This window comes from Mesoplodon densirostris, chromosome 5 (genome assembly GCF_025265405.1).
Source record: "Mesoplodon densirostris isolate mMesDen1 chromosome 5, mMesDen1 primary haplotype, whole genome shotgun sequence".
In the NCBI taxonomy this organism is placed as follows: domain Eukaryota; kingdom Metazoa; phylum Chordata; class Mammalia; order Artiodactyla; family Ziphiidae; genus Mesoplodon; species Mesoplodon densirostris.
In genome coordinates, this window is record NC_082665.1 from 6,767,781 (window position 1) to 7,344,496 (window position 576,716).

General features: G+C 42.9%; 2 protein-coding genes across 5 annotated transcripts; one reads left to right on the forward strand and one right to left on the reverse strand.

The window, feature by feature from the left end:
- The first annotated feature begins 60,370 nt into the window (after positions 1–60,370).
- Positions 60,371–340,540, forward strand: ERG (ETS transcription factor ERG). 4 transcript variants are annotated; one of them, XM_060098477.1, is made up of 12 exons: positions 60,371–60,495; positions 138,440–138,542; positions 154,333–154,420; positions 277,245–277,462; positions 297,357–297,508; positions 317,544–317,747; positions 318,576–318,656; positions 321,080–321,151; positions 329,178–329,246; positions 329,934–329,990; positions 330,676–330,723; positions 338,549–340,540. In XM_060098477.1, exons 3-12 carry the CDS (start codon positions 154,382–154,384, stop codon positions 339,067–339,069), a joined length of 1,461 nt encoding a protein of 486 aa, XP_059954460.1. In that variant the 5' UTR covers positions 60,371–60,495; positions 138,440–138,542; positions 154,333–154,381; the 3' UTR covers positions 339,070–340,540. The 4 variants fall into 4 exon arrangements, with proteins under 4 accessions (XP_059954460.1, XP_059954459.1, XP_059954462.1 ...); XM_060098476.1 differs by lacking the exon at positions 60,371–60,495 and adding an exon at positions 61,398–61,566; XM_060098478.1 differs by lacking the exon at positions 60,371–60,495 and adding an exon at positions 92,657–92,725.
- A 69,313-nt stretch (positions 340,541–409,853) lies between these two features.
- Positions 409,854–410,987, reverse strand: KCNJ15 (potassium inwardly rectifying channel subfamily J member 15). Its single transcript, XM_060099730.1, has one exon. The coding sequence runs from the start codon at positions 410,979–410,981 to the stop codon at positions 409,854–409,856; it is 1,128 nt and encodes a 375-aa protein (XP_059955713.1). The 5' UTR covers positions 410,982–410,987.
- Between the last annotated feature and the right edge of the window lie 165,729 nt (positions 410,988–576,716).

Sequence of the window (576,716 nt, forward strand, 5' to 3'; positions counted from 1 at the left end):
TGTTCTGGTTTTGTGTGGCCAAAGCAATGCTGTGTAAGAGGCAACTACAAAATCTCAGTAGCCTACAACAGTAAGCATTTATTTAACTCATGCATCTTGGAGTCAGCTGGGGGTCAGCTAATCTAGGCTGGGTTTGGCCAGGCAGGACTGATGATTTTGGCCAGCTTTACTCACACATCTGGGGGTCAGCTGGTGATGAACTGACTTGTGGTTGGTTCATCTGGAGCAGTTCAGCCCTGCTCCATGTGTCTCTCCTCCTCCCCTTTGGCCAGCCAACAGTCCAGCCTAGCGGTCTAGTTTCCTGCCAGTGGCAGAAGTCAAAGAGGGTGCATTGAAACACGTGAAGTCTCTTAAGGCTGAGGCTCAGGGTTGGTACTCATCTCTCCTGGTTCCACTGATGAAACAAGGCAATGAATAAACTTAAAGCCAAAGGAAATATACTCCACCCTTTAAGAGGAGGATAGAGAGTGAATACGTCTGATCAATAATCTAATCTTTCCACTCCCCAATCATTCCAGTGATGCTGTGTTTCTATAAAATGTTTCACCAGAATCTCCAGTTGAATGGTCCTGTGTGGGTCTGACTTAGAGTGAACCAGAAGAGAAATGTGTGTGATTTTTGAAAGGCAGTGAAGCAATGGCCATTACTCTCTGAGGTTTTTGGAGAATCTGGATGTAGAGGTGGGTAGACGCAGAGGTCTGGTGGGTTTCAGTCATCATCTCCCTTCTCTGCTCCCTGCTGGCGCTTGATCCTGACCGCTGGCTTTCTCAGGCTCTTGGCTGCAGAGGTGATAGCAACCTTCTCCCCAGATCTGCCTCTGTGCTCTCATTTTAGCAGTGTGAAGACTGACTCTCAAGTTGATGGACTGGGGTCTCCAACACGGATCATCACCCCCCCAACGTTGACTTAACTCAGCTCCTCCCACAACTGTGGAAGGTCTAATTCCTAGAATTCCTCTATCCCGTGATGCTCACCACGACCTTGCTCCCCTGCCTGAGTCCCGCCCCACCGAAACAGCCCACAAGCCGTCCACAACCCTATGCTGCCTCCATTCCCATGACTCAGCCATGGACCCCGTGTCCTTGTTCTGCCTCTTAACTGCTCAACAGAGGACTTCCCTGGCGGTCCAGTGGTTAAGACCTCCCCTTCCAATGCAGTGGGTGCAGGTTCGATCCCTGGTCGGGGAGCCCAGATCCCACATGCCTCGCGACCAAAACACCAAAACATAAAAACAGAAGCAATATTGTACAAATTCAATAAAATGGTCCATATCAGCTGCTAAAAGCTCAACACCTAACTCTTAAATGCAACCCCCTTTCCTGAAACAATCCTCCACCCAGGCCCCTTTATTTTTTTAATTAAAAAAATTTTTATTGAAGTATATTTGATTTACAGTGTTGTGCACAACAAAGTGATTCAGTTATATATGCATATATATCTATTTTTTTCTGATTATTTTTCCTTATAGGTTATTACAAAATATTGAGCATAGTTCCCTGAGCTATACAATAGGTCCTTGTTGGTTATCTATTTTATATATAGTAGTTTGTATATGTTAATCCCAAGCTCCTAACTTATCCCTCCCCCCGCGTTTCCCCTCCTATGTCCCTTTAAATAGGCTTCCGCTCTCTTCTCCCCATGGTTCATCAAGCCAAGACAATACCTGTTTTGTAGTGGATTCCAAAGTGTTACTAGGTCATGTCATCATTTTACATCTATATGTTTCAGCAGGACCTCTGGGTACAATGACCACCCAGAGCAGTGATGGCGTGAGTTTCAGGCTCTGTGACAGTCACTCGGAAGCCACTCGGGCACCAGTTAGGGCCTTGCAGAGTGCCCTAGGGAACAAGTGGCTTTTGATTCCTCAGAAGCTGGGCTGGAGCGGGATTATGCTTACTCTCACGCTTCTTTGCCTAAATGAGTCTTGCTTTTCCTTTGAATAACAGGGAGGTTTTATCACAAATAGGTGGGATTATGCAATCCAGGAACTTTAAAAACAAATCAATGTATAACTTAAATTCCTAAATAAAAAACAGACCTTTTCTAAGTAGCCACGTTGTGGGCTTACACACTTACCCATAGGAAACCTCACAGCAAGTCTCAGCACCTTTTCACAGGCCTCGTTTGGCATCTAGTAAGTGATGGCAACTCATCCAACGTAAAGATGAGCTGGATCTTTTGAAACAACCAGAAGTCCGTTAGTGATCAACTTGATGAATAAAGGGAGTTGTCAGCGTGAGTGAAATTACTATATAAATAAAAAGGTGGTTCTGAAAAGCCACATCAAAGAGGTTCTTGAGAGCTGTGTTGATCCCTTCACGTGAACCCTGGAAGAAGGTCACAGTCTTTCAGAGAGGTAGCTCTGCAGAGGGATACATGAATTTAGAGGTTAAATCTTGGTATTTAAAATCGTTCAGGTTTTCTCAAGCCTGAGACCTCTATTGTATTTTTATTAGTATGTCTGATTGGTTGAAAACCATTATTGAAAATGCTTGTACCTCAAACTAATATTCCCTTCACTTCTGAACTAGCACACTGCTCTTGACAGTTATTGTTTCCTTTTCTGGCAAAGTTTAAACAGGCTGATTTGTCCTGGAGGGAATTAAAGGATATGATCAACAAATTAGCACATGCTGAAAGAAAAATGGTTAGTTTTGCCTCTTCTGACTTTGGAAGTGACTTGCAGCTTTGCTGGCCAATCTTTCCAGCAAGGTGGATTTTTTTTTACAGTTGAGCTCAATCAGTGCATCACTGAGACCCCCATCAGCAAAACAGAAATGATGAGAAGTTGATACGAAACTGCTTTTGCAGGTACAAAATGGACAAATATTGGTGATTTAATATGGTTAACCTAATATTTCCACTAGTTTCCTGCGTATGCTCCCCTCAGGCAAACCCAGCTGGAACGCAGTGGGCAGGCGAGTCCAGCCTGCAGAGCTGAGCAAGAGAAGGGGGCTGAGGGTCCACTCAGAGGCAGGAAACTTGGAAGAAATGTCCAGAGCATCCCTGCCAGATAAAGACCAGGAAAGACATCGACAAAGAGAACTTCTTGGAAAGACAGGACCACGACCTGGTCAAAGAGCCATCGCAGGTAAATTCCTTTCCTCCTTCCCTCCCTGTTCTCTAAAAGCCATTCTTCTAAGTCCTGGTGGCTGCAGGTATTGGAGGATCAGGTCCACTGGGGCCACATGACTCTGGGAACCAGAGTGCTGGGCGGACACAATGGTAGGGGTGGACCTTTTGTTATGCTTACACCAGGTCTTGGTCGTTTGACATCACAAGTGTAACTTAAAATATTTCTTATGTCCGAGCTGCGTGACTGAGGGGCTGTTTACCCAGTGTGATATGAGGAGGTGTTATAGGTTGAATTGTGTCCACCAAAAAGATACACTGAAGCCCTAACCGCCCCCCGCCCCCCACCCCCCACATACCTGTGAAATTTACCTGATTCAGAAACAGGGTCTTGGCAGATGTCATCATATAGAGATGAGGCTGTACTGGGTTACGGTGGGTCCTAACCCAATAACTGGTGTCCTTTAAGAGCGAAATTTGAACACAGAGAGACACACACTCCCAGGAGATGCCATGTGACAACAGAGGCAGAGATCGGTGTGATGTGTCTACAAACCAAGGACCATCAAGGACTGTTGGCATCCACCAGAAGCTGGAAGAGGCAGGAAGGACCCTCCCCTAGATTCTTCAGAGGGAGCTCCGCCCTGCCGACACCTTGATGTCGGACTTCCGGCCTCCAGAACTGGGAGGGACCACACTTCTGTTGTTTTAAGCCCCCCAGTTTATGATCATTTGTTATGGCAGCCCTGGGGGGGCTCATCCAGGAGGTATCTAGCAAAGGTGATTGTCTGAGAGAATTAACACCTGGGTAGCTCTGGGCCTGACCCCCAACTTCCAGATTCTTCCCTTTGTTCCTCTCCTCCGGGGTCGCCCATGTCTGAAACAAGTGCTACTAACATAGCTTTCCATTCCAGAGGGCAGGTGGAAGGCCTATCAAACGTCTCCTGTGGTCAAAAAACTCCACAGGGTATTTTAAAGAAGTCCAAGAAAAGGAAACAGTTCCCTCCCTCCCTCCCCATCCCCCCGCCCTTTCTTCCGACCTTTTGTAAACTTCCTTCAATTCTTCCTCCCTTACCTGTACGTTATTGGTTGACAGGGGTGTTAGACAGACATTAGGAAGCCGTTTGCTCAGGCTCTTATTTGATCCTTAAACGTTCACTGGGGCTTCCCTGGTGGCGCAGTGGTTGAGAGTCCGCCTGCCGATGCAGGGGACATGGGTTCGTGCCCCGGTCCGGGAAGATCCCACATGCCGCGGAGTGACTAGGCCCGTGAGCCATGCCACTGAGCCTGTGAGTCCGGAGCCTGTGCTCCGCAACGGGAGAGGCCACAACAGTGAGAGGCCCGTGTACCGCAAAAAAAAAAAAAAAAAAAAAAAAAAGTTCACTGGTTTATTGTCTATGTGCCTTCAGGGAGTAGGAAAGCACACTGCAATCCCCTCTCCTTCTTTTTGGAATGTGTCTCTGTTACTTTATGACACAATGTTCTAACTGGGCTAGGCTGATTTTATGCCCCTTTCAACACTATGCACAAAAGTGTAAAGAATGGGTGGGAAATGAGTCGCAGCTGGTATGAATTACTGGCTATCCTTCCCTTTTCTTCGGAAACTGTGGTTGGACATTTTTACAGAAAGCAACACCTAGATCTTCCTATGTATCTCTGTCTATCCCTGTCCTCTGTGTATACCTTGAGAGCCATTGGGCTAACCGAAGGGAAACTCATTCCAAATTAGCCAAGCTGGGAGGAAATAGCCAGCTAGTCTGACAGGATAGAGTAGAAGCCAGTTGGTCTCAGCCGGCATTTCTTACGGGGGTGCTTCTTCATGTTGGGTGAGACATTTCTTGCTGGTGCAGAATCATCCCAAGCATGGCCTCAGCCAGTAAATACAGGTAGGAGCCCCCAATTATTGTGACAAGTAAAACCCACTCCCCGTCACACACACGTGCTTTATCTCCAAAAATCATCTGTCGCAGATGCTGTTGGTGTCCTTGGATGTCATCTCTGACACAAAGGGCTGCTTACTGTGAACACGTGAGACTTCCTGCCTGCAGGCTTGCTGCTGGATGACTACGGAGCCCTCTCAGATGCACAGAACAACTGGAAATGCTGGAGCGTTCACCCTGCTGGCTGTAGATCAGTGGTGGATGCCCCAGATCCTCACCCTTGGTTGGGCGACCTGGAAGCATGCTGTCCACCATCTTCCAGAAGCCCCCAGTGTGCCTGGGCCCCAGCTGCCCACGTGGTAGATGACTCCTAACACGCTTGTATTAGTTTTCTATTGCTGCTGCTACACATTTTCATGCCTTAGTGATGAGCACAACACATATTTATTATCTTATGGTTTTGGAGGTTAAAAGTCAGAAATGAGCTGAGGATCAAGGTGCCAGCAGGTGCCTCTGGAGGCTGTAGGGGAGAATCCATTTCCTGGCCTTTTCCATCTTCTAGAGGCTGCCCACATTCCTTGGCTTGTGGTCCCTCCCTCCAACGTCAAAGCCAGCACCATTGGGCTGAGTCCTTCTCCTGCTACCATCTCTGGTTCTCTCCTCTGATCCTTCTTCTCCTTTTAAAGACCCTTGTGGTTACTTTGGGCCCACCCAAATAATGCAGGATACTCCCCCTATCTTAAGGCCAGCTGATTAACAGACTTAGTTCCCTCTGCAACTTGAATTCCCCTTTGCCTGTAATCCAGCATATGGACAGATCTCAGGATGCAGACATCCTTGGGGACCATTATTCTTCCTACCAGAGCACCCTTTATTGGCTTCCTCTCCTCCTCTGTCTCACTATCCCATTTCCCTATTGGTCTTTCTTGGGACCATCTCCCAAATTAACTACTTGCACTAGAAGTCTTATCTCATAGTCTGCTTGTGCAGAAATCCAAGCCAAAACGCTGTCTAAAATTTTAGACACTCAGAACCACTGGCCTGGGGACTCCAGTGCCTCATCAGGACTTAGTTTCTCTGTGTCCCTTGGCTATTCTTCTCACCACCTTTGCTACAGCTGGCACAATGGCTAAGGTAACTCCAACTAAGCCAGCAACCTTCCAGATTCAATTCTATGGGGAAAGAGTAACTTCTGTTCACATTCTGAGATAAATTCTAACTTGACTTGTTTAGGTCATGAGTCTATCCCTCACCTGATCCTTAAGGCTGGAGGACTGTGGTGTTTTACTTGGCTAAGCCTGAGTTGCATCCTCCACTCCTGGAAATGAGGGTTGAGCCTCATCCAGGCTTCATGGACTCAGAGTACAGTCTACTCAACGAGGCAGCGATGAGTGCTGGAAAGGCCAGTAAGAAACATCAATGACATCGTCTTTTCTTTCTTCTTCTTTGCTCCCTCTTCAAGCCCCTCCACGTGGGGGTGCATGTACCTGTGCTTGTATAACACAGGATGCCTGAGCAGGGCCTAGGGAACATCCAGTGAATTTCACAGATTGCAAAACTGAGGGCAAAACAAGCGCAAGGAATTACTGTTGGTTGCACACACACCAGCATTGTCAGTCTCCCTTGAGAACACCTGTCTCCCGATTCTAGGCCCTGCGACCTGCCCACCACAGTCTGACCTCTTCCAGACTACAGCCTTTTGTAGCTCAGGTCAATTTTGCATTAAAAATGGATACGTTGGAGATGATAGTGGGAGGTATCTCCCTGTTAGTAACTTATGTTCATTTGTGTTTATGTGTTTGCTTTTATCCTTGCCCCAAATACACTTTTGTTGCAGGGTGCACACACTGGTGACATGGTGTAGAAGCAAATTGAAATGTGCGTTCAACAGACCACATGAAACATAGTCAGTGTGCTTTGTGATATGGAGGTGATGGCTAATTTCATATGGCACTCAAGAAATGTGGCTTTCATCATGGCAATGATGGTGGTGGTGATGATTAATAATAAACGACGGTAACAAGAAAAATGTCTTACAACTTCAGAAACTGCAATACATTAGATACTCATGTGGAGATAGAGAAGCTCCTTTGGAACCCTTAGATGATTACATTCTTTTCCAGGAATTAACACCAGGAAATAGAGATCAATTCCCTCCTTGCATCATATATAATATGCATTGCAAATTCATGAAGCAGAGTTGTGAGAGAAAAGTTATTCTTCTCTCTGAAATATATTAGATCAGCTGTAAATCAGTTCAGTATTTCTTGGGCTTAATTCTATGTAGACTTCTCTCCCATCTTGAGTATTTTCTAGAATCTCTACTACTTGGTTATCTCCTTTAGGTCACTCATTGTGTCTCTCAGTCTTAATTTTAGGTGGGACATTTAGCCAACTGCTTCCTTGAGCTGCCTTTTTAAAACAAAAATAAAAATATAAACCTAAACCAAAACCAAAACCAGAAAGAGCTTTCCATCCAGCCCCTTTGAAATCACCCCTAGGACTCTGGGGAGGGGTGTGAGAGAGTGTGAACCTGTGGGTTCACATGATTTTGGTTGGCTACATGAACGTGCACGGAACATTTACAAGTGATGCCTGGAAGTCAAAGCTTCTATAAACTTTTTCCCATTCTCCTTGCAAGTGGCAAACACCACTGTGGGGTAGAGAGAAATTTGCACTAAGAGCTGGCAGAGTGAACAGAGGGATGGTGAGCAGAGATAGACATTGGACCATTGGACGTTGGGCTGGGACTGGTGTGGTGATGGTGGTGGGGAAGGCATGTGGCCAAGTGGGAGAATATTTTATTTTGATCTTATTTTGTTTCTGTTTTATTATCTTTAGGTTGGTTGAGTGTAAAACTCATAAATGCACCAGAGTATTTTTTTGGGGGGGCGGTATTTATTTCTAGGCCAATAGTAGCCCAGCACAGGAAGAGAGAGCACGAACAAATTGTACTGTTTAATGTAACATAGCAATTAAAATTGGAAGGAGAGGTCTGGGAAGCTTGACATTTTGGGGCCTTGAAGTTCTAATCTTCAAAATTAAAAAGTTAGTCAGGGGATCCCTAGGGACATTTCTCAGCTCTAGCACTTTAGAATTCATTGGCATAGGTCCCCGTGTTACAATTCTCAGAAACTTCTGCCTCAGGTTCTGCTAAATTAGTGAAGGGATACCCAAAAATACCTTCAAGATAGCTCGTTGGGAGGTGATGGAAAGGACCAGTGGTGTGAGGGGGATGGACACTCCCACCTGTGTCCAGTTGTCATATAGCAATATGCACCTGTTTTCATTTGTAAATTTGGCCACCGCTGAGAAATGAAGTCATTGACAGCCTTGAAATATAGAGACCTTATATGATTAATCTTCCACATCTATAATTTATAATACTGAAGAGGAATTGGGGGGAAGGAAAAACATTTGGAAAGGGTAATGCTTTTATGAAACAAGCTTTGTTGAGTTTACTTAAAGATTATGCATGTTTTGTTTGCTCTTTATGTTGTTAAAATGTTCAGGGAAGAAAGAAAGTTGGAACCATTTAAGAAATACCTGGCAGAATTCCATGGTACAATGGAACAACCATTCAGAAATCGAAAGTCGTCCTGCTAGGTGAGTCAAAATCATAGGGACCAGGGAGGCAGCCTCATGTCTGCATTTGGGGACTTCTTTAAGGAGCCGTGAGGTGTGCATGCCTGTGTACACACACACACACACACACACACACACACACTCACACATATACACGCACGTACACACAAACAATGCAGGGTATATAGCTCATCAAACAAAGGGCAGAGGGCAGTCTTTGCAGATACAAATTGTTTCTCCCCAAAATGGGGGACATAACAGTGGGAAAGGCTGATTTCATGCCTCTCCACTGATGAGCCGCTGAGGGCCCAGTAATGAACCTACAGGCCCCTGGGGGCTTTGTCTGCACCTCTGCAGGCTTGTCTGTGAGAGGGATGAGGGCTGAAGAAAGGAGTGCCTAATATAAGGAAACAGGCTGAAAACGGAGTAGGGTGGGTGATAGTTAGCCAGTATCTAGGAGTTTGTATTCATTTTGAGACAGGCTGGGACCAGGGACCTGGGACCTGGGACCCTTTGCTGCAGGGCTTGCACCTGGACAAACATCTCCTGGAGCAAAACAATACAAAGAAACTATAAGGGACTAAAAATAACTGGCTTCCTGCACAGTTAGGGCAAATTATAGACAAAATGATACAAAAAGACCCACCCCACCCCCTCAAAATCCACCTCCTCTTCTGAAGAGCCAGGAGCAAAAGCAGGGTACTGTGCATGCCCCCTACACTCGACACCACTAAAGGGGTGGACAAAACACCTAAGCCACCCTCTGGCCTGACCCCTCGACTCAGCCCTACCCTCACCCCATAACAGGAACAGCTCGCCACACCCCCAACCTTGGGGAGCAAGCAAGGGAAACTGTTACTTGTTTTCACTCCCTCCTGCTGAAGCAAGCATCCCAATAAAGCCTTGCCTGAATTTCTTGTCTGGCCTCTAATCAATTTCTGTTGATTGGGGAAGGCCGAGAACCCTGGCCGACAGTCATTCTACCATTTGAAAGCAGAGACTAAAAATTCAATATATCAGTAAGGATTCTTGGTGCTGTAGTTGTATATATTTGCAGTAGATAATGCCAGCAGCTCCCCCAATATTCATGTTTTCCCCTTTCTTTCTTATTAACAGAACCTTCATATGGCGTAGAAATCCAACCACCAGCTAAGGAAAAGTCACTTCCCCAGGCTTCTCTGCTGTTGAGGAAGCCACGGGCATAGCTTAGGCATGGAGAAGTAGCTGCTAGTCTCAGGACATGCAGCCCCTCCTGAATCACTTTTTTGCCTTTCATCTGGTTGCCTTTTTTTCTTTTTCCCACTGGATGGTGACTGTGTGAATTGTGAGTGAAGCTGCCATCTTGTTAGAAGCAAGTTTCACTGAAGAAACATGGCAAATGTGTTTAGATGTCATGGACTGAAAAAAGAATAGTGGTTTCCAATGAGGCAAAGAGTCACATGGAGAGTGCCTTGAAAATGCAGACATTGGTTTGTGATCCAGCTGCCTCTCACATGATTAACCTATGTAGCATGGGCTAAGGTGATTATCAGCAATTTTTTTTTTTTTGCAGTATGCGGGCCTCTCACTGTTGTGGCCTCTCCCATTGCGGAGCACAGGCTCCGGACGCGCAGGCTCAGCGGCCATGGCCCATGGGCCCAGCCGCTCCACGGCATGTGGGATCTTCCCGGACCGGGGCACGAACCCATGTCCCCTGCATCGGCAGGTGGACTCTCAACCACTGCGCCACCAGGGAAGCCCCGATTATCAGCAATTTTATTTATTTAATGGTAGTTAATACTTCTAAGGACTACTGGGAAGGCTGGCATTTTGCACGCCATTTAGAAATCTTATAGTGGTGGTGTATAAAAGACAAGACCATGTCTGTTGGCTAACCCAACATTCATTTTCAACCCCCCTTCACTTTTCCCCAACTCCATTATAGGAGCTGGAAAAACTGATCATCTTTTCCAGCCTCTTTTGTGCCTAGCATGGCCATGTGTCATAGTTCAATGGGACATAAGCATAAATCTTCATGGGGAGGGTTCTGGGAAGGAACAGATATGGCTCCTTGTTCTTCTTCCTTTCTTCCTGGATGTGATGCTGGATCTGGGGCAGCCATTTTGCCACCATGAGTGCGAGGCCATGAGATTGGCAGAAACACTGTCATTGACACTATTGAGCTACTGAACCAACAATGGCAGCCAATTTCTGCAGAATTCTGAAAAACTCTATTGGTTTGCATCATTGTTAGTCAGATGTTTCTCTTACTTTCAGCTCAGAGCATTCCTGAAAACACAATGTGAAAAAAAAGAATCACAAATGGCCAATATGGCCATTTGAGGATATGAAAAAAATTCAGCCATTTGAGGATATGAAAAAAATTCAGCTTCAATAATAATCAAATAAGTGAAATTTGACAAAAATTTTGGAATAATGATCACACTTAGTGCTAGGACGCTGCTGCAAGATAAGTGTTCTTGTTCCCTACTGGTGCCATTATAAACGGGTACAGATTTTCACAAAAGATATGGATGAATTTATGAAGAGCCTTCAAAGATTTTCAATCCTTTGGCCAAGTAATTTCACTCTTGAGAACCTATCCAAAGTAAATAGTATCAGGAACCCAGATTTGCATGCATTATGATCCAAATTTTGTAAGAAAGAAAAAAAATTATCTCCATAGATGTAGACTGTTAGGTAAGGGTACAAAAATGTTAAGAATTGTTATCTCTTGTTCTGAGTAACATTTTTCTTTCAAATTTTTAAGAAAGAACATGTATTCATTTGGAATTAGGAATATACAACAGAAGTCATTTAAAAGAATAAATACCACTGAATGCTCAAGTCTCTGTCCTTTGTGGAAATAACAGCGAAGCATCTTCACAGGTCTTTGACCACAAGTCCTTCTTTTCATCTATTTTTAAATTTATTACTGAGATACTAAACGGAGTCATCATATAAAAAAACTCTGGGTATAATTGCAAGCACTCATGTACTCACTTGAACTTGACAGTGGTTCTGGGAGTTATGAAAGGATGTTATTATTCCCATTGTACTTTTTGAAAAGGGAAAGAAAGGAGCCAAGTATCTTCCAGAAGGTCAGTCTGCCCGTGAGAGGCAGAGGCAGGACCTGACCTAGGTCGATTGATTGTAACCTTGAGCTCCGTTTTGACACCAGGATTTCTATCCTGCATGGGTGAAACACACACCCAGTGAGGGCCACAGCTGAAGTTCCCTGTAATTGCAAAAGAGACCAAGGAGAAAACCTGGTTTTACATCCAGACAGGAAAAGGATGAGGGAGGCAACTGCTAGCTACACAGATTATACACACTCTGAATGCTTATTTCTACAAACCCGTCCACCCACGACTCTAACTTAACCAATATGCAAAAAAGAAATCTATTTTTGAGCTAAATACTAAATCAATCATTGTTAAAAGGGAATAAACTACAAGTACATTAGACTGTTCAGGCCTCCATCAGGGTATTTGGAAGAGTGTGGGAATCGAAATTGTGTGTGACCCAGAAGACCCACAGAATTGGGTTTATATAAATGATGGACAGAATTTTTAAGTGGCTGCGTTCCCATTAATTCCCGTTCTCTCCATGTACACGGGGTGCCACGGCCAAACTTTTCATTTTGGAAATTAACCTTTCCTTTACAGATAGGTGTGACTGAAAAGACTGTAGGTTAGAATATTATATTTTCCCCCAGAATTTTATTTTATTTTTCAAAATTAACTTTTATTGGAGTGTAGTTGATATACAATGTTGTATTAGTTTCTGCTGCACAGCAAAGTAGATGTATATATATATATCCACTCTTTTTTAGTAGAATATTCTTAAATAATGTCATGTGTAGGAAAGAGATGCTTAAACTGCAAGGGACAATATAATATTATCTAATTTTTAAGAGAGATGAAAATAAATGCCAAAGTATGAAGCAGCAGTGATAGAGTCCTTGCCAGTTATGAGCAATAGTTAATAGGGTTCTTTAAAACTGAACCATACATGACAGAAAGCTGGCAAGTTTCTTGAAAATTAACCAGGCACAACAAACTTATCTTCTGTGCGTCAAGTCTGCAATGCTCCAGCCCACTTCCTGCATGGGCTTGGGCTCCTGGAGCCCACAATTGCCCTAACGAGCTAGGCGGCCCCCATCTCTCAGTAAAATCCAATGCAAAGCAAACCGCGTGATTAGAATCAAGAGAGTGAGGATATGACATTTTATTGTGGACAACTACCTGATTTTTGTTAAGGTTATTCTGATTTATTTTACACTATGGACACCCGAGTTAGCGCTTATTTTTAAGTTGTCAAGGGATACCTTCAGAAATGAAAAAACAGGGCTTCTCTATTTACATAGAACTTTTCACTCTCTGTTCACTTTGAGTTCCTTTACCCCTGTTTTTAATTTATGACTTTTTAAGTATCCTTTAAGTAGCAGATGTTTAAATACTTTTTAATCGGGGAAACTGCAAAGTGTAATTGCTGGGTTTGGCAGGTGGCCCTCTGGGAGCCCCTGGCTCACTGATAAACGTGTTCTGAATGCAGTACCACCTCCCTGCAGAAGCAGTGAGACCGTATCACAGCCTTCAGATGTCTTTTGTCAGGTTTGGGGAGAGTTCTTCAATTAATCAGTCAAACTGGCTTAAACTGAAGGGCCGTGTCAGGGAAACATCACCTCCTACTGTCATAGGAGGGTAAGGTGGAGGCTGAGTTTGCTCCCTGAACTAAAATAAAGACTCTGCATTCCGGGGGCCAGGGAGACGAAAGCGAAAAAGTGCGTTTGTCTGTTGGCTTGACTGAAAAAGCAAAGATGGAATCAATTAAGACACCAAACCATGTGTCTCCACTGTGAAGTGTCCTTTGCGTTTCTAGTTGGTTGCTCTCACCCTGTGAGCCTGCCCGGGGCAGGCGAGGGAAGCAGTGCTGAGGAAAATAAATGCCACTTCTCTACTCCTGTCATTTGTCTGTTCCTTCCAGAGGCTTCGTGAAGAGTGAATATTTCAAAATGAGCACAGTAAGATACAGGCATTCTTCTTTCAGAACTATCATCCAAGGGGCGAAACATCATGAGTTGGTCACACAAGAACTCACTTGCTTTTGGTGTTTTCTGCTACCCACCATTGTCCCTAAGTGTGTATTCTGGTACCTGCCTCTGTGCCTGGATGGATGCACAGCAGTATGCCTGGATGTGGTCCATGTCATTGACCCGGGGCACAGGGGACAGTGATGTGGTTCTCCCCAGGAGGGAGGGAGTGGGGGAGGGGTGGAGCCATGGGACCTGGAACCCGTCATTACACCAGCTGTGTTCCCTCTCCCTGTTCTGACACAGGGATAACGACTCTGAGTACTCCCTGAGACTCTTGCAGGGGTATTTGTTAGAAATGCAAAGTCTGAAGCCTATCCCAGACCTCCTGGATCAGGTGATCTGAGTGGGGCCCTGGGCATCTGCCTGTTGAACTATCTCCGTAAGTGACTGTGTTGAGAGCCACAGAGGTCACGTGCGGGATCCTTTCTGTGCTGAAGACTCCAAGTCTCTGTATGGTTTGTTGTCTCTGAGATGAGGGTAGAGCCAGTTGACACCCTGTCTCACTGTCTGTGTTGGCCTCCGTCTACTTGACTTCTGCCTGGGATGCTGAGGCCCCGGTCCTGTTCCTCAACCATGCACTGAGCAATAGTGCTGGCCGACACAGGGGTCGGGGAGCGTGTACATGTGAAGTTAGATTCAGGGTGAGAGGTGCTGGGGTGTCGGGGTCCTTGGGGGAGAGGACGCATCTCACCAAGGCCTGTCATTTTCCGGCGCTGTTATATCCGGTTTGACGAGCTGGGAGTCTGAGAGTTTCAGAGTGAAGTGGAGACCCCACGAGTCAGGACCGCGAGGCCCAGACGAGCATCCGTGTATTCCCTCCCTCCGTGGTGTGGCCTCGGGTGAGATCTGTGGGCTTCCGTCTCTTCCTCTATAAATGGAGGATAATCATGCCTGATTATTTTGCCCTGTGGGGTGACTTGAGGCTCCAGTGAAACAGGACAGGAATGTGAAGGTGTCTTGACAACTGTACAGTTTATCAGAAGCTCTTTTCTCCACTTCCCGACCTGGGTCCTCTTTCCCTCCAACTCATTCCCTTGCCCCTAATTAGGTCCTTTATTTCCATTCATATGGATAATGGGTTTGGAAAAGGTGGATGAGAATCTACGTGTTTTTTTTCCTATCAAACTCTACCTGCAGGAAGAATTTCGTGGCCAGGGGCCTCATGGGGATCTATGAAGACCACATCAGGCACCCCAAACCACCCCCCAAAACAGAACTCTCTGTGCTTCTTCTTGCAGACAAAATTAGCCAAGAGCATCACTACATTTCTTTCTAGTTTTGTGTAGCTATGATTTAGGAGACCAGTTTTAAGTCTCTCCGTCTGACTGCTTGCTTTGCAGATGTCAAGCTCCAGCACCAGACACAAAGGCAACAGCCTTTGGGAGACTGTTTCACCAGCTCCCACAACTGTATACAGTTAAATCTCTTGTTGAATCTATCACTTCCTAAGTGCTTCTGTTTCTCCGATCAAACTGATATAGGCATGATCCTATTTGCAAGACTAGATGGGGACCCACTGACCATTTTATGTAACAGGCAGCTCCAGGTGTAAACTCTTCAGATACCCCTTGGGTTGAAGTCATTCCACTGTCTGATGATTCCATCTGATTTGTGTAGACAAGGCAGCCCATGAAGGTTCCAGCTAATTTCCTTCTCTCGATTCTTTGTTGCTTGATAAAATTCTGGATTCTTTCCATAGTTCCCTGTCCTCATAGATTTTGAAATGATACCTGAGCAGTGACCACTGTCTCTCCCAGACACTGGCCCACAACTCTGGTTTCCTGATGTAAGCAAGCCTTTGGAGGAGTAGGGCTTGGCTTTGTTTGCAGCTGACCCTTTCTCAGGGGAATCTCCGAGGCCCCACTTCGAGCATCCACCTCCCTTTCCACGAGGCAGGTGATGTAGGCTCCCCTGGGGCAGCTCGGCCCTGCCCCCGGTTGTTGGAGTTCCCCTCTCCCAGAATCTCTTTGTTGTGGCACCAGTACCCTTCCAGGATGTTCCCCTGAGCACACTTTAGGATCTTCTGTCTCTCCATCATGGCCCACACCTGGTCCGTGGGAAACAGCCCGGAGTCCCGTGCGCCCATCGATGGGAGTGACCTCATGCCCCCTGCATCCCGTCCCCCTCTCCCTGCCCTGCTGCTGTGGCAAACCCACAGCCCACGGCTTCTCATCTTTGGGTTCTTTGCACAGATGTCAGACATCAGTCTACCAGGCCTCCCAGAGTTCAGGGCACATGGAGCCCCATCTCCAATCCATCCTACAGAAGTTTGAAAGGAAGAGAAAGGCACACTTCCATGTACCACCCCTACAGGGGTGTTTTGTACTTTTCTCCAGGGAAATCCTTGTCACAAAATCTGCATCTCCCAAGCCTGACCTCATTATAGCCTTGATGTGGGTGAGTTCTCCAATTAGATCTTGACTATTTAAAATATTTACATTGAAGTCGATTTTGCCATTCACTTGTAACCTGAAATCTACCATCCCTGGGTGCCTCGGGGAAAGCATCACACGTAATATCAGGTCCACAGCTTGGCAATACTTTGTAACGTCTCCCAGGGAGACGGTGCCCTTACCACAGTGTTAAGTGTGAGCTATGGGCCACAGGGAAGCCCCTCAGGGGAGAAAAGAGCATCAGGATCCTAATCTGATGACCACAGCCAATGGCTGCGATTTCAGGCTAGTCAAGCTGCCTTTCAATCATAATTTGTCTTCTTTCCTGTATCTGCCTGAGTAGGGTTGGAGGGGGTGAAGCAGCGCTACGCAGCCACCTGATGGTCATGCTTCTCCTTGCAATGAATTCATCAATATCATGCCATGCTTTCATCTGACAAACCTCTGGAAAGACGTGGAAACTTACGGGTGGCAGCTTAGTAAGCGCTGCACTGGCAGCAAGATGTTTCTTTTTCTCTCCCGCCCCCAGCTGTGCAGCATCTGGCTTTGCACCCTTGTTGCATTCTCCTCCACTCATTTCTCTCGGGTTGCATTTCCTTCTTTGCCTCAAGCGGTCCCTGTTCATCAACAGTTTTCTTGTCTCTGTCACTAGATTATCAGTGACTCAGTGACATAAAGTCACTTTGTCAGACTCAGGGAGATTCGAGGGCTGTTCAGAGCTCAGGCTGGGGCTTCTCAACACGTGTTGAGAAGAATCGAGGTGGATGTTTCCAACGTCTCTGAGCATGAGAAATGTTCCTGAAAGGGCAGAAACAGTAGAGAGCTTAGCTTTAACTGACCTTTAATTTGTAAGCTGGTGTCTTCTTCCCGGCTTCTTCACCAAGGGAAGCCGCCATCTTGGAGTCTCTCTGAGGAAGCTGGCTAGCAAGATGCCCAAAAGTTTCCCAAGGCTGGGGGCCTGGGATAAGTGGGAAGGCAGGCTGGGTTCGTGGAAACAACTGTAAGTCTGTGTTGTTCCAGGCAGGTCCTAAGCACCTTCCATGAATTCCCAGTTCCGCTCTCCCGAGAAATCTATGAGGTAGATACCCTCACTGGCAACCCACTGCACAGACGGCGGTCTGTCGATGTTAGGTATCAGTATCTTTCTCAAGGTCACACAGCTCATAAGTGGTGGAGCTGAAATTTGAACCAGGAAGTCCCACTCCTGAGTCCTCCCTGCAATTTGCCAGATTGTATTTCAATGGCTTTGCCGGCTGGGAAGCAGCAGTACAAATCCTGGTCCTGCTACTCAGTAGCTCCGTGATGTGGGACCAACGACTTGATATATATGAGTCTCAGTTTCTAAACTGAACAGGAGCTTGAGACTCCATTGGCTGTGATGGTGAAAAGAGAGCAAAGGACCGGCTGGTATAAGAGGCCCCTCTCTATTCTCTCCGCTCCACCCTGCCGCACACACGGATGGTGTCTAGTTTATCCTGGTAAAGGATAAAGCGATAGATGCACCAGGATGACGATGGGGGCGAGGTTCTAGGTTGTGGGTGCATCAGCATGATGTAGGGCTGAAGCTTCCAGAAAAGGAAACTCATCTGAAGAGACTCATCATGCACGTAGTTAAAAGTGGGGAGTCCAGGGCTTCCCTGGTGGCTCAGTGGTTGAGAGTCCGCCTGCCGATGCAGGGGACATGGGTTCGTGCCCCGGTCCGGGAAGATCCCACATGCTGTGGCGCGGCTGGGCCCATGAACCATGGCCGCTGAGCCTGCACGTCCGGAGCCTGTTCTCCACAACGGGAGAGGCCACAACAGTGAGAGGCCCGCGTACTGCAAAAAAGAGAAAAAGAAAAAGAAAAACAAACAAACAAAAAAGTGGGGAGTCCAGGGGTGAACGAATGCCTGTCTTTGACAGGTGTGCCCGGCGGGCAGCGGTGGGGTTCCCCGTGGCCTTTCACACCCACGACATCGTGTTCATCTTTCAATCACGTTCTCTCCTTTTCACTGACTTCTGTACAATTTCCCCTTAAAAATGGCATTTTATTGATTTTTCTTTTCTAAAAAGTAATTTATGTTCATGGGGGAAATCTTCGAAAGCAGAGGGAAGCAAAAGTAAAAGCTCTAAGTCACATGCATGTTAACCTTTCATTCACCAGGACTGTTGTCCCCACCTCTCATCCTTACCCTGCTCGAATGAATTCCTTCTCTGCACTTAAGCCATTGATCCTTTTAAAATGCAACAAGGTCCTACTGTAGAGCACAGGGAACTAGATTCAATATCCCATGACAAACTATAATGGAAAAGAATATGAAAAAGAATGTATATATATATATATATATATAACTGAGTCACTTTTGCTGCACAGCAGTAATTAACACAACATTGTAAATCAACCTTACTTCAATAAAATTAAAAAATAATAAAATGCAAATCTGACCCCATCACTCTCCCACTAAAAGCCATCCATTGTGCCCCTTCGCCCACAGGATGAAGTTCAAAGTCATGGCCCTGCCTCCCGGCCTTGACAACCTCCCCTTGGACCCACGTGTCTCTTGAACTTCTTTCTCTGACCTTTGTGCCCTTCTCGATGTGCCTGGAAAACCACCCTCTCCCTTGCCCACCACCGCAGGGCGAGCCTCGTCATCCTCCAGGTCTCAGTGTGAACGCCACTTCCGTGATCCCCACTGGATGATGTTGGGGGCTTCAACTCCCCAAGCCCTCTTCCCTCAGTGTAATACAATTCATGCCCGTTCTGCATTCTGCCCACCACTTCACTGCGGGGAATGTGTCTGATCTGATTTTAAGAGAGGTCGCTGGCAGCTCTTATGGCAAGACGGACTCAGAGCCTCTCTTGTCTTTGACCTCTAAGTGTTGAAATGCACAGGACCACATCTGAGGCCTCTTTTTTTCCCCATCAACACTCTCTTCCCAGGTAATACAATCCCTTTTCATAGCTTTAATGCCTTTGGAGTGACCAACCACCATGGTTTGCTTGGGACTGAGGGGTGTCACGGAACGTGGGGCTTTGAGTGCTGAAAGCCAGGGAAGTCCCAGGCAAACTGGGAGGAGCCGGTCACTCTAAGTCCCACCCAATGCTGGAAACTCCACAGATTTATATCTGCAGCCCTCGTCTCTCCCCTGAGCTCCAGACATGAGGCTCTAATACCTAATTCCATTCTGATGTGTTGTCAGAATCTCTAAGCTGAGGTGGCCCAGACAAGGCTCACTGTGGTCTAGACTTTGCCCCACTTCCTGTCATGCCTCATCCCGCCCTCACCCTAACTCACTGGTCTCCACCCATCCTCAAACATGCCAAAGCCTTCCCACCCCAGGACGTTTGCACCTGACGTCTCTCCTGCTGGGAACCCCCCTCCCCTCCTCTCCTCTGCTACACACGGCTCTTCCCTCCAGTTACTCCCTAATAGTTCCTCCCTCAGAGAGCCCTTTCCAGATCTAAAGCAGCCCCCTTCCCTACTATTTTCTCCATCATATCACCTGCCTTATATCTCTCATGACACCACAACCAGAAATTATCTTATTCATAGCATTGCTCACTTGTTTACTGCCATTCTCTCTCCCTCCTCCTTCCTGCCCTCACTCGGATGTAAGCCCACGAAGGTAGGGATGTTGTCCTGTTCTTCTATAACAGTGCCCGGCACACAGTAAGCTCAAAAATTGTGATGAATGAAAGAATCAATCAATATATTGGAATACGAATGTGCTGGAGAGGCAGAGTGGAACAATTTTCCTAAAACGGGTTCTGTGCCAGAGCACATCATTCACAGATAAAATGTGATCACTTTGCTACCATTTAATTTAATTACGTGTCCTCTCTCTCCATGTCTTGATAGGACAGTTGACGGTGGCGTGGAGCATTTCCTGAGTACTGATGCACAGAGCAACTTGGGAGAAAATGTGTCATTAGCCCTGGAAGCGATCATTTAACATTGTACTTGATGACTTGGACTAGAGATTCATTGATTTTTTTTTGAAGACAATTTTTTAGAGCACCTTTGGGTTCAGAGCAAAATTGAGGGGAAAGTATAGAAAGTTCCCGTATGCCCCCTGCACCCACAGGTCATGGCCTCCCCCACGGTCAACATGCCCCACCAGAGGGAGACATCTGTCATAACTGATAAACCTGCAGTGACACACCATCATCACCCCAATCCATAGTTTACATGAGGGTTCACTCTTGGTGTTTCACATCCCATGGGTTTGGACAAACGTGTAGTGACATGGATCCATCATTAGGGTGTCACGCAGAGTGTTCTCACTGCCCTCAGACCCCTTGAGCTCTGCCTAGTCACCCCTCCCTCACCCGGAGCAACAATGATCTTTTTACTGTCTCTATAGTTTTGCCTTTGGAGAATGTCATATAGTTGGAATCACAGTCTAGAGCAATTTCAGACTGGCTTCTTTCACTTAGTAGTATGCATTTAAGGTTCTCCCATATATTCTCATGGCTTGATAACTCATTCTTTTTAGCGGTGAATAATATTCCATGGTCTGCACGTACCACAGTTTATTTATCCACTCACCTACTAAGTATTCCATTCTCACCAGCAATGAATGAGAGTTCCTGTTGTTTCACATCATTGTCAGCACTTGGTGTTGTCAGTGTTCCAGATTTTGGCCATTCTAATGGGTGTTGTAGGTTTGTTAATTTTTTAAAAAAAGAAAAACGTAAAATACAAAGAGCAAAATATTTTTTATAATGGTTCCAGACACAGATATCATTGCTAAAGTTCAACAACGATTCTTCAGGATTTTGTTTTTCCTGCTAATACAGGCAAACCTCATTTTATTGTGCCTCGTTTTATTGTGCTTTGCAGATAATTGTGTTTTTTACAGATTGAAGGTTGGTGGCAACATTTGTCTGTTGGCACCATTTTTCCAACAGCATTTGCTCACTTTGTGTCTCTGTGTCACATTTTGGTGATTCTTGGAATATTTCAAACTCTTTCATTATTATGATGTTTGTTACATGATCTGTGATCAATGATATTTGATGTTCCCATTGTAATTGTTTTGGGGCCACATGAACTTTGCCTGTATAAGATGGCAAACAATCAGTAAATGTTATGTGTGTTCTGATTGCTTCACCGACAAGCTGTTCCCCATCTCTCTCCCTTTTTCTTGGCCCTCCTATTTCCTGAGACACAGCAATACTGAGATTAAGCCAATTAATAACCCTACAATGGTCCCTAAGTGTTCAAGTGAAAGGAAAAGTCAATGGATGCGGCAACTTCATCGTGTCTTCTTGTTCGTAATTGGCTCAGCTACCCCTACCTTCTCAGCCACCGCCCTGATCGGTCAGCAGCCACCAACATCGAGGTGCTCTTGGCCCACCACCAGCAAAAAGATTATAACTCCTGAAGGCTCAGATGATGGGTAGCATCTTCTAGCAATAAAGTATTTTTAAATTAAGGTATGTACATTGCTTTTATAGACATAACACATTGCACACTTAATAGGCTGCAGGATAGTGTAAACATAACTTTTATATGCACTGGGAAAGCAGATATGCTTTATTGCAGTGGTCTGGAACTAAACCCACAATATCTCTGAGGTACACCTGTAGATGTATTCTGATTTTTACAAGACTGATGTAATTGTGCATGTTTGGTTTGGTAGTTGCTTTAATTTTTACTTGATAATATGCCATGATGATGTTAATACATCACTTCTGATGGCTGCATGAGATCCCATTATATACACAAGTCTTACTTTGTTTAACCGATTCCCTATTATTGGAAAATTAGATTGTTTCCAAATTTCTACTGTTATAAACAAGGTTGAGACAATCATGCCAGTGAATACAGCTCTGCCTAGATTTTTTGTTATCCCCTCTTAATCAACTCCTTGAAGTGAAATTAGGGGGCTACAAAAGTTTTAAAATTTTGATATTTGTAACCAAATAGCTCTATGGAAAGGTTAGATGAGTTTATATTTCCCAGCATAGGAGAATATGCTCAAACTTCACCAATATTAGGTTAGTAAGTTTCTTTTTTTAATCTTTGCCAATTTGAATTATACCTTCCTGTTGTTTAATTTTCACTCTGTTGAGGATGGGGAACATGGCTTTTGGTATTACCTTCTGGAAGACAGAGCAGGAGGTTTTTCTCTACACTCTCCTAGGTGTCAAGAGGTAGGAAGCATCCTGGGGGCTGGTGATGAGGAGACAAGGGGTGGGTGGGATAGGGCGGGGTCTGAGGGACAGCCGGGGTTGAAGGTGGTCACCTAAGAAAAGTCAGGGCTGATGCTCTTTAATTTCCAGTTGGTGGGACAGAGATGGGCACAAAGTTCCCCGGAGTCTGAGAGAAACGTTTCTCTCATCCTAATTTTTAGCATCATCCCTCACACCTAGCACAGCACTTGGCACAGGATATTCTGCTCTTGTGGCTAAGGCTTTGGGGAAGGATAGTTCTTCTGAATCTTTGAGGACTTACCATGGGTGCATGGATCTCAAGGTCCACCCCTGGAGTCAGACTCGATGGCGATCCACAGGGACCAGTTCAACCGGAGCTTTGCAGAAAGGGTCTGGACCTTTACTGACAGCATCGCCGGCTTCAGAAGGTGGACCAAGACCTCCCGTGGCCGCTTTCCACAGGGGATGAGCCAGGTGGGCTGAGGCTGACAGTGGTGGGGGAGGCCACCTGGAGGAGGGCAAACAGCTGTGCTCCCATTAGGGTGTGTGCACGGGTAAAGGGCTCTCTCTACCTGCAGGTAGGAGTGAACACAGATCTCCTCTGTCTTTATTCAATTCTTGTCACCGAGTGGCTTGCCAGAGACGCTGCAGTTAAACCTAAAAGCAGAGCTTTATGAATGAGCTGACTGCCATTCTGCAAGGTCCCAGGGTTCTCCGAGGCTCCTGTGTGGCCCTCTGTAGGACACCCCATGCTGTTCAAAGGGCCTTTGAAAGAGGACCAGCATCTACAAGGGTCTATTTTTTTAAAAAAAAGAGAAAGAAAGAACAATTTTGTAGACGTTTTTCTTTGGCATTTTCCCAAGACTCTGATGTTTTGTCTAATTTGAATTGTTCGTTTTTCTTTTTGGTTTGAAATTACGGGAGGTGCGTGGAAAGGCAACCCGTCGGACTCTCAAAACCGGACTTTCCAAATGTTTAATGCTTAACTTGGCCAAATGGCTTGCACACCCAGAATCTATTTCCAGAACTGTGGAGACATGCATCCCTTCCTCCCTATTTGTCTGGGTGTGGACACCTGGCGAGAGGTGGTGGATCATATTCACCCCCAGAGCAAACCTTCTAAGTGAGCCGGTCACAAGCACCTGCCCAGAGGAGCGTTTGAGTCACTTTTTGTCATTGTTCAGCCTCACTGATTCCTGAAAACACACATGATGGCTATTTGGTGCTGCAAACACAAGCAGGTGGGCAAACAGCCTTTTCAGAAAGGTGTTTTTATTCAAGTGTGCTGAATGAATCTCTTGGCAGTCAATAGTACATTTGATCTGGAGATGTCAAAACTTTGCTTTTACTTAAATGTTCTTATACCAGCAGAGTGTTGACCTAGATGTGTTTTTTGAACCAGGCAGAGCACAGAAGGAGCTTCCTTTCATGCTCATTGACAGCAGTTCAGTGTGAACAAGTTCTAATCTTACTGGAGTTTAGACACCTCATCTCTTCATAAGGAAGTGGGGAAATGAGGAGGGGGGGCCACCCACTCCACAGTCACTTTTCTAGATGATTAATACTTTCATTCAATTATTTATTCACCAAACATTTATTTAACACCATCTGTGTGCAGGGCCCGGGCTTATTGTTAAGGAGAAGAAGATGAACAGGGCAAAATCAAATGGAAATGCAGAGGCAACAGGTTGGGCTCTTTTGAAGGTCAGGAAGCCTTCCAGAGGAGGTGACTTAAAAAAATTTTATTTTAGTGAAGTAAAGATGATTTACAATGTTGTGTTAGTTTCAGGTGTACGGCAAAGTGATTCCGTTATACATCTATACATGTATTCTTTTTTAGATTCTTTTCCATTATAGGTTATTACAAGATATTGAATGTAGTTCCCTGTGCTCTACAGTAGGGCTTTGTTGTTTATTTTATATATAGTAGTGCGTTTTTGTTAATCCCAAACTCCTAATATATCCCTCCCCCTCACCTTCCCCCTGGTAACCATAAGTTTGTTTTCTATGTCTGTGAGTCTATTTCTGTTTTGTAAATAAGTTCATTTGTATCATTTTTTTCAGATCCCACACATAAGTGATATCATATGATATTTGTCTTTCTCTGACTGACTTCACTTAGCATGACCATCTCTAGGTCCATCCGTGTTGCTGCAAAAGGAAGTGACTTTTGAATAGGGTCTTGAAGAGGCGTTGAGGTACAGCAGTATCTGATGTAGGGCCAAGGGATGCTTATTGCATAAAGTATCACACTCAGCTTTTTTAAAAGGTCATTCCTGACTGAGAATCTTTTCAACCTGTGCGGTTGATGCTCTCCTTAGTGGAGAAAAGAGAATGGCACAAGAAAACACACGGCATACACTTCCCACACCCTATTTAGATCCAGGAAACATTAAAAGGACATGTTGATTCTAACACTATCGTGAGTATCCACTTTTTACTTTCATCCATCTCCAGTTGTTATTCTGTTTTCCTTTAAAGATAAAGCAGGTGACATTGCTAATGAATATATTTTTTTAGATAGGATATGTCCTGTTTTATGTTTTTCCTCTTGAAATGTTTTTTCACTTTGAATTTTTAAAGGATGAACATTGAGCCATGACGGTAACAGAAGTAATCATGTATCTTTATAAAGTTCATGAAATTAATATGTATAGTTGCACTTTAAACAGGGATTTTAAAACATTCTAGAGGTGTCATGTTCCCTCTGGTGGTGAAGTGTGGAGAGAAGTAGTGGGGGTCAGGCAACTCCAGGTCTAAACGGGAAGCCTCTGGGTGTTCTGAGCGGAGGAGAGACTTGCTTCTATTTACATTTTGGGAAGAATGGGGAGGTAGAGACCTGTACAGAGGCTCCTCCAGTGGTGCAGCAAGGGCTCAGATTCAGGATGTTTCTTAAAGGTGAGGATAACAGGATTCTCGGATGAACTGGATCTGGAGCATAAGAGGAAGAGAAGAAACAGGGACAAGGTCTAGGTTTCTGTACCGGGCAACTGGGAAAAGGTGCCATTTATGGCCATGAAGAGGATCCAGGGGTCCTAGGACCCATGTGGGAGGAGCTGATCGGTAGCACGGTTTGGGCTGGTCAGTGGGAAACGTAGCTCTTTGATGGGGCTTCCTGGAAGCACAGCCTGAGCTGGGGATTCTTGTGCAAATGATTTAGAGAGGAGGAGCTCTCCACAGAAAGTGAGGCGGGATCCAGCAGGAGAATCAGCTGGGCAAAGCCATTGTTGCAGTCTGGTCTCGTCTCAGCCTGATCCCACAGGGGACTCTGGGGCGTGAATGGCACTGTGGAATTGTCCCTCCTGGAGGCACAGAGGCTGGGCTTCTGTATCCCTGTAACAGCCAGTCATTGGCTAGGGTGCCCGTTCATCCCTTCTAGGATGTAATCCCCCCAACATTTCTGGGTGAGGGGTTTTCATCATCCCGAGCATCTTTTATCAGCCAAGGCAACACTCCAGAAAGGGAGCAGCTGTGTGCTGTTAGCAGCCAACAGCCCCCGGGGTAGGGACACACGGGCCTGGTGACGGTCTAGGACACCACCTAGCGGACCACCAGGTAGACGTGTGGGAGGGGCAGCTGGAGCTCAGAAAGGAACTTAGGGTGGGGATATAAAGTTAGGGGGTCAGCGGTGTATGTGGTGCCAATTAAAGCCATGAAACCAGCTGAGATCAAGTCAGGAGGTAATATGGATAAAGGTGAGCAGAGCCTCAAGAACTGACACCCTGAGCACCTCGACTTTCAGGGCTTAGAATGGGAGGCAGAGGAGGAAGAGGCTGGTGAGGTAGGAGGACAGCCTGGGCGGTACGCTTCTCAGAATATACTGGAAAGAGGGTGACCAAGTAAGCGGAGGACCAAGAAAGGAGCACACGTTTGGGCAAAACGGAGGTTCCTGGTGACCTCGATGAGAACAATCAGGTGGGCAATGGGAACCAAAGCCAGGTCAGAGTGGGCTCCACAGAGAAGGCTTCTGAAATGGCAGAGAAGATTGTGTGAGCTGGAGATTGTTTGCTCTTTGGATGCCAGGCCAAAAAGCTGACATGTTAGGCAACGGGAAGAAAACACTGGGGATTTAAGGAGAGAACAAATGCGGTGAGATTTGTATCTTGTTCTGGAAATATTTTATGCCTTTGTATGTAGGTTTGCACGCCGACACTGTACGCCCTTTGTAAATCTATGGGAAATCATCACAAAGGTGTGTCTCTGTAACTGTGGTTCCATTGTATTTTCCTACAGTTTAAAAGAGATTTCATTTTTTAAAGTCTCCAGCCAGTTTGGATGCTCACTTTCAATTTCCCTCAACTTTTCTTTTTTTTGAGCTAACGATGCTAGAAAATGATGCATCAATGAGAAAAATTGGAAAATTTTAAAAAATGTATCCCAAGAGTTTTAAAATTTTCATCAGCATTTTCTTCCTGATGCACTGAAGGAAATTTTTCTTTGCAAAATAGGCTAAGCATTGCTGTCAGACAGCCCTGAGAGTTTGACATGTACAATTTTACCCAGATTTAAGCCAGCTAAGTTCAAAACAAGAACCATAATTTCCTGGAAACATCTGGCTCTCTAACCACCGTCTGGCACAATCTTGGTTACTCTTAACTGTTATTTTGTGCCATTTTATCAACCTTTATTTATTTTACATTATTCATTCATCTTGAAAAGGAGTCCTTAATGCTTATCAGAACTCCCTTCTTTCTAGTCTCCTTCCTTTTAAAAACAGTACAGCTAACTCTTACTTTTGTTCTAAGAAAGAAAAAAATATTTCATACTTAAGCTCTCAGGCCACGCTGACTTGGTAGAGAAGAGATTTCTTCAGTATACATGTATTGCCTGAGGGAGCATGAGAGTTTTTTTGTTAACCAAATCTTATTGACTTTCTGACTGCTGTTGGGAATATAAATTTGTGCAACTGCTTAGGAAAGTTACTTGGTAGAACCTACTAAATCTGACAATCCACAAACCCTATAACTTAGCAGTTCCATTCCTAGGTGTGTGCCACACAGGAATACATACACATGTTCACAAAAAGACAAGTACATGAATATTCATAGTGGTAGTGGTCATAATAGCCCCAAACAGGAACCTATCCAAATGCTCTTCAGTTGTAGAATGGATACATTGGTTGTGGTATATTCACACAGCGGAATACTACACAGCAATAGGGATGAGTGAAATACAACCATATGCAACAATATTATTGAATCTCTTAAACATGATATTGAGCAAGGTCTATACTATAAGATTCCATTTATATAAGATACAAAAACAGGCAAAATTAATCTATGGAGTTACAATTCAGGTTAATGGTTACCTCTGGGGAGAGTTAGTGGCTGGAAGGGCCACCAGGGGGAGATTCTTAGATGATGGTCATGATCAGCTTCTTGATCTGGGTGCTGACTCCTCAGGTGCATTAACTCTATGAAAATCCTTCAAATGTACGTTTTTGATTTGTTCACTTTTCTGTCCTTATGTTATACAGTAATTAAAGGTCAAAAAACAATTCAGAAAGATAACAAGGAAATTTTAAAAATAGAACTAATTCTAAACATCTTCATAAAAGTAAATGAGATAAATTTAACTATAAAAGGAAAACCGTTCAAAAAAACTGGAACAGATAATTGTGCCTGTATGTTAGACAAAGCTGGACTTTCTTACTGGCTTCATACCAATGCAAAGGGTATTAGGTTTCACAACCCCAGCTGTATGTCTCATCCTTGATTTAGGCCCAAAGCATAGGGCACCTGGACCCCCCTTTTCCTTTTCGAGGATGCTTCTTTAAGAGATGTATCAGAGAAATGGTTCACATCAGTTATCACCCTTCAACACTGATCAGCTGGTCTCCTGCAAGATGTCCTCCCAGACTTGTCAGTCTTCACCGGTTGCCATCCGTTTCTTGACTCTCAACACACCAGGTCCATTACTCACACTGGGTCACTAATCATGGCCTGTCTCCTTGCATCCTTGCTCTGTGCCTGCCCATTCCACTTGGCTTCAGGGGCTATGTCCACGCAGCTCCTGCATAAGAGGACAAATTCCTGGAGGACCAGAGTCATTGCTCCTTCATCTGTGTGCCCGTTGGCCCCACAGCCAAGTTCTTGATGGATGCTTGGTAAATGGTTTTGGTAGGATTCCCTGGTGGGTGGTTGAAGGATATTCCCTGGGTGGTGGTGCTGTGGAGGACACTGTTGAACACACCCTAGCTCTTAGGAGCATCTTTCTAAAACAGAATCTATGCAACCTGAATGCACATTACTCTGATGAGTTCTATGCATAAACATGGTAGTTTACTTTTGGGGTGGGTTTCCTAGTATTTTTGAAAATTGTGTCATTTGATTACCTGGGAGAACGTCCCACCCTGGAGAACTGTGATTGCTGCTCGAACACTCTCAGCTTCCCCTTGATTGCAGCCGGAGGGACTGGATTTGAGTGGGGATTTATGTCCTTGACTACCTTACCTACAGGGGAGGAGAAATGTGTCAGATCCTTTTTCTTTTTAACCATCAAACTCTCAATTACTCATGACAAGAGTGACATGTTCTCAACTTCCACCCAAATTAGACCATCTCATGTTTTCTCATTTCTTATTTTGAGCTTCATTTTCCTCCTAGAATCCAGTTTTTCAGAACATTAGTTTTTATAAACCCACAATATGCTACACACTCAGCATATTAATCCCATTGTTATTGAGCTCTCTGAAGACTGAACAAGATTGAATCATTTTCTGATTTAGAAAAGATTCTCTTTTTTTTTCCCATAGTGCTACATAATTTGACAGGCTTCCTCATGAATGTCAGAGGTGCAGAGTTCACATTTGGCATGATTATGCTTCATCCAGAAGAAAGAACTTTCCAGATGGTTTGGAAGGCGGACGGGCAATATTTGGGAGATTAGGAAAACTTCCCAGCATATAATTGATTGGAAATGCCTGTCCAGTCCTTTTTTTTTTTTTTAAACAATATCCTTTTTTACTTTCACCTTTGTCCCCTTCTGTGTTATTTGAAGCTTCTCTTCATGGGGTCTAAACCCCTGTCTTTTGGAAACAATTTTTAGCACTTTTTAGTGCTGGGGGACAGTATTTCTAAGACAGTTTGTATATTAGATAGAACCATAAAATCGCCATTTTTTGGTAGGTCAAAATTCATCAAATATCAGCAATTTCATTTGGCTTAATCTAAACATTGGTTCTTGTTCTCATCCATAAGTCAAGTAGCTGTTCAACACTTATCATGCATGTGTCCGACACAGTGCTAGGTTGTGAAGATACAACAGGGAATAAGACAGAGCCCTTGCCTTCCAAGACCCTGATGGGGAACAGCTGTACAGACAGGTAATAACAGCACAGAAGTCACGGTGGTGTACCTAAGCTAGTGTTGGGGCCACCCTTAGGGAAAGCAGTGACCCTGCAGAAGGAGTAGAAGTTGGCCAACTGAAGGAGGAACAGGAATTGTAAGAATAACACTCTGTTCTGGAATGTTCCAAGGCTTGGGGTGGTTTACGGGGAACAGAACATACTTGGCTGTGGTGAAAATAGTGTAAAGGGGGCATTGGGGAGTTCTGAGGCTATGAAGATGGGTGGGGGTGTGTAAACCTTGATTCAGCTTTGGAAATGATTCCAGGGTAACAGGGAGGAGAGTTTTAAACTGAAGCATAGTTTATGCCACTCTGTACCCATGTTGAGGGCTAGAAGGAGGAGCAAGAGTTGTGCCCGGAGGACCACGGGGATAAAGGCCAGGGTGTACTTTTCCTTTGTTCTGTTGATTGTTTGTTCTTGGGGGAGTCACTTTATTTAATTTTGGTGTGGAGCAGAAAAAAGACGGAGAAAATCTGATCATGTTCATGAGACAGTTCAGGAAGGGAGTTGTTCCAGGGCAGTTGTGGGTGAAAAGGGCTGAATAAATGGCCTCAGAGCTTTAAGTGACCCAGCCCACTGCCTATGTAGTGGGTCAGCCAGGGCTGGCAGAAGGGAGGACCTCAGATAGTCAGCACGGCTTCTTCGAGTAGCTGTGCAGGGCAGCTGTGGGGCAGCTTGTCCAGCCACCAGCCATGGCAAGGAGGGCAAGCCATTGCCTTGAGCTTGGAAGCCACACAAAAATACCAAGACACAAGCCAGCGCCCCAAGGCAGAATCGTTCTTAACTGTATAAAGGAGCCATAAAAGTACACAAAAATGCAAATGGAAAAGAATTACATGTAGGTGAAGCAAAACACCTTTTACTGAAAAATGGTCCCAGTCTTTTGGAGGGAGGAAGAATAGGACATAGGCAGAGAGACCTGCTTAAGCACTTAACCTGAGCGTTGCTTTCGTTCATAATTTAATATCAAAATTTGAGTCTCTAAAGCACATAAATTTATCTGATCCTGTAGAGTGCTTTGGCTACCTCCCCAAGCCCCCTGTTATTTTTCCAAGCTGGTCTAAATTTTCCAGGTTGTTGGAAATGCTGGTTATCCTGTGGCCTTCAAGAACATCTTACATGAAAGCCAGTCACACTGAGTTATGGTTTTTCCATCAACTAAACCTTTTCGCCAAATTGCCCACGGCTGAAACTATTTTCTGATAGATAAATATTTTCAAAGTTCCACTGTCAAACCCAGTTTAGAAATATCAAGTCTGTAATGACTGTACCCACTGGTGTCTCTTCCTTCTTATGGAACTTTTTTTTTTTTTTCCAGAGCAACAAATCTGGGGGAAAAACGTAGAGATCCACATATTAAAATGATATTAGTGAAGAAAAAAACAATGGCTTCTTTGTGATAATTTATAGTTATTCAGAGGAGAAATATATTCATACCCTTATTTTTAGAATCATACCCACTTTTGTGCTCAAACCCAGTTCTTGTGGCCATGACTGTTATGAATTATTATGAACAACACAGAGCAGCAAGAGACATTGTTCAAATTCTGCAGAGGAGAGATGTGTCGTCTAAAAAGTTTGAGGACATCACTTCCAAAAATTGAAAGATATTCATCCTGTTTGGCAAAGTTTAAAGAAGGAATAAGGACAGACTTTCTATCAGAAAGTATAAGCCAGATTATTTCAGGTCTGGCATAAAGCTGAGAACAAATGAAAAGCAACGTGTTCTCTTTGTGGGATGTATCACATGATATTTTGTTTCTTTATAGGTTTATTCATCTGACCGCTGCCCCAGGATGATAGCTCCTTGGGGGGCAGCTGCTTGCTCACCACTGTAATCCCAGGTCCTGGTGAATGGAAACTTTGGTGAACAGGTATTACATAAGTGAGCAAACACTTGAATGAATGAAGAGTGAAAGTGGCCCAGGAAAGTGCTTTTTTCACATAACTGTTCAGGACTGAGCTTCTGTGTCCCCCTTAATGCCTCCCTCCACCCCATTCATGTGTTAAAGCTCTAGTTCCCAGTGTGGCTGTATTTGGCATTGGGGCTTTGAAGAAAGTAATTAAGGTTAAATGAGGTCCAAGCGTGGGCCCTGATGCAATAGGATTAGTGTCCTTATAAGAAGAGACACACCAGAGAGCTCTGTCCCTGTCTCTCTGTGAGGAGAGGCCATATGAGGACATAGTAAGAAGGTGGCCATCTGCAAGGCAGGAAAAGAGTCCTCACCAGGAACCCAACCCCACCAGAATCTTGACCTAAGACTTTGGCATCTGCAGAACTGTGAGAAAACACATCTCCATTGTTTAAGCCTCCCTGTCTATGGTGTGTTGCAGGCAGAGCAGACTGTATATCTCCTGGAATTCAGCTGGAATGTGGACTCTAGAATCAGCTCTCTTTGGCCTCTAACAGCTGGCTGGTTGTCAGTCCCTGGTGAGAACTCTTCAGTTCACTTTATCCATAAACCATGAGAAACTTCTCTCTTAATAGCAAAACTGATGCACCAGGCAGAGGGCTGTGGTCTCAGGGCTGGAGTAACGGGGTTCACACCCTTCCCTTCGATGAGATCAAACTTAGGACCAGGGCACTTGGCGGAAAACTGCCAAGTAACTCAGGAAAACTAAAGTTTCCTTTTCATTCTTGGAATCAGAACAATTCCATTTCACACAGCCCTTTTAGGGGGCAGAACCCCAAGTTCACATCCTGAGCAGTTGAATGTCCTGGGAACAGCAACGTTGAATGTTATTCATCTTTAAAAAATGAATCTAAGGGAGTCAGAGGTGAGGATGGGGCTGCATCGTGAAGATGATGGGAACAATGATTACAGTCTCAGAATGAAAATATCTTATCCCCTGGTGAACTCATATTAGTTTTGCCAGTCTGTACTCTTTCCTTTTTAGCAAGTCCCTCTTGGTCTCCTTCTCTGATGGAAGGGCTCTGTGACCCGTGCTGACCTTCCAGGACCATTCTCATTTGTGGGGTGCTGTTGGCGGAGATGGCCCTGGCTGCCTGGAGGCCAGGAGGTGTCGGATTCCCACAGGTCATGTCATTTACCTGCTACCCCTTGGTTTTACTCCTGTCTCTGTGGTCTGGCTCCTCATGGTGGCCTCACACCATGGAGCTCTGCGGACACTCAGTGCTATAAAGCTGGCTCTGAGCTCAGCTTATGCCCCACCTTGGGACAGGGGCAGAGCAGGGACAGGCAGCCCTAGGTGTCTGCATGATGCCGTGCCCACTGGGTGTGGGGAGAAGAAAGCAGCATTCCATGGCCACGTCCAGAGGACCTGGGCTGCTCTTGAACCCATGACCTTGTGAAAAACGTTGCTATCCAGTTACAAAGTCATCCAGGGAACTCGAGCGAGCAAACAGATGAAGTGGAAAGCTGCCAGCAAGCAATCCTAAGGTTTGCCTAGGACGCGTGGCCGGGAGAGGCCCTGATGGAGCTGAGCACATGTACCCTGGATGGTTCCCAAACTTGGTTTCCATGCAAAGAGAGCTGTCGTCCCACATCACTACATCTGCTGCAATCGGCTGGCTTGGGCATCCCGAGTGAGATGTCCAGCCCACAGCCCTTGCCCTCAAAGAGCTTACAGTCTGAGATGGAGCTGAAGCGATGACCTGTCTCAGGTCTGAGCCGACACGCCGGGTCTGAGCAGAGTCAGGCAGTGTCTCATCCTCGCCGCTGGACAGCATACTTCGGGAAAATATCCCATGGGTATGTCTTCATTTTTCAAATATGGGCAGCATGTGAGTATGATGAAAACATAATTAACACCATGATTTAAGATGAACAGGACAAGGCAAATTTTAACATCCAAACCAAAGTTTCCAATGTTATTTGAAAATTCCTTGTCATGGGACACATCATAAGTACAATCTGTAACTTATCTCCATAACAAGGGTTTCGTGATGCCTTATGCTTCCTCTGAAAGGCAGTCGCCCTCTCGTGTGTATTTACCAGAGGTGCACTTGCTGATTAATTAATTGCTAGAATGAAAAATAACATCACCAGTCTCTGCGTTTATAGCCTGCAAATCCGAGCCACTAATCTGTACCTAAGAGATTTCCATAACTGTTCTCCTTCAAACAGACGATTGGATTTGCCTTCAGCACAGAGTAGAGGGGAATCTGTAGTTCAGGAAATGGTTTTTACAATAAAGAGATATCATCACACTGTGGGTTTTCAATCCCCACTCGGGCAACGTTCAGGGAAGGTTCACTAGGTACCACCCAGAGCTCTGCTAAGCTGGCCAATCAGTAACATAATATTGAGCCTAAAACAGCTAAAGAGGGATGCCCGGGCCTGCTGCTGGAAGAGGGCAGGTGGTGGAGGGAGGGCATAGAGGCTGTTTCATAGGAAGTGTCATGGTATTTGTGTTTGGGCTCCGTAGCAGAGCTGTTCTCAGCTCCTCTCAAAGTGAAAAATGACCCTGCCTACAACCAGAGGTTTCAACTCTCAACACCACCCCTTGGCCATAGCAAGGAAAAATCCTAATCCTAAAGGAGAGTTTGGTCAAGGGAAGCCAAGACTTGGAAGATGGTTGTGGAGGCTCCCCCTGAGCTGTCATCTCTCAAAGTGCATTCGAAGCAACACCTTTCCGGAAATCAGTTGAAAAGGATGCAGGGCTGTGTTGGGACAAGCAGGTCAGTATGGACCAAAAGGCATAAATCAGGACCTGAAGGGAAGAAACAGACATAAGGTGAAGATGACTGAGTTTCACCAGGAGCAAAAAGGGATGGGGTCAGCCCATGAAGACCCCCCAGCCAAGTCTGACTACCACGGTTTTGAATGGCCTGTGAGCTCAGAAGGGCTTGATATTGTTAAATGATTGGAAGAGAACCAGATGAGGAATCTGACATGTGCAGAGTGTATACGAGTCAAACGTTAGTGTTTATTTTTAAAAGTTTTACTGAAACTCAGTCCTGCTCGTTCTTTTGCACACAGCTGCTCTCCTGGGACAGCAGCAGAGAGGAGAAACTGTGAGGAGACAGAGTGACCCCCGAAGCCTGGAATATCTGCTGCCTGATCTTCTCCTTGAAATAATTTTCAAGGAGAAGTTTGCTGACTCCTCATCCAGAGCATCACTAAAGAGACCGTGAATGATCCCAGTCCATTGTATGGCTTCTACAGGATGTCATGTCTGTTAAATCAGAAACAGTCCTCAGAGTATGGTCTGTGATGTTTCTGTTAGAGCATCTGAGATGTGGTCAGAAGTGTAAGAGGGAAGAACAAATCTGACTCCACATTGGATCTGCTTCTTCTACTTTAACCTTTGTATTCTATTGCTCTGGCTTGGAGTTAAGAATGTTGCCTAGAGCCTGAGATATACAGGAGAGCCCATTCCCAAGGCTCTGACTTTAAAGGTGTAAAACTTGCCCATTCCTATACAGATAAAAAGTTGTCTTGTTGGAGGTTTACAGGGGCATCCCGACCTGACCTACATGGACAGCTGCAAGAACAGAGGACTATGACACCAAGAAGTCTGCCACAACCAGCCACACCCCTCCCTCACCACCCCTCCCTCACCTTGCCTTTAAAAAGGCTTTGCTGTAAAAAAGAAAATTACAGACCAATATCACTGATGAATATAGATGCAAAAATCCTCAACAAAATACCAGCAAACAGAATCCAACAACACATTAAAAGGATCATACACCACGATCAAGTGGGATTTATCCCAGGGATGCAAGGATTCTTCAGTATACACAAATCAATCAATGTGATACACCATATTAACATATTGAAGAATAAAACCCATATGATCATCTGAATAGATGCAGAAAATGCTTCTGACAAAATTCAACACCTATTTATGATAAAAACAGTCCAGAAAGTGAGCATAGAGGGAACCTACCTCAACATGATAAAGGCCATATACAACAAACCCACAGCAAACATCATTCTCAATGGTGAAAAACTGAAAGCATTTACTCTAAGATCAGGAACAAGACAAGGATGTCCACTCTCACCATGCTTATTCAACATAGTTTTGGAAGTCCTAGCCACAGCAATCAGAGAAGAAAAAGAAATAAATGGAATACAAATTGGAAAAGAAGAAGTAAAACTGTCACTGTTTGCAGATGACATGATACTATACACAGAGAATCCTAAAAATGCTACCAGAAAACTACTAGAGCTAATCAATGAATTTGGTAAAGTTGCAGGATACAAAATTAATGCACAGAAATCTCTTGCATTCCTATACACTAATGATGAAACATCTGAAAGAGAAATTATGGAAACACTCCCATTTACCATTGCAACAAAAAGAATAAAATACCTAGGAATAAACCTACCTAGGGAGACAAAAGACCTGTATGCAGAAAACTATAAGAAACTGATGAAAGAAATTAAAGATGATAGCAACAGATGGAGAGATATACCATGTTCTTGGATTGGAAGAATCAATATTGTGAAAATGACTATATTACTCAAAGCAATCTACAGATTCAATGCAATCCCTGTCAAATTACCAATGGCATTTTTTATGGAACTAGAACAAATCATCTTAAAATTTGTATGGAGACAAAAATGACCCCGAAGAGCCAAAGCAGTCTTGAGGGGAAAAAATGGAGCTCGAGGAATCAGACTCCCTGACTTCAGACTATACTACAAAGCTACAATAATCAAGACAATATGGTACTGGCACAAAAACAGAAACATAGATCAATAGAACAAGGTAGAAAGCCCAGAGATAAACCCACCTACCTATGGTCAACTAATCTATGACAAAGGAGGCAAGGATATACAATGGAGAAAACACAGTCTCTTCAATAAGTGGCGCTGGGAAAACTGGACAGCTACATGTAAAAGAATGAAATTAGAACACTCCCTAACACTGTACACAAAAATAAACTCAAAATGGATTCGAGATCTAAATGTAAGACCGGACACCATAAAACTCTTAGAGGAAAACATAGCAAGAACACTTTTTGACATAAATCACAGCAAGATCTTTTTTGATCCACCTCCTAGAGAAATGGAAATAAAACAAAAATAAATAAATGGGACCTAATGAAACTTCAAAGCTTTTGCACAGCAAAGGAAACCATAAACAAGACAAAAAGACAACCCTCAGAATGGGAGAAAATATTTGCAAATGAATCAACTGACAAAGGATTAATCTCCAAAATATATAAACAGCTCATGCAGCTCAATATTTAAAAAACAAACAACCCAAGCCAAAAATGGGCAGAAGACCTAAATAGATATTTCTCCAAAGAAGACCTACAGATGGCCAAGAAGCACATGAAAAGCTGCTCAGCATCACTAATTATCAGAGAAATGTAAATCAAAACTACCATGAGGTATCACCTCACACTGGTTAGAATGGGCATCATCAGAAAATCTACAAACAACAAATGCTGGAGAGGGTGTGGAGAAAAGGGAACCCTCTTGCACTGTTGGTGGGAATGTAAATTGATACAGCCACTATGGAGAACAGTATGGAGGTTCCTTAAAAAACTAAAAATAGAATTACCATATGATCCAGCAATCCCACTACTGGGCATATACCCAGAGAAAACCATAATTCAAAAAGACACATGCACCCCAATGTTCATTGCAGCACTATTTACAATAGCCAGGTCATGGAAGCAACCTAAATGCCCATCAACAGACGAATGGATAAAGAAGTTGTGGTACATATATACAATGGAATATTACTCAGCCATAAAAAAGAACAGAATTGAGTCATTTGTTGAGATGTGGATGAATCTAGAGACTGTCATACAGAGTGAAGTAAGTCAGAAAAAGAAAAACAAATATCGTATATTAACGCACATACATGGAACCTAGAAAAATGGTACAGATGAACCGGTTTGCAGGGCAGAAGTTGAGACACAGATGTAGAGAACAAATGTATGGACACCAAGGGGGGAAAGCGGCAGGGGGGTGGTGGTGGTGGTGTGCTGAACTGGGCGATTGGGATTGACATGTATACACTGATGTGTATAAAATTGATGACTAATAAGAACCTGCAGTATAAACAAACAAACAAACAAACATAAAACAACTAATACTAAACTTTCTTTGGGTTATTTGTATGGAAGTATGTTAATATAAATGTTTCAGACATTACATGAAATTTCTAAAACTCTTATATGTTCTGGTATAATGTTATAAGTCATAATTCTAGTTATTACTTTAAAATGTATATCACAGAAATAACTAAATTTCCTTGTCAATTGCATTATTATGAACTTTCATCAAGTCTTTAACTGTTGGTCATTTTTAAGTCTTTTGTCATTTATAGACAGTTGTGGGTGTACTCTGATGCTTTCGCAAAAATGTTCCTATAAAAGGGTTTCATCTTCAAGGAATTCATGGAAAAGACTCTGACAAGGAAAGGTTTCTGGTAACTGACTATACTTCTGAACTGAATGAATAAGCATTTTCAGAACTCTAATGGAAAACTGATGAGTTCATAAAAGTGCTAACAAAAGATCAAGATGAAAAAAAATTAATTACATGGGACTGAGTGAACTGATAAGGATGATTATAATTTTTGTGATTTTCTGTTTGAATTAAAACAAAAAAATCCCACAAGGACTCAGAGGCAAAAAATATACACGTAAATTTTCACTGCAGAGTAAAGGAGCTGTTACAGTGGAGGATTCCTGGACTGAATGTCAATATTATGACATAGTATGAGGGTGTTTCGTGTTTGGTAATTGCAATCATTATTGCTTTTGTTGTGGTCATCCATTGACAATGCTTGGTGTTAGTTTATTTATCTCTTGTAAAAATAAAATACGGTGTGTGTGTGTGAAAAAAAAAAAAGCTTTGCTGAAACCCTTCAAGGAGTTCGGGGTTTTGGGGAGCATGAGCCAGCCATTCCCCTTGCATGACGCTGCAGTAAACCTTTCTCTGCTCCAAATTCCAATGTTTCGGTATTGTTTGGCCTCGCTGTGCAGCGGGCACGTGAACCTGCGTCCGGTTTAACAGGAGGAGACCTGGTCTCTGAACTATGGTGTCTACAGTGGGCAGGATCTGGCAGCAGCACCCCTTCTAGAATTCACGTTGGTTTTCCTCTCTCTACATCTACTTGGGGGCTAACGTTGAAGCAGAGAGCCTAGAGGGGTTAGATAGATATTTAATGACTAAGAAACCCTGGTATGTGTTGAAATTACAATGTAACAGAGACATTTAGCTCTTACTTGGACTTTCTATCTGTAGTGGGCTGAATTGCGGTCCCTCCCTCTCCCTACCCTGAATTCATATGTTGAAATCCTGACCCCAGTACCTGAGAATCTGACCTTATTAGGAGATAGGGCTTTACAGAGGTAATTAAGTTAAAATGAGGTCATTGGGGTGGGTCCTGATCCAATAGGACTGGTGTCCTTCTAAGAAGAGAGCTTAGGACACAGACACATGCAGAAGTGAGATGGTATGAAGACACAGAGAGAAGATGGCATCTACAAGCCAACACCTTGATCTTGGACTTCTGACCTCCTGAGCTGTGAGAAAATAAGTTTCTGTTGTTTTAAAAACCCCTGTCTCTGGTACTTTGCTAGGGCAGCCCTAGCAAACGAATACACCACCTCATTCAATGTTAGAGTGAAATTCTCCTTTTAATGTGTAAACATTTCTTCATAAATCATTTCACATTTCTTGTCTAATTATTCACAGATTTGGTATGAATGATGATACATATCTGAAGTGAAGGAAATAGCACTGATAAAGGGCAGAGAGATTTGCAAAAGTCATCCCGGCTGAAGGCTGGAATCTTTTGAGTCATTTACTATAGACACTGTGAAAGTTGGGCAGCTGTTTTGCTTTAAACATTAGTTTCTTCCATAGGGAGTGGAAAATTACTCTGAGAAGTGATTCTAAAACGTTGATTCCCATTCTTTGTGCCACGTTTTCCAGAAGAAGTTAACAAAAAGATTGTCTTTATCTAGAGGGACTTCCTGAACTGCTGCTTCCTCAGCGTCTGGATTCTGCCCATTTTTGTCTCCACTCCCACCTCATCCTATTGGGTACTTCTTAAGCAAATAATATACACGCCCAGGGTTGGATTTATTATTTTTATGCAGATGGTTAAAAATAGTGCAACTGTGGGCAGAGGACTGACCACAGGAAGCGATTCACTTCCTCTGGTCGGTTTCTCTGACACCTACCAAGACCAGAGAAATACAAATAATAGAAGGACTCATGTTGGAAAGTCATGGCACCATCTCTTGATTCTTATTTCTGCCAGTGACTAACCCCATCTAGGATGTGCTTCTACTTGCCACCCAAGCTGTATGTCTTTGAAGTCTGGGATCACGCTTAACATCTACCCCGGGAACCTGATTCTTCACTCTGGCATGTATCTGGCACAGTTGATAAAACTGGACTTTAACTACAGCAGAGACACTTTCCCTTCTGCTTTTGGGGAGATGATGGGGGCTCACGTTGGTGGTGTGGGTTCCCATCGGTGGTCCTTGGTCTGCTTCAATCCAGGTTCAGCAAACCTTTCACAATGGTTCAAACCATTTTACCTGGTCTTGATCCTAGGCTCCATTTGCTTCTCTTAGACAATGGTATGACTAGACGGGTATAATTATGACAATCTTGAGCCTTGCCTGGTATCTACAGATTGTGTTTTCTCTAACATGATCTCAGTAGTGTGCATCAATTCTGGAAGGTCATTGAAGCCCTTCACTCGATTTACTATCTGGGCAAGGGAACAGGGTTCAAAGACCCCACAGGTTGACAGTGAACCTTCCTTGTGGACCACTCACCCTGAGAAATGGGGAAATATGATTTTACCCAACATGTTAAACATAGGTGAGCTACAGTTGGGGAGACTCCTGCAGGGTGAGTCTGGGCTCCTGGAAGCCTTCAATTCTCCTTTCTTATTCTTATTCTCAGTAATGGGTGTCACACATTATTTTTCTACTAAATCTTTAAGCCTTGAGTAAAGAATAGTGTTTTGAAAGATGTAAATATAGATTTTTAAAAATCACCCAATGAAGATTTTGGAATAAGGTGGATTAAAAATAAAGAAAAATGAAATAAGCAATCAAATCACAACAGTTACAAAAAAATCCATCAAGGGCCATCAGGAGAAAAAAAAATTCAAATCATTTGAGATGTTGGAAAAATAATTTTTAAAAGTTAAAAAATTAAAAGCATTATTTTTAATCCAGTATACAGAAACCACGATAGTGAGAGGCCCGCACACTGCGATGAAGAGTGGCCCCGCTCGCCGCAACTAGAGAAAGCCCTCACACAGAAACGAAGACCCAACAGAGCAAAAATAAATCTAAATAAACTAATAAACTCCTGCCCCCAACATCTAAAAAAAAAAAAGAGTTTGGGAAAGGAAGATAAAAGGGAAAACAGGAAGAGATATGGGTGGGTGGGAGAGATACAGAGTGGAGGAAAGGGGAATGAAGAGGAACGTACAGATAGGCTGGATGGCTGTTCAAAAAAAGGGCAGCAGGGGGCTTCCTCGGTGGCGCAGTGGTTGAGAGTCCGCCTGCCGATGCAGGGGACACGGGTTCGTGCCCCGGTCCGGGAAGATCCCACATGCCGCGGAGCGGCTGGGCCTGTGAGCCGTGGCCGCTGAGCTTGCGCGTCCGGAGCCTGTGCTCTGCAACGGGAGAGGCCACAGCAGTGAGAGGCCCGCATACCGCAGGAGAAAAAAAAAAAAAAAAGGGCAGCAGGACCCACAGATGAAGTCAGAGAAGCATAGCATGAGGGACAGGGCAAAGCTAGAAGTCCAGGGACATTCTGAAGACCTTGTAGATTATTCTTACTGCAGGCTGGTCCCCGGCCTTGTGGGCCTTCCCTTGGCCCATCCTATATGTATGACTGCCATTTGAAAAGCAGACTGGCTAGTCACCCAACATGTGGAAGTTTTCAATGGCTCTTCCACAAGCAAGCCAAAGTGGCATTTGAAATGGATGGTTTCAGACAGCTTGGGAAGGATGCCCTCCAGTGGGTCAGAGCAATAACCCCCAAGGTTTGGAATAAGAGGGACAGAAAGACAGAGGGCCCGTCAGTGTGCAGGTCCTGCAAGGCAGCCCGCCAGAGGTTCTTAAGCTGGGGTGTACGACCCCCCAGACGTCGTATCTCCACCTGTAAGGGCTCAGGTACTGAGTGTTTTCCTGGGAGAGGGCGCTTGTCTTCCTGCAGGATCGCTGAGTTAGACTGCACCCAGGGAGAGCGGGGCTGCCCAACAATGAGACAAAACCCCTTCCAGCAGGAAGACAAAGGGGGAAATCACAAAGGTAGATGCACTGCAATCCCCACGGTCATTTCCAACTCTATAACAACCTCTGGTTCTGTGATTGAACAGAAAAGACTGGAGCTCTTGATAGGTGTCTATAAAATTCAAACATGTAAAAAATAAATCAGCAGTTCAGAAGTGTATAAAGAACAGAGGAGAGTACCATCTTTAATACCATTCCCGGGCGATAATCATTGTTCAACATTTGGGATATATCCATTCATTCTTCCACACTGAAAATATGCAGAGTTGGGCTTCCCTGGTGGCGCAGTGGTTGAGAATCTGTCTGCCAATGCAGGGGACATGGATTCGATCCCTGGTCCTGGAAGATCCCACATGCCGTGGAGCAACTAAGCTCGTGAGCCACAACTACCGAGCCTGTACTCTAGAGCCCACGAGCCACAACTACTGAAGCCTGTGTGCCTAGAGCCCGTGCTCTGCAACAAGAGAAGCCACTGTAATGAGAAGCCTGTGCACCACAACGAAGAGAAGCCTCTGCTCACCGCAACTAGAGAAAAGCCCGCATGCAACAACAAAGACCCAACGCACCAAAAATAAATAAATAAATAAATTTATTTTTTATATGCAGAGTTAAACATATGAAACATAACACACATAAACACGGATAACGTCTTTTGTATGCAACTCACTAATTTTATTTGCCATCTCATGGCAAATAGTGGGTACACTGCCATGTCAGTACTTAACATCTATTTCATTCTTTTTTTTTTTTAATTTGGGCTTATGTGTACTGGAATCAAAACAGTACAAGAAAAAAACATGATTGGTCCTAAGACTTCAGCACTGTTAAGATTTACTGAGGCACTGTTGAGGGTCCAGAGAGAGAACTGCAGGGTTATCTCTGGCTAAACCCACCAGCTTCTCCCTGGTCAGGTGGAGCTTTTCAGTAAATGCCCTAAAGCAGCAGTCATGGGAGCTATTTCTCAGGGCTGCCAGGGGGCATGTTCTCCCAGGCAGGATGTCAGCTCAGCCGAGGTGCCTTCTGTACCTCCCGTGCTGTGATGCTCTTTCCTCTCCCCCACCCCAGCCTGAGCGATCCAATCTCTGATGCTCTTGGATGTGAAAATCTGCTTGTGGGAAAGGCCTGAAATGTCAGCTCACTCCCTCTGTGTCTGCCTGTAAGTGACAACTGTGGAAACCCAAGTTCTGGCCCTTGGAAAGCACACCTTGGGATGGAACATGGGGTGCCAATTTCCACCATCATCACAAAGGCTGCTGTTGGGGAACTCTTAGTACAGTCAGGCATTTTACTTCTTATCACCTCTGATTTTCAGAAAGCTTAGGAGGGAGGTATTACTATCTCCATTGCACAGAAAAGGAGAATAAAGCCCAGAGAGCTTAAGGAACTTGTCCCACGTTGCACAGCTTCATGGTAGAAGCAGAATTCCTTTTGGGGTCTCCCTGTGCCCTTCACACTGCACCCTGCCAACCTGGTGAAGGAGGCATTGGCCTCTGCAGTCACGCCATGTGACCCTAAGGCAGCTGCCTGGCCAGAGTCAAGCCTGCCAGTGGTCACTTAGAAAGTGGAGCCCCCAGCTGGGGTAGGAGGCTGGAGGCCTTGGGTTCTCCTGGAGACTTCAGTGGGCCACGACCTCCAAAACCATCCTGGACAACAACCTCCATATCACTGACCCACTTTCCTAGCCCACCGGACCTCTGGGCTCATAACAGAAACATTTCAGCATTGGTGTCTTAAACACTTGGGATCTAAGTTTGGCATCTAAGCCAGCGTTTTGGTAAAATCAATATGTCACTCCTGGGTGTCAAAATCTTCTGATAACCTGGCTTGTTTATTGCAGGTCTTACTGCAGGTGTCTTTCATTGTAAACTGTTTCAAACCTTCTTTGAAGGTCAAGGGTGTTCCAAAAAAATTGTAGAGGGGTGTAGGAAAATTGGATAGGATTCAGAAAAGAACAAAAGTAATGACTCTGAGGATGGAAAACAGGCCTCTTAGGACAGGGGATCAAGGTAATTATTCGTTTCCTGGAGGGAAGTTGAGGGGTGGCTATCATTCTTAGGATCTTGGTTGGATTCTGACCACTGACCAGCGATTCCTAACTCCACAGACAAATAGGAATTTGTCCTCGAAGGGGGCATTCTGGCCAGATGTGGTTACTGCTCACTGGTCCAGGCCCCTGGCCCTCTTCAGAGCCCTTTGGTATCTGCTTCTCGTTTGGTTCTTGGAATTGCCTTGTGAGGGAGGGCAAGGATGCTTATGGCTTTGCCACTTACTCTCTTACCAGAAACTGGCTGAATCTCATGAAATTTCTGCGCCTCTGATTCCTCACCAGCAACATGAAGATATTAATTGTATCTATCTGATGATTAACTGAATGAACCTGTGCAAATGTTCAGAAGAGTGGTGGTCACATTGCAAAGACAATGTAAGAGTTAGCTATTACTGTTGCTGAAATCAGAAACAGAAGATCAGGGGAATTCAGAGGCTTGCACAAGGCTTGGACTAGACTTAATTTTTTAAATTAATCAATTTGCTATTTATCAATGGAGCATGAGTTATGTAAGCAAAAATGAAGTGTGCACAGTTGGATGAATTTTGATCAGTGCAGCACTCGTGTGGGTATCACCCCCCAGTGTGTTTCCAGTGGCTACACAGTGCGTGGTCAATGGCAGGGGTTGCCCCAGTTTACTCAACAATCCTTACTGCAGGGCACACAGAATCTAATGTCAGAAGGGGCTCCTCATCTTTGGTGTTTTGCCCCTGCCACCACCAGCATCACCCCTGGGTCCTGGTGGGGTGACAGAGTCAGCCCTGAATCAGAGTCAGGGAAGTGTTTCTAGACCCTTCCTCCTTCTGGTCCAGACTCACCGACTCTGCCAGCGCTGCTGCAGCAACATCCCCCTCGGTGCCCCACTGTCCCTGCTCACCGCAGTCCCCAGGGAGCCGTCCACGAGGTGACCCAGAGCACCTGGCACCTTGACCACTGTCCACGAGGCTCCACCCTTCCTAGGTCCCTGCTGGTTCTCCTAACCTGTCACGTGTGACCCCTCCTCAAATATCTCTCTGCCATCCTCCCTTCCTTCCTTCAGTTCTGTACGACAGTCGCTTTATCCAAGGGCTTCTCTCATCTCTGCCCCTCCACGGCCTCTCTGACCTCTCACCTGCCTGGTCTTAACTTCAGCGTTCATCACCTGGCACCTGTTTATCACTTTGTGGTCTATCTCCCCCTCCACCCAACGTCAAATGCACACTCCACAAGAGGCAGAATTTGTTTTCTCCATTGCTGGTTACCAGTGGGGAAATGTGTGGGGTGTATTAATTAGGGATTTGGGATTAACATGCACACGACTATATATAAAACAGAGAACCAACAAGGACCTACTGTAGAGCACAGGGAACTCTAGTCAATATCTTGTATTAACCTATGATGGAAAAGAAGTTATGTATAACTGAATCACCTTGCTATACACCTGAAACATTGTATATCAACTATACTTCAGTTAAAAAAAAAAAAAAAAAAAAAGGAAGGCTGCCAGAGGCTGAAAGTGAGGGTGTCCTCTTGGGCCTGTGGGGGGAGGCTGTGGGCGTGTGACTCTCTGCTGCCCACTCCTCGGGGCAGGGGGGTGTCAGAGTGGGGCTATTGCTCGAGGGATTTTTAGAAGAGCTCTCCCTAAGGCTCTGGTTAGTAACCTGGTGTTGATGAACTTGGATGACGAAAAACAATGATCCCCGGGCTTCCCTGGTGGCGCGGTGGTTGAGAGTCCGCCTGCCGAGGCTGGGGACACAGGTTCGTGCCCCGGTCCGGGAGGATCCCGCGTGCCGCGGAGCGGCTGGGCCCGTGAGCCATGGCTGCTGAGCCTGCTCATCCGGAGCCTGTGCTCCGCAACGGGAGAGACCACAGCAGTGAGAGGTCCGTGTACCGCAAAAAAAAAAAAAAAAAAAAAAAAAAGATCCCCATTTTCACCATGGCCTCACTGATATTTAGCATTTTCTTGACTTATGCATGAGCTAAGCTCTCCCTATGATCATTAGCAGGACTTGTGATTTTGTCACTGATACCATTTACATATTTTCAGGGCATGTTATAATGGTTGCAGATATCTTGGTATCTGTTTTTTGCTTATAACTATCAGGGACACCACTAGATCATTTTATTTAACAAGTTAATAAAGAAGCATATCGACCACAAATTTATTTTTGTACTATTTTCGTATCTGATGTCAATGTCATTGATTTGCTTTGAGATCCTATGTATTCTATTTTATGAATTTAGAAACATTTCCTGAGGAGCAGTCCACAGGTGTCGCCAGAGAGCGGAGGGGATCCACGACACACAGAGGAAGGGGTTCTTGTCTATGGGGTTGAGGGTCCCATTGACATAGAAGATGGAACCTTGGCTGTGGGGAGGAAAAGGTCTCCTTCAGACCAGAAGCCTCGGCCCCTCCCATTCAACCTTGCTGCAGGTAGGGCCTGGGACTTGGGCCAAGGGTGACCTTGGCCTTGGCATGAAGGAGCTAAACCTTTCCCCTATCCAGGCCTTTCCGTCAGCTCTTCCATCTCTTCCCTCCAATTCTCCTTCCATTCCAGCCCCAACTCTTCCCACTAAGCACCATGAAGGCCCCTTGTATCCTCCCAGGATTTGCTGCTGTCATAGAGGGAGACACATGACCTTGCCCTTCCCTGGTTGCCAGGGTGAGGACACCTGCATGGAAGTGTTTACAAAGCCAGCTGCCACTCCTGGGCACCCAAGTCCCTAATCTAGACAGAGCCTTATTTTGGACAAACACTAAATTCATAAAGACAGATGATCAAATTTTCCTATCAGGTTCAAACAGAACAATAAACTGTAGTGACGAATGAGTCTCTGAGTCCAAAGCAAAGATTTGCAGAAAAGATGTTGGTAGGAAGGAAAATGTAGAAAGAGTAAAAAAAGTGATCCATGTCGGCAGATCACGTATCCTGTTATTCTCATGAAATACCTTCTTCTGTTTAGTTTCCTTAGTGGAGGCTGGAGAATGTAAAGGAGACAATAGGAATTACTTTATTTTGGTCTCAATCATGAAGGCCACTGTGTGAACTTGGGCAAGTCACCGAAACATATTTCATTTCTCATTTTATGAACCAGTCATTTTCTCTCTCTGTATCTCTCTTTTTCTCTGTGTCTCTGTTTCTGTCTCTGTCTGTCTCTCTGTCTCTGTCTCTCTGTGTCTCTGTCTGTTGCTCTTTAACACACACACACACACACACACACTAGTTAAGGATAAGGTCTAAATCCCACTCCCCTTTTCATTTCTCTGCATGAAGAGACTCCATGGCATCAAAGCCCGTACACAGCACCTTCTGCAGATTCAGCTCCTGGCTACAGCCCCATCTCCTTCCTCAGGTCCCAAGAATATGATGTGACCAAGTGTTAATATCTGAAAAATGCTTTGAAGTCTGGGGAAAAGACACTATATTAAAGGATTCTTAAAAAATCATTATCCTGCCTAAAATGTAGAACCATGCCCAGCAAGAAGGCTGTGATTGTGTGAGCAGGCCAAGCTAATGATTTAGAAGTTATCATTGTAACAACAAATCAACTCAGACCATAAATTAGATCCTAAAATAAGCCTTTGGACCTCAGAGTCTTCATCTCACTCTTGAGCATGTCTTTAGAATAGAAATGTGTCTCATTTCATCACACATATAACCTACTTTCACATCTAAATATTCTTCATAGAATGTGACCACTTGCCAGATTTAGAACATGATAAACCTTTTTTTTTTTTGGTTGGGGGAGGGCTGAGAGGGATCCCGACTTTCGTGAAAAAAAAAAAAATCACATTGCAAAATGCAGGGAGGAATATATCCCACTTCCAGAATATATATGGCTGGTTCAGTCGCCACAGTCCAAAAGCGCCATCTGAGCATCTATTTTTCCAAGCAGTTGAGAGAAATGATGTGTACATTTTTCATGTGTAATTAGGCAGTGTAAGACGATCCCCGCTGCCGACGGGCTGCCGCTGCCCTCGTCGGGTGAATGGCTTCCAGATTTCACCCCCATCTCTTCTGTCTAGACTCTACGTTGCTACTTTTTTTCCTCTTCGCTTAAAACAGACTCCAACATAAAATGCCAAAAACAGAAGTTTTGTCCCTCTTTCTCATAAAGATGTGGGACAGAGCTCTCTCTGCCAGACAAGCAGGGGCCCCAGACTTTCATAAGACACGTGTCATCTGAAGCTGGCATTAAAGATTGTCCAGGCGTTTCAGCGGGTCATGCAAACCTTCTTTTTTTTTTTTTAAATATGGTTTTCATTAAGAAAGAGAGTATTTCTAGAGAGGTGTGGTGCAGTTTAGAGCTGGGGGAGCGACGGGTAGGAAGAGAGGCGGGAACAACAATGCCGTTATCGATGCCGCTGCTGAAATGTACATGGTCTTATAAAAGGGCTTTTGGGGAGTGAAAAAATCATCTCATTCTATTACCAGGGGCCTATCTTGTTGAGTGTGCTGATAATTCAGGTTAAAATCTAGTCACTTAATAGAAGAAAAGGGAGAAATTCTTATGACACTAATGCCATTTATTAATTGTAAGAATTTTTATGTATCCTGTTCTGGGGGGGGAGTAAAAAAGTCATTTTTTAAAACGTAGACTTAACAAAACCCATATTATTACTGAATTTATTGAATAAGATGAGATGCTTATTAAAAAGATGAGACAGGTAGTTGAAGGTCCGTGTGATTTGACCAACAAGGGCTGGGATAGATTCACGTTTCGGTTGTTTAAAGCTGCCTTGTTTAATCTCATCCAAAACGTCTGCAGTTTCTATGGAGATGAAGCTCATATGCTTCTGTTTACCAAGCTGCTTCCATATGTGATTAACAAACAAAGATAATAATATAGAAAATTATTTTTTAAAGAAAAGGATGAATAAAATAGTGCTGTTTATTGGGTATCAAAAATAAAATAATACGTTCTCAGAAAGCTGAAGACGGGTTTCAGTTTTCACTGAAACAAAGCAAAACAGAAGTAGTGATCGCACAGTATGAAAATAAGCTTCAAATAAGTAAATGATAAGAAAATTCAAATACTTCTGTATATTTTCTTTTTCTGTCTCCCCTCTCTAGTCTATTTTAAAATACACCCCACACAGTGGTACCCATGGGGCTGTTAACTAGAGGTTTAAAACCTGAGAACCTAGTTGTAGTTTGTGTTATAAACTCTTCAGGGATTACTGCTAGCCTTTTACTAAAAATATGCAAAATCATCCTTATATTATAGAACTTGGGTAGAATTTTCAAATCTTCAGAATCAGTTAATTTGCCGACTTTTAAAAAAAATCTGCCGACTTTAAAAAAATCTGCTTTATACATTGATACTATGTAGGCTGTAGAAAATCAACTGTATCTTAATTGTTTCAAAGGCGATTCAGCAGCCACTAAGCTGAAACGAATGATCCAACGACACTTTAAAAATTCCTGCATTTACCAGTGTTCCAGAGAACTTGAGAACTAGAAAAAGGGGGAGAATTGACTCGATTTTGAAAACTCCTCAGCCTCAGCAAAAAGACCAAAGTCCTTACAGCTGAGAGATGAAAAGCCAGCCGTGTGAGGCAGAAAGAGACAAACAGTAAGAAAAGAAGGGGGTTTCTGACCCCTTGAGTAAGAGATTTTTGTGGGCCAAGGAGGTCCGGGAACACCCCACAACATAATTTCACTTTTGAATTTATAACCAATTTGCTTAATAGTGCTAGACCCCAGCACTAAATGTTTCCTTAAAAACATTATAAACTCTTTAGGACGCACTGCTGGCCTTTTACGGAAGACCATGCAAATTCATGCTTAGATTATAGAACACAGGTTGAATTCCCAAATCTTGAATCAATAAACACAACAAAAATCCCAATATGTGCCATATACATTGTGTCGAATACATTTTATTCCTTTACTCCTAATTTAAATGTGTATGTTTGGATCTTATCTGACAAGGATAATAATATGTCTATAAAGCAGGGTTTAACTTTAATCTATGGAATTTGTATCCCAAGATTTATCTGCTTTGACTCCTGCTCATTCACACAGTGATTTTGTTTATAATGTTTGTATCAATAGTTGTCATCTGCCTTGCTGTGATTTTGCTTGGACATCTAAATACAGCTTCCTAGATGGATATAGTTTGCATCTACTTAAAATTAAATAGCTCTGCTGAACGAATGAGATCTTATCTAATCTGTGATTGCCTCTGAGTTCACCCGAGTGACTCATGAACTGAGTCCGTTTCTCTCTCTCATTACACTTAGCACAGTCCCCTGCAAGGATGAGTTTGCCTACCTCTCTCCCCCATCACACCGTGAATTCCTGGAGGGCAGAAGGCATATTATCTTTTCAACCTTAGCGCCTGGCATGATGCATACACTCACTAGGTGCTTAAATGGATGTGTGCTTCTCCAGTTGGTGCCTGATCCACTTTCAGTGGAGTGAAGAAAGCACAAAGGCAATAAATCTCAGTGTGAACCGCTTACAGGAAGCCCACCTAGGTTCCCGAGGTCAGAAAAGATTTCGCCTGCAGCTAAACTCTGCAATAATACCCTGCCTTCCTTCTATAGCCCTTATTTTACATATCCTTTTTGTAGATTCTTGTGTAGGCGACTCAATTTCCTTATAAGGAAGTGAGCTCGGGAAAACTGGGATCATTTAGTTCTACATCTTTGTACTGCGCATTGCACCAGGCATGAGAAAGCGTGTGTTGTGGGCACAGGGGGCCATAATCTCTTGAATTTCTCTTTTACGTCTGCCCAGCACGTCACAAGTGCATGGGAAGCAAGTCATCTTGTTGGGTGTTTCTTTATGTGGCGCTGTGCTCACGGCCAAGAAAAAGGCAATTTTTGATTAAGCTTTATTTTTCTCTGGAAAATATCTAAATGCTCTACTCTGTCTTTACGTGTCAAGTGACCACCACAGATCGTCCTGGAAGTAAGAGGACATTTTGGCCAAACAGAGGCTGAGAAACATGGCTTCTGGCTGTAACTCAGACTCTGATGTATTCATTTAAAATGAGGAGAAACGAAACCCCAGGAAAGTCTGATGATGCATTTAACTGTAACAGAATTTAGAGATCTCTCCACGGCAAAACCCGAGACCCAATTTGCCAAACGGACGGGCGTGGAGCCCTCCGCAGTGCCAGTCAGAGAAACACTTCTGCCAAGACAGGAACAACAGCCCACGGTGCAAAGCATGCCATCTGCATGGGCTCAAATTCTGCATGCTGGTGCATAAGTTTTTATTTTTTTTTCTGTTCACATCAGAGAACACAGGGCTGGAGTTGTTTCCAGAAGACTTAAGTAGCACTCATTTAAATTATTCAAAAGTTGTATTTGGCTGAATGTTGAGTTTCATTCCTTCTTAAACTGGGATCATTTCCAAGGATTGCTTAAAAAAAAAAATCCCAGTGACTTTAGTGGTGAAAGAATGTAACTAATTTGGTGATAGCCCCCATAGAAACAGACAGCTAGCTCAACAGACGTGGTCTGGTCTGAGGCGATGTGGCCCGCGGTGGGACCTGGGGGCTGGCGGGGCTCTGCTGGAGCTCATGAAAGGGGCTCAGTCCCAGGAGTGGCCGCACGGGCGGTGGGAAATGGCAGGGCGGGGGGTGGTGGGGGCAGGCAGAGCTGCCACGGCTTATACCCACTGGCAGGGGGAGATCATAAAACGTATGTAACTTTCATCTTAATTGCCAAGAGTAAATGGACAGCTGAGGCTGCCTATTCATTAGCAATTTGGCTCTCGTGTGCCGGCCTAGAAACAATATGCACAGGGAAAACCACTCTTTAGAACTGAACGCTTTGGAGAAAAGGTTCACGTTTTCTTTTCTTTGGAACTGGGCGGTGAGGCCCTGGGTTCTGGGGTTGTCTTTCCACGAAGATGATTTGGAATTGTCTGCTGAGGCTCATCATCAATGAACAGAACTCTGGACCTGATTGATTAATGGAATGAACACAAATTGGCCTGCCTCAACTTAGACACATTTGGAAGAGAGTGTGTGTTTCCACAGAAGTATATATTCTTCCTATCTATCTGTCTATCTATCTATCTATCATCATCTATCTATCCATCAATCATCTATTTTCTATCTATCAATCATCTCTCTATTAAATATCTATCAACTATCAACCATTTATCTTTCTATCTTTTTATCTATCATTTATATCAATCTATCAGTCATCTATCTTTCTTTTTATCTGTCATTTATATCTATCTATCATCTATTCTATCATATATTATTTCTATCTATCTATCATATCTATCATCTATCTATTGTCTGTCTATCATATCTATCTACTTATAATATCTATCAATCATCTATCTATCTATCATCTATCATATCTATCTACCGTCTATCATATCTATCTACCATCTATCATATCTACCTAGCTATCATCTATCATATCTATCTACCATCTGTCTATCATATCTATCATCTATCTATTGCCTATCTATCTATCCATCATCATCTATCTATCTCTCGAACAACTCACACAAACTACATTATGCTTTGTTCTTGGCTCCAGCGTATTTTAATCCAAGTCAAAGCAGATCCAATTTAATTCCTTTCAAACCAATTTAAAAAACATTTATTCAATATCTGCCATGTGCCAGGCTCTGAGAATACTAAGATAAATAGGACAAAACCAAGCAGCAAGCAGCCTGCCTGTTTGGCAGGAGACAGAGGCAGATGTCATCACTGTCCTGTGCTGAGTTCCATAGTGGACAAGTGTGTGAACCAAGATGGACACGGTGCAGCCTGGCCTGTGGGAGGGGCGGCGTGAGAAACAGCCACGACTGCCGACCGCCCCGTGCGATGCTCTCTGCCACCACGTTCTCTCTGACGGGCACAGAGAGAGGAGCACCTACGTTCTCATTGCCCAGTGGGTCTGTGTTGCACTGGGAGCTGCGCTCTGTGCCAGGCGGGGCTCTTTTCCTCATGAGTCATGCGGTCCGGGTCACTCGTGGGCGATGCAGGTGACACTGCGTGTATTTTACACTGACCTCCCAGGACTTCTTTCTGTGAGGGGACAGGGTTGTGCTGTTTGCCTCGGGGGTGATGGTTGGAAGGGTGAGTTTCTCCGAGATAACAGGGGACTTTGGGCATTTTTAGACAGTGACAGAGATGCCACCTTCTTTGTCACCAGCATCCTCACCAGTCAGGTTGTGAGAGGGTGAGGCCCCAAATCTCTCAAGGTCCAATTCTCCACAGACGTGGCCTTCTGGCTCATTCTGGGTTCTAGAGACTAGTGCTGGCTGGACCGCCTGGGCCTTGGTCCACCCTGGATCAGGTCCACAGGTCTGCTCTGTACTGACCCTGGCAGGATGAGGGTCAGGGCACAGGTGGACCACAAACGGCCCCTTGGTGATGTTTTGTATGGTTCCCATCAAACGCAGACTTGAGACAGGGGTTTGAGTTCAAGAAGTTTGTCTGGAAAGTGATGCCAGCAAGCAAGAGTGAGGGAGTGGAGAAGAGGGATGGGGGAGGGCAAACCAATGAAAAGAACGTGTTCTGGGCGTGGTTTCTGCACCAATGGGCAGCTAGGGCCTAATCCATGGAAACCATCTGAGGAGCCCTGTAGAATATGCTTCAGAGTTATGCCTCTGAGCTGGGACATTGGCCCACCACGTGCCACCCCTCACGGTTGAGGGCTGGGATCTGTGCCTCCCCGGCAATCCTGGGCTGCCTTGCACGAGGGCTGAGCAAGCTCTGGGCACCCCAGAGAAGGCTTCTCCAAGCAGCCAGAGAAGCTCAGACAGAAACTGTGGACGCAGGAGGAAATGGTCCACCACACTGCGGGTGAGCTCGAGGGGCCGGTGGGGTCCAGGGCAGGGCGTAGACTGCGTTGATCATCTTTGGGTACCAGGAGTTAAGTCACAACTGCGTGAGATTTAGGATGTGATGCTAAAGGTCCGTGACTCAACAGACACTTGTAAGATGGACTATCTTTCCAACGCTGCGCTTGATGCTACGAAAATGAAAATGGTAGGCTGTTCACAGTTTAAAAAGAGTGGAAGAGGAGACGGGGTATATTGAGAGATTCATGTAAGGAAGTGATGGGTATCAAATCACAAAGAAAACCTGGACCCAGATTGTGGGTCAATATCTATGTAAAACAATTACCTATGTCAAGGAATCACGAATCTTAATTCATACCACTATTTACACGTTCAGAGAAAGGGGATTTCTTCAGTGACTCTGAGCTCCCTCCTCTGTCTCACCTGCTGGTTAGCGGGAAAAATATTTGCTTTATGAGTGGGTCTGGTTTAGCACCTCTAGCCTGACCCAATAAATTAAACAGTTTCCCTAGGCAGGGCTAGGCCTCCCTGGTCTTCCCAAAGGCTGGTACTCATCCAGTCTTTCACAGACTGGTACCCATCCAGGGACCACACTTGGAGTAGCGCTGCCTTCTGGAAGAGATGGGGCTCTCAGACATAAACCCTGAGGTTTCAGGGGAAGGTCCCTTGTCCTCCTGGTTGTCACTCACCCTGCTGGCAGCCTTGTGACCAGAGCCTGTGGCTGGTGGGGCCCATTGTTCAGACCCCTTCTGGGTACCTCCGAGGCTTGACCGAAACCTCCACCTGGCCTGTGAGCCCAGAGGTTAACTTCTAATGGTGACAGTGATCTTACCTCACCACGTGGGCTCCGGGGATCACAACTCAGAATCCACGCCACACGGCGGGACATGTGAGTCCCCCTCTGTCACCCTGGGCTCTGGGGCATGGGAGCTTCCAGGTCCCTCATTAGGGATTGGGTGTCAGAACCCCCTTTTCCCCACCGTTGGCCTCACATCCCTGCATCTCTGCACAGAAGCAGAATGAGGCAATAGGGACCCAGAATTTCTTTTTTTCTTTTTTTTTTTTTTGCAGTATGTGGGCCTCTCACTGTTGTGGCCTCTCCCGTTGCAGAGCACAGGCTCCGGAGGCGCAGGCTCAGCGGCCATGGCTCACGGGCCCAGCCGCTCCGCGGCATGTGGGATCTTCCCAGACCGGGACATGAACCCGTGTCCCCTGCATCGGCAGGCGGACTCTCAACCACTGCGCCACCAGGGAAGCCCGACCCAGAATTTCTTATTCACGACTCCTCCCTTTATCTCTCACCCATCCGTGGGCCTCAGAAGCGGGTGGGCTTTCCCCTATATTATGCTCTCCTCTCCTGAATCCAAATGCCCAGCTAAATCTTGATGGCAAAGAGAACTCTAATCTCCGCCACTGTGGGAGGACTCCCTGAGCGGGGTGCTCCAGGCCTGTGCAGTGCCGATAAGGGCCGAGGGTCTTCGAGAAAGGAGCTCTTGTCTTGCCCCTTAATCCTACTTGCATGTCAGAATCTTCTACCTTTAGTTTCTTCTGCAACAAATCTTAATCTCCCTTCTCCCTCCACGCAGGTAGGTAGACATGGAGGTGAAGAGATCGCACTCTGCAAGGCTTGTCCGTGATTTCCAAATTCTCACCTGGTGCCCTAGAAATGCATATGGAATCCACCCAATGGGCAAGATGTGCCCCTGAAGGCTTCTGAAGCCAGCTGTGGTGTGATGAGGTGAAGGCCCTTTGGCCAGATAGTACTTGGTACAGTGCCGGGGAGTGGGTAGGCAGTTAGGAGACAGCCTCCATGGCCAGAGGCTATAAAAGCTCAAGTGAAAGGCCTGGACCCTGGGAATAGACAAAGCAGCTGTCCATGGGAGTTGTGGTGACTCAGTATGGCTGATGGTGACCATTTAGCTATGGGCCAAGTGATGGGCAGGTTCAAAGGTCAATTCTTATTGAGTTCCAAAGCGTGAATGATGCAGTTACAAGAAATTGGTGCTGTCCCAAGGCTGGGAAGGCTTGCTGGAGGGCGGGAATTAAATTAGGCTCAGGGCTGGCCAAGAGGGGTCCAGAAGGAGACTTTGAATAAGGAAGGGTGATGAGCTGGCCACACAGTGAAAACTCCCAAGATCTGGGTCTGAGTCTTGACTCACTTTGGAGCCCTTTGAACTTGGAGTGCCTCAGGCCTTGTTACTACTGCATAAGTGACTGAAAGGCACCTGCATGATAAACATGCCTGTTGAATGGTAGACCACAAGAAAGGAAGAACATTCCAGGAAACGGGGGCAAAATGAGGAAGAAGTCCTAAGGTTCTAGGATTTGGGGACTGAGTGAAGATTGACACTAAACACAGAAGGAGGGCAGTCTGGCCAGACAACCGTTTTGGGGGACAGAGTTCATCTTTGAAGCCCATTTTCTGAATTATCTCATTAGATAGAGATTCTGAACTTCCTTCCTTATTCAATGAATGACTGTTATTTCAACAGCGTGATCATTGACCCTGGAGGTCCATGCCTATGACCTGAGGAGTTTCAAACATCTGTACGGGTGCCACAGACCTCCCTGTCCCCCAAGATTTTGATTCACATGGTCTGAGATGGGGTCAAGAGGATGGCATCATTTTTGAAGCTACCAGGTGATTTTGACGTAGAGGCAGGGCTCTGATCACTGCTGTGTAGACCTCAGTTCTCCACCCATGCCTGGACTGAAACGTAAGGGAACCTCTGCCCAGAGGGTGCTGTTCTCCCTGCATGGGTGCACGGGAGAGAAGCAGGAGTGTGTGCTCAGGGCTTAGTGAGGAGAGGTGTAATTTCTAATATGTGCCCTCAATCAATCAGTTACTCACAATGCAAAAAGCAGGGAGATAAAGATGAATAACCCAAAGTCTCCCGTGGGAGTTCCTTTGTTTAGCCTATCTGAGGTCATCCACTCCAATAGCCTCAGTTAATAGATAAGAAAATTGAGATTTCAATCAAGAGGCCGTGACTTGCCCAAGGTCAAAAGGCTGGTAAGTGCTGGATTCCTCTTCTCACTCATTCCTTGTCAAGTGTCTGTGTATTTTATCTGAAATAGACTTTTCACCCATTTAAATTATATCAGGTCACCCATAATCATAGAATAATAATTTTCTATTCTAGGATACAAAAGAAAGTCATTAAGATATTGATTTTATTTGCATTGAGGCACTGTTATGCTAAGGCCTTTATCAATACAAAAAAAAATCACTGAGAAGTTGTGTCAACTTTCTAAAAATGCAACTATTTTCGCACTCATGAGTAATCCCATTGATGAAAACGTACATGACGAAACTGTTCATTGATAGAATTAGTGTCACAGTATGTATGTGAAGCTCACAAGCAAATAAGCATAGTAAGTATAATCATCAGAAAAGCTGCAGCAGATCTCCTGATGTGTCCTATGTAATTCCATTTTAAAAATGCAAATACAGCCTCCCGATCCATTTTGTATAACCTTTGTCACCAAAGCTCACTGACAGATGTACAATGTGTTTCATATCAACTCATCGTGTGCATTATGCAAGTTGGTAGGAATTATGCATTATGCAATTTTATGGAGCAGTTTGTGGTCACCACGTGTTATTAAGAACTGCTGTGTATACTGCAGGCTTAAACTACATCTGACGGCGATTGAAAAAGTGCTTCAGAGGATAAGAGTGTTGCATGATATTAGTTTGTCTAGGAGGATAATGAGCGCATAAAACTGACTTCTTAGCAGCTGATGATAAAAGATCCTGGTGATGCTTTTGTGGTGGGTTGAAGACTCTCCCAAGAGAATTTACACCTCTGCCCTCTCGTGTTCACTTACAATCAATGAAGAACGTCAGGGAATGGGATGAGGATGGTGGTGGGGAGGGGGCCCCCAGGGAAGCTACATTTAGGACCCTAACTTTAGAATTCTAACGCTTATCCTCCTCCCTTTCCTGTCTTGGGTTGCCCCAAGGGAATGGTAGGAGCCCCATCCAACCACCTCCAGGATGAAAAGAAGGTCCCAGATGACTGAGTGGAGGCCGTGGTGGGGGTGCTGGGGGTGGGCTCTGGATGCCCCGAGAAATGCTGAAGATGCTCAGGGCTTGAACAGTGGGAAACGGCCAGCGGCCGAAGCACACATACTGTCTCCTTTCTCAAACCAGGGCTGTCCTTCTCGTCAGGTCTGAGCTCACCCAAGATGTGAAAAGTGTCAGTGTGGTGAACCTCACTCCAGTACCTCATTTAAAACGGAATCTGAGACTTCCTCCCTTGAGAGCCTTTACTGCAGGGGGATACGCTCCCCTTTCCATATTTAACACGTGCACACACAGAACTGCTAAGCCATAAAGTAAGCTCAAAGACGCTCCCTGCGAGGACTACAAAGGCCAGACCTTACAAAATGATAACCAGGAGTTTATAACTCGTAACTCCACGCACGTGATATTAAACGTGGAAGGCTTTTTGAACTGCAACCTTTACATCCCAATCCAATAGTTCTTTCAGCTTTGAAATATCCACAATCTGAATTTTATAGGGATTATTTTTTATTATAGGTAAAGCAATTAAATCTCCATATTGAAGGATGTAAACCTTTTAAGGCCCTTCTCAGAATATCAAAAGAAAAGGAGGCTTATATTTAACAGGTGTGACAACCCAATTCAGGACATTTCATTGAGCAAGAGCTTGACATTCTCCAGTAACAAATACTTAAAATTAATCCAAAACATCTTTTGGATAAAAGGGATTTCAAAAAGAATTAAGTCGACCACAAAACTTTACATAGAAAGATTATCTCATGTATGAAATACTTAAAAATACTAATTCTTGTGGAACATGTCAAGCGGTGTTTTTATAAAATCCTTCCTTTTAAATTGTATTTTATGAACTTAGAATGACCGTATTTCCTGTCTTGCAGCACAGATAGATGGTGCATGTATCTCCATGACTTGTGTTCTCTTGGCCTCTCAAATTAACTCAATTGATTTAACTAGTTGAAATTGACTTCCCACTACTTGACCTTGATTACGGACCAGACTCAAAGGAATGCTGTGGTAGAAGGTGAGGATTAGATTAGACAATACAAAGAACTTCCTAACTGCAACTGCAAGATACAATCAGTTGGAGGAGATGGTGTCCTAACTTCGTGAAACTCTAGGATTCTGGGTTCTAAGATTTTTCAACGTTAATAACCTGAGCTTTGAGAGTGGGCTTAGTATGTGCTTTTGTCTTTTATGCAATTCTCTCTCTCCGTTCTCCTCTCCTCCCCCCCCACCCCTCCTCCTCTCTCTGTGGTATATTTGGGGGAATGGTAGAGAGTAGCAAGGGCGAGCCACAGATGACATTGTTTCAAATATTGTGGTTTTTCTGAACTCATTTTTTCTGTTCTCAACAGTGGTAACGGGTTGTTGAAATCATGTTCTACTATGAAAGTACAGTTCTTAATTCATAAAGCAAGCTCCTTTGTCAGTTAGCACACTTTATATTGTTTTCAGCATTCTTCTATATTAGTCGAGTATTTGGTACAAGTGATGATGTTGAAGGAACTCTGCTAGGGTAATGTGTTACAAAGCAGAGTCATTGCCGTGGACTGCGGATCTCATTGGTCAGGTTGAGAATCTATTCACTTTAAAGCACTCCCCTAAATGACAAAGGCTCTCTGTGGTGAGTTTTGGACATGAGTGGCTAAGAGGAAGATTTCAAAATACAGTGAGGTTTCTTGGATCTGGAATCTTTGGAGAATAGTTCTAAAGAATAGGAACCGAAATACGCAATTGATAGTTTAGTGGGGAGGCAGGTTGAATATTTTTTAAGATCACGTGAATGGCAATACTGTGACTTCTGTGATACTAGCGAGCAATTCAAAGGAGTCAACCAATTCTGCCAATTTTGATTCTAGCACAGGTTGTGAATACTGACATAACCCTATTACTAAATATGCACTTTTTAATATGCATTCTGCTTTTTTGTACCACATCCTCAGAAAGAAAAGGATTGCATGCTTCTCAGAAACTTAATCTGTTTTTGATATTTATTTTTATTGGTATCTTCTCCTGGCCACCTATGGAGAGGTGGGCTTGCATCCCATCTACCATGGTGTGCCTGTTTGTTCAAGAAATTTCCTAGGAACGCATTTGTAGTTTGTGAACGTTGTCCACTTAAAAGAGAGGTACTTCCTTGGAGAGTGTGGAATGGTAGATTTTCATATCAATGATTTCATTTTGGCATCTCTAGGGTTAAAGAACCTCTCGGAATCTATAGGTCCTGGAGAAGGCGGTTTCTAAACTCAGCTGCTTAGACCCATCCTATTTTTTCCCCAGCAAACAGGAAATGGAGCCCTGAAGGGCTTTTTTTTTTTTTTCTTTAAACTGGAAATTGTGTGGAGAGGGGGCATACTGGTGATGCCCACTTATAACCCTGAGCCTGACCCAGACTTGGGGGTCTCTGTGTGTTTTTTCTTCCCTCTCTTTTTTTTTTTTTTCTATTATTTTGGCAGACTTTTTGGAATGTCTGGGAGCTAAGGGCTTTGCTTCATGGAGCAGAATTCTGAAGCAAGAAAAAGAGAAAGTTATAGACTAAACCACAGAAATGTAAACACGTCTGCAGCTAAAATAACTCCACTTTCATTGAAAACACTCCTTCACAATCAGACTTCTGTGTGCTATGGTCAATAAAACTGCATGTTAATAGCGACCAATTAATAGATTATGTTGCCTGGCCTTAAAAGTTGAGGGAGTTTTAATTATTATTTTTCAAATTAAAGGAGTGCTTATTCCCTCCCTTCCCTTGGGGTGGCGGGCGGTGGGGGGGGCTTAGTTTTCTTTCTGGCTGTTTGCTGAAGTTCTTGGCTGTTAAAGTTTGGAGAGGGAGGAACACGAGTAGTTTTCACTTGGTCGGAAAGGGGAGAGTCTGCAAGAGGACGCTCTAGGATGGGTTCCTAACGATCAGGCAGGGACGGTCCCCGCGGGACATGAGTGAAGAGAAGCTGCAGTCAGGTAAGCGCGATTTTGACGTCAGAAATCACTTATAAACTAAAACATCTGGAGGGGCTTCGCAGTGCCCCCGGGCCGATGAGCCAAACCTCGCGGCTCCCCCTTTTGGAGGCTGTATCTTGCAGACACTGTTCTCAGGAGGGCCGCTGTCACCGCGTCTGTCCATCAGACCAGGGTGTGTGTCTCCTGGGCATCTTGGCATCCTCGTGACCGCATCCCGCTCCTCCTCAGCCTCCTCCATCGGGTCCCAACGCTCTCGGGACGCGCGGGTAGTGACTCCAGGTCTTACTAAAGCCGGTGGCGCCTGGCACCACGTCTCTTCATTAAGCTGAGGGCGACGTCGTCTTAATTCTGATCAGCATCCCAGGCAGTCGATGGTCATTTTAAACTTCTCCCGAAACAACCAGTTTTAACTTGTATTATTTGTAATGTGTGTAACGGCCGAGGTTGGGTAAAAAGTTACTTCTCACTAAGTTCCGAGGAGCAAGCACCTCCGCGGCGTCCCCTCACCTCCCGGGCCCTCCCCTCCCCTCGCCTGTTCTCCGGTCCTCGCTGGGTCCTCCTGGGTTTCTCTCCCGCGCCGCCGGGGCCTGGACTCTGGCTCACTCCGTCCCAGGCTCCGCTCCTCCTCCTCTTCCTCCTCGGAGCCGCCAGCTGCTTCCTAAAGCCAAGCAGGGTCCAGACCTGCCCGCGCCGCCCGCGCTCCCCGGCCCGAGGGCGCGCTCACGGCCACGCGCGCCCGCATACCCACGCGCTCTTGGACGCGCGCGCGCGCACCCGCACCCTGGCGCCCCGGGCCACTCACGCCCCCGCGCCCCGCCCCGCCCCCGGCGTGCACTCCCGGATCTCGAGCAGCGCGTCGGGGCGGCAGCCCTGCTCGGCGATTGGCGGGAGCCAGAGCCTCCCGGAGGCCGGCGCCCACACCATGGGCTGAGCCCGTCGGCGGCCAGGGACTCAGTGCCGCCCCGCTCGGCGCCCACGGCCAGGCACGCGCGCGGGCACACGCGGGCGCGGACACGCGCGTACACCCACGTGCGGGACACGCCCTCCCCCGACGGCGGCGCTCGCCTCTCGGTAAGTCCCGCGGCCCTCGCGCTCTGCCCGGCTCCTGCGCTGGAGGCGGCGGCGGGGACGGTGGCAGCGGGGTGACCCGTCTCTTCCGACGGCGCCGGGACAGGTGGGGTGTGGGACGCCGGGAGGGACGGCTTATCGTCGCCCGGGTCCTCGGAAGGCGCGCGCGCCCGGGACGGAGGGAGAGGAGTGGAGACCCCCGCAATAGGCGAGGGCCGGGAAAGCTGACCGCGGGAGCCTCGTCTGGGACACCGAGAAAGAGGTTATTTGTTGTTGTCTGGAATGGAAATAAGTCTTGAATTAAAACCCACGCTTGGCTGAAAGTCGAGGCGAGCTGTGGGCTTGGCTGTCACTGCCGGGTCGGTCCTTCTGTGCGTGGAGTCGCCCTTCGACGGCGCTCTCACCGCGCGTTCCTAAACCTGGGCTTAGTCTCTTCTCTGCACTTCTGTCTGTCTTTTCACCTTCTGACACCTCAGCCTGCAGCTGTTATGTTTATGTACTTCCCGTTTACCGCTTTAATTGGGAAACTTGGCATGTTTAAAAATTTTATATATATATATATATATATATATATATATATATATATATATATATATGTATATCAGCTAGCCTTCTTGGTTTCTACCTGAAATCCAACATCTATGTATCACTGTTATATATTGTATAGAGGCTTTACCAAAGGTACTGCATAGAATTATTTTTAACATTTTAAAGCAGTTCGATGCTATTACCAATAGCAGACTAAACTGCCCAATAAAATGGATAAACAATTTTAATGCCGATGTGAACTTAATACATGGAGTTGTTTATTAATTCGTTGGGATAATTTCGTTATCTTTCCAAAGAACGTATTCATACGTGCCACGGATTTCCCACTGTGCATGTTTCTGGAGCTTCTGTAGTTCAGAAAACTTTCAATGTGATTTAAAAAAATTTTTAGTCTTCCCCTGGTGACATACATAGGGCATAGAGTTTATTTCCCATTGAGATTATTTTTGAGTATTTTCAATTCTCTCCAAATAGCTTAGAGCCCTTGACCTGGCCTCAGCTACCCAGTCACCTTATCACCAGGAGAACTGTCACATTCCTGGGGTTAACCCTTGCTTTGCTGGCAGCAGCTTGCACTGGCTTCATCAGTGGGAAGACCAGGCAATAGAAATTACATAAAAATCCAACCAGATAAATTAACTCACTATGTGTCAAATTATGAATGAGCTAATTATACCATTGAAATTACAATTCTAGTGGAAACCGGATGAGCTGTGCAAATTTGTGGCTACTATGCAAAGTTTTCTAATTCTGAAGAAAGGCATTATGAGTTCTACACATATCACAAATACAGTTTGAGGTTTGGTAACCACAGCTCCTATTTGACTCAATGACTTGGAAATTACACTAAACCAGCAAATACGTATTATATCTTTTTGAGTTATTTAAGAATATATAATTCCAGGTACACTTAAAATTTGGTTTCTTCTCTTTTCTAACACATTATAATTCCTTCATTTTATTTTTAAATATTTGGGGTAGCATTGTGATATATTATTTTCCATGTATCTATTCTCTCATGATGAGTTCTTGGTGATTTACTCTGATGCGCCTTCTTTAGGTAAATTTTTGAGAATTCTTGTTTACCATTGGATTATGTAATGGGGCTGCATGTACACATGTTTATAACCATTGCCTCCTCCACTTCTTGTTCTTTTTTTTTTAAAGCAACTTCATTTTTATTTTTTTTATTTATTTATTTAAAATTTATTTATTTTTTGGCTGTGCTGGGTCTTCATTGCGGTGTGCGGGCTACTCATTGCGGTGGCTAATTGTTGCGGAGCACGGGCTCTAGGCACGCGGGCTTCAGTAGTTGTGGCGCACGGGCTCAGTTTCTCTGCAGCATGTGTGATCTTCCCGGACCAGGGCTCAAACCCATGTCCCCTGCATTGGCAGGCAGATTCTTAACCACTGCGCCACCAGGGAAGTCCCCTGTTTTGTTTTGATATTAAAGAAAATTCTTGAGTTTCTCATCTCATAAAATCAACTATTTTATTTGTGGTAAGGGCTGAGATCCCAGTGGAGTGCCGGATATATAAGTAAGAAGTAAAGCCTCTTTGAAAGATGTCAACCTTGATTTTTAACTTACATACTATTCTAAAATTTTATATATTGTGTGTATATGGAACATATCATATTTTGTAAGTAGGTAACAGGAAATTTTCAACTTTTTTTTCTAAAATTAATATTAGCTTTGGTCTTACCTTGTTACCTGTCCTTAAACAACAACAACAAAAATAATAGAAGGGGGATTTATTTCTTCACAAGACAGAGGAGCTAATGTTCCTGAGATCTTTTGCTATTCCCCAGTGAAAAACCAGAGCAGGTCAGCATCAGTCATATGATATGGGGGGTGGGGAGACAGTGTCGTGTTGAATAAATGTCGGTGCCACTCACTGTTTCATGGAACTTCGTTCAGGAGGTGTCGACAGAGAGACACCCACTTCTAATGAGACTGCTGGAGCCTGGGAAGCAAGAAGTGGTCCAGGTAACTTAGATCAGAAGGAAGTCATTATAAGCAGAATCCCGGCTTTGTGATGCTGCAAGTCAGTCCTCTGTTTAAGCTGGGGGTCGATCTCTCTAAATGCAGGTCTCTTTGTCACCTCCTGGCTTGATCACCCTTTGCTTCCTGGACAAGCTTTTCCAGTGAGGAGGAGAATGCCAAAGGGGCTCCATTTTCTTTCTCCAAAGTGTAAGGATACTTGGGCATTCCCAGGGTATATCGTCCTTCAAAACACAGCCTTTGTTTATGATCTGCACCTTGAATTTGAAACTCTTCAAACCTTTTGAGTTGCATTTGTAAGAAAAACAAGCTGACGCAACAGAGGGATTCAAATATTTTGGACACAGTTTCAGAAAGTTTTTATACGTGGTGGTAGCAGTGTGAGTTTTGGGGAGGACTTTGAAAGTCCCTGCCGTAGTTGGTGACACTCACACAGGAGGTCTCCTAGCTGCCCCTGTATTGTTGATGTCACGATGGCATCTTCCTTGGTACTTGTTTGCACCCTCACTTGGCTTAGGAACAGGTAATTATCTGTACATTGTGCATTGTCAGTATATACCTTCTCACATTGATAGATTCAAAGCAGTTACTCTGTAGATTAAAAAAACAGAAGTCTCCGATGGCTGGGCTCTCATTCGCACCGGTTTTTCAAAATAGCCAGGGGGAAATGTTGCCCTTTTAACTTTTTTACCTTTTATTTTAAACATTTTAGTATTTAGAAGAGAGAGGATTCGGTGCTCTATGTTTGTAACATTGCAGATCTAGTGAAGGTAGTGAAGTGATCTAAAGGCGAGTGATCTAAAATTACTTTGCTAAATTTAAGCGTAAGTAAGATGTAGACACCACCAAGTAATTAAAGGGTGCATCTAAAAATGGAGCACTGGGTCTGAGTTTTAGATTTAAAGTAACTTTTAAGTTCTTCTATTTTGACAGTGGCCTGTCATAATCTGGAAGACCCTGATTGAGTATGAGAAGCAGTAATTTAACAATGAAAGTAAGGGGTTCAGTTACCTTGACTCAGCGCCTGGTCAGAAGCAGGGGCAAAGAAAGTTTAGTCCTGTGACTTTTTCCCATTTCAGAATGGCTGTGGGTGAAGCCTACAATATCCTTAAAGTGTGTACAATAGGCCTTTTGAATTAATTTATCACTTTTGAAAATCACAACCCTAGAGAATTAGACGGGAGATCTGACCTAGAACAAACTGTTAGCACGTCTAGGGGTTTTGAAAACCTAGATCTGTAGTTAAAACATACTGCCTAATTTTGAACTGTTTTAGTGGGAATGAGATTTTCACACGTTAGTGTCTCATATCGGATTCCTTTTAGTGCTACTATTACTTTAATAATTATTCCCCCAGGAAAACCTACTCTGGGGGAGAAAAACATGCCTGCAATGGATAGGAAGAAAAACATATATTATAAAAAATAATAAATAAATGCAAAATAAAACCTAAAGAATGATTTAAAAAAAGAAAAAAGAAAAACAGGCACATCTACGGTGATTTTACAAAACAGGAAACCCTTACTTTCACTTGATTAAGGGTTTGGCTGAGGTTCCCAAACCTTCATTTAAAAGTGAAGAAGAGTGTTTGCCCCTTAGTCTGAGTGCAGTGGAGTGAAGGGGCTTTGAGCGGTAATGTACTCGCTTGGTCATATTTCCACTGAGTGATTCTCTGTTCTTGGTGTGGGGAGATTCGTTTCCTCCGTGAGGGAGTGGAAACGTGGGTTATGGATCCTTGGGGCTTTACTAAAGTAGTTAAGTTGCAAAGTAAAAGAGAGATGCGTGTGCATGTTTTTCGGTGCTCTAGGCAGGGAGGTTTGTGTCACCACCTTGAGGAAGGATTCGTTTGTGAAAAGTCATAAGCAGCATCGCGGAAATGGATTAACTGGTGTTGGGCACCTTTCTGTCTGAACTAAGCTGGGCGTCAGGCTCTGTGCTCTTCTGAACAACAGGAGAAACCCAAGATCTTACTCTGTCTGTTAACGACCCGTTGCCTTAATATAATCAATTGATTGGAGCAGGCAATGGAAAAGCACTGTTCCCTCCTCCTTGTGCTACTGGTGCTTGGAATTCTGCTTGTGCTGGAGAGAATGAAGAGCTCAGGCTTTTGGGGAGAGATTGAAAGAAGCTGTTTTGAGGAGGCTGGTGGGAGGGAGGTGATCACGGTGGCACCTTGGGACCCCAGGAGTGAACAAGGACGATTTCAGGATTCTTCCATGGGATGTACAAAGAACCAAGCTGAATATAAATAATAGCTGAAGTGTGTGCTAGTAAAATGAAATGTTTGGAAACACAAACCACGCACACTTGCCATCTCAACATAAAACTTGAAATTAAATATATCAGAAAATCGAGATTTCTTTTTATTGGGAAACAAGACGCCAATTGGCGTCTCAGGGACATTTTAAGAAGATTGCATTTTAAGAAGAATGGAATCTCATTAAAATCATATCCAATCTCCCAAAGCTGATGCGGGCCTGCTGCCGGATTTACAAATCTGGGTCTATAATTGCTCAAAATTTAAACGTGCCTTGTGCAAGGCTGGCTCTTTCTGGAGTGCAAGTTACAGTAGCAAGATGACAGAATAAACAAAAGTGGAGGAAAAAATTTGCTTCTTCAGTATTGAAAAGTACTTTTTAGTCTGTTTGATCCTGGCAGGAACATTTACTTCTCTACACAGTTTTAAAATAGAAATAATGACAGTGAAGATCAAGTCCAGGGAATACTGCGAGTCTCTCCTGGAGAAGGGGTGTTAGGTCAGCATATTACCAGGATTTAAGTTCTGAAACCCCACCCAAAACCCTGCCCTTAAAGCAGAGAAAGAGATTGTTGCTTGCTGCTTGCAGGGTCAAAGGGAGAGGGTTTTACAGCTAAAGTAGTATCATGTCTGAAGTGGCTTATAATCCTATCTCATGAGAAAATTTGATGGATTTTTGCAGTTCTCTAAGGCTTGTAAATATAGATGAGTAAACAGAACATCCCACAAGACCAGTTTCTCCTACGTACTTTATTCCCAAATTGTAAAACTGGAGGTAAGTCCAGAAAAATCGTCCCATAAGTATGTAGAACCCTCAGTAAACTCCTGGGAGGCAGAAAAGGGGTTATATCTGTTTTAATTTTAAGATCGCATTTGTAACTATGTTTTGCATGCATATAAGTTTTTCTTTGCAAATATGAAGCGTTGCATCATGTTGAATTTGCTTTATTAAATTGAAGCAACCTGGAAACACATTTCTCAATCAAAATTTATTGATCACCTATTAAATGAGAGCAGTGTCCTGAAAGAGAAATGGGAATGTGGATCCCATAGGGACTGTTAAGACACTGGACATACCTAGAGACTAGAAAAGCAACTGCAAATGTAATGGAACTTGCCTGTCTGCCTGTTTGATTCCAGCCATTAGTGGTCTGCCTCAATTACTCTTTGCTCAACTAGTTGTATTGACAACATGTAAAGAAAACTGTAGCCCCTTCCACTCCAAATAGCTAATAGCATTCACTCTGAACGCAACGTCCTTGGGATAAATATCCACAGGTGGAAATTCATGCAGGAGAACGCAGGGAGTGCCGAGCAGGGAAAGACCTGTCTGAGGTCAGATTTGACCCAGGCTTGGAAGGTTCAGGACTCCAGCAGAGGAGGGGCATTCTGAGTAACAGAGAGGCAAGCGCCAGGAAGAGACTAGAAGGGCAAGCTGATCCTTCAGTGCAAGGCACTGTGGGGGAGCCTCGGGTCAGGCCTTCAGGAGCTGAAACCTAGAAAGGGAGTGAGTGTCCATGCTACCGAATCTATTAGAGGGATGAAAGTGCAGGCCATGGGATCTAGAAAGGGGGTGAATGCACAGGCCATGGGATCTAGAATGGGGGTGAACACACAGGCCATGAGATCTAGAAAGGGAGTGAACGCACGGGCCATGGGATCTAGAAAGGGGCTGAATGCATGGGCCATGGGATCTAGAAAGGGGCTGAACGCACGGGCCATGGGACCTAGAAAAGGAGTGAATGCACGGGCCATGGGACCTAGAAAGGGGGTGAACGCACGGGCCATGGGATCTAGAAAGCGGATGAACGCACGGGACATGGGATCTAGAAAGCAGATGAACGCACGGGCCATGGGATCTAGAAAGGGGGTGAACGCACAGACCGCGGGATCTAGAAAGGGGGTGAATGCACAGGCCATGGGATCTAGAAAGGGGGTGAATGCACAGGCCATGGGATCTAGAAAGGGGGTGAATGCACAGGCCATGGGATCTAGAAGGGGAGTGAATGCACAGGCCATGGGTTCTAGAAGGGAGATGAAAGCATAGGCCATGGAATCTAGAAAGGGGATGAACACACAGGCCATGGGATCTAGAAAGGGGGTGAATGCACAGGCCATGGGATCTAGAAAGGGGATGAACACACGGGCTGTGGGATCTAGAAAGAGGGTGAATGCACGGGCCATGGGTTCTAGGAAGGGGGTGAATGCTCAGGCCAACGAAAATGGCACATTCATCAGTGCCACCTGCTTGAAGCAGGCTGGTGTGACCGTGAGCCAGGGTCCTAGGCTGTGCAGTGGTGGAGGGAGTGGTCCCTAGGGGGCTCTGAGGTGCCACATTCGGGGCCATGACGGAGACCATCCCCATGCCTGCTGTAGGTCAGCTGTTGGGGAAGCTTGTTATCTTATCACACAGGCCCTTCTCTCTTCAAGACTTTGGGTCGACCCAGCATCAGGAGTTGCTGTCTGAGTTGGATGTCATTCGTCCAGCTTGGAGGTGTGCGTGTGCCCAGACCCGGCACGGGGGCAGGATCCTGTGACCTGCCTGGTGGGCTGCCACGTTCTCAGCTCCTCTTCCCGTTCTTGCCCTTGTTTCCCTTTAGCCTCATCTCTATTGTTTAATTTGCATCTACTTCAGAATTTTTAAAAAAACCTTGTTATATCACCTGTATCCTTGTGGATCACTTTAAACCCTTTTACAGAACAAGATAGAGTGTAAATAACATAGTCCACCTCCTAAGAATCATACAACCAAAAAGGGATCTAGACCATGCCAGAGGAAGACCAAAAAAGGCTTCCCGAAGGTTGGTGCGTTGGGCCTGCACCATGGCGTATCCTGGCTCTAGATAATCAGGGATGGGGGTGGGAGGCCAGCCGCAGGCAGCCGCGTGGAGGAGTCAGGCACTGCGGTGCTCGGAGTGTGGGAAGTGCCCCCTGGGAGCTGGGGGACACAGCACAGGAAGTGCCCAACCCCTGGTGTTGGAAGGACCAAGCTAGACACAAAGTGTGAAGTTAAAAGGCAGGGAATAAAGTAATCTTGCAAAGGGGAAGTGAGATGTGATGGTTAGAGCATGGTCACTGACCTTGACTCCACCAGGTGGTGCAGACATGGGATCCCTGTTGCCCTAGGGCATCCTCACCATGGCTCTGTGAAGGTGGTGTTTTATTGCCCCATTTTCCAGAGTAGCAAAGTGAGGCTTGGGAGGGCTGAGTGATGTGCACACAGTTACACAGATAGAGCCAGAGCAGAGTGAGAACCCAGCTGGGGTTCGGCTCTGGATCCCCACTGCTATGGGGAGTTCTCTTGGTCAGCACAGAGGGTCCACTTACGGAAGTGACAAGAAGGGGGCAGGGTGACATGGAGGCAGGGTGGGTGGAAGGTCAGAGCAGCGCTGGGCAGGGGATATAGAATGTGAGTCTCGTGTAGTTTTAAAAAGGAAAAAGAAACATGAAATTAATAATTATTATTAAATTATTATTAAAAATTAAGAATCTGTTTTATGTAATACATGTCCAAAATATTATCACTTCAAGTGTCATCTATATAAAAATATTGATGAGCTCTTTTACATTTTTTTCTGTATTAAATCTTCAAAATCAAGTGTGTGGGTTACATGGAGCACATCTCAATTTGGACTGGCCACATTTCATGTGCTCAGTAGCCACATGTGGCTCTTGTATTGGACAGTGCAGGTCGAGACTATTCAGCATAGGTGTTCAGATTTCATATAATTAGTAGCTGTGAAGTCTACTATATAACTTGATCACAGTAATCGAATTTTTGTGATTTCGTGTCCCCCTTGGCGACATCACCCAATATATCACGCTGGAGCCAGAAACGATAGCAATAAAGAAGTGAATGCTAGCATGGTATGTCCAGTATCAAACCTGCAGTTTTCAGATTGGAGAGATCACGTATGTATGATTTCCTGTTGACTCACTTCATGCTTTTAAGAGGCAAAACCAGATATCTACTTTCAGACTGAAACTTCATGTGTGACAAATAGTGCTGCTTTTGTTGGAATCATGCTCTGACAGCTTCTCGTATAAACATCGTATTTGAGTATTCCCTGTTTAAGGGTAATCCCGGCCGGATGACATTTTTCTTATTTTGCCCGTGGACAGTGTCTTGAGGATAATACAATTTATCATTTTGAGGAATAGCGTTCTTGAGGTGCTAGAATCCCAGAGAAAGAATGGATAGCCGTCAGATGGATTGCTACAGAATTAACTTCTCAGAGCACACGTTCACACAGTTTGGTGGTGGCAGATTGCATCTAATGTGGGCCTTTCCCTCTCCTGTAACGCTGAAGTTCATGGCCAAGTCAGTCGCATGCTGCTTATTATTGCTGGTGTACTATGTGTAATGTGTCACTGAATAACTTAGCCCTTTTACCGTATGCATGTTTTAGAGCTGATTTAATTTAATGTTTATGCAAAGTAAAACCCTTCCCTATAGATTCTTACTCATTTACCTTCCCCTGAATAAGAAGTTTGTGTTCAGTTCAGGGCCCGGTCTGCAGCAAACTCCTTGTCTGCACGTTTTTCTAGATAGTTTGTGTTCATTACCCCCCCGGGCAGAAGGGGATTTCACTCCATTGTTCTGGTTTATTTCTGCTGGTGGGCAGTGCTTACTGTAAATGAAACAAAAGTGTGTTAAATAAGATATGTATGCCTTTTCTCAACTCGAATTTGCTGTGCAGAATCTAACACCTAATTCAGGGCAGTTATTGGCATTCAAACACAGAGAGAAAGGATTTTGCGATTTATTACAAAAACGCAGAGAACTCAGAACTAACAAATGTGGCTTTGTGTGCTGGTCTATACGTTCCGCATCTCTCATTGTCGGATGCTTCATTTTAGGTCAGCAAGGAATAACCCAAAAAGTGAGAGCGTTTGTGCGGTGTATGTTTCTGCTGCGTTCAAACACAGGCAACACATTAAATCTTGTAGCTCAGTCCCGTTTCGTTCAACATGGAGCATCGGTCGCCAGGTGAGATCCTGTCAACGTAACTGCAATTCTGTTCCAAGACCTACTGCATGTCCACTCGATCCCATACGCCGCGTTCAATGCACCACTTTCCCACGGGAGTACAAATTTAATTTAAAGTCTAAATTATATTTGAGAAGTCTGAAGCACATTAAGCCTTCTTAAATAATTCACTCGGGGTTATGTTCAGTGAATATGTGTAACTATGAGAACGTGCGAGGCAAGTGGTCTAAACAGAGCGAATACGAGACCACACTGATGCGAGCCACCCAGAGCCTTCGACTGGCAGCGTGGCTCGGCAGGGAAAGTTGAGGTCCAGTTGCTTCTGTGTGGGGTCCTTGCAAGTTGCCACATCCTCAAACAAGACCTTGGAGGCAAATTGCTGAACGGCTCTGACAGCTCGTGGCTGCAGCTCTGGGCTGGGGCACAGAGAAGGTGACAGGGACCCAGCGGGGCTGCCCATCCGCACATGGATTCCCCACCAGCTTCTCTGGTTGGGTGTGAAATGGCTAAAATGTACTCTTGGAAACTGCTGTATTTAGGTAAACTTGGATTAAGAATGTCAACTGTGGAGTGTTTTCTTTCCCCCCTTCGGGATGAACAGCTTTCATATGCTGTAAGGATGTGTGGGCAGATTCAGTGACAGGACCAGTAACACCCAGTAGAGTCACCTTGTAAAGGCGTTGCTAAGCATTTCCCTGTCCCTGTGGTCTCTAAACTCACTGATCCCCCTCTCTGCAAGCAGAGCCCCTGTCCCTCCTGCACGGGTCTTATTTCCTTAAGTGTCTGGATAGCACGGTTTTGAAGGTGAGCGTCAGCGAAGTGTCACCTGCAGTGGACACGCACAGGGGCTAAAAGAAACAAGGCAGTGAGTCTAATGAAATCAGGCTGCGGATGTGAAGCGATTTTGGAATATCCTGCCCCTGGTTTCTGTCCTGTGTCTGGTTTTCATGGAAATTTGTGTCTGGGAATGAGGGGGAATCGGAGTGGATTTGCTGGAGGCAGGTGACTGCGTTCTTTGGCCCCGGCTGTCAGGACTCTCTGGTCCAGGCACTTCCGAAGAGGGGAGGGAGTCAGAGGCCTTAGGAGATTCAGTGAGCACCATGCAATCTTTATCAGTTATCAGACAGGGAGGATTTTCGCAGAGTTCCTGATATTTGAAGATTATTCAGAAGTCTGCCCTAGTCTGGGAGTTTTAGCACCAAAAACATACCCCACTTACTGTCTGTAAATTACACTTTGAGGTCATCACAGAGTTACTTCTGTATTCTGTGATGCTGGCTTACGTAACCTCTGAGATTATGAGTCAAAATGACTCCATTTCTCTCTCCAGCAAGGACACAGGCAGTGCAGGTCAGGAAAACATGTAGCATCGTGGACGGCCCTGTTGGAAATATAGGCTCTCTCTGGGAATGAGTTCCGGCTTAACCCAGATGAAAGAAGATATAAAAAGTGGAAATGAGAATGAGAATCAGTTACGTTGGCTCTGGCAAAGGAAGCAAGATAAAACACCGTTTTTTAGTCTTCACTCCAAGCAAGTAAAAAAAGAATTGCACATCATGTATTTGAGAAAGATAAACGCATGCTTCCTTTCTGGAATAAGTAAGGTTCTTTTTTTTTTTTACATCTTTATTGGAGTAAATTGCTTTACAATGCTGTGTTCGTTTCTGCTTTATAACAAAGTGAATCAGTTATACATATACATCTGTTCCCATATCTCTTCCCTCTTGCGTCTCCCTCCCTCCCACCCTCCCTATCCCACCCCTCTAGGTGGTCACAAAGCACCGAGTTGATCTCCCTGTGCTATGCGGCTGCTTCCCACTAGCTATCTATTTTACATTTGGTAGGTTCTTAATAGACTAAGGCAAGGCAAAGATTGTTTGCTGCGTTGGATATTTAATATGGAATGAGAAGATATTCTGAGAGATCTTTAGTTTGTAGACATTAAAAAAAATAGGTCATTGTTTTCAAATAAGTACAAGCATCTGCTTCATTTGCATCAGCGTATTAGCTCTTGATTTCTTTCCTTTCCTGGTTTTTGTTTTTTTTCTTTGGTTTTGTTTCTTGCACTCAGTGCCCATTGGCTTCTAAAACAAGAGGAGACATGTATGTGAATTGTTGGTTAAAGAGTATCTCAGTGTAGCATAACTCTTCCAATCCCAGTTTACAAAGAAATAATTATGGGCACATCGTAAACAGACTGGAGTAAATGCAAACAGGATTTCTTTATCACTGAAGCACCGGTGCTAAACATATCAAGAAGTCATAATATTTTGTGATGCAGTTACCCTTAGGCTTAAATTATTTTTCAACCTTTTTTCATAACCAGTCCCCTAAGGAGTCTTTTCAGACATTTTTTCCCCTAATCACCCCTCTCCCACGTGAAAATTTAATACCACAGTTACACAGCATATCGGTTTAGGAATCTTACATTGTACATATACATGTATATCTACATTTAGGTGTATCTGTGCTTTATACATAAAAGAGTGAGACCTTTTTTCCTCCTCCAAGAACAGATTTTAGCCTCCTTGGGAATGCATGGCTTAACTTCAAGAGATGCTGATTGTTTAGAGAAGAGATGGCAGATGCCAGTCCACGATCTTAGAAAGGATTGACGGCGGGGGGTGGGGAATCCAAAGGGACTCAGGACATTATGCTGGGGAATTACGTTCTCCTTTGTATCCAGAGTGGCCTGAAAACTGACAGTATTAAAGCAAGGGCAATTGTTTTAAATTTTATTTTTTTATTGAAGTATAGTTGATTTACAGTGTTGGGTTAATTTCAAGCAAAGGAAGTTGATGGCTCCTTGTGTATTTCTCAAAGGGCTCCATTGACCATGCATTTCTGCTGACCACACACTCCGCACGAGAACAGGTGATGGGGTGCTTATCAGACTTAGGGTATACACGATCAGCAAGTCTTCAGAAACACCCAAGTTGCAAAAAGAAGTCCCCAGGAGGCCAGGGCACCCTTGCGTGTCAGTGACCAGAAAGGCCACTTTTTCTTCCCCGTCTGGGCAGGAGCAGCCCTCCTCTGCTTCTGCAGACAGCTCTTCCCTGTAGTCTCGGATGTAGAAATACAGGTTATGTGGCCGGTTGGATGCAGCTGGATCCCTTTGGCGCTAATGTTTCCCCTCCAGTAAAAATGGAAATATATTAAACAATAAACAGCCCCCCCCCAAACACGCCAAGTTGAAACCAAAAATCAATCAGAAGAGAAAAACATTTGGGCTAGTGTCAAGAGAAACAAAACCAAGCCAGCACAAATTTTTATGAAAATGATCACTGTATAGTATTTCCATGAACAGGCAGCTGACTCAGAGGTGGAGGGTGAGTGTTCTGAGCCGTCTGAGCAGCCTGCCCACGGCTGGAGCTGACGGGATACTTACTAGAAGGGACCCAGTGAGACCAAAAATAGGAAAAACTGGATGAGGGAAAAAACCAGATTCTTAGGAAGGGAGAGACGTGCGAGCTGTGAAACCAGAGCGGTTTGGTAAGAAGCTCACGTTGTATCTGAGTTTCCCCTCCTCACCAGCAGTCCTTCCAAATCCCCTGGTTCTCAAAGTCAGTAAAAGTATCCAGGGTCCCTTTTCTTCTAGAATAATCAAATGATAAATAACATTACTGTGAGTGCAGAACACACAAAGGTTAAGTTGTTAAAAAATGCTTACCTCCAGCTCATGGTATAGGAGGAGTTATGATATTTTCTGGTAGTAGGCTTCTTTCTGGAATGTCACCAAGAAATTTGCTTCTGGTGAGATAGGCGATCCAGGCGGGTATCTGGGCCTGAGCATCTCTGAGCCCGTGATGTGATGCGGAGCCTCTGTTCCTGCCCTGATGCTGTCTGTGCTGTGCATTTGGAAGGTAAAAGGTGCATTTTCATGGATTCTTTTTGTCTTTGTTGTCTTCATCTCAAGAGGTGCTAACCTCCAAGCAAGTCACATGTAATTAGGAAAGCTCTGTCTCCTCACCCTTCCCCCTCTCCTTCACACAAGCCTTCTTTTTCATTTCTTACACATAGTTTGAGTCAGTGGTGATCCACAGTCAGAATTTTGAAAACCAAACGGGAGAATTGACCAAGTGCTATGACGTGGTCACATGAAGAACAGGTTTGGAAGTTGACGAGTGCTTGCCCTTAAAAATCGCTCAAAATGCCTCTTCAAACTATGACTGCCGTCACACTACATGCCATAGTAAAACATTACATTGTTATTTACTTTTTCTTGGTAATAGGACCAGATTAGATGACGCACCACAGTGTATGCCTAAACACTTACTTATATTACAAGCTATATATCTGATCTTCTGTAGCCATCGTTGACACTTATTTCATGCTGCCTTTTCTGGGGAATTCCCTTTGAACTTACTGATTGAGACTGTTGACTATAAAGCAGTCTAGGAATTGAGAAAACATTGAGGATTCTAACCAACCAGGGTCAGTGATAACATGAAGTCCACGTCTGTATCCAGAAAAATAAATATCAAATACCATTTGGTTTTCTAGGCCATTTCAGCATTGTTTCACTGCTTGGCTCAATTGTCTTTCACGTGATTTTTGCATGGCATTCCTCCACCCCAAATCTTTTAATAAACATAAGCTATTACATATATATATACACACGTATATATATATACACACACATACATTCACACATATATATAATCTAGTACATAGATTTCATGTGTACTATACATATAATCTATTGCATAGATTACAATATTGCAGTAATCCTGTAAATATTGTGATAACCTCTCACCAGAGCCTAGAATTCAGGATAAGTTGTCTCTTCTTAGACCACATTCAGAGAGGTCCGAGGAGGACCCCAGTCTTACTGAATTTCATTCTGTTGCTAATTACTCAGGTAGAAAAAGACCATGTTCTATGTGATCTCCTTCTATGGGGCTCCTATAGGTCAAGGCACCTGCTACCCGTGTACGGGAAGGCTCCACACCTAAACAGAAGCCTTCACAAGACTAGTGGAACCTGGGGAAAGTTCTTTTAACATTGGAGAGTTGAATCCCCCTTAAAAATATAAGATTTTTAAAAGCAAAGATGTCTGCTCATTATTTTATAGTATGTTGGAATAAATAGAAGCTTCTTTTAAAAGGGATTCTTCTACTGAGTGAAAATAGCATCATGTTGGTTTGCAGACAGAATGCCATTCTAAAAAATGGAGCCCCATTTTCACTGGAGTCAGAAAGGCAGTCACCGTCCCTGCTTTTCCCTCCCCTCTTTATGCCTTGGCCTTGATTCAGGCTGTCGACTCCAAGTCCATCCACAGTGGATCCATGGGTGCCACCCAGAGAGGGGGTGAGTGTGGCTGGAAAGACCCTTCCAGGGAAGACAAACAACTTCACTCACGTTTGTTGAGCTGATGGGACAGAAAGGGAGCAGGGTGATAGAAGGGACTGCTATGGTCACGCTAGTCCCTGGGGACCCCAGCCTTCGCCAGTGGCTGGTTTCTTTGGGTGCTGGGCTGTGTCACCCCCTGCCGGGGAGGGTTTGTTACCTGCCCTACATCACCAGTCAGCATTCCAGTCAAGGCCTTTGTGCTTCTCTTCTCATATTGACTTGAAATCTCTCTGAACACGTGGGATTTCCATAAACACGCAATGTCATGATTCTCTACATTGACCAAAAATGGAACTGGGAAAATTTTCAAATGATCCTGCCAGCACTGAAATGGAACAATCTTGGTTGAGTCGAATCTGCCTTTGACCTTTTGAGCGTTGTTCTCGTGGGTTGGGATATTTCAGGAGCGGGCTGATCAAATGGGTCCTTTTGTTCCGCAGAACACCTGAGTTTCTGTGTGTGGTCTGAAGGCCTGTTCCACCATAAGAAAGCATTCTGCCTCTTAAATAAAGGACCAGGGACTACCGTGCTCTTGGCTCTGGGGTGTGTCAAGGTTAGAAGAAGGAAGAGCTGGGTCCTGCCTCTGTCCCCTTGCAGACTTGCAGGTCCATGGGCTGTAGGTGAGGTTCGTGGAGTGCATGCAGGCTCACTAAGTATGTCCAGAAAGATGTTTTTGTTCCCCCCTTGGGGTTTAGTCCTGAGACTACCAATTAAACCATTCAATAAATCCGCCATTATAGGTAGTAAAACCTAACTTTAGATTTCCTGCTTGCTCCAGTATCCTGCTTGATTGCTACTACTTGGCAAAAGTCTGCTCCCTGGGCCTGGGCAGCAGACGCTTCACACTGCACCACATGTTCAAGCCTTTTTCTCACATATTTGGCGTTTGGTCTTAATTCCCTGACTGCTTTTATCTTGAGTTTCAAAAACTTCTGAAGATAGCGATTTGCAGAACTCTGCAGCTTACTTGATTCTTTTCAGTGGACAACTTTGATGCAAAGACTGAGGGAAGGGGGCCCTGAGAAGGCAGTGGGTGTCAGGGTGGTTAAAGTGAAGGGTGAAGGCCTTTGCAACTTTTGCTCAGAGTATGAAGGTCTGTCCCCTGCAGGTGTTTCATGCTCTGTGATCTGTAACTCAGCCCCTTGCTCAAAGCTTCTTGGGAAGACACACGCATGTTCTGAATGCCTACTGGGACCAGTTCATCCCTCCTACCTCTCCCAACAGCTTCCACCAATGATCCTGAATGTTACCGAGTCCAAGCTTGTACTGCTTGCTGCACAACAGGCCAATAAATTGAGAGATGAGTTATTGGGGCAAAGAATAGCGATTTTATTCGAGATACCAGCTGACCGAGAAGATGGTGGACTCGTGTCCCAAAGAACCATCTTACCCGAGTTAGAATTCAGGCTACTTTTATACCAAAAAGGGAGGGGATTTGTTGTTTGCTGCAGCCTTTTTGGTGCCAGATCCTTTATTCTTGCAGCTGTCCATGTGGGTCAGGTCATGATGTTCCTGTAAACCTCCAACAAGACAAATGTTATTCTCTGTTCTGCAACTTTTTATCTCTATATGAATGGAAAAGTGTGACACCTTTAAAGGTCAGAGCCTTGAGAATGGGCTATCCTGTATATTTCAGGCTGTAGGCAACATTCTTAACTTGCAGCGAAAGCAATAGAATACAAAGTTTAAAGTAAAAGAAACAGATCCCATATGGAGTCAGATTTGTTCTTCCCTATTACGTAATTGGTTTAGCAGGGCTAGAATTTGGGGGGTTTGGAGGTGGGCTGGTGTCTTCCTCATTGTCTCTCTCAGAGTCTCACAAATCCACTCTCTGGTTTCCTGATATTATTACAGTAAAAACAGCTCCCCTCTCATCCCTTGAATTTAGAAGGTCAGTGGGTGTAAGGAAGTTAACAAGGATATTCTGGGTTTGAGGCAGACAAACTTTATTACCTACAAAGGAGAGATGAAACTCATGGGAAGTTGTCCTCTCACCCTGGAGACTTGGCAGGGAGCAGTGTGCCCCGAAAGATTTGGGTGAGAGTTTGGGTGTGTGTATAGAGTTATTGGTTGACCGGGACTGGGGCGTGAGGTGAAATCTATATGAACAGTGTTAAAATGTTTAAAACTTACAAATGACATGTCTAAGCATTTTTGAACTTTGGAAGGCGATGTCTGTAATAGGCAGTCTCTATAATACTTTCTTCATTGTGGAAATATTAGAACATACAGATAGACAAAAATATTTAAATTAAATCTTTCCACACTCAGACGTTACGGCTACTGACAATGTTGCATTTAATTCCAGAATAGTGGCAATTCTTTTGTATACACTTTTTTCCAAGAGTGGATCATATCACATATACTTTTATAACCTGTGTTTTTACTTAACATTTTAAGTATCTGTCCATGTCAATAAATATGCTTAATGAAATATCTTTTTTCTGCCACATTATTTTAACACTGTCTGGGATTCCATTGTGTGGCCCTATCATGATGGATTTCACCCATCCTCTCTGTTGAGCACTTAGGCTGTTTCCAGTTTTCTTTATTATAAACCAAGAGCTCTCCATCTTGGCTGCTGAATACAGATGCCCTGGCCCCATCACAGTCCAATTAAATCAGGCTGTCTTGGGGCTGAGGCCCAGGAATCAGTATTTTGACATTCTCTGAGGGTTTAAGGTCACTGTTGCAAACCAGTGGTCTAGTTTACCAAAGACTAGGATATATTCTTGGAAGTGGAATTTTGGGGTCAAGGGTGTATGTCTTTAATCTTTTGATGTGTCCTGCCGAATTACCATTCAGAAGTACTTTTTGTTTTAAACTAATTTTCACCTTAAGCTTTAAGGCTTTTAAAAGGTGAAGGATGAAAAAACGTGTGTGTGGATTTGGGGAAGAGGTTTGTATAACACCAGATAACTACACTGAGCGGTTTGGCTTTTGCTAGTTTTTGGTATAGTAACACGACCTAAATAAACAAACAGGTGTTACTGAAATAATGAAGAGGGGTGTGTTTGGTACCTCTTTCTCCCCATGAAGCTTTGGTCAAACCACCAGGCAGATGCCACAGCCCTGACGATGCGCGTGTGACGGTCCTGCAGGAGGTGCTTTATACCTCCAGGCTCCTGATCCATCCTCAGAAATCTGCTCCACGGCTGCCTCTTCTTTAGTTTATTCACTCTGACGGCCCCCTACACATTGTATCACTTTTCTAATGTAGTTGTTACTGTTCTCAAAATAATACATATCTAAGGGCTTCCCTCGTGGCGGCGCAGTGGTTGAGAGTCTGCCTGCCGATGCAGGGGACACGGGTTCGTGCCCCGGTCTGGGAAGATCCCACATGCCGCGGAGTGGCTGGGCCCGTGAGCCATGGCCGCTGAGCCTGCGCGTCCGGAGCCTGTGCCCCACAACGGGAGAGGCCACAGCAGTGAGAGGCTCGTGTACTGCAAAAAATAAAAATAAAAATAAAATAATAATAATACATATCGATCTATCTATCTAAGTTTAAAAGTCAAATAGTATTTCCAAGCTTATAATGAAAAATAGCAGTTTTCTGCCCAACACCTCCCAAGGGTAACTCCTGTCATCTTAACGGTTCTTCTGTCATTTACCTCCATGTTTATAAATCATGGGCTGGTGCTGCTCCTTTCTGACGTTTCAGTTTGGGCACTATTGATTTTCTAGTAAGGAAGAGCAGAATTTGCTCATCCCCCACGCCATCCCCTCCCCGTTCCTCCAGCCTTCCAAGTAGTTAAGCAATGATGTCAGTTACATTAATGTTCACTTCTAAGTGATTATAACTATGTAACTATTATTAAAGGTGAACCACATGGTGTGCTGCGTTTGCCTTTTGTCTTTAATACCTGGGATTTGAGTGTTGCCTTAGTTTTACTATGTACTTATCAGTAAGAGGCCAGTCAACTCCCCAGCAGAACTGGCATCTCCTGCCAGAGTGGGAGGATACATTCAGTAATCTCTCAGGTTTTTGGAGGGAAGGGAGAGGATGACCTTGGGAGCCCTGTGTTCATAGGTTCTAGGTGAATTGGCTGCTTCCAAGAACTGGGGATCTCTTGTGTGGGACTCCCTGTGCCCCCATTATCCCCTCCTTCTCATTCTTGGGGTGGCCATCAGCTTGGCCATTTGGTCAGGCATTCAATTCTCTTTAAAAAGCATTTTCCGCATGATTTGGAAAGCAATGCTTTCCTGTTTCTTGGTTCCTGTTTCTTTTTTTTATTGAAGTATAGTTGATGTACAATACATAAGTTACAGGTATAATAGTGATTCACAATTTTTACAGGTTATATGGTTCCTGTTTCTTCTCTCTGAATGCTTTCAGGTTTTTCTCCTTGTTCCTGGTGTTCTGAAATTTCACACTGATGTGCCTCAGTCAGAGTTTGCTTCCTTTTATTGTGTTAGGTGCTCAGGGGGGTCCTTTCTGTCTAGAAGTTCATGCCTTTCAGTTATAGGAAGTTTTCCTGTAATATTTCTTTGATAATTTTCCTTCCATTTTTTCATGTGCTCTGTTCTTAGAACTCATCAATTAGGAGTTGAATCTCTTCTCTGATGTGTTATTTCAGCCTCTTTTCTTAAAAAAATGGAGGCAGCATCTTTACTTATCTCTAGTATCTAAATGATAGTTTTTATACGTTAAAATATTTTTCTCTGCTTCCTGTCATCTTTTTGCTTTATGTTTTTCTTTGTTTCTGTTTGCTGGGTTTTGGTCACTCTCTCTCATGTTGGAGGTTTTCTCCCATCTGGTGGTGCTTGGATGCTTGTTCTGATGAAGATCGAGCCCAGGTGGGGTTGTTGGCTGTCATGTGTACCATGATGGGGGTGGGTCCTGACCATGGCATTGGGGAACACGTGGCTGTTTCAGAGCTTTTTCTTTGGGGCTGGTCAGTATCTCCAGCAAAGGGTGCTGCAACCTTCTACCCTGGGAAGGGCAGTGGAGCAAGGCTGGGGGTGGTGAGAGCCTGGCTGCGGTGTGCTGAAGGTCAAGTAGAGAGAAGGTCCTTGGAAGGGGGGGTGTCTCACCATTCATTTAATTCTCCTTCCAGTCCAGTGCCTCATGCCCACACTCTGCAGGGCTTGGAGTCCTCACCACCTCTGGAGTGGGACCTCCAATTTCCTGCCAGGGTATGCCCAGGAGAGGAAGTCCCTTGAATTGCTCCTTACGTCAACTTCCTTAAACTCGCGTTTTTGCCCCTCCTCTCCCCCTCCATCATGTGCTGGGCCCTCAGACATCTGGACCTCTCTGGGGTTCTGTGGTGTGAATCGTATGTCCCTTTACTGGCTTCCTCCTCTGCTGGCACAGAGGTCCCCTCCATCAGCCGCCACTTAACCATTGGCTTCTCATCTTCCAAACTGAGTGGGTATCTCCCTTAGGCTGATGTCTCCTCTTTCTTTGCTCTGTCTGCCTGGGTTTCTACTTTTTGTGATACTGTTCTGAAGGTAAGCTTATGGGTCCAACGTGCCATTTTTTAAATGGGACGTGCTATGTTTTAGGGATGAAGTAAGTTGCAAACGTTCACGGATAAAGACTGTGTTTCATCATGGACTACAACAGCTGTGAGTGGGAAGGACTAGATCCATGCAAAATGATAACATGATCCTAATAAATCCAGCATTTCTAGAGTGCTGACTGTGACACATGTTACCTGCATTACCTCAGTTCATCCTCACAACCCAGTGGGGGAAGACCCATTCTCTCCAACTCACAGAAGAGGACCCTGGGACTTGGAATCTCTGAGTAACGTGCCCAGGGTCCCATGGGGAGAAGTGGCTGAACTGGATATTGGACTCAGGCTGGCTTATCCAGAGGCTGAGACCTGGACCACAACACTGTCCTTAAGCAGGGAAGGGGGGTGTTTCCAGCAACCTCTCAAAACTCTCCTCCTGGTATTGGGGAAAAGCTCAGATTCCACACTAGTTTCTCTCTTTGAAGAGTCCCATGAGCCACAGTTCCTCCCCTGGATCACACCCCATCCCCAACATTTATTTCCAAAGTCACATGCGCCATGTCCCATCCCTTAGCATTTAGACCTTTGTTTTCTGTGGATATGTCCAGCTAGTATGTTCATGGGTATGGATATGATGAGAACTCTCCTGGTCTTGAATCCACTCAGTTAACGTTTTTACAGTGCTGAATGTTTTGGTTTTATAATTGTACAGACTCCAGAGGAAAAGTCCTAATGGGAAAATGGAAACTCCTGTTGGAGCACTTACATGTGTGTGTACACACACGCACACAAAACCTGTGAAAATAAACAATGTAAAGCAGTCAGATAACACCACTGATTAAAAAAAGACATGCAGAATAAACAGCTGAGCACAAAACAAGCCAATAAGTCAGTAGAGTGGAATTATGTAAATTTTTTTATCATTATTAATAATTTTAATAACTAAAGTCATTAATAATATTAACATAATGGTAACTGCTACTTCTTGGGTCCCTGTATATACCAGCTCATTGTCATGACAACCTTGCAAAATGGACATTTTAATCCTCCTTTTATTTATTTATTTTCTTAACATCTTTATTGGAGTGTAATTGCTTTACAATGGTGTGCTGGTTTCTGCTGTATAACAAAGTGAGTCAGATATATGTATACATATATCCCCATATTCCCTCCCTCTTGCGTCTCCCTCTTGCGTCTCCCTCCCACCCTCCCTATCCCACCCTTCTAGGAGGACACAAAGCACCGAGCTGATCTCCTAGTGCTATGCAGCTGCTTCCCACTAGCTGTCTATTTTACATTTGGTAGCGTATATATGTCACTGCTACTCTCTCACTTCGTCCCAGCTTCCCCTTCCCCCTCCCGTGTTGTTAAGTCCATTCTCTACGTCTGTGTCTTTATTCCTGTCCTGCCCTTAGGTTCTTCAGAACGATTTTTTCTTTTTTTTTTTTTTTTTTTAGATTCCACATATATGTGTTAGCATACGGTATTTGTTTTTCTCTTTCTGACTTACTTCACTCTGTATGACAGTCTTCAGGTCCATCCATGGCACTGCAAATAACTCAATTTCGTTTCTTTGTATGGCTGAGTAATATTCCATTGTATGTATGTGCAACATCTTCTTTATCCATTCATCTGTCGATGGACACTTGGGTTACTTCCATGTCCTGGCTATTGTAAATAGTGCTGCAATGAACATTGTGGTACATGACTCTTTTTGAATGATGGTTTTCTTGGGGTATATGCCCAGTAGTGGGATTGCTGGGTTGTATGGTAGTTCTATTTTCAGTTTTTTAAGTAACCTCCATACTGTTCTCCATAGTGGCTGTATCAATTTACATTCCTACCAACAGTGCAAGAGGGTTCCCCTTTCTCCACACCCTCTCCAGCATTAATTGTTTGTAGATTTTCTGATGATGGCCATTCTGACTGGTGTGAGGTGATACCTCATTGTAGTTTTGATTTGCATTTCTCTAATAATTAGTGAGGTTGAGCAGCTTTTCATGTGTTTGTTGGCCATCTTCTTTGGAGAAATGTCCATTTAGGTCTTCTGCCCATTTTTGGATTGGGTTGTTTGCTTTTTGATATTGAGCTGCATGAGCTGCTTGTATATTTTTGAGATTAATCCTTTGTCAGTTGCCTCCTTTGCAAATATTTTCTCCCATTCTGAGGGTTGTCTTTTCGTCTTGTTTATAGTTTCCTTTGCTGTGCAAAAGCTTTTAAGTTTCATTAGGTCTCATTTATTTATTTCTATTTTTATTTCCATTTCTCTAGGAGGTGGGTCAAAAAGGATCTTGCTGTGATTTATGTCATAGGGAGTTCTGCCTGTGTTTTCCTCTAAGAGTTTTATAGTGTCTGGCCTTACATTTAGGTCTTTAATCCATTTTCAGTTTATTTTTCTGTATGTTGTTGGGGAGTGTTCTAATTTCACTCTTTTACATGTAGCTGTCCAGTTTTCCCAGCGCCACTTATTGAACATGCTGTCTTCTCTCCACTGTATATTTTGGGGTGTCTGTGAACTTACTATGATTTTAGGCAGCCTCTCTGCTAATGGGTGGGGTTGTGTTCCTGTGTTGCTAGTTGTTTTGCATAGGGTGTCCAGCACTGTAGCCTGATGGTTGTCGAGTGGAGCTGGGTCTTCATGTTGAGATGGAGATCTCTGGGAGAGCTTTCATCGTTTGATATTACATGGGGCTGGAAGCTCTCTGGTGGACCAGTGTCCTGAACTCGTCTCTCCCACTTCAGAAGCTTAGGCCTGATACCTGGCCAGAGCCCCACGACCCTGTCAGCCACTCGGTTCAGAAGAAAAGGGAGAAAAAAGAAAGAAAGAAAGAAAAAAAATAATTATTAAAAATAAAAAAGTAATTAAAAAAAAGAAGAGAACAACCAAACCAAAAAGCAAATCCACCAATGATATCAAGCACTAAAAACTATACCAAAAAAAACAAAAAAACAAAAAACTCTGACAGAACCCCAGGACAAATGGTAAAAGCAAAGCTATACAGACAAAATCACACAAAGAAGCATACACATACACACTCACAAAAAGAGAAAAAGGAAAAAATATATATATTTAAAAAAAATGAAGAGAGCAACCAAATCAATAAACAAATCTACCAATGATTATAAGCTCTAAATACTAAACGAAAACAAAAATAAAACCAGAAACAAATTAGATGCAGAAAGCAAACCCCAAGTCTGCAGTTGCTCCCAAAGTCCACCTCCTCAATTTTGGGGTGATTCGTTGTCTATTCAGGTATTTTAGAGGTGCAGGGTACATCATGTTGATTGTGGAGATTTAATCCACTGCTCCTGAGGCTGCTGGGAGAGATTTGCCTTTCTCTTCTTTGTTCGCACAGCTCCCGGGGTTCAGCTTTGGATTCGGCCCCGCCTCTGTGTGTAGGTCGCCTGAGGGCGTCTGTTCTTTGCTCAGACAGGACGGGGTTAAAGGAGCTGCTGACCCTGGGGTTCTGGCTCACTCAGGCCGAGGGGAGGGAGGGGTACGGATGCGGGGTGAGCCTGCGGGGGCAGAGGCCGGCGAGACGTTGCACCAGCCCGAGGCGAGCCGTGCACTCTCCCGGGGAAGTTGTCCCTGGATCACAGTACCCTGGCAGTGGCGGGCTGCACAGTCTCTGGGAGGGGAGGTGTAGACAGTGACATGTGCTCGCACACAGGCTTTTTGGTGACTGCAGCAGCAGCCTTAGCGTTTCATGCCTGTCTCTGGGGTCCACGCTGGTAGCTGTGGCTTGTGCCCATCTCTGGAGCTCGTTTAGGTAGTGCTCTGAATCCCCTCTCCTCATGGACCTGGAAACAATGGTCTCTTGCCTCTTAGGCGGTTCCGGACTTTCTCCTGGACTCTCTCCTGGATAGCTATGGTGCACTAACCCCCTTCAGGCTGTGTTCACGTAGCCAACCCCAGTCCTCTCCCTGGCGTCTGACCTCTGAAGCCTGAGCCTCAGCTCCCAGCCCCCACCCGTCCTGGCCAGTGAGCAGACAAGCCTCTCCGGCTGGTGAGTGCTGGTTGGCACCGATCCTCTGTGTGGGAATCTCTCTGCTTGGCCCTCCACACCCCTGTTGCTGCACTCTCTGTGGCTCCAAAACTGCACTCTCTGTGGCTCCAAAGCTTCCCCCCTGCCACCCCCCGTCTCCGCCAGTGAAGGGGCTTCCTAGTGTGTGGAAACTTCCTCCTTCACAGCTCCCTCCCCAAGGTGTGGGTCTCGTCCCTATTCTTTTTTTTTTTTTTTTTTTTTTTTGCGGTGCGCGGGCCTCTCACTGCTGTGGCCTCTCCCGCTGCAGAGTACAGGCTCCGGACGCACAGGCTCAGCGGCCATGGCTCATGGGCCCAGCCGCTCCACGGCATGTGGGATCTTCCTGGACCGGGGCACGAACCTGTGTCCCCTGCATCGGCAGGCGGACTCTCAACCACTGCACCACCAGGGAAGCCCTCGTCCCTATTCTTTTGTCTCTGTTTTTCCTTTTCTCTTTTTGCCCTACCCAGGTATGCAGGGAGTTTCATGCCTTTTGGGAAGTCTGAGGTCTTCTGTCAGCATTCAGTAGGTGTTCTGTAGGAGTTGTTCCACATGTAGATGTATTTTTGATGTATTTGTGGGAGGGAAGGTGATCTCCACGTCTTACTCCTCTGTCATCTTGAAGGTCCCCAGTCCTCCTTTTAAATTGAGAAACTGAAACTTGGAGATATTAAGTCACTTCCTATGGACATCTAGTTAGTAGTGCAGGGTCTTTTCCAAATTGTGGGTTCTTTCCACTACACCATGGTATCCTTCAAAAAATTGAGTCAAGTAAAGACTACTTTTAACATTCAAGTTTTGATGGCAGTAAGAAATCCAAATGGTTGTTTCTTCAACTTTTTTTTTCTGTTCTTTTATTAAAATTAATTAATTAATTAATTAATTTTTGGCTGTGTTGTGTCTTCATTGCTGCATGCGGGCTTGTCTCTAGTTGCGGTGAGCAGGGGCTACTCTTCGTTGTGGTGTGTGGGCTTCCCATTGTGGTAGCTTCTCTTGTTGCAGAGCACGGGCTCTGGACATGCAGCCTCCAGTAGTTGTGGCTCACGGGCTCTAGAGCACAGGCTCAGTGTGGCACACAGGCTTAGTTCCTCCATGGCATGTGGGATCTTCCCAGACCAGGGCTCGAACCTGTGTCCCCTGCATTGGCAGGTGGATTCTTAACCACTGCACCACCAGGGAAGCCCCAAATGGTTGTTTCTTAAACTCTCAATCAAGTGTTTCTTCATTCAGTCAGGTTCTGTTTGCTAATTTGCAGGTAGGTCATATTCTTTTGTGAGCTTCAACAGAAAGGCAGGCACATATGCAATGACACACACACAGACATGAATGCATAGACATGCCTATGTGGCTTTCCGAAGACTGGGAAGGCAAAACATTTGAGATGCATTTTACACTGACTAGCAAACACAGAGAGGCTGGTGCCTGAGTAGAAGGATTCTCATCTAGATCTTCACTTAGAATAGATCATCACTGGCAGTACCAGCTTTGGATCCCAAGTCTACCTCCTATTATGTAACATTTCACAACATTTTTCTCCTCTGTGGCTTTATTTCCCTCCTCATTTAAAGTCTCTTATAACTGAAGAGTCCATGATTCTTGTATGTAAACTATAATGGGTGTTTTCCCTTTCCTTTTTGATCATGGTCTTATTATTTATTAAATGCTTTTGAGTAAATATTTGCTTCCTTCTAAGTAGGACAGATACTCAGATGACACTCACCCATCCCTCCAAACATGGGCCCCAGTATTTCAGGTAGAATCTTCCCCCCTTAGGCCATTGGAATGGGAGAGGAACTCTTTGGATAACATCCTGCAGAAGTGCAGCAGTGGGCCAAGGTGGGAGATGAGATATTGGACGGGTTTATAGGAGCCAAAGTACATTCTGCCTTCGATAATCCCCTTTGAAATGAAAAAATGGTTCTCTCAAGTTTTTATATTCCCAGCTTTCATCTGTTCCTCACCCACAGGTGCTTCATTCCTTGGCACGAGCAAATACCTTCAGGGAAAAGGCACCAGATGTCTCTTTTAATTTTCTTTTTCTTTTTTTTTAGCTAAGGAGGTCTCTGTTCAAATAAAATTGTGCACAAAAGCCCAGTAAGTAAAACCTCCCCCAAAAGAGGGGAACTCTTTTGGTGGAAGCCAGTCCCCTCTTGCCCCTCCCTATCCTCCCATCCCCACTGTACCCAGCCTCTCTCTTCCACTGGAGACCAATATCAAAACTGCTGGCTGGTCTGTTCTGTTGACTTCTTGTGTGAGAAAACAGACACCCGTCAAAGTCAGTTGCCCAACGTTGCAGAACTCGTGATTGGCAAAGTGGGGACCCTGCCCAGTATCTTATTTCCTGCATCTCATTCCACCCTTAGTCCCGCTGGGGTCAACCATGTTTGAACATGTGTGGTAATAGCCAGAGGGGATCTCTGTCACTGTGACCCCAAACATCTACAGCTCAGCCTTCAACTGTACAGTTGACCTTACCTAAACACAGAAAGTTATTGCAAAGTTATGTGTTGTCACACTGCATTTTATACTCAATAATTGTGCTTTAAAAATATCACGTTGAATTCTTTTGCAATAGTTTTTGGGTTTTAGAGATGAGAACATTTTTTCCCCCTTAAAGGAAGACGGGCCTGTGAAGTTTCATGATTTTTTCATTACTTTAATTACTTACTATTTACTTATCTCTGAATCTATTAAATTTTTTCTATCTCAGTGTAGTTTTTTTTAATATTTTTATTTTTATTTTTTTCAGTGTAGTTTTTTGTTTGTTTTTAAGTGTGGTGCTTTTGTTATAATTGATGAACCAATATTGATACGTTATTATTAACTAAAGTCCATTGTTTACATTAGGGTTCATTCTTTGTGTTGTACTTTCTATGGATTTTAACTAACGTCTAGTGCTATACAGTCCCCTTTACTGTACCATACTGAATAGTTTTACTGTCCTAAAAATCCCCCGTGTTCCAACAATTCATCCCTTTGAACCTATGATGAACACTGACCTCTTCACTGTCTCAATATTTTGCCTTTTCCAGAATGTCATATAGTTGGAATCACACAGCACTGTGACTTTAAGGGGGCTTCTTTTTCTTAGTAATATGCACTTAAGCCCCCTCCACATCCTTCTGTGGCTCGCTAGCTCATTTCTTTTCATAGCCAAATAATATTCCACAGTATGGATGTACCACAGCTGGTTTATCCATTCACCTATTGAAGGGCATCTTGGTTACTTCCAAGTTTTAGCAATCACTTTCATGATTGTTTTCAAAGCTGGAATGAAATATGTGAGGGAAGGATGCTACCTGTAGAGGAACTGCTGTGCTCTTGTAATTTACATTGAGATTCTAATAATGGATCATCAGTATGCACCCATGTGAAGACACATGGTTATATTTGATATAATAAATGTTGCAGACTTAGTATAGATCTACCTCATTTTAGGTCTCCTATCAGGTTGTCATGTTGAATGAGTAGTGAAGCTTTTCTAAGCATTTTATCTTGAGGTCACTCTGAATGTAGCGGCATTCTCTCCACTCAGTGTGCTTTAAAACTGGATTTCATAGAGTTTCTGGTTGGAAGAGAGGTAGATTGTTACCTTCACTACATCTATTTAGAACCTAGTGTAGAAGTTTCTTCTCCACGTTCTTAATGCTCATATTGCTTTTGCCTGCGTAGCCCCAGGGATGGGGACCTCACTCCCTCACTAAATAGCCCTTTCCACTGCAAGATAGCTGTTTATCAGTATGTGTTTCTTTTGAGTGACCTCAGATTTTCTCCTTCACCCTGTCTACTTATCCCTTCTCGGATAACACAGTAAAGTGGTTGTTTTTGCTCATGATTGGTACTCTTAACACCTAGCACAGTGCTTGATTCTTAAAAATCTTACAATAAATATTTACCAAATAACCTCAAAACTGAACAAGTGAATGTGTGAACATTTGACCGACCTTCATATATTTCAAATGAGTATTTCCTTAAACTTCTCTTTTTCAGATAAAACACGACTAATTTTTAATCCCCTATTTCATATAACATATTTTTTAGGGCTATCATATATTAGTTTTATTTTTCTGGATATATTATTTTATTTATTTATTTATTTATTTATTTTTTTGAGGTACGCGGGCCTCTCACTGTTGTGGCCTCTCCCGTTGCGGAGCACAGGCTCTGGACATGCAGGCCCAGTGGCCATGGCCCACGGGCCCAGCCGCTCCGCGGCATGCAGGATCCTCCCTGACTGGGGCACGAACCCGCGTCCCCTGCATCGGCAGGTGGACTCCCAACCACTGCACCACCAGGGGAGCCCATTTTTCTGGATATATTCTTTTTTTAATCAATGTTCTTCTTAGAAATTCATGTCCAGAATGGTCCCTAAGAAATCTGGGACCATTATATTTTGTGATCTGGGCTTTATGCTTCTGACTGTGTTAGCTCTGGGGCAGCCCCGTCATACTGCTTTTGAAAACAACCACGTCTCCTTTTGATCAGCTGCTGCACGCTCATAGTAAATAGGAAGGCTCTCAAAACGTCTATGCAAAGAGAGTAATCCAAACTTAAGATTGTATCCTAGGAAATTGAATAGTTGGCGGTTGATTGTTTTCTTAAGAAATTCATATTATACGTTTTTACTGTTATCCTAAAATGAATAATTTAAAAATAGAATGTGTAAAGCTTCTAAAACAGTTAGCCATAGAGAGCAATACATGATATGGAAAACCGAGAAGATGAAAAGAAGTAAGAAAACAAAAGCCCAAACAAGTAAAAAGACACCAAACCAAACCCAAAATAATTCACACATGTTGATGTAGTATGGAACAAAATATGTGGATTCATTGATGAAGATGTCATTTACAAGACATTCACTCTGTGCCAGGCAGTGTTCTGTGCTTTACATGTATGAACTGGTTTAATTCATATGACAATATGTTTTTAATGATAATTTTTTTGTCCATGTGGTAAAAACCACATAATATAAAATTGACTGTTTTAACCATTTTTAAGTGTACAGTCAGTAGTGTTAAGTATATTCACATTGTTTCAAAGCAGATCTGTAGAACTATTTCATCTTGCATATGTAAAATTCTGTCCCCATTAAATGCTAATTCCCCATCCTGGTTCCCTCCCGTCCCTGGTAACCACCGTTATACTATACATTTGACTACTTTAGGTACCTCATATAAGTGGAATCATACAGTATTTGTCCTTCTGTGACTGGCTTATTTCACCAAGCCTAATGTCCCCAAGGTTCATCCATGTTATAGCATGTAACAGAACTTCCTTCTTTCTTAAGGCTGAATAATGTTTCATTATATGTATATACCACATTTTCTTTATGTGGGCATCTGTTGATGGACACTTGGGTTGCTTCCACCCCTTGGCCAGTAAGAAGAAGGCTGCTATAAGCATGAGTGTGCAAATATCTTTTCAAGACTCTGCTTTCAATTCTTTTGAGTAAATACCCAGAGGTGGAATTACTGGATCGTATGGTTATTTTATGTTTAATTTTTTGAGGAACCTCCATCCTATTTTCCATAGCAGTTGCACCATTTTACAGTCCCACCAACAGTGTGCAAGGGTTCCAATTTCTCCATATCCTGGTCAACACATGTTCTTTTCTTTTTCATATTAGTCATCCTAATGGGTATGTAGTGGTATCTCATTGTGGTTTTGATTTGCATTTTTCTAATGATTAGTGATACTGAGCATCTTTTCCTGTGCGTGATGGCCATTTGTGCATAGGGAGTCACTTTTACTCTACCCATTTTAGGGATAAGAAAATGGAGGCAGCAAAGGTTAGTCAGCTTGCTCAAAGTCATATAGATAGTAAATTATGGAATCAGAATTTGAATCTGGACAGAGTCTTACTTTCATCCACTGGGTTATATCCCTCCCTATGAGGGGAGAATCCTGCTCTTTCAAGTAATTTTTTCTAACACTTGTCCTTATATTGGGCTCATGGCTGGATTTTGAGCAAGAGGAGAAGTAGGAGAGAGTTCTTCTTTCCTCCCTCCCTCCCTCCCTTCCTTCCTTTCAACAGATACCTATTTGTACCCACCTGGGTCAGCTGCTATATGAGGGGAGACTCCTTGCATAATGGAAAGGTTGCCAGGACAGAATCTTTCCTATTATCAAGGAGGTGACACACATTGGAGAGATTAGTTGGGTGTCTGTGTAATTTTTCTTCCAAACTCGAAGTGAAAGAAGACACAATGAATAATTATATTGACAACGGGCCAAACTAGAACTGTCTTGGACGAACTAGAATGTGTGATTCCCTTAGAGATAAGACATATGAAAAGCTGTAATATGAGATGGATAATAAATGCTAAAAAATAAAAGGGAGGGTTTAAAGCATTCTAAAACTCAAGAGATGACTTTCTGTAGGGGTGATGCTGGTGGAGGGATGATTCAAGCAGAAGCCATTTAAGCTTGCTTCCTCAGCCAAGCACACCCTCTAGAACTGTCTATGGGATTTTGTTTGCAGGCCTGGGTCTGAAGTGCTTCCTGACTTGAATCGGTGGCAGGAGACAGGTAATGCCAGGAGGGCTGAGTTGGGATAAGGGCTGTGGCTGCCGGAACAGGGGTATGGGGGCTTTATACCTCTATGTACACATAGATCTCTTCCAAAACAGGGGACGAGAAAGGCATGGGAATCAGGTGTGCATACGCAGTCACACAGAGTTGTTGTAGAATTACTGAGGCTTGCATGGATTTTGTCCAAAGGAAAGGAAAGTAGTAAGAGGAAGGTCAAAATTGGGACGACGCCATCCCTTAAAAAGGATGAGAAGGCTATAAAAGTCTTCCCAGGCTGTTAGCTATTTCGCCTCTGCTGAAAGTGACATATATAGCAGCAACAGAATGTTAGGTTACCACTAAAAGCAACATTTCCCCCAGTGTGCTTTAAGGAGACGAGGCATGTGGGCGTTCAGTGTTTCTGATTCTGCCTGATGCCATTTGTTTTTGAAACCAAATTTTCTGTGACTCATAAGAACTCTCATCCTCTCTCTTAACTGCGTGAATATGTGAAACCCTGTACTTGGCCTCTGAAATTTTCAACCAAAGACAGCCTTCATAGGAAACAAAGTGTAGGGGAGGGAGCGTTTGGAAGGTGCTGAATCTTTTTCCTTGAGGGCAGGAGGCATTCAGAGTTGAGGGGGGGGGTGCCCTGGAAACGGCAAGTGTTTGTCACCCACCTGAAATGTCGCGAATGTACCAGTGGATGCTTCCTGGTCTCTGCTAAAGCTGAACGCAGCCCAGGTCATAAGGGCTTTTCTTTGTATTCAGTTATTCCAGGTGTTTGAAATTCTACAAAATGGATGGGGTGAGGCATTAGGAAAGTGATCTTTATATTCATCTTTTTGTTTAAAATTTTCTTCTTATTTTCTTTCTTTTTCCCTCCCTTCCTCCCTCCCTCCCTTCTCTCCATCCCCTTTTCTTGCTTTCTTTTGCTTTTTTTCTTTCTTTCTTTAATTGCTTCTCAATTTAGCTGTACTGATTCCTTGGAGTACATGGTGAATAACAACTTTTGTATTGCATATCCCTATAAGGGTCCAGATTCCTTGTATGCTGCCAAGTGAGCTTACCAAAGAAGAAAGTACTCACTTGGTCACAGCGATTTCTTAAAGCTACCCCTTTCTGCATTGTGATCCTAGGAAATCTTGAAGATTTGCAACTTTGTGCCGGAAAACATTTGCAAGGTGATTTTCAACATATGCAGAGATGGCTTGTGTTCTGTCAGTCCTCATCCTTCCCTTCTCCCTCAGTCACGGAACTCCTGAATGTTAGCTGAGAAGGTCGGTGCCTGGAACAAAGACTACATTTCCCAGCTTCCTTTGCAGCTGAGTGCAGCCATGTGACTATGTTCTGGCCAATAGAATGTGAACAGAAGGGCTGCAGGCAACTTCTAGGAAGTTGACCTTCCAGGTAGAGTCTTTCAAGGGAAACGTATGCCCTTCTCCTTTCCTTTCCCCATTCCACTTGCTGGATTGCTGATGTGATGACTGGAGTTGGAGCAGCCATCTTGTTACAAGAAGTAAGCTGTGTGTTCAGGTAGTAGAACGTCAAAACAGAAGGCGTTGGGTCTCTGATAATCATAGCAGTCTTTATCTAACTATTTTGATATGATTTAAGCCACCATTAAACAAAATTATATTCTGGTGAAATATAACAAAATTCACCATTGTAGCCATTTGTAAGTGTGCAGTTCAGTGGTAGGAAGTATATTCACAATATTGTGTAACCACCACCACTGTCCATTTCTAGAACTTATTCATCATCACAAATGGAAACTCTGTACCTTGTCTTATTCAGCTCAGGCTTCTATAAGAAAATTGTAGTATGGATGGCTTCAATAACATACATTTCTTACAGTTCTGGGGTCTGGGAAGTCCAAGATCAGGGTACCAGCATGGTCGTGTTCTGGTGAGAGCCCTCTTCCTGCTTGCAGACAACTGCCTTCTTGCTGTGTCCTCACATGGCAGAAACAGAGAGAAGCAAACTTTCTTTTGTCTCTTCTTATATTTTAAGGGCACTTATAATCCAATCATGGAGGCTCCCCTCAGGACCTAATTACCTCCAAAAGGCTCCATCTCCAAGTATCATCATATTGGCAGTTAGGGCTTTAACATGTGAGTTTTAGGAGAACACAAACATTAAGTCCATAATGCGCCCCATTCCTCTAGCCCCCTAGCCCTTAGTAACTTCTATTCTGCTTACTGTCTTTATGAATTTGACTACTGTAGGGACCTTATATAGGTGGAATCATATAGTATTTGTCTTTTGGTGTCTGGCCTATTTCACTCAGCATAATATCTTCAAGGTTCATCCATATTGTACCATGTTTCAGAAATTCATTCCCTTTTAAGGCTGAATAATATGGAACTGTGTTTATCTGTTCATCTGTTGATGTACATTTGGGTCATTTCTATCTGTTGGCGGCTGTGAGTAGTGCTGCTGTGAACATTGGCATGCAAGTATCTGATTCTCTGCTCTCAATTCTTTTGTATATATATGCAGAAGTGAAATTAATGGGTCACGTGGTACTTTTATGCTTAACTTTTTGAGGAACCGCCATTCACTCTTCCACAGTGGCTGCACCATTTTGTATTCCCATCAGTAATGCCCAGAGGTTCCAATTTCTCCACATTCTCACCAACACTAGTTACTGTCTGTTATTTTGATAGTAGCCATCCTAATGGCTGTGAAGTGGTATCTCATTGTGGTTTGGATTTGCATTTCATAAATGATTGATGGTGTTGAACACATCTTTGTGCTTATTGGCCATCTGCCTATCTTCCTTGGAGAACTGTCTGTTCAAGCCCTTTGCCCATTTTTAAATTAGGTTGCTTGTTTTGAAAAGCTACCATTTTAAAAAGTCAACGTTATTTCTTAAATCACAGAGCCATAGATGAAACGAATAGAATATTGAATTCAGATGTCCAGCTTATTCTCAATTTTCCTGAGACTCTGTGACAGTGAAAGTTTCAAAATGTGCCCAGTGTCTTGTTTGTCCATATTCACTTGAGGGGCTCATGTAGGAAGGATGTAGAGAACGTAATAATGAACAGAAAAGATATGTTTGACATGTTTAAATGTGTCTGGTGCAAAATGGATTCTTTATACTAGCAAATATAACTATAGAAGAAAATGAGGGTTGTAGGGTAAGTATCAACTGACAATAAATACAATGATAAAAAGAAGTCAATGTTATCTCTGTTGCTTACAACTAAAATGAATTGTCTGTTGCTTTGACTGTGATGAGAAACTCCTGGTGGAGGATGTCCTAGGGTCCTGGTGTACCAGTCCTGGAAGTCAGTTATAATTGCCTCTGGTCTATGGCAGAGAGAGTGGCTGATTGGTCTCAGGTTCCCTGCTTAGAGCTTGAGCAGGGATGGAGGGGCTTAGGTTTCCTACCTCCTATTCCAAGGGTTTACCTGTCACTGTTTCCCACTGGAGAGGTCTCTAAGCAGGCATCTCTGAGCTTTATATATTCCTGTCCAAGGGCTGCAGGATGCTGTGAATTGTGAACTCAGCGTGGGAAACTTTGCTACTGAATTGTAAATGTCGTCTACCTAAAAACAGGTCATTACTTAGCATTAGTAATAATAGTGATAGTAATAACCACAGTGATAATAATGAGAATATTAATTCGTTTAGGATTCTTTGGTAGAAGGGGGACACTTTGGAGGACCCTAGTCATTTATAAGCAAAAGCTGTCTATTGCTGCTCTCTTTATCTTTTCATAAAAGAGAAAAAAGTTAATAATACAGATATATTGAACAGTGATTGTTTATGAGAAATTGTGTAAAAGTGCTCGAGCCTGGTTGGCTCTGTGGATAACGGGTTATTCTGAGAGCTTGGAGTATGTTGATGGAAGAGGTGGGAGGTTTGAGGGGAAGGGAAGTGGAGGTGCTGGCTGCCCCCCCTCCCCAGGAGGGCCCCACTTCCACGGGAAACAAGACCCTGGGAAGGAGGTGGCCAGGTAGACTCTTGAGCTGCCCAGCTGGCAGACTGTGCTGTGTTCCCAGTTATTCTGCTCTAGATACATCCTGGAATGAATGCTCTAACGCTTTGCTTGGCCCAGTAGCTAGGGGTGGGGTGTTGTCTGTTTAACCGACTCTTCCTCATCTGCATCCTAAGGTCATCACATTCATGCTGTTGTTTTTGTGGTTCTGGGTAACGTGTGGGGTCCATCAGTGATAGACAGCTCACGTGATCCCTTAGACAGGCAAAGCTCTTAAAGCTGTTTTTAAATGGCTGAACTCATGTCACCCTCTTATGACTCTGTGGTCTTTAGTTCTTAATGGCATGAGTGGAATTCAGGTAGAAAAAGATGATAAATACAGAGAAGCAAAAGGAAGAAAAAAACTCTCTGTAATGTCCCTGTAGAGTTATCCACTGTTATTACTATTTTGTTTTATATAGTTCCAGACTCTTTTATGCATAGTTATATAAAGACATACATTGAAAAAACACTGCATCCCTTCTTTGCCTAGGAGTATTATGATATTTAAAAATACTGAGGAGAGACTTCCCTGATGGCACAGTGGTTAAGAATCCGCCTGCCAATGCAGGGGACACGGGTTCGATCCCTGGTCCAGGAAGATCCCACATGCTGCGGAGCAGCTAAGCCCGTGCGCCACAAATACTGAGTCTGTGCTCTAAAGCCCACGAGCCACGACTACTGAGCCCGCCTGCAACAACTACTGAAGCCCATGTGCCTAGAGCCTGTGCTCCACAACAAGAGAAGCCACCACAATGAGAAGACTGCGCACTGCAACGAAGTGTAGCCCCTGCTCACTGCAGCTAGAGAAAGCCTGTGCATAGCAATGAAGACCCAACCCAGCCAAAAATAAATAAATGTTCCTTTTTACAAAAAATTAAAAATACTGAGGAGATCAGATGAATAAACAAGTCTGCCTAGTTCACATCTTTAAAAAGCTGGGAAAATACTGGTTTCTTAGAGAAACACTGGAGTTCATTTCTGCTCATCTTCCATAATATCGCATAAGGAAGACAGAAATATTGAATGTACTGCATTAACTTTCAGGTCCTGTCACTAAGTATGTTATGCAGCTGACATATTTTTTCCTTGTAGCACAAGAGTTTCTCTAGAAAGGAAGCAGTTGTTGAGTTTATATTCAAGTGTATGCACCTTAAGCTGGGCAACTGTTTCATGTTAAATCCCTGGAATTGTAGCTATGCTCTCTGTCCCATCCTTTTTTTTTTTTTTATTAACATCTTTATTGGAGTATAATTGCTTTACAATGGTGTGTTAGTTTCTGCTTTATAACAAAGTGAATCAGTGATACATATACATCTGTTCCCATATCTCTTCCCTCTTGCGTCTCCCTCCCTCCCACCCTCCCTATCCCACCCCTCTAGGTGGTCACAAAGCACCGAGCTGATCTCCCTGTACTATGCGGCTGCTTCCCACTAGCTATCTATTTTACATTTGGTAGTGTATATATGTCCATGCCACTCTCTCACTTTGTCACAGCTCACCCTTCCCCCTCCCCGTGTCCTCAAGTCCATTCTCTAGTAGGTCTGTGTCTTTATTCCCGTCTTGCCCCTCAGTTCTTCATGACCTTTTTTTTTTTCTCTTAGATTCCATATATACGTGTTAGCATATGGTATTTGTTTTTCTCTTTCTGACTTACTTCACTCGGTATGACAGACTCTAGGTCCATCCACCTCACTACAAATAACTCAATTTTTTTTTTATGGCTGAGTAATATTCTATTGTATATATGTGCCACATCTTCTTTATCCATTCATCTGTGGGTGGACACTTAGGTTGCTTCCATGTCCTGGCTATTGTAAATAGAGCTGCAATGAACATTTTGGTACATGACTCTTTTTGAATTATGGTTTTCTCAGGGTATATGCCCAGTAATGGGATTTCTGTGTTGTGTGGTAGTTCTATTTGTAGTTATTTTTTTTTTTGTGGTACGCGGGCCTCTCACTGTCGTGGCCTCTCCTGTTGCAGAGCACAGGCTCCGGACGTGCAGGCTCAGCGGCCATGGCTCATGGGCCCAGCTGCTCTGTGGCATATGGGATCTTCCCGGACCGGGGCACGAACCCATGTCCCCTGCATCAGCAGGCGGACTCTCGACCACTGAGCCACCAGGGAAGCCCTATTTGTAGTTTTTTAAGGAACATTCATACTGTTCTCCATAGTGGCTGTATCAGTTTACATTCCCACCAACAGTGCAAGAGTGTTCCCTTTTCTCCACACCCTCTCCAACATTTATTGTTTCTAGATTTTTTAACGATGGCCATTCTGACCAGTGTGAGATGATATCTCATTGTAGTTTTGATTTGCATTTCTCTAATGATAAATGATGTTGAGCATCCTTTCATGTGTTTGTTGGCAATCTGTGTATCTTCTTTGGAGAAATGTCTATTTAGGTCTTCTGCCCATTTTTGGATTGGGTTGTTTGTTTTTTTGTTATTGAGCTAAATGAGCTGCTTGTAAATTTTGGAGATTAATCCTTTGTCAGTTGCTTCATTTGCAAATATTTTCTCCCATCCTGAGGGTTGTCTTTTCATCTTGTTTATGGTTTCCTTTGCTGTGCAGAAGCTTTGAAGTTTCATTAGGTCCCATTTGTTTATTTTTGTTTTTATTTCCATTTCTCTAGGAGGTGGGTCAAAAAGGATCTTGCTGTGATTTATGTCATAGAGTGTTCTGCCTATGTTTTCCTCTAAGAGTTTGATAGTGCCTGGCCTTACCTTTAGGTCTTTAATCCATTTTGAGCTTATTTTTGTGTATGGTGTTAGGGAGTGTTCTAACCTCATACTTTTACATGTAGCTGTCCAGTTTTCCCAGCACCACTTATTGAAGAAGCTGTCTTGTCTCCACTGTATATTCTTGCCTCCTTTATCAAAGATAAGGTGACCATATGTGCCTGGGTTTATCTCTGGCCTTTCTATCCTGTTCCATTGATCTATATTTCTGTTTTTGTGCTAGTACCATACTGTCTTGATTACTGTAGCTTTGTAGTATAGTCTGAAGTCAGGGAGCCCAATTCCTCCAATCTAGGAATAAACCTAGCTAAGGAGACAAAAGACCTATATGCAGAAAATTATTAGACACTGATGAAAGAAATTAAAGATGATACAAATAGATGGAGAGATATACCATGTTCTTGGATTGGAAGAATCAACATTGTAAAAATGACTCTACTACCCAAAGCAATCTACAGATTCAATTCAATCCCTATCAAACTACCAATGGCATTTTTCACAGAACTAGAACAAAAAATTTCAGTCTGTCCTGTCTTGAAAACGTTGAGTTAGGATATCATTGGGAAGTGGTATTTGATCTATCTATTTGGTTTTTTTTTTTGGTCACAGATTCACCTAACATTTCCCAAATAGACTCCTCTGATGCAGTTTTACATGGATGTCTTGACAATTTTATGTTTTTAGTTTTTGCAACCCAAGTCCCTCTTCACTAGAAGTCTTCAAAAGCATTCATTTTATATATGAAATATTGAACACGTGCTTCTGTTGCTTTTCAATGAAGGCTGTTTCTTGCAAGTACTTTTTTTTGTTTTGAGCTTTAAAAAAATGTTTTTAATGTAAAATGCTGCTTAAGTTTTGATAGTTTCATTGTTTTGTTTGCCAGTGCATCTTTCCAAATGACATACAGTGTTTCTGGCACTTCTTCTTACCAACTATGGCTGTGTAGCTGAATTTGTTTGTTCTGTGAGGGGTCCTACCATTGTCGCCTAGCTGGCCAGTGATGCAGCTGAGAGTCAAACCCAGGTTGTTACATGAAGATGGAGGGAGACAGGTGCTCTAGAAGGACCCATGGAAGTGCCGTTTCACCAAGACTGTCCGGGGGTCCAGGATGGCTTCTCAGAAGAGCCAGCGCGTGCACTGGGTCTAAAGGCAAACACAAGTTAGCTGGATTGAGTAGGGAGGAAGTTTCCAGGAGGCATATGCAAAAACATGACACTTAGTGCTTATGCATTCTGGTGACAGTCAGCGGTTCCCCGAGACCAGACCATAGGATGGACGGTGAGGAGTGGCCAGAGGTGACCCAGAAGGTAGGAGTGAGGACATCTAAGTCCCATGGTTGGCTCAGCTCAGAGCTTTACCCTAAGGCTTCAAATGCAGCCTGAAGGATGAAGAAAGCTGAGATTATTTAATAAGTAGTTTCTCTCTTCAGAATGAAAAGCATCTCAAGAATGTTTTTATTTGCTCTGTGATGACAACAACTCTGAGAGCTTTAAAACTTCTTTTGTAAAAAATTTGCTAGGGAAGAAATGGCTCACTTAAATTATGTTTTAGTGAAGATAGAGCCAGGATGTCCTTTAAGAAATCTAATGACTGAATGTTACGAATTGCCTTGTTTCATTATGGAAGGTTTCCTGTGTGTCACAGGCAAGGGGCCCAAATGCATAGATTCATTTCAAGTTCAATTCCTCCTGGGTAGGTGATCATCTATGCCTTTGTCAGAGGTGTGCTGTCCGTGCAGAGCAACACATGTGCTTCATTTCTTTAGGGAGCAACACATCTGAGTCTAGGACTTTCATTTTCTGCTACAATGATGTGTAAAACAAGCTAATACGTGTAAAAGCTCTGTTGCACTGTGATACTGCCAAACATGCTATTATAGTTCAGGTGACAAAACCCCCAGACACTACCCGACAGGTGAAGAGATAAATGAAATCATATTTTGAGCATGACAAACATTTCAGAGATAATGTATGAAGATCTTACATTCGGCTGGTCTTCTCTAAGTTTGAATCTAATCTGTGCTGCAAGAAAAATGAATCAGTGTTTTCATTTGCTTTCTGTTTACTTCATGCAAACTGTGTGTGCATGTGTGCATGTGTGTGTGTGTGTGTGTTAGCTATTTGATATTGAAAGAGACCTAAGAGACCTTTCATTCAGGAATGGCAGAGTCTCATTTTCCTAGATGTCAGCCAGCCTTCAATCTCCTCCATTGATTTGCCTGAGAACACAAAGAATGCTCTTTGGTGAGTTGTATTGACCTGCGGAGAGTGAAGAGCCCAGGTTATGGTCAAAATGAGGGCATATCCAGTGCCCCTCCTGAACGGAAGGCTCGTGACAGGTTGTGTCCTGGCACAGTGGATGGTGACACCTTAGGTGGTAGTGACTGCAGGGTGTGCCCACCCTTCTTCCCTGTGGCTTGGCATACCTGGGACTGCCCCTGAACAGTGTGGGCATGACCCAGAGTTCCACAGGTGCTGGGTCAGGCTGCATTACAGAGCAGTCGCTTGCTTGTTTACCCAGTGGTTCAAGGCAGTCTCTGCCCTCTGTCAATTTCCCAGTCTTTTGCACTCAGTGAGTAGACTGGATGTCAACCCACTAAGGCCAAGATTGTCTTGTGTTCGTCTTTGTACGTAAGCAACTCTGCTGGCCCATACATCTTGTAGTTGTTTGTTGAAATGAGTTACCACAATGGCTCATCGCAGAACCTTTCTTCAGGGCAGGTTTTCCCTGTGGGAAAGGCACTGGTGGGGAGTCGGGTGGAGAGCACCTAAGGGAAGTCTGGAAGTTCTGATGGTAAACGTGGACCATTTCATCGTCTGGCCTTGGGCTGACCTTGCACAGCTGCCTGGATCACTCTCAGGCTTGAGGCCCTGGCATCTTTGAAGTAGACTTACTCTGTTTTTTGGGAAGTATCTACTGGTGGTGATCATTTTCATTTATGTATTAGTTAGCTTTTGCTGCAGTAACAAACCGTCCTAAAACTCTCGGTGGCTTATAACAACAGATATTTATTTCTTACTTGGAAGACTACAGGTCAGATGTGGCTCTGTGGGGCTCCTTTCTGGGTCCCGGGTGGCTGGGGCAGAAGCTGACGGGTGAGCAGAGTCCTGTGATTCCTCTCGGAGTTGCCTGCTGGAATGGGTACACTTTCACGTTTGCCTACGTTTATTGGTCAGAACCAAGTGCATGGGAAAGACCAAAGTTAATGGGGAGGTGAGTGCCCTGTGCCCACAGGAAGGCCAGGGCAAGTCACAGACAGCGAGTGGGGCTGCATTATTCTCTTACAGGAGGGACAGAGCTATGGGTTGGAACAATAATCCACAGTAATCTGCCATAATTCCTTTTTCACAGAAGGGGTTCGTCTGTTACTCTCTGAGTGACCTCATTTAGTCCCCCTGGCTTCCAACACCACCCATGGGCTGGTGACTCCCAAACTTCTCCATCTCTGATGGCCCTGCCACACTCAAATTCCTATATCCAGCTGTTGACTTGACATATTACTTGGATGCCTAATGGGCATCTTTAAAATCGCTCCTCCAGTAGTCTGTGCTCTTTTAATAAATGGTGAAAACCCTTGGCATCATTCTCAGCTCCTTCCCCGGAGACCAGGGGTGAAGTGTGCTAGATTATGGTTAAGGCCCTTCTAACTCAACAAGTCTGTGTGTCCGTGAGTGCGGGTAAGTGGCTTCCAAAGAGATTCCACTTTCCAGGCTCTTCAGACCAAACTTACCAGCCTGCTGCTCCCCACCTGATGACCCCTGACCACATCTGCAAGGGGCAACTCAATTTAGCTCTGGACTGGTGGGCAGAAAGCCCTGTCCTTGGATAATAGTGAATGGTGGTACCCACATTCAAATCCATATCTTTCTGCCTCCTAAATCCATGCTTTTTCTGCCACACCGAGGTCGTGATAAAGTCAGCTGCTGTGGCATCCTTAAAATCTTAGTGATGGCTCAGATTTTAATGGCTCAGAATCCCCATTTTTTTAATTTATTGAAAAAAAATCTATTCCTTATGCATGAGACAACGTAAGCTGTATTTTAAAATAAGTAGAACCAGTGTTCTCTTTCATTGGTTATTTTCAAATTACAGTATTGTTCCTTCGTAAGCAGACAAGCTGGCTCCAGGGCTGTGGAACACACTGGGGATTCTGTAGCTAGAAGCCAAAGGTTCGTCTTGGCTATTACACATGGGCAGGAGAGTTGACTTGGCATTGTTCTTAGTCCTTGGACTAATGAACTAGAACAAAAGAACAAGTCATAGCTTTTCCACTGCTCAACCTCTCCAACCCCGAAACCAAACCAAACTCGCAACTGACCACGTAAAACCTGACCAGACCAAACAGCCAAATAGCAGAAGATCCTTGCTGAAGACACCAGATCGTGTGGAAGGAATATAATCCTGATTTATGGAGTCTCTTTATCTAACACTTAAAATGCTGATTTACAGAGGGAACCCAGCCCAGATATCTCAACAGAACGCAGCACTTCTGCTTGGCTGGCGTTCTGTGGATTGTCAATGGTCTCTTCACCCTATATTTTCCCATTCAAGTGTGTAAAGCTTTTTGAGTTGAAATAACACTAAGCACATTCAAAAATCATCCAAACTTTATCAGATATCTCCTTTCCTTTTGGGATAGCTTCAGGCAATTAGACCATAACCTACATATTTTTCTTCCTCTTGTGTTTTTGTTGGTATTTTCATAATAGCTGTGATGAATTATGTCCCAGGATACAATGAACACTCATGGTACTGGAAAGCGATGGCAGTGATGCTACGTGAAGCCAGCATACCATAAATTTATGGATACAAGAGCGCACTGAGATGGGGCAATGGCTTGACTAGCTAATTTATGAAGCCATAAGGCTGGTAATAAATTCTGGCTCTATAAACTGTGTCAGGCAATGTAGACTGAAATATAGTAGATTTACCTAGTACATTGTGCAGGGCCTCCTGAGCTGTCCCCATTAGTTAGACTCTCAGAAACGTGATGCTCTGAGGTATGCTAGGAGATCCCGTGTGCCATTTTGTTTCTCTCCAGGTGAGACTGAGGGCCACGGTGTTAATGAACTGTGAGACCAGGGGGTGAGGTAAGCTGGGATTGCAGTGAGATTAGGTGGGAGAGAGAGGAAACAGGGAAGAAGGAAGAAAAAGGGGGAGAGGGAGAAGAGGAAATGTCACGTCTTGAAGGAGACATTTAGAAGTGCCCAAGGCTCTTCTCTGGTTCTCTGGAGGCCAGGTCTGTGGGCCACGATACCAGACTCCATTGGCTCATGAAGCTGGAGTCCTTGAAATACTTTCAGCTTAGTATGTGGACTGCCTGGGGGATGAGGAAGGGATGGAGTCTACAGGTAGAGGCTGTCAATGGTACCATCTTGGAGATGTCAGGAGACGGATGACAGCAGAACCCAGTGAATTTGATTTGATTGGAAATACCTGGTGGACCCAGTAGGCTTCCCACTTAACCCAGCTTCGCATGACCCTTTACAGTGACATCTCCTTAATGTCTTAGGTTCCTCTTCAGTTCCTTCCTCAGTCATTAACTTTGTTTCATTAAGTACTCGCTGAATTTTCAGAACTGGGTTCCAGTCTCCAGCACAGAGCCACTCACTTAGTGGTCCCCACATCCAGGGGGCTTAGATAATTTTATTCTCCTTTGATAGCTGGTGGAACTGAGGCACAGAGTTGTAACTTGACCAGTGTCACGCTGCTAGTGAGCGGTGGAGGGGAGCGTGAATGCACCTCAGCGGGCTGAGTCCTCATGTACTTTCTTCCCCGTCGTGGGGGGGATGCACTATTTTTTCAGTGTTGGCTGGTCCTGAATGTCCCCATGTCTTGGGGGAGGTGGGGCCATTACTGCTCTAGTGACAGAATAGCTGCACTGCCCAGAGGCCGTGGCCTTTTCTCTAGAGGAATTTTCTGAAGGGCTCACTATTATCTGTTTTATTAAGTTATGAATTTTTAAAGTTTAAAAAATTTTTTCTTTCTTTTCCCTTTTTTTTCCCCAAGTGAGGGGATTTGATCATTCTTGCTAACCTTATAGTTATGGCGATTTAAAATGTTATGAACTGGGCTTCCCTGGTGGCGCAGTGGTTGAGAGTCCACCTGCCGATGCAGGGGACATGGGTTCGTGCCCCGGTCCGGGAAGATCCCACATGCCGCGGAGCAGCTGGGCCCATGAGCCATGGCCGCTGAGCCTGCGCGTCCGGAGCCTGTGCTCCGCAGCGGGAGAGGCCACAACAGTGAGAGGCCCATGTACCGCAAAAAAAAAAAAAAAAAAAAAAAGTTACCAACCAAGCTTCTTGCTTTGGGGGCCAAAGAATGTCTTTGAGATTCTACCTGATCTAAGTTGCTTTATGATGATCACTCTGTGTTACTTTCTCACTGTCCACTGTGATTTCTAAGGGGCCTGTATGTAAATTTCCACCAGTTTATATCCTGATGTTTGCTCTTTCCACTCCTGTCATCTTCTGAATGAATCTGTTTATTCTAAGCTGCTCTTTTGACCCTGGTTTTGCACAGCCTGCAAGGCCACTTTTACTCCTCAAAGCATCTTACACGATGGGGTCTTACTCCAGGCTTGGCTCCTGACTTCTGTGGGGCCGGGAGCTGGGTTGCTGCAGGTGATTCTGTCAGTTTCCCACCTGTGGCTTTGCCTTGAGTTTTCTATGTCGTCTTACTTTCTAATCTGACTGCTGATGGTCTGGAGGCCTCCATCCCCCTGTCCTCCCATGAAGCAGCAGAAGTTGCACCTGACATGAATGGCCTCATGCCCACTCCTCGTTCATCCGTTCAACCGCTGCTCCAGGCTGCCCTGACTCCTGGGGGCTGCTCCAGGCTGACTTGGGGCCACTGGGTGCTCCCCCCTTTGCTTTCTGTCACCTGTGAGAGCATCCCTGTGGGGAAAATAGAGCCTTCTTTGCCTCTCTCCTCTGGAGACGGTTCCTCCCAGTGCTTCCTCAGCAGCAGACTCTCAACAAACCATTTAGGAAACAAACGACATTCAGTTTCAGTCTGAACACGCCATATCAAGTGTTTTTGGTGACATGGAAATAATACAGAAACTGATGGAAATCTCCATACCACTTCCATGAAATAGAAACGTTATCAGTGACTTGAGTCACTCTATGGAATAGAACTGAGTTCGGGACTTGCACTGTCTCCTATCCAGTGAATATTGTCATGAGCTGAAGAGGTGAAGAAGGAGGTGATGCAAACGGTGTGCCTCGCTACACTTATTTCTTCTTTAAAAAATCCATCAAGGCCATTTAAAATGAAGGCAGAGGGACATTTTTCAGGACAACTCTAAATTTATTAAATAAAATGTTCCCCTAAATGTTAGTGGCAGCTGATGGTGCGTGGAGAGTTCCCTGTGCTGGGCACGTGGTCCGCCTGCCCTTTCCATTTGGTTTGGGGGAAGGCTGAACGTGAGCCTCTTTGCAGGATCCTCCTGGCGGGCTGTTCCAGATCTGCTGTGGTTGGAGAGATGGGCTGGAAAAGAGCACATGCTCTGTGCCTGAGGTGTGCTGGGCCCGTGTTTCCCCATGAACAGCTCTTTCCAGGGCAATTTTTCATTAAATCTCCTTAGTTAAGACATATTTATGGTACCATTGAGTCTTAGAATTGGAAGAACCTTGAAGCCCTCTCTGCCAAAATCCATGAGGGAAAAAAATGACATTTACCCAGACATAGCAGTGTTATTAAATGCGACTCTTATCCCCAGGTGGAGATCATTTGGGTTTGGGGAAGCAGAATGTGATGTGACTCCTTAGGCCTCTTTGCTAGAAATCCAGGCAGATAATTTGATGAGACACTGTCTCTCTCAGTATATTCTGTTGTATGGACGGACCTTGGTTGGGAATCTTCAGGGCATTTCTTGGTTTTCCGAATCCTTTGGCTCCAAATATAGGTTGATGTCCATGTAGATGGACAGAGGTGATGGGAAAGCGCTGTCCTTATTTGGTGAGCTCACAGCTGAGTGTGGGCCGCAACCCAAGCTCTTAAACATATCCCTTCCCTATTCTGATATTCATCAGAACATTGTTTCTCTGAGTCCCAGGTCAAATCTATGCCAGATGATTAAGAGATGAAAATAGCTGAGCGCCTGGAGAATCGTAATCAACCATCCATTCATTCACTTAATGTTTCTTAGTGCCCACGTGCCAGGTGTTGTGTCACACACTCGGGGACCCACAGTGAACAGCAGGAATCACTACGGGGCCGGACCAGTGCTGAGCTGCTGTCAACTCTTACCGCTCAGAGGAGTTGATAGTATAACTTATCTTGCCAAGTCTGCGTTCAGTGACATCACGTTGATAGCTGGAAGCTGGCCCCAGTGAGAGTATGTGCACCATGGAAATTGGTAATGGCTACAAATTGGGGCTTTTTTTTCTAAGAAACAGACAACACTCATACCAGCACTCCCCTGCCTCAAGCTTACATTCTGATAATCAACTATCGTGTATTATGAGTATTGTTACAGGTGGACCTTGTCGTCTTACTGCGCTTCGTTTTTTTATTGTGCTTCACAGATATGGTGTTTTTTTGCAAATTGAAGGTTTGTGGTAACCCCGCATCGAGCAAGTCTCTCAGGGCCATTTTTCCAACAGCATTTGTTCGCTTCATGTCTCTGTGTCACATTTTGGTAATTCTTGCAATATTTCAAACTTTCTTCTTTATTATGATATTTGTCACGGTGATCTGTGATCAGTGATGTTACCGTTACAATTGTTTTGGGGCGCCATGAACCACACCCATATAAGACGGTGAATTTAATCGATAAATGTGTGTGTTCTGACTGCTCCACCAGTTTGCTGTTTCCCCATCTCTCTCCCTCTCCTCCAGACTCCCTTCTACCCTGAGACACAACAATATTGAAATTAGGCCACTTAATGACCCTACGATGGCTGCTAAGTGTTCCAGGGAAAGGAAGAGTCAAGGGATGTGGCAACTTCATTGTTGTCTTATTGTATGTAATTGGCTCAGCTACCCCTACCTTCCCAGCCACCACTCTGATCAGTCAGCAGCCACCAACATAGGCAAGGCCCTCCACCAGCAAAAAGTTGACGGCTCGCTGAATGCTAAAATTTTTTAGCAATAAAGTATTTTTTAATTAAGGCATGTACATTTTTTAAAGATATCATGCTATTGCATACTTACGAGACCACAGTATCCTGTAATCATAACTTTCATATACACTGAGAGACCAAAAATCCCATGTAAGTCACTTTATTGTGGTGGCCATATCTCTGAGGTGTGCCTGTATTTAACATCATTGTTATTATTTATGTAATAGAAGCCGTTTATTTATCTGGCTCCCTGCATGCCAGTTGCTTTACCGACCTTGTTTCGATATCTGTACAACTACCTCTGAGATGGTTTCTATTGACCACAAAACTGAGGCTCGGGGAGGTTAGGAATTTAACTAAGGTCGCACAAACTGTAAAGGTCGGAGCCAGAATCGGAATTGACCCTGACCTCAAAGCCCATGGAGCCCAGCATCTTGCTCTGCTGCTTCCTTCCAGAAGACCTTTCCAAAGGACCACACAGGCATTTTAACAGGTGCCGTCCACATGTACAGTGGTTTCACTTCAAGGCGTAGGAACTGGGGGACCTTTAGGCCCCAAGTCAAGTCATTTTGGACATTTTATTCAGATAATTGTTTTACACAGCTAGATAATTCAGCACTTCTCACATTTAAATTTACATCACCCGGCATTTTATCTACTGGCCAGGTAGCAGCGGGTTGTGTGGGTAACACTGGTATTGCCGGTTAAATTCTGCAAGCAGGTTATTTGCTTTAGGAAAGTGCAGAATTAACCAGGTATCTCGGATTTCATGGTGCCTCTCTGCTTCCCAATGGGGAAGAATGGAGCAACTTCAGGGCCATTGGTCACCCTCACTGTTTTACCAGGACAGCAGTCTGTCTGCTGGTGAGGAGGTTGGTGGGAATGGATCGAAGGAGACAGAGGGGAAAAAAGTGGCGCTGTCCCTCGCTTGTCCCCATAGTGAACAGTGAAGAACCCTGGTCTGCAGGTGTGTTGACTGCTGCTGTTTGCTGAAGTTGGAGCTCTAGGGACAGTGTATGAAAATAACGGACAGCCCACTGTAACAGGGAAGGGAGGGAAGTGGTGCTCTCTGTGAGGACGGTGTTTCGTTTTCGTTGGAATGCGGTCATGTGTGCTTTAGTGACTGGGCTTCATGAATTCATCCAGCAGCTCTGAGGACATTGTGATCGTCAAATTTTATACTGTGGTCACTTCTTAGAGAACACACATCAACAATTGACTAGAATGTAGCTGCTTGTTCTCATTTTTATTTTGGAAACTAAGTCTGACTAAAGGCCCGTGATTTCTTTTTTAAACTCATGGCAGTTTAGCATCTTGGTCTCACTTGTGAGTTTACTGAACAGTCTTAAATAAGATGATCAATGTGTCCCCGGCTGCCCTGGGGTGGACACGTCCAGAGTCCCTGCTACACCGATCCAATTGTATGCTTGAAATGCATTTGACAAGATGAATATTTTGTTATGCCAATAAGAACCAGCGAGCAAACTAAGATGAATTGGGACTTCGAGGGTTCTCCCTGTTCAGATTTGTACATCTTTTACAAACAGTTAACATGGTTTGCAAATATAATCTGCTGCTTAGAAATGTCAAAGCAAATAACTGTAATGGTACCTAGTTGCTGGGTTTTATGTCTTCATCTTTTTATTCATAAACATTTAAATAATTCTCCAGTTGAAATGGAAGATGGAGGAAGGCAAGGGGACATTTCTAAAAGGAACATATAGGATTTAATATGTGCAAATGCTCTTGATGTGAAAGGAATCCTCCCATGACACATGATTTTAGCCTTGTGAAAAATAGACTATAAGGGAGGCACCATGTGTAATGATAGAAAAGGAAAAACATTTTATAACCAAATAAAATATCAAAGTTTTACTAATATGCTTTAATCAAAATGCTACTCCTATTATGTTATTTTTTTTAAAAAAAAGGACGAAAAAGAGGGAAATCAATCCGAATCAATCACATTTTCAGGAAACTATTTTTGAGCAGAATTTTAAGGTCCCACTTAAGTAGTATTTTAAACTTTTCTAAACATTTTATGACCATGATTTTGTAAAGTGGAATTCTTCAAGCAGGACATGGCTGGACCCTCAGGACATTTTTGTATGTTTTTTACTTGGCTGGCGTTTGCTACAGTCTTGGAAATGTCACCCACATTCTTCCTCCTATTTACAAGCTAGAGTACGTATAACTTAATGACAAAACTCATCTAAAATATCTCCGACTAAATTTAGTTTATTTAAAAATCAAAGGCATTAACATTTTGACTCAGGAAAGAAGAATCACACAGAACACCTATTTTTCTTTCCTGCTTAGTAGGAGTTTCATAAACCAGAAAACAGAAGTACGGCCTTCCCTACGCTCCTATTTTGTCACAGACTCTCAGTGTAATTCAGTTCATAGAGATTTATTACTCATGACCTACATGCCAGGCCCTGCTCTGGGTGCTGAGGATACAAGTGAGAGCCGAGCAGACTAAGGGCCCTGCCCTTGGAACATCCGTTCTCCCCGGGGAGACAGTCCAGAAAAAGAGATAAACAGCAAAAGGCCTGATGGGGTAGAAATTAGTGCTAAGAAGAAAAATAAAGCAGGGACAAGGGAATAGAGAATGTTGAGGCTCAGGGTTTTATAGTGACCAGTAATGGAAGGAGTGACATTTGAGTGAATGCCCTGCAGGAGGTGAGGGGCTGCCGTCAGCTAGCTGGGGAGGAATATTCCAGACAGAGGGGACAGCCGGTGCCTTCTGCGTTGAGAAGCAGCAAAGGGGCCAGTGTGAGAGGGGGACAGAGGGACTTGGGAGGAGTGGACACGAGGTCAGAGAAACCAGGGAGGGCCGAGGATGGAGGATGCTGACAGGCCACCGTGAGGACCTGGGTCTTCAGTTTTTAATCTGTGTGAGATGGGAGCCCAGCACTGAGGGTTTTGAGCAACGGGGGTGACATGATATCATGTATGTTTTTACAAGATCACGCTGGTTGCCGTGTGGACAGTAGTTTTTTTGGTTCGAAGCAGAAAACACAGGAAGCTCTGGGAATAATCCGGATGAGACGTGATAGTGGTTTGGCGCAGGGTGGTTTCCCTGGAGGTCTGGGGGTGGGTGTGTCACATTCTGGTTGTGGTCTAGGTGTGAGAGGAGGAGAGGAAGGGAGGGTGAAGCTGACATTTTGGGGTCTGAGCAGCTGGCACATCTGTGTCCCACCTTCCACCAGCCGGTCTTGGTGGTTCTTGGGTGACAGGAGGTTTTGGTGGCCGCACAGTGCGGAACAGTGCTGAGGGCTTTTTCTCCGAGCCATCTTTCTCGAAGCGTCTGTCCTCCTTCATGGGAAGCACTGTCTTCCTTTTTCAGCCTCTCCGTGGACTTCTCTTCCTGCTGGCCCCTGCTCTGTGTGCAGGACCAGGCGCTGGATGCGGAGAGGCTGCCCAGATGCACGGTGCTGTGTGGTCACAGGAAGGCGAGTATCATTCCTGAGGTTTCCTTTCCCACGCCGCAGAGCAGAATGATGGCTCGGATCAAAAGTTCATTGTCCGTGAGCGTGGTATGATTGCAATTCAATATCGCCCACTTCGGTCTGCATGCTGTGTTTTCATCGAAACTTCGAGGAATCCAGCCCCCTCCTGCTGGCACTCACGCTGACTGTGGGGACCGGGTTTAAGATGGGGAGGCTGGAAGGTGGAGATGTGGGTGGACTCTGACCAGGTTGACCTGTTATTACAGAAGAGAGGCTGAGGCCACGGATGGGCGGCTTTTGGGTGGTGACCTTTGCCGTTGCACAGAAGCAGGCGTGGCCTGGAGCTGCCAGGAGCTTTGAAGGTGTGCCCTGCACCCCACCAGGATCTGAGCTTGGAGCGGATTTGTCAGAATCCAGCATGTTTAGGAAAACATTTCAGTTCTCGTTCCTTCCTGGGAAGCTTTGCTTTTGTGGGTAGGAGCAAGTGAAGCATTCGCTTGCTAATTACGTGCTTTGTGTTGGAATACTGATGGCCACACTTCTGTGCTGAATCACAACCCGCTGTGATCTCGCACCTCCCTCCGTCCCTCATCGTGGCTTCTGGTCCATCCCGCGTGCAGGGCTCCAGCCAGAGCCATACTCAGAGAAGCAGAAGCTGCCTTAGAAACAGGCTTTGCATGTTGGAGTGGCTTTTCTTCTTTAACGGTGTGTATTTGAAATACACAAAGACCGGTCATAATGAAACAAACAAAATCCATGTACTCACTGACCCAGTTTAACATTTGCTAACACTTAGCTGTTATTTTCTTCAGATTCTTTTGAAAGAAATACTTCAAACAGTCAGTGATTCATTTACGTCCCTTCCCAGTCTCGGCTCTCCCGTCTCCATTCAGTGGCCAGAAACGGGTGTGTATATTCTTCCCCTCACTCTGCACGTATGTGCCACACATCTCACACACATTCACACACAGACGCACACACGTGTATTCTGTAAATGCATTAAACATTTTTTACACAAATAGTGTTATTCCGTACATATTCTTCTGCAGTTTGCTTTTCCACTCAACTTTATGTTTTAAGGTTTATCAATATTGGTATGTGTAGGTCTAGTTTATATACCGATTTTTCTGGTGGTTCAGTTCTAATTTTTTCATAGTTTTCTTCGACTCATAATTAGATTATTTTTTAGTTTAAATGTTTTTTTTGAGACGTCTTTTTGTTATTTCTAATCCTGTTTCATTGTAGTGAGAGAGTGTGGATATCCATTCTTTGGCATTTGTGGATTATTTCTTTGGGACCTACTACCTAGTCAATTTTTATAAATCCTCCACATGGGCATGAAGAGAGTGTAATTTTTCTACTTTGTGCAGGATCCTTTGAAAACCTGTTAGATCTAGCTGGATCGTTGTGTTTTTCAAATCTATCTGTAATAGGCACATTCAGCGATTTTTTTTTCAGCCTCTGTTTTTATCCTTGTGTAGATGAATCTCTTTCACAGCCCTTCTTGCTGACTCGCTGGTAGATTCAAACTTTCCAGGCTCCTTCAGCCATTTGTAAAAGTCTGGTCTAGACTAATTAAAAACTCTTATGTGATTTTACCACCCCCCCCCCCGCCCCGTCCACCCTAAACTGCCCTCCAAGGCATGAGGGACAGGCCACGGGGATATAGAGGGGGAGGTCTGTTCTGTTATCTGTCCCCCACCTGGTTCTGGCTCCCCAGTGTATGGGTATAGGGGTGGGTATAAAGAAATGAGTTGTCTGGCTGCTTCTGTAGGAGAAGCTTGGCTGTCGCTGTGTGTCTTATACTGTCCTGCTGAGGCTCTCTGGGTGGCAGCCCATGTGTAAGGGTATCAGGGGGATCTATAAGGTTCCCTGGAGTGGGAGACCCCTTTTGGCCTGATTGCTTCCAGGGTCCCTCTGGGCAGGCAGCTCTTACTGATTCCCAAGCTCATGTCTGTATCAGCAAGAAGCTTCAAGACTCGCTGTCTCTTACAGCGTCCATAGGAAGCATCCTGGACTGGCCCCATCCCCTACATAAACTGGCGAGGGACACTGCACCCACCTCTTAATAAGCACAAGCCCCTCAGGTCTCTCTTGTCCTCAGTTTTGGGTTTTAGCCACCAAATCTCAGGTGACAGCTAAAGTCTCACAAAACATCCTCTGAGATCCATCCATACTAGTTTTTTTGATATAGTAGTTTTGGAGAAGGTGACAGTTTCTCTCTATAACCTATAATAGATTTGTCTTATTTCTCCTTATAATTCTGTTAATTTTTGCTTATCTATCAATATTTTGAGGCTCTTGTTAGGGGCATAGAGCTTCTGGATTTTTTATATCTTCTTGGTAAATCACCCCATTTTATCATGGAGCATTGCCCATCTTTATCCCTAATTATGCCTTTTGTCTTAAAATCTACCTTTTCCTGATATAAAATCGCTATTCCAGCTTTCTTTTTGTTAGCTGAAGTTTTTCTTGCTATATCAGGTATATCTTTTTCAACAAGTTTATGTTAAACTTTCCTGTTTACATTTTAAATTTATCTGTTGTAAATGGAATATAACTCGGATTAAAAAAAAAAACCCGAAGAGGATATTTATGTTTTGATAACTGAGTTTAATCGACAAAATATATATTTATAATATTATTACTATATATATTTGTATTTATTACTGTTGTTTTTCAGCTTCCCATTTTTACTCCTTTTCTGACTTTATCAAATGTATTTATTCCTCCTCTCCCCACCTACTGTTTTTGGAATGTATACATTCTAATTTTAGTCAAGTTGGGCTACTCCTACAATTTTACAGGTATTCCTTAGCTAACAGAGTCCAAAGTTAAATGGTATCTCTATCTTCTGTCTACAAAATACACGTCTTCTGACTCCCATCTCTCATGTTATTGTCACCAAATACCTTAGTTCTGTGCTGCTTTAAAATCCTTCTAAAATTGACCATTGTTGCCCTGTTTTTAATTGTATTGACATTTATCTGGATTTCTCAACTGCTAGCTAGTTTCTTTTGTGTGCCTTTGCTTCTTGAATTTAATTTTTTTTCCCATTCTGGGCCTAATTTCCTTGTTACTGAAGACATACTTTGGTAGTTCTTTAATTAAAAGTCTATGAGTGGAAAATCTTTTGGTCTTTCCCTCAACATTTTCTCAGTTCCCCCTGGTTCTTGAATGATCATTTTGCCTGACAGTTGTTTAGGTTACCAGCACTTGGAAGATATAGTTTCATTGTGTTCTGGTATCTGTTCTTGCTGATGAGAAGTCTTATATTGATTCACACTGGCTCCTTTGTGGTTAATCTCTTTTCTGTTCTCTGGTCACTTTTAATATTTCCTCTTTGTCTTCCACATTTCATCATGCTACGACTAGATGTGCATTTAGTTGTATATGTTTTGCACAGGACTTCTTTTTCTTTTTTCTTTTGAAGTCTCACTTATTTCCTCAAACCTCGTTATGATTTCTTCCCAGTTATCTCTTTGGAATATTTTTTATCCCCCATTTTCACTGTTCACTCATCATGGAAATCCTGGTAGGCACTGGCCATTGCATCCTAGCCTCCACACTCCTTAATACCTCTCTCTGTCTCCCTCTCTCTTTTTCCTACTTTCTAGGTAGTTCACTAATTTTTCCATCATTTATGAAACACTGTTTTTTAAATGATCAATTAAATTTTTCATTTTTGGAAGTGTCTTCAGTTATTTCAGCTCTGCTTGTGATTGGTTTATACTGTCCTGCTTTTTTCATTATGGTTTTAGATACTTTTTGAAAAAGTTCTTTTAAATTTATTTTACAGATTTTTTTTTTGGTTTGATCTTTTATCCACAGTTTTTGGGGTGTTGTTCTTCCTTCTTTTTGCATATCTACATCAACTAAAATCTATTCATTTTAGTTTTTTCATCATGTACTTTATAATATTTTCTTGTGAGCTCATCATCAATGGGAATTAATTTTTCTTTGTAAGTTTACTGTAACCTAAGATGTGAAAGTGTCCCTACAGAGTAGGTTTTCTGTTTGCTCCTGCCAGAGTCCTAGGGGTTTTGATGGTTATGGATCAGTTATCTATCTATCTAATCTAGCTGTGCTAATATACTCTATACAGATAACAGGAATGTGGTTTTGATTTCTCACAGATAACTTTTTCTTTTTTTTCTCTCTGCACAAGTCCTTGGGCACTTAGCAAGCTTTCTTGCTAGGAAGGGTCCCAATTCCAGTTCTCCTGCTTCCCCTGAATCATAAGCCATGTTTTGTCCCTGTTTGAGCCTTAGAATCTACCCCACACCTCCCACCAATTTCTTAGGACCTATATTTGTGGCCCAAATTCCTATGGGTTTTTGTGATTTCAGCTAGTACTTACCACTCTTGCTTTATTTTTTCTCTTTGATTCTGGAGCTTGTGGATTTCTCTTTCTTTCTTTTGCTCTTGGGTATTATACAGACTCTTTTTCTGAGTGGTGGGTATCAGTGATTATTTGTTCTATAGTATTTCACTGTGTTTGTAGTGGGAATAGGGCCTTGACTGTGTCAGATGAGTCTGACATGTGGTGACCTAGGGTAGCATTTTAGGGAGAATATTTACTGTACTTCTAGTTAAGCCCAGAGGCAGAATGGGTATTCAGTAAGAGAAATCATTTTTTTAAAACTTGTTGGATGACAGTGGCTACTGTACCACTCAAAGATGATTTGCTTTAAATCATGGTTTTTTAAAAAAATAATTAATTTATTTTATTATTTTTTTTGGCTGTGTTGGGTCTTCGTTTCTGTGCGAGGGCTTTCTCTAGTTGCGGCAAGTGGGGGCCACTCTTCATCGCGGTGCGCAGGCCTCTCATTTTGCGGAGCACAGGCTCCAGACGCACAGGCTCAGTAGTTGTGGCTCATGGGCCTAGTTGCTCCGTGGCATGTGGGATCTTTCCAGACCAGGACTCGAACCCATGTCTCCTGAATTGGCAGACAGATTCTCAACCACTGTGCCACCAGGGAAGCCCAGATGATTTGCTTTATATAATTTTCTGTTATTGGTACTGAAAGCATTGGGATAGTATAGATAACTTCTTAATGGTTTAAACAGTGGAAAGAAGTGGGGAGGAAGAAAATAAAAGTCATACCATTCATCTGGTAGGAAAAACTGAGAATTCAGCAAGAAAGTAAACCTTCAACTATGGGAAAGAGGAAGTTGGAGGGGAGGACAAATAGAGAAAATGATTTCATCGTTAAGCACTGATGTATTGTTATTATTAGAATATTTAACATGAGATCTACCATCTTAGTAACTTTTTAAGTGTAGGGTACATTATTGTTAACTATAGGTGCAATGCAAAGATTGTTTTAAGGAGAACCAAAGTGGAACCTTCAGTTAGAATTGGGAAAGAAAAGAGGGAAGATGTACACTTTCTAGTTAACATTTCAAGACTCCCAGTAGGAGAGCAAATGGATTTTGAATCTTGTAGTGGCCCGAGGCTAATAGAACTTTTATGAAGATTTTAAAATCGTTCCTATTCAAGCTGACCCTATCAGAGAAGAGTCTTTGAATATGGCCTAGACAGTTCTGTAGGACCCAAAATGGACACGAAGACTGGATTAGTCCTTAGATAATGTCCAATAAATAATACTCATAATGTATAAATTATAAAAGTGACAAAAGAACTAACATTTATGTCAATATTTTTGGGAAGACACACTCCAGTGGCTACAGAGAGAATTGTGTATGCTTCAGTCGACAGTATGTACTCACTCGAAACTTCTTTTAATTTAAAAGATAATTCTATAGGAATTCTATTCTATTAGAATAGATAATTCTATTAAAAAGAAATTTTAAAAAATTTACATTGTCCCAATTATACCATTCTTTTGCAACTATTTTCATTTTGCATTTTATATCACATTTGTGTGTTCTCTTTCCTGGCCGTAATCATACCATATATAATATTTTGCATTTTCTTCTATTTATTATGGTAAATGTTTTCAGGTATCTAATTAAACTCTTATAATTTTGCAGACATTTTAGATGGAGGCTTGTGATTAAGACGTGGGACTAGTAAAATAAAAAGAAAGGGAATCAGGATTTCCAATTTGTTTTGTTAAATAAGGACATTAAAATAAAAAAACAAGAAGAAAGGAACAAACAAAACCTATTCTGTAATTTCACAGCATTTCCACAAATAAAGGACATTTTAACATAAAAAAAAAAGGATATAATCTCAAAAGAAAGGAAAATGCCTTTAATTTAGCCTTTTGAGTAAAGTCACTCTTCTTCCGCTTCTCCCCCTATTTCTCCAAGGATGGTTGAAAATCTCATCAGGGAACTTTCCTGATCCAAAAACCGGGTCAAGGATTCCCTGGACCTGGGTGATGTCTGAAGGAACTTCTTCATGTCTGAGTTTGTGACTTTGCTTGCAAAATAGCTGATTAATGCAGTAAAACCAGTGAGAAAGCTGGGTGTTTCAAATGGCGGACCCCAAATCCACCGCTTCCCACACAGGTGGAGCTTCCCCCAAAGTCCCAGAACAAGGAACCACAAGGGATGGCTCTGATATCTGTCACTTTTAATACAATTTTTGTCTGAAAATCTTGAAAAATGTTCAGTTACGGCCCATTGCTGGAGACCTTGCAAAATTATATGCAATTTTGTTGAAAAAGGATCTGATTTGGACACATTTCAGATCTCTTCCTGTGGCAGAGCTACCCTCTCATAGACAAGTTCTTTAGGTGATAAGGATATAAATGAAAAGTGCAACACTTTTGAACTGGCTCAGTTTGACATTGGGGCATGCTCCTGGTGCCCTGGACCGGACAGGTTCTCCATGTCACCTTGCCTGTGCTCCTGCCTGAAATAAGTCTGAGCTCCCCCTGCCTCCTCAGCACAGCTGGGCTCCTGCCCCGACCATGGCCAAGCTCACCGGTTCTCAGCAGAGACAGAAAGCCCTTCAGTACCTTTTTTGATGTGGTTTATCTTTCACTTCTCAGGAGGAAATTCCACCCAACTGGATCATAATTTTTTGAGGACTTTCACCAGATCTTAGAGTTTCAGGAATGAAAGGCTCATGTGTTTTATTCAGGAAACTTCCAGCTGCTGAAAGGACTTGAACGTTAAGCATCAAATCAGTGTGAGGTGTTCAAAGATATTCTTCAAAAGGGCTTGAGAGAAAAAAGAAGAGAAAAAGGGGAAGCCCATACATCAGTGTGTTATTAAGCATTATTTTCAGTGCTGTTGCTCTGTATTGCTAGTTATAAAACACAGAAGCATTTTTAATGATAATTTTGTATAATATATGAGAATTTAATGAAACATTTTAATGATAAGGGTGGATTTAAATTGCTGTAAATATATCAGTTTGCTGCTTTTTCACTCCTCACCACCTCTCCTCCCCATTTAAAGTCAATATTTATCAAAAATCGTTTCATTTTCGAACGCCTGATGTTTGCACAGCTGTTTTGGTTTCTTTTTTTCAAAGTTCCTACATTTGCAATGAAAGTGTCAAAAGTTAAAGGCCGAAATTAAATCAAGAAGTAGGAGGTTTATGCCGAGTGCGAATAACAGGATGCAACGCAGTCAGAAAGACAATGGAAGTGGCTCTGAGGACCTTCAAAGTCTTCCCAAGTTCAAAACGCTTTTCGTAAAATAACTTCCTTTTCAAAAAGTGTTTGGTAAGCTTTGACTTCTTCTCATTTTAATTTTTTTATGCCTATGAATTTATTTTAAAGTTGCTTCTATTATTATTCTAGGAGAAAACTGTTATCCTCTCTCCTTAAAGTGGTGACTGGAAATGCTCGCAGAAATAGGGTCAGTAAAAGTAGAAATAGGAGTAAAATGCACATGGGAGTGAGTCAAGGGGATGAGAAACTCAGGGAGTCAGGTCATCTAAGAATTAAAATGGGAGAAATTCCTCTGGTATGGGGACAATGTTTAGTCGTGATTCTGACCGCCCCCCGCCATGCCCATAACCATCCTGAATTCTTTGGTTAGCCTTTGGCAATTAAAACTGAAAATATTGATATCAGTATCTAACTGTCCATCATCTGTGTCTATCTGTCCGTCTATCTATCACCTGTCATCCTTCTGTCTGTCTATCTATCTATCTATGTATCTATCTATCTACCTATCATCTATCTCTCTGATTTTCTCCAGTTGAGCATGTCTAGTACAATAATATGGGATTGGATTGCTTCATAAATTAACTTCGAGATTTGCCTTGATTTCCTTTGAGCTTTACCAAACTTTGTATATCTTTCGAGACCGTGGTATCCTCGCAGTTGAGCCTTCCCCTCACTCACGTTATTTAAACATTAGGTTGGATTTCCGCCTCATATGGCTGTTGTGTTTTAGGCTGTGTCATCCGAATTGGTGGGAGTGGGGAGTGGCGGGTGGAGGTCCTGAGACCAATTCTGGAACCCACTGATTCTCTGAATTATGTGAAATCCATCAGTTCCAACAATACAAGCTGATGAACCCTGTGTCCTGTAGGTACAGGTGATGTTTCTGGTTGTCTCTTGGTTCCCTGTAAACCTGACTGCTGTAACCAGAGATGGAGGAAACTAATAGTGACAACATGGGTGTCTCAGAGCCAAGGATTTCCAAGGGGGGCTAGACACAGGGACAGGCTGGAATCGCAGGGCTGCCTTTCATTTTCCGTGAGCTCTGTCAGAGTTTAGGAATTGCCTGAAATCTCCAGTTGACATCTTGTTGGCTCACCTATAGAAGATACTCAATATTAGTTACTGGTTGTCTAAAAAAATGAAAACATAAACAAAGAAACAAAAACCTCTTGGCATATTTCAGCCGGAAGTGTCTCTTAATTGTTTAATTCTGCGTTCTACTGGTGCTGTGATTTCATCCTTATTAAGATTTCTTACTGTTGCATTTCTTGGTCAGATAAAATGGAGCTTCTCCTCCCGGCTCTTCACTCCCTCTTCACTCCTCTCAAGAGCAGGGAGGGGTGGTTGATAGGATTGATGACGTCCTACAGTCCTACATTGACAGGCTGCCACCTAGGGTGGCATCACTCCAGTGTCCCCTTTGGACCCTTTCATCACACCCTGGGAGGGCTGCCTTCTGTGGAGCAGGGGAGGGGGTCCTCTGTGACACTGCACTGGAGCTGTTCTGTGTCCTATCCTTCGGGGAACATTTTCTTTCTCACCCACCTTGCCCGCAGGCAATATGTGAACCCAACTGGGAGCTTTATTTTTTAATTAATTCATTCATTTTTTTGTGTGTTTTTCTTGGAAGCATTCTCTTTTATAAATTGAAGTATAGTTGAGTTACAGTGTTTCAGGTGTATAGCAAAGTGATTCATATATATATTCTTTTTCATATTCAATTCCATTATAGGTTATTACAAGACATTGAATATAGTTCCCTGTGATATACAGTAGTGTGTATCCATTAATCACAAATTCCCAGTTTATCCTCACACACTCTTTTCCCTTTGGTAACCATAAGTTTGTTTTCTGTGCCTGTGAGTCTGTTTCTGTTTTGTAAATAAGTTCATTTATATCCTTTTCTTTAGACTCCACATACAAGTGATATCATACGGTACTTATGTTTCTCTAGACGTTAGAGTCTGTATATCGGGACATTTCTTCCAGCCGCTGGCCTACAGGCAGGTGCTTCTGATTGTGATGTTGTCAGATCTCCTTGATGTACAGCTCTTCTCCCAGCCAGGTGTTGTCACTCATTACTTTGCAGTCCCAGGTGAGCCAAAGCCAGGGTGGGATGAATGGGGTGGGGCTTGGAGTGTGGGTCTGTCACTAGCCTGGGTCACTCACCCTCTCTAGACCGTTCTGTCTCTTTGTGTTTGTCCAGATGTGTGTCTCACTTTTTGTCCCTGTCCCCGAGGTGGGCCTCCACTCCTCCGTGATTTCACCTCTTCCACCACACTTGTGAGAAGCCGGGCATCTGTGTTTCCAATGCGCTGGACTCAGTGGGACGCAGTGCGGGATGAACTTTATTCCCCCAAATTCACGGTTCAAGTCTAGAGCACGTCTCACCCCCATCCCAGTCTCATAGATGCCAGACTTTCCCCAGAACTTCCAGAGGCTAAGTAACCGTCTAATTTTCAAGTGCTGAGAAGTCTAATCAGTGCAAGTCTGTCTTTCCGTCTATTTAAAGATCCTTTGCGTGTTGAGCCTTTCTCAGAATCAGAAAGACTTCTGGGGCCCCTGTCTCCCAGCCCTGTTCTTCCTCTCCACCTTCTCTGCTGCCCTCTGCCTCTGCTCCCCAGGGAGGAGGCTTGCTCCCCAGGGCATTGTGATTTGTGAAGCTGAGGTCCAAGCACCGGCTGTCTTGCATGGGGCGAGTTGGAAGGTTCCTCAGGGGTCTTGTAGGGACCACAGCTCTCCGTGGCGTGGTTAATGACACCCTCCCCATAGCTTCTCCACCCCTAGGACACCTCCAGCCACCTTCTCTCAGGCTTGACTTGCTCCCGGAAGTCTGGCATCCAACTTTCCAGAGGATGCTCAGGCCATTGATGGCAGCCCAGCTCTCGCCCACCGTGCCCCGTCTACCTACCTGGGCCAGGTGGCTCCAGGCTGCCTCTCTGAGAGCTTCTTCCCCTGGAAGTCAGGCACCAGTCCCTCTGCCCTGGCAGCTTGGAATCCTGGGGGGGTCCCGTGAGGCTCCCCAGATGGTTCTTCTGAAGCTTTGAGCTCTGTGTGTGTGCGTGTGTATGCTTGTGCAATTTCACCATCTAAGTCCCTTTTCCCTTCACCCCTTGGGGTGAGGGAGACACTGCACAGACTCTGGCAGCACTCCCGCTAAAGAAATGCGGGGTCTCTGACCTCCCTGCTCAGTGTCCCACGTGAGGGCTGTGAGGACCCATGTGCGCTTCTCTCCCTACAACTCCTGTCGGCCCATGGAAACCGCGGGCGGGGTCATATTTATAGCACACAGAAATCAGCAGACCCTCCCCGCCCTGACTCTGGAGTTTAGAGACGCTCCCTCCCTCCTGTGCACGGGGAGGGGTCAGGCTTCATCCTTGCTGTGCGGGAAGGTCCTGGACCACCCGCTATCAGAGGTCTCATAACTTCATGTGCAGAGTGTTGGTCAGCTGAGATCGGCCTCAATGTACCATGATCATCGGATGCTGTCCATTTGTGCCGGAGTATTTCACACTAAATTAGTGATGTCTAAGGTTTTTCCTCGACTCTAAATGACGTGATGTTATCATCCTGGTTTTTACCTGACCGTTCTGGTCATTTACTCTGTAACTATTCAGTTGGCCCGGTTTGCATGGACTCTGGAATGTGCTGCCCTCCTCGGGAGTGGAGGGCTTATTGCCTCAGATGCCGGGAGTGTGGCTGGAAGATGTCTCAGCTGTCGGCCCCCTTTGGGGAGTACCAGCTGCAGATGACGCCCTGCCCAAGGTCATGCCTCCTTCCTGGGGCAGCCAATGCCTTCTCAGCACAGGGGTACCAGTCAGGTTCTCCAGAGAAGCAGATCCAATAGAATGGATTTAGATATATATGTGTAGATATCTATCTATATCTATATCTATGTCTACATCTATATATCTGATTTATATCATCTCTATCTGTTTTTATATCTATTCTAATGAGATTTACTTTAAGGAATTGGCCCACACAACTGTGAAGGCTGGCGAAATCTATAGGATGGACCAACAGGTTGGAAACTCAGGCAAGAGATGATGTTCCAGTCTTTTTTTTTTTAAATTGAAGTATAGTTGATTTACAATATTGTGTTAGTTTCTGGTGTACAACAAAGTGATTCAGTTATATATATATATTTTTTTTTTTCCAATTATTTTTCATTATAGGATATTACAAGATATTGAATATAATTGCCTGTGCTATATAGTAAATCCCTGTCTTGTCTATTTTATGTATAGTAGTGTGTATCTGTTAATCCCATACAGTTAATTTATCCTTCCCCGCCTTTCCCCTTTGGTAACCAGAAGTTTGTTTTCTATGTCTGTGAGTCTGTTTCTGTTTTGTAAATAATTCATTCCTATTATTTTTTAGATTCCACATATGTGATATTATTTCATATTTTTCTTTCTCTGTGTGACTGACTTCACTCAGTATGAAAATCTCCAGGTCTGATGTTCCAGTCTTGATTCTGAAATTTGTGGCCGGCAGACTGAACACTCAGGCAGGATTTCTCTGTTACAGTCTGGAGGCAGAATCCCTTCTTCCCCCAAAACCTCTTTTTTTCTCTTAAGGCCTTCAGCTGATTGGCTGAGGTCCACCCACATTAGGGAGGGTAACTGGCTTTACGTAAAGTTAACCGATTGTAGATGTTGACCACATGCTCAAAATGCCATGACAGAAACACCTAGACTAGTGTTTGACCAAACAGCTGGGCACCAGAGCCTAGCCCAGTTGACACATAGACTTAACCACACAGCAGGGGTTAAAGGCCTGGCCCCTTGTCCCTGACTCCCAGCTGTGAAGGGCCAGATCAGCTGCAGAGTACCCCAGGGGCATGTGTGAGGCCTTTCCTAGGGCTGCCTGACAACTCACCTTTCCCCCCACGTCCACGCCTGCTTCCTCCCGCTGCGTCCACAGGATACACCCTGTCACATGCCCTCCACCTTTATCTCTGACTCAGGTTTTGCTCCTCTGAGAACCCATCCTGCAAAACCAGTTAATTAGCAAAGCTGAGCTACAGGAATGGATGCCCTGCCTTGCCTACCCTGGGTGTGTAATTCACGCTCATCAGAAGCGCTCACCTTTAAATGACCTCTGTGACTCCAGTGGACAAAGTATTTTATTTTTTTTTTTTTTTTTTTTTTGCGGTATGCGGGCCTCTCACTGTTGTGGCCTCCCCCGTTGCGGAGCACAGGCTCCGGACGCGCAGGCTCCGGACGCGCAGGCTCAGCGGCCATGGCTCACGGGCCCAGCCGCTCCGCGGCATATGGGATCCTCCCAGACCGGGGCACGAACCCGTATCCCCTGCATCGGCAGGCGGACTCTCAACCACTTGCGCCACCAGGGAGGCCCGAACAAAGTATTTTAAAAAAAGAGAAAAGGGATCACTCTTGCACTGCTGGTGGGAATGTGAATTGGTACAGCCACTATGGGGAACAGTATGGAGGTTCCTTGAAAAACTACAAATAGAACTACTATATTCACCCAGCAATCCTGCTACTGGGCATATACCCTGAGAAAACCATAGTTCAAAAAGAGTCATGTACCAAAATGTTCATTGCAGCTCTGTTTACAATAGCCAGGACATGGAAGCAATGTAAGTGTCCATCATTGGATGAATGGATAAAGAAGATATGGCACATATATACAATGGGATATTACTCAGCCATAAAAAGAAAGGAAATTGAGCTATTTGTAATGAGGTGGATAGACCTAGAGTCTGTCATACAGAGTGAAGTAAGTCAGAAAGAGAAAAACAAATACCGTATGCTAACACATATATATGGAATTTAAGAAAAAAATAAATGTCATGAAGATCCTAGGGGTAAAACAGGAATAAAGACACAGACCTACTAGAGAATGGACTTGAGGATATGGGGAGGGGGAAGGGTAAGCTGTGACAAAGCGAGAGAGTGGCATGGACATATATACACTACCAAACGTAAAATAGATAGCTAGTGGGAAGCAGCCGCATAGCACAGGGAGATCAGCTCGGTGCTTTGTGACTGCCTGGAGGGGTGGGATAGGGAGGGAGACGCAAGAGGGAAGGGATATGGGAACAGATGTATATGTATAACTGATTCAGTTTGTTATAAAGCAGAAACTAATACAAAAAAAAAAATTCACGAGTAATCCCCCAAAACTTGTTGGAACTTCTTCTCCATAAACCATTTTATGCAACTAATTCAATAGTTCACATTTATTGAGCACTTGCTATGTTCCAAGAACTCTTCTAAGCTTTTGAAATATATTAGTCATTTAATTCCCCCAACAGACTTATAAGTAGATATTACTATTGTATCCATTTTATAGATATGCACGTGGAGGCACAGAGAGGCTAAGTCACTCACCCAGGGTCACACAACTTGTCCTTCTCTCACTCAGGAAGGTATAAACACGAAGCGGGGGTAGACGGAAGGGAGGTGATGGGGTTGTCCTGGGTTCATTCATCCTCCTCAGCACCAAGAGCGGCTGGAATGGTTTCTGGGTCCCAGGTAGACTGAGAGCTGTGAATTGGACTGCGACCAGGGCCTCGTTCTCTGCTTTGGAGGAGAGTTCTCAAGAGCAGGTTAGCAGGCTGGTGGTCACAGGGAGAATAAAGAAGACGATGTTAATGAGGGCAGCTGAGCTCTCTTCCCAGACCTGATACGTGGGTGTCTGCTCAGCTTCCCTCTGCAAGGTCTCAAGGCTTTCTGTTTGGCTGCCTGTGTTTTTGGTAAATGGGGATGGACACGATGGGGCGGAGAGCGGGTGGTGTGACGTCTGGGTTCACGCCACGTCTGAAACACCAGCGAGGGGAACACCTTCTGGGAGCATTCCCACTACCCACTCAGCCTGAAATGACATTCTTTTTTTTTTTTTGCGGTACGCGGACCTCTCACTGTTGTGGCTTCTCCCGTTGCGGAGCACAGGCTCTGGACGCGCAGGCTCAGCGGCCATGGCTCACGGGCCCAGCCGCTCCACGGCACGTGGGATCCTCCTGGACTGGGGCACGAACCTGCATCCCCTGCCTCGGCAGGCAGACTCTCCACCACTGTGCCACCAGGGAAGCCCTGAAATGACATCCTTGAGCCTTCCCAAGAAGGCCACAGTGGCTGGGTGAGATTTTAGGAAGTTGCTTCAGAGAATGAATGGACAAAACTTAGCATTTCAGAGACAAGCTAAGGAGAAACTGGGAGGCATGAAGGCAAAGACTGGCTTGCACGTGTCCATACCTGGGGATGTTTGTCTTTGGGGCATGAGCTGGTTCTGAGTGATCAGGGTAACAGACGTCAGCCCTCTAAGGGGCATCTTCCCACTCGTCCTGGATTTAAACCAAAAGAGGATCACGGATCTCGGGAGGGGGCCCCACGGTGGAAATGACACATAGAAACGGTTCCAGGATGCTTGCCTCTTTGTCTTCTCTGCCGTCAAACCAGAGTGTGACTTTTCCTCCAAGGAAAGGACAGCAAGTTCACGGAATAAATAGAGGCAGGGTTTGAATCCTGAGTTCCAATCCCTGCTCATCCACTTAGCAGATGTGTGACCTCAACTTCCTTATCAGAGAAACAAGGAGAGTGATAACCACCTTCCAGGCTCTCAACACACCAGCTGATGATTAGTGCCATCAAAGGTCCACAGTTTGGGTGATGAATGAGGCCATTACTACCACTCAGGGGAATTGCAGCAGCCTTGCTGGGTTAACTGGCTTCTGACGCATTTTTTACACAAAGATCAAGTTATTCTATCTGCCATAAAACGAGAAGGGAGAAGGGCCCTCCTTCCTCTTTCTTAGAGAGATGGACCCAGCCTGGAAGATCTGATTTCGAGATTGCAAAACCTGGTCACATTTCAGAGGGTTAGACTGGCAAAGAAAAGTCCAGGTACTTGATAGCTCTTTTCCCAGCAAGAGGAAAAAAAAAGTGCTGAATAAACGTTACCAATGTATCTCGTGAATGCTGCAAACAGAAAACTCAGAGAAATTTCAAGCGAGAAGGTAATCCCTGAACGGAACAGCGTGTGGGTTCAATAGGCGGGTGTACAGAGGACGAAGGTCAGGCTCGCCCCGCAGGAGGACAACGAGCCCCTTCCAGCTCCCTGGAGCCCCTCCCCCAGCCCCCATCTTAGCCACCCTCCCTGCCCTGGGAAACTCTGTCATTGCTCTGCGGCCCCGAGAGAGTCCAAGCCCAGTTCCTGCCTGGACCAAGCCCTGGACCATCCTGTTCACCTTGCCCAGCTTCATGGGTTGGGGCCTGAGGGTGAAATTTTTCATCCTTGGGACTGGAACAGAATGTCCCATCTTCATCAAGACCTCACTTTCCCATCTTCCATCCTTTCTCCTTCTCTCTCCCCCTCCTCTTCGGTGTCCTATGGGCCCCCAGGTCTTGGCATCTCCCCTCCCCTCCGTCCTGCCTCCTTGCTCCTTGGCTGGACTGCCTTCACTGCTGGCTGGACCATGGTAGCATTTCCCTTCCTGCAGTCAGCTGCCTTGGGAATCTTCCCAAAAGCCTCTTTGGGAAACTCCATTCTACAGATGCTCAGAAATCCCCAGCTGCTGTTTTCGGAGCAAGGGCCACACTTCCTAGCCTGTGCTTTGAGGCTCTCTCGGTGGCTCTGTCTGGCCCACCGTGATCCACACGAGCCTTCCTGGTCCAGCCACGGTGCCCACCATCCCCCCCTTGGGCTCTCCCACTTTCCTGCTTTTCTGGAACATCTGCCTGAGGGACTGGCCCAGCTTCTCTCCTCACCCTCTGTCTGAGGCCTTTGTCCTGCTTTGGAAAGCCCTCCTTGACCACCTCAGGTGATGGCAAAAATGATTTGAATGTTGTTATGCTGTTTCACAGAGACTTTTACTCACATGCAGAGGTGGCTGCCTTGTGCCCCCTTTATAGGCTCGTGTTCTGCAGTCCTATTGTACTTGACGGCCTGCGGCACTTATTCCTTCTGCCTGGGCTGCCCTCCTCTCTCATGTCTGTATAACATTCTTCCTCTTTTTCATCATCTGATTTAAATCCTACCACCCAAAGCTGAAGCTCCCTTTTCCTCTTCCCTGAGCTGTCCCAGTGCATCTTATCGAAGCTGCTATGTTGCCCCTTATTCTGTATCATAAAACATTAGGCCACATGCTGACTCTCCCGCAAGGCATGAGAGACACACCTTGGAACTGTTCCATCCTACCTCACCTCTGGGCACAGCTCTTTGCATGATGTCGTCAGTTAATACTTATAGAAGGACTTGCTAATGATGTATTTCATGGAAGATTCTGTATGGATGGAATGCATAGCTGTACAGCCAGAGGCACATTGTAAACTTCGCCTCCTGAGTACAGTAAGTTCCCTACACGTGCACCTCCAAGTTGCAAACTTTCAAAGATGTGAATGTGCATTCACCCGTCCAATCACATAAGTTAGTTCACATGTCTGGCGTACATTGTCATGTGTGTGCATCCTCTACAAGTGGTTGAGCTTTTGTGTACTTTATTGGACAGTACTGTATAGAGTACAGTAGTACAGTATCTTTATTTCAAGCCCAGGATGTCCAGAAGCAAGCGTAAAAGCAGCAGTGATGTAGCTGGTACTTCTAGGAAACGCCAAGTGATAATGATGGAAACAAAAATGAAAATAATTGAGAGAGTGGAGTGAGGCAAAAAGATGGTAGATGCCGCTTGTTCTTCTAACTTGAAACGTTCAACCATCGGTGCGATTTTAAAGAACAAGGACAAGATCATGGAACATGTGAAGTCTGCCGTACTGATGACATCGACGATGATATCGAAGAAGCGTGGAAAAGTGATGGAGGAGATGGAGAAACTTATCAGTGTGTGGACTGAGGATGAGCATCAGCATTGAGTCCCGCTCAGCTTAATGCTGATTCAAGAGAAAGCTAAAAGCCTTTATGAAGACTTGAAGAAGAAACACGGCAAAGAATCAGAGGGAACATCTTTTAATGCCAGCCACGGCTGGTTTCATCGGTTCAAGGCTAGAGCCAACTTTCACAACGTCAAACTGGCGAGGCAGCGAGTGCAGATAGGGTAGCTGCCTGGGAATTCCCTGAATTCTCTTGGTCCTAGAGAAAGAACAAAGGGAGACAAGAGGAGAACAATAATTGAAGGACCGGAGAGACTCACGATGCAGGAAATGGCAGGGAGATTTTCTTTATTGGAGGAGGCACTGTTAGTTTTTGAGGCTCAGGACCCGAATGTAGAACAGTACACAGAGGTTGCAGCAGCTGTTCAGAACGCAACCCAGTGCTACCGTGCCAACCATGATGAGAAAAAAGAGCTACGACCCAGACATCACTGGATTGTTCTTTCAAGAGGGTAGATAGAATTGAACCCAGCGAGGAACCAGAACCTGTGCCATCAGCGTCAGGCATGAGTGACATGGCAGCTGGCCCTCCGTCTCCTGTTGCTGACGACCCTTCAGCTCTACCATCTCCCACCTCCTCTCCCTCCTCCCGTCAGTAACTCTTCTTGCCTGTGCACTCGATGCCAGCCCCTGGATGCCAGCTGTTGTACGGTACTACTGTACTTTTCAAGGTACTGTACTGTAAGATTAAACATGTTTTCTTTATGTTTTGTTTTTTTGTGTATTATTTGTGTGAAAAGTATCATAAACCTATTACAGTGCAGTACTGTATAGCCGATTGTGTTAATTGGGTCCCTAGGCTAAACTTGTTGGACTTACGAACAAATTGGACTTACGAACGCGCTCTCAGAATGGAACTCATTCGTATGTAGAGGACTTACACTGTATCAGCGAAAGGCGTTTGTGGTGAGGCTCGTGATTTCTACTTAAATATATAAGAAGAGTGAAAAATCTTTATTTCCAGATTGTGTCCAGTACAAATGAGGTAATTTTGATGCAGTTCTCTTAAACTAATCAAAATCAGCAGAAATGGAAAAGCTGATTTCAGTGCTCCTATGGTGAAAATCCCATCACCAGGGATTTTTTCACAAAGTGTTTCAGCCAAGCTAGTGGACATAGAATTACTTTCAAGATGAGTTCAAGGTTCTTTGAAATTCCTCACTCTTAAAGAGCACAAGGAGGGCTTCCCTGGTGGCGCAGTGGTTGAGAGTCTGCCTGCTGATGCAGGGGACGTGGGTTCGTGCCCCGGTCCGGGAAGGTCCCACATGCCACGGAGCGGCTGGGCCCGTGAGCCATGGCCGCTGAGCCTGCGCGTCTAGAGCCTGTGCTCCGCAACGGGAGAGGCCACAGCAGTGAGAGGCCCACGTACTGCAAAAAAAAAAAAAAAAAAAAAAAAAAAAAAAAAAAAAAAGAGCACAAGGAAACCTTTCCCAGTTAACATTCTGTAAGTATTTGGCAGTTGGTTTGTTTTTTAAAGGCAGATAATGTAGAGAATTATCTACATTATTGGAGAGCCTCAGTATTTTTTCTTTCTGCCTTTAGGCCAGTTGATTTTCCTTAGGAAAAGCTTCTAACTCTCCTGACTTGCCTCTCCATGCTGTATTCAAAATAAACACATTAGAGGGATGCTGAAAGAAGAACTTCATCTGAAAGAGATGCTCTGTGATATTCTCTGGGTCCCTTACATAGGATATCTCTATTAATTTATTTTCATTTTTGCTCTGTTATAGATCTTGCTGCTCAGGAATTTTGCATTTATAATATTGAGATGGTAATACAATATTGATTAATTTAACTAGCAATTAGTTATTTTATATGCATCCTCTAAACCAGTTATGCATTAACAGTGTTTTATTTTCTTCTGCCCAGTGTTGTTAATTTAAAAATAGGAAACAGACCTCATTGTTTGCATAGATGGCAATTGAGGCAGTTTCTGTCTCTAAGATGTGACCCTGTGATTACATCAAGACAAAATTCATTTTGAAGGCCAAATTTGCTTCTAAAACAGACTTTGGGATTCTGTTCTCAAAGATATATTTTGTTTGATGAACTTTCTTAGAAATACATCATGTCCCTTTAATCTGTGGCCTGCTTGTCAGTTGTCTGCCGTTATGAAATGACTAAATATTTATGTTTTTCCAGTTGAGCTTAGGGAAAAAAAAAACACAACTCTGGTAAATGTGTTTCCTTTAACAGAAGGCTCAGTGTAAAACGGGAGAGAAGTAGTATTTATAGTTGTTTTCCCTTTTCTGGATGTCACCCGCCTTTCAAACACAGCCTGTTTTCTTTCAAATGTCTCATTTTTACTGGGGACCTCGAGGCAGACCATGGACCCCAGACCGAGGGGCTGTGGAGCCGTTTGGTGGTTGTGCGTCTTGTCCTGGTGGAAGGCGGCGGCCACGCCCCCCCCGCCTTTACCATCAGCTTGATCAGCTTGAATGCTTTCACTTGCACATGATGAGGCCAAGAAGGAGAGAAAGACCCAGTGTCCCGTCCTCCAAGGACATCACAGGCTCGTAAGGCGCGTTAATGTTTAGGTTTGTTTTGCTCTCTCCTTGGAAAAAGAATAAGGGAAGAAGCGTTAAGGATGGAGGTTGATTTAAGGCTGTGAATGGCAAAAAGGCTGACCCTCAGGAACAAAATGAAATGAAACCAAACAACCACAAAACAAAACAAAACTGACAAGCAGCATCCAGGCATGGCTGTGCGTGGCACAGACGTGATTCCTGAAGACTTGCCATTTTCTTCCCACAGAACTGCTCTGGTATATTTTTTACCACGTTTCTCTAAGATGCAGAGGCAATGGACCCCCCTCCGGGGAATTGGAAAAGCTGCCAAGAATTGCCTCGCTGAGTTCTGAGAGCGGATAAGGCAGCACAGTGATTTACAAGTGGAAAGATACACACGTGTGCGCACGAACAAAGTCAAGTTGAGGGATGGTCACGATGAACAGCATACGACGTTTTGGGTTCTAAGCAGGTTCCAGAGGCAGAAGAGCTGATGTGGATGCGATTTCAGAGCACTGCCGTGTTTTCTAGCTCGGAACACCATCTCCCTAGTTTCTGCCCTACCTACAAGTGACATGTCTCAGGGACTCAGCTACTGGCAGAGCAGCTGCTTTGGTTGGTCTTCACAGATTTCCTCGCCATCACCTCTTAACAATAATTTTGGGGCCTTTTTTCTCTGCTTGGCTTCTGGAGCACAGGTGTACCAGGGCTGGCACCTCGGACTTACTAGAAAGATGGCCCATATCTCTATTCAACTCTGTACTCAGGGACTTCTGTTAGTTTCTTGAAATTGCCCAGGATAGGGATAGTTACTCCACAAGAATTGGCAAGTGCTTCAAAGCAGAGGATTTCCCCTGGAGAGCCGGTTGCTAAACATTTAGTAACACACCACTTCTGAGACACTGGGGTCCCTTCCACCCGCCGGAGCTGACATTATGGCCTGGCCTTTCCTCTGTCTCTTCCAGACTGGACTGCCCCTGATCCTCTTTCTCTAGAATCTATCTCTGCTACTACACCTTTCCCATGATCCCACCTATAAATATACCTGCTTTTCTCATCCTTAACAAACCAACTAGACAAACAAGGTAAACCTTCTTCTAATTGGATTGTAAACTTCTTGAGGACAGGACTGAGTCTTGCACACTCTTGCATTCCTGGCTGCTGGCAATTTCTGACACACAGTAGGCACACAACAAATGTTGGGTGAGCGAACACATAAGTGTTTCTTTTTTTCTTAAACTGCTCTCCCCTTTTCTCTCTTTGTTGCTTAGTGCCTTTCATGAATAGCCTATGTTGACCTGCCCATATCCTCCCAACCTTCCACTAACAAACCTTTGGAAACTGGCAACATGATTGGAGGTCACCCCGAGGTTTTTTTTTTTTTGCGGTATGCGGGCCTCTCACTGTTGTGGCCTCCCCCATTGCGGAGCACAGGCTCCGGACGCGCAGGCTCCGGACGCGCAGGCTCAGCGGCCATGGCTCACGGGCCCAGCCACTCCGCGGCATATGGGATCCTCCCAGACCGGGGCACGAACCCGTATCCCCTGCATCGGCAGGCGGACTCTCAACCACTTGCGCCACCAGGGAGGCCCACACCCCGAGGTTTTGACTTGCCAAATCCAATACCTTTTTATCAACTTGTGTGGTTGGTTGATTGAATTTCTCATTCGTATTCAGCTCTCTGGAGATCGACACTGTGAACTGTTTCTGGCTTACTGAATGTCCTTCCTTGGCATCCAGGACTTGGGTCCTTTCTAGATTTTTCCTAATTCCCTGACTGCTCCTTCCTGTGTTCTTGGTTGTCCAGTTTTCCTCCTTCAGTCTCTCAAATAGTTCAGGTCCTCTGCTCAATTGGCTTCTGCCTGCATACCTCTCTTGTGGGAGCTACTCTGCAGCTGAGGGTCAAGCGTGGTAATGGGGGAGTTGGTATTTGTGATCGTTCCTTTACAACCTTGTCTTTCCCACTAGACTCTGAACTCATGGCAGGGCCCACCCCTAGTTAGTGCTTAACTCAGTGATGGCACCTGGAGGAAACTGACTTAGTGAATGTTGGATAGATGGATGGATGGATGGATGATGGATGGATAGATTGGTGGATGGGTGGGTGGATGATGGATAGATGGATGGATGGATGGATGGGTGGATGATGGATGGGTAGATTGGTGGATGGATGGATGGATGGATAGATGGGTGGATGATGGATGGATAGATTGGTGGATGGATGGATGGTGGTTGGGTAGATGGATGGATGGATGGACGATGGATGAATCGACGCTGGATGGATAGATTGATGGATCATGGATAGATGGATGGATGGATGATGGATAATGGGTGATGGATGAATGGATGGAGGAACAATTGAATGAATGAATGGATTTGAAGGGTAGGTTGAACTTAGATTGTGGAAAGAAACAAGTATCAACATAACTTCTTAGTTATAGAGACAAGTCATTCAACATTAATGAACTGTGTTCTGAGAGTAAAAGACACTCTACAGTGTGCCTCTCCTGCGAACTTTTTCACTTTCATAACTTTGCTCATCTCTCTTCTCTACCTTGTATACTCTCCTCCCTGTTCCCATCTATTGAATACTAAGTGCCTATGGTATACTCACTCCTGTGAAGAGGCATTGCCATTCCATGAGGCTAGATGGAATTGCCACCTCTTTTGTACTTCTCTTATGACCCTCACCACATTCTGCCTCCAGTCAGTCATTTAACCAGAAGTGTAATCCCCCCATCAAATCCTTTGTTTACTGAGGGCACCATTCTGTGTCACCTCTAGTACCTGGACACTCAATACATATATAGACTGAGATAGATCACTTATCTTGATAATAGTTATTTATTTCTCAAGTCTTAGATATAATATTATAAGTAGGAAGATTTATGGGCTGGGCTAATTTCCAGCAGATCATTTTATTTAAAAAATTAGAACAGAAAAGTGTATTCAGCATGTCTGTTTGAGTTGGACACAGATAATAAAAGAGAGGAAGGTGGCTCTTTTGAACATAGACACCGTAGTGTATAGGATGCTTCGTGTCTTCAGGGTTGATTAATCCTGCTGTTCCCCACCCTAAGCAGAATCCCAGGGGATTGCCTTCATGTTTCTCCCCTGACATTGCAGCATATTGGTTTTGTCCTCAGGCCCCCTCCTCTCATGCTTCTGAGATGGCTGTCACAGTTCCAACTGTCCCCAAGACAGGGCAATATCACATGACCTTTCTTTGTCAGCCAAGAGACTTTCTCCAGAAGTCCTCTTGTTATGTCCCCCAGGGTTGAATTGGCCAAAATTATATCACACGCTCATCCCTAAACCAGTCAGTGGCTAGAGGAATGGGTGCTCGGTGATAAGATTTGCCCCTGAAGTTGGGGCAGGGTCAGCCTTCGCCAGGGCATGTCGGGGGGCTGGGCTACATACCCAAGCAAAGTTGAGTTTCCTTTCTCAGGAGAAGGGGGCAGCCAGTGTGTCTGCTGCCTTTGCCACCTGTGGGGAGGGGGCTGTAAACAGATGAGTGGGTTCTCAGTTCACCGTGACTGTCCCTGGTGTCGCTGCTGGGAATGGAGCCTTTTCACAAAAGACGGCTGTTGTTCACTCAAGGTCCGGGGTGTTTTCTGTCAAGAAGGCAGCGGCTCTCTAGGACATCTAGTTTTCCATCTTCCCAATAGCTGACCTCAGCTTATGAAACATTCACTGTTGCTGACACAGGTGGCCAGGAAAATCTGTGCCTAGGGGGTGGCTTCTTGTCCACGTGTTTATGGAACGAGGACATTGCATGTCCCTGAACATACGATGCCTTGTGTCTCTTCACTTGGCACTGCCACAAACACTGTCTCGTTGGACTCACACCATCTCTGTCTAACCCATGGCTTGCAGATGGGCAGACTGAGGTGGAGAGCGGTCTGTTGACTGCTAGTGGTCAGCACCAGTCTGGCCCTGAGCCCAGTCTCTCTTGCACCGCGAATGCTTTGCAAATTAAACTTGCCCTTGTGATGCTCAAGTGTGTTTAACTTTGACCATTTCCAGTGAGAATTTTCCAACGATCATGATCACATGTGTACTCCTACTGTGTAGATCAGGGAGCTCAGTGGATCCAGGGGTGACGGGGTTCAGAGCACTTGACCTTGGCAGGGCTGGGCACCATGTTCTTCATCCTGTGCTTTCTGCAGGACCAAGGGCTGTTCAGCTGGCTTGAGCAGTTTGCTCTCATACCAAGGTTCTCAAATAGCTGTGTTTTTTGACTTCTTGAGTCTGGTTTGCATAATTTTCTGACTTTTCTGCTTTGATTGGGCCGGTTGTTACCTCACGCGGCTGGTAGCGTGCCTTTCTCTGGCAAAGCTTCTCTCTCCCTAGACTTTGTGACATCTTTTTGGATCCTTTGTGGGCTTCTCAGCTGCATTACGGATAATTTACGTTGTCAGATAAATGATCTCTGGATAGATGAAATATTAATAACATTATAACGCTAATTTAAAAATACCCATTGCACATATTTAATAGAATCTTCTCTGGCCTTTGCTCTTGTCTTTAAATCAGGTCCAATAACATTCAATCATAAATCAAGTGTTTCTTTTGGCATAGAAGAGGTTTGGGCACGAAAATGTGCTATAGGATGACACAGTATAGGAAATTTTAGCCCAGGCTTTTAAAACCCATGTTCCCTTTGCAGCAATTGGGAAACTAAATACTATTTTAACCACTTGTCCATGGAAAGCATTTAACCGAATAATAGTCAATATTGGCTTTTGGATTTAGAGAAAAAGAAATTTGGAAACACCTTAATTAACTCAAGATCTGTGCGGCCGTGCAAAGCACGACCTAATTCACTGCTATCCCCCCCGTTCCTGCTGAGCGGCCTGTCTCTGAGCATGGGAGGCCCCAGGGTTCCATGAGGCTGAATGCTTATCCCACATCACTGTGAAGAAAACACTTTGCAAATGTGTTTAGGATTATACCATCATTATTATGTAGTTCTTCTCTGATTATCCAGATGAATATTCTTGGTTCTGAAAATTTGGAAAATGCCCATGATTATAAAGAAGAAAATAAGACTCCCCAGAAATCACATTGGAAACCCAAAGACCACTTCCACTAGTGATTTCCTGCACTTTCTTAGAGCCTTCCTCCTCCTCTTTCTATCTCCCCTCTTGGGTTTTTTTTAAAATTTTTGTTGGAGTATAGTTGATTTACAATGTTGTTAGTTTCTGCTGTACAGCAAAGTGACTCAGTTATACATATACATATATCCACTCTTTTTTTTTTGGATTATTTTCCCATATAGGCCATTACAGAGCATTGAGTAGAGTTCCCTGTGCTATACAGTAAGTCCTTATTAGTTATCTATTTTATATATAGTAGTGTGTTTATGTCAACCTCAATCTCCCAGTTTATCCCTCCCCTTTATCCCCTGTAGAAAACCGTAAGTTTGTTTTCTACATCTGTGACTCTACTTCTGCTTTGTAACTAAATTCATTTGTACCCTTTTTCCTCTCTTGTTTTTCATCCGTTTTCTGTTTATTATATTGGAATCAGACTATGTATATGGTTTTGTATCCTAATTTTCCCCCAAGAATTTGGATTTTCCATATCCTACCAAACCCTTTGCCCCACCAGTTGGGCAATTTGGTTTAAATATCTTGATGCACAGGCCCACAGCCTTCAGGTGGAGTTGGCTGGGGCCTCTTGGGTGGAGTGGGAGGCTCATTTGGTCTGTGGAACCACTTATAAATAATATTGTCCATTGCAAATATTGATTTTGATGCAATACTTAAGGCATTTTCTAACTTGAAAATATTTTTGACTGAAAAAGCTGCCGTTTGCAATTAGTCATGTTGTGAGGATTTTGTTAAATGTACTAAATATTTTGGGATTGGATATTTGATTTGGAAACTTGCATAAGCACAGAAATTCCTGTATCTCAAAAAAAAAAAAAAAAAAGAGAGATTGGATTTTAGAGCTGCACCGACAGGCATATTCTGAGGAAGATTTTTTTATTGTTATTTTTTTAATATGGTAGTTCTCTAATCTCTTAAAAAAATATGGATACTTGTGGCATCTACAAATTAAAAAGACTGTTTGTTTCCTGGGACTAAAACAGTTGTCTAATTATAGTTCTCAGGATGTTGAATAAACCCCATTACTCTTTGTTTTGAGCAGACCAAAGTGCTAAAGTAATGATCTGGGGAAACCATTATTACTAAAGCTGTGGGCTGTGAGGAAAGGAAAACATTTTCAAAATATTTTCTTTGCAAAAGTGTACGTGGGCTTCAGTATATCCATTCAGGCTTGGCGCTCATTTAATTCCTAATTTTTGCTTCGTAATGCTGAACTTCCCCGGGAGAAATGTTGCCCCATCTCCCCCCCTCACTTTTTTTTTTTAAGTAAGAATTTTAAGTTCATTCTCCTTTTAGGATATTTTAAAGTAATGTTTCAGAAATAGGATTTGTCACTAAATGTATAGTCGATCCTTGGTTTTAATATTTGGGAAAAAAAACAGGGCTTAATATATTGAAATTCTCTTTCAGGTTCTTCCAAGATCTTTGAAGACCCAGGAAAAAGCCGTGTTGACCAAAAGGAAGACAAATGACTCACAGAGAGAAAAGATGGGGGAGCCAAGGGCAATTAAAGGTAAAACAACAAAACCCAGAAAACCCTACCTTTCCTAGTAAAGAATTTTTAGAAAAATGTGAATGTAAATATTTTATATCTTCAGTATTTGATATTTGTGGTCCCAAACCTCCAAAGACCTTTTCTTGGGTCCTTTGGTGTACTTAGAGGACTTATGTTGGTTCCATCGATTCTCCTGCACAAATAAGATGCCCCTCGCCCAGTACTACATGTTCCTGCCTTCAACACTGTAGAGTTTTTTTTTTTTTTAAGAGAAAAAACCCCTGTAAAAATCAGTGGGGGGAATCTTATTTCACAGATGTCTTAAGACTCTCAACTATTTAAATAAACAAAAACTGGATATTACAGATGATGTATGATGTTTGATTTATGCAGCATAGAATAGCAATGACTTAGTGGATCTATACTGAGGAAAGAAACCTTGGCTATACATCAAAGGCTAAATGAATGTATAGTTAGCTATATTTAGAGTTTAGTAAGCTCTTCATGCATCATTTTATTTTTTTTAGGTGGGAGAATTTTATTTTATTTAAATTTTTTTTATTATTTTTTAACATTTTTATTGGAGTATAATTGCTTTACAATGGTGTGTTAGTTTCTGCTGTATAACAAAGTGAATCAGCTATACATATACATATATCCCCATATCTCCTCCCTCTTGCATTTCCCTCCCACCCTCCCTATACCACCCCTCTAGGTGGTCACAAAGCACTGAGCTGATCTCCCTGTGCTATGCGGCTGCTTCCCACTAGCCATCTATTTTACATTTGGTAGTGTATATATAAGTCCATGCCACTCTCTCACTTCATCGCAGATTCCCCTTCCCCATCCCCATGTCCTCAAGGCCATTCTCTACGTCTGAGACTTTATTCCTGTCCTGCCTGTAGGTTCTTCATAACCATTTTTTTTAGATTCCATATATATGTGTTAGCATACAGTATTTGCTTTTCTCTTTCTGACTTTCTTCACTCTGTATGACAGACTCTAGGTCCATCCACCTCACTACAAATAACTCAATTTCGTTTCTTTTTATGGCTGAGTAATATTCCATTGTATATATGTGCCACATCTTCTTTATCCATTCATCTGTCACTGGACACTTAGGTTGCTTCCATGTGCTGGCTATTGTAAATAGAGGTGCAAAGAACATTGTGGTACATGACTCTTTTTGAATTATGGTTTTCTCAGGGTATATGCCCAGTAGTGAGATTGCTGGGTCGTATAGTAGTTCTATTTTTAGTTTTTTAAGGAACCTCCATACTGTTCTCCATAGTGGCTGTATCAATTTACATTCCCACCAACAGTGCAAGAGGGTTCTCTTTTCTCCACACCCTCTCCAGCATTTATTGTTCGTAGATTTTTTGATGATGGCCATTCTGACTGGTATCAATGAGGTGATACCTCATTGTACTTTTGATTTTCATTTCTCTAATGATTAGTGATGTTGAGTATCCTTTCATGTGTTTGCTGGCAATCTGTATATCTTCTTTGGAGAAATGTCTCTTTAGGTCTTCTGCCCATTTTTGGATTGGGTTGTTTGTTTTTTTGATTTTGAGCTGCAAGACCTACTCATATATTTTTGAGATTTATCCTTTGTCAGTTGCTTCCTTTGCAAATATTTTCTCCCATTCTGAGGGTTGTCTTTTCATCTTGCTTATAGTTTCCTTTGCTGTGCAAAAGCTTTTAAGTTTCATTAGGTCCCATTTGTTAATTTTTGTTTTTATTTCCATTTCTCTAGGAGGTGTGTCAAAAAGAATCTTGCTGTGATTTATGTCACAGAGTGTTCTGCCTATGTTTTTCTCTAAGAGTTTTATAGTGTCTGGCCTTACATTTAGGTCTTTAATCCATTTGGAGTTTATTTTTGTGTATGGTGTTAGGGAGTATTCTAGTTTCATTCTTTTACATATAGCTGTCCAGTTTTCCCAGCACCACTTATAGAAGAGGCTGTCTTTTCTCCATTGTATATTCTTGCCTCCTTTATCAAAGGTAAGGTGACCATATGTGCCTGGGTTTATCTCTGGGCTTTCTATCCTGTTCCATTGATCTATAGTTCTGTTTTTGTGCCAGTACCATACTGTCTTGATTACAGTAGCTTTATAGTATAGTCTGAAGTCAGGGAGTGTGATTCCTCCAGCTCCGTTTTTCTTAAGGTTGCTTTTGCTTTTTGGGTTCTTTTTTGTTTCAATACAAATTGTGAAATTTTTTGTTCTAGATCTGTGAAAAAAGCCATTGGTAGTTTGATAGGTATTATATTGAATCTGTAGATTGCTATGGGTAGTATAGTCATTTTCACAATGTTGATTCTTCCAGTCCAAGAACATGGTGTATCTCTCCATCTGTTTGTATCATCTTTAATTTCTTTCTTTAGTGTCTTATAGTTTTCTGCATACAGGTCTTTTGTCTCCTTAGGTAGGTTTATTCCTAGGTATTTTATTCTTTTTGTTGCAGTGGTAAATGGAAGTGTTTCCTTAATTTCTCTTTCAGATTTTTCATCATTAGTGTATAGGAATGCAAGAGATTTCTGTGCCCTAATTTTGTATCCTGCTACTCTACCAAATTCATTGATTAGCTGTAGTAGTTTCCTGGTAGCTTCTTTAGGATTCCCTATGTATAATATCATGTCACCTGCAAACAGTGACAGCTTTACTTCTTCTTTTCTGATTTGGATTTCTATTTCTTCTATGATTGCTGTGGCTAAAGCTTCCAAAACTATGTTGAATAATAGTGGTGAGAGTGGGCAACCTTGTCTTGTTCCTGATCTTAGTGGAAATGGTTTCAGTTTTTCACCATTGAGAATGATGTTGGCTGTGGGTGTGTCATATATGGCATTTATTATGTTGAGTTAAGATCCCTCTATGCCTATTTTCTGGAGGGTTTTTATCATAAATGGGTGTTGAATTTTGTCGAAAGCTTTTTCTCCATGTATTGAGATGATCATATGGTTTTTATCCTTCAATTTGTTAAAATGGTGTATCACATTGCTTGGTTTGCATATATTGAAGAATCCTTGCATTCCTGGGATAAACCCCACTTGATCATGGTGTATGATCCTTTTAATGTGCTGTTGGATTCTTTTTGCTCGTTTTTTGTTGAGGATTTTTGCATCTGTGTTCATCAGTGATATTGGCCTGTAGTTTTCTTTCTTTGTGACATCCTTGTCTGGTTTTGGTATCAGGGTGATGGTGGTCTCATAGAATGAGTTTGGGAGTGTTCCTCCCTCTGCTATAGTTTGGAAGAGTTTGAGAAGGATAGGTGTTAGCTCTTCTCTAAATGTTGGATAGAATTCACCTGTGAAGCCATCTGGTCCTGGGCTTTTGTTTGTTGGAAGATTTTAAATCACAGTCTCAATTTCAGTGCTTGTGACTGGTCTGTTTATATTTTCTATTTCTTCCTGGTTCAGTCTCAGAAGGTTGTGCATTTCTAAGAATTTGTCCATTTCTTCCAGGTTGTCCATTTTATTGGCATAGAGTTGCCTGTAGTAATCTCTCATGATCCTTTGTATTTCTGCAGTGTCAGTTGTTACTTCTCCTTTTTCATTTCTAATTCTATTGATTTGAGTCTTCTCCCTTTTTTCTTTTTTTCTTTTTTTTTTTTTTTTGCGGTATGCGGGCCTCTCACTGTTGTGGCCTCCCCCGTTGCGGAGTACAGGCTCCGGACGCGCAGGCTCCGGACGCGCAGGCTCAGCGGCCATGGCTCACGGGCCCAGCCGCTCCGCGGCATATGGGATCCTCCCAGACCGGGGCATGAACCCGTATCCCCTGCATCGGCAGGCGGACTCTCAACCACTTGCGCCACCAGGGAGGCCCCTCCCTTTTTTTCTTGATGAGTCTGGCTAATGGTTTATCAATTTTGTTTATCTTCTCAGAGAACCAGCTTTTAGTTTTATTGATCTTTGCTATCGTTTTCTTCATTTCTTTTTCATTTATTTCTGATCTGATCTTTATGATTTCTTTCCTTCTGCTAACTTTGGGTTTTTTTCGTTCTTCTTTCTCTGATTGCTTTAGGTGTAAGGTTAGGTTGTTTATTTGAGATGTTTCTTGTTTCTTGAGGTAGGATTGTATTGCTATAAACTTCCCTATTAGAACTGTTTTTGCTGCAGCCCATAGGTTTTGGGTCGTTGTGTTTTCATTGTCATTTGTTTCTAGGTATTTTTTGATTTCCTCTTTGATTTCTTCAGTGATCTCCTGGTATTAAGTAGTGTATTGTTTAGCCTCCCTGTGTTAGTATTTTCTACAGATTTTTTCCTGTAATTGATATCTAGTTTCATAGCATTGTGTTCAGAAAAGATACTTGATATGATTTCAATTTTCTTATATTTACCAAGGCTTGAGTTGTGACCCAAGATATGATCTATCCTGGAGAATGTTCCATGAGCACTTGAGAAGAAAGTGTATTCTGTTGTTTTTGGATGGAATGTCCTATAAATATCATTAAGTCCATCTTGTTTAATGTATCATTGAAAGCTTGTGTTTCCTTATTTATTTTCATTTTGGATGATCTGTCCATTGGTGAAAGTGGGGTGTTAAAGTCCCCTACTATGATTGTGTTACTGTTGATTTCCCCTTTTATGGCTGTTAGCATTTGCCTTATGTATTGAGGTGCTCCTATATTGGGTGCATAAATATTTACAATTGTTATATCTTCTTCTTGGATTGATCCCTTGATTATTATGTAGTGTCCTTCTTTGTCTCTTGTAATAGTCTTTATTTTAAAGTCCCTTTTTTCTGATATGAGATTGCTACACCAGCTTTCTTTTGATTTCCATTTGCATGGAATATCTTTTTCAGTCCCCTCATTTTCAGTCTGTATGTGTCCCCAGGTCTGAAGTGGGTCTCTTATAGACAGCATATATATGGGTCTTGTTTCTGTATCCATTCAGCCAGTCTGTGTCTTTTGGATGGAACATTTAATCCATTTACACTTAAGGTAATTATCGATATGTATGTTCCTATTAGCATTTTCTTAATTGTTTTGGGTTTGTTTTTGTAGGTCCTTTTCTTCTCTTGTGTTTCCCACTTAGAGAAGTTCCTTTAGCATTTGTTGTAGAGCTGGTTTGGGGGTGCTGAATTCTGTTAGCTTTTGCTTGTCTGTAAAGGTTTTAATTTCTCTGTAGAATCTGAATGAGATCCTTGCTGGGTAGAGTAATCTTGGTTGTAGTTTCTTCCCTTTAATCACGTTAAGTATGTACTGCCACTTCCTTCTGGTTTGCAGAGTTTCTGCTGGAAGATCAGCTGTTAACCTTATGGGTTTTCCCTTGTATGTTATTTGTTGTTTTTCCCTTGCTGCTTTTAATATTTGTTCTTTGTATTTAATTTTTGATAGTTTAATTAGGATGTGTCTTGGTGTGTTTCTCCTTGGATTTATCCTGTATGGGACTCTCTGTGCTTCCTGGACTTGATTAAATATTGCCTTTCCCATATTAGGGAAGTTTTCAACTATAATTTCTTCAAATATTTTTTCAGTCCCTTTCTTTTTCTCTTCTTCTGGGACCTCTATAATTCAAACGTTGCTGCATTTAATGTTGTACCAGAGGTCTCTGAGACAGTTGTCAATTCTTTTCATTCTTTTTTCTTTATTCTGCTCTGCTGTACTTATTTCCATTATTTTATCTTCCAGATCACTTATCTGTTCTTATGTCTAAGTTGTTCTGCTATTGATTCCTTCTAGAGAATTTTTAAGTTCATTTATTGTGTTGTTCATCATTGTTTGTTTGCTGTTTACTTCTTCTAGGTCCTTGTTAAACTTTTCTTGTATTTTCTGCATTCTATTTCCAAGATTTTGTATCATCTTTACTATCATTACTCTGAATTCTTTTTCAGGTAGACTGCCTATTTCCTGTTCATTTGTTTGGTCTGGTGGGTTTTTACCTTGCTCCTCATCTGCTGTGTGTTTCTCTGGCTTCTCATTTTGCTTAACTTACTGTGTTTGGGGTCTCCTTTTCTCAGGCTGCAGGTGCGTAGGTCCCATTGTTTTTGGTGTCTGCCCCCAGTGGCTAAGGTTGGTTCAGTGGGTTCTGTAGGGTTCCTGATGGAGGGGACTGGTGCCTGTGTTCTGGTGGATGAAGCTGGATCTTGTCTTTCTGGTGGGCAGGGCTGCAGCCAGTGGTGTGTTTTGGGGTGTCTTTGACCTCTTTATGATTTTAGGCAGCCTCTCTACTAATGGGTGGGGTTGTGTTCCTGTCTTGCTAGTTGTTTGGCATGGGGTGTCCAGCAGTGTAGTTTGCTGGTCGTTGAGTGGAGCTGGGTCTTAGCATTGAGATGGAGATCTCTGGGAGAGCTTTTGCCATTTGCTATTACATGGAGCCAGGAGGTCTCAGGTGGACCAGTGTCCTGAAGTTGGCTCTCCCACCTCAGAGGCTCAGGCCTGACACTAAGCCAGAGCCCCAAGACCCTGTCAGCCACATGGGTCAGAAGGGAGAAAGAAAGAAAGAAAGATGGAGGGAGGGAGAGAGAGAGAGAGAGAGAGAGAGAGAGAGAGAGAGAGAGAGAGAGAGAGGTAGAGAAAGAAAAGAAGAAAAGTTATTAAAATAAAAAATAAAAAGTAATTATTAAAAATAAAAAAATTAAAAAGTAATAAACAAAAAGGAAAGGAAGAAGAGAGCAACCAAACCAAAAAACAAATCCACGAATGATAACAAGTGTTAAAAACTATACTAAAAAAAAAAACCAAAAAAGGGACAGACAGAACCCTAGGACAAATGCTAAAAGCAAAGCTATACAGACAAAATCACACAACGAAGCATAAACATACACACTCACAAAAAGAGATAAAGGAAAAAAATATGCATATATCATTGCTCCCAAAGTCCACCTCCTCAATTTGGGATGAATTGTTGTCTATTCAGGTATTCCACAGATGCAGGGCACATCAAGTTGATTGTGGAGATTTCATCCATTGCTCCTGAGGCTGCTGGGAGAGATTTCCCTTTCTCTTCTTTGTTCGCACAGCTCACGAGGTTCAGCTTTGGATTTGGCCCCGCCTCTGCGTGTAGGTCGCCTGAGGGCGTCTGTTTTTTGCTCAGACAGGACGGGGTTAAAGGAGCTGCTGATTCGGGGGCTCTCGGTCACTCAGGATGGGGGGAGGGAGGGGTACGGAGGCGGGGCGAGCCTGCGTCGGCGGAGGCCGGCGTGACGTTGCACCAGCCTGAGGCGCGCTGTGCGTTCTCCCGGGTAAGTTGTCCTTGGATCCCGGGACCCTGGCAATGGCGGGCTGCACAGGCTCCCGGGAGGGGGGTGTGGAGAGTGACCTGTGCTCACACACAGGCTTCTTGGTGGCGGCAGCAGCAGCCTTAGCGTCTCATGCCCGTCTCTGGGCTCGGCGCTTTCAGCCGCGGCTCACGCCCGTCTCTGCAGCTCCTTTAAGCGGCGCTCTGAATCCCCTCTCCTCGCGCCCCAGGAAACAAAGAGATAAGAAGTCTCTTGCCTCTTTGGCAGGTCCAGACTTTTTCCCGGCCTCCCTCCCAGCCAGCCATGGCGCACTAACCCCCTGCAGGCTGTGTTCACGCCGCCAACCCCAGTCCTCTCCCTGCGCTCTGACCGAAGCCCGAGCCTCAGCTCCCAGCCCCGCCTGCCCTGGCAGCCGAGCAGACAAGCATCTCGGGCCTGGTGAGTGCCGGTCGGCACCGATCCTCTGTGCGGGAATCTCTCCGCTTTGCCCTCCGCACCCCTGTGGCTGCGCTCTCCTCTGTGGCTCCGAAGCTTTCCACCTCCGCCCCCCGCAGTCTCCGCCCGTGAAGGTGCTTCTAGTGTGTGGAAACCTTTCTTCCTTCACGGCTCCCTCCCACGGGTGCAGGTCCTGTCCCTATTCTTTTGTCTCTGTTTATTCTTTTTTCTTTTGCCCAACCCAGGTACGTGGGGAGTTTCTTGCCTTTTGGGTGGTCTGAGGTCTTCTGCCAGTGTTCAGTATGTGTTCTGTAAGGGGTTGTTCCACATGTAGATGTAGTTCTGATGTATCTGTGGGGAGGAAGGTGATCTCCGCATCTCACGCCTCCGCCATCTTGAAGGTCTCTCCTGTAGAGTTTTTAAAATCACTGCTTTCTAAGTACCGCAGTCATCACAACTCTTCCTTTCTACACTGCCTTCCACTTTCTTCTGCTCCTCCCAGAAGAGCCAAAGGGCCAAGAACAATGTCCACAGTCCTGTGCTTTTATGTTAACTATGTTTTTCTGTCCTGTTACTAGGTTTGGTTCATAGTTATTTTATAGTTATTTTGCCTGAATTCAATTGAAACCTCATTTCGAGAGGCACACACAGGGATTGAGTCTATGCATTCATTAGCTATGCAAAAAATAAATAAATAAAGGTGGAGGATTTCAGCACTTTATCTACAAATTATGCCCCTTAGCTCTTCAGGACTGTCAGGCTTCCCCCCGAAAAGCCTTCCAGGGTTGGAAGAGATTATGGTGGGCCCTGTGTAACACTCACTTAGGCCGTAGAACTTAAAAGAGTCTCTCCTCAGCTGACATTAAGTCAGAAGTGATGAGTAGATGGCACAACAGTCCATGGTGCCTGGGACGGGCCTTGAGCAGAGTTTGTGTCCAGTAAGAAATGGTGCAGTTAAATTGGGTGTGGTTCTTGAGGCCATGCCCCCATCAGGGCCTGTATTCTTCATCAGTTAAAATATTGAAAATAAAAGTCTGTTAGTTTGCGGGGCTGCTGTAACAAAGTACCACAGACTGGGGGAGCTTAGACAACAGACATTTCTTCTCTCCCAGCTCCGGAGACTGCAAGTCTGAGATCAAGGTGAAGGCAGAATTGGTTCCTTCCAAGGGCTGTGAGGGACCATCTTCCTAGGCCCCTCTCCTTGGCTTGTAGATGGTTGTATTCTCCCTGTGTTTTCACATTGTCTTCCCTTTACACAGGTCTCTGTTTCAAAATTCCCTTTTTTTAAAAAAAAAATAAGGACACCAGTCATATTGGGTTAGGGCCCACCCTAATAACCCCATTTTAACTTCATTACCTCTAGAAAGACCCTGTCTCCTAATAAGGTCACGTTCTGGGCTACTGGGCGTTTGGGCTCCAACACATGAAGGGTTGCATGATGGAAACAGTTCAACCCTCTGCAGTAGTTATTTGTATTCATTTGAAAAGATAAGCCATATCCTACTGAAGGAGTTCAGTTTCTTATTTTTAGACAAATATGGAGGTACGTTAGGTCTCTCATTCTTCCACCTCCCCTTGGTCTCTCTTGCTTACCTCGGGGAGTGCAGGCACCAGGGCTGGGGCCAGGGTACGCTGAGTGAGACACAAAGTTGAAGGAGATGCTCCCTCTCAGGTGCCGGCTGAGCACCTGCAGGAGCCTGAGGGTGGGGGTGGGACACCTGTTAAATCGTGGGGCCCAGGTGGGCATCTCACTGGCCTCCCCCTTCTCCCACTCCATTTAGGAGACCACTGCCCAGAGGAGACTCAGCCTGTGCAGTTCTTAGGGTAGGTTTCGCTGGTAAGGGACTGACATGCCTAATACCCACTCATCTAGAACGAGTGTGTCTCGTGATCAGCTCATTCAATGAATGGATCCATTACGATGAGTTTGCTCAGGGCCATTTTGTCTAAAATGTCTTCACTTAATGACTCGTTAGCTTAAAATTAAAAATTCAGTTTTAACATTACGGACAAAGGGCCCTTATGAAAAACTGGCCATTTATTTCTTGAGAATTGTTTTCCTCAAAGGTGCAAGATTTTATACAATATCAGAATGTTTGCTTTCTTCCCGCAAATGATTATCCCTTATTAAGTGCTTACTCTGTACATAGCACTGTGAGAGGTTTTGGAGGCATGATTCAGTCTAATCCTCATAAAGGCCTTATGGAGTTGGCAGGGAAGATTAGCCAAACAGTGGTTCTACTCAGGGACTAACCAGCTGCCATGGAGGCTGGCCAGATCTTGTGTCACACCTGTGTGAATGGCTGAACATCAATTTGGAGGTGGTAATGGAGGGGATTTTCCCTCCTGACATCAAATAGGTGGTGTCTTTTCCAATACCATCAACCCATCTTCCAACTCTCCAGTACCAACTGAGTATCCTACAGTTTGATTCCATTCTGAGAGTACCTGGAATTAGCACCAGACACCACAGGCTAGAGGCTCAGTGCCACAAGACTGCTGCCCACTTCAGAGGCCAGCAGAAAGTGTCAGGTCCTCAGGTTACCCCCCCCCTTCTGTCCACCTTGGCTTCAGAGTTGGGGGTTCCCACAATCCCCCCCTCCAGGATTCAGTAATTTGCTAGAAGGAGTCACAGAACTCAGGACAATGCTGTACTTACTGTTACAGATTATTATAAAGGATACAAATGAACAGATGGATGGAGGTTTGTAGGTCGAGGTCCAGAAGGGTCCCAAGCACAAGAGTGTCTCTCTCTGAGGAGTCGGGGGGCACCACCCTCTTAGCACATGGATGTACTCACCAACTTGGAAACTCTCCAAATCCTGCCGTTTATGGGTTTTTATGAACATTTCATCACATAGGCAAGATCAATTATGAATTCAATCTCCAGCTCTTCCTCTCTCTCCAAAGGAAGTGGGGGGTGTGTGTGCTGAAAGTGCCAGGCCTCTCATCCAGGCTTGGTGGTTCTGAGACCATCCTGAAGCTTTCTAGGGGTTTGCCAAGAGTCACTTCATTGGGGCAAAACATGGTCCTGTCACCCTTAGCACTTAGGAAATTTAAGAGCTCTGTGCCAGGAACTGGCAACAAAGGCCAAGTGTGTTTTTTATTCTGCCACGGTAATATGATCCCCATTTTACAGATGTGTAACGAAAGACCATAGAGAATAGAGTGACCTATTCTAGGTTTCTGAGGAGGGAAACCGAATCTGGCTTCCATCTTCCATCTGACTCTGTACCTCTGCTTGGATGCACTACCCTCCATGAGAGCCCTGCCCGCATGCCTTCTAGGACCTTCTCTTGCCCATCTCCCACTCCACACTGCCCTTGAGGGGCCTGGGAACCCAGAGCTCCTGCCCAAACTGGCCTGAGCATCTTTCGGGCCTACACAGGCCTCTTTCCTGCAGTCCATCTCCTTGGGCAGGTCCTGTGTGTGCTTCCCTAGGCCTGAAGGATGGCCAGCATGGCCGTGTGGACTGGAGTGTCCTGATGACTGTGTGGGGACCTTGCAAATAGGCCAGAACTGGCTTGGGAAGAGAAGAGGGGTAGGGAGCACCCATTTCTATTCTTGCCCCAGCCCTGCAGATATTCAGGTCTTCTCTTAACCATTTTTACAGTATTGCCTCCCTAATTACAAAATGCTTATTTTCCCTTTGGCCCTGTGTGCCAGTCCACACTTGATGCAATTATAGCTAAAGCAACCCAAATCAAATATGTGTTTCTGTGTAGTAAGCCACTGGCATTTGCAAAACAAGAACGAAGAAAGGAGCGTTTCATTTTTCAAGATACCCAGTAATAAAATAATACCGGATTGTGAAATCCAAAGTCATAAACATATACATTACCAAAGGAATTTATTGCAAGAAATAGGTAGTAAAGAAAGGGTTTTTAGATAACATGGATTCGGGTTTTGCAAGGCTTCAAGGGCAAGTAAAATAGAAAATAGAAGGCTCCCACAGCGATATAAAAGCATCACGTCATTCATCAATGACTAAAGTTTTGAGAAATGCTCATTAGAAACACAAACGTAAATTAGAAGTGCTCTTAAAAACATCCATAAAAACCCCTCAAATGGCAAAAAGAACAGACACCAAATGACTGCAGAAACAGTCAAGGGTATTTGTGGAGGGAAGAGGCATGGGAAAGGTGGTAGAACTTTCATCCTTCTGGGCTTTAGGGACTTTGCTTCTTGGCTGATCTGGTTTGGAGGATGACAGCACCATTCACACTGACCGGTTAGTAAATCCCTTGAGTCGATGATGATCCTGATGGTGGTGGGGATTAGGGTCATGGACTCTGGCTCCCTAAGGTAGAGGAGCTGGGAGGAATTTTTGTTCCCTGCTTCCCTGCCTTCCTGCCAACGTACATGCCTCGTGTTCTCCAAGGCTTCTTGGTGGCATCTCCTTGATTCTCCATATCACTCAGCTCTTTCCCTCCCCTAGGTATTATCCACGTCCCTTATCTGGCATTGCCACTGGCCGTCCGCTCTCAGGACTGACCTCTGGGTATCTGTGTGAATTGTTTCCCCATCTCTGTCCCTGGAGGGGCGCAACAGTGCTGCATCTGGAATCTGTATATCCCCTTCCCCACAGTTTCATCTTTATGCGTTGAAAGTGCCCAAAACTTCCCCATACAAGACATGAGACATAAACAGTTGTTATTAGGTTTATGTCTTGCTTGGTTACAGATTGAATGGCCTTTGTAACTTCTGAGATGTTTCTATGGTCTTGGATATCCAGAATGTTGATTCCGTCTCATTATATTTGGAATCTCCAGCAGGCTGACAGGGTCCCATGATGTTAAGTGAGAATTCAGCTGTTCCTGAGAAGGGCTCTGAGAATCCCAGAGTCTTCTGGTTGGAGTTTCTCAGTTACTCTTCAGTCTCCAAACTCATTTGGAGGGTGGGATAAGGGTTTGAGATCATGTCTCTTAGATGGATGGAAATGGTTTGTTTGTGGGTTGGGATGAATTTCCTTTGAAATTTCTGTTGGAGTCTCCTTTTATGTCTCTAGCTAGGAAAGTTTTAAGGGGCATCTTGGTAACCTGGTTATTAAGAATGCATTGTGTATATTAGTAATTGACTGTCACAAAAACGCTGTGTAACAAAAAAACAAAAAAAGAAGAAAAAATGCTGTGTAACAATATACCTCCAATCTCAGCGGTTTAAAACAAGTAGCATTTGTTCAGCTCATGAGCCTATGGGTCGGCCATGTTGGCCTTGGCTGGGCAGTTTTGGTTCTGTAGTTTCCCTCACAAGCCTGGGGATTGGTAGTCTTTCAGATGGATGATCTAGAGTGGTCTTGGCTGGAGAGGTTGGATGACTGGGCTTCATCCACATGCCTCTCATCCCCAGCACACCAGCCTGGGTGTGTTCCCATGGAGCTGGAAAGTTACAAGTGCAAACACTTGATGCCTCTTGAGACTTGGGCTGTCTTGCTGTGTTCTGTTGAATGAAGCAAGTCCCACGGGCAGCCCAAAAACAAGGCTTGGGGAAGCGGACCCTACTTAGTGAGAGGAACCATAGTCACATGGCAAAAGACATGGACCCAGGGAGGAGTGGAGAATTGGAACCATCATTTAATCTACCATAGTGTGACAGGAAAATGTAAGCAATTTAGTCTACCTTCTCTGTGTATCTACAACACATGAAGGGTATTTCGATTATCTATGTGTGTAATCAACTAGCCCCAAAATGAGTAGCTTCAAACAAGAACCCACTTGCTATTTCTCATAATCCTATGGGTTGACTGGACTCAGCTGGACAGTAGTTCTCCTTTCTTGGTGTCGGCAGGGGCTGCAGTCATCTGAGAAACCACCATTCTGGAATGTCCAAGATGACTCCCTCGTGGGCCTGGCACATGGTGCAGGTGTCAGCTGGACACCCACTTCAGGCCTCTGCCACGTGCTGCCCTGGGGCACAGGGACTGGGTTCCCAGAAGCAGAAAGGGAAATCTTCTGGCTCTATGAAGCTCTGAGCTCGGGACCCTAGAGCATCCCTTCTGCAGCGTTCTTTGGATCAGAGGCAGTTATTAACTCAGCTGGGCTTGGTGGGGAGGGGACAAGCTTGTGGTATGAGCAGCCGCGTGTGGGTGCAGGGGGGAGCGACTGTGTGGGTTGGGTTACCCTAGAGAGATGCTAAAACCTTCAGAAAAAGCGGTTGTTCCTGAGTGTGGGATCCTGCAGTTGGGGGACTTGCTTTTGTCAGGAAACCTCCAGGATGGACCTCTCTGGGCTGAGTGACCTGAGGAGCTGAGTGGTCTTTTCCTGGGGTGACTTCTGCTGCCCTGAGGAGGCCGTCTTGGAGGAGTGGAAGGAATTACCCACCCACCCCGCTCCCAGAGGAGCCACAGCTCCGAGAGACCTTTGTCCAGGCTGCCTGCCATCCTCTGTCCTCTCCCTTGTGCGCCACGAGCGTGGGTTACCTTCAAGAGCTGCCCAATTCAATTTCAAGACAGTGCTTCATTCCTTGTGCATTTTTAGCAACTCTTATCCCCCAAAAGGACTTGCTTTAGACTTAGGGGGGACATTGCCTGCTTTCCAAGATCAAGAAATTTGGCTCTAGGAAAAAATAATGTCTAAGGTTCCAAGTTTGTCATCTTGGACAGCCAAGCTTCCCCTGATCTTAGGAGGACGCCGTGGAGCCATGTGGGGGACAGACCCACCCCACACACGGACCCGGAGGTGAAGACTTCCCATGAGAAGCCCATCTATGTTGGAGGTGGATGTGTTTGCAGCTTGAGAGGGTCGGAAAGCCCAGAATACAGATGCACTTGGGACTCAGTGAGTGCCCTGGCAGATCCCTGGAGTAATGTGTTCAGTAGCCAACTTGAAAGTCAGCTTTTGTGTCTGTAGTCCTGTAATGAAGATGTGAATTTTTGTTTTGTGGTTTACTACTGCTAAGAGTCATAGGCCAGATTTACCAAGAAGAAAACACACACAAATAATAGTTAATAAAAAAGTCATGGCCCCTAAAAATGTAAATTAGAAGAGGTATTTTCAGTGCCAGAAAACAACTGATGGCTAAGATCTACAGAGAACCAAAGATGGGTTGGGGAATGGTTCCTGGAGCCTGGAGCCCTGGGGGAGGGTCCCCAGGATGGGAGAGGTCCCCATAGGATCTAGCTATGGCCAGACCATGGCCAAGACTGGAGGGAGCCTCGAGTGGATGGTGGGAAGGGTTGGGGGCAAAATGTCCCTACACTTCTCTCCTCCCGCCTTGTGATCTCCAGGTGGTGTCATGTTGATCAAACTTCACGGGGGCCAGAAGGTGAAGGAGCCCAGCTGAGGGTAGTCTGTAGGGGTCAGCCCTGGGTGGGGGGGCATGGGGCAGGGGTGGAGAATCTGTGATGGGGAAGGGCAGACAGACAAGAACCAGAACGCACTGGTGCCGAATGTGAAGAAGGAAGATTTTGGATGAAGTATTTCTCCCTAAAGTATGGGCACCTTAATCTTTCATTCATTTAAGTTTAAATTAAAATTTCAAATGAATTAAAGTATCTTCAAAACACAGGGTGAAACCTGTTAATTATGTCAAACCAAAGTTTCTTATGGGCTCTGGAGTCAGCCCAGTCTGACTTGAATCCTGGCTCTGTCACTTATGAGTCAGGTGATCATGGACAAATCAGCAACCTCCCTGGGTGTCCACATCCCCGACTAGACGCTGGGAATGGGAGCTTTCAGAGTGGTGGTCAGGGTTAAATGAGAAATGCCTGTGGACCCCTTAGCCCCAGGGCTGCCACTTAAGCACTCGATGACCAGTATCTGTGCTTTTTATTAAATGCTTAGTTATGAGGCTTACAGATGTGTAGATGGCATTAGTTTCAGTAGAAAGTTCAAAAGTCCAGTTCTCTCAATATAATAGAAAATATCATTTGGGGTGTCTCATTTCTTCCTTTAAATGATCACTCATAGATGCTGCCTGTGTAAAATGATGTGCATGAACTGAATTTGACTTGGGTTTTGGGGGACTTGTCATATTAGGGTTTTGGGGACTAAAAGTAAGTGATATTCCCAACGGGTGAGAACCGGGTTTTCTCGTCACTTCATTTACTATGCATATCTAAAGGCAAAATTTGTTCAGTGCAGAGCTGGGATTATCTTACCATTGGTGTGTTGTGTTCAGTTCTAATGGAAAACCAAACAAAGAAACCTGGTTGTTTACTACTATTTGTATTGCCCCTTTGTGTCTTCTAGATGCCTCAGGTTCTGAACAGATGGTAACCGTGCTGGCCTCCTGAAGGACATGATTCAGACTGTCCCAGACCCGGCAGCTCATATCAAGGTAGGTTCCAGCTCGGCCAGGGAGCTGCCCTGGCTTCCTCCTTGGCTGGACTTTTGCAGATGCCTGCTCACCTGTCGGCGAATGTAAGGGTCAGCCAACCACAGCCGTGGGCCAAACCCGGTCCACCACCTGTCTTTATTCATCCCGTGAGCTAAGAAAATGCTTTTCACGTTTTTCAATGGTTGAAAAAAATTTAAAAGAAGAATATTTCATAGTGCATGTACATTATAGGAAATTTAGACTTCATTGTCCAGAAGGAGAGTTTTCCTGGGCTGCAGCCACACACTCATTTCCATGCTGTCTAGGGCTGCTTTCACACTGTCATGGCAGAATTGAGTCCTTCCAGCAAAGAACATAGGGTGGCAAAGCCGACGATATTTACTCTCTGGTTCTTTGCATAAAAAAGATTGCTGACACCTGAGTTAACATTGAAAACCACGTCCAAATTCTCTAACTTCTGTTCTAAGTTTGTCTCCTTTACACTTCCTTGGGTTACCTAGGGAGAGACAAGAGGGTTTCCAATGCTCAGCCGTGTCGTTTAATCTGGGCGTGCTGACACTTCAGCAGCTTGTCACCCCACACCTGCCCTGCCTGCTCCCTGGCAGCTCTTCCTGGAGCTCTGGAGGTGAGAGAACAACAGGGAAGTGAGACTCCAGCCAAGGCAAGTCCCTGAGAGGAAGCCGGCCCATTCCTTTCAATACTCTGCATACACATGGTTATAGCCACCGGGAGAAATGAAGTGATGGTTTTCATATATACTTGACCCAAATAAAAGTTACAGAAAAAGTTGGGGCTTGAGCTACATGATCCAGATAGGCTGTCTACACCTGTGTTGACTGGTTCAGCTGTCTACAGTGGCCCAACTCACTCACTACCTTGCCAGTTCTTGGCTTCCCCCATATAAATTCATCTCCCCAAATGGCCTCATCGGTTTTACTAATTTTTACTCTTTACCTAAAACATTTATTGAAAATGGAAAGTGGCTTATAAAGGAGAGGAAAGTTTATGGTATTGAAAAATTCATCTTTTTTTTCTTTGGACTAAAATATAAAACGCCCTCCAAAATGACACGTGCACACACACATTTACATACACACATGCATTTTAAAAGCAGTATATTTGCGAAAGTGATATGTACCATGTACAGCTCACATTCATACATGTTTAATTTCTTTGAAAGTGGAATTAGAAATAATAAGAGTCTAAATGCATTTTCTGAGCTCTGGGGGTGTTACTGCAAGTGTCAGAGATATGGGGAATCCCAGGGGTGTGGAGCATTCCGAATTTCATCCAGGGACGGACAGGAGCAGATCCTCTGGGTTGACACTACCATTTGATTTCTGTGTGATAGTTGATTGGGGCATGGCCATTATGTCTACAGAAATGCAAGTGGGAAAACTCTTGTGGATGTGATAAGGTTTCTTTAGAAATATCTGGAATGCGTTTGGTGAGTGTGTTTGTGCTACACACTGATGGGGGGAGGGGACTTTTTTCTTTTAGTCTCTGTTGGCCATGAAGCTGCAGGATGCAAAGAAAAGCTCTCAGGGAAAGAAGTTGATATAAGAAATATCTTCCATAGTTCAGAGTACGAGCGACAACAACTGAAATCCACTTTGACTGGCATTTTATTTGTAACCAACCAGAAGGAAAAGATGAATTCAGCAAGAAATTATTGCAGATTTTTAAAAGTTAATTCATCAAATGCAAACAGACACATCTGAGAAACATGATCTCTGAAAAAGTGTTTAGTAGAAACGTTCTGTATTTGATCTCAGGAATGAGCTATGTTTTTAGCTCTGATTTATCTTATTATCCTTACATTGGTTAATGTAAATATAACTGACAGATAATTTTAAGAAATGGAACCCTGAGAGTTTCTTAAAAACAAATTTCAACTAAAATTGCTTCTGTGTCTTTTGAAGATGATTTGGTAATTTAGAGCTGCATATACTAATAGCTGATGTGGGCTTTGAGGCAGAGAGAATTGCATTAAAGACATTTGTTTCCTTGGTAAATTCTATCAAATTCCACCTATTGGAATTTGAATAATTATTCTTGGACGTCCTTTTTTTTTTGTATATGAAATTGGTGTCCTTGACAACAGTCAGGAAAATAGGTTGCCTTCCACTGTTCCCTTAAAATACCCGCTTTGGGGAATTTATTCAGTAAAATTTTCTATGCTGAGAAGTTTCTGGTTGTGGGCTGAGGAATGCAGCTCTTATTTCTCGGAGAGGAAGTTCTTGTAAATGACACATGACAGGTTCCACTTGCTATGTTAATGTAGGTAGTGGAAGGTTTTGTCTTTGGCTCACTGCTACAGAAATGTTTTTCTCATCTGAAAAGGACTTGAATTCTCCACAGAATTGACTTCACCTGGCAGGTGTGCAAGGAGACAGCCATAAAGGCTTTATGTGGCCTTCGTATCCCTCCATAGGCTGATCTGGAGGCAAGAAATGTTCCTTTTTATTTAGGAAGTGTAGTCCGCAAAATTTCCTATAGTTCTTTTCTGCCAGAGCAAATGACTTTTACCCTTTCATATATTTAAGGAGCTGGAAATAGTTTTTAAAGAGGAAGGATGGTAAATGTGAAATATTAGCTATTCTTGATTTAAATAATGTAACAATTGTGGCAGTTGATTTACAAAGAAAATGAACAGAACTTTAAACGTATTTCAGCTTATTCTTTATGGATGAAAATATTAAGTTGTTAAGCACATTTTGATTTGTCTTTCTTTGCCGGCCCTTCCAAGCACTGTCTTATAATAGAAATTATGGTGAGTGTCACACCAGTATGCTCTGAGCTGGTTAGGCCACGTGACCATGCCTCTGCTCTGCTAAGGGGTAGCACATTTCACTGCCAAAGATAGACCCAGACTCATCCCTGTTACTGAGTCCAAGTTTGAACTGCTTGCCACATGACAGGCCAGTAAATCAAGAGACAGGTCGTTGGGGGGAAGGAATAGCGACTTTAAAGATGGTGGACTAGTGTCCCAAAGAAGCACCTTACCCGAGTTAGAATTCAGGCTTCTTTTATACTAAAAGGGGAGGGGGTGTGGCTGGTTGTGGCAGACTTCTTGGTGTCAGAATCATTTGTTCTGGCAGCTGTCCATGTGGGTCTGGTCACAGTTGTCCTGTAAACCTCCAACAAGACAATTGTTATTTTCTGCTTTGCAACTTTTTATCTCTATATGATTGGAAAAGTGTTACACCTTTAAAAGTCAGAGCCTTGAGAATGGGCTCTCCTGTATAGTTCAGGCTATAGGTAACATTCTTTTACAACAGGTGCAGAGCCAGCATGACTAAGCACAGGCAACAGAGCACAAGGGTTAGAGCTGAAGGAATGGATCTAATAGGGAGTCAGGTTTGTTCTTCTCTGTTACATCCCAAGCAGGGAAAAAAGACTAGGAAATCCATTTTACTAGGATTTGACAAAGATTTTGGTCATGAATTCTCATTCCTCATAAGAGCTCCATTTTAGTATTTTCATTTACGAACATTAGAGACGAAGAGGATGAGCAGAGAGTAGTCAAGTTTCCAGCTTTAAAGAAACATCTGATTGGTACAGTTTGTAATTGTTCCCTTTGCCATTCATCAGCTACCCACTTGGATTACTAGACATTTTGGAACTGGCCAAAGGAGGATGGGACTGAGAGGGGAAGGGTCTGAATTTTAGTTCTACTCCATGGATCACTGGCTTTGTGACCCAGAGGTGCTGGTTCCCAGAACTCTCTGAGCTGCATGTTCTTAGCTAGGTTCATGTCATGGATAAGAGAGAGGGTCCCAGTGTCCTAGGACTCAATTCAAATCCTGCCCTGTTGTTTACTAACTCGGTGATGCTGTACAAGTTCCTTAATCTCTCTGTGCGTTGGTTTCCTCTTGTCTGAAGTGGAAGCACCTACTTTGGGGGTTAATGTGAGGATTCAGTGAGCTATTATTACGGGTAATGCACCAAGACCCTGCTGAGAGCTCCTGTGGTCTGTAAAATGAGGATAACATATCCATCTCGAAGACAGAATATTGTCGTGTCTGATATACACAGAGCGACATGGGTATGTCTTAAAAAATATTGACTTGAATGAAAAAAATCTAAAACAGGATGTGCTCTGTGGCACAATACTGTTTACACATAGGAAAACATGTACACTTCCCAAAAGACATCACGTACTTTTCATGTATACATATGTATCTAAAACATATCATGACCACATCAGAGGAGATGAGTGCATATATGGGGCATGTTGGCTAGTTGCTCTGAGAGGTGGTTAGGAGATAAGGGAAATAATAGTAATAATATACAGATAATGTCAGTTCCTACCATGGATGCGACGCAGAGGGTTCTCTCCTCCACACTGGTGGTAAGTTGGCACAATACCAGTTGTGCTTTGGTACCAGTTTGGCGTTAACTTCTGAAGCTAATGATGCTCCAGCAGGTCCACCCCTGGGTATATGCCCTGTTGCACACAGGTGCCAGGAAACATGCATAAGCAAAAAACTAGAACAACCCAAATGCCAGGAGAACAGATAAATAACTTGTGGTCTAGTCCTCCAATGGAATACTATACAGCAGTGAAGAAAAACTACAAGCGTCTACCTGTGTCTGTGCATTAATGTGCATGATTCTCAAGGTTGAGTGAAAAAAAGCCACAGAATAAGTACAGTATCATACTGTATTTATCATACCGTATTTATTTAAGAATAAAGTATCATACTTTATACACAGTATGATTCCATGTATAAAGATAAAAAAAGGCAAAACTACCAAACATATGTTGTTCATAGACACACACGTATGTGGCAAAAAGAAGAACAACGGCACAATATGTACATAATTCAGGATAGAAATTGCCTTGTGGGGGAGGGGAGAACTTTGGGGAGGGACTCAGGGGGCTTCTGAGATCCTGGTATTGCCTGTTGTGGGCTGAGGATGCATACAAGAGCATTTGCTTCTTATTCTTTAACTTGCACAAGTATCACATATCATCTTTGTGTAAGAATGATATTTACAGTAAAGAACTTAAGATACTAAAAGAAGAGAAAGGGAAGCTCAAGGTGGGCAGCTCAGGGTGGCATGATATTCAGGAAGACACTTTCTAACTGTAAACCATTCTGCACTGTGGCAGATCGTCAGTGTTAGAGATCGCTTCGTCCAGCGCTGGTCTAGCTGCTGAGGTGGGTGGAAGCCAGCTCTGTGCAGGGACTGCAGTGAGAGGCTGTGTCTACACGGAAGCTGAGCACGAAGCTCTCCAGGCAGCTCTGGTTATTTTTTTTTATTGGACTATAGTTGATTTACAATGTTGGGTTAATTTCTGTTGTACAGCAAAGTGATTCAGTTATACATACATACATACATACATATATATATATATATATATATATACATTTTTAAAAAATATTCTTTTCCATGACGGTTTATCACAGGATATTGAATATAGTTCTCTGTGCTCTACAGTAGCACCTTGTTGTTTATCCGTCCTATATATACTAGTTTGCATCTGCTGACCCCAAACTCCCAATCCATCTCTGCCCCTCCCCTTGGCAACCACAGTCTGTTCTCTGTTTGTGAGTCTGTTGGTCATTTCTGAGTTGAGTGAGTCCACCCGCCTGTAGCTCTGTGGGTGGCTCTGTGGGTGGCTCCGCTGCACCCTTTCGCAACAAGGAATCTGTCTCTGATTCACTCGTTCATTCATTCAGCAAACATCAAAGCCTTCCCTGTACTCGAAACAGGTTGGAAGTGTGGGTGTGAGAATAAGAGATCATAAAGACACAGCACCTGCCATCCGGGGCACAGGACACATGTTCCCAGACACATGTTCTGGAACATACCTCACCCATCCCACCTCGTCCTGCTCCTAGCCCTGTGCTCGGCCAGAACTGCTTCTGCCTGGAGACAGCCTGGTGTCTCCAGGGTCTTCCTGGGGGGTCCCACGTTGCCGGGTATTTCAGATAGAGCACACACGCGATTTGGAGTGCACTTCACGGGCCTGATGGCTCCCAGGTGCAGCTCACATGCCTCTGTGTCTAGAAATGCCTGGAGTTTGTCACTGCCCTGTTGACCCTCTGTCGTCCTGAGGAGGATGCCGGGCTCACTTCTGGTGTCCATGGCTAGCTCATCTCCAGCTCCTGTTCCCCAGGGTTTCGTGTGAGGATCAGTCACAGTTGACCACAGGGTAAACAGTTTCTCTGTTCTGGTTTCTAGTTGATTCCTTCCACTTGTGGAAAAGGACTGAAAAATCGGCTGACTCAGGATTTTTGTTTCTAATGATTTTTTTTTGCCTTCCTGTTCCTTTCCCCTTTAACTTTTATATTTTTTTGCCCATTTTTAGGGTTGGGGCCAGATGGTCTAGGTTTGAAGCTTGGTGCCACTTCTTATCAGTTGCCTCAGTTTCCTCAGCTGTAAAATGGGGGTATATAGTGTACCTACCTCCTAGAATCATGAGGATTAAATTAGTTAATGCTTTTAAAGCACTCAGAGCAGTGCCCAGCTCCCATTAACACTTATTATAACATTACCTATTATTATTAATATATTATAATGTCATTAATATCATATTCATTATATAATGTATTAATATATGATGCAATATATTATATATTGTATTTTATGTTATAGTAATTATATAATATATTCTTATATTGTTTATCTATTACTGATAATATTAACATTTTACATATTTATATATAATTAATATATTATTAACATGTTATATATTAATATATTATTAATATTATTGTTAATGATATAGCAATATATTATTATATTACTAAAACTAAAGCAGTTGTATAATATAAATTTATGTTATTAATATATAATATTATATATTAGCATGCTCTTACATAATAGCAGTAGAAGGAGAGAAGGAAGAAGAGGGAATATTCTGGAAAGAACTGGAAAGATAATAGGGTCAGTACTTGCCAAGAAGCCAACTGCTGAACTGACTTCTTTCCCACATGATTCTGTGGCTGACTCTCTGGAAGTAATGCTAAATATTTCTGACTATAAAAGATGCTAAACTTAAACCCTGTTTGCATTTCATAGAAGGAAGGGTCTGAAAAAGATTTAATAAGTAGCCAGTATTAAGCACAAGGTCACTGGGAGGCCTGAGAACCCAGAAGATGCGCAGAATGCTTTTAAAATAACACGAGGCAGATCCAAAAAGTGCCCTGATCTGCATCCCGAGTAAGCCATTAGGTGGCTTCTGTGGCTGGTGGTGACTTATCCCATCGCCCTGGAGAAGACTGGATCTGACTACCTAGCTCCTATGTGACTGACAAAGGACCCATTGAATTGTAAGCATTTTGCACATCTTTGCAAATCTGATTTATAGTGACTTTGCTTCCCGGGAAGGTGGACAGCTTATCCTTTCGATGATATACTCAGCACAGGCAGAGTTTTCCTCCCCAAATCTGTGTACTGTGAAGATGATGTAAGCCTTTGATACGCTGCCCATTTTTTCCTCAGTAAATCAGCTTTCATCAGATGCCAGTGGGGTTAGCACATCCCAATAAGCCTGGTGACTGGCTGTTTATAGCTGCCAGTTCATTTTTTGCGCTTTCATTTTTCTGCGAGATGGTGGCACTTAATGAAACACAGAAGAGCAAATCTGCGAAAATGCCCACAATGAATGCGTATTACTTTTTATAACCAGAAGGTAATATTTTAAAAAAATTTCAGGACATTCCATGTGGCACAACTGTGGAGACTTCTAACATCCAAGCGTCTCACCTGCACGTATCCTAGGTGAGGTTTGCTGGAGCAGGGCTGTACTTTCTGTCTCCCCGCTGGCTTCCTGCGCCCCTCGGGGCTGAGCCTGGTCACCTGCTGGAGGCTGTGCTCAGGGTGGGTGCAGGGGGCCTTAATGGCGTGCTCCTTCCCAAACTAGCAATGCCTCATTAAGATTCAGTGACGCTGACATTCAGGGACAGCACCCGCCTTACCGAGAGGTGTAAACAGGGGTCAGAAGAGGTTCAGATCACTTCCCGGGAGAATGGTTAGAAGTTGTCCGTGCTTGGCTTAGAGCCCCTCTGGGGCAGTTTTCCTCCAGAAGTGGTTCTCAAAAGGTATCCTGGAATTCTAATCAAAATGCAGATTCCTGGGCTGTCTGCCAGAGCCGCTTCTCCAGTAAATTTGGATTGGGCTCAGTGATCTTCATTTTAACAAGCACCTAAGGTGTTTCTGTCGACCTTGCTTAGATAATGAATAATTATTAATTATTAACCTAGCCTTATGGTAAATATTTATCAAAGCAACTGATTTTCTTTTCTGTCTACACTGGCGGTTGCATTGTTCTGCACCACCGCTCTGAATATCTGAGTCACACGTGTAAGGGTTTAGAGAACATTATTTGGACTCGGGTTTCAGAATACCAGCAGGTTTCCTGGGCTCTGTGATTGGGTGTAATGAGAGTCCAGGAGAGAAGTGTCCTTCCTCCTTCTTGTGCCTTATGGGAAATTAACTAATCAAGAATTTGGATCAAGAATGTTTCAGGTCAGCCCCCAGCAATTGAGTGTTTTGGAGTCGTCAGCCTCTGTGGCTGACGTCGATGTTGCCTGTGTGGCTCTTTTGGTGCATTTGGGGTTTGAGCATCGTTATCCTTGTTGCAAGACTGATGTTGGGACTGCTGATATGGAGGAGGGGGCGTGAGCTGGAGGTGAGCTCAGTGGGGACAGTGAGTCCAGGATGCGACATGTGTGTTTTCCAGTGGGCGCACCTAACGCTCTGCCTGAGTGGGGACAGGACTTAACTTACAGATTCTCCATGGTTTAATTCCACCTTCTGCTTTTCTTCTTGTACTTACTTTACCTTCTGACCTCAAACTCTCATGGCTTCAGTTGTCACCTTCGTACAGGGGACTCTGTTATCTCTGGCTCTGGTTTCTCTCCCGAGCTCCAGCCTCACATTTCTAGGTGCAGGCTGGACACATCACCTGGATATGGGTACTAGTACCTTCAACTCAGCAAGCAATCAGAGGAGCCATACTTACGTTGTGTGATGCTTCGAGTCTCTGGAGCATCTTCATATACTCTGGTGCATTGAATGCAGAGCTTAGCTTGTTTGTCCAGGTCACAGAGAGTCCAGCCTCCTCCAAGGCCAGGTTCATTCATTATGATATCATGTCATTTCTGGTGAACCACTTCCCTTTGGGACAAGGCAGCTCCAGAGTAATGGGTGAGCAGACAGGTTGTAGAGCTCGACTTCCTGCTTTAAAGTCCCCAGCGTGACATTTGTTATTTGACCTTGGGCAAGTCACTGAGCCCCTCTGAGCCTCAGTTCTCTCATCACTAAAATGAGAGTGCTGTCTACCTCCTAGGGTTGTAGGGAGATCAGATGAGGTGATTCATGTGAAGGTCTTGGAACAGTGTCTAGTGAATAGTGGTTAGCTATCATCATCATCGTAATTGTCATCATTTAAATTTTTTGTTAATCCCCCTTTTCCTTTTTTCATCACGGCCACTTCTCCCAGTTACCAGGCTTAAAATTTAGGGCATATCTTTAACACTTTTCTCTCTTTCACTTTTCACTTTGTGTCTCACTCGTAGTACCTTCTCATAGCAGGTCTGCTTTATCTCTTGTCTCTGACTCTTCTTCCGCCTGCTGCTTTTTTCCACCCAGACTTCCTTATGTGCTTGTTCTCTTATGCTGCCAGGTTAATCTTCCTACAAGACGGCTTCCTTCAGCACCTCTCTGATCAGAAAGGTGATTCATTCCGGGAGTAGGAACTTTTTTCAGGCTTTTGATAACAATGTCTCCCCACCCACTTGTGCCCTTCTTCCTTCTCCAAGGAGTATCTGGAAATGCCATTTGATCACAGTCTATTGTGATGTTTAACCTTTGCTGATTTGATGAGTGGAGTTTTATCAAAGTTATTTCATTTGGAAACTTTTTTTTTTTTTTTTTTTTTTTTTTTGCGGTACGTGGGCTTCTCACTGTTGTGGCCTCTCCCGTTGTGGAGCACAGGCTCTGGATGCGCAGGCTCAGCGGCCATGGCTCACGGGCCCAGCCGCTCCGCAGCATGTGGGATTCTCCCGGACCGGGGCATGAACCCGTGTCCCCTGCATCAGCAGGCGGACTCTCAACCACTGCGTCACCAGGGAGGCCCCATTTGGAAACTTTTGCAAGTGGTCATCTCCTCATATGCTTATCAGCAAGTTATAATATCTTTTTTGTAATTTTTTGGACCCATTTCAATGAAACCATTCAACATTGCTGAGGGTATAGCATGAACCAAACAGATAAGATCCCCGCTTGCATGAAGCTTACATTCTAGGGGGTAAGACAGATGAAGCTCAAATATATATAGTATATTACCAGCATTACAGCATTACAACCAGCATTACAACGTGTGTGTGTGTGTGTGTGTGTGTGTGTGTATTTTAAAATGCTGGTTATAGTTCTTTAGAATAAACGTAAAGTAAGCAAGAAGTCATCAAGAGAGTGATGGAGGGAGAGGTGCCATTTCGCCCAGGAGATTAAGGAAGTGAGATTCAGAGAGAGACCTGAGGGACGTGGTGATCAGATCGGGGAATTGTGTTCCAGAGAGAGGGGATAGCACATGCAAAGGCCATTAGGCTGGAGCCTGCTTGGCGTGTCCAAGGAACAGCAGGGAGATTGGGGCTGGTGTAGAGTAAGGGTGAGGCCATGTGTTAAGTTCTGATATGCAAGTACAGGGACTTTTACATTTTATTCTGCATTTTGGGGGACAGGGGACCATTGGGGGGTTTTAAGTAGAATGGGCAACATGATCTGATTGAAGGTTTTTGATTTTGTAAACAGCTTCATTGAAGTATAATAAAATGTACATTGGTTGAGTCATTTGCATTATGAGTCATCAGCCTGTATTTGAGGCTGGGTGACTAACGAGCTCACCTGGAGACCAAGGTACAGAAGAGCCTTAGGGTTGAGCTTTGAGTCCCTGCAACACACAGAGGTTGGGAAGAGGAGGAGGAACCATCAGAGGCCGAGAGGAAGAGCCAGTGGGTCGAAGAAGAACAGAGAGATTTCCAGGTCCGTAGAGGGGAAGACCATCAGCTTTGGCAACGTGGAATTGGTTGGTGGCCTTAGGAAGAGGGATTTGCCTGGAGTGGACAAAAGCCACATTGGACTGAATTCAAACCCAAAAGGGAGAATGAATAAGTGCGGACAGCTCATGCAGGTGACTCTTTTCAAGAATTTAAGAGGTTTAGTTCTTGTATACAACAGCTTGTATACATTATACTTTAATGATATCTACCTCGAGCTATGTCATATTTGTCATACAGATTGGTTTTGATGTTTATTCTGCCTTTTAATTTTTACCTCCATGAGATAAATATTTTTATTTGCTTACACCTCTTTTTTTTTTTTTTTTTTTCGGAATGCGGGCCTCTCGCTGTTGTGGCCTCTCCCGTTGCGGAGCACAGGCTCTGGACGCACAGGCTCAGTGGCCATGGCTCACGGGCCCAGCCGTTCCGCAGCATGTGGGATCTTCCCGGACCGGGGCTCGAACCCATGTCCCCTGCATCGGCAGGCAGACTCTCAACCACTGCGCCACCAGGGAAGCCCTGCTTACACCTCTTGATGTTCTTCTTTGCTATCTTTCCCTTGGCTTTGCAACCTAAAAAAGTGCCTATCTGTTTTTCTTGCCTTTACTCTTGTGTATTTCCCAGTTTTCTATATGGTGTCTTCAATAGAAATAAAAGAAAATGTATATTATTTTAAAAACCACCAAGAAAGTCGTTCAGGGTTCACAGAGGATACGCAGAATTGCTGCCAGCATCAAACCCAGGGTCTTGAGTTCTGTGTTCTGTGCACAAGGAACCCAGCCTAACTTTGCAGCAGCTTTTTTCCTGCTAGTTTCCCCTGGAGGGCAGGATAATCAAAATATAATATTTAACAGCTGGCACGGGCACACCAGTCGGAATGGGGCCGACCAACCAGAAGAGATCACGGTTGGAAACGCCTGGTGCCCCTGCTGAAGTGTTTCTATCCTCCGAGTGCCCACGTGCCAGGGCTCTGAACCTCTTCCTCCAGGCTGTTCTGGCCTCTTGCTTTTGTTTTCATCCTCCAAATCTTGACATTTGCTCCTTGACATTTGGAGAGAGGAGCGGGTATTCACCATATATTGATTATTTTTGTGCCTGTTTTCTTTGCGTGTAGATTGTACATTACTTAACGTGATCCTATAATCACCTTAGTGTCTTTCATGGTACCCTGTGCCTGGTAGATCCTTAACACAGAGGTGTTGTTGGAACTGAATAAGCAGTGGTCACAGGGGAGCAAGAGTGATCCAGGGACTTCGTTCTGTTGTGGGACCGATGGCCCAGTTCAGTGCTCACCTACTCTTTACCCTTCTCTCTCCTCCTTTGCGGGTATGGTTGTAACCACACAGCCCATTTGCAGAAGAGACAATGTGTTCTCAAGGGCAGTGTGTCTTAACTTTTATTTGCATAGTTGTATATATGTAACTTTATGAGTTTTTTTAAGAACGGTTTAGGTTCACAGCAGAATTGAGCAAAGTACCCTCTCTTCCCACACAGCCACAGCCCATCCCACTGTCAACATGCCCCACTAATGTGGTACATTTGTGAACAGCTGATGCACCTGCGCTGACATGTCATCGTCACCCAGACTCTAAAGTTTACATTAGGGTTCACTCTTGGTGCTGTATATTCTGTGGCCTTGGACCCACATATAATGACATGTTTCTATCACTGTAGTTTCATACAGAGTATTTTCACTGCCGTAAAAACCTCTGTGCTCTGCCTGTTCATCCCTTCCCTCCCTTCCAAACCCCACCCCATCCCTGGCAACCACTGATCTTTTTACAGTTTCCATAGTCTTGTGGTTTCCAGAATGTCATAAAGTTGCAATCATACAGTATATAGCCTTTGCAGACTGGCTTTTTTCACTTAGTGATATGTGTTTACGTTTCCTGTAAGTCTTGTCATAGCCTGATAGCTCATCTTAACTTTTCTGAATCTTAGAACTCTTTAAAAGTTTGGTGAATGCTATATATTTTCCCCTCAGGGTAAGCACACACACACACACACACACACACACTCACTCTTATATGCTCACAGATCTATTTCAGCCAATTCAGCACCTGTGCCCCCCAGCTCCCTGAAGCCCAGGAGTCCCAGGTTGGGAGCCCTGTGCTGGCAATGGAAACCCCATTGGACGCAGTTGATAAAACTGAAAATAAATTTTCATTTGCACCTAAGTGGCCTGCCAGAAAATGTGTTGCCTCTTGAAGTCAGTGGAATGACAGAGCTTCTTAGAACAAAGCTTGTTTCGAGGCACATTCTTGGTCTAAATTCAGTTCAGATGACAGATCCTCATTCTGCAGCTCTGTGTTCTAGAGCAAAGCTTCTCAAACTTTAGTGTGCACATGAGTCACCTGGAGACTAGGATGGATGGGCCTTGAGATTCTGCACTTCCAACAAGGCCTCTGCTGGTGCTGCTGGCCCAAGGACCAGCATTTTTACAGCAAGGCCCTGAAGCCCTGGTTTTCAAACCACAGATCAAGACCCATGTGTGGAAGTGAGTCAAAGCCACTATTGACAAAAGGAAGTGGAATGGAATGGAATAGGATGGAAACTATCAGGGTGTGTTGCATATAGAAAGGAAAAGTATTCTTTTGGAAAACCTTTTAAGTTATATATGCGTAGGTGCATATACTGGCTTGTGTTATGTAACATGATTTTTTACTCTGGGTACATTTGGAAAACACTCCTCAAGATTTCTGTGGTATAAGAAATGAGGGGGAAGCACCTCCCTAGTCGTTTTATCCGAAAAAATAGTGGGTTTGCAAGCATAAAACTGCACATGTGTCTCCGTAGATTTTGCTGCTCTGGTTCTGGTATCCAGATGTTGGGATTTATCCCAAAGCAGGAACTGTAAATAGCGGAGAAAGTTTTTTTTTTTTTATTTTAAAGATCAAATTCCAGGGTTAAATGAAAATCCTGGTTGTGTTTGGCTTAATTGAGACTACATGTTACTTTTGAGAATGTGCTTTAAAAAAGTAAACAAATTGAACCGAAGCACGGCTATTAATTTTTTAGTGATTCTTTGTGGATTTTCTGAAAAGTGCTGTTCATTTGCATTCTACATGAACTGCTAATATGCTGCTATTAACAGTATCCAAAAATAAACAATAACACCAATTTATATGGACCTCCAAATTATCCCCATAAAATTTTATGATACTGGTATTATTGCTCCAACTCAGTTTGAAGCTGACAGAAATATATAACTCTAACCACGTGATTCTCATATCCTTTGTTTTAAAACCCAAGTTTAAAATGTCTTTAAGTTTATCATCACAAATTAAAAGGGTATGACTAAAGTAACAGTCAAAAATAAGTCAAAATTTTGATGACTTATGTTGTTTGAAAAGCCCACAATTCAAATTCTTACTTTCCATTATTATTTGAAAAATCAGTTATGCAAATTTCCCTATTTCCGTACACATTACAGAAGGGATCAGGAGCCTGCAGGTGAAAGGAGAGGTGATGAGTGAGTTTCCTATTTGGCCATCAGGGGAGGTTGTCCTGGAAGAATTATACATAAAATCGGCAATATTAGCAATGAACAAAGCCATCAAGAACAAAAACAGACCCAAAGAAAGAAGATATTTTCGTCTTTTGAATAATTTAAACAATGTGCTGCTGTTCTTAGTCCTTAGCCTTTAGGAATGGAAAATTCACACATATGCAATAAAAGGACTTAAAAAACCCCTTACTTTATTCCTCAAAAGTGAAATTAAAAAAATAAGAACAACGAGGATTTACTGTATAGCACAGGGAACTATATTCAATATCTTACAATAACCTATGGTGGAAAAGAATCTGAAAAAATATCTATGAGTCACTTTGTTGTACACTTGAAACTAACACACAACTGTAAATCAACTCCAATTTACAAAGAAGTAGGGCAGTGCTCTGATACTACTAGTTTATCAAGTTTACGGTCATTTTTCCAAAGTGATTTTGTTCTTAGGGCTGTTGAAATAAAATGGATTGATAATCAATAAAAACAAGACAAAACCAGGGCTTCCCTGGTGGCGCAGTGGTTGAGAGTCCACCTGCCGATTCAGGGGACACGGGTTCGTGCCCCGGTCTGGGAAGATCCCACATGGCGTGGAGCGGCTGGGCCCGTGAGCCATGGCCGCTGAGCCTGCGCGTCCGGAACCTGTGCTCTGCAATGGGAGAGGCCACAACAGTGAGAGGCCCGTGTACCGCAAAAAAACCCAAAAAACAAAAAAACAAGACAAAACAAAACAAAAAACCTTCTGTGACATAAGACATACCTGGTGAAGAAATGTGGCTATGAATAAGAAAAAAATGACGCCAGTATTGATTTGTTTGTTTTTTTCCCCAGCTTTATTGAGATACAATAGGTATGTAACATTGTGTCAGTTTAAGCTGTACAATGAGAGGATTTGCTACAGGTACATGTTGTGAAGTGATTGCTATAATAGGGTTAGTTAATGTCTCCATTACCTCACAAAATTTTCTCTTTTTTCCTTGGTGGTGAGAACATTTAAGATCTACTCTCTTAGCAACTTTCAAGTATACTGTGCAGTGTTGTTAGTCATGCTGTCCATTAGATCCCAGAATTTACTCATCTTATAACTGGAAGTTTGTACCCCTTGACCAGCATCTTCCCATTTCCCTCACCCCGACCCCCTGACAGCCACCATTCTACTCTCAGTTTCTATGAGTTTGGGCTTTTTTAGATTCCATGTTTCAATGAAATCACACAGTATTTGTCTTTCTCTATCTGATTTATTTCACTTAGCATAATGCCCTCCCAGGTTTTTTCTTTTAAATGCATTTTACAGTATTAAAATATGTGTCTTAGAAAACCTTTTGATTGATATGATGTAAATCACTTGAAGGATTTAGTAAGTATCTGCTATTATTTTTGCATCAAATAACAGTATTTAGATTTACCTGAACATGTAAAAGCATGTTACATGCAGTCCTAATTATTTTGTGTCCTTATGACAATAACAACATTTCAATCATCGGTTTACTCACTGACGATTGAATTGTGATGCTTGTTTATTCCCTTTGAAATGGCCAAATAACATGGTTAATGGGAATTGCATGAAATATTTTTTTGGTATGAAATGATATAATTTTTTAAAGTTGGTTTACAATGTTGTGTTAATTTCTGCTGTGCAGCAAAGTGACTCAGTTATACACACAGATATATATTCTTTTTTTATATTCTTTTCCATTATGGTTTACCCCAGGATATTGGATATCGTTCCCTATGCTATACAGTAGAACCCTGTTGTTTATCTATTCTATATTTAGTAGTTTACAGCATGAAATTTTAATTTCCGGAAAGTTGATCTTTGGACTGGGGTGTGGAAAGTCGCTTTCCACTAGTATTGGTTTTAGACGCGTTGTGTTAGTTGGGCTCCCTGGGAAGCAGATGTTGGGACAGATTTAGGAACGCATGAAGTTTATTTGAGGGGGAGGGGGCTCCTGTGAACGATAAAATGAGGATGAAGCAGGATTCGGCAGAAACAGCCTCAGCCCAGATGCAGATTGGACAGTTTGACCAGCCCAGTGGGAAGCTCTGGAGCAGACATTGCCTTTGGTGCAGTCCAGTGATGGGCAGAAATGGCCAGGCTCTTGCACCCCACTGGGTTCGGTTATTGGCTCTGGTGTCTGAGACGAGGCAGAGGGGGTGCGAGCAGCTGGAGGCTGTTCAGGTGAATGCTGGGTTCTTTCCTGAAGGGAGATCTGAGGGGCACACCTCTGGGGCTGCCCCAAGCATCTGCAGAAGCAAGAGCGGGAAGTAGCCACCTGCTTTGAAAAGCCCGGCGGGGGCATCATTTATGTGACATCGTTACTCCATCCTTTTTCCTTTTTTGTGGGGTGCAGACTTACCGTTTGCAGGATTATCTTCTGCTGAATAGCAAGTGCCCTTGGTTCACAAAATCAATGTGATTTTCACAACATGGCTAGCCTCCTGTCCTTAGTGATTGGATCGGGGCACTTCACTGCTGGGCAGTACCACCATTTATCCCGTACCACCATGATGGAAAAGCGGAATGCTTAGAAAAATAGATGATTTAAAAAAAATCCTTTTTGACTATTAATGCTATTGTTTGGATGTTTCTTGGGTTTAGACCTCTGGATAAACAATTTTTTAACTCTGTTTGTTGTATTATTTGCCTCTTCAGTTACAATTCAGAGTTGACATTAAATTTCTCTTTGGGCTTTTGGTTAAGTCATTTATTGGTTCCTCTGATCCCAAGTCTAAACACCCGAATCATGTTGGTCCTTCCGTAACCTTTTGCCCCCCCAACAGTTAAGCCTAGTAATTGGGGCTTTATTCTAATGCTACCTTGGACCTGGGTTGCCCCCCTGTGATCCTCAGTGCTTGAAATGAAATGAGATTCAAGGAGAGGGAGTTATTTCCTACCAAGTATGGTGCTAGAAAGCAGAAAGGTCCCCTCACATGTGGAGAAAAAGGAACCCTCCTGCTGTTGGTGGGAATGTAAATTGGTGCAGCCACTATGGAGAACAGTATGGAGGTTCCTTAAAAGACTGAAAATAGAACTACCATATGATCCAGCAATCCCGATCCTGGGCATATCCAGAGAAAACTATAATTGGAAAAGATACATGCACCCCACTGTTCAAAGCAGCACTATTTACAATAGCCAAGACATGGAAGCAACCTAAGTGTCCACCAGTAGACTAATGGATAAAAAAGATGTGGTATATACACACAGACACACACACACACACACACACACATACACACAAAATGGAATATTACTCAGCCATAAAAAAGATTGAAATAGTGCCATCTGCAACAACATGGATGGACCTAGAGATTATCATACTAAGTGAAATAAGCCGTACAGAAAAAGACAAATACCATATGATATTACATGTGGAATCTAAAAAAAAAAAGATACAAATGAACTTATTTACAAAACAGAAATAGACTCACAGACATAGAAAACAAACTTATGGTTCCCAAGGGGAAAGGCGGGGGGAATAAATTAGGAGTTTGGATTAACACACACACACTACTGTATATAAAACAGATCACCACAAGGACCTACTGTAGAGCACAGGGAACTACACTCAATATCTTGTAATAACCTATAAGGGAAAAGAATCTGAAAAAGAATATATATATCTCTGCATCACTTTGCCGTACACCTGAAACTAACATGATATTGTAAATAAACTACACTTCAAATAAGAAAAAGGAAAGGTCTCCCCTCACATGTGGGCACGAGGAGGCAGCTCTACCCATGTTTTTGCCATGCTCCTGCCCCAGCCTTTTGCTTCTACCAGATTTGGGAATTTCTGGACCAGAAAAAAAATTGGGGGAGGGTACTCACATGGGTTTCCTTGTTCTACTCCTGATGTTTCCACACAAGGCTCCTTCTAGGCTTCTTCATGCAAGGTCTGTGGCTTCAATGCTGGGCAAAGCTTTCTCTTTACTGTGGGGCATCTATCGATAGCCTTCATCCCTGTGGCACTTCTGTTTGTTCTGTGTCCCCATAGGAGACTGAATCTTGATCTCTCTTCTCTTTCTTGGCTGTCTGATATTTTCTTTACATTCTGATTATCTAGTCAATAATTTTGGTATTATTTTGTATGCTTCCCTCCATCTTGATGAAGGACCTTGTACATTTCTCACCTTCCCCCGTGTTGATGGTTAAGCTGTTTACAAATACTGCCATCATGCTTCATTTCTTTTAAATGTGCCTTAATGTTTTTAGTTTATTCATTGGAGTCATTTACTTTCCCTTTCATTTTGCAGTGTATCTTTTGTCACCTCTGTGTGTGGTAAGTATATCCGGGGGGTTTCTTTACGTCTTACTTTTGGCATACTTAAAGCCACTTTCTTTACTGATATATGATGGAAAAGAAAGCTCCTGAGAAAGGGCTATTCCAGGCTGCAGGAATGTTGGAGCGACATTAAACACCACTTTATCTTCTATTTCCATGCCTTCACTATTTACCATTTGAGGATTTGGAGAGTGATACCATTTTTATGAATGAGCTGAACTCAGTAAAGTGTGCATAAAACCTTAGTTTTCTCAGACTTCCCTGGTGGTGCAGTGGTTAAAAATCCACCTGCCAATGCAGGGGACACGGGTTCGAGCCCTGGTCTGGGAAGATCCCACATACCGCGGAGCAGCTAAGCCCGTGCGCCACAACTACTGAGCCTGTGCTCTAGAGCCCGCGAGCCACAACTACTGAGCCCGCGAGCCACAACTACTGAAGCCCACGCACCTAGAGCCCGTGCTTCGCAACAAGAGAAGCCACCCCCATGAGAAGCCCATGCACCGCAATGAAGAGTAGCCCCCGCTCGCTGCAACTAGAGAAAGCCCGCGCAGCAATGAAGACCCAACGCAGCCAAAATAAATAAATAAAACCTTACTTTTCTCACCACTGCTCCTTCCCACCTGCTTAGGGTAAAAATCCTCTTCTTTCAAATGATACGTCAGATGCATCCAGAGTTTTTATAATCACTTACAATTGTTAATACACAATTTTATTTTCAGGTATTGAGAAATACAGTTAATTGTGGTTTTTTTTGGCCACGTTGCATGGCATGTGGGATCTTAATTCCCCGACCAGGGCCCGTGCTCCCTGCAGTGGAAGCACAGAGTCTGAATCATTGGACCGCCAGGAAAGTCCTGGGAAATCCAGTTAATTCTTAAACAAACTTCAATCTCCTATTCAGTTTAAGGTTTGTTGCCCTCCTTGGTTCTGACCTGTTTCAGGGTGAGAAACTTCAGAGTGGAAGCAGGGTGTGGTCAGTTCCCTCTGGTCCCATCTTACTTGCCCACCTCTCCTGTCATCTCCTTCCTCCTCCTGTGCCCGTGAAATCAGTGATGGGCTGAGTTTACCAGACCAGGTTTAGGGCAACTCTAAACATGTTCTAACTCAGTAGTCTTGTCCCCTCACTTTATAATGAGGGCCCCTGCTGCAAGTCTGAGACCAAAACTCTTAAGTTCCACCAGGAATTTAATGTCCTGCTCCAGTTAAAAGAAAAAAGAAAACATGGTAAAGTTAAATATAAAATGCCAGTTGCCAGTAGCATATGTCAAACCATTCCAAGCCATAGAGAATTTTAAAAAAATTTATTCACTTCTTGACACACAAGGAAAACCTTGTACATCTCCCCAGTCTCAGTTAATTCTGCCTCTTTAGGAGCAAAGAAGACAGGTCAATATGCAGATGGTATGTAGGCATGCATCTTTATGGAACAGTCACCCCAAAAGACATACTTTAGAACATTCTGAGAGTCTTCTGAGGAAACAAGGGAAATTGTCCACAACACATATTGTTTTTCTCATGTGGCTAGGATTTAATCTGCACCTTGAAGAGCTTTTCCATGTAAATTGTCACTCTGCTGTTTTTGCTGGTTAAAGCCCCGAGATTACTAAGTTGTTCAACATTTAACCATTATTATTTTTTAAAATAATAGCTTTTTCTCAAGCTAATATATCTTGGGTCATTGATCCTCACAGATCCCTAAAACCCCCAGTGTGGCCCTAGAAATATGGGAGATGTCTCCTAATAGCAGGTGACACAAAGTCTTACCAATCCACTTGCAACTTGGAGGTACACCATCAAAGTGAAAACCAGCAGGGATTATATAACTTTACAGATCTTTATGTACCGGATCTTTTAATTTTATTCTAAAACAGCATATTGCACTATTGAAATTCAATATGGAAATGTTTCCTTTGGTTTTAAATAAAGTGTTCAGAAATGCATAAGTTAGCAACTAAAAATAACGTCCCAAATTTCTCATTTTTCCATAGTTATCGGAGAGATTTAACACTTTTCTTGGCACTCCAAGGAATGTTATCCATGACATCACTGGTACCAGGTCACAGAAACAACTTCCTCTTCATGAGTACCTATAGCTTTGAGTGGCTGAATACATGTGCTTTGTGAGTGTTCAAGTGCAGAGTCACCAAGCATGGGATGGGGTTGAGTGGCACGTGCAGAAGATCCTGTCACTCTAAGTGATGGCTGCTCTGCTGGGGGCTACCTTGGAGTTAATTGGGGAATACTGACAGCTCTAACGAACCCCCAGATTTCATTGGTCCAACAAAAAAGTTTATTTCTCACTCAGTCCAGTTCAGGGTTACCTGGTGTGGTGGCTCTCCTGGTATCTTTTTTGTAAGCAGTGACTCAGGGATCCAGCCTTTTTCCCTCCCAGCCTCTGACTAGACTTTGCTCTTCTCAGTGTCCCCAGAAGCCTTTCCACTCAGCCACTGGGTGGGAAAGAGAATGGCGGATTGAGTGTAGGAGCGTTTCATAGACCAGACTTCCATCCACTTCCCATTGGCTAGAATCAGTCACATGACCACACCTGACTGCAAAGGAGGCTGGGAAATATAGTCTACCTGGGTACCCAGGAGGAAAAGGGACATTAGCAAATGCTTAGCCAGTTTCTCCTGTGCCCTCAAAGTGCCATGGAAACCTGATTGAATCATAGAGGAGCTGCAGGTCTGTCATTTCACATTCCTCTCTCTCCATATGTGGCTTTCTTTTCTTCCTGTCTGTCTCCTTCTATGGCTACAAAATAAACGTCTTTTTGTTCTTTTCTTTCATGAGAAAACTCTGTATGTCATTGTGAACGACTTAAGAAGATAAAATAATTACATGAAACCCCACCAACTCAGATACACACAATTAATGTTTTGATGGACGTCTTTCCAGTCTATTTTTTCATGAACAGAATGACATATCATTATTTTTGCCAAAAAAGGGCCATAGTAAATATTTTTGGAAACTGCTCTTCTATCATCCATAAATATTGCATTGATGGTTTTGCATGTCCTAGACACTGTTTAGGACTTCATGGAATTTCTATGCATATTCCATAAATTCTGAACTAAATATTTATTGATGCATTTTTAGGCTTCAAATTTTGGCTCTTCCGTGTCTGTGTTGAATATCCTGTATCTTTCCTTAGACCTATGATAACTTTTTAAAGTTGCCATCATAGAAGTGGAATTGCTAAGTCAAAAATGCACAAAATTCTAGTATTTTAAAGGAATTTCCAAGTTGCCATTTGAAGACTTGTACCAGTTAAGCATGCACCGGTATATGAGTACTTTTTTTCCCCAATGCTTGCCAATGTTTATTAAATCTTTCTAACTTGACAATGTAAATGGCAAAAAATTGATATGTCATTTTGTTTTCACTTTAATATTTTTTCTAAAATGTTTATTGGCCAGTCATACTTCTTCATATCCTTTGCCCATTTTTTTCCATGTGGTCTTGAATATTTCTTCTGCAGTTCCTCAAATATTTTGCCAGTGTCTATTGCTGTAGACAGGCAATAAACATTTGTTAAATGAACAAAGGAAACTGGGAAGGTTTTTTTTTTATACGTTTAGGGTGTTAAAAAGCTGTCACAGGTAGTTCATATATTTTCCCCAGGTGGTTGAAAATTTTCTAATTGTTTTTACAAAGAATATATATTTTTTGTCATCAAGAATGAACAAAACTATTAGCTTTTTAATTTAGTTTTTTTTAACATAGAGAGTATCTTAATTTTTTAAAATGTAGTTTAATCTATCAGTGTTTTCCTTTATGGACTCTGTTAGTTCATCATGACAGAGGCTGTACCCACCCACCCTAAACTATACAAATATTTATCTTTTAAAAATTTCTTTTTTAATGGCTTAATTTTTAATATTTACAACTCTCATCAATTTGGATTTTAGATATATAAGGTAGCTTTTTAAAAAATAAATGATTGTCTCAGTGCTATTTATTGAATAACTCCTTTTAACCTAACTGGTGTCCCCTTTCCTCCTAAATTCTTAGGGATACAGAGGTTTGCTTCCAGACTTTGTAGTTTGTTTCATCAACCCATTAATTGTATGTTAATTCCTGACTGCTGGCCTTGCTGATTCATCTACCTCCTATTTCTTGGGTCACAAACTTTGTGTGAAGCTGAGTCCCATTTGCACTGGCCCATCTCTGGCCAGTTGTATCTCTAGGTGTAGTCTCTGCGTCCTCAGTTTCTACAAGTCAGCTGCTCACACAGTAGACGGTACACCGTGCGCGTCGAAGCCCACCCCGTGGCCTCTGCGCATCCCCTCCCGCCGAGACCCTCAGCCCCCGCGCCCTGCCTCCACGCCACGTCGGTGGACTAACTGCTCCCGCTTCCACCGGCAGGAGCCGGCCAGCCCCGGTAGTGCTGAGCCTTCCGCCCCGTGGTTGAGCAGCCAAGTGCAAGGGGTTCCGGATCCTCTTGCCATTTCTGCCCTTGAATGAAGCACCCCACACGGGCCGTGGTATCTGACTTTGGGAGTGGTAACTCTAATGGCACACAAGATGCAGAAATAACACAGGCAACTGAAGTCCCTCCTCCTTCCCTCCCGTGGGCTCTCGTGAGGCAGGGTTTCTCCTGCAACCTGCCAGAAGGCATCCGCAGGTCTCCGCGGAGGCTTCTGTCTCTGTCCGTGGCCCATTGTGCAGCCGGCCGTCACGGGGCACCTTGCCTTGCTCCCCGTGCCTCCCTCCCCCCACCCCCCGCTTCCGTTCCCCTCACTCTCCCCGCCCTGGGTTTGCACCTCCCAAAGGAAGCAACAGCGCTTAGGCTTCGCTTCAGGCTAAGTGTTCTAAGAAATCCAGGCTAAAACACCCTGTGTGAACAAACATTACTTCTGGCATGTTTTCTTCTCTATACTTTTTTTTTCCCCATGAAAATAAATACATGCACACAAACTAGCCTCTTTCGAAAGACTCACCTCCCATGACATTGTCCTCTTATACAACTGAAGAAGTCATAAGTGTGAAACAGTCCTTAGCAGTCACTCCACTGTGCATTGCTGTGTGTGTGTGAGTGAGAGAGAGAGAGAGAGAGAGAGAGGGAAAGAGACATCAAATCACAGAAAAGCTTATTGAACATCTAGACTAGGGGAGCCTAAGCTTCACTAGATGGAGACACATTTTTAGTTGTAGATTTTTGTAAGGTCGCTAAACTAGCTGCCTGGATATGTCCCTGTCTTGGCTGCACAGCTGGTTAGTGTTAGGACGTGCAATAGAGCATCATCTTAGAACTTCTCTAATACTCTTAAGGAGCTGTCACATGATGCTTTTAACACACTGGTTTACAACGTGAGATACCCAGGGATCATCTAGGGAGCATTAAAAAATGCCTATGCCTGGGCCCTATCCCCAGAGATTCTGATTTCATTGGTCAGGAGTAGGCTTGTCTGTCTTTTAAAAAAATGCCTCCAGGTGATTCTAATGTGCTTCCACACCACTGTTCTAAATAGTAACAATAAAAAATACTGTTCCAGAGTCATACTATGTGGAGTTTTAAAAAAATTATTTAATTTTCCTTTAAAAATTCGTATGAGGATGGTCTCTGTTCAGGGGAAGCAAATTTAGGAATCTAAGAATGGTTGCCTGCATTGGTTTAAGAGGCTTTATTTTTTAACATAAGTTAAAACATTAAATGAATAATGAATAACTGTCAAGTTATATATGGTGTCACAATTTTTAAAATAAGCTGTCATAGATCTCTTGATGGCTTGAGTCCAAAACCAGGTGGGATATGGTCCTCACTCTGAGATAATCAGAGATTGCTCAGGGAGACAGGAGGGGCATCTTTTGCTAGTTTTTGCTTTCACTGAGCTGCCAACAGGTGCAGTGTGTGTCTGTCTAGCTCTTCCACTTTTTTGGACCTTAAGGGCTGGAGGAAGACCTGGAGAATGATGTAGCAACATTTTTTGGAGAAAAATATTATCATACATCTCAAAGTCATTTTGATGCAGAACAATTATGATTGCATAATTTTAGGTATCTTAGATACTTTCTTGCTTAGAATCTATGTGTTGAATTTGACAAGAAGTAAAGGATTATGTCATGTTTTGTGCATTTTGTGCTTTTTATTACACATGATTGTACCTTACACATTCAAAATTGCCTCTAATTAAATAACAAGGGTGCAGTCTTACACATGCTGGCTGGGGTAACAAAGGTTCTGGTGTTGGGCTGTTCCTGGCCTGTTAGATTCCTGGAGGTATTTTCAAGGGCCAAGAGTGTCGCTGAATGGGATGAGGGCACTGTTTATCTTTCTTTTGTAAAGGTATGTGGTGATAGCTGCGTTTGTTTTGCCTATGGAATGCAAGTCCATTTCCACAGAGTAAATAAAACAAACAAAGCAAAACAAAAGCCATCCAGGAGCCAGCACAATCTGAGTGGCATTTTGGCACAAGGGCAGACGTTGCCTGGGATCTAGCTGTCCTCTTTCAGAGTTAAAAGCTCACTGTTCACTTTGGCTTCTCTCTTGTTCATTGTTAGGAGAATCACTTCCAGGGGTCCCAGATCGTGGCTCCATTCCCACTGAGAGGTAGCCTTCCCTCTTGTTTTTTTAAGAGTAAGTTTGATACCTTCTTCATTTTAGTGCATTGTTAGTGGAGCGTGTAATGTCACATACAGTCAAACATGTACCGATGGTCAGCCAGGGTAATCTTATGTGCATGCAGAATATACCCTCTTCCGTCACTAACTCAATTCCAAATATTTTAGCAAGAATAAACCCAGAGCCAAATACGTGGGAAGCTGACTATTAATGCTAAATCAGGGCATTTGAGGTCGAGAAGATGGCAGAAAATCCACGTCTCTTCATTTAACCCTGTGCTCAGAAGTTATGCAGGACAGACTAGACCAAATAGATGGGAAATTCCCTGGGTCTCCCTTAGCTTCTTCCTTATTCCAACACCCTAGCTTATACTCCAACGCAAAGGGAATTATCAGAAGCAATGCTACAGAAAGGCAGACTGCCTGCAGACAGGTAAAATCACCTTTGAGGCCTAGGAGAGGGATATTATTCCTAATGGTTGTCAGCTGGGTAGCAAACCACTTCATGTATCCACCCAAACAAGAAATAAATCATCATTGATTCATTTTGCCAGGCACTAAACATGTTTGGATTAACCTGGACACCATTCTTATTCTTCAGAAATGTCCAGCTGAGGGAGGGAGCTCGACAGGGAGACGAGATGACCAAGGTCAGCAGGAAGCTTGACCTTGGCATTCTGCACCACCCACTCAGAGTTTCCCCAGAAGATGTGCAGTTGTTTCCGGGAAGTTGAGTCCAGGAGCTGGTACCTCTAATGAGCATCTTCCAAGCATCTCTCTGGTGGCTGTGGGCTGGGTCTGGACTAGGTTGTTTCTTAGTGCCACCCCCAGCCTCCTCCTCATTGTGTTTCTGTTGATGGGGACACAGAGATTAGGAGGAAAAAGACGTTGGCCCCAGAGTAGAGCTGTTGAAAACTGTGTATCACAGAATGGGAAAAATGCATTCTCTTAGGAGTGTGGGCACTTGCGCCAACTCCTGGAAGTGAGCTTATATCACAAGATTGTGATAGAGGCAAAGACGTATTGTATAGTAAGCAGTGCCTGTGGTGGTATCACATGAACCCACACCTGGATAGGGAAGGACGTGTTAAACCAAGACTGGAGGAAGCCTAGGACAGCCCTTGTTGCACGTGATTCTGTGGTGGACGGGAAAGGGAATAGAACAGGGTGCCCGTCATTGGAGCACTTCTGTGTGAGCAGGGGAGGGTCAGACATAACATAAAAAGTTCTAATATGAGTGGATGGGGTAACAGAAAAAAAATCAAAACTTTTATGGGATTTTAAGGGAGAGGGTTGCCACTCACATCTGGGGTAGAAAAAGGCTTTACTGATAAAGGGACAAGATGTGGGCATGGAAGATGGAGCTGGGCGATGGGAGGCTCCACATAGAGCAAACGCCTTTAAAACTGCTTGGGGCTGGGGACCTGGGAAGGGAGGGATTAAAGGTGACTGGAGGCTGGACCTGGAGGCCTGGAAGATGAGGATGCCATTTCTAGGAATGGGAACATTCATGAGGAAGACAAGGGTGGAGTTAGATGGAAAAGAGAAGGGAGGAGAAGTTTGGAGAATTTGGTTTCTGACCTTTGGCTTTCAAGAATCAAGTAAAGATGTTGTGCAGGAAGTAGATTGGAGCTAATGGGACAGCCTGGAGCTGGCAGGTTTTGAAGATCACTGAGGAGGGGAGAGTTTCACCCTTGGGGATGGGTGTGGTCCCATATGAAAGCTCTCTCAGTGGAGTTCACTAGAAGCCATCTTGCAAGTAATTAAAGAGAAAGCGGGTGACATAGCAAGGTGTGATGACTGTTCTTTCTTTTGAGAAATATGATGGCGAAGGCCAGAACCCCATCATGTTTGTCTTTGTGTCTGAGAGTCTTAGCACCTTCCTGGCTTAATTAGCTTTTGTTGAAACGAAAAAGTGAGATATTGAATGTTGGCTTAAGTGGAGTCAAGAGATGTTTTGGATTATTTGTTTTAGGATAGAAGAAATTTCTCTTGCACAGAGAAACTATCCATTGCAGAAAGAAAGATGGAAGGTACAAAAGGGAATAATAGACAGTGGATAAGACAGCATGCTAGCAAACCTTGGCAGGTCTGTCTCAAGGGCACAGAAGGAGGGGTTAAATTAGGAAAGGCACAAAGGAGACTTTTTTCCTCTGAGTCAAGAGAAAAGTGGGAGGATATGGGTGACTCTCCTGAGAAACCTTGAGACTTAGAGGCTCACACTGAAAGCACTTACTTTTTGTGGCTTCCTTCTTCTCAACAAAATAAAAAGCAAGATCATCTGTGAGTGACGTGAAAGCAGGTTTGGAGTAAGAGTCAGAAAAATAGAAGGTTTTCAAGAGCTGTGCTGGGTATTACGTAGAAGGTGAATTAGAAATGAAAAAAAAAAGTCAAGGAGTAGATATAAATTCCAAATGAGTTTGAAAAATTATGGAATTTGTGGTAGACCCAACCAATATAATTGCATGGTCTCCCCAGCAATGCTTAGTCTCTGGGATCGGTGGAGAAGGAAGAGAGGGCGCCTGGCCTCTTGGTTATTAAGAGATGAGAGATTTCAAGGGACCAGTAAGATGATACTGAGATGACCACAGGGAGGTAAGTGAAACCAGGAGTTGATAAGGGATCTGGGAAAACAGTCTAGATATGGAAGACGGAACTTAACAAAGGACATTTCAGAAAGAGGGCTGGAGAGGGAAAGATAGAAGGAGAGAGGGCTGTGGTTAGTGGGAGGAGTTTAGTTAGAGATGCTTTTGCCCTCATCAGGTCAGACCCCACATGGGCTGTGTACCTTATGGAATCATTTTCATCACGCTGGCTGGCTCGCCTTTAGGGTTTCAGTGTTTGTGAGAATAGGATCCCCTGGGAAAGGAAACGTAAAATCGTCTCTCTCTTCTGCCACGGTGAGGCCACATTTGGAGTGTGGTGTTTAGTTCCAGGCCTTTAACTGTGTTTTCTTCACAAATCCTGTTGACTGAACCCTGGAAATCCAGAACAGGACCACTTCTCTGCTGCTGTTGGTCTGGGCCGCCGTCGTCCTGTGTGGGGATCACGCCTCTGCTCTACTTGCCACCCTCCCTTCCTCTGTTCTAACCTTCCGTGGGTCTGTTCTCCAGGCAGCTAAAGTGACCTGTTAAAAACACCAAGTGAGACCCCGTCACTCCACTGTGGCAGACCTTCCAGTGCCTTCCACCTCCCTGGGGGTAAAGGCCCAAGTCTTCACACTGGTCCGTGAGGCTCCGCACCATCTGACCAGAACCTTCCTTGACCTCATCTCCTATGGCCTGACCCTTTGTTCTCTCCACTCCACCCACACAGGCTTTCTAGGTGTTTCTCAAGCATCCCAGGCCTGTTCCTACCCCAGGGCCTTTGCAGGTGCTGCTCCTTCAGTCTGGAATGTTCTGCCCACATAGAGTGGCTTATTCCCTCACTTCCTTTAGGTCTTTATCACCTTCAGAGTCCAGTAAGTCCCCTACATAACAACGAGTTCCGTTCTGAGAGTGTGTTCATAAGTCCAATTTGTTCGTAAGTCCGACAGAGTTAGTCTAGGGACCCAACTAACACAATCGGCTATATGGTACTGTACTGTAATAGGTTTATAATACTTTCCACACAAATAATACATAAAAAACAAACAAACACTAAAGAACATTTTTAATCTTACAGTACAGTACCTTGAAAAGTACAGTAGTACAGTACAACAGCTGGCATACAGGGGCTGGCATCGAGTGAACAGGCAAGAAATAAAGATACTGTACTACTGTACCCTATACAGTACTGTACAGTAAAATACACAAAAGTACAACCACTTGTAGAGGATGCCCTCACGGGACAATGTACACCAGACACGTGAACTAACTTACGTGATTGGACATGCGAACGCACGTTCACATCTGTGAAAGTTTGCAGCTTGAAGGTTCGTATGTAGGAGACTTACTGTAGTGCCTTCCCTGTCCATCCTGTTTCTCTGTGCTCCCCTCACTTCACCCCTGTTCTCCTCAATTTTATAGCACCTTCTAACATGCTATTAGTTTTACTCTTTTTTTTTTTTTTAACTTCGTGTCTCCTTCAGTGAGAAAGTAAGTTCATAAGGGCAGGGGTTTTCATTTCGCTTGTTTGTGGCTGCATCTTCACCTCACACGACAGCTCCTGGCACATAATGGGTGCTCAGTAATGGTCATTGAATGAAGGAATATTGAATTACCGGTCTGCAAAAGTCACATATGCCCGTGGTAGAAGGTTGAGAAAACACAGAAAAGCATAAAGAAGAAAATAAAAATAGTCCATAATTCTATGTAGAAATAATCTCCATTAAGATTTCAGTGTAATCTCGTTTTTTTTAACCTATGCATACATAGTTGATGTATTAATAGGGATATTGGTAAATAGAAGGTGATGGCAGGAGTATGACCAGGAAGATAAAGATCTGAAATCACATCAGCTAAAGGGACATTTTGAGGGATGTTTGGCCTGGAGATTAGAAGGCTGTGGAGGCACATGATGGATGCTTTAGATATTATGGTGTCTAAGACCAATTATACTTCTTTACATAAATCTAGACTAAGCAGAACCTACATTAATGGGGAAGGCTACAGAAAAGGTGATTTCAGCTCCATAGAAAATCGTCTCTCTCTAATTGGTCACACACCAGTGGGACTAAATTCTAGGGGACAGAATTTTCCATCGCTAGAAGTTCAGATAGAAAGTCTATGGCTGGGACTTCCCTGGCGGTCCAGTGGTTAAGACTTCGCCTTCCAATGCAGAGGATGCAGGTTTGATCCCTGGCTGGGGAGCTAAGATCCCACATGCCTCGTGGCCAAAAAACCGAAAAAATATGAAAACAGAAGCAATATTGTAACAAATTCAGTAAAGATTTTAAAAATGGTCCACATCAAAAAAAAAAAAATCTCCAAAAAAAGAAAGTCTGTGGCCACATGTTCTACTTGAGGGCTTTCATCTGAAGAATCTCAGGTAGCAGCAAAACAAATTAAAAAAACTATTAACAGTTTTAAACTGGTAACAGTAGATTTGCATACAGTAATAGGAAATTTCTTATACTCCTGTGGATATTTTTCCTTTTCTATAAATTATCTGAATTATTTCTTATAAAATAATGACTTTTATGAAATACCTATTTAGTGTTTATTTACTTATATATTTTTCTGTGATAAACCCCTTTGTATTCACAGTTTAAGTGTCATATTATCTGAGAAGAGTGTGAATTAGTTCTGCACACGATAGATCAGACAAGTAATTGATTTTCTTTTAACAAAACTATATCTCGATTTATAGAAATCTATTATTCCGGAAACATCAGGAACACATTAAGCTACATAGTAACTAAGATTTTAAAGCCATGTTTTGAAGACCCTCTAAAGCCAGTTGGTATAAACACGGTCAGGCTGGTCATGGTGATGATGTCATTTGTCCTGTAAACATCTTTTAGCCTTCGGGAATCATAGTAGACCTATCAGTAGAATTCATAAACAAACCATTCGAAAATACACATGAAGAAAAGTCGGTAATTTGAGTAATTTAATTGGAAAAATCACAGGGCATCTTATGGATTTATAAATGAGGTGATAGAACTAACAGTATATAGGATTTTTGCTTTGAAGCTGTTGATCTTTTCAGATTATTTTTTAGAAGAATGACATGATTTCTACTTGAATTGCTCTGTTTAGTACATTACAAATTGTGCGTTTTATTCCGTATATATTTTAAATCAGTTTGAAATAAAACTTTTTTGCAATAAATCTGATGGCATTTTAATTTCAGTCATTCACAAAGTAAATTTCAAATAGTTTGATTCTGTTTAAGCCTGACATATTGCCTTAAAATGCATGTTATGATTGCTTTTTTTCAGTTAATATTAGTGCTATGTCAGCCGTTTAAGGCTTGTTTTCTACTACAGGGAGTGGCAATCAATCTACGGCATAAAACAAGTCCTCCCCATTACTATAAATGGAGTGCAGTTAAGTGTGTTATAATAATGTAAAGTGAAACAGGAGACAAAGCATTTGTTAGCCAGAGCTATCTAGGCAACCCACCTTCATGATCTGAATTTATTTGGATTACCAAAATGATTGAGGGGATTTTTACTCAGGTCATTGTGGTTGGGTAATCTGGACTTTTCTTCAAATTTCATTTGAATGAAGCGCCTTAAACAGAAACATCTGGGCGTGGAAAAGCCAGCATCAGAACGCTTACAAGGCAATAAAAAGAGTAATAAGAATTTATAATTGGAGGGCATCTTTCATCCAGATGGGTTCTGTGCAAGGTTTTTAAACCTTGCACAGAAAGGCAAGGCAGATACACAGTGGTGTGCTTACCACTTGCAGTTGCTGTCCAGTTAAGAGAAATTTGAAGTCTACAAATCCCCCCTCCCCCCAGACTTCTCACAACCACCAAAGTGCTGAAAGGACAGCTAAAGAAAGGAGCTCTCGCCCTGGACCCTCAAGAGCTGGCCCTTCCTTTGTGAATTCTGCTGGATTGAGAGACAGGTCCAGATATGATCCTGGCCTGGCCATCCTCAGGTGCCTCCATCAGCCTCCCCAGTGTGTCCCCCACCCTTGTCATCACCACAGGTCCTCTCCCTTATATCTTGGAGGTTGGTTCGTCAGCTGGCATGGGGCAAGTATTATATGGAGGCCGACTGAGAAGTTTCAATGCTCAGAAGAGCCTAATTCATGGAAGGATTAGATTGAGATGACAGGGGACATTGGAAAGCTCTCCAAGGCAGGGTCTGGTGCTTGCCTGTGGGTTGATGTATTGTGGAGTCACAGGACCTGACCCCTGGCTGGGCCTTGCTCTGTGGAGGGGGTTTCATTGGAATAGGGGGGTGGAGATGTATGTTCTTGTCAGTGTCTTCTATTGTGTTATAGGTGAATCATTCCATGTCAGGATATTGAGAGATACTAAATAATTCACTCACCATGGGCTTGTAGTTTACTCATCATTTTTAACTTAATAGCTAAGAGCAAATCAATTGTGCACAAAACAATAGGGCTGGAGGGGGAAATGAGGAGTAGGTTTCCTTTTGGGGTGATGAGAATGTTTTGGAACGGGATAGAGGGGTGGCTGCACACACTGTGAATGTGTTAGATGCCTCTGAATTGTTTACTTTAAGATGGTTACTTTCATGTTACGTGAATTTCACTTCAATAAAAAAAATGACAGGAGAAAACTAAATTTTTTTTAAACTAAATATTTTTGAATGATGTTAGAAGATTGGGTGAGCCAGGTGCTGTTTTTGCCCATCAGACCTACAGTCAAAGAAGAACTGGAAAAATGCTGTTCCCTGTGATGCCCAGAGGGATTAGAGCTGTGCTGGAGTTTCTGGAGGTCGCGTGCTTTTACTTCACATCCTGCCGGGTCCTAGGGCTGTTCCTGCCTGAGCGTGTCTGTACAGGAGCTGGACTCATTAGCAGAAAAGAAATGTAGGGAGAGGGGAAGTCAGGCAGTCACCGGCTTCAGTGGTCAGGAATATGCTCAAAAAATTACCGCTTCAGAAAATATAGTCATGATTGCTAAATGTCTCTATTTTTTAACTTTTGTTTTTTTTTTTTTTTTTTTTGCGGTACACGGGCCTCTCACTGTTGTGGCCTCTCCCGTTGCAGAGCACAGGCTCTAGACACGTAGGCTCAGCGGCCATGGCTCACGGGCCCAGCCACTCTGCGGCATGTGGGATCTTCCCGGACCGGGGCACGAACCCGTGTCCCCTGCATCGGCAGGCGGACTCTCAACCACTGCGCCACCAGGGAAGCCCTATTTTTTAACTTTTTGGCTTTATTTACTGATTTCTTTCTATCCTTCCATGCTTAAAAATAACTCAGAAGTTATATTTATCAATCTAGAGCAGTGCTGTCCAATATAAATAAGAATGTGAGCCATGTATATAATTTTACATTTGCTAGTAGCCACATTAAAAAAGTAAAAGTAAAAAGAAACAGGTGAGGGCCTCCCTGGTGGCGCAAGTGGTTGAGAGTCCGCCTGCCGATGTAGGGGATGCCGGTTCGTGCCCCGGTCTGGGAGGATCCCATGTGCCGCGGAGCGGCTGGGCCCGTGAGCCATGGCCGCTGAGCCTGCGCGTCCGGAGCCTGCGCGTCCGGAGCCTGTGCTCCGCAACGGGGGAGGCCACAACAGTGAGAGGCCCGCATACCACAAAAAAAAAAAAAAAAAAAAAAAAAAAAAGAAACAGGTGAAATGAATTTTATTTTTGTTTTAAATTTTAACTTGCATTCTGTTTTTATTATTAATTAATTTATATTTGGCTGCGTTGGGTCTTCGTTGCTGCATGTGCGCTTTCTCTAGTTGCGGCGAGCGGGGGCTGCCCTTCGTTGTGGTGTGTGGGCTTCTCATTGCGGTGGCTTCTCTTGTTGTGGAGCATGGGCTCTAGGTGCAGGGACTTCAGTAGTTGTGGCTTGCAGGCTCTGGAGCTCAGGCTCAGTAGTTGTGGCATATGGGCTTAGTTGGTCCTCAGCATGTGGGATCTTCCCGGACCAGGGTTTGAACCCATGTCCCCTGCACTGGCAGGTGGATTCTTAACTGCTCTGTCACAAGGGAAGTCCCTGAAATGAATTTTAATTGCGTATTTTCTCTAAATAGTTTCTTTAAATACTGTGTCACTATCTGCCTAGAGAGTGCAGTATATCCTTTCAACATGTAATTAATATAAAAATGATTGATATTTTGCGTTCATTTTTCACACTAAGTCTTCAGAATCTGGTGTGTACTCTACTCTTATGGCACATCTCAATTTGGACTCACCACCTTCAAGTGCTCGAAAGCCACATGTGGCTAGTGGCTACTGTAGGGGGCATGGATCTAGAAGTTACTATTTTTGTTGGGTTCTCTGGGCTCCAGAGATGCTCCATAGGTGGAGATGAGGACCATCACACGGCGCATTAGGGCTTCAACATCATTATCGTTCAAGTGCCTTTACAAACAGGGCAGTTCCTGATCTCACAATTTTGTGAATGAGGTAAAAGCAGCATTATTCTTTGTCATTTTGTAAGTGAGGAATCTGAGATTCTTATGACCTAATGAAGCTTGTTTACTCCTTCCTAGGAAGGCTGAACTGCTGTTCTGGCTTCCTGGTTGTCCTGGATAGACTCTGAGAAGTCTCTGTTTCTGGGGGAAAGGGTTTATGCAACTGTGAAAGGAACTCAATCTCATTTTACAGACTAAAGAGTGAATCTCGGAGCAGAACAGTAGCTATCCTGGGGGTCTCAGGAGAGTCAATAGTGGACATTGAACAAGAGCCACATGGAGAGCTCCTTGGACTTGCTGGTTACAACCAGGAATCCAGGGCACTTCCTGTCCCTGTCTCCTGGTCAGTACCAGTCACACTTGGCCGTGTGGCTGAAAGCAAAGGGTTGTGGTACCTTGCAAAATTGCACCACTCTGTTGAAAACATGGAAACCAACAGCTTAGTTCACTGACTTAGCCACTTAGCCCTAGGACAAGCTCTGGCCAGACACCAGTTCCAGAAATCTGGAATTGCCCCCAGCCAGTGCCTCTCAGTTGGGTAGTAAAGTGGTTAGTGACTGGACGGGAGCCCAGTTCTCAGACCCCTTCATCACTTTGGATATATTTCTATCTCTGTGGTCCAAGAGCTGCAAAGGAAGGAGGACCTACTGGATCCAGGAACACTCAAGGACACATTGAATTCTGTTTTCCTTCCATAGTGCTAACTCCTGAGATTTTATTGACCCCCCACAAAAATGCATCTGTTAAATTTATAAAAAAATTTTTTTTTGGTTAGGCAAAGACTTCACTTGCAAAAAGAAATTTTCGGGTTGAAATAATTTCAGGCATATGAGTTTGGCATTTCTAAGTACAGATCAGTCATGGCTAATTGCACAACTTTTAGCTAGTGTGTTGAAGCTTGAATACTGACGAGACCCCTTGCCTTGTGTGTTCACTCATCCTTGTATCCACCACACACAGAGTCTCAGGCTCTGTGTTGGGTTCTGAGCATTCAAATGCGTGGCCCCTTGCCTCCAAATATAATGGTGGCTATAGCTGTACAAACAGGAGCTTTGACAGACGAGGCACAAAAGGCTGGGAACACAGAAGCGGGGGTGACTTCCAGGGGAAGGCTTCACTAGGAGGTGAGGCTAGATCTGGTACAGAGGGATGGAGAGGAGTTCTCAAGGTAGATTAAAAAGAAGGAGGAGTTATTTTAGACCTGGAGCGAATGGCTGTTCTAGAAACCACAATTATTTGATGTGGGCTGCTTCTCCCCATGGCTCACCCTTGGCATTACCTGACCAGCTTTCTAGTTTGCGCCCTGGATGGAGATGTTACCATGTTACTGTACAGCTCTGGTGGCTCCCAGAGGCCCTGTGCATAGGTTGGGTTTGGTTGGAGACTACCTCAGTGTCTACCTGGAGAGTTCAGTTTCAGGGCTAATGTTCCAGCAAGATATTTAATCCTGGTCTGACAGAAGTCCACACGTGAGCTCCGTTCCCAGAGGTGCAGAGAAGCTGATGGCTTTCGGCCCATGTAATGCTTGTCATCAGCTATACTAACCTAGGATTGGGTCCAGAGACAGCTTGTGTAGGCAGCACAGAGCAGCGGAGAGGATGAGATATGGAAAAGCACCAAGAAGGTAGTGTTGATTAAAAGAACCCAAAACAGTTATGTGTGTGTTCCTTAAAGGTTGAAGATGTGGATTTAACAGGAAGTGCCTTCTACTCCTGGAATCCCATAGCATTTTATCTGTATCCTTTTGGTGAAAAGGGAAGCTGTGTCAAAATCAAGCACATAAATTTGTAAACACTAGTGAATTTATGGGGCCGACGTGGCAGAATATTTGAAATTACCATTGCATCGAAAAAAATCTAGGAAACACAGCAGCTTTCAGCAGTGAACACATTCTACTTTGTATTTATGGCCCTGCAGTATCTTGAAATGTAGGGCACACCCCTGATTCATCTTTGGGTCTTTCAGGTTGAATAGCTGATAGGTGTCCCCATTGTGAGTTATCTATAAATACGGGGTATATGGAGGAGTGAATGAGGGGATGGGAAAAGGTGCTCTGAAAATCATGAAATAGTTACCAGTGTAAGATATCGAATGGTTTTTGTCTGTAATAGGTGCTGAAAAATCGTTTTTTATTTTTAATTTTAGTAAAATACACAAAGCATAAAATTTACCATCTTAAGCATTTTAAGTGTACAGTTCAGTAATGTTAGTAAGTATACTCACCTTGTTGTACAGCCAATCTTTAGAACTTTTTCATCTTATAAAACCCAAACTCTGTACCCATTAATCAACAACTTTCCATTTCCTCCTCTCTTGAACCCCTGGCAACCACCAATTCTACTTTCTGTTTCTATGGATTTGACTATTCTAGTCAAATAGACTAGCCTTACAGAAGAGTATGTGTCTTTTTTGTGCCTGGTTCATTTTGCTGAGCACATTATAATGTCCTCAAGATTCATGCATGCTGTGATAGATGTCAGAATTTGCTTCCTTTTTAAGGCTAAGTAATGTTCCACTATATGGATATACATTTGTTCATTTGCTCATCTGTTGATGGACATTTGGGTTGCTTCTACCTTTTAGCTATTGTGAATGATGATGCTGTGAGCATTCGTGTACAAATACCTCTTGAAGGTCTTGCTTTCAATTTTTTGGGGTATATATCCAGAAGTGGAATTGCTGGATCATAGGGTAATTCTATTTTTAATTTCTTGAGGACCTGCCATTACTGTTTTCCATGACAGCTGCACCATTTTACACTCCCATGAACAGTGTCGGAGGGTTCCAGTTTCTCCACATCCTCACCAACGCTTGCTATTTCCTGTGTTTGTTTTTGTTTTCATAGTAACCATCCTTATGCGTTGAGGTGCAAAACTCTTTTTTTAAGATTAATGAATGAAGCTATTGAGTGCCACCTGCTTGTCTTCTATCAGTCAGTACATTTTAAGAAATCATTCTTCAAAGAAGACTATATTTTGAAGTCATAAACTTCCTATGTGTGACTTTTGAGAACTCTTTGAATCAAGAGTTGTTTTGGCAATCGCAACTTTGATGAAACACCAAAACAACCTCTTCTCCCAAACCTTTAAAAATAGTAGAAATTGTTTTTGAAAAGCCACAGATCGGTCCTCTGTCAACAGTGATTTTCAGGCCCACGCAAAGCTTAAGATTAGTAGGTAAGTCATCCCAGGACTGAACGCAGAGAATGAGATCGGAGTGGACCCTATGGTATTATCTGTCTTGGGAAATATGTGGGTGAAGGAGCTGTCCAGCAGGAGAGAGGCAAGGCTTTATTTGTACATAATGTACTACAACTTTTTGTTGCACCGCAAGTAGAAGTGAAGTGTTTGGTGTGTGCTCTTGTGTGTGCCTCTGTGTGTGTGTGTGTATGTGTGTGTGTGTGGCCAAGGGAGAGGGGGTGTTTCTTGTGTAGGAAAAATACGGCTCTGTTTACTCTTGCACCTCCCCTTGCTTACTGTATGAGAAAAAAATACATACTTGCCGAAGGCAGGCAATTTTAAGAGCATGGATCCTGTGACATCATCCAGCAGAGGGAAATATCAGTTGAGCAGCTGGTATAAGAGAGCTTTGCAATGAGTTATGAGGCTCTGAAACTTTCCAAGTGAGTTTACGTATGCCCTTTGTGGCATGATATGAAGACTTTCGTTTAGCTTAAGTGTTTTAATGAGGTACTGCCATGTAGCACACGCAAATGAAAAACATATGATGTACCCCAGGCAAGAGAGAAGCAATAACTCTACAGATATTTGAAGAGGACTAGTCATACCACAGGCTACCATTATAACAGAAAAAATAACAAGAATTTTAATACCGTTGTCTGGCCAAATATATTAATTTAAACTGAATGCCTTTTAAAAAATATTATAGCTGTGAGGCAGGATGTTCCATTGGCGAACATCTTCAAAACCTTCATTTCAGAGGATTCACTGAAAATTATTGAAGTGGAGCAGCCTTTGCCCATCCGCGCATTTGGAGGAACCACTGAAAAGTCTTTGATCATTTATGTGAGGCTTCTTTGAGTCTGACACAAAGAAGCTCAAATAAGAGGAGACGCTTTTAAAAAAAAATTTTATTTACTGGTTTAGTTTTGGCTGCATTGGGTCTTCGTTGCTGTGCACAGGCTTTCTCCAGTTGCGGCGAGTAGGGCCCATTCTTCACTGCGGTGTATGGGCCTCTCATTGCAGTGGCTTCTCTTGTTGCGGAGCACGGGCTCCATGTGCACGGGCTTCAGCAGTTGTGGCTCACTGGCTCCAGAGTGCAGGCTCAGTAGTTGTGGTGCACGGGCTTAGTTGCTCCATGGCACGTGGGATCTTCCCGGACCAGGGATCAACCCCGTGTCCCCTGCATTGGCAGGCAGCTTCTTAACCACTGCGCCACCAGGGAAGCCCGAGATGCATTTTTAAGTGGGTTGACTTCTTTGCATTTACATAAGGGCATGGCCGATTTACTGATAGCAGATCCCCGATGGAGGAATTCCAGAATAAGAACACGGGGGTGTGCTTTCCAGGTCAGCTGTTCCATTGTCCGGACCACGTGCGACTTGGGTTCACATTCAGTCATTTGTTAGATTTCTGTGTATCTCGTTTGGAAATGTTTTTAGAAAAAGGTGTTCTGTGACCTCGTTTGGGTATTACTCCTGGGTTCTAATAACACTTGTCTGAAAAAGAAAACATTTTTGTGTATATCCTTTAATTTAGAAATCTGAAATCTCAAAGTACTCTCCTACATTTTCATCCAAAAAGTATTTTGCTGACTTTCAGGTTCAGGAAAACACAGAGATGAAAAAGAAATAGTGCCCTCAGGAAGCTCTGTAGCTTACTAAGCAGTTAATTTTTACCAAAAGTCTCTGAAGACAGGTGATGACTGATAAAGCCCTGGGAAGCTTGTTAGGTCAAGTGATGTAACTTTCTTATTTGATATCTTTATATTTCTTTCGAGTCTGCCTCACACAAAACCACTAATGAGAATGTTCGGGTGATTATGACTTCTATGTCTAGAGACCATTGAATTCCAGGTAAGAGGAGTTGGGGGAGGGGGAGCTGAGAGTGTGTGTTCAAGGCGATATCATTGAAGCTTTCTTCTCATCAGAATAATCTGCGATGACAGATGGTCTGTTCTCAGCTTGAACACAGCCGGGCACTAGCATCAGACATCTTGGCTTTCAGCGGTTTTCCTCCCTTCAGTCCTTGAAGCTTCTCCTGATCCTCAGCCTTTTCCGTAAAGCTCCTCCTTTTGAATCCTCTACAAAGAGTCACCTTTTCCAAACTAGAATTGTTCCAGATGAAGGGAGAACACAGGTGTGGAGGCTTCTTTCAGTTTTGTGGAATAACCTTTAGAAGTGACTTCAGGAATGATTTCCCATCGCTTGGAATGGTAGCCCACAGTCACATTTTCCCCCGAAATACTCTCTTCATCTCCAGCTATTGGGTCTTTCTTATGTGAAAAAAAAAAAATCGGTATTGTTATCCCTGCAGCTCAGATGAAGCCAGAAATGAACACCTGTGACTCACGTATTAGCTCATCTTGTCAAAACTTTCATGCGTCTAGTTAGCATTGGTTGTCCGTCTGTGAATAATGGGAGAAGGTCTCCCGGTTTGCTAGCTCTCCTGCGGTGTATGGGCCTCTCATTGCAGTGGCTTCTCTTGTTGCGGAGCACGGGCTCCAGGCGCACGGGCTTCAGCAGTTGTGGCTCACTGGCTCCAGAGTGCAGGCTCTGATAAATATGAGAGAGAAATCTCTCATACTTATTCTCTTTGCTACTTAGAATTGTTCTGGAAGCAACCAAGAAAACACAAAATATTGGTTCTTACACTGACGTGACTAGGCTTTGTATTGAGTGGCGAAAGAGAGAAATCATATGATCATATTTTTCTTTTTTACATGTTTTTCTCTTTAAAGAACTGAATTGTCTATGTGGTTGTGTCAGATGAAAGAATGACTTTGGAAAGCTTTTTCTGGATGGGCTTCTCTTAACACCCTGCACTTTGGTTCCGTCTGAACATGTGTAATTGGAAACATGTACATTCACAGTGGCCCTTGACTCTGAAGAATGGTACGGACATTTTTCCCAGCTTTGTTCGTTCTTATTTTGTCCCTGTGCCATGATTTTTTTTAATTGAATTCAAATTTGCAGCTTTTAAAAGCAAACCACAAGAACATGGTTTTTAATCCCTTGAGATTTGTTTGCCCCTGTTCCACATATAAAATAGCAGTTGCCTTAATATGGCCATGCCAGACTTATAAAACAATTAAAAATGGCATCTCTTTATTCATTTAGGTTTTAAAAAAAATCTTTTACCAGTTAAGGTAGAGCATGTCTTACCAAAGCAAAGCAGAGGTTTATCCCTCTGGCGAGTCCAAGGAGGTAGGGTAGCTGTTTACACGGATCCTTCTTCAAAGTGTCAAGGAAGGGTCAATCCTTGTTTTAAGTGGTAATTTTAGCCTGCAGCCAGATTCCAGTCTTGGGGAGGAAAAAAAGTCCTGGAAAAACTGTGTGGCCACATGTCGAGTGATGTCACCAGGTGGGGGAGGGCACCAAGAGAAGACGAAGAATCTTATGGCTTATTTGATTTGTGAACTGTTTCTGATTATCCCAATTGAGGGGGGGGCGGTCCTTTGAATAATGACGCCTTGACATCCCTTCCCTGGGGAATCCACACTACTGGTCACCAGATGTGTTAGGGCAGCCGCTTCGAGCTTTAGACCTGTCCTGTAAGCTGCACATGTTCAGATACTGCTCTTCATTTAGCCCTGCTGAAGGAAAGCCAGACCTGAAACCCGCTCTCCCAATTAGAGAAAGTTCTAGTTTACAGTGATTTGTTATTAATATTCATGTCTTTGGGCCCAGTAATTGTTCTTTGGGCATGACTGTCGGGCCTGGGCTGTAGCTCAGCAGCTGCCCAAGTAGAACTCTCTTGGTCCTTTTGAGCTAAATATTAAATACTATGAGCATTTTCTGATACAGGAATTTTTATGTTTAGATATAACTACAAAGCCCTAGATTGTAAACCTTGAAGGGACTTTGAAGATCACCACTCTTGCAGGTCTTTACATTTTCAACTTTTCTGTTAGAATCTTGAAAAATATAAAATGATTCCTATTGAAGTCAGGTTCACCATCTAGAAAAAGCTTGCTTTTCTAGCCTGGGTCACTGTCATTGGGAAAAGCCATGTGTTAGTTGAATATGTAACTGTCTGTGTATGAGAGATTTAGGGAAATGAAGACATCACCTCCTCTCCAAGAAATCTGAAAATGTAGATCATGGATTGAGAGAAATTTAGAGCTGTACCTGCCAACCCCTCACCCAGTGGAGGAATCTCCCCCCCAGAATCCTGAAAGATGTCATGCCACCTTTTCTTGCCTCTTTCTTCTACTGGAGGAACCCTTTGGCCTTTTTTTTTATTTTTATTTTTTCAGTACGCGGGCCTCTCACCGTTGTGGCCTCTCCCATTGCGGAGCACAGGCTCTGGATGTGCAGGCTCAGCGGCCATGGCTCATGGGCCCAGCCGCTCCGTGGCATGTGGGATCTTCCCGCACCGGGGCGCGAACCCGTGTCCCCTGCATCGGCAGGTGGACTCTCAACCACTGCGCCACCAGGGAAGCCCCCTTTGGCCTTTTGGAAAAGTTCTCCCCTTGGTCTTAGATAGACCCTCTAGAACTACTCAAGCCCAGAGAATAAGTGAATCCCTTTTTCACATGCAACCTTTCAAATATTTGAGGACAAGACACTCATGTCTCCCTCTGACCCTTATTTTTTCTTTTTCAACACAACACCCCTGGTTTCCTCCCCTGTTCTCTCCCATGGTTTTTATTTCCTGTAACATCCTGGCTGTTCTCCCATGGATGTGCTTCCTATACTAGCATCACTTTGTAACATTCTGTCACTTTATTCTGTGCTTGTCAGACTACAACTAAAAAATAAAAACTAAAAGTAAATGCGACCTATTTGCAGGGCAGGAATAGAGATGTAGAGAACGGACATGTGGACACGGGGGTAAGGGGAGGGTGGGACGAATTGGGAGATTAGGATTGACATATATACACTACCATGTGTAAAATAGCTAGCTAGTGGGAACGTGCTATATAGCACAGGGAACTCAGCTCAGTGCTCTGTGATGACCTAGATGGGTGGGATGGGGGCGGGGGGGGGGCGGGCGGAGGGAGGTCCAAGAGGGAGGGGATATATGTATACATCTAGCTGATTCACTTCATTGTACAGCAGAAACTAACAGAACATTGTACAGCAATTATGCTATAATAAAAAAAGTAAAAAAGCTAAAACTCAATGCGGTATTTCTGATTTGGTCCAAGCAGCAAAGTTTCTTAAACTGTGGGGTGCTCTCTCTGACCTACAATGTGTCACAAGTGCTTATTTCTCCCTATTCTTCTTCTTTTTTTTTTTTTAAGATGTTGAAGGTAGGAGTTTAGTAATTTATTTATTTATTTTTGCTGTGTGGGGTCTTTGTTTCTGTGCGAGGGCTTTCTCTAGTTGTGGCAAGCGGGGGCCACTCTTCCATCGCGGTGCGCGAGCCTCTCACTATCGCGGCCTCTCTTGTTGCGGAGCACAGGCTCCAGATGCGCAGGCTCAGTCGTTGTGGCTCACGGGCCTAGTTGCTCCGCGGCATGTGGGATCCTCCCAGACCAGGGCTCGAACCCATGTCCCCTGCGCTAGCAGGCAGATTCTCAACGACTGCGCCACCAGGGAAGCCCCTATTGCTCCCTATTCTGATTTCACTAACTTTTTTTTTTTCCATATGAGGAAAGCTTTACTGGAGAACTTCACTATGTTTGTATGTGTGAGGTTATATAAATAATTATCTGCTCATTTAAAAAGTGCAAATAATTCACAAAGATATAAAGTTGGAAACCTGGTATAGCCAGCGACCCCATTGATGAAGCTCTGAGGAAGCTGTGGTAACAAGTTAACTCCAAATCCCAGGGGTTAACCTAACAAGCTCCCACACAGTCACTCAGGCTGACAGAAGTCCCCCCGTCTTATGACTTCGTTGCATCAACACGTGGCTTCCAGGCCCATCGTAGCAGGGGAAAGAGACACACAGAACTAACACCTGTTCTATACGATCCCTGGAGCACCGGGGACATCCTTCACTTGTGTTTATAATCCGGTGGCCAGAGTCTCTCGCAAGGTCCCAATAATTGCAAGGGCTGGGAATCTTCCAGAGTGTCCAGGAAGTTACTATGAAATTCATTAAGCTTAAAAACTTTTTAAAAAGATAATAGTAGTAAATAAATAGTAAAAAAGAAAAAGATTACTAAGAAATTCATTAAGCTTAAAAATATTTTTGTAAATAATAAAAAATAAAATAAATGGTAAAGAAGGTTATTAAGAAATTCATTAATTTTTTTTAAGCATAGTGAATTTCTTAGTAACCGCCGACAGGTAGCTTATTTCCTAAACAAACACACACTTGAATGACTGAAGATTTTAGTGCTAATCCCTGAACTGAGATCTGAGTGCCAGCCATAGACACTGGTTTGTCTGTAGCAGAGGTTGAACAAAGGCCCCCTAACCACAGGATTCTAATTGTGACCTAGTCTTGCCTCTGTTATGTGACGTGTGGTTAATTGCATTAAGCCCAACAAAGAAAATTTTTTTTTCAGCCTTTGAATCCTTGGACACCATCCCCATAAGATGGTTCGTATACATGATATTAAAAGTGTTTGCTTCTGAGAACTGAATGTCAAGTCCATTCGTCTGCTGGATTAAAACTCATCATCTGATTTCTCATTAGTGAATCTCAGATGAGGGTGTCTCAATTACATGTCTAACCTCAAGAATGGATAGGTTTTAGGATGAGTTATTATATCATTGACTACTGTTAGATTATTGGTGTGATTTAAATGTGGTCATGTATCTGGAAATAATTTATAAGTTGTAAGCTTGATAATCCAGTGTGAGGCACACATTTGGCACCATTGCAGAAACTTTAAAAACATTTGTATCCTTTTCTTTTTTTGCGGTACACGGGCCTCTCACTGATGTGGCCTCTCCCGTTGCGGAGCACAGGCTCCCGACGCGCAGGCTCAGCGGCCATGTCTCATGGGCCCAGCTGCTCCACGGCACGTGGGATCCTCCCAGACCGGGGCACGAACCCGTGTCCCCTGCATCGGCAGGCGGACTCTCAACCACTGTGCCACCAGGGAAGCCCCATTTGTATACTTTGACTTAATAATATTTCTAGGCTGTTTTTCTAAGTGAATTATTGGGCATTTTTAAAAAGAACTTTGTTCTTGGACTTTCCTGGTGATCCAGTGGTTACGACTCCACGCTTGCACTGCAGGGGGTGTGGGTTCCGTCCCTGGTTGGAGAAGTTTGCACGCTGCGGGGTACGGCCAAAAAAAAAGAAAGGTCTTGCCTTAGTACTGGAGAGTATGGGGAGTAATTAGCCCTAGACTAAGTGCTTCTGAGTGCTGCCAAAATAATTTTTAAAAGATCCGAAAGGATCAAACTATTAAAAAAGAAAGAACTTTGTCCTCAATATTGAAATATTGGAAATGACTTAACTTTCTACTACTAAGAAGGTAGTTCAGTCATTCAACAGTTTTTATTTAAGTCTCTGCTAAATGCTAAGCACTGTTCTTGACCAAACCCAAAGGATGAAATCCCTGTTCTCTGAGAGCCGTCATTTTGAGGAGGAAGACAGTTACCAGGATAATTAAATAAAATACGTAATAAAATAAGTGAGATGGAGAAAAACCAAGCGAAGAAGAACAGGACGTACTGGGAAGCGGGAACTGTAGTGTTTCATGAAGAGATGAGCTAGGCTGCAGAGAAGGCGACCTTTGAGCAAACACTGGAAGGAGGGAAGGAGGGAGGCGGATGGGTGAATTGGGGGAGATACCTTCCAGGCAGAAGGAATAAGGACAAAGGCTCCCAGGTGGGAGCCTACCTGACGTGTGGGAGAACCAATGACCCAGCCATTCAAAGGACTCCTAGGCAGCCATTAAAATAATAACCTAGACCTATATGTATTCACAGGGAAAGACGGTGATATATAATTAGTGAAAAAAGCAAAGTGAATTTTAAAATGATGTACATAGAAAATCCCATTATTTTTGGCTGAAACATTTTACCCATGGCTATTTATAAACATATACTTAGAAAAATATCTACAAGGATGTAACTCAAAAGGTTGACAGTGATTTTCTTATTTCCTTTATACGTGAAAAATTTACTATGAATTAATTTCAATGCAGGTGTAGGATTTTTTTTTTTTGTGGTACACGGGCCTCTCACCGTTGTGGCCTCTTCCGTTGCAGAGCACAGGCCCCGGACGCGCAGGCTCAGCGGCCATGGCTCACGGGCCCAGCCGCTCCGCGGCATGTGGGATCTTCCCGGACGGGGGCACGAACCCGTTTCCCCTGCATCAGCAGGCGGACTCTCAACCACTGTGCCACCAGGGAAGCCCTAGGATCTTTTTATAATTAAAAGATCATTCTATTATTAGTGCCCATCCCATATCATGGTACTCTAAATGAAGCTGAATATTTTAGCTCAATCTTGTCAGGAAAGATATTTTAATATTAATGCTACTAAACTCAATAAATAGTCATTTTTGAAAAGTTTTCTATAGCTTCCTAGTACATAATACTAAATGACCGGTTATAGGTTGGATGGTGTCCCCACAAAATTTATATGTTGAAGTTCTAACCCCTCAGGACCTCAGAATGTGACCTTATTTAAAAATGGGGTCATTGCAGATGTAATTAGTTAAGAATAGGTCATAGTGAAGTAGGGTGTGCCCTAATCCAGTGTGACTGGTGTCCTTATCAAAAGGGGAAGTTTGGAGACAGATACGCACACACACATATACAGGCAGAACACCATGTGAAGATGAAGGTAGAGTTCTTGTTCAGGCTTATATGAGCCAGGGAACACTGAAGATCTCAAACCTTTTCTGGGCAAGGCCATGCACAGAATAGTGAGTCGCCCTTTGGCCTTTAACAGACCCTGCTCTTAATGGGAAGCTCCTGCTCTGTCTTTGGTGTCCCTCCAAGAGAAGTGAGCTGGGGGTGGAACAGGAGCAGAAAGCACCATGGGTCGTCTGTCAGTCAACAGCAATCCATGGCCCCTCTTCAGAACCTCCCTTGTCACCGCGGTCCTGTTTGCCATCTGCTGTGCAGCATTCCGGCCAGGAGGGAATTCGATAGACTAAGGAATGATGTAGGAGGTCATTCCTTGGTGTTCACTAAGCACTGCCCCTCTACTGAGCAAGCAGGAAGTTGTCTACCACGAGGGTCTTCAAACTATAAGGCATGTTGAAGCATGATTTCCTGGCCTACCTCAGAAATGCAGTTTTGGGGGCCTGGGGAGGAGCCCATGCCTTTCGTTTCCATCCAGCCTCCAATGATGCTGATACTGCTGGTCTGGAAACCATGTTTTGAGTAGCTCTGACCTCCCAGGACTGGACCATGTTCTTGTCCCCAGTCCAGGGGGAATTTTCTTCTCACAACTCCACTTGGATATTATGCTCTTGAATTTCACCAAGAGCCAGTGTGGGGTAGACCACACTTGTGGTGTCTTGTCGCCATTTCAGAGAAGTCCTCTCAAGGGCTTTGCTCATTTTGTTGCTGGGTGTCCTTCGTGGAAAGTTACCCTCAAGTCTGAGGATGTAGATACATTGACTCTCTTCTTATAAGTTGCTGGGCTTCTTAGTAGATGGCAAAAACTAAGAGTTAGGGATTAACAGATACAAACTACTATATATAAAATAGATAACCAGCAAGAACCTACTGTAGAGCACAGGGAACTTTGCTCAGTATCTTGTAAGAAACTATAACGGAAAAGAATCTAAAAAAGAATGTGTGTGTATATATATATATATATACATACGTATAACTGAATTACTTCGCTGTACACCTGAGACTGACACAACATTGTAAATCAACTATATTTCAATAAAAAAATTCTGTCATTCTGTTTTTCTCATTACTTTGTCTAATAAGATGCTCAGAATGTGGATTTTTCTCAACTGCTACAGCTTCAGTCAGAATTCCTGACATAATTTTCCGATTCTGCTGCTTGGTTTTGTTCTTTCATATGCCCTAATAATATCTCTATAACTGTGTTTCTTATTCTTTTTTGAAAAAGTAAATTTTTATTACAAAGTTAATAATGGTAGATATTTAGTAAATATAGTCAGTAAAAAGAAAAATAAAACCTTCCTAGTCCCATCACTCAGAAATAATATCTGTTATTTTTCAGTAGTAGTCCTCTAGTTAATACATAAAATTTATTTTAATTAAATTATACACATTTATATAAGAATATAATGTACATTTATTTAAAAAGTAAAATTCAAATGATTTAAATGACTGAAGTTAAAAATATTTAGAGTTTTATTAATTGCTGTTTATTGGTAGAATCATGAGTATCTTCTCCTGTTGTGACATAGTCTCCTATGACATAGTAAAGACTCATCTATTCTTAGGTTCCAGCTTTGACTCTTCTAGGTAGTTTCTAGTTTTTCGCTATCACAGACAAAATTTTGATTCATATTACAGTAAATGCATCTAATTCATCTAGTATAAAATTCTAGAAATGGATTTATTTGGTGAGAGAGAGAGAGGTGGGGGAGGGAGGCAAGGGGGGAGAGAGAGAGAGAGGTGCAGAGTGGAGCTTACATTTTTTCCTAATCACCTCTGGCTCTGGGTTCCTGCTTCCAGGGAAGTTGGTCCATTCACGGATTATTTTACTTTCCTTGACATCCAATCCCTGTCCTCCAGCCACGCGAGTTCCTTCTGTGAGTTTCCCCAGCCCGTCCCTCTCGCAAAGCGTCCGTGTGTGTAACAGACCACATCCTGTCTTCTTCAGGACTCCTTTTTCAGTTCCACCTGTCTTTGGATTCACGCCCCTCCCCCCAACCCTAGCGTTACCTTTCCTCCACAAGAGTCCAAACAGTGTTCTATTCAAACTTCAGCCCCTCATCAGCTCACTTGCCTTCCAGTCGACCTTTTCAAACTCACAGACCCATGTCTCAGCCAAAGGTGTGGTCGCTAAGGACAGGTGAAAACCGCGATTTCAAGCTTGCTTTCTCCCTCTTCTCTGCCAGTTCAAGGATCTGACGGGAGATGTACAGAAATCAGCTTCCCCACTGATGTAAATATGCCTCTCCTGCCCCGTAAGAAGCTGTTGTGGCTGAAGTCAGTTAAATAGCAACACGTAGGAGATTAGGGTTAAGTCAGTGGAATCGTGGGGGTGAAAACTGGACAGTGGGGATGAAGCAGTGAGATGGCTTGCAAACGGACCCCTTGTATCTTGGCTCCAGAGACTGGGGCGTGGTGGGGGAACCCTGGAGGGGAAGCACCGAGGAGACCTCTGCATTCGGTGGGGATCAGGTTTTGTCGAAGGGCTAGTGTTCATCCAGGTGAGGCATCTGGCAGGCATTTGGATGTACAGATCTGCATCAGGAGGGGGTCAGAGCTTGGGGAGCTGTGAAGGCATCAGTCTAGGAGGTGTGTGGGTTCGTGGCCTTTCACAGAGGACGTGGGCGGGAACCTGCTAGAGGACTAATGCCCAGGGGAGGTGGTGGAACCGGAGTCAGGAAGGAGATGGGAGTGGCGTCACCTCCACTGCCATGATCCTCACATCACACCAGCCGAGATGGGTCTTGAGACGCCTCTTACGTTGTCTTGACTCATTTTCTGGGAATATCTGAACTAAATTTCCCTTTTCCTTTTTCAAATTCATTTTCTGATCTTTTTCTGTGATTATAAACGCTGTTAATTCTGCATCATCCTCCACTCCTTCCAACAGTGACTTCATGTCGAAAGCAGCATGCATACTTTCTGTGATGGATTCAGTCCTAATTTATGACTGTTGGTCTCATTGTTTGTCATTAGCATGAGCTCTTGCCCCTTGTATTAATTCTGTACTTTCTTTGGGAAGAATTTCAAACAGAGGAGTCTTGAGAATTCTTCTGCAGGAAAATTTCAGAAGCTATTTTCAGAAGTGCTCAGGTTGAACTGGGCGATCCCTCCTTAGACTTTTAAATGTTTCCCAAATAAAACGTGCTGTTTCTGGCTCTGGAATTTCTTGCTTTGGGTACTTCTACAGGTTCCTGTCTTCTCCACTTCAATAAAGAAAACCTAACCTCTTCTCACCTCTCTCTGTATTTGGGAGTTTCTCATAACAGAATGTTCTGTTTTCAAGGATTCTTTTGTTTATTATATTTTAAACATGCAGTGATGTTTCTAAAAATGCTCTGAAAGGGAGCAGGAAAAGTCATTGACGGCTTTGTTCAGACTCTGCCAGTTTGGATGGCTGAGGCTGAGGGATTTCAGGGCAGTAGCTCATTTAGTTTTGTGCTAGTTCTGTTGATCAGTCATTTGAAATGATCAGCCAAGAGTCATGTATATGAAGACATGGACTCTCTTCCCAGCCAGCATTGGTTGCATAAGTCTTCCTAGTCCAGTGGTCACCAAGTTGCTGCCACTTTGTGACATATTTGAATTTATTTTTTGTTTATAGAAATCCAAGCCAGAAAGACTCACAGTTTTGGCAGTTGATTAAAGCCATTTAAGGTAGATTTTTGACACTATAATTAAATGTGAGCACAAATCAAATAGTGCTGCCATATTCCTGACAGTGGGGAGGGCTCCAGAGCTGGCAGAGGGTCCCTGCCTAGCTTGGGTTAGATCTCTGGGATTCCAAAGAAAGCTTTGATTTGTAAATGGTTGGGTTGAACGATGCCTTCCAAAATATATCTTTTAGAGGTATGAACTAACAAAATAAATGAAAGAAAATTGGATTAATTTTAATAATTCTGCCTCTTTGATTCCAAATCCTTGAACACCTACAAAAACAGAGTGCCTCTTAAAAGCACAGCTTTGCCTTTGGAGACTAGTACTCTGTTTCTGTTTATGAGCGGGAGAAGCCAGACGTGTATTTTTAGATGGATGGAGGCATCCAACGGAGAGTGAAGGTGGCTGAGAAGCCCTTCCAGGGTGCTGGTCGGAGCTCACTGGGCTTCTTGGAGCTTTCAGAGTGAATTCCTTTCAAATTATGTTTTTGAAACCAGATCCAGGCCCTTTTCTCTTATTGATTGTTTTCATATGAAATAACATTGAAATCCAGTAGCAAATTGGGCTAGATGTAGATGAGTATTCCACATGGGTAACTGGGGTGTTAATTGAGAATTACAATAACGAATGGAGTGAGAATAGACACAGAACATTAACTGGGGGTGGAGGCCCAGAGAAGCAGGTCAGGATGACCGCCAGTTTCGTGGTTAGAGAGTTCTTTGTTGCAACTCTGACCCTGCCTCTTACTTTCTGAACTTGGATAAAGGACTTACCCTGTCTAAGCCTTAGTTTCTTCATCTGTAAAATGGGAAGAATAACATCTCATTCGTAGGACTATGGTTAAGAATTAATGGCTTATAATTCCTATACACAAAGCATTTACAGGGATTCCTGGCATATGATAAATTAGTAGTGTTTGTCATTATTTTAATAACCAATACCACTGTTTAGATAAAATAGAAAAGAGATGTTTTCTTAGATATTTTTTTTCTGAGTATTTTTGGGGAGATGTCAGTGATAGGTACTCATTAGAATGTTTACTATAAATACAGACTTGGTGTTCTATAAGATAGCAACAGTAACAGTGCCCTGGATTCTATGAAAAGGTACAGGGAGAACATAATGGACTGTTTATCTGCAATAGACCACCATGGGCATTATATAAACATTAACCCACATTATTTTTAGTCTGCCCTTTCTGCCACCTGTGTGGGTTTTTTGAGAACTATAGGCCCCATTTCGGGGAGGGAACCTGGAAGTGTGGGATCCAATGGCATTACTTGAAATGATTTTGAGTGGAAAGCTCAGCTCCCCCAAACACAAAGCCTCCTTTGATAAACCATTTTGCACAGCCAGAGTTGCTCCCACATAAGAAATAACTGCCCCTAGCTCATATGGAACAACTCATTTCTTCCCAAAACACATTTTATGTCCAAGAGAAATAGTCTAATAGAGCTTATACCTTCTTTTTTTGTATTATTTCCATCATATCGTATCTAAACAGATGGTCAGAACAAGATTGCTCAGATTTTTACTGGAAATTCATATGAGAATAACAACTGTGTCTTTTGGGCTTGGCTTGGAAAATACTGAAACAAACAAGAATTTGCTTATTCCTTTTGTCTAGTCTGAAGTTGATTTATGAGACAGGACCACTGTTGAACTTTGATAAATACCTTGGAAATACCTGATCGAACTTCCACATTGTAAAATGAAGCCACATATAGATAATTGCTTGATTAAAATGACATATTTTGACATGCTTGATCTGCACTATAAACTGATAATTAAAAATAGTTGGGGTGTTTTTAACATTGCTGGTAGAGCAGTTATGGCCAAATCCACTTTATAACTTTCAAACAGCTTTTATTGATTGTGACTTTATATAATCATTTGTCATATTGCAAATAAGAGAATAGAGTTCGTGTATGGATTTTTAATTTATGATATCCTCTTCTTGCAATCCCAATATAATCCATCTTTTCAAACGTTAGTAAGTCAAGACAAAACCTTTTATTAATAAATTTACAGACACTAAGAAAAAGGAAACCAAAAATGCATATTTTGTAAAGACCATTACTTCAGAAGTAAATCGTCCCTTTCATTTGAGAAAAAGTACATCTTTTTATTACATCTTTTAATTTAACTCACTATATTTTACCAAAATTTATATATGAAACAGGTCACACTTATACCACTTTCTAAAAGCAAACCTTTTTTTCCCCCATCACTTATTCATAGGGAGGGGACCACACATTATGAAAAATTATGAATGCTACTCTAGGTTTAGATTTAAGCAATTCTTTCCATAATAGAAAACTCTCCATTTTCATATGGTACTATTTGTAGTTATTGCACGTAACACAAATTATAACCCTTCATACTGAGAACTTCAGTTGATGAGAGGACTGATTATCAAATTTACCCAGAAATAACTGAATTTCATTCACATCATATTTTTAATATTCAAACCACACATTGCAAATATATGATCAAGAATATCACAAATAAGAGTGTCTGGATCTGAAAATGTACCCCCAGAGCCCCTTTAATGCTTGTCTGATTGTAATTGCCAATTTGAGTTCTCTTATTTGGAGCGCCAGGTAGTCTAACTCTGCCTGCTCAGAGGAGCTTTGTCATCGTTGTGTCTAATCTGGCCTGTAAATTTCTAAAACATTTCCTAAGTGGTTCCCCATCTTATTTTAGTTTCTAAAATTCAAAACCCGAATTATGGTTTCTTGCAAACAAATTCAATGAACTTCATTTGCACCATTTTCCTCTCTCATTTTATTCATCACACTGTGATGAGCCGTATTGTGTGTCTATGGAGGATGCCTTTCCCAAGAACCCTGCATATTGTTCTTAAGTTCCACACTTTGGCTCTTCTTGTCAGTTTCCTTTTTGTGGGCTTTTCTGGTCCCAGAGTACCTTTTCTCCCCCTTCCTTTGGAGGTTGCCTTAGAACAGTGTTTAAGGATACAACATATGGTTGAGAAAGACTTTGCCTCAAAGTTGGTGATTCCCATTCTTGCCGCCCTGATTATAACTATCGCCTAATTGCTGTGACGGTGGGCATGTTACTTAACTTCTCTGGACCTCCGTACCTTCAGCTGTAAAGTTCGGCTAAGAGTAGACATACCTAGTAAGGTTTTGTGATGATTGGCCCTGACCTTGTCTCCATTCATAGTAGCTGCACTTAGAGCCGTTGTACGTTACCTCAGAGAACATACAGAACCGTGCTGGCTGTTCTCACTCGGTATTTTTGACCACAGATCTCTGAGAGGCATTCAAGGCTGCATTGAAATCCTCCTGCACTGCCCTGAGCCATAGGCTGGCTCTTTTTTCTCTGCTCAGCATCTAAGTGATGGAGAGTCCCAAGGCTCAGCTTTAATCATTTTGTCCACACTCACCTCCCCCTCAAAAAATGTGGTCCAATCACATGGTTTCACTTCCCTCCCCCCACTACCAATTTCAATGATTCCCAATCTTACCTCCCTGCTTATAAGCATCTTTTAATTGATATCTCAACATGCATGTCCATAAGCAACTTTGACTTTAAGTACAAATCCTGACCTGTCCTCCCCAAACCTGTATTCTCCAAGTCTCCCCATCTCTGTAAAGTGGAAACACGATCTTCCCAGTTGCAAAGGCCATGCAATTAAAACAAAAGAACATCCAGAAACCACAAATCATCCCTGATGCTTTTCTTTACTCTCTGCCTCCAGTGTATCAGCCAATGCTGTCAGCCTGTCCTCTGGTGGCTCCTGGTCCATCATCCTTCACCTGGGTTGACACAGTAGCTTCTTAGCTGCATTCTCCCAGCTTCCCTTTGTGCATGTTGACAATCTTCTCCTTTGTGCAGCATCTGGAGCCTCTAGAGCACGTCCATCAGATCATACAATCTTTATTTCATCTCCAGCCCCAGTGGCTTCCCGCCATACTGGGGATAAGTCCAAACTCCTGAGTATGATCTGGATCTTGCCCGCTTTGCAGACACTGGATGAAATTACTGGGCCCTGGCTCATGGCGCTCCAGCATTCTGTTTCTCTGATGTGCCAAACAGCCTGACTCAGGAATACTGAAGTAGCTGGTCTCTCACCTGGAGGGCTGCTCCTCTCCATCTGTAAATGGCCCCTATTTGTTGTGTACATTTTAACTTAACGCCACCTTCTGGTGAGGGCCCCATGTCACTGAGGGCCACTTCCTGCAGTTCCCAGACCCTCACCAAGGAGATGCCCTCATTGAGGAATGGTGAGGGTCAGGAGAAATATTCATTATCCTTCATATTACTGAATTATCCCTTTTTCACTGCCAAATCCCATGTTTCATCTGGCTTCCTGTAAAAGTATTCCCTACGTGAAAAATTCTGATCTGCTGAGTTGAGGAGAAGAGGTAGCCCTGGAGGTTTCTCCCTCCCTCCCTCCCTTCTTTTTCTTCCTTTCTTTTTGAGGGGACATTACACAAAAGGTATTTTACATAAAATGTTTTCTATGACCTGCTCTGAGTTCCCCTTATTTGGAAGCTAATTGGGTGGCAAAGTCTTCTCCGTTGTTCTTTTCTCCCAGATCAGGGTCTCTGTCCTAATTTACATCTTACCCATGTAGCCATTACCAAGTCCAAGCTTGTACTGCTCGCCACACGACAGGCCAATAAATCAAGAAACGAGTTTTTGGGGCAAGGAATAGTGACTTTATTCAGAAAGCCAGCAGACTGAGAAGGTGGTGGACTAGTGTCCCAAAGAACCATCTTTCCCGAGTTAGAATTCAGGCTTCTTTCATACTAACAGGGGAGGGGGTAAAGTCCTGGTTGCGAACAGACTTCTGAGAGGATGTGTTACTTTCTTCCTTCCTGCAGCCATTCACAGGTGGGCCTGGTCAGGATATTTCCTGTGAGCTAAACAAAGGTATTGTAGCTTAATGCTCGTTATCTGGGAGGCAGGGTTCCCAGAGATGGGCCGCTTATCGGCAACATCCCTTTAGTGATTAACTTATAATAGAATACAAAGTTTCTTCCCTATTACATAGCCAGTTACAGTGTTTAACTGAGCAAACAAGAGAATGGATTCTTAGCATCTAATAGTTCATGGTTACATAACCTTTTTATTAATTTAAAAATTTTTGAAGTGTAACACATAGAGAAAAGTACCTGAAAGATAAATGTGCACCATGGTTAATTATAATTCCAGGAACAGCCCCACTCATGCCCCTCCCCGATTCTTACTCCTCCTTTCCTTCCTCTAAAGGTAGATATTATCTTAATTTTTAGATCATTGCTTCTTTGCTGTTCTTTGTAGTTTTCTCATCTAACTATGCATACCTAGTCACTAGAATGTAGCTTTGCCTCCTTTTCAATCTTTATATAAAGGTAACTGTACCTTGTATTCCTTTGTGTCGGGCTTTCACTCACCATTACATTTGTGGCATTTATCTGTATTGCTGTGTGTGGTTTCTTCATTTTCATTGCTGTAGAGGGTCCAGTGTGCCACACTAGGCCACACTATATTGACACATTCTACCACTGAAGGGTATTTGAACTGTTCCCAGCATCAGGCTATGACAGTTACTACTGCCGAGAACATTCCTGTATGTGTCTTTTGGTGCACATATGCATACGTTTCATTGTGTACGTATTAAGTAGTGGAATTGCAAAGTCTTTAATGATATAGATGTACTGGATTTTCTCCGTTTACTTCTCCCGTCTGCTCTCTAGCCTTCCCTGCCCTGCTTCTTACCTGGGAGTTTGACACCTGTGGACTACATCAGATGTGCTCCGTGGTCCTCTGTCTTCCACTGAGTTCAGTTCATGAGAAACACCAGGAGGAAATCAGAGAGGAGGAGGAGAGAGAGTTTACAGGTTGGCAGTGGCTTTTTCTCTCTAGGGAAAGCCACAGCTCCTATTGTTTGTCCTCGCCTGTAGTTAAAGCTACAGCTGCATCTGTTTCTAGGTGCTAATAACCACCTTCTCCCTTGCTGTTTTGAGCCTGAGGATCGTAACACCTTCCTGTTCTTGCTGGCCTTTGGGACTTCATCACCCTCTAGTTTTTACTCAGTTCTGCCCTTATCTTTATAAGTTCTTTCATTAAACTCTCTGTATCTGTTTCCTATAAGAACACTGACTCATAAATAAAGATATTTTCCAGACTCCAGCTGTGTGCAAAAGTTCTTGTTGCTACGTCTTTGCCAAAAATGTTGTCATTCCTCTTCATTTTAGACATTCTGATGTATATGTTGTGTTATCTCATTGTGGTTTTAATGTGCATTTCCTGGATTACTAACCAGGTGGAAGAGTTTTTCCTATATTTAATGGGCATTTGATAGCCTCTTTTATGAGTGGTGCCTGTTCAACTTTCTTCCCTGTTTCTCCATTGGGTTGTGTGTCTTATTGACTTACAGGTGTATTTTACATATTCTGGATATGAATAGTAGGTTAGATGTGTTAAAAGTATTATCTTGTACTCCATGGCTTGCCTTTTTATGCTTTTAATAGTGTCTCTTGGTGAAAATAACTTCTTCATGTTTTTCTTAATTTTAATGTAGTTCAGTTTACCAGTCTAATTTTATAGTGTTTTTGTGCCTTTTTACAAAATTTTCTCCATCCAAAAGTCATAAATATATTCTTCTATATTTTGTTCCAGAAACTTTGTTTTCCTCTCACATTTATATCTACAGTTCACCTGGAATTGATTTTTGTGATGATGTTAGTTGTCAAGTTACTTTTTCCTGTATGGATATCCCATTTCATCAGCACTATTTTCTAAGAATTTCTTTCTTTCTTGACTGCTCTGCATGATACCTTTGTCAAAAATTAAGTGTGTCCATATATGTGTGAATCTGTTCTAGGCTCTCTTTTCTTTTCCATTGTTTGTTTTTACCTGCATGAATACTACTCTAGAGCAAGTTGTCATTAAGAATCACTCTTCTGTAAGAATATCTGGTCTGTTTTTGGCCTTTGCATTTTCATACAAATTTTAGAATCAATTTGTCAAGTTCTACAAAAATCTTGTTACAATTTTGATTGAGTCTACATTGAATCTGTTGATGAGTTTGAAGAGAATTGACATCTTTACAGTATTAAGTCTTTCAATCCATGAATATGGTATAGCTATCCATTTATTTAGATCTTCTTTCAACAATATTTTGTAGTTTTCTGTGTAAAGGTCCTGCACATCTTATATTATTCCCATATTTTAAGGGTTTTTTTGATGCTAATACAAAGACTATCATTTAAAATATGTTTTCTACTGTTGCTGATATATAGAAATAAAATTGAATTATCTATATTGACCTAACCAGCAAAGTTCCCAAACTTAGACATTCTGATGATTCATTTCTAAATTCTCTTGGAAGTCCTATGCAAAACACTATATCATCTGCAAATAGTTAAAATTTTATCTATTTTTCCCCAATCCCTTGGCATTTTAGTTCATTATCTTACCTTACATACTGTCTAGGACCACCAATACAATTTGTGACACATGTGGTGATAGTGAGCCTCTTTGTCTTTTTCCCAACTTTAAAAAATTAGATTTCAGTATTTCACCATTAAAGTATGTGGTTTATTGTAGGGTTTGGTAAATGCCCTTTATAATATTGTTAAAGTTCCCTTTTATCTCTAATTTACTAAGAATTTTTATCATGAATTGATATTGAATTTTATCCTCTTTTATTTGAGATCATCATATGATTTTTCTTCTTTACAATGCAAATTGAATAATTTATATTGGTTGAAATAACCTTGCAGTCTTAGAATAAACCCAAATTCACCATAGTACATATGATTCTGTTTTATATACTGTTGATTTGGTTTTCTGGGATTTTTTTCTAGTTTTTTGCATCTGCATTCATGTGTGAGATTAGTCTATAATTTTCCTTTCTTATAATGTCCTAGTCACATTTTGATATCAAACTTTCCTCTTTTTCTATTATCTGGACAAGTTTGTGTAAGACTGACATTAATTCCTGTTTAAGTGTATGTTGGAATTTGCTGATAAATCAATCTGGGCTTGGAATGTTCCTTCTTCATTTTTCTGGAGGTTTTAGATGATTCTTTACTAGTTACAGTAGTTCATATTTTTTGTTTTTTCTTTGGGAGTTTTGGTAAATTATATTTTTCAAGAATTTTATCAATTTCAGCTAAATTTTCACATGTATTGATAAGAAATTATTTATAATGTGCTCTTATAATTCTAATGTCTGTAGGATCTGTAATAATGGCCCCTTTTTAATTAGCTCCCCCTCCCCCCATGCCTTGCAGCATGCAAGGTCTTAGTTCCCCACCAGGGATCGAACCCATGCCCCCTGCAGAGGAAGCATGGAGTTTTAACCACTGGGCTGCCAGGGAAGTCCCCCATTTTCATTGTTGACTTTGGTTATTTCAACCTTCCCTCTTTTCTCTGTATTTGTACTCATCAAGGATTTATAAATAACTAATCTTATCAAAGAACCAGATTGGGCTTTGTTAGTCTTTTTCCATTGTATGCTCATTATCTATTTTATAAATTTTGTTCTTGGACTTCCCTGGCAGCCCATTGGTTAAGACTCTGCACTTCCAACACAGGGGTTGCAGGTTCTATCACTGGTCAGGGAACTAAGATCCCACATGCCGTGCAGCCAAAAAAGAAAAAAATAAAAACTCAGAAAAATTTTTGTTCATATCTTTTTTATTTTTTCTTTGGGTTTTTCTAACTTCTTAAGGTTAATACCCTTGTTTGTTTCCTGTGAGAGATTAACCACAGAAACAGTAACATTATTGTCTAATCCATTTCATATTTACTCTTCTTTTTTAATGTGCAGAAGCAAACCTAGTTCCAATTAGGATATAAGTAATATCTACAGCCATTTTTTCATGCCATGTCCTAAAATGTGTTCTAATCTGAAGCATTTGATGTGTGTCCTTTAAATTAGTCTTGTATATCCTCATTGCTGAAATGAATCAATAATAAATATCTGTCTGTAGATGACAAGATATTTCCCTCATTTTGACACATTTCTTGGAATAATCTTACCTGCAGCTTCTTTGTTCCTTTCATGTTGAACCAACTCCTTTACCTGAGTTTTTAAATTTCTTATTCCTAAAATACTTTGACACTTTTTCCCCCTACAGTCTGAACACATTCTAATCCTGTGCGACTCAACTAAAATTTTATTTTTCCCAGGAGCTTTTATTAATGAGTCTCACTGATTATTTTACTAACATTAATTTAATAAAATAGATGCTCAGATATTTCTGGGATAAGAGATTAAACCTCTACCTCTTTGTATCTATATTACTGTGTATTTATGTTATGTATTTTGTAAAGTCTATTCTGTAGCCTATTATATGTTTTTATTAATATATTTAAATTCTGTGACATTTTAATATTTACTTATCAGAATAATTTTTTCTGATTACAGAAGCAACACATATGTGTTAGAGCTCAACTTTCCACAAATGTTTGACTTAAAAAGAGGCAATTATTCCGTGATCCCAACCTCTAAACTGAGGTTTATACCTCAGGATGTTTTCTCTGCATTTAGTAACACAAATCTGGTAATTTTTAAAACTTATTATGCCTTGAGCATTTTCTATGCAGTGATTTTAGATCTCATTCTTCTTAATACTGCGTGGTCTATTATTTAATCTCTGATTGATAGCATTCACTTTTTTCTCATTTTTGTATGATTACTAAGCAGGTGAACATTCTTGCACCTGTCTTTGTCTATTGTGAATATTTCTAAAAGGTGGACTTCTAGGGTAGAAATTGTTAATTTATCAAAAGATAAATTAACTTTCTGATAAGGTGTTAATCTGTATTCCTAATAAATGTGAATGAGAGTACTCTTTCCTCCACATTCTTGCCAATGTTGCAAAAATCAGAATTTTTTCATTTTTGAAAATATTCAATATGGCTAGGCCCAAAATGCTGTATTTTGATTTTCTTTACTTTCTTCCTTATTTTGATTTTCTCTGATTCTTTTCCTAGTTATTAGATAGTCTACATAAATAGTGAAATCTTGTGATAGTGACTTGCCTCATGCATATTACTTAATTTTTCTAATTAAAAAAATTGTATTGACATAATTGACATATAACATTGTATTCGTTTTAGATGTACCACACGATGATTTGATATATGTATTATGAAATGATTATCACAGTAAGTCTAGTTAACATCCATTACTACACAGTTATGCACTGTTTTATCTTGGGATGAGAACTTTTAAGACTATTCTCTTAGCAACTTTCCAGTATACAACATAGTATTGTTATCTATAGTCATCATGCTGTACATTACATTCCCAGGGCTGTAAGATAAATATCTTATACTTGGGTCTCTGTGCCTTTTGATCACCTTCACCCATTTTGCCCACCCCTCTCCTGCCACCTCTGGCAATCAACAATCTGTTCTCTGTATCCATGAGTTCATTATTATTATGATTACTGTTATTCCACATATAAGTGAGATCATGCAGTATTTGTCTTTCTCTGTGTCACTTACTTTACTTAGCATAATGCCCTCAAGGTCCATCCATGCTGTTGAGAATGGCAGAATTTTATTTTTTTTTATGACCAATATTCCATTTTATATATAAACCACATTTTCTTTATCCATTCATCTGTCGATGGGCACTTAGATTGTTTCCATGTCTTGACTATTGTTAATAATGCTGCAATGAACAGGAGTATGCAGATATCTTTTTGAGATAGTGATTTTGTTTCCTTGGGATAAATATCCATAAGTGGAATTGCTGGATCTTAGGGTAGTTATATTTTTAATTTTTTGAGGAACCTCCATACTGCTTTCCATAATGGCTGTACCAATTTACATTCCCACCCACAGTGCACAATGGTTCCTTTTTCTCCACATCCTTACCAACACTTGCCATTTTCTTTTCTTGTTTGTTTTAGATAACAGCAATTCTAACAGGTGTGAGGTGACATCTCATCATGATTTTGATTTGCATTTCCCTAATGATTGTTGATGTTGAGCACTTTTCAGAGCTCTTTTACATCCCATTGGTTGGGATGGCCAACAGGCACTCTTATCCATGCACCAATTATTTGTTTATGTAATGTTTTTTAGGTCAGTACATCTCATCTAACAGTACACTTTCCAGTTGGCTTTCCAGTTTGTCATTTATATATAAACTAAACTATATTGTAAAGCTGATCAAATTGAATTGCTCTGTTCCGATGTTTCCCAACTGGGGTGATTCTGCCTCTACCCTCAGGGACATTTGGCAGTGTCTGAAGACAGTTTTGGTTGTCATAACCGAGGGTATGGAAGATGCTACTGGTATCTAGTGGGCAGAGGCCAGGGATGCTAACAAACATCCTGCAGTGCACAGGACAGCTCCCACAGAAAAAAGTTATCCAGCCCCCAAATGTCAGTAGATCACAGGTTGAGAAATCCGGCAGTCGGCTCTAAATAACATTTTAGTGCCCTCATGGTTTGTTCTTCTGTAAGTATACCACATTACCTCTACGCTAAGACACACATTGGTTTCCAAAAGTTGGGATGTGTCTGCAATTGATGGATAAGAAAGTGTTATGGCTAATTTTGTTTGGCTGAAAGTTTTTTTTCTTTCCGAGTGGTACATTAAATCATGGCGTGTTTTACATCTTCTCATCCACAGTCTTATGTTGATGAAATGTGATTATGACTCTCTTAGTCTTTCTCTTATTTATACATATGCACCAGTCTAATTTCTGTGTAGGACTAGAAGTCTTATGTAGCATGACGGTGTAATTGCCATAGTTACTGGCATTAAAAATCAATCAGTATCTAGCCTTGTATCTATAATCATTCTACTCTTTGCCTGCTTTAAGGTAAAAAGCAATATTCAATGTCTAAAACAATTTTATATTTAATTTTATGTTAAAATGATTCCTCTTGGATTTAGTAAATAGACAATATTGATAGAATGTTCGAATTGAGTGCAGAATGATTGATTTCTCCATTTGGGAGGTTCTGAATCATTCCTGTTTCTATTGATTTTTCCCTTTCACTTATATCGATTACTTTTAAAATTCGGGAAAATGATTGGAAATTCAAATGATTTCCATGTTAGAGAAACATTTTAGGTTGCTAGATTTTTTGCCTTAAACCTATTTTCTTACATTTACAAGCACTCTGGCTAATTCAAGGAACTCTGCACCTACTGAGTCTTAGGAAAAGGTAACAAGACCAATATCTCATTTTCAGTATAAATTCTCTCCTTTCAGATCTTGTTGTTAAAGGTGATGATCACCTAACCTAAAACCTAGTCAGATGACAACAGCGCAATTTGGTGGACAGAGCTTTCATTTCTGGCTCTTATCAGAGAAAAAAATCTGTATGTTTTCAGAGGGAAATGGATTTGAATGTGTACTGTCGATCCTTTTTTGCATGTATAAGTGAGAAAAAAAATTAAATAGTTAAAGGGTGGCAGTTTTGAGTTATTAAGAGTGATCTGGATTAGCCTCAACTTCCCTGGGTCAGTACAAGGTAGCCACTGATATTTCACATCTGGTTTTGGTTTGCAGTAACTAACAAAGAAGCCCAAGGTATGTGTAGCCCCATTGTTAGGGGTCTCCGGGCTCTTTTAAAGACAAAGAGCTTCCCACTCCAAAGGTCCTGAAATACTTTTAACTCCAATTTACAGATTAGGCCAAACCTCTTAGGTTAAGGTTCATTTAAGGCAGTCGAACAATTTCTTTGTGAACTTCCCAGTTCTCTGGCTGTTAAAGAAAATAATAAAAGAAAAAGAGCTCCCCAGTGCAAGAATTCCATAAAACAGAGAGAGGCGTGTGAGACACATTAATGGTTTCCATTCCTGATGAAAAGCTCGAGACAGCTTTAAGTAATATGGAATCAAATATCTCAAATCCTAGCTCAGTCTGGGAGGTGAGGCTTGGGTGCTTCAGCTGCCTGAGGAGAGGAACAGCGATGCTTCATCTACAAGAACTCAACGTGAGGGGTTAAAAGCAAGATAACTGACCTTCTTTAATTAAACCTCAAATGTTCAGGGAGAAGTCCACTCAGGGCTGCGCTTTTCCTCGTCCTCTTTTGGGGGATGAGCACGTGGCGCTGTGGTTCTTGGAAACAGACCTACTGTGTGTCCCTTTGTTCATGGTAAAACTCTCGTCCGGTGCTTGTCCAGACCCACCATTGCCGTCTTCCAGATGGCTCTCATTATAGTCAAAAATGGACCGACGGCAGCCCCCAAGGCGTCCTGGAAGGCTTCGAGACGGCCATGGGGACAGCGCCCCTGATTTCTAGGAGCTAATGTTTCAGGGCAAATAGTAACAACACCTTCTACACTAGGGCTTTTCTTCTTAGGAACTCGAGGTAATGAATCCTCTCCCTCTGCTTCTCATGTCCCACCCCCTTTCCTGTGAAGTCACAGAGGGGGAGATTCCAGTTTTCCCATGTCTCCTTGGGAGAGTCATCTGGGGTTGATGGGCAGAGATGTTTCTAACACATGGGAATGGAGCACCAGCAGTATGAAGCCTGGGGAGCTGCTGGCATGGGGTGTGGACCCAGGGTGAAGGCCAGGTGCAGAGCAGCAGGGGTTCCATCGCCATGGGCTCGTGACCCTGAGGCACGTGTACATGTAATGAGCAGAGAGAGGAAGACGGTAGAAGAGCAGAGGGAAGAGCTGTTATGTTCACAACGTTCGTCCTTTCTCTTGGGTTAAGATGCTGTTGTGATTTTGGCCTCTTTTTCTCTCCAGCTAATATATAGGGTTTTTTGTTCTTTTTTTTTTTTTTTTTTTTTTTTTTTTTTTGCGGTACGCAGGCCTCTCACTGCTGTGGCCTCTCCCGTTGCGGAGCACAGGCTCCCGACGCACAGGCTCAGCGGCCACGGCTCACGGGCCCAGCCACTCCACAGCATGTGGGATCCTCCTGGACCGGGGCACGAACCCGTGTCCCCTGCATCGGCAGGCGGACTCTCAACCTCTGCGCCACCAGGGAAGCCCTTTTGTTTGTGTTTTTGAGGACTGTTGCTCTTCTTTCCTGCATCTTCAGTGGCTGACACAGTGCCGAGCGTGTAATGGGTGCCAGTTAAGGTTTGATGAATGGATGAATAATCACAGAGCAAAACGATTCTCTGCCGTCACGATGCTGCAAAAGATAAAGGATCTTCTGATGGCATCCTCATTCCTTATGGCTGCTAACAAAACACTCCAAAACTTGGTGGCTTCAAATCACAATGATCATTTGATTTCTCCTTGTGGTTCCAGGGGTTGAGTGGGCTGAGAGAGGCAGTTTTCGCTCAGGGTCTCTCGGGTGGTTGCCGTCAAGTGGCAGTTGGAGCTGGAGTCACCTTGAAGGTTGCCTCACACTGCTGGAGGTTGGTGCTGGCTGCTGGCCTGACTGATGACCTACACATGGCCTCTCCGTGTGCCTTGGACTTCCTCTCAGTATGGTGGTTGAGGTGTAGGAGTGGCTGTTCCCCTGAAAACCAGGTGGAAGCTGTATCATCTCTACAGATAGCCTTGGCAGCCACACAGCTGAACTTACGCTATAGTCACAAGCCCACCAGCTTGGATGGGAGCAATGTCAATGTCACCTTGTAAGATGGGATTGTGTGACAGGGCATCTTATTGAACTGTCTTGGGAAACATAATTGTCATGGGTGATACAACAAGTGCCTAGAAATGCAATGAATCTGTCATTCAGTGCATGTGAAGCCAACCCAGTTGCTGATATAGTTTAGCTGGAAATAATTTTCGTCAGAGTTAACTTTGAAAAATGGCAAGGGCTGTGGAGCGTACAAATGGGAGCCCTTATTTCATTTTGCAGCTCGGGTAAATCTGCTGTAAATACAACGTGGTGCAGGCTAAATGGAGGGCATGTACTCACTCGTTCGGTCTTTTTTTGCTTGCTCATTCATTCAGTATTTATTTATTTATGATTGAATATCTACTCACTGCCAGGTATTTAGGTCAGTTACTGAGATGGAAATCCCATCATTTATAGAGTTGGAAGATCTCTTAGAGACCCTTTGCCTTCTTCACGTCCCAGCACCTTGATCTAGGGGAATGGCTCAGGAAAGGCACCTCCAAAGTTGTGACCCAGGCTCCCTTGACCAAAGTTTGACTCTTGGTCCCTCCTGGGCTGCCCTTCCCAGGGCTTCTGGCTCTGTAGACATCTTCACTCATTCATTCGTTCATTCATTCATTCAGCAAAGGCTTGCTGAGCGCCAGCACTGTGACAGAGCCCTGGGGCGCCCTGGGGGCTGCTGCTCTCATCTCAGTCTGTGGGTGCCGGAGGGGGGCACAGAGCAGCACGCTCAATGGGTGCTAGGTCCTCCTTGGAACAAGCCTGCAGAGTCGCTCATTGATGTGCCCATGGAAAATTGGGACAGGTGAATTAGATGACTCCTTAAGTCACTAAGGAGGCTGAGGATGAGGCCGGGCTGAGGCCCCTCTGCCCTAAGCCTAGGCCCTCGGGATCGGGGTGCTCCCCTGGGCTCGTGTTCCCTGAGGGATGTCCCCAGGCTCCCCCGCCAGCGTGTGCGGGTCTATTTTACCTGTGGATGTAGGCGGTAGCCCTGCACTCACATCCTCAGTTCCCACCTGAGACAGCTTATCGCTGGCAGTTAGGATTGTGGGTGCTGGCTGTGCTCTCCTCAGCTGCTGATGCCCTGTATCTGGAGCCGGGTCAGTGTGAAGCTGGGTGAGGGGTCCCCTGCTCGTACAGTTTTCAACGCCTCATCCCGCTACTCTGCGCCATTTATGTGCCCAAGTCAAAGTTGTTGTTCCCTTTAAAAATCACAGACGGAAGGCTTCCCTGGTGGCGCAGTGGTTGAGAGTCCGCCTGCCGATGCAGGGGACACGGGTTCGTGCCCTGGTCTGGGAAGATCCCACATGCCACGGAGCGGCTGGGCCCGTGAGCCATGGCCGCTGAGCCTGTGCGTCCGGAGCCTGTGCTCCGCAACGGGAGACGCCACAACAGTGAGAGGCCCGCGTACCGCAAAAAATATATATATATATCACAGACAGACAGATGAAATACTGCCTTAATTATCCTTCTATAGAACACACCGCATATCAACCTCTGCTCCACGGGCAGACCGAGAGGAAAATCCATCGTCAACTGCAGTTACTGGGGCCTCTTCAGATGTCTGTGGGAGCCATCCCTACGCAGCCCCCCTCTGGACAGCCAGGAGCACAGACAACCCTCATGTACTGCCCTCACTCTTCCTTGGTATAGGAACCAAAGTGGAAGAAGCAAAAGGAAATTCTACAGATATGTTTAAGTACAAGTGAAGACAAAAAGAGGAAAGTTGCAAAATCAGTTAACTTTTTTGGTTTTGCAGATATTTCCAAGACACTGCATTTTGCTTTAAGTGTGTTTTTGATGATCTGAAAGTCAGTGTAATTGCATAATAGGGTTATTTTCAAGAAAACTCTCGTATTTAGTTTTAAAGCTTATTTTATTTCAACTATATTTATATATACCTTCATATTGTATATCATTTTGATAAGTGTTGTAATATAAGCATATCCCAAGAGACTACGGTTTCTTTTTTTAAATAAAGGAAGGGACCACAAAGTACCTCTCACATGTTACAGTATAATCCCTATCCCTCCTACAGTTCTGGTGTCTGGAAAGTGTATACTAATATCTGAGTTCAGGCAAAGTGCTTAACCCTGAAACCAGAAAATAAATGCACTCAAAACTTACCATTTACTTGAAACTTGCACTGGGAACATACTGAGCCCTTTAGAATTATTGTGAAATAGAATATTTTTCAGAGTTTGAAATTATTAATAGTGATGTAGAACAATTATACAATTTCCATAGTCAAATCTCACCCAGAATGATGCCGTTAGTTCTATGTGCAGATCTTTTTTTTTTTGGCCGCGTCGGTGGGACTTGTGGGATCTTAGCTCCCCGACGGGGAGTTGAACCCGTGCCCTCGGAGTAGAAAGGGTGGAGTCCTGACCACTGGACCGCTGGGGAATTCCATCTTATGTGCAGATGCATATAATTTATATTTCCTTATGTTTTATAATAATGAAAAATTTACAGTTTTCAAAAATGTTATACATTTTGAATGTTGGACTTTGATTTTAGTGGATAAATGAGACAACTTTGTAGGATAATAATATCAATTCAAGAAACATAGAGGCAAGAATTACGCAAACTCATCTCCCCTCTAAGGACCTTTTAGAGGGACATTTAGCGCCCTCTAGTGACAACAATCAAGCAGTTCAAAAAGAAATTCCCCGCAAAGCTTACTTCGGGTTTCCAGCTAGCAAATAAACAAAGCACTTTAGGTTTTTGGTCAATAGGTGGTTGCTATCTGAAATTCTTGAGGCAGGATTATTTTTGTAGCTGTAATAAAGGATAAAATAGTATCCTCTAGGCAAACCGGGGCTTCTCTTCTGGCCTGTCATTGACAATACATTCAGAAAGAACATTTCCACTTGTCACCGGAGACTGCAACTTTCCCCAAATTATGTGCTGAGGTTTGTATTGGGATCAGATGCAACCTATGAATTAACCTACATCATAGTTTCGAGTCCATTCAGTGTATTTAAATAGAAGTAAACAAATTTTCTTTCCATGAGGGTGAACTGGAAAAAAACTGGCCTGTACTCTGTACCTCCAAGAGGGAACAGTTCTGTACCTCACTTTGCAGAGGGAGAGGATACAATATAGAGAGGGTGCATGTAGAGGGGATGCGATGCAGAGAAAGAGCACAGTGCAGAGAGGGTACAGTGCAGGGAGAATACAGCCTAGCGGGGCTGCCACAGTGAGACAGACCCTGTTTCACATACCTGCCTTCAAGGTGTAGGCCTAGGACTAAGTTAAGTCTGCAGGTTGCCTGATTACACTCGCGCAACTCTAAATGCATTATTTATGGCACAGCACTTTGTTCCTTGGCTTCCTTTCTGATTCCAATTGCGATAGAAATACATCAGCAAAAACATAAACAAATTAAGTGATGTGGAAAGAAAGGCCATCTCAATCTGAAACTAAAACGCCTTTATAAACAGGCGGAGCAATTGTGGAATGCAGGCTTCTCTGTAAATTTCCATTAATTGCATGACATTATGGTGCGATTTGAATGCTGTTTCTTTGAGAAATAGTATATAATTTCTTTAAGAAATAATTTACAAAATCATTACAGATCAAGACAAAAATGCTGGTGTCCAGTATCTTATAAGTGAGACTGACACACTTAAAAAAAAAACATTTAAAAATCTAACTAGTGATCAAAATCTAACTTAATTTCAATAGCTCCAGATAACTTCTCGGAGTGGCCAGGGGTGATGGCTGAGGATAGTCACTGGGGCACAGAACCCTAGATCTGAGTAGCGGGCAGAGGAACAGGACAGCCTTTAGGCAGAGGGCCATGTGCCTTTGTGTGCCTTCCAGTTATGTGACATGGGTGCTAGACTGTCCTGTGGTGAACCAGTGGCAGTCTGATGACTGTAACATTTATACTAATTTATGCCCCAGTTAGATGGATGAAGACCTTGAAATGCACTTAATGGTTCACAAAATTATATATAGAAACATGATCTTTGAAAAAGGAAATTTAAATGTTCCTTTATATTAAATTAGTGTGTCAAAATAAGTACTCTTGTTTCTTTTGTTTTTGCTTTTTAATTAAAAAAAAATTTTTTTCAGCCACGAGTATTAAGTTGACATACTTAGGGTTACTGTTATGGGTTTTAATACTCCCGCATTTTTAGAACCATTGGGTAAGAGGCAAAGTTGGCAAAATGTGAGGATATAGGTGATGCTTATGAAATCGCCTGCACTGAAATCATTGCTCCATCTGAGCCTATAGAACTGAACTTGACACATGCTTCCAAATTAAGCAACTTGGTGTTGAGAAGTTGAGGATTTAGTGTGTGATAACAATTTCCTTGGTTTAGATTAGTTCAAATGCACCAAGACGCTGAAGAATATATTAACCACTTAGAGAAAGTGTTGAAACAATAGTTATTTAAATTGTAATTGGATGATTTCTTCATGAGCTGCTGGAGGGTATGCCACACACACACAGAGTCTTACCCAATGGAGTGAAACTGTCCTCATGAAGTCTGCTTTGAATAGAAAAATGGTCCTTAGCCAGTATAAGATGGGTGACCTTGGCGGCTAAGAGTGCCTTGTGCTCCCTGTGTTCTCAGGCAAATCCTCCAATTGATAGAGACGGAAAAGTTCCACTGAGTGATGGAGTTTTCCATTGTGGGGACAGCTCCAGATGCTCGATCCTTATCTACAATCTCAGGCGTGTCCCTGCCAAAAACCCTTGGGACATCCTTCTTGCCGGGCTCTCTTGAAAAATCCAAACATTACACATTTTAAGATTCACGTATCATCCTAGGGACAATAAATATACAGCACTTTTATCCTATTGTTTTGCCCGTAAAGAGTCTGCAGTTCACGGATTGGTCCCACGCTCTGCAGTTTTATGTATGCGGAATTTGAGTTGCCGAGCAGAGGCTTCCTGAATGCTGAGACCCCCAGGGCCTGGACAGAGTCCTGTCATCTTTGCTTCCTAGTGCCCACTAGAGCGCTGAGTGGGCATGGAAAAGGCACGCATTGACTGGAGGGACTAATGCTGGGGAGGTGACCATTACAAAGCACAGGAGTGTCTGCAGGGTTTCCTTAATGAAATTAATCAAAAAGAGCTACTCTCTTCTTGTAGATGTTTATAAAAGAATGTGCATTTTGGTACACACACATATAGAGTTTGACAAATAGGTATTGTGTGCTGCACGTTATACAGATATTTAGAAAAAAATAGAACATTGCATGTTGCTTATATAACTTTTTCATTACAATGTAACATGTTTATTGTAACTTTTTTAAAGGAAGACATCTATGAGAAACTTTTATTTAACACTATATTATAAAAAATTTAGAACTCAAAGGATTGCAAATAATACAATGAACACTCATGTAAGTTATGATTGAGATTGGACAATTGTACAATTTTGTCATATTTGCATTATGTTATTTTCCTGAATTCTTTCAAATAAATTACAGAAATTATTACCTTTTCATCTTCAATACTTTGGAACGCAGCTCTAAGTAGTAAGGACATTTTCCTACCAAGTATTCTTAAAGCTATGAATAGTTAACAATAAATCTATAATATGATGTCACAATCATTATATATTCAGAGTTCTCTAGCATCCCTGGAAAAGCCTTTGACTTCTAATTTGTTCATGTCAGTATCTACTTGTAGACCATCATTTGCATTTGGGCTTTGGGTTTCTTAAGTTCCATTGAATCTAGAACTCTCCTCCCCTCTTCCCCACTTTTTTTCATAATATTGGCTTGCTGAACGTATGAAACAATATGTTCTACATATTTTGTAGAATAGGTGAGTAAATTTCATTCTATTTTACTATTTATTTACTTTTATTGAAGCTATTATAACTGTTTTGAAAATATACATGAACCAAAGAGGAAAGGGGGAAAAACAAAACAATTCTCTACTATTAGTATTGTAGTAGGTAGCTGACTAATATTTCTATTTTGCCTTTTTATTTTTAACAAAATGAGTCTGTGATATAATTCTCCTTTATAACCTCATTTTTAACTTACCAGACATCGTACCGTAATTTTCCATATCACTAAGTATTCATCTACTACATCATTTTCCTGCAGTATTTTCAGTGATGATAAGTATGTCATCATATGGATGTTGAATACAGGGGTCAATCAGTCAATCATGAGTGAATCTTCTGTTGTGTCTCCAATTAAGATTCTGGCTCATTATCTCTTTGCTACACTCATATGATTTTTAGAACTATGTTGCCTTCACCCAAAAGTGTTCTCAACCCTTGACCTTCCTCTGTAGATCCCACATAGAGAAGTTAGTAGGAGAAGAAGGATGAGAATTTATTGACTTCAGAAAATGGGAAGATGTGGTTTTAGGATAAATAAATGACAGTGCTCCTTTTATAGTTACGGTAATGGTAGAGTCTATTTTACACTCTTTCCGTTTTCATTTGGAGTAAGATATGAACAGGCTTTTGAAGGGCTTTGGTAAATTCATGGGTCATGGGTCCATGATGGATAAGTACAGAATGGAAATGTGCAGTTTATTCACACATATGCTGGGGGTGCCACACTGTTCCAGCATGGTGTTTACTGAGTTCCAAGGAGGGTGGAAAAGGACCCTGTCTTGACAGATTCATGGCAGGATGACCCAGGTGGAGGCTACCTACAGTTGCCCCGAAATGGGTCTGCATAGTGACCTGAGGGTGGCTTCCCCCAAGGAGGGGTGGTGTCTCGTTGGAAGGGCAACCCGGTCCTTAGGCTGCCGAGTGATCTGGTGCTGAGGCCGTTTAATGGCAGAGGCTTGGGTGTGGGTGACGGGAGCATAGAGTGATACCTATATCTTCAGATGATTTCCCCAGAATGATGTTTGGGACATGATTTCTGCATTACTAAATATATGCTAATTAATAGATATGGCTTATGCTGTCAATAGCCAATTGAAGTTTGTTTGTTTTTTTAGAACTTTGCATTAAGTAGTCTGAGAATACTGAACTGGGATGCTATTATGCCATTCTAGACATCAGGAATAATTCTCTTGGAAGATGATAGACATCAGTCAGCGTTTGTCATTAGAAATGAGGAAGATTTGCCTTTTAAATTTTGTAACTGGGTTTACAACTCATTATCTCAAAACTGGATTTTTATTACATCACTTTGTGTTATATGCATTTTCAGAATTAGACACAATGAAACTTATGGATAGAATCTTCAGGAAATAAATCAAAGAGTAGCATAGAGTTTTCTGTTTGTAAGTTCCAAACAAAATTTTATTAAAGAATAAAATATGGGTGTATATACAGATATATGCATTAGACATAAGTAAGAGAGAGAGAGAGAGAGAAAGAGCAAAGCAAATGATGTAAATTACCAAAGTTGGAGGAACTGGTGAAGGATATTAGGAGTTCTTTGTATTATCTTGTAACTTTTCTATAAGTTTCATTCTTTCTGTTTTCTTTTTTATTTTATTGAAGTATAGTTGATTTACAATGTTGTGTTAATTTCTGCTGTATAGCAAAGTGACTCAGCTATACACATATATATTATTTTTCATATTCTTTTCCATTATGGTTTATCACAGGATATTGAATATAGTTCCCTGTGCTCTACAGTAGGACTATTATCCTATATATAATAGTTTGCATCTGCTAATCCCAAACTCCCAATCCTTCCCTGCCCCACCCCCCCTCCCCCTTGGCAACCACAAGTCTGTTCTCTATGTCTGTGAGTCTGTTTCTGTTTCGTAGATATGTTCATTTGTATCGTATTTTATTTTGTTTTATTGCTTTCTCTTTTTTTTAATTAAAATGAGCTTTTTAAAAAATTTTTTATTGGTGTGTCTTATTTTATATTCCACATATAAGTGATATCATACGGTGTTTGAAGTTTGATGTTATTTCTAAATAAAGAGTTAAAAAAATGTTACTGTTCACTGATTTGAATTAGACAAGAACCAAGGAGTTCAGGGCAGACCCTCAACGAAGAATCAGATCTCCATAAAATTGTTGATGCTTTCCTGCTGCAGAGGACAAGGGCTGTGTCAGAAACCAGGCGGCAGCGGTGAGATGGGACCGCACAGAACTTTCTTCCATGGCTATTTTTTTTAGCAAGGGGTCACCCTACTTAAGGCTGCTCTTTGGGAAATTCATAATAGAACACTGCCATTTAGGGTACTACAGTTCACATTTGAAATTGATTCCTCTTAGGAGAGTAAAAACTAAGGAATCTCAGTGGAGCTGAAAGAGGGTTTTTCCCAGCACTCCTGAATCCTAATGGAAGCTGCCCAGATAAAACAACTCAGTACTTTGAAATTTTAGGGGAAACACAATTTGAATCAGCTTGCCATCTCATTTATTGTTTGGAGATGAAAAGAGCGGAAATCAACATCTCCTCAAAATGTAGATGCTGAGAATTTGTCAGGTTCTGATTTTTACATGAGATTTCTTATGGTTTCTCTTTCTTTCGTTTTCCTTTTTCCCTGTTTCTTTCTCTTTCTTCGTTTCCTTTCCTCTTTTCTTTCTTTCTTTCTCTCTTTCTTTCCTCTCTCCCCCCACCTCTCTCTCTCTCTCTCTCTCTCTCTCTTTCTTTTCTCCTTCTCCTCTCCTTCCTTCTCCTCATCTTCCCTTCTCCTTCACCTATCGTAAGGGGAAATCTTGGGATCAGTGAAAGATGTAGAAACTTGAGCTCAAGTTCTAGAGCTCTGATGTAGACAGGCCTAAGTCTGAGTGAAATCAATTCACTGACTGTCTGCCTCTGAAACCAAGAGCTGCTGGATGACTCAGGGTTTGGTCTATTGTGTTCTGCGGGTCCCCTATGGAGACCACACCTCTTTACTGGCCCAACTTTCGTGTAGCTAGATTCAAAGCAAAATGTTGTTTCTTCCAGAGAACAAGTAATTTCCTGAAAATGAGTAATTAAAAGGCCTGAAATCCTCTAAGGAATGTCAGGCCTACATTAGCTGTATTTCCTCTGAGTGGAAAACAGACGTGTGGCCCTGAACTTACAGCTCAGATTTTAAAACACTTAATGAGGACGTGGCATCTCTGCGTAGCCAAGAGTTCTACTGGGGTCTGTTGTCTGCAACCTGGACGTTTGTCAGAGGGGGCCAGCTTGCTGCCATTATAAAGCATTCGTAGTCCTTTAAGTGCTTTGGATTTTAAATAAATATTTGAAAATGAGGATTTGACAGGCTTATTTTCCTCTTTATTTCTCTTAGCTACTTTCATTCTAGAGTCTTTGAATTTTCAACTACTTTATCGTGGAGCCGATAGCAATTACTTATGTTTGGAAGGAGAAAATGAAACTGTTCTGGAACATTCACTCGAGATGCTGAACCAGTGGAGGTTGTTAAAAATTAGCAGGTGAATGGCTATTATTAAACGTCCTCGCCTATTCACATGAAATAAGTGCTACCTGCACAGTTTCCCTTGAAGAGAATGGAGCAGGGAGCGGGTAGGGGCCTTAGGCCCCGCGACCCAGGCGTGTGGCAGATCCGGAGAGGCAGAGGCCCAGGAGTCCTGTCCACACCCAGGGGCCTTGAGGAGCTCGCCGCCCACGTGAAGCCGCTCGCAGTCCCGCCACATCTGCATCCTGCCCGGGGCGGCGTGTCACACGGCGGCACACTGGGTCACACCTGCTGTGGTCATCCCAGGCCCAGGCAATTGATGTCTTTTTTTTTTTTAATTGAAAAAAAAAAAATCTCCTGGCTGCATATCATCAAGAAAAACAACATTGTTTTCAGGGTCTCTTATCTCTCCTCTCCCAAATATCCTGTTTCTTCGGGCTGGGCGGCCAGGACCAATAGAAACCTCTTCCTGCCATTGACTGACTTCATTTCCCAGACTTAGCACAATCTCATCCGCTCTAAACAACCTCATCAAAACTACTTTCTGGTCAGAGAGAAGCAATAATTATTATTAACATTTATTAACGATCAATAAACTTGATTGCATTATGGCCAGCACTATTAAGGTAAGGAGAGGGTTCCTTTTCATTTTACCAAATCTTGTGCTTGTTACTCTTTTCTTTGGTTTCCTTTATCAACGCAGATAAGTTAGCATTGGGCAACACCCCCGCTGCCACAATAGAGGACAACAAGATTTCCTTTGCACTGCCTAGTAAATTTCCTTTTTCCTACTCCAACCATCCGCAAGGCTTAAAAACTTCAAACTCAGAAAAAAATTGGGGTTTCTAAATTCACGGTTGAGGGCTGTGGATGACTTTTTGCAAAAGCTTTGCAGAGCGCGTCCGAATTTTCATATTCTTTAACTATCTCTAGCGGTGCCTGGATGTGTATCCGCTGGAAAGCAATGGACTTGGAGAGTTTGGAGGGCAGGGTCGGAGAAAAAAGATGGGCTTGGAAATGTTGAACTTTTGGATGTTCTTGAAGGCCTCCTTACCATCAGGGGTGCCAGCCGGTCCCTGTGGAAATGAAGAGATGCCTGGCAAGTGGCTGTCAGTCATGGGACATGCCAATGTTGACTTGATTTTTTGGAACCTTCAAGCTGAGAACAGAGCGTTCTCATAATTCAAATGGTGGTAATTCGGTTTGTTCGGTTATGTATTTATCTTTAATAAAGTACCTACTCCTCGGTGCACTGTGAGTAGACTTTCTTCTCCGTGATGGTTGCTTTGTGGGAATTGCGGGTTGGTTCTCTTTGCTCTGGGGTGTGTGGTCTGATGTTTTGTTTTTCTTGCAAATAGAGAGAGATTAAGGTGGAGGTGAATGCACAGAGGTAGAAACGTGAATGTAGCCTGATTCCTGGAACTGAAGCCAGTTTGATGGTTAGTGCAAGTTGGCGGCATAGAGCCCATGAAGTGGTCTGTTACAATATTTTCAAGGCCAGCACGCCTTGGTGACATTTCTAGAAATGAGAAGAAGTCAGGAGCAAAAACAGATACTGAAAGGAGGAAAAAGCAAGTTTTATTGGTTGCATGTCTTTAGTTTGGCTGCATGTAGGTGAGAAGCATTTGGTTGTGTTTTCATCAAGGGTTCTAGTTGATCTGAAAGCTCATGAATATGGAAGTTTCCCCAGAATTAGGCCAGGACAATTTTTAAAAGCCTCTTTGATTTGGAATTTGAAATGTTTGTGTGAGAGGATTTAATTAATACCCGTTGCATAAACTGTGTTTCAGAAGTTCTATTCTGTTTCCATTTCTCAAGATAGGTTTTCGTTTTCAAGGTATGTTCAATAATACATATAAAAAATCATGTATCAAAGATTTTAATCTTACAGAGATTTTTCTTTCTTTGGCTTCAAGGATTGAAGTCTGCTGAAGTATAACTGTGTAGAAAGGAATTTTAAAATTGAGGGTTTGATGTACTCTGCTTTGAGCTATATGAGTAGAAATTATTTGATTTTATAACCCCAAATGCTGCCCTCTTAATTCTTATTTTTACCCTTACTTGTGTCCATATTTCATAGCAGTTGAATCTAATGTTCTTTGTAAGTTTTGAATAGCTTGGGTTCAATTGTGTGTGTGTGTGTGTGCATGTGTGTTTGTGTGTGTGTGTGTATGTTTAAAAAAATCAGTGTATTAAAGGACATTGAAATAACAGACAATCCTTTAGGGTGTGGGGTATGTTTTGCATAGAATACAAATGTGTCATACTGTTATTTAAAGTATACGTTTCTGAAAAGATGAAGATATTTTTGAAGCTTGAACGTTTTGAGTTTTTCAGGATGAATTTTGGGAAACAGTTTCCACTTACCCAGGATACTATGCTTACTTTAACATCTGATTACACTGCATTATCTGTATATCATATATAGCTTAAGTGAACTTTCAAAATGACTTCAAGTGGACTCTTTTTAATCCTCTGTTAAAATAAAATAGCCCCTCTTTATAGGTAACTTCCTTTAAGAAATGTTCTGCTAGGCTTCCTGGGTAAAGTAATGAGATGACTTTACAGACTTGTTTATAGAGTGGAAAAAAGGAGGCCTGAGTCTGTTGACTGCCGTTTTAATTATGTTAGTGCAAAGCTCAAATTAGCATAGGGAAAATTACGGCTGTCCGTTGGAATTAGGAAACAGTCTGTCATACGGGCAATTTCCAGTCTCAAACGCACACTGTTTTTTGTTGTTTCAGTAAATAAATCAATTAGTCCATCAAGCATCAGATGCACAGAATCTGTTAAGTTGGTCTCTGCATCTCAGTGGATTTTTTTTTTTTTTTGGCGTGAATATCTATAAGACCCTATGAGGCACTATGAAAAGCTCTGTGTTTTTATCCCGTCTTTATGATTCTCACCATCATTTTCCCTTGGTATTTTGGAAATGGTAACAGAGTGTTTCCATGGGAAGAAGTAAAGGAATTTTATGAGTTTATGTGAGTATGTCGGTTGGTTTACCCTTAAAGGGCCATGGATTTTAAGATCAGATTAAGAGTTCTAATAAAAACGTGAGCATCAAAAGTGATGTTCCCATATGTAATTCACGAATCAGTTTTGGTGCTTCCACTGCTTCTGGGGCCACCTGATGATACTTGGGGGGGGGGTGCTTTACACCCCCTCCCTTCCTTCTGCACAAAACAGTGCTGCCTTCGCTTACAGACTCCAAGCAGCCAGCTGTTAGACTTGGAATTGATTTTGCTTCGGTTAGGATTTTTATATCCAATCTCCCAAAGCCTTCCCTGATCCTTTGTTATGCCTTGGGCCACTCGGGAAGTCTAATGAAGCCTGCAATCCCTTCTCAGATTAATGCTTTGGAAATGCAGGAAAGGCAATACATAGAGTGACAACGGAAGCTAATACTATTGAAATCCAGTTCTGTCCTTGGACTCCTTGGGTGGTCCGTGAAGCCCAGGTTACAGCCCCTGATCCTAGAGTTTAAAGGTCCTTAGTCTTTAAGATGGGATTGTGGGCATTTTCCTTTATCACAGATCTGGCACTGGAAGACCAGGAGAGAGCAAGCTGCAAATAGCAGCCTGAGTGGAGAGCATCTTAGAATCAGACAGGGGATGGAAAGTTACTAACAGGGCTTGCTGAGGGAGAACACGATTAGGGTTTCAATGAGCTGTTTGAAGAAGTTCCTTTCTTTGATTTGACAGAGGTTGGAGGGTTTTGATGATCACCATGATATAACGTATAGGTGGAATCTAAAAAATACAACAAATAAGAAAAAGAAGCGGACTCACAGACGTGGAGAACAAACTTGTGGTTACACGGGGGGAGGGGGAAGGGAGGAGGGGTAACGCAGGGGTGGGGGATGAAGAGGACAAGCCATCATATATAAAATAAGCTGCAAGGATATATTGTGCAACACAGGGATTATAGCCAATATTTTATAATAACTAGAAACGGAATAGAACCTTTAAAAATTGGGAATCACTATATTGTACACCTGTAACTTATATAATATCGTACATCAACTATACTTCAGTAAAAAAAAGAAAAAAACGTTAATTTAAAACATGAAGCATCTTTTACGTATTTCATGGCTTGCACATAGCAGGCTCGTGCTGAATATTTGCTATCATGTGTGAAGCAAACTTGTTTAAAATTAAAAGCTCAGGTTTATATGAAGGAAGTTCATCTCCTTCATATATAGGATTTTAAGGGATGTGATGAATGAGTTTAATAGCTCTAGGGCATATGAAGTTTCAACAACTCATTGGCTCAAGTGGAATTTGAGTTGTTTCATCCCTTGTTACTTTAGAGGACTCTGTGACAGTGGAAGGAATAGAAAACGGGAAATACTGTTGCACCACTGTGTGAATGTCATGTTTCTAGAACACTGGCCTAAAGGTGGAATTATGGGCCGTTATCTTAAAATGACTTGCTGCTTGCATCCGTGGGTGGCTCTGGACACAGTTTGCCCCCTCTGGATGGGACACAGCACTCTTCCCCCTACAGCTCTCTCTGAGGCTGGGCACGCTGCCTCAGTGGCCATGGAAAAGGAGAATTGGAAAGGATAGAATTTGTGGATCATTCTTCCCATGAAATATACTTATGGAGGACTGCAATACTCTCAGAGAATGTTCTGGAAGTCTGAACTGCTTTTTAATTATCTATATTTTCTTTAAAGTGATTATTTCATTAATTTTTTTTTTTTTACAAAACAGATCTTTGCTTAAATGTCTCCTCCACCCCGACACATACATATGCTTGTCGATGTCTCTTGAAAAACCATACATAGAAATAAAATAAATTAATGAAACAATCGTTCCTGATGCTTTCAGGAAAATATTACTTCTGTGTTTAGAATTTCAGAATAAGGTTCCCTCTGTGGGAGGGGAGACCCAAAGCAGAACATTCTGCTTTGGCATCCCAATACCCTAGCAGATTTAACAGCTGACGCAGAAGAGAATCACAATACAGGAGGCCGTCGGAAAGCCAGGACCACAGAGTTTCTCTGCAGTGTAAAATCTTGCGAGAAGGGGGTTTGACAGAGGCAGTCTCCAGGCCTTTCCAATGGTGGTGGCACATCTGCTCAAGCGGGATTTTTTCCTAGGGCTTAGGGAACGCCTCAAATGCAGCAGGGGACCCATCCCCTCCTTCTGTCCCCACAGGATGGAGGACGGCTCTTCTCTCCTCAGGGGACTTTGTCCCCACCGTCACCTCTGAGATTTCTTTACTTATGTTATGTGGCCACGGACACACCTGCATTTGAACCCTTCCTAGTCACGTGACCCTGGGCAAGGGCCCTAACCTGTCTGAGCTCCGTTTCCTCACTTATAGGTGGGATCATAATGACCATCCTGATGCAAGTCCAGGGTGGGAGAGCCTTTAGTAGGTGCTCAATAAATGGCAGATGCCATCAGACAATCCAAGTCCATCTGACTTTTGCTGGTAAATTGCACTGTCTTTCTGGCCCTGCTCTGAATTCTCTCGATGTGTTCCATTACCCGGCTTCAACTGTGAAGCCCAGAGGCGCACAGACTCTGTGCTAACGCTTTTGAAGAGACAGGGAGAATAACAGGTCACTACTGCAGCCTCCCAGCCAGGGCAGGGCACGCGGGAGCCTGGAGAGCTGAGGGGCAAGGAGCTCGTAGGGGTCCCTGGAGAAGGGTATAGCAGGGCAGGGACCAAACACCTGGGCAGGCGGAGTGTCCAGGGGGTCTCTCAAGGCATGGGTGATCAGAGGGTTGGTTTAGTCCTGTTCTGAGGACGGAGGCTGTTTGCTTCGTTGCTGAAGGAGGGCGGAGGCCTGCAGTGCCTCTTGCTTCTGATTAGGGCAGGAACAGGGTTACTGGAATCCTCCACTGTCCTGTATTCTCATTAATTTTGAAAAACGCATCTTGTTATTTTGTACAAATTACAGTAATAAAACATTCTCACTGTAGAGAAAATGAAAAAAGAAATCATTACAGAGTCAATATAAATTGTTCCCAGTCCCAACCAGTCAGAGAAAATTACCAGCGTTTGGTGTGTGTCTTCCTACTGTGTGTTTCTGTCTGTTCTTCTGTCTCCCTGACTGTCCTGCTCACCTCAGTTAACACTGTTTTACAAACATTTCCCCATGTCACTACAATTTTTTAATAAGCAGAATTTTTATGCTTAATTATATTCCATTTAAAATAAGTATTATGATTTATATAACCAATATCCTATTGTAGGAAATAATTTTGCTTTCAGTTTTTCACCAATTACATTGCAATGTACCCTTTATGTAATTTTTTAAAAATATATTTTATTAGTGTTGGTGCTTAGAAGAGGAATCATTGGACCAATGGGTGTACATATTTTTAAAGTCTCTGCTAAATTTAAGCATTTGCCAGTTTTAAAAAAAAATGACCACTTTACTCTCTAGAAGGGTTGTACCAGTTCCCACTTGTAGCCATAGATAAGGCCAGTTCCACTGCACTCATAACAACTCTGAATATTTCACTCTTTGAATCTTGAATCTCATTTTTATTTGTATTTCCGTAATTATAGTGTTTCATTCCACTTTTTTTTTCTTTTTTTTTTTTTTTTTTTTGCTGTGAACCTATTTCAACTAGTGGCCACTGTGACCTCTGGATCTTTTTCTTATTCACGTTTTCATTCCCTGTTTGAGCACTTATTTCCCACATATTTCCCCTATTGAACTTGGCTGAGGCACGTTTTATAAAGTTTAAGAACATGCCTCATTTTGTCCACTCTCTCCTGCTCTGTTTTCTCTCTTGGCAACACATGCTCCCAGCTTTGCTTGTGTTTGTGTGACTCTACTTTTTGTCTGCCTATGTAAACAATAGAACCTGCTTTTTTGTGATAGTCTGTCCATCTCTTTTGTGTCCCTGACAGAGCCTGGCAAAGCATAGGGGTTCAATAAATAGTTGTTGAAAAATAAATTTTGATTAAAATCCTTTAAGGTCATCAAGAGAAAGTTAAGATATTAATAAAATCTGCAATCATTACTGCAGATTTTAAATAGATGTATTTCTTTAGAGATATCTCTCCTAGTTTAAATACAAATGAACTACATAGAATTAAATTGCTGTTGAAAAGATCATAGAGAAAAACGTTTTTAAAAGGTAGATCTTATAGCTTGAATTCATAATCCAAATTAATATCATCCTTGTAATGGCTTATTCCAGGCCAGACTCTGTGCTGGATGCTCACGTTATCTCATGAGATGCTCACCACAGCCTGCATCCTGGTGCTTTTTGTCCAGATAAGGATAGAGGATTAGAGAGGCTAGGAAACTTGCTCAAGGCACACAAATCTGTTTCCCCTCAATTTATCATCATCTGATCTTTTTTTTTTTCCTGCTATTTGCCTTAGCTCCAAATAATAAATTACTGTGCAGGAAAAAAAAAAAACGGTGTATTAAATGATATAGGGATACATTAAATAATGAAAATTATTATAATTGGCTAACTTATGTTACCACTCTTGTGTGAAAAACCCCACAGCCAACAATTATTATGCTCTCACTGGCTAATTAAGATAAAGCACTAGAAAACTGAACAGCTAAAACTCTAGCACCCCATTCTCCATTTGCTTGGTGCCAAGAATTCTTTCCATATTTGGCAATATCGAAGGGACCCGTGGTTGCAGATTCCAGATCAGCTGCTGATTTCAGTTTCCTCACCCCAAGTATCAACTTCCTTGCCCACGTCTCTGAGTTTTCCATCAGGCCTTACCAAGTCTTTCCGCAGGGGTGTTCATGGAATTAGGCTCTGGGAAGAACGGTCATCTGCTGTTAGGCACAGATAAGTGCCGAGACATTTAGAAAAGAAATGCCAAGGCCAAGCAAAATTATTTATTTTTAAAGCCACATCATAATCCAATCATAACATTAACATCAGGGCTGTTACTTCAAATGCTTTTGTTCAAGACAATGCACGTCAATTTCTGGAGCATAAAATAAAGAACATTTCTAACATAGGCAAAGAACTTGCACTCCTGAATCTAACACAGTGGCCTTTAAATCACTCTACCTTGATGATTTAACATCTGTCTTTCCATTTTAAAATTATAGTAGAGCAAACTGATGGGGTTTTTTAATTCAGCAAGTACTGAAACAGAGTCACCACTGAAGAGAAAATCTCCCCCCCCCCATCGCCCCCATCCACATGCCCCCAAGTCCAATAATTGAAATCATCAGCCAATAGGGACTTTACCATCTTGTTCCCTTTGGATCCCATTGGGTCTTGTTGACTTTTATTTTTTAAAGTTAGCTATAGGCATGTGATGCTCACCTTTGAGGAAGAGGAAACTGTTGAAACAACACTTGAGAATTTGTCAACACGATTAGTTTGTGTCTCAATTTGAGGTAGATTTCCTAAGATGTTGCTCCGAGTTTAAAAAAAAAAAAGTGTGTGTGGTTTTATATTGCGAAGTCCCCTTTGGATCTGTGTTGTACGTGGGTGTTACCTGATGTTCCCAAAAGCATCAGAAGCATGAAGGTGAAATAGAGCGAGCCCAGCCGTGTTTATCTTATGCCCAGGGAGGCCCTGAAGACTCTGTTTTTTCACGGCATCCTTAAAATAGCCTCTGCGGGGGAAAGGATTGGTCTTATCTTGTTCACAAGGAAAGGGAGGCATAGATGTGGAGGCTAGGGAGGGGGAGTGGAAAGAGGCCGGCCTGAGAGAGGCTGGGGCTGCAGTTGATGCTGTAGGGCCTCGGCAGGTGAAGGCACCTCTCCAGGCCTTAGTTCCTTCTCGGGAAAATAGAAATGGTCTTCCTGGCATCTCACCCTGGACAGGTCCCTCACCTCACCATCTCTGGGTATTTCCGTCTGTAAAAAGCAGTAACCACAGTTTCTACGTCACAGGGCTATGGGGAGATGAACCGAGTTGGAATTGTATGGAGCACATTAGAGGTACTTAATACTTGTTAGTTAATTTTATTATTCACTCAAGTCAAATGAGTTTTCCTTCTAGGACTAAAATCAGGAAATCCATAGAAGGTTTTTTTTTTTTTTTTTTTTTTTTTTTTCCAATTTCTACAACAGGTTGTGAATTGATTCTTTTTTTTTTCAAGTAGCCAATTTTCCTCTGATTAACATGTTCTTTTCTCTTTATTAAGAAATAAAGACTCTCACAGAACAGTGAGTTCTCAGTTATTCACAGTGCTTTATGTGTATTGGAGGTGACCTAAGACAGTGCTAAGAGGTGCTTGCTGAGGAGTCTGCCTGAGCCTCTGCATGGCCGGCCGTGGAGAAGAAATTCGGGGCCTTGCTACCCTCTGCTTCTCTCTGTACTTCTCACTCTCATGCTCCTTCCCTCCTCTTTCTTCCTCTCTGCAATAGTTAACAACCCAACGAGCTTTTAAAAGCATAAAGGACACAACAGTAATGATGGAGAGGACCCCCCCGGGAACATCTCCAGTGCTCAAGGGTTCTCCTCGGACCCGTTTCCATTCACCCCGCACTGCCTCTCACAGATATCCAGTCACTCCTGTCATCCCAGGAAACCTGGGACAGTGAAGGCTCACAAGCTTTTCATCTAGAGTTCTATCTTTAACTTCTTCTTGTGTGAACTCTTAGGGCTAGAAGCATATTTATATCCACATAAAAAGGATGAATGTTGCCCGGGGTCCAATACAAGTGATTTTATGGGCTATCCATTCTACCAGTTTGAGTTAACATGGAAAATCTTGTTGACTTTACCTGTTCACCCACAGACCCTGACTCTGTTAAGCCTGTGTTAAGCTTAGAAGAGAAATACAATTTACTTTGCTAGAGTAGCATCTCAGTAAAGAAAACCAGGCTTTGTTTTTTGGGCATCCCTGAGAGAGAAGCTTCTGTGCTACTCCAAAAGCTGTTCCCATTGACTCACTCACTCTTGGAAGCACAGGCATATTACCAACGGTTTTGATAAGAAGCTGGTTATGAAATAAGCGCACGTACATTTTTTTTAAGGCTTGTTCTTTGGAGATGGAAAACATCTTTTTTTAGATCACATGTTTACTGCTTTAGTAAACAGTAAAATGCTGCTGTAGCAATTACCTTGAGGATAAAGGGTTTGTAGACAGATACTTCCTGCATCCACTTCCTACACAGATAGCCAACCCGACCAGAGACGCACCAGTGCAGGAAGAGCTCCCGATGGAAGCTTCCTTTGCGAATGCACAGTTTGTGATGCATTCGCTCCCCTCCAAGGGGAATGAGGCTATTGCTACAGATTTTCTGGCAGAATTCACTGTCTTGAAGTAGGTGAAAATATGACGTTTCTAAGGTAACGGCTTTAGACCCTCGTTCTCATCCTTGGTCTTGTCTGCTGGTTGGATTTTACAGAGAGGAGGGTAACTAGATGAGACATGTCCATGAGTAAGACTTGTGCCCTATGGGCACTTTAGCCTCCTTGGAATCATGGAGAATGATGCATGAGTCTGTTTTTGTATTTGTTGAAAAATACGCCTCTTTGAGATTCAGTCAGTGGTTTTCTTTTCTGTGGTTATTTAGATGTAAAGGTCATTTTAGATTTTGCTTTCTTTAGTCAAGCAGAGATCACCGGATTTGGGTACAAAAATCTCAGCACACAGATTGTTCTCTGTGCTGATTTTACACCAGTTGTTAAATTCCAGCGAATGCATTGTTTAGATCCTTTGAACCAAAGCAGATAAAACCACCACACACAAACACTGAACAATAGGGAATCATCAATTTTCCACTTACAGGATATGTCCTTACCGACTGGCCCCTTTGTGGGGGGAAAAATATATCAAGTCAACAAACAGTAACACTGAACAATAAACTAAACAAAATAAATAGCACCTGAAAGCCACTCAGCTCAAGCACTGGCAAAACTCCAAAGAGTGATGTTTACTTACTCTAAGCATGGAAACGTACAGCTCCACCCTGGTCTCCTACGGGTCCCTGAAATAATCAGAACACTGAGCCCTGTTTAATTGTCGGGTCACTTCATGCTAAAGTGCCTTCTTTGATGATCAGAAAGCGCCTGTGAGCTTTGCCTTGAAATGGACAAGAGGACAGTGTCCAATAGAGATTCTCCGTCCAGTGTGTATTCCGTAGATGTTGATGGCTGTCCAGGGGGAGGCAGAGATTATATCTGACCCTGAGAAGCTGCCAGACGTGGTTAGATGTAGTTCTGTCTCATGAAGGTGCTAGTACAGGAACATACTCCAATGATTTTATTTACACAGTCACTCAAGGCACGTAGTTTGGTGGAATTGACATGAAACTGCCAAAGTGATAGTTTTCTTTTGGAGACCCATTTGTTTATATGCTTTTGCTCATCTTGTTGGAAGACAGGGGTAACATCTCAGGAGCCTCCTGTTTGAATGAAGATCTTTCTTCCTCTGTACTTGCCCCCCCCCACCTTCCTTGTGCAGTTTTGTTACCTTTTAGTGAAACTCCACAAGGCATCTCCCTACATGGTTCCTTCCAGATGCTGCCTCCTACCACTTCTGCTTTTTTGCAAAATACCTTCTCTGATCTCCTGAGTCTGTATTGGTTCCGGTGCCACGGGAATCACGGTGGTGTGGCACTGGGGCAGGACCTTATAGCTGGTAGACTCATTTGGGCATCCTCTCTGAAAATCACCACTGCCTGCCTGAGGATGGCGGTTGTTTTGTTCTGTTTTGTTTTCTTCAACCTGAATACAGGTTTAATAAACCCACAGGATAAGATATGTTTTAAACAACAAAATAATAATAAAAAACTTTGTTCTTTTCCCCCATTTCCAAAACAATTATTGTAGGAGCTTAGAAAATAATTTAGCAAAGGAAGTTAAAAATTAATTGATATTGCACCATCAGGGGTCTGCTAAGATTTGATTCTTTTTGAATTCTTTTGTCTGTTTTCCATGCACACAGATATATGCTTTTAAAAGCATAATAGAATTGGAGAAATTAAACTCATTTCAGGAGTCCTTTTTCATTCCCTTTTTCTTCCAGGATAGTGAAGAAAAGAGGAATGAGGGCTGAACTTTTATGACCCCCTCTAGAGATGAAGGCCCCATATCCCTTCCTAAGGACCCAGTGTCTTATTCTGGAGCACCACCAGACTGCCTAGGGCTGACCCTTGTTCCAACGAGTGTTGCCAGGGCACTTCACTTTTCTGTGCCTCAGTTTCCTCATCTGTAAAATAGACTCAGTAGTGATAATAACGCTTGCTTGTTGGTGGTGGTTCAAGGATCCAACAGCTTAATACATGTCCATGCTTGAACAGTAATGTGTTTTTGTGTGCAAAAAATGCTCACTAATGAGGGCTCTTTTTGGTTACTCATCCTAGTCTCATTCTTATTATTTAGTTTACTGTTGTATCTTATTTGCTTTGTTTGAAGTAATCAATTCTTGAGTGTGTTTGTTTCTACTATTCATCTTTTGAATGGATTCCTCCAATACCCTTTAGATATTTATAGCTTCTTCTAAAGAGATCAAAGTGTTTCCCTCTATGTAGTTGGTTTCTTTCTCGTACCATTCATTTGAGGATAATAGAATAAATACAGCAGAGTCACCACTGTGGGTCCATTTAGGAGTTCAAGCAACATATTAACCAAACATTCAGCAGCTGAACTCAGCTGCATTTTTTTGAGCCCAGAAATCCAATAGTTTTGAGGATCCAAAAAGAAAACCAAGATGGAGGGCTGCAGGATACTCACTGTCTCTTTCCTTGCCTTTTCTCCAGCCTGTGCCAATGAATGAATGAATGAATGAATGAATGTGTTCCTTCAGTGAGGAGCCACAGCTGGTCTCTGGAGAAGTCCTAGCATGGAAGGAGTCAAGTGCTATTTTTTTTTTTTGCCGTATGCGGGCCCCTCACTGTTGTGGCCTCTCCCGTTGCGGAGCACAGGCTCCGGACGCGCAGGCTCAGCGGCCATGGCTCACGGGCCCAGCCGCTCCGCGGCGTGTGGGATCTTCCTGGACCGGGGCACAAACCCGTGTCCCCTGCATCGGCAGGCGGACTCTCAACCACTGCGCCACCAGGGAAGCCCCTCAAGTGCTATTCTGAACCAACTACTTTGGCTGACACATTCTTTAGAGGCAAGCAGACGTCTACTGATTTACCATATTGCCAGTCAATGTTCATGATTAGGAATCTATGGAACCTCACTGAACAACAGAAACTCTGAGTACATGAATATCTGCCTGGATGGTAAATGCATGAACGAGTGCATTAATACGTGAGCTGATAACATCATAGAGAATTGATTCATTTAATTCAATGAGCAATGACTGATTCCTTATATGCAAAGCATCGTAAAGTCGCCCCGCGCGAGGTTAGGAGAGAAGTTGTACTTCTTGGTCAGAAGACAGAATTATTCCTACGTCTTGGGACCAATGTCTCACGTGCCCCTGTGTCCAGTTTGAATGCGAGATGTTAGACATAAGTGTGTGTTATCTTAAAGAACCTGCCTGGGCTTGGGAAGGTTTGATGATCGTGGGGCTTCCCAGAACCTGATGGGGTTTTGCACATTTGTGAGCATGTGCCCGGTAAACGCATGTGTCTGTGCCGGCCTGTGGTTGGAGATGCTTCCATGTGAAAACTAAAAGCAGAAATACAGTTCTCAGAGCCTGCATTTTGTTACGTGACACTTGTTTGGATGAGGCAAAACCAAGCAGCACTTTTGCTTTTACTGAGGGGCAACACCTACCAGTGTTTCTCCAAGGTTTGCATTGGCTTATCTAAATGTTCAGCTGTTAACAATCCACTATGCAAAAAGTCCTCCTGGGCACAAAGTCATGAAAAGTTGTGTTTAATGGGTTATGATGGGCACCGTTTGATTTTCTTCTTTTGTTAACTGTAGTCACTCCTTAGAAATGTCAGTGAAGCTGTAACTTGATCCCTTAAACACATGTGCTGAGATCCAGTGTACTGGTTCACACTGAGGGTTTCCGTGCTCACTGGTGAATCAGGCAGCTCTCCAGTACTGTATAGTTAACGTCTGCAATGGATATGATGTGGGACAACATTTTCATGAATAGCTAAGTTCTTTTGTATTTACTTGCAAGATAATCTGCTTTATGAGAAAGATTAATAGCAATTAACAACCAGCTTATCTAAGCCAGGTAGTAAAATTGGATTCCCTACTGAAATTTCAAATTTAGCAAACATATTATTAACTTAATGAACTTTATGGTCAAAGTATTATATATAAGCCAAGGAAAATGTGATCTTTCATAAAACCTACAGAATTTGGTTATCTTGGTAAGAGTTCTAAAATGAATTTCCAATCTAATAATTTTTCAATCTAATAATTCAAATATTTGTCTCACTGTTGTTTCTTCAGTGCCTAGCACATAAAGTGCTGACTCAGAAATATTTGCTGAATGAATGAACACAACAATAAATGGGTACCAAAATCTTTCCCTGAGGGAACCATGTCTTTGGCAGTATATGTCATTAAAAGAGGTCTGACTTTGTCCCTCTCCTAACAAACACTGTGATCTACTTTTTAAGGAGTTGAAGAGAAGGAAACAACTTTTATTTGGGAGTCAAAATGTTGGAAGAAACTTGACTGGCCATTGAGGAGTCCATTGTTTCTCAACCCAGTTTTCCTTTGGGTCAGGAAATTCTTAATTTTCTTTAGGATAATTGAAAGGAACTCCTAAGGGCACTAGGAATTTGTTAGGGAAAGAATATACATGAAGCAGTGGGGAGGAATAAATTGGGAGTTTGGGATGAACAAATACATGTTACTGTATATAAAATAAACAGCAAGGACCTACAGTACAGCACAGGGAACTATATTTAATATCTTGTAATAACCTATAATGGAAAAGAATCTGAAAAAGAATAGATATATGTATAACTGATCACTTTGCTGTATACCTGAAACTAACACAACATCGTAAATCACTATACTTCATATACTTCAAATTATGATTGCTTCATATATATATATATATATATATATGGGAGAACATTTTCATAAATAGCTAAGTTCTTTGTATTCAATTGCAAGATAATCTTCTTTATGAGAAAAATTAACTTTAATAGCAATTAACAACCAACTTATCTAAGCCAGGTGATAAAATTGGATTCATATATATATATATATATATATATATATATATATATATATATATATATATAAAGCAATCATAATTTGAAAAATTTGCCCACATATGTTAGCTGGAAAAACATACTAAAAAATTAGGTTTTAATTTCCATTGGCTGTTTTTTTTTTAAAACTTCTAACAGTCTTTTCAAACAAATGTTGGGAGATTTAAAGATGTTTGTTAAAACACCTTCCCTCCTGATCGTGACATTCATTAGAAGGTGAACCAGACATTTTTCCCCCAGTGGGTACAAGAGACACATTTTCCTAAGCAGAAAAATCAGGGCATAGTCAGACAAAGGAGTTTACATGAAAAGCTTTGCGAAGTTAGTATTGTTCTTAAAAATTCAGGCTATCTGGTTGCTGTAATCTGGGAGTTACCTTCAAGCACTTTTGGAAACTGTACTAACTCTATAAGGCAACTAGTGGGCCATATAATGCCCTGAGATGGTAAACCGTTAAAAAGAGCATCTCCAGGTAGTGTATTAGTATCCTAGGACTCCTGTGAAAATAACCACAAACTGGGGGCTTAAAACATCAGAAATTTATTCTCTCAGAGTTTAGGAGGCCTGAAGTCCAAAATCAAGGTGTCAACAGGGATGGTTCTGGAGGTTCTGAAAGAGAATCCACTCCATGCCTCTCTCCCAGCTCCAGGTGTTTTCCTATAATCCTTACCTTCCTGGGGCTGTAGCTGCATCATCACTTCCATCTCTGCCTCTGTCTTCACATCACCTTCCTCTCTGAGTCTCTGTCTGTCCTTTTTGGTCTCTTACAAGGATGCTCTCCTTGGATTTAGGGTCTGTACTAAATCTAATCCAATCTCATCTCAATCCTTACCTTAATTACATCTGCAAAGACCCTATTTCCAAACAAGGTCACATTCTGAGGTTCCAGGTGGGCTTGGGGGCTGCTCTTCAGGTAGGGAGGAGACAAAGTAGATTTCAAGGTGGATCTTCTCTTCTGTGCGTTTCTTGCCCATTAGAAGAGCAAGGCTCTAACCATTGGTAAAGCCTAATGACTGAAGTGCTGATGCTGGGATTCTTACATTCATGCTTAGGTAGAAATCACTCGGGTGTCAATACCATATTGGAAAGTGTAATGCAGTTAGTTTCATTGAAAAAACATACAACTGCACAACATGGCTGTCAACCATCCCATCGTTCAATCCAGTATGATGATCAAAACAAAAATCACTGTCAGGCAAAGTGTGTACTCTGCAACCGTTTCAGTTTCACAAGATACTGAGTTTGATGTTGTGGTTTCCCTGATCTCATCATTTTCCTTGGTAAATGTCAAGAAGCGTAACAAGGTTAGGGCAGCCCACACCAGCTCATCAGAGTCACGTGAGGACGTAGGCAGCAAGTCACCCTCCTCCTGTCTGCTCTGTCTAGACTAATGGTTGAGTGTTCTGTTTACATCTTATAAAAAGATGATTCCTGTGGCTTTTTTCATAATGTCCTCGAGTTGAAACTGCACTGTTCTAAGGCATAAAATGGCGTCATAAACTGTGTGACTGTCAGGCACTATGATTTCTTTTTTGTCTTTGGTCTGTATATCTGCCGAGGTTATATACATAGAGGATTTGGAACCAGAAACATGAACTGCCCCTAAACATTCTGCTTTTATGTCTTATGAAATGAATCTGACTGTAAGTAAAATTGAACTTCATCTTGTCACTGACGTTGAAGCTCTGCAAGATTTTCTGGGGAAAGAAATGCAAACTTAAGTCAAGAACCAGTCAGGGACTTTAGTCATGTTGTTTGTGTGTGCCCTCGTCTACTTGAAGTACACCCGATGTTCACTCTGGGATGAAAAGTTGGCCAGCTGGAGTGACTGTAGCCCATCTCCACCTTGCCTCAGGCTAAGTCACCAAAAAGCTTGCTGGGTGACTGGGAGAATTGGCCCCGTGAAATCCCTTGCTGGCGTCAACTTGGCTGCAAATACAGAGATGGTCTAAATCCCTGTGATGCAAGAGTTGGTCCATTTGCTTTCCTCTCACAGCTCCTGCTGTGGAGGGTAAGGAGGTTTTTACCCACTCATGGCAGGAGGAGGCACTGTGTGAAGCAAATGAATGCAAACTCAGAAAGCAAGACCCTGAGGCTGGGATATTTTGTCCTAGTTGCATAACACTTCCCGATATGACGCATACCCTCTACCTTGTCACTCTCTCATGCTGTTAATAGAGGCGGGTCCAGAGACCAGCATGGGTGAGGTTTACCCTGGAGACTCAGCTTTGCTGTGTACATGCAGACACAGCCCTGAAGCCTGGTACATCGTGACTTATCCACTGGAAAAAGAGAAACCAGGTTCAAAGGAGAGCTAAGATGCAATGTTAAGATGAACTTTTTTTTTTTTTTTTTTTTTTTTTTGTGGTGTGTGGGCCTCTCACTGCTGTGGCCTCTCCCCTTGTGGAGCACAGGCTCCGGACGCGCAGGCTCAGCGGCCATGGCTCATGGGCCCAGCCACTCCACGGCATGTGGGATCTTCCCGGACCAGGGCACGAACCCGTGTCCCCTGCATCGGCAGGCGGACTCCCAACCACTGCGCCACCAGGGAAGCACAAGATGAACTATTTTGAGAGCTGTCTTTGGTCATCGTGAAGACTGGGTTAAAATCTTGGAGAGATAAATTTGCTTAGAACATGCTAAATGAAACTTCTTCTTTTTTCCTTTTATTCTTTTCTAATTATTTTTAAAAATCTGAGTTACAGTCACAGTAGCAGAGAGGTTAGTTATATAGAACATCTGTCCTTCATATTACTTTGTAGATGTACTTAAATATTTTTCTTGTTTAAACGCCGTAAGTGGGGTATATTATGCACCCACATTGGTTTGTCACCAGTTCTAAGGTTCAGGGGCCTTCTCCTTTATCTATTCATTGTTAATATCCTGGATACAAACAACCCAGTGGCCCAGTATAAACTGATGCTAAAGAGAGCTATTGCCTGAGAGATGAGTTAAATGATGTCAGAGATTTCTCTTCAGTGTCATAAAAATTATTTTCAATTGTAGGTGGTAGATTTCCTAACCACTTGGTAATTTTTGTGGGCTGGCTTGGTTAGCTCAATCAGTTACAGCATATGCCGATAAAGACAAGATCACAGGTTTGCACCCCATGAAAGCGAATAACTTCTCAGAGATAAAAAAAAAAAAATCTCCCTTTGGTGACCACAAGCTGCATCACTCATGCAAATGCCCGCATTGGTTGGAAGAGAGGAATTGAGTGCAAGCGAGGGGCCAGCCCCGTGCAAATATTCCTCCTGTTGGACAAAAGAAATAGAAAGGGAAAAAAACACTCAGATTGTGTTTCTCCTAGCAGACATGTGTTCCTGCATGAAGAGAATTCTGTCCAACTCCCTTAAAGCTAATGATTTTATTGAAAAATGCCCCCAGTGATTTTCCACGCTAATAACCTCAATTTGAGCAAACTGAGCCCAAAGTTACCTGAGTTGTCAGCGCAGTCCTGACCCACCTGCGCCCTGGACTTTGTCGTCACCGCACATCTGCAGAAAGAGGCCATTTACGTGGAATTCAAATCTGGTTGTTTAGTCTACAAGGAGGTGGGGGGAAGGATTCTGTCTCTTTAATGTTTATAACGGTTGGACAGAGCTTGTCGGGTGAAGGTTAATTGCTCTCCCGTTGAAGCAGTTGTGTGCCCAGATGGGTTATCAGGGCTGAACACTCGTTACAAGATTAATCTCATTTCCGACAAGACTTCCCTTTCCTTCAACTGATTTTTGCCCAGCCATTGGCGCTGTCATCGGCCGTTAAAAGAAGGGTGGATTACTCTGGGATATTCACGCTGGTATGCAGCGAAACAATGCAGAGCGGTGTCATATCTCAGGGAACATCTTTAGGAGAACGTATTTCAGGGGGTGTTACGAAGGCCGAGGCTCATAAACAGTGGGGACAATTGAACCCCTTACACCAGGGCTCCAGTGAAAAGGCCCAAAGTCCAGGCAGCTGCTCCCCGTCCCCCCCCCTCCCCCCCCCCTCAGGACCCTGCTCCTAGGATGGATGCCGAGTGACACTTAGGGCTTTGTTTGCTGCTGAAGATGTTAAAACAATTATGATCAGGGCTTCATTCTTAAGGCGCCCACCTAAGTGGTGAGGGGTTCTGTTTGCTGTGTCCACACTGAATTCTGTGGCAGTGGACACTTCATTTAATTCCTGTGCACATTTCAAGCTTCTGTTTAATTTCTGGGATTTCATAGACATTGTCTTCACGTATGTGCCTAAAAACAGTAGGCAGATTTTAGTTTACTGTGAGAGGTAGCTTCAGGACTTTTGCTTTGTCTCAAGAAATTCCTCCAAGAAAGAGCATGGCAAAAGAGCAATGTCATCTTTTCCCTTTGGGTTTGGCTTGTGGGCATCAACTCATCCGTGTATTCTGATGAGCTGTTGGGTACCCCACCGTGGCTGTGGGTGCTGTGAGTGCGTGAAGCAGGATGGGCAGGCCCACACGGTGCTCTTGGTCCAGTGGGGATGGGGAGGTCTGACCGATGGAACACAGCAGAGCAGTGATGGCATATCAGGAGGTGGGAAGCATGGGCCACAAACAAGTGAGAGCGTGCTGGCCGGGGCGCCAGGGCCTCTGGCCTGGACTAGGTGGCTGGGGAAGGCTGTCAGGCAGAGATGCAAAGGGAGTGTGCGGACAAGGGCTGGATATCCTGGGGAAGTGTTGTGGGCTGAATGGAGCAGCAAGGGCAAAGGCCCTGAGGCAGCGACAGGCTTGGGTGTCTGGGAGCAGCGACCATACTTGTGCAGCTGGAAGGGGGAGCCTGTGTACAGGCGGTGGGCATCACACCTCTTGTAAAGTGCTTTCTCAGAGGACGCGCTAAGAAGAGCATCCTACCTAAAGAAGAGGTCCACCTGCTTCAGTTGTTGTCAGGTTCCGTCTTGTACCAGGTCCCTCTCCATTAGGTGTGAAAAGATGGGAACACCTTGGCCATGGGGTACCAGTGAAATGGGGGCACCCTTTTCAGGAGCCCAGAGTTAAAGGCATGAAGGAAAAGTTACATGATCTAGGTTACCTTCCCTTCTTCTTACATGGCATCTCTGATACGTTGTTTCTTTTCACTGGCTGGGCTAGTTTTCAATACTCTCTTGTTTCCTGCATTTCAAAGTGCCTTTGCAGAGCCGCTTCAGTTCCAGGCTATTTGATGCAGCGTGTTCAGTGGTTAAACACATGCCCTTTGGAATCTAGCAGCTGCTAGAACGCTGGTGTTTACTAGCCATGTGCTCTAGGTAGCTTCTTTAATCAGGTGAGCCTCAGTTTCCACATCTTTAAAATGGGATCGTGGTAGCTCCTACTTTAAAAAGCTAACATGCAGGTTAGAGGCATGAATTCACACAGGCGCTTGTCATAGTGATAGCCACGATTTGATCATCCATTAAAGTTGTTACGAAGATCCAACATCGTCTGTTTCCCTTATTTAGAGCCATCTATTTCGCGAAAAGGGAGCATAAATTGTATATAACTGAATCACTTTGTTGTACCCCTGAAACTAACACAACTTTGTTAATCAACTATACTCCAATATAAAATAAAAGGTTTTTAAAAAAGGGAGCATAAATTATCATTAAGTCTAGAGATATTTTTGTTGGTTGGAGACTTTTTGTCACAATGTTTTCTCCCCCCAAAAAATCAGTGGAGCTGAGTTTTTCATTTCACCCTGTTTGTTGTTGTAGTTGTAGTTCTGTAAATAAGGGATGCATAGTTATCACCTTCTGCACAGCCGGGAATCTCATGGGTTTTCAGTGGTTTTTTAAGAATAAGTGCTTTATCTGTCCCACAAACCATCACGTGGCTTAGTGAGATTTTTAAACCCACAAGGAGCACATGATTTTCAGGGTGAAAAGCTGAGGCAGAGAAGAGAGAGAAGTTTGCATCGTTGGGGCACTGTCTCTTTGGGGCCTCTGACAGTCTGTGGCCCTGAGGGCCAGGGGGCGGGGACCCAGCAGGCTCTGATGCTGGAGGTCACCTGAGGCAAATGGAAGATGCTGTAGCCAGGGATGCTCAGCCAACATGCCGACTCTGTGGTCCTAAACACCTGTGAAGGTTGCACCGAATGGGATTTGAGTTTGCATGTGCTGCCTTATTTCTTGGCTTTCCTCCTGATGAATTCTTCGTTTTCCGTTTGAGAATTCTTCTAAGGAATACACAAGCAGTGAGTGCCTTGGGTGGGGGGAGGGTTGAGAGGACAGAGGAAATTCTCAGGCATGGCCATTTTAGTCTGTGGATTCCAGGACCAGCAATGGGTCTTACCTCTTACTCCATGGATGACTCATACATGGGCAAGAATTGCCCCTCCCAGATTTCTCTGCTGTTTATGGGAAGGCCTTGCAAGATAGATTTACTGATGAGTAAACTTTTTTTTTTGCGGTACGTGGGCCTCTCACTGTTGTGGCCTCTCCCGTTGAGGAGCACAGGCTCCGGACGCACAGGCTCAGTGGCCATGGCTCACGGGCCCAGCCGCCCCACGGCATGCGGGATCTTCCCGGACCGGGGCACAAACCCGTGTCCCCTGCATCAGCAGGCGAGCTCTCAACGACTGCGCCACCAGGGAAGCCCAGATGAGTAAACTTTTAACCATTTTTCTTTAGTCCCACACTCATGCCAATCCGAGGAAAGAGATCGTTTGGCTTATTTTTCCAACTTACTTCCTCCTTTGATGTCATATATATGTATAAATAAATATAAATAAAATAAATATACCTGTTTACATCCAAACTCACCCACTTTACATAGGTGGAATGTAAGTGAACTTTAAAATAATATCTGTACCATACATTTAAATATGTCATTTCACAAAGTAATAATATCCCCACACTACATCTCCCTCACCCACCTTGACTATTTTCTCTTGGCCACAAAGTGAAAGACATTTCCTCCTTGGCATTTATAAATGCTTCTGAATTTTTGACACTACCAAACTTGAGTCAATTTCCCATACATTAACATAGGGTTAAGTTTGAATCATTACAATTTCACCACTCTCTGGTATCTAAAATAATTTTTTTCTTATTTAAAGTATTCTTCAAAAAAAGAGAAAAATTTTTGTATATAGAATTAAGTGTAGGATCATGTTAATATAAAAAAAAATGGGCTCAGTTTCCCAAAGAACAATGAACAGCTGAACAAGATAAACTAAGGGATTTACTAAAGATAAATGATTTCACCCAACCCTCACCTGCCTAGATAGTGTAAGTGATGTCAAGATGGGGTTGAAGTGATTGGAAATCAAATTTGGGAAATTGCTCCATATGGCTGGGTTCAGTACAGAGTGTGCTTGTAGTGCCTGTGCTGTGCCCATGACTTATGACGTCTGAGTTATGAACTTACATTTCAGAGGTGACTAGCACCTCCTTACTTAACGCTGAGCAGCCTGGGGTGCACACAGAGGGAGAAAGTTCAGCTTCCTGTAGGTGTCAGATCATGGGTTCAGAGCCCCATGAAATGGCTGCAGCCCCAGGGTCAGGACCTCATTCCTTCCCACTAAGAAGGTCCAACACCTGCATCTCTGGCCTCTGCTCCTGGAGCCTTGGGATGTGGGCCCACAGCTCATCCTCCTGGTTCATGGGCATGGTACGTGCCCTGCAGTGGATCCCCCTCCCCTTTTGGTGTCATCTTTCCAAAACACAGACTTGGCTGCTCACCTGCAGAAGACCCTTTTCCAGCTCCCCATCACAAGTGACAAAGGCCACGCTGCTTGGCGTGGTAGACAGGTCCATTTGAGCCTCAGCGCAAGGGCACTCTGTGTTCCACTACCTGCTACCCTGGGGCCATGTTTAGGGTTCTCCAACGTGGTGGGGACTTCCGGGCCCTGCTCATGTGTGCTTGCAAAGCCCTACCCATCCTCCGAGGCCCAGCCCCAATGTCATTGCACTGTGAGGCTGCTTTCTTTATTCATTCCCGTCCTGCCTAAGACGTGCTTAAAAAAATGACCCCTTGACTATAGGATGGTTTTAATACCACCATTACTCAAGGAGCAGTGCCCAGAGGTATGAATTCCAGTCCTGGTCATTCTGCTCCTTCGCTGTAGCAAAGAACTTCTCATCTTTATTAGGAGGGGTTTGGAGTGGAAGGTGGGGAGCTCATTCAGTTTGTTTTTCTGGGTTATTGAAAAATGGCACCATGACCTAGGTTTCAATGGGGTCTGTCCAGCCACTTTTTTTTTTTTTTGTGGTACGTGGGCCTCTCACTGTTGTGGCCTCTCCCGTTGCGGAGCACAGGCTCCGGACGCGCAGGCTCAGCGACCATGGCTCACGAGCCCAGCCGCTCTGCGGCATGTGGGATCCTCCCGGACCAGGGCACAAACCCGTGTCCCCTGCATCGGCAGGCGGACTCTTAACCACTGCGCCACCAGGGAAGCCCTGTCCAGCCATTTTTATGAGCAGAGGCACAGTGGGGCTACCGCTATCCAAAGTCACCCCTATTAACCCCCTTCGGGGATTCATCCAGAGGCTTAGCCTCATTTCAGGAAGTACTTCCTGCTGCTGCTTCCAGCGCTCATGTGGTGTAATGAGCCCGCTGTCTTTCATTCTGTGCAGAACAGACACAGGAATGTTCCTGGAATTGGCCATGATTGTGGCATGTGATCTGTATATATGACCACTTCTTGAATAAATATAGTCACCAGGGAAAGGAGGTATAGAGTAGGGGTAACAAAGACCATCTCAAAGTGACACACAATCCCCAAATTATTTCTACTTTATTTAAAAAGTTTTTGAGATAATTTTAAATTTATAGAAGAGTTGTAAAGATAGTACAGAGAGATCCCATATCCCCTTCAGCCTCCCCTTGTGTTAACATTTTCCATAACCAGGGCACAGTGGTCAAAACTGAGAAACTAACATCAGTACAGTATTACTGTCTAGGAGTCAGCAAACTCAGCTCACAGGCCAAATCCAACCCACTGCCCATTTAAAAAAATTTTTCATTGGAGTATAGTTGATTTACAATGTTCGTTTCAGGTGTACAGCAAAGTGAATCTGTTATACATATACATATATCCACTCTTTTTTAGATTCTTTTCCCATATAGGTTATTACAGAGTATTGAGTAGAGTTCCCTGTGCTATACAGTAGGCCCTTATTAGTTATCTATTTTATACATAGTCGTGTGTATATGTCAATCCCAGTCTCCCAATTTATCCCTCCCCCCTTCCCTCCTGGCAACCATAAGCTTATTTTCTACATCTATGACTCTATTTCTGTTTTGTAAATAAGTTCGTTTGAACGATATTTTTAGATTCCACATATAAGCAATATCATATATTTGTCTTTGTTTGACTTACTTCACTCACTCTGACAGTCTCTAGGTCCATCCATGTTGCTGCAAATGGCATTATTTCATTCCCCACTGCCCTTTTTTTTTTTTTTTTTTTTTCCGGTACGCAGGCTTCTCACTGTTGTGGCCTCTCCCGTTACGGAGCACAGGCTCCGGATGCGCAGGCTCAGTGGCCATGGCTCATGGGCCCAGCCGCTCCGCGGCATGTGGGATCTTCCCAGACTGGGGCACGAACCCATATCCCCTGCATCGGCAGGCGGCCTCTCTACCACTGCGCCACCAGGGAAGCCCTACCACTGCCCATTTTTGTATGTAAGTTTTACTGGAATATAGTCACGACTATTTGCTGCCGTGTTTTTTTGGCCACTTTTGTACTACAGGGGCAGGGGTAAGTAGTTTCAAAGTTGAGCACATGGCCTACAAAGAAAAACTTTTACTATCTGCCTCTTTATAGAAAAAAAATTGCCACCTCCTCCTTTTAAAAAAACTGCACACTTTATCCAAATTCTCCCAACTTTCCACTGATGTTCCCTTTCTGATCTAGGAAGCTGCATTGCATTTTCTTGTCATATCTCTTTATATAAGACAGTTTCATGTTCTTTCCTTGTCTTTCATGACCTTGATGTTTCTGAAGAGTACTGCTCAGGTATTTTGTACAGTGTCCCTCACTGGGGGTTTGTCATGCCGAGGCAGAGGTTATAGATTCTTAGGAAGAAAATACCACAGAGGTTATGCGCCCATCTCGTTGCATCACAGCAGGTGGTGCATGACATTGCTGTGTCTTCTTGATGGTAGTATTGACCTGGATCCCTTGGTGAAGGTGGTGTCTGCCACTTTTCTTCACCACAAGGTCATTGCTTTCCCTTTTCCATGCTTTATTTCTTAGAAGCGAGTTACTAAGTTCAGCCCACACTCAAGGGGAGGGGAATTAAGCTCCATCTCCTGGAGGGGGAAGTATCAAAGATTTTTTGGATGTGCATTAACATAACAACAGTTATTAATAAATATTTTGAAGGAGATACTTTGAAGACATTGAGATATCCTGTTTCTTCTTAAAGTATCGCCCACTCATTGGAGCCCCATCAGTACGTCTTGCCTACAGCAGTTTGGACTGTGTGACTCTGAGGGTGATTTTCTATTTTCCTCACTCCTTCTATGTTTAGTATTTGGGATTCTTCTGTAAAGAAGAGTTGTCTCTTCTCCCCCATATATTCACTTAGTTCCATCACTTATTTAGATCAGAAGAGGCATTTGATATTTATCTGATTCTTTGGGTTATAATCCAATACTCTCATTATTTATTTTGTTGCTCAACTTGTCCAAGCTTTGGCCATTGGACCCTCCCCCCTTCTCTCTCTCTCTCTCTCTCTCTGTCTCTCTGCCTCTCTCAGTCATGAGTTCATTGGTTCCTCTGTCCTTTTGACATATCTTGGCCTCTTTCTTTTTACTTTGTTGAGAACTTCCTTCATTTCATTTTGCAGTACATTTTTTGTAGACTGTTCTGTGGTCGGGAAACAGGCTACACTTCAAAATCCCACCTCAGAAGGGAGGAGACAGTTGTGCAGGTCCTGTGCCGCCCCCCAAGCCCAGCTCCCCATCTGTGGCTGCTGCCTGCCTGGTGCTGGGTCTGTAGGCAGGGTGCTGAGGGGTCAGCGCAAGAAGTCAAGTTCAAGAGTGGAGATGGGGCTGCAAAACTTATTTCCTTTGGACCCTATGGGGGCTCTTCAGAATGGAGACAGTCCACACCAAGAGCTGGCAGAGAAACTTACATAGTCTTGCAGCATGGAGCTCAAGACTGGCCCATGGGCAGTCATTTCCTTCTTCAGGGAAAAGAGAAACGAACTTAGGAGCTGCAACTTCTTTCCTCCCCCCTGCCACTGCGATTTAGCAAGGCCTTTTTCAGAACGTTCATTTTCTTTCTTTTCCCTCCTGAGCGTCAGCTGCATCCCCTGCATCTTAGGACTCCAGCTCTCTGAGGGAACCTGCACAGGCTGCTTAGCTCAGAGCAGGTACCAGACAGCAGCATCTGACGTGGGTGCCTCACCAAGCTCACCACTAAGCTGACACGTCTCTATGGGAGGGTCAGAGCGTTAGAAGTTAACAGGCAACAGACTCACAAGCAACTTTTGAAACACAACCCATGTATTTATCTATAAACTAGCTATCATGAAATCTCCCCTCTGTCAAGTAGGGATTGGTTAAGAGGATCGAATGAGATGATGATCAAAACGTGTTTATTAAACTGTAAAGCGCTCATCATATAATCCAGTAAACAACTGTGCAGAATGGCTAATCCATTTCATAGCTCATTAGAACATCGTGTGTTATATGAGCACCTGAAGGTGGCCTGTAATAGAACCTCACGTCATTCAGTCCTTCATTCTACAAGCATTCAGTACCTGGGATTTGCCGGGAGTTGTTCAGGTTCTGGGGAAACCAGTCTTTGCTCTCCTACATTCTTGTGTATCTAGTGTTTCAGATAATAATCAAATACACAAATGTACATTATACACTAATCATACATGCTAGGCAATCCAAGAAGGCAGGCAAAAGAGAATGATAGGGAGAAGGGTGGTTTGGGAAGGAGAATCAAGTGATCTGTTCTGAGCCTGTTAGGTCTGAGGTGCTTTTTATTGTCTTTTTTCTTTTTTTTAAGCATAGTTGATTTACAATGTTATGTTAGTTTCAGGTGTCCAGCACAGTGATTCTTTTTCAGATTCTTTTTCCTTGTAGGTTATTACAAAATATTGAATATAGTTTCCAGTGCTATACAGTAGAATATATATATATATATATATATATATATATATATATATATACACTATAATTCGAAAAGATACATGCACCCCAACGTTCATAGCAGCACTATTTACAATAACCAAGACATGGAAGCAACCTAAATGTCCATCGACAGATGAATGAGTTAAGAAGATGTGGTACATATATACAATGGAATACTACTCAGCCATAAAAAAGAATGAAATAATGCCATTTGCAGCAACATGGATGCAACTAGAGATTATCGTACTAAGTGAAGTAAGTCACACAGAGAAAGACAAATATTGTGTGATACTGCTTATATGAAGTGCTTTTTAGACATTGAAAAACTAGCCCAATCCTTCTTTTCCTCAATAGGTTTACTGAATACTACTATTTCCAAGTGTAATAAGAAAAGGAATTGCTTTTCTTCATTAACAGATAGATGGGGCTTTGAATCATATTCATTCATTCTTGCAGGCTAATGAATTCTCAGAATTTTTTATCTTACTGTTCAAATTCAGGAAAAGAGGAATTAAACACAATTAAACAATCGATGCTAAACTCTTTAACTTGTAGAAAACTAATTATAGCTTGGTCATTGAGTAATTTTATTATCAGCTTAGGATCTTTAATTAGGTTTAATTCTCATGATGAAGGTGTGGCTAGTTTACTTGGAGAAGTAAGATGGGATAAGCATAAATGCTTAATGTGATTGGATATATCCAGAAAGAATGAGACTTCGGCCTCTAATGTTTCTAGAAATGTATCATCCTTTGATGAGCTCTGTAGGTATTGCCCTTCTCAACAAGAGGCACTGTTGGAATTTTGGGCCAACAGTCTTCTTGGATTATGTAAAACTAAACCATATTTTGAAGGTGTCCTCAGCTCTGCCCACTGACTGCCAGATGCTCCTTCCATGGCCATGACAACCCAGAAGGCTCTATATATTCCCAAACAGTCCCCTGCCTGGAGATAAGAAGCATTTGCCATTAGCTGAGAACCCAGATGCAGTCATTTCTGTAAGAGCTTTCTTTGTTTTCCCTTATTCTAATATTTCAATCAAGTGACAGAACTATTTACCTGCTTTCCTCACTGAATTTCATAATCTAATTTTAGCCTTCACACAAATGAACGTATTTATAAAAAGATCTCTAATGTTTATGTATCGTTCACTGGCCTCCACTATGGTGAACTAAGCTGCAATATATAAAGCAGAATATACAAGCTGATTATAAGCTTGTAATATATACGCTAAATATATAAAGCAGAGAGTCGATATAGGATGTAGGGTATTCTACCTGGAGTACAGAGAAACAGCATCAATTTCTGCAGGTTTGCCAATAGCATAACCTTGACTAGCTCGTCGTCCAGTCTTATGAGACAATTTACCAAGTGTCTTCCACTTTAGCCTTTCTGGTTAGTACTTGCTGTAGACTATTCTCCTATCACTGTGGGGGGATTTTAATAGACTCTTAGGCAAAGAAACAAATAGAATTTAATGGTGACGAAGTGGATTATACTTTTCGTTTTCCTTTTTTTATGTTCTGAAAGCTGGGTCAACTTCATTTGGTTCCTGGTACAAGGTTTTGCTTAGGAAGCTGTTTGACAGATGTCATTATGAGATGTATATGTGGAAGAAAAGAGACGCCACTGTAGAGTGAGGTCAGGTTTTACTATTTCTGGATCCCCTCAGCTAACCAGCATGTTAATGTCCAATGTGTATTGGGTAAGGTCATTGGAATTATGACAGGTAAAGAGACACAGGTAATCCTTACAAATAAATTATTTTTTTACTGTATGAATGGAAATAATTTTGAGGAAAAATCCTACAACTTTGGTAGACTAGACAAAGCTATGGACCAGGATAGAGAAGCCCCGATACTCCTTTCTTTCTGCCAGTTATCCATCACATTCACTTGTGCAAGTTAGCTCACCTACAGGAATTTTCACTCAATCAACTCTAAATAACAACCACGGTAATAGTGGAGAACACTTATAGAGTACTTATTATATGCCAGACATTGTATTAAGTGTTTTGTTGATCAGAACAGATAAGACAGGGGCAGTCATTATCCACATTTCACAGCTAAGGACACAGCGACAGAGGGGTTAAGTAACCAAGGAGGGCTGCATTCATTCCGTGCCTGGGGATACAGAAGTGAATTTGATACCTCCCTGCCCTCCTAGAGCTTACAGTTTAATAGCCTGAGACAGACAAATAAACCATGGTTGTGCAATCAAGTTGTTCACAAATTGTAAACATCTGTATGCAATACACATGATAAAATAAAAAGACAAATTCCTGGGGGAATCTTTGTACCAGATATTTCAAGTGGTAATACCCATAATGTATAAAGATTATATTAGATCCAAATGAGATTGTGTATGTGCACATACGCCATACAGCAGGAGGGAATAAGATTTATAATTCCTACCCCAATGTTGCCTTACTAACACAAACATAAGCCTGTCCACTTATTTCCTTTTTCAAGTAAAAGCAAGACATACTTAAAAGCTGCTTATAAATTCAGTTTTTCACTCAGTTTAGTTGAAAATAAACATGAAAAAATAATTTGTCATAAAATGTGTCTCTTACAAATTAATATTGCCTAAAAGATATTAAAAGGAAACATTTCACAATATATCCTAAAAAGAAAGAGAATAGCCCAAAGCAATAAAATAAAATGATTCTGGGGGGAAGATGCAATTAATTATGTTCATATGTAGTCATTCATTTTTCTAGGACGGCAGGGTCTTCCAAAGCAATAGAGCCCAGCTCACAAAGATGACGTGTATGAGCATTTGTGGCTGATTTTTAAATAAGATAATGGCATACAAATGGCAGGTGGATAGAACTGTCGGATCTTCTTGTAAGAGACGTTGAAATTGTATCACAGTGCATGGCCCAAAGTAATGAGTCAGTACGTGTTTGTGAGTGAATTAATTAGTTCATGAGTGATAAGTATAATATTAAAAACAAGTATGTCCAAAGTCTGAAGAGGAGGTTGAACTTCACAGATTTCTTAGATTCTCTGACTGAAACTATTCTTGGTAGAAATGCTTCTATAATGGAAACTTCAGTTCCATCAGAGGTCTCAGGGAGCTATAATCTGATTGGACAAGGGCCTGGGGGTGCGGTCTTCAAGTCACATTTTCTTTCTGCATTTGTCCAGAGAGCTGGTTTATTTGGGGTGGCTTCATGGTGTGTGAAGTGAACCAAAGACTCTGCAAGGCTCCCTTTGAGTCACAGCTGACAAAGGGAAATCTAGACTGTTGCATCCCTGCCTCTGCTGTGGCGTATGTTTTAGCATCATTAACTGTGCTGATTAGGGTGGCCAGAACTTCAAAGTCATTCCGTGATTCTTGTGAAAAAAGTCTTAAGAACTGAGGCCAATGCTAGGGGAATTTTGCAAAGCTTTGCTTGTCTCAAATTTAACTTTTGCTTTCAGAAAACAATTAAGTTCACAGTACCCTTGCCATGTTAACCCCAATTTCCACCCCCTCCACCTCCATATCCAGGGAAGCACTAGTGTTTTCCATTGCCCAGAGCTTCAGAGCATCTTAACAGGCCAACGGGAGAGAAGAAGTCAGGCAGGTGGGCCGTTCCCAGTTAGGAGAGAAGCACTGCTGATGAACTGACCAGTGGGGGATGAGGAAGGTGCACATCCACGTAAGGAACAAATCTCATCCACACACAGGCTGTCCCTGGCTCTCCACCCGCAAACCTTTCCCCTGAAGCACAGATAAGTCCCGACGTGGATGGAGAGGCGTTTCACCTTTTCCCCCTTTCTGCACCTAGCTGCACATCACTGGCTGATGGCCAGTGAGATGCTTTAAGACGGCAGGAAGCTGGAGGGAGGAAGACAAAGGTTCCAGTACCTCCCAGAGTGGGTGATAGGCCACGGCATGACTGACTCGTGTTGGGCGTGCATGTGGCCCATGGTCGCAGATGACACACTGGCACACACACACACTGCAAGTGTGCTTTACATTTTGTTAACCAGGCTGATTTCTACATCACGTGCCAGGAAAGCAAACTTTTTTTGGGGGGATATGCAGATTTCACTTGGAATTAACCAATTGATTGTGTGATTTGCATAGGTACTGCTTTTCCGATGTTTGAGCCCTGAGATGGTAACTACTGAGTAATTCTTTTTTTTTTTTTTACAACTTTATTGGAGTATAATTGCTTCACAATGGTGTGTTAGTTTCTGCTTTATAACAAAGTGAATCAGTTATACATATACATCTGTTCCCATATCCCTTCCCTCTTGCGTCTCCCTCCCTCCCACCCTCTTGAAAGCCCCCAAGTCAAGGTGCAACTTAATGGATTTCTATCTGGCCTCAGATCCAAGTCCTTTGAAGGTGGCAATTTGATGAGAGCACATTGACAGCTACAGAACCCACCTCTGTGTGCCCGTTGGGGGTTCCTTCTTCTTAGTTTCATGTCTCAAATCTCAACACGCTTTCTCCTGAACTCCTTTCTGTCCTGCTCCTCCAACCCCACGGATACACCTGCCCCCGCTGCATCTAACTTGTTAGTATAATGCACTTGTTCTTTGAAAATATGTTTCTTTTTTTTTAACATCTTTATTGAAGTATAATTGCTTTACAATGGTGTGTCAGTTTCCGCTGTATAACAAAGTGAATCAGCTATACGTATACATATATCCCCATATCTCCTCCCTCTCTCGTCTTCCTCCCTTGCTATCCCACCCCTCTAGGTGGTCACAAAGCACCGAGCTCATCTCCCTGTGCTATGCGGCTGCTTCCCACTAGCTATCTATTTTACATTTGGTAGTGTATATATGTCCATACCACTCTCTCACTTCGTCCCAGCTTACCCTTCCCCCTCCCTGTGTCCTCAAGTCCATTTTCTACTTCTGTGTCTTTATTCCTGTCCTGTCCCTAGGTTCTTCATAACCAGAAAATGTGTGTTTCTGATTTCACAGTTTGATGTCCGACTGCTTGTTGGGAAACAGTATCATGTATAGGAGATCTGGGGCCAGCTTGGAGGAGAGAGGGTTGTTTGGAGTAACAGCACAAGAGCCCAGTTCATTTCCTCCAGCGCACGTGCCGGAAGTGTGCTTATATCCTTGGAAACATTTGCAGCACAAGAATTTTACAGTAATGTGTTCTTGCTCATGAACTTGAGCTGTGATATGTTTTTTCTGCTTTCATTTATCTGGTCTTTCTCTTAACTACAAAGTGGGACCTCATCCAGATAAAGAACAAGGTCCTTAACTCAAGTGACTTGAATCCCAGGATTGAATCCTGATTCCCAGCAGCCCATCCAAATGTTTCTTGAATTACTAGAATAGGAGGATTTTCCCACAAAGTCAAAATAATGTAGGTCGTGCCTTGCCAAGTTAACCCGCCTCTTCTGGTTGATCGGAAGTTATCTTCATGGCTCAGGTCACTAACAAGTGAATGCAGAAATAGTTTACAAGAATAGCAAGCTGTAGACCCCTCTTTGTAGGATTTATGGGTTTCTAGGGGCCAGAAGATGTTGGGAAATCGGATTTTATTTTAGGGCAGGAGAGTGACACAGTAGGATTTTTGTTCCCGTAGAGAAGGGAGAGTATCTCTCCCTCCCTCCCCTCATTCTTTCCTTTCCTCCTCCCTACTTTCCTTCCTCCCTCCATCATCCAAGCAGTAGACAAACTCACCACCACACTTAACACCTACATACTAAGAACTTATGCAATAGATATTCAGTGTGTGTGCGTCACTTTTACAGACACTGGTGAAACATCACTGAAAAAAACACCCCTGCCCTCATGGAGCCTGCATTCCCCCAGTCCTGATGCATCTTCTTTTCTCCCAGGTGTTTTGTCCTTCTATTAAAGTGATGACAGTCTGTCTAGAATAATAGACTTTGAGGATGATCCATCTTATATCACTACCGCCAGTGCCCACCTTAGTTGCTTTGCACATGGTGGGTACCCAACTACTACTTGTCCTTTGAATCAGATCCCTTGGAGAAATGGTTTTAAAATGAGATAGCTATGTGCAATCCCTAACAAGGGTCTAAACAGGGAGGATCTCCCAAGTATAAGAGACAAGCTTAAAAATGAAAACAACCTGGTCCTTAGCATTAATTGAAGAGAGCCACCTGTGCATCCAGAGATGCACCAGGTGTGCCAAAATGGGATCGCTGGGGGATGGGCAGGGAGTCAGTGCCTGGGCCCTGCGGCCCTCGCCCACAGGACTAGTTTCCCAGGCTGGCTCGGATCCAAAGCACAGCCAGCTTAGTGGTGGGTAGGCGGTCTTCAGTCTCTGCTGATTTCCTGCTGGTCTGGGGTCCCTCATGGACCTCCTCTCGTTTTGCCAAGAGGCTTGCCACTTTCAAGAAGGCTCAGCTGGAAATAGATGTTTGTAGGTAGTTTGTAGCTAGGCGGGGGTGGGCAACCTCCCTCTTTCATAGATTCTGTCCAGTGTTAGGGGGTCTGGGGCCAACACTTGGCAGATCACTTGAGAGGCAAAAAAATGCTGATCCCTTCCAACTCTTGGTGTTTTAAGTTCTTATGTTCCAAATTGAACACATCACTAGGTCGAGATCAGCTTTTCTTTTCTTTTTTTTTTTTTCTTTTGCGGTACGCGGGCCTCTCACTGCTGTGGCCTCTCCCATCGCGGAGCACAGGCTCCGGATGCGCAGGCTTAGTGGCCATGGCTCACGGGCCCAGCCGCTCCACGGCATGTGGGATCTTCCCGGACTGGGGCATGAACCCATGTCCCCTGCATCGTCAGGCGGACTCTCAACCACTGCGCCACCAGGGAAGCCCAGCTTTTCTTTTTTTCTTAATGAGAACTCGCTGTTGTCAACCTAAGGGGATGGCCAACAAGCTTCCTTTTTTGTGGCACTTAGCTTCTAAAAATATGTTCTTTATGAAGCGTCTTATCACCCTAAGACTGTGGGTTACTTCAGAGAAGAAAGATCAGGTCCTAGCCAGTTTACCTCTGTACAGCAGTGGTCCTCAAACTTGCTGTCTCAGGATCCTTGACACCCTGAAAAATGCCTCAGGACACTAAAGGGCAGTGGTTGATATGGGTTATATCTGTTGATGTTTACTGAATTAGAAATAAAAATTGAGATGTTCTTAAAATATTTATTAATGAATTCATTTTAAAATAACAGTAAGAAACCCATTCTGTGTTCATTTAAATAACACATGGCTATGAAAAATCACTATATTTTCCAAAAAGATATTTAGTAAGAAGAGTCACATTGTTTTACATTTTTGCAAATCTCTTCAGTGCCTGGCTTAACAGCTGACAGCTGGATTCTCATATCTGCCCCTGCAGTCAATCTGTTGTACTATCACATGTCCTGTAGCTTCTGGAAAATTTCGCTGTACACCCATGAGAGGATGAGCCGGGAAGATGCAAGTAACGTCCTAGCATGTCGTGAAAACTGTCGAGCAGCAGATTACCTGGGAGGGTCTTGGGACCCCAGGGGGTTCCTGGAACACACTTTGAGAACCACTGACTTATTGTTCTTATTCTGGTACCTGGCACTGTGCTAGGCAGTGAATTAAATGGACACATTCTCTTGGGATTCCCTGGCGGGCCAGTGGTCTGCGCTTTCACTGCTGGGGCCTTGGTTCAATCCCTGATTGGGGAACTCGGATCCAGCAAGCCTCACAGCAGCCCCCCAAAGAAAATGGACACGTTCTCTGCCCTGTTATGGGTTGAATTGCGTGCCCCTAAATTCATATGTGGCAGTCCTAACCTCCAGAACCTCAGAATGTGATCATGTTTGGAGATCAGGTCTTTACAGAGGTCATCAAGATGAGGTCATGAGGTTGGGCCTGAAACCAATATGGCCATGTCCTTATAAAAAGGGGACATTTGGACGCAAATACGGACATGCATAGAGGGAAGACTCTGAAGGCCCTGGGAGAAGACAGCCGTCTACAAGCTAGGGAGGGAGGCCTGGAGCCGCTCATGGCCCTCAGAAGGAACCAACGCTGCCCACACTTTGAGTTGGGATTTCTGGCCTCCAGAACTGTGAGAGAATGAGTTTCTGTCAGTTCAGCCCCCCTAGTCTGTGGTATTTGGTTTCGCAGCCCTAGAAAACTCATACACAGACTATACACTGAATGTCGAGATTGGATTCAGAGATGGCTACGAGGCCTCTGTTGATGACTTGAGAAGATTCCGCAGCAGAAGGGAAGTGGCCCATTATTAACCAGGAGGCACTTTCCACCAGATAGAGCTCGGAGAAGTAGGGTTCTCCACCGGCAAGGACAGTAAACAGTTCTTCTAAATGCCTCCTTCCCGAAGCAAGCTTATCCTTGTGTTTAAAAAGGAAATACCTGGTCATCTGCATCCCTGTTCAAGCCCTGAAACTTTCAGTCCAGCATGGGGCGGCGGGGGGGGGCCCAGCAGGAAGTGATGTTCTGGCTGCCAGGATCTGCGGGCCTCACACAGCTGACTTGGGAGCAGGGGATCCCTTTGGTGCTGTGTTTCCTCTTGATTCCAGAGGTGGGGCTCCCTGAGGCTGCCCATTAGAGTGGTGGGGGAAGAGAAGCCTCAGGGAGGTATTTCCTGTCTGTGCAAAACGTTTTAACAGCGGTCATGGCCATTTACAGACTCTCTGAATGAAAAACACATATTCTGAATTCCCACAGTTTCTCTGTATGGTGACGAACAGGAGCCCCCATTGCATGGGGAGCAAAGGATGGCCATAACATTTTGTGAGGTGTGGCTTTTGGTGTACACGTGGTGTGCATGATACATGCATGCAGGTCACATTGAGCTTTGAAAATATTGGGCTGGCCAGAAAGTTCGTTGTGTTAGTGAATCCATTGTTCAATACGATTCTTGGTGAAAATGAAAAATGTCTTTTATTTTTACTTAAAACCGAACAAACATTTTGGCCAACCCGATAATAAAACTCACTCTATAGCACAGGGAACTCTGCTCAGTGTTATATGGTAGCCTGGATGGGAGGGGATACATGTATATGTATGGCTGAGTCCCTTTGCTGTGCACCTGAAACTATCACAACATTGTTAATCGGCTGTACTCCCATATAAAATAAAAAGTTAAAAAAAAAAGAAAATAATAAAACTCAAAAGATGGAAAGTATTTTCTTTGCAGAGCCCATACAAGGTGGAAAATATTAGTATATCTTAGGAAAGAAGACAATCCCTGGGCTTTTAGCCAAGACATCTAGAGAGGCTCCCATTTCACTCCCAGTACCGCCCAGGTCCTGCCAACGACCCCCAGCCTCAACTGGCTCACCTCCTTGTCCACTGCTAGGGCTTCCTGTCCCTCCTCTCCTGTGACAATACTTCCTCCTTGGCTGTTCCTGATCCCTGTGTCCCACCCTCAAACCACCTCTGGCCTTGTTCTGTTATCGCTGGGCCTCCTTCAAGTTTCCTCAGGGCTCGCCTCCTCCAAGAAGGCCTCCCTGACCACTCTAATTAAAAACAGTAGTCTGCCCTCTCCTCCTCCCCCTTCCCACCCAGCCCTGCCTTTTCTTTCTTTTGGGAAACTTACCACCTTCTCACCCAGTTCTCCACACTTAAATGTTCCTGCCATTCCCCTTGTGAATCTTGTTGAATAGGGTTTTGATTCAATAGCTCTGGGGTGGGGCCTGGGATTCTGCTTCTCTGACAAAGTCCCAGCTGATGCTGATGCTGCTGGCCCAAGGATCAGACTTTGAAAAGCAAGGTTCTAATTCACAGTTCTTTACACCTTGTTTTAATTTTTAAAGTGTCCCTGTGCTTGCAAATAGTGATCAGTGCAAGTCTACCAGACTGGAAGACAGGACGGCAAATCATCTTTTGTACTAAGTAAGTTGCCCTTTTAAGTAGATGTGCCCCTGCCCCATAAGGCTCATTATGCAAATTAGATGGGTGGATGACAGGAAACTCCACCCCCTCAGAAAGGAGATACATCTGCACAGACCCCTCACCTGTCCAGCAGCTCTCTTTGTGCCTGTACATGTATATGACACTGCACACAGTTCTGAGCCCTGGAAACTTCCTCTTTCTCTTGGAAAAGGTGGGTAGACATGGACATTCATGGTTCTGCTTCCTCCGTGGGGATTCAGCATAATAAGTAAAGAGGTCCAAGTAAAGAGGCGATCTAAAAACCGAAGTTTAGACCCTGGGGTAGACATCATGAAGATTTTCAGGCCACCAAGCTTTTCTGCAGGTTAGAGTGGTTTTGGTAGGAACAGATCTACAGATTTTTAAAGAGACCAATTCACAGAGGGGCTCAGGAGAGCCTCATTGCATATGATATACGTATGCGTAGTTTGAAATTGTTGGACGAGTTTACAGTGCATAATTCAAACGTATTAGGTTTTGAGATCAACACCCCCAGAGTTGTAAAAATCAGGTCTCGCTGGCAACCAGCTGGTTGGTGCATGAAAAGTGTTCTGATGGCGGGGTCCTCTCTCGTGCCCTGAACTACGTGATAGGCGGAGATTGAGCTCAGCGCAGAGCGGGAACAAAGGTCATGATACCCTAGCTCCTGGGTCCCCTTCCTGTGTAGCCACCAGCACGGATTTATGTGCTGGAAAATCTGGTGCAAAGCACAGGCTTAGCCTCCCAGCCCCAGGGACAGAGGCGTCATCATCCATGGAGCCGAAGTGAGACTTGGCAGGACTGGACCCTCACCGTGGGGGAGCTCTCAGCTCTTTCCACCATGGGAGTTGGCGTCTAAGAAAAAGAAAACGTTCGTGTTCGCGTCTGCTTTATACGTTGCATGCCCCTTGACAACAGTTATTTGGGAATGAGGATGGAAAGGAGAGGAAGGAGGTCCCTGGAGCACCTTGGGAAAAGTGAGGGCTTCTTACATATGCTCCCTCCCGCTACGAGAGTCCCAGTCTCTGTAAGACTTTCTGTTAGTAGAACTGTATTTTATTGTTGCTGATGTGTTTTCTGAACAGACCCAGAGTTCCCATGCAGGAGATTAGGTCCTAATGGCAGTTGAAGACATGAAATGAGCCCCCAGACTCTTGACTACCCTCCCACCACGGGCGTGGAAGAAGTTATCCAGAGGAAATGAAAACCCAGGGCAGCCTGGAAAGAGCCCACAGTTCACTCTGAACCTGAACTCGTAGGAACTTGCGGCAGCTCCCCAGGTGATAGGTTTTCCCCTTAGGCACATAGCTGCTCAGAGATGGAGAAGGTGGGGCCTGTGGTTTGGCCCCAGCAGGAAGAGAATGTCACGAGTTAAATACAGCAGATTTCATCTCGGTGCAAGGAGGGACCTCAGGAAACATCAGGAGACCAGACCCTCATTTAACAGATGAGGAGGCCATGGCTGCAGGGCCCGAGGCTCAGGGAGCAGTTGCATCTCACACCAGCGACCCTGTGTTCCTGTTGCTCCTTTTAAATTCCCACGTGCCCATCCTGACACTTGCAGAGTGTATCTGGTACTATGCACCCATGTGTGGGGAACCGCATCACTTAATAAACTTAAGGCCTCTCTCTTTTATGGGGAATTTTGAGTTGGAAGTTTGAAGGCCTGAGATAGGTACCTGATGCAAACGGGCTGAACCAGCCGCAGGCCTGGGGGCGGAGGCCAGCACATCTGCTGCTGCTGTCTTCTGCTTGCCAGCGTTTCCTATTGTGCCAAAATTTTCTCATGAATAAAATTCTTGGAATTTTCTCGAAAACAGTGAATCCATGTGTCAGAGATTCATGGATGAGACACATTCCAGATGTGCAGTGCACTGTATTTTTAGCGTCTGAATGTATGTTTTGAAAAGGCCAAGCATAGAGCTGCCTGTTTTCATGGAGCTCCTGGAGGTGAGAGGTATGATGTGCCATCTCTCCCTTGGGGTTTAGAGAGGGCTGTTCCAATAGAGGAAAACTGCTAATGACTTTGTCACCCTGTGGGCGTGGCAGTGCCCTTCTGAGGGTCCTCTGTGCCTCTTGGAACCTGAATCACTTGCAACCCAACCTGGGTGAGTGAGCTTCAGAAATTGGAAGAGTAAAAGAGTTCCGTGAGCTTCTTAGCAAGACACCATAGAATCACTTCCTTGTCCAAGTTTGTTAAAAATCTCATGAGGTTTTAGGGAAAGTTAAGATGAAAAGCATCATGGATCCCACATCCTGGAAGAGAAGACTTTTTTGGGGAGTTTGAGGAACATCAGCTGTGTGCCATGTGCAATTTTAGGGAAATGAACAGGAATTGTGTTATGAGAACGTGGTATAGTCATCCATTCATTCCTTCATCTATTCATCCATTCATCCACTCATTTTATAGAGAACAGCAACATGCCAGGGAACGTACCAGCTGTTGAGGCCACAGTTTTCAACAGGGAATCCAGATCCCTTCCCACACAAAACTTACATTTAATCGACATCCAACAAACTAATGTAGAATTACAACCAAAAACCCATGTACAAACTGGACCGGGCACCATAAAGGCTAAATCACATTGGACTAAATGCTCTCGACAATAAAAGCAAAGATGCCAGCTCATCTTTCTCCCCATGTTAGATAAAGATACCTGACTTTTAAATTTAGTACTTAACAAAGAATGAGGGACTAATGACATACAAGAGACGATGTACTTTTCCTGGCATGTGGCTTGTTAGAAGAATAGGATTTGAAATGGATAGTCCAAACCACTGTCTTGAACCACATGGAGAATTCGGGTCATTCACATCAACTTTCTAGGATGGGATAATAGTTGAAATGCAACATTAAGGCTTATAAAACCTTTTACATACACTTGCTCATTGGGCCCATTGGGAGCCCTGGTTGGGATTGGGGCAGCTGTTATCAACATCACCTTCATAGTTGAAGAAATTGAGACTCAAGCAAGGATAAGGCAGCAGGACTTAAACTTGAATATGCGAGTGTGCCAGGTTCATGATATGACGTGGGTTCTGATTCAGCAGGGCTGCAGACACGCAGACTCTGCATCTGTAACAAGCCCTCAGCAGCTCATGTGGGGCTAAATTTGGAGCAGAGTGGGGTTGTGGAAGTCCCAGGGTGACCCAGTGACCAAGGGCAGCTTCCACCTCAGGTCTTTGGAGCCCCAGTCCAGTGGCCACCATGCTCTACCGTGCTGTCTCTGACATTTTGGTGCATCTCCATTGTTTATCCTAAATTTGGTGATCAAAGTGAAAAGCAAATCATCTTTTCATCTCAAATGAATTATTTCAAATGAGATACAGATAAGATGAAGGCTTTTGATGAATAGTCTCTGAGTGTCACGTGATGACAATGATTAGAAAAACACAAACAAGTATGGAAAGTCAGGAGTAGAATCCGCCCCCCACAAAACCCAAGAGGGCGCAGAAGGATCTGAAGGGGGTAGTGACTGCATTCTTTGCACTCATTCCGACTTAAAACACACAAACAGGATGTTTCCACACATGTTTTTACACTTTTTTATTCATCTGTAAAGAAGGAAAGAAGCCTATGGGGGGAAAATGTGTTTCTTTGTAGGAAAACAAAGACGCTATTAACATCACTTATACATTGTTTCTTTTGTTTTTTCAAAAATGACTTTACTGAGGCTTGATTGACGTACTAAAAAGCTGTACAGTATTTAATGTTTATAACTTAATGAGTTTGGAGATAAGTATCTACATATGAAACCATTACCACAATCAGTGCCATACACATATCCATCACCGACGAAAGCTTCCTCCTTCCCCCTTTATTTTATATATTTTTTGTGATAAGAACACTTAACATAAGATCTACTCTCGGGCTTCCCTGGTGGCGCAGTGGTTGGGAGTCCGCCTGCCGATGCAGGGGACACGGGTTCGTGCCCCGATCCCGGAGGATCCCACATGCCGCGGAGCGGCTGGGCCCGCGAGCCATGGCCGCGGAGCCTGTGTGTCCGGAGCCTGTGCTCCGCAACGGGAGAGGCTGCAGCAGTGAGAGGCCCGCGTAAAAAAGATCTACTCTCTTAGCAAATTTGTGAGTATATGATACAGAATTGTTAACTACAGCAGGATGCTGTGCTGTAGAACCCAGGGACTTAACTCATCTTGCATGCCTGAAACCTTGTACCCTCTGATTGCCAGGCTAAATATTCCTATCTCACCCTCCTTTCAGATGTTTCAAAGAGCATCTGCATAGAACTGAGAAAGTAAACAGAAGGGTTGTTTTAAAATTATGTTTGTTGGGTTTCTAATTTTTTGAGGTTCATTTAAATCTAGTTCTCCTTATGTGGAACCTAACTGTTCTCTCCTTGACATTTTTCTACAATGCTCCAATCTCCGCAAGAGTTCTAGGATTTGCACTTAGCCATTGAATGCTTCTCTCCTTGCTTTGCTAATGTTCATTTTCTAGGAAGTCTTATTTATTTCATATGTTGCCTAACTATGCAGAGTCCCTAGTTCAAGCCTACGTAGATTTCAGGTAAAACCCTGCAGTAATGTGCTCCAGGATCATATGGCTGAGGATATAGTGCCAGGGCGATTAGCTTCCAAACTCCTGGTCACTGGCTGCACACTTCATCTCACAAGTATATTTTCCTTTGTTTTGATGTGAAAACAGTTTTTGGACCTACAGCATTATGATGGGGCTTTCATATAATTTCATGACTTAGTTCTATGGTTAATAGGAGCATCAACAAAATGTGATGTTAAGAAGTTGTTTGTATGCTAGGGACACACACACACACACACACACAGACACACACACACACACAGACACACACACAAACACACACAGGATCCTGCCCTGGAAATGCTCATATCTTCATAAAGGCAGCAGTTGGGGGAGAAGTATATGAGCAAGAGAATTCCCAGGACTGGCTACGCTGCTCAGAGCCAAGGAGAAATCCGGTGAGTTCAGAGCAGGGAAATTCATCTGAAGGTCATAAGGAGACTGGTTTCCAGATCAGTCTTTTCTTGAAGGGATTTGCTGAGGGGAGGAAAAGCACCTTCGAGTTTGAGAAAGAAACAAGGCAAGGCAAAAAGGGAAGAATCCTGGTTTTCTACATCATTTAGGCACCATCTTCCCTAGGGGGTCTGCTGACCAATAAGGACTGTGTACAGGTCCTCTAAAGTGCTCAATGAGCAAAGATAGTAAGGATGGAGAGATAGATGGATATATATATATATGTGCATGTAAATGTCTGTATATGAATAGGTATGTGTGTATGTAAATATGCACGTATATGTATATGAATATGCATGTATGTGTGTACAAATATGTATGTGTGTATATGTATACTCGAATATGTGTGTGTATATGTGTATGACTGTGTGTATGTATGTATATGACTGCATGTGTGTATGAATATGCATGTGTATGAATATATGTGTCTATGTTTATGTGTGTGTATGTACACATGAATATGCATGTATGTGTGAATATATGTGTATACGAACATGTGTGTATATGCATGTATGTGGAAATTGACATGTGTACGAACATGTATGTGTGTGTGAACATGCATATATGTGTGCATGAATATGTATGTGTATGCATGTATATGAATATATTTGTATGTCTGTATCTCTGCACCAGTCCTGGGTTTCATTCTCTTAGTGCTGGGCTGGTACTGCAGTTGTAAACGTGTTTGATACTGAAGCGATACCACATTGGGGAAACACTCTCTTTAGATGGACTTCATTTGCCTACATACATTTTTCCTTTGAGGTTAATCCAAGATTTTTATATTTTTGAAGGACTAAAATAGCAATGTGTTAAATGAGAAAAACGTGAGCACAGAGCTAGATGCTGCATTTAATATATGATTTTAATGTTTCCTCCACTGAAGAATTAAGGAAAGAAAATAATATCAAGACGGGGCAAAATGATTCCCACTCAGCCTGACAATGCATCTTTTAACTCACGATGTTTGGCTTTTTTGTGTGTTGTAATTAAAAGATACCGGTCAGAGGAAGTTTCTCGTCCCATGAGATGTTGGCAATATTCAAATGCAAAAATATACATGTTGAGAATAAAATTCTGGAAGGACTTGCCTTTTGATGGGCACATGGAGTGGACGTCTTTCCTACAGACGTATTTGTGTTGCTTTTTTCTCCTCTGAATGTGATTAGGAGTAGACTTTCCAGAAGCATCTACTGCATGCACTCTGCCTTGAAGAGAAGCTATAAACAGTTGGGCTTGAGACAGCCTAATAAATAGTTTTCCAGTATCATTAGGTCTGCAGACATCCACTTAAGGCCACCATGTGCACTGGCTCTAACATATTTATAAATGGTGCTCCTACCTGCCCTATTCTTCCCTTGCAGTATTGATTGGGAAGCCAGGCATCCACCTGCATTGAACACACACCCCAATACACGGCCATCACTTTGGGTCTGAATTATCTGATTAACCAATGAAAAGAACAGGTTGTTGATTTAAACTATTAAATAAGAAAGACTAATTAAATGTATCTGGGACCTATTGCTGCATAGCTTTTAGCCTCATAAGAGAGCGTGTTGTACTTAGAAATTTCCCTCCTATTTTCCAACAGGCTTTCCACTTACTCTCCTGATCCTTTAATTCCATCAAAGTCCTGGGATTCTGGGCATTTATCCCCTCAGCCTTCTCCCACCTCTTCCCTCCACCAGCCTCTCTCTTTCTAGGTGGTTCCATCTCTTATCTGCGCTGTCAGCTCTGCTCTTTCCACAGCTGTGACAAGGCGGTGAAGCACTGTGCATCTGACCTCCGTCAGCCCAACCTGTTCTTTCTCCACGTCACACCCAGAGTGGCGAGTGTACAGCCTCAGGGAGGGATTCCACTTCCCGACACGAACGCTGCTGCTACCTTGTCCTCATGTTGACATTACTCTTCTTCCCAATCCTGCTTTCTCACCTGTGGGCAGGAATGACACCTGACCTTATAAGACTATTGTCAGGACTGTATTTCATAAAATTAAGATGTCATTGATGATAAAACAAACCATTATTTTACCGGCCATCAAAGGAGAAGAAATGCTGCCAGTAACCCATGACATGCCATCGATGGTGAGATGCATCCAGGTTTCAGAGCTCGTAAAATGTGAAAAAAGGTGTATCTTAAAATCAGTGTAATAAGATTTAAAGGGATACTGCATATGAAGCGCTTACCAAGATAACCTGGTTTATTATGTGATGGATCAGCTGTTTATGAGTCAAGAGAATGTGGCTAAAAGATGTCTTATTCGGGCTTCCCTGGTGGCACAGTGGTTGAGAGTCCGCCTGCTGATACAGGGGACACAGGTTCGTGCCCCGGTCTGGGAAGATCCCATATGCCGCGGAGCGGCTGGGCCCGTGAGCCATGGCCGCTGAGCCTGTACGTCCGGAGCCTGTGCTCCGCAACGGGAGAGGCCCACGTACTGCAAAAAAAAAAAAAAAAAAAAAAAAACCCAAAAGACAAAACAAAAAACCCAAAAACAAACCAAAAAAAAGATGTCTTATGCATCGCAGTGTAAGCAGTTATGTGATGTTCCAGATTCTGATTGGTTACATGTCGGGGGGAAAGGCAGACTATTGATTTAAGATGACCTTGGCTTCCTAAAGTGTATTGTGATACCAAAGACTTCTATAAGAATTTTGTTTCTAAAGCATGACCGTAACTTTAACATGCTTGTTCCACTTAGTTTTTCCATTTGTTTTTCATAACTATTTGAGGCACCTAAGACTTGAGGAAACTGAGGGTCAATTTGGGAATCCTGTTCTCTGGACACCTAGTCCTGGCTGTCCTCTGGATTTTTGGGAACAACGTAAGGATCATTTCACTCTGTATGCTTCACTGGCTCCAGGTGTGAAAGAGAGCCGATCATTCTTTAAGACTTTCTTAGTTTCAACATTTTACCACGCCCAGATTTTCATGAAAATTTAAGTATGTTGGGTTCTCTGGATTGACATTTCAGTGTTTTTATGAACCATGGGGATCAAAAGTTAAGAGCAAAATTGAGGCCAGACCCTTATTTTATAATTCTTTTGCTGGAAACATAGGAGCCTCTCAAACTATTCATCTGTTACAGGAAAAAATTCATCTGTTTTAGGCTCTCTGAAATCATTTGCTGGAAATGTCAGTATGCTTAAAAGTACATTCGACTTCTAATTTTTTTTTTAATCTAAGCATTTTGGAACCTTTGTTGTACCCAAATCTAGTTACTTAAAAATAGAATCATATTTTAGTCTCATGTATGAAATATAATCTAGTTGAGTTGTCTTCACTTTCTAGAACTGTCAGTCAACTGTGATGACCAAAGTCCAAAGGAGTGGTCCTCACATGTTATTGGTGCATTCAGTATTCAAATGAAATAATAAATATTGTATACTAACACGACGGTCCCTTTTGTTTGGGGGCAGTTCGCTTAGAATTTATGCCTTTCTCATAAGTTCATGAAAAATGGCATTGGTAGCCTGCCACTGGGCACATCAGAATATCCCAGCTTTCCTGGAGCTACAGAAAAAAACACCCCACACACAAGCACACACCAATCTAAAGTTCATGTCTTTTTATGGTAACACAGAGGCGGGCATATTAATTAATTATGCCACATTGCTGCCAGGTTTGGACTTTTTTTTGAATTCTCTGTCATAAAGCAGCCAAAGCAGTTCGCAAGTAAGTCCCCGCGGCTGGCTGAAGGTGCTGAAGGAATAAGCCATACATGTTAACTAAGGCATCTGCCGACAGCTTTGGCAGGTAGGCGGGTAGGTAGGTGAGATGACCACAGACAAGGAGGGAAGCCAGACGGCAGGGAAGCAGGGACAGCATCCGTCGAGGCCAGGGAGAGTCACTTGCAGAGCTACAGTTGAGGGACTCATGTGTTCCTGGTTACCAGCCTGTGTGTAGCGATCCATTCTGGTTTTAATCCTACTAGGCTAGATCCTTTCCCTGCTTTGAAGTCCCAGGGCTGCTGGGGCGGGAGAATCCTATGCATCAGCCTCTGTCAGTCATACTGCAACCAAAGGGATGATGAAACCTACATGTAATATACAAAGTCAAGTGGGTGAACAAAGGCATGCTGTTGGTACATAGCATTTGTTTGCTTCTAAAGAACAACAGTTAATTTTCGTGGTCATCTTTGTTTGAAGCAGGTCTCTGAAGACCACCCTTCATCTTCTTTTTACTCCTCCATTGTTCAGATGTGCTAAGTTAGCGTGTGTGTGTGTGTGTGTGTGAGAGAGATATTCCATTTATTTATTTGTTTGTTTCCTTTTCCTGACTTGTATTTAACCCTAGGTGCTTGCCTGCCTTGGTTTAATTAGCATCACTTTGGGGCATGCGCTGTCTTTCCAGAATATGGACTGTGTTTCACCCCTTTGGAAATGAAACATTTATCCTGAAGCGTCCTCATTTTTAGACTGCTTCTCCTCTAGTGAACAAAAGCAACTTTTGATATTCTGAAGTATATGGCCTTTCTCACTTTTATTCAGTACTAACTTGGAGGAGAATTTTAAGATACGAAGAAAAACTGTGTGTCCCCCCCTTATCTCTAGCTTTTGTAGATTTTTTTCCCTAAATCGATCTCAATTAACTTTGATTTCTTTCTTTAGAAAACCATGTGGTGAAAAAATGCTTTGCCAGATGTGAGAATGGGTTCCTCCCCCTGCAAACACACACTGAAGCCTTGTTTCAGTTCTAGTATTTTGGTCCAGTTTTTAAATCTTAGGCTACATTTATTTGGTCATTGGTTGTGTTTGTGAGAATATCCTGCTTTATCTTGGGGAGATACTCATATTTTAACATTGTTACTCTTTTCGTTGTGAAAGCCATTTTCTTTCTCATTTGTGATTTAAAGGTTCACTTGCCCCTTACATCTAACCTGTTTCTGCCAATTTCTGATACACATCACGCATTTATTCATGTTTCTCTTCCCCGGTGAGCCAACGCTGAGATTACATAGCATGGTGTTCCCCTCCGAGGCTTGGTGGAGTCTGCAGGACCCTGCAGGAGAATGGAGGCAGCCTTCAGCCTCGTTTTTGGCCCTGAGTGTGTAAAACTGTTCCATCCAGTGCTGCGATGGGAAAGGAGACCCTGTCTTGCACAGTTTATTGAAGAAGCTATAATTTTGCCTTTATTAATTAGCAAGACTGCACGAAGTCCGTGGTGCCGATTTGACTTTTAAACCCATGTCTGTGAGTTTAGATTCCTTACATCCCCTCACTCCATTTGTGACCAGAAGAGAGAGCCACGTGACTCAGGCTCCCCCGAATCTACTGTGCCCATTTCTCGGATTGTTGCCATCTGTTTGTTGATGCGTTTCCTTTTGCTGGCGGTTCAAGATGCCTTACTTTTTTTTTTCTGCCTTGTGCCTGATTCTGGCTCTTTTGTACATTTTGAGTTATTGTTTAAACCCCCAGCTTACTCTTTCCCAAACTGTCACAGGGCTGCGATTCTAAGAGATTTTAGAGATGCCGTGATGGTGGGGGGTGGCGGGGGTTGGTTATCCATACACAGACACCTGGCCTCCACTCTGAGAGCCAGAGCCTTGCGTTTGTTCCTTTTGATTCTCCCTGCTCACTGGTTCACAGCACAGCGTGCCTGGCAGTGAAGTTCATGTACTCGGGAGCGATGAAGAAGTTGGTCCCTGGTTCGATGGGGGATGGAGTGGGGGAGGACAACTGGATTGGGGTGTTTGTGAAATCGCATGTGTTCCCTAAAGATTCGGACACTTCTGCGTAAGGTGGGGGGGTTCTGTCTTAGAAAGGCTGCTTCATAAGTCTCTATTATTAATGGGGGTGGGGGGAGCATCCTTACTTATTTAAGTATCAATTCAAAGAATAAGAAAGGAGTGCTAATGTAGACAATTATCAGAAACCAAGGAATATAAGAAGGGCATCCTAGGCTGTGGGGATACGAGGGAACAGAAGATAAAACACTCACCAGTGTCCTCACTAATTCCCTGCTTGATCTTGGGCAGCTCACCTCAAGGTGAGGTCTTGACCTTTCTGGGTCTCAGATTTTCCCATTTGGGGGATGAGGAGTTTGGACAAGAAGGTCTCCACAGTCCCCACTGGCTCCAAAGTTTCCATTTAAAAAACATGTGTGACCCAGACAGCATTTGCTTCTCACCAGCTGCATAGCAGTACCGAGGGTGTCCAAGGACTGAAATAAACATGAACTACCACATGGATTTCTCTTTTGGTTACAGAAAGCAAAATTGGACGGTCTCGTAGTTATCCTTTTAGTTGCTGCACACTATGTCATTCAAGTAGCTGAAATTTCCCAATCAAATTTGCCTTTGCTGATTTGGCTGTAGAATGTCAGCCTAGCCATAGGCTAACCACTTGTTTGACTTAAAACCACAGAAGAATGCTCCAACAATGACACATTTCTATTTCTTCTCACCAAATCATGCAGAATGAACAAAGATAGGAATAGAAAGTAAGGGGAAAAAAAAAAGAGCTAGTCAGTGATCTAGATATTTTAAACATCTTGGTATTTGGAGACCTCTGGCTAAATCACAGCTTTTTTTTTTTTTTTTTTTGGTTCATTTATCATCCAGATGTTCACCATCATGGAAGCACCACTTGAAACTCTATTTCAGCTAATAACTTAGAAGTGGAAAAATTTGTATCTCTGTCTCTTTGTCCTTTGGTGCCCCATTTCCCCCTCACTCTTCTTCTAAGTAGCTCTTCTTTAAAATCTCCTGGGAATGTGGCAGTTTTGCCAGATGCTTAGGTGTTAGCCGTCACATGTCTTTTTTTAATCTTCACGACCATTCTGTACCCTGTCTGCTTGAATTATAGATTGCATTTGTCAAATAATGACACATGCAAATTGGATGTCTTCTAAGACCTTTGAAATCCAACTTCCTTGAGTTGAGATTAAAGTGGGTATTATCTGCACGGCTGTGGTCAAGGCTGGGATGTTTGGAGACCCACACAGAAGTTTTTCTAGGTCAGTCAGTTCCAACTCTTACCGTCTCTAGGGGAAAGAAAGCCAGCTCCTTTTTGCTGCTGAAAGGTAGAAATGGATACTGTAAAAACTACCTAAAAAGGGGGTCCCAGTTAGCAACTTTTTGAAGCGTGACTGTCCCTTGGCATGTCCTGAATGTGTGTTTCTTCGGGTGTTCAGGAAGCGCTATCTGTCGTGAGTGAGGACCAGTCATTGTTTGAGTGCGCGTACGGCACGCCACACCTGGCCAAGACGGACATGACCGCTTCCTCCTCCAGCGACTATGGACAGACATCCAAGATGAGCCCGCGTGTCCCTCAGCAGGACTGGCTGTCTCAACCCCCAGCCAGGGTCACCATCAAGATGGAATGTAACCCTAACCAGGTGAACGGCTCAAGGTAAGGAGACCGCCGCCTCTTGCTCTCCCAGACCTCTGGTTTTCCCACCCCTTGCAAAGGCAAAGTGGAAATGGATCACACTTCCCCCCGAGATGGTTTCAGAAACGGAGGGCATTGAACAGTAACCCTGGGCACTGCTGAGAAAATGTGTTCTCCAGTGGTTTGCGTGGAGGAGAGAGGTTGTAAAACCAGTAGTACATTTACCGAGAACTCGCTTTGAAGATGAGATGTTCAATTCCATTTCCCAGACGTGAGGGCTTTGAGGGAGGGGGCCTTGCCCACATATGGCAGAATTCGTCTCTGAGGTTTTTATTGCCTGGAAAGTAAAGCTGTCTTCTGTTTTCATGGAGGGAGAGTGTCAGCTAGTGGCCAGGCAGTGTAGCATATGTCCAAGCCATGTGACGTTGCTAATGGACCTACTTCCTGTGTCCTCCAGCCCCCCGCCCCCAACCTTCCCTCCTCTGTCACCTTCTTTGAATGCTTGCTTTTTCTTCTCCTCTTTACTTAAACTTAAAACCAAGCACCAGTGTCACCCGTAAGTATTAACTCTCCTGAGTTTGTCACGATAGTGCTGTGGTCACCTAGAATGTATTAGCGAATTATCGAATGTATTATCCCTGGCACTCAAAAGCATTTCTTTTTCTTTTTCTAAATTTATCTGTTTATTTTATTTATTTTTGTCTGCATTGGGTCTTCGTTGCTGCATATGGGCTTTTCTCTAGTTTCAGCGAGCAGGGTCTTCTCATTGCGGTGGCTTCTCTTGCTGTGGAGCACAGGCTCTAGGCACGTGGGCTTCAGTAGTTGTGGCACACGGGCTCAGTAGTTGTGGCTCATGGTCTCTAGAGAGCAGGCTCAGTAGTTGTGGCGCACGGGCTTAGTTGCTCCGTGGCATGTGGAATCTTCCTGGGCCAGGGCTTGAACCCGTGTCCCTGGCATTGGCAGGTGGATTCTTAACCAGTATGCCACCAGGGAAGCCCACAAAAGCATTTCCTTGGATGTAGTTTTGAAGAGTCAGGTTGATTTCAATTATGATATAATACCTCATATATATTCAGAAAGAATCGTATCAAATCTCAAGACAAAGAAAGAATAATTTCATTTAAATTTGCATGATCTGCCCAGAGTCACAAGAACAGCTCACAATTTTTAGTGCTTTACTATGTATAAAGCCCCTTTTACATCTGATGGCCTATCAGTCCTCCAGGAAGCCCTGTGAGGAATGCCTATCCCCATTTGATGGATGAGGAAACTGAGACTCAGGCATTTTCTGGCTAACCCAAATCAGCACTTAAAGCAACTCAGAATTTGGATTCCAATCAAGGGTGTTTGACTCCACACCCAGTGCATTTTTCCCACTCTGTCACAGCTATAATAGGCCCTTTTTGCTACGTATGTATTTTAATGCGAAATATGTTTTTTATAAGTGTCATGTTTTATAAGCACTGGAAACCATTGCATCAACTTCTAGTGTGGTGTCCGTGAAGGTGCCAAGTCACAGCCCTCAGAGGGAATGTCAACCATGAGGCTGGACGTGCCAAACAGGGAGATGGGAGGGACCAGAACTGCCCTGGGCCCTGAGAAGTCAGTTCACTTCTGTGCCTCGAGTTTCTTCTTGAAAGTGGGAACGATAATTCTGATGCTGCCTATTTGCTACAACACTGGTCCTTTAAAGGGAATTCAAGCCAAGGCAGACCCATCTTAGACCTCATCAGGGGACTAATTCCTAGACTTCTGAAAGGACCATGGTAGAAAAGGCTACCATAGGGTCCAGGATGCCAGAGTCCTGGCCAGTTCCTCATTACATGTAAATATGTTACAGGTAAATCCTATCCATCTGATAGAATGGTTTCACTGACCATTCACTGTATCTGTTTCTGAGACTTGGAGGCATGCAGGTTAATCCTGTTCTGAAGAAGGCAGGGTGTTTATATAAAAGGGTAGTTGTGGAGCCAACCCTGTAAACATTGATCGATTCTATTTTTTGATGGAGTCACGTGATCCCATGCATGCCGGGGTAGTCACGGTGGGAGCATTAAGAGCAAGATGCATTTCTAAAGTGTTCTTCTTCCAAGGCTAGTTTCTACCTATGGGAAATACATCAGCACGTGTGTGTGTGTGCACGTATGTGTGTGTGTGCATGCATGTGTGTGTGTGTGTGTGTGAGAGAGAGAGAGGGAGATTGTGTGTGCAAGGGAGAGATTATGAGAGAGATAGAGATGGAGATGGAGAAAGAGGAAGATAAATAATTAGAGAGAGAGGGAAAAAAAGCTTCAGGCAAAGGGCACTGAGATGGTCTCCAGCTGGCAGTTAGCAGAGAGGACCATGCCCTGGCCCTTATTTGCAGAGTCTGGCCTCGGGCCAGCTCCAGGAATGCCAGTCTGGATTTAGCAAGCCTCAGAAAGGAGACTGAATGAGGAGGTGAGAACAATGTTGCAGAAATGAAACTTTCTCTCCTTCTCACTGAATTTAAATAAATGAATGAATAACTAAGTAAGCAAACAAACAAACAAACAAATAAATGAATGAATAAATAAGAGAGAAGTGTGAATACCAGTTCCTTCAATGCCGGCCTGTGCTTCCTTTCAAGAGCTGATGTCCACCTGCCCTCCTGGCCAAGCCCTGGGGCCGCCTTCCCAGCCCGAGGTGGTCACCACAGGGATTTGGGATGGGTGGGGGGACTTGAGGTGACCCTGAGCCTGGCCTAGGGGCTTCAAGTCCCCAAGAAAGACACAGGCCCCCGGAAAGCTTTGCCCGCGTTCCTCAGCCGGCTGACCTTAGAAAGCTTCTTGGCCGTTCCTCTGTCAGGCAGCTGCGAAGCTGCGGACTCAGGCGAGGGTCTCTTTCCTGGGAAAGGAAATCATTTTTGGAGAAACTGGACCGTTTTCTTGCAAGGGGACAATGGAAGCGTCAGTAGCTTCCACTCTCAGGCCCTCATGGAATCCTAAGATGCTCAGAATGCTCCCCTCAGAGGATCATTAAAGGCAGTTCCAGCTTTGGGAGCAAACTGGGATGTGTTTTGGTGGCGGCTACTGAGGGAAGTCAACCTTGTCGTGGTCCTCATCTTCCTCCTGGATGTCCGGTGGTGCTGGCCCAACAGCCGCTGCCCAGAAGGGGGGCACGGCTGCCTGCATTTGCCTGGGAACTTGATGGGAAATGGCAAGCCTGGTGTGGAGCAAGGGGTGAGGGGCACAGAGGGGAGGAGCACAAGGGAGAGGAGCACAGGGGGCAGGAGCAGAGCGGGGAGGAGGATGGGGGAGGAGCAGAGGGGGAGGAGCACGGGGGGAGGAGGATGTGGGGGAGGAGGATGTGGGGGAGGAGGATGTGGGAGGAGCACGGGGGGAGGAGAGCGGGGTGAGGAGCACGGGGGGGAGGAGGACGGGGGAGGAGCGTGGGGGGGAGGAGCACAGCTTGTGGAACTGAGCTATGATGCAGATGTCAACTGGTCACCAAGTACTCTCCTTCCCCTCACCGTGGAATGTTCTGGGTGAACAGGACACAGACATGTATTGATCCTCTTTGTAGAAGAGGCTCCTGCCCATCTTTTCCGAGCTCTGTGTGCTGGATCCAGCTCAGTGGGGCTGGTCTGGTGTGTCCATCAGGGTTCTCCAGAGAAACAAAACCAATGGAATGCACAATGAAGAGATTGACTGTAAGGAACTGGCTCACACAGTTGTGGAAGCTGTCAAGTCTGAGGTCTGTAGGGTGTACCAGCAGGCTGGAAACTCAAGCAGGAGGAGATGCCACAGTCTGTTTTTGTTTTTTCAAATTTATTTTATTTTTTTGTACAGCAGGTTCTTATTAGTTATTACTTTATACATATTAGTGTATACACGTCAATCCCAGTCTCCCAGTGCATCCCATCCCTCCCCCGCCGCTTTCCCCCCTTGGTGTCCATACGTTTGTTCTCTACAGCTGTGTCTCTATTTCAGATGCAACAGTCTTGAGGCAGAATTCCTTCTTCCTTAGGGGAAGCTCAGGTTTTGTTCTTTAGACCTTCCATTGATGAGATGAGGCCCACCCACGTTATCAAGGATAATCACTTTTACTTAACATCAATGGATGGTAGATGTTAACCGCATCTATGAAATACCTTCAGACCAACACCTCAATTGGCATTGGATTAAGTCACTGAGTGCAGTGGCCTGGCCAGGTGGACACAGGAAACTGACCACACCTGGTGCTCCTGGCCTCTCGGCTGGTCAGTGGTTAGTGGGGCCATTCCTTTCAGATTTCCAAATCAGCATTTCCTGGGGTTGCCAGTTCCCTGTCCCTGAGGGGCTCAGCCTGGCTGGATGGGAAGTGTTGGGGGGTGTTGCACATCAGATTGGTGGATCAACAGGACTGGCCTTCAGGCTGTGACCTTGTGGAATATTGCAAGTGGGTGGTGAGGCACAGTCTGCTCTTCAGAACATAACGGGCTGCCTGAAGGGGCATGGAGGAAGGAAAAACTCAAAATTCATCAGCGGACCTAAGACCCATTTCATCTAGAGGATTAGAAGAGTCCAGCAGACAGAGGGCTGCCCGGGATCAGATCCGCAGATTTTGCCAACTTGCGGCGTGATCTTTACACGTGTCAGCTCCAGTTCCATAAAAGGGAACATGGACCTGCATTGACTTTGCTTTCATTCTAGAGATCTTGAATGGGCACCTGGCTGTACCAGCTCTGCCCAAAGTGTCAGGGGGTAGAGACCCAGGTCATGGAGACAGCGATCCTTCCTGGAGGGGCTCGCGGCAGAGACACTGCAGAGGTGAGCGTGGTTGAGCACCAGGGACCAGGATGCAGCTCGTAAATGTGCCACCTCCCTGCATCTTTCCGGAGGTGGTGGCTGCCTCACCCACCACCTGGAAGCCCCAGGCCAGGGGTGCTGAGAGTGAGGGACTGCAGCAAGAAAGGAAGTGCATCTCCTGACCCCCAGCCCAGCAGCTCCTCCTCACTGTCCTCGCTCTGAGCTTTTGTGTGGTGGACTTCCATACAGTACACTGGCCTCTTGAAGTCAAGTTCAGGGGGAGTTTACATAAGTCAAAAATTGGACTTTGGCTGGAACGTGCAGGTTGTTACCTTTGTGGCCCCTTGTTGCTCTTTTGCAAACACCCCCCGGGGGGAAGAGCCCCCTGTACAGCCTGGGCGTTGCCAGAACATGACCTAGCTCCTTCTGTATAAGATACGGTCCCTGGGAATGGTCCTGTCTGTCCCTATCGACCCATTACCCTCGGAGGAAAAGGCCAAGGCTTGGAGGAGGGAGGAACTGAATTTCCCAAGCAAGTGATGGAATTCTGCAAAACCTTAGCCCCAATGCGCACACAACCTCCTGAAATGAAATACGAGTGGTGAAATGAGATCTACTGCCATTATAACAGCTCTATAAAAAATAATAAAAGGAAAACAGGAGAGAAAGGAACCATGCCTTGTGAGCCAACAGGGATGTAATTGTGGGTTTGGCTTGGCGGCTGCCATATCAGAGGACATGATTCTTGCAGACACTAATCCAATTGCACATTGTGTAGACACAAGACATCATTTCTCAGCTTCGGCGGTCCCCGACACCCTGCCTTTCCCCCTTCTTCACTCCAGCCTCACCCACAAGAAACCCCCAAGTGTTCACACAATGGAGACATGTCAGTGCAGCCCAGCTGGAACAGCTGTTCACAGAGGGCCCTGCTGGGGCTTCAGAACTGCCTGACCTCCAGCGAGCCCCCTGCTGATGGCCTTAATTCTATGTGAGGTTCCTAAGGGTCAAGCCACTGTAGACTGGCAAGATAGACCAAGAAACAAGCACACACACACACACACACACACATGCACACACACACTCACACTCACATACGGTCCACGAGAAAATTGTCTTCCATCACAAGCAGGCAGTGTGGTGTGCAAGCCTTTACTCTCTCTCAGCATCCCTGTCTCGGAGATTCAGTCGACTCTCAGGCGGGTGGAATCGGGCATCCTTCATCCTTCCACAGGCAGTAGAAACTCCTGGTAGCCCACCAGGAAGTCGCGGCAATTCTGTGCCACCCACCTGGAGGCTCACTGCAGCTGGAATTGAATGACTCTGTGTGCCACACTATGAGTCCTGCTCTTAGCCCAGTACCCGAGCCACCTGGAGTCATTAATCTATTGTTGGAGTCTGTTGGGTGAGAGGTCCCCTGGTGCGCTGATTTTCAAAGTGGGGCTCTAAGATCCGCTGCATCAGCACCATCTGGGAGCTCGTTAGAGATTCAGATTCTCAGGCCCTGCCCAGACCTGCTGAGTCCGAAGCTCTGGGGGTGGGACCCAGCACTCCTGCTTTAACAAGCCCCCCTCCCCTACCCCGGGATTATGACACTCACTGGTCTGAGAAACACAGTCCCGTTGCAGCATCCAGGGAGATAAAAAAAATGAGAATCCCCGGAGCTGGATAAAGGTGGCCTATAGAGTGGATAATCTAGGAGAACAAAGTGCAGAGGAGGGTTCACTCTCAGGAAGTCTGTCTGCCTAGGTGGAGGGCCACCCTGCTCGCTTCTCATTGCAGTGGCTTTTGTCTGGCTGAGCCTGTGAGGTGAGAGATTGGGCCTTGCCTCTCTCTGTTGTCTGGGAAGGAGATTCACTGTGTGCTGTGAATAACTCCAGTCTAGGATCAGATGACAGGATGCTTTTGATGTAATATTTAAAAAGCATGCTGTCTGGAGTGTGGTGAAGATGACAGAAAAGAGGGCTCCCTGATTGGTCCATCTTGGTATCAGACATCCTGGTTATGCACAGAGTCATTCATTCATCCAACAAGTATGTACTAAGCACCTATTATGTGCAGTCACTGTTTTAGGTACTTGACATACAGTCGTAAAACATACACAAGAATATTGCCTCTCTAAGTTCACTTTCTAGCAGGAAAGACAGCCAGTGAACCAGATAGCTAATTAAAGGCTAACAGGTTAGATTGTGGTAAATGCTAAGGAAAAAAGAAAACTAAAGCAGGGCAGGGGGTGGCAGTTCTGGAAAGGGCAGCCTGAAAAGATCACCTCTGAGAACATGACATTTGAGTAAAGCCCCAAAGTCAGTGAGGGAGAAGGTTCCATGGTTACCCAGTAGGAGAATATTCCAGGCAAAGGGAGTGGTGAGTGCAGAGACCCTGAGGTCAGCCTGAAGTTGTGGCTGATGTTTAGTGACCAAGGGGAAGAGTGATGGGAGATGAGGTTGAGTGATCGTGAGGCCAGTGAGGGGCTTTGATCTTCGCTCTGAGCGAGCTAGGAGGCCACTGGGGGCCGTAAGCAAAGGAGGGATGCGATGTCCCTCAGATGTAGCAGGATCTCCCTGGCTTCTGTGTTGAAGCCGAGACCGCTAGGAGGCCCTTCAGGAGTTAGGGTAGGAGATGGTGAGGCCTGCATGAGGGTGGTTGCAATGCAGGGCTGGGAAAAGCGATTGCATTCTGGACGTATTTTGAAGGTAGAACTGATGTGTTTTGCTGATGGGTATGGAGTGAGGAAGAGGGAAGTGAGGCTGAGCCCCCGGTTGGGGGGTGTACCCCAAATGAGGGGTGGACAAGCCACACCTGGAATCCTCCTGAGAATCGAGCCTGGGCCCCTCTAGTTATCAGCCCAGACGCAGGGGGCTTGCACTTACCTCTAATAAGCACCAGGCAAAATAGGATGAGCTCTGGTCTCCTTCCCTGAGTGCAGGGGATCTTAGTCATTAAACCAGTGGTTCTCAGCCACCATGGCTGTGCCCCCAGGGAGCCATTTGGCAGTGTCTGCAGACAGTTTTTTTTTTTTTTTTTTTTTTTTGCGGTACGCGGGCCTCTCACTGTTGTGGCCTCTCCCGTTGCGGAGCACAGGCTCCGGACGCCCAGGCTCAGCGGCCATGGCTCACGGGCCCAGCCACTCCGTGGCATGTGGGATCTTCCCGGACCAGGGCACGAACCCGTGTCCCCTGCATCGTCAGGCGGACTCTCAACCACTGAGCCACCAGGGAAGCCCTGCAGACAGTTTTGACTGCCACACCTGTGAGGCGTTCCTGGCATCTAGTGAGTTGAGGCTAGAGGTGCCGCTCAGCATCCTACAACACACAGGTCAGCATCTGCCCCCAAAAAGAATAATCTGGCCCCAAAGGTCTGTAGTCTCAAAGTGGAGACACTCTGCACTAAACCATTTATTTGGTGTTCACTCTTCATCATAGACTGTGTTTGCTATGAAGATGAGTTAAGAGAAGCTTACGGTCCGTCAAAGGTGAAAAAGATTCCGTGAGGTCGCATGACAAGTACAAGTTCAGGGGGATGCTCTGGGCCTGGCCATAGCAGGGATGAGAGTATGACTCAGTTTCCCCAGGCAGGAAAGACTCCCAGAGGAGTGATATTAGTATTTCTATAACGCACTGTGATTTATTAATAGATTTTAGGATACAACATATCATCCAATTTACTCATTAAATCTATGAGATGGCATCAAGATTATACCCATTTTACGCATGGAGACCATTAAGTCTCCATAACTTAAGTCCGCCTGCCATGGGCCATGTGACCCCAGGCCTGTGCTCCTCTTTCTCCCTCAGGGCTGCTTCCTTTAGCCAGGCATCACCTCTGTGTTGGCAGGGACGGTGGAGTTTTGCCAGGTGATGGATGAGCAATATGTCCGATTTTTTGTCTTCTGAGAGGCATTAAACCCAAACACCAACCATATTTTGATTTCTTGTATATATTTCACAGTTAAAAAAATTTACTTTCCTCTCATTTTACTTTATTATAACAGATCAAGTAAACTGCACTCATCTTTACATTCCCTTCATGAGGTGATGCCAGACAGAACCACGTTTAACAAATAATTAGCATGATGGGAGACCTTCGGTCTGAGCCCAGTGGTGGCTCTCAGTAAATACTCACTGGGCTGAAATTAAAAATAAAAAATTCTCAGTTTTAGGATAGTGACTATTCCAGTTCCTTATGTGTCCCTGTGTTGGAAGAGGTGCTTTGCCCCAATTCCTGCGTACAGAGCAAGATCTTGGCTGAAGGTCTTTTAACATCAGTTTTCTCGTTTTACATGGAATACTCAATATTTGACATTTGAAAGCGGCTCCCTGAGACTGGTCTCCCTCATGCCTTTCTACTTTGATGCACTGAGATTTGACTTCATGTATATTTTCTTACATTTTCTAGAAGACTTTATGTCTTCTTTTAGGGCAGTGAAATTTGCAGCTATAATCACATTTGTTCCTTTCTGCCTTAAGGTTCTGAATCCAATTGGCATAAAAGATGTTTCCTAGTTAAGCTTGGCCACCTTCCAAACCTTCCAAGCTGTGGGCGGCTCAGTGTTGGAGACTGGAAAACTAGTGGTTTTCCCAACTGTGCTAGTGAGGTCGGGTAGTAATCGTTTGTCCTACTTGTAAGGGGCCTTGAGTCTTTACAGACATCAGTTCATTGGGCTGCAGGGCTGAGGCATGGATTGAAAGGGCCTCACTTGGGGAAGATTTAGTGAGAGAGTCAAGTTCTCTGGGGCTCCCTCTCTGTCTGGAGCAGACTTTTTCTCATCTGCATCTTTGCCATTTCTTGGGGTGTCAAATGGATGGACACCATTTTGTAGAACAGCCTAAGAGCCGTGCTCTTCCTTAGGATGTAAATGAATCCCATCGGGTCACTGTGGATATTGACATTGGGACAAGGGCACTGCTTGGCATTTTCCATCCTGAAAGGAAATCATCTTGGTTAACCAGAATTTACATAGCCTTTTAGGAAAATAAAACCCTGAAAGCACCATAATGGCTATCGGGCTTAATTCTTTCCTCTCTGAAAAATGAAAGTGTTTTGAGAAGAACACACACACACGCACACAAGATAGAAAAGATGCCACATCTTTGTCAGGTAACTATTTGTAGACATCTTATTCTACAGAATACTTTATTCTAAAGGATGAATCCCCAAAGGATGCATTTCCTCCTCAGTTTTCAAGATCTAAATGTGCTGTGATCTTGCTGATACCCATTTTCGGCTGTTAAGAGAAATATACACTTAAACCATGAAACTTTCTCAGGGAAACTTCAAACCCCTTTTGGGGACAAAGAACTAACTGTTGGTGGTGACTTTTTAAATTAATTTCGTCTTCAACTGCTTCGGAGAAGGGAGAAGGGAACAGGCCTGATGGGAAGAGGCTGAAATTCCAGGTGTAAGAGAGAATATTTAGTAAGGGTAAAAATAACACACAGCTGTGAAGACAAACATCTCCAGTTTCAGTTTGAGCCCAGAGTGCTACGTGAATCACTGCCGAGCTCCACCCGCTGCTCAGGCCATGGGCTCTGAAGCAGCTTTTCCACTGCCTCTGATTCAGAAATAAACCAGACCTACAAATTACCCCAGTGCTTTCCAGACAATCCCCTCCTTGTCTGGGGTCCTAAAAATACCTTTTGTGGTGACTACCTCCATTCATGGCGTGAAACTTGATTAGGAGTTGGTTGGGTCGATTAGGACTAAGTATGTGCTTTTAGGATTCTTATGAAGAAAACCACCTGAGGTTGATTGATTCCTATTCAGGTTTAAGGCGGACTTGGGTGCTGCGTTCCCCGACCAGCATCCTTAGGACCCTCTTGTGGAACTGACCTCTTTGGACTGTCAGGGTAGAGCTGCCAAAGAAAGCCTCTGTAGTCTAGCTTCATCATCAAGTTCTTAACATGAAGTCACCTGATAAACTAAAAAGAACATTTGGGAAGATAGTGCCATTCTAATAAACTCTAATGAGCTGAAGCCTGCACGGGAGTAAACATTCACGTGCTCATCCACAAAAGGGTAGGATGGGATGTGGACTGTGGTCTTCCAAGACAGCATATGTGGGGCTGGGGAGAGGGGCTTCACCCACCCAAACGCAGGCACCACGAGAACAGGGACACTGCTGGGTCCCCAGCACCTGGGACAGTACCTGGCGTACACTTGCTCTGTAAGTGTTTGTTACACAGATGAATGGATAGAGAAGATGTGGTACATATGTACGATGGAATGTTACTCAGCCATAAGAAAGAATGAAATAATGCCATTTGCAGCAATACGGATGGACCTGGAGATTCTCAGACTGAGGGAAGTAAGTCAGAGAAAGACAGATAGCATATGATATTGCTTATATGTGGAATCTTTTTTAAAAAAATGGTACAAAGGAACTTATTTATAATACAAAACAGAAATAGACTCACAGACATAGAAAATAAACTTATGGTTACCAAAGGGGAATGGGAGGGGAGGGATAAATTTAGGAGTTTGAGATTAACATATACACGCTACTATATACAAAATAGATAAACAAGCAGGACCTACTGTATGGCACAGGGAACTCTACTCAATATTCTGTAATAACCTATAAGGGAAAAGAATCTGAAAAAGAACATGTGTGTGTGTGTGTGTGTGTGTGTGTGTTGTGTATAAAATGCATACCTGAATCATTTTGCTGTACACCTGAAACTTACACAACACTGTAAATCAACAATACTTTAATAATTTTTTTTAATGATTGAATTGAGGAGGCCCAGGGCCAGATGGCCGAGGACAGTCTAGGGAGTGTGGATTAGTCGGAAGGTTCTATGGGCCGAGGAGGGGCTTGGGTTGCACATGGCCAGCGTGGACTTGTCTTTGTGGAAGACGACTCTGGTAGCAGGAAAGCAGACTCTCTGGAAGTAAAGCTCAAGAATACTCCACCCTCTCATTTATCCCTCTCCCCCTCTTTTGCCTTTGGTAACCATAAGTTTGTTGTCTACATCTGTGACTCTATTTCTGTTTTGAAAATAAGTTCATTTGTACCATTTTTTTTAGATTCCACGTATAAGCGATATCATATGATATTTGTCTCTTCTCTGTCTGAATTACTTCACGTATACACACGACTATATATAAAATAGGTAATTAATAAGGACCTACTGTATAGCACAGGGAGCTCTACTCAATACTCTGTAGTAACCTACATGGGAAAAAGATCTAAAAAAGAATGGATATATGCATATGTGTAACTGAATCACTTTGCTGTACACCCGAAACTAACACAACATTGTAAATCAACTATACTCCAATAAAAGTTTAAAAAAAATATGCATTTCAAATGTGAAAAAAAAACTTACTCCACCAGCATGTGATGGAGAACATGGCAGGGGAAAGCCGTCTCCAAGTGCAAGAGGAATTCAGGAACAGGAAGGAGGATGGGGCTTGAAGGATGGGTAGATTTTCGAGAGGACTGGCAGGATTGCCTTCACCCACTAGGAGACGTTACATCAATTGCCCAAGTTTGATTTTGACTTGCCTTGGGCTTTCTCTCGTGCCTGAGCGCCTCCACTAACTGTTGTGAAGTGAGAGTGGATCACAGATTTCAGGTGGCTGGTGAGCTCGGCCCTGTCACTTGGGGCTGCATTCAGTGACATTCTTGGATAAATGAGGTCCATTCACACTCAGCTCAGGGTACAGTGCATCCTTGTCAAGCTAACGGTCGCATCTCTGCCATTTCACTGCGGGCTGTTTCTGTGATGGCATCTGCCCTGCTGTAAGTAGACTCTGATGTGAGAAAACCAATGTCAGATGTCAAGTTTATTTTGTTTTTCAAAAACCAAAGCCCTCATTTTAACGTCTTGGTACATTTTTATAGGCACATTACCCCTTTTCAAAGAAAGGGATTATGGAAACAGCTAAAAGAAGCTTTTGTGTTGGGCTGGGGTCCACTTAATCTTAAAAAAATTAGATGGACTCCTTTCTCAGTGGTCCAGCTTCTGTCCTGGTGCTCAGTTCTGTCTTCTTAGACCCACGATCTGAGTCGCAGGCACTCTCACTCTCCTCTCTGAGCACAGACACTTCTTGCCTGATTTCCTCACACTCATGAATGTTCACCCATCATCTCTGCAGAGCTTGCGCCCTGCTGAGTGCCTCAAGGAAGGTTTGGGGAGGAACATATGATGTTCAACTGTAAATCGAGGTGGCCACCTTTTTCTTAAACCAGACTTACCAAAATTCGTATGTATGTCCAAATAAACATTGCCGCCTTTAGCGTCTCCCAGGAGGCTCTGCCTTTGTCTGCACAGGGCTGGCCCTACTCATCTCACATCTGCCGCCCTATCCATGACTGTCTTCAGGGCCACTCCCAGGATATTCTTCAGAAAATACCCAATAGTGATGACCTTGAGTCTTCTGAGGGTCCATCCCATTATGTGTTATGTCTGTGAAAGAGATCATTCGTATGGAGTTACCAGGGGAGGTCCTATAGCATGGTGGTCAAGTCCTTGGACTCAGGACCCCAACTCTGTAGGTTCAAATCCCAGCTGCTCCACTGCTGGTCATGTAACCTCGGGCACAACCTGCCCCTCCCTACTCTCTGCAAATCACCTGTAATATTGCTTCTGCTTATTGGTATTTGACCTCGTGGAATTGTGTGCATGAGATGAATAATAACAGCTAACACATAGCATTTACTGTGTGTTAAGCACCATTTTGAATGTTTCACTATAACGTAAATACATAAAAAGAGTTTGGAGCCATCCCTAGCATGAGTAAGCAGTCAGATACGGGATAGAAGATGAAACAAATAAGGTCTGTAAATATTTGTTTGCCCACCATGCAGAGGCAAATTTGAATTTAAAACATATAAATTAGAAGACTGTGGAAACTGGAATATGTAGCATTCCATCTCTCAAGATTTTTTTCATTTTTTAATCATTTATTTTTCATATTTTTGCACCCATTTTTCTGGTTGGCTGGTTCTTTCCAAAATCAGTGTCAAGAAATGGTAAGCATGGAGCGCCGGCTGACGAGATACAGTCTCCCAGTTCCTGTAGCTGAAGCAGCTGCGAGCTGTGTGATTGGAGCATCCTGCCTTATGTGTGGTATGTTCTCAGGTCTGTTAGGGGATGCTGGGAAGGATACTGCTTGCTGCATCACCCAGTTCTCTTCAAGAGAAGCCCCGAGAGAAACTTCTCTCAAGTTTCAGCCCAGGAAAAGCTTTGCTTCTGCTGAATGACTGGTTCATGTGTATCTTTTTGACACCTTGAATTGTCACAGGATAGACTTCCTCTTTTGCTTTGGCAAGTAGAAAGTTCAGAGATAGATTGATGTTCTACCTTGAACAACTATAAATAGTAAGCTTACTCAATGTGCTCAATCTCTTGGTTAATTGCTTTTCTGCCCTCATATAACCTTCACTTCCATTCCTTTGATCATTTATGTCTTGTGTGCATTTTTGCAGTCCACCTCAAGTGTTGCATAGTTTGAGGAAGGACAGGGGGAAGAAAGTATATTCAGAGCCACCACACATACACATAACTATAACTCTGGAGCTGCAGAGGGAAATGTTGGACTCTCCTCCTTAGAAAAATGTTAATATAAGCTAAGCATTTGTTCATCCAAGTAGCTTCTGGAGAGTCCTGCCTGGGGGCTTGGAAATGGAGTTTCCCAGCCCTCTGATTCTGTAACCCTACAAGAACCCAGTGGAGTTTGGCAGCATGTCTGACTTCTCACCTTGATTTAAATATAGTAGATTTTCCAAGTTATTTGATATTCTTTGCCATGTTCTTTCATCATTAACTCATAATACTAGTCTGTTTTAAGAAGTCAATGATCATGTTCTCAACTCACCTTAATCCTCCAGGTGCTACTTAAGAGTGATTAATTAATTGAGGCTCAACAGGCCATCTTAGTTGGGCATGTGTCTCCAGTTATCAGAAGAAGTGCACCAACCCCCTATCTTGTTCATCATGAAGGTTGAGGGGGTCTTTCTACATTATTTCTCTATTTCCTAGAGTGACCGCAATTACACCCAAGTGGCATGGAAATCTGTTAGATTGCTGCAGAGATTAAACTCCTGAAGCTGTGTGGCCCCAAGGATGTTTTAAGGGGCTTGGAGGCTGATACACCCAACTTTCTGGCACCCCAGCTGTTGTCCAGTGCCTTCCTGAAATTCTTCAGTCTGAATCAGCCTCCCCCTCTCAGGGCAGCCCCAGCCCAGTGTGGGATTTCTCCTGCTGTGAGCGGTCTTCCTGCCTTCTGTTCTCTCTCACTGGTGCCACATACTGTATGGGGTTGTCAAGACCAGTGTTTTGTGGGTTATAAATAGAACCCAGACCTGAAAATGTGAATCTGAGAATATGGTTAAGACACAGTAATTTTTCATTTATTTTGTTGTGGTAAGCACACAACATGAGATCTACTTTTTAAACAAATTTTTAAGTGTACCTTATTGTTGACCAAAGGTGCCAAGTAGTACAGCAGATCTCTGGAGCCTTTTCATTCTACTTGACTGAGACTTTATGCTGGTTGGTTAGTAACTTCACCACTTCTCCCTCCCCCAGCTCCTGGAAACCAACATTTCATTCTTTGATTCTCTGAATTTGACTTTTTTAGATACCTCATATAAGGGGGAATCGGGCAGTATTTGTCTTTCTGTGACTGGCTTTTTTCACTAAGTATAATGTTCTCAGGGTTCATCCATGCTGTCATCTATTTCCAAATTTCCTGCTTTTTAAGGAGAATAGTATTCTATTGTATGAGTGTACCACAGTTTCTTTATCTATTAATCCATCAATGGACATATAGGTTGTTTCCACATCTTGACTATTGTGATGGTACCATAGTGAACGTAGAAGTGCTAATATCTCTTGCTTGATTTTAATTCTTTTAGATAAATATGCATAAGTGGGATTGCTGGATCACATGGTTGTTTTCTTTTAAATGTTTCAAGGAACCGCCATACTGTTTTCCAGGGCAGCTGTACCATTTTGCATTCCCACCAACAGTATGCGAGGGTTCCAATTTCTCTACATCCTCACCAACACTTGTTATCTTTTGGTTTTTGTTTTTATAATAACCATCTTGACAGGTGTGAAGTGATATCTCACTCTGGTTTGACTTGCATAATCACTTTTCCATGCCCTTAAAAGATAGAGTCTTTGAGAGAAATATCTTGAACCATGCTTATTAGCAATAAAGAAATTTATGCCCCAAATAATAAGACAGAGAACTTTTCATATTCACCAATTAATTACCCATTTAGCAGGCATCTAATGAATTGCCTTAGAACTTTCACAAGAACTGTTAAAGAACACATATGTGAATACTAAGAATATCATATTTAAAGGGATGCTCTTTGCTACGTGCATTTCAGAGTAATGTACTGAATGCCCAAACCCTTACCATGTTAGAATAGAGAACATGGGATCCTCTGTTCTAGGCTTGGGACAGGTAGGATACCAGGCTGTTTGTGGGAGCTTCTCCCTGTGACTTCTCGGAATGCACAATGGAGGTAGAGCTAAACAGTGCAGTAAGCAAGGGGCAGATTTCCAGTGTAGATCTTTTCTTACCACAGCTGGGCAAAGAGCTGAAAACACATTTATTGGGAGACTTTTCAATATACACTTTGCAATTCTCTGAATCATGTTAAGATTTCTTTTTCTTTAAATAGCAGTGTCTAAATTCCATGAAAAAAAAATCCTCCCCCAGGATTTCCCTCTCTTTCTTATTTCCGTCTTTTTAGATATGCTCTGGATGGGTCACACATCTGCTGTGCTGGGGAATGAACAGTCCAGGGGCAAGGATGGTGGCCTAGACTATGAATCGTGTATGTATCACAGTGCACACCTTAAGCCAGAGTAACATGTGGGGCAGGGTGTTCTTGATGCCTTTCTGAAATAAAGATCTGTTCTACCTTTTAAAGGGCCGCCATCCTAGCCATCTTACCTTTACTGGGTGGGGCTGTCTGTGCGGGGGTTATAAGTGTGACCAGTGAGTAGAGGCTGCCCAGCTTCAAGCCTCAGTTCTGCCTCCTGGCTCTGAGACCTGGAGCAATTCCCTTCTCTTTTGTGTCATCAGTTTACACATCTGAGAAATGGAGGTAATGCCAGCGGCCGCTGCACCAGGCTGTTGTAAGGATTGGTAACTGTTAAGCTCTCAGAACACGGCGACATATATATATGCTACTCTTTTTGCTATTAAAATTTCCAAGAGAATAAACAAGGCGAAATGACTGAACAGTGAGAATAGAACACCTGGGGCCCCTTTAACCAGTATTTATTGAATACCTGCCTTGAGTCTCGTATGTCATTGGCCCTATGGGGTGACCTCTCCCCTCTTTGGGGTTACCTCTCCCCTCTTTGGGGTTGGAGTTCTGTTAGATTTATTACTTAGATTCAAAAACTATTTGAAGTGATCACAAACGTGGTTCCCTTCTGTCTTCCTCTGAAGCGAAAACAAAATACAGTGGAAAAAAGACAATTTTTTTTTATTGAACTGAAGGTACAACATTTGAGAATAGGGTTTCATTCTGCTGCTTTTTTTTTACAATGAAAGCTGGCTGGAAAAGCTTAATGAGATGAATTATGTCGTCTGGTTATAAGATGAAGACAAAATAACCTTACTGAAGACTGCCCCAGTTTTAAATACTTACACATATTTTTGGAAAGCTCTGGTAAAATGCAATTTAATAGCTCATTATATCTCTGTATTTGATGAGGGATCTATTTTAATGCCATGGGAAAACTGATTTGTTCCTAGAGCTTTAGTCCTCAGAGATGGAAATTGAACAACAGAATTGTAAGAAAATGGGAGAGTTGGAATGTAGGGTCCATAATCCCCCATGTTTCCTCTTTCTATAATTGTATACATCTCTTTGACATTTAACTTTTTAGATGGATAACTGCCTTGCTGGAGAAGAAAGAATTTATGGTGCCTGGTATACAGCAGGCACTCAATAAAAGATGGTCTAAATGGAGGAGTGAACGAATGAATCTGAACAGTGCTCATCTTAGATCTTAAAGATGTTACTTGAGTGACAATCATCACCTAAGTAGCATCTAAAGTCTTTTTCCTAAAGAAACAAACCCCTTTAACTCTCTTCCCTAGTAATTTCTCTCCTTGAGACCAATAGACCAAAACATACATACTCCACTCAACTGATGGAATTTTCCAAAGGGAAAGGAAACTAAGTCTCAAGTGAAGACATTCAGTGTTTTGATATTAGGATGGGTCTTTTAGAGATAAGTGTTGGAAGCCAGGAAAAATAGCATCAAGAGGAAATAATGCACGTGTAGGCAGCATTGGAAATATAGAGGGTTCACACCGTGGGAACTCCGACTGCTATTATTTTAAAATTTCCTTCATGTTAGTACAGCTGTGAGGATGCCATGAAACAGGGTTGTGTATTTCCAGGCCCGTGGTAGGAACTTAGTCCTGGATGACCCCAACTATAAGCTCCGTCCACAGACATACCTGCTCCTTCCTCATCATCAGCTGTAAGCGCCCTCCGTCAGCACCAGACATGTGCAAGGGATGCTGAGAACAAATCCATATTTTCAGAGTTCCCAGATGCTGAACAAACTCTTTCCGGGGTCTTTGGTCTTCTCTTCCTGTCCACACCCCTGCCATGGCTCTTGGGTCTAGAATGACCCTTTCCACCCCACCTCAGTCCTGCCCCACCCAGAGAGGGCCTTTCTGCCTCAATGCCTCAGACCATCTCTGACTTGAAGGTCATGTCCACGCCAGGCCTATAGTTCCAAGATTCTGCAAATTGGCTGCAGAGTTCCAGCAAACAAAGTGTGGAGGAGACAAAGGAAGGCTCACTGGAGTGGAGCCCACACCCTCAGGGCCTCAGACATTGGGATGGAAATCTAAGATCCAGTGGAGATGCGTAGATTCCTAAGAGTATGAAAAATCCTGTGTTGGGTAGCACTTGAGAGGAAATTTCCAGAAATCCACCTTAGAAGACATAACCCAACCATCAAGATCCCTCAAAAGAAAAACATTTTTCTGTTTCCTGGTTAAGCTGCATTTTCTGTTTGGAGTTTCCCCATTATGTATGATTTCACCGTGTCCAATAACTTTCCAATCTCACTTAAAAATTTATATTCCCCTTTTTTCTTTTTTTAGAAAGGCAGGTTTGTCTTTATCCAAGAGGCCATGGCTGTCTTAATGAACAACAGCCCTGTGAGCTGTTCCCCGAGGCCCAGCAGCTGGCTCCTTTCTGCAGGCACATAGCTGGTTTCACCCCCCGATCCCAGTCCTACAGGGCTGCTGGGGTCCCCTGTCCTGCTTCCTCCTCTGATCTTCCTGCCTGCACCTAAGCCAGGAACACTGGGGGCCTTCAAACTCTGTGTCTAAAGATTGGCTGCAGGGATTTGAAACTGAGCGTAAGGATTTCGCTCTGAGGTTGTGAAGAGGCATGTACTCTAGGATAAACCTTGCTGAGGGTCGTCTCCCAGCATCTGTGTGCATGGCCTGTTTACAGTCACACGGGGAGAACGAGTGCCAGTTCCCTGCTCCTTGCAAGTGTTTCCAATCAGTTGTCACGGAAGGGGGTTTGACATGACAGTTTCAGAAGGAGCTGGCTGGAGAAATAGAAGCCAGGTGGCAGCTTTGCTTCCCACGTGCCTGCCCTCTGCTTCCACTGAGCAGGGGCACTGTCTTTGTCTGCTCGGGCTGCCATCACAAAATACCATGGACTGTGGCGGGGGGGGGAGCTTAAATAACAGTTCTGGAGACTGGAAGTCCAAGATCAAGTTGCTGGCAGGGTTGATGTCTGGAGAGAGCTCTCTTCTTGGGTGGAGGGTGGCCACCTTCTCACTGTAAACTCAGTGGCAAAGAGGAGAGAGACAGAGACAGAGAGAGGTGTCTGGTCTCTTTGTCTTCTTATAAGGGCCACTAATCCCATCATAGGGGCCTCACCCTCAGGACCTTGTGTAAACTTAATTATCTCCCAAAGACCCCACCTCCAAATGCCATCACGTTGGGATTAGAGCTTCAAAATATAAATTTGGAAGAAACACAGCCATTCAGTTCACCACAGACACTGCAATTGTCTTTTCAGAGTCTCCTGCCTCTTCCTCACACCCCTCCACCTTGCCCCTCCTTGCTTCTCTGGGTATCACGCGGAGACAGGGAGGAGGGCTCTGGGTTGCCGCAATAATGGAAGGATGTGTCTTCTCCCCCTCCAGGAACTCCCCCGATGAATGCAGCATGGCCAAAGGAGGGAAGATGGTGGGTAGCACGGACACTGTCGGGATGAATTACAGCGGCTACATGGAGGAGAAGCACATGCCGCCCCCAAACATGACCACGAACGAGCGCCGAGTTATCGTCCCAGCAGGTCAGAGCCTCGGTCAGCGACCCAGGCCTTCCTAGAGCTTCATTCAGTTCTCTCTTCTTGCCCTTGGCATTGGTCACCCTCCACTGCCTGGAGCAGTGGTTGTAAATAGAAGCCAGCAGAAGTTGGTCCACCCACAGTGAAATGTTCACTGCTCTGGGTGTGTGTGTGAGAGAGAGAGAGAGACAGAGAGAGAGAGAGAGAAAGAGAGAGAGAGAGAATCCATGAAAAGTGACTTCTCTAAGGAAGAACTGGCTTTTCTCTGAGGTTATTTGGTGTTACATATCCTTCCTTTTATGAGGTGCTACTTATAATAGAAGGTAGGCTTTAAAAGTTTTTTTTTTATCTAGCAAAATTAAAAGTTGGGAGCCCTATATTGTTTGATCTCAAACTCTGAAATTCCACCTATCACTGACCTATATAACACAGACTCTGAGAGCCAGAAAAATTCTTTACCAGAAGTAATTCTAAACCCAAGCCAAAACAATAGCTCTGGATTTGAGGAAAATGCCAGGAATTTACTTATTTAGCAAAACTAAAGGTAATAGGAAAGATGCCTTAAACCTCCTCCAAGGAAATGCACTACGTAAAACCAAAAATATCGCCACAACCATAGCAACGGTGACAACCATCACTGCTCAGTGGGTTCTGACTCTATATTAAGTATTTGGTGGGGGTTGTGGAGACATAGAAAGTTTGGCGTCATGAAATCTTGGGAAATAGGTAGTGTCTTTGTCACAAGTGCCCTGATGAGGAAACTGAAGCTTGGAGAGGTCAGCCTGCAGTTAATAAGAGGCCGAGTTAGAGCTCAGGCCCTTCTGACTCCTTTGTTCTCTTCCTTTGCGGGGGCGGGGGGGTTGGAATGAATCTCAGCCCCTTGCAGTAGCCCTGCCGGTTCCCTCCCATCACCCACTGCAGCCACCTGGTCCCCCTCTTGTTCTGCCTCAGGGGCTGAACTTGCTGTCGCCTCAGCCCAAAACCCCCGATTCCAGGGAGTTCTGTCCTTCACCGGGGCTCTGTGCAAACATCTCTTCAGAAGCCTTTCCCGACCACTCCATCCGAGTCGCCCCCTCCCCACTCCACCCAGTGACTCTCAGCCCCCCACCTGCCTCATTTTCCTTTATTGCCTTTATTCCCCTCTTTCACTATAGTGGACATGTATGTGAAAGCTCTCTTATTATCTCCCCCCTCAATAGAATGTAAGCCCTACAAAGGCCCCACCTCCATGGCCAGGTGCAGTACCTGGTGTGTACTAGGTGCTCAATGAATATTAACCGAGGGAGGAATGGAGCAAGGGGTGCCTAGCCACTGGATAGTGCTGCCCGGGCTGCTGCTTGTTGCCAGAGTAATAAGAGGTGTGCCTGGGTGAGGTAGGTGCAAACTTGATTCTCCCTTGCCCCAGAAGTCACCTCCGTTCATCTCCATGAAGTGTGATGGCAGACGGGTTCAAATCCCCTCCGTGGCATGATTCCCACTCCTGCCCCTCCTTCTGCCTCAGATCACATCCAGTGGACTTCTGTTCCCATTGCTTTCCGAACAGGAGAGTTCAGAGTGCAGCGTCCTTGGCAAAACATCTGACTTGGGTTCATGGACTGGGTTTCTCTTCAGGGTTGTCACCGTGTGGCTTTGCAGCAAAATGATTTGATGCAGTTAGGTACGAAAGGGATCATCCACCCCTGATCCTGAAGCACACATTGTAAGGCTTTTAGAGGAGACAGCGGAGAGAGTCTCAAGTGTGCCTTAGGAGAGGGACAAAGCTGGTTTTCGTGTTTCTTGAAAGACAGTTGACGTTTGTGCAGAGGGCATGTATTTGGTTTGATTGTGGGAAGTAAGCTGCATTCCTGAGGCCCCTTACTTGTTACTGTGACTTAGAACAGGAGGCATTTCCTGTTGAATGGGAAAAAACATGGCAGGGCAGATGTCCGAGATGCCCATCCTGGATGTGTGGTACCTAAAAAAGGCTTGAGAACAGATACGTGCCTGGAGAGGAGTGGGAGGGCAGGGATGCTGTTGCCTTGGACACTGGCTGAAGCTGAACGGGATGACATAGAAACCCAGAGGATGTCCACCCGAGCCCATCTCACCCTGCGGCTTCCTCCTTAAGAAAGTATTTTCTTCAGTTTAAGCAAAACAAAGTCTTTAGTTCTTTAAGGTGAGAAAATCAATCTGAGGAGAGGCCCACGTTAAAGATGCTTATTTGGGTTCCATGTAGAATCGCAGACCCAGGAGCTAAGCCTGGTGCCAGTATATCCTTTTTTTTTTTTTTTGTATGATTCCATTTATATGAAAGACCCAGAATAGGCAAATCTATAGAGATAAAAAGTAGATTAGATTAATTTTATAACATAAATAGCTTTTTATAAAAATTTAAAAAATTGAATTACAATATTAGTTTCAGGTGTACAATGTAGTGATTCAGTATTTTTATAGATTATATTTCATTTAAAGTTACTACAAAATAATGGCTACATTTCCCTGTGCTATACAATATATCCTTGTTGCTTATTTATTTTATACATAGTAGTTTGTATTTCTTAATCTCGTATCCATATCTTGCCCCTCCACCCTTCCCATTACATCCTTTTAACTGACGAGGTCCTGTTTCTGTCCTGCCAGCAATAGCCTTTGATGTCATCAATATCCTTTCCAGTAGGGCCAGACTTGGTGGCTTCCTATGTTAAATAAACTGTTTAGAAAACAGGAGAGGTATTTACATGAGAAAGAGGCAAAGAAGCAATTTAATCAAGTCAAAGCATCCACCATTTGTGATCTGTGTAGTAGGTGCTCATTAAATGTCACTCGGTTGGGTGGAAGCCTGGTTGCGCAGATTGGCTCATATTAAGTTTCTGTGTAAAGGCTGGTTTCATCTCCTGAAGAAAGTCCTCTTTCAGCTGTTCCCTCCTTTGGTTGCTTCATGCCAATGCAGAGGCAGTTATTCAGTTAACAGGGTTTGTAAGAGAGCTCATTGTGGCTGGTTTTGCAAGTTGTGAGTCTTTCAGTTATTGGTCAAGCCTCCTGTGTGTGTGTTCATACACAGACACACAGATGAACACACACACACAGAGCTGCGTTGCACAATCCATTAAAGTCCCCAGTGCAGAGATGGCGGACGTGGGGACCACTCTGTCAGCTGCTACCTCTGTACCTTAGGCCCCAGCTCTGGGATCCAGGCACTCACTTGGGCACATTTTGGGTGTAGAGAACTCCACAGACTTAGGTAGAATTCTCCAAACCTGGTTCTGACTGGTTCATATAGTTCCTACTACTTAAACACATTGATTGGCACTCATAGGTGCAAATCAAAAAGATAACCAAAAAGAACCCATTACTTACTCTAAAGCACTTGCACCATCAACCTGCATACTGACATTCATGTCCTAGACCTAAAAATGGTCCTGATACACACTGGCCTGAAGATTGGTGTGTTAGTGAGAAGAAAAAGCAGAACTTGGGGTATTGTCTGTGTTCACATTGGGCTCTTGTACCTGAATTCCTCACTTCTCAAAGTTCCTGGTTTTGAGACTCACTGTCTTTAACTCAAGAGCTTTAAAGAAACTCATAAATAACCCTAATGAATAAATATATACCTTCATTGGATATATTTACATTCTCTCCTTGTTTCAAAATGGATTTAAGAAAGCTCACACAAATATAAATAAAGGAACAAGACAGAATCCATTTTCAGAGTAAACAGATAGAGAACATGGGCTAAAGTAAGAACTTAACAGACGGTGAAACCAGGAGGGGGGTTTGCATGTTTGTGTATATATGTATATATTTTTAACGCAGACTTTTAAATCCTGCACAGTTGCAAAAAGTGGGTGTTATTTGGGTCCAAGGTGTCAGCAGGCTGTGTGAAGGTGCCTCAATCAATACATGCCTCAGTGTCCCTAGAATAAAAAGAAAACAAATGTGGGAAAGACGGCCCAGCTATTAATTCTGAGTCTAGAGAAAAATGTGCTCCTTGGTTTATTGTAGGAGGGTAACAGGGAAGTCACAAGAAAAATAATCAGTAGAGCTGCCAGACATGGAAACCCTGGCTTACACCTGTCATCCTGGCAAGGTTGGTGATGGTGCCCCTCCCCCTCAAAATGTAGTGGTTAGACAATACATCACACCTGTTCTTCCTTCCTTTCTCTCTCTTCCTCCCTTCCTTCTTTTCTTCCTTTTTTCCTTCCTTCCTTCCTTCTTTCTTTCTTCCTTTCTTTCTTTCTTTCTCTTTCATCATCCATCAATCTATTCTTCTATCATCTGTATATCTATCATTTATCTATATCTATCTTATCATTTATCTGTCTCTATCATTTATATCTATGTATCATACCTGTCTGTCTATCTATCTATCTATTTGGTGTGAATATCTGTATATCTAGGTCTACATCTCAGGGGGTTGGGCTGTTTCTTATATTCACAGTTGTAGATCAAAGTATCATTCAGTGAAATCAGTCTTAATAAGAGGGGCCCTAGACATGGGACCCAGTTAAATGGCTCTTTGTTGGCTCAGCTAAATTTGGAGGCTGACTGGGAAATGTTTCTCCCAAGTATGATCAGAACCACTTGCATCAGGGTTCCCTGGGAGACTTAGGATTTAAAAATGCGCACCTCTAAATTTTATGAATCCTGGTTTGGGGTTGAGGATTCTACATTGTTAACACATTCCTGTGTGATTTTCATGAATTATAAGGTTTGAGGTGCTCTAAGCTAGAGAGAAGACACTAAATACATTTTGCTTTCATACACCTTCATTATTTGAAATAAAGGCATCATTTAGAAAAGGAAGTTGGCAAAAGAAAGAATTGTCCTAAAGCTTTTCCCTTCAGATGTATTTTGAGGGCTGTCATTGGTTGGCACAATAAATTTGTAAAGGTCCTGCATCAAGGCACTCACAGGGAAATACAGGGCCATTTAAGGCACAAAACACAGTGTGAGAGCTGAGGAAGAAGCCATTCTTTTGTGGCAGCGCTGAGCTCCATTCAGACAGATCAGATCAAGCGCAGTACACAGCCTTATACATTTTACTGTGTTCCCATCAGCAGCCGAGACAACTCGGGGACAACCCGGGAATCTGACTTCCAGGTGGTATTTCCAATTCTTCTTCACCAAGGCTGTGAACACAGATCGATGTTTAGAAAGTATGGGTCCCCATTGTACAGTGGAGCTACTATGTTCTAGAGAACATAAGTTTTGTGATGTCTGATGAAGCCTCTGCAGCAGGGATGCTCTCCCTCCGTGCGCCGGGTGGCCTCCGGCAATCACTGTTATTTTTTTGGCCTTGACAATATGCTCAGCGATGTGCTAACTGAGAGAGCTGGCAAAAAGGAAGGCACGATCTTCATCCACTTTTCTTCAGAGTTGCAGAATGCTGACCAAAATGCAACAGAGCCTCTGGTTTCAGCAGCTTACATCATTTTGAGAAGATTTTCCTTTTTCTTTATTTTTATTTCCTAAAATGGGTGCTAAGGCATGGGGCTTTTCAAACACTTCAATTTTTTTTTTTTTTTTTTGCGGTACGCGGGCCTCTCACTGTTGTGGTGTCTCCCGTGCGGAGCACAAGCTCCGGACGCGCAGGCTCAGCGGCCATGGCTCATGGGCCCAGCCGCTCCGCGGCACGTGGGATCTTCCTGGACTGGGGCATGAACCCATGTCTCCTGCATCGGCAGGCAGACTCTCAACCACTGCGCCACCAGGGAAGCCCAAACACTTCTATTTTTATTTTCTAAATATCCACTTGGAGCACAAATGCTCATGGGAGTCAGAAGTCTCAGAGACAAAATTCACATTCATCTTTTAACTGGCTCCCTGTCTGCATTCATTCATTCATACATTCATCCATCCATTCATTCATCCATCCATCCATCCATTCATTCATTTACTGAGCACTTAGAATATGCTAGTCACCAAGAATAAAAGCTCTTATGTGATTTAAAACCCCCTGTTCCTGGCCCCCAAACACACATGGCTAGAACTTCTTGTATTGCGTCTTCCTCAGGCCCTCCCTGCTGGGTAACTTCTACTCAATGCGTGAGGTATTTACTGAGTACTTGCTACTCTCACACCAGTCACAGAGGAAATGACCAAAGCCTGTGAGAAGCAGATAAGACCCAGCCACATGAAGTTAAGTAATTCATGACAGCAGAGAGTATGATTAAGAGCTCAAATAAGTGATTCAGACAAATGTTTCAAAATAGCTGAGGAACAAGATGACTATAAACATGACTAGTAAAGAAAAGCTTCCTTTGTTCCCTGATGACAAGATTTCTAAATCCCTTTGCAGCCTCCACCCTGTCCTGCCCTCCAGTCACATCATTCTACTCCTGTGCTGCGTTGTCACAAGTGCTCTGGCGCATGCTGTTCCCTCTGATGGAATGCCCTTCCTCTCCCTGCTAACAAGGCCTTCTCACTTTTCAAGGCATCTTTGAAATCCACCCTGTCTAGGAAGCCATCCTTGATCTGCTGGCACCTTCATTGCTTCTCTGCCAACGTCTTACCCATTCTTTCATCGCCACACTTTATTTGGTTTTCTACTATATTCTATAATGCATCTGTATACTGGACATAGCATTTAATTCCATGAAGGATTTGAGATGCCTTGTGAACTAAACTACTGATAATCCTGTGAACCAAGCTACTGATCAGTTAGAAATTAGAGATCAGTACTAAGGCAATTACAAATATTAATGGAAAACCAAGGTCACATGAAGGAGGAATGCAGCCCTTTGGGCCACAAGCTTGGCCAAGATGCTGTAGCTAAGCTTCCAGTATGGCTCTGAGCTTCCCGGGGGCCAGCGTAAAAAGAGCCATTTGGGGCTTCCCTGGTGGCGCAGTGGTTGAGAGTCCGCTTGCCGATGCAGGAGACATGGGTTCGTGCCCCGGTCCGGGAAGATCCCACATGCCGTGGAGCGGCTGGGCCCGTGAGCCATGGCCGCTGAGCCTGTGCATCTGGAGCCTGTGCTCCACAACGGGAGGGGCCGCAACGGTGAGAGGCCCGTGTACTGTAAAAAAAAAACCAAACAAACAAAAAAAAACATTTGGGGAATTAAAGCCTGTTTTCAAAAATGTTTCACAGGGAAGGCAATGTTTTTATTGGTGCAGAATCCTAAAAGCAGGATCCCTGGTCTTTATGTTCGGGCTTCACTGAGGCTACAGTTGTGACCACCGTCCTGCCACAGTGGCAGTACCATGGAGTGCCAGCCTGCTTCTTGAGACGTCCTCCACAGACAGAGTGAGTTACATTAGCGAACAGCTCGGTGCAGACAGGGAGCGTATGCCCAGTGTGAGTCTTTGCTGGTCTGGTTTCTTAGAAAGTCAGGATTTTGAGTTTTCAGAGTGGCAGAAGTCTCTCATCACCTGCACACAGTCCTTTCTACATAGGACATCTCCAAGCTGGGCTTGAAAGCAGACGAATAACAAGCAATAGAAGAATACACTCTCCAAGCAAGCCCAGATGACCAACATATTACTACGATTTAATCTTATGAGAGTTAGTTATTTATAAGCCTGCCTGTTCTATTAGATTGTGAGTTGGTGATTATGCCTTTTGCATATTCTTCACCACCAGACAAAGCAGCAAGCTCGTGTCCCGTGTGCAGAAGTCAGTAAACATGCATTTATTCGAGTGAATGGGAATCCAGCTTTAAGGTAGTGGGAATCACAGAATCATAGGAGATGGATGTACAAGATTCTTGATGATCTTCGTTCAGCTTTGTATTAGTCAGGGTTCTTCACAGAAGCAGAACCAATCTTTCTCTCTCTGTGTCCCCCTCTCCCTGTCTGTGCTTTACTCAGTCTCACAATTCAAATGCTGGTATCTTCTGGAAACACCCTCACGGACACACCCAGAAATAATGTTTAACTAAATATCTAGGCATCCCATGATCTAGTCAAGTGGAAACATACAATTAACTATCATAAAACTCTTAAAACATGAGAAAATCGAGCCCTAGGGAGGTGAAACAACTTTTCCGAGGACACACGCGGAGATGGGTGAGACCAGAGCCAATTCCCAGGCCTGTGCTCATTTATACTTAAAGAACTTGTTGGTAAAGCTACACATTTCTTTTTTTTTTTAATGGAAGTATAGTTGATTTACAATATTGTGTTAAGTTTCAGGTGTATAACACAGTGATTCAGTATTTTTGCAGATTATAGTCCCTGATAGGTTATTATAAGATAATGGGTATTATTCCCTGTGCTATACAGTCTATCCTTGTTGCTTATCTGTTTTATACATAAAAGTTTGTATCTGTTAATCCCACAGCCCTAATTTGTACCCCTCCTTCCCTTTCCCCTTTGGTAACCACACATTTGTTTTCTATAAACTATACGTTTCTTTATTTTACTTTGTCACGCCTCTAAACACTTCCAAAGATCTCTCCCATTATGTCTGCATTATGGAATGTGTTTCTGTAAGCTTCTGCTTACAATTTTTTATGCTAAGTCAAGCAACTAAACAACCAAACCAACTAAAACTTAAATCCTAAAGTCAAAACTAATTATATTTTTAAACTATGAGCTGAATTGAGGAAACTGCCATTGGGTTATACGTGTGACTGAAATGATAAAGACAGAAATAGCAACAGTCACCATCTGTTGAGTGCACACTGTTGTCAGGCAGTTGGCCATGTTCTTTATTAAAAAGGGATCATCTCACTTAAATCCCACAACTATTCTATGGTCTAGGGACTATTTATTATTCTCACTTTACAGATAAAGAAACTAAAACTAGGGAAAATAAGTAGCCCAAGATGGCCTAGCCAATGATGCAGAGAGCCAGAATTCTAACCCAGTTCTGTCTGAATCCATAGTCTGAGCTCTTATTCCTATCCTACATGATCAAAAATGTCCAGGAAGAACACAAGGTAATAGAATGATGGAATAAATTTGTTAAATTGTTGTAGATTCTGAAATGGCCTTTTCAAAGGAGATGGAAGTAATAAGTCAAGGGATAAAGGAGATGTTCAAGATCATCTGTTGCTCAGCCCTTAACCTTTACATTTCCATGATGATAATGATTTCTCTGTTTTTCCTGAAAACCAAGAGAAGAATCACATTGAAAATAACTTTAATTTGGCAAGAATGGCTGGGTGGATGTTAGTAAATGTAGAAAAAGAAATTAAGATAGATGATTCTGGTTTGGTTCATCCTGTACTTAAGATGCCCACGGGATATACAGAAGGCAGTTCAGTGGGCCCATGTAGAGCATAGGGTTAAAATTCTTTATCATGGGTCACTGCATGTGAATTCTAAACTGTGCCATTTTCTAGCTCTGGGAAGTCATTTAATCTTGCTGATCCTTAGTTTTTTTTGCCACTAAAATAAGGATGATAGTAATGCCTACCTCGTATGGTGCTGTATGGATTAAATAAGACATATGTGTGAAGTGCATAAACAGTGCTTGGGTTATAGTGATACCTCCAAAAATTGCAGCTCTTCTCTTCATATTTGGTCAGGCATTTGGGAGAAAGCCCTAGACTCAAGGGATAAGCACGTATTACGGGTTGAATTGTTCCCCCACAAAAAAATAGGTCGATGTCCTAATTTCTGGTGCCTTGGAATGTGACCTGATTTGGAAATAGAGTATTTTCAGATTTGATCCAGTCAAGATGAGGTCACAAGGGTGGGCCTAATAAAATGACTGGTGTCCTTATCAAAAGGGGACATTTGGACCCAGACATCCATGGAGGGGAGATGATGTGAAGACACAGGGAGAAGGCCATGTAAAGATGGAGGCAGAGATTGGAAGGAGGCAACTGCAAGCTAAGGAACGCTGAGGATTGCCAGTCACCACCAGAATATGGAAGAGGAAAGGAAGAATTTTATCCAGAGTCCCAGAGGGAGCACAGCCGTCCTGACAGCTTGATTTCAGACTTCTAGCCTCCAGGACTATGAGGGACCACATTCCTGTTGTCTTAAGCCACTTAGTGTGTGGTCCTCTGTTAATGGCAACCCTTGGAAACCAATACAGCATGCGTATTGTAGTTGGAACATGAGAGCCTAGATGCCCAGGGATATCTATGAAGTGAGGAGAGTGGAAGACCGAGGACAAAACTCCAGGGACACCAACGTTTAAAGAGGGGCAAAGAAAGAAAACCCAAGCAGGGAGAGACCTTGAAATGGAACAAGTCACTCTATTTCTAAAACATGATGAGCATAAGCAGCATGGTCATGGAATAACTAAGGGGAGGTAATGGGGGAACAAATAAAGAAAAACAAAATCCCCAAACTAGATAATCCACTCAAGAGGAGTTAAGAATGTCTCCATCCACTGAAATATTTTGGCATGTCAGAATTTCAAAGGTATCTTTAGGGCCCAGCAAAAATAATGTAGTCATGTATGTTTTGAATAAAATACATAATGGAATTGTTGATTCTCAGAGAGTTTAAAGTAGGCACTTTTTTTTACAGTTTTTGTGCTGTAGGATATTGAACAATTCATATGTACAATTAACTTTTGACAATTGATTAATGAATGAAGTGGAGCATAGTGTGAGCTAGGTTGACAGCTGCATTGAAAATGGAAAAGTTTTAAAGTAAATGGGTAAAAAATATGCAGAGAAGACTCTTGGTTCTAGTAAAATATTGAACTTAAAAGGATCTCTTGTGGAGCTCCTGGAAATCATGCATAGAATCTAACGTCCTTTTAAATGCATAGCTGAACTGAGAAGAAAGTCGGTGAATTTCTTAGGGACTAAAAAAAAGGGGGGAACTGAGAACAGGGCAGCCCATTCTCATGTTGTCACCTGGTTGTCTTAGGCGACATGAATGGGGGTGGGGTTCCAATGTCTATAATACAGAGATTTGGGTTTTAAAGGTTAATTAGGGGCAGGAAATGAGATCTTGGTCCTGCACAAAGCAGGAGTTGGACCTAATCCTTCCCCTTACCCTATACACACATGCACACAACTGTGTGGTCCAACAATCCTGAGTCAGAAATTAACCATTGAAAAGTAGTTATGAGCTAGTGATACCCTTGGGCACCTGGCGGAAGTAAGTACAAAATCCTCCTGGAGAAGCTTGCCTTCAATCCAAGCTTTACAGAATTCCTACAAAGACCCACAGAAAATGATTCTGCAACCCCTAATTATGAAAACAGGAAGAAACAATCTACCAAGACCAAGATTCAGCAGAAACAACAGACAGCGTGATTAAACCCTCAAGAATATTAGATAATTGAAGTAGGATAGAGAATATAAAGTGAATAGATTTAAAAGTGACTAGATACATAAAAGAAGGAACCAAAAAAGAGAGGAAGAAGATATTATGGAAAAGAATAGATAATCTTGAGGAAGAAACAATAGAATTCCTAGGAACACAAAACAGTATTCAAAATTCAGTGTCAAAAAATACCAAAAACTCAGTAGGTGGATTAAACAGTTGATTTGAAAAAATCAAAGAGTGAATTAGAGAAGGGAGACTTGAGATTGTTTTCAGAGTACAGCACGTGACAAAGGGGTGGAAAATGAGGGGAAAAAGTCAGCAGTTGAGAAGGACTCATAGTAACGTCTTATGTAGATCTAATAGAAGTTCCAGCAAGAGAAAATAAAGAGAATGGAAGAGATGAAATATTGGAAGAGATAAAAGCTAAGACTTTCCTGAAATTGATGGACAAAACCATTCTCCAAATACAGGAAACACCAGTCAGAGAAGGATAAATAAGAATTCATCTTCTCTAATTACATTATGGTAAGACTGAAGAACACCAAAGACAAAGTACTTTAGAGCCAGTACTAAAGAAAAAAGACAGACTCTCTGAAAATAATGACAGTTATGAGGACAGCAGACTTCTCAACAACAAAACAGGGCACAGAGGACAGTAGAAGAAAATCTCCAGTGAGCTGGGAGAAACTGACAAAACTCTAGTTATCTTCTGGGCTCTTAACCTTTCTTTTTTTTTCCTGCCACAGACTCTAATAAGGTGGAAAAAAAATATTGGCCAACATTATCTTATAAGGATGAATGACTAGTGTTGAGGGTTCCTAAATTCCTTCCATTCTTTGGGAGAAGGACACTTGGTGATTAACTTTAGATTTTGTTTAAAGATTAACAAGCAGAGAAACAAAAAAGGAACAAAGAAAAATAGATCAATCCAATCAGGTATTTGGAAAGGAGAAATAAAGAACAGCCATAGCAATAATAGAAAGCATAAAGTGGTAGAAATCAGATATATCAGTAACAATAAATGTAAGTAGACCAAACTTGCCATTAAAGACAGAAAGTGATGAAGTAGGTTTTTAAAAAATATTCTAAAGTTAGTTATGTATATACTATTTACACAAACATCTAACACAGAGAAGGAATGACAGCAAATAGATGGGTTAAGATATAGTAGTTAAATTTCAGTCAAAATAAAGCTGACAAGAATGGAAACAGAAAGCAGAAAACATTACGGGAGAAAATTGAGGGTTATCACATAATAAAAACAGTTTACATTTATGAAGAATATATAACAGTGATAAAGTTGTATATACCTAATAACATAGCCTCAAACTACATAAAGAACTGTACAGAGAAATAGACAAATCCACCTTAGTGAGAGATTTAAATTTGCCTTTCTCAGTCTTTCATAGATCAATGACATGAAAATTATGTATGCATTACTAATTTTGATCTAGTGGTTATTCATAGAAACCTGCACTCAACAATTAGAAGATAAGCCTTCTTTTTAAGCATGGTCAATTTGCAGAAATTGGCCACCAAAGGAGTAACCACCAGTATTCAAAAAATCAGTATCTTATACCTCCTTCACTGGCCAAAGTGCCATAAAATTAGAAATCAGTAATTATCAAAACAGTAAGTGAGCCCCATTCATAGTATGGAAATGAAACGGTTCAGAAGTAACCTTGATGTAGGCTCTTTACTTGAGCTCAGATTTCAATTTCTTGAGTGAAGCTCAAATGTGAGCTAGTTCTCTTTATTAAGCTTCTTTATAAATGTAAAGTCTGTTCCGATGAGGAGGCAACATGCTAAATCTTATTTTTGCAGGCTTCTGAGTGTGTGGGACAGCAGACTGGCAGGCTCACCAAGGTCTGGTTTTATAAACAAAGACCTCATAGGATTTTGATATGATTCAGAAGTACATTTTATTTTTGTTGGTATTTTTTCATTACCAAGGGTGATTTTTCTTTCTGGAGGCCAGTATTTTACAGTGATATTGTTCAAGAAAAATGACACTCAGAGCTTATATTATCACCAATTTGGTTCTTACTTAATCTTGCTTTTATTCATTCCTCTGGGGTGGGGTTGGGGGTCTCTGAAACAGGATGTTTGCCTACATGAGGTATTTTGTTTCAAGAAGGCACAGTATGTCTTCAGCAATGCAATATCCTTTTGCTTAATTTAAATATCTACTTAATATTTTCCTGGCAGCAATGGAACTCTACTAGGGCAGAATCCAGTTTCAGGGAAATGTAAAAAAAATGTTCAACCCTAATCCCACCCACTGCTTGTCCCTCCTCCTCCTGCTTCCCCACCCAAACCCTAAACGGTGCAACTCTGCTTTGCTTTTATTTATTGTTTTAATCCCAGTTTACTGAAATAGCATTTGTAAAACCTTTGGATATTAACTATGTAATCTAAGATACAAATAAGAAACTGCAGAGAGAGAGATGGCTTCCTTTTTCTTTTACCCTGTACCATGGGGGTTTACCATTTTGATGTCCACGAAATGTGGAGTGATGACACAGATGTTTTCAAAACAATTGGACCGGAGGGCTAAAAACAAAACAACTTATCTGTAGTGGCTCTTGGTTCATCTCACAGAAGCACCTCCGAAAACTTCTTAAAATAAAGTGATAAATCAGACTTTTGTGTTTAGAGGAAGAGGCTGACCCTGTGATAATAGATTGTTTATTTCATTAGCAGACTTTGCCATGCAAAATCCAGTGCGTGGATGCATTATTGCTCTGTAATGTGTTATTGTTGGCAAAGTGCTTTCACATACGTTATCTCATTTACTTTTCTCTTCCCCTAACATTTCACTTAATTACCCACAGAAAAAAGAAAACAAATTCTAGAGAGGTTAACTTTTATATCTAAAGAACGGTTGAATCAGAGCCCAAAATGGGTATTCTGGCTCCCAATAAAGCCTTTTATTTGATCCCCAACTTTGCTGTGCTTGATGTAACTTAAGACATTCTTTGATTCCTCAGACATTTTCAATGACTCTGAAATTCCTAGATCATAAAGTCTAGCCTTCTTAGCAAGATCCTCAAGGCTCTCCTTGATGTGTCTCCAACTTTCATTTCCATCCTCCTATGTCTCTGTGCTCCCTCTTAAACCCTCCACTCCAGCCACACCAAACTTCTCACATGTCCCTCAAAACCATCAGATATTTCATGCCTCTGTGGGTGTGAAGCTGGGCTCAAGCTGTTCCCCTAAACTAAAGGTCTTCTCTGCTCTTGTCATCTGCTTCTGTCAAAATCCTTTTCGTTAATGCAGGCTCAAGCCAAACCCTTCTGGTGAAGCCTTTCCCTTTTTTCCTTGTTGGGATCAGTTGCTACTTCTCTGTACTCCCGTCCTGCTTGGATGACACAGATTTCATTCTGCTCTGTGGGTTGTCTTCATGGCTGCCTACCTCGGTAGATTCTCAGCATCTTTGTCTTGTCCAGTTCTGAATCCCTGAAGTACTTGTGTATATTGTAAATGCTCCATAACTCAGTTGAATTCAGCTTAGTTGTTATCCTATGGGTCCTTGGAGTCTACACATTGTTTTATAAATGCCCATCAACAGATGAATGGATAAAGAAGATATGGTACATATATACAATGGAATATTACTCAGCCATAAAAAGAAATGAAATAATGCCATTTACAGCAACATGGATGCAACTAGAGATTATCATATGAAGTGAAGTAAGTCAGAAAGAGAAAGACAAATACCATATGGTATCCCTTATACGTGGGATCTAAAATAGGACATAAATGAACTTATCTGCGAAAAAGAAACAGACTCACGGACATGGAGAACAGACTTGCGGTTGCCAAGGGGGAGGGAGATAGGGGAAGGACGTATTAGGAGTTTGGGATTAGCAGATGCAAACTAGTGTATATAAAATAGATAACCAGTAAGGTCCTGCTGTATAGCACAGGGAACTGTATTCAATGTCCCGTGACAAACCATAATGGAAAAGAATATGAGAAAGAATGTATATATATGTATAACTGAATCACTGTGTTGTACAGCAGAAATTAACACAACATTGTAAATCAACTATACTTCAATTAAAAAAAATAATAAAATGAACGAAAACCCACAAAAATCCAGGCTTAGTCGTGAGGTTAGATGGCAGGTTCTGAGCTGCATCACCACCTGGGGCAGAGGGTGTGGGATGCCACCCCTGAACAGAGGCAAAGTTGACCCTTGGTTGGAGCTCATCCTATTGCCCCCTCCCCTTTCTCCTTCACATGCACAGTTGAGGAAAGACATAAGGCCTCTTGAATCTTGTGGGACCTCGTGAGCTCCCTTCTGTTATGGTGGGTGGGCCAGAAGCAAGAAAACTTTGCTGACCTGGAATGGGCCATGGAGGAGACCTGGGAGCTTCTACTGGGTGCTCTGTGGAGTTGAGGAGTGAGCTGGGACCCCACACACTGACCTGAACCCTAAACAACACTGTCTACAGTGGCACCATCCATGCCTGGCCCAGGGAGTTTGTGGGGAGCCCAGGGTGGGCTCTGCCATCAGGGCAGGGACAGGGCCTCCTGTCTTGTTATCAGTTGCCTGCCCAGAGATTCACGATAAGTGCTTATACCTCAAGAGCGTAGAGGACAGACACCCAAAGCGGGTAGTGAGTGTAGGTGAGGATGCAAGCAGGGGCTAGTCCTCAAGCAGTGGGTGGTGTGTGGGTGCAGGCAGGGGGCGTGGCTTCAGGAGATGGCAGCTGGATGTGTGTAGGATGAAGGGGGTGGGGAAGGACTGGAGATGATACCTATGAAGACGGTGGGCCCCGAAACCTAAGAGTCACGTGCTTTAGGCTGAAGAGTTTGGACTTGCCCCTTGCAGACTGTTCTCTTTGCACCTGTAGGGTAGGTCCAGGGTAATGGCGCCCCGTGGACAGGTTGGAAAGGAACATCTCATTTACTCTTATCAAGTGGCCATATTTTGTTTTTAATATTCTTTGCTTATAAATGTATAGGGCAGAGATCAAATTCCAAAAGGATACAGGAGTAACCTGATTTTGTATAATTTTATTCTTTTCAAATGAAGGAATTTCCATTAACAAACTGTATAAGAAAGTAACATTAAAATATTATACTCTTCAAAGTTTTATAAAAACACTTTAACAAATATATATATTATATATATATAATCCTTTATAAAACCTTGTTTTGATTCATAGAGAATACTTTTTTTATAAAAAACTTTTTAACCCAAGTATTATATGTGTATTGTAGGAAAGAGAGAAGATAAAGTTTAGTGAAAAGAAAACTTTTAAATCTCTACTGCCTTTTTTTCAGAGACAATAGTTGCCATTTTACTGCATACCTCTCCAGAATTCTTTCCGTGGATATGTTTATATTTCTTTGCAAAATATAATTATTCTGCCATAATGTTTCAAACGTTTAAATTTAATCTATTTTGAACAGTTTTCATATCAATAACTACATTCAGCAGTGTAATTTTTAGTTTCTAAATATCACAGGACTGTTCCTAAATGTACAACAACTTAACTAGTTCTCTTTCTGTGGGACATTTAGGGTATTTCCAGTGTTTTGCTATTATAAACAACACTACAAAGAATATCCTTGAAAATAAATCATTGCGCACTTCCTCTATGATTTCCTAAGGATAAATTTCTAGAAGTGGAATTTTTAGTTTAGAGGCTATACACACAGTTTTTTAAAAGGCATTTGAAATGTATTGCAGAAATGTTCATTGGAAAGGTTGTAGCAATTTACGCTCACGCCAGCAGTACAAGAGAATGGCCATTTGACCAATCCAAAGTGAGAATTTAGGGATTATAACAGGGCAGGTCAAGGAGGAATTGGTCTCTGGGGTCTTGCATGTGATTCCCTTAAACGAAAATTGAATAAGCCATTACAGCCTTGGGCTTAGCTAGGGAAACCAATTAACAGGCACACCAAGGGATGCTGGAGAGATCGGACTTCTTTTTTGGGCTATCTTCCTAAGGCGTCATTTGACCATTTTAACATGAACCCAGGAACTTTCAGGAAGATGTTTATGTATCATTTTTAGAATATCTGTTTCCACCATTAGGAGAAGAAAATGCCTTCCGAGAATGAACTGATTTCTAGGAAGTAGTTATACCAAAACATAGTCCTTCCAGGTTGTTAAAGGCAAAACAAAACAAAAAGAAGAGTTTGGCTAATACCTAGTGGTGGAATTTATAGGAAATGGCTTGGGGACCCCTGTGGAAGGGAGGGTCTTCTCTCCGAGAGGGCCGTTTAACTGTCCTCTGCACAGAACCAAGGAAAGAGGACTTGAATTCAGGGCACCCTAAGACCAGTATATGATCTGTTCCTGAATAATGAGGGGTCATGACATACCATGAGAAAAAGGAAAAAAAGGACTTCCTATGGAAACATTCTGGAGTTTAGAACATTTTATCCCTGAAAGCAGAATGCTGACCCAATGGCAAAGAGCCATCTGAACTTCAGTGACTTGGACAGAGTTAACATTCCCGATACACATTCGGTTTTCACAGGCTAACAAAATGTTTCCATGTGTTTGGATTACAAAGGAATATGCACAGCTTTCTGTCAACACTGCCATTTGAGCTTTTGTAGATGTTCTGCGCTTTGTAGCAGAACCAGAGTTCTTAGTTTATAGCTTCTACACATCGGCCCTATGACCAGCAATTCTACATCTAGGTACTCACCTAGGCCAGCACTTTCTCAAGCTTAACGTGCACACAGATCAGCTGAGAATCCTATGGAAATATAGACTCTGATTCAGCAGGCCTGTGGCAGCACCTGGGATTCTGCATTTCTCATTAGGTCCCAAGGGATACCAAGGCTGCTAGATCCCACGACCACAGTCTGAGTAGTGAAGCCCCAGGGTAGATGGTCTGAACCATTTTAGAATTACCTGGGCAACTTTTAACAACCCTGATGCCCGGGCTGCCCTCCAGCAGAATTAACTCAGAATCTTTGTGGGTGAGACCAGGCATCAGCAATTTTTTATCTCCCCATGATTCTAATGTGGAACCCAGGCTGTGGACCAATGCAGATGGCTTCACATGTGGGTGGGGAGGGGTCTTCATTGATAAGTAAGTTGGGTATATTTGTGCGGGGCTGGGGATATCCGAGAGTGGCTTAAATGATGAAATATACGTCCATGGATTGACTTGGTCACATCTTGAAAATACAGCGCCGAACACCAAAAGCAAATCAGATACCCTTTACGTTAGCTTAAAGGCACACAATAATATATATACAGTGGATATGGTAAAAGTATTCAGATATGTATAGGGATGATGCATGTATCATTTCAGGATAGTGGTTCCTCCTGGAGTGTCCAGGAGGGGAATGGGTTAGGGATGGATTCTATTGGGGTTGAAAGAATTTCTTTCTATTAAAAAAGATGTGAAAAAGTAGGGAATGAACAAAAGAAGGGAGGGAGGTGGAGGCAGAAAGAGGGTAAGAAAGAAAAAGAAAGGAAAGAAGGAAGGATGGGAGGGAGGGAGAAAGGGAGGAGAATTCTGGTGACCGTGACTGTCTGGCTCTTTCTCACTGTTACTTCCACTGACTCTGGAAACCGAAAATGTATCCCAACAGCACGTCGCCTGTCCATTCTTGAGCAGCCTGCAACATTAGTAAGACCAGACAATCTTCTAAAACTGTTAGCTAAAAAGCAATTCCAAAGGGTGATGTATTCCCACAGCAGATATTTTCACTCATGATGATCTGAGTGTCATGGCACGCCTGCCCTCTACGAGCCTGTCCAGAGGACCCAGACCAAGGTTTTCATTTCACACTGGAAACAGACACAGGAGAAGCAGCCTCTGGAGGCTGCAGCGTCGAGAGACCCTGGGATCAGGACTCTGGGCTCCTAGTCCTTTGCCCAGGTGTCTCTCTGTGCTCAGGGACCCCAGGGAGGAGCCCCGTCTGCTGGTGAGGCACCCTGGGCACCCCTCCACCCAGGCTGTTTGTGTGTGAGGTGGTCCCAACTTGTGTTTCCGTTGGGGATCACCTGCTCCTTTTCCCCCAGAGACTTGCTCTCCTGGTCAATCAGGGGTCCCCTCCCATATGTGGCAGCAGAGCGTGATGACACTGCCTGCATCCTGTGGGGCGTTTGTGCCCCAGCTGTGGAATGTGAAAGCCCCCCAGCCAGCTTGCCTCCTGCAGGTGTGAGTTAGTTGCAAAACCAAGTTCTCTGCAGGAAAAGCGTGTAACTGACGGCTCTCTCTTAGAAACACTAACTCCTGGGAAGTGCTAGGGTTCTGGTTGACCTACACATCATCTCCAATTCTGTGGTCAGTAGTTTTCAGTATTTCAGACAAATACCGTATGGAAATTTTTTTTTTTTTTTTGGTAATCTGTAATTAACATCTTCCTGATATGTGTTGCTCTTATTTCATATAAAGATAGCAGTAGTTTTCTGAGGAAAAAAGTTTTCATTTATTTGTATTCATTCCCATTTTTTTAAAATTGAAGTATAGTTGATTTACAATGTTGTGTTAGTTTCAAGTATACAGCAAAGTGATTCATATATATATACACACATACACATATTTTTATATGAATAAATGAATAAATAAAAATGAAAAGAAACTAATAAAAAGAAAATCCCATCCCTACAGGAAACTTTAGATTATATGAGCAACAAAAGGGCAGGTGGTGTGAATAATCCTAAACTTCCAGAACAATTCACTTTAAAGACAATGGTCTCTGACTGTGAGTCAGTTGGTCCTCAGACATTCTCCTCGGACTGGTCCCTGAGCCTGTTGAGGCTGTGCTTCTGGAAGAGTGGGAGGGGATGCTCTGGAAAGCTCTGGCTGGGGGGAGATCCCACCTGGGATATGGCTCTACCCCAGAAATTTGTCTTCAGGCGTTGACCAAGTACGCTTCCATCCCCTTTCAGATCCTATGCTATGGAGCACGGACCATGTCCGGCAGTGGCTGGAGTGGGCAGTGAAAGAATATGGCCTTCCGGACGTCGACATCTTATTGTTCCAGAATATTGACGGGAAGGAGCTGTGCAAGATGACCAAAGATGACTTTCAGAGGCTCACCCCGAGCTACAACGCTGACATCCTTCTATCGCATCTCCACTACCTCAGAGAGAGTAAGGCGGTCCCCGCTCCCACACAGAGCACTGTGGAGAGGTCCTTGTTCACGTAAGATGCGAGGGTTCAGCCCAGTTGCCGACAGCATCTTGCTGCCCTCACCCGATTCCCATTAGTATCTGAGAGAATGCTTATAAGTGATGACTTAGGTGATTGCGTAGTGAGGAGTAGTCAGCACGTTTACCAGAAGCGGCAAAGTCAACTAGCATTCAGCTGCCTCCTCCAGGGTCCCCCAACCAAGAAGATCACATGCCAAAGGGAAACAGAGCTTTATCGGGTCACACATTATTTCACCTCCATGATGCCCAAATAGAAATAGAAACGTTACGGAAAGGCTCCTACTTGATGGGAATTGTGGAGTTGATCTTCCCTCAAGCCAAACCAAGCTGCCCTTGGTATCCCACTGGAACACACAATGAGGAACATTTTCACTTGGTATCTTGAGATGTGGCTTAGCCTGTCACAATGGGAATGGCGTCTTGGCAATGAGAGGCATGAATCCACAGAGTCTGCTGCATGCTTTAATATTTCAAATGTCAAGCATGATCAGAAGGAGATAGTGCAACAGTGGGTGGTGTGAACTCTTTGGTGTAAATGCTTTGCTTGGCATCCCAACCACTTCTTCCCTGAACTCAATATGGATCCCCATCTAGGTTTTAACATGCTAACCAGTAGCAGGGCCATGGAGAGATTTCCAAGCAGCCCATGATAACAGGGTGGGGAGTGGGGTGAATGTTTTCCTTCTTTTTCTTCTTTTTTTTTTTTCAAGGAAGGTAATTCTCTCTCTCTTTTTTCATTTGGATGTTGCTTTTTGTTTTGTTTTGTAGCACCTCTTCCACATTTGACTTCAGATGATGTTGATAAAGCCTTACAAAACTCTCCACGGTTAATGCATGCTAGAAACACAGGTAATGCTGGCCCCGCCCCTTCCCCCCAGGACAAGTGTAGGATTTTGTTAACAGGTTGCATGCTTTCCAGGTAGAACGTGGGACAGTCAGTGCGTCAGGAAAGCAGAAGTCAGAGGTGGATGGTTGAGGGGTCCTTGGTAGGTTGAGGCTCTGTGTTGGCGGTACCACAGCCTCAAGGCAGGAGGCACTCTTTGGTCTCTGAACACTCCCCCGCTTCCCTTGCCAGTCAAAGGATTTCTTTCAACCAGGAGATGTGCAGAATTAGCCTTCAGCCGTAGCCTTAGCTCACATTTGCTGGATTACAGTTTGCTGCTATTAGTCCTCAGATATGCCCTGTGCTGACTGTAGAAACTAAAAGCCTGTTCCATATAAAGGGGCCCTTAGCATGCTCCTTTTTTCTTTTTTTTCCTTTAAAAATTTTTATTCTAAAGGAATGTTTACTAGGACAAGCAGGAGTTTTACTTTTCCCTTTTTGGTAAAGTTTTAGGCCATTCAACTTGACTTGAATCTTCTTGCACAGTCTTTGTACATTTGCAAAAGGCAGTAGGAGGGAATGTCAGTTAGTTTTGGGGAGCTTTTGTTGTGAGGGAAACTGTGTTAAGACTTTGGAAGATTTGAAATTAGTGACTAACTAAATACCTGCTATTCTGTGTCTAACCATTGATTCTACATTTTATTTATTTATCTATTTTATTTTATTTTTTTTCCTGAGCCTAATAGAGTTTAACGTGATGCTTTTTCCTGGCTAACCCTCCTCCCTCCCCTCCTAGTAAAGGCTGAGAGTAGAGGCTGGGCTTTCTGTGGATGAATGTGGTCCTGGTCACACCCATTTCCTCCCTGGTGATGGAGACACTTACAGAAGCATGGCTGCAGGTTGCTCACCCCACTGTTACCAGCCTGCAGGGACCCTCTGCCACCACCAGGCTAGGGAGAAAACCATCTAGTGTTGGAAAGACTTAAGTAACCCCTCATAGGCCTGCCAGCCAATTCATGATCAGCCCTCACATAGTAATACAGCTATTTTCCAAACACTTGCCATGTTATTTTTAAATGTATGATGTGAGTGAGTCCAGGCTTGAGTTTTACAAAGGGATTTGCTAGTTGATCTCCAGTAGCCAGAGTGTTGTGCTTTTTTTTTTTTTTTTTTTTTTTTTTGCGGTATGCGGGCCTCTCACTGTTGTGGCCTCCCCCGTCGCGGAGCACAGGCTCCGGACGCGCAGGCTCCGGACGCGCAGGCTCAGCGGCCATGGCTCACGGGCCCAGCCGCTCCGCGGCATATGGGATCCTCCCAGACCGGGGCACGAACCCGTATCCCCTGCATCGGCAGGCGGACTCTCAACCACTTGCGCCACCAGGGAGGCCCTGAGTGTTGTGCTTTTAATCTGAATTTTTTTTAAAAAAATGGCTTTGAGGGGCTTCCCTGGTGGCGCAGTGGTTGAGAGTCTGCCTGCTGATGCAGGGGATGCGGGTTCGTGCCCCAGTCCCGGAAGATCCCACATGCCGTGGAGCGTCTGGGCCCATGAGCCATGGCCGCTGAGCCTGCACGTCCGGAGCCTGTGCTCCACAGCGGGAGAGGCCACAGCAGTGAGAGGCCCGCGTACCACACACACACACAAAAAAAAATGGCTTTGAGTCAATAATACACTTTTTCAATGTAGGTTACACAATCAGCCTATTAATGACCTTGTGGCCAGAAATAGCAAGCACCTGAGACAAAGTAACTCCCCTCCCTTAGGAAATGCCTTGGAGATACACACACTTTCTGATAATTTCTTAGTCATTTAAAAACTTTTTAGCAGAGGATGAAAGTGTCAGGAAAGCTCTGACTTCATTATTTTTGCTATTGCTAAACATAGAAGCAATTGAAAAGCAGGACAACAAACTCCAAACGGACTGACCTGTGAAAAGAGAATTATTTCCGCTAACAATTTGAGAATTGATTGAGAGAGAGAAAGGGAAGATGTGCATCTGAACAGAGATACGGATTAATTTTTAAAAAGATCCATATATTCTTTGGCAAAATATTTATCATTCTTTGGTGCTACTTTCCAAGGGCTCTGTAAAATGTTTTATGGGTTTTACACAATTTGAAAATTAAAACATCCACCATAGAATTGTTTAATAAAATGAGCTTGCAGGGGGATGGGCAGCCTGATGGATGGGCTTCAGGAGGAAGCTGTAAAATCAAAACACAAGACGCCTTATGCCAGGTGGGGCACAGAGAGAGTCACATCTCTTCCATCTTCAGCATCTGTTTCCGGCCTGTGTGCTAGTCCCTTCTCCCAAAGTCTGGCGTGGCAGGTTCTAGTAGGCCACCTCCCTTGGTTGTCACGGGGCAAAGTAGATTAGGCGCTGTTGCTGAGATCAGATCAACAACCACAGCAAAAGACCTTCACATGTTTTGTCTTTCCTTTTGTCTGCAGGGGGTGCAGCTTTTATTTTCCCAAATACTTCAGTATATCCTGAAGCTACGCAAAGAATTACAACTAGGCCAGGTACGAAAACACCCCTGTGTAATCTCTTTATTGAGAGACATCCCAGGATGTCCTGTGAGATCCGTGACCTACGTCACGAGACACAAAGACAGCTGATTTTGGATTGTCCCTCTAAAGAGTCTTATTCTGCCTCTGTGGATCTGGTGCCTAGAATCAGACCGTTCCATTCAGAGATCACGCAAACAGTCCCTGAACTGTGGGATTATAAGCAGGTCAGACCCTTCACTAGCTGCTGTCAAAGACAGATGGTCCAAGAAGGCATCCTGGATGCCTGGCGATACGGAATCCATCCGGTTTCGAGTTTACAGAAGGACATAAGTGTAATCTATCCGTCCTCAAGGCACAGCACAGAGCAGGAGGCATTCCCCTAACACTAGTGGCTGGTTCCCAGCTGTCACGAGAGCCAGTCTTTCAGAGCAGAAGCATGTCATCAATCATATTTACACCTGAGTCTTACGTTATGTCTTTCCCGATGATTTAATTAGGTTATTAATTTACGTGTCATTCACGAAAAGAATCACTATTTATCAGGTGTCTATTAGTGCCAAGCATGATGTTAGATTCTGGGAATCTGAAGATGAACCCGACTTTAGAAAGCTTCCTGTCTTCAGAAAGCTGGTCTGTTCATTCCACCGTTGCCCGTGTAGCCTCCTGAGTGCCAGCCACGGGACTGCAGCAGAGAACAAGCCCACAGGCATACAGCCTAAAGCTCTAGATGTTTCTAGATGTCAAGCCACCTAGAGCCAGAAACAGACTCACACACATATACATTTAACCTTATGGGCTAGGTACCTGGAGCCGGAGAGCCAGATACGGATGTTTCACCTAAAGCGCTGATTTTATAGTAGAGGCAACACCTCTTACCAACAGAGGCTGTGGGAACAGGAAGGGAAAGGAATTCATCCCTCCTTGTAAGGGGGAAGGAAGCATTGCAGAGGAAGGACCATATGCCAGAGGAGGATTAGGTGTTGCCAGGTGGAGAAGGAGGGGGTGACCCTGGGCAAGCATGGCTCAAGCATCTGTCCCCTCTCTGGGATGTACAACCCCATGAGCTGGATGACACATGCCAGCCTCCCAGCTGAGGAATCGTGAGTAGGGCTGTGGGACGGCTTTTCCCTCTTCACGCGTGGATCTAAGTCATGTCTTCTTATACCCAAGCTGTTGCTCTTGGACATCTGTCACGTGTCCAGGCTGCCCAAGTCCTAGTTGGAACTGGTCCCAGGCACTCAGCTTGGCGCTGCTGTTTCTTCCCAGTGAAAAAGACAGGGGGGCCGGTGAGCTGAATAGCCCGGGTGAAGATGCTTCTTGGAGTTTTTCTCACCCCGACACAGCCCTGGTACTGTGACTTCAGGCTGGCGACTTTCTGTCACCTAACCTCATAAAGTCTGCCACCATTCCTCCTGGGAAGCATAGTGGAAAGGCTTGGCGATAGTGCTTCGTTACCTCTGACCCAGGCCATTTGATAGTGGACAAGACCCAGGGTCTGGAGTGAACTAGATTGACCCCGAAGAAACCCGCCGTGTGTACTGAGAAAGGACAATGAAAGTACATATGTCACGCTAGCTCTAGACATTCCTGAGTTTACCGCCGGTAAATGGTCCCTTGGGAGGACATGGGACGTGTAGGAAGATCACAGTGATTTTGTGCGTGTTTTAAAGAAGTTTCCATACATACTCACAAAAGTCAAAGCTATTGTGAAACATTTGGCCGTGGGTTGCTTATTTGTTTGTTTGTTTGAAGCAATTTCATGGATGCCTCTGAGTTGCAAAAGCCAGGGACTGTGAGCTGGTGTCAGGGCTGTGTGGCCGCACAAGTTCGTTCACCATGATGGTTGGAGCAGCCAGCCGGCTGCCTGTTGCTTCATAGACGGAACAATGGGTCCTGGAGCTCCTTTGCTCCCTATTGGAGGATATGGTTGATTTGGAAGATATGGCGCATCCAGGTGCCAGAGAGGAGAGGGGCCGGGAGGACTGTGTGCTGGGACACCCCCTCTGTGCTTCAGCCCAGGGGGAGACAAGGGCGGCAAACACTAATTCGCCTAGCAAAGCCCTGATAATTCTCTTTTCTTGGGTCTGTCATTCGAGTGTGACTTGGAAGAGACTTGATTTGTGCCAAAATACGTGTTTTGGTGATTGCTGCTGTGATTCTGAAAGGAGATACAAATATTAGTGTCTGAGCTACAAAGAACTGAAAATCAGAGTGAATGAGCCAGAGAACGGTTTGCTGTCAGCCAGACTGAGGGATTCGAACTTGGAGAATAGATTTGTTTGTATACCTTCGGTGGACCAGTGATCAACCTTGCAGGAATGGTCTTGTGAGTGTGAAAGCTTAGAACGGTGCAGTTGGAGAAGTTTGTGATGGGTCAGGGGGGATGGGTCTTGCACATCATTGGGGGAGGGAGTCACTGGGAATCTGACCGTGTCCCTTTGGTTGGTGGGTATCTGACTGCTTTCGGAAGAGCTGGTTGCTGACTTTCCTTGGGAGAGATCCTTGGGTCTTTAGGGACAGAGACGCGAGTTCCCATTCCCCTGCACTCTTGGTTTGCTGTGTCCATCCATTGCTCTAATCCCACATCCACGGAGACAGAGGACTCCTTCCTCCCACCTGTGTCATCCTGCTGAATCCAACTTCCCAGTGTTCCCTCCCCACTTCCTTCCTTTCCTTCCTCCTCAAGTAACCACCCCCATCTACCTTTTCTTCTTGTCATGGCCCAGCTTCCCCAAAAGTTCATTTATTCCAGAGTCCCCTTACTGCCTGCCCTGTCCAATTACTGGGTTGTTTCAATCCCCCCCACAACAATTGTCCAGGACTGTTCAGTGACCTTACAGGATAACACATGATGGACAATATACCCTTTTGTTCACGCCTCATCCCCTCTCTGCCTGTGCTTGTTCCTGTTAATTTTATCCAAATTTTCCTGATTCAAAATTCACCCTCTTTCATGATTCCTTGGTTGAATTAGCATTTAGGTGGGTCTCTCCTCTCCTCTTAGGAAGTGCTAGCACATAGGCAGATCCATTTACGTTCTTTTTTAAATGATCGAATTTCATGGTGTCGCGTGTGTTTCTTGGGTAGTCAGTTATTATGACCAGAAGCCCTTTCCCCATCTCCCCTGTAAACACCCTCCTTCTTTGCTGAACACATGCTTTTTGGGGGCCATTGGCCCCTTGAGGCCTCAAGTGGCATAAACAGAGACAGGTCTGACTCAGAGAAACTTGCAAGCTGGTTTTTGACCTCATGATGTGAACCCTGCCTGGCATCCTAGGAGCAGTGTATGTGAAAGCTCTGGTGTGTGCCCCGGACGATCTGTAACCCCACCCTCCCCTCCTCCATCACCATGGTAATCCACGCACCATGACACGCATCGAGGATTTTATCAAAAGAGACTGGAGACTTGGGTCTGCAAGAGCAGCCTTTTCAGCTGGTGCTCCTCAAGGGTTTCTCATAATCTGAAATGATTCCTCCTTTGGAGTTTGCAGCTCAATGCCATTCAGCATCTCCAGTCATAGCAAGATGATGCAGCCAATGCACTGTCTCCTCAGTTAAGTAAAGCCTGTATCACAACAAATGGCTGAAGATGCATTCTTGGCTTTGCCCTAACTATGCTCTAACCACAGATCTGTACATCTGTACACCTAGTTGAAAAGGGAAGGCAAAATGCCCCCAAATCTCCATGTCTTTGACAGAGGAGTTGAGAAGACCCTAGGGAGAGCTAGAGGAAAACAGGAGACAGTGATTTAATCATGTTAGTAGGCTTGACCCTGAAAGTTCCTTGCATTAAATAGGGGTTTATAGATTGGTTTAGGTCAATAGCTCTTGGTCTTTGTCTTTGCCATTATCATCTAAGATCATTGAGAGCTGGCAAAATTCAACCTTTCACATCCAGTGCAACCAGGGACCTCCAGAGTTACTTTGTAAATGTGGCATGGATCCCCAGAATGAGGATAAGCTCTCCCATGATCCAAGTTCTGGTCCTTTAAAAAAATAAAGTGGTGGGTGGATGTCAAGAGGGCTAGTGGGCTGTTCTTGAGGAATCTTGATGAAGGGAGAGTGTAATCCTGCAGGAGGGGCCGCAAGGACGCTTGCTTACATCATTGATGTCCAGGGAAGGGAGTGGTTGGGGGAAGGAGTCTCATTCAGAATCAGAAACTGATCTTGACTCCCAGGAAATAAACAAAGGTGCTGGGGTGGAGGAAGCCAACACCAGTCAAACTCCCTATTTGTAGTTTTCATGGTTTTTGGTCTAGATCATGGCATATAGCATCCTTCTTTGGTGACCCTCAGCTGCCTATGAAATGGCTTTTATAAAGTTCAGTTTTAAAACACAGTCTGTTATGGAAAAAAAAAAAAATAGCAGAACCCATGCCAGAAAGCAGCCGTCCCTGACACAGGACCTTCTGCCAAGTGTATGAGTTAATGACCTTGAAGATTAAAGTTGAAGAGAAATGGAGAGTGGATTGAAATGACCACCAAAAATGAAATGTATACTGTGTTCTTACTAGAAGTCTTATGATCTACTCTCCATAGGGGCAAATAGCAAATGTACACAGAGTAATAGTTTTTGAAGGAGCCAGAAAGCAGAACTGCTCAAAACTGACTCTGCTTTGAGGTGTTGTAGCTGCTGACAAGGTCACTGAGATGATTGTCTCCCATCTCAGCAAGGCTTAGTTCAACATTCCCCAATGTCACATCCCGCAGCAGGGGGGCTTGGTGCCCATGGCATGTGATCAGTAGCTGATAAGAGAACACTGGAGCAGAATTTCATGAACACAAACAAAAAAGCCCACTTATCTCCCATGGCAATATGTTCACGAACACATTAATCATTGTTCATATAAACATCTCCAGTTCTTGGCAAAAAATCAGACTTGGAGTTGTTTAGGTCCTGACTGATTTTCAAGGGAGGATGAGACACGGTTATACACTCTGAGAAGGACTTTATGAATTAAGAGTTTCAAAATGTTTTCCTATTAATAGTTTGGTGTTTAATTTCTTCCAGTCACATTTCATGGGCAATCTCTTTATGTTTAAAGTAGTAGCAGACTAACTACTGACACTTGCTATTAATTCCATTTCTAATATTTCAGGTAAGAGCATTCAATCTAGAACTCTTCTGCACATTTATTTGTATTAACACACTCAGATAGCATTTCTGAAATCCTTATCTGTAGGAACACAGATTTTTAGAAAAGAATAGTGGAAATTGTCTACAACAGGCTTTATCAAACTTCAGTGTACACCCAAGTCAAATGGGACCTTGTTAAAATACAGATTCTTTTTTTTAATTGAAGTATAGTTGTTTTACAATATCATGTTAGTTTCAGATGTACAGCAAAATGATTCCGTTTTATATATACATATAAAACTGTGTATATATATATATATATATATATATATGTATATATATTTTTTCTTTTTCAGATTCTTTTCTCTTAGGTTATTACAAAATATTGAGTATAGTTCCCCGTGCTATACAGTAGGTCCTTGTTGGTTATCTATTTTATTTATAGTACTGAGTATATGTTAATCCCAAACTCCTAATTTATCCCTCCCCCACCTTTAGTAACCATAAGTTTGTTTTCTGTGTCTGTTTTATATATAAGCTCATTTGTATCTTTTTTTGTTTTGTTTTCTGTTTTGTATATAAGCTCATTTGTATCGGTTTTTTTTAGATTCCACATATAAGTGATATCATATGATATTTGTCTTTCTCTGTCTGCCTTACTTCACTTAGTATGATCATCTCTAGGTCCAGCCATGTTGCTGCAAATGGCATTATTTCATTCTTTTTTATGTCTGAGTAATACTCCATTGTATATATGTACCACATCTTCTTTATCCATTCCTCTGTTGATGGACATTTAGGTTGCTTCCATGTCTTGGCTATTGTAAACAGTGCTGCAATGAACAGTGGGGTGCCTGTATCTTTTCTAATTATGGTTTTCTTCAGATATATGCCCAGGAGTGTGATTGCAGGATCATGTGATAGCTCTATTTCTTTTTTTTACCAAAATCTGGTAAAATGCAGATTCTGATTCAGTAGATCTAGAGTGAGGTTCTGCATTTCTAACGAGCTCCCAGACATTGCCAATACTGCTGGTCTGCGGAGAAACAAGGACCTACAACATATTTCTGGATTCTCTTGCTTTTTCATTTGGTAGACAGAAGCCCCATGTTGATATGGCTGTCTGCTCCTAAAGTAGGGGAGATGCTGTTACAGTTGCCCTGCTAGTAGATTTTTCTTTCTGAGACAATTCTCAAATTGAAACTCTGCCTAACCATTTTCTAGACAAAATGCAACTAGATGAGAATCTGTGTGCAAATGCTCCCAGCGACTTAAGTTGAAATTTAGTTGTAAATTGATAGCGACTGCAGATTTAATTCCCACGTGTAACCTCAACACCAGAAAAGTGAGAATCTGAGGAACTGGGTGGGAAATGCTTACAGTCCAAAAATACAGAAATGCCAGTGGAGAGGGAGTGGTGAGCAATAGCAGAGTTTCAAAAGAAAAATTATCGAACTCAACCAAAACTCTGGAGGGTAGGATTTCACAGACCACACTAGTCGAGATGCTTGTAGCCAAACAGACCAAATAAATTAAGGCAATTCTGCGTTGGATTTCACGTTGCATTTCATTGCTATTCTCTCTGGGATATGAAACTAGGAAGAGACATGTCTTCTGCAACACAGTCAACAAGCTTGTTCAAGATTGACCCACCAAACTGCCAATTTTAAACAAAGTTTAAAATCTCTCCAAGTGAGATTTTATAGCCATCTCCAGGTGACTGGCAGCAGAACACCTGCTGAAGTACCTGGCTATGGCTTTCAGCTGGCCCAGAATGACACATGGCATTGGACTGAGACCCGTCCATCCAAGAAGTCATAGTTTTGAAATGGTTCTGTAATAAAGTTCCGTGTAGCTGGCCACCCCATTCCCCAGCTTTAAGTAGGCACGGTTAGTAAGAGCATGCATAATAACATTTCTGGAAAATATTTTTAAAGGAAACTTGAAATGACATAGAGTCATAATCATTCATAGAACTTGCACTGAGGATGCAGAAGTATAATTGTTAAATTTGCATATGAATTTGCATATGCAAAGTGTGATGAAGTTTTATGGGACAAGTAGCAATACATTATAAATACAAAAAAAAATCATTGGCATATACTTCAGCTCTACGGCCATTGCCAATGTTTTGCGGGGGCAGTACTATTTCAGTCTTACAGTTCATTTTAGAGAAATTCTAAATTCATTTAGAGAAGGAGAAAGAGTAGACATGTGCGTAGAAAAATAACTACACCCAGCTAAATGGGAGGGAAGTCCAAAAGGGAGAGATTATCTGTATGTGTATGGATGATTCCTTCTCTTGTGCAGTGGAGGCTAACACAACATTGTAAAGCAACCATACGCCAATAAAAATTAATTAAAAAAAGAAAAGTAACTAGACTCTTAAGACTGATTTAATATAAGTGGATGAGGGAAAATGAGGGGTGGCTGAGAGAGGCAGCTGGCAAATAAGAGCAGGCAGTGCTCATTTCCAAGGAAGAAGAAAAGGGAGGAACGTGAATGTCTTTGGGTGGATTTAGTGTCAGACCTCAGGTAGGAATCGGTTGATTCATCAGCGTTGTAGGCTGTGTTTCAGACAGGTCATGAAGATAATAATGGGGTGATGGACTTATGTCAATTCCAGCTGGAAGCAGGACAGATTAGATTGTAAGAAACTTTTGATATGGTCTTGACCTAGGATTGCAGGAAATTACCTTAGAAGAGTCAGCCAGCTCCTAGAGAATCCATCCATGGGAGTTTTCAGATTAATGGGTGGAACTGTTAGATCAATAAAAGATACAAAGTTATCATTTGTAAATAAAACCCAAATCTCGTGGAATCCAGGTTGAATATTACTTTGGATTACTGGGTTTTCTTGCACAATATTTATTCTAATAAACACAAGACAAAAAAAGCACACAAAATAGCTGTTATCAAGTTACATTATTGATCTTTTAGTCAATTTATTTATCTTTACAGATTTACCTTACGAACCACCCAGGAGATCAGCCTGGACCAGTCACGGCCACCCCACCCCTCAGTCAAAAGGTACAGTGTTGGTTCCCACTGCCTTGAATCCTCACATCACAAGGCAGTGGATAACTCTTGATGCAGTAAATGATAATTTCTGTAGCCAAACTATGCTTTTTCAACATACATTTGTCCCTTTGGCAACAAAGCGCAACTGATCTTTAAATGCAATGATTCTTCCTCTATTGGCCTTATACCTATTTCTATAACAAGAAGAAATGAATGATGTAATATATCTCTATAACAAAAAGAAATGAATGATGTAATGAATGATGTAATGCATTTCTGGACAAATGCATGTCTCATAGGATGCTTGAGTACAGATTAAATACTGGATGATTTCCTAATCTTGGCCATGTTTATAGTATTCCTTACTTGATATTTTCCTGGTGGTTTCCCTTTATCTTTTTATTTTAGAGTTGATTCATTTTAATCTATTTTGTAAACCATCTCAGATTTCTTTTAGTTTTGCAAAAAGTGGGGTAAAAATAAATTTTTAAAATAAAGTGCCCTCGTTTTGTTACCACATTTACATTTGGTTTCATTAGAAAGGAAATTTTTTTCTTACCATGTTTCTTACTATAAGAGTAAGGCTATTATGTTAATAACTAAGGTCAATGATGGAATGATGATAAAACAGCATCAAAGTCTAGTAGCCAAATACAAGTTAGAACTAATTATCTCTTTGTTTTTTTGGATTTTCAGCTGCTCAGCCATCTCCTTCCACAGTGCCCAAAACTGAAGACCAGCGTCCTCAGCTAGGTATGTTTCACAGAGCATCTTGGTGGCCATAAAAGAAGAAACAGGTTTAGCAGCATCTTTCTAAAATGTGTCACTTTCTAAGTTAAACTAATGTTCCTTTGTCTTCTTTAGGACTGCTCCATATGTGAAACAGGGACTAAATTATCAGTCTACTCCACTGGGAATGACTTGAGATTTTGCTAAAACATTTCCAAAACCCATGCAATAAAGATGGAAAAAAACATGCTGCGTGCACACAGGCAGCTTCTTTGCGGCCTAGCAGTTCTTTGATTTTCACCTTCCAGGTCACGTACAGCAACATCAGCGTGTGTGCCAAGTCCAGTGAGGAAACACAGTGGAAGGGTGCTGCTGCCAGTGTGCTGAGCAGCATGGCCCACACGGCCCTGGGCAGAATACATCTGCCCTGTTTAAATCCTGGGATGGAGAGGGCGTTGGGCTAGGTGTTGGGAACCCTGGGCCAAATCTGAGCTCGGCCACCAGCTAGGAGACCTTTACTGAGAAACATCATTCAGACCCATGTGACATCTTTTCTAATACAGGAAGTGGTGCTGGGGGACTTTGGCGTGGGGGACATTTTCAACTCTGAAATCTGGAAACACCAGAGGGTCAGCATTATTCCTGGAGCTACATCCTACCTGCTCACAACTATGTCTTTGGGATCTGACTTCTTTTCTTTTTGCTATAGATCCTTATCAGATTCTTGGACCCACAAGTAGCCGCCTTGCAAATCCAGGTAAGATACTGCTGATGATTTTGCTCTCACAAAGTTATCTTTTGGCCAGTAGCTATTTTGAAACTGAACTTGCGTAGACAAGAAATCCCTTCCACTGAACAAATTGAAGTTGTAGGTCTCACTGGACTATTTACCTAAGTGGAAAAAAATGGGTCGGGTTATACATTAAGATTTAGCTTCAGCAAAGAGCATCATTACCTAATCCAAACTGTATCTGTTTCCTAGGGCTGCTCTAACAAGGTACCACAGACTGGGGGTTTAGACATCGACATTTATTGTCTCCTACAGTTCTAGAGGACAGAAGTCCAAAATCAAGTGGTCAGGGTTATTTCCCTCTGTGGGCCTTGAAAGAAGGATCTATTCCAGACCTCTCTCCTTGGCTTATAGCTGGCCATCTTCTGCCTGTATCTCTTTACCTCTATATGTGTCTCTGTGTCCAAATTTCCCTTTTTCTAAGGACACCAGTCATATTGGATTAGAGCCCACTCAAATGATATTACTTTAACTTGATTACTTCTCTAAAGACCCTATTTCCAAGTAGCGTCACATTCTGAGGTACTGGGCAAATGCAACATATGAATTTGGGGGGAGGGCCACAATTCAACCCATCACACTAGCGGATAAAATAATATCTTAAAAAAAAAAGAACCATAATGACAACCACAAGACTTCAAATTTAGGATCATCTTCAATGAATGGTCTATTTCTGAACTCAGATGCCAGGAGAAAGTACAGATTCTTCATTGGCCCATTTGTAACCTATCCCTTGCCAAGGATTGTCACCTGTCATCACGCTTCAGTGCCAACCAAATTGTTTGATTTGTTTGTATTCAGATCAGAACCAGCTGTGCTGGCATCCACTTCAGAAATTCACAGCATATGCTGCATATTCTCAACAGCAAATTCAGATGCCAAGATGTCATAGGAGTATTGCAAATACAAGCTGGAATGTATATTTTCTAAACATTGAGGCCAAAATGGGGTTAGAAATGGGAAAATTTCGGTTCAATCAGTGTACATCCCCACAGGGAATCTATACTTCTGAAAACATAAAATATCCTCATTATTTGGCATCCACATCTTTGACATTAAATTTTGATTAATGTTAACTAATTCAGCAAATATTTTTTAAGCAGCTTAGAAGTGAGAAAGGTCGGGCTTCCCTGGTGGCGCAGTGGTTGAGAGTCCGCCTGCCGATGCAGGGGACACGGGTTCGTGCCCCGATCCCGGAAGATCCCACATGCCGCGGAGCGGCTGGGCCCGCGAGCCATGGCCGCGGAGCCTGTGTGTCCGGAGCCTGTGCTCCGCAACGGGAGAGGCCACAGCGGTGAGAGGCCCGCGTACAGCAAAAAAAAAAAAAAAAAAAAAAAAAAAAAAAAGAAGAAGAAGTGAGAAAGGTCTATTTTGTTTATTGCCCTACTCCTTGGGTCTAAACCGGGTGCTAAATAATTATTGGTTGAATAAACAAATGCAAGGAGTAACAAGATACCATCCTTGACCCTCAAGAAGCTTCCATTCCGGTGGAGAAATGGACACAGGTTCACCCCAGCATCCACCCGGTGGCCACGTCTCCGGGGTCTTGGTCCGTCCTCCTGCCTACGCTCAGCTTTCTATTTGCAGCTGCCTTTATAACCATTCACATAAAAACGATTACTATGTTTTGAGATGCTTATTATTAGTCAGGCTTCAGGAAGACTGAGCTGGCAGCAGTGTTCAGGATAGATTAGAAAGGGGAACAGGACGGAAGCTGGACCACGCTGGGAAAGTTAATACAATACTGTGAAATAACAATTCAATAGCTTTCCCCCCACCCCTCCCCCATATCACTCCTGGGCAAATGCCCGTCTCAGAACAGCCCTGGGAGGTCATTATCTTCATCCTACGGAAAAGGAATCAGAGGTCCAGACAGAGGTCCTGGGTCACACAGCCCGTAAGAAGGGAGGCCAGGTTTGAACCTTGACTCTCTGTCTCCAAAATCTGCTTTTATTGTTATTTTCTGGCTCTCCACTGCCACTGAGTGAGCCTGGAAGAGGGAGGTCTTGGAGAATGAGGACCAAGAGAATAGAAAGAAAGGATTTCCACTCCGTTTAACAACTGTTTCAATGCTTGGGATGAGGCTGAGGTCAGGGAGGAAGAGGAGGAACATGGCAAGCTGCACCAAACAAAACCAAACCGACCCTTTCACCCGCACAGATTGGTGAAGTGAAATATGAGTCTGTGCCCATGTTGTTGCAGCTCAAAGGTGTGGCTTGGTTGGTGGCTTGGGGCCAGAGAGAGTCGCCGGCCCCTAAGCAGAGGGCTTAGTGTCTATTCACGCTGTGCCCACCAGCCTGGGGTTGCCCACGGGGTTTAGAGGGACCTGGGACCGAGCAAGGAGGAGACTGCAGACCCATCACTGGCCTGGGAAAATCCCTTGGTCCCTAAGAGGTCCGCAGCACTGGCATCGTAAGCAAAGACTGCACTTTATCTCACTGAGACTGTGCCCATTGGGCCTGGGGAAAGTGGCAACATTCAACTTTTGACTCAAAGATAAAGATTTCTGGGCTTCCCTGGTGGTGCAGTGGTTGGGAGTCCGCCTGCCGATGCAGGGGACACGGGTTCGTGCCCCGGTCCGGGAAGATCCCACGTGCCGCGGAGCAGCCGGGCCCATGAGCCATGGCCGTTGAGCCTGCGCGTCCGGAGCCTGTGCTCCGCAATGGGAGAGGCCACAGCAGTGAGAGGCCCACGTACCGCAAAAAAAAAAAAAAAAAAAAAAAAAAAAAGATAAAGATTTCTTTTACTTAGTTTATCATGAATTAGGCCTTCTCTCCATCTATCCTTAGGCTGTGTGTCAGTTGCTTTCATGTGGCCTTTCCCCCTAAAACCAGAATGTCTTATCATTCTATTGATGAGAATGCTTCTTCCTGTTTGATTCTAGTTTCCCAGCCTCTGAGAAATAAATCCTTCACCACTTTAAACTTCTGCCTCTCCTCTTTTCACAATGCAAACGTTTTTTAAACCATTTTAAATGGAAAGATGACATCATATAGTATGAATGCACAAGATGATAACAGTATCGCAACATCTCCATCCAAAATATGCATTTGAGGTTCACTTTGGACTGTATTTCTTCTGCTGAGAAGAGTGTGTCCCTGCATTATTATGTCCTGGATCAGATATTAGCGACATAGCTCCTTTATATCCCATCAGAACGGTTGACCATTTAATGTGGCTTCTGTGATGAACAGAAATTGCCTTTCCATGAAAGAGCGTTCTTGGGAGCAAGAGTTCAGTAGCTCCCTCGGTGCTCACTGGATAGTCTCTAATGGTGGGCATGAAAGTGTAACCTGCTTCATGCAGAACCAGAACCCAGCCTTAGGGATGTTTTGCCATTGGTTAGGAGGTGGGAGTGTCCAGTCTTCTACTGGGAGCCCACCAAGCTCCAGGCCCAGGGAAGGACTGGAGGAGATTGCAGAGGTGTGTGCAGAAACCAGGCCCAAGAACGGTGTTTTTGTGCAGTGATTCAGCACCAAGGCCTAGAATCTGCATTCCAACCCTTGCTGACCTTGGGCAAGATAAGTCACTACCTCTTTGGGATCTAATTCCTCATCCCTACAATGGCCTATCACATGATTCTGGGGGGAGGGGAATTAAATAAACATATGGAAAATGTTCAGAATGATGCCTGGGTACCAGTCAGCGTTTAGTGATGCTGGCCAGCCCTGAGAATACCACCATTCCCAGCTTTTGCCCGGCCAGCATGGGGTTTTGGGGGGGAAGGTGGCTGTCTTCCTTTGGCATCTCCTGGCTCTAGGCAAGGGATGTACCTTTCTTTAAGCCCTGGTTTCCAGCTCAAACAAATCATGATAAGAGCCCTCATGTACTGAATTCACCCTCATAGTGACCCTACAGGATAGTACCACCATCTTGATGGTATTACCACCACCTGCATTTTGCAGACGAGGACAGTGAGGCACAGAGAGCCAGGTGAGCAGAACCAGGATTCAGCTGCAACAGTGCCAACTCCAAACGGGTGCTTCCGGCCACCATACTGCCCTGCCCCTCCCACCCCCGCAACAAGCCCTGTCTGAGCCACAGACAAAGCCTTCCGTCTGAGACACATGCCTGCTGCCTTGATCCCAATGCGCTGGGGGGTCCAGGCTGTGCACATGGGTTTTTCTGCAGCACCTCCAGCTACTGTAGAAAGCAGCCCAAGTGATTGCCACTGTGGCGCTTGCTGCTTTAAAGACCCTCTCTGCTTTATTTACTGCTGTGTTCCTCCATCAGCTGGCTGCTGAGTGCCCTGCTTGGGGACACCCCTCCTACTTGACCCACAGCTGCTGACTCACCCCCAGCTGTGCTTTTCTCTGTGGTTTATAAACCGTTGAGATGTTTTGCCCTTTTTGGCTCAGTCTGTACCTCTTCACTAGTATGTTTCTCTTCTTTTCTTTTCTTTTCTTTTTTTTTTTTTTTTTTTTTTGCGGTACGTGGGCCTCTCACTGTTGTGGCCTCTCCCGTTGCGGAGCACAGGCTCCGGACATGCAGGCTAAGCAGCCATGGCTCACGGGCCCAGCCGCTCCGCGGCATGTGGGATCTTCCCAGACCAGGGCATGAACCCGTGTCCCCTGCATTGACAGGCAGACTCTCAACCACTGTGCCACCAGGGAAGCCCTCTTCTTTTCTTTTAATTGCATTCGGAGACCACTTTCTTCCCCAGAATTAAAGGATTGCCTTCTGTCTTCTTTGAAGCCACGCCCCATGCCTCTTCACCCCATTGGACTCTCCTGTAGGTGGGCAGCAGACATCTTTGGGTCCCCCCCACCTCCCCATCCTGCCTTTTTAGTTAATTACCTTGGACAAAACTAGGACAAAAGTAGCTACTCCTTCCTTACTGATGTTCTAAAGGAGGTTATCAGGATAGAGAGAGAAAATAGATATGAAGAGTTTTTCCAAAGAAGGTAATTCTTGAGGTGCAGGTGGGGAGGCTGTTTGGGTGCAAGGTCCGGTCTTATAAGAGCTTCTCCTTTTACTTGTTGGTTTGGCCAGTGGAATCCCCAAGCCACTCTTAGGCTTCCAAATCTTAGGCATTCGTGTTCTGGAATCCCTATTCTGTATTCTAAAATGCACCTTCAGTGCACAGTAAGTGTTATTGTTTTGACAGTAAACGAAGAATTTAATAAATTGCTTTCAAAACTCATGGCCACAAGTAATTCGTTTAATTTACCACTGACTATAACTTCTCAGCAAACATTGTGCCCCCTTGAGGATTCTCGAACAGTGAGAAAATCTGCTGTAGACTGTGAATGCAGTGGATTTTGTTATATTAAATTTAACAAATAACGAGCTTGACATAATGTTACATTTTATAACATCTACTTAAACATTAATTGATTTGCATTTATGGTTTTGTTCTCAGGTTCGGAAGCTGATGAGTTTTGCTTACAGGTGTCTTATTTCATAGACTCTTGAAATGCTCAGAGGCCCGAACCTTGTGTACAAGGGCTGATGGGTAAAATTGTCTAGGGAGAAATTCCTCATCCGTCCTTTGAACTTTGAGTTTCTAGCCATGAATTTAGTTCCCTGACTTACTAGTTCTTCAGAAACAGGAGAGATGGGAAAACACTTTTGTACACTGGTTCTCTCCTATACATGTTTATAAAGGAAGTGGGTGAGGGACAAGTTCCCAAGAGGCAATGCCAAGGTTTGAATAGATACCAAGTATAAGTTTGACTGTTGAGGAAGATCTGTGTATTTATATAAAATCTGTGGGGTTGTTCTCTGTATGGGAGGAGGTTGACAGTGAATATTTATTTTCAAACAACTCTATGTGTTTATTTTGAAACATATGTTACACTGTTAAATCAAAAATCTATGTTTTTCCCTATTCCCAGGTCATATATGGAATTTTTTTTCAAGTAGTAATCGTTTGGTTACTAAAACCATATGGTTTTCTCAAACTATTCTTTGTATTTTTTTAAATGCATATTAATGAAATGTTGGGGGCAAGAAAACTTGATTGGGAACAGTTTGAATATGTGGTCCCGAAAAAGCAAAGCCTTCCATTGCGATGAACTACAAGCTGTTAATACATTTCAAATGTGTTGCTAGACTGAAAATGCTAATTTTCCAGAACAAATTCAGAAAAGGCTGACCTTTCTCATGATGCTATTGTATGGATAAATTCACAAACATATCCATTTCCATGTAGCCAACATGGAAACAAAGATTTATGAGTTGGACAATTTATATAGGGAGCTAGTGGAGAGGATTTAGAGAAAACACATTTATAATTGAGTTTTACATTTCATCAATTCCCTGAATAGTCAACAGTTCCTTTAATGATTTTATCATATATACTGATATTTATTGATAGTATAATACAAGATAATCTTTTTGGTAATAAGCCCAAGGCAGTGCTTGGGAGTTTGGGAGGAAAGACCTGCCTCATGTATCCATTTTCAAAGCTTCTAAAATCTGCTTAAAGCATCTTAGCTTCTCCTGGTACTCAGGACCAGATATTCCTGGTACTTCACCTCTCCTGATACTTCTTCTGGTACTCCTGGTATGACTGTTGATATTTGCATGTTTCTCTCTTTTAGGGAGCCATCAATCGTCTTAAAGTATTGTAGCATAGAGTCTAGAATGGTGTGCCTGGATTTTTCTCTGAATTTGATAAAACCTAAAAGCCACATCTATAGGTCTCCAATGGGATCAAGAGAGTTCTGTGTCCACCCAGTCAAATGAGGTCTCATTGACTCTGTTGGAAGCCCCAAGAGGGCTTGCAATCACTCATTGTTACAGTTTTTTCTTTTGGAAACTCTGCTTAACACAATTGGCATTGCAACGCAGGGACAACACATGGATTTCCGTTAAGATGCATTTGCCTAAATACTGGAAATGGGTGATCTGGTTTGAAACAGAGCCAGCTTTTTTCTAAACTTCCTCATTTTGAGTGGGTTAATTCTGTTCTAGGAAAAGTTTTGACAGAATGGCTTTCTGCATGCCAGCCAAATGTTATGTTAGAAATAACGGTGTTTACTTCCATTCTCGATTTTTTTCCATAAACTTTTTGAAGTTCATTTCCTAAATCTGACTTTTATTATTTTACTTGACCTAGCCAATGTAAATGGTATTAAGTCATTATTGCCAGCCCCATAACAGCACTTTCTGCCTCACAAAAGAGGAAAGGTAAGCCCTTCCACCCCCAAAACACAAAGTTGACTTGGCTGTTCTAAGGAAGTCAGAAATGGATGGAACAAACCTGAACTCTGACCTGTAGGAACTCTTTGCATTCCAGGAAGAACTTGGATCTGTAGATCAGCCCGGTAGTCACCAAGGATCATCATCTTAGGTCAGGTTCCTTAGACACAGAGCTTGGGCTAAGGATACTTGTGCAAGTGATTAATTAAGGGTATTTCTCAGGAGAGAGGGAGTGAGAATGCAGGATCGGACAGGGGAAAGTGAAGGAAGCTTGTGGCCTTAGCTGGAACCCTGCTTTTGTCTGATCCCATGTGGAGCCCGGGGCATGACCAGCATCACAGAATTGGTCCCTCTTCGAGGCAAGGGGGCCGGCCTCTGCTACCCTGTGTCAGTCCATCAGGCTGTGGGCTACCTGGGGGTGGATGAAGCACCTCCTGTTCAGCCAAGGGCAGTTCTCTGGAGACAAGCAGGGGGAGCTGGGGGACAAGAGTAGCCAATACCCCCGCCGCTGAGGGATGGGCACACAGCCTGGTAAAGGAAGTCTGGGTGGGACGCCACAGCCCCCCTCTTCTGTCGTTGAAGAAAGAACCCCTTAGCTCAGATCCTGTTCTCACTGGGGTTTTCTTTGCTTTTCCCACCTCATCAGGCAGCGGGCAGATCCAGCTGTGGCAGTTTCTCCTGGAGCTCCTGTCCGACAGCTCGAACTCCAACTGCATCACCTGGGAAGGCACCAACGGGGAGTTCAAGATGACAGATCCAGATGAGGTGGCCCGGCGCTGGGGAGAACGGAAAAGCAAACCCAATATGAACTATGATAAACTCAGCCGGGCCCTCCGTTACTACTACGATAAAAACATCATGACCAAAGTCCACGGGAAGCGCTACGCCTACAAGTTTGACTTCCACGGGATCGCCCAGGCCCTGCAGCCCCACCCTCCAGAGTCCTCCCTGTACAAGTACCCCTCGGACCTCCCTTACATGGGCTCCTATCACACCCACCCGCAGAAGATGAACTTTGTGGCCCCCCACCCTCCAGCCCTCCCCGTGACCTCGTCCAGTTTTTTTGCTGCCCCAAACCCATACTGGAATTCACCAACAGGAGGGCTCTACCCTAACACTAGGCTCCCAGCCAGCCATATGCCTTCGCATCTGGGCACTTACTACTAAAGACCCGAGAGAGGCCTTTCCCAGCAACATGCAACCGCCAACCATTTGCCACAAGCTCTATCGGAGACCATGAATCAGAAGTGCCTCAAGAGGAATGCAAAAGCTTGACTGGGGCTGAGGGGGAGGAAGCGGGGGAAGAGATCCAGAGACTCTCAGTGGGAGGGAATTACTAAAATATTACTACAGAGATAAAGAGGATGCTACAAATGTAATGTACGTGGACAGATCGTCTGTGGACCAACCTTGTAAAAGGCATTGTAAGTAGAAGCATGAAGTCATAAGGACAAAGTGCCAAAGAAAATGTTCTGAAGAAGTGTATAAACCTTAGAGTAGCCTTTGGGATCCTGCTCATGCATTAAACTGGGATTAAACTCAAGCAATAGAGATAACACAGTCTGGACCTAACATGCCATTTCTAATGCCATTTGAAGGAAAAAAAAAAACTACCTGTATTGAAAAAGAGAAACATATCAACACAAAAAAAAAAAAAGAAAAGAGACTGTGGCCCATCAATAGACATTGATAGGGAACTCATCAGCACTTGCAGTTTTGGGCGAAATCAGATTCATTCCATTTGATGGAGAGTGGTCAGCTCTCTCCAACTGTGAAGACAACCCAAAGCTTCCAACTCCTTTACGATAGGAACTCTGAGCCGAAGGGAGGGACTGAGCACGTGTCTGGAGGGCAAGCGTGTGGGTGTAGACAGACGAGGCGGGAGAGGAGGAAGCAGAAGAGGAGGCAAGGACTGGGAAAGAAACGTCTCGAGCAGTAAAGACTGGACTTAGGACGGTGTCGGTTCTGCAGAGAATTGAGTCATGGAGTCTTGAGGTTCGTGCGGTCAGTGTTGTACCAAATCCAGTGTTAACGAGGAAGGAGACAGCGTCCTGGAGGCAGGCCAAGTTGTAGAATTCAGAAACAACGAACGTTATGCATCTCTCTGTTTGTTTGTTTATCAAAAGAAACATTGTAACTGGAATTGTCTGATATTTAAAAGAAACATTCAGGACCTCATCCGTAGGTGAGGGCCCTGCTCTCCACAGGGTCAGGGAAGAGCTAGCCTTCTGGGCTACCGCGATCCGAAATCACCTAGGCATCGGGGCGAGGCGGGCTCCAGGTTTCCTTTTGAGTCGCGAACGCTGTGCGTTTGTCAGAATGAAGTAGACAAGTCAATGGTTTTTTGTTTTTGTTTTTTTTTCCTTTTTATATAATAATTATATAACTTATGCATTTATACACTACGAGTTGATCTCGGCCAGCCAAAGATACACGACAAAAGGGACAATCAATGATCTCATGTGGCCTTGAACTTTAACTCTGTATGCTTAATGTTTACAATATGAAGTTATTAGTTCTTAGAATGCAGAATGTATGTAATAAAATAAGCTTGGCCTAGCATGGCAAATCCGATTTACACAGGAGTCTGCATTTGCACTTTTTTAGTGACTAGAGTTGCCTTTTAGAAACTTGTGCTGCAAGGGGTGGGTTTTGTGTTAGAAGTCTCCTTTGTCCAGAAACTCGTGCAAGGGAGAGCCAAGCAAATGGCACGCCTGGCACGCAAACAGTGACGGCCTCTCCGGGGCCTTGTTGCCAGCTGGAGCCGTCTGGAGCAGAAGGACCAAAGGCTTTCACCTGGGAGCCTCCAGATTTAGACCCAGAATGGAAAGAGGCCTCTAAAGCTGGGGTTGTAATTGAGAAATTCCAGACCCACACCTAGTCACGAATCACCCTTAATTCCTGCTGTAAAGCATCCATTGGATGGCAAACAAGCTATTGCTCTCAATGTAAACTGTATTGTTGGTAAATAAAGCATCACAGATAGCAGCAATGTCTCAGTTTAACGAGACAAGGGACAGCTTCTAAATTTGCCATTTGGCTTCTCCATCAGAGGCTCTCACCAGGTAGACTGTGGCCTTGACCTTCCCACACCAGGATAATCTGGGTACCCTGGTTTGGGATTCACCAACCCTGAGCCTTACAGATGATCAGACACTGTTTATGTCTCTGATCCAAAGTCAATTCCCCTTGACATCCTTTCTCTCCTATGTGCCACAAAGGATGCCAGCCTTGGCCAAGGTGAAGGCAGTTCGAGAGCTGGGATGCAAGGCCGTGTGAGAGGGGGCGAGCCTGCGTCAGTTTCTGAATTGGCCCATCTCCTAGCTGTTTGGGGGCTTGTTTTGCACTCTGTAATCCTTTTGCGATGATTAAATGACGTTGCCAAACCTCTGTGCTCTGGATATTTTGGCAGTGGTCTCTAAAGCTGGTAGGATCCGATTACCAAAGCTGCAGACACTCGGCATTACTTGGATTAAAAGAAGTCCAACTATCCATCAATTACAGCAGCTTGGGAAGGGCCTGCAAAGTGCCTGTATCTCCTTAGGGAAGACATAAATAAGTAAAAGCATAAAAGCTGGCAGCTGGGGTGACCCACACTGTTTTAATGGGAAAGATCAGTCATTTTTATTTTGCAATGCAAAGTTGAAGCACACCTACATTCTGCATATAAATAGACATTTACTCGGATAATCACTCAATCCCCTCTTTCAGGATTGTATCATGAACAAAATAATAAAAACAAGGTGTAATTCTCATTTTCAGTTTTAACAGATGTTTTCAGTTAGGGTCCCACCTCCCCCTGCCATCCAGATTATTAGCAAACGTTATGACAAGCATGAGCAACTGGGATTATTTTGGATAACATGATAATGCTGAGTTCTCCCAAATAAATAATTATTCAATTATATCTTAAAATAACGTTCACTCTCTGCTCCTGCAGAATCGAATTCCAAAGCAGTCTCCAGTTTGTATTCATAGTGACATCAAGAACCTTTTCCTCTCTGCTTTTCCCATCTCTCGGTTTGCCCTGATGTACACTCAAGATCCCTGCAGAATCTCCCTTCTGCTGGCAAGAGATGGGCCCTCTTCTTGTTTTAAATAGTCTTTTGGGATTTGTACATGGTGGAATCTCTGCTGATTCCCAAATCTCAGTCGAGACTTCATTTTTGCTCCCAGTTTGATGTCCTTGTTATGTCTCAGAGGGGTTCATGATGAAGCAACTTGTCAGGACTGGTGCAGGTAGAGGACTTTCTGCTCCTCCAAAGCACCCCTTCGCTACTGCAGCCCCTGCCACCTGGGAACAAGGGTCTGGAGGGGCATGCCATGGATGCAAGATGCTGCAGGGACCACTAACACCTGGGATGTGGGGCGGTGATGGCAAATAGGGAAAACATGGAGATCCCGCAAGCCCCCGGATTGACCTGTAACCTATGGTTAAAGAAAAGAGCATCATGTTTATTGGTCTTCCATCATGCCACCCAAATAGAAGTTCTTGGATGTATACTTGGAGAATGAAAAAGATTTTGGACTGCTCAAAGGTATATCACATTCCATTCCTTCTTTTTATCTTAACCTTGGTTTAAAAAAATCTTGGTGAAATGTTTTCATATCAAATGGGGAAAAGGTTGGCTATAGAAATCAAATATTAAAAATAACTGGAACCTCTTTATTTATCATAGAGCAGTGGTGCTCAAAGTGGGGTACCAGGGCCAGCAGCAGCCTCACCTGGGAACTTGTTAAATATGCAAATTCTCAGGCCCCACCCTAGACCTGCTGAATTGGAAACTCTGGAGGGTGGGGCTCAGCCATCAGATCTAACACACCTTACAGGTGATTTGGAAGCATGTTGCAGTTTGGGAACCACTGCAGCAGAGGAAAAGATAATCTTTGTCTATGTGTGGAATGTTCAGTGTGAAATCTCCATCCCATAACATTTTTTTCTGCGGCCATATGAAAATCAACAATCAGGGAAGCCAGTTTACTCTGGAAGTGTCATCCTGAGTTGCGCTCCCTCTGGACAACCCTCCTCCCTACTGTTAACTCGCCTTCATGTGTATTAGTTATCTACTGCTGACTAACAAATTACTGCAAACTCAGCAGTTTGAAACAACACACATCTATTATCTTACAGTTTCTGTGGGTCAAGCATGCAGGCACAACTTAGCTGGGTCTTCTGTTCAGGGTCTCTCCAGGCTGAAATCAAGGAATCAGCCAGGACTGTGATTTTCTCTGAGGATGGGGTCCTTTTCCAAGCTCACTGGTTGTTGGCAGAATTTAGTTCCTTGTGGTTGTAGGACTGAACTCCTATTTCCTTACTGGCCATCACCAGGGACCACTCTCAAGTCTTAGAGGCCACTTGAGGTCCTTGCTTTGTGGCCCTCTCAACAAGGAAGTTGCTTCTTCAAGGCCAGCAGGAGAACCTCTCTTATTTCAAATTTCTCTGCCTTCTTTTAAGTGCTTGCCTGACTAGGTCAGGCCCACCCAGGAGAATCTCCTTTTTTACTAACTCAGAGTCTGCTGATGAGGGGCCTTATTTATATCTGCAAGATTCCTTTTGCCATAGAATGTAACCTGATCATGGGAGTGATAATCCGTCATGTTCACAGGTCCTACTCATACTCAAGTAGAGAGGATTCTGTAGGGCATGTACACCAGGGGTTGGGAATCTTAGAGACCACCTTAGAATTCTGCTTAACACCATAGATATACTACCTGTCTTCTAGCATTTTCTAAAATCCTTTGGCCAATCAAAACTTTTTAATGCACATTGCTGAAAAGGCCAGGCTCGACTCAGCAGCACTGACGCCCTGGGCTCCATGGCTACCTCTCCCACTGGCAATGTGGACTTCTTTGAACAAGTCTATTGGTCTTAATCTGACCAATCTGAAAACTTTATGCTGAAAATGTAAGGGTTCATGCTAACTTTTTCATAGAATTTACATATTCTTTTGAGTCTATTGAAAAAGCAGCTGAACTTCATTCTATATAGAAATCACTATATAGAATGCAAATTATTCTAACTTCTAACTTTTATTTTAAATTAATTTTATAAAGTGAAAAGGCTTCATTCATTTTCTCATAAAAAGTTTTGACAGGATATTATTTTGTCAAGGCAAGCCTTAATATTACTTGATTATCATTTGGGTCAGAACATGTTGCATTACAGACTTATGCAGGAAGCATGTTAAATGTAAGACCTTTATGAAAAAAAGAAATAGCAGTTTTTCATGACTCATAGATACACATAGCATGTTCCCTAAAGAAAATAACATACAAATGGTAACCAGGATTTTATTCTGAGAGGACTTCATAAAACAGTTTTGAGATTTTGCAAGGTCATAACTGGTTGAGCACAGCCAAAGAGTACTGATTAAAAGATCAATACCCATCTGGAAGAGAGGTCCCGGGGACAGACTCCAGGCCTCTGCCCTTGACCTTACTCATTTATACCTCACTAGGGTGAAGATATAGGAGGTACACCGAAGACAGCTCCAGATGCTGTGGGCTGAAAGGAAGATAGGTTACATGACAATTTCAGGATCTGGAAGAGCAGGCTAAAGGGACGGGCCAAGTTTTCCAGGCTTACTGGAGCTTAATGATGTTAGGAGCTGCATCACATTCAAAGCACCCGAGAGTGGGACTGATCAAAAGCACGTGTGAAAAGCACATCAGGGTTTTGGAGATGATGACAGTGATGTGTGGAATCTACAGTATTAATGAGCTAAGGGGTTGGGGTAGACGCTGCACTGAGCACTTCAGATGCGTTGTCTCATGACTCCTTCCAGGCGTCCTCATGAAACCAGCTAAAAATAAAAAATCCTGACACTCAGATTAAACAGTTTATCCAGCTCACCCAAGGTAAGAGGGTGAACTAATGCTTGTCCCAGTACTGACTCTCAAACCTCTATTCTTTTTTTTATTATTAATTTTAATTGGAGTACAGTTGCTTTACAATGTTGTGTTAGTTTCTGCTGTGCAGCAAAGTGAATCAGCTATACATATACATATATCCCCTCTTTTTTGGATTTCCTTCCCATTTAGGTCACCACAGAGCACTGAGTAGAGTTCTCTGTGCTATACAGTAGGTTCTCATTAGTTATCTATTTTTTACCTAGTATCAGTAGTCCAAACCTCTATTCTTAATCTTAAGCTATGTTGCCTCATATTGACAGGATATGGGAAAGTGACATGACTACCCTAATGTAGGTTGCATTTTTAAAAAAAGATTGTGAAAGAGAACTTGCTTATGCTGTTTTGAACTGATTCCAACATCAATTCTGGACATAACCTTGCACAGGTGCGTAGGCCAGCTAGAGCAAGCCTAATAGAGATGAGAGGGGGATGAGGGAACCCAAGATTATGGCATGGAAGAATAGCTGAAGGGACTGTCCAGTATTTATACTGGAAGCATGATTACATTTATGGCCCATCAGTCCAGGACCCAGTGTGGTGAATGGAAGTATTAAGCTGTCAGTAAATGTCTTCGGCTGTGAACATGAATGAACATCCAGAAAAGTAACTTCTGGATCATAGCTGGACTCAGTGTGGATGCCCATTGGCCAAACTCAAGAAGAACTTTCTAACAGTCAGAGGAGCTTCATACGGAACAGCCAACCCTTTGCCCAGCAGTTGCTGGACATGGGTGCTCAAGTATAGACCATGTGATTAATCACCGGATATTTAGCAACATCCGGTAGGTGGACTACTTGGCTGTTTAGGTCTTTACCAGTTCTACAGAATTCAGGTTCTGCAAAATGATGAAATATCATATATATATATGTTCCTGGAAGATCAGGGAAAAGGGTCTGAAATGCATGACAGCTTAGAAGTCTCACTGTTGGTCAGTATCACTTAGTCCCAAGGGCAGGAGCACAGTTGGGGATTAAACATTATGTAGACATTAGAATCCCCCAGATTTGCTTGTCCCGTGGCTTTATGTCTCCAGATTGATTTGAGCCCCCTTTGCTTGGAGGTTAAAATGTACATATCCGTTCAACACCACAGGGACCTGGTGAATGGGGAGTGGCAGCCGCCTGGTAGGACCGCTGAAGTTCCCCTCCACATTTTCTCACTTAACGGGAAGACCGCCCCCTGCCACACTCTTCCATAAAGGCACACATCGTGGGGTGGTTTGTCCCAGCCTGCTCAGCATTAGTCATGGCTCAGCTAAAAGAGTGTAGGGCAGCCCCAGGGAGCCTCAACCCAGCTTCAGACTAAAACCGTTTCCACCTCCCAGCAGGCATCGGAGGCTGAGAGACAAGGCTGGCTTTCCACTTAAGATGCTAAGGAAGGGATGGGAGCTGAGGTGAAATATGCAAGAAAGAATTTGGGCTAGAAGTGATGAAGCCATTTGGTAAGATCTCTTGACTAGAAGGCCAGGATATTCCAGGAAGCTGGCAGAAGGTGAGCAGAGTACGGAGCAACCTGCCTTCTTCAGAGAGGGTGATACCCAGGGAGAGAACAACCAGAATAGATTTCTGGGAGGTTGAGTCCTGTCTCTCTCTGTAGGAGACACCGGAAGGGGTGGGGACAAAGCAAGAGTAACTGTGGGGAAAGCCCTCTCCACAGAAACCTGCGTCTCGTGGGGAATAGTGGGACCCAATACAATTTGTAAGGCTAACGTAACCAATGGTACAAAATAACAAGAGTTGACAAAGACAGTATAAAAAGGAAAATCACACTTAATGAACGTGAGATGCAAAGATATTAAACAAAATATTAGCTAATAGAATTCAGCCATGTATAACAAAGCACTTACATTATAACCAGGTTGGACTTATCAAAATAATGCAAAGTTGGGTTAATATTGGACAATCAATTAATGTAACTCCCACATGAGTACATTATGAGTAAAACACGATCATCTGATAGACACAGAAAATTTGTTTAATATAATCAAACAGGTATATATTACTATTACCAAATTAAGAATAGAATGTGACTTCTTTAACCTGTTAAAGTGCATCTATAGAAACATACAGCAAATGTCAGACTTAAAGATTTAAAATTGAAACATTTACTTTGTTGTCAAGAATAAGACAAAGATGTTTACTAGTACCACTTATATTCCACATAATTTTGGAAGTTCTCACCAGAACACTAAGGCAAGAAAAAAAGAAATAAAAATTATAAGTATTGGAAAGAAAAAAAAAACCCAAAATTTCATTAATCACAAAAAATATGACTGTTTATGTAGAAAATCCAAATTAATCCTTAGGTTAATTTTTTGAATTTATAAGAGTCTTAGCAAAATTGTTGAAATAAAAATTCAATTGCATTTCTACATAACTAGCACACAGGCTTAGAAAAATAAACTTTAAAATATTATTTACAAGAACATGAAATATGTAGTACCTAAGAATAAATCTAACACAGATATGCAAGATCTCTATGGGAAAATAGTAAAACTTCACTGAGAGACATCAGAGAAGATCTAAATAAATCAAGAGGTGAATCATGTTCATGGAGTTGATGATTCAGTATTATAAAGATGTTTATTATTTGCAAAATCTGGAGATTTACTGCAATCCCTATCAAAAACTCTCAAGTCTTTTTAATTGTACGAGCTGACTTTAGAATTTATACAGAAGACACTTTAGAAGAAAACACAGTCTATATTTTGTGGATTTTGTCCTCCCAGATACTAAATCTTATAAAGTTATAGTAATTAAGAATCACAGTGTGAGATGGCTCAAAAAGAGACAAATAGATCAATGGAACAGAAGAAAAGTCCATAAACAAATCCAACATATCTGAATACCTGATATAGTCATAAATGGCACTGAAGATCAGTGCAGAAAGAATGGATTTTTTAATAAATAGAACTAAAACAATTAGAAATCTATATTGGGAAAAAATATGATGGAGTGTTATATAATACCACACAAAAATCAGTTATATGTGGTTAAGAACTAAAATTTAAAATGCAAAAGTACAAAGATTTTCAAAGATCTTCCAGAAAAATATCTTCATGAACTTGAGGTGCAAATGAATTTTTTAAACGTGACCAAAAAAATATAAGAAATATTGATAAAATTTTCTGTGTTTAAATTAAGAACTTCTTTTCATTAATAGATATCATTCAAGAGAGCAAAAAGACAAGCTACACTCTGGGAGAAGGTAATTGTAACTCATATAACCTACAAATTACTAGTATCCAGAATGTATAACTATTATAAATCAATAAGAAAAAAGCAATAGAAAAGTATGTAAAAGTGTTGAATAGCTCACTTCTCAAGAGTGGAAATGTGATAGACAATAAATGTATGGACAGTCATCAAGCTCATGGTAATCAAGGACATGTAAATTAAAACCAAAATGATATCCATTTTATACCCACCATATTGGCAAACATTAAAAAGTCCAATTAAGAATGGTGATGGTGGTGATGTAAAACAAAGGGAGGTCTCATGAACTACTGGTAGGAGCAGAGATGGGTACAATCTCTTGGGAAAACAGTTTGGCATTCATTGTAGAACAGACAAAGTGTATACCCAAAATCCTGTTAGGGAAATTCCAAAGGAAACCAGGAAACTTCCAAAAGTCCACTAGGATACATGAACCACAGTGTCCCTATAAACATGCTTGTAATAATGACAACTGGAAACAACCCAAGAATCCATCTACATTAGATTAGATAAGCCAGTTTTAGCATATCCACATAATGGAAATATAGACAATGGTGAATGAAACTCACAAATTTAATATTGAGCCAAAGAAATAAATATCAGGAAAACATACACAATATGGTTTCATTTATTTAGATTTCAAAAGCAGGCAAAGGCCAATAATATATTGTTCAGAGATTATGCAAAAGTGTTCCAAAATAGGAATAAAAGCAAGGGACTGATGATTTCAAAGCCAAGATAGTGATTACTTCTCAGGGGGAAGAAGAGAGATGGGGTCAAGGAGGGATGCTCAGGTGTTTAAAAAATCTGGCCATGTTCTTTTTTCCATTGTGAAAGCTATTTCTTTATTTGCTATGTATATTCATTTTAAACCCTCTCTGTACCTATGATGTATCTTCCAATTCAAATGTTTTTTTAAATGCTATGACACAAAGAGGATAAACACATATGAAGCCACAGTTTCCCACCCGCCAGCAGTGTGCTGTTGGAGCACTGTTTACCAGCACTGAGAAACATGCTGCCCTCTGACTGCTCCTTGCAGAGGATGCTCCGTTTCCTCTTGTGAGGTGACCGAGAGTTCACTTTTGGTACAGTGGGTTTCGGTATTCCCCAGGTTTTTCTTCCTGTGCCAAATGCTCTCTGTTGGTTAGTTATTGTTGATGAATATCTGTACCTCATTCTGTCTCTCTCTAAGATGAGTCTCCTGTGAGTCTTCTCCCTTCAAGAGATAGAATTTAAGATTTCACCCTTTCGGTGTAGGCTGGACTCAATGACCTGCTAATAAACAGAAAGTTGTCGAGGTGACAGTGTGTGACTTCTGAGATTACATGGTAAAAGGCATGGTGACCTTCTCCTTGCCTTCTCCCTTGGATAACTCATTCTGGGGAAAGCCAGCTGCCATGTCAGGAGGACACTCAAGCAGCCCAATGGTAGGGCCATGAGGGACTGAGACCTCCTGCTGATAGCAAATCCTCCAGTCCCAGTCAAGCCTTCAGATGACCTCATTCCTGGTCAACATTTTGACTGAAATCTCACGAGCGACCCTGAGCCAGAAATCCCCAACTAAGCTGCTTCTGAATTCCAGACCCACAGAAACTGTGAGATAATAACTGTTCATTGTTCTAAGCCACTACGTTTTGGGCAAATTGATTACACTACAATAGATAAAGAATACAACTTGCATTCTCAACCTTGCTGCCTATGAGTTCTTCCCGACCTACCATATTGCTTTAGACTTTAAGAATGGCTAAGCCGATATAGACTGGGTTGACCTCAGATCTGGATCTCCCTCTGATTCTGAAATATCTTGGGCTGATTCTTCTGTCATTCCATTGACAAATTATGTGTCAACTCTCAGGTTTTCTGAGGCTAAAGGATATTGCTTAAAAAAATACTTTTCCTGCAGATGTAAAAGGGGTATTATAAGCATCTAGGACCCTAAAATTCTGGGTTTTGCAGATTGTAGTTGAAATAGTGTGGGTTTCCAAACCCCATGGGCATGCATTGAGTCCTACCATTTGCTGGCTGTTTGAACTTGGTTATAGCATTTAGCTTTTCAGAAGTTCTCTTTCCTTCTCTGCTGGTCAAATAATAGTTACTTAGAATTAAGTTTGGCTATGGAAGAAGAAAAACAATGGTTTTATCAAGGCAGAAGTTTGCATCTCTTCCATGTCAAAATCCAAAGGTAAATAGATGGTCTAGGGCTGATCTGGCATCCGTGATGTCAGGAAATCCAGGATCTTTATCTCTTGTTGTTCCACTATGTGTGGTTATTCTGATCAAAGGTTGATGCTCTAACTCCAAAATATTCACGGCAAAGCAAAAGTTGGACTTGGACTATGTATCAGCTAGGGTTCTACCAGAAAAACAGAACTGGTAGAATATGAATGTCTGTATGCTTGTATGTGTGTATTAATGTATGTATGTATGTACAAATATGTGTATGTATTTGTTTCAAGGAATTGGCTTCTGCCATTGTGGCATGTGGCTGGTGAGGCTGAAATCTGGTGGGTAAATCAGCTGGATGGAAACTCTCAGGCCAGAGTGGACACTGCAGTCCACAGGCAGAATTTTTTCTTCCCTAATTTTGCTCCTAAAATCTTTTAACTGATTGGATGAGACCCACCCAGATTATTAAAAGATAATCTCCTTTACTTAAAGTAAACAGATTATGGATGTCGACCACATCTACAAAACAGTTTAGAGTAACACCTAGATTAATGTTTGAATAACTGCCAAGAGCACATGAAACTGCCCATCTCAGGCTACAAGTCCAGTCTAAGACTGATTTCCCACCAGTCGGTCTCCTGCAAAGCTCCATGAAAAACAGCTACAGCTGAGTGCTGGAGGTGGTCAAATCAGGTCCCTTCTGCCACATCATAGAAACTGCATCTCCAAGGCTTGGACTTTGAGCCCTGGTTCTCCAGCAAAGAGACCAGTGCTCCCCAGGCATGAATCTGAAGCTGCTGGGACAGGGCTTGAGAGAAAATCTGGCCACCCCTACTGCTGTTGGGTCCCGGCTTCTCATCTTGCTGGAAGAGGCAAGCTTAGACCCCTCTAAGGGTAGGGCCCTCTTCTGCAGCCTGATGTCAGGCCCTGCTAGCCCTGTGTGCCCTGGTAGCCACAAAACAATGTGTCCACAGGTGACCCATGCGCCCACTTCTGCTTCTGACTCCTTGAGTTTTCTCTAATTAATGCTTCCCAGTAGGTCCTGTGTGTGTGTATGTGTGTGTGTGTGTGTGTGTGTGTGAGATCAGGTCACGCGTCTTTGGCTGAGTAACATCTTCAATCCAGCTCGCGCCAGTGAGGGAAGGATAAAGAAGGGGACAAAAAGCACGTGACGGGGCTTCCCTGATGGCGCAGTGGTTGAGAATCCGCCTGCTGATGCAGGGGACACGGGTTCGTGCCCCAGTCCGGGAAGATTCCACATGCCGCGGAGTGGCTGGGCCCGTGAGCCATGCCCCTAGGCCTGCACGACCGGAGCCTGTGCTCCGCAACGGGAGAGGCCACATCAGTGAGAGGCCCGCGTACCACAAAAAAAAAAAAAAAAAAAGAAAGAAAAAAAGAAAAAAAAAAGCACGTGACGTAGTGTGCTTCCTTCCCACTGATAGCACGTAGCAGCAGGGAGTCTGAAGAATGCATGCACTGCTCACTCACATGGAGACTGAGTGAGAGAGGAGATTGGGTAACTATTAGCTTTTCCCAGCAGGCCCGCCACCAGCACACAGGAAATGTGCATGCTCTGGACCGACAAGCCATGTGGGTGAATGATTCACAGCAATGTGGCCCTGTCTCTAGGCAACACATCCCTGAGCCAGGGCGCAGGTCTTGGTGATGGGAGCATGGGCTCCACGTCAGCCTCCACCCGCCCCTCAGCCATGTACCTTTCTGCTCAGAACAGTCTGTTCTTTCTGCTGACCTGAGTGATTTTTTGATGAATGTAAATGCGTCAAGGTCCTTTCAGAAACTGGGACAGACATGGGGGTAAGTGCTGGCAATCCTTTGTAGCAAGTGTATGCCCTGTGCTCCCAGCTGGGGATAGAATGCCATGTGAAGGCAGAATCCTGCGTCTCTTTTTGGAGGTCAGAAGCAGTCTCCTGTACAGGTGCCTACAAGAGCAGTCCTTGAGGGGCTCTGAACTTGAGACTTCGTGAAGATGCTGAGAGGGTCTGATGACCATGACCACAGCCACGCTTTTTAAGGAGAGCCAAGCACTGAGTACTTTATCCTTTATATTTTCATATCTAGGTGGCCTGTAAGGGATACAAACTGAGAATGTTCAGTTTCCAGTTCCTTCTCACAAGGGAGCTGCAGGGCACTTTCGATTGTGGAAGCTTCCTATCATGCTGAGAATAAAACTAAACTCCTCACCAGGTCTGCAGACTCTGCAGGGTTTGCCCCTGCTGCCTTCTCTAGTTTCATGGCTCAGGTCTCCCCTTGCTCTCCTTCTCTCCCAAATCCATGGCCTTTTCCGAGTTCAGGCCTTTGCACTAGCAGCTCCCACTGTATGGGACACTCTTTCTCCAGATCTTCACACAGCAGCCTTCTTCTTGTCCTCTGGGTCTCAGCAAGGCCGTCTCTGACCACATCTAACTCAGCCTTCTGCACAATCCCACATCCTCAGGGCTACTTTTGTCAAGGCCCTTGGCATTGGCCTTCTCCTCTTTTACATATTTGTTTTTCATCATCATTGTTGTTGAAACCTCCATGAAGGAGTGTCCTGGTACCTGGCAGGTTGACGCAGTAAGGATGTTTTTATTTGTCAATGAGACAGATTTGGAAAGTTCAGAGCTAGACTTCAAGCAGAGAGGCCTCCAGGGGCTTCATGACTTGGTTTTAATCCATCTCTCAGCTTTATTTTCCCTCTGTAGGCTTTGGTTTTGGATGGGCTTGTTTTGTGTCATATCAACATAGTCGCCACAACAAAACTCCAGGTAAAGGCTTACAGAAGATCTCTCAACATCAGTACCATTGACATCTGGGGCCAAATGATTGTTGTGAGGCTGCTGTCCTGTGCCTTGTAGGATGTCCATCAGTATCCTGGGCCTTTACCCACCATTTTTCCAACATCCTGGATGCATAACAATATGAAAGGTGTCCAGACATTTCCAAATATCCCATGAGGAGTAAAATCACCACTGGTTGAGAATCACCAGCTACACCATGGCCTTTCAACCACTCCAACAGAAAAGCATTTGTTTTCCCCAGTAGTTCAAAGAGGAGACCTGGAATTAAGTGTCGCTCCTGGACTTTGGTCACATGCCCTTCCCTGAACACATCACTATAGCCAAAGAAATAAAATGCAATGATTGGCCAGCCTGAGTCATGTACCCTAGAGCTAGAGTTGGTTCAATCACAGCCAAACCTTTGATAGTTAGGGAGAAGTTGTCACCCAAAGGGAAATGAGGGAATTGTGACCAAAAGGGAAAAATTTTCCCGCTAGTCTGAAGGAAGTCTCTTTGGAGGAGTCCACATTGTTCTTTTCATATATGCAGGGGTCTGCGCTGGGCCCACTTCACGCCAGTGTCATGGTAATCTTCATGCTCTAAGAAAGTGCAGATGATTTCAGTATTTTAATCCATAAACCAGAGATCCTTAACTGGGGCTGGTAATGCTCTAAATTGCATAGCAAAATTTTTTGCATTGGGGAATTTTTCTGGTGAGATGGCCCATTGCTTTCATCAAATCCCCAAAGTTTACTATCACCCTAAAATATTAAAAACAACTGCTCTAGAGACTGACCTTGTTTCAAGCCTTTTAATGGTGAATCAAGTACAGACCTAGGAAGAGCTATTTGTGCTTTATTGAATGACCCTGAACACATACCCAAATCTGTTGGTTTGGACCCAAATAACACTCCTTTTAAGTTAAACTGACTATGCATTTGTAGATAATGGAATTACTAGTTTAGATAAATCCAAATGTTCTCTGTGAGTTTATTAATCAAGGTTCCTAAATTTCTCTAATGAAGCCGAGAAATTAAAACTAGATGATGCTAATCTTAATGTTTATGACTCTGTCCTCATCAGGAGAGCCTAAAGATGTGATTTCATGCAGAGAGCACTGGTTAGGAAGGTAATGAGCATTTGGGATCCTGCTTCTGTTCTGAAAGGCTAAATAAATCCAGGTAGTGAGTGGTCCCAGCAGTAGCAAGCATCAAGTCAACAAAACTTCCTTTTGAGAAACAGCCTTGTAGCACCTTCCATGAAATGAAGATCATGGTGGGGTCAGATACCATCATGCTACTGGTTTGCATTATGATTTTGAACTCATGTGGCCACTTGGTCCTGCTCTATGATGTCTTTGACACCATAGGGCGAGTGTTTTACACATGGACCTGGTTGGATTCATAGGGTTCCCGGGATACACTGTGAGTGAATTGGGGTAAAATCAATGTCTGCCCTTTACATGGTCACTAGAAGGACCAATTCTGTGCCTCCTTCTCTGAGGAAGACCTCTGGCATCTCTTTACTGGTGCTATAATTATCACCATAATCTCTGTGTATATCTGAAGTCTTGAATCAAAGTGAGTTTAAGTAATTTTCCCAAGACAACCATGCCAAAGTCCCTGCCACTGGGTCATATGGCTTTGCTTCTTCTTCGCCAGCCTCGCAAGGTATTCCTTTGACTTCTCTCTCCCCTCTTTCTTTAATCCCCCACTCCATCCATTTCCTTGTTCCTCTCCTATTCCAGAGAAAATGTCAGGGATAGAGTAGAGATATGTGAACATACAGTGTTCCTTTTCTACCCAATAACTCCAAGAATAAGACACACTTTTCCCAATATTTCCTGAGCATTCCAGGCATCTTAGCAGGGACAGAACTGTTGAGGGACTGGAGGTCCCAGTGATGATGAGAGCAGCTGTGATGGAGTTACCTGGTGGAGATGCAGAAGGGAAGGAAGTGAAGGGAAACCTTTTCATCTTAGGAGGATTGCTCTGATGGTTTGGCAGAGAAAGGTCAGGGTGGGAGGAGAAACTGGCTGCAGGGTGACTGGAGCAGCTCGTGGGTCTGAAGGCTCATTAACTCTCTTGGAGTACTGGACAAAAGTGGAGCCAACTGTCCTTAGGGCAGGGCCTGCTGATGGGTGCTCTGGCCAGATTGTTGGGAGATAATGATGAACTTGAGGGCAGGGAACGTTGACCCAGAAGAAGAGGAGTCTTGAACAAATTGCATGCCTTTCATGGCAAGATAAAACCTCTCTGGTGATGAAAGCAGTCTAGAGGTAGAAGCTGGGTCAAGGCTGGGCCACATGGCCAGATTGTAGCTGGGTGAGATGAAGCTCCATTTAGGTTGGAATAAGGAAGCATGACCAAGGCTTGAGCCAGGACAGGGAAAGGCTATTTGTCCTTGGTGGTAGAGACTTAAATCTTGGGGTCCATGAACGAGTCCACCATGAGTGAACCCAGTGAACTACTTTCAAGTAGAGGACGGTGACTGGGGATGTGAGGGACGGGAGGGTAAGCCTTCTAGATAAGGAAGGGCAGGGTCCTGGAGATGAGCCCAGGCAGGCTGGTGAATCGTAGGCTGCCCACCTCCCCAGTGGGCTGTCTCACCCTCCTGGTCTTTACACACATGCTCCCTCTCCCTGAAGTGCTTCCCCCACATCACCACCTGCTCGGTGCTCACTCGTCCTTCAAGGACCATCTCGGATCTCCATCTTTCACATTTTTGAGCACTCCAGGTCCAGTCCTCAGAAGTCTTCTTTGGTGGATCCCGCACTGTCTCACGTCTTTGAGGACTATCTCTGTGTTCTTAGGCTGTAAATGCAAAAAGATGACTCCCAAGTTGTAATTAGTTGACATCTTCCATGGGCTCCAGTCTCTACTTGGCTGCCTAACGATCTCAAACTTAACATGTCCCCAAACAAAATCAAACTCTCTCTCCCATGCCATATGTCAAATTGAAATCTGATTAGCTCGACTTTACAGAAAATGTACAAAAATCAGCTCATTTCACATTACTTCCACCAATACCTCTGCAATGTCATACCTTAACAAGCCCTGTATCAGTCAGCTCTGCTGCTTAACAAACATCCCCCAAACTCAGAAGCTTTTGACAGCAATCTATTTCTCATCCATGCTTCATGTCAGTGCCTGTGTTCAGTTCTTGCAGCTTTGCTCTGTGTTTTCTACTTCAAGGACCTGGGCTGAAGGACAATCCCCTATTTCTTCCTATTTGGAATGTCTGTTCTTTTAGAAGAGGGAAAAAAGTAAGAGCCAGTCAGGCAACGGCCCCTTAAACATCTACTCAGATGTGATTTCTGCCTAAGGCCCCTTGAACCAAAACAAGTCACACGATCAAGTGTATAGTCAACAGGGTGGGGGAGTTTATTTTTCCAGGGGGAGGCAGGTAAGCCCAGGATGCAAACTCCTGGGAGAGTAAAGGGACAGTAAGACAATCTACCTTCTCTCCTAACTTGTCTCCCTATTTCTATTCTCCCCACCTACTCTGCAATTCCATTCTTAATTTGGCAGTTAGAAAATTCCTTTTAAAACCTTAATCCAATCATATCGCTCTTCTGTTCAAATCTTCCAATGGTGCCTGGCCCACTGGGAGTAAAAGTAAAAACCAGCACCCTCATAGTGACCACCAATGTCCTGTAGAAGCTGACTGCCAGCCTCTGACCACCTATGAGACTTCATCACCCACTACCTCCTTCATCCACTCCACTCCAGGGATACTGACCACCTTGCTGGTCCTCAAAACCCATCCTGGCCTCAGGGCCTCTGCACTTGCTGTTCTCTCTGCCTGAATATCTTCAAGGCTCACATCCCTCACTTCCTTTGGGGCCCTGCTCAAATACCACCGCCTTCAGGTCCACCCTGCTGAACCCTGCAGCCCCCGCCCCCCAGGGGGGCACCTCTCCTCATATCCTGCTTCATTATGTCCTCCATCGCACCTGTCACCTCCACTACATTTACTTGTTTGTATGTTTACTGTGTCTTCCTCACCAGAAGGGAAGCTGTCTAGGGAAGGGACTTGGTCTTGTTTGCAATTCACACCTGATGGGATGGTCAGAGCAAGTTTTAGACACGCCCTCTCCCTTGATTTATTCTCGTGTTTAATTCATTTTATCTTAACTTTTACGTAAGTAACATGATCTCATGACTCCAATGTTTGAAAATATAAAATAGCACACAGTGAAAAGCCTTATTTCTCACCCTATCCTCCCCCCTCCCAGGCTCCCCTCAACATATAAAAACTATTGTTCAATTGTGTATCTTTTATAGTTTTTAAAATGCATATGCAAGACAACATGAATATAAACTCCTGCCTGGGACTTCCCTAGTGGTCCAGTGGTTAAGACTCTGTGCTTCCAATGCAGAGAGTGCAGGTTCGATCCCTGGTCGGGGAACTAGGATCCCACATGCCTCGTGTCCAAAAAACCAACAAAAAAACCCAACAAATAAACCTCCTGCCTTCTTCACTTTCTATTTGAAAGATGGCAGGATAGGTACCTGCTGGGTATCTTGCTTTTTCCACTTAAAAATGTACCCAGGAGACTTTCCCCATCCATTCAGAGAAAGCTTCCTGGTTCATTTTTCATAACTGCCTGGTTTTCTGTTGCTTAGATGTGCCATTTTTATTTGACTTGTCCCCCATCGAAGGGATTTGGCGTTGTTTTCAACCCACTGGTTATGCAAATAACACCGAAGGGAATAATCACGTACACATGGAGGAGAATTGACAGAAGCCTGAGGTGGTCAACTGATTCATTTAAAAGGAACAGTTTTAAAAATATTAAGAATAGCGATTTCTGCCCTAGATGCAAATAACATCACCCCAGAGCGTCTAAAAATTACTGATGTCAAGACCTAACTTCCCAAAATTCAGATTTCATTCATCTGCAGTGGGGCCCAGGGGTTGGCCCTTTAAACAGGTTTTCCTTTTGAATATGATTGAAGTATAGTTGATTTACAATGTTGTGTTACTTTCTGCTGTACAGCAAAATGACTCAGTTATACATATATATTAGAATATATATGTATTTATCCTATATGAATAAGAATTTAAAAATGCAGCCAGGGCTGGGAACCATGAGTGTGGGGTGGGGGAACGCTTGGAAGGGATGATAATATTTTCAGGGGAGAGAGAGGAGAGGTTTGGGACAGCTGCCCGCCGCCAGGGACTTCGGCGAGGTAAGTTGGTAAAGTTTGGTTGGTTGGTTGGTTTCAGTAACTTTAGCTTCTGTGTATTCTATGGCTCTGCGTCCCCACCTACCTTCAAATGACAGTCAGTAAAGGCCCACATTACTTTTCAAGGAGTACGGATTCAACTCCGGGTCTTTTGGACAGATTACCATGTAGGGTGGCCCTAAAAGAAGCCACTTTTGTTCAGATAAACACATATTGTTGACTCATCTGGTCTCCATCATGAGGCACACACTATCAGAATCTTCATTTTGTGGATGAGGAAGCTGCAGCTTAGAGAAGTTAAGTGGTCTGCCCAAGGTCACACAGCTCAGAAGTAGGAGATTCACACCCAGGTCGGAGAGCCGAGGTTTCCTGCCAGAAGGGAGCCGATTTCTTTTCCTGCAGCTGTCGGGACTTGCAGATGTTTGCCACTTTCTGTTTGTTTGTTCGTTTTCCTTCATCTTTTCTAAATCCTCTTTCCCTGGCCTCTTGTAACTTATTTCACATCGGCTCCAGCAGGGTAAACCTTGTGTCTTGTGAAGCGCAGATCATCACCCACTTTCTTTTTTTTTTCTGGGGAAGAGGCCATGAGCTTCTAAGTCATGTTACCAGCCCCCGATGCACCAGCCCTCACCAGGAAGGTCTCCACAGCCTGGTGGGCTAGCAGCCCCTGATAGAGGGCAGGGGGTGGTGGTGTGTGACCCAACCCCTGGACCTTCCGTCACCCCGAGGAGGGCCAGCCAGACAGAGCACGTGAGTGTAAACCATTGGCCATCTCCCCCCCACCGGAAGATTCCCAGCTTGTTCCATTGTTCCCTCTCCTGGGACGCCCAGACCTGCGTCCTTATTTGGGGTTGGCAGAAAAGGAGACTTAAAACAACAAAAACAAAAACAAAACAGGGGCAGGACCTTGATAAGGCAGCTGTGGCCACTAGGGGTCACGGGTTTAATATTTCTTCCCCACTCTGGAGTCTGGCAAGATCTGGGGAAGCCCGTCTGCTGAAGCTGCCCCCATGAGCCGGGCAGAGCCTGGAGGGAGATGGTGGCGTTGAAGCCGTGGGCATACACTTCTTTTGAATGTCCGTGTCTGTGTGTGTGTCCCTGTATGTGTGTGTCTGTGTGTATGTCTGTGGGTGTAAATGTGGGTGTGCCCCTGTGTCTGTGTGTCCCCATATGTGTGTGACTATGTGTGTGTCTGTGTGTACATGTCTGTGTGTCTGCATGTGTCTCTGTGTGTCCCTGTGTGTACATGTCTGTGTGTCTGCATGTGTCTCTGTGTGTGTATGTGTGTTTGTGTGTGTGTGTCCCTGTGTGTACATGTCTGTGTGTCTGCATGTGTCTCTGTGTGTGTATGTGTGTCTGTGTCCCTGTGTGTACATGTCTGTGTGTCTGCATGTGTCTCTTTGTGTGTCTGTGTGTACATGTCTGTGTGTCTGCATGTGTCTCTGTGTGTGTATGTGTGTCTGTGTGTGTGGGTCTGTGTGTGTACATGTCTGTGTGTCTGCATGTGTCTCTGTGTGTGTCTGTGTGTGTGTCCTTGTGTGAACATGTCTGTGTGTCTGCATGTGTCTCTGTGTGTGTCTGTGTGTCCTTGTGTGTACATGTCTGTGTGTCTGCATGTGTCTCTGTGTGTGTATGTGTGTGTGTGTCTGTGTGTGTGTCCCTGTGTGTACATGTCTGTGTGTCTGCATGTGTCTCTGTGTGTGTATGTGTGTCTGTGTGTGTGTGTCCCTGTGTGTACATGTCTGTGTGTCTGTGTGTCTGTGTGTGTGTCCTTGTGTGAACATGTCTGTGTGTCTGCATGTGTCTCTGTGTGTGTCTGTGTGTCCTTGTGTGTACATGTCTGTGTGTCTGCATGTGTCTCTGTGTGTGTATGTGTGTCTGTGTGTGTGTGTCCCTGTGTGTACATGTCTGTGTGTCTGCATGTGTCTCTCTGTGTGTCTGTGTGTACATGTCTGTGTGTCTGCGTGTGTCTCTGTGTGTGTATGTGTGTCTGTGTGTGTGGGTCTGTGTGTGTACATGTCTGTGTGTCTGCATGTGTCTCTGTGTGTGTCTGTGTGTGTGTCTGTGTGTGTGTCCCTGTGTGTACATGTCTGTGTGTCTGTGTGTCTGTGTGTGTCCTTGTGTGTACATGTCTGTGTGTCTGCGTGTGTCTCTGTGTGTGTATGTGTGTATGTGTGTGTGTCCCTGTGTGTACATGTCTGTGTGTCTGCATGTGTCTCTGTGTGTGTCTGTGTGTGTGTGTCTGTGTGTGTGTCCTTGTATGTACATGTCTGTGTGTCTGCATGTGTCTCTCTGTGTGTATGTATGTCTGTGTGTGTGTGTCCCTGTGTGTACATGTCTGTGTGTCTGCATGTGTCTCTGTGTGTGTCTCTGTGTGTGTCTGTGTGTGTGTCCTTGTGTGTACATGTCTGTGTGTCTGCATGTGTCTCTGTGTGTGTCTGTGTGTCTGTGTGTGTGTCCCTGTGTGTACATGTCAGTGTGTCTGTGTGTCTGTGTGTGTGTCCTTGTGTGAACATGTCTGTGTGTCTGCATGTGTCTCTGTGTGTGTCTGTGTGTCCTTGTGTGTACATGTCTGTGTGTCTGCATGTGTCTCTGTGTGTGTATGTGTGTCTGTGTGTGTGTGTCCCTGTGTGTACATGTCTGTGTGTCTGCATGTGTCTCTCTGTGTGTCTGTGTATACATGTCTGTGTGTCTGCATGTGTCTCTGTGTGTCTCTGTGTGTGTCCTTGTGTGTACATGTCTGTGTGTCTGCATGTGTCTCTGTGTGTGTATGTGTGTCTGTGTGTGTGTCCATGTGTGTACATGTCTGTGTGTCTGCATGTGTCTCTCTGTGTGTCTGTGTGTACATGTCTGTGTGTCTGCATGTGTCTGTGTGTGTGTCTGTGTGTGTGTCCTTGTGTGTACATGTCTGTGTGTCTGTGTGTCTGTGTGTGTGTCCTTGTGTGTACATGTCTGTGTCTGCATGTGTCTCTGTGTGTGTCTGTGTGTCTGCGTGTCTGTGTCCCTGTGTGTACATGTCTGTGTCTGCATGTGTCTCTGCGTATCTGTGTCTGTGTGTATGTGTGTGTGTTTTGCGTGCTGCCATCTCAGAGCTCTAATTTCTTTGAAACATCTTTTCAGTTCATAGCAAAGGGGAGAAGATTGCAGTTGCTCCCCTCTTTACTGGAGGACCCCCCAAAGAAGACCCAAGGTTAGAAGTACTTCTAGAACACACTGTGTTGTCACCAAGCCTAGGGACCCAAGGGCAGAGAGGACCTCTGGGCCAGGCAGGAGGTGACGGCAGGTCTTGGTAAATGATGTGAAAGCGCGGGGACGACTCCCATCCATCCACTAGGTGGCGCTGGAGCTGCACGCACGGCCACTGCGGTCGGGGACCCAAGACCCAGTTCCTACCTCACCATTTGCCTGCTTAACTTGGAACATTTTATTTCTCAGGCATCACTCATCTCTCCAGAATAAGTTAGAGGTAAGTTGCGAGGTTACCTCCAGCGTGCTGCGGGCTGGCTCCCCCGTGAGCCTGGGCAGGGCTTGGAGAGAGATCTTGGGACTGAATCTGTGGGCACACGCTTCTCTTTTAAAAACTCCCTGTGTGTGTGTGTGTGTGTGTGTGTGTGTGTGTGTGTGTGTCTAGATTTTGTAGCTGCAACCTCAGAGCTCTTCAAATGTCCTTTCAGTTCATCAGTTCATACTGATGGGGGGAACATTTAAGTAGGTCCCCCAGAGAAGAGCCAGCGTTGCAAGATTTGGGTCAGCAGAGCTACTGATGGCCCCTGGGGTGTGGGGACATTCCAGTGAACGAACCCCGGAGCCTCCTGCAGATTCTTCCCTGGCCGTGACTTTCAAGACCCAGGCGTGGTCCTCCTCTTGGGCGCATCTGAATCCCTTCAGGCACGAGGGCTGTGCGTTCCACGGCATCACCCGGTGGTGTCAGGTGCCCCAAACAGGGCCAGCGTGGCCAGGGGTGACCACTGAGGGCTGCGGCCATGTTTCTGAATAAAAGCAGAGAAAACTTCTCTGGCTCTTTGGTAAGAGCACCAACTTGATCCCCTCTCCCCACTGTAACTGCTCGCGAGTCCTTCACAAAAGGCGGTGCGTTTGTAACTCAGCAACACACATCTGGGAGGGATGCTTGTGCTTTTTCTTCTCTCCATCCGATGTCCTTAAGTTTAGAGATATGTTTGGTGGTTGATGCACCAGGGAAACGGCATCCCTTTATAGTAAAACGTCATTAAAGTCAGAGCCAGAATCGCTGCCATTTTCACTAATAACCTGTTTCCATATATTTGTGTCATGAGAGACTCATTTATTATTTCATCTCCTTTTCGGGTAACGTTCATAGAAATGGCTCAGATCTAACAGGGAAAGTGTGTTCACGTGTATTCTTCATGGAGGAAACAGCCGGCAGGTCTCAGACTCTAAGTTGCCCTGAGATGTCCTGTTATTTTTTATTATTATTATTATTTTTTGCAGTACGCGGGCCTCTCACTGCTGTGGCCTCTCCCGTTGCGGAGCACAGGCTCCGGACGCGCAGGCTCAGCGGCCACGGCCCACGGGGCCAGCCTCTCCGTGGCATGTGGGATCCTCCCAGACCCGGGCACGAACCCGTGTCCCCTGCATCGGCAGGCGGACTCTCAACTACTGCGCCACCAGGGAAGCCCTGTCCTGTTATTTTAACTGAATATCTAGTCAGTCTGTCATTTGTTCATTCAAAAACCATGTAGCAGAAGAGATGGAGAAGGAGCAGAGCATTTCCGAGGGGCCAGGTGCTCACTCTACACAGGTATGGGGGGGGCACACGATGGGGCAGCCACTGCCTGGGGTGGGGCTCACAGGTGAGTGTGCATCTGAATCCCTGTGTGTCCGTGTTTATGACGTCCGTTCCCGATTGTGGCCTAGACCTAATCTGCTTATACCACACACACTGCAGAAAACACTTGCCTGGTGGGTGAAATCATAGCCGGTGAGGTAAGTACTGCGAGAAGGGAGAATCGCCCTGAAACCAAGGATGGCAAACACCTAGCTCCTGGTCCATCATGGACCTGTCCTAAGCGCTTTAGGTATTAACTCATCTAATTCTACCACAGGCATTCTAGGTGGTTTCTGCAGTCAGCCTCCTGACTGAGATAACTTGCCAGATGAGGGACTGAGGCACAGAGAGGTTAAGTAAGTTGCCCAAGGTCACACGACGGATGGGTGAGGGGAGGTGCGACCCTAACGCCAGCAGTCCATCAGCAGAGTCCAGGATCTTAACTGCTATGCCCACTGCCTCTGCTAAGATGTAAGAAGGAAGGCCCTTAGTGTTAAGAGGATAAACATAATCTGCTTAGAGAATTAGAAGGTTTGGACTGATTTATAAATTTAGGAACTAGGGTGGCAGCTTGGAAGAGTCCGGTCAGAGAGCCAGTGAAACGAGAGAAATAGCAATGTTTAGATGTAAGAGAGGAAAAAAAACAGAAATATGCAAGATTCTTAAAAAGAAATAATGAAGAACGTGTCTCAGGGAAGAAACCCTGCGGTTCTAATTAGAAAGTACAGTTGAGGGAATGAAAAGACCCGCCAAACCCAAGAGGGACTCGAGTCAATACCGCTCTCGGCCAGCAGATGGCGCGAGAGCTTCCCAAAAGAGACCCAGCGCAACTCGTCCCTGCTTCTCACAGCAAGGCTCCCCCTCCAGTCTCCAGGCTCTTATTTTGTTTGTGCTTCAAAACAGAGGAAACCTTGACTGGGATTCCCCAGAGTGGGAAACATCTGGCTCTGCTGGTGTTAGTGAGACCACAGTCGGCTGGCCATAATCAAAGCCTTCTCAGCTTTGTGCAGGTCTGTGAGGCCTTGGGGCCAGCCTAGGGCTCCCCTTTGAGTTGGACAAAGGCAATCTGATACAGGAATGAAGACAAGAGAACTTAATCCTGAGGGGATTAGGAGATGTGAAGAATAGACATTCACTTTTAAATGATCGACAATATGTGCAATGTTCTATATAACAGCACATATTCGTTGGGGTAATTTTCATGATTTCGTTGTTCAGCTTTAATTTGAACTGCAGCTTATTGTACACATGTTGTTGATGTACATTGTTTCTAATTATATTTTTTTTTTTAAAAAAGAGAATTTATTCCTATTGAGAAGCTATCAGGTGAGCAGTTCTACAAAGTCCTAATCCTCTCCACAGTGACTCTACTGAACAGGTTACTGTTTTTTGTAGTTCCCAATGCACAGGCCATGAAATCAAGCCTCGGGGAGGTGAGATAACGTGCCAACCTGTGCACGGTGGCTCTGGGATGGAAGCACCGCACCACCCTGCCTCGGAGGGTGGCGGGGGATGCCTGCCTGTGCGCGCTCTGAGTAGTAGATAAATGCCAGGTGCTGCTTTGTTTTCTTAGTATTTGCTTTTCTCTTAAAGGTGGAAGCTAATCTGATTAATCGAGGATTTCAATGAGATGCGTGCAGGCTAACTCCAGGGTTTAAGGTACTTCCTGCTCCAAGTGGCTGTGTGACGAATCAGCCATAATGTAGGTGGCTTAATATCTCTTACAGGAACGGGCACCAAGGCCTCCCCTTTTAGGAAGTGGGAAGCAAACATAAGTGGTCTTTGATTTTGGGGTTCTTAAATTCCCCACCCTCTGGTCCTACTTGACATCAACAAAGCTTACATGTGAAAAAAAGAAAAAAAAAAAAAAAGAAAAGATGTGTCTTGTGGCTGGACTGACCTTAAGAGGCCAGCTCTAGCTATTCTCGATCTCTCTCTTCCTTCCTTCCTTCCCCTCTTCCTCCCTCCCTCCTTCCCTCCCTCCCTCCCTCCCTCCTTCCCTCCCTCCCTCCTTCCTTCCCTCCCTCCCTCCTTCCTTCCTTCCCTCCCTCCCTCCCTCCTTCCTTCCTTCCCTCCCTCCCTCCTTCCCTGCCTCCTTCCTTCCTTCCCTCCTTCCTTCCCTCCTTCCCTCCCTCCTTCCCTCCCTCTCTTCCCTCCCTCCCTCCCTTCCTTCCTTCCTTCCTTCCTCCCTCTCTTCCCTCCCTCCCCCTCCCTCCTTCCTTCCCTCCCTCCCTCCCTCCTTCCCTCCCTCCTTCCTTCCATCCCTCCCTCCCTCCTTCCTTCCTTCCTTCCTTCCTTCCTTCCTTCCTTCCCTCCCTCCCTCCCTCCCTCCCCCCCTCCTTCCTTCCCTCCCTCCCTCCCTCCCTCCTTCCCCCTCCCTCCTTCCCTCCCTCCCTCCTTCCTTCCTCCCCTCCTCCCCTCCCTTTTTCTTCTTTCCTTACCTTGGGGGGTGGGGGCTGGGGGAGAGCAATGTACAGAAGGCAGAGGAGGCAGAAACCAGAGCTTCTCAAATTCTAATGTGCACACAACACAAATAACTCACTTCAGGACCTTGTAAAACTCCAGATCGTGGGTCTCGGGTGAGCCTGAGTTCTCCATTTCCAGTAAGCTTCTGGAAGCCGCTGCTGGGTGATGCTCTGCACGGCAAGGCGTGAAGAGGTGCCAAAGGATAAAGTGAGTGAGCTGGCCGAGCCTCCTCACTCTGATGACTGACGGTGATGAGGCCTGGCCAGAGCAAAGCAGCTGCCAGCACAGGGACAGCCAGGCCCCTGGGCCACCTCAGACCAGCTGCCCTGAACTCTGCAGCCTTGTGTCTCAGCTCTTGGGGATGTTCTGAGCTCAACAGGCTCTCCTTGTGTCCTGGGGAGATGGACTAGGTGGGAAGGGAGAGCCGTAGAAGTGGCAGCATCTTGGTGGGCGTCCCCTGGCTAGATGGTGAGGGATGTGGGAGGTGCCCCTTTGGGGCTGGACAGCAACTGAGCCGCCCCTGGGCTTCAAATTCCTCCAGTCTGAGAGGGTCGGACAACACTCCAGTTGTGAGATTAGCGTTTCCCAAAATGTCGTGCAGTGGGAAAGGCAACCTCAGACTGCATCTGAATTTTCAGGGGTGGGTCCTGGGCTGACCAGCCTCCTGACACACCGTCCAGGTGATTCACACCTGCACTAAAACTTGGGAAGCAGCATCACCAAGGTCGCCTCTGGCTCTAGAAGTTCTCTTTTCCCAACCAGTCAAGCTCTCCTCCCTATGATGTCTCCAGAGGCTCACAGGAGGGGCTGCTGTACAGGTGGTTGGGGTTCATCCAGCTTCTTGCCTTCATTTTGGAGGAGCTGAAGTCTGGAAGCCTTAACTCTTGGTGGCCCAGCTGCCGAGCGTAGAGCCAGGACTAAGCCCAGGGCTGAGGGTCCCTAGTCTGAAGTTCCTCCTCCGCCACCCCCTCTTTCCCTCCCCTCCACAATGCCCCACTTAGCTCCGCACTGCTTCTCTCTTGGGCTCTTGCTCTGGCCTGTCTCTTATCCCTGCCTTTCTCATCCGACTCTTTAATCCATTCTTCACACTGACAGCAGTCTACGCTTTCTCCCCAGATCCTTTATTTTTTCTGCTCCTACTCACACATTTTCTGTGGTTCCCAGCCGCTACCAAAAAAAAAAAAAAAAAAAAAGGCCCAGACTCCTACCTTCTGAAGATCCTCTATGTTTTGCCATCCACTTTGTTGCCACCATAGTCACCTGACATTCCATCCTGCATCTTCCAGGTGTGGAAGAAGAATGTCACCATCCATTCAGCAAACAAAGGATGTTGCAGCCACCACACTACTACAGCCACCCCATCGGTGAGCCCTGAGGGAACTCAGGAGGGAGACAAATGGGCTGCCCACTGCCCAGCTCTCAGCCACTGCAGCCGCCCCCAGCTGTGCACTGTGAGGGGATTCAGGGTGGAGAAAAGCAGGATACTGGCCCTAGATGGTTAGGTGCATATCAAAGGAGTGATTTCAATAAGCCCAGACTCTTGCATCTCCCCATACATAGAAAAGCACTAAAGTCATTAACTTGAGATGTCTGGTTTTCTTTAAGTAATAGTCATCTTTTGATGTTCTCACTACCTAGTTTTTGTTGCAAAAACTCCTGTATATGCTGGATCCTCCCTGACCTCTTCAGAGCAATCCTTCAGTGTGATCCGAGAGGCTGCTTCCCGGGCTTAAGTCCTTAGGAAGCCTGCTGAATAAAACATAATTCTCAACTTTTAGGTTGTACCTTTTCTTTCAGTCGACACAGATAACCGCCATTTTAATCACTCAATTTTTCTCATTTCTTGCTTCCTCGGTTTGCTCAAACTTGGAAAATCATCTACCTACATCCTCTTAAAATCCCTTTATTTCTTCCTGTCAAAGTCCTTCCCATCCTTGTAGGCCAACAGTAATATTCTCCCTCTCTGGGGACATCCCTGAAAAGTAACCACACCCTCCCCTGACCTCCCGTGGTGTTACAGATGTTGCTGTGTCCCTGGAAAGCTCTTTGCATTCAGGGTGGGGTCAGACTTCTGCAGGTATGGACCACATGTTGATAGGCTGAGGGAATGAACGAATTCTTGAACAAATGACCACGTATAAATGACTGATCTGATATGTGAGCTTCATGATCTAGAAATTTAAGATTTTCCACTGATTACTGAAGGTAGTTAGGTAGAATTTTTGAGTCTTTAACCCAAAATGCAAAATCAAGTGTAACACAACTTCAGTTTATCCTTCCCCAAATAGATAGAGGGTAACAGACACACGATACTGCAAAGGGTAACCACAAAGGTAACGGAGAGAAAGAACTGATTCTGATGGTCAAACAACCAAAATTATCTGCTTTTTAGAATTGTTATTATTATTTATTGGGTTGATTCAGAGCTATGGAAACTGTTCATGTAAACAGACAGGGTCGGGGGTTCCCAAAGAAAGAGAATCAGGCATGGCTTTCTTGACAGAAGAGGACCCATTTTTGGCCTAAGCCATTTTGTGATCTAAGCCTGGCCACAATGCTTGCCCATGAATAGGTTTCAGTGATCAGTGATCTTAAGGGAATAAAGGAATGCAGCAACAGAGAAAAGGCAGTCAAACAATAGTACAATGACAAAACAGAGTCCTATTCCCCTCAAGGGATATACATAATAATATGTCTTTGAGTTCTGCAGGAACTAAGGCCCCCATCCAGGTAGAGAATGGAAGGATGTTGACCCTCCTTATTTCAATCAACCAAAGCTTGGACTCTATCAACTTTTGCTCCAAGTCAACTTGAATTCTCCTCTGCTCAAGCCCATTCATGAATATGCATGTACCCTTAGCTTAAAACTTCCCCAATTTTGCTGTTTGGGCAGACACTGCTTTGGAGAAGATCCCTGGTGGCTCCTTATTTGCTGCAAGTAATAATAAATCCTTCTCCCGATCTTTGGCTTGGTTGTGTCTATTGGCTTGATACCCACCAAAATAACCCCACTTTTGAGTAACATTTATGCAGTTATACTATGGGCTGTAACTGTCTAAAATCATCTTCAAAGTCAAGTCAAAGAGTTTAGACTTTGGTAAACGTGTAATAGACTTACATTAAAAGGGCATGAAGATTGGTCCTTTGAAGTTCACAATGGGTAGATGTCAGAGACCTGAGCTACATCTTCTCTGGGGAGGGTGGACCACAAATCAGATGAAGTAAATTCTCTTGTTCCATTCCAAAGTCTAGCCAGGGTCCAGATATCAGAACCTTCCCTCCTTCCACTTAAGTAACTAAACGCATGCTCCAGCTATGGAATTTCCCTGATAACTGACACAGAAGATGTTTTCCGCCTTCCAACTTCTCAATCAATTGTACATCCTGCCCACGTCCCCAGGTAATTTGTAAACACTGCTCCACTTTGCTTCCTGTAACTACAGCCAGTGACGTGTGGGACAGTGGAGAGAGTCATCATTTCTGAAACTGTCCATGAGCAATTTTCTTACTTAAACCATGTCTCTCTAACCCTCCTCTCAGAAAACCACCCAAACTGAGATGTGTGTTCTTAACAAACCTCAGTCAAATATCTTGGCTGGTTTGCCATTTTCTTTCAGCAGATTCCAGGAAACAGGGATGCAGGGGTGCCTTATGAAGCCCCAGTTTGTGAGATTCCAGACACAATCCTCCCATCCTGAAAAAGGGTAGCTGGGGGTCAGGTGCCTTTTGTTGTTGTTGTTTCCTCTTCCTAGTACACACAAAAGTATGAGTTTACTTTTTTGTGTGTTTGTTTTTCTCTTAAGAAAACTATTGTTTTTTTAAAAAAACATGCTAACATGAGTTTTTCTTCTCTCAGTGCAGATGGTGATAATTACTGGGAAAATTAGCTACTTATTTCTAATGCAAACAGTGATAGAATCTCAAGGCATCTTAACAAAGACACCACACTATTCCCTGTGGGTTGCTGGTGCCATGGGCTGCAGAGAAGGGGGTGAGACCTGTCTGTAAAATTCTCCCTCCCCCACGAAGTCCTGCCCCCAAATCAAACATGATTGTGCCCCACAAAGATTCATAAGCAGAGAACTTTCCCTCCCAGGATCTGGGGTATCTAGGAATCCTCTTACCTCCAAACCATCAGACTGTGAAATCAGAGTCTAAGGGATTCAACTGCCCCATTTCCTGTCCTACCCTTGGGGTGAGAGGTCGCCAGTGTCCTGAGTGGCTATAAAGTGTATGACTCAGTTGCCTGCTTTGTAGTCACCCCATGAGGGGCCACAGCACATGGGACCCACTGCCTTCCAAGACAGATTGTATTTTGGGAGGCCTCAGTGAAGAAAGCTCCTAAGTGGAGATGAGACACCACTCCTGCCTCCATCTCAAGAAAAGACTCCTCAAGGGTCACAGGAAGTGATGACATTTTTTCCTTGGAACCAACCTTGAGGAAAGAGAAGGATTCATTTCAAAGAGGATTGCTCCACCATTATTCACATTCAGTTTCTAAGACTGTCTTCAGAAAAACTCCTTTCCCTCTGCCCTCCCCACTTGCTCTCACTAAGTAAACTTCATATGTGGGACCTCCTTTTCGTGCAAGGAAGCAAATGGCTGAACAGGGACAAAACATTTTTGAGATGATGAGGATCCCTGTCTGAGAAGACATCTCAGCACTGTCTGCATGGCTCATGACCACTCTCCTTGCAAGACAAGGCACAGGATGAAAAGACTAAGGACAGGAGGCAATTGGAGGGGATTCTTATGGTTCTAGGGATTGAAGCTCTGAAATGAGCAACAATTCGAGGGGTCATCTACTATGATCACCACCAGAGATAATAATTGCTACCATTGCTCGGCCACTGCATGTCAGGTTCTGGATGCTCTACATCTTACATATATATTATCTCATTGCATTCTCCCAGTCACCATATTTCACAGATAGAAAAACTGAGCTTTAGAAAGATTAATGAATTGTGCAAAAGCATAATCTCAACACTCACAAATGATAGGGCTTGGAATATATGCTGAAGACCTAACCCAGCAATGTAACTGTCTGCAGAGATATGGCCTTTGAGGAGGTAATTAAGGTTAAATGAGGTCTAAGGGTAGAGCCATCATCTGATAGGACTTGTTTCCTCACAAGAAGAGGAAAAGACAACAGAGATCTTCTTCTTTCCTTGATGCACACAGAGAATCGTCCACATGAAGGCACATGGAAAAGGCAGCCATCTACAAGTCAGAAAGAGAGACCTCACCAGAAACCAGACCATGAAGGCACCTTGATCTTGGCTTTTAGCCTCCAGCACTGTAAGAAAAGAAATATTTGTTTTTTAAGCCATCCACTCTTTGGTGTTTTGTCATGGCTGGCTGAGCAGACTAATATAGCATCTGACTTAAAAATCTATGCTCTTAACCATCCCCCATACTCACCTGTCCTCATGGTAGATGCTTTCATGCTTGATAGGATGATTTGGTGCTAATTTCCAGGGTTGAGGAGGGATGGGGGACTTGCTGGCCTCTGCAAAGAGACTTTTAAGGGAGGTAGTGGCCTTTTCCCCTGTGTGTGTAGTAGGTATACCATGTTAACAAATGAATGTGCCAGATGGATCAGAACCAAGCAGAAGGAGCTGCAGTCCTGTGGGAGGATAGAACCATTTCTCCTTCCAAGAATTCAATACAACCAAGTATGTCACCAAGGCGCCTCAGTGCTCTGTAGGTCCAAGTGGACTCATGCTGTTCTCAGCCTCTTGCCCCAGCCCTGAAACACCACGAGCCTGGTTCTCTTCCAGTGCCCCACATCTCAGTGACTGGTACCCCCTTTCTCACTTCCACCCCAGCACTATCCCTGAGACTGTCTCCCTCACGTCCTTAGGACCAATTTACAACTGAATTCTGTCTTGCCTTTTAATCTCCCACACTTCTGCAAAATACATCCACTTCTCCCCAGCTTCATTGCTACCACCTAACTTAGATTACTGAAATAACCGTCCATCTGGTCTACCTCTTGTATAGTATTGTGTCATTGTTAAGTGTGTGGCTTTGCAGCTAGACAGCATGGTTGGAATCCTGGTTATTTATTCTGACTGTGTTTTCATTCCTTCATGGTTAAAATGAAGATCACAAGAGTACCTGTTTTATTGGGTGCCTGTACTTCATTTAAACTTACAAGTGTGCCAGGCACATAGTAAATTAATCAGTGCAAGCTGTCATTAATATTATCCACTCTATCCCTCCTATCTGTCCTTCCCTCTGCAGCCAGAATAATCATCTGACTGCTCTACTTAGAGCCCATCCATGGCTCCTCATTGCACTTAGGATAAAGATGATGGCCTTTAATTGATCTGCCAGGAATTGATCACCGTGGCCCTCACCCACCTCTGCAGACCTGTCTCATCCCTCACTCCTCAGACTCTCCAGGCTTCACCCTCATGCTTCCAGGTCTTGTGCTCACTGATCTCCTTGCATTTTCTCAGATTTAGGAATCACTTATTGACATAACTCCTACCCATCATATATTTCAGTTCAAGCATCACTTCCTTGGGGAGGCTTTTGCTGACTGTTCTTACTTGGCTTATATCCTGTGGGAGGTTTTATTTGTTTGTGGGATGTTTTTAGTTAATGTTCATGACCGCCCATGTGAGTATCTTGAAGACAGGGACTAACATGGTGCTTGGTATATAACAGGTACTCAATTACCTGCTGCATGAGGGTTTACTGAGATATGTTCCCCCCTCCCATCAGTTCTGGCCCCTAACTCTTCCCTGAAATCTCTCCACCAGCTGGGGGATTGAAGAGCAGAGTAAAAACCCTTCCTTTCAGGCTGTTGTTTTCAAGCTGCCACTGGCTTTCCAAGCTTTGGTTGGAGGGAAGAGAAGTGGTCTCCAGCTGATAGAGTTTTATGGTTCCCCATACACGTTCACATTCATCATCTTCATTGACCCTCACGATGAATCAACTCTCATGTAGGATCATTAGTCTCCCCATTTGCCAGTGTGCCAACAGGGTCCCTGTGAAATTGATTTATCCAAGATCACACAGCTAGTGACTGACAGAGCTCAGAGAGAATGTGGCCCTAGGAACCTAACTCCTGTATCTTTTCCACTGGGCCCCAGAGTCTGACGGCTGCGGAAAGCCAGACAAGGAAAGGTGATGACAGTACACAAGAAAGCAGATTTGTCTTTTGCCCTTTCATTCTCCTCTTTGTCTTGGTGAATTTCATCTGTTCTATTTCCTAGTTGTCACAAGTTGGGTTCCCTGGGAACAGACTCTGAAATGGAGTTTAAAGTACAGGACGTTTATTAAAGAGTGCCCTTGAGATTGACACCCGTGGAAGGGAGGAGAAGGAAAGCTCCTCATGAGTAGGATGAGGAGAGACAGTCTCAGCTGACCCTATGGGGACCTTGGGGGTTAAAATGGCCAAAATGCTAGGACTTTACACTCTCTCCTTGATCTGTCATTGGGCCACCTTGGTCAAGCAACTCTCTGCAACTGGGGCCATCCAAGAAGGAGCTGATAGCCCTCCTGGCAGCTGGGGTAAGATGTCCTTCATTGGGGGAGTGTGGGCAGGCATCCCACACTCTGCTAAGCTTGTCTACGGTTCCTGCTTTCTGTGCGTAACTTATGGTCCCTCCCTTGCTCCTACTCCTCCTGGATCACTGAGCAGTCTGGAAAGAAATTTCCCAAATGAGTCTCTAGAGGTATATGGCCGAATGGTCTGGAGGTGGCTGTGTGTCTGAATGTGTGGGATTCTTCATCTGTGGTATCTGATACTAGAGTGATCGTGGGGCCTAAGTAATCAAAAATAAAAAGTAAAGGTCAAAGGAACTTACTTGGCCTTTTCCACTAGAGTTGTTCTTTTCCAACCTACAGTTCCTATTCCAGTAAGTTTAATTTCTACAAAACTGAATGATTACCTTATGCATATCCTTGCAAAAGGCCCAGCAGTGATAGGATCTACATCCCACGGACCTTGCTTCTTTTCTGCACTATGTCCTACTCAGAGGGTTTCCCCACCTGCTTGAGTTCTATCAGGGCAGGCATAGCAGGTAGCAACACTGTCCTGGACCTGAGAGGACACACAGAGGTCAGTGCCATGCTCAAGGCCATGGTTCCAATTCACTGCAGAGCCAGGAGGAAGACACGGGTCTCTCAACACACAGATCTTTTCACTTCTGGTTTTTAATAAGGTCAGTCACAAGGAGAATATCCTTTTGTATGATGGTTTAATTTTGTTGCAAATATCTAGATTCTCTTTATTGCTCAATTAGATTAGTCAGGCTGTAAAACTTGAGATAATTTGCTTTCCTTTTGGGGTGAGAAGGGCAAGAGTCTATTTTTTGCCACATTGCTCCTGTGAACCTCAAGGTAGCCTGAAAGCGTCAACACCAGCAGAAGTGAGTGAACAGCTCAGTGGATGTTTATGTAATGCACTATCATTATAATAATATAAATAATTATAATAATAATTACCTTTATCATCAGTATTTGCCCCTATGGAAAGATGGGCTCTAGTCTCAACTGAGTGAAGTTTTAAGTTGGCTCTGGTTTTTATTCCACTCCTCTCTGCTCTCCTGGGCTCCCAATCTGAAACGCTGCCTATAAATCCATGCCACGGTCCATGGTTTTCAGACAGTTGGAAGATTATGTTGATTAGGCTCGAGACTGATTTTCATTTTCAACAAGTAAACACAAGCTCCCATCAGCTCAGCAACCTGGCAGCCTCTGTGACTTGGGGCTGTTCTCTGTGTCCTTTCCTTTCATGTCAGCAGTCTCCTAATCTCTCCTGGAATCAGGGCTCAGTCTGTTGCTGTGGGACCTGCACCAGTGGACACCATTCAACCAAAGTGACCCTGAGGGTGACTCAGCATAAACACGGTCCCTCTTGAGTCAAGCGTCCAGGATAAGGGAAACAACGCTGGGCTGAAAACCGCAAGTGGGTATTGTTTAAGTGCTATCACCTGCCCCTCAGCTCTTTCTGTAGCCTGAGGCTGGCAGGGCTGTGGAGTGCATGCCTGGTCCAGAACCACACAGAGGCCAACATCTTATCAACACTCAACAGCCAAGTAAACACTTGGTTCACTTACTTTTTCCTGGCTTTGCTCTACTTGATAACAGAGGAAGTGTTCTGGGGAGAGAGGTTTACAGCAGTGTCAGCAGAAATAACTGCTCCAGTGTCAGTTGTGGTAGGTTTCTTGCTCCCTCCCAGGCTGTTTTCATGGATAGGAAAGGGCATTTCTCACCCAAGTCAATGGTGGCCTTTTGCATTGTGTAAAGCTGTTGCATTTGACTTCATTGAGGTTGAGGACTATTTGATTGCTATGAAGTGGGAAAGACTAAAAAAAATGATTGTCTCACAGTCCAAGTTATTGAGACTGTCAGAAGAAAGGGGCTGGTTCTTTAATCTTCACACAATCCCTGCCATTCTCAGAAGACCTACTTCACTCTAGTCTACTGTAATGCTTTTGGAGCATTTGAGGTCAGCATCTCTGGAGCAAATGCAAGACCAAAACTCTGTAGTTGCAAATATGATTAGAAATATGTTGATGGCAATGTATCATAGTAGACAGCCTGGGTGCTTCAGAGACCTTTTAATCCTAAATTGTGGCTCTATTTTATGACTGTTTTGGGGAAGTGAGGAGTTTGAGGTGCAGAAGATGAAAAGGAATTTGTGAAGATGGTTGTGGAGGGGATGTTCCCTCCCTGCCAGCTTAGGAATTCCTGGGCTGAATCTTTCCCTATATTCCTGATCACAATTGGAGATCAACTGCAGAAGTAAGACAATAGAAGAGCTCCAATCCATGTCCTACAAGTGGGTGAGAGAGAGTGAGGCAGTTAATGAATAACATATTTAGAGACAGAACCTTGGTAATAAGGAGCTGAAGTTTTCTCCCTGGGCAAAGACCTGACAACATTTGCTCTTGGAGATATTCTGAGGCTGGCCTATCAGAAAGTGGGGGGCAAGTCAGGGAGAAAAACTTAGGATGAGTACAACTTCATCCTTTCATGAACCTAGTAGAAATGGGCTCACCTAGTAGAGTGTGGGATTTTCTAATCCTTCTAGTCTACCTCACTATGATTAGAAAAGGGCCTTCATTTAGAAGTATTGGAGAGCATGAGTGCTTGGGATGAAAAGTAGTACAGGTGAGCTGGATAAGGGTGACCCCTTATCCTGTTGGGGTGGTGATGAAGCCCTGCAAATAACTCTTTACAAACTCTGAAAAGTTAGAGCAAAAGGGGTCATCATCAATGACTTCCTCTGTTTGATGGAGTAAAAATCTTGATAAATGCCCTTTCCAATCAGAGTGAGTGTTCATTCCATCAATATTTGTTTAGCACTTACTAGGTGTCAGCAGTATGATCTGTGCATCACAGATAAAATAAGGAATAAGACATGGTTGTCCCTGCCCTCACTGAGCTAAAGTGCCATTCCCTGGAACAGAAGTTAATTGAAGACACGGCTACCACAGACGATGGTGCACATTTTTCTGGACCTACAGGCTTTATACCTTTTGGTGGAGAACATATGAGATCTGAGTGTGAGACTTTTCATGCTTAACTATTTGTATAACCTCAAGGATCAAGATACAGGGGTGAAGGTCTAACATAGAAAATTTCCATTTAAGCCTCCTGACCGCTCCAAGGCTGAGACACTTGACTTTGCTATATCAAGGAAATGAGAACTCTTGGCCACCCCAGGGACACCTCAGTCTCTACCAGGGGTATGTTTGGAGCCTCAGCAGTCACTGGTGATGACTTCACATTTACTTTCACCTGGGATTTGTTGCCTTTGGCCCTTGGTCTAAGCTCTGCCCACATGTGTCCTCTGGCTGAAATTCTGATGATCACACAAGGGATGTTTCCTCAGAGGACAAAACAGGGTTGTTGGTTAGCTAGCGGAGTGGGCTGGTGGCCCACTGGGAAAGATGCTGGCTGTGACTCAGAGGCACCAGGAGTGGGCAAGGAAAACCCTCCTTTATGAAAACCGATAGGGTCCTTGGGGAAAAGGAGTGGAGACTTGTGGTGGGGAGTCTGCAACTTTGGGCAAAAATAGACCTGGAAGGAAAGCGAAGGCATAACTGCCAGGAACCAGGTCTGCTGGGAACTGCTGGTGAAAGGGCCAGCCAGGAGCACCTGGCCAGAAAGCCAAGGACACTGCAGCCTCTGTGCTTCACGGCTCTGTAGGCTGGTCAAGGTGTGTAGTCACGGGGACTATGTATTGTGTTCCATATTCCTCCCTCAAAGAAGACAAGTTGTCTGACAGCCCTACATGCTCTCTAAGGAAAACAGATCAAAGTATTGGAGTCTGGGGTCTACCCCGAAAATCTAAATTATGTGGCTGTTATTTCTGGGGGGAGGTGATGCTTCTTGCCCACCCCACGTGGAGGGATATCCATTACGTACTTTGGCCTTCTATTTGTCTTACTCGTTTCTTTATTTACTAAATTCTTGAGAATACGGGAATGTATGAGTGGTACCCTTTTCTTCTGTTGATAGTTACACTTTATATTGTTCACACACCATCTTAAAAGAAGGTTGAAAAATCTATCTACCCCTGTGTGTATTTATAAGTTATTATCTAAATGTTTTCATCATAAACTTGAAAAAGTCTACTTCTTGGTAATAAATAAGACAAACATACAACACTCTATAAGATGAAATAAGAAGATGATGATGGATGGTGATTAGAGTAAATATGATATGACTTGATAAAATAGCTTTAACTATTCTGTTGAATAAAACACCAACTTTAGAATGAATCTCATAAAATTTTTATCTGCACTTTTTTTTTTTTTTTTTTTTTGCAGTATGAGGGCCTCTCACTGTTGTGACCTCTCCCGCTGCAGAGCACAGGCTCCGGACGCGCAGGCTCAGTGGCTGTGGCTCACGGGCCCAGCCGCTCCACGGCATGTGGGATCTTCCTGGACCGGGGCACGAACCCGTGTCCCCTGCATCGTCAGGCAGACTCTCAACCACTGCGCCACCAGGGAAGCCCTATCTGCACATTTTTTATATAATGTGTCGTGAAGAATTCGATAAGCTCACATTCTGTTTACATTTATAAGAACAAGTGACAATGACCTAAACTGCTTTGACTGTTCTATATTCAAAATATCACAATATAGGTCCAAATACACTATTTCTAATACCAAACTTCACCAATTAACAGACCTATCTTTCAGGCAGGGAAAGGCAGGAAGCCATATGGTGCAATGGCCTTTGTTTAATCAAAGAAATAAATACCTTTTTGTATGGTGCCATGGACGTATTTCAGTGGAGGACAACGAGCCACAGTGTATTAGAAGTGGGTGAGACAGTACAGCCGCAGGTGGTACCTCAGTTGGTCTCCAGAAGCTCTGCAGCTGGGATGAGCCTTCATAGTTGTCCCAAACTGAGGAAGAGAGGCTGAGCATATGTCTCCCTGCAGAAGCCACTCATTGATGACAGTTGTCCCCTGGGAGGAGGTATGAGATTAGGCAACGCAGATCCCTGTGGCTGATGGAAGTTCCCATCAACGGATGCAGCTGGGAGCCGTCAGCAGCCAAACCGTCCCCTGGGAGGTGAGTAAATCTGCTCCACCCGGGGTCTTGATGAAGCCCTATAGTATCTGCTATGGACTTAGTGTGTGTGTCCTCTCGAAACTCTTATTTTGGAAATCCTACCCCCCAAATCCTATAGACTCACAGACTTAGAGAATGAACTTACAGTCACCAGGGGGAAAGGGTAGGGGGAAGGGATAGTTAGGGAGTTTGGGGTTGACATGTACACACTGCTATATTTAAAATGGATAACCAACAAGGACCTACTGTCTAGCACAGGGAGCTCTGCTCAATAGTATGTAACAACCTAAATGGGAAAAATATTTGAAAAAGAATAGATACATGTATATGTATAATTGAATCACTTTGCTGTACACCTGAAACGAACACAACATTTTAAATCAACTATACCCCAATATAAAATAAAAAGTTAAAAAAAATCCTATCCCCCAAGTTGACAGTATTAGGAGGTGGGGCCTTTAGGAGGTAATTCGGTCATGAGGGTGGAGCCCTTATAAGGCTTTGTGCCCTTATAACAGCAACCTCAGATTGCTCTCCAGCCCGTTTTCCACCATGTGGGAGCACAGTGAGAAGTCGTTGGCCATCTGCAACCTGGAAGGGGTTCCTTATCAGAACCTGACCATCTGGCACACTGATCTTGTACTTTCAACTTCCTTAATGTGAGAAATTAATGTCTGTTGTTTATAGGCCACTTAGTCTATGGTCTTCTGTTACAACAGCTCAAACAGACTAAGACCGTCATTACCCCTTGCACTGTCCAGATCTACTTGCTTCTTACAGTAGGTTTGCCCTGTGGAAAGAACTTCTGTAGGATTTTGTTTGGTCTTATTTCCCAGACAATTATATGAGAAGCACTAGTAGAACAACTACCACTTCCACTGCTTCAGTTGGTCTTAAGCTGGTACTTATCATCCCCCTTATCAACTGTCCAGCCTCGATTCTCTTGGTTACATCTCTGCAGGTGTAGGCAGACTGCCTGATGGGATGATCCAGACTCTCATCTCTGAGGAATCTGAGTCCCTGTCTCCCATGCCCTTTTTAGGCCATGGCTACTTTCATTGTTTAATTTGGGCATGAAAGCATAAAGAGATGTCCTAGTCTTTTCCCCAAGTGCCAAACATACTTTATTCTATGCTGTTTATGTAACAGCAGCACGACCACCTTCTGAAGATCAGGTCCCTCACCGCGGACAGCATGGCAACCCCCTTCCTCACCCGTAGGTTCCCTGGGCATAAGGAGCTTGAAGTTACTGGAAGGCAGCCATCACTTAAATTTCAAGGAGACTCTTGATGTGCCCCCTCTGGGGGAAGCATTTCCCCACTCTGGGAACTAGGACCTCTAGACCCAGAAATCCTAAAACTGTAGGAACATGAAACACAAATTCCATAAGTCATTAGTAGTGATGATCAGCAAGACAAATTCTACTCTCAACCTTTGGTTCCTGGACCCTCATAAATTATCTATTTTGGACACAGAACCATATGATGATCATTCTTTAGAGTGTGCCACATTCTGTATGATGGCACCCTATCCCCAAAGAATGTCGTCCCTAACCCCAAGCCTCAGGTGTATCTTTAGGAGACCTTTCCACTGTCTTTCAGACCAGTGGCTCCTGGGAGGAGGCTGTACAGCACTGTGTTTGGGGATAGCACTGCCTTTTCTTTAGAGTCCCTGTTGATGGATCAAACCTTCAAAAATACTCAGACAGTGAGTCTGGTTTGGGCACTGTGGGCAGGAAAGACAAACCCATATTTTCAATATACGTCTTTTCCTGAAAAAGACGTATATTGCCTCTCCCTGATGGAAATGGGCCAATGTAATCAGTTGCCAACAAGTGGCTTGTTGGTCACTTCTTGGACCAATATGTCAGGTTGAACATTCAGTAGAAGTAGGAGTTAGATCAGCCTTGGTGAGTAGGAAGCCCTGCTGTTGGGTCCATGTGTACCCTCCTTCCCTGCCACCATGGCTACTCTGTCCATGAGCCCATTGTGTCAGAACAGAAGTGGTTGATGATCAGCTGGATGAGTCACTCTGCTTATTTGTGCCTAAGTGCTTGTTATAGATTGAATTGTTGCTTCCATAAATTCATATGTTGAAGCTGTAACCCTCATTGTGACTGTATTTGAAGATACAGCCTTTAAGGAGGTCATTAAGTTTAAATGGGGTCCTATGGGTGGGGCCGAATCCAATAGGACTGGTGTCCTTGTAAGAAGAGGAAAAGACACCAGAGAGGCATGTGCACAGAGAAAAGACCACACAAGGGCACAGTGAGAAGGTGGCAGTCTGCAAGGCAAGAGGAGAGGCCGCAAGAAAAACCAAACCCGACACTTTGACCTTGGACTTCCAGCCTCCAGAACTGTGAGAAAATAAACTTCTGTCATTTAGGCTCCCTAGTCTGTTATGGCAGTGCAAGCCGATGAATACATTGTATCTTCCGTGGTGAGTGCTTTCTGGAGAGCGCTGACACGCCATACACATATCCTCACATTGTACCCACATGTGTTAATCCACACACATCATACCCAGGCTGCCTTATCTCCCGATCTTTCAATCTTATTTTTCTCCTTGACCAGCAACTAGGCCATTCCTCACTTCCCATGACTCTGTATATATTCTAACCACTTCTACCTGAAGTGGATGACCAGGGGCACCACCCAAAGCTCCACCCCGTGGAATTTTCCCTCACCGTAGTCTTCCAGGGCCACCCTAAGTGGGGCTGCAGTGCAGGAACAGTTGCCCCAGGGAACGGGCAGCTTCTGTGATGGAGAAAATCAGATGCAGTAGAGGAAGGGAGAGGAAAGCCCCAGCTACAGGGGCAGCTGATCCTCATCATCAAGGAGCCACAAGGAACCGCAAGGCTGTCAGGCCCTAATCTCCAGGCATTAATGTGAACTTCCTCAATTTTTAAATGTTGGCCTAAAACATTTTAAGAAAACTCATGCCTACCACAACTGGAATAGGGCAAAGTGTCTCAGTGAGATCCCTGTCTTCTTAGGGATCCACGGACGGCTTCAGGTTTCTGGAACTCTCCAGAGGATACATGGACCTGAGAAACTGTGTCTTTTCTGGGGAGGGTCTCCATAACTACAGCAGTTTTCAGACACCCCAAAATGTTAAGGGTCACTGCCTCACAGTGAGGTGCTGTTTTTTAATTTTGGCAGCATGGGGTGGGGGTGAGGGGTTCCCTAGAAGGTCTCCTGGACCTATGTGCAAATATCTCCTGGAAATTTTGCCTTCTAGTTGATTTCACCTTACATGCATGTTTCTTAAGTTCAAGCCTCTGGCGGCCTGTGGTTTACCTAAGTGTGAACCAGAGAAGGTTCTAGGATAGTTAGTAAGGTAAATGACTTACATCTGTGTTCTCAAACGGGGGAATTTTTTAACCCCTAAAGCACAGTGCCCAGCACCCAAGGTGACTTGAAGCCGCAGGCGAACTGCAGACACAGCTTCCTGGGACATCAATATTTTTTTTTGAGTTTTCAGGCAATCACTAATTTTATATTTAATTTAAAATAGACATGGCATATTTTGGAGCAGAAGGTAAAATTCTTGTGAATTGTTAGGATAAATTCAAGGCTTCAAAGACACTCCTTGCTGACATGGGGCTGCTCCAGGCTATCCTCCAGATCTTGGGTACATATTCACCCCCTTGGCAACTGGAGGTTCTCGGTAGAAAATTATGTGAAATATTGCCATGTATACACCACAAGCCTTGCTAAACTTTGACTATTCTTACTGGTCGTAGAGAGCTGGACTTATGGTAAGACAGGCATTTGGGACCCTGTGGGGATTTAGTTCTAAGTGGGGCACAGAGCTTTACAAATTCCAGGACTCCTGGAAGGAAGTGGAGCCTCCTGGAAGGACTTTGGACTCAGAACAATCTCTATTATGTGGGAGACCACACCAAGAGTACCCCTGGTATGGACTTGCCCCTGAGGCTGAGCTGGGACATGGGCTTGGCCTCTCTGTCTGCCTGGCACCTGCCCAGCAGCCTTCAGCTCAGGATGGGCACATGAACTGGACCCTCACATTCAGCACTTGTTGTTATCTTAGCCAAGTCCTGAGCTAAAGTATATTCTATATTAAACACATCATCTAAAATACATTCTTAATTACATACTGAATATGCAGCCTTAGGAGTCTCTACTGCATAGGATGTGCATACGTAGATATCTCTAAGTATTGTAAACCATATGACTGGGTTGCCTGCTAAGTATATTTAAAATTCCAAGACCAGGACTCTTGCAGCACAAACCCACAGTTTGGTGGAGGAAGGGTAGGAGGAGACCAAGCTCAGAGTCTCAGTTATCCACAGTTTTAACCAGACAGAGGCTGGTATTTGAAAGGAGTGGAGCTCTCAATGGGCACTGGTTTCTCCGTGGGTGGGAGGGATGGGTATGGGGTGGCTGGCACAGGCAGGTGGCAGATGTGCAGGCAGGCTGGTGAATGGGGTCAGGGCAGGCTTTGAGCAGGTGGCGGGGCTAAGGCACAGTGCTGGAACAAAGGGACTGATTGATTCTGGTCCATGGACCACCCTGGGATCAAGGTCCTGCTGGGAGGTCCCCAAGTTGCTCCAGTAATCCTGGAGTGTGTGAACCCCTCTACTCTGCATTGAACTCAATCTCCATAGAGCCCCACATTCCCTCCAAATTCCTGTCTTATTATAAATCAAGCTCCCTGTGACTTGACTAAACCATGAAACATTGAGGGTGACATTGGGACTGTGGCAATCTCTAGACTTGGGGAAGCAGGTGTGAATCATGGATTTGATGCAGGAGTTGAGGTTTGATGGCGTTGCTGCTAAGATGTCAGGACAGTCTGACCCCAGGACTTACAGGAGTATAGTGAGAAGGTCTGGGTGTGATGTTAGAGCAGACCCACCAGCTGGAAAGATGGACAGGCAGGGAACACACCCAGAGGTTAAGGGCTCCTCAAAGTGCAGTCTGTGTACCAGCTGTATCATGGGGATCCCCTGGGAGCTTTCAGAAATGCAGAGTCTCAGGCCATGTTGCTCTGTCAGCATTTCTGGGGGTTCCCCTTCTGGTGGAAAGACACCTTCTCTGGTTTCAAGCTTCATGTTCTCCCGGGCCATTACAGGAGCCAGGGGGCAGGGAATGGTATATTCGTCCTCTGGCTGCCATGACAAAGGACCACAGACTGGGGTCTTAAACACAGAAACTTATTGTCTCACAGTTATGGAAGCTGGAAGTCCAAGATCAAGGTGTCAGCAGGGTTGGTTTCTTCTGAGGTTTCTCCTCTTGTCTTGTAGATGACCATCTTTTCCCTTTATGGTCTTCTGCCTGTGCATGTCTGTGTCCTAATCTCCTCTTATAAGGACACCAGTCATATTAGACCATGGCTCACCCTAATGATCTCATTTTAACTTAATTACATCTTTAAAGGCTGCATCTCCAATACAGTCACTTTCTAAGGTACTGGGGGGTTAAGACTTCAACATATTGGGGGAAACAATTCAGCCCATAACAGGTGGCTAGGGAAACAATAGAGCTCTCTTTGCCTGTCTCTTGCCTTCTATCAGGGAGAAAAACTCTCTCCCAGGTTCCCTCCAGCAGATTCCTTCATGGCACAACATCTGGAAATGGGTCAGAGTGTCACCTTAACTATGAAGACCTTTATAAAGGAAGGGATGAAACGGAGGAGGGAGTTGGTAAAGGGTTTAAGGAAGGGACCCAAGCAGGATCTGCCTTAACTAGGCTTGTGACCTTGGGGATGCCACTTAACTTTAGTTTCTTTAACTGTGAAATGAGGAGGTTGGATTGGATGAGATATAAGGTCTCTTTCAGTGCAAAGGAATTTATTGTAGAAATCCAAGCCCCACTGGCATGCCCAACATGCTTGTCCAGGAGGGTGACTAATTTGGGGCCATCTTGGGCTTGGGATTTTGAAGCACCTGGGAGCTACGTGATCTGCTTGGTTGGGTTCTTTCCTGTGGGCTGTGTAATCAGAAGTGTGTCTGGAGCAGCTGGGCTTGTAGGCATTTCAGGAGCCACTGATTAAAATACAAGGTTGGACATCAGAGTCAGAGCCTGGCTGCTAGAGGTCAGTGGGGCTGTGTTATTAACCCAGCTGCCTTGGGGGAAGTTTGTATGGGACTCAGAAAGTCAAATGGTAAACAGTAAAAGTGATCATGTTTGTTTAACTGCTGCTTTCTGTCTATGGGGTGAGGTGTACTTGCTGATCTCCTTAATATCTTTCTCTTCCCCTCTGCTAGTCCACTTCTAAGGTGGTCTATTACATCTACCCTGGGAGCAATGGTTTATGGGGTCAACAAACCCAGATTTTAATACCAGCTCAGTCGCTTATCATCTGGCCAACACTGGACAATCTACTAGCCTTTTCAGCCTTGAATCCACCATGTGTAGAATGGTGTGATAATATTTCATGAGTGTTTTGATGATGAAGTGTTTTGATGTTAGGCCTAAAATTAAGGCTCAATATTATATGCTTCCTTGACATCTGTTCAAATCAGGAGGGCCTCAAATGATCTAAATTTTGAATCCAGTTCCTTCCAAATGCTGCTTCTGCAGATGAAGTCCTCCTAAACAAGCAACCCTCCTTATAAAATGGACCAAGTTCAGTTCTTGCTAATCCCTTAGCAGCAGGTTTTATTCAGTTCCCTGCCAGCCTACAGAATTATTCAAGTAAACCACTGGTGCCTGTGGGAACCAGGGCCCCCCTACCCTCTTGTTACTACCAAGCCTGCCCCACAATCCCAGCTTATTCCCTCTGTGCCCAAGTGCAACCCCTGTATGGTTTGCAGTATCTTCCTTCCATGGGCTATGAGTGTATGTTTCTGATAAACTACTATTGATCTCATTTCTCCATTGTTGGGTGCTGTGTGTCTGACCATCCCCATAACCTTAGGGTGTGAATCTCTCCCTTACCACCTGGGTGACTAAGAGGCAAATAAACCCATTTGTAACATTCTCAGAAACTGTGAGACACATTTAGAGCCCAGCAAGTGTTAGCTATTGCTGTTGCCATTATTTTGAAGGAAGATGATAGTTTGGTTTTCTTTCAATGAAGTTTGATTGGTGAGTGTGTTCTCTTGTTGCATTAGTCTTAGGTTCTTTCAGGAAATTTTTCTGGATCTTTCTATCCCACCTCAGTTAATATTTAGACACATTAATGTGTGCCTGTGGGGCAATTGACAGCTCCATGTTTGAGGGGCACACTGAAAATCAAAGAAGAATTAATGTCAATTCTTCTCAAACTCTTTCCAAAAATAGAATAGGAGGGAACTCTTTTTATGAGGCCAGCATTACCATGACAAAGCCAGACAAGGATGCCACAAGAAAAGAAAATTACAGGCCAATATCCCTGATGAACATAGATGAAAAGTCCTCAACAAAATATTAGCAAACTGAATTTAACAATACATTAAAAGGATCATACCCCATGATCAAGTGGGATTTATTCCAAGGATGCAAGCATGGTTCAACATCCACAGATCAGTCAGTGTGATACACCACATTAAAAAAAATGAAGGCTAAAACTCGTATGATCATTTCAATAGATGCAGAAAAAACATTTGACAAAATTTAGCATCCATTTATAATAAAAACTCTTAACAAAGTGAGTTTAGAGGGAATGTATCTCAACATGATAAAGGCCATATGTGACAAGCCCACATCTAACATCATACTCAATGGTGAAAAGTTTGAAAGCCTTTCCTCTAAGATCAGCAACAGGACAAACATGCTCATTCTCACCACTTCTTCTCAACATAATATTGAAAAGTTCTAGCCAGAGCAATTATGAAAGAAAAAAACATAAAAGACATACAAATTGGAAAGGAAGAAATAAAACTGTCACTATTTGCAGATGACATGATATTGTACATAGAAAACCCTAAAGATTACACCAAAAAACTGTTAGAACTAATAAACAAATCAGTAAAGTTGCAGGATACAAAATAAATATTAAAAATCTATTGAATATGTATATATTAATAAACTATCAAGAAGGGAAATAAAGAAAACAATTCCATTTAAAATCACATAGAAAAGAATAAAATACCTAGGAATAAGTTTAGCTAAGGAGGTGAAAGACCTGTATATTGAAAACTGTAAGGCATTAATGAAAAAAATTGAAGAAGACACAAATAAATAGAAAGATATTCTGTGCTTATGGATTGGAAGAATCAATATTGTTAAAATGTCCATACTACCCAACATGATCTAAAGATTCTATGCTGTCCCTATCAAAATTTCAAGGGCATTTTTCAAAGAAATAAAATAAATAATGCTAAAATTTGTATAGAATCACAAAAAATCCTGAATAGCCAAAGCAATTTTGAGAAAGAAGGTCAAAGCTGGAGGTAACATGCTTCCTGATTTCAAACTATCATACAAAAGTATAGTAATTAAAACAGTATGGTATTGGCATGAAAACAGACACATAGACCAATAGAACAGAAAAGAGAGCACAGAAATAAACCCTCACATATATGCTCAGTTAATTTACTACAAAGGATCTGAGAATACACAATGGGGAATGGACAGTCTCTTCAATAAGTGGTGTTGGGAAAACTGGACAGCCACGTGCAAAAGAATGAAACTCGAACACCATCTTACACCATACCTGAAAATTAACTCAAAATGGATTAAAGATTTGAACATAAGACCTGAAGCCATAAACCTCCTAGAAGAAAACATAGACATTAAACTCCTTGACATAGGTCTTGGTGATGATTCTTTGATTCTGACACCAAAAGCAAAGCAACAAAATAAAAAATGAATAAATGGGACTACTTCATGCTAAAAAGCTTCTGCACAGCAAAGGAAACCATCAAGAAAATGAAAAGGCAAGCTACTGAATGGGAGAAAATATTTCCAAATCATATATATGATCATCTAAAATATATCTAAAGTACATAAAGAGCTCAAACAACTCAATAACAAAACAAAAGCAAGAAATCCAATTAAAAAATGGGCAGAAGATCTGAATAGACATTTTTCCAAAGAAAGCAAGCAAGTAATCAATAGGTATATGAAAAGATGCTCAACATCATTAATCATCAGGGGAATGCAAATCAAGACCATGATGAGATATCACCTCACACCTGTTAGAATAGCTGTTATCAAAAAGATAACAAATAACAAGTGTTGGCGAGGATATGGAGAAAAGGGAACCTTCATGCACTGTTGGTGGGAATGTAAATTGGTGCAACCACTATGGAAAACAGTATGGAGGTTCCTCAAACAATTAAAAATAAAGCTACCATATGATCTAGCAATTCCACTTTGGGGTATTTATTCAAAGAAAACTAAAACATTATCTTGAAAAGGCATATGTACCTCCATGTTCATTGCAGTATCATTTACAATAGCCAAGATATGAAAACTATTTGTATCCCTTGATAGATGAATGGATGAAGAAGATGTGGTATATATATATATATATATATATATATATATATATATATATATATATATACACACACACACTAAAATATTATTTAGCCATAAAAGGAATGAAATATTGCTGTTTTTGACAACATGGATGGACCTCAAGTGTATTATGCAACTGAAATAAGTCAGACAGAGACTAATATTGTATGATCTCTATTATATGTGGGAATCTAAAAAATACAAGAAACAAACAAACAAACAAAGAAACCCATAGATACAGAGAACAGATGAGTGGTGGCTGGAGGAGGGGATGAGGAGGTGAGAGAAATGGGTGAAGGGGATCGAAAGGTAAAAAGAAAAAAAATGAAGTTGATGTAAAACAGACACAGAAAATTTGAATCATACTCAAAACATTTACTTTATATATATGTTTATACAGTAAAAAGTGGAATTTATGAATGAATGAAGCAAAACCCTCCCTCAAAAACCTATTTAATCTCTAGCTACTCAACTCCCTCTCTGGTCTTCTTTACAGCAGAACTTCTTGAGAGTGTTGTCTATAATCATTGGTTCCATTTCCTAACCTTAATTTTCTACTCAACCCACACCACCCATCAATTTCTTCATCAAAACTGTTCTCTTGTGATCATCAGTGATTTCCATGACAGTGAATTCAAAGGAAACTTTTTAGTCCTCATTTTCTTGGCTTTTCAGCTGCATTTGAGACTGCTGACAGTGACCTTGGCTTCTGTGAAGAATACTCTATTTTTTCTCCTCTTGATATTCAAAAAAATAAAAATAAATAAAAGTCCTTTTTAAGTTAAAATGAAGCTGTAACTCAAACAGGGATGCCCTACTTCAACAGTCGGATGTCATGCCCAGATGAGAATGAAGTTTACTCCTCCCCTGGCTCCTTATCTGTCTATTTCTAGAATGAGGAGAGCAAACTCAGCTGTGTTCCCTGAGGCTGGAGCACTTCACAGCCCAGCTACTGCAGCTCAGAGCAAGTGCTGTTGCACTGCCTGAGGTTGCCACCCAAATATGGTGGTGGTGGTGGGGACCTAAATAGATACATCTTCTCACTGCTGTTAATGGCTCCTAGGGCCTGGCAGGCTACTGTGACATGTTCAGCTTGACCAGAGTCTACAGCTGCCTGCAGTGGCTGCTCTCAATGGCTGCTGAAGCAAAAAGTATGTTGTCTGGTTACTGAAACATCACCAGCCGAAGACTGTGTGGCTTGACTGAGTCTTCATCTCTGCCTCTTGCCCTGCCTCTTGGTATAGATCCTACCATGGGATCAGCCAAGGGGGAGCCACACCAGAATTGGCTTGGACCCCAATATAATGCATTTATAGGCATTTACACAACTATTTCCTCAGGCTGCAAGCCTGTCACCAGCACAGCCCCAGGAATCAGTAACCTAAAATCTACATTTTAGATCTAAAATTCCCACCACCTTCTAGTCCCACTACTTTCTCTTCTATGGTGAGTGCTATCTCATCCAATAAATTAAAGAAAAATATTCAGCAAGGTGTTTATTGTATAGGGCACATTTTCTTAGACACTGTGGATACAGGAGAAAAGAAGGAAAATCCCAACCCTCATAGAACCAATATTTCCATTTCCAGTGTTATTGCCATTTTCTACCATTTAGGCTTAAATCAAGACCACCTTCATCTGCCTACTATGTTTTATACGAAGGGAAGAGTTTCTCTTTTTATTCTATCTTTCTTAGTCTATCCTATTTTATCCTAAACTTCTGTGCAAACTCCCTGAGTGTGTAACAGCAATCAGCATGCTGTACCACACTGGACAAACTGGGAGGTCAGCAAGAGGTGGTTACATCAGAGGAGGATGTTGAATCTTCACCTGCCTACACAACCAGGGCCTCTATTTCATAGGAATTAATTTCCTCTGCATCATGTATAATGCAGTGTGTAATTTACAGCAGTAAATGACCAGGAAGGCTTTTATGCTCACCTTGACATCTCAGTATGCAGCTTCATGTCAGAGGCCTGGCCCACTTAATTTGAATAGAATGGGTTGTGCTCCCTTCATTTTCTCATGAGACCAGGGAACATTGTAAGAAAAGAGCAGATACATAATTACACTCCAACAGCCTGATCTATGATGGATCATTGAAGCCCCTCTTTCCGACCTTAAGTGCAACCCATCATTCTATTTCCCCTCAGCTACCAACAAACTTGCTCCGGGGTGATGGGGTGTGTGTAGTTTGAAATATGTCCACAAATTCTTTGACACTCTCTTGAAAAGCTGGAGCCTATTCTCCTCCTCTTGAGTAAAGGCTGGATTTAGTGACTTATTGTTAAAGAATAGGTGAAAAAAGCAAAAGTGACACAGTGCAATGTCAGAGGCTAAGTCATAGAAGACATGGTGGATTCCTGTTTGCTTTCTCTCTTGGATCAATCTGTCTGGAAGATGCTGGTTTCCATGTCATGAGAATGACCATGGAGAGGCCCATGTGGTGAAGACCAAAAACTCCAGCCAATAGCCAGTGAGAAATTGAGCTCTCCTATCAACAGTGGATCCTCCAGCCCCGATCAAGCCTTCAGATGACTGCAGCTCCTGGCAACACCTTGCTTGCATATCATAAAGACTTGGAGTCAGAATCACCTAACTAAGCTACTCCCACATTCCTGACCATCAAAAGCACTGAGATAAGAAATGCTTGTTATACACCACCACCTTTCAGGGTAATTTGTTATTCAATAATAAGAAAGCTAATACAAGGTACCATTACATTCTCAAAAACTTCTAAGAATCTAGCCTAAAATCACCATTTTATTACTATCAGAGAATTACAATGACACATTTTAAATCAGTAACTCAAAGTTTACAGCATGTGTTCATCAGGATGGTTACCACTAGCTACTGTAACAAACAAGCTTCCCTCCACCCACAAATCCCAATGGCTTAACAGATAGAGGTTTAGTTCTCCTTTGCACTCTGTTGGCCAGAACCAATCACATGTCCCCAGCCTAGCTACAAAGGAAACTGGCTAACTTTGGGAGTCCAAGGAATATTGATCACTGCTGCTGTCACTGCCACATGGCCCTGTTTGAGTCTTCTAATTTCAAAACCAGAATAAATATAGTTTTAAAGAGATGTGTAATCTATGTTTGCTCTTTGTACAGCAGCCTGGGGATTAAAATGGGAGATATATTGACCATAATAAACCTTATTCTGTTATTGCTTCCTGCATAAAGTCCCCACCACAAATTGTTTTTCTGGGAATCCGCAGGGTATGTCTCCCAGGCATCTGAGACAAACTTTATCAGACACCCACCATTTCCTTCTTTTTTTCCTGCTGAGCAGCTTCCATTTCTCCACTAACTGCCCATCCTACTATGAACAGAAGTGGGTCCATTAAGGTTTGACAAATTCTGTGCTTCCTAGACAATGCAAATGGACTGTTCTGTGAGGGGGGGGGACAACTGCCTCTTTCCCTTTTGGATCGTACTTTGTCCCCTGGAACCTCAAGATGACCTTTAAGTGAAAACAGCTCTTTAACAACAGCTCTTTGTTTCCATATCTCTGAAACAAAGATGGCGCTGGGGGTTCCCCCTGTCCCACCCGTGCCCACCTCCTGTGACACATTTCTTCCACCCTCTCTGGTCGTCCATCAGCTCCTAAGCATTCCATAGTAACTCCTTTATCACATGTCTTATGACATGTGATACATGGAGAATGGTGGGAATCCAGGCTGGCGTGTGATGCCAAGATGCTGCAGTTCTGCTCCACTCTACAATGGCTACTAGGGGTACTCTGCCTGAATATTAGACATGAGAAAATCTGGACCATTTCTTTAAAACTATATTGTATTTTCCAGACTTCCTCTGAGCCTATACTTATTGACCTTATCCATCTTTTCCTCACTTTCAGAGATTTTCAAATACATTCCTTTAGCATATTATGACTGCACACCTCATGTGTGTGTCATTCTGGGCCCTAGAACTGCCTAAATGTGTAAACGCTCACCCAAACCCACATTTTCTGGCATATGAATTTTCCAACCTTCCTCATTGTTTCCTTTCCCTAAATAAAAAAAGATTGATTAAAAAAGTTACAAAATATTTCTCAGACTTCCAGGAAATTGCATTAAACATCTTGATAAGTGAAGTGTAAAGAAGTTGAAATATGCAGATCAAATTCCCATTAAAAAACGTGAAGACTCATACAAATGAGGGGAAATGTGCTTTGCAGAACCATCGTTTTGGATTTTCTGAACCAAAAGCACTTGAAAAAAATAGTTGGAGACGTTCAGCAATTCCAAACTGTGGCTGGGCTCACCCGTCCCTAATTTCAAGGGAAATTAAACCCATGTGTTTCTCATTCATTTGCACTCAGTTCACCAAAATACTATTTGGTAAGAGTGATGGGCTGACCAGGAAGCTGCCCAGACTATTTTTCACTGTTGTCCTCAACTGGGAAGTGGGCTTGGCCAATGGCCATCAGCTTCGCTGGCGGTTGATCTTCTATATGGAACCCACAAAGTCCTAATGGACTTGAAACTCGCTGAGGTAGACTCATAGACATGTGAGGGCTTGGAGAGGTCAATGGTCCAGCTCCCTGCCACAGGGCAGATCTACATTTAGAGCCCTTGCTACTCCTGTTTAGTTCTGTCTTCTTTGCTAATCCATCCTTTTCATCAACAACCTTGCCTTTCAGGAAGTGCCTCCTTCTAGCCTCCCTGAAAGGCTTGTATGCTGTACTGGACACTGTTAATGCATCGCTCATAGATCCTTGGACATTTTTTTTTGTAATTGAAATACAGTTCATTTACAGTACAATGTTGTGTTAGTTTCAGGTAGACAGCAAAGTGATTCATATGTATATATATATATATATATATATATCCATATATATACATATATATATACACATACTGTAGGTCCTTGTTATTTATCTATTTTATATATAGTAGTATGTATCTGTTAATTCCAAACTCCTAATTTACCCCTTCCCCCTTTCCCCTTTGGTAACCATAAGTTTGTTTTCTATGTCTGTGAGTCTATTTCTGTTTTGTAAATAAGTTCATTTGTATCATTTTAAAAAAAGATTCCACATAGAAGTGATATCACATGATATTCATCTTTCTTTGTCTGACTTATTTTACTTAGTATGATAATCTCTAGCTCCATTCACATTGCTGCAAAGGGCATTATTTCATTCTTTTTAATGTCTGAGTAATATTCCATTGTATATATATAGCACATCTTCTTTATCCATTCATCCGTTGATGGACATTTAGGTTGTTTCCATGTCTTGGCTATTGTAAATAGTGCTGCTGTGAACATTAGGGTGCATATAACTTTTCAAATTAGAGTTTTTGTCTTTTCCAAATATATGCACAAGAGCAGAATTGCCGGGTCATATGGTAACTCTATTTTTAGTGTTTTAAGGAAACTTCCATACTGTTTTCCATAGTGGCTGCACCAATTTACATTCTTACCAACAGTGTAGGAGGGTTCCCTTTTCTCCATACCCTCTCCAACATTTATTATTTGTAGACTTTTTATGATGGCCATTCTGACCAGTGTGAGATGATACCCCATGTACTTTTGATTTGCATTTCTCTAATAATTTGTGATGCTGAGCATCTTTTCATGTGCCTGTTAATGGGACACCTTTTTCCAGCTTTCTATCCTCACCTCCCAACTTGTGCAAGCTTTTCTGCCAGAGGCTCCCCCAGGGGTCCTGAAGCTTTCTTACCCTCAGCTTAGGGGAGCAATCATGTATTGTAAGGAGTAATTATGTTACTTAGAAAAATTTTTTTGATGCTCAGTCTGATATGGACACAGAATAACACCAGAGAGAAACATATGAAAACAAAAAAGATTTATTATACTTGCAGGTCCTAGAGGAGGGAGGCACAGCTTGACATGCAGCAGCCACTGGGGCAGAGCATCCAGGGAGTGGGCTCAACGAGGCAGGTGGGAGAGAGTGAGGACCCCTGGTCCAGTGCCTTTATGGGGATCAGGTGGACTATGCAAGCAAAAGGCAGGAGTGGGTTTCACTGATGTGTTTGAAGGTCAACAGGTCACTGTCAGGGGAGGACAAGAAGGGGAACTTGTGTCAGGGGACAACCTTATCACTCTGGTGCACCTGGTCACCTGGGTGGTATGTTCACAGCCTGTTCGTGGGGATGTTGAGGCAACTGGAAATTAGGAAGTTTTAAAACTTTGAACTACCAATCAGAGTCTTCTTGGAGGATGGATGATGAATCCAGGTTATCAGCTGTCTCCCCACAGACCGGCTGGATGGGAATGTTTGATGGACCAATAAGAGAGAATGTCAGAGTCACCCCTGCCTTCCACTTAGAGTCTCAATGAATTTCTGCAAGTTGCAGGGATATCTGAACAATACTCCTTTTCCTTGGGAGCCAGAGATCAAAATGGCATCCCAAGTCCCCAGAAGCTCATAGCATGACTCTCTCATGGTGTGGACTCTCTGGTATGAGGAGACACTAGGGCAAAGTGTGGGTCTGGTTCTGCTGGAACACAACAACACCACTGGGAGGACAGAAGAGGGTGGTAGGGAGCACCAGTCAGCATTCTTGGTAAACAGCTCAAAGAGTAGACACTGCTTGGATGCTGGGTTGGTTGGCAAAGGATAACACGCTTTCAGGAGAACATAAGAAGAGCTGGCCCATCTTGTGGACAAAGGCTGATACAGGGCAAGTGCTGAGTACATATCTGATGTTGAAACAATAACGTTCTCCATAAAGAATGGCAAAGTGGGAAGATTCTTGGACAGGGATTAGTGGTTCTGATTTTGGGGCCAGAACCTGTGACATTTGGAGCATGATAATTGCTCTGAGGAGAAGTCATAGAGCACAATGGTTAAGTGTGTGATGCTTGGGGTTGAATCTGCCTCCTCTGGGTTTCAACTGTGAACTTGGGCAAGTCCCTTAAATTTTCTGTGCTTTGGTTTTTTACATTTGGTGTTATAGGATAATAAGAGTACCTGCCTTTACACTGAGGATTAAGTGAGTAAATTCATGTGCAGCTGTGAGAACGGTGTCCAACACTCAACCTGTGCTTAATAAATGTCAGATATGATTGTTAGTATCATTAACAGTCTCAGGGATGGATAACACTGTAGAGGAAGTTGTGGGACATGACCCAGCTCTATACAAATGATAGAGGTGATGCTAATCACTCATGGAAAGAGGATTTATAAAAAGCTCTTCAGCTATATCTTATCTAAATTGGATAGTGTAGTTCAGGCTCCTTTAAGTGTGGACTCAGACCAGCAGCTTGCGTGTCACCTGGGAGCTTGTTACAGATGTGGAATCTCAGGACCCAGCCCAAATCTAATGAATGAGAATCTTCATTTTAACTAGCTCCCTGGTGATTAGAACGTACATCAATTCTTTATTCCAATTTATTATGTTAAAATTAAGAAATAATAACTATGTATTTGAATGATCCTGGTTGATGTGTGTGTATGTATGTTTAGCTTATTGAGGTATACAAAATTGCACACATATTAATATATACCTCTTGATGAGTTTGGTCATATGCTATAACCACAACCAAAGTATTAAACTTATCCATTACTTCTCAAAATGTCCTTGTGTTCTATTATGTATGTGTGTGTTGAAGACCACCTGGCATAAGACCTATCCTCTTAAAATATTTGAAAGTGCACAATACTATATTGTTAACTATACCTATTATGTCACAGAGCAGATCTCTAGAATTTAGTTTTAACTGATCAATGAACCATCATCACAGTAAAAATGAAGAACACCTCCATCACCCTCAAGAGATTACTCATGTCTTTTTGCAGTCATTTTCTCTCTCCACTCCTGACCCCAGGCAACTGCTGATTAGCTTTCTGTTACTGTAGATTATTTGGACAACTTAAAAATTTTCTATAAACAGAATCATACAGTACATACTCTTTTTGTCTGGCTTCTTTTGCTCATAATGTTTTGAGATTCATCTGCATTGTTGTCTTCATTCATTAATAGTAGATCATTAATTTTTATTTATTCCATTGTATGCATAGATCACATTTTGTTATCCATTCACCTACTGATGAACATTTAGGCTGTTTACAGATTTCCTGGCTATTATAAATAACAATGATGTATAAGTCTTTGAGTGGATATATGTTTTCATTTCACTCGGGTAATGCCTAAGAGTGGAATAGCTTGGTCTTCTCTTGCCTGTATATTATACATTTGACATTACTCCGCAGGTCCCTGGGGCTTATTAACTTTTTAGAAGTCTTTTTTCTTTCTTTTCTTTAGTTTGCATAACTCTACTGATATATATTCAAGTTCACCTACACTTTCCCTTTCATTTCCATTCTGCTATTCAACCTATCTAGTAAAATTTAAAATTTCAGATATTTTATTTTTCAGTTTCAAAATTTCAACTTGGTCCTCATTTATATATTCCATATCTCTGGTAAGGTTTCTTATTTTTTTCATTCATTGCTTTGTATTTTCTCTACCTCACTGAGCATAGTTTTAACAACTGTCATCTTAGGGTTGACCTCTGTTACTTTTCACATTTTCCTGATTCTTTGTATGTCATTTAATTTTGGACTGTATCCTAAACATTGTCAAAGTCATGTTGTAGATAATCTGAATTCTGTTCTCTTCTTATAAAGTGTGCTAATGTTTTTCTTTTAGCAGGCAATCAACTTGGTCAGAGTTAAACGTCAAAGTTGATCTCACCTGTGGTTATGTCATAGCTGTGTTCTCAGTTTGGATTTCGTAGTCTGCCCCATGTGTGTATGTCTCAGTGGTCACCCACAGACTTTTCTAGAGTGTATGTACAGAATTAGGGATTCCCATTCTGTGCTTTTTCCTTTCCTTGATTCTCCCACCCTCCAGTAGTCCTGGTTGCCCTGGGCACCTATCCTTCTCTCCTGAGCCAGAAAACTGGTGACTTTCCATTGAAGTTTTTGCTGACCTCTGACACATCACAACTGCAATTGTCCTTAGGGCGAGGCTAGAAAGATGGGAACTTCCCCCATGCTTGCTGCTTCCTATGAGTTTCAACTCTCAAAACTTTACTTGCTTCTATTCACTCTATAGAGTCCTTGGTAGTTGATTTAATATACATTTTTTCCAGTGTATGTAGCTGTTATCTGTGGGAGGGTAAGTAAGTTTGTTACCAGTAACAGAGCCATTATTTGTGGATTTTCTATTGCATTGATTTCGATTTTGTTTATAATATTTCCTTCCTTCCATTTATTTAGGATTCAATTTACTCTTTATTTTTCTTTTTTCCTTCTTGAGGCTGGAACATAAGTCATTGATTTTAGGCTGTTCTTCTTCTCTAAAATAAACACCTGAGACTGTAAATTTTTCTTTGAGCACTCTTACTGATTTTTATTTAAAAATTTGATAGTTTGTCTACTATTGATTTTTTGGTCCTTAATTTGATTAAAAAATATTGCTTCAAAATATGGTTTGATTACTTAGTTTTTTTTTTTTTTTAGCACCCTTACATCTTGCCCCTGAGGCAAATGTCTCATTTTCTCACCTCACCCCACCTCAGTCTCATTAGAAGAATCAGTGTTGAACCACTTACCTAAGTGAGCCAGTAATAATAGTTGAGGATGTTTGAAGATATAGTGCAAAGGAAAGGCATGACAAGGGAGGAGATTGTTAGGAGCCAGATGAAGGAGAGCCATGATTCCCATGTTAGTCTTTATTCTGAAGCATAAGGTTCTGAGCAAGGGAGTCATATGATCAGATTTTTATATGATCCATGTTAGAATGCCAACTCTGTGTACAGTGTGATGGCGTGGAAGGGAGAAAGACTAGAGGCAGTTTCGGCCAGAAACTTTCAAAACACAGATTAGAGATGACAGTGACCTGAGCTAAGGGGGGAACAATTAGAAAGAAAGTGAAGAAACTGACTTGAGACTCATTTCAGGGGTGGTGTGGACAGGGATGGGTGATGCTTTAGATACTGGTGGCGAGGGAGCAGGAGAAGACAAGTGTGGGTCTCAGGTTTCCTGCACTGGAGGAGGAGTTGGTCTGGGGAGGATAACAATGTGTAAAAACATTGTTCACAGAACAACATGGTTCTACCTGATTCTGCAAAATGGTGCAAGTGTGAGCCCGCACCAGGCATACCTCAGCGTGTGAACTGGCAATGGCTGCAAAGCTGCCTCAGTGAAGCATGTCTTGGTCAAAGGAAGGGTTTTTAGTAATTTTTATAGTAGGAGACACGAAATGCCCCAAAATGACAGACACAGAGTTATGAAATGCATTTAAAAGTCAAATGCTTTCAAGTTTTGGGAAATCAGCAAGCTCTTTGTGGATAGCAGTTGGGAGGGGAAGCCCAGTATATGGTTAACTTGTAGAGGCTAAAACTAGCCTCTGACTATTTGAAAACCAGGTTGAAAAGTCTTCCTGTGTACAAAAAATTGTGGAGAGATCATCCAAGGAAGAAAACACTTTCTTCTCTATGCTGAGAACCAAACACCCTCTCAGCGGTGTCTAAGAGCATCCTCAATGAAGCATCTCCTGGAAATTTGCTCTGCCTGTCCATTCTGCAGAACTGGGAGACCCAGGACAATTACCATCACCAATGTGAGCACCTTATCTCTTCCAGGGAAAAGAATAGGAGGAGACCTGAGTGTAGACAAGCCAGTGATGAATTGGAAAGGGAAGAATAGTGTTATAGGTTGAATTGTGTCCTCTCAAAAAGACACGAGGAAGTCCTAATTCCCAGTGCCTTGAAATGTGACCTTATTTGGAAATAAGGTCTTTACAAAGGTAATAAAAATGAACTCATTAAGTGGTCCCTAATCTAGTATAGCTTTTGTCCTTATAAAAAAAAAAACAAAGTTTGAACACAGAGACAGACAGAGAGGACAGACGATGTGAAAACCCAAGGAGAAGACCATGGGAGGATGGAGGCAGAGACTAGAGTGATGCAGCCACAAGCCAAGGAGCATCTGGGGCTACCAGAAGATGGAGGAGGCCAGGAAGGATCCTATTCTGCAGGTTTCAGAGGGAGAACTGCCCTGCCTACGTTGACTTCAGACTTCTTGCCTCCAGAACAGTGAGACAATAAATGTCCTTTGTTCTAAACCACCAAATTTGTGTAATGTGTTACAGCAGCCCTAGGGAAAGAATACAAATAACATGGCTCTTCCGGGAATCTGCTTTTACCTCCTAATACAATAAATGTTGCCAAATCGATATTAATGTGGAGACCACAACACTCTAAGGACCTGGCGTGGTGATCAGGCAATTGTTAATGTGTCTAATTTGGCTGGGTAAGAATTAAGTGAAGAAAGGAACCACTTTATCTGATGATGAACCACACACCTATGGCCGTGAGGATGGGCTTGCTTCCTGCCCTCCAACCTCTGCCTTGGAGAGCACTGAGGCTCGAGCTGTGGTTTTCAGCTCAGATTCCTACTCAGGGGAAATGAAGATGCTCTGGGCCATTGGCTCCTCACCCAATCCACCTTACCCCAGGTCCCATTCTCCTTGAACCCTTCTTCCCAATATTTTACCCAGTTCCACTCCTGTCATGGTCAGCCTATTTATGCCTGAGTTCCAGCCTTAGTTTTTTTGCCCCAGAAATAAGGTTTTGTCTGTTTCCCTTCTTCACTGACTTCTCCTAGGAACAGGTTCTGCACCTGATTTGGCTGCATTGGGTTTGGGTCCTGAAACCTCACTCTCTTGATCTCCACTCTTTGTCGTGGGTTCATTCACCATGTCTCTCTCCTTGGCCCCTTCCTTTATCCATCTGCCCATGAAATGGGGAGATTTGCAGTCTTGTCTCCCCAAGCATCAGGACCCATCTGTCAGGACCTCCCTCTACAGTCAGCTTCCAGGGACTCCCTTGTGTGTTTCTACTGTGTTTCGAGCTTTTCTTGGCGCCTGGGTCCTGATCTTGCCTGCTTAGCCCTGGTCATTATTATAGCAGTGACTGTGTGTGCTGGGGCCACTCACTTGTCTCCACTAGGCTCCCTACACTCAGGATCAAATTCCAGCATGCTCTGTTGGTTCTGTAGTGTTTGCTCATCTCTATAAAGCTCTCTTTGTCTCTCCATAAGCCAATATCTTAAAATGATTACGTCTCTTAGAGTTTCTCTGAAGAACCCAGTACAAATTCTTGCAAATCAGGTTTTCAGAGATCAGCAAAGCAATCACTTGGAAACTTACCACTCCATCTGTATTGGCAGCACTCTGGCAAATCCCTTACTATTTGCATTGCTGCTCTTCAGTATTAATTCAGTACCCAGGGGTCAGGTCTATGGCAACATAGCAACTCAACCATGGTTTTGTTTTCACTTGACAAAAACACATGAGAGCTGAACAACAGCTGCTTTGTTCCAAGAACATCAACCACCAAATTCACTAGTCTACTTTGGATGCTCTGTGGAATGGTCCATCCAGGAGTCAGGAGAGAGCTTGCGTAAGGAGACGGGCTTTCACTTTGGTCAGTCCTGGGTTTTACTCCTGGTTCTGTCACTTCCTAACTATGCGACTTTGGACAAGTTACTTAACTTCTCTGAGCCTCAGTTTTACCGTCAATAAAATAAGGATCCTGACAATGCTTACCTGTTTCAAGGAGATACAACTTGATCATAATGGATGTAAGGAACTTCGAACTAAACTGGGTATGTTCACTTGACCATCGAGACTTTCCTTTGGGATTTCTTAATTTTGGGTCACCCCTATGTCTATTTTTTGGTCAAATGTTCATCTCTACATAGATAAACAGCAGGGCTGTAGATTTTGTTTAAATCTTAGTGAGCAGCATTCATATTCTTCTGCTCTTTTCTTTCAGCTAATGGATTCATATCATTTCTACCTTCTGAATACTTATCCTGTGTGCTCAGCCCCTGAATAACAGACTCCTGGCAGCATGCAAGGCCTCCGTGTAATTCTTCCAGGCTCCCAGCCTCATCTTTTCCCTGGGTCATCTACTCTGTCATCACTTAGCTCTGATTTTGACCCATCACACGTAGAATTCAGTTCCATGGTGAGATTCCCATGTTTAAATTTAGGGGATGGAACATTAGACCAGAAGGGAGAGGCCTGAATCACAGTACTCACTTGCTGGGTCACACTGAGTGAGACACTGAACTTCAGTGAGCAGTAGGGTCTTCTGTAAAGTATAGGAATTAAACATATCTTACTTCCTTTGTTGGGTATAAAATAGACCATTAAATGTTTTGAAGTTGCTTAAAGCATTAAGAACCCTACAAGTGTGTGTATTGTTTGCTCTCTGCAAATCCAGGGTGTGACCAGAAGTCCTGGGACTTGCTTGCATGCACGTGTGTGTGTGTGTGTTGCTTGTTTGAGTAGAAAAGGCATGTTGCAACAGGACACGCTACAACATACACCCCATGTAGCAGATCAGCCAGATTCATGGCGTGGGTGTGGGTTAAGAAAAGCACACGTTGTTCTGTGTTGGTGTAGAACTGTGGTGTGTGTCTGTTGTTTATTGCAGACTTATGGCAGATCTTTAAATCACATGCAGATCTTTAAACCATATGTAAACAGAGTTTTGACAGACTCAATAGAGGCAAACCAAGAAAGATAAAAAAAAAAAAAACGGCCCTAGGGACTGGTGAAACACACTTGGGACATTCAAATATACTACATACTCAGCACTACAGTGGAAGTTTTAAATTCAAGTAAAGGAATAGAAAATTTGGGGAAAAAAACCTCAAACAAGCTGATAGTTTCTGGAAAGAATATGGACTTTTGCATGAAAAATTAAACCATAAAACTTGTTTATCTGACTTTTTAAAAAATATCTTTATTGGAGTATAACTGCTTTAAAACAGTATGTTAGTTTCTGCTGTATAACAAAGTGAATCAGCTATACATATACATATATCCCCATATCTCCTCCCTCTTGCATGTCCCTCCCACCCTCCCTATCCCACCCCTCTAGGTGGTCACAAAGCACCGAGCTGATCTCCCTGTGCTATGCGGCTGCTTCCCACTAGCTATCTATTTTACATTTGGTAGTGTATACATGTCCATGCCACTCTCTCACTTCGTCCCAGCTTACCCTTCCCCCTCCCCGTGTCCTCAAGTCCATTCTCTACGTCTGCGCCTTTATTCCTGTCCTGCCCCAAGGTTCTTCAGAACCTGTTTTTTTTTTAAGATTCCATATATATGTATTAGCATATGGTATTTGTTTTTCCCCTTCTGACTTACTTCACTCTGTATGACAGACTCTAGGTCGATCCACCTCACTACAAATAATCTAATTTCATTTGCTTTTATGGCTGAGTAATGTTCCATTGTATATATGTGCCACATCTTCTTTATCCATTCATCTGTTGATGGGCACTTAGGTTGCTTCCATTTCCTGGCTATTGTAAATAGAGCTGCAATGAACATTGTGATACATGACTCTTTACCCTGAGAAAACCATAATATCTGACTTTTTGAAAGCAGGTGAATGAAATCAAGGATTTCTGAGAAATTATGGCTGCCAGGATGCTCTGTTTCCTGCCCAGAACCAAAGCTTCCCATGCTGTTGTGACAAAGTCCCATGTATTCACTGCCCCAAAGACATTGTGTGGTAGAGTCAAAGCTTTTTCATGTCTTGGATATTGACAGCTCAGTTCTCGGCCAAGGTCACCCCACAAGGGCAAGCAGATGTGGGGAGATAATGGAGTAGAAAATAATATGTGTCTGAGAAATTTCATGCAAATTAAAATTAATAAAATGTATCCCAACTGACGAGCCTCATTACTGTGTTCCAGATTACTGTGCACTTTCTTGGAAAACATTTTCGTTTTTTTGCCAAAACAGTATCCTCCATTTTGACTTCCTACCATATGCACCAGCCTTTTATATTTCCACCTGTCACATTCTCAAAGAACCTAGTCTTACCACCACTGAGAAGATCGCAATGAATGAGCCAAGATTCCAAAAGAGCAGGTTCCAAAAGAGACACCTGTCGAGGGTTTGGAGCTTTGGTGGCTACTTTGTTGTATGCCTGTATATGGTATTCCCACAGGAAGACAATGACTATTTCTTGGGTGCATATCTCTGCAGTGTGGATCTTAAATAGCTGTGTTGCTTTGTAGTCACACCCATACTGATGCCTTTAAGGCTTATATAATTATGTGTTTATTTCTTTTCATCCATCAAAGTAAAAGAGCAATGGAATGCAAGGGACTTTGGTAAGGAAGAAGGTGCTGAAAGGATGTTGTTAAACTGTTAACTTGATCTTTAATCATTGACTAAAATAAAATGAGCAAGTAGAGCATCACAGCACAAGAAAGAGAAGAAGCAGGAATTTCATTTCTTTGATTAGAAAAGAAACAAAATACATTCCTTTAGACATTGGTAGAAAATAACATCTCAGCAAGGACCTACCTAGTCATCCCCAAATTATTGTAGTTACTATGATTGGAAAAGGCTGTGTCAAATGAGTTTATCTCTGAGGTCTCTAAGAAACTATTAAATCCCTGTCCATCAGAGAACAAGCTGTAACATCATTACCCTTCCAGTGAAATGAGAAGAAACTCAAGACTATAAAAGTAGCTTTATTGTATTTGCTATTGTTTCACAGATTAGAGTGATTCCATATATATAAAAAAGAAAGGTGATGGAGATACATATGAAACAAGAAATGGTTTGACCAATAGCAGAATGAGTTCATAGAACAAAAAAGGACCTGTTTAAAGCTGATTGGTCATAGCATGATTGGGTTTGGTAGTGACCAAGTATACACACCTCAGTTAGTTTGGGATTTCTAACATGCACCAAGTAGTAGCTCAACCTTGAGAAACAGGAGTCACTACTATGCTAAGGTAAACTTAAGCCTAAGACTAGTTTAAAAATCAGAGGAAAACAAGGACACGCCTCTTGCGGCATGGTGTAGTGATCAGATGGAGTGCTATATATAGCAAGAGAGCAAGACATGATGGAGATTTTGGTAAATGCACACTGCCAGTATTTACGAAAAGTAGAACTGTTTGCTTGTAAAATCTCATGTCATTTGGGATTTCCATCTTCATAACACTCCCGTGAATTTCATTAAGTGGTATTTTGGAGTGGGTCCTTTTGCAATGGAGATGACTGTTTACCAAAGCATTCTTTTTCATAACTTACAATGTTATGATACCCTACAGAAATAATTCTTCAAAAATAGATCCAAGTTGGCTGTCATCCTGCCTTCCCCTCCTGACTGCTGTTGAATACTTCGTGTCAGCACACAAACACAGCTTCCTCTCATGATCTGGAAGTTTGTTTTTGTAAAAAGTCCCTGATACAGTCATACTTCCTGTAATGATTTGATTTAATACAACATCCTTACTCTTAAGATTTGATTGCAGATGGAAGAATATGGTTACATTATAGTAAATGAAAAAGAATCATTCCTTTGAATTCCTCTCCAATCACGTTCTTGGAAGTTCTTTACTTTTTCAACAATATTAAGGGCATTTGCAATAATAACAATCATCAGAATAATAAGCTAAGAGGTCATATTTCTTAGCTCAGAATCAACAACTTCTGATTTTTTTTTTGAGAATGGCTACTATGTAATCAATTGTGGTAGCTCCCTTGGAGTCTAATTTTGAGTAGGTTCTACCTCTAACTAATATTTTTGAGGGGTGAAATTGGATACCTTAAGTTGTTGCAAAGGCCTGGATACTAGATAAGATTTGGCGTTGAGTAAAGATAAGATCACAGTTAAGTACATCATAAGGCTGGAGCTGCTAAACAAAAAACTTGGTGATGGGCTTTTAGGTTGATGCCTTCATCTTTGGTTTTGCTCATCCCATGCTGGTTAGGAATACAAAGCCATCAGCCTGATTCTCCAACAGAGGTTGGGAGTCAGGGCTCCTGTACATCATGTGGAGGAAGAGTTAGAGCCCATTGTTCCTGGCCCTTCTGTGATAGGCTCAAAGAATGTGCATGGAATATACCAAAGTACCCTGTGTTTGGCTGAAATTTACTTTTACTAGTTATATGTCCTTTATCTACATATATGACATCTTTGACATTTATACTCATATGCCAATTATGTCCTTTGACTTCCATAATCAATTCTTGTAATTTTATTAGGAATTAACTACTCACTCAAATCAACAGGTTTTTCTTTTTTTTTTTTTAAGATGTTGGGGGTAGGAATTAATTAATTAATTTATTTATTTTTGCTGTGTTGCTTCTTCATTTCTGTGTGAGGGCTTTCTCTAGTTGTGGCAAGTGGGGGCCACTCTTCAACTCAATGCCCGGCCCTCTCACTATGGCGGCCTCTCTTGTTGCGGAGCACAGACTCCAGACTCGCAGGCTCAGTAGTTGTGGCTCACTGGCCTAGTTGCTCTGTGGCATGTGGGATCCTCCCTGACCAGGGCTCGAACCCGTGTCCCCTGCATTAGCAGGCAGATTCTCAACCACTGCACCAGCAGGGAAGCCCCAACAGGTTTTTCTTGGTCTTCTATTTTTACACACTAGCAACATACTAACTGAAAGATGAAAGTTCCTATCCCCAGTTTTTAGGCATCTAAATGTCCACAAATTACTAATTTGGATTGATTGATTATTTTTAACCCACAGGCTTATTTGACTTGCTAAAATGGATGACAAAGATGAAGAATAATCAACCAAGGACATGTCAAGTTGAAAAGAAAATTGAGTCTAACAGGAGAACTGACAGAAGATGAAGATGAAGTGACATGACTGGAGCTTTATTTCTGACTCATTTTTTTTTTCCATTAAATATCTAGTAGAATAACTTTGGGAAAAAGTGGGGCTTAATACATCAGTGTTTCTTAAAGGCTAGGAAAATTGCTACCCCTGGGAAGCCAGAAGGATATGATGACACAGTCTGTTGGAATGTGAGACTGAATGACCCATATTTCCCCTGCAATGAAGTTCTTTTCCACTGGTAGAAGTCTTTTTATGTGGAAGTCTAATTGATCAACTATTAGCTTTTATTTTTACACATTTCTCACTGCCTTTCTTACTTTGAAGACAAAGACTTTGTTTCAGATTTCTTTAAAAAAAATCAAAATGACACAATGACAATAAAAAAGTCTACCAACACATAGTAATACCTCAAGAAATTAAACAGCTCCTTTATTCTTTAAAATTCCAATTGAATTCTAATTATACCATTTCATTGCAAATTTATACTCTGGAGACTCAAACTCTGCTCATATGTTGCCTCACTCTGAGAGCAGAAACTGCTCATTGCTACCCAGAGACCCAAGGATTTGTTGGCAGCTCATCCTGATTACAGATAAACTGAAATGCACAAAAGGCAAAACGTGTGTAGTTAGTCAATTAGGAGTGAAATGTTAAGTTGAGACCTTCAGGGGTATGTCTTCCCAGGGGAAGAAAATTAAGGGTACCCTGGACCTATGCAGAGTCCAATGCTGAAATTCGAGTGTACACTACAGAACTTGGAAATCAAGATTTGAAATGCTAATACCTTTCATTTGAAAAAAAATCCCATCCCAGAAAGTGATTATAAAATAACCTGCATTCAAAACTAGTTATTTCTAATATTTAACAGTAAAAGTCTAGCAAGAATGAAAGCCAAGATTGAGAGGCTGGAAGGCTTTGTTATGCCACATGGTTGGATGTCTGACCCTTTGACTACAGAGACCAAATACAGAACCAAGCCCGAGGATGAGGTGGCTCTTTACTAAGCTACCAGTGCAAAGGCCTCATGACTTCCTTGTTTTTCTTTTCTCTTTTCTTCTTTCTCCAGATGATGTCTGAGTATTGAGGATCCAAGCAAGGGAGAAAGAATCATATTGTAGTAGAAGTGTCCCTTTTTTTGTTTTTTTGTGCTATGCGGGCCTCTCACTGTTGTGGCCTCTCCCATTGCAGAGCACAGGCTCCGGACACGCAGGCTCAGCGGCCATGGCTCATGGGCCTAGCCGCTCTGCGGCATGTGGGATCTTCCCGGACAGGGGCACAAACCCGTGTCCCCTGCATTGGCAGGCGGACTCTCAACCACTGCGCCACAAGGGAAGCCCCCCTCTTTTTTTTTAATCTGTCAATTTACATTTCGATGGGATTGAAATCAGTCAATTAAAACTGAAAATTTAATTCAAAGAAAAATCAGACAAAATAGTTGTTTAAATGCATCTAAATACCTGACCCACTCATTCATGGCATTTTTAACTTTTAACCTCTAATTTTAGGTTTCTGGAATCTCATCTCTGGGCTGTAATTTCCTGTTAAGTGGGAAAGAGAAACAAAGATGCCTTGTTGTGAGGACCAATGAGTGAATCTTTGCTATGCTGTCTGGGGCCATTGGCTACTGGGTGCCATGTCAGTACAATGTATTTTATCACTTAAATAAGACATGGCTTGCAGATTACACTGATTTGCTGCTCATTACGTTGTGGTTTCTCAAATGGAACATGACATTTTTGAATGGCCCCACTGAGAAGGCCTCATGCATTGGAAATATTTCAAAATGCAAAAAACATTTTTGGATCAAAATCCTCCGTTAGTATGACAATTGTTAGTTGGGTGTTGAGCATGAATCTGTTTCAGTCAGATTCATGCCCGGATGTAATCAAATAATTTTGCCTGAATCCTTTTGTTAGCCTGTTAACATGAGAGGATTTTGTACAGAGTAATAATAAGTAAGTGTGCCTAGAAAATGCTAAGTTTCAAAGCAGAAGCAACTTTAGAGCTATTTATGGAATATTTTGTTATAATATGATTTATTGACTTGTACAAGTATTGGATTTTAAGATGCTACATATTTATTTTGTGTGTAGTACAATAGATCAGATGATCGAGTCTTCCAAATTTGGCTGAAATAGGTATGCAAACTGAACATACAGTAAGATTTCTCAATCTTATGCTACATCATTGTACCATATACAATAGAAGTATGCAAGGTTCTTAATTTTGATCACATTCACATTAGCACTGATGTAAATACTGTGAAAAAATGTAATAGTGCAAGAGAAAAACTGTAAACATGCCAGGGCATTATTTTCCTGTCAATGTTACCACATTATACAATAAAAAAAGGTTTAATAACTAAAATGACTAATATCTAACTACATTAATGTGATTTTTTAAAATTAATTAATTAATTTTTGGCTGTGTTGGGTCTTCATTGTTGCACGTGGGCCTTCTCTAGTTGCGGTGAGCAGGGGCTACTCTTCCCTGCAGCGTGTGGGCTTCTCATTGCGGTGGCTTCACTTTGTTGCAGAGCATGGGCTCTAGGCGTGCGGACTCTAGAGCGCAGGCTCAGTAGTTGTGGCTTTGTTGCTCCGCAGCATGTGTGATCTTCCCGGACTAGGGCTCGAACCCGTGTGCCCTGCATTGGCAGGTGGGTTCTTAACCACTGCACCACCAAGGAAGTCCTAATGTGATTTTTTAAAAAGAGAATGAAGATCTAAAACAACCTGCCATAAAATGATCAACAGAAAAAGAAAAAACTTTCTGAATAATTGAAGACAATAACTTCCTGTGCACGGAGATTGTATTTTAAACTTTTTTTTTTTTTTTTTGCAGTACGCGGGCCTCTCACTTTTGTGGCCTCTCCCGTTGCGGAGCACAGGCTCCAGACGCGCAGGCTCAGAGGCCATGGCTCACGGGCCCAGCCACTCTGCGGCATGTGGGATCTTCCCGGACCGGGGCACGAACCCGTGTCCCCTGCATCGGCAGGCGGACTCTCAACCACTGCGCCACCAGGGAAGCCCTGTATTTTAAACTTTACAGCTTCAACTCCATGATTTTTACAGCTGCATTAAAGGTTCAGTTCTGGGTCAGAGGTTTTAGCCACATTTTCTGTTTAATGGAAGGAGACTTGAAATGTGGGAACATCATGATATGACACCATTTCACAGATAATCTGAATCCAGATTACTTGCCCCAGTGTTCCCATTCTTATAGAACAAAATATACATGAGCACACTTGCCCAGGACTTGCTCTCTTAATCACAAATGTCTTCATGGATAATTTCCACAATTGTGATGGAAGAGCCAGGACGAGCACACCTCTGTGTGTGTGCATGCATGCAGTGTGTGTGCTCGCAGGTCAGGTCAGTGTATCCATATATGTGGGCTCGTGTGTACGTCCATGCCGTGTCTACACACTCAAAGTCACATTCTTCTTGAGTGAATGTACAAATCTGTCCTGGTTTGAATGAAATGAGAATTCACCTTTTGCACATTTAGCCAATCCTAGCCCATTTATTCTCCGCCCCAAATAAACGCTCTAAATTCTGCCAAAATCCAAACATTACCTGTGTAACACTGAGTTGTATGAGATTTGTTTCAATACTGAGGGCATCGTTTACATGTTATCAGAGTATCAAATTTTGTTCCTGCTTCAAGGAATCGTCTGTGTTTGAATTCCTTATCCTCAGCTCCACTTGTTCCTCAGAGTCCCTTCCAACCTCACGGACTGGACTTCAATATAGGAGCACATTTCCAATTGTTATGGAGCTGAATGTTTCCTTTGTGTTCACTGTAATCAACAAGCATGTACTTAGCTTGAGAGAGACAGCCATTATTCTCAACAGTCTTATTCTGTTCTTGCAATACCTGTGGCAGTTCCTTTGTGGACAAGGTATTTTAATAAGGAATGAACTCACTGAAAGGTATATTTGTCCATAATAAAGAACTGGGGATGTGGGACCCACAGGGTCCCCTTGCTTCAGAAAGTCACTTCGAAAACATTGTCCAGAGTGAAGTTTTAAAACTTCCATTTTTACGTGAACGACTTGTGGGTCCTGTTCAGATACAGCCCCGGATTCTCTAAGTCCAGGTGGGGCTAAATTACTAATAAGCTCCTGGATGCTGTTGATACTGCTGGTCTGTGAATCCATTTTGAATAGAAAGGGGCTAGTACATTCCAACAAAAACAAATTAGTGTGAACAATCACATCAGCTCCATCTGTACATGTATTCACAACGATGCGTTCCTGATTTGATCAATTTCACTCTGTACAATTACATTCACCGAAAAAGGTAAAAACAGAATTATTATATTTTGTGAGTACAGAGTCCCTTTGCCCCTTTTTATGTATTACCAGATAGGCTTCATTATAAATACCTTTTTCTCTGCTTGAAAACATGAGTGTGTTTTAGAGCAATGATATAAGTGGGTACTGAACCACATTTCCGCTCTCGGCCACCTCGTCTTTGATACTTGGATTGAATAAATACATTTTATTATAGCTGACATCCTGGTATGGAAATGCATTTCCTTTCAATATCAGCATTGCGAAATATCTGTCCATCCAGATTGTCTCAGGTAGCCTCCACCAAGTTCTTTGAAATGCAGCCCCCTTTTAGAAAATTTGACTTTGGGGAGTTTGCTTCACACAAAGCATTTAAAAAGGGAACCCTCCCAGATGTGGAATGCTTGTTTAGACCCCAGATCAGAGGAACAGGTCTGTACATCTGTGCAGTTCAGAGTGCGTCCACACATTTTTGTTTTCCCGGTGACCTCTGGGTTTGAAGGGAGCTCAGATGTGGAAGCAGCTCAGAGTTAAGTCGAGGCAACACTACTGCCGTCAGACGTTGCTCTGTTGCAACAAAAGCGTTCTCAGCTCTCTTTCCCTCTGATCTTCCTGCCTGTACTTCTCCTCAAGTTTCTGCTTCTCAGAATCTGTGCAGTAAAAGGTGCAGTCTGGGCTCTTCCGGATCTGCTCGAACTGACTGAAATCAGCCACGTATTTGCCGGTTTTTGAGAGAGAAACCACAGGCACAAACTCAAAACCCCAGTAGATCTCCTCTGGGATGTAAGATGTGCGGCTCTGGCAGACAGCGCTGGTGGACTCCACCGTGGCATTGAGGAGAACCACCAGCTCAAACTCCTTCTGTTTAAGGTTTTGGGGGGTGAGATCTCTCAGGGGGCTCGTCTCATCCAGCACGTGGTAGAAGGTCATGGGCAAGATGAGGAAGGGGCTCTCGGAAGAGGAGTCCACGTGGAATTTGACGGTGGCCTGGTTGAGGAGGATTCGCTCCCCCTCCTTGGTGACGTGGGTCTGAAGGAGCTTTCCTGAGAGCTGGCACTGAATCAGGAGACTCTTCCTCATGTTGGCCACCTGGATCACCAAGCACAGCTTCCCGTTCTGCTTGGTGATGACGGCACAGTGGCTGAACTTGATGGTCTCCGCCCGCTTCTTGGGTCTCGCAATTTTGGCCAGGAAGGTGCCCGTGATGAAGATCTCAATCAAGGTGGTGATGACCAGCTGAGCCACCAAGAGGAAGATGGCATGAGGGCATTCCTCTGTGATGGAACGGACTCCATAGCCGATGGTTGTCTGGGATTCCAGGGAAAAGAGAAATGCCCCCGTGAGGGAGTCCACCTTCATGATGCAGGGGGTGTGATTTGAAGTGTGCTCACTGGGTTCTAAGTCCCCATGAATGAAGGCAATGGCATAGTAGATCACACCAAAAAGGAACCAGGTCATCACGAACGTGGCAGCAAACAGGGTGAGCTTGTATCTCCACTTCATGTCGATGACGGTGGTCCACAAGTCTTGGAGGTAGAGCAAGTATATGCCATCCACTTTGTCGATTCTCACGTTGCTGTGTCCACTCTTGGACATGACTCGGGGTCTGCTGGTCTTGAGGCCAGCTCCAGCAGTGTGCTTCACCAGGGGAGCACTGGCCACACTGATGTTAATCCGTTCCATGGTCAGGCTTTGGGACCTCCTAAGGAAATGACAAAGAAAGACGTTCCATTGTTGTCGCATGAGGTAGAATGCCCAGGAAACAGAAACAGGATAATCATGTGAGATAAATATGAATGTACATGGACGTTTACAAGAAAGGATAATGCTGAGGGCACGATGAATCACTGTGTACTTGAGGATGGCAGTAGGATGGAGTGAGGAGCACAGACTGGAGACAAGGAAACCTGGGTTCAATGTTGACTCTCCAACTTATTTGCTGTGAGACCTGGGCTAAACTAGTTAACCTTTCTGGACCTCAAATCTCTAATATGTAAAATATGTAAATAAAGTCTACTTCTCAGGGTTCTTGTGATAATTGAATGAGATAATGGCTATAAAGTGCCAAAACAGAGCTTCACACTCAAAAAAATGATGCTAATCTTCTCTTTGTGATATCACACTCACAAGAATCCACCCCACAGAGTATTATGAATATATTTGTATATTCAGTTCTTATGGATTTCCAAGTATAGAAAATTTAAAAATAAGTTGACTGAGCATAGGGCCAGTACTGATATAATTAAAATGCACCATCCATAAGATACTTCTTGATACAGTGATGGGAAATGTTAATACAAATTTTAAGACCTTGTGTAGTATTCATAAACGTTTTTAAAAAGCTACCACTTGCATGAGATTCCCTGTAGTAGCAATTCATTTTCCCCCTAGTCCAATGAATAACTGGGAATCCGTGACCTGTCCTAGTTCTTGATTACAATGGAAAAGAGCAAGTTATCAAACAACCGAAAACATAGAGTGAATAATTATGCTTTATTAATGGCTTGATCAGTATGCTGGTTATTCTCAGAAAAGTGTTATCAGTATAGACTATTAGGTGTGACATTTAGGTATGGTGCAAAAATTCAGCCTTACTTCCTTTGAGCTAAGTAGAACCAGCATAGAAATCTATTTTAAAGAGCTAATGAACAAGTAAATAAGTACAGGCATCCAACATTGTAGCAGAACAGACTTACCTAGAAGAAGCACTAGGCTCCCACACTGAGACCTGGGCAATGCTCTGCCCTCCGTTTACAGATAGGGACAAGCTGGGTGTGAGGCCACACAGCATCTTATAGTACCTGCCTGGTGACTCACATAAATTACCCCTACATTCCTTGAAAAACATAATGTGAGTGATTATAGGGCAATTCTACCTGGTTGGTATGCTTTTTCCACCTCATCGGCATTTTAAGAATAATAATAAAAAATTTCTCCCTTTAAAAAGGAACTGGTATATGGTGGTCTGTGATTCATGCAATAATCTTTGCTTTTGGAGCAGTGTTATCTCAATAGAAGTTTCTAAAGTAATTCTTTGGGCAAATCCCTTCAAGGAATCTGAAACTGTATCCATTATAAGATAACACCTGTTGAGGATGCAGTACGTCTGTTGGGCTTTTTAATTTTCCTGTTATGTTATTAAGAGTGTGTCCTTTACTGACTGCCCCTTGAAATGATATATTTTTTTTCTCAGAAAAGAGAGTCCCCGTTTCATTTTCTTTGCAAAGAAAGGCCCTAAGTTATTCAGAATTTATTTTACTTGTTGAAGCCTATTCCATTTATTTGGGGGTAAGTTTAGATGAAAAGTACAGGATATAATTTAGTGTGGGCTTTATCAGACCCTTTATGCAGCACTTCTCAGTAACCAAGAGGAAAGCGACCACAATAAAAGTTTGAAAAAGTTAATACCATGCTGGCTTGCCCAAATGCGTAGTCAAGCTCAGAACACTTTGCCAAGACAAACACAGCTTATGGACAAGTAATTGCATGCACTTAAACAACAAAAAAAAGAAACTGGTAGGGGAAAGTGCATGCCATTCAACCCACTGAAATAAAAACAGAAGCTTAAGTTTTCTTGTGTGAATGATGCAGAAGTGTCCTGCAGCACAAGCTCAGCTCCAAGCTCAGCTTTCCACCAGATTCTGAGAAACTTGGCCCTGTTTCTATGCAGGCAATGCCATGAAGCTTCTGTTTTAACCTCTGTTTCAAAGGGGCAATGGGCTAGGCTTGCGATGAGCTGAATCTTTCCCCTCTTCTTTCTGCTGAAAGTTCTTGTGCTGCATTTTTGCACAACTATTGTTGGAATCAGTGACACCAATGGAACCAGTGACACCATCAGTGGATGGGGGGCCTATATGGGGGAACAAAACTTAGAGTCTCTGGGTGAGGTGGGAGTCTTGGGATTAACATCTCTCTGTGGAAAAGAGCGGCTGGTGGACAGCACTCAAAGGTTAAACACCCACTCCCTCCCTCTCAACATTCCTGTGCCCTCAGAACTGGGTGCTACCTGGTCACTCACTCGGCAGGTCAAATGACGACTTCTTCAAAGCAGGTGTATCGTCCTCGCTCCAATTCGCCCACCTGGCTACCATGGGATTCTTCTACTTCCTGAAAGAAAGAGGGACACATGGAGTTCACAGCTGTTGACTAAGAAACTGACCCAGTGAAACTGACCCTTACTGATTCCCCCAAGTGCTAGGGCCACAGCATTCACCTTCCAACCCCTGGTGATCTGGCAGAGTGCCCAGAATAGATCCAAGCTCAAGGAGTGTTTTAGGAATGAAATTGAAGCCCCAGTCACAGCCCTCACTGTAGAATTCCCACCCTCTGGAGGGAGCTTGATAGTAAAACACCCTGGAAAGAGTGGGTTAACTCACCCCCACTGAAGCCCACTATCAACTGACCAGCAAACAGGGAGACAGGAAGGGGAAGTGCAGAGGAAGTAAACAGTGAGAATTGGAAGGGAAGAGTCTAGAATATTTTTACCGCCTGTGGAAATGCATTATTGCTGTTGAGTCATAGGACATTAGATTCAAAAAGAATGTCAAAACCAAGGCATTTGACACACATTTTTCAAACGAGGAGACCTGGGAGGTTGCAGTGACTTGTCTTCTTCCCACAGATGGCCCATAGCAGAAAGAACGAGGTCCCAAGTCTTTGGAAGCTAGACTGGAGTTCTTGTCAGTACACAAATCCCTCTTAAACCTCCAAAGTTTAATGCAGTCTGTTCTAACTCCACTAGATTCTTTTGCAGGCTACTTTTCTGAAATACTTCTTCCTAAACTATACGTATATATCTCCCCACATTTTTATCTGTCTTATACACAGAGGCTTAGTACACTTCACACTTCTTTTCTGATCCACTAATTATTGTCAATAATTACAATAATTACTCTTTTATCATTTAGGTAGTCCTAATTATCAGTCTGTATAGCCTTCTATATACTGGATTCTCTCAGTGTGTTCACAGTATGTTTGGCAAACGACATCTACATCATCGCTTTATTAAGATCCAGCATCTCCTTCTTTGCACCCATTTATTTTTACCTGTATGCTTTATCTTTTATATTTTATTATATGCTCTTAATTTATAGTATTTCATTCCTCAGCAGACTCCTTTAATGCAATTTACTTCATTGCACACTCTTCTTTCGTATAGTTTTATGTTACTGCTTTAGATTTTTTTCCCTTAGATTCTGCAATCTACCTGGTTTCACTTCTAAAGTATTAAGGGACCATAATCATTTCCCAAAAGTAAGGGATGGAAAGAATAATAAAAGATATTCTCTTCTAATTTTCCCTCTCCTGATCCCACAAAGAAACAATATTCCATATGAACCATTAGTAGTTTTCTATAGTCTCTGGAAATTGTATTTATTTCTCCAGTTTTCATCATATGATTCCAATATGTGGGTTGGGATTGTTCCTAGAATGGTGATATCTTTACTGAAGTGAAGTCCTTGAAACTACTGAATGGAGAGGTCAATATTACACTCTCCTATTTCAAGCCAGTAACATATACATGGAATGAAGTCACTTAGTGCTTAGGCTGTGCAGCATTTGTTTTCTGGAGATAAAGGGGAAAAAAAACACATTTTGGAAACAGAACTAAACAGTAGCCACATTAAAAAAGATACTTATCTATATGAAGAACCACACTTCCAGTGCTGGGGACAAAACGATGAGAATGGAAAAAATGGAAAGGAAGTTCCCACCACCATCGTCGGCGGAAGGGGAAGAATTCTATCCAAGAAAGGGGATCTGGTAAGAATGGAAGACCAAAGAAATTAATTACTGTGAGCTGGAGCATGCTGTCCTGTCAGAGAGAAATCAACCTGTAAACGGACAGAAAGTCCCTGACCAGTTAGGAGAAATACATATGCAAATACTAAGTAAGAACAGAGTCAGGATAGAGTCAGAAATGGTCCAAAGTGGGAAAGATCCAGATAATAAAATGACAATAATAAAATAAAGATTCAGATAAGTGACAATAATACTAAAGTTTCAGATCACTAATAACAATAATCATCATCATAAATAGATAATGCTAGAGCCATGAATCATCATCATAAATAGATAATGCTAGAGCTATGTACCAGCCACTATTCTAGGTGCTTTCCATGTGTGAATGTAATTAACCCTCACACCATCCCCATGAGGAAGAAATGGAGCCACAGAGAGGTTGTGTGACTCACCCAAGTTCTCAACAGCTGGCACCTGGCAGTGTGTGAAGCTGTTGTACCTACACTCTCAACCACTCTGACAAGGGTGCTCAGATTTTAGCTACATCAGAACCACCTGGAAGACTTGGAGTTTCTGACTCGGTAGGTTTAGGGTGGAGTCCAAGAATTAGCATGTCTAAAAACTCCCAGGTGATGCTGCTGTTGCAGGAACACACAATGAGAACCACCACACTGGGATATAGATGTTGAATCATATCAGCAGCTTAACGGCTTCCCCACCTTGATAAATCTCCGATTCCCAACTTGCCCTTAGCATTTCTAAAATAACGCTATTGCACGCAGACATGGAGAACATCCGTTTATTACTTTTCAGAATCTTCACCATGCTTACAGATAAATGAATTCCAATGACCCAGTGGCCCATGGCTAAGTATTAATTTTTTAAGGAGCAATATATGGAGAATCTGATCAAAACTGTAACACATTATTTATATTTATCATATAAATATCATATAAGTATTATGTGTTATAGGATATGTAGAAATTATATATTATTTAACTTAAATAATATTTCCAGTAAACACATAGATATTATGATATATTATTCATATTATATTAAATATATGATATAAATAATGCTAATAGATATATTAGCCAAAATTAAGCACAGACAAGTCTCTCATTTCCACAATAGATTTTCACCCACCATTCTTCTAGCCAACCTGTATTTACAGGATATTTAATTCTCAACAGTGTGATAATACAGCTAACTTTCATGTGATGCTTGGCTGGGAAAAAAATAAATATGCTTTAAGAATGATTCTTTTCCCCTCCTAGTTAGTACAAAACTGAGACCTTCTAAAAACGTATAGCTCTGTTGAGTCAAATTTTGGAAGTTTTCAGTTCACCCACGCTGGGAATAACTTCTGTGTTCCATGGGGGGCTAACAAAGTATATGCACCTGTGGAAAAATAATTTAAAAATGGGGAGACAGTGGCTCCCTAAACCTGGAATTTCTCAACCAGGCCTCAAGTGATGTCATTCTACATACCTTCAAATGGGCGGTGAGGCATGGAAGAATGAAATCCAAATCCAACCATAACTCTGGATTTCCAGACTAAAATTAGAATTTGAGGGACTTTGACTTGAAAACTCTGGCAAAACAGCTCCCTGTTTGTAAGAAAAGTTGCTTCTAAAGCTTTGTTGGATGTCAAATATTTTTGACAAAACAATCTTTTAATCATCTCTCTTTTTGCTATGAATCTGAAATACCTGGCTGAAATTTCACTTTAAGCGTACATGGGTTTAAATATTAAGTAGAAAAAAAGTGCTTGACAAGAATCTAGTTGGGGTTCACTGAACTCAAAAGGTTTAAAAATAATGGAAAATAAAATCAGTGAGGCTTAGCTATCCTTTCTTTGGATCCTGTGACTGTGGCCGCACATACACATGCACTGGGGCCTTTGGTACTGGCCTCATGCCATCTTCTACCTGCTCTTCAAAGCAGCCTAGGACTCGCTTCAATGGCTGGGCTCCCTGTTCGGAATCCACTTCTTGACTTCATCAGTGTCAGCTGAGGACACAGATGGCTTGGCCCAGGTGGCCTCAGAACTGGACATGTTCATTAAAGAGAACAAGGTGGCCAAAGTTGACTTTCAGCAGATCCCAAAGGGTGACCCTTTGGTTTTATCTGTTGGGGAAATTACACTTTCCTTCTGCAAACCCATTTTTTCTCTCAGACCATTGAGGACTGAGGTTGGCTGGAAGGAGTGGCAGCTTTTGGGAGGCTGTGGAGTTGGACATTCTTCTCTGTGAGGAACAAGAGGCTCTGAGGGGAAACACCAGTCAAGGTTATGGCAAATTCACAATCTAGTTTCCTCTATCCTAATGACCCATATTTTGAAGACATGAACTTGGAACCTCATTGGTAAAGCCGTGGTCATTTTTGGTTGCCGTGGCTGATTGTTGCTTCCACCTACTAACTGCCCCTCTCTGTGGGGTCCATCCATGAGATTCCTTCCCCGGGTTTGTCCCTGCAGGGAAGTATGCTTTCACCCTTTTGTGTCAGATGTGGTCATGTGACTGCTTTGGCCAATGGCCTGTGAGCTGCAGTGACTCAAGCCTCACCTGAACAGAGACATAAGAATGACACGGTTCTGTCACTGCTCTCCAGTGAGGCTCAGATTGGGCTGCTCCTTCCTCTGGATGGCAGTTGGGGGGGCGTAGTGGGGAGGTGGGGGACACTTGGAGCTGAGCTACAGCTGAACCAAAGCTGACTTGTAACCCAGGTGAGAAAAAACTCTTGTTGCCCGGTTGAATTCTTGGACTTGTTTGTTACTAAGGCAAAACCTAGTGAAAGTCTGACCACAGTGATGCTCTTACTACATATTTTTGGATTAAATATCTGACCTAAAAGGTACTGTATTTAAAGAAAACATGTAAAGTCTTGAAATATCCCTGAAGGTAAACTTCAAATGTTAGTTTATGGCTAAACACTGAATAGAAAAATAAATACAAATCTCACAGGATTTCAGTGGGAAGAAAGACTTGCCTGATCCCTAAGGACAGCATAGAAAAAGTGAATAATTCTTCTCATCTCATTCAATTACTTCTAAATCAGTACTTAAATTTATCATGACAAGACAACTTTTCAGGGCAAGATATAAGGGCCTCAGATTCTGTCACTCTTATTTCTGTGGAGCAAAAAGCCCTTGGTTAATGTTCTGGTGGCCTCATAACCTGTGAGGACAAACACATGGGGGATTGTGTCATTAATTAAACATTATGTCATTAAAAGGGACTAGGCCCTTTTCAGTGCAATTACAGACAGTATTTTATTTAATCCTTCTCTTTACCTTGTAAAGAAAGAATTTTCTTGATTTTCTAAATGAGGAAACTAAGCTTAGAGAGATTCGATAATTTACACATGTTCATAAAGTTAATACACAGAGGACCTCGTTGGTAAAGCAAATCTGTCTCCTATCTAACCACTTGGCACCTCTGTCCCCAAAACTAGCTCAAGGACATCACTCCTAATGATGCAGTGCAAAGCATCGTGAACTAAGTTCCTGCTCATTACATGTTAGTAGCCCTTATAGAGTAAACAGCTCTGATTTATTGCTTATCCTGTGCCAGATCTTACATAAGGTGACATATATTAATTTAACTCTCACTTAGATTCTGAGAGAGTTAATATGATTATTCCTGTCTTCCAGGTAAGGAAACTGATACAGCACAAGGTCTGTTTGAGTCTGTAATCCTCGCTTCTCATCTCTATAACATGAATTCACCAACTTCAGTGAGTGTCAGAATCATGTGGAGGTCTTGAAATACAGATGGTGGGGCTCCAGAGTCTCTGATTCAGTAGGTCTAAAGTAGAGCCTGGGAACCTGCATTTCTAATGAGTTCCCAGGTGATGCTGAGGCTACCAGTCTTGAGACCACACCTTGAAATCATGATCTATACTCTTCACCACTTAGAGTTATAAAGAATCTGTGGGAAATTCACAAGCATGTAAACTGGGTTGCCTAAACGTTCACCCTCATTACTTTCAAGCAAAGGAGTGGGCCCTTCGGTGTGAGAAGGAAGAGAAGATCAATGGGGTTGAATGTACAAATATGGTAGCTGTTGGGTGGAGTTTTCAGTTAGCGAGGAAAGGTGTCCCAGGGAACAAAAGTTCAGGTGAATTGTCTTGAAGGGAAAAATGAGAATTTGGGAGAAAAGGAAAGCAATTGGTTTAAAATTGCTCTAAGTTTTCTTCCTTGGATGATGGATATCACCCTACAGTTGCTTTTAGGGTTCACTGGCTAAGAACATCAGAGGCCAGAGGAAAGATCCTGGATTTTAAGGCTGAGGGAGCTGAAGCTAATAGAAGAACCTTAGCAGTTCTCTTGCTCAGACTTCCCCTAAGTGTGTGGTATAGGTATTCCACAAATAAAGCAATTTGTGGTCAGGTAATTTGGGGAAGCTTTGCCTACAGAACCTCCAAGCACCCCACTGTCCCCACCCACTGGAGACTCACACAGCACATTTGTATATTACAGGGTCTGAGAAGTTCTACAGCAAAGAAACATGCTTAACTCTGTAAATCTGGCCTTTATCTGACTTGTGGGAACACTCCGAGGAGTGCTGATCTGGTTTAAACTTTGCACTTTATATCTGGGGAAAAATAGGATCACAAAAGTTGAGAGTGATTTATTCAAGGTCACTGAGCCAGTGGCAGGAGTAGGGATGGAAACAAGGCTTTATGAGTCTTAGTCCATTTGATGGGCAGATATCTTTCTTTGTGGTCATGAAATACCTTGAGATGAACTATCCATCTCCCTGGACGCTGAAGACAGGACAGCATATAATAAAAGGCTTGCAGCTCCAGCATCACTTAATAATGTTAATCAGAAATCCCAGCTCTTGGGTCCCAGACTCAAGCCACTGAATCAGAACCAGTGTCTTAAAAACACCCAACTTCCTAAAGGATTATGTGGCTGGAGGTTGTAAGTGATGGCTTGGAGAACTGACAAAGTCTTTCTTTTGCCTTATTATACATTGGAAAAGCAACAAGTACTGCTTTAAAGACAAATCCCACATTTTACTTTGCATGTGAGCATCTAATGATCCAATTTGCTGCTGTGGTCAAATATTTAGCCTTTTTCCTATGTTTCCATTTCATTATTATTGCTTCAAATTCCATAAGTAACTAAAAAAATCCTTTGGTTTGCATAGTTATACCCTTTAGTCCTCCATGTAGATTCATTAAATTTTTTTTTCATTCCATAGAACATCAAGTTTTCTCTGGGCAAAGACAAGTTTAAACAGATAGTGGGTTCACTGGGAGACTCATTTCCCATTTTCCATGGCAAAGAATCCGAGCACTGGAATAAGGTATCATTTGCTGAATATTTTTGTAAAGACAGTTCCATTTCAGGCCCTTTATTTGGGGGAGAGTTGGCTAACCCAAATAAAACATTTTACATCTGTGTGTTGTTACGAGTGACCAACTTCAGCTGAACATCATTACTTAATAACAGCTAACTTTCCTATACAGTAAGAATGTGCAGCAGCTAAAAAGCAAATGGAAATTTCCTTTGGTTTACCACCCTTGGTCTCTCCATGCTCCAACATGTGGAGAACTTGGGTAATAAGCATATACTCCCCTCTAATCACAGCATGGCTTGGACATGCATTGTTGTAAGATGACTGGTAAAACAGGAAAATTTATGTCTGAGTGGAGAAAAAAAACAAGGCAGATTGGACTACGATAGCCTCCCTAATGCACTGTGCCCAATTTTCTCTTTAGGGAAGAGATTTAACTAGCTCATGGAATCTTACTTACTATTCTAGTCTGGATTAGTTCAAATGGAACACAGAGAAGATGGCTCCACATTGTTCCCTTCAGATAAGGAGATGAAAATGTAGAGCATTGGGGTTTGTCTGATCATAACCCGTAAGCTGGAAATACTTCAGAACGGAAGGCATCTATTTTTGCAGATGGTACTTGTAGAGAAACAAGTATTTTATTTAGTATATTCTATTTAATGCAACTTCAAACTGGGCATAGTCAGAGCACTAAAAGACGAAGAAAAAAACGGAAAGCGAGCAAGCAAGTTTGTGTTCTCAAACCCGCATCTCTGTCCTTCAAAAGTTGCTTGAGGCTAGATCACTGCATTTTTGCATTGCATCATTATATAATTTGCAACACTCAGATTGATTTTTCCCTAAATAAGTCTCTCATTCACTAAGACATTGAACCCACCACCGTTAACCACTCACATCTATCTTTCTTTGTCTCACATTTATAATAGTTTTTACTATGATGAAGGCATAGAAACATAAAAAGCATATCACATTATAAACATACATACCGACTTCAGGCTGGTTTGTTTTCTGGCTTCATGCTGACTACATTTTCTTCTGTTAAAAATAAATTTGGAATTGTTGGCCTTGATCAATTGATGATTAATGGGCTTTGGTGTGATTCACCTGGATGTGAGGGTGAAATTCTCCTTCTTGGTGATTTCTATGCTCCTTATTTTCATGATTGGAATCTCATCACAGACAAAGGAAATTATGACTTTTGCTTGATTTGGAACCAAAATATTTAACAACGGGATGAGTGTCAAAAGGTTTTGAAATTCATGGGCTTCCCTGGTGGCGCAGTGGTTGAGAGTCTGCCTGCTGATGTAGGGGACACCGGTTCGTGCCCCGGTCCGGGAGGATCCCACATGCCGCGGAGTGGCTGGGACCGTGCGCCATGGCTGCTGAGCCTGTGTGTCCAGAGCCTGTGCTCCGCAACGGGAGAGGCCACAACAGTGAGAGGCCCGCGTACCGCAAAAAAAAAAAAAAAAAAAAAGGTTTTGAAATTCAGTTTCACTGTCACTCTAAACTTTGACCACATTTCTCTGATACAGAAACTGGATTATCACAGGATCTCGGGGGACACAGTTAACACCAAAATTCTTGGATGGTGGTAAATGTACTTTAAGGACTGGTAATATTTCTGAGTTGTCTGCTTGTCCCAAAGTTGAAAACACAGGTGTTTGTGATCACTGGGTGATAATAAGAAAATTTCAACTTCAAAATACCTTCACATTTAATCCAAGTCTGAAACCTTTGGCAGCTAACTAATCTCCATCAGTAAACAGTGTAAGAAAACACTTTCTAACAATCTGTAGTTAATTACTTGGGGGATACTGGCCCAATTTTGGTGTTTTTAGGGTTGCCAGGTAAAATATAAGATCTTGGGTTAAAACTGAATTTCAGGTGGACAACAAATAATTTTTAGTTTAAGTATGTCCCATGCAATACTTGATATATACTTATTCTCAAAATCAGTCATTGTTTATTTGAAATCCATATATATGTACCACATAGATATAGCACAAAGGAGTCCCGTATTTTTATTTGCTAAATCTGGCATCCCTAGGGAAGAGCAGATCGATGCTCAACAGTAGCTCAGAAGGTCAAAAAACTCAAAGACAAGGTTCAGTATACAGACAACTTTCTTAGAAGAACAGCAATCCAGATTTTCCCAGTACTAGGACTCCTGGAAACAATTCTAACCATTATGGGATGAAAGCTTTTTCACGCGTGGTACATCAGAGGGTGTCAGGAAGTCTAGTAAGTCTAGTAAGCTGGTCTCATTTTTAATATTTTAGCTCAGGGATTCTTTTTTTAAATTTATTTTATTAAAGTATAGTTGATTTACAATGTTATGGTAATTTCTGCTGTACAGCAAAGTGATTCACACACACACATAGATATATATACATTGTATACATATATATATATATATTCTTTTTCATATTCTTTTCCATTATGGTTTATCACAGGATACTGAATACAGTTTACTGTGCTGTACAGTAGGACCTCACTGTTTATATATTCTATACATAATAGTTTGCATCTGCTAATCCCAAACTCCCACTCCATCCCCCCCACCCCCTTCCCACTTGGCAACCACAAGTCTGTTCTCTGTATAGCTCAGGGATTTTTAACCATCTTTGTGTTATAGCTTTTTTTGGCAGACAGGTAAGACCTAAGATTGCTTTCTCAGAATGTGTTTAAATAGATAAGAGTAAAATAAATATGACTACAAAAGACACCGATAATATTAAAATGCACACATTAAAATATTTTAAAAACAAAATTGTGCTCTGTTTTCAAGTATTAATTAAGAAGAGCTAGCGTCTTGAAAGGGTGGTGAGCAGAAATGTTATTTCAAAATCTCTGAAGCAACTACATGTTGAAATACTGTGACTTCTACTACGACAAAGTCACAGTTGGGGCTAAAATGATGGTGGTGTGTTACACATTCATAGTAAAGAAGAAAAAGTCTAAGAGGTGATTGAGAATAAACAATTCCTCTTCCCCCACCCCTCCCCACCATCTAGGACATAGACACTCCTGATTCTACCCCGAATCTCTCCAGGCTCCGTGCACCTGGGTGTAAACCCTGCTGTGAGTGAGGCTTCTACATACAGTAATTCTGATAACGTCACAGAAATCGGGCCAACCTACTGGATCCTTCTTGATTGATTTCTCTACAAACACTCCCTTGCCATTGATAACAAAGATGCTGTTACTTCTGGAAGAATAGTTGAGATATTTCACAGAATTGCAGTTAACCCCCTTTCCACTAGGACATCACTGGGGGCACCAGTGTCGGCAGTCACCTTTCTGTTGGTGTTCACGTCATTGGAGCAAGGATACCCATGGGGACACAGTCCAACACGCCCTCCTCTGGACATGATGGTACAGTTTCTTACATGGAAACAAAGGAGGAAATAGCAGCTCAGGTACACACGTAATTCTCTGTCTTCACAGCCTCACGGGCTGCATTTCTTAGAACTGTGAAGCTGGATTTTTACAGTTAAGACACTATTCGGTTGCATGCAACTTTGTATGATTTCATGATTTCATCATATCTCTTACCAGGAAAAAGAAAGCATACTCATCTACAAGTAATGCAGACAATACCTCCCTTTATAAGTCCTCCAACAGCCTCTACTGCTGACAGGATAAATCCTCATACCCTTTGCAAAGCAAAAGGCCCTCTAAGCCCTGGCTCTCGCACCCTCTTCATCTTTGTTGCCTCCAGGATTTAGCCTGGTGTGTACTTACCTCTTCCCAACTGTTCCATGTGTTCATGGCTCCATGACCAGCAGCTGCTCCTTCCTGAGGGTGCTCATCCTGCTCTTCCCTTCTCCGTCAAATTCCACCTGTTCTTCAAAGGGCAGGTTGAATATTACCTCCTCTGTACTTAAAAAAAAATTAAACACTTCTTCAGAGGCAGCGTAGTGTAAAGGTTAAGAGTACAGTGTTCTGCCTCTGTTACTCGTTGCTGTGTGACTTTCAACAACTTACTTAACCCCTCTGAGATTCAGTTTCATCCTCTGCAAACTAGTGCTAATAATCATGCCCATTCATAGGGTGGTGTGAGGTTAAAACATATAAAGCACCATAAAACTCTGCCTGTTCACACTAATAATTATATAAGAGTTAGCTGTTATCGTTATGTGTTTACAATAAACAAAACACAGAAAATATGACTTACCCAAAGGAAATTTACCACAGATGACAGAAAGTTCTTAGAAGTCAATAAATTATTGTTTCCCCCCCAAACAATAACCTTTATAAGTAAACAATTCAAAAAGAAGTTAAAAGGTAAAAAAACTTGAAGATATTTCAACAATTTTTCATTCATTTGTACACCAAGAGTTTACTGAGCACCTACTATGTGCTGCAGTGTGCAGGGGCCTGCAGATCCAGCAAGGAGAAAGACTGACTTGGTCCTCACTTTCTTGTAGTTTACAATAGATCAGGGAAGAGAGGTATTTAATAAATCATTAGAATAGAACATGGGGTGTACAACGTGTCCTAGCCTGGGGTTCCAGGAAGACTTCCTTGGGGAGGTGGCATTAAGGTGGAGACATAAAGAAGGATGAACACTTGGCAGGTAAGGAGGCAGCCTGGGAGCAAGATGAGTGTTCTGGGCACAGGGCTACATGGCATTTGCAAAGGCCTGGAGCTTGCCTTCCAGGAAGTGAGGAAGGGTATTGAGTTGGGGAGTATGGAGGGGGTGGAACAGGAGCTTAGGGCTGAGCCATACCATGTAGGGCTCTGTGGGGCCCTTGAGGACCATCAGCAACATCTTAGCTGAAAGAACAGCATCTTGGGGTTTCAGTCAAGGAAGAGGTAGGATCAGACTTGCCTTTTCAAGTCATCTTCTGTGACATGACATGGGGAATGGATTGGAAAGAGACAAACGTAGATGCTGGAAGTCGGGCTATTAGGTGCTTTCAGTAATCCAAGCTAAAATTAGGGATGCACGGACAAGGGCTGAGAGGGGCCAGGGGCTCTGAGTTTCACATTCCAGACAGAGTCAGTAGGCGGCTCTGACAGGTGGGTGGGGCGTGGGTGGAGAGGCAGACGGGGTCTCAGAGATGACTCCTGACTTTCTGGCATGAAAAAGAGGTGGATTGGATGTGGGATGTTACTGACTCCAAGGACACTGGAACTTCCTCTGTAGCTAAAAACCACTCATCCGTTATCAGACACCCACACTGTTAGAATGTCTTAATGTTATATCAGGGTGGAGCTCACTCTGGTACGTAATCCCAATACTGAAACAGGATCCAGCCTTGGGGGTGAGGTTCGAGGGAATGTCTTAGGGCTGCCTCAGATGTGATTTGGAGTCTGTGCTGTTGGGTCTGGTGTTCAAAAGAGAGGGCTGGGCAGGAGGGATGCCTTTACTGTTTAAGTCTACAAATAGAAAGTGAAATATGTAAGTGAATGAGATTCTCCTAGACGTAGGGTGTGGGAGAAGCAGTCCCAGCCTGAGTCGTGGGCAGCCCCAGGGCCAGGCAGAGCAGGAGACGTTGGCAAATGGGAACAAGAAGGAGCCAGGGGTCCAAGAAACACAGCTTTTCACTGATCAGATAATCAGAGGTTTTAAAAGACACGTCAACATTCTGTATCCACAAGCATGCAGAGACGAATGGCTTCATACATGGCCTCAGATAGAATAATTTGGCCAAGCTGTTTTGGAGACAATTTGACAATGTATAACCAAAGTTTAAAACGATTTATTATTCATAATCTTTGACCCAGTAAATGTACGTCTAAGAACTAATAAGAAATATGCATCAGGATTATGTGTAAGAGCCTTCTCTGCATTAGTTATGTTATTAAAACCTCCAAACCAACCTGGATCATCAATAATATAGAAATGAGTTAAAATGTGCAAAATATTTATAAGCTGAAATATTATGTGGTCTTTAAGTCACGGCAAAGTGCTAAAATGTTAAATTTTAAAAAGACATTAAGGGGGGCTTCCCTGGTGGTCCAGTGTTTAAGACTCTGCGCTTCCATTGCAGGGGGCATGGGTGCGATCTCTGGTCAGGGAACTAAGATCCCACATGCTGCGTGACATGGCCACACCCCCAGCTTCAGCGCTATTTTCAGGCGAGAGATCCAATTTTTGGGGGGTGAAATTGGGAACGGCATTATGTAAAGCTGAAAAGACAGGATAAGTGCTCTGATTTTCTCTTACTAGATAAGATTAAAATGAAATGTCTCTAAAATGTTAACAGCAGTTATCTCTTCAAAGGAAAACAAAATTAGTAAGTTTTTTTAAACCAGACTTTCCATTTTTATGCAGTTAATCTGAAAATTCAATTTCCCTAGCACAGACCTTTCCCAAACATTCCAGATTTTACTGTAAATGAGACGTACTTACTGTGCTCTGCTGAGAAACTTTCCACACACTGTCGTGGCCAAACCATATGAAATAACTTACTCTCAGAGCCGTTTCGATTGTACAAACCCAAGAGCCTACTGTTCAGTAAGTGTTCAGGGTTATGATATCATGTCAATTTAAATTATTTCATTTAACTGACTGAGTTAGAGGAGTTTGCACTTCACCCAAGAGGAACGCTGATAAAGCAGGTTTCCTGCCCAATGTCTTTGCTCAGGGAGGTCCCTTTACCCCAAATTCCTTCTCTGTGCCCTGTGCCTGGCAAACTCCTATTCATCCCTTAAGGCCCAACTCAAATGTCACCTCCTTCAGCTTCCAGAGGAAGCTCCTCTTACTCCTCTCTTCAGCCTTTTGCAAGTTGTCCACACTGAATGATAAGACTTATGTATTGCTGTAATGATTTGTTGTGAAGCTTCTTTTTCTCCTTAAACCAGGCTCTGTGGGGTGATCAATTTGTCTTTTAACCCCAATGCCAACACAAGGCCTGTTACATGGTAAGAAAGAAGCAGGGTGTTCAGAGATGCTGTTTGCATGAACTCAGAGCCATCCAGATTTAGTAACTGATGTCGCTCATTTAAATGATGATGTTCTAGGTCAGAGGGGAAGCTAGTCCAAAGCTAGGTGCGTCAGAGAGGATACCAAATACGTTACTGACTTGAATGACTAAACAAAAAAACAAAGATTTAGACTTCCTATTTTGATTCATAGCCCAGAGAACATCCTACAACATCTTACTTTGAAGAGAAAAATGGGTTTTACATTTCTCAACCTGATGAAATCTATAAACACTAAATATAAATGCATACGCTGGGGATATGGCTTTACCTATGGGTGGCATACATAAATATTCAATTTAGCCCAACAAATTACTTTCTATGTGTGTTTTGTGTTCCCTGAGGCCTTAAGAACCCTGACCATCATATATAAAGTGTTCTAAGATTCCTTTTAGCTCTCTATTTGCTTCCTTAGAACAGGGGTCTCCAAAGTATTGTACCCCGATAACCTAAGAGGGTACAATAAGAAAGTAATAGAATTATTCACATTTAACTTCTGCTTCATCCTTTTAAATGTTTGTATTTTGTACATATTTTAAAATGTACATCATATATTAGTAAAGGACAAGAAATTTATATATGATGCACGTATGTCCCAAAGTGTTCTTGTGTGTGTGTGTGTGTGTGTGTGTGTGTGTCTGTGCACGTGCAGAGAGGGACTGTACATTTTTTTGTTTTTAATTTTATTTATTTATTTATTTATTTATTTATTTATTTATGGCTGTGTTGGCTCTTCGTTTCTGTGCAAGGGCTTTCTCTAGTTGCGACAAGCGGGGGCCACTCCTCATGGCGGTGCACAGGCCTCTCACTATCGCGGCCTCTCCTGTTGTGGAGCACAGGCTCCAGATGCGCAGGCTCAGTAATTGTGGCTCACGGGCCCAGCCGCCCCACGGCATGTGTGATCTTCCCAGACCAGGGCTCGAACCCGTGTCCCCTGCATCGGCAGGCAGATTCTCAACCACTGCGCCACCAGCGAAGCCCAGGGACTGCACATTTTTTAATCCACTGCTCTAGACCAGTGTTTATTAAACTTTAATGTGCAGACAGGTTCCCTGGGGATTGTGTTAAAATGCAGATTCTGATTTAGAAGGTCTGGACTGAGGTCTGAGACTCTGCATTTCTAGCAAACTCCCAGGTGATGTGACGCTGAGGCTGGAGGTGGCTACACTTTGGATTGCAATCAGCCTTTTGCAACCCTGGCTCTTCATCTGGACCACACAGCATGGAACACAGAAGGTGGTTCCCATAACTGTTTATTGGTGACTCCTACAGATAGCCGTAACTAGCACTGCTCGAGAGCAGAGGAGAGAAGGTAACTCACGCCAAGCAAAGGAAGCTGTGGGGACATGAAGCCTGACTCCTCTCACAGAGAAAGGGGCCTCCAAGGAGCATGCTGGCACATGGCTTTACCTGTGCGAGAAAGTTCAAGGGCACTAGCTGACTTCATTCAAACAAACAAACAAACCGAAAAAAAACCCACTGTTTATAAATCACCATACAGTCGTACAAAACAGTCCTGGAGTCAGCAATTCTTTTCCAGTGTTTGGCTTCTATCTGGGAGCTTCCTTTATGAGAAGCATTGCTGGAAACCAAGGTCTTGACCACTTCTAATGGTCAAAGATCCTGGGGTGCTAACGTTAAGTGGCAGAGTGCTAAGTCTGGGGTTTCTGACTAATAATGGCAAAATCCATACACCCTCACCCTAATGGGACCCTGATGTTGGGAGTCAGTGGGTTACAAATGCTCTCTGTCCAAAAGAAGAGAAGAAAAAAACCACATACATATAGCCTCCAATGAATATTTGGGAGTGAATATACACACTCACACATACACACACAGTTTTGACAAATAAAATGATTCTCTTAATTTGCAAAGTCTACCCAGCAGTTCACGTTTGTGTGTCCCATAGAACTTTCGAAAGACAACTTTGGTCTAATTTGAACCATATGCCTTAGCTTAATTTCTGAGCTGGTTTACTATGCAATAGTGGTTACAAATGCGTTTTTGAATATCTAACAGCTTTTCCACTGTGTAATGGTGTCAACAAAAAGTGGCGTATAATTGAATTAGAAAGACGCTTCTCACTCTAGGTCCGCTCTCCACACAAATGTAACGCAGCCCAACAGGACTCAGCCTCTAACCACCTCAACACCTAAGGGCACATGTTCAAGATTAACAAAGAAAATGGAGACAAGAGGATGGAAGAGGAAATTCCAAGAGGCCTTTAAGTTGTCTGCTTGAGATGAGCTGGCCCCTGAATTTAGACTTCTTGGCCAGTTCTTAATGTTTTATCCTGGATCTATCTTCAGCGCTATTTTCAGGTGAGAGATCCAATTTCTGGGGGGTGAAATTGGGAACGGGACCATGGTTGAAAGACCTGAGCATGACCCTCTTGTTTGTTCAGTGCGCCATCCTTTGTTTCCTCTTGATCATTGGTGATAAAGGTCATGAAATGAAAAAGGCCAAAACGCCCCTCTTTGGGTTGTGGGGAGAGACAAGGTGTATATCTTGTATCACAAAGCCAAACTTCGGGGAACAGAATGGATGGCTATGGAGAAGAGCTTTAAGAAGGAAGGAAATGATGCCTTGCCTCCATGCCTTTGGTGGCTGTGTGATGACTCTTCAACCCAGGGGAATAGTCCTCAGCCACCACTCTGCTCCATCAGCGCAGCCGGTGGGCAGGTGGGCACATTCCTCACCTACTTGACACTTCCATAGCATTTCAGACTGTTGCTACGGTCTTCTCCCAACTTCTCCCTACTTTTCTGGCCCTTTTTCAGTTTTCTTTTAGACTCCTCCTCTTCCATCAGCTCCTTAAAATGATATTTTTCCTGTGGCCCCATAGTCCAAATCATTTTCTTCTCACTAAACACACTCCCGCATCCACTCCCATGGCTTGAGATGCCACCTTTATTGTTCAGGAAGCCCAGACCTTGCATCTCCATCCCAGGTCTCCCTCTCCCCTGCAAGAACGTCACTGCAAGTCAAGGAATGATTCTGTTGTCCCATTTGGTTGACTACAGCTTAGCTTCATTATCCACTGTCTAGGTCAGCTCCCCTCCTCCTGTAGACCCTCAGGCTCTGAAAGATACTGAATCACTCCTAGTTTATCTCAATAGCCCTTGAAGCTGTCGCCTCTCCCTTCCCAATTCTACTTCCTTGGTTTAGATGCACATCCTTTCTTCAGAGACTCCAGCAAGTTGTCCTCCCTCTAAAGCATCACCCATCGTTCAGCCTCTATGATCTCCCTAAATACTCCTCAGCAGCCCAGCCCAGTGACCGCCCTCCCCCCCCCCCATTATCTACAAACCAAAGCTTCAGCTCCTGACCTTGTGAACATGGTATGTGAGACCTTCAGGAACTGGCCCTGCCTACATTTTAGCCTTGACACCAGCCATTCTGTAGCCTGCTCCATGATGAATGACTTTCAGAGGCCCAAATGGGTTGGTCCTCTATTGATTGATTCAATGCATTGAAATATACCAAGCCATCTACTGGAAGCCCTCTTCCTTTCTTTCCCTGCTTTCTCATATCTATTTTTTGAGACATTGCCCATTCTAGGCAGGTGCTTTCTCTGCTTGTTCTCATGGGTTAGGTGCTTTCCCTGTGGTTCTATCTCCCAGAATATTTATCTCAGTGTAGTGGAATTGTTTACTTGTATAAATCTAATTGCAATAATAATTATCAAACTAACAGCTACCAGTAGTGGAGAACATAGGTGATCAGCATTGTGTTGGTAGTTCATATACTTGGACTCCAAACTTCAGAGGAACACTGGTCAAAATAAGTAAATGGAAGCTCAGATAAGTTAAAGAGTGTGCCTAAGGTCACACACCTAGTCAGCAGTGGTGACAACATTTAGATCCTAGCCTGTCTGACTCAAAATCCAGCTCTCTATCCATCATACCCCACTCCCTCTCATTGGAATGTGAGCTACCATATATTATCTGGTTTATGCTGGTGCCTAGGTTCTAGCAGGGGCTTCATGTTTGTGAATGTATGAATAAGTGAATGCGTGAATGGAAGCAAAGGGAGCTTGGACTCTTCCAGTTTTGGAAAAGCAGTCTGGGGTCTCCAAAGAAAATCTCCTACATACTGGTTGTATTGATGAGCTAAGTTGAGGGAAAATCACTTTGACTCAGTCTCCTGTAGCACACGCAGCTGCTTACCAATGGAAGACATGGATGGTATCGTGCCTACAAAGTCAGTGTTCCCTGGAGGTACATTGTGCTGCGCTGCCTACAACCCTCATTACAAACTGCTCCTCTTCCTATATAAGTTATTTCTGTGAGTGGCTCCACTGTCACTCAACCCAGATGCTGGAGTCTGCTTCCCCTCCCCCTTCCTTCATGACCACAGCCACATGTCATCCAGTTTTATCTCCCGAATAACTTTTGTTTCCACCCCCTGCTCCCCTGCCCTTTTATGGCTTCACCCTGCTCACTGCAACCCTGGCCCCTCCTTACCCCTCTCCACTCTGACCCCTTTTCAGAGCCAATCTCTCTAACTGCAAATAGAACTTTTCAAAAATGAGAACCTGTCCATGTTGGTTCCCTGTGCCAACCTTCAAATCGTTCTTCAGTTCTCACATGATAAATTCTATACACTGTTTACCCAACGTCCAAGACTTCTGGCTACCATGTTGGTCACATCTCTGGATGTTCTCTCCACCATCCACGCTTCAACAATGCCAAGCAGCTTCCACTTCTCCACACACTGCATGCTGACCCACACTTTTCTACCTGCTTTTGCCCCCAATGTCTCCCCTGCCTGAAAACCCCATCCTAGAACCAGATCCCTCAATTGTCCCTGTGGTTCTTCCCCTGGCTCACTCCTCTGCTGCATCTTCATTTAAGATCCCGCTTCTCCTTTACCATTATAAATGGTAATACGAATACACTCACCACAGTATGATTTTCTCTTCATGTTTCTTCTTCCCTTATAGATGGCTAGTTCTTTGAGGGCAGGAATTAGGCCACGTTCATCTTTGTACCCACAGTAACACAGCCCCTGGCATATAGTAGATGCTCAAACAAAAAAATAATAACTCATACTGATGACTCTATAAATGAGTCATCGAATAAATGAATAAATAGATTAATATTCAATCCATAAATTAAAGAATGAATAACTGTCAAAGACATGGCCAAAAACATGTGAGCAGTTTCAATGCATTTATCATGACATGTGAAGTTTTCTAAACGGCTTCTTTTGAAATGATTTATATTTGCACATTGTTGTATCTCTGTGGGAAATGAGTTTCCATAGTGTTGAAATCCTCTGGATTAGGAAACACTTCCTTTTATCTCTCCTGACTCAGATGCTCCCGGAAGCTGGGCTAACCCTTTCAGCTCGCTCAGCTGATGACTTGTACACTCTGGTTCACTAGTGTCCTCAAAGTACGTGGCTGTTCAGAGATGGCTTTCTCCCCGAGAACAGTTTACTTCTTAGGATATGATTAATTGCTTGAAGGATTAGAGGTTTCCACTGGAGAAGCACAATTACTTTCACATGTGCATTTGTTCTTCACTTGTTAGCCCCACCCCAATCAGCCTGGAAATTATTGCAGGGCCCTGTTCATCTTCATTTATTTGGTGACCCTTTTAGCAGCTTTCTCAGCAATATCTTTAAGAGGCCCAAAGACAACTTGAAGACGAGGGCAAGTTCAAGAGGGAAGGAGGAAGTCTCATGGATCTGTAGGGTGGACAAGTGTTTCTTCTAATCCCCTTCCCCTCAGTTCTTCCCATCAGCCATCAAACCATCCCATTTGATCTCTAGGATTTGCTTATTAAAATCAAAGGTGCTGAGTATTATTTTGGACAGACCATTACCACCTTCTAGTCATGAGAGAATGGACCTAGTTTCTAGTAAGATATTCTTATTACCATTTAAAATAAACTGTGGAATGGATGGTTGACGGAAATTGTAGAACTCACACATAGCTTAGGACCGAAAATGATGACATAACTCCAGTGGGACACCCTCCACCCTGGGCAGGCACTGAATTATGGCACTACTCCCTGGAAGCTGACACTATTTCCCAATGACTCCTAATCACCAACATATTACTCATTCACTCATTTACTCACTCACTCATTCATTGATTCAGCAAACATTCAACACTATTGTAAGAGAAATGTGGTCTTTGCAATACATAAAGGTGAATGATGCATGGTCCTTGCCCTCAAACATATACCGATGACATATACATAAATTGTTATTGCACCAGGAAGAATAGAGCCTTTTATGCCTAAACACTTTCTCATGGACACTTCCATATTGCTATTATAAAACTTATGATATTTGTTGGTTCATATATTTCTCTTATCCCACAAGATGGGCGGCAATGTAAACACAGGGACCTTATCTTATTCTATCGCTCTGTATTGTCCTTATCTAATACAGTCTTCCCTGTTGACATGAATGAATGTAATATATGAAAATGTACTAACAATTTCCAGGAAAAGGGTTGATTCTTTCCAGTGGGAAAAATCACAGAAGTCTTCAGGCATTTTCTGTAGGAAGAAGAATAGAGCAAAGAGAACTACTTTCAAGGGGAATTGCTCAGGCAAAAGTATGGGGTGTTGGTAAAATACTTTGCTAAGTACACTCATTTGATTGGACCAAAGGGTATATCACTGATGCTCAACTGTGGCTGCATGTAAGAAGCACCTGGGGAAAATTTTAAAATGCCCTAATGCCTTGGCTCCACCATAGGTCAGTTGAATCAGAATCTCTCAAGGAGGTGGCTGAGGGGAGACATGAGTAGAGACTGAGTTTGGATACTAATTTGCTCCTCATTTGCTTCTAATGTGTATCCATGGTTGAACATCACTGTAGTACCTGTAGAGAGGTAGTATGTGGCCAGATTGGAAGCTATACTGGCAATAGATTTTAAAAGGCCATGGAGAGATAGCTTCAAGGTGGCGGAGGAGTGAGACGTGGAGATCACCTTCCTGCCCACAAATACATCAGAAATACATCTACACATGGAACAACTGCTACAGAACACCTACTGAACGCTGGCAGAAGACCTCAGACCTCCCGAAAGGCAAGAAACTCCCCACGTACATGGGTAGGGCAAAAGAAAATACAGAGATAAAGAATAGGGACGGGACCTGCACCAGTGGGAGGGAGCCGTGAAGGAGGAAAGGTTTCCACACACTAGAAGCACCTTCATGGACGGAGACTGCGGGGGGTGGAGGTGGAAAGCTTCGGAGCTGCGGAGGAGAGCGCAGCCACAGGGGTGCGGAGGACAAAGTGGAGAGATTCCCGCACAGAGGATCAGTGCCGACCGGCAGTCACCAGCCCGAGAGGCTTGTCTGCTCACCTGCCGGGGCGGGCGGGGCTGGGAGCTGAGGCTCTGGCTTCGGTTGGAGCGCAGGGAGAGGACTGGGGTTGGCGATGTGAACACAGCCTGCAGGGGGTTAGTGCACCACGGCTGGCCGGGAGGGAGGCCGGGAAAAAGTCTGGACCTGCCGAAGAGGCAAGAGACTTTTTCTTCCCTCTTTGTTTCCTGGTGCATGAGGAGAGGGGATTAAGAGCGCCGCTTAAAGGAGCTCCAGAGACGGGCATGAGCTGCAGCTGAAAGCGCAGACCCCAGAGATGGGCATGAGACGCTAAGGCTGCTGCTACCGCCACCAAGAAGCCTGTGTGCGAGCGCAGGTCACTGTCCACACCTCCCCTCCCGGAAGCCTGTGCAGCCCGCCACTGCCAGGGTCCCGTGATCCAGGGACAACTTCCCTGGGAGATCGCACGGCATGCCTCGGGCTGGTGCAACGTCATGCCGGCCTCTCCCACCGCAGACTCGCCCCCCATCCATAACCCTCCCTCCCCCCGGGCCTGAGTGAGCCAGAGATCCCGAATCAGCTGCTCCTTTAACCCCGTCCTGTCTGAGCGAAGAACAGACGCCCTCAGGCGACCACACGCAGAGGTGGGGACACATCCAAAGCTGAACCCCAGGAGCTGTACGAACAAAGAAGAGAAAGGGAAATCTCTCCCAGCAGCCTCAGGAGCAGTGGATTAAATATCCACAATCAACTTGATGTACCCTGAATCTGTGGAATACCTGAACAGACAACGAATCAGCCCCAAATTGAGGCAGTGGACTTTGGGAGCAACTGTAGACTTGGAGTTTGCTTTCTGCATCTAATTTGTTTCTGGTTTTATGTTTATCTTAGTTTAGTATTCAGAGCTTATTATCATTGGTAGATTTGTTTACTGATTTGATTGCTCTCTTCCATATATATATATATATATTTTTTTTTTTTCCTTTTTCTCCTTTTGTGACTGTGTATGTGTATGCTTCCTTGTGTGATTTTGTCTGTATAGGTTTGCTTTTACCATTTGTCCTAGGGTTCTGTCTGTCCTTTTTTTTTTTAAATATAGTTTTTACTGCTTGTTATCATTGGTGGATTTGTTTTTTTGGTTTGGTTGCTCTCTTCTTTCTTTCTTTCTTTTTTATTACTTTTTAATTTTTTTAAATTTTAATAACTTTTTTAATTTTAATAACTTTATTTTATAATTTTTTCTTTCTTTCTTTCTTTCTTTCTTTCTTTTTTTCCCTCCTTTTTCTTCTGACCCATGTGGCTGACAGGGTCTTGGTGCTCTGGCTGGGTGGCAGGATTGAGCCTCTGAGGTGGGAGAGCCGAGTTCAGGACATTGGTCCACCAGAGATCTCCCAGCTCCATGTAATATCAAATGGCAAGACTCTCTCAGAGATCGCCATATCAATGTGAAAGCCAAGCTCCACTCAATGACCAGCAAGGTACAGTGCTGGACACCATAAGCCAAACAACAAGCAAGACAGGAACATAACCCCACCCATTAACAGAGAGGATGCCTAAAATCATAATAAAGTCACAGACACCCCAAAACACACCACCGGATGCAGTCCTGCCCACCAGAAAGACAAGATCCAGCCTCATCCATCAGAACACAGGCACCAGTCCCCTCCATCAGGCACCCTACAGAACCCACTGAACCAACCTTACCAATGGGGGCAGACACCAAAAACAATGGGAACTACGAAACTGCAGCCTGTGAAAAAGAGACCCCAAACACAGTGAGATAAGCAAAGTGAGAAGACAGAGAAATAAGCAGCAGATGGAGGAGCAAGGTAGAAACTCACCAGACCAAACAAATGAAGAGGAAATAGGCAGTCTACCTGAAAAAGAATTCAGAGTAATGATAGTAAAGGTGATCCAAAATCTTGCAAATAGAATGGAAAAAAAATACAAGAAATGTTTAACAAGGACCTAGAAGAACTAAAGAGCAAACCAACAATGATGAACAGCAAAATGAATGAACTTAAAAATTCTCTAGAAGGAATCAATTGCAGAATAAGTGAGGCAGAACTGATAAGTGACCTGGAAGATAAAATAGTGGAAAAAATTATTTTTCCCAGAGCAGAATAAAGAAAAAGGAATGAAAATAATTGAGGACAGTCTCAGAGACCTCTGGGACAACATTATATGCACCAACATTCGAATTATGGGGGTCCCAGAAAAAGAAGAGGAAAAAAAAGGGCCTGAGAATATATTTGAAGAGATTATAATTGAAAACTTCCCTAATGTGGGAAAGGAAAGAGTCAATCAAGTCCAGGAAGCACAGAGAGTCCCATACAGGATAAATCCAAGGAGAAACATGCCCAAACACATAATAATCAAACTATCAAAAGTTAAATACAAAGAAACAATATTAAAAGCAGCAAGGGAAAAGCAACAAATAACATACAAGGGAATCCCCATAAGGTTAACAGCTGATCTTGCAGCAGAAACTCTGCAAGCCAGAAGGGAGTGAGAGGACATATTTAAAATGATGAAGAAGAAAAACCTACAGTCAAGATTACTCTACCAAGCAAGGATCTCATTTAGATTTGATGGAGAAATTAAAACTTTTACAGACAAGCAAAAGCTAAGAGAATTCAGTACCAACAAACCAGCTTTACAACAAATGCTAAAGGAACTTCTCTAGGCAGAAAACACAAGGGAAGGAAAACACCTACAATAACAAAACCAAAACAATTAAGAAAATGGTAATAGGAACACATATATCGATAACTACCTTGAATGTAAATGGATTAAATGCTCCAACCAAAAGACGTAGACTGGCTGAAGGGATACAAAAACAAGACCCATATATATGCTCTCTAATAGAGAATCACTTCAGACCTAGGGACACATACTGACTGAAAGTGAGGTGATGGAAAAAGATATTCCATGCAAATGGATATAACAAGAAAGCTGGAATAGAAATTCTCATATCAGAAAAAAATAGACTTTAAAATAAAGACTATTACAAGAAACAGAGAAGGATACTACATAATGATCAAGGGATCGATCCAAGATGAATACATAACAATTGAAAATATTTATGCACCCAACATAGGAGCACCTCAATACATAAGGCAAACGCTAACAGCCATAAAAGGGGAAATCAACAGTAACACAATCATAGTAGGGGACTTTAACACTCCACTTTCATCAATGGACAGATCATCCAAAATGAAAATAAATAAGGAAACACAAGCTTTAAATGATACATTGAACAAGATGGACTTAATTGATATTTACAGGACATTCCGTCCAAAAACAACAGAATATACTTTCTTCTCAAGTGCTCATGGAACATTCTCCAGGATAGATCATATCTTGGGTCACAAATCAAGCCATGGTAAATTTAAGAAAATTGAAATCATATCAAGTATCTTTCCAACCACAATGCTATGAAACTACATATGAATTACAGGGGAAAAAGTCTGTGAAAAATACAAACACATGAAGGTTAAACAATATACTACTAAATAACCAAGAGATCACTGAGGAAATCCAAAAATACCTAGAAACAAATGACAATGAAACACGATGACCCAAATCCTATGGGATGCAGCAAAAGCAATTCTAAGAGGGAAGTATATAGCAATACAATCCTACCTCAAGGAACAAGAAACATCTCAAATAAACAATGTAACTTTACACCTAAAGCCATTAGAGAAAGAAGAACAAAAAAAAAAAACCCTCCCAAAGTTGGCAGAGGGAAAGTAATCATAAAGATCAGTTTAGAAATAAATGAAAAAGAAATGAAGGAAACAGTAGCAAAGATCAATAAAACTAAAAGCTGGGTCTTTGAGAAGGTAACCAAAATTGATAAACCACTAGCCAGACTCATCAAGAAAGAAAGGGAGAAAACTCAAATCAATAGAATTAGAAATGAAAAAGGAGAAGTAACAGCTGACACTGCAGAAATACAAAGGATCATGAGACATTACTACAAGCAACTCTATGCCAATAAAATGGACAACCTAGAAGAAATGGACAAACTCTTAGAAAAGCACACCTCCCAAGACTGAACCAGGAAGAAATAGAAAATATAAACAGACCAATCACAAGCACTGAAATTGAAACCGTGATTAAAAATCTTCCAACAAAAAAAAAGCCCAGGACCAGATGGCTCCACAAGTGAATTCTATCAAACATTTAGAGAAGAGATAACACCTATCCTTCTCAAACTCTTCCAAAATATAGCAGGGGGAGTAATACTCCCAAACTCATTCTATGAGGCCAGTATCACCCTGATACCAAAACTAGAGAAAGATGTCACAAAAAAAGAAAACTACAGACCAATATCACGGATGAATATAGATGCAAAAATCCTCAACAAAATTCTAGCAAACAGAATCTTAGAGCACATTAAAAGGGTCATACACCATGATCAAGTGGGGTTTATCTCAGGAATGAAAGGATTCTTCAATATACAAAAATCAATCAATGTGACACACCATAGTAACAAATTGAAGGATAAAAACCATATGATAATCTCAATAGATGCAGAAAAAGCTTTTGACAAAATTCAACACCCATGTATGATAAAAACTCTCCAGAAAGTAGGCATAGAGGGAACTTACCTCAACATAATAAAGGCTATATATGACAAACCCACAGCCAACATCATTTTCAATTGTGAAAAATTGAAACCATTTCCTCTAAGATCAGGAACAAGACAAGGTTGCCCACTCTCACCACTATTATTCAACATAGTTTTGGAAGTTTTAGCCACAGCAATCAGAGACAAAAAAGAAATAAAAGGAATCCAAATCAGAAAAGAAGAAGTAAAACTGTTACTGTTTACAGATAACATGATATTATACATAGGGAATCCTAAAGATGCTACCAGAAAACTACTAGAGCTAATCAATGAATTTGGTAAAGCAGCAGGATACAAAATTAATACACAGAAATCTCTTGCATTCCTATGCGCTAATGATGAAAACTCTGAAAGAGAAAGAAAGGAAACATTCCATTTACCATTGCAACAAAAAGAATAAAATACTTAGGAATAAACCTACCTAAGGAGACAAAAACCTGTATGCAGAAAACTATAAGACACTGATGAAAGAAATTAAAGATGATACAAATAGATGGAGAGCTATACCATGTTCTTGAATTGGAAGAATCAACATTGTGAAAATGACTATACTACTCAAACCAATCTACAGATTGAATGCAATCCCTATCAAACGACCAATGGCAGTTTTCACAGAACTAGAACAAAAAATTTCACAATTTGTATGGAAACACAAAAGACCCCGAATAGCCAAAACAATCTTGAGAAAGAAAAACGGAGCTGGAGGAATCAGGGTCTGTGATTTCAGACTATACTACAAAGCTACAGTAATTAAGACAGTATGGTACTGGCACAAAGGAGAGAAAGTATGGTACTGGCACAAAGGATAGAAAGCTCAGAGATAAACCCACACACATATGGTCACCTTATCTTTGATAAAGGAGGCAAGAACATACAATGGAGAAAAGACAGGTTTTTCAATAAGAAGTGCCAGGAAAAATGGACAGCTACATGTAAAAGAATGAAATTAGAACACTCCCTAACACCATACACAAAAATAAACTCAAAATTGGTTAAAAATCTAAATGTAAGGCCAGACACTATAAAACTCTTAGAGGAAAACATAGGCAGAACTCTCTATGACATACATCACAGCAAGAGCCTTTTTGATCCACCTCCTAGAGTAATGGAAATAAAAACAAATATAAAAAAATGGGACCTAATGAAAGTTAAAACTTTTCCACAACAAAGGAAACCATAAACAAGATGAAAAGACAACCCTCAGAATGGGAGAAAATATTTGCAAATGAAGCAACTGACAAAGGATTAATCTCCAAAATATACAGGCAGCTCATGCAGCTCAATATCAAAAGAACAAACAACCCAATCCAAAAATGGACAGAAGACCTAAATAGACATTTCTCCAAAGAAGATATACAGATTGCCAACAAACACACGAAAGGATGTTCAACATCACTAATCATTAGAGAAATGCAAATCAAAACTACAATGAGGTATCACCTCACACCAGTCAGAATGGCCATCATCAAAAAAATCTACAAAGAGTAAATCCCGGAGAGGGTGTGGAGAAAAGGGAACCCTCTTGCACTGTTGGTGGGAATGTAAATTGATACAGCCACTATGGAGAACAGTATAGAGGTTCTTTAAAACACTAAAAATAAAACTACCGTATGACCCAGCAATCCCACTACTGGGCACATACCCTGAGAAAATCATAATTCAAAAAGGGTCATGTACCAAAATGTTCATTGCAGCTCTATTTACAATAGCTAGGACATGGAAGCAACCTAAGTGTCCATCAACAGATGAATGGATAAAGAACATGTGGCACATATGTACAATGGAATATTACTCAACCATAAAAAGGGACGGAACTGAGTTCTTTGTAGTGAGATGGATGGACCTAGAGTCTGTCATACAGAGTGAAGTAAGTCAGAAAGAGAAAAACAAATAGTGTATGCTAACACATATATATGGAATCTAAAAATAAAATGGTTCTGAAGAACCTAGGGGTAGGATACAGACGTAGAGATGCAGACATAGAGAATGGACTTGAGGACACAGGGAAGGGGAAAGGTAAGCTGGGATGAAGTGAGAGAGTGGCATGGACACATATACACTACCAAATGTAAAATAGATAGCTAGTGAGAAACAACCACATAGCACAGGGCGATCAGCTCGTTGCTTTGTGTTCACCTAGAATGGTGGGATAGGGAGGGTGGGAGGGAGATGCAAGAGGGAGGAGATAGGGGGATATATGTTTATGGATAGCTGATTAACTTTGTTATAAATCAGAAACTAACACACCATTGTAAAGCAATTATACTCCAGTAAAGATGTTTGAAATTAAAATAAAATAAAAGTCCATGGAGATCAAACTGGAAAGTTTGGTCTTTCAACAGGCCAAAAGAAGCCAGGCTCATCTGGCTAGATATATTGAGAAGGAGGGAACAGCTGGAAAGAGATTATTTAGGAGGCTGCTATATTCATTAAGCAACACACGAACTTCAGAGCATGAACACCTACGTTCACCAACAGGTAATCCTCACACACCTCTTAGATGTGAAGTGGGGGTTGGAGAGCAAGAGCTGAAATGACTCTGGGCTTTGGTGCCTGGATGAAGAGGACACCTTTCCTGAAAAGCAGAGGGTATTGACCATAACATGACGAGGTTGGCTCAGGCTCTGATGGTAGGAGTCCATCTCTAGGAACTAAATTGGGCACTGGCAATGGAGATTTGGGGATCACTGCCCAAGAAGTAGAAGTTGATCACCTATGAGTCAATGAGATTTGCAAAAAAGAAAAAATACAGAGAGAAGCAGGCAGCTGAGGGCAGAATCTTGGGGACTGCCTTTACTGAAGAGAGAGAGAACTTTCTAGCAAAGCAGCTTGAGGAGGAGCAGCCAGCAGAAGGCACAGCTCTGTAGACTCATCAGAGTGGACCACTAAAGAGGCATGATTTCGAGAGCGAGGACATGATCCAGCGGTCAGAGAGTTGAGGGTGAACAAGGGGACACTGATACTCCCAGGGGCATAAGTCTTAGACTGGAGGCAGACAAATGATTCCCTAAGAGAGCAAAGGTTACATTCATCACAGAAGTACGTGTCAAGCACCTACTATTTTCCAGAATCTTGTAGACACTGGGATTCAAGAGTACAGGGAAGACGCTTGTTCCATGAAGCTTCTGTTCCAGTTGTGGGGCAGAGGAAAAAAGATAAGTTATAAAACATTTTTGAGCAGTTGAGTATGAAACTTGAGGAACTCTGTCCTTAGTCTGGGCACTGATGTCTCGGTCCTTTGGTGTAAGAGGAACAGGGCTGAAAAATGTCGAACAAGCCTGTGCTGGCTCTTGAGAAGCACCGAAGCGAAGTGATAAGAGTTGAAGAAAGAAGTTCAACCACTCGTTGAGGAGGGAAGAGGTGGGCTGTTCTGAGTTAGGTATCGACAAGACTGCCCATGGTAAAAGGTGCCCGGGACTCGGGATGACAAACACCACATTAGAAACGTAAACCTTTGAAAACCACAGAATGGAAATGCTCAGGCTCAGCAGCCTCATCAGCTCATGGAATCCAGGTAGTAACTGAGCACATTAAGAAGCCTACTAACTCTGCTATCTTGTTTCAAGAGAGCTGTAATTTGGTATAACTAGCTATCAATTAGTCCTGTTTTCCTCATCTGTAAAATGAGAGGGTTGGACAAAATGACCTCAAAGTTCTCTCGCAGCATGGTCAGTGCTGAACCTGAGGGCACACGTGAAACTCTGAGTTAATTTTCTTTCTTAACATCTACATCTAATGTTTAACTCTTAGCGTTCAGAAATGCAGCTGCAGAACAAATAGGACTCTGTGCATGCCAAACCCTTAGTTGTATGGATCATCTTGATTTTAAAATAAATTGCCCTGTGAAAATGTACAAGTTAATACTGGTGGGAGAAATCTCAAGTGTCGTGGGTAACTGAGCAGAGTAATTGGTAGGTCATTGATATGACATTGATAGGACAGACTAGAAAATGATTAGAGATGAATGGGTTCTAATATTTGCAGGCCTGGGAAGTTGCTTTGTGAATAATGGGAGAAAAGGGAGAGATATTGGTCAAAGGGTTTCACGGGATGGGGGAAGGGAAGGAGCTTTTCAAATATTAGGATAAGAGTAGGTAGGGATATTAGATACAGTTATGCAAACGTGACTTCTCTCACAGAACTAAGATTAATTTAGAGTAATATCTGTAGGACCTTTAAAAATTTTTTAATTTTATTGACATATAGTTGATTTACAATGTTGTGTTAATTTCTGCTGTACAGCAAAGTGATTCGGTTATGCATACATATATATATATATACATTCTTTTTCATATTCTTTTCCATTATGGTTTATCACAGGATAATAAATATAGTTCCTTGTGCTATATGTAAGTCCTTTTTTGTATCCCTCTCAAAATTTGTGAATAAGAGTTAACCAGGCCTTGGGTAGATTCTGAAAACCTAAGATAAAATATGATCACTGGGGTGCTAGTGAGCTACCATCATTTAATACTTGAAAAATCGTATCACCTTCCATATGCATTGTGACTTGTGAATATACATGATCTTGAAAGAAATGAACCTACGTATATGTGCTTTTCCAAAAAGCTGCATTTTTATTTTTTTTATTTTTATTTTTTTGGTAGTTCAATTTATTTCATTTTATCTTATTTTTTTTACATCTTTATTGGAGTATAATTTCTTTACAATGGTGTGCTAGTTTCTGCTTTATAACAAAGTGAATCAGTTATACATATACATATGTTCCCATATCTCTTCCCTCTTGCATCTCCCTCCCTCCCACCCTCCCTATCCCACCCCTCTAGGTGGTCACAAAACACTGAGCTGATCTCCCTGTGCTATGTGGCTACTTCCCACTAGCTATCTATTTTACGTTTGGTAGAGTATGTATGTCCATGCCACTCTCTCACTTAAAAGCTGCTTTTTTATACATCTTGTCATTGAAATCAAGGTCTTTAAGGGTCAAAACTCAGCACTAACTCTGCAAGTTATTTGCTTGTAAATTTCATCTGGATTAATAGCTAATTGCTATTTACAGAAGCATGTTCAATATATTACTATTGAAAGGAGGTTTTGGCCTAACTAACTGCATTTTAGTTTTATACCAAGGCCTTTGTTTATGCAAATAAACTCAGGTTTCAGCCTTACAGTATAAGGTACAAGTCTTAATTGCTTGTTTTTCTGACCAAGTGAATATTCTATTTTATTTACAATGTCATTGAGTAGTGCTTAGTTGTTTTTAAGCACTGGAGTTTTCTTCAAATCAGTAAGATATATATGAGTTGAAATTGAAAAGAGTGGAGAGTAGAGAAGAAAATCATGCCTGAGGTCAAGATGAATCACTTTGGTTGGACCTTCCGGAAATTCCCTGGTCCTTTGAGGTCTGCGTGTTTTATTTTCCCCTTCCTTCTCTACCACCCAAGGTGATTAGCAGGAAGCACTCTGGAGATCTTACCTGGAGTCCAGGTGCTGGGGCCCAGCTCAGGTGAAGATCCCAGCCATCTGGGGAAGTGATGAAGGAGGCTGGCTCTGCAGGGAGGAGGCTCGAGGTGCTGGGAGACTGATTTGCAACCTGCACCTATAGGCTCTGTGCTCACATGGCAGCCGAGAGAGTGTGCCAGATGTGCCCTCCACCCAGAGGTGGAAAGTGGGCATCGAGCTGGGGCCTCTATCCCTACCCCAGCAGCCCTCACACACCTCCAAGGATAGAGCCCTTGGGCCACAAGTGCTTTCTAGCAGAAGACTTGGTTTTTATGCATGAAAGACTGTCCCCTTGCATCATAAGATAATTATATCTGATATAGCTCCAGATTTTTCTTAAAGCTATTTGACAAAAAAACAAAAAAACAAACTGCCAAGCAGAATTACCACAGAGGCCTGGGAAGCAGCAGTGTTTTTGTATTCTTCAGAGGTGCTAGGGGATACTGGAAGGTCTTTCTCTCTCCTGAATTCTATCCAAAGGACACTGGGACCTTGGGAAATTATCTGGGGAAGACTCACAGCTTCAATGCCATCCTGTGGCTTCACACTTTCCCTCGTGGGTCTGATCGTGGCACTAAGTCACGGGTTTTGTGGTTTGTTTTTAAAATGTCAGGTAATTAAGCAGCCCCTTGTGGTGGATAATTATCACAAATAAATGGGAACCCACTAGAAACTTCCATGACGTTGGCTGGATCTCATGCACCTTCATTTGTGGTGACCTCTCCATTCATTTCTATAGACGTTTCTTCCCTGCACAATCTGTTCCCATAATGACCTCAGGACAGGATGTGGACAATCTGCACATCATAACAATGACCAGGTCCGGCAGCCAGGGCCTGGGTGATTCTATAATGTAAGCAGCACGGTACATGGGTTCACCACATTCTGATAAGAAAAATACTAAATGCCACTCAGCCCAACTCCCAGAGATTTTCCTTATAGGACCGACCTTAGGAATGAGAGTTCAGAGAAGGAACTACTGACAAATGTCAATGGTTTAGGAAAAGTTGGAGTCTTCTATTTTTTTTTTTTTTTTTTTTTGGCCACACTGCATGGCATGCAGGATCCTAGGGCCCCGATCAGGGACTGAACCCTTGGTTCCTGCAGTGGTAACACAGAGTCTTAGACACTGGACTGCCAGGGAAGTCCCAGGAATCCTCTATCTTTTTAAAACATGCAAATGTCGAACTGATTTTCTACTTCTTTCCATTCACTCCTCTCAGCTGTTTCCAAACTATAAGACGGTTCAGTTATTTGGCATCCTTCTGAGTTGGGGTTCATCTTTTCCTCTTGGGTTCCTCCTGGGATAAGAGGAGCCCTGGTGAAGGGTCTCAAGCACTGTCAGAAGAACCAGCTTCCCTATGTGCTGCCAAACCCCAGGCAAGTCATATGACCCCCTGGGCTTCAGTGTCCTCATCTGTAATGGGAGAGAGGGTCACACTCACTTCTCTGAAACCCCTTTAAACTTTAACTTTCTATGAAGTGAAATTTCAAGAAAAAGCACAGAGAGCCCAGACTCCAAATTTCAGCTTATTTAAGCAGGTGTGGCAGTTTTATAATAACATCTGTCTTGGAAGACACCCTGTCCAGTTTTGTCACTGAGAAGATTTAGAAAGATGGGAGTTCCTGCAGCTAAGATTCCTGCTGCTTTTGGTGATTTCTGGTACCTCGGGGGACTTGGCTGCATGAGATGAGAGTGATGTTGTCACTCGGAAATATCTTTGGCTCTTCAAGAAATTGTGCTAGAGACCTATCTGCTACATTTAAAATTCTTTATAAGACATGTGGCATGTATGGAAGTACATGTGACCCAGGTGATAAAATAGTTTCACACTCCCTTAAACATTAACTTGCTTATACATCTTTTTACTCTGTTACTATAAAGCAAAGAACGAGGAGTCAAGTATTGTCTTGGTCTTCTCATAACTATACAGGGAGAAGGAGCTACCAAGTCATGAAAAGACATTAAGAAAACTTCAGTGTATATTACTAGGTGAAAGAAGCCAATCTGAAAAGGCTACTTACTGCATGATTCCAACTACATGCCGTTCTGGAAAAGGCAAAACTGTGGTGGCAGATAAAGATCAGTGGTTGCCAGGGATTAAGAAGGAAGGGAAGGATGAATACGGAAACACGGAGGGTTTTTTGGGCAGTGAAACTACTCTGTATGGAATTATAATGATGGATACATGTCATTACATATTTGTCCAAACCCATAGAGTGTTCGACACAAAGAGTGAGTCCATATGGTAAACTATGGACTTTTGATGTCAGTATAGGTTCACTCTTGGTAAGAATACTCTACCATCTGGTGAGTGATGTTGATAACGGGGGAGTCTGTGCATGTGTGGTGGCAGACGGTGTATGAGAAACCTCTGTACCGTCCTCTCAATTTTGTTGTAAACTTAAACTGCTCTTAAAAAATTATTGAAAAATAATACATATATACACTTTGAATATTTATATTATTTTTGATTTATTTTTATGTATTTCATATATTTATATATGTTTTTATACACATATATACATATACACTCTACATATACATATACTCTCTCTCTCTAGAGAGAGAGAGAATACTGCTGCTCTGGTCAAATTTGCAGGTTTTTGTCATATTCCCTTGGTTTTGACAAAATGAGATGAATCATGTATTTATTTAATATTATTCCAGGCTCAACTTTGTCTTGAGCATTTTGGTGATAGGGAAGCAATGTGATAGAGTGTAAAAGTATAGGGTTGGAGCCACACACAGGCTTGGGTTCAAATCTCAGATCTTTTGGGGGCAAGTTACTTAAAGTCTGAAGGCTGGTGCCAGGGCCAACCTAATGGGGTCACCCTGATGATGAAGTAAGATGCCTTGTGAAAGGTAATTGGGCTGGAGACTTCGAACAAGAGGTTTAGTCTCCTTGATTTTCAGCTTCCTTCTTTTGAAAAAGAGAGATAATAAAGCTCGCCTGGCATTAGACTGGGATTGCAAACAGTGAGCTGAATGCAGCCAACTCAAGGTGCAAAGTGGGACTCTGCAGAAGGTAGCTAGCTGGTTTTCACTTGGTCAAGTGTGATGTGCCCTCCACCATCCAGGGGCTGGTAATATGATGGGGGAAATAGGCAACACCTGTACCTAACAAAGGTCCAAATCGGGACACAATATATGATTAGTTCTTAGTGGCACAGACACATTCTAGGTTTGACTCAACCTTGAGAAAATGAAATTCCAAAAGCGCAGAAGTGGTCAGATTCCATGGGGAGGGGAAAACCCAAGCCTAACAGGCCTTGAAGGGTCTCAAAGGATGGATAATGAGACTGATAGGAAAAGGAAAGAAATGAGGGCTTTTAGGGAAGAGACCTTGCAGGCAAAGACAACAAGGTGGGATGAAACCAGAAGCAACAGAACAGGGGGCCTGAGTGGGTAGGGACTGAGCATGGGTAACTGAGGTCAGGTGATGGAGAACCCTGACGATAAGCAGGTCCTGGAACGGGTAACTGCAGGGCACCACAGTAGATGCTTACGACTACAGGGTTCCATGGAACTAGTTAAGACTGCTACTAATTGCAAACATCCCCAGCTCCCAAGGGCACCTGGTGTTCTTTTGATGCCAAATTGATTCTGTCTCCTCTTCTCTGAATTTGGGAGACTTGCGGTTTCTTTCCACACCAGCCTGTGCAGTATGTAGTCAATTTATAGTTTACAGGGATTTCTCCCACACCCATATATGCTTTCCACTGAAGTACTTTTTCCTAGACCCACCCAAATTCCAGAGCATGGTTCAATGGTATGCCAAGTTCATAGTCTTTCTCTCTGTCACTCTTCTCTCCTTATAAGACCTAGGAGAAAGTTACCTTTTAATGCTTTTTTAATGTATTTTTAACAGAAAAGAATGAAGGACCAAAAAAAAAAAATTACAAGGGTAATTTCTGATTCAATTTGCATCGAGAACTGCAGTCATTTCTAGAGGGAAACCCAGTAAACTAGTCCTGCCAAGACTAAACTGCCCTTCCTCAAAGTTTGAGTAGCTACAGGGATATAATCCCTTTAAAAAATTAAAAATATTTAAAAAGCTGCTTGCAGATTTTGTAAGGGTGGTAACGTAGGCTTTGGAATTGTGAGTTTCTTTATAAAGTAATTTCTAAAAAGCAGAATTGTATAAAAAGGGAATTAGGTCCTCAGGGAAGAAAGGAGGGTTGCTTTGGGTCATATTGAGAATGTTTGTCCCCTACTGATTCATAGAAACAGGAGTGACTTCCCCACACTTTTACAAAAATCTGCTCATCGAGCACTCCTGTTTTATTCTTGCGGGTAGGAATTTATTCAAGTTTACAGATGAGAATCTAACAAGTTAGATAACTTTCTGAGGATCACACAGCACAGAAGTGAGGACTCCAATCCAGGGATTCCAATCCCAAGTTTAACTTTTTTTTTTCACCAGCTGCCTTAAAGAAAAGCCTTGCCTTGCCCTTGGGAGTGGGGGTGATAGTGAGGAATCAGCGGGGGAGGGTGGTGACCAGGAGTGGGGAGAGAAAGAACCAACCTCTGTTGATTGCTTCCCATACGCCCAACAGTACACACTGAGGTTCTGATGGTCGGTGCATTTCACCCAAGGGAGCCCGCACACCTGAAATTCACATCCAGGTATGTCAGCTCCCAAGTCCAAAGTCTTTTCCTGAGACCAACCTGCCCCTCTTCACAGACGGCCCTCTGTTTGTCAAGTTTCCACCGTTATCTACCTTGAGGCTTTCCTCATTCCTCTCACAACTTTTTTTCTCTAGGGTTTCAGGAACTCTTACCAAATACATTCTGAAAAAAAAATCTACATTTTCTTACTCCCCTCCCCGCAATTTTATGATTTTTATGTCCTCTTTTACATCTTCATGTTTATTCTTTTGCTGTTCATTGTAGTTATCAACTATATTTCAATAATAAATTGAAAAAAGAACTCATCAGATATTCATATTCTCTTCTACAGAAGTTTCCAAAAGACTACTCATTTGACTTTTGCTAAGAAATTAAGACTGTGACTTTTTAAAAAATCCACCTACATATTTTTCAAAACTACTATAATACAGCATTTTAGGTTTTGCTGAAGTTTTGCTTAATCCCATTACAACACTGAAAAAGTAGAAGATAGTCCCAGCAAAACAAACTTGAAACTGTAGATTCAAAGCCAACAAGGAATCATTCTGAAGGAACTGGCCCAGCCTGCTCTCTCTCTCTCCATCGTTAAGACTATCTGTCAGATCCTGTTTGTATTCAAAAGGTCTCTGATCTTATAAAAGAATAAACTTGAAAAGTCTTGCTTTAATCATGTCAGTAACTAGCAAATTTGGACGCTGCATTATCTTTCCGTTTTTATTGGAAACACATTCAAGAATGGGCTTGTGGACTTCCCTGGTGGTGCAGTGATTAAGAATCCGCCTGCCAATGCAGGGGACACGGGTACGAGCCCTGGTCCGGGAAGATCCCACATACTGCGGAGCAACTAAGCCCGTGCGCCATAACTACAGAGCCTGCTCTCTAGAGCCCATGAGCCATAACTACTGAGCCTGTGTGCCACAGTTACTGCAGCTCGTGCATCTAGAGTCCGTGCTCTGCAACAAGAGAAGCCACTGCAATGAGAAGCCTGCGCACCGCAATGAAGAGTAGCCCCCGTTCGCCGAAACTAGAGAAAGCCAGCGCACAGCAACGAAGACCCAACGCAGCCAAAAATAAATAAATAAATTTATTAAAAAAAAAAAAAAAGAATGGGCTTGTAGTTTATCCAGAGTGTCTCAGGAAACTAAAGCACATAACTTGCAAAGACCAGGTATTCATCCAGTTCCCAGGGGCCTGAGTTGCTGGAATCTTCCTTTGGGAATACACGTAACCACCCTCCGAGCTAAGCCCAGACTATTAAAATCATGATAGATGTTAATTTATGGAAAAACTTGACTGACTTTAAAGAGGAAAGGGAGCAGATTAACCATACTTAGAACAGGGAATAGAGGAAAAGAAACTTATGTCACTAACACGATTAGAAGTAGCCATCCTCCCGGCCTCTGAGACTCTGATTGGCCAGCCAAACGATAATCTCTCAATTCCTCTGACTTTTTTTCTGGAGAGTAAATTGGGACGGGGCTACCAAACCCTCCTCAAACATCTTTTCTTGTTGGCACCTTTAGACTCTCTGCTGCTTCTCTTCTTCAGCTCCCAAACATGCTTCTACAGTTCTCTGATGTGTGAGTCAGGGCACGTATTAGTAGCAGTGTCTTCAGAAAGTTCCTTCTGCCTTTTGCTACTGGGTCAGAAGACTCTTTGGTCATCCATCTGCTTCCCTGATTGTCCATTCTCTTTCTGCTTGGTGGACTTCCCTTCTTCCTTCTCGCACCCCCGGTTATATCCCCCAGGGTCTTTTAGTCATCCTCTTTTATTTCTCTTTATTCTCTCTCAGCATCCTCTACCTTACTCCTTTGACCAGTTCTGGTCCCATTTCTTTACCTGTGCCTCCTCTTAGATTCAATCTGTGTTTCCAATGTCCCCTGGTTCACCTCCCATAGAGAACTGCTCAGAACCGACTCGTCCAAAACACAACTCACATTGTTCTCCCTACATCCAGCTACTTCTCCTGATTTTCTGTTCCAAACAATGGTGCCCTCATCCTCCCACCTGTGTGTCTTGACACTCCCTCCCTCCTGCCTAATTGGTGTGAGCCCAGAAGTCCTACCTTCTTAGTGCATCTCGTGTGTGTGTCTCTCCTTCCCTCTCTGCTGCCCCTGCTCTCTGCTCCAACTCCCCAGTCCCTTTGCCCAGCCTCTCGAAATACCCTTCTGACAAGTCACATGGTCTTCACGACTGGGCTGATACTCAAAAGTGCAGCTCAAGCAAAACCTTCAGTGACTCCTCATTGCTTATCAACCCCCAAAAAGCCCTTCCCAACGAGCCTACCCTTAAGGCTCATCTCCCAGGGAGCAAAACTTCGGGGTGTGGCCTTTAGAGACCAATGGCCTCACTTCAAAGCCCAGGATCACACCGTCTGAAACCTGTGACTGTACGCAAGTTACTGAACCTCTGCTCTCTGCTTTCCTCATCTCTAAAACAACGCTAATAAGAAAGCCTCCCAGATAGGCAGTGGTTGTGAGGATTAAGACACAGCTGGAATGATCTGGCCTTTGCTGAGCACTCAGCAGTGTCCACCATCATCAGCATCATCTAGATTCTTGTCATCACTCCCAGACTCCTTCTCTGCAGCAGACTCAACCCTCTGCCCACTGCAAGCCTCCCTGCCCTTTCCTTCAGGTGTACCTTTGTGCCTGCCATTCTCCTGACCTCTGATGGCTTCTCCTCCCCATAACCTGATTTTCGAAGTCTTATTCATTCTCCAAGGTTCTCTCCAAGACCTTTCCCAACTGTCCCAAACAGATCTGATCTTTCTCTCTTTGACTCTCCTCAGGCTTTTGTCAAGGTCTCATGTAATGCTCATCATATTCTGCCGGGCAGCACAGCTGTTCATTTGTTTTGAGTATTTCTTACTATTTTTCCACCTGCATCCCCATCCACACCTCCTCCCAGCAGTGGGATGGAGGTTCCTTGAGATTAAAGACTAAGTCTTCCCCTCCTGCATCTTCTGAGACACACCCTTCAAGCCCCCTGCAGAGCAAGCTTCCAGCACACGTGTACCAGGTAGAGAGAACTGAGGGTCAGAGCCTAACCAGCCAAATTCCTGAGTTGATTAAGAAACTCATTAAATATACATTTTGACCAATATAGTGCTCGGAAGTCACAAACCGTTTCTTCGGATATTGAATACGAAACAAAGTGCTATGCAAAAAAGGCTAGTTTAGAGACCATTCCCAGGATATTGGACTAGACAAGTTAAAATCCATAATTGTAAAATGTATGTTTAACTATACAACCCTCATGCAGCCTCAGACTCTGAAACACCATGTACTGGCATCCACTATTCCTAGTCGGAATGAAATGCATTTGATTGTAATCACAGAAAAGTGGCTCTTATAAGTTTTAGTCCTATAATATTTCATCTTTAAAATGGGCAAATCTTAGAAAATTCTCTTCATCTTAAAATGTAAAACACATTGCAAGCCAAATACCCTCATTGCCGCAGGTATGCTAACACAGACTGTATCTAAACATAGCATTTGAGGGAGACTGAAATGATGTGAATTCCCTTGTCTCCTGGATGGGTCACGCCATGGATCAAATCACCCTTTCCTCCTCAAGACTGCAGTAAATTCTTTCATTCCTTTCTTTCCTTTATTTTCTTCTCCAGGATCAAACTTTCAGGACACACCAAACCCTGCTGGCTCTGCATTTACTTTTTCTGTTTTATTTCCATTTTCTTCTTTCCAAAATACTCTGCGTGTTTCCTGTTTTCCCTCCGTGGGGTTCACACAACTACTACATTGTAACTTGGTGGCCTGTTTCTTCTCACTCATACAAATATGTCTCCCTCCTTAATAGCCCCCTTTAAGTGATTCTAACAGGCAGTCTATCAGTTTGTAATGGTCATCAAGGGAGAAAATGCACTAGTCAGGAGTTTTCAGATACATGTATTTTCAAAACACTTCAGATACAAAGTCCTGTGCTCTGTGTTTGCAGGATGGGATGGATGTAGGTCATGGTTCAACTGAAGATGTAATTACAGCAGAAATTTTGCCTCGGTGTCAGTGCATGTTGATTCAACAAGCATTGCCTAAGGAATTATTTGGGCCAAGCTCTGGGAGCACAGAGGAAGAATCAGGTAAAATCTCCATTGACATTGAGCTTACAACACAGTAGGGGAGAGAGACAAGTAGACAGGTGATTGCAAAGTAGGACCAAGTGGGATGAACCAGCTACATCCTGTTGGAGAAAGTTTATAACCTCACTTACAGACAATTAAATTATAGAAATAGTGAGAAAACGAAAAAAAGAAAAAGATCTCGAGAGGCGGAATTAACATTGTCTTTTAAAAGAATTATAAAATATGGTGCACATAAAACTAGATTCAAGGAGTGCCTAATTGATTTCCAGGGTCAAATATGAAGCATATTTTAAAACATACATTGAATTCTAAAGTCACAAAAATGATTCCACTGCTGTGGGTCAGGGTACATTAATTTGTGGTTTTTAAAAATAGGTTAAAACTCATATAAGTAAATGATTTCATCAAATTACTTCCTTGAGGCTTACTCTTATTTTTCTTTTCTATCCACTTTTAATTAGTATTGTATTTGTGTGAGGGTATGTAGATGTGTCTTTGTAAATTCACTTGAATCCTTTTGGGAATAAGATGTACATAAAGAAACAAAGAGACAAAAAGGAAATAAATTATTTGCAGCTGACTGTGGGTGGCCACTTTGCAATCCCAAAGGCTGGCCAGTCACCTAGAGGTCCCAAAAGTACAACTCACAGCCAAGTGGAGTATGAAACTTGTAACACGGTCTTTTCTGGGAGTATGTGAAAACTTTCCAATCAGAGCCTGCAAAAGTGTCCTCTGTGGGGTTGTATGAAGTATTAGTCAGAGGAGTGAATAATAAATAGTTACAAGGAGGCGGAAGGAGGCGGCAGAGAGTTTTGTAGTCCAACATGGTTTAAACAACTTGGGATTCAAAGTTAAAGTATGTCTTTGCTGCTGGATTTCTTAGACTTTTTAATATGGTAAAGATAACTGGGACATTCCAAGAGGGAATTCTAGACTATGACAGATTTCCCAAACCTATCAGAGTATAGACCTTCTTATTTCCTGTAGGCCAAGAATTACACAGAACTCTCCTCAGGGCCATTTGCTGGCCAGCAGAACTTCCCAGGAGAGATGCTGCTTTACTGTCAAACTTGATTGTGTTTTGGGATGCTCCCTTCAGCCTTCTGGCTAGGGGATTGCTCCTGCCCCTAGACCCCTAAGACAAGAAGTAGAGGGCCAGCTTCCAATGGGTCTTCCCCCAGTTCCCAAGAGATTGAGTCATGAAGGCACTGGAGTGGACCCCTCATTCCCCTCACCTCCCCGTGCCAGTAGGGATCAGGTGGGTTGTGGTGCTAAGAGGTGAAACCCTGAATGTTCCTTGATCAGATTATCATGACATCCGTGTGGACAATAATTGAGTCACATGAATATGATACCCACCTCCTTTGTTAAAGGGTGATGCTAAGATCATTGTCACCATGGCAACACTGTTTAGAGGGCAATTTTTTGTACACTTAATCTTTACTATGGACCTCAAGTGTAAATTACAGATTTGAAATTCACTAAACAAGACAAGATGTTGAAAATAAAGCAGCATTGTACTGTGACGTTATTGGCGTTGGAATATTTCCTCTATACATACACAGTTAGTGTCATTATTAATGTTATGGCTAAATACACATCCACGCTGCCTTTGTTAGTTGCATATATATGTCTGCATGTGATGTAGCTCACTATTGGTTTATACATAAATTCTTTCCATGGACTTTTGAAAATAGGATGAGGACAGGGCAGGTTCTCATTCCTTAGTATTTAGAGAATTCTTAATAAAAGAGCCAGGTGCTTCTGGGCTCATATGTATATATTTTTAACTTGTAGCAGGTATGTGGGGATAGGATTGGTAGGAAAAGTAGAGATGATGTCAAATTTCATGATATTTCAAAGCAACTGATAAGCTTCTCAAATGTGTTCTTGGAAGGTAGGGCTAGACAAAGGGGTAACTTAGGAAGTAAGAAAGCCAGATTCATTCGGGGAGCCAACCTTGCATTCTTTGACAGGAGACTAGGATGAGCAAGATACCAATCTGCAATATTTGAAGATGTAAAATTCACTGAGTGAGAGCATTATCTGGCCTGATAGGCATCAGTTTAGCCAGCATTCATACTGAGAAATGACACTGATAACTGCGATTGGAACAGGAAGCAGCACTCATAGAAATAGAAGAGGCTGTCCCTCGCCAGACACATAGATATTTCGCTGGGCAAGGCCTCAAGCCTATTAAAGGAGAAGTGTGTTCTTGATGCCTTTAATATCTTTCTAGGTTCTAGGCCCACGACTAGTGCAAAGTTCTTCGGTTTTTAACTTGAGGACTTTTCAAATGGAAAAAGTGCACCATGAATTTCAGTTCCCACATACTCAGCTGTAGGAGTTTTGATAGCATCTTACCATTAGCATCTTACCACTGGGTAGTTATGACCTAACGTTTTGACCACAGTACAGGGATCTACATTTCACAGCGTTGTGCCAGTGAAATGAGAAATGTTCTAGGTATCACCCACATCAGTCTTCCATATATCACCAATCATTAGATGTGTATAAGCACAATTATTTGATATTTTCACTTATCAGTTTTCAGAGTTACTTAGAGGGCAACCAGCAGCTAAAATTTACATAAATTCATTCAATCATTCCTTCAGGAAACAAGTATTGGGCCTTTATTATGGAGGACACAGAGTGGATTTGTCTTGAAGTTAATGAAATGCAAGCTTCAGGGCTCCTCCCTTGCACCAACCTTCTCCAAAGCTTTGTACCTCATTTTATAGAATAATTTTGCATTCCTTTTCCTTAAAGAGGGCTCTCAAAATTGTATAATCTTCAAGCTCCATAAAATCTTGATCAGTCTCTGGTCCCAGCACTGGAGAAAACTCACAAGAAGTTCATAGTTCTCAGCCCCACAGCAGGGCAACTTCGGCTGAAACAAGATGTGGATTGAAACCCAAACCCAAACCTGAGCCCTGAGAACTGGATCCTTTTCTGCAGTGCTTCTCCTCTGAGCCACTTCTTTTGTTTTCATTCCGATGGCCCTGACAGTGACTGAGGGTTAGTGTGATTTGTAATCCCAGGGTCACAGTCAGGCTATGGATGTCATTTCCCTGACCTCGGAACCCTGAATGGGAGCCTAAGTAGCCAATGCATCCATGTGGCTACAGATCAGTCCACCATGGAAGGAACTGCTTGCTTAGTTTAATGTGGATCAATACACTTCTAGATTGCTCTGAATCTGAGCTGTAGGGTCATGTGGAAGAACAAAACAAAACTGTGCTTATTCTATTGCTAATTCCTTCCAAAGGCTCCTCTGGGTCCTCAGCCCCCAGGTAACACAGGCATGGTCTTCTACTTTACTGTTTCCTATGGGCAGGTGTGTTCCTATGGACAAGTGTGTTTTGGTACCACAAGTCAACACCTTGTCCTTCTCGTGTATCTTCTGATTCTGTGAGCCTGGTCAAGCAACCCTAGTTCATCTTCAGATACGACTGAAATATCTGGAATTCTGTGTTATAGAATTTTAGGTGTGGGAGCGCAGACTATTCTGGAATTAGGCCAGGTGTGAATTTCTAAAGTCCAATTAGGTTGCAGTGACTATTGGCTTATGAATCCTTTCACCAGATAAGTCACGACACCAAATGAAGGGAAGGCAGGTATACAGACCCCTCATAAGCTCCGACCTTTGTTTATGAGAAAAGCAGAAATGTTTTTAGTTTAAAAGCCCTGGGAATACAGTGGGAATTTCTACACGGACTCAGCTGCATGGTAAGCAGAGGTGCCCACATCACTGTCTGCATTAGCCCAAGGAGCATTTTGCAGGGAGGGCAGATTTTCAGATTCCTCTTTCTTGCTTTGTCTTTTACCAGGAACGTCTATGTGCTCATTTTTTTTTCTTTTATCTTAACAAAGTAATGCTTAGCAAATAAAACTTCTTTCCCAGAACCTTCGCTTTTAGATTTTAAGTTATTTTCTCTTCTCTCAATTCTCCATTTCAAGGTGGGGAAGTGGGCTGCCCTTAGTTCTTTTAGCTGTGGGAAAGTTTGGCACTTCTGGAGCTGCTCTTTCTGGCCACACAGTGCTTTCTCTGTCTGTAAAACCGGCAGCAGGAGGCCACCTGAGCGGCAGCAAAGGGCCAGGTGTTCGGGGTCAGATCCGCCCCCTTCCATGGCACTGCATCCTTGAGGGGCACAGAGCAAGCCCCCCACACACCCACCTTGGATCGCTTAGCTCCTCTGTCTTCCCCGTACCCAGCCCGGCCACGCCGGTTGCACCCAAGCCCCACTCCCAAGGTGCGTCTACAAGATGAAGGGGAAGGACAGGAGAGAGGAGACTAAAGAATCACCCCCGTCTGATACGCATCTTTCACTTGCCCATTAACAAGCAACACACTCTTCTTTGCAAGCATGAACGCTAACATGAACTCTGGCCATAGCTTTCTGACTATGTTTGGAGCAGAATTCTTTTTACTTAAAAGAAGAATTGAAACAGCACAATTGGAGATACCTGATTTACTCTGGCGTGAAGTGCTTGAATGGTTGCAGGGGAGAAGACGGTAGCTGAATTCCTTACAGAGAGTAAAGGCTGAAGGGCACGACTAGGGAGCTTTACATGCCTTAAACAAGCCTTCCCAGGGACTTGTCATCAGCAGCTCTAGCATGCTTACGATTCATTCTGCAGACTCCTGTGCGGGTCCTAAGATTCTGATGTGTCCACCAGGCAAATACTCTCCACAAACATCTCTGGACTCTGAAGCAGAGTCAGGAAGGAAGTCAGTGGGCTGCCCCGTGTCTCTGACAGATGAGAGGGGGTGTGGCAGGAAAGGAGATTTCAAATGCTTGACATTTAGTGATTGAGTCCGAAAATGTTTGTCTTTGATGCCTAAAGCCACACGTTGGTGGCTCTTCTTGTACAAAGCACGTTGTCATTCAGGTACATAATTACACACACACACACACACACACACACACACACACACACACAGAGACACCCAAATGAGAAAGTTCAGCCCTTTTAAAATTTCCTTCACACAAGGCAGAGCGAGAGTAGAAGGATCCAGCAGACCTGCTTCTCTCCGCTCTTCGGGACCGCGGGCGTGGGAAGCCTGGGGTCTCACTCTGTCTTCTCCCGCAAACACGGGCTGTCTGCACTGGTTCTAAGTGTCAGGAGAGGAAATTGGGGAAATAGCACTTTCCGTAAAATGACCACAACGGTTGATGGGAGGAAGAAGTGATGAGAGGGTGGGAGGAGTTTTTAAAAATGTGTTTTCCTGAAGCAACGGGAATCGCCAAATTCAGCGAAGTCTATTTCTAGAAAACCCCCAAACTACTTAGGCATTTATTTAATTCAGTGAGGACCTGTCAGCCCCATTATTTGATTAGCGTTTCTGAGATATGACTGACGATTGGGTGAAACGCTTCTGCTCTCCAGACGTTTGCAAAGACTTGTCATACGACCTCTGGGTTGTTCCCTGCCTGGCCATTTACTGTACTTATCACTAGGGAAGGAAGAAAACTGCTAAAAATAAATAAATAAATAAAACCTGGGGAAAACAGTGCTGAGGGCAGATGTGTGTAAGGTAAGCGCTTGGTTGTCATAAAATGATGGCATTAAAAAATGCATGATAGTTGTATTTTACTCTTCTCTTTTGATTTTTAGGACAATTTTAAATGGAAAGAATTTATCACCTAAGGCTATCGTAGATCATTACATATTTGTTTTAACATTTATGAGAGAGGACCGAATGGAATAGGATCTAGGATTAACAGTGGTGTGTGTGTGAGTGTGATTTTGAGGTTTCAAAAAAAGAACTTCAAGAATCACTTGTAATATTTTTTTCAAAATCCTTCCTTTAGATAAACAAACAAACAAAAAGATTAAGATATTTTCTGATAAGAAGAAATAAATCTAAAGATTTGAATTGAGTAGGACTAATTTTGGTCTTTAATTTTGCCAAGTTGAACATAGCATTTGTTGTAAGTTTCCTGACCTGTGACTTAAAGAAATCATGAGGTCAAGAGACTTCTGTTGAGCAGCACATTCTTATTTCCTTCAGGCTACTAAATGCGGAAGTGCAGAGAGGAGATAAAAAACTAGCTTCACAGGAACAATGTGGAAATTTCACCCAGTATAACATGGATTAGCTGAGAACCGTCTAGACCCCCATGAAATTATACACAGGTTATAAAACGCATTAGCCATGGGTTGTGAACCAGGTTCCTAATGTTTCCAAAGTCAGAATTGTTTACATTCCTTATACCTACCACAGAAAACTTACATTACTTTTTTCTTATAAGGATAGGTAACAGATTTTAAAATTTTCCGGCGAGGTTTCGCCTTACGCCAAGCTAAACTGATTTCTCCGCCGACTAAGGAAAATAACTGCTGAAGAACGACGCAAAAAAACCATGTAATCACTAAAAATCAATAACAAACTTGCTCTCACAGACACTAGGAGAAAAAACACTTGCAAACAGAGTAATTCTTCTCCCTCCATCTAGATCACTTACACCCACAGCAAACAAGACAACATCTGGATATTGTTTTACAGGCATGAATAAAGCTTTTTTTTTTTTTTTGCCCCATCATTAAGTAAAAACCCATTTTCCACAGGCAAACAGCACTTGTAAATTCCCCCAGATAAGCCTGGAAGTCTTGAAGGATTTAAGTCAGTTTCAAAAGAATCACAACATTTTCATTACCTTTCGAAGGAAAGTTTTTCAGAAATCCCTCCAGCGAGCAGAATGGTCCAGAATTGACCTAAACCTGTGCCTCTTACCTGCGAGGACTGGTGAATGCAGGCGTCTGGCTAGATGTGAGGTTATGAAAAGGCGAGGAGCCGTCCACGCAGGTCGCCTTGGGAAGCCTAGGTCTTCAGGTTCTCTCAGAATGAAGAAAACGCCTCGCTGTGCACTGTCAGTCAAAAACAAGTTGGTACAAGTCGGAGTAGGATTTACCTGAAGGAACTGAAGAGAGAAAGAAAGAGATTGGGAGAGATTGGGCGGAGGGAGGGAGGAACGGGAAAGGAGGGAGGGAGGGAGGGAGGGAAGGAGAGAAAGTGGGAGAGAGAGAGAGAGAGAGAGAGGAATCTGAGAAAGGAGACCATGATGTCAGCAGTGTGTCTTAAGGGAATCTACAGACCAACAAAAGATTCTGATGGACACCCAGTCCTGAGTTCTCCAAACACCTGTATTAAAAAAGAAAAAAAGCTAATGTCCTTTTAAAGAATGCCAGTTAATCTTTAAGAAACTTTGGCCACTCTTATCACAGCCTTTATAAAGGTCCCTTTGCGGAAATAAACTATAAATAAATAACCAGATTATACTTTCTAACAAGCTCTCCTTCACCTCCTGTTCTCTCCTCCTCTTCCCTCTCCCCACTCCAGGTGAATATTAACAAAAATCCTTCTTCCTGGGAAAACTGGGATGAACCCATATAGATAATACATATATCAAATATACGTATAAGCAAACATTGCAGAGGGACACTCTATGTTTTTAATTCAATCTCCTTCTGGCTGTATTGATTTGTTTCTATAGCCTTTGTTTTCCCTGAACAAAAAACATAAAAAAGTGGATAGATATGGGTAAAATCGAGTTATTCCACAGCATGGAAATTGGGAATGAGATTCTGTGTTGGAATCATCCCAGCATTGGTCCACAGAGTCTAGCACTTTTATGAGAAATGGTCCGAATTCTGGAATGCATTTGTGTGTCCTTCCTACACCAAGCAGTTTCTTGCAGCCATCATGCCAAGGGACGCCAATCCACAGCCCTTGACAGTCACAGGCTATCCTGAGGCCAGAGTAGACCCTGGTAAACCCTAAGGGAGAAGATGCCCACAGGCACCTTCCCTAATGAGATCCCCTGCATTGGTCCAGAGGCAACACCTTGGTGGGAAGTAAAGACTCTCTGTCACCATGGAGATGATGACACACTCACACAGTCCCTTACACAGACACCTGGGCAGGGCCAGGGTGCTGCAGCTGCTTCACATTGGAGGGAACAGGGAGTGGGTTGATTTGTTGGAAGAAAATGATATGTCTGCTCTCCTGAGTTTGGGGTTCCACACTCCTGTGCATCTCCTCTCCTTGACCCTGGGTTCAGCTGCAGCTGTTCTGGGGCCTTGAACTAATTGAAGGCAGGAAAGCCTGAGGAGTTATTCTGCTTTTTGGGGGGAAGGTCTGAGACCTCCCCATTTTCTCCTACTTCCTCCCTTGATCCCAAGCCCAGGTATAAATCATTCCCTGCCCGTGATTCCCCAGTGAGAACATGCACGAGTCCCCATCCTTTTGTCCTTTTCTTTCCCATGAAGCAATGGTTTCCTCTTCTGCTGGGAAGAGTGCAGTGGCCCCTGAGAGAAGACCCTGGGCTCCCAGAGGCTCAGGACTTGAAGAAGCCACGTAGGTCCAGACCTCTTCAAGCTGGTTGTCTTCCTTCAGATCCATAGAATCAGATAGATCTAATGGGAGGGAAGGTATTATAAAAGTCACATATAAAACAGGTAAACACAAGAGACGGAGAAAAACAAAAAAGAGGAAATGCAGCATTCAAGATCTGACCATATCCCTCCCCAGATGATTTGAATAAGCTGTTCCCTCTGCCTGGAATGTTTTTCTTCAGATCGTCATTCACCTGCTCAACCCCTTATCACCGTTCAGGTTTAGCCCCAATGGTACCTTTTCATCTCTTGTGGTTCCAATCCAACTCTGTACCTCAACTCTCCCTCTCACTTTGTATATCACTTAGCACTGTCTAAATTGTCCTCTTTATCATTTACTGTCTGTGCTCCTTTTCAGAGCTCTACCACGCCTGTCTGGTTTGCTACATGTTCCTGGAGGGACATCTGACACATCATAGACCGTTAAAAAATTGTCAAGAAGATCGATGAACAATTATAAATGGATGGTATGGCTTGTTACAAGTGAACTTTAATTCTTATTTTTAATGCATGTTTCCCATTTCAGCTTTTATTAGTAAACTAACATTTGAATGTTCTTTCTCAATTTATAAAGCTCTTTCAGAAATGAGATTAATTGGATGCTCAGACCCAAAGGCATAATTAGTTGCATTTTAAGGGTGAGGAAGTGGAAGCCAGAGATGCTGAGTGATTTTCTCAAAGTCACAGAGCTAGAAAGAAGTGGGCTGAGGCTCGAAACAGCTCTTCTCACACTCAGTCCATGCATTTTTCATTAGGTTCCATTTTTCTCAAATTGGTCTATTGTGGGCATACATGTGCATGTGTAGATTCCTTTGAGTATCAAGCAACACAGAGCATGAATTACAATGGCAGACTAACCGCCTGGCAAGCTGCAGTTCTTGCAGGGCTGTACACAGCAGAGTTCGGGTTCACTCATCACACAGTCTTCACAAATGATGAAAGAAGGAAGTGAGTCCAAAGTAGTATGAGCACACGAAATAATTTAAATGTTAAGACAATACTCTCAGAGAAGACCATAATTCAAAAGGGCACATGCACCCCAATGTTCACTGCAGAACTATTTACAATAGCCAGGTCACGGGAGTAACCTACATGCCTGTTGACAGACGAATGGATAAAGACGTTGTGGTACATATATAAAATGGAATATTACTCAGCCATAAAAAGGAACGAAGCTGGGTCCTTTGTAGAGACGTGGATGGACCTAGAGACTGTCATACAGAGTGAAGTAAGTCAGAAAGAGGAAAACAAATGTCGAAAATTAATGCATATATGTGGAATCTAGAAAAATGGTAGAGATGAACCTGTGTGCAAGGCAGAAATAGAGACATAGATGTAGAGAACAAATGTATGGACACCAAGGGGGGACACGGGGGCAGGGTGGTGGTGGGATGAATTGGGAGATTGGGATTGACATGTATTCACTAATGTGTATAAAATAGATTAATAAGAACCCGCTGTATAAAAATAAATAAATTAAATTAAATTAAAAAACTCAATAAAGGAGGCAACTTACACACACACACACACACACACACACGACAATACTCTTCTCACTTTGGTAATGTTAACCTGTTTTTGTTCTTTTTCATTTGAGAATATATCAATAATCAGACAGTGTTGTAGATCTGACAGAATTCGCAAAATAAGGTAAGGCATTATAAACACATGATTAAAGAGTTGAGAGGTGAGTGGGAAAATTCTAGAATTGCATCCATGAGATTTCTTCACAAGGGACAGATTTTATGCTGCATGTTTTAATAACTAGATGATCCATGTAAGTATTTCTGGAAATTTCTGAGGGTAAATGAGGGGAATAAGGCAAACTATTAATCTTGACAAAACATTTTTTTGTCACCCCATCTCCCTCCCATCCAGCGAGCAAAAGATTTCTCACAATCTGGTTCTAAGGAGTAAATTCTGCAATCTACCATATAAAATTTCTTCAAAGAACACGGCTAATCATTTTGTAATGGAAGATGGTCAGTGTTATTGATCTTTTATCCTAATATAAAAAATAACATGAATCACTGCTCAGTAAATCATCTTTCTCTCTTTCTTCCCACTTAACTGAAAGCAAGACTCTTGTGTCAAATTTGAAAAGAATATACATCGAAAGTCTGGATTTTTAATCAAAGTTCTAAAAAGATGTTTGAAAACTGGGCAGAAGAGATCACAAGAACCAGCTTTTTTGAAAGAACCATTTCTCGAGAATAATTTCCTAAAAAGAAAAAAAAAAAAAAAAACAGGCTGTTTTGCTTCCAATTTTCATCTTGGCTTGAATCAAGACATTAAAACCCTTGAAGTGTGATGAGAGGGAAAAATACACATTTTTACCTTTGACTACATCTATTTAAGTTGGGTTAGATATGGAACTATTTATGGAGGGTTATGTCAGTTTTTAAAGCTTCTAGAAACCTCCGATGGCCCCAGTCGCTTAAAGCATCGTCCACGGGCTAGGCAAGATTTGGGCAGTTGCCTTCAGTTTGCCTCCACAATCCCCATCAGAGGTTTGTCAAATGTCCTCTTGGAAGGTAAGTGAACCGTGGAGGATGAAGGATGTCCGTTTCAATCATTTCAAGACTCTGCAGGCCAGAGGCAGGGACCTGCTTGCCTTTGACCTTTCCAGCGAGAAGCTTGTCTTAGAAAACCATCAAGTTGGAGTCCTGTCTTGAAGTAGGCACTCTAGAAGCAGATGTTGAGACAAGGTTGCACATGCAATTTATTAAAGAAGGATTCCTCTGAGTGGGGGAAGCCAGCTGGGGGAAGGGGAGAAGTCAAGTGAGGGTGAGATTTCAGGCCAAGGCCAGTTCCCTGCCTGATTCTGGAGGGAGTTCTGGAGTGAAAGTAGTAAGGGTACTGGGTACTGGGTGATTAGGTAATGGGGGTTTCATGCTCTTGCCCCAGTCCGCCTTTGCTAGGAGTAGGAGTGGCAGGGCATGCAATCTCCCAAGTGCTCTGGCTTTTCTGAATCTGCAAAGAAAAGGCTCCCATGGTCCAAGGGCAGGCTTACACAGATGGCAGTAGGAGCTCCATGCCATCAGAAGTAATACACACAGAAGTGTAAGAGCGAGCACCCATGAGCAGTGAAGGAGATCCAAGAGGATCTGGGCAGACAACCAACCACACTGGCTAAAATCGCTAATCCTGTGAATGCTGGAATGATTCTCTTCCACTGGTACAGCTACTCCCCCTTACCATGGCCCCCTCACTCCCTCACCATCTCCCGCCTTCCTCCTCCACTACAGCAAGTTCCCAGCCAAAATAAAAGTGGGGATCTCAGCACTAACTCTGGAATTTGATTTAAGATGCACATAGCCTTACTGTGCACATGGTCAGTTACTCAAAGTGCTAGGAGGACCCCAGCAGGGGCTTCTATTACTAATAGAAGACTTTATTATGGATATCACGTTGATTTAATTTGATTGGTAACTACACTGGGGGCCTTCTCTTTGCCACAATCTTTGCACTGGAGTAAATTACAGTTCAGCAGAAAGAGGGGCATAGCTGACTGCAATGCAGTGTCATTAAGTGCTATATGATCAAAATACTCTAGAAGCCCATAGGAAGGGGAGTGAACTCTGCCTGGGAGTTCAAAGGTCAGCTTCCAGAAGAGGGAACAGTTAAGTTCAACTGACAAGATTTCCATAGGTGGAGCCAAAGAAGAGTTGTGCACATTCCAGGAAAAAGAAACAGAACAAATAATGGTGAAGAGTAAAAGAGCCAAGAGAGCTGAAGCGTAACAATGGTGGAGCCTGACAGTGCAGCTCTACCCTTAGACTCCCAGAGTTTAGACAGCATGAATCAAGAAAAATACTTCGGGGCTTCCCTGGTGGTGCAGTGGTTGAGAGTCCGCCTGCCGACGCAGGGGACACGGGTTTGTGCCCCGGTCCGGGAAGATCCCACATGCCACGGAGCGGCTGGGCCCGTGAGCCATGGCCGCTGAGCCTGCGCGTCCGGAGCCTGTGCTCTGCAACAGGAGAGGCCACAACAGTGAGAGGCCCGCATACCGCAAAAAAAGAAAAAAAAAAAAGAAAAAAAAGAAAAATACTTTGGTTACATTACCATTAAGGGGGTTTCATTAAGTAGGAAAGGATACAGGTCAAATTTGACTTAGTATGGCCGCATGGGATAGAAAGTTACACGACTTTGAAGAACATCAGAACACTAAAAGCCACATTTTGTTTGCTAACATTAACATTTTTTGAATATCATTCATTTTTAAACTGAGAAATCAGAACCCAAATGTGTTCTCTCTCATGTCTGCCTTCCATTCAGACTTTTAAGTCACCAAGCAGAAATTAGCTTGTCTTCAAATTTCTTTCCATCAAGGCAAATCACCAGCTCTGCATGCCACCCCCATATGTATAAGTGTCTCCCCTCTCCCCTCGGCAACCTCGCCTCTCCCACCCGACAGCTTTCTCCCACTCAGCATCTCCTCGGCATGGCTAGGCTCTGAGGGAGAAGGAAACTTTCATGAATGGCTATGTTCCAGAAAGCGAGCAATAAGAAGAACCACAAAGGCTTAGTTAGAGCTTGAAGGAGCCTAGAAATCACCCTGTTCAGTTTTGTAATGTTTCTATTTAAGACACTGAAAACCAGAGAGTGACTTTCACAGCGTCTACAGAGCCTGGAACCCCAAAATCCACGTCAACATCTCATGAAAGGTTCTCGTACACTTTACTGTGCTCTGCTAAGCTAATCCCTACGTTGACACATGTGTGTACCCATATCATTTTCAAGTGCCAGAAACCTGTGTAAAAGTTTGCATTGATGTAAAAAGAGCTGTGAGTATCAGTGTGGGGCTTTCAGGATGTGACAGCAAGCTACCTGACTATCTCACTCTCTCCCCCAGCGTTGGCTGATGGACTTCAGCCAATGAAGTTTTAGTAGAACAGTAAAAATAATTACTCAAAAGCCTCAGGCATGAGAAGCCCTCTTAGTGGTTACTACGCCAGATTAGGGCGGAAACAGAACAGTGTCCCCAGGCATTTAACCCAAAGTAGAAGCACAGCCATCCTTTGCTTTTGGTGCTTGAGTGGCTGATCATTGAATGTACTTGGAACATCTCTGAAGACTCTGAGGGCTCACTCCCAGGACATTTTCATTTTGCCTGGTGAAGATGCTGATGGGTTCTAGCATTCCCTCCCTCTTTGCTCACCCTTCCCATAGCATGTCATGTGGTCAAAACATCATCCCTGCTGTGTTAACTTCTTCCTGCTGTCAATTTGCCTCAACCCAGAACTCAAAGGCCACTTAATGTTTTTCCTGACTGAAGGTTCAGATACGTAAGTGTGTGCCCCTCTCCTGTTAGACAGAATCATGACCACAGATGCCTAGTTTTAGGGAATTATTTAGGGTGAGGAATGTGGCTGTTCTGTGTTCTGTGAAAGATCTGAGAGATTTTAAAATTATCAACAACAAATTCTGACGAGGAGCTTAAGAAGCCAACTATTTAAGTCACAGGGGCCACCGCTGAACACATAAGGCCAGGTAACTATCCTCCCAGGATCCTAATAGAAAAGCTGGCCTTATGGGTGAGCTGGCTTTTAAAAGTTTCTTGTGGCAAGGCCAGTTATTCCTGTTGGGCTGAAGGAAGATCTCTTGCAAAGAAGAGGTGAATGCCCCTGCCTGAATTAGTTAAAAGTGCATATGCTCTAGAATTTGTTTCCATCTACTGGTTTCTAAACCAGGTCCTGTAGGACAAAACCCTTAGGCTCCAGCTGGCAGGTCATCTGCCTGTGGACTCTTCCAGCAGGTCCCCAAGTACCTGTCTCCTCTTGCCCCTCAGGGTTCCCAGGCCATCTGCTGCTGGAGGTTTCTCCATCATTCCACCACTATTCCCAACTGAAAAGAATTCCTCCTCTGGAAAACAATGAGGCTGTTTTAGGGCTTTCTCACATTCTTCTTCAATGGGATGGCACAAAAATTATCCCCAAATGGAAGAGTAACTTAATAGAAGTGTTACCTCCAAGTGATTCCTCTGTAGGGTGATGAGCCAGCCTGGTTTTCCCGTGACTGACCCAGTGTTAGCTCTGAAAGTCTTGTGTCCTGGGACATCACTTGGTCCTAGACAAACTGTGATGGTTGGTCACCCTACTTCTCTGTCTCCAGCTCTTTTGTAGGCAACTGTCAAATTTTAACACTTAAAACAGTTTTGTTTAATTTTTAAGTGTGAATATAGGCATGATTTCCTAATTTGTTACCACCAACTGAACATTTGTTAGGGCATATGTAAAATCCGATTTTGTCAAATGGGAAGATGTATACTTAAAAAGTTAGATGCAGGAAATGCTCAACACTGTACAGAGGTTGGTCACCTTCCTTTAAACCTCCCCTAAAATTTGTTGGCGATTTCAGGTCCCCACCCACAGCGTGGCTTGGGAGTCGGTGAGTTGCAAAGCACCACTGACATTAATCCAACGGTGATCCAGCTTCCTCTTGCCTCATTCAAATTGGACATTGTTGCTTTAGCTGTTGTTGGTGCAACCTTACGCTGAATGTTAAATACACACATTTTGTTCCTGGTTCACTTCAGACCCACCTTACTAAGTGATCTCTTCTGTGGCAATTTCCATCAATGAAAGGTATATGATAATGACTTTTTTGCTGTTGACAACATGGCTGGTAAATAAGAATGCAACACCTACAGGGTAGTTTCCATCTTCCGGCTACTGCATCCAGAATGATCCCACCTTCCTTACAAAACCTAACCGTATCATTCATATGGCCACGTGTTACCTGCTGGCTTGAATTAAGTCACCTCTTCTATTTCTGTCTTATTGTTGTTAACTCTGAATCAACTATACGGGTGATCTTCTAGGCCAGACAGTGAGATGTCTGTGGCCGTGGACCCCATCTCCATCAGGTGGCCAAGTACAGTATTTTACACATGGTAGATTGAGTCTGAGTTCAAAACTCAGAGTCACATTTAGACTATTTAAAATACAATAGAGTGGATATATGTATATGTATAACTGACTCACTTCGTTGTACACCTGAAACTAACACAGCATTGTAAATCAACTATACTCCAATAAAAAATTAAAATAAAATAAAATACAATAGGATGGAAAATCCTATTATCACCCTGAATAATTTCTGTGAATAATTGAGGAACACAAAAGTAGTGAAATATTCTACCTTTTCTCTTGGTTTTCATATTTTAGCGCTTTGTCCTTGGTTAGAGATAAGCTACATTCTTCAGCTTTAAAATATCATCTAACTGATGGAATATTTTTCTTCTTGGGTTGGAGATATCAGAGTATAGGCAACATGTTTGATTTTATCTGCTAGACACAGGCATTATCCTTCATCACCATGTTCCATCAAACTGTCTCCTCCTTACAGGTTTCATTGTTTTGACATTTCTTGCCATAACATTTTGGATCCTGAGCACACGTAAAGCCTCTTTCCCATTTTTCCTAAGTTCAGTCCCTGGCCTCTGGCATAGCCCATTGGATGCACCTTGTATGTCTTCTGGCTCTTTATTTGGTTTAGCATTTAGTGATATTATTATACCATAAACCTTTCATTTATAACTTCCTGTATCACTTCTCTGTGAATCCATGGTTTCTATCTCTGATAACCACAAAGAAGAAAGTAACCAAAACCCTGATTCTCCATCAGTACCTCTTTTTCTACATGGTGTAAATGCAGGAGAGTCCAGGAGAATTCTCAGGACTTAGTTTAGGTATTTATTATTAGCAGAACTGGGTAAACAACTAGAATTTTACTTTGGGATCCTTCCCACTGCAAAATTGTACCTTTTTGCCAAACCTTCTAGTTATTGTGGGAAAACTGAGCAATGCAAACTGGCTAAATTCATACAGTGTAGATCCCAGCCGAGTTGTCATAAACTCTAAAGGACTTCATCCTGAAGAAGTAGTCTGGGTATGGAAAGACGGTGATGGGCACTCAAAATCTCGGCTCCAAACCCCATTGAATCCTGAGCCCCCTCAGTCAAGTGCAGGTGCTAATTGAGCAAACACTGCCTGGAGAAGTTGTAGCTTTACCCAAGGCTACACAAATTGGTTAAAGAAAAAAATGGCCTCAAAGGGAAAGCTGTCCACAGTCATTCTTGTTCTAGCAACCTGCTTCAACTTATCAAGTGCACTTGTAGAGACGGCTGAGTCACCAGCAGAACAAAGAGATGATAAAGAATGCCAATAAAAGGACACTTTTTCCCTTATAGTTCTCCTTGATGGTCCAACTTGAGGAATAGAAGCTGGAGATGTAGGAGGCCAGGTTGGGCTTCTGAAACCAAAGTGATCCGGATTCGACTTCCTGGATGTTTGACACCTACGCAGACTGGAAAAGGCGTGACTGGATTTTCTTTATTGCTCCTTTAAGAAATATTCCTACGGTTTTTGTACCTTCTTGCATTTATTTTTTATCACATGCTGAAGAATAGTTTCTGTACCTGTCATTTACTCTGTCCCACCAGCTTGGGTTTTCCATTGTGGTCACCCGAACCCAGAGTGAGTATTGACTTATGACTCTTTCTTCTTCAAATGACTTTCATTGGTGAACTTCTCCTAATCCCTGCAAACGTGTCCTCGCTCACTTCTCTTCTGAAATCTGTGTGTACTTAACAAGCAGCAGTAATGGCAAAAGCACAGTGTTATGGTTTATCAGTCAGTAACTACTGCTTATCACCCCGTGAAGCATGCACACCAAGAGTGCTTGAATTATCAGCTTAGACTCATGGCAATCTCTTGGAAAACATTGTTATGTTTTGTTTTTCAAATTGCTTAATGGTATATCTTACCTTACTAGTCAACTCTCACTTTATCCTTGCCTCAGAACACAGAATTGTTATACTATTTCTTTCTGGCAAGCAGTACAGTATAATGGGGGTAAAAGTATAGGTTTCGTCTCAGATAGGCATGGATTTAATCCTAGAATGGCTACATACTAACACAAATGCATGACCTGGGGCAAGTTCATTGATGAATTGGTTTTTGCACTAGTGAACTTAGGAAAACAAGGATACCTTCCAGGATTCTAATGCAGCATAGATGAGGGTGAGTGTAGAAAGTGGCCCCATGAGGGGTTCTATCAGAGGGCTTTAGGGAGTGGCATTCCACAGTGAAGGTGGCCAGTGTCTAGACACTCTTCCTGCCCACTGTGGTCTGCCACTGTGACAGGATGCTCACTTGTCTTGTCTCAACTCTCATCCAAGAATGGTCATATGAACATTCCTGTTCTAACACTGAGATTCTCTTCTCTTCTTCTGGGTTTGAATTGTAAGACAGGTAAACTGGGTATTCCTGTTCCTTTAAGATCTGGTGTTTTCACTAGTCCTTCTGCAGAGGCCCTGAGCTGGCTTAAAATACCTTAAATGATTTGCATTCCCTAGAAGCCCTGCTGCTTCTTCAGAGGAGAGCCTGTAGGTAGGAGAGCTTTCTGAGTCCTACTCTATTTCTTTTATCACAAACCACTTGAGTAGTCAAATAGTTTAGATCACTTGAATAAACAGAACTTAATTAGATTGTTCCTAGGAAATTGAGTTTTCTCATGCCAATTTTCCTGAAGTGCATTGCATTGCAGTGATAAGCTATAAGTTTTATGCCACTTAGTTAAGCATTGTTTCTTGACTTTTACAGGACCTTAGTATTCCCAGCAATGGAGAATGAAAATCTATCTTCTATCTTGGTTATAGAACCTAAAATAATATTTGATATTGCTCAGACACCCCTTCTGTTTCTCATTTGCTGTTGAAGTGCTTACAGCACCCAACCCTGAATAAGTACACATATAACTAACTTGCTGACGTGTGCAAGTCTGAAGGGGCAAAGATAAGGGGGTGGGGAGTATTATGTATGGCGTTGGCTGTTCCTTGTAATGTAATGTGCTCTTACTGGCAATAAGTATACAATGCAAACTTCCACCCGAATTGCAGGGATCTGTAGGAATCGCAAGGACAGCTGATGGAAAGCTTCTTTCCAGTTCTAAATGCTAAACTATGTGTGTGTTTATGAGGAACCTGGGGAAACATGGAACACAGGCACAAGATGAAATCAACATGACAAGAGTAACACCACCCTTCCACCAGAAGGTTCACTGTACAAGTGGTCTTTGAGAACATGTAGGTACACAGAGTAACAAAGATTTCTTTTAACTCTGGTGTTTTATTAAACCTATCTATCTATCAATTTACCCATCCAGACAGCCAGCCATCTGTCCTTTGTTTTCTGGTTTTATAATGTAAACTTTGCCTTTTTCTTGAAATTGAAGCTCAGGATAACTTTTAACTTTAAAGGTCTCCTGTCAGAAAGGCTATGTTCAAGTTTGGTTCTCAGACATGCATTTATATTATTGTGAATGGCAAATCCCAAATGTTAAAATCTGTGGAGTAGGACTGGTACTACCAATCTGATAGATATGTAGGTAAATACATGCCCCTTTAATTAACACACACACACACACACACACACAAACACACCCCATACAGGCCAGGTAGCAAGTATTATGGTCATAATGTAGGGCACAGGAAACATAATTTAACTCCTAAAGATTATGTTGAAATTCTGCTTGCTTTCTAATATACTTATTCTTTATTTTTTAAAGTTGAAATCAAGCATTGGAGAGATTCATACTTTGCCTATATGCTTAACACTAGTTTTTTTTTTTTTTTTTTTTTTTTTTGCAGTACGTGGGCCTCTCACTGTTGTGGCCTCTCCCGTTGCAGAGCACAGGCTCCGGATGCGCAGGCTCAGCGGCCATGGCTCATAGGCCTAGCCGCTCCACGGCATGTGGGATCTTCCCGGCCCGGGGCACGAACCCGTGTCCCCTGCATCGGCAGGCGGACTCTCAACCACTGCGCCACCAGGGAAGCCCTTAACACTAGTTTTAACCAAGATTTTAAAAACACTCCCTTCAGGTCACTGTAACTCATCTCTTGACCTCCAGCAGATAATAGGGAATATGGAAATATCTTCACTCCTCACATGAGCTGCTGTGACTTTAAAGGAAATGAAAGGCAGCCCTGGAATTTTTATTTTTGGTCTGCATCCTGCAGACCAAAACTTCCTCCAAAAGTTTGTCTTCCTTGAATGCCGACAGCAATCAATACTCCTGGATCTCATTGAACTTGGCAACACAAGGAAACTCTAGTGAGCTCATTGCTTCAAGAAAAATCAAGACTTCATTATCAGTGGGTTCTATTCTTATTCCTTATAACAAGGAATTGAGACTCTGACACACAATTAGTTTTAATAATAACAACTGCCATTTGTTGAAGAAATGCCAAGGGTCAAGAATTTGATTTAGGTGTTTTATATCCACCACCTTGTTTAACTATTATTGAATATCAAGTTATTTTTTATAATTTCACATTTGCTATCATATTAACAAATCTATCTGTGAGACAGGGATTATTCTTCCCACTTTGTAAGTGAGAAAATTAAGTCTTAAATTAAGTCACTTGCCCAAGATCAAATAGTTAGAAATTTGAGTCACAGAGATTCAAATCTTGGTCTCCCTTCCAAGTACACACTCTGAATCACTGTATTTTACAGTCACTCATGAATTCACAACTCATGTGGGTCATCTCAGACTTAACTGAGCTGCAGTAATGGATTACACCATGAAGGAGTTAAAAAAAAAAACGAACACATGATGTTTGACCCAAGTTCTATTTGATTTCCAGCTGTAGACACTTTTTGCCTTTTCAAAAAATGTTTATAAAAGGAATTATTCATAAGGTGACCTCAAAGCCTACTTTCAGAGGCAGCCTTATCTGAAACTTATCCGAAAACCTCATCTGAGGAGGTTCTCAGATGAAGGGATTGTGGGGTGGCTAGTAGCCTTCCTCATTTCCTTCCTGTAGTATTTAAGCATCAAGGTGATAATGAAGCAGAACAGTGATCCTCGACCCTGACTGCACAATAAATCACCCAGAGAGGCTTTTTAAATGGCCAAGAGAGTCTAATTTAGTTGGTCTAGGGTGAGGTCTTAACATCAATATTGTGTTTAAGAAACTGAGATGGTTTAAATGAAACCAAGTTTGAGAATAGGGGAGTGGACACAGAGAGAGAACATTGGGAACAGAACCAGGAGGAGGTAAACTCAGCTTTCAATCCAGGTCTCCAGTCCTCCATCTCTCCCCAAAGAGCCTCTCTCTCTGACCTCATCCTGTTGTCAGACTGTGTGATGACGGTGCCTGTAGAAATCTCCTGTGGTCAGGAGGGGAGTGGGCCTGTTCTTGCATGTCATGGATGAGTCACCAACCCCCAAAAGAGCATAGACCCACAGTGTCCATGTGGTCATCAACCTCAGGATGTGTCCAATTCCCTTAGCTAACCCTTTGGTCTGCTGCTAGTCGACAACTCTGGTGACTTTGATTACCTCGACTCAGGAAGAAAAGAGGCTGCTCTTAGTCCAGAGTACTTACTGGTTCCCATTAGTTCTGCAGAATAAATACCTTATAAGTAACAAGACAATCCCCCACTGTCTCATTAGCTGCTAGTGCCATTGCCCCGAGGGCCTTCGGTGAGACGTAGCTTTCCAGGGGTCAGTGACTTTAAGTCATTTGGAACTCAGGGGTGTGCAGGGACTGGGGTGGGACCAGAAATCAAGATCTTACTGCTGGGGACTAAGTTCTGCCTAGAAGGAGCCGTTGGAGTCCAGGGAGCTCTGGGTGTCCCCTCCTGCTAGGAGAGTGGACAGTTCTAGAGACAATCTCTGACCCACCCCAGATCTGATGGAGGCAGCGATGGGTGAAGGAGAGGCACACCTATGAGGAAGTTGGTTTGGTCACCACCAGATGAGGAAAGACAATAGCTCTACATGCAGGCCTTAGACCCAGGATAGGTTGGGTTTCTGTGCCTAGCATAGAATGTGGACTCATCTCTGCTTCCTGGTATTTTTAAAGTCTCAACTAAAGGACCAAAGCCTACCCCTATTTTCCCACTTGTATGCAACTCGTATACAAGGATTGCTTGTTATTGGGCCTGAGGAGAACAAAGGAGGTACAATCTGGTTTATATTACATATTGATCCCTCCTCAAAACATGTCTAATCTGGTGTTTCTTTCCCTCTTCCAAAGTCTGGTGGGTGAGAAACCAGTTTAACCACAAAGAGCTTAGCAAGCCCTGTCTTCAGGCTATACTACAAAGCTACAGTAATCAAGAGAGTATGGTACTGGCACAAAAATAGAAATATAGATAAACGGAACAGGATAGAAAGCCCAGAGAAAAACCCATGCACATGTGGTCAACTCATCTTTAATAAAGGAGGCAAGAATATACAGAGGAGAAATGACAGCCTCTTCAGTAAGTGGTGCTGGGAAAACTGGACAGCTACATATAAAAGAATGAAATTAGAACACTCCCTAATACCCTACACAAAAATAAACTCAAAATGGATTAAAGACCTAAATGTAAGGCCAGACACTATAAAACTCTTAGAGGAAAACATAGGCAGAACATTCTATGACATAAATCACAACAAGATCCTTTTTGACCCACCTCCTAGAGAAATGGAAATAAAAACAAAAATAAACAAATGGGACCTAATGAAACTTAAAAGCTTTTGCACAGCAAAGGAAACCATAAACAGGACAAAAAGATAACCTTCAGAATGGGAGAAAATATTTGCAAATGAAGCAACTGACAAAGGATTAATCTCCAAAATATACAAGCAGCTCATGCAGCTCAATATCAAAAAAACAAACAAAAAAATCACTAGGGAAATGCAAGTCAAAACTACAATGAGGTATCACCCCACACCAGTCAGAATGGCCATCATCAAAAAATCTACAAACAGTAAATGCTGGAGAGGGTGTGGAGAAAAGGGAACCCTCTTGCACTGTTGGTGGGAATGTAAATTGATACAGCCACTATGGAGAACAGTACGGAAGTTCCTTAAAAAACTAAAAATAGAGCTACCATATGACCCAGCAATCCCACTACTGGGCATATACCCTGAGAAAACCATCATTCAAAAAGAATCATATAACACGGTGTTCATTGCAGCTCTATTTACAGTAGCCAGGACATAGAAGCAACTGAAGTGTCCATCAACAGATGAATGGATAAAGAAGATGTGTCACATATATACAATGGAGTATTACTCAGCCATAAAATGGAACAAAACTGAGTTGTTTGTAGTGAGGTGGATGGACCTAGAGACTGTCATACAGAGTGAAGTATGTCAGAAAGAGAAAAACAAATACAGTATGCTAACACATATATATGGAATCTAAAAAGAAACAAACAAAAAAAAACGAAAAATGGTTCTGATGAACCTCGGGGCAAGACAGTAATAAAGATGTAGACGTAGAGAATGGACTTGAGGACACGGGGAGGGGGAAGGGTAAGCTGGGATGAAGTGAGAGAGTGGCATGGACTTATATACACTACCAAATGTAAAATAGATAGCTAGTGGGAAGCAGCTGCGTAGCACAAGGAGATCAGCTCAGTGCTTTGTGACCACCTAGAGGGGTGGGATAGGGAAGGTGGGAGGGAGACACAAGAGGGAGGGGATATGGGGATATATGTATATGTATAGCTGATTCATTTTGTTATACAGCAGAAATTAACACACCATTGTAAAGCAATTATACTCCAATAAAGACGTTAAAAATAAATACATTAATTAAATGTTAAAAAAAAGGAAGAAAAAAGAGAAGGCAGTGCCCTGCTATATTTCCTAAGTGGGTCAAGCTTTGTATAATCTAAAAATTAAATAAATAGGGACTCAAGCTTGGGATTCACTTAGCAAGTCTTTATTCAATTAACCAATAGACAGCAATATAAATGGAACTAAAATTATCTCAGGCAGCTTATGTCCAATTCAGAAACACAATGGAAACAAACAGTTTGTTCTTAGGAATAGTTATTTTATGGCAAAAACAGTCTAGCACAGGGCCCAGCAAACTACAACCCACAGGTCAAATACAGCCCACCACTTGTTTTTGTAAGTAAAGTTTTACTGCAACATAGCCACATCCATTTGTTTACAAATTGTTTATGTCTGCTTTCAGGCCAAAAAGTCAGAATTGCAGAGTGGTGACAAAAAAAAAGAGTGTGAGAAGTATAGGCCACAAAACAAAATATTTACTGTTTGTCTTTTTCAGAAAAAGTTTGCCCACTTGTGATCCAGCAGATCAAGCAATATAAAATGTATCATCTAAAACCACCTTCCTAGTCACAATGAGTAGAAGTCTCCAGAAAAAAGAGGTTCTTTCCAACAAGTAAATATTGAGCACCAGTTAAGTGAAAGGTTTGTCTTGTGAATATCAGAGAATAAAAGGATGTGCGTTTTATAAACCTGCCCTTAAGAAAATTAGAGTCCAGTAGTAAAAATCAGAAAGGAGAATTTATTTCTTTACAAAGAAAATATTTCTCCAATGTTATAGCTTGAAAAACCATACAAATTCTGAACCTTCTCAAAAGTCCTCATCTCAATCATTGTACAGACCAGAGCCAGAGATGTTCAATGTTTCTGAATTAGACAAGCTACGTGAGATGATTTTAGTTGCATTCCTATTGTCAGCCATTTGTTATTTGAACAAACACTTGCTAAGTGACTCTCAAGCTTGAGTCCTTATCTATTTCATTTTTAAACTGGGCTGAGGTCACACAGCCAGGTGGAGAGGCAGGGAAGTGAATTTCTACTGTTCGTTTCCTTCTTGTATACTGCACCATTTGGTTTGATAATTTTGATTACCACGTTTAATGAAGCCTCTCAACTATGGGCCAGGCACTCTTCTATTGGTGTGGAGACAGCAATAAACAAAACAGACCTCCACCCTGTCCAGTTTTTCTTTGCCTTGAGTTTATAAGTAAGCATATCCACACACAGTTCGTCAGGTGAGGATGGAGAAAAAGAAAGCAGGTGTGGGTGACGGGAAATAAGGAGGGGTCAGGAGGCCAAGAAGGTGCCACTGATGAGGCTACTTTGGGACAGAGCCCCATAGACACAGAGAAATTGGGCAAACAGATAGAAAGAGGCTTAGAGGGGACGGCCCGGAGGAGGACGGTCTGTGTGCGCAGTAGGAGAAGAGCCAGGATGCCCGGGTAGTAGGAGAGGCATGGGGATGAGGGATTGGGGAGGAAATCTTGTAGAACCTTGCAGACCTTTGTACGAATTGGAAATGAAGCCATTTGGGCATTTTATTTATTTATATATTTTGTTTTATACAATTTTTAAAGGTTACTTTCCATTCAGTTATTACAAAATATTGGCTCTATTCCCCGTGTTGTACAATACGTTCTTGAGTCTATCTTATACCCCATAGTTTGTACCAGCCACTCTCCCACCTGTATCTTGCCCCTCTCCCCTTTGCTCTCCCCACTGGTAATCACCAGTTTGTTCTCTGTATCTGTCAGTCTACTTCTTTTATGTTATATTCACTAGCTTGTTGTATTTTTTAGATTCTACATATAAGTGATATCATTCAGCATTTATCTTTCTGTCCGACTTATTTCACTTAGAGTAATGCCCTCCAAGTCCATCCTTGTTGCTGCAAATGGCAACATTTCATTCTTTTTTATGGCTGAGTAGTATTCCATTGTATAAATGTACCATATCTTCTTTATCCGTGCCTCTGTTGATGGACTCGTAGGTTGTTTCCATGTTTTGGCTATTGTAAATAGTGCTGCTATGAACATAGGGGTGCATGTATCTTTTCGCATTAGTGTTTGTGTTTTTTTCAGATATACGCCCAGGAGTGGAATTGCTGGATCATAGAGCGACTCTATTTTTAGCCTTTTGAGATACCTCCATACAGTTTTCCATAGTGGCTGCACCAATTTGCATTCCCACCAACACCAACAGTGCACAGGGGTTCCCTTTTCTCTACTTGGGCTTATGAACTGATTTAAATGTTGGATGAGGCCCTCTCTCTTTAAACTTCTAGCTCTGGGTTTTTGTTTGGTTTGGCTTCAAAGGGTGTACACATGGGTACAAACTTTCTAAACTTGAAAAGTTTAGACTAAAAAGTGGAATAATCCATGGAGGGTGGAAATCCCATATTGCTCCAAGAGTATGTTTTGCCCAAATGTATTTAGGTAGTGGCCTCAACTCTACACACTGTCACAAATTTGCTGTTCATAGTGGAGAGCTTGGATCCGGACAGCAGGCTTATTTGCACAAGATGAAAATTCACTGAGCTGCCTCGGGCCTCTGCCATCCACCCAAGGCTGGCCTTTTCATGGAGGCCATGGGAGTCTGCACCCAATGGTGCTGTGAACACCAATATCCCAAACTTCAGGGAGACATCTGGAACAAAAGCGCTGCATTGGAAGGTGACCTGGCTGCCTTGCACTTGGGGAAATTGCAAACCTGAAAATTCTCAGCAAGAAAAACATATCTTACCAAAGCACAAACCAGACACTTGGCACCTACACTCTGTGACGCAGGGCTCCCCGACTGGCAGGAAAACCACAGTAAAGAACTGATTATGCTGCTAGAACATATTCCACGGGCTGTCCTAGGCTATTTTTATTTTATAATAAGGTACAATATGTTCCGTGATGCTCCCTACCCTGAGCAGTTTTTTAAAATTGTATTTGCCTACTCATTAATCCCAGTATATCACCAACTATCCAAAATTGGAACAAATTAACTAGATTTGGGTGTGTCTATTAAATTCAACAGCAAGAGTAATACACATGTCATTTTTATTATAAGCAGAACACTGGTGGCTGGTACCACCTGTTGACTATGGAAATCTTTCATGAGAGATGGGCATTTTGAAAGACCGAGCTCCAGGAAAACTCTTGAATCTTACAGATCAAAAATGCCTGCCTTTTTAAATCTTTTTTTTTTCCTCTTAAGAGAAGTCAACTGTGAAAACCGTGTTTGGTCAAATGTTATTTGGTCAAGAAATGGACTAAATCCTCATAATAGAACATTCCAAGAATTTTCCCCATAAGAAAATAAATGTTCCTGTTTTAACTTAGACTGCATAAAAATTAAAATTGTTTTGGAAGAAGGAATGGCTTCCCTGAAACATAATGGATATTCAACAACTCAGATGCATTTTGAGAGCAACTTTCCATCCATCTCTAAAAGGATAACAGACGATTAGTGTAAGATTACTCGTAAAGCCCAGACCATGCGTGAAGACTCACGCTCAAGAAAAACTTCCTTGCTAATGCTTAACTTGTTATCATAACCACGTTTGCTTTTTCAGTACTTCCTAGCTCCTTTGTAACCATTTTTAATCAGGCGAACTGAACAAAGCATATCAAACCCAATCATTAGGTCCGCTAAGGAAAGACTAGACGTGATGAAATTTGAGTGTTCCCCATTGTTTTTTTTTTTTCCTTTGCAGACTTTGAAAATGAAAAATCTAAGGGTCACAAGAGGGTTAGCCATCTGCAGTGTCATGGTGGGAGTCTGCGCTTCTTGATGGTCCTTAGAAAGGACAAGCCATCACTGTAATACAGTATACTTTGTTATGGGGGTCCTTGGGGATACAAGGGTGGGGAGAGATAGAAGTGACCAGTAAATTTAAGTAATATAGCTAATTACTCATAACAAGGAGAAAGAATAGGAAATATACCCCAGGAATAAAAGCTCTGTAAGGAATAGCAGTAAAAATAATGCTCATATATGCAAATTTACACCTCATAAGAAAACACACATAAACCAAGAGTCTTGTTCTAATTTTTTAATGACAATTTTGCTGACAAGATCAGGAGACTTGGGCCAAACATCTGCATCAAATGATAAAAGTCACAGCAAAAATGTCCTTTTTCCACTGTAGGGCAGTCACAGCAAAGCAGACACACACAAATGCTTTCTGCTTTCACTTAAAGCTCAGATGAGGGTCCAAGCAGAGTTCCCCATGCTGGGAGTGGTAGTGCTTCTATTTCCCTTGTAACTCTAATTTCTATTTTAAGATAAGGTTGAAGGAGGTGACCTTTTTCATATCTTTGGTTTGCTCATTGGCCTGCAAAGATTGTGCATATCTATGCTGTGCTTTGTTCACTATTTAACACTTACTAACACTAATAACACTATTATTTTTATTTAGCTTTTATAGGGTACCAGAAATGTGGTTGAAGTTAAGTACCTTTTCTGCCTTTCCAGCTACAATGGAAATTATTTTTTTGAAGGTTTTTAAAAGAAAAGAAGGGAGAAAAGGGAAAAATAAAAATAAATCAGGACCCCAGGAGAGTTCTTTTCCCAACTCATGCATTCAGATTCCCTGTCACGGGCATCCTGTGGGTAGCCTGTGGGTTCTCGGGGGATGCAGGATGCCTTCAATGTAATGCCACCCTTGGTGGTTATTACATTTGATATACTTTCTGTGTGGGTGGCTTTGTGACCTTGGGGCGATCAGATAGCAAGCTTGTGGGAACTGAGCAATGTTACAAATATCAAAGTTGTAAAGTAAATGTCACATCAAAAATTGTTCTGGTTGGAATCTTGGTAGTAAGGGTGAACATGCCTCTACAAACATCTGGCTCTCTGAAATATCAAAAACAAAAACAAAACAGCTAGATCTGAATTCTTTTCCATCAGCTCCTGTGAATAGGTCTTTTCTCCTGTGACAGCGAGCCAGCTTTTCCAGTTCAGTGGAAAATGGCTTGTTTCTGCAGGTTGGCATTCACCCAGAAATATCCCAGATGTTCCCTGTCACTTCTGCAAACCTACTTGTAGGGTTTTAACTTTCAGACCTTCACAAGTCACTTGCCTCGCAGTTACAGGATCATGTCTAACCAGGGAACAACCTCTGAGAACAAAAATGTTTTGTGAGGGAAGGACAGGTAAAAGATGTAGAGAACTGAAAGGGAGAAACATTTGTCCCTGTGGTCTTTCTTCTCCACACCAATCCCTGGACATAGAGTATTGGAACTATACTCAATATCTGGTAATAACCAATAATGGAAGAGAATGTAAAAAAAAAAAAAAAGAATATATATATATATATGAATATATACAAGAATATATGTAATATATATATATAAACTGAATCACTTTTCTGTACAGCAGAAATTAACACAACATTGTAAATCAACTATACTTCAATTAAAAAAAAGTTATGGGAAAAAGGAAATAACAATACAATTGCAGAATGGAAATAGTAGCACAGTCTTAATCATCTATCTTTAGAAAGATGACATACTTATTCTAGAGAAAATCATCTCTGGAAGTCATCAAAGATCCAAGTGTTTTATCTTCACATGTCTCTTTGTTGTCCGTAAAAGTTAACAACTTCCAGAGTACTTCACAGACCGATAGACACTGATGGCTTTTTTAACTACTTAGTAGTTCCAAGTACTCTGTATCTTAGTAATTTTGGTGGTCCACATTTCAGACAAAACGTTAGACTTTTATATCATTCATAGATTAAAAGTACAATCACAGAAAACAAGGAGAACAAACTGCTGTCACTAGGCTCCCATTTCAGCACTCCCTTGGGTAGCAATGGGGTATCTACACCTTTTTCTCTAGGAGTAATTAATAAAGCTCCAGTTGTAGCTCAGCTTTTTGAGCAAAAGGAGAGAAAGTTTAGTCAAAACCTGAAGCAGTTTGTTGAAAGATTTTCCAAAGAACAAAGGTAAAAAGAAAAAGGAGGAAATGTCTTATATGCTTCAAGAAAGGCCCTGAAGAAGAGTTTTTGTCTCCAAAACCTATGAAATCTACTGACACTGTGCATGGACTATATTGATTTTTCTCAAGAGTTAAGATCTCAGTTGAAACCCCAGCATTTCATGATTTTATCAGGAAACTACCTTCCTGGTTTTCTGGACATCACAGGCTGTTTGAGCATGGAGAAAGTGATCTAGCCACACACTTAACCTGTCTGACAGGTATTGCCTCTACCTGTATGTATTATTCATGAGTCAGAAAACACCTCTGTTGCCAGGTTTGTATTTCATTTTGTTCTTACTTTTGTCTGACTCAGGATGTTGAACGAGTTTTAAAATTCAGAAATATAAAAGGTTGTAAAAAGCATGTGCTCATTATTCAGATTCCACAAATAACAGATATCTTTATACATAAACTCATATTTATTGAAATGTTTATATAGGCAAAAAGGAACCCTAGAATAATGCCAATGCCAGCATTCAAGCTGTGTCTTTACAGCTATAAGATATCAGACATTGAAGGGGTTGTGATAGTTTCAGTGCCTGGTTGGTCCACTCAGAAAGGGCTCCCAGTTGTGAAGCTCTCTTTAATAAATTGGAGGGGATCTTTAAACCCAGCCTTGGTTGGTCCTTCAAACAGATCACAAATTCATAAAGTCCTTTAATTTCCATCATTACATCTTGCTAGAAAAAAAGTTGTTGATTTGTTTCTGTTTGGTCTATAAGGAACCCAGGACAGCAGTAACGAATCATTTTATTATGTGTAGAACTTTTATTCAAAATATGATTCATATATATATACACACATATATATGAATATATATAAAAATGTAATATATCTGACAATAACAGCATAAAGGAGGTGGGAGGGAACAAAGACTTGTTGCGGTAAAGTGATGACACCAGATGGTAACTTGAATCTACAAGAGCAAATAAAGAGTACCAGAAATGAGGGCTTCCCTGGTGGCGCAGTGTTTGAGAGTCTGCCTGCCGATGCAGGGGACACGGGTTCGTGCCCGGGTCCGGGAAGATCCCACATGCCACCAAGCAGCTAGGCCTGTGAGCCATGGCCGCTGAGCCTGCACGTCCGGAGCCTGTGCTCCACAAGGGGAGAGGCCACAACAGTGAGAGGCCCGCGTACCGCAAAAAAAAAAAAAGAGTACCAGAAATGAAAAATAAGAAGACTGAGCTAAACAAGTCTTTAGATACATATTTTCTCTCCTTTCTTATCTCAGCTTGCTTAAATGATATAAAATTACCTAAAGTGGTAACTAAAGCAATGTATTGTTGGGTTTATTATATACATATATGTATATTTGTATACATATATAGAGAGATGTATGTGTATATATATATATTTATACACATATATATGTGAGAGAGAGAGCATGCATAACAGTAATACCACAAAACAGGGAGGAGGACTGTATAGAGCTACGTAAGAGTAAAGTTTCTGTATCTCACTGGTTGGTATTAATTTAGCATGAGTCTGAAGTCAATTCTGATAAATTAAGGTGTATAGTATAAGCCCTAGAAAATACCTTCTTATAAGCCACTAAAAAAGTAACTCAAAAAATTATTAGAGGAATTAAAGTATTACACTGTAAATACTCACTTAACACAAAAGAAAGTAGGAAAGGAGAACAGAGGAGCAAAGTGTGACGTGAGCTTTATAGAAAGCAAAAAGCAAGGCAGAAGGTGCAAGTCCAACCGTATCAGTAACAATACTAAATGTGAAGAGATTAAATAGTCTGATCAAAAAGCATACATAGTTAGACTGGAGTTGAAAAACCATGATTCAAGTATATGTTGTCCCTGGGTCATAAACGTTAGATTCAAAGATATAAAGAGGTTGAAAATTTAAAAATGAAAAAAGATATGCCATGCAGATAGCAATCATAAGGGAGCTACTAATATCAGGCAAAATATACATTAAGGCCAAAGAAATGATACTGGAAATAAACAGGACATTTTATAATGATCAAAGGGTCAATCTATCAGAAAAATATAATAATTATAAACATTTTTCACTTAACAAATCTGATTAGGCCTACAAAAATAAAAATATTGAATGACTAATTTTAAAACTTCCCACAGAGAAAAGCCCTGACCCAGATAACTTCACTAGTGCATTTACCAAACATTAAAAAAAATAAGAGTGTTGCTTCAGAAATTATTTGAAAAAATAGAAGAGGAGGAAACAATTTCCAAATCATTTTGTGTGGCCATTGTTACAAAGACACAAAAGTCAAACAAATACATCATAAGAAAACTCTCAAAACTACAAACCAATGTCTTTTATGAACATAGACACAAAAAAACCCCATCAAGATAATAGTCAGCTGAATCCAGCAACATATAAGAAGGATTATTCACTATGACCGAGTGGGAAATATCCCAAGAATGTAAGGCTGGTTTAACATCTAACAACCAATCACTCTTATATACCATATCAATAGAATAAAGAACAAAAACTACATGGCTATCTCACTAGAGCATAAAAACATTTGACAAAAGCCAACACCCATTCATGATAAAAACACTCAATAAACACTCAATAAACACTCAGGAATAGAAGGAAACATTTTCAACTTCACAAAGGGTAGCTATAAAAAGCTCACAGATAACAACACACTTAATAATGAAAAATTGAATGTTTCTTCTCCAAGATAAAGCAAAATACAAACAGGTCCACACTCATCACTTCTATTTGACATTATACTGGAGGGCATAGCTTTGGAAATTAGGCAGACAAAATCCCTGTTCTGGGAACTAGATCCTGCATGCATGCCACAACTAAGAAGCCCACAAGCTGCAACTAAGTAGTCTGCAAGCTGCAACTAAGAGTCCACATGCCACAACTAAAGATCCCATGTGCTGCAACTAAGAACCCACACAGCCAAAACAAACAAACAAACAGACAAATAAATATTTTTTTAAAAGTCAAATGAAATAAATAAAACCATCCAGATTGTAAAGGAAGAAAGAAAATCATCTCAGAGATTTGAGAAGGTATAAGAAGAGTGAGACACGGAGATCAGCTTCCTCACCACAGACACATCAGAAATACATCTACACATGGAACAACTCCTACAGAACACCTACTGACACCCGACAGAAGACCTCAGACCTCGCAAAAGGCAAGAAACTCCCCACGTACTTGGGTAGGGCAAAAGAAAAAAGAAAAAAACAGAGACAAAAGAACAGGGATGGGACCTGCACCAGTGGGAGGGAGCTGTTAAGGAGGAAAGGTTTCCACACACCTCCCCTCCCGGGAGCCTGTGCAGCCCGCCACTGCCAGGGTCCCGAGATGCAGGGACAACTTCCCCGGGGAGAACGCATGGCGCACCTCAGGCTGGTGAAACGTCCTGCTGGCCTATGCCGCCGCAGGCTTGCCCGCATCTGTACCCCTCCCTCCCCCCGGCCTGAGTGAGCCAGAGCCCCCGAATCAGCTGATCTTTTAACCCTGTCCTGTCTGAGCAAGAACAGACGCCCTCAGGAGACCTACGTGCAGAAGCAGGGCCAGATCCAAAGCTGAACCCCAAGACGGTGCAGACAAAGAAGAGAAAGGGAAATCTCTCCCAGCAGCCTCAGGAGCAGTGGATTAGAATCTTCACAATCAACCTGATGTACCCTGCATCTGTGGAATACCTGAATAGAAAATGAATCATCCCAAATTGAGGAGGCGGACTTTGGAAGCAAGATATATTATTTTTTCCCCTTTTCCTATTTTTGTGAGTGTGTATGTGTATGCTTCTGTGTGAGATTTTGTCTATATAGCTGTGCTTTCACCATTTGCCCTAGGGTTCTGTCTGTATGTTTTTGATTCTTTTTTTTTTAACTTAAAAAATTTTTTTCTTAATAATTATTTTTTATTTTAATAACTTTATTTTATTTTATCTTACTTTATTTTATTTTATCCTCTTTCTCTCTCTTTCTCTCTTGCTCACTTTCTTTCTTTCTATTTTTTCGCCCTTTTATTCTGACCCGTGTGGATGAAAGGCTATTGGTGCTTAAGCCAGGAGTCAGTGCTGTGCCTCTGAGGTGGGAGAGCCAAGTTCAGGACATCTACCAGAGACCTCTAAGCTCCACATAATATCAAATGGCAAAAATCTCCTAGAGATCTCCATCTCAACACCAAGACCCAGGTTTACTCAACAACCAGCAAGCTACAGTGCTGGAGACCCTATGCCAAACAACTAGCAACACAGCCCCATCCATTAGCAGAGAGGCTGCCTAAAATCATAATAAGGCCACAGACACCCCAAAACACACCACCAGATGTGGACCTGCCCACCAGAAAGACAAGATCCAGCCTCATCCACCAGAATACAGGCACTAGTACCCTCCACCAGGAAGCCTACACAATCCACTGAACAAACCTTAGCCACTGGGGACAGACACCAAAAACAATGGGAACTATGAACCTGCAGCCTGCGAAAAGGAGACCCCAAACACAGTAAGTTAAGCAAAATGAGAAGATAGAGAAACACACAGCAGATGAAGGAGCAACACAAAAACCCACCAGACCTACCAAATGAAGAGGAAATAGGCAGTCTACCTGAAAAAGAATTGAGAAAAATGATAGTAAAGATGATACAAGATCTTAGAAATAGAATAGAGAAAATGCAAGAAACATTTAACAAGGACCTAGAGAACTAAAGAGGAAACAAGCAATGATGAACAACAAAATAAATGGAATTTAAAATACTCTAGAAGGGATCAATAGCAGAGTAACTGAGGCAGAAGAACGGATAAGTGACCTGGAAGATAAAAGAGTGGAAATAGCAACTGCAGAGCAGAATTAAGAAAAAAGAATGAAAAGAACTGAGGACGGTCTCAGAGACCTCTAGGACAACACTAAACACACCAACATTCGAATTATAGGGGTCGCAGAAGAAGAAGAGAAAATGAACTAGACTGAGAAAATATTTGAAGAGATTATAGTTGAAAACTTCCCTAATATGGGAAAGGAAATAGTTAATCAAGTCCAGGAATCACAGAGGGTCCATACAGGATAAATCCAAGGAGAAACACGCCAAGACACATATTTATCAAACTATCAAAAATTAAATACAAAGAAAAAATATTAAAAGCAGCAAGGGAAAAGCAACAAACAACACACAAGGGAATCCCCATAAGGTTAACAGCTGATCTTGCAGCAAAAACTCTGCAAGCAGAAGGGAGTGGCAGGACATATTTAAAGTGGTGAAAAGGAAAATATTACAACCAAGATTACTCTACCCAGCAAGAATCTCATTCAGATCTGATGGAGAAATTAAAAGCTTTACAGACAAGCAAAATCTGAGAGAGTTCAGCACCACCAAACCAGCTTTACAACAAATGCTAAAGGAACTTCTCTAGGCAAGAAACTAAGAGAAGGAAAAGACCTACAATAACAAATCCAAAACAATTAAGAAAATGGGAATAGGAACGTATATATTGATAATTATCTTAAATGTAAATGAATTAAATGCTCCCACAAAAAGACGTAGACTAGCTGAATGAATACAAAAACAAGACCCATATATATGCTATCTACAAGAGAACCACTTCAGACCTAAAGACACATTCAGACTGAAAGTGAGAGGATGGAAAAAGATATTCCATGCAAATGGAAATCAAAAGAAAGCTGGAATAGCAATTCTCATATCAGATAAAATAGACTTTAAAATAAAGACTATTACAAGAGACAAAGAAGGAAACTACATAATGATCAAGGGATCGATCCAAGAAGAAGATATAACAATTGTAAATATTTATGCAACCAACATAGGAGCAACTCAATATATAAGGCAAATGCTAACAGCCATAAAAGGGGAAATCGACAGTAACACAATCATAGTAGGGGACTTTAACATCCCACTTTCACCAATTGACAGCTCATCCAAAATGAAAATAAATAAGAAGACAGAAGCTTTAGATGATACATTAAACAAGATGGACTTAATTGATATTTATCGGACATTCCATCCAAAAACAACAGAATACACGTTTTTCTCAAGTGCTCATGGAACATTCTCCAGGATCGATCATATCTTGGGTCACAAATCAAGCCTTGGTAAATTTAAGAAAATTGAAATCGTATCAAGTATCTTTTCCGACAACAACGCTATGAGACTAGATATCAATTACAGGAAAACATCTGTAAAAAATACGAACACATGGAGGCTAAACAGTGCACTACTTAATAACGAAGTGATCACTGAAGAAATCAAAGAGGAAATTAAAAAATACCTAGAAACAAATGAGAATGGAGACACGATGACCCAAAACCTATGGGATGCAGCAAAAGCAGTTCTAAGAGGGAAGTTTATAACAATACAATCCTACCTTATGAAACAGGAAACATCTCAAATAAACAACCTAACCTTGCACCTAAAGCAATTAGGGAAAGAAGAACAAAAAACCCCAAAGTTAGCAGAAGGAATGGAATCATAAAGATCAGATCACAAATAAATGAAAAATAAATGAAGGAAACAATAGCAAAGATCAAGAAAAGTAAAAGCTGGTTCTTTGAGAAGATAAAAAATAATTGTAAGCCATTAGCCAGACTCATCAAGAAAAAAAGGGAGAAGACTCAAATCAATAGAATTAGAAATGAAAAAGGAGAAGTAACAACTGACACTGCAGAAATACAAAGAATCATGAGAGATTACTACAAGCAACTCTATGCCAATAAACTGGACAACCTGGAAGAAATGGACAAATACTTAGAAATGAACAACCTGCCGAGACTGAACCAGGAAGAAATAGAAAATATGAACAGAACAATCACAAGCACTGAAATTGAAACTGTGATTTAAAAAAACCTTCCAACAACAACAACAAAAAGCCCAGGACCAGATGGTTTCACAGGCGAATTCTATCAAACATTTAGAGAAGAGCTAACACCTATCTTTCTCAAACTCTTCCAAAATATAGCAGAAGGAGGAACACTCCCAAACTCATCCTATGAGGCCACAATCACCCTGATACCAAAACCAGACAAAGATGTCACAAAGAAAGAAAATTACAGGCAACTATCACAGATAAACATAGTTGCAAAAATCCTCAACAAAATACTAGCAAACAGAATCCAACAGCACATTAAAAGAATCACACACCATGATCAAGTGGGGTTTATACCAGGAATGCAAGGATTCTTCAATATATGCAAATCAATCAACGTGATACACCATATTAACAAATTGAAGGAGAAAAACCATATGATCATCTCAACAGATGCAGCAAAAGCTTTCGACAAAATTCAACACCCATTTATGTTAAAAAACCTTGCAGAACATAGGCATAGAGGGATCTTTCCTCAACATAATAAAGAGCATATATGACAAACCCACAGCCAATATTGTCCTCAGTGGTGAAAAACTGAAACCATTTCCACTATGATCAGGAACAAGACAAGGTTGCCCACTCTTACCACTATTATTCAACATAGTTTTGGAAGTTTTAGCCACAGCAATCAGAGAAGAAAAAGAAATAAAAGGAATACAAATTGGAAAAGAGGAAGTAAAGCTGTCACTGTTTGCAGATGACATGATACTCTACATAGAGGATCCTAAAGATGCTACCAGAAAACTACTAGAGCTAATCAATGAATTTGGTAAAGTAGCAGGATACAAAATTAATGCACATAAACCTCTGGCATTCCTATACACTAATGATGAAATATCTGAAAGTGAAATTAAGAAAACACTCCCATTTACCATTGCAACAAAAAGAATAAAATACCTAGGAATAAACCTACCTAAGGAGACAAAAGACCTGTATGCAGAAAACTATAAGACACTGATGAAGGAAATTAAAGATGATACAAATAGATGGAGATATATATCATGTTCTTGGATTGGAAGAATCAACATTGTGAAAATGACTCTACTACCCAAAGCAATCTACAGATTCAATGCAATCCCTATCAAACTACCACTGGCACATTTTTTACAGAACTAGAACAAAAAATTTCACAATTTTTATGGAAACACAAAAGACCCCGAATAGCCAAAGCAATCTTGACACCAAAAACCAGAGCCGGAGGAATCAGGATCCCTGACTTCAGACTATACTACAGAGCTACAGTAATCAAGACAGTATGGTACTGCCACAAAAACAGAAATATAGATCAATGGAACAGGATAGAAAGCCCAGAGATAAATGCACGCACATATGGTCACCTTATCTTTGATAAAGGAGGCAAGAATACACAGTGGAGAAAAGACAACCTCTTCAATAAGTTGTGCTGGGAAAACTGGACAGGGACATGTAAAAGTATGAGATTAGATCATTCCCTAACACCATACACAAAAATAACCTCAAAATGGATTAAAGACCTAAATGTAAGGCCAGACACTATCAAACTCTTAGAGGAAAACATAGGCAGAACACTCTATGACATAAATCACAACAAGATCCTTTTTGACCCACCTCCTAGAGAAATGGAAATAAAAACAAAAATAAACAAATGGGACCTAATGAAACTTAAAATCTTTTGCACAGCAAGGGAAACCATAAACAGGACAAAAAGACAACCCTCAGAATGGGAGAAAATATTTGCAAATGAAGCAACCGACAAAGGATTAATCTCCAAAATTTACAAGCAACTCATGCAGCTCAATAACAAAAAAACAAGCAGCCCAATCCAAAAATAGGCAGAAGACCTAAACAGACATTTCTCCAAATAAGATATACAGATTGTCAATAAACACATGAAAGAATGCTCAACATCATTAATCATTAGAGAAATGCAAATCAAAACTACAATGAGATATCATCTGACACTGGTCAGAATGGCCATCATCAAAAAATCTAGAAATAATAAATGCTGGAGAGGGTGTGGAGAAAAGGAAACCCTCTGGTACTGTTGGTTGGAATGTAAATTGATACAGCTGCTATGGAGAACTGTATGGACGTTCCTTAAAAAACTACAGATAGAACCTCCAGACGACCCAGCAATCCCCCTACTGGGCATATACCCTGAGAAAACCATAATTCAAAAAGAGTCATGTACCAAAATTTTCATTGCAGCTCTATTTACAATAGCCAGGACATGGAAGGAACCTAAGTGTCCATCAAGAGATGAATGGATAAAGAAGATGTGGCACATATATACAATGGAATATTACTCAGCCATAAAAAGAAATGAAATTGAGTTATTTGTAGTGAGGTGGATGGACCTAGAATCTGTCATACAGAGTGAAGTAAGTCAGAAAGAGAAAAAGAAATACTGTATACTAAAACATATATATGGAATCTAAGAAACAAAAAGGTCATGAAGAACCTAGGGGTAAGTCGGGAATAAAGACACAGACCTACTAGAGAATGGACTTGATGATATGGGGAGAAGGAAGGGTAAACTGTGACAAAGTGAGAGAGTGGCATGGACATATATACACTACCAAACGTAAGGTAGATAGCTAGTGGGAAGCAGCTGCATAGCACAGGGAGATCAACTCGGTGGTTTGTGACCACCTAGACACGTGGGATAGGGTGGGTGGGAGGGAGGGAGACACAAGAGGGAAGAGATATAGGAACATATGTATATGTGTAACTGATTCACTTTGTTATAAAACAGAAACTAACACACCATTGTAAAGCAATTAGACTCCAATAAAGATGTCAAAAAAAAAGAAAGAAAATCATCCCTATATATGACATGCTCTTGTATACAGAAAATCCTAAGGATCCACTAAAAAAAAGTAATATAAGTCAGTTCTGCAAGATTGTAGGATACAAGATCAATTTACAAAAATCAGTTTTGTATTGCTATATGCTAGCAATCTGAAAATGAAATTAAGAAAACAATTCCATTTACAATAACATCCAAAAAGAATAAAAACTTAGGAATAAATTTAACAAAAGTAGTGTAAGACTTGTACATTGAAAACTTTAAGACTTTTTTGAAAGGACTTAAAGAAGACCAAAATAAATGGCAAGTCATTCCACGTTCTTGGATTGAAAAACTTGATATTGTTAAAATGGTGCTATCCCTCAAACTGATCTACAGATTCAATGCAATATCTATCAGAATCCCAGCTGGTTGTTTTTCAGAAATTAACAAGGTGATTCCAAAATTCATATGGAAAGTCAAAAGACACAGAATAGCCAAAACAATATTTTTTCTTTTTTATTTATTTTATTTATTATTTTTTTGGCTGTGTTGGGTCTTAGTTGCAGCACACGGGATCTTTCATTGCAGTGCAGGCTCTTCGTTGTGGAGCACGGGCTTCTCTCTAGTTGTGGTGTGTGGGTTTTCTCTCTCTAGTTGTGACGCATGGGCTCCAGAGTGCATGGGCTCTGTAGTCTGTAGCATGCAGCCTCTCTAGTTGTGGCCCACGTGCTCAGTAGTTGTGGCACACAGGCTTAGTTGCCCTGCTGCATGTGGGATCTTAGTTCCCTGACCAGGGATCCAACCCACGTCCCCTGCATTGGAAGGCGGATTTTTTACCACTGGACCACCAAGGAAGTCCCTAACGTAATCTTGAATAAGAACAAAGTTGAAGAACACACACTTCTTAATTTCAAAACTTATTACAGGACTATAGACACTGTCATACTAGCATAAGGACAGACATAGATCAATAGAACAGAATTGAGAGTCCAAAAATCAGCCCTCATATTTATGGTCAATTAATTTCAACAAGGATGCCAAGACAATTCCATGGGGACATAGTCTTTTCAACAAATGGTGCTGTAACAATTGAATATCCACATGCAGAAGAATGAAGTTGGATGCCTTCCTTACACTATACAAAAATTAACTCAAAATAGATCATAGGCCTAAATGTAAGAGCTAAAATTATAAAACTCTTGAGAGAAAATATAGAAGGAAACCTTTGTCACCTAAAGTCAGGCAAAGCCTTAGATAGGAAATTTTAAAAATGCAAGTTACAAAAGAAAAAAATAGATTAATTGGAACTTATCAAAATGAAAAACTTTTGTGCCTCAAATGATACCATAAAGGACTTCCCTGGTGGTGCAGTGGTTAAGAATCTGCCTGCCAATGCAGGGGACACAGGTTTGAGCCCTGGTCTGGGAAGATCCTACATGCTGTGGAGCAACTAAGCCCGTGTGCCACAACTTCTGAGCCCACGTGCCACAACTACTGAAGCCCGCTTGCCTAGAGCCCATGGTCCACAACAAGAGAAGCCACTGCAGTGAAAAGCCTACATACTGCAATGAAGAGTAGACCCTGCTCACTGCAACTAGAGAAAACCCGTGCACAGCAGCAGCCAAAATAAATAAATAAATAAATAAATTAATTTAAAAAATGATACCATCAAGAAAGTGAAAAGACAACCCACAGAATGAGAGAAAAAAATTTGCAAATTGTATATCTGATAAGGAACTTGTGTCTATATAAAGAATTTTTAACAACTCAGTAATAAAAATATACATAACTGAATTAAAAATGGATGATTGATCTGAATAGACATTTCTTCTAAGAGCTGGTTAATAAATACATGAAAAGATGCTCAGCATCATTAGCCATTAGGGAAATGCAAATCAAAACCACAATGAGATACTACTTCACACCCACTAAGATAATAATTATGAAAGACAAATAGTGATAAATTATAAGCATGTGGAGAAATCGAAATGTTCATACATTAGTGGTGGTAATATAAAATGGCTGAGCTACTTTGGAAGTTCTTCAAACTGTGAAACATGGAGTTATATGATCTAGTAATTCTTTTCCTGGATATATACCCAAGAGAAATGAAAACATACATTCATACAAAAACTTATACATGAATATTCATAACAGCACAATTCAAAATAGCCCTGAAGTAGAAATAACCCAAATGCTCATCTACTGATGAATGCATAAATAAGACAGTTTATTTACATACCGTATTATTCATCAATGAAAAGGAATGAAGCACTGAAACATGCCACGATATGGATAAACCCTGAAAACGTTATGCTAAGTGAACGAAGCCAGACACAAAAGGTCACATATTGTATAATTCCATTTATGTGAAATATACAGAGCAGGCATATCTATAGAGGTAGAGAGTAGATTAGTGGTTGCCTAGGGCTTGGGGAGGGGGTAGGGGAAGGGTGGGGAGATTACGACTAAAGTGTATGGGCCTTCTTTGTGGGGTGATGAAAATGTAAAATTGGTTGTGGTGATTGCACAATTCTATGAACAAACAGAAACCATTAAATTGGACACTCCAAATGTGTGAATTGTTTGATATGTGAATTACATCTCAATAAAGGTGTTAAAAATTTAACAGACTTATGAGCCAGTCATGTAGTATAAGGTTTCAGTCTCTTTAGAAAAATCATTTAATACAGTAACGTTCATTAATGTTGTCACTTTTGGTATTTTGGGCCACATCATTTCCTGCTGCAGCGGGGTGGGGGCGGGAGGTATCCCTCTGTCCTGTGCATTGCAGGGTGTTTAGCTGCATCCTTGGCCTCGACTCCCCAAATGCAGTAGCCTCCCTTCCCCTGGGTATAGCCACCCAAACGGTCTCTAGACATTGACATATGTTCCTTGGGGGAGGGGGAAAAATAGCTCCTGGTTGAGAACCACCGTATACAGTGTTTAATAGCAGTAATGGGACAACATCTGAAGACTTCAGGTTTTAACACTTTATATTACTAGAAGTAAACCATTTGCCCCTTATTACTCACAATAAAACTAAAGAGGGCTTCCCTGGTGGCGCAGTGGTTGAGAGTCCGTCTGCCGATGCAGGGGATGCGGGTTCGTGTCCCGGTCCGGGAAGATCCCACATGCCGCAGAGCGGCTGGGTCCGTGAGCCATGGCTGCTGAGCCTGCGCGTCCGGAGCCTGTGCTCTGCAACGGGAGAGGCCACAACAGTGAGAGGCCTGCGTACCGCCAAAAAAACAAACAAACAAACAAAAAAACCAGAGTTCTCAAAAGCCATAATAGAGATCAGAAGATAATGAAATAATATAAAGTGCTGAGGGAAAAATATTAATATAGAATTTTACATACAACTGAGCTATTATTCGAGAGTAAGGATGAAATAACAGCATTTTGATTTCTGCAAAACCTAAGAACCGCAAACTTAATTGAATACACATATAACTACAACTGATTTAGGGACCATTAAAAATTTTGCAACTAAATATAAAACATAAAAAATGAGGTTCAGGGCCTCCCTGGTGGCGCAAGTGGTTGAGAGTCCGCCTGCCGATGCAGGGGATATGGGTTCGTGCCCCGGTCTGGGAGGATCCCATATGCCGCGGAGCGGCTGGGCCCGTGAGCCATGGCCGCTGAGCCTGCGCGTCCGGAGCCTGTGCTCCGCAATGGGGGAGGCCACAACAGTGAGAGGCCCGCATACCACAAAAAAAAAAAAAAAAAAAAAAAAAAAAAATGAGGTTCAATTAAACTAATAGATAACTATAGCCTATAAGGCGAGAGGAAGTGATTGGACTTCAAGCAAACTCATATATTTGTATAGTTCATGAGAATGGCTGAGATACTTGTTAATATTAGACTCAAGTTAAGTATGCATACTAAATATTTAGGCATCACCAGTTAAAGAACAGAAGCACAATATATAACTTAGGGAAGACTGGGAAAAGAGAATTTATTTTAAAAAAATTCTAAAAGAAAATAAAGCAGGAGAGGAGAAGAAAAGAAGCAAAAAATACGTAGTATATATAAAACTGAAAATAATATGGTACAAATTAATTTTGTGACTGATTACAATGGACTGTGTTCGTTAATTAAAAGACTTGGATTTTCAAATTGGATTTTTAAAAGTCCAGTTATATGTTGTTTAAGTTTTTAAAAAGTAAGCAAAGACAGAAGTAAACTGATATCATTATTAATATTAGAAAAAATAGGCTTTAAGGTAAGAAAAAACAAAACAAAAAACCATTATTAGAGATAAAAAGGGTTACCACAACATAAAAGAGGAATAATTCAATAAAGATATATACAAATTCTGAAATTATGTGTATCTAACTATGTAACCTAAAAACGAATGCAGCAAAGATGAGAAAATTATCAGGTAAAAATTTTAAATCTACAATAAGAATTGAAAATTTTAACACATCTATCTCAGAAGAACAGATCAAATAGAAAGAGTATTAGGTGTGTAGAACTTTTAAGTGAGAAAACTGAAAACGTTGATCTAGTTAGCATTTATGGAACCCCTGTCTCATCACTGGAGAAGGTACATTGTTTTTATGCACCCATGGAACACACAAAAATTGACCTCTTAATAAGCCACAAAGCAAATCTTTAAAATGTCAAAATACTTATGGATCATGGGGCCATGTTCTTTTGGCACAGTATTCTAAAAAATAGAAAATGACAATTTAAAGTTAATTTAAAACGTGTTTTAAAACATTTTGAAAGCTTAAAAACACTTCTTTATAGGTCACTTTATATGACCTATAAACATAAGTCATGGAATAGGTCAAAATGGAAGATGTTAGAAATAAATGAAAAGAAAAATACCATATCTTCAAACGTAACAGTATTTAAGAGGAAATATATAGGAATGTATATCATATTCATTAGGGGGGAAAAAAAGTCAAAAAAAAATTTTTTTCTATTTTTTTTATTTTACAAATTTAATCAGTTATACATATACATATGTTCCCATATCCCCTCCTTTTTGCGTCTCCCTCCCACCCTCCCTATCCCACCCCTCCAGGCAGTCACAAAGAACCGAGCTGATCTCCCTGTGCTATGCGGCTGCTTCCCACTAGCTATCTACCTTATGTTTGGTAGTGTATATATGTCCATGTCGCTCTTTCACTTTGTCACAGCTCACCCTTCCCCCTCCCCATATCCTCAAGTCCATGCTCTAGTAGTTCTGTGTCTTTATTCCTGTCTTACTCCTATGTTCTTGATGACATTTTTTTTCTTAAATTCCATATATATGTGTCAGCATACAGTATTTGTCTTTCTCTTTCTGACTTACTTCACTCTGTATGACAGACTCTAGGTCCATCCACCTCATTAAAAGTAGCTCAATTTCATTTCTTTTTATGGCTGAGTAATATTCCATTGTATATATGTGCCACATCTTCTTTACCCACTCATCCGATGATGGACACTTAGGTTGTTTCCATCTCCGGGCTATTGTAAATAGGGCTGCTATGAACATTTTGGTACATGTCTCTTTTTGAATTATGGTTTTCTCAGGGTATATGCCCAGTAGTGGGATTGCTGGGTCATATGGTAGTTCTATTTGTAGTTTTTTAAGGAACCTCCATACCGTTCTCCATAGTGGCTGTACCAATTCACATTCCCACCAGCAGTGCAAGAGTGTTCCCTTTTTTCCACACCCTCTCCAGCATTTATTGTTTCTAGATTTTTTGATGATGGCCATTCTGACTGGTGTGAGATGATATCTCATTGTAGTTTTGATTTGCATTTCTCTAATGAGTAAAGATGTTGAGCATCCTTTCATGTGTTTGTTGGCTGTCTGTATATCTTCTGTGGAGAAATGTCTATTTAGGTCTTCTGCCCATTTTTGGATTGGGTTGTTTGTTTTTTTGCTATTGAGCTGCATGAGCTGCTTATAAATTTTGGAGATTAATCCTTTGTCAGTTGCTTCATTTGCAAATATTTTCTCCCATTCTGAGGGTTGTCTTTTGGTCTTGTTTATGGTTTCCTTTGCTGTGCAAAAGCTTTTAAGTTTCATTAGGTCCCATGTGTTTATTTTTGTCTTTATTTCCATTTCTCTAGGAGGTGGGTCAAAAAGGATCTTGCTGTGATTTATGTCATAGAGTGTTCTGCCTATGTTTTCCTCTAGGAGTTTGATAGTGTCTGGCCTTACATTTAGATCTTTAATCCATTTTGAGCTTATTTTTGTGTATGGTGTTAGGGAGTGATCTAATCTCATACTTTTACATGTCCCTGTCCAGTTTTCCCAGCACCACTTATTGAAGAGACTGTCCTTTCTCCACTGTACATTCCTGCCTCCTTTATCAAAGATAAGGTGACCATATGTCCGTGGGTTTATCTCTGGGCTTTCTATCCTGTTCCATTGATCTATCTTTCTGTTTTTGTGCCAGTACCATACTGTCTTGATTACTGTAGCCTTGTAGTATAGTCTGAAGTCAGGGAGCCTGATTCCTCCAGCTCCATTTTTCGTTCTCAAGATTGCTTTGGCTATTTGGGGTCTTTTGTGTTTCCATACAAATTGTGAAATTTTTTGTTCTAGTTCTGTGAAAAATGCCATTGGTAGTTTGATAGGGATTGCATTGAATCTGTAGATTGCTTTGGGTAGTAGAGTCATTTTCACAATGTTGATTCTTCCAATCCAAGAACATGGTACATCTCTCCATCTATTTGTATCATCTTTAATTTCTTTCATCAGTGTCTTATAATTTTCTGCATACAGGTCTTTTGTCTCCTTAGGTAGGTTTATCCCTAGATATTTTATTCTTTTTGTTGCAATGGTAAATGGGAGTGTTTCCTTGATTTCACCTTCAGATTTTTCATCATTAGTATATAGGAATGCCAGAGATTTCTGTGCATTAATTTTGTATCCTGCAACTTTACCAAATTCATTGATTAACTCTAGTAGTTTTCTGGTAGCATCTTTAGGATTCTCTATGTATAGTATCATGTCATCTGCAAACAGTGACAGCTTTACTTCTTCTTTTCCCATTTGGATTCCTTTTATTTCCTTTTCTTCTCTGATTGCTGTGGCTAAAACTTCCAAAACTATGTTGAATAAGAGTGGTGAGAGTGGGCAACCTTGTCTTGTTCCTGATCTTAGTGGAAATGGTTTCAGTTTTTCACCATTGAGGACGATGCTGGCTGTGGGTTTGTCATATATGGCCTTTATTATGTTGAGGAAAGTTCCCTCTATGCCTACTTTCTGCAGGGTTTTTATCATAAATGGGTGTTGAATTTTGTCAAAAGCTTTCTCTGCATCTATTGAGATGATCATATGGTTTTTCTCCTTCAGTTTGTTAATATGGTGTATCACATTGATTGATTTGCGTATATTGAAGAATCCTTGCATTCCTGGAATAAACCCCACTTGATCATGGTGTATGATCCTTTTAATGTGCTGTTGGATTCTGTTTGCTAGTATTTTGTTGAGGATTTTTGCATCTATGTTCATCAGTGATATTGGCCTGTAGTTTTCTTTCTTTGTGACATCCTTGTCTGGTTTTGGTATCAAGGTGATGGTGGCCTCGTAGAATGAGTTTGGGAGTGTTCCTCCCTCTGCTATATTCTGGAAGAGTTTGAGAAGGATAGGTGTTAGCTCTTCTCTAAATGCTTGATAGAATTCGCCTGTGAAGCCATCTGGTCCTGGGCTTTTGTTTGTTGGAAGATTTTTGATCACAGTTTCAATTTCAGTACTTGTGATTGGTCTGTTCATATTTTCTATTTCTTCTTGATTCAGTCTTGGCAGGTTGTGCATTTCTAAGAATTTGTCCATTTCTTCCAGATTATCCATTTTATTGGCATAGAGTTGCTTATAGTAATCTCTCATGATCTGTTGTATTTCTGCAGTGTCAGTTGTTACTTCTCCTTTTTCATTTCTAATTCTATTGATTTGAGTCTTCTCCCTTTTTTTCTTGATGAGTCTGGCTAGTGGTTTATCAATTTTGTTTATCTTCTCAAAGAACCAGCTTTTAGTTTTATTGATCTTTGCTATCATTTCCTTCATTTCTTTTTCATTTATTTCTGATCTGATTTTTATGATTTCTTTCCTTCTGCTAACTTTGGGATGTTTTTGTTCTTCTTTCTCTAATTGCTTTAGGTGCAAGGTTAGGTTGTTTATTCGAGATGTTTCCTGTTTCTTAAGGTGGGATTGTATTGCCATAAACTTCCCTCTTAGAACTGCTTTTGCTGCATCCCATAGGTTTTGGGTCATCGTGTCTCCATTCTCATTTGTTTCTAGGTATTTTTTAATTTCCTCTTTGATTTCTTCAGTGATCACTTCGTTATTAAGTAGTGTATTGTTTAGCCTCCATGTGTTTGTATTTTTTACAGATCTTTCCTGTAATTGATATCTAGTCTCATAGCATTGTGGTCGGAAAAGATACTTGATACAATTTCAATTTTCTTAAATTTACCAAGGCTTGATTTGTGACCCAAGATATGATCTATCCTGGAGAATGTTCCATGAGCACTTGAGAAAAATGTGTATTCTGTTGTTTTTGGATGAAATGTCCTATAAATATCAATTAAGTCCATCTTGTTTAATGTATCATTTAAAGCTTGTGTTTCCTTATTTATTTTCATTTTGGATGACCTGTCCATTGGTGAAAGTGGGGTGTTAAAGTCCCCTACTATGATTGTGTTACTGTCGATTTCTCCTTTTATGGCTGTTAATATTTCCCTTATGTATTGAGGTGCTCCTATGTTTGGTGCATAAATATTTACAATTGTTATATCTTCTTCTTGGATTGATCCCTTGATCATTATGTAGTGTCCTTCTTTGTCTCTTCTAGTAGTCTTTATTTTAAAGTCTATTTTGTCTGATATGAGAATTGCTACTCCAGCTTTCTTTTGGTTTCCATTTGCATGGAATATCTTTTTCCATCCCCTTACTTTCAGTCTGTATGTGTCTCTAGGTCTGAAGTGGGTCTCTTGTAGACAGCATATATATGGGTCTTGTTTTTGTATCCATTCAGCCAGTCTGTGTCTTTTGGTGGGAGCATTTAGTCCATTTACATTTAAGGTAATTATTGATATGTATGTTCCTATTCCCATTTTCTTAATTGTTTTGGGTTCGTTATTGTAGTTCTTTTCCTTCTGTTGTGTTTCTTGCCTAGAGAAGTTCCTTTAGCATTTGTTGTAAAGCTGGTTTGGTGGTGCTGAACTCTCTCAGCTTTTGCTTGTCCGTAAACGTTTTAATTTCTCCATCAAATCTGAATGAGATCCTTGCTGGGTAGAGTAATCTTGGTTGCAGGTTTTTCTCCTTCATCACTTTAATTATGTCCTGCCACTCCCTTCTGGCTTGTAGAGTTTCTGCTGAGAGATCAGCTGTTATCCTGATGGGGATTCCCTTGTGTGTTATTTGTTGTTTTTGCCTTGCTGCTTTTAATATGATTTCTTTGTGTTTAATTTTTGACAGTTTGATTAATATGTGTCTTGGTGTATTTCTCCTTGGATTTATTCTGTATGGGACTCTCTGTGCCTCCTGGACTTGATTAACTATTTCCTTTCCCATATTAGGGAAGTTTTCAACTATAATCTCTTCAAATATTTTCTCAGTCCCTTTCTTTTTCTCTTCTTCTTCTGGAACCCCTATAATTCGAATGTTGGTGCGTTTAATGTTGTCCCAGAGGTCTCTGAGACTGTCCTCTGTTCTTTTCATTCTTTTTTCTTTATTTTGCTGTGCAGCAGTTATTTCCACTATTTTATCTTCCACCTCACTTATCCGTTCTTCTGCCTCAGTTATTCTGTTATTGATCCCATCTAGAGTATTTTTTATTTCATGTATTGTGTTTTTAATCGATGCTTGATTCATCTTTAGTTCTTCTAGGTCCTTGTTAACTGTTTCTTGAATTTTGTCTATTCTATTTCCAAGATTTTGGATCATCTTTACCATCATTATTCTGAATTCTTTTTCAGGTAGACTGCCTACTACCTCTTCATTTGTTAGGTCTGGTGGGTTTTTATCTTGCTCCTTCTCCTGCTGTGTGTTTTTCTGTCTTCTCATTTTGCTTATGTTACTGTGTTTGGGGTCTCCTTTTTGCAGGCTGCAGGTTCGTAGTTCCCGTTGTTTTTGGTGTCTGTCCCCAGTGGCTAAGGTTGGTTTAGTGGGTTGTGTAGGCTTCTTGGTGGAGGGGACTACTGCCTGTGTTCTGGTGGATGAGGCTGGATCTTGTCTTTCTGGTGGGCAGGTCCACGTCTGGTGGTGTGTTTTGGGGTGTCTGCGGACTTTTTATGATTTTAGGCCACCTCTCTGCTAATGGGTGGCGTTGTGTTCCTGTCTTGCTAGTTGTTTGGCATAGGGTGTCCAGCACTATAGCTTGCTGGTCGTTGAGTGAAGCTGGGTGCTGCTGTTGAGATGGAGATCTCTGGAAGATTTTCGCCGTTTGATATTGTGTGGAGCTGGGAGGTCTCTTGTGGACCAGTGTCCTGAAGTTGGCTCTCCCACCTCAGAGGCACAGCACTGACTCCTGGCTCCTCAATTTGGGATGATTTGTTGTCCATTCATGTATTCCACAGATGCAGGGTACATCAAGTTGATTGTGGAGCTTTAATCCGCTGCTTCTGAGGCTGCTGGGAGAGGTTTCCCTTTCTCTTCTTTGTTCTCACAGCTCCTCGGTCTCAGCTTTGGATTTGGCCCCGCCTCTGCGTGTAGGTCGCCGGAGGGCGTCTGTTCTTCGCTCAGACAGGACAGGGTTAAAGGAGCAGCCTCTTCGGGGACTCTGGCTCACTCAGGCCGGGCGGGAGGGAGGGGCACGGAGTGCGGGGCGAGCCTGCAGCGGCAGAGGTCGGCGTGACGTTGCAGCAGCCCGAGGCGCGCCGTGCGTTCTCCCAGGGAAGCCGCTCCTGGATCCCGGGACCCCGGCAGTGGCGGGCTGCACAGGCTCCCGGAAGGGCGGTGTGGACAGTGACCTGCGCTCGCACACAGGCTTCTTGGTGGCGGCAGCAGCCCCAGCGTCCCACGCCCGTCTCTGGGCTCCGCGCTTTCAGCCGCGACTCACGCCCGTCTCTGGAGCTCCTTTACGTGGCGCTCTTAATCCCCTCTCCTCGCGCACCAGGAAACCAAGAGGGAAGAAAAAGTCTCCTGCCTCTTCGGCAGCTCCAGAGTTTTCCCGGATTCCCTCCCGGCTAGCTGTGGCACATTAGCCCCCTTCAGGCTGAGTTCTCGCCGCCAGCCCCAGTCCTCTCCCTGCGCTCTGACCGAAGCCCGAGCCTCAGCTCCAGCGCCGCCCGCCCCGGCGGGGGAGCAGACAATCCTCTCGGGCTGGTGAGTGCCGCTCAGCACCGCTCCTCTGTGCGGGAATCTCTCCGCTTTGCCCTACCCAGGTATGTGGGGAGTTTCTTGCCTTTTGGGAGGTCTGGGGTCTTCTGCCAGCATTCAGTAGGTGTTCTGTAGAAGTTGTTCCACGTGTAGCTGTATTTCTGGTGTATCCGTGGGGAGGAAGGTGATCTCTGCGTCTTACTCTTCCGCCATCTTACCCGGAAGACACCAAAAAAGTCAAAATTAATGAGCTAAACAGTCAGTGTGAAAAGTTAAAAAAAGATCAGACCTAACTGCAAAGAAAGTAGTACAGGGAAACAAAAACGAAAGCCCAAATAATGAAATAATAATTGAAGAAAGAATAATCAATATTATGTCAGTGGAAAGAATATTTTTAACACCAAGATACCTCCCAAACCTCCCCCCATTACATTCATAATGTAATGAATAATTTACAGTATTCAATGTAAATTGAATAAATGTCTTTATGAAAACTTATATTTTTCTTCTATTTCACATTTTGCCCCTGACTCTTGAAAATTACTTTATACTAGAATGGCCTTAATTTTTGAGTCATTTGTTGGAAATGACTGCATTATAACCTGAAGTCTCCTATTTTTATTGAACATGCTCAATACACTTCTAAAAACAAAGATTTTACATAAAATAACATTTTTATAGCATGCACATCAATTAATTAGAAGTTATATTTTATTCTTTTTTAAATACCCATGAGTTTAAAAACTAATGGGAAAAACTGTTTATCTCACCATGCCAAGTGTTTGGAAAGAACTTCGATGTGTTTAGTGACCTCTCCTGTGGGGCAGGTCTAGAATTTAGACTCTGCTCTCTTCTCTGGCAACAATTTGACATGTGCTCCAAGGTGCATGTCAAAGAAACTCTTATTTTAGGACTTTTCTTTCACCATTGAAGCAACCACAAGAGCTAAATGGCATCTTGCTCTTATTACCATCCAAGGCACGTTTACAGTCAATCTTTTCTCTTGCTACTATTCTATTTTCCTTTTGCAATATTATCAGTAATTTTATTTGAAAATAAACTCATAATAACTAGCATGGTAAGAAAACTTTTTACAGTGCCGCATGTTATAAATTAGTAAATGAAAGGCACACACAAAATCTTCAACTCAACTTATGCTCATGTGGAATCCTTTAGACCTGCAGGTTAGTTGAAAGAGGTGATTTGTGTTATTTCGAAGAATAACCTGTGTTCATATACTAGTTCTATTTCTTACTAGTTAATGAGTTGCTCTGCAAGTCAGTGTCCTCATCTGTAAAGGCAAAATAATAATGATATATTCCCTAAGGGATTCCTGTGGGTGAAATCATGGACATGGAATAATAGTCTACTCACATTACCTTCCTCCCATAAAATAGCAGTAGCAGTAGCAGCAGCAGCTGTACTAAATAAATAAATAAAATGAATAAATACAAATCTTCCCTTTACTTACAATGGGGTTACATCCCAATAAACCCAATGTAAACTGAAAATATTGTCAATTGAAAACGCATTTAATACACCTAGCCCACCAAACATCCTAGCTTAGCCCAGACTGACTTCAATGTACTAAGAACACTTACAATAGCCTACAGTTGGGCAAAATCATCTACCACAAAGCCTATTTTATAAAAAGTGGATGGACCTAGAGTCTGTCATACAGAGTGAAGTAAGTCAGAAAGAGAAAAATGAATACCGTATGCTAACACATATATATGGAATCTAAAAAAAAAAAAAAAAAAAAGGTTCTGAAGAACCTAGGGGCAGGACAGGAATAAAGACACAGATGTAGAGAATGGACTTGAGGACACAGGAAGGGGGATGGGTAAGCTGGGATGAAGTGAGAGAGTGGCATGGTCATATATACACTACCAAATGTAAAATAGATAGCTAGTGGGAAGCAGCCACATAGCATAGGGAGATCAGCTCAGTGCTTTGTGACCACCTAGAGGGGTGGGATAGGGAGGGTGGGAGGGAGATGCAAGAGGGACACGATATGGGGGTATATGTATAAGTATAGCTGATTAACTTTGTGATACAGCAGAAACTAACACACCATTGTAAAGCAATTATACTCCAATAAAGATGTTTAAAAATAAATAAGTAAATAAATAAATTTGGGGAAAAAATGTGTTGAATATCTCATGTAATTTACTGAATACTGTCTTGAAAGGGAAAAACAGAGCGGTTGTCTGGGTACAGAATGGATGTCAGTGTTATTGGTTTTTTTACCTACATGATTGTGTGGCTGCCTGGGAGCTGCCCAGCATCATAACAGAGTTTCATACCACATATCACTAGCTCCGGAAAAGATCAAAATTCAAAATTTGAAGCATGGTTTTACTAATACATATTGTCTTCACACCATTGTAAAGTCAAAAACTGTTAAGTTCAACCATTGTAAGTTGGGGGCCATCTGTAATACTAAAAATAATAATAGAAACAATAATAGTTGTTGTTATATTTATGAGAATATTTTATACAAGGTACTAGGCTAAGCAGTTCCCGTGTACTAACTCATTAACTCATCCTCTAAATAACCAGTTTGAGTGGTACTATTATTATTATCTCCATTTTACAGATGGAGAAACTGAGGGCTAGAGAAGTTAAATTAGATGTCAGCTTCTAGGCGACAGGCCTAAAGCTGCATGCACCCCTTCTATCCACATCTCCTGGGCCATAGCTCAGAAATATAGCCTTACTTAACTACAAGGATGGCTGAGAAATGTAGTCTGCCAGGAAAGGGAAATGGGTTTAGTGTACATTTGGCCAGTCTCTGCAAAAGTATAATTATACAACTTGCTTTTTTCACTCGATATTACACATTTAAAATTTTACCCATGCTGGTACATGTAGAATGAGTTCATTCATTTTACTTTGATATATTATTTCATTGTGTGGCTTTCCCACAATTTATTTATGCATTCTACCATTGATAGGCCTGTGGATTGTTTCCAGTTTGGGGTTATTGCAAACAATGCTGCAATGAACACAATTGAATTGGTCTCCTTGGACATACAGGAAGTTTCTATATTGTATATACCAATAAGGAGAATGGCCAGGCCTTATGGTCCAGCGATCTGCAACTTTACCAGATATTGCCAAATTGCTTTCCAGTGCATGTGAAACAATTTGCATACCCAGAAGAAGGAGCTAGGACTATTTTCCCACATGCTTCTTACATGTTTTAAATTTTGCCCATCTTATGGGTATAAGGAAACATCTCAATTAATTGTTAAATATACATTGAGAGGAAACATACAACATAAATGGTGATTTTCAAGGTGGATGAGTTGGGTGATGTTTCTTTAGAAGTTCTGTATTTTCCCAGTTTTTCTATAATATTTTTATAAACAAAATAAGTATTAATTTTCAGTGAAAAGAGAAACTTGTTCATATACAACTATGAAATGTGAAATCATCAGTCAAGAAAGGTTCAAGACATGCACAAGTGTACAATGCCTGCCCTCTCTAGCTTTCTAAGGGTATATCTTTCTAGGTCACCTCAAAACTTAATAGATAAAAGCTAAACTCACTGGGAATTATGTGCTTAATATGTACAAGGCACTTTCACATGTGTAAGCCTTTCACCTTCTGTGGGGGAGATTTTATTATCCCAGGTTTAAGATTAGGAAAAGGAAGCTCAACAAAGTCATGTGACTATCTCAAGATTCCACAGACAGAGCAGCTGAGCTGGGACTGACCTCAGAGTATCTGAATATAAGGGTTGAGCTCCTTCCAAGAGCTGCCAGGCCCTTAATCCTGCAGAAACGGCTTCCATTCATAACTGAAGGTGGCAAAGGGCTGGACATTTTGCTGCAAAACAAGGGCAAAATGAGATATACGACCCATGGTAACAGCTGGGTCCTCTCACTTCACCATCACTCCAGCTTTATACTCCAACATCATGGGCTTCTGATGATATTTAGTGTAGACTCCTCATTCCCAAGCCCAAACTTGTTGTCCGGATTTGTAGAAGATTTTGCCACACTGTTTTGACTCTGAACATGTCCTAGAGCAGTGCCAGCACACAGAGTGATGCTTCACACTCTGGTCCCTTGGGGCTACCTGCCCAACTCAGGTCCTTTGACCCTGACAAGAGAGTTCAGGGTTAGTTATTTTCTAATTATCACCAAGGTTTTGACTGTTTCCTAGACGTGTATGGTCTAGAAGAACAATAGCTAAACACTGTTTCCAGATAAAATTAGGTTCTACCCAGGGCTGCCTTCTTCCAGCAGCATGCATGCACATGCTCAAGCACACACAGGCACACACACACACACACATACAGCCTGGTTAAGAAGTCTAGCACTACTTGACAGGCAGACTAAATGGGCATGACTTCCTGGGAACTAGTCTTTCCAGCAAACCGAAGAGTGTTTCAAGTGGAGAAACCTCTCAGGTGAAGAGCATCACATTTCAGTTGTGCCCTTGGGCACATATCTAATGCCACTGATTCCGGGTATTGTTTCCTAATATTTGGATAACAGTAAGCACACAGCTGCATATTAGATTCTTAAGCCTAATCTCTGTTGCTTAATGTCTTGCTGCCAAATCTGTTCCAGCAATGCCCTGGAGCGGTGAGCACCACCCTCTTCCTTCCCTATCAGGAGGTTGAGCAGTGGCCCTGCAGCACCAGACAACATCCATCATGGCGCCCATACAGATGTGATGTTGAAGGAGCCAGTGGCTTCATCAAGTGGTCCCACTGGAAAGACTATGAATGAACAGGGTTCCATATTCCCAGACATGAAGAGTGAGGATCATGGGAAGTAAATAAGGTTCCTTAAGATAAGTGGGAAATTTCACCACCTATTGAGGGCTAATAATCATATCCTTTTTGATTTCCTCTGAGGTGACAAGTAGAAAATTCAATTTTTTTTGTATAAACAAATTTTAAACATGTGAAATCATAGCATCGTAAGGAGGTTTGCTGTTGTCACTATTATTGTCCTCTTAGTTGAAGATTGTTCTATGGGAAAAGTGAATCTCCAATCATTCTGTTTTAACCTTTTCCTGGGCAAGACCTAGAGGCAAGGTTGAAATATCCCTCCAGAGACATGGGTATAATTTGTTTCTAAGGTCAGACACAATAGTGCAACTTTTTAAGAAGTGTTTAATAAAAGTCACACTAAGGAGGAGAAATCTGGTAAAACTTGACTCTGAAAGATCATCCAGGGCTTGCCTGTCAACTCCCTAGCTTGGTGTAAGCATCCAGGTTGACCTTTAATTTTTTGTGACCCTGCTGTGATTAGCTGGCTTTACTAGCTCCCCATACATTGCTGAGGATGGGCTTGGATCCTTTGTGGGGCTGTGGGCGAGTGACGAGAGGTGCTTGTTCAGCTTCTCAGAGCAAAGTGGAAGACCAGGTGCAGAAGTAGATCTGCTGTCCCCAGCCTCCAAGGGCACAGAGCAGCATAGCTGAGACAAGCCCAGTGGGAAAGAGGAGGTGTTCAGGGCTGAACTGTGTCCCCCACCCAAAGATGTTGAAATCCCCAGGACCTTTGAGTGTGACCTTATTAGGAGATAGAGTCTTTACAAAGGAAATCAAGTTAAAGTGGGGTGATTTGGGTGCACCCTAATCCAATATGACTGGCGTCCTTAGAAAAAGGGGAAACTTGGACACAGAGACAGACGGGCACAGACGGATGATGATGTGAAGACCAAAATGAAGGTGGCCATCTAGCCAAGCCATGTCTGAAGCTACCAGAAGCTGGGAGAAAGGCCTGGAACAGAATCGCCCTCACAGCCTCAGAAGGAACTAACCCTGTTGACACTTCTTACATCCAGAACTGTTGAGACAATACATTTCCATTGTTTAAGTCAATCACTTTTTGATACTTTGTTATGGTAGCCCCAGGAAACTAATATAGGAGTCCAGTGGCTTCTTCCACCAAAGGGCTCTGCTGTGGTAGGTGCCCTCAGAGCCTACTTAAAAATAGCTGATACCCAGAACTCTCTGCTGGGGCTTGTGCCTAAATGAAGGACAGAACTCCAAGGTAGGTGGAAGGCTTTGATTTGTGCCGTGTAAACCACTTCCTACGGGAACAGAAGGGGACACAAAGGTCCAGATATTTGTTTTTCTCTTTTCACAGTGTATTTATACAAAGCACACAATTATTATACCCTCTTGGAGAAAGCAGTTAATAAATGACTACTCCAGGAAAAACAGGACTGGTTCAGTGTCCTGTCCAGATTTCTCTTTGTATACTTTAGTGATAGTCACTGAATTACCCCCAGAGATCCTTAATTATCTCCTCTGCAATCAAGAAAGGATTCATAATTGCATTCATTTTCAAGATGTACATTATTGTTTCTCAAATTCTAATGTTCATGGGATTCTCCTGGAGGGTTTGCTAAAAATCGGATTCCCCGAACCCACCACAGAGCTACAGAATCAGAATCTCTCCAGGTAGGACTTAGAAATCTCCAATTAATCATTCCCCCTTTTCCCCCTACGCCACCCTAGGATACTGTTATAGACAACTTGATCAACCTTCTTTGGGAAACTCTGTTGGAAATGATCAATTAAAGTGTATGGTTTTATCTCTGTGATATCTGAATTTGGAGAAGCAATACAACCTCTGTAGGTCGAAGCCAAAGGAATGAAGATCTAACTGGAATGTTGGGCTATGGTGAGTTGGAATGTGGAGACATTTCCACGAATAGCTCCTCGACTAGGCTGGGCTCATTCCTACAGTAAATGGTAAGTTACTGAGTCGGGGAGTTGTGTCTCCCTCTTTCAGTTCACGTGTCTTTCTTACGCCCAAGGGGACCGGGTGGTTTCCTACAATAGTGATTGTCGGTCTAGATCAGGTGGCACAGTGGGAAGCCAGGACATCCAGTGAAGTGAATCATGGCATACTGATGGATTTAATTCCTCTTAGAAACATCACGCCTGTGCCTGGAGAAAAAATGACTTTATTATATGCAATATAAAGTAACAACCAGAGGAGTATGTGGAAAGCAACTTCTATGTCCAGCATTGGTGCCTATTTCTGAATGATTCTATGGCTCATCGTCTGCCACATGGTGACTCATCTTCTCACAGGCCAGCAAGTGGCAACAGATGCTCAAACTGCACGGGAAATGTAGTGGAGAAAATTTGAAAGTGAAAAACTAAGACCCGTTGATTTTTTTTTCTGTAAGTTGATAACTTTTTGTTTAGTATGTGAAAAATTACCACTGAATCTTTTCCAATAACAGAGAGTATTTTAAAGATGCTGTCTAAAATTGGGCAAAAATTCTTAGGCTTGTAGTAAGTAGAAGTGTTTAAGTGGTATAAAACTAAAATTTCAAGAGTACAGGGAAATAGCATCTTCCACTTATGTAGAGCTATGGTATTTTATTTATTTTATTTTTATATTCTTCATATATTTATCTATTTTATAAAATTATATTCTATGTTACATATTATATTTATTTACCTATAATAAATTTTACATTCTATATTTATATGATACATATTTTGTATTAAATATCCATGTATATGATATATGGATATATTTTGGATATATGGATATATATGGATATATTTTAGAGTAGACTGGAAAATTCAAATAAATGTTTTAAAATAACTCTTAATTTCAAAGAAATATTATGTTTGCATTGGGTATCCTAGAAAGCCAGGCACTCAGATATTACAATATAAAAATATGATTACATGAAGTGAAAATCACAGGACAAATACAAATAGATCATAAATACAATTTTGTGGAAAAAGAAAATTTTATATATATATATATACACACACACACATCAGAAAACAGTTATCTTTGATGGTAGAATTGGGTGATTTTTATTTTCTTCTACAGACCATATTGTTATTTTTCATATGTTCTACAGACCATATTGTTATTTTTCATATGTTCCACAAAGAACTTGTGTATTACTTACATAATCAGAAAAAAATATATAATTCACTGCCAAATTTTCCATGCAGTTTCCTATTTACTTTACTTAATTACATTTGTAAATCTATTTTCTAGATGATGTTACAAGCTCCTGGTAAAACCATAAACAAGGGTTTTTCAGGATTCAACAACTCCTATTGCCAGGGGGACACCATTTCCCATCCTCAGATCTGTTCTTTTGTTCCTACTAATGATCTGGCTCTCAAATTCTCTTTGCATTATTCCCAGCAAACACTCCTCTAGCTAAAAGAGCATTCATGTATGCATGGATCTTTCATCATATAGTGAGTAATTGATGTTAATTCCATGGAGCTTTCTGAGACGGTTAGTGTTTTGAAATAACAGTGTTTGATTTCTTTTAAGCTTTCTACATCGTGGGACAAAACTGCAGAGTTCAAGGGTAAAGTTTAAAATGTGAGCTCACCCAAAGAGTAAAGAGTAGTTAGTAAATTGGAACCCAAACATTCTGGTGCCTGTTCGTCTTGTCGGGTGCCAGGTCCTGATTCTTGGCACCCAGGGAATTTGCTAGAGGCAGTGGCCATGGCCATATTTGACTGAGGTGTTATAAAGAAGGCAGCACCAGGGACAGCCCCTTACTCTAGGAAAGATGGTTAAAATCAACTGGAAAAACAAATTCCTTTTTACCTCCTCCTGAGACTTTCATTAAGAGTGTTTATTCTTGGCTGATGGGGGTTAAGAGAAAACGTATTTCAGATGTTGGTGCAGGGCCGGATGCTGAGATGCTGGCTTTCAGCTTGTGATGAAATTATATAGTGTGCACTTGGGTAAGAGCTGCTTAGTCCCTCCTAGTTAGGGATCTTGCTAACTGAAAACAGGCTTCCGTATTGATTTTTGTAACACTTTGGTAGCTCTTGCTTAACATTTTCTTAGTCAAAATTCACTTAATACAATTGTTTTTAACAATACTTTATAGCAATATGATGAGGGAGATGATTATTTTATCCCACTTGGAGGAGGTGAATCCAAGCACAAAAAGGGAAGTGAGTTTCCAGGAAGCAAGGCATGGATGAACTTGACAACTTAGAGAAGAGATCACCCTTCTCTCACCAGGCAGTGATTCGTACCACCACACACCCATCCCATCCCGACATGGCCAGATCTGAGTGTTTGCACACTGGCCTGAAGGTTGCTGTAATGTCAGCCTTGCCATTTTAATCCAGGACCAAACCTGTTCCAAAATCAGAGTCTGCCAAGATCGGAGAGGAAGACTGCTACCTACCACTGGGTATCTCTGTTCTGTGAGAGGTTTCATACAGGGTGCATGATATACATCATTTCTTTAATCCTTTCAACTTGACCTTGAGGTTGACGTTACAGGTGCACAAACCAAGACTCAAAGAGGTTAAGAGAGAAGCCCATAGTCATGTTTGTATGTGGTAGCAGTGGAATTCAACCTAGGGTTGTTTTGAAGCCTGAGCTACTTTCCACACACCATGCTACCTTTTTATTTTTTAACTTGCCTTTTAAATATTAGAAATAAAAGGAAGCTGAGAGAAGGATAAACTGACAAGAGAGGAGCTAATTGCCAAGATGGATAGGTTTTCTTTCATATAAAGATTAAACTCTGATGGTTCCTTTTTGCCCTTTCAAAGTTAAAAGCCTTAAACAAGAGTATGAATGAATTAGTCCTACCTGTGACCTAACTGTGCCCATACAGGATCAGACTAAGGATCAAAGCAGTGGGAATCATTTTCTCACCTGTACACAAGATGGCCCAATCCATGCCTCATGTTGCAGAGTTATCTTGAGACCAAGCCTGAATCAGAGATTTGTTGATTACCAAGTGCCAGAGTTATTATTACCATCACTATTGTTTTTACAAAGTCTGGTCTTTACGTAGGTGCAGTGAGAAAGGCAGCCAAGATTTCTTCCACACCACTTAAAAGTGAAGGAAACCATTAATTTGGTTCATCTGGGCATGTAATCCTAAACGATCAAGATTCAAAATATACAGTCTGGATTTTTTCAGTTGATCAAATATGCAAGTAATTAACTTTTCTTTATCTTAGAGCCAAAATAACTAGAATGAGTTTGAACAGAAGAAAATTCAGTGGTTCTGAGTTACTCGACAAGCCATAGTTCTCCATGAGGGACAGAGAATGTGGCAGTAGGCACCCCATGTACCCCTTACGGCCATATCCTAGACAAATACCTTGACAAATAGAGCCATGCACATCTTTCGCTTTTCAGCATCCTGTGTAGAATTCACACATGGGACACATAATATGTTTAATATGCCTGGATTCTGGGAGCCAGGGTTGGGTATGGGAGGGGCATACCAGTCTTGGTGGGATTGTAGAATAAGATGAAGGAAGAGGGATGTATGGGGGACTCTGAAAGGTGGGTGGAGGGAAAGACTCCTATGCAAAGGTAAAATCTAGAATCAAGAAGAGACAAGGCTAAGCTGGGGGTTTTCAAATTACCCAGAAACTCCATGGGAATTGAGGAACCAATACCAGTTTTAATGGGTTGAATAATGTCTCCCCAAAAGTGCGTGTCAAAATGGAACCAAATAAGAAGGTGACCTTATTTGGAAACAGGGTCTTTGCAGATGTAATTAAGGATCAAGATGAGATCATATTGGATTAGCACTGGCCCTAAATCCAAAGACTGACATCCTTAAAAGAGGAGACAAGACAGAGAGACATACAGAGAAGGCCATACAAAGATGGAGGCAGAGATGAGCGTGATGCAGCTAAGAGCCTAGGAACAGCAAGGAGTGCTTGCTGACACCTTGATTTTAGAGTTCTGGCCTATAGGATTATAAGAGAACACATTTTAGTTGTTTCAAGCTGCCAATGTGCATTTAGAAACAGAGCTTTTCACAGAAGCCAGTGGGGACCTGGGAGTTAGACACTATTCCAGCACTGAACCAGTTTAGACATTTTAATGGCATGGAAGAAGACTGAAGGGATAATTTGAAGATGGAATTGATTGGACGATGGTCACACATTCCAAGTGGTAATACGTGTTCAGTACTCTGTGATATGTCCTTGGGGGAACCTTTCAGACACTGGGAGGCTCAAAGGAGATTTAGACCACCACAGGGTGTTAGTATGATTTTATATGCTGTGTTTTTTCACTGTGAAAAATTCCCAGCCAGAAAACGAGGAAAAATCTAGCATGAGGCATCACTTGGCTATAATGGCAGGAAGTGGATATGGCTGAGGAATTACTGGTAACTCTGACCATTTTGACAAAAGTAAATCCATAAAGCCCCTTGACCCCCTAAACATTTTAGTATTTCCTGACCATAGTACAATGACCCAAACTGGAATTTAATACTGACATAATGTTTATCAAATCCTTTGTCTGTATTTGAATTTTGTCAATTTTTCAAATACTATCATCTCTATTTATTTTCCTCTGCTCCAGGATCTAATCCAGGATTGTTCATTGCATTTAAATGTCATGTTCTTTGAGCCTCTTTAATCTGAAACAATTCTTCAATTCCTTTCTTAGTCTTTCATGACTTTTATTGTTTTGAAGCATACGGGCCAATAATTCTGTAGAATGTCCCTAACTTCAGGTTTGTCTGGTATTTCTTCATGATTAGATTCCAGTTATGCATTTTTGGCAGAAAAACTAAAGAGATATTTTTGTGTTCTTTTCAGTGCATCATATCCAGAGGCACATGAGGTTGGCCTGTCCCAACATTATTCCTGTTAACTTTTATTACTTGATCAAGAGGGTTTGTACTACATATACCCTAAGTTACTGTTTCTCTCTGCTTAGAAATCAAGAAGAAACTTACCAATGTGTGTGGAGACATGAACTCCATATATCAGAACTGCAACCTCTACGAGAAGGTAGCCTAAGACATGGGCAAAAAATTAGAGAGAACCACTTCTTACTATCACAAGGAGACCTGCTTCTATGAGAAGAAAGCTCAAGAAAGGGGGTGACGACTATGGCCATGGAGAGAACTCTCAAGGAGCTAAGGAAAGAGAGTGACCGCAACAGGCAGATGCTGGCCAAGGTCGAGTCCAACTTCCAGCCTTTCCCAAGGGGCCCCTGTGCCCCTGCTGCTCTACCCACAGTCCACAGAGGCCCGGAGGTGTCAGGGGATCCCTTGAGTCATCAGGCCTCCTGGGAAGGAGGAGGGTCATGCCATGAGGGCTCAGGGACCTGAAGTCACTTGCAGGTTTGACTCAGCTCACAGAAGCTGTGACACTGACAACCAGGACACAATATCTGCATGTGTTTTCCCTTTTTAAAGTAATTTTATTTTTCTCTTTAGTTTTAGCCACTATAAATTAATTGATATTCTCTTTCAGGTAGATAAAGCATTATCATTTGGAAGATTTTTTTTTCAAATTTTCATTTACATCTGCATGTATTTCTGTTGAAGTAATTTTGATTTGTCCTTCTTTAGTTAAGCTACTATTCCTAAACTGATGCCAAAATTACCCTTATTAGCATAGCATTATACATTTATGGTAGTGTTATTTAAATATAGACTCCATTGTATAATTCTCATGAACAAATAATATCTCCATTGGACTCTTCAGGAGTATATAAGTATTTTATTTTTATTTAAATTAAATGCCCACTATGACTTAAATCATTCTTTAAGTTTGACATGGATAGAAAAGTTTAACACAATGCAGACCATTTCTCTATACTCTGCCTATTTTTACAAATCTGAAGAGGTAACTTAATATTTGCCTTAATAAACTTTGGTCGGTTTAAAAACAATGCAGAAAAAACTTAAATAAAACAACACCGGGCTTCCCTGGTGGCGCAGTGGTTGAGAGTCCGCCTGCTGATGCAGGGGACACGGGTTCGTGCCCCGGTTTGGGAAGATCCCACATGCCGTGGAGCGGCTGGGTCCGTGCGCCATGGCTGCTGAGCCTGCGCATCCGGAGCCTGTGCTCCGCAACGGGAGAGGCCACAGCAGTGAGAAGCCCGCGTACCACCAAAAAAAAAAAAAAAAACAACAACACCACATTCAAACTACAGAAGATTTGTTAGTGTGCTCTTAAATTAATAGTTTAGTCCTAAATTCATAAAATTAGTATAGTCCTAAATATACAGATAGGAAGACTTAAGATTTTGCAATAATTTCTTACTGTTTAGTAATTTTTTCTTAACTTCTGTTGTTTCGTTCAAGATAGTGTTTGTTTTTTAACATCTCTAAAGTTTATGAAGTCAAAATCGAAAAGTCTTCTCTTGATTGTAAGCACACACACACACCACAGTACAGATAGATACTGGGCCTAATTGGTTGTTTGGTGAGTACCTGAAATGTAAAAATAGAGTTTCAAAATTTTTAGAATGTTTTAAAATAAATAATGAAAAGAAAATTTGCGTTTATATAATTTGTATATAGAGAAAAGATTCCTAAATCATATACAAAGAAATGAGAGTTACCTGATGCTTCAGTAAGGTTCCAGCTAGAAACACTTCATCCAAATGGTGCAGATGGAGAGACTGAGATGAAGGTGGTTACATGGGCTGTGGAAGGATGAGGGAAAGAGCAAGGATGGGGACTCCCAGGTGGCAGCAATAGGGATGCTGTCCCCACCCCTGGGCCTGGAGGGAAGCGGGACAAGTGGTGTCATCTGAGCTCAGTGAGGGGCTGTCATGGGACCGGAAATAACTCCCAGCACCCTGTGTCCTGTCCTTCCATTTACTGCTGGAGCAAAAGACAGCCACCCAGGGGGCCAGGTAGTACAGGCAGGAGGTGGCCTCGGGGTACAGCCCAGCTCAGAAGAGGGCCCAGTAGAATCTGGAGAATGACCAGCACAACTGACTCTATTTGATCCAAAGTGTGTGTATGTTTGTTTTATTCATTCACATCCATTTATCTAGTAAATACCTACGGAGCTTCTCTGACCTTTGACAATGTTCAGGTACTGGGGATGCAGTGATGACAAAAGCAGCCAAGGGGAGCTTGTGGACCCCAGAGGTTACATTCTAGTCAGGGGAGAGTTCAGATAATAAAGAAAAAAGACAAAGGATGGTAATCTTTGCTCTGCAGATGATTTCACCAGGGTGACAGGCTAACACCAGGAGGTGACATTTACACTGATATTTTAAAAGGTAAGGGGAGTTAGCCTGGGAGAGTCATGGGGCAGAATATTCCAGGCAGAGAGGACAGGAGTATAAAGTCCTGAGAACTGGGTTTCTGGACCGGGAAACAGGGCAAAGATGATGGGGAAGGGGTGAGGCGGGCAGGGAGCAGCCCTCTGCACAGACGTCTCTTTAATGCAGTGTAGGGACCCCAGGGGAGGGTGCAGACCTGGAGGGAGAGGGTTGGAAGGTGAGGACAATGTGTGATGTGTGCTTTACACAGATCTCAGTGGTCATGGAGAGAGTGGAAGGTGGGGTGTCAGGAGGGGGCAGGTTTGGGGGCAAAGCCCTCACAGGGGTCTCCATAGAACGCTGGGGGCTGGCACTGGGGTGCTCGAAACAGAGGATGACAGATGGGGCTGGGGGGTCAGAAAGGAGGAATAAGAAACAGCTCAGACCTTTTCTAATCACTCTGTGTGTCTTTGCTCCACTTCAAGTAACGCTTGTAAAGCCTCTTGAGAGGAAATCGCAACGAATTCAGCAAAGCGTAGCTGTATTACATCCCATGAAAGCCTGCTTCACTAAGGAGTAAAGCGTGGAGTACGCAGGTCCATTTGGACTCCATGTGGTCTCTGCTGTTCCTGAGGGCCCTTGTGATCAGAAGGGCTCACCTCCCAGGTGCTCCTACAACAGAGGTTCCAATGGCAGGAACAGGAGGGGCTGGAGTGTAGGGAGAGGATTCCCAAGTGTGATGCGCTTCCTACCTAAGTTGAGCTGTCAGGATGCTACTCGTGGGAAGACCGAGCTGAAGACAAGGTTTACTGCAGCAGAGCACAGGCTGCGGAAGAGACAGACTCAGGGTCTAGAAGTGCTCATGAAGGTGATGGGGACAGTCATTGTTGGCGTCTTGCCCAGCTCTCTAACTGTCCTCGCAGCAGGCTGGGGGTTAGGTGGGAAGTCTGGGAGGGCTCTCTGAAGGAGGTGGCCCCTGCGCTGGCTACTGAAGGATGAGTAAGGATTATCTCCAGTGCTTTTCACACATTTAGGGGCATATGACTCACTAGCAGATTGTGTCACAAAGCAGATTCCAATTCATTAGGTCTTGGGTCGGCCTGAATCCCTGCACTGCCGCTCATGGTGTTGACAGGGACAGGACATGGAACAGCAAGGAATTTCAGGTGGTTATGCGGGAGGAGTGGGGGGAGTTGGAGGGGGAAAAGGGGCATTTCTGGCAGAAAGCACAACACAGGTGAAAACACGAAGACACAGAACAGCCTGGTCTGGGTGGGCGGTGCAATTAGCTTTCTGGGGCTCAGAAACTCAAAGCTAGGAGGACAGGACAGGAAAGCCAGAAAGCCGGACAGATGTAGAAGCTGGGCACACACTCTGTTCCCACTTATCCTGTCCAGGGCTCCTCTCAAAGATGTGGGGATTATGAGGCTTCCCTGGTGGTGCAGTGGTTGAGAGTCCGCCTGCCGATGCAGGGGACACGGGTTCGTGCCCCGGTCCAGGAAGATCCCACATGCTGCGGAGCGGCTGGACCCTTGAGCCATGGTCGTTCAGCCTGCGCGTCCGGAGCCTGCGCTCTGCAATGGGAGAGGCCACAACAGTGAGAGGCCCGCGTACCGCAAAAAAAAAAAAAATGGATGTGGGGATGCTCTCCCTACAACAATGCCCATTTCAGAGGTGCACTAGGAACCACAGACTTAAGGTCCCCTGTGGGAGGCCAGCCATAGAGGACCTGCTCTGTCCAGACACAGACATAGCTTTGCATGATAGGACAATCTTTATCCTGAAGGTGTCAATGGCTTCAGACCACAAATACAAGCTCATTTGTCCCATGAGTGGGCTGTCTGACTGCTCAATTGTCTGTGCAGCTAGTAGGCACATCAAATGCGAACACATCTTATGTGTCAGTATTTGGTGACACATATATATATATTGACCCCTTTTGGCAAGGTGAAAGGATAGGTATTTTGCTGTGACCACTTCAACTGAGGGTTTAGAGATATGTATATTTAACATGTGGTTTTTTTTAAAGCATCACAATGCTTTTTCCTTTCAACCTACAAAATTCTCACCTGACTGCTAGCCCAGGTACAGGTTTCAAAGACAGCTGCCAAAAAGATTGCATGTTTGTTTTCAAGGTTAAACTGGTTATACTTTTATTTTTTCATTCATTCATTTACCTAACAGTGATTTATTAAGGAACTTCTATACCAGGCACCAGGCACTTTTGGAGGATATCTGTACAAACAAGATAGACAAGATCCCAGCTTGAAAAATTTGAACTTGACCAAAAGGCACTGGTGACTGAGGCCCCTATGGAGGGCAGAGGTCCCCTGCCTAGATCCTTGGGGTAGCTGGGGTGAGGGTCGGGGGAGGCTTGCCTTCAGTACAGCATAGTCAGAAAAACTTATAATTACAGAGTTTATTAGGACATATTACAGAGCTACAAGGATCACATCATTAAAAGAACAATAAAATAAAAAAAGAGATTAACACAAAACCACAGAAGGCAAAGCCAAGCATTAGCCTGCTTCTTACGATACTCATGACAGGGTGGAAATCTCCAACTCACCCTCTGCCCCGTGCAAGTATTTTTTTCAAGAAGAATCTAATGGGACCTTCCATTTTGAGCCTGTGGCCACCACCTCATCAGCTGTATGCAGCTTTGCAGAAGACAGAGGCAGAGGATTGGCTTTGGGCAAATAACTTAATGCCAAGAAATTTCAGTTTACTTATCTGAGAGACAAGAATAATCATTGCTTTTGCAGGATTGCCACTGAGGAAGAAGTCACACTTGTGTTGTGACCAGTAAGTCAATTCTTAAAGAAGGGAAACTCTTAGCACTAGGCTGAGCCACAGTGGAGCCTGTGACAAAAGGAAAAATCAGTAGTAGCATTTCTGTTTATCTAAAATATTGTTATTTTCTTCACCATGGATTTTTCTGCTTTAATGTTGATTTTTAAAAAAATATTGCATTCAAATATTATCTGATTACTGGGTTTTGGGCAGTCACATTATTTTATTATCATAAAATTAAATATATATTATTATATATTATATGTATAACTTACCATTTTAGCTATTTTTAAATATAAAATTCAGGGGCATTAAGTACATCTCCAAGGTTGTACAACTATCACCACTCATCATCGTCAGGACATTTTTTGTCGTCTCAGACTTAAACACTAACTCCCTGTACTGGACTTATTCTTCTGCAACTTGATATTTTGCTCAGCCATCTGTGCTGGACACTTAGTCATGTTGATGGACGTAGTTCTAGTTCATTCATTGGAAAGACTCAGGAGCCCTCTAGTACGTGAAGATCCTCACTGATCCATCCCCTGAGGCCAGATGGGCCGTTTGTCTAACTGCCTGTCCGGTGCCTGATCCCTCCTGTCTCCAATGGGAGGAATGTGAGAAAGGATCTCCTGCAGGGACACCCAGAGCCCTGGGCGTGGAGCCCCTGGTCAGGCACGACAGACTGACCAGTGTGCTGTTACCCTGGACCTCGCTCCTCCTGGATTTGAGGTGCGCACAGGAGAGCATCGCTGAAACTTAAAAGTTTGAAGATTAAAAACTCGAATGCATGTGCGATCAGAGCAAAGAGAACTAAGACAGAAACATGAGGAGGAGGAGCTCAGGATGTGCTGTGTGGGTCACGGGGATTCAAGGGGTCACAGTGCTGGGGCCCCATGTAACCCAAGCTTTCTGGGTCAAGCAGAAAGGAGACTAGACCGGGACCTAATGGTTCTTCCAGAAGAAGCAGAGACCTGCTGGGGACTTGCCGTCAGAGAGCTTCCCATGGGATCCGCACAGGAGACCCTGAGGAGGCCACTGCCTGGGACTCTTCCTTGCACACAGGGCCCTTGGGGCTGCCCTCCCGAGGGGATGTAGGCTCCCCATCACCCCACCCACAGTCCTGCCTCCCAGGGCAGCTATTCTGCCTGTGCTGCTTACCCACACCCTCCAAGGCAGGAACCATCTCTCCTGCACTGTGCAGTCCCCCAGGATTGCACGGCCGGCGCTCAGCAGGCCCTGGTTAGACCAGCGGGTGCAAGCGGTCTCCTCGGTGGGTGAATCAGGTGATGTGCTGCTGTGGCCTCTCCATCCAGGTGAGGATGAGGATCCTTGGGAGAAGCCGCCACGTGATGGAGATCAGCTCCCCGGGGGAACTAATCCTGCCTCTCTGCAGCGCCCCCTTCTTGGCTAATCCAGAGTCATCAAGCATCTTAATGTCAGGCCACATGCATTCTGCAATCACAGGTAAGTCCCTTTTTAAAGACAGGCTCTGCCAAGCCTTCTGACATGTCCCCCACCCCGTCCCAAAGCCTAAACTAGGATTTCACCATCTGGTCCTGAGTGATGTCCTGTGAAAACGCCACCTCCCCTTTTGGCTTCCCAGGGCCCACCTGCTGTCCAGTTATTGCCAGTATCTGCATGAGTCACCCAGGAAAGACCTTCTTCCCAAGTGGCTGGTTTGGGGCACTGCACGCCTTCCCTCCCCAGCTCATGGCAATGGCCTCCTCCTCACCTGCCCACCCCTGTCCCAGCCAGCATGGAAATCAGAGGACTGATCACAGGACAGGAATTTGTACCTGGTTCCCATAGCCAGTTATTAAGAACCGGGGACTAGGTGTCAATTTTACCTGCCACTCCCACCTGGAAGACGTCATGTCCTGGTTTCAGGGCCAAAGGATGCCAAAGGACATTGGGAAAAGGGACTTGTTATTTATTGTCTCTAAGCTGTGACGGTGAGGAAGCCAGGAAGTGATGGCAGGAGGTGGAGAGGGTGGGGTTTTTAGTAAGGACGATGCTGTCAATGAAATGATAAACCTACTTTTCACGTTGCCTTGAGCTCAGGAATAGGGAGACAAGTGCAGGAAGTCTGGGCTCCCTCAGTGATGTTCGTGTTGCTCTAAAGATGTTGAGAACACTCACAGAATGAGGTGAAATGACAGGGTCCTGAGCACCAACACCCCCAGTTTGGTTCCTGTGGGACTGGGGCCAACAGGTGACAAGGGGGCTCAGGATCCTGTGTTGAGAGCTTCAGGGAGGAAAAGTGCTGGCCTGCAGCTGGGTTGTCCCAGGTGCTCTGGGGACCATGACACCATCTCTGGTGCCACAGCTCCTGGCTGGTGGCGGCTGCGGGCATCTGATCCCGAAGGGCCAGGATGGGCTCAGAGTGAAGAGCAGGTGGAGGACGAGGAGAGGGTTCCCATGGCAACACACGGACAGAGATCAGACACTGGAGAAGGCTCTGTCCTCGAAGCCCAGGTGAGCAGCAGCTCAAGGTGACAGAGGACATCAGGCCCACATCACCTGCGTGTCCACCGTCTGGGCGCCCACCTCCCTGTCTACACGCTGAGGAGACCACCTTCACGCCGATCCTATGAGGTCTGTGCAGGGTCTTCAGCCTCCAGGTGAGAAACAGGTCAGAGTCAGTAGCTGGTGAGGCCAGAGCAGGATGTGAACCCGAGTCTGTGAAGAGCGACATCTCCGCCCCTTCCCTTCTCTGATCCGCCCGCTCTGTCTTTGTCTCCATCACTCCTTTCCTTCCTCACCTCCTCTTCCCACCTCAGTCCAGGTCATCTGCCTGACATCCATCCCAACCTCACCCAGGCTGAGCACATGGTGGGCATCGGGCACTTGGAGACACATGGAGAAGTTCTCCCCACCCAGGAGCACTTGCAAATATGCTCATGAAATTACAGGGGAAAGGGCTGCATTCCGTGTTTTCCACTGAGAAAGCAGGTGAGCTGGATATTTTACTCATCTCTCCTTAGTTGGTTTCCATTTCTAAGCAATGTTCAATAATCATTTCAAGTAAACCCTGCTGATGCGTGATTCAGGGTGAGGAGCTTCGGGGTGGGGAGAGACCAGCTGGGCGGCTGAGGACCTGCCAGGAGCCATCAGGAAGGACAGGGGAGGGGAGGGGAGGGGAGGAAAGTCAGCATCCCCAGCGGGAGCTCAGGCTTTCCCGGATGCTCCCGTGATCTTTCAGGGAAGCAGAATCTTCTTCAGTGAGAAATCGCTCCCTAGTTTTTGGGTTCATTGTGAGCTTAAATCCTCTCTGAGCCATTATTTATTCACTGTCAATCATTATGACCTTTAACTATGAACTGGGATTTTCCAGTTTAAAGAATAAGAAAGAAGTGGGTCAAGTTCTCTATCATCAACAGGGATGGAGAGATCTTGGTGGAAGAGTGAAAATATCACCCCTCTCACTGATCAGAAACTGATAATACTATTACCAGCCTAAAACATTGCATCTCTTCTTTATTGTTTTAAAATTTCTCATGACTCCTTTTTAAAAATATACTTAAAATCAGATATCTAAGGGTAGGTCAGATATCACAGATAATAGTATTTTGGGGAACCCTGCAAAGAGTGTTTGGGAAACAAACCAAGGGTCCCCGGGCATAGCCTGAGGCAGATTCTCTTGTTCCCGCTTGTCCTCCCTCAAGGGTGTGTCTTCTAAGGCCCCGCTGGTGCCCACAGGTACCTGCTCTGTTCATACCTTCCTGTGAACCTGGTTGGAGGATGCACTGGCTTTGGGAACACATCTGACACCTGCCCCCTCCCTGGACCAGAGCTTGACCGTCACCTCTGAGTCAAGAAGGTGAGGTAGCTCCCTGCCAGACTCTCTGGATTTGAATTCCATCTCTACCACTTACTGACTCTGAGTCCTGGGGGAATTTATCCACTCTGTGAGCCTCAATCTTTTCATCCATTAAATGGGGGAATTCTTCATACATAACTCATAGTGTAGTTGTGGGGATTCTCTTAATAACACTTCTAAAACTCACAGCATGGTGCCAGCACATAGAAAGTTCTTGAGAAATGCTAGCTCTTATTATTTGTACAGCCATGTGTGTGGGGGGGGGAGCGGAGGGGTGGGTGTTAGTGTGACAAAGTCCCTGACATTTCAAACATCCTGAAACTGGAATGTTTGAAGTGCCTCTTTTGTAGGGAGTCTGCATGTCCACGTGGTCCAAAGTCTCACACCCAACAGGGAGGTAAGGGATGAGAAGGAATGTGGGATGACAGCTCATGTCCAGTCTTAAAGCTGTGCCAATAAAGAGGTCCTCTTCCAGATGCACTCAGGACTCTGCCATTCCCCAAATCAGGGCTTCCAGGGGAACTTGCTGCCTCCTGTTCTCCATTTGGCATCTAATTAGACCTGGGATGGCTCAGAAGGGCTTGAGGCTGCAGGAGGTCCCCTTGTCAGGAGACATGAGACCTGAGAGGGAGTGAGTCCAGAGAGGACCCCTAGCCACAAAGGACAGGACAGTGAAGGGTAGTGGCCTTTCCCACTGACCCTTCGTTTCCCTGTGTCCAAGATCCAGAGGAGTAAAGGCTGTAAGGATGAGGATGAGCAGGTTGTTTTTCTTTGTTTTTGTTTGTAAATAAAATGCATGTTGGAAACGATTTGTCAAGATAATCACAAGCGGCTTCACCATCCCTAGCTCTTAAAAGCTACACACGGGTCTTTTTGAAAGTCTGGCATGTGTCTGGACATAAGGGCAGCCCCTACAAAAATCACCATAGAGGAAAATGTGACGCTCTTGGGAATATTCAAGAGGTAAAGGCAAGGGTAGGTATTTCTCCGACTACTAGAGCATTTTCACATGTGACACATGGGAAAGTCATGACAAAGCATTCGGAAGGCTCTACACCTGTGGTCCAGGTTTCTGCGGCCCCAGAGGCAATGATAGAGGCATAAATTCCTGAGCAAAGGCCAAGAAATCCCAAGAACCACAGTTCACTCATTCTGTGTGGTCCTTGCCTTCTAACCGCCATAGGTGGGTTCCATCTGGGACGAATCCAGTGTGGATTTCTGATGGGTGTGGGTCATACCCAAGGCTCCTCCCTGCTCTGAAATAATGCTGGGAGGTCTTAAGCCCTGACAGATAGCCCACAACTAATGGAAAATGCAAACTGATGTATGATGTATTTAGATATGGCTATACATATGACAATTTTTGGTAACAAATGCAGCTTCATCGTTTTCTCTATTGAGATACAACTGACCTATAACATTGTGTAAGTTTAAGATGTACAATATGTTGATTTGATACATTTATATATTGCAATATGATTACCATGATAGTCTTAGCTAACATCTCTATCACATGACATAATTATCATTTCTTTTTTGCAGTGACAACAATTAAGATCTAGTCTCTTAGCAGCTTTGAACTTTATAATACAGTGTCGTTGACTGTAATCTTTAGGCTGTGCACTGGAGCTCCAGGACTTATTCATCTACTAGTTGCAAGTTGTTACCCTTAAACACCATCTCCCCAATTCTCCCAGCCCACCACCACCCCCCAGCCCCTGGTAACCACCATCCTATTCTCCTTTTCAATGAGTTCAGCTTTTGTAGATTCCATATATAAATGGTATCATACAGGATTTGTCTTTCGCATTTGTATAACATCTGTGCCTTACATGAAGATGAACTTTCACGTCCTGACCAGGTCTTACTTGGAAAGCAAGGAGAGGTCAGAAGTGGGGAGAAACCAGCCAGGGTTTGACAGTGCTTGACCTTGATCATGTTCTTTGAGATCAGTCAAAATGACACATATTACATGCAATGGGGCTCTGCATCACACTGAGTTCCATCAGTGAAGGGCCCTTGCATATGAGTGCCAAGAGCAACTGTGGAGAGAGAAATTAGTTCAACCCTCTGTGCTCCAGGCCCATTTACACTTGAGGAAAAGAGGTCAGAGAAAAAAAGCACCTGTTCATTGAGTTAGGAGAGGCCCTGGAGAAGAACCATGGGGCCTGAATGTCCCCTGGTGTTCCCTGCTCAGCCTATGCCTTCTGAATTGCTGTTGGTCAGTGACTCCACCCATGTCTCTTGGGAGGGGTCCCCACATCTGTGTGCTGTGTTCCCCTCTAGCCGCTGGCGGAGCCAAGGGACAGTATTAGGTGAGAAAAAACATTTCTGTGGTTGAAGCTCCCCAGTCTGTAATTTTTTGTTATGGCAGCCTTCCAGTGAACAGGATGGGCCTCCATGGCCACCAGGGCAGGACTGGCATCAGCCTGGGTCCTTGATCCCCTCAGTATGAGTCACACACACCCCCTACAGGTGTCACCTCAAAACACATCTATATCAGGGATCAGGCCAGGGCCACAGCTAGTGTCCTCACAGCTTTGGTGGGGATGGGGGGCGGAGGGAGAGAAATGGGTTACTACAGAGGATTTTATTTATTTATAAATTTGTTTATTTAATTTTTGGCTGCATTGAGTCTTCATTGCTGTGCAGGCTTTCTCTAGTGGCGAGCGAGGGCTACTCTTTGTTGCAGTGTGAGGGCTTCTCATTGTGGCGGCTTCTCTTGTTGTGGAGCACGGGCTCTAGGCGTGCGGTCTTCAGTAACTGTGGCACGTGGGCTCAGTAGTTGTGGCTCATGGGCTCTAGAGCGCAGGCTCAGTAGTTCTGGCACACGGGCTTCGTTGCTCCACGGCATGTGGGATCTTCCTGGACCAGGGCTCGAACCCGTGTGCCCTGCATTGGCAGGTGGATTCTTAACCACTGCATCACAAGCGAAGCCCCAGAGAACTTTAGTACATTCTGAAATGTTCATTCTTTTTAGGGCAAAGTTTAAAAGTCGTTACAGTTTGAATTTTAGTTAAAACTTCACTCTGCAGAATCCACTGCTGGCGTTAAGGTTCAAGTCCAAAAGGACTCCCAGTCTTTTTTTTTCTTTTTTTCTTTAATCTTTTTCTTTTTTATTGAGATACAACACTTCCACTGTAGGTGTTCAAATCTTTGGGGTACCATTCATGGACCTTTAACATACGTCTCCAGCATGGGATACCTCCCCGAGCAATATGCAGAACTTTCCAGGCCCCAGCAGGCCCCCTGGTCAATAGCAACCCCCATCAAGAATCCCCAAGCTGGAAGTGGCTGCTGTCCCGACCCCCAGCCCCACGTGCTACTGAACTTTCTGCGGGTGGATTCACACAGTACACGCACTGGGATCTTCTTCTTTCACTTGACACTGTGTCTGTGACCTGTCCTCTCCTAGAACAAATGTTTGTTTGTTTGTTTACTGTGTACTGTCCCATTATGTGAATACAGCACAGTTGATTCAACTTATCCTACAACAGATGACCATTTGGGTTAGTTCATGTTTGGGACTATGATACATAAAGATGATTATGGACATTCTCACGAGTGTCTCTTGGTGGCCCGAGCCCCCATCTCACCTGGGTGTACACACACCCAGGAACCACTGGTCATGGAGACGTGTGTTTACCTGTAGGGGATGCAGCAGAACAGTTTCCAAGGTGGTATCACTCTGCACTTCAGCCACGGACGTCTGAGAGCCCCAGTTGTCCCACCATTGTCACACTGGCCAGTCTCTGGAATTTTAGCCATTCTAATAGGTGCACGAGGTAATTTACTCTGGGTTCGGTTTGCATGTTCCTCTTGGCTAATAACATTGGGCACCTTTTCATATGCTCAGTGGGCTCTTGGATTTCTTCTATTACAGGATCTGCAGATTTTTCTGAAAGGGGCTGATAGTAAACATCTTTGGTTTACAGGCCACACAGTCTCTGCCCCAACTCATCAGCCCCACTGCTGTAGAGAAAAGCAGCCCTTGACAACATGGGAGTGAACGGGTGTGTCTTTCTTCCAATAAAACTATTTATAAACCAGGCTGGAGTGGGGGGGGAGGATTTGGCCTAAGGGGCCTTCATTTGTGGACCCTGCTCTACTGTAAATCACGGGCTCAGGACTTTTGCCCATTTTTTAATTGGTTCGCTTGTCTCTTTCTTAGTCATTTGTGTACATTCTCTATAAGTTCTGGATCCCAGTCTTGTGTTGTTAATCATCTATCATGTTCTGGAAATTAGAAGAAATGATGGTATTGTGTTCGACCACTGCTCCAGCCTTGCCCTCGAGGTTTCTACCACAAGGCCCCTGGAGGGTGAGATGTCTGTGGTCTCAGGAATCGTCCCCTGACACGTGGACGCAGGAGGGCCAGCCTCTGCCAGAGTCACCCCGAGGGGCACAGCTGATGCACAGCAGCCCAAGCCCGGGTCCCTCAGCTCCACTTGCTGCCTCTCTCGGAGCCAGAACGGGCTGCGTGAAAAATGGCCCCAACTTGTTCAACTGGACACATTTTCCAAAAGGAACACAAACTCAGTGTGGATAATGAAAGTATGTGCCAAGAGGAATTTTTTTCTCATTTGAAGGTAATTTTCCAGTTCTTCAGACCAGAGATGTTCAGAATGAGGGAGGGGGTGAGACACCTTTTCCATGTGAGCCAAACCTTCTTAGGCTGGGCGACTGGGGGGAAATTGCCCACTTTCTGGGTTGCTTCACTAGCAAAATGACCATTGTTTTTGCCCTGCAAAACCTTTTTCACAGGTAAGCTCCCCAGGGGAGCCGCGGCCAGGTACCAGGTATGAGGGCACATCAGGAGCAGAGCGTTGCTTTGCCTGTGGGATCTCAATTGAACAAACATTATCATCTCATTTCACAGCAAGAAAACTAAACTCAGAGAGGTTAAATGACTTGACCAAGATCAGAGATTCCATAACTGAGCAACCCAAATGCTTTACTTCAAAGCCCAGCGCTTCCCCACTGGACTGTACTCAGATCTCCCCTTACAAAGAGCAGGCTGGAAGGGCTGTTTTGGGAAACGTGGTCATTTCCACCCAAGATAAATGAGACCTTGAGGTCTAAAGGGGGGTGGTCAAAGGACTCATCACTCAGGGTCCCCAGTAAGCTAGCTGCAACGCTGGGTTGAGAGACCAGATTTTCTAAGTCCAAAGCTTTCCTCACATATTTTTTTTCTTATTTAAATAATTTTGATTTTATGACATCAACCACAATGTAAGCTGCATAAAAACGGCAATTAATTTTGTCTTTTTCTCCACTGTACCTAGTGTACTGTACCTGTACCTATAACAGCATTCGTGATTGAGATGCTCCATTTCTTGAACAAATGGATCATAAAAAAATAAGTAGTAAGTGGTTTGTTTTCATCCTGCAAGAACGTTTTGATGCTGTTCCTCCCTCTGGCTCCCTCTCAGGTCTCCACTCAGACAGAGAGGGTGGCTGGATGCCCAAACATCAGCCAGCACCCAAGGCCAAAGGGAAACTCACATTACCAGGCCTCTTTTCCTTATATCTTACTAAAATCGTAAGCATGCAATCGTTCATTTCCTTGACAGACTCTTTCATTACAGAGATATATAGAAATATGGAGAATTCTGCTTGTTTCATCCAAAGTGGCTTTAGATGGCCAACTATTCTGCCTTTCATTTTACCCATTCCAAACATACAGCTCCTTAGCAATGTAGGAAAGCTGTTCACAGCCCCTAAATGTGGGATTTATCAACCCGTGTATTGTTTATTCTTGTGCAATTAGCAACATCATTTCTGAAAAAAGGACTGAATTTATGTCATTTTCCGAGCAGTGATTCTGCTCCTTTATGCCTGCTCTCATTTCATACCAAACTTGGTTTATGGGAAGTTTAGGTAAACAAAGCTCTTATGAGTAATTAGTATTTAATTAGGCTAAGTTTCATGTCTGTGTGAGTCAAGGCCTCTTTTTCCAACCTCTGGGGCAAATTAAGTATGTCAGGCCTCTGTTTACAGAACAAGGCCCAAGACTGCGTCCCCTGGGCATTTCCCAAGTTGTTGTTAGTAGCTAAACCTCTAGATTAAGCTACTAAATATTTTTCTTGGCGCTTGCTGTTGGTGAAAGGGCAAGACTGGTCACCCAGTGATCTAGGTCCTTCTCTGTGTTTGTCTTGTAGGACGTTCCACAGCCCACCAGTATCCCCACCAAGAAGCCTCATCCTGACACAGGGGGAAGGTCACAGCACTGCCCTCTGGGAAAAAAGGTCAGGACACTGTCCTTCCCACCATCAGCCTATTTCAAGTGAAGCATCTGGAGTGAGAGCCTCTCTGCTGACAAGAGTTTGTGCCTAATTTGTTTTTCCCTTATTTATATTACAAAAATTTCAAACATATAGAAAAGTTTTTAAAAGAGTATAATAATATTCCTATACCCACCACTTAGATTCAACCATTGTTAACATTTTTCTGAACCCTTTGAAAGTGAGTTGCACTTTAAATATTTCTGGGTATATCTCCTAAGAATAAGGAAATTCTCCAATAAAACCAAAGTAACATTATTACAAAGATTTACTTATTCCATTTAAGTTGTCAAAATTGTTGGAATAAAGTTGCCTATAATATTTCCTTACTAGCCTTTTAAAGTCTGTAGGATAAACATAAAACCAGGAACAAATTAGATGCAGAAAGCAAACCGCAAGTCTACAGTGGCTCCCAAAGTCCACTGCCTCAATTTTGGGCTGATTCGTTGTCTGTTCATGTATTCCTCATATGCAGAGTACATCAAGTTGACTGTGGAGATTTAATCCGCTGCTCCTGAGGCTGCTGGAGAGATTCCCCTTTCTCTTCTTTGTTCGCACAGCTCCCCGGGTTCCGCTTTAGATGTGGCCCCGCCTCTGCGTGTAGGTCGCCTGAGGGCGTCTGTTCTTCGCTTAGACAGGACGGGGTTAAAGGAGCCGCTGATTCGGGGGCTCTGGCTCCCTCAGGCCGCGGGGAGGGAGGGTTGCGGATGCGGGGTGAGCCTGCGGCGGCAGAGGCCGACGTGACGTTGCACCAGCGCGAGGCGCGCCGTGCGTCCTCCCGGGAAGTTGTCCGTGGATCCCGGGACGCTGGCAGTGGCGGGCTGCACAGGCTTCCGGGAGGGGGGTGTGGAGAGTGACCTGTGCTCGAACACAGGCTTCTTGGTGGCAGCAGCAGCGGCCTTAGCGTCTCATGCCCGTGTCTGGGGTCCACGCTGTTAGCCGCGGCTCGCGCCCGTCTCTGGAGCTCGTTTAGGCGGCGCTCTGAATCCCCTCTCCTCGCGCACCAGGAAACAGAGGGAAGAAAAAGTCTCTTGCCTCTTCGGCAGGTCCAGACTTTTTCCCGGCCTCCCTCCCGGCCAGCCGTGGCGCACTAACCCCCTGCAGGCTGTGTTTACGCCGCCAACCCCAGTCCTCTCCCTGCGCTCCTACCGAAGCCCGAGCCTCAGCTCCCAGCCCCGCCCGCCCCGGCGGGTGAGCAGACAAGCCTCTAGGGCTGGTGAGTGCTGGTCGACACCGATCCTCCGTGCGGGAATCTCTCTGCTTTGCCCTCCGCACCCCTGTTGCTGTGCTCTCCTCTGTGGTTCTGAAGCTTTCCCCCTCCGCCACCTGCGTTTCCACCCGCGAAGGGACTTCTAGTGTGTGGAAACCTTTCCTCCTTCACGGCTCCCTCCCCGAGGTGCAGGTCCCGTCCCTATCCTTTTGTCTCTGTTTTTTCTTTTTTATTTTGCCCTACCCAGGTACTTGGGGAGTTTCTTGCCTTTTGGGAAGTCTGAGGTCTTCTGCCAGCGTTCAGTAGGTGTTCTGTAGGGGTTGTTCCACATGTAGATGTATTTCTGATGTATTTGTGGGAAGGAAGGTGATCCCCAAGTCTTACTCCTCCGCCATTGCAGCTCTATTTACAATAGCCAGGACATGGAAGCAATCTAAGTGTCCGTTGACAGATGAATGGATAAAGAAGATATGGCACATATATACAATGGACTATTACTCAGCCATAAAAAGAAACAAAATTGAGTTATTTGTAGTGAGGTGGATGGACCTGGAGTCTGTCATACAGAATGAAGTAAGTCAGAAAGATCAAAACAAATACCTTATGCTAGTACATATATATATGGAATCTAAAAAAAAAATGGTTCTGATGAACCTAAGGGCAGGACAGGAATAAAGACGCAGATGTAGAGAATGGACTTGAGGACACGGGGAGGGGGAAGGGTAAGCTGGGACGAAGTGAGAGAGTGGCATGGACTTATAAATACTACCAAGTGTAAAATAGATAGCTAGTGGGAAGCAGCCACATAGCACAGGGTGATCATCTCAGTGCTTTTGTGACCACCTAGAGGGGTGGGATAAGGAGGGTGGGAGGGAGAAGCAAGAGGGAGGAGATATGGGGATATATGTATATTTATAGCTGATTCACTTTGTTATAAAGCAGAAACTAACACACCATTGTAAAGCAATTATAATCCAATAAAGATGTTAAAAATAAATAAATAAATAAATAAATAAAGTCTGTGGGGTTTGTAGTAATGTATCTCATCCTTGATGTGATAATTTCTATTTTCTCTCTCTCTTTTTTTTTTTTTCTGGATAAGCCTAGTTAGAGGTTTATTTAATTTCATAGATTTTTACGAAAGAATCAGCTGTGGAATTCATCTGTTTTTTTAAGTTTTGTATTTCAATGTGTTCTACTTGTATGTCTATTACTCCATCTTTCTATTTTAGTTTTTTCTTCTTTTCTAGCATCTTAAGGTGGAAGTTTAGATTTTTTTTTAGCTCTATCCCCCAAATTTGGGTATGCGTGTTTTAATGTTTATTTAGTTCTAAATGTTCTTTGTTTTTTATTAAATAGAACTGACGTACAATATTATGTTAGTGTACTACATAGTGATTTGACATTTGTGTGTTATAAAATGATCACCACAATAAGTCTAGTAATAATCTGTTCCCATACAAAGTTATTACATTATTATTGACCATATTCCTTATGTTGTATATTACATCCCCATGGCTTATTTTTTTTTTTATATATAATTGGAGGTTTGTACCTCTCACTCCCCTTCAGCTATTTCACACACATCCCCTGCCCCTCTGGCAAACACCCATTTGTTCTCTGTCTCTATGAGTCTGTTTTTGTTTTATTTTGTTTGCTTGTTTAGTTCTAAATATTTTTAATCCCCCTTGTGATTTCTTCTTTGACCCATGTGTTATTAAGAATATGTGGTTTAACTTTCAAATATTGGAGGATTTTCTATATATTTCACTATATCCTTGTCAAGACTTATTATTGTCTGCTCTTTCTCTTTTTAGTTTAGCCATTGTAGTGAGCGTGAAGTGGTTTCTCATTGTGGCTTTGATTTGCATTTCCTGAAAGACTAATGATGGTGAGCATGTTTTAAGTGCTCATTGATCATTTGTAGTCTTTTTGCCGAAATGTTTATTCAAATCTTTTGTCTGTTTTTAATTGAGTTATTTGTCTTTCTACTGTTGATTTGCAGACATTCTTTACATATTCTGAATACAAGTTCTTTATCAGATATATGATTTGCAAATACTTTCTTCCATTCTGTGGGTTATCTTTTCTTGATATTGTCCTTTGAAGCACAAATATTTTTAATAATGATGAAGTCCAATTTATCTTTATTTATTTTGTCCCTTCTGTTTCTTTGGTGCTGTATCTAAAAAAGCTATTGCTAATTCATAGTCACAAATATTTCTTATATTTTTTTCCAAAGAGTTTTATAATTTTAGCTCATACATTTAGGTCTAGGATACATTTTGAGCTAATTCGGTGTATGGTGTAGGGAAAGGGTCTACCTACATTCATGTAGATATCCAGTAGTTCCAGCACCCTTTGTTGAAGCCATGCATCATTATTGTCAAGAAAAAAGAAAACTCTACTAATACATAAACTTTCTAATTTTATGAATTCGTAGGATATTACCTCTAGAATACCGCTTACAGATAACTTAGTCTAAGTGTCCTCAAACAGGTCAATTAATTTACTCAAGATCATTCATGCACCAATTCTAGTCCCAGCTCATGCACTCAGGATCTGCATCAACCCTAATTCTTAATGTGATGGTATTTGGAGATGGGGCCATTGGGAGGTAATTAGATCATAATGGTGAAACCCTCATAATGGAATTAGTGCTCTTAAAAGAAGAAACAAGAGAGAGCTTTCTTCCTCTCTCTGCTCTCTGCCATGTGAAAACACAACAAGAAGACAACCATCTGTAAATCTGGAAGAGGGTCTTCACCAAGAACCCAGCTATGCTGGCACCCTGATCCTGGACTTTTAGCTTCTAGAATGATGAGAAATAAATGTTTGTTGTTTAAGCCACTCAGTCTGTGGTAACTTGTTAGAGCAGCCCAAACTAAGATACCAACTATGTAAAAAATGGCTTTGCTTGTCTTGAAGCTTGTTTCCTTATCTGTAAAATGAGACAACCACATCTAACCAGGGTTTGGGGGAGGATGAACGAGATGACATATATCAAGTCCTGTGTACACTGATGCGCTCAGTCTATGGGGCATATTCTGGCATGACACAAGGGTTTGAGATGTTGCCATGAGCTGGATGATATCCCCATTCACTATTTAAGCTCAAGAGGTCTCCTCCTTGAAGCATCCCCATTAGAAGCCCTCTAAAATATGCAGGATTCCAATCTTGGCTAAATAGAGCCTGAAGCTTCCTAAGACATACTCCCTAAGCCATTCTCTCATTGACAAATAACCCTGAAACATTCAGCTTTAACCCTTCCTCTTCTCTTCCCCCTGGAAGGCAGCCCCAGTCATTCTGGGTAAGATCGCTTCTGTCCCTCCATTCAGGCCATCATCTAGCTCTTCTGTCTGCTGCTTTGCTCTCTGCTACTCTCCTCTCTGTCCGTCTCCCCATCGCTACTCATTACAGTTTAGACTAGGACCCAATCATTATCCACTTAGACTATTGCAATAACCCCTCAGCAGATAGCCTCATCCTCAGATCCCTAAATTTCTAACCTCTTGATACACTGCCACCAGAGTAACCAATGAAAAGCACATATACAGTATGATCTTGATAGCTTCTGCTCTCAGAAGACGTGACTCTCCATCTCTATCAGTGGGGATCATGAATGGAGCCATCAATCTGAGAGAAAGAAAACTTGACAAGTCTATCAGGAACTCCTTTTTCTTTCAGTCCAAATCCAGCTTCTTCGTAGGTCTCTCAGGGCCCTTTAAGACCTGGTCACTGAGAATGCTACAGCTCCATCTCTTAACACTCTTCGTGGAATTTCATGCTCTTCTCATATTGAACTGGATGGATTCTCTGAATTCGCCTGTCAATGTCCTGCCTCTGAACCCTCCCTCCTCATTTTCCCTCCACCTACATCATCTTTGCTTCTCACCTTCATGCACATAACACTTACACGTCAACTATCTCAACTCAGGGGTTTCTGCTTTCAGAAGGCCTTTCCTGGGGTCTCAGCAGACTTAAGTGTCCTTTCATGTCTGCCCACAGTCTCTGTGACCCCTCTGCGCAGGTCCTTACGATGGTGCATTTCAGTTGTCTCTTGACTGGTCCAACTCCCTTGTCAGGCAACAAACTTCTTGTGTTACTATTCACTGTAGCCTTAGGCTCAGCACATCCCTGATCTCTGAGTGTGACTCCTTGTATCTATGGGAATAGGTGGGAGACCCTTGGTTTGGGAATGAGCAGGGGAGAATGCAGACATGTTCATATATGTCTGATGAACTGTTGTGAGGGGCAACAGGCGACCTACAGGAGAGATCAAAGAGTCTCCTGGGAGAAAACTCAAACTGTAGGAGAGTCTCCAGCTATGAGAATTTCATTTTATGCTATTGTTTGATGAGCTGATGGCCTTCCACTTCCCCAGAAAACTCAGATAAGAGGTCAGGGGTGGCTGGTACGAGAGAAGGACTGCACTGGAAGGAAAACTGGGGGATGGAAAGTACTATGTGGTCCCAATGCCCTCTGAGGATGAAGGTTTTCCTGCTAGGTTATACTGCTACTTCACACGCCACACACACATGCACAACCCTCCCTTCTAGCTCATTCTTAGCCAGGTCTCCTAATCCCTCAAAGCCCCATTTTCTTCACTTCAGATGACCCGCATGGAGCCTAGGACAGAGTAAGTGCTCATTAAACAACATTACTGTTCTATTAGTATTATCTCCCTTGGAGGAGCCAGAGACATTAATTCTCCCGAGATGAGATTCACTGTTTAACGTACAACAGTGAAAGCAGGTGGTTAATGTGCACACACAGGTATGTCTGACCACTTGGTGTAGCTGTGGAGAAAGGAGAAGCGAGACCACAGCAGGGAAAGATTATTTGCAGCAGTATAAGCTGCGACTGTTCCCTCCCCAGGAGGAGGCTGCTGCTGTCATAAAGTGTCTCTTTATCCAGGGCAGTAGGAAACTTAATCCCCATTGATCTCTTTGTGACAGGCTTTGGGAGAAGGAAGTGGTTGCTGCCGCTTCTGCTCTCACAGGACACAACTCCTCCTCTCTATCGTTATGGGTTATAAATGGAGCCGTCAATCTGAGCGTGAATACTTGGCAAAGCTGTCAGCGGTTACACACTTAGCAAGCTCTGAGAACAAGAAATAGTGCGATGGAGATGCCAGAAATGACATTCCATTTCCCCCTCAGCACTCTTGTCATTGTATTAGCCAATTAAAATGCAATTCCTGGCTGAAAGCGTGATTCTTGTCATCACTTTTCACATTTTAATCTATTTCACAGAAAATCTTCCTTAAAGTACCTTAAGGAATTTCTTTATAAAAAATTATTTTTTAAAAAAATTTAAGCCATACTCTAGAGGGAGAAACAACACTACGCACCCTTCAGGCAACGAAAACAAAATCATTGCCCACATTTTTATTTTCCAGTGGCACTTTGCTTTATTGCTTTGTTATTGTTTGGGGTCAGAAATACTAACCTTACTTTAAATTTAAGGCAACTTTTCTGTCTATTCAGAAATACAAGGAAGAATTCAAAACGACTTAAGTGTAATATTCTAATGATTTTCTTATGGTTTGTTTGATTCAGCCATCAAACAGTCAAAGGAGATTATAATTTTTAATTAAAGGGTCATGAAGTCCTTTGGTTACAGTATAACTTTGCTCATATGAACTTAATAACTATAAATGCTGATTAGTATTTCCTGGTTTATTTATTAATGATAACATAAATGGTTACTTTTATATATGAAGACATGACATTTATTGAATGAGTTCCTACTGATAATCCATAAGTTCTACTTGAATGAAAACACAGAAGTCCATGCCCAGTGATATTATATGACAGGAGTAACAACAATACTGAGAGTTAATATTTAGTGAACATATATCATACTCTGCCTTGTGCTATTACTTTGCATTTATTACTTGTTTTTCATTTATTTCTCACAGCAGTCCTATCAGATATGTAGTATGTATGATTGTTAACCTTTTCTAGATAAGAGAAGAGAGGCTTATAAAGTTTAAGAAACCTGCCAAAAATCACATGTGAAAAGATTAAAGTGTACTGAGTGCCTATGTAATGTGCTAGTCATTGTGTTAAGCATTTAACTACTTCCTGCCTGCTTCTCTCCATCCCTTCTTCCTCAATCCCTCATCTTCTCCTTTCCTCCCTCCCTTCTTTCTTTCCTTCCTACAACTAGATATTTATCAAGTGACTGCTACATGTCAGGCATGTTTTCTGGCACTGGATGTTATTAGACTGATGAACAAGACAGGGAATGTTTTTGCTCTCATGATATTTATTCTCTTATAGAGGGAGTCACGTATATGTTAAATTAATATCAATAAAGCAGATGGTAACACGTGCTATGAAGCAAGATATAACAGAGTCATTGGGTGGCTACTTTGGGTGTATTAGACCTGGCTAGGCTTTCTAAAGCAGTGGCATTTGAATGACAGGAAGAAACAATTGTGGGATAGTCAGGGGAAAAGGAATTTCAGGCAGGGGAAGCCATGTTTAATCCTCTTAGTAAATCTATAAGAATTATTATTCCCTTTGAAAAGAAAAATGGATGCTCAAATATAGTGAAATAACCAGTCACAATCATGGAATCAGTATGCTGCCATGTTGACCTCAATCACAGAGGTGTCTAATTCTACTGTGTTGCTTTTGCCATTTAATTGATTTGAGGGTCACACATACACACACACACTACATATATAAAGTGTATACAGAAAGAGGCAAGGCACAGGGATTCAGTTGTGTGTGCATGCTTGGGTGCCTATGTTTACTTGTATCTATATCAGCTACCATCAGATGCTTAGTTCTGTGACACCATTATTAAAAACCTAAAAAACATTTTTCACCTCACATATACCAAAACACTTGACCTGCCTTTAAAATCTGCTTCTTAGAGAAAACATCATGCATAGATAAAGCTAAAAAATGTCAGTGTGGTTGGAGCTATTAATCAAATGAATAGGACTTGTAAAGGAACAGCAAGTTAGCAGTAAAAGAATTTATTTACAAATATCTACCTCGAATTTATAAGTAATAACTTATATTACAAGTGAAAAATAATGTAGTGCTAGATCACTTGCTTAAATAGTATTTGTTTCCTGAGAGAAAAATGTACAAATCCTTAGTAAGAGAAGAAGGAATTCACTTTTCTCTGATTAAAAAGAAAGCAAAAGACCTTTGGTAAGCTCCTGGAGTTTAGGAAAGTACGGAAGGTTGGTCTTAAGGCAAGGGGTATAAAATTAGGCAGTTAAGAGCATTCTGGGTGGCCATTCTAGGATAAAATCATCACAAAGGCATGGACAATATATTGTATGAAGCAGTACTTATTTTGTTACATTTGTGATTTTTTTTCATTAGAAGATATTGTCTGCCTGCAGGAACAAGGCATTTTACATGGAACTCTGCCTATTGTTTGGTTTTGTCCCGCAAAATCTTTCTCGTCCTCCTATTTCTCTTTCAACTTATACTAAAAATCTGTAAGAAGAGAAAAAAGCAAAGATGTGCTGGTTCTCCTTCGTGAAATATTTTTTTTAATACACAGAAACATTTTCCAAAAAATTCCTGATGGCATCCAATGAGATTTGTCATCCGCATTTAACATTTACACTTCTGAAGTTTGAGAAGCTCAGAGTAGTGCATATATAGAAGCAAATACACCCCCAAATGACCTTACTAGTTTGTTTTATTATGATAATAATAATTATGTACTTTTTGGAACAGTTTAGGTTCATAGCAAAATTAAAGGGAAAATATAGAGGTATCCTGTGTGTCTCCTGTCCCCACAAATGCATAACGCCCCTCATTATCAACATCCCCTGCCAGAGTTTTGCTATATATATATATATTTTGGCCACTCCTGCAGCATGTGGGATCTTAGTTCCCCAACCAGGGGTCGAACCCACATCTCTTGCAGTGGAAGCACGAAGTCTTAACCACCAGACTGCCAGGTAAGTCCCATGTTATAACTGATGAAACTACTCTGACACATCATAATCACCCAATATCCATAGTGTTTACCTTATGCTTCACTCTTGGTTCTGTGCATTCCATGGCTTTGGACAAGTGTATAATGACTTGTAACCACCATTACAGTATCACACAGAATAGTTTCACTGCCCTAAAAATTCTCTGTGTTCCAACTACTCATCCTTTATCCTCCCCACCTCGGCCCCTGGCAAGTTGTTAGTTTTAAGAATTAGCCAGTACTGTGTGGGTCAGTCCTTCTCCAATCAATAAGTTCCCAGATGCCAGAGCATCAAGAATACAGAAAATAAGAAAATATAGTAATATGTAATTTAGCAACAAAATAAAATGAAAGTGTATTGGTTTTCTATTGCTGTATACCAAATTACCACAGACTTAGTGATTTAAAGCAACAAAAATGTATTATCTCTCATGGCCATGGGTCGGAAGTCCAGGCACAGAGCAGTGGGTTATTTGCTCAAAGTCTCATTAGGTTGAAATCAACCAATTAGCCAGGGCTGGAATCTCAGCTGAGCCCTGGGGTCTTCTTCCAAATTCACTGGTCGTTGGCAGAATTAAGTTCTTTGCAGTTGTAAGACTGAGGTTCCCATTTTCTTGCTGGCTGTTGGTCTTTTTTCAGCATCTACAGGCCACCCTCAGGTCCTGGCTATGTGGACCCCTCAATGGGCAGTTCAAACGTGGCTGCCTGCTTCTTCCAGTAGCGTGCCTCTCTCTGACTTTTGTCTAAGACCTCAAGAACTCACCTGATTATGTCAGGCCCACCCAAGACAATAGATTTTTCATTAACTCTACTCTTCAAGGACGTTAACTGCATCTGCAAAAATCCCCTTTATCATCTATGGTAACATAGTCACAGAAGTGATATCCTCTCATATCCACAGGTTCTGTCCACAATCAAAAGAGGAAATTATGCCAGGGTGTGGGTCATCTTAGAATTCTACCTGCCATGGAAGACAAATACTCCTTTGGAGACAATTAAAGAAAAGCTGTCAGAAATATTTTCTTCTTTTCATTTGGTATGTTTTCTGTATTTTAAATAGATTTTTTGAAAACTGGACAGGTAGTATATGGTTTCCCAGAAGAGGGGTGTGCATTCTCCCTGTGAAAGATTGCCTGAGTCCTATGACTCATTCTTGGGTCTAGTCCTAGGGCCACCTCAATGCAAATATCCCAGAGAGTTGGTGAGGCTTTGTGCATATGAGCATCAAAATTCAGCAACAGCTGAAATGTTCTCCCATTAAGGGAGTTGGGTACTACTATGGACTGAAAGTCTGTGTCACCCCAAAATTCATATGTTGGAATCTAAATCTCCAATGTGATGGTATTTGGAGGTGGGGACTTTGGGAGGCAATTACATCATGAAAGTGGAATCCTTGTGAATGAGATTCATGCTTTATAAGAAGATAGGAGAGAGAGAGAGAGAATATGAATCTCAGCCATGTGAAGACATAGTGAGAAGAGAACCAGCAAGCGGGCCTTCACGAGACACTAGATCTCCCAGCACCTTGCTCTTGGACTTTTCAACCTCCAGAAGTATGAGAAATAAATATTTTTTGTTTAAGCCACCCAGTCTGTGGTATCCTGTTATAGCAGCCTGAATGGACTAAGACAGGTACTGTTAATGGAACAGACATCAGATGGCACGTGGTAGATGACAAGGAAGATGTTGAGGGTCTGGGTAATGGGGGTCCTTCCCCCCTCTCTCTGGGGTTCCCAGACATGCATTTTCAAACTCCTTCATTTACCCAAACCCTGGGCTTTGATGGTCAGTCATCACAGATTTTCAGGCTGTCTGCTGCTAAGAATAGTTTAAAGGTGGTAGGAAAGGAAAGATGGGAGGAATGGGGAGAGTTCCGTACACGTTCACATTTATTGTGCAGAAGATTTAGAGCTTTAATCTTTCTCAGCTTTGCTTCCAGAACTCCAGGGCCTCACTGTGACTGTTGTATTCAAAGCATGAAATGTTATTTTAGGCCATTTCTGAAATCTCCTATAAAAAATATTGAATGAGGTAGAGAAAAGCTATGTTTACTTTTTTGACACGCCTGAATGTTCCTTCCCTAATGGCACTGTCCCCCTCGCTCCATCCTTGAGCCCATCTGAGAGGCCATTTCATGACTAATCTCAAATAATCTGGGAAAAATAGGTCGATGCTGGACCCAATCCAGAGGTCTAGGGGGGTTGAGTTCAATTCCAAAAGTTTTTGTTTTTGTTGTTGTTTGGGTTCAGCTGTTATCAGACTAAACCAGTGGTTCTCAATCAGGGGTAATTTTACATTTTGGGTGTCACAGCTAGAGAGGCATTCCTGGCATTTGGTGGAGGCCAGGGATGCTGCTAACATCTTACAGTGCACAGGACGCCTTCCCCTCACCCCACCCCAAGGCAAAGAATTCTCTAGTCCAAAATTTTAATAGTGTGGAGGTTGAGAAAGCTTGGATTAAACCAAACCCTTGGGCCTGCCAGTGCTGTGTCGCTTCTACCAAAGCAAGCTCATCTTGGGAGGCCAGGACATGGGGAGGCTGAGTTTCAGTCACTTCTGCCCCTCCCCATTTTCCTCCCACAAAGAGGTGAGATGCCCTCTAATCCCTAGTGTCCTGTATCTGTGGGCCTGCCCTGTAGAAAACTCAAGATCCTGGATCTAGAAGCCCAGCCTTTGTAGGAGCTCCAGGCAGGACTGGGATGCAGCTGAGCTGTGTACCAGGGGGTGCCGTTGCCCACTCTCACCCCTGGGTGCCCTGACCTCTAGGGGGAGGTGGGAGGGACACGTAGCCCAGGGCTTTAGTTGATTATCATCTTTTTCAGGACTTCATTTCCTGTCACGTAGGTAAATCCTGAATAAATGGTATGTGTTCCTGATTTTTACTTTCAGGAGAAAAGGTAAAGATCAGTCAAATGAACTGATATAAAAGATTCTGTAAAAGGAGAGAAAATATCCTTCCAGGTTATGACAGAAGCAAGTCAATACAGAAGACCTAAGCTTGAATCTAATGTGCTCACAAACAACCTTATTTTGTACATTTGTGTTAAGTAAGTTCCAGAAAGAAATAAGAGAAGTAGAAAATATTTGAATTTGGGGGATGGGAGGAGGTTTTGGGTGCCAAACCCCAAGTCCCCAGTATCTCTGGTCACTCATATCTCTGGGTAAGAGCAGCTTAGCTTGTTCTCCTTGCTCTGTGACCTTGGGTGTGGTGTAGTGGCTTTGGAGCCAGACATACTGGGTATGATGACTTATCCTCTGTGTGTCCTTGGGCTTGTTACTTAACATTTCTGTGCCTTGGTTTCCTTATCTGTCAATTGAGATAATAATACTGCCTGTGCATAGGGTTGTTGAGAGAATTAAGTGAATAAATATTTGTAAGGTGCTTAGAACAACGTCTGGCCTTTAGCTAGTGGTGCCTAAATGTCTGTTGACTAATTTTAAGGTCTTTTTTTCAGCTGCAATGCCCTGTGAGTCTATGACCCTTTTTTGTCGCTGACCTGGAGGCAGTGCCTCATTCAGAACCAGCAGGTACAGCACCATGATAGCTACTCTGCTGGGCTTTGTAAGCAGCACACACATTTAAGGGATTTTCTACAGCAAGGGAGAAACACGGAGGTCTTCGATTAAGCTAAGCTGCGCCAGAAATTCAATTCACCGGACTCTGGTCCAACGGCATCATTCTCTCTGAGATTCTCTTTTGAGGCTTTCACTGTTCCCACTAGATGGCACGCCACTTTCTCATGTTTCTGCTTCTCCCTGCTTCTCTTGGATATAGATCATGGCCCTTGTTTTGTTTTGGAGAGAAGACTGGTGCTGGAGAAGGTTCTAGAAGGAGCGTGGAGACTGAAATCTAACAGCCCCATTTAGCCCTGGGGAGGGGAGGGACTTGTTCAAGGTTGGGGCAGCCTGGAGCAGCACAAAAGGTCCCCTCCACTCCCAGGCCAAACTCTGGACCGCACAGAAATGACAGGTGTAGGGGGACCAGCCACTGGCCTGCTCCCTTCCTGGTGAGGAAGAAAGTGGCCCTCTGGCAACCCCTGAGGACACTATGGGCAATGGGGGGAAATACATTCTCTTCCCCTCCCTCATCGCATTCCCCACGCGGAGGTGCTGCCAGGACTGGGGATGACAGGGTCCACCCTCCCAACCACACAAAACCTAGATTGACCAGGCTCCCTTAGAAATATTCAGTGCCTGGCCCTTCCTCCTATGTCTTCTGGTCTCGTAGCCTCCTCAGCTGGTGGGAGGACACAGGTGAATGTCAAAGGGGGAGAATGATGGATGTCACTTCCCCCTGCTGTCCTGGCACGGCTATTAACAATGTTCCTTCTACTCTCAAAGGTGCCCCAGTTTGGAGGATGAGTTATATGACCGACACTTAGCATCTCCTGGAATTCAGCAGCTGGGAGGCATATTTGTGTGTCTTGGAGGATGGACATTGGGGACATCAGTTGTGGTTCTGGGCCCCTTGCCCTTGTTTCCCTGACCAGTGTTGGCACAGCCAGCAGTGGGCACACACTCGACAGGTACAGTGGGCTATCCCAGAGCTGGCACTGCAGTTCTAGGAATAATGGCCAATCCTCCACGTGAAGGAGAGGAAGGCACATGGGTTCTGCTTCCAGGCAGACATGGGGAAGAATCCTGATAGATCTTTGCAGTGTTAGGAGGAAGACTAAGGATAAGGTATACAACACACCTTGCAGATTCGATTGCTCAGCACAGTAGTAGATTTACTACATGGCAGCCTGGATTAATATCCTTGCACCATTAATACCATTATACCATTAAGATCATTGCATTGCAAGTACCATGGCTGAATCTGGTTAAACTTTGAGATCTTGGCAGAACTTCAGGGCGTCCCTCTATGGGGAGCCACATAACCCAGTGCCTACAGTCTTCTGTCTAGCAAGAGGGGGCCTTCAATGGACTCTTGGAGTGGTCTCTACCCAAGTGGGACATCTCACTGCACGGTTGTAAAGCAAACTCCTCCTCCCAAAGGCCCACTTACACCTCTTGCTTTCCATGGGACCCAGGAGGCTCTATAGAGTGAAAGGTTTTAAGCACCTCTTACTTTTCGGATTTACCTGTCTTAGGGGTGGCCAATGCTCACAACAACCCACTGCAGGAGGGACAAACAGGAGTGGAGGGAGGGTTTGAGACAGAGTGATCCAGGAAGGAGGGAGGAACCAGACGAGCTTCCCCAAACCCAGCACCAAACCCTAAGAACTGGAACCAAGTGATGATTTTTCCCAGCCAGATCTAAAATAACGCTGTCCTCAGTTATAAGAAATTAACAGGTATTTTTGTTAAAGGCTTACCTTTACCCACCTCCGCAGCTAGACCCAAGCTCCATCAGGGCGACACCTTGTCTTTTTCATCGCACAGGCTCCCTCACCTAGTGCCGTGCCTGGTACCCAGCAGGCAGTGATGAGCCCTGTAGGGTACCTGGGTAGACCCTGCATGTGGGGTGGGACTGACCCCTGTCCTCCTGTCTCCTGGCTGGGTGTGTGGGCTCCAGGAGAGTGGCTGTGGGGAAAGGGTTCAAAGGACAGGGTCCCACTGGGCAGACATAACTCAAAAGGCATGTGTAGGGCTGGGACAGCATGGGGGGTGAGGAGAGAGGTATGCTCCCAGACTGCTAGTCCCAGATGGCCCAGGGCAGGAGCTGCCCTTTGGGAGCTGTCAGCTCTGTGTAACCAAATCTGTCTAGACCAGCTGCAATTACAACAAGGACCGGAGGTGACCGGGAATATCAGAGTTGTGGATTCTGAAAAAGGATGGGCTTTCCTCTAACCAGGCATCAAGGTGTACCTATTAACAGGATACATAATGTGTCTTAATGTAATATGCAGAGTGTTAGCCATGTAATACAGAGGGCGTCAATAGTGTCATATGCAACGTGTATCACTGAGATGTGGAATGTTTGTTAGCATAACGTGTTATTAATGCAATGCACAATGTGCTTTCATATAATGTGAAATGTACTAATCCTGTAATATATAATGGGTTGTCAATGGAACATGCGATGTGTATTAATGTAACGTGTAGTATCTATTAATATGAAATGAAATGCATACTAATGTACTGTGCAGTGTAAATACTGGAATATGTAGCATGTGTTAGTGTGATGTGCAAAGTATAACAATATAATACATAATGTGCACTGATGTCATATGGAATGGGTTACTCATGGGATGGGGAATGTAAGTTGGATGCAGTTAGAATAACTGTGAGGACATGGTGCCCAGATGGCCTGTCCTGACACAGGTCTTTTCTTCTCAGAGGCTGGCTGGCGACACAGTGACAGGTACGAGGTCTCAGGGAAAGACCCAGATTTTCCGTAGCCAAAGGGAAAGTCCACAGGAAATGAGACGGAGCCAACCACACACGTGCGTGTACACACACACACACACACATATGCACACACCACTGTATTTTCAAGGAACAATAACTTGTAACTTTGCTCTCTCTTTGATACAAATTAAAGGCTTTCAAAATAATGAATACTTCAAAGGACCTTTCAAAAGAATAGAGCTTCCAGCTGTCTTCTGAGAGCAAAAGGAGGATATAAATAGATAGATGGATGAGAGATTGACAGATGATGATAGATAGATAGATAGATGATGGATAGATTTTACTAATTACGTTTCTGTTATACACATGTGTGATCCTATGCTTTCTCTTCATCAAGGTTCTCATCATCAGAACCTCAGCACTACTGATACTTTGGAGTGGATAATTCTTTAATGTGTGGCTGTGCTGTGCATTGTAGGGTATTTAGCAACATCTCTGATCTCTACTCACTCGATGCCAATACTGCCTCTCCAGTTGTGACAACCAACAGTGTCTAGAGAGTGCCAGTTGGTGCTTACTAAATGCAAAATCATGGCCAGTGGAGAAGCCTTGCTCTGCCATCTCAGGGAGGGCATGGCAATGTGTTTAGGGGCACAGAGCCCAGAGCTAGATGGCCTTGGTTCAAATCCTGACTCGCCATGTAGTAGCTCGTGACCTCAGGCAAAGTGACCTCTCCGCGCCTCCACATACTCATCTGTAAAACAGGGAAATGGGGATGACAACATGAGCACCAACACGGGGTCTTTGCCCTGAGAACCAGGTGAGTTAAGATGCATTAAGCATTTGCTACAGACTCTGGAACAAAGGAGGAGCCCAGCTCTTGTTATTCTAAATCCCCAAAGAAACAGAATGGCAATGTGAGGAAAGGGTGTTCCATATCCATAAACCATAAAGAACACGAGAATGAGAAAATCTGGACATGTACCTTGATTCTTAGCCAGGAACCCCTTGTGACTGTAATCTGTTGGAGTTCACATGAAATAACATCTTCCTTGAATTAGAATTGGATTGATGAAAACACAAAGTATTTCCATAACAAGAAGGTACCTAACAGACGGGTGTGTAGTGCTTGGCAAAAAGCAGATTAGATTTATATTTAATCTTTTCATCATTTTTCACAATTATTGGAGTGAGTTTTCTTTCAGGGTCTATCTTTACCCAGAACTCCCAACTCCCCCTACCTAAGGGTCTCCATCACCCTCTGCTGGAGCCTGTGAAACAGTCTAACAGTGAAAGAAATCATCCTCAGCCACAGGATGGCTTCACCATTTCATTTTTGTGGGAAAATTGGAAAATCCTAATCATGTAAGGTCGTGGGTTCAGTTCCAAGATCACAACTTTCTTCTTCTAATCATTTCACACTCCTGATTTTGCAAAGGACACACTCAGTATTTGGTGGACCTCAGAGACAAGGAAAGTATCCACATGCCTGCCAGGGCGACAAGAGAGTCACAGAATCCTGGCCTCCGTGAGATGCCCAGGGATCCCCTTGGTGCTGATGTAATGTCCACCCCAGTGAGGGCCTGAAGAGCATAAAGATGCCCTGTGGCTGTCTTGCCTTTAGGGAGAGGAGGTGACAAAAGTGCAAAGGATTGCTTTCCCTCCGTGGAGCCTTTACTTTTCCGGGGGTACAAGATTCCAGCTCTCTAATGACAGGAGCAAGTGGGATATTGCAGGCTTTGTGCATGTGTGTGTTCATGTCTGTTTGTGTGTGTGTGTCTCTGTGTGTGTATGTGTGTGTGATTTTTTAAAAAAATCCAGGTTCCCCAATTAGTTGGTAAGAAGTTTGACTTTTCCTCGAATATACAGTTCCTGGGAAGAATGAGCTGCTTACGGAAGGTCAATGTCACCATCTGGACTCCAGCTGACTTGGCAAACGAAACATGTAAAGAACGCTGGTTTTAATACAATCGATCACTTTTGGCAAGCAGATGAAAATGAATTAAAAGGAGCCAAATTTTATAATTGTCGGTAAATCTGGTGATGATCAACTTTGAAACCTTTGTGGTCCCTTTCTTTCCATGGATCACCATTTGTTATATTCTGCTTCCCATGTTTTTGGAAATATAACCAGATGGAAACCAGGCGGCAGCCATCAGGCAGGTGAGAAACAGATGGCCCAAGAGGGAAAGAAACCAGAAAGCCAGCAAACAAGGAGCCGGCGTGCCAAGCAGCCTGCCCGGGTCAGGCCTCAGGACCAGGCGGGCTCCAGAGACTGTCCCAGCACTTTGCCCCTGTTGCTGTTATCAAGGACAGGGCACAGGTCACCTTTAGGTAAGGACAATAGTGACAAGAGTGAGGGAAAGGGGGACCTGCAGGGTGGATCAGACCTTCCAGCTGCCAACCTGGCTTACAGGTGAATAAAGGTGACTATTCCTGGCCTTCTGAGACCTTTGAACCTGTGAGACAGTCTTTTGTATTCCCTTTCCATGTAAATTTAGTGTCTATCTATTGTCTTTTGTCCATTCTATACTGTAAGCAGAAATAGGTCCTCTGTATCCCCACCTGTTTCCCACTTGCAAATCCCTTGACAGTAAATCTAGACGTTCATGCAGCCACAGCAAAGCAGAAATCAAACTGGTAATTCACGCTTATCTGTGTCGGAAGATTCTCATGACCCCTCCTCCAAAGAGAGCACACAGCCCAGACCCCATGCAGCTTGAGCAAACTGCTCCACTCTGGGTGGGTTCTCAACAAAGGATCTGGATATGACCTCATTACTTATCAATAACCCATCAGGAAGAATTGGCTCTGATAAAACAGAATTAGGACATTGTCTCTCTGGAAAAACTATTCTGAAATGCAAGACAGAACCTCAATTCTTCCTGCTCTGCCAGGTTTCCTTTCCTCTTTATCCAGGAGCCAGACACTTGGGGATTTGAACAGACCAGCTCAGAAATCATCTCATCTCACCCCAATCAATTATTTTTCTTCCTGTCATTTCTTTCTGCCTTCGGTGGGGCAAAGGATGCTTTCAGAGTTTCAACCACCAAGGGATAGCAGGATTTTCAGCTTAGAGGGCACTGCTGGTGAGGCAAAGGCAGAAGCCAAGAAACGAAGGAGAGGAAAAATAGAATCAGATCCAAGACCTAAGGAAAAGGGAGGAAGAAGGGGACATGGGAGTACCAAGGGCAACTATGGAGTCACAGACACAGGGCATTGCTCTTAATACCTTCTGTTTGTAGGGTGCAGGCTTGAACTCTGAAAACCTTTGTCCAAATACCAGCTCTGCTACTTCTTAATCAAGGGATCTTTATTGAGTTACTTGGTCTCTCTAGGCCTCAGATTTGGCCACACAGCATTATTAAGATGAGAGGAGCAGGATATGTTACAAATGTCCCAAGAATGTGGCAGGCACACAATGCCTGTTGAACTTGCAGTTAACAGCTATTGCAGTAACCACACTGTGTGAAGCCCATCATAGGTTGTCATTATTACCATGTTGTGAACTGGCACCTAAACCCAGGGTAGGGAAATGAAATTGGATAATATATTCTCTTATGCCTAAAAACAACTCTATTTTTAAACATTCTTAGAACAGTGCTTTAAGCTGTAGGTTTTTGTTTCATTTATAATTTGTAAACTATAGCCAAACTGAGACAATGAAATTGTCCTGAAAGAAGAGATCCTCAAATTGTTAAGTAAAAAGAAGGAGGAAGAGGGTGAGAGAGAGGAGAAGGAGAAAGAAGAGGAGGAGGAGGAAGAGGGGAGGAGGAGAAAGAGAAGGAGGGGAGGAGAAGGAAGGGGAGGAGAAGGAAGAGGAGGAAGAAGAAGAAGAAGAAGAAGGAGGAGGAGGAGGAGGAGGAGAAGAAGAAGGAGAAGAAGGAGAAGGAGAAAGAGGAGGAGAAGGAGAAGAAGAAGAAGAAGAGGAGGAGGAGGAGGAGGAAGAGGGAGAAGAAGCAGAAGAAGAAGAAGGAGGAGGAGGAGAAGAAGGAGAAGGAGAAGGACAAAGAGAAGGAGGAGGAGGAGAAGGAAGGGGAGGAAGAAGAAGAAGAAGAAGAAGAAGAAGAAGAAGAAGAAGAAGAAGAAGAAGAAGAAGAAGAAGAAGAAGAAGAAGAAGAAGAAGAAGAAGAAGAAGGAGGAGGAGGAGGAGGAGGAGGAGGAGGAGGAGGAGGAGGAGAAGGAGAAGGAGGAGAAGAAGAAGAAGAAGAAGAAGGAGGAGGAGGAGAAGGAGAAGAAGGAGAAGGAGGAGAAGGAGGAGGAGGAGAAAGAGAAGAAGAAGAAGAAGAAGAAGAAGAAGAAGAAGAAGAAGGAGGAGGAGGAGGAGGAGGGGGAGGGGGAGGGGGAGGGGGAGGAAGGGGAGGAGGGGAAGGGGAAGGGGAAAGAGGAGAAGGAGAAGGGAAAAGGGAAGGGGAAGGAGTGTGGGGGAAAAGATAGGGGTAAGGAGAAAGGGGAAAGGGTAAGGGGAAAGGGAAGGAGAAAAGGGCAAGAGTCAGAGTGCCTATGAGCACACAGTTAAGTCCTGAGATTAAAACAGATCCTGACGGCATCCCTGAGGACCTGGGGTTCTCTGGTCACACGTGCAGAATCACTGGATGAACAACTGTGCAGAAGGTAACACCTCTCATTTGTAAACCACTTTACAGTGCACAGAAAGTTGTCACCTCTGGTAAGTTTATTTCCTCTTCCTCCCCATCCTGTGAAGGAGGTTTCATGACCCTGAAGCCTCCTATTTTACAGATAAAGAAATTGAAGCCCAAATGTTTAAGGAACTGGTCAAGATCACTAGTGAGTAAGGAAGCTAAGGCTAAGGTCCCCATCTCCTAACAATTTTTCCTTTTAAAAGAGCACATACAGGTTAAAACAAAGTGCTGGAAAAGCCTCCACTCCCAAGAGGTCCACTTTCTCTTACACTCATTAATCCAGGACACATCTGTTCTTGGACGTTAAGAGACTAGGCCAGGGTCAGCTTCCAGACATCATAGAAGATGACCCCATTCATCAATGAGAAATGCCTATTGGGCATTAGTTGACAAACAAGACTTGGATTCATCACTCAAAGTCTTATTTAATTGACTTCCTCGAGCTTACAATTTAGCAAAAATAATATTTTATAAACATGAACATTTGGGTGGTACATGGAAGAGTCACTCAAGAAATACGTATTTTGTTCTGTTAAATTACCTACGCCAATTTCACAATTTGTATGGAAACACAAAAGACCCCGAATAGCCAAAGCAATTTTGAGAAAGAAAAATGGAGCTGGAGGAATCAGGCTCCTGGACTTCAGACTATACTATAAAGCGGCAGTAATCAAGACAGTATGGTACTGGCACAAAAACCGAAATATAGATCAATGGAACAGGATAGAAAGCCCAGAGATAAACCCATGCACATATGGTCACCTTATTTTTGATAAAGGAGGCAAGAACATACAATGGAGAAAAGACAGACTCTTCAATAAGTGGTGCTGGGAAAACTGGACAGCTACATGTAAAAGAATGAAATTAGAACACTCCCTAGCACCGTACACAAAAATAAACTCCAAATGGATTAAAGACCTAAATGTAAGGCCAGACACTATAAAACTCTTAGAGGAAAACATAGGCAGAACTCTCTATGACATACATCACAGCAAGGTCCTTTTTGACCCACCTCCTAGAGAAATGGAAATAAAAACAAAAATAAACAAATAGGACCTAATGAAACTTAAAAGCTTTTACACAGCAAAGGAAACCATAAACAAGATGAAAAGACAGCCCTCAGAATGGGAGAAAATATTTGCAAACGAAGCAACTGAAAAAGGATTAATCTCCAAAATTTACAAGTAGTTCATGCAGCTCAATATCAAAAACAACAACAATGACAACAACCCAATCCCCAAACGGGCAGACCTAAATAGACAGTTCTCCAAAGAAGATAGTCAGATCGCCAACAAACACATGAAAGGATGCTCAACATCATTAATCATTAGAGAAATGCAAATCAAAACTACAATGAGGTATCACCTCACACCAGTCAGAATGGCCATCATCAAAAAATCTATAAACAATAAACACTGGAGAGGGTGTGGAGAAAAGGGAACCCTCTTGCACTGTTGGTGGGAATGTAAATTGATACAGCCAATATGGAGAACAGTATGGAGGTTCCTTAAAAAACTAAAAATAGAGCTACCATATGACCCAGCAATCCCACTACTGGGCATATACCCTGAGAAAATCATAATTCAAAAAGAGTCATGTACCACAATATTCATTGCAGCTCTATTTACAATAGCCAGGACATGGAAGCAATCTAAGTGTCTGTTGACAGATGAATGGATAAAGAAGATGTGGCACATATATACAATGGAATATTACTCAGCCATCAAAAGAAATGAAATTGAGTTCTTTGTAGTGATGTGGATGGACCTAGAGTGTATCACACAGAGTGAAGTAAGTCAGAAAGAAAAGCAAATACCGTGTGCTAGTGTATATTACGGTATCTAAAAAAAAAAAAAAAAAAAAAAAAAGGTTCTGAAGAACCTAGGGGCAGGACAGGAATAAAGATGCGGACGTAGAAAATGGACTTGAGGACACTGGGAGTGGGAAGGGTAAGCTGTGACAAAGTGAGAGAGTGGCATGGACATATACACACTACCAATTGTAAAATCGATAGCTCATAGGAAGCAGTTGCATAGCACAAGGAGATCAGTTCCGTGCTCTGTGACCACCTAGAGGGATGGGATAGGGAGGGTGGGAGGGAGATGCCAGAGGGAGGTGATATGGGGATATATGCATATGTATGACTGATTCACTTTGTTATAAAGCAGAAACTAACACACCATTGTAAAACAATTATACTCCAATAAAGATGTTTTAAAAAATACCTACACCACGTATGTCAGGAACTGGTTGCAGTTACTTACATTATTTGGGGGTCAAATTATTTTTACCTGTTAGGAGGAGATTCACCGCGAGGCTGCGTTCTTTAGCGTTTGCTCACAATTTCATCAGATCTGTTATTGATTTCTTCTCGATAAAAACTAAATTTGAGCATTGGGTGGATGCAGTAAAAGAGATTTTCTCATACATACAGCTTTAGAGGAAGGTACACAATGTACCAATTCTCCAGGGTGTTTGGGGATGGTTGGCTTTTCTGTTTTTGCTGACGGGTGGGAAGTATGGCCAGTGAAACACACCCAGGTCATCTGACTGCTTGGAATTCAGAGAATGTGGCTAAAGGGGAGATGAGCTGAATCCAAGGTTCATCTAGAAGTGTCTCCCAGAAGCACAAACAGACACACGATGTTTGAAAACCAATTTCCAATGAAGCGCTCCATTTCCATCTCCTTATAATTGGAATGATCTTGATGTAGCCTATCGGCACTCACTTTGTGTTTCAGTGGAGTTTCCCTGGAGAGCAGCACGAGGCATCGTATCCTCTGTGCCCTGTGTCTTTGCTCACTGGATACTGCAGAGGGGCTCCACGGCACCCCCGCTTCTTCCACCCCACACCCCCTCTGGCTCCTTGGAACTGTTGCCTCTTGTAATTGAGACACCTCCCTTCACGACCACCGCCCTGGATGCCAGTCTGCAGCTCAGAGCCTTTCAGCATACAAACTGGAGAGTCACAAATCAAAGGAATCCACTCTGGCAGTGTGCTGGACTGCATGTATGATTCTGGGACATGAAGCATCGCAGGGTGAACAGTTCTGATCGTTGGCGGCTTTGCTGTTGGATTGGACTTTTCATAGCAGTAAGAGCATTCAAAGATTCCTCCAGAAGGTGGAAACTTGTTGGGACAAAAGTCCTAGGGAGACACCCTTAAATGTATTCCCTGAAATGTCAGTGGAGTTAGACTTATTATAACCTCCTAGTGCAGTGGCTCTTAAATTTTAGGGCTATAAAGTCACCTATGGATTTGTTGTATATTCCTGGGCTGTACGTCAAGAGAGTCTAATTTGGAAGCTCTGAGGCTATTGGAAGAGGTTTGAGCACCGCCTAAGAAAGCCTACAGACTCTTTTACCCAGCAGTGCTGGGGAGCGTCAGTTTTTCCCCTCTGAGAAACAACTATCATATCTCAGCCATGTTTTGTGTCCTGACCTAGGCAGGTATATTTGCTGTACCTCTCCCTGTCCCCCCACTTGCTGTGGATTCCAGAAGTCCATTGCATCTCATGTTTCCCAGGATTTAGTTACCTTCAAATGCAATGAGGGGTTAATTCTGATAAGAAAAACGCTATGGCTTCCTAGATATCTCAGGAACGTTACACTATGTCCACTTATGAGCCAGGTTTAACCGGCTAAGAAAACACATGGCTTCAGATTGAAATGCCTAACATAAATTTGGTTCACTCAAAAAGTCTGACACATTTTAACATAAAGATCCTTCTTTCATCCACATATCTCTTCCATACACTAAGAAGATTTTCTATTTCAGTTGGAGTATAAATATAGAAAAAGAAGGAGTGAAAGTAGAAGGGGTTGATTTTTTTTTTTAATTGTATGTCCACAATAGCTGGACATGGAAGGGATCTAAGAAAACTCTTCACACAACATGAAAGTGTTACCACCTTCCCCAGCAGGTATATTTGGCACCTTTCTGTATCAACCACACCCAAACTTTGTTCCAAGAGAAAAAATTAATTAAATGATATTCATTTCAGGGCAATGGACTGAGCCTTCTAAATTCAACCCTTTCTTTTCCATGTAATTGGTGCCCCCTAGTGGCTGAAAAGACTGTCCCTCCTTCAGGAGGTGGATGGTCTCAGAAACAGATCTAATCAACTCCGTCCCTGGAATTCAGGTTTTCGAGCTGTGCCCTCAATTGCTTGTGAGACCACCAGGGACTGAGGACCGACATTGGGAGTGGAAGAAACTTCACTGATTTGTCATACAGTGTGCCAAGCATTTCCCATGGATTGTTTCATTAAATCCTTAAAAATCAAGGAGAGTTACCATTAGTCCCCTGGCTCTACCGTTGGGTACTGGCAGCAGTGAGGTCATGTGACTAAAGTCACTATACTGGTAACTGACAAAGGCAGGATTCAAAGCAAGCTTGACTTGACCCCAGCACTCATGCCTTTTCCCAGTGCATGGTAAAACACCCAGAAGGGGAGGAACAGGAGTGGGGTAACCGCTGCTCTCAGAGCATCCCAGGAAGAGAGAAAGGCTGCACGTCCTGAGCCTCTGAAGGTGTCTCTTGGCCACATTAGCCTGAGATGCAGGGTGTTCCCTTTTGCCAAAGGTTGCTGATGCTCTTTCCACCCCCTTTCTGAAAAGAATTCCAGGTTGTACCAGAGTGTACAGTGGAGAACACTTGGGACTTGGTTTCCCTCAGAATCCATATTCTAGCAGCATTTTATCTTCAGCAACTACTGACTTGATAATCGGGGTAGTTTTCTCCTCCATCTAGAAAAAAAAATCCACCCTTAAAGAGATCTTTTTTTTTCCTCTTCCCACACTGCTGGTCACATATACTAAGTTATTCCTCAGATCCTAACAGTAACCCCTTTGGTGGTCTATATACATGGAAATTGGTGGTCTAATACAGAGAAATTGATTTCACACTGCAACAAATGCCAAGTCTATCCTGTGGGTGGTGGAGGTCATGTTTTGTTGGACGAGAGTGGTTAGTTTATAATTAGGGTACATTGAGAATCTGATAGGATCCTTCACTCAATCCATCTTGACAGCAGTGTGAGGACCAAGACGTTTCATTCAACCGAGTGTCGAAACTGGAGAATAAGTAGCTGGAGAGGCTTAAACAGTAAGAACTAAGTCCAAATGCCAAAACAGCCTGTGTAAAAAACCCTGGGGTTTGCCCTAGAGTCATCATAAATCTATTTCCATAAGTAAATTTATTTTCAGAGGGAAAATGCTGGAAAGTGAGCCAGAGTCACTATATGTTGATGAAACAGGTGTATTTGAAGCTGAGGACATCTTGGTACTTGTTGAGCTAAGCTCTGCCTTGGAGAATGCCAAGAAAAGCTGGCTGAATCCATCTACTCAGGGCTGGGTGGAGGCCATGTAGGTATCACCTGCCAGACAGCCCCCTGGAGCAACCCCAGCATAGAGGGGCCTCAGGAAGCTACAGAGAATCACACATATGGTGGAGCTGTTTCTCCTTTCAGCAGCACAAAGCATCACTCTGCAGTAGGTGAACTGTCTAGAAAGACGACAGCATCTCAACACAGACCCACCTGCTTGAAAAACAGTGCCTTGGCTTCAAAGGTGGCCAAAGCCAAGCAGGGGCTTAATGCTAATGTATACTGTGCACTTCAGATCAAGGAAAACCTGCACATGAAAAATTTGTCTTTCATTCAGTTACATTTGTTGAGGGTCTCGTAGCTGTTGGGCATTTAGAGGAGGCAAAACCCATCCCGCACACAGTGCAACCCAGGCCAAGAATCCCAAACTGGAGGAGTTCTCACTGACTGACCAGCCAAGCCAAATTCCGTACATATTACTAAACCACAAATAGAACCAGCATTAAAAACAAAACAAATTATTAACTACAATGATAATCAACAACAACCGTAGTGGATTGATTGACGGGAGAGAACCAAAACTCAAAACTCTGTATTTTCTATATCGTTGAATATGGAATAAAATTGCAACATCAAAACATTCCTAGAACTGAGTGGAGCAGCAGTGTGAGCTCACTTGGAATAAGGGCCTGGCGTGCAGAAGCTCAGCATACTATGCCCTCAAGATCCACCAGTTCAGTAAGACAGCAATGGAGCACAGTAGCTGATTATCCACCAGAATCTAAACTGTGTTCATTGCAGAGGACCAGCCTTTCCTTTTAAGTTAACAGAATTACCCTTAAGGAGCTCTGTGCACTGGGGACTTAAAGGCTTCAGTTTGCTTCCATGCTTTTTAACAAGATGTGTGTGTGTGTGTATGTGTGTGTGTGTGTGTGTGTGTGTGTTCGTGTTCATTTTCTGGGTGAGATTATCTTATCTTCTCTGAAGCATTTTCCATCTTCTTTCTCTGAGCCTGCTTCTGTATTTCTCTGGATTGCCAGCAACCCACCACCCCTCCATCATTTGTTTCCAGAAAAACCCCATCCTCCAAGAAGCCTAAAGAGTTATGATTGCTTCACTACACAAAATGCCACAGGGTGGAAGAGTCATTCTTCACTATTTTACAGAAAACCAGAAAGGAAGAACATCAATTATCTCCCTGTTGAGCTCTTTGATGTGCTGTATGACCGTAGTTTTTTTTTTTTTTTTTTAAGTCACTGCTTGTTCAGTCACACAGAGGGATGTTACCACATACCATGAAGGGCTGATGAATCAGGAGCACGAGTCTCTCGGTGGTTCCCTGGATGATAGGAAATGGAATCAAAGGATATTATACCACATTGGTGAAGAGTCACCAGAGAACTAGGTCATCATGCTGACACTATCTGTGAAGTTCTGACAGGAATACTTAAGCCATTCCTTTAAACTTACCTGGTCTTAATTTCTACATTCTTAACACTAGGAGCGTTTTCCAACAATATCTCCCTACGCCAATGCCTGAGTTTTCTTAAGAGCACGGAGAGCAGAACTTTTTCTGGAAACTCAGAAGAGAGAGATTGTCAGTACATAGCTGCAAAAATTATTGTAATTTCTTAAAGCCTGTTTTGGTAGGCAGTATTGCCAAGACTGTCTTTGTTTCAATAAGATGATGTAAATCAGATGCAGAATTATTAAACTTTTGAAAGTGTCTAGCACACATGAAAGATATTTGTGCAATGAGGTATGATAAGAATTTTTATTGATGGAAGCTTTGCAATTAAGTATGTGTTCACTCTTACGGAAACAAATGAAAACAAACAGTAAACGTAGCTTTAAGGGAATTGCCACAGCACGACCTGGATGGACCTAGTGGACTGGTACTGTAGGTCTTGGCATGGACAGTTGCATTATTCCAGAAGAACTTCCTTCATTTCCAAGGCTTACAACATTGCTTTAGAGCAAATAACTCATGGATCCACTGACATGGGCAAAATAGGTCATTTTAATCACCCTATTCAAGAATCTACCATCTATTACCCATTAAGTGGATTCTTATTACCCACTGGGTGAAAGACAAGACCCTCACTCAGGGCCGCCCAACTACAGCCCCTCTGATCCAGCTATCCCACTTCTTTTGATATTTCCACCACACTTTGCTGATTCTTCATTCCGCATTATTAGTAAGCCATACATCCCTGAAAAATTCACCTGTCTCTTCTCCAAAAATTCATGCCCTTAACTTTCTTTAAGATCTTATAAGAAAGAGGTTTCAAAAAGTGTTCCTCTACCTTTCCCACTTATAATTTTATAACTCATTCTTTATTCGCTGCCTCCACCACTTAAACAGAAAATAATTTATAAAATAAAATATTGATCTTATTTACATTTGATTGGAAATTGCTCCTCAATTTTGCTGATGTATCTATTTCTTTGAAAGCAAACTCTATGTCTTCCTTAAAAAAAAAAGTACAGCGTCAAGGATCATCTGGAATCCGAATAGAGATTCCTATCATGTTGATCATGACCTGCCAATCAATCTGAGTCTTGACTGTTCCATTCTCAAGTTGACCCTCATGATCGTGCTTCATGCTCATCAACACACAAAGCTGCTTTAATATTTCCTTTCTTTAAAAATGCCTTGCCTAGACTCTACATCACCTCCAATTGCTACTATGTCTCTGCTATCTATATATTACTTCACAACTACTCCAAAGAGTTGGGTAAATGTACTGTATTTTCTCACTGTATGTTCTCTCTCCAGCCTATTCATTCAGGATTTTGGAAACTACTCTGGTTAAGATCACCTACAACTGCCATCTGACAAAATCCAGTGTTAAATTCTCATACTCCATCTTATTAAAATTCGTATCAGTGTTTGACACTGATTATCATTCTCTCCTCTTTCACTTGACTGTCAGCAAACCACATCTCTAGATTGTTTTCTCAAGTTCTCAGTTTCATTGGCTGTTATCTGTCCCTCTTCCTGACCTCTAAACATTCTCCTAGTTTTTTTTTTTTTTTTTTTTTTTTTGTGGTACACGGGCCTCTCACTGTTGTGGCCTCTCCCGTTGTGGAGCACAGGATCCAGACACACAGGCTCAGCGGCCATGGCTCATGGGCCCAGCCGTTCCGCGGCATGTGGGATCTTCCCAGACCGGGGCACGAACCCGTGTCCCCTGCATCGTCAGGCGGACGCCCAACCACTGCACCACCAGGGAAGCCCCATTCTCCTAGTTTTGACTGGATTACTTTAGCCATTTAAGCTAACTTCAGGTCCCAACTTAACCTTCTTTATCCTAGAGCATTTCTCAATTGCCACCGTATCCCAGTTTCCTAAAAACATATAGGACTGTGTTCTTGGACCTCTTCTTAATCTACTTATTCCCTAGGTAATATTCTCCAGTTGCACTCCTTTAGTTACCATTTATATGTTTGTGGCTCCCCAATTTATATTTCTCTCCTCACCTTTCCCCTGAATTCTAGACCTGTGTATCCAACAGCATACTTGAGACTTCTAACTTGGATGTGTTTGTGTCCACAGGAAAACTTATGACCAAACAATCTGAAAATGTTTTATTATTCCCCCTCCCCCCAGCCTATAAGGACCAGTTCTTCCCCTCTTTCATGTGCTGTATGCTTCTTTTGGACAATCAGCTGAAAGGTTGGGAACTTTATCTTCTAGGCTCATTTGCCTTTCAGTTGCTAGCTGTGTTGTGTTAATGAAATGCTCTAGTGTGAGATTTTGAAGGTAGAGGAGAAACAGAATATATTCTCCCCTGTGCACTGATGTTGGACATGGGAGCTCTGGCAGACAAGGTTTTTCAGTAGCCTCTGGGTTTTCCATTGAGATAATTCTGCTCAGGGCTGTGAGGCAGCTTCAACCATCACCATCAGTTTCTTAGTTTCCTGTAGTTTTCTAATCTCTGGGTGGAAGCAACAATTCCTAAATTCACTGGACAAAACAGTGGTGGCAGAAATGAATACTACTGGTCACCTCCCCTAACTTGTGTTTCCTCAGCTCTTCAAAGGTTTCTGTAAGAACTCAATTCCCTATCTTAAATCTCTTTCTGCTTAAAACACCTGGAGTGGTTTCTTTTTTTCTGTATGAACCCTCACTGATATAGTCACCCATCTTCTCAGCTAATAGCACCAACATTTACCCAGTTGCAAAGAACAAAAATTTAAGAGTCATCCTGACTCCTCATTTTTGTTCTTTGCATCCCACATTTAATCCAACAAAGTGTCAGGCTGGATTTTCCTCCAAAATATATGCTGAATCCCACTTTCACAACCAAAGGATTCTCAATTCAATTATGGGATCCATTTTTCAAATTTCTTTGAGATTATCTATGTTCTCCACCAGAATGTTCACAAGATAGCTTGGTCAGCTAGTTCACCAATGAGTCCCACTGCTTAAAATTATATCTAATCTAGCCCATAGTAGGCATTCCATAAAAATCGATTGAATACATAACTGGATTGCATTGTTCCTCTCTTCAGAGACAACGAGCCTTCCAAGAGACACAATTAGTGATTTTCTCAGCATATTCTCTCCCTTAGCTAGCCACACTCATCAGACCCTAAGGAAGTCACAAGGAACATTTTAGAAATGGCAAGATTGTCGAGGACACAGACCACTTACCTAAATATACCTAAACTCTTAATGGGGATTCAGCTGAAAATAAAGAAAAGCTATTTTATATGTCCTTGAGTAGCATTTTCTCTGTGCACATGTTTTTAGAAGTTGTTTATAACATAGTGTGTCCGTATATTACATTCTTAAGTTGATTGACACAGCTCACACTTCCCTGGGAGGAGTCCACCTAATGGATTGATTCTTGATAAATGAATGTATACCATGTGTCAAGACCGATGCTATGTACTACTTGTGTAATATAATGGAGAATGGAAAGTCAATGGAGAACAGAGAGCAATGGAAAATTACAAGTTAAGAAATACAGTGATCTAATGGCCAATGAAACTTATTTGACTGCCAATTTTCTGCCTTGGTGGAATTATTTCTGAGAAGCCAAAATTATCAGGGGAGGTTTGAAAGATATTGAGCAAGAAGTTCAGAATGAAATGCAGGAGGCATGACCTCCAAGAGCTAGTAAGTAACTGCATATTTGCATTTTAATTATTGCCCACTACCACCAAGGGTGTAATTGCTTCCATAGGAAAGCTCCTTGATATCAGCCCAAGATGCTAAACTGCTTCTATCTGCTTGGAGACTGATGATCTCATAGCTCAGGGCTATAACTATTGGAGGAGCTGTACCATCTTTTAATAAGCCATACTTATCTTTGCTAAGTAAGATGGAGAGGATGCTTCCTGAAGAAAGCATCAATCTAATGCTAAAAGAAGTCTTTTGTCCTGAGCAAGGAAGCAAAGTGAAGTTGACTCCATACTACATAATATTAATTAAATATGCATAGACATGAATACATGTAAATACATGCTATGAATAATAATAACTGTGCAAGTTGTTAATTCTGTTCTCCAATTATTTCATTTCTTAAGGGTCCACTTGACTACTTAAGTATTTCCAGTCAACAAGTTCTGAGGAAAAAAAATGAGGTATTCATCAGTGCAGTATAACCAGGTCTATCTTAACTGAGATAGGCAGTTACTGAGGGTCAGAAACCTTATATTAACTTTACTTGTATTAGCTCACTATTTCTCACAATAATCCTATGAGGTAGGTATTTTTATTATCTCCATTTTACAGATGAGAAAACTGAGGCCTAGAGTGGTTAAGTAGTTTTCCCACAAAGCTCCTAAGTGGCAGAGCTCAGATTTTAACCAATAGAATCTAACTCCAGCACTTATGCTCTCAATCACTCCAATAATGAGAAGGCCTTTTGCTGTGCCAGGAAGCAAGATGAAGTCACACGTTTGAGATAAAGCACATTTACAGGTGATGGTCAATGACTCAACCCTGGACATCCATGGTAGCTTTTTATTTGTATTAACAGGGACTTTTCTCAAGTGCTATTTTACGAATGGAATTGTATTAGTCAGGGTTTCCCCAATAGGATATCTCTCTATATATCTACATCGAGATAGGTATATCATTATATAGGTAGATCTATTCAGATATAAAAGATATCTATATCTATATAGATAAATATAGATAGATATACATATATAGAGATAGACAAAGATACAGAGGCAGACAGACAGACAGATGGGGGGAGAGAGAAAAAGAGAGAGAAACAGAGAGAGACACACAGAGAGAGAGAGAGACAGAGAGATTATAAGGAACTGCTCCTGGCAAATATGGAGACTGGCAAGCCCGTAACTGCAGTGTGGGACCCAGAAGAGCTGATGGTGCAGATGAAGTGTGAAAGCAGAGAACGCCATCTTGCTTAGAGAGGTCAGTCTTTTTCTTCTATTCAAGTCTTCGACTGATTGGTGAGGCCCACACGCATTATGGACAGCAATCAGCTTACCCCAAAAGTCACCAATTTAACTGTTAATCTCATCCACAAATGCCCTCTGAGTTGACATATAAAGTGAACCATCCCAGGAATACAGGTCTTGGAGAGGATGATTCAATGGTTCAAGGCTACATGGCAAAACCAACACCAAAGCTCAGATCCTCTGGACCCCTGGTCAGTATGACCACAACACCATACTACCTCCCTGTGCAGCCATTAGAAGCATCTGCTGCCCCAAAGGGAAGGGTAAGGAGAGCACTAAGGCATCCTGTTCTTCCAGCACTGCTATCACCCAGCAAGAGTGTAAAGGAACTTCAATTTTTTTTTGCTGATTCTTTTGTAGGTTGATGTTTCAATGAAAATTGTTTATACTATGGGTGTTGTTTGTTCTTTCTCTAGTTCCTTTAAGCATAAGTTTAGGGTGTTTATTTGAGATTTTTCTTATTTCTGGAGGTAAGCTTTTATTGCTATAAACTTCCCTCTTAGAATTGCTTTGGTTCCATCCCATAGATTTTGGATCATCATGTTTTCATTTTCATTTGTCTCTAGGTTTTTTTTTAATTTCCTCTTTGATTTCTTCAATGATCCATTGGTTGTTTAGTAGCATATTGTTTAGCCTCCATGTGTTTGTGTTTTTTGCAGTTTTTTGTTTTATTCCTTGTAGTTGATTTCTAGCGTCATAGTGTTTTGGTCAGAGAAGATGCTTGATATAGATTTCCATTTTCTTAAATTTACCGAGGTTTGCTTTGTGGCCCAGCATGTGATCTATCCTGGAGAATGTTCCATGTGCACTTGAGAAGAATGTATATTCTTCTGCTTTTGGATGGAAAGCTCTATAAATGTAAATAGCAATGTTCTTTTATTTACTGCTCAGAAAGATGGTAACACAGGAAGCACAAAATAGGGCTTAAAATTAGGTGAGGTATATGATTTTCCTGAACTTAACACTTTTGTTTATGAGAACCATAGTTTGACTGCCTCAATTAAGACTGGATCTAGCCCACGATAAGGAATAGGAGACAGATTACATTTGAGCTTATCTGAAAATTACATTTTAATTGCTTCTTTCAGTTCAGTAGTTCCTGGCTTCTTCTAAATTATTCTTTTAACAATAAAAGAATAATTGTCCCCCTGCCATATGCCACACTTTGTGACATTAGCAGAGCATGTTTCAAACATTGTGCTTAGTGTAATATTGACAATCAACTCAGATGCTCAGAAACACATATCTTGATCAAGGTTAAAGGTATTGTTTCATCACCTATACATGTAAGACATATGTTTAGACATGAGCTGGACACGAAAAACATCAGGGCACAGATTCTGTCTGTGCAGAGATGATGTAACCAGGACGTCTGTGAGAACTGAGAGGTTCAGAGACATTTACCAAAGTCAACCATTTTTTTCCCTTATGATCCCATTGACACATTATTTGTATGCCAATAGCTATCTACTAAATGGAGCATTTCCAAGGTGCAAATCACTGCTGAGAACTTTCCAAGTATTGATGATTTTTTCTCATACATCCCTGAGGTGGGTGTGACTATGCCTGGCTTACAGATATGACAACTAAGGTGAAAAGAGGCTAAGTTACTACCTCAGTGTCACTCCACTGGTAAGCACTGGAGCCAGAAACTGAACCTTACATCACCTAGGCTGAGGCTAGCAAATGTTTTCTGCAAAGGGCCAGATGGTAAAGATTGTAGGTTTTGTGGGCTATACATTTTAATTTGCAACTACTCAACTTTGCTGCTGTAGCCTGAAAGAAGCCATAGAAAATAGGCAAATGAATGAGCATAGCTGTGTTCCAATAAGACTTTTAAGGGAATCCCTGAATCATAAAAAGCAAGCAACTGGCCAGATTTGCTCCATGGGCTATAGTTTGCCAAGCCCTGATCAAGACCATCACAGAGTCTGACTTGAGAGAGAATGGCAGAATGAATGTAAAATGAAGGGTGAAACACATTCCTTCTACTAGCCCATCATAAAGTTGTAACTGCCAAGTAAATATTGGAAAGAAATACTGTGTGTCTACTTATGAGTGGGTTTAAGTATCAGAGAAGAGACAGCCAAGATGTTGAGGTGTGTGCATGCAACAAAATGGCCTTGACCTTGACCTAAAGTTCTATTTGAAGATATTTGTGCTGGGGGTAGAAAGGGGTGAGAAAAATGATTACACTTTTCAGAAAGTAAGTGTAGGACAATGCCCTGGGGAAAAAAAAATTTTTTTCTGTATTTTTCTTTTTTTTCTCTGTTCTAGCAAGACTGACAGTGGAACATCACCTTGCCTTTTCTAAGGCCAGTAGAGAAACTTTGAGCTCAAAGGGGGATGTAGCTGCCTGTAGGTGAGCAGGAGGACAACTCTACTTCTCCAGGAAAAGGATCTAATCTGACTGTTGGGATTTGAGGGCCTGGGCTCCCTGGAGGCAGTAGAGGGTGCACTTTAGGAGGAGGGGCAAGGGAAACCTATTAACCCATGAGCTGTGCACTAAAGTCTGAGAGCCTTGGAATCAAATCTTGGTGTCCCATTAGCTGAGCTCAGCTCTGAGCACCATGGTTGACCCATAAAGGAGCATAGGGGTCTGGACAAGGACAGGTCAGCAGCTGCCTGCTAGTCTTCCGGGTGGATGGGATCAGGGGGCCCAGACATCTTGGTGCCTTAAGTCCTCAGCCCACAGGACTTCAAGATTCCCAGTAGGAATAGGAGGGCAATTGAGAGTCCAGATCAAGGACCAGTTAAACAAGAGCAGGAGGCAGGGTGGGGACTGGTGGAGTGAGACCCCTGATGTGGGGCCTGAGGAACCCAAGGCTCATCAACACTAATTCTGTTTATTGACACTGGGAAACTAGCAAAGTGAGAAAAGAAAATCAAAGGTAATATGCATTTGAAAAAATTTTAGATTGCTTATCATCTCTGCCTAATTACTGAGAAGCGATAATCATGACTACTTGCAATCACCAAGTGTCACATTTGCTTTCTTTTTCCAGTGCCATTTATTCTCAAGTCTACATCTTTGGGACGTGTGGTTGCAGCTCTGATGAACAGGGCTGTCTCCACGAGCTGCACACACATTTTTGCAATATCTCTTTCTAATCATTTTTCAAAGATGTATTGTCTTGTCTTAACAAAGGAGAAGACATTGCTCCCAAGAGGTGACTCTTCAGACCAGGCAGCAGCTTCTGGGTCTCTTGTCTACTTGTGTCTTCCAGGTCCTTGTATTAGCATGCTTTGTATTCTGATGCTTTTAAATCTGGGGCACGGCTAACCTGGAAAGACAGCTCTCCCAGGGCTAACCAATTCCTATAGACTGTAAATGACTCACCTACAAGCATCCCTTCCATATGCGAACCAACCAACCCAGAGCCCATACCACAACCACCTTTCACACTCCAGGCCAGTCTTTCCCTGCCCTAATCACTTAGGGGCCAGGTACTAGACAATCTGAGACAGCCCCTAACTCCAGAGACCACTGAAATTACTCAAATGAGTCAATCTTATGCCTGCTTGCCCTGTCTCATCCATCCCCTCCCACAAAGACCACAATAAATGCTCTCACCCACATTTTGTTCCCTTTCTCTCTCTGCCTCCTGACTCACCCTGCTGCTTCCTCATGTGGCCCTGTGTGGTGTAAACATGGCCCCCCATCTCTTGGTAACTATGAAGAACAAACTATCTTTTCAATGGCAGTTGTCTCCTGGTTCCTATATCTAAATAATAATAAAGCCTACCTTTTAAAAGTCACATGCCCCCAGATTCTGAAGATACCCAGATCCTGCAAAAGCTTAAACTGACACAAACTTCCATGTGTAAAGATTTTCTAGCAAAAGTGTGTAAAGAAATGCCATTGGTGGGGGAAACCCTGGCTTTAGAATCAGACATTGGTGCTGGAATTTGACCTCTGCCCCCTTCTGCTGGAGACCTTGGTCTGATTCAGTTTCCTCATCTGCAAAACAGAGGCTCAATCAGGACCCAACTCAAAGGACAGAAACATGACACATATCAAAATTGTGTGTCATACAATGAACATTTAAAACTACTATTGTTGTTGGTAACATTGTTCTTCGTCAATATTTGGTAACCTCAACATTTTTTTTAACCAGTAGACTAAATTTTATCTGAATGAAGTTTGCCATTTTTCCTTTCCTCAGCTCTTCTTTTATTTATTTATTTATTTATTATTTATTTTTTTTGTGGTACGCGGGCCTCTCACTGTTGTGGCCTCTCCCATTGTGGAGCACAGGCTTCGGATGCTCAGGCTCAGTGGCCATGGCTCATAGGCCTAGTTGCTCCGTGGCATGTGGGATCCTCCCGGACTGGGGCACAAACCCGCGTCCCCTGCATCAGCAGGCGGACTCTCAACCACTGCGCCACCAGGGAAGCCCAGCTATTCTTTTAAACATTTGATTTCTATATGGTCATTTGAAAGGGCACAGACCTTCTCATTAATTACTAAGGTTTCAAAACCTTTGGGTCAGAACTTGACTAAGACATAAAACAATGTTTCCCAAACTTGAAATTTAGGTCACCCAAGAATACTTCTGCAGAACCCAGTTTGAAAAACCCTGCATCAAAAATCAAATACTGTCAGTAGAGGTGACTGTTTCTTATTGACAGATTCATAAACCCCAACACAAATGGGACCCTGAAATATTGTAATGCATGGGCTTTTACCCAAATAATCTATGATATGAATGTAACTGTATAAAGGTGGATAGAATCTAAATGAAATAAAGGAAAAAACCTTTTCCAAAAGAGATCTTCATGGATCCCCAAGGAATGTAATTACTAAGTAATTTGAATCACCTTGTAAGTTCTAAGAAATCCAGGGTTGAAGCCTTCTTTACAAATAGACAGTTTTCTTCTGGAAGCACAACTTTTATTAGAGTCATCTTTCCAGTCCAAACAGTTTATCTGACCCCAAAATTATAAACCTCAAGTCTCTGGCATAACTAGTTACTAAATCAATAGTGAGAAAGGATTTGCTTCCCCTCACTGAGACCACCAGTGCCAGCTTCATGGGCCCATGACCTGTGCAGTCACCTAGGACCCTGTTCTCAGAGGGGCCCCCCATGTAGTTTAATTATCTTCTATCTCTGTCTTGAAAGTCTTACTGTTTTTTGAACAAAGTACCTGTATTTACATTTTGCAATGGGCCCCTCACGTTAGGCAACCAATCCTGAAGACCCCCATTTACTGTCCCCCTCGTTAAAGGGTACAACCCAGGTCAAAAGCAACCCTGGGAGGCTGCCTTGAGAAATGTGTGACACCATCATGTTGTGCTGACAGGAGGCTGGCTCTTCAGAGAACCACCCTCTGGTAGAAAGATAATGAGTGCACTTAAATCATTGAAAATTCAGCACATATCAACTTAGAAAAGATGAACCACTAATTCAATTGAAAATACCAGAACAAGAAAGAAAGAAAGGAAGAAAGAAAGAAAGAAAGAAAGAGAGAAAGAAAGAAAGAAAGAAAGAAAGAAAGAGAAAGAAAGAAAAGAAGGGAAGGAAGACAGGCTTGCACTTTTTTTTTCAAACCCAACCATCTGGCTGTTCTCTCTTATTCATCTTGACATCTGATTCTCTATTTGGTAGCAAATTAATCCAGGTAGTGATCCCTATCATAAGTCTTCTGAGTGGTTTAAAGTGCTAATTTTATTACAAAAGGCTAATTCTTTGATGCTCACTGCCTGTTGGAAGGATGCAGAACTGGCAGGCAGAAAATGCTGCCTGTTCTATACAAGGTCAATGGTCCAGAGAACTAATGTCTTGCATCTGAACGAACAACCTAGGTGAGGCCAGCCTAAAACCTTTCCTCTTCATCTTTGGCATTGGAAATAGGGAATTGGATCACTCTGTCAATCCTTGACCAGGCTGGGAACAGACGCAGAGATGAATGTTGTCCTTAGCACCTATGCATCTCTTTTCAGAGTCACTGTTTTCTTTCTTTCTTTATTGATTTTTTTAACATAGTCACTGTTTTCTTGTTGTGAGCTGTCTTGAATCCCAGGTCCCATTTCCAGGTGATGCTGTTGGTTCTTTGATGCTCCCTTCCTCGGTGGGGTACCTGACTGTCCTTCCAATCTCCTCCTTGTCAAGCCCTGCAACCTGCAACCTCAGAGCTCTGACCTCAGCCCCTTGTCCCTTTTTGAAAATATTAGGCAAGTAGCACAGCTGATGACTTTACATTGGCAATAAAGGAATGTTTGCATTTCATAAAAGAGCAGACTCTTACATATGGAACTCTAACCCACAGGGAATGCTCCCACGTGTGGACATTGAGTTCTACTTCAAGAGTAACAAGGGCATGATTTGAGAGTAAGATGGGCTGGGAAAAGGCTATATTTTGCTTAGATGTTGAAAAGAATGTCATACAGGTGACCCTTCAACAATGCAGGGGTTAGGGGAGCCAACCCTCCATGCTGTTAAAAATCATCTTGTAACTTATGATTGGCCCTCCATATCTGAGCTTCCTCCATATCTGCAGTTCTTCATCCATGAACCAACCAAGGATCCTGTAGCTCAGTAATATTTACTATCGAAACAAATCCGCCATGTAAGTGGACCTGCACAGTTCAAACCGTGTTGTTCAAGGTTCAAGTGTATTTTGCTTAAATGTTGCTTTGAAAGTTTAAGTTGTCTGAAAAGAAGATGGTTTATTTGGCTGAGGCTGACTGTATACATCTTCTTGCAAGCATTTTGCTAGCAGTTGAGATTAACCGGTGGGTTACCAAGGGTATGATCTGACTTCCCATAGACTTATCTGAGATCAGCTATCAGTGCCCTTGCTCCACTGATTTCTTATTTCAAATAAAAATAAGAAAATTAAAATTCTTGTGAATCCCATGGTGGTCCAGTGGTTAGGACTCCACAATTCCACTGCATGGGGCACTGGTGCCATCCCTGGTGGGGGAACAAGGATCCCACAAGCTGCGGGGCCAAAAGAAAGAAAAAAAGAAAAGAAGGTTACCCCCAAGTCAATATTTAAAGATCAATAGCAAAATACAGTTTAGACAGTCAAAAAAAAAATTGTGAAAGACTTTGAAATGGACAAAGGAATGACTGAGTCTCCTGTCTAGGGCATCCGTCTGCCTTGGGTCTGCTTTTCAATGTCTTTCAGCTATTTCACAGCTCCATAAGATGTAGAAAACTGATTGTCATGCAATTGATTCTTGTCTATAGAAACTCAAATAAATCGTGTCCAGTGGCGATGCAGTTAGTTATTGTTCTGGGAATATTAACCAATTTTGCTTTTACTTGGTCTATTCAGATTTAATTTTTTTTCTTGAGTGAATTTTTTTTTCTTTCTTTTTTTTTTTTTTTTTTGCGATACGCAGGCCTCTCACTGTTGTGGGCTCTCCCGTTGTGAAGCACAGGCTCCGGACGTGTAGGCTCAGTGGCCATGGCTCATGGGCCCAGCCACTCCGCGGCATGTGGGATCCTCCCAGACCAGGGTATGAACCCGTGTCCCCTGCATCGGCAGGCAGAGTCTCAACCACTGCACCACCAGGAAAGCCCTTGAGTGAATTTTTAAAAATTATAATTGCTAGCAAAGGTTTAATCTAAGATTCAAATTTACTGGCATTGTGTTCTCTTGAGATTTAAAAACATTTACTGTACCCTATAGTTATATATCCTTTTTTATTCTTAATGTTGTTCTTTTTTTTAACATTTACTTCAGTGACTTTTTATTATTTTTATTTTATTTATTTATTTATTTTTTAACATCTTTATTGGAGTATAATTGCTTTACAATGGTGTGTTAGTTTCTGCTTTATAACAAAGTGAATCAGTTATACATATACATATATCCCCATATCCCCTCACTCTTGTGTCTCCCTCCCTCCCCCCTCCCTATCCCACCCCTCTAGGTGGTCACAAAGCACTGAGCTGATCTCCCTGTGCTATGCGGCTGCTTCCCACTAGCTATCTAGTTTACTTAATGTTGTTCTTTATGTTCTTTTTTTTTCCCTGGGCCATTCTCACTCATTTTATTTATCTTTTCAAAAAACTAGCTTTCAGTTTTCTTGATATTTTGTCTTCTTTATTTTTATTTGTCTTGCTTTAATCTGAGGTTGTGTCTTGTACCTTGTCCATGACACAGAATATAAGAGAATAGCTCTCTGCTCCTTAAAATATTTTCTACTTGGGGCTTCCCTGGCGGTGTAGTGGTTGAGAGTGGTTGAGAGTCCACCTGCCAATGCAGGGGACACGGGTTCATGCCCCGGTCCGGGAGGATCCCACATGCCATGGAGTGGCTGGGCCCGTGAGCCATGACCTCTAAGCCTGCACATCTGGAGCCTGTGCTCCACAACCGGAGAGGCCACAGCTGTGAGAGGCCCATGTACCCCCCCAAAAAAAATAAAATAAAATAAAACAAATTTCTACTTGAAAAACCTCATTATGAAGACATGATACAAGCTCAAGGTCAACAAATATTTTTAAAGGATTCTTTTTATTTTGATTAATATTAGAGCATGGTTTGATGAAAATTACACATTCAGCAAGTATGGTTCCAATAGGACATAAATTCATGGATTACTTCAGAAACGTCAAATGCAACAAGATAAATAGGAAAACCAGATAGGTATTATATGAAACCATGAAAACATATACTTTATGACAATATAAATACTCATTTCCAAATTCACTTATTCAACATTCATACCACAAGTATTTGTGGAGTACTGTCAGGTTACTGGAGGTTCACTGGTAAATAATGCCAAATGACCCCTATTCTACTCAAGTTTGCATTTTAGTAAGGAAGACAGATAATAAATAAGAAAATAAAGATGTATAAAGTAATTTCAGATAGAGATAGGTCCTTTGAAAAATAGTCAGGTTGAAAGATATGGGATAAGTTGGTTTAAATTCTCTACTGATGGTGATGGCTACTAGTAATGAATATACTTTATGTATTTTATGGGCTTTTTAAAGCATGCCCAGGCAGAGTCAGTGAATGGAGTAGTGGAGAGAAGACAGTTGAAATAATTATAAAAGCCTAGTTTAACAATAGAAGACCAATAGACTTCTCCATTTGATTTACAGACAAGAAAACAAAAGACATCTTTATTAAAGAGCAGTCAACATTATCTACTTTGTAAAATATATTGAGAGTGTCAGCTAAAGTGTAAAATATATTGAGAGTGTCAGCTAAGTACCTGAAGGTATTATGAATTAAAAAGAAAAGCCATGGAGATATAATTTTCATTGATGCGATGGCAATTTCAACAGTCATGGGATATTTCCATCCACTCCACTTGTCTCTCTCTCTCCTCTGAACAAAATCTTCCATTTTTCTCAGTTTACTATATGACCTGCACATCTTTAGCACAGTCTCACCTAGTTCCCCAACCACCCTGCCAAGTAAAGAGTGTCATTACTCCATTCCACAAGTGGGGACATGGGAGGTCAGAGCCATAGCCAAGATCAACAGCCAGCAGGTAGGGGTGTGGGTGGGGTTTGTCCTAGAGGTCAATGGCAGAACCTGAGTGCCTACTATGAGCCTGCATTTTCTCCCATCCTCTCAATTTTGAGAAAAAAATAGACACATTTTTCTTTGTGGAATTTCTTCTTGGTAAGTTGCCACAAGTGTGAATAACAGGAGGAGATTCTCTGAAGTTTTGCCAAGGGCAGATGAAGAATTCTGAAAGATCGTCTTTTCCAAAAGCACTATAAGTGGAGTAATGCTTAATTGATCTATTTTCATCTTTGTTCAGTGGTCCCAGCAGAAGGGCATTGTCTTTAGGCTGCAGTAGATTCTGTTAAAATTTGTCCTGGAGGCCCCAAGCCACTTCTATGAAGCACAACCTAGATTTACCCACCCAAGCCCTCTCCTCCCTTTTCTTCTTTATTCTCTTCTGATTTTGTCAGAGAGATATATTCTGAAGGCAGTGGTGGGGTCAGTGTACGTGCTAATTAAATAAATAATACACAAAATATACCCATCTAGTTGCATTGTCTTTTTGAATATGAACACATCAATATCTGTTCATAGTTTAAAATACATTTTGCCTAAATTCTCTAATTTTCTTTGAGGAATATTAAGCCAGATCTCAACTGACAAAACAAAATTGGAGACATAGGTGTTACTGGTTAGTTTCATTAAATAAATGAAACCAGCCTTTCCAAAATTTTGTGGGTAATTTAAGAAAGTCTTTTACTGTGACTGGATTATTCAATGAATTGATGCAATTATTTCACAAACTTTGATTGCAAATGCCCAGTCCCTGATAAGCTATCATCACTTCTTTGTGATCTCAACTCACATTTAGTGACAGGAAAACCAAACAGACATCTATATTGGAAGTAAAGAAAGTGAGACACATTTTCAGGAATCATGCATTTTTATTTGAGTTACAAATTTTAACAACTACATCAGGCTCAAAGAATTACAGGACAGGAATTTCTCCCCTAAAGCAGCTAAGTGGATGAAATGTAAAAAAGAAAAAAAAAAAAAAAGGACTAAAAATTAAGAGAGAGGCCTAATCTTGCCAAGAAAACATTGCCTCATCCCCCATAAGTCATTTAAGTTCCCTATCTTTCAGTTTAAGCCATATGACTCTCAAAAGAATAAGTGGATGGATGGATGATGGATGAATGCCTGGACGGAAGGATGGATAAATGGTTAGATACATGATGAATGCTGGATGGATGGATGGATGGATGGTGATGGATGGATGGACTACAAATAGAGGAATGGATGAGTAAATCATTTAGAATGAATTACTGATTTTGAAACATTGATGAATGAATTAATGATTTTTGCCAGTTTTTCCATCCCATATACCTCTAAAGTTCTGAATGTATTTTCTGAGTAACTACCTGAACCCTGATTGTGAACTTTACATACAAGAAAAGATTGAAACATTCTCTACTTTACAGAAATGTATAGTATGAATCGGAGAGGCAAGTTAAACCACATAAAGTAAACCATAAAAATGGGAATCAAGTGAAAAATTATGGGACATAGACTTTGAGTGCTATAGGCGTTCAAGGAATGGTGAAGTCTGTCCTACAATTCAATAGGCTCCTGGACCAGAAGGACAGGGGAAGGTCGAGCAGATCAGAACTGGAGCAAGTGGGCCAGAAACTCTCCTCAAAACAGAAGGAGAGTTGAGATCAGAATGGGGTTGGTAGGGAAGCTCAAGGCTTTGAGCCCTTCTGGATGTCATTCAGTTAAGTATGCATTAATCCACTGTTCACTGTCCTAACAAACATTCAAGCTTCTTGCCTTGATGGTTAGTTTTATGTGTCAACTTGACAAAGGAATCATACACATTCATTTAATCGAATGCTAATCTAAGTGTTACTATGAAGGTATTTTCCATTGTAGTTAACATGCAATCACTTGATTTTAAGTAAGAGATTATCCTCAATAAAATGTTTAGGCTTTGTCCAGTCAGTCGAAGACCTTAAGAGCAAAAACTATTTCCCAAAGAAGAAGCAATTCTGCCTCGAGACTGTCTGAGTTTCCAACCTGCTAATCTGACCTACAGACTTTGGATTTGCTAGCCCTGACATTGCATAAACCAATTTCTTAAAATAAAGCCTTTTAAAACTTTCAAAAATTAAAATTAAAAATATCTCTCTATCTATCTATCTTCTATTGGTTCTGTTTCTCTGAAGAACCCTGACTGATGCAATACCTTATTTCAATATAAGCAGATTTCCCACTGGTGTGGAATACAGGTGCAAACCTGGGTATCTGTTTTGGCTTGATTTTTATGACAATTTTTATGTATATTTTTAGGACAATATGTGAAGTTTGGTGATGAGCTCCTGTGGTTCTGAAATTAGGCAGAGGAGGCAAAATGCTTGGAAACCACCTACATGCATGGTCCCTCAGTGAAGCTTTTCAGCTTCCAGTAAACATAATCTTTGGCAAATTGACAAAGTCACCAACCTGCCTGAGTTCTCAGCATGATTTTGTTTATGGGAAACAAGGAGACACAATCCTTCTCCAGCTCTTTCCACTCTGCTCTTTCTATGGTGTAATTAAAGCTTTCCAATATCAGGGACTTCAACACTTGAAAGATTTTCTTAAGGGAAGGCAAGGAATGTAAAGCATCTCAATTTTAATTAAAATTAAAAGGACCTCATTACACAGTGAATAAACTATGGTGCTGATAATTATCGATTCAAAAGAGTAAAAATGGTAATTTCTAGCTAGGAAATAAGTACCAGTTCACCCCCTTATTTAATCCATCAAATTTTAATTTCCTTCTTGTTTATGTAATTGAGGAATAGCTGCCAGATTGGGGATGAGAGTGCTGCAGCCTACTGCTTTGAAAGGAGGGGGCTTTCTTCTTAACTGTCACATAAGCAATTAAAGCCTCTGAACTGGGCTCTCTCAGATAGATTTTTCTGCTTTCCACTTACTCATCCTGCCAAAAATAAGGAAGTTCATTAACCTCATACTGTTAAGAAATGGAGCTTATCACAAGAAGTCTGGAATGGGTTCCTTCTGTGAACTGGGAATGAAGGACCGTTTTTCCTAAGGTGAGCACTACTCCAGGAGCCTAGGGCATCAGATGTAGTCTGGCATCTTCCTTCTCTTTTAAAAAAAAAAATTATTTATTTATTTATTTATTTATTCATTCATTCATTTATTTATGGCTGCGTTGGGTCTTTTTTTTTTAGTTAGTTATTTATTTTTAACATCTTTATTGGAGTATAATTGCTTTACAATGGTGTGTTAGTTTCTGTGTGTTGGGTCTTCTTTGCTGCACACAGGCTTTCTCTAGTTGTGGCAAGCAGGGGCTACACTCCATTGCAGTGCATAGGATTCTCATTGCAGTGGCTTCTCTTGTTGTGGAGCATGGGCTCTAGGCACACGGGCTTCAGTAGTTGTGGCATGCAGGCTCAGTAGTTGTGGCTTGTGGGCTCTAGAGCGCAGGCTAAGTAGTTGTGGCACATGGGCTTAGCTGCTCCTCAGCATGTGGGATCTTCACAGACCAGGGCTCGAACCCATGTCCCCTGCATTGGCAGGCAGATTCTTAACCACTGCACCACCAGGGAACTCCCATCTTCCTTTTCTTAATCATCCCCCAGAGCTCAGTCTCCCCCACCCACAGTATAACAAAGGTTTAAGGAAACAACATAGTCTCTAAATAATAATATCCAATGGCATAGCAATAAAATGTTGCCAAATAACAAGCAAGATATTTGGATTTACCTTATTCTGGTGCTGTATTAGACTTTAGGACTTCTTCTGAGAGGAGGGCAGGACCAGAGGGGAAGCAGATGTGAGATTCTAACATCTCTCCTGTACATTATGCTGGAGTACAGTAGAGTTACCTAAGAAAATCATTTTAAGTTGCCAGCTTCTAGTGCTCCCAGATGCCATAATATTTAATAGCTAGCTGTGTTTGTAACATGTGCATTATCTTTTCAACTATTGGTATAATTAATGGTTCCCTATGTAAGCCCCATCAAGCTTTGGAGATGTTTAAAATGAAAACATAACTTTTTTTCTTCCTCCTTTTACCTTTTCTTTGTTTCCAAGTGGTAGTATCCTTCAGAGTAAAACCTGGCCACCATTGAAACATCCTTAGCTAAAGATTAATCATGGTTCCTACAAAATGTCAGAAAGGCAAGCTGAGGGGGTGTATTTCAGACAATGATGCATGGAATGTCCTCTAAGCTATCAGGTGGTGTTAAAGTAGCAAATCATGCTTAGGCTGGATATAACCTCTCTGTTCTGCACTAACAACATGTGAAGTTCTTCTGAAATTAATTTTCAGGTCATGACCACTCAGCCGTTATGGACAAAACGGGGCTCAAAAGTTAATGGTGGGTTATCATCAGAGAGAAATATAATTTCTTCTTCCTTAGAGCAGAGCTTCTCAATCTCAGCACTTCTGACATTTGGGGCCACATTAGTTTTGGTGTGAGGGACTGTCCTGTGTGTTGTATGGTACTCAGCATCACCCCCTGGCCTTTACCCCCTGGATCTCAGTAGCACCCTCCACAGGAGGGAAAATCAAAAGTGTCCCCAGATACTGGAATGTCCCCTGGAAATGAGGGGGGGGGTCAAAATCAACCCTGGGTTAGAACCATTGCCCTAGAATAAAGCAGCCTCAAGTTGAATATATGTGAAAAACATAGATCGGGTATTACCTTTGAATTCTAAATACAATATGTAATTAAAGTTAGAAATACACTACCCAAATCTCCATCTATTCCTTTGTTGCCACTTTTTTAAGGTATTTGCAAATAAATAATCACACCTATAACTGTTATAAAAATCATTCTGAAATAGTAATAGTGACAATGTTTGCCTCTGAAACAAAGACAAAGTTTGAATTCTTTTGCTAAGAGTATAAATGATGAGTGCATTTACATTTACTTCTCAGGATTCTAGGAAAGAATTTTTCTCAGTAAAATGAGCATAAAATAAAATTAGTCCCCATAAAAATTAATTAACTACTTCATGTTGCCTGTTTTCTATAGAACTCTACCTAAAGTTATGCATGATTGTCAATGATTATGATCCCTCTTTAAGGACAAAGTCTCCATCGTCTTCTCCCCCCCAATTTTTCTGGCTGTGATGTTATGTGGGCACTACCAGATGTTGTTAACTACACCAAAATTGAGAATTCTTTTCTCAACATGTCTAGATGGTTCTCGCTGGAATGTATGATTGGTTGTGGGGTTTTAACACAGTTCAATAAAGGGAGATGCTACACCCAGCAAGGGAATGTTCTCACTT

What these genes read in the sequence shown, in the direction of transcription:
- KCNJ15 (XM_060099730.1), bottom strand. Translation starts at nt 410,981, where the DNA reads ATGGAACGGATTAACATCAGTGTGGCCAGTGCTCCCCTGGTGAAGCAC.
- ERG (XM_060098477.1), top strand. Translation starts at nt 154,382, where the DNA reads ATGATTCAGACTGTCCCAGACCCGGCAGCTCATATCAAG. An exon ending in AACCAGGTGAACGGCTCAAG is followed by an intron (nt 277,463 to 297,356) that starts GTAAGGAGACCG and finishes CTCCCCCTCCAG; the next exon opens with GAACTCCCCCGATGAATGCA. An exon ending in AATGCATGCTAGAAACACAG is followed by an intron (nt 318,657 to 321,079) that starts GTAATGCTGGCC and finishes TTTTGTCTGCAG; the next exon opens with GGGGTGCAGCTTTTATTTTC.